Below are 552,308 nucleotides of genomic sequence, written 5' to 3'. Positions count from 1 at the left end.
TTATGCAATGTGTGGGCATAAGAAATGTGAGCAGAAACAGTGATTGACAAAATGATTGTTACACCCTACTAACAATTCATACAGGAATAAAGGTTTTATAGAAGTTACAATATTACAGCCAGATTCCAGAAGGTAAGTGAAGTATTCTAAAAAGTTCCCAGGAGGCCAGGGCAGAATCAGCTCAGCCCACCAGGCTGTGGCTGCCCTGCCCAAGCTGTGGGAGGGTCTGGTGGCTGCCCCGCCCTGCCTGGAAGGCTCAGCCCCAGCCTCTTCTTGGGGTGAAGGAGGGGGGAGAATCAGCCCCAGTCTCACCCTAGCTGGCCAGAGCTGGGGCAACGGTTTATTTACCGCCCCCATCTTCTCCTATGAACAGGATTCCAGCAGCTGGAGCTTTCAGAGAAACTCCTCTTGGAGTTCTCAAACAGAAATGAGAGAAGACAACCCCAGAAGCTTACAAGAAAGGGCCCTTCCATTATAATGCCAGCTGCAAATCCCATCTCCCTCCAGTGAGGTAATCACCCACATTACCCATAGTTGATAGGCAAGGAGGGGGGAAGAATCACCATGCCTTCAGCTTCCACCCCAGATACATTTCTCAATCTATTGTCAGGAGTGGCCCGACCCTGGCTGTGGCAGCTGGCGCCCCAGGGGGAACGTGCAGGGCCATCAATGGACTGACATCATTGGAGGGCACCCCATGACATCATCATCCAACACCCCACGTGGCGCCGCCCTAGGCAGTGGCTGAGTCTGCTTACAGCCATGGGCCGCCCCTGTCTGTTATATACAGCCAAGCCCTAAGATATAACCAGATTTGCTCTGATCCCACAAACAGGAACAAACACCTAAGCAGTGGTCCCCAGCATGGTGCCTGCGGGGGCATTTATGCACGCCTGCCTAGTGACCAGGGCCAGCCCGAGTCATTCTTGCGCCCCGGGCGTGCGGTGCATGTGCAGCCCTCGGCACATGCGCGGGCCCCACCCCAGGTGCATGGCGCATGCACAGACCCTTCCCCCGTGCTCCCGGCAGCCCCAAAAGGTTGGGGACCACTGACCTACAGGATCTTTATAGAGCATTCCTAAAACTAATACTCACCTGGAGAAGTGAAAAAAGATTGACAGAGCCAAAAAAGTGCCCAGACATTAACTACTTCAAGACAGACCCAAAAAGGAGAACTGTAGAATTCCACTTATTACCTATAGTCCACAACTCAAATCCTTCCAATGCATTATAGACAATCTGCAACCCATCTTGGAAAATGATCCCTCACTCTCAGAGGCCTTTGGGGAAAAGCCCATTCTCACAGATAATCCCCCAACCTGAAATGAATTCTTTCCAGTAACCATGCTACACAATCACATCATAAACATCAAGGAACCCAACCCTGCAATCAGCTGTGGTGCCAACTCTGCCCACACATCTAGACAAGCAAATTCATTATTGGAGCCAACAATATAAAGCTACCAAATCAGAGGATCATTCAATTGCACATCCAGTAATTTGATCTATGCCATATGTATTGCACAGACCAGACAGTCCCTACGGGAAAGAATCAATGGACACAAAACAGATATACGTAAAAGGAACATACAAAAACCTGTTGGAGAGCACTTCAATCTACCTAATCACACTTTAAAAGATCTCCAGGTAGCGGTCTAATCACAAACCAATTCTACAAGTCAAATACACAGAGGTGTGTTGGAATTACAATTCATCCTCAAGTTCAGTTCTCATGCTGATGGCCTCAATTGTGATGAGTGATTGTTGGGATACTATCAACCTAACATTCAATGAAGGTGCAAAGAGCTCTTTGTCTAGATGCTAGTGTTAGCACCCTTCCTATCTATTATTATCCTTTGATCTGTTTCTTTTCAACTATCCAATCTTCAGGTGTGTATAGATTGCCAGTTCTGCCTACTTGTTTTTCCCTTTGATATTTCCAGACCCTCTGCTCCTTCTTTCCATCCCTCCCCCCTTCCCTCCCTCACCCTTCTCCCCTATTTATTTTGGGTCTGCACATCCTAATCTCAAAACTCCGGTCATCTGAAGAAGTGGGTTGTGCCCATGAAAGCTCATACCCCCATCTATATGTTTTGTTAGTCTTTAAAATGCTACCAGACCATTTATTGTTTTTTAAGTTTATTCTGTACAGACTAACTCAGCTACCCCCTGCATAGGGCCAGCCCACAACATTTTGGCACCTGAGGCTGGGAGCTCAAATGACAGCAGACGACAATTTTCTACACTCTAGGTCCTAGTGGTGCCCCCCTCCTCCCCCCAGTCTGGCACCTGAGGCAGCCATCTTAGTTTGCCTTATGGTAAGACCAGCCCTGCCCCTGCAGTAATTAATGAACTGCTTAGTTGCTATTCTTGTGGGAAGGCTATTTAGATGACAGTGCATCTATGTTAAAGTTTCTATAACTGATTTAATAATATTGCTATTCCAAAAGGAAGACTGGACCCAGGATTACAACCCAAAGCATAAGGTGGTATATCCCCAAAACATGCTCTTACAGCTTAGGCTCAGACATTTATGGAAGAAGAGTTGTAGCTCACAAAAGCTTATGCCCTAATACGCTAATAAAATGTTAGTCTTTAAAGTGCCACTGGACTCATTTTTGCTGCGACCTACTAACATGGTGACCCCTCCTTTACCATTATGTAAGTCCAGCTAAATTCATTTGGTCTAACTAGAGAAATCGGTTACTGTGGCATGCCTCAAAAAGGTTCCATATAGATCCGAGTGATGACAAATTTAAAAATACCCTCCTGTGACATAACTGCAGTAGAATTTCTGGTAGCAAGCTCCTTAGCTTGCTGAATGGTTGACCTTCATTAATACATGGCAAAACCTCTTGCTCCGGTCAGAAGCCAAGTTTATCCATCAGCATGCAATGTAGTTAGTCTCTGCTTAATAGAGGAGTTTCTCTGATGGATTTATTAGAGATGCTGGAGACTAAAATATTACTGCCTATACTACTAAAGCTAGAGCATGTCAGTGCTACTGCCAACAAGAGAGACCCCTTTGTTGCCACATTTTTAATCTAAATACATATATTCCACCATCTGTCTAGTAGACTCTACAGCCCTCATGTGGTTAAAGGAAATAAAGATGAACAGCATTTAGAAGGATCACTCACCTGCTTTTGAAAATAAATATCCATAATGCACTTTGCATAATGGTATTCTTTAGTACTTATGCAGCAGCAGAGTGAGCTCACTGTAGTGATATCCTGGGCAGAGCTGATGGGCAACCTCAATAATGGGTGGTATTAGCATATTCCACTGTAAAAAAAGCCCAAAACTTAGAATGTTGCCAAACTTTAACCATTTAGACTGATGTTGCTCATGCCAGAGGTCTTCCTCATTTTTTTAATTTCAAACAAAATGTTTCAGCAGGTTCCAGAAATGAGAGTTGAGAATGATGCATTGCCCATTTAAAAATAAATCTGACCTTTTCCTTGAAAAAAATTGAGTGTTCCCAAGATTTGGAGCAGGAACTTGAAATTTGGCAGGGGACAAGCCTTAGAGTCAGGGATGTGTCTTGTCAATCCAGTGAAAACACACCCAAATTTAACTATAAGATTTAGGGGGTTAGAGGAAAGGAAAGGTGTACTTAACTGTGCAGTAACTGAGGTTCTTCCAGCTGGCTGTCCCTGCAGGTTCTCCACTTTAGGCAGAGCCAGCCTGTCCATAGGATGGTTTGAGGCAGCTACCCTGGACCTCATGGGCAGCAGTGGGAGACTACCTGCAGCAGCAGTGGGGAGCTCACCCCTGCCCTCAGCATCAGGAGCTGCATGAAGCAGAGCTACACAGCCCTCGCTGCATTGTTCTGCTTCTCTAGTGGGAAATAGAATTCTCCAGCTCCAGCTCTCCTCCCCTGATCAACAAACATAGCTGGGCTCAGGGAAACCCAGCAGGCTGGGGCCAGGCTGATCTGCTTTCTGACACTGTGGTGGAGCACTGGGCTCCCCTGCAGTATTCCTTCCCCACAGCACAGCTTCATAGGTGATTAATCAGCCACACCCAGTCAGTCAGAGCTGCATGTGTTAGAGCCCTGAGCTTCTGACTGGGTAGGGCTGATTAATTACCTGTGAAGCTGTGCTGCTGCATAGCTTAGACTGGGACCACTGCTCCCCAGTAATCCTCTGGGTCACATCGCTCCCGGAGGAAGCGGAAGAGGTGGGATGAGAGAAAGAGGGTGTCCCAGGCCCCTCACCGCTTTGGGGACAACACTGACTTTAGGTGACTTGAGCAGTGCCCCTCAATGGAAAAAGGGGCTTCAGAGATGCAGTCATGGCAGATGATAAAACCACAATTACCAGTAAAGCATTTGATAGCATTATGCCATATGGCAGTACTTGCTATGTGAATGTATAGGCTGATGCTCTGGCTTTGAAGATATGCGTAAATGGTACATTAATTTACCGAGGAAGGCTATCACAGCAGAGAAACCTCTGGTAAAGTAAATAGGGGTCCCTGGTGGATGTTGTAGCTGTGGATGGCAGTAGTTAAGGTCAAAGCAGCCAGAGATCGATTTAGACAGCCTGTTTGTATATGGCATCCTCCTCAGATCATACTGACATAGAACGAAGCATCTAAAGAATAAGTTTTACATCCCAAAAAGTCCAGCCTTTTCTAGAGCCTGTCATAGGCTAGATCTGGAATTATGTCATCTGCCCAAGTTGTTCACAGCCTCTACTATGAGAGAGTTTGATGTGGGGTGCAAAAAATAGAAATTCCATGCCCTTGGAAGTGACATACTATTGTTATCTGCTCTTTTGCAGATAGGTGGAATTGTTCTTGGGTCAGCTAGATAGTTTTGGTGGAGTCCACAGGAACCTCATTTATTGTGATGACAATTTTGGAGAAGTTTAAGTCTGGAGAATGTCCAGGACAGGACTCCACAATTTCTTCCAATGGTATTTCCAGGGAATCTGCAATCCTCTTAATTTTTTCCTGGGACTGTTAAGAGGCAGCCCCTGTTGTGGGTGATGGGAACATGATAGTTTCATCTGGAAAGGAGGATGACAAATTGGCAGCTTGCGTGAATTCCTGTTCGAATCTCCTCCAGTTCCATCACTGCCTGTTATGGAGGTTAAGAGGCTCCAGTTGCAGAGAGTGATGGAAAATGCCTTGACCACTCCATAAGTAGACTAGCAGGCTTAGGATAGCATTGGCAGTATGCTGCTCATGAGTCCCAGTAAGGCTGCTGTGGTGGAAATGGCATAAGTGGCAGCATCAGTGGGTGTCTGTACCATCCTTGAGTTTCAGGCCTGGTATTCTTGGTGCCCTGGTGGACCTGGTCTGGTAGCAGTGTGGTTAGGCAAGGAATGATGGGATGAGTAGATGTCTTCATCATCATCGCTACATAAAGGAGAAGCTGACATAGGCAGCACGGTAAATTGCACAGTATTGACTGTGTTGGAATCAGTTCCGAACTGAGGAGGAAAGATTCAAGTGCCAAGGAAACTGGAAGAATCACATGGAGAAGAAATCACTGCAGTACTGAGAGCATCAGTGCGGAGGAGGGTGTTGTTGGCCATACCAATGCCTTTACCATGGTTGTTGGTGATAAGGGCCGCGTGGGCTATGCACTATAGATGTTGGCACCATAGACTGTAGTACTGCCGAACTGCTCATTGCGGCATGTTTGAGCAGCTCTGGCAGTACCAAGTCAGGGATGATAATTTCCCTTTAGTGCCTTTTTCCAAGCCAGCTTGCTTAGGGTCTTTGCCTCACACGTTACTCATGGTACTAGATTGGTCCGGCTACCTCAAAGGTAGATGGTGTTGGTGCAGTCAGTACCGATGGGGTGTGACGGGTCAGAGAACATCTCTTTTGGTCTGATTCCTGAGAAGGGGAGGTTGAAGCCTGCTTATTAGTCATTCTTTTGGCACAGTATTCCTCTGAGATGATGGTTAGATGTCATCTTTGGAATCCAGTGCCCAGGAGAGGTTGGATCTCAGACACCAGGTGCAGAGACTTTTCCATTGCAAGTTTTAGGTGTAGAGCTCTTTCTTTCCTGGCACAAGCCTGGAGATTGTGACGGTGTGAGCACTTATGGCATGTCTCTCTCACCAATGCAGCAGACACACTGAGTGCCAGCAATGAGGCAATATTTTAAAATCCGGGAGCCAGGCACGAGGGAGGGAAATTAGACTACACAAAAGTGTATCTTAGCTGAAACTTAAATTCCTAAGAACAAAAAATAAAAATAAAAAAAATCAAGAAAAAATAAATAGGGTAGTAAACTAAACTATTAACTAACTAGTATTCTGAAAGTAAAGACAGACTAAGATTAGCTCAGAGGTATTGCCAATTGTTCTATTTTATAGTAAAGGTGATAGAGAAGAAAGTGAGGGTGGTTTGGTGGCACAGTACTATGGAACCACCTAAGATGGCACAAGATGGGGACCCAATCAGGCACTGAAGGATTTTAGTAGCAGTTACAAGTTCACAGACACAGATTCATCTAAAGTAAAGCACCCACAGGGACTCTCCTCAAAGATCAATAGTTTGCATGTGCCCAGTGGAGACCTGATAGAGCTTAACAGACAAACTCTAACGATCCCATCCTCACTGAACATGCTCCATCTCCTCACAGCTCTTACATGGGCACCATCTCCACAGAGCAGTTGGGCTTGCTCCAGCCCCAGGCTACAAGAGCAAAGCCACACTTGCGCTATCATAGCTGCTTAGAGATGGGATAGGGCTCCGAACTGAGAGCAGGAAGCCTGTCTCTCCCGTGCTCACGATGACCCTAGGGACTGGCAGCAAGCATGATGGAGGATGAAGCTGCTGGATTCAAAAACAAACTTCAGACCTAGGAGGGAGGAGAATGTTAGGGATGTTGGGTGGGGTGGGGGGAGAAAAGTGTAGAGGTAGCAGGGGATTATGGGGAGAAGCAGCCTTGGGTAGTAGAAACTGGGACTTGAAGCTTAGAGGATGACAGTGAACAAATGGAGCAAGAGAGAGGTGACAAGGTGGGATGTGGAGGGAGAACTGGGACTGGCAGGATTCAGAGAAAGTGAGGAGACAGATTAGATGAGAAGCTGGAGGAAACCAGACAGAAAAGGGAACATGAGTGGAGAAGAAAGAGATTGGGGGATTGAAGAATAAAGTGGGACAGCCTAGGCAAAGAGACTGGGACTGAATGAGGCAACTGCAGGAGTAAAACTAGGATTTACTTAGGAGATTGGACCAGGATCAGAAGCCTAAGGAGTTAAGAGTGGACTTGAGCAAGTGGCCAGTGATGGGGCATACAGAGGAGAAAAAAAGATTGGAGAGGATGTCCCAGAAGTCAATCCTGGGGTGAAGGACAATAGTCTGTGCCCACTAGAACACATTCCCTTCCAGAATAGAATGGAACCCCGAATCTCAATTCCTCTACTGTCAGCAAGTATCTGTGAAACCCATTGGCACAGCATGTCTCACATCCCTCTCTAGCTCTGGTGCAGAAAGAGGTTAGCAACTTACCATTGCTACCAGTTAGTTCAACTGGAAGAGGTCTTTCTGGTGGATCTAAATATTCCAACCCTGCTGATGAATAAGGTCAGTGTCAATAGCACATGATGGCATTTGTTTTTTAACCTAGAAATTCACATGCAAAAAACTATACTGTAAAGAGCCGAGCACTTTAGAAAATAGGAGTCTTGTCTCGCTCTCATTGTTAAAGGGTGCAAAGCGAAACACTCAGAAGTTAGGAAATATCAGTATTAAGGTTGCCTGTACAACCTTACAGGCAACCTTAATTCAGCTCCCATGTTTCCATTACCCATCCATCCAATTCTTATGTCAGTAGGCATCTTTGTCTGAAACAAAGTACTGTGCTCCAAGGCAGTTACTCAAATGGACAGCCAAACTTTCCAAATAAATAATGATGTGGAAACAGACCCACTGATAGAAGCTGGAGAAGGGAAGGGAAAAGGACAACTGCGCCAAGACCCAGCAATTCAAAATGGTCCGGGGCTTTGGAACCCCAGGCCCTTTAAATTGCCACCAGAGCACCACAAAGCACATTCCAGGCAGCTCTGAGGGCTAGGGGGAGGGTGGTGCTGAGGACTATCTGCCTGACCCCACCCCTTCTGCCAGAGGCCCTATGCCTTTTGGGGGGCACAGAGCCAGCCCTCTCCACCTTGCTCAGAGCCCAATGAAGCTATGGGTTCTCCTGTCTGAGAATAAGTCAGTGTGGCAAGTGGGTGTATCTTTCTCAAGTGCTTGGCCCATCCACAGCACTCCCATCCTTGATCATTAATGAAACACTGATCACATTCCTTTCTACAGAAGCTGGTCCCTTAGGGCAAGCAGTTACTGGATATGAGAATTATCACACCACAAACAGTAATAGACTCTGGTATCTGCTGTAACACTTTCAGCTCAGAGTTCTAGTCTACTGCAGACACCTTTAGCGCATCCCCATTTTGTTTCTACTTTCAACCTAGACGTGAAGACAGGGGTTGAATACCTCTCTAGTTAAACAACAGCATTTCTAAGTTTTTTGGAAGGGGTCATTGTCTTAATCCCAGTGAACTAGGTTAAAAGTTTCAAACGTAGAGAGTTAAACCACCTTTTACACAAGAGATAAAAAAGGGTGAAAGAAACCAATATACACAGAAGGGGGGAAAAAAGGATTGTAGCTGAAATTTGAGGCGGAGACCAAAATGAATGATGTTCCAAGATAGCAGGAACTTCAGAAGAGGTGGCTCTCTCACCAGAAAGGACAGATGCAAGTAGGAAGACAAGGAAGCAGACACTAAAGAGAGTGGAGACACACCATCTATAAAGCAGGCAAGAGTAATTCCATGAAGAGTTTTTAAAAATCTGGAATTGATTCTTAAGATGAATGAGTGATCAATAGAACTATCTGCGAATCTTTATTAAGACTGAAACTTTTCCATACCTTCCAATTTCCCAAGGTAGTGCCCAACTCAAGAAGTGAAATACAAAGCTCTCTTCAAATTTCTTGGTCAACTTACAGCTCTCTTGAATCTTTTGTCCAACCTCACTGCACACACTTTGAAAAAAGATGGCTTTGTAATTCTTCTGCTTCTCCTCCACCATTTGACCCCTCATCCAACATTATATGTAAAATGAAAGATTTCAATAACAACAACAGGATGTTTTGAGGATGGTCCTTAACATGAAAGGCAGAACAAGAATGCAGGTCTTTGCTATGCATATGTAGTTTTGTGTCACTTTGATAATAACAAACTTAATTTATAAACACATTTTTAAATGATAAAGTAGAGTTGATATACTATGTAAGTACAACTTCCTTGAAGTTTAAAAATAATCAGGATTATTAGCAGAGTGAAAAAATCATCATTTGGGAGCAAAATTATTTTTTCCATGAAGTTGAGAGCAGAGAAAGGATGGTGCCAAAACACATACAGACATGAAAGAGATAAGGAAAGTGATCTGAGATGGTCAAAAAAAGCCCTGATTGTATTTTTATTATTAAATGTGTCACATCTAAGACAATAGGTATATCAAATTAGAGTCAAATATTTTACAATGCCTCATTTCCTAAAGTGATATAATGGAGAGAGGGGGAAAATGTAATGGAAATAATATAATCTTAGTTTAAGGTTTTTTATCTAGTTTATTAAATATTGCTTTTTGGGGTCATGTTTACAACAAGCCCAAATAATTTTGTTTAAAGATTCAAAGCAGTAATATTAAAATACAGTTTCAATATAAAGTTTGTCACAGTTTTACAGTATTCAAAATGACAAATCTGCCTTTAAAAAAAACAAATCTATGACACCAAAAACATAAGAAAAAAACAAATAAGTTTGGCATTTTCATAATCTTAGTATAAAACAGAATATTAAATCTATTAGCCGCAAGCTGACACTTTAATCTATTACCTAGTCAGAAATGTCTCCCATTAAAACACACTATACAAGAGCACTATATAAAAGTTATGTTGATCATTCGATGAAAGTGCATCCCTGAAAGTTTCCCAGTTTAATATATTTTAGCTCTTTAAAAAAACATAACATGTCAAAATGTCCTTTTCTCCATTTTTATTGAAGTCTTTACTTCAGAGATTGATTTTTTTGCTCCTTAGTTTCTTGTTTTTCAGTCTTGTTTTAAAAGTGTCTATGGGCGCCCACCAGGGGGCAGGGCAAGATTAACCATTAAATCACGTACAGCTCCAAATATTGTGCATTCACCTGGAACAGGAAAAAAATACAGGTTAGCATAACAGAGAAAAAACAAACAAACAATCAGGGGTTAATTTAATGTGTAACCAGCAAGCAAAGCATGCCATACAAGCTCACTCCACACTGGAACTCACACAGTGCTTTGAGATTTTTAAATACTGTTTAAAACTACTGTAACATCATTTAAGCAACTAAATTTGCCCACACTGGCTGGTTCACCAGTGTTGAAATGTTGTTTAGCCTACAGTTTTAGCCTTAGAAGGGAACTGGCCTTCAAGACAGTGCGCTGTTAAGACTTGCAAATTACACTGACCTCAGGGACTTGGCTTGTATGAATGTGTCATTTCAGGAATGTTGTTTTTGTACCTCTGGAACAAGTTCCCAAACTCATTTATTCCAACAGGGTTAAGTTTGTGAATTTGTTAAGTAAGGTAATTTCAACTTGAATCGGTCAGCAGACTCTGTCAGATGCTAGTGGGAGCTAGTATTAAGACTCCAATACCTTTTGAGCCTCATGGATCCATGGGATGATTTATCTTACAGGGAATGTCTAGTTCTTCTGTCACCTGTTCATAACAAGCTTACAAATGCTGCACCGTATACAATTATTTGGTTTCATAACTTCAAAGAAGTGACAAAAATGTTCATATTATTTGAGTATCAGCAGCAGATAAATTACTTTTAAAAAAACCCAAGAAGTCTGAAACTAGTGCTCGGTGAGAAATGGTTTCCCATCCCACAAGAATTTAAGGTGTCAAAAAAATTCCCCATCCTAAAAAATAAATTAGGAAAAAAGCCCACAAAAGATTTTTTATGGGCTCAGCTGAAACATTGTGTTTTGTTTTTAACTTTTCATTTGAGTTTACAAATTTTGAAGTGAAAAGTTATTTCACTGTTTGACATTTTTTTAAAGTGAGACATGGGCAATCCAAAATTTCTACTTTTCTGAAATGGAAAATTCTTCAAAGCCAGACGTTTCTCATAAGCAAGCAGCAAGCACTTCCAGCAAAAAGTTCCCAAAATGTCCCTATTTGTTATGCAGTTTGGTTTCAATGATCTAAACAATTCCTTAGAAGAATTTGACAAAAACATAAAAATATATAATCACCACAAGCCAACATCAAGAAATTCTCATTTTTATTCCAGCAAGACTCCAGATTTTAGGCTACACAGTTTCCTAATTCCTTTCTCTCAGGAAGTGTATTACTGGTACAATTTAGAAAATAAAGTGTAAGTTTTCACCTAGTCAGTTCTTTGGGCTGCATGCTTCCTCTCTCCACTTAACTTTGGACCACTTAAGCAGTCTCGTAGAGGTAGCCTCGTTAGTCTGTATTTGCAAAAACAATTAGGAGTCCTGTGGCACCTTAAGCAATACCTACACAGCAGTATTACTCCAAAACAACAGGCGCTATTCCAAAATAACATAGTGCATGTGTATACTACAAGCCTTTATTTTTAAATAATGTTGAGCTGGAGGACTTCTTATTCTGACTCATGGTAACCGTCATTTCACAAGGAATAAGGGAAGTCGAAGGACGAGTGTTCTTCCTTCGACTTCCCGCTGTGTAAACAGCTCCAAATGCCGAGTTAAGCTATTTCGACTTCAGCTATGCAATTGACATAGTTGAAGTTGCATAGCTTAATTCGACTTTTGCCCTGCTGTGTAGACGTACCCTCAGAAACTAACAGGTATATATTAGGGCATAAGTTTTTGTGGGTGAAAACCCCAGTGGCTTTTACCCGTGAAAGCTTATCCCCTAATATATATTAGTCTCTAAATTGCCACAGGACTCCTCATTGGTTTTACTTAAACAGTGTCAATTAATATCTGTTATGTTTTGCTTTTGAGGGACCAGGGTACGATCCAACTGATTAGAACAGAGTGCACTGGGAGCCATTAATCCTGACTGCTGAACCGAATAGTCACAGCATGTCTTTGAACCGTTCATCTTTTTGCATCATACAACCAGCTACAAAAGTTGGCTACATAAAATGCAGTACCACATTGAAAACCAGATATTCAGGAAAGGTTAGCTCAGGTGAAGTGCAACCCTAGCAGCCCTGCAGGGTCCACCTGTAGAGCCCTCTTCAGATACAGAATTGGTATCTGCATCTGCAAAAATGATCCACAGATATCTGCAGATTCACAGAGTTCTATCCACCTGTTTAGGGCATCTTATAGGATTGAAGTACAAGCTTAATCATATTGGTCCACAAAATGCTATTTTCTCTTGGATCCTCTGCCTTTTATCAATTTAAGGTTAATCTTTTGCTGACCAATTAGCATTTGATTTCCTTTTGGGCAGATAGGAACAGGTATCTTTCTTAGAAGAGATTAACTGAATATTCATTAGGAGTTAACATTTTAGAGGAACAAAGATTTAGGCAGTGTTTAACAACAGGTACCTGAAAATAAAACTCTGCCAAAAAAGCCACTTTTCAGTTACCAGGATTTTATTAAAAAGAAATGAAGTTGAGTACAAAATACTCTCTCACAAAAAGTGAGAGCAAGGTAAAATATACAGCCAAAATTAGGCAACACTGATTATAGTATACAATAAGTGTAAAGAGTACCATAAGTGTTACTTCATGGATTTGTAATCATTTCATCTCATTTGTCTCCCTCTTCCTCAAATATTTCAGTTGTGAGCATAACACAGGTAAGTCAGTCTTGCCATTTGCTGTCATTTTTATTGCTACAAATCACATTCCTACAGTGGGTGTTTTTATAACCACAAAGATGGAACATTTATCAGCTACAGTCACAATGATTCAGACAATAGGCATTTGTCTTTGTTGAAATTAAACAATTTGAGGCATTTTCCTAAACCATATTTATGGATACACTCATGCAACAACTATAGTTTCTGACAATGGATTGGAAGCATTCGAAGTATTAGAGTTCTCCTTCCTCAGCTAACACCAGGCAGGAAACTCTACCTCTTTTCCCTGGTTCCACTCTGGCTGGTGTGCTGAAAATTCACCAAGCAGGGGAATCTTTAGCGAAATCAGCAGGAACTAGTGCCTTTCTGGGATGCTTCTGGGTCTCCCAATCCTTTCAACTAGTGGGTGGAGCTGCAATAGCATTTGTTAGAAGGGAGGTCCCATCTAGGAAACCTCTATTCACTCCTTCTGTATATAGAGATCTGTCCCCCAGCCTCTTATACTTCTCCTTCACCAGGACAGGGACAAAGATACAGAAGGAGAACCCCTTCTAACCAATTATGTATCTTTTCACCTGGTTTAAATATTTAAAATGGCAGTAAATTGCATCCAGCATTTCAAAAATTTCCAGAAAATGGACCCTCCCCTGCATTTTTTAAAAACACATCAATATAGATACTATATCCTTGTAGAAATGGGGCTGGAGTACACCAGGGATGACTTACTCTTCTCCACCCATTTCCTTGATTGGCTAGCATCCCACTTGAGGACATGAGCTCTTTTCCAATACACGTTTTTCTTGTCCCCATTCTGTTCCTTGGGCTGTATCCCATCTCATTACAAGATGATTTAGGATTCCAAGTAGTTTTGAAGATTGAATTTCATTTAATCATAACTTCAGGATCTATGAGACTACATTGAGGTCAGAGATATACCTATATTTTCCCTCTACTAGCACTCAATGAGAGAGAACTTGTACTTCTGATACTTTCATTGAACTTTGTTTTTTGAAGGAGCGCTATTTATCCAACTGAGCATTCCAATCTATCGTGTACAGAAATATTATGGGTAAAACTACTTGTTAAAAAATCATTGTACAGGATGCGATTCTAAAACATCAAAATAATCAGTTATTAATTGTAAACAATTATGCTTGATTAGATAAGTGGAACAAACATGTCCTCTTATACGCAACATGCTCAGTAATAAAGTGCCCAAAACTATTTATCTTTACATTTAAAAATGGGGAAGTAGTGTTGGACTGAGCTTTCACACACTATATTTTGGCCCTTGGAAAAATGAAACTGCAAGTTCAAAGTTCCTTCTGCAAGTTCAGCTGCCCTCTTTCCCATCCTGTTTGGGTTCTAGTGCTCAGAAAGGACCTAACATGGGATAAGAGACAAGCCACAGAAGGAATTACAGTAGAGGACCCCAGGAAGTCTGGGAAGCCTTGCCCAAGACTTATTTCCCCCTCTACTCATCTACATAGCTATTAAATGTAATATAACAGAAGATGCAATATTATTGTGAACTTCTTGCCATGATTTTCATAAAAATATGCACATCCCTAACCATGACATGGATGTCAACATTCTAAAATTCTGTAACTCCAAATAAAGCACCACGCATAACAAAAGTATTGTGATTTAGATATATAAATACTTAAAACAGAAGCAGAATTCAGCCTTTGAGTTCGCCATTTAAACTCTGCTGCTGGTGTGTTTTGAAAAAGTTTTTTCAGTGGTTAAATAAAAATGTTGCAGCAAAATGAAACAGTTTTCATTTCTATGAACAACTTACATGCAAGAGCTTCACAGCACATTTGGTAGAAAGTGAAAGTTTTCATTGCACCCATGACGACACTGGTAGAGCGTACATTCAATTAATCACTCAGATCATTTTTCATTCTTCACAATACATGGACAGCATTTGATCAGTGCTTTAGTATATCTTTAAACTATTCTATTGAAAATGGTTTATCAACCTATGGTAAACCATGAAATCAGATGTGTTACCACAGCACTGCAATTGTTATTTACACAAAGTCCACCCATGAACACTATGTTGCTGTAACTGAAGTAGAATAAGCCACATCAAAATACATGCATTCTACCTCCTAGACAAACAGTAAACTAGCTTGTGCCATTAATACAACCATCTGGCACAAATGACCGTCTCAACAGTAATCACTTACACATAAATTAATCCTCATGTCAGGACTTGTAGATCACCTGATTGATCCTCTCTCCACACAGACATGCAATACAAATCACTAAAACTAAATTCCACTTATTCTTAAGTCTGAATACTTCTTGAGTTCTGTCTATTGGATATGTACAGTACCTGGTCGTGGAGAATTCAGTTCTGCAAACCTCTTTAGAATACTGCTAACCAACATGGGAGCAGCAACGGAAGAGTTCTGCTGCCTGGGAATGTCTGCCTGTTGCGTTGTACCCGAAGCCATATCGTAAATGATTGGGACAATAATGCTAACGGCTTCCTGTGGGACTGTAGCTTTCTGTGTTAACTGAAGCTGTGGGTAAAATAAAAAGTGCATTAACATGGAATAGTATTTTTCAGACACACACAAGCTGCCTTGCTACTGAAAGCCATCCGTGGTGTCCAACACGCTAATCACTAGCCATGTGTGGCTAGTTCACTATAGCAGTAGCCACTCTAGTGGCTACTGCTTCAGAACTGGTTGAACACCACGGCCCTAATTTGTACTTGGGTCCTTTTTTTATTTCATTTCCCTTTAAAATTATCCCAATGTGGGGAACCCCTTCAATACAGTAACATCCAAAAATGAAGTTTCATATAAAGATTCTATACATAAGAAAAGCTATTGAAGACAAATGAATTGTGGCCATAGCATTCCATATTCTGTCTTCATCCTATTGCGTAACACCATCCATGCTTCAGTTTTTATGAGAGTCCACTGTCCAAAACACAACTGCTCATTGCAGCAACACTTCTAAAATGGTTAAACATTTCTAGGCATACATTTTATACAGAACTCATATTTTATAGATAACTCAATAATTAGGAATAATCTACATCTAGTCTCAAGACACTACAACTGAGAACCTCTCATGGACCCATGTGCACTGCCTGTACTGCTGATTTTGTAACTGGTTAAAGGCACCATCATCTAAACCTGACAATTAACACTAGAGATGTAAAATCCTGTTTAATCAGTTAACTGTTATGTTTAACTGGTAAACCTCTTAAATGGGGGCGGGCTGCTCCAGCCAGGCTGGGGCTCGGCCGCAGATGGGAACTGCTCTGGCCAGGCTGGAACGCCTCCTGCCCATTGGGCAGGGCAGCAGGCCTGACCAGGTTAGAGCAGCCGCCTGTCCGCCTTGGATGGGGAGCTGCTCCAGCCCAGCTAAGCCATTGGTTAACCATTAAGTATCACCATGTAAGGGTGATGCTTACTGTTTAACCGTTGACATCCCTAATTAACACAGGTCAGTTCGTGTCCACATCGTGGCTTCCTCACACCAGACCACACTGGTATCACAGCACTCTGAGAAAATGCAAGCAGTTATCCCACAGTATTTCAGCAAAGAACAGAAAGGCCAGGACACACAGACTGGCACCAAGCAATTCATTTCATCATACTTTATCACAGCATCTCCAGAGAGCAAAAAGGAAGACTAGCTAAAAAAGGCACACAGGAACAGATACAGGGTTAAATCCACAGAAGAGAAATAAGTGGGGTGAACGAGTTATAGAAAAACCGTATACAACCCTAGACCTCTTGCAACAGCACCATTTTTAGCCTGTCATTAGCCAAGAGTAACCACACCACATGCAGACAAAAGCCAGATTTACAGAACTGACCCTGCCACTAGCTGGCTAGTAACACTGCTCTTCTTTCACACCCTGTTCATGCTTCAGCTTTTAATAGAAACAGCTGTTATACTTACAAAAAACAACATTTTGGATTTCAGCACAACAGCAGGTGTTCCTGGAGGTGCAATTGGTGGGGCACTGGGAGGAATTGTTAAACAAAACTGCACATTCCATTTCAATTGGCTTGCTTGATCAGGGAACTGTTTTAAAAACATGCCACAGAGAACATGATAAAGCAAGGCACATTAAGGTAACATAGGTATTTGATTACTGTAACATGTTGGTACAGTTACACGCAGTTAGACTAGACCTGTCAAGTTTTCAGGTGATTTTACACTTAATACACATTTAATTAAGAGTAAACCAATCTCCTCTTGCTATGAAAATGGTTCTGTGAATCTACACTGAGATAGCAATGAAAAGATACATACGCACAGAGTTGTGTGATTTTTGCCAAATACTTCAAGTAGGAAGAGAACAAGTTTTCTTGATCTCTTAGTAACAAGCGCAATGAACACATCTTTACTGAGTTTATGAATTTAACATTAGATTCTGGGTTTTCATCTACACTACAGGATCAAATTCATTCTGCAGTCACCCCAAACAGGTTTTTATTATTTTAAATGCAGACTTTAGAGTTCAAAAGACTAAATGTTGTGAACAAAGTTTAAAAAAAAATGTAACTTACCAACTCCAGTTTCATGATGTGCACACAGTCCCTGAGGATATGTGTAGGAGCTCCTAGTAGTTTTGTAAAGGCTATTAGCGTGTTTGCTTTAAATGGTGGTCCTGCAACCTACAGTAATACAATACCAATTAGTACTTGAACATCTCGATCAAAATTGGTCCATTTGCTATATATATAGCATCACAACTGTGCTATTAACCATGTTAATAACTGTGCTATATAACTATTAATAACAGTTCACAATCATTCTAGAAGGGTATAACAACTGGGGTTCTGCAGGGGTCTGTTTTGGGACCAGTTCTATTCAGTATCTTCATCAACAATTTAGATGATGGCATAGAGAGTACGATTATTAGGTTTGCAGATGATACCAAGCTGGGAGGGATTGCGAGTGCTAGGGTCATAATTCAAAATGATTGGGACAAACTAGAGAAATGGTCGGAGATAAATAGGATGAGGTTTAATAAGGACAAATGCAAAGTACTCCAGTTAGGAAGGAACAATCATTTTCTCACACGCAGAATGGGAGGTGATTGTGTAGGAAGGAGTACTGCTGAAAGGTATCTAGGGATCATAGTGGACCACAAGCTAAATATGAGTCAACAGTGTGACACTTTTTGCTAAACAAGCAAACATGATTCTGGGATGCTTTAACAGGAGGGTTGTAAGCAAGAGACATGAGAAGTCATTCTTCCACTCTACTCTGTGCTGATTAGGCCTCAGCTGGACTATTTTGTCCTGTTCTGGGCGCCACATTTCAAGAAAGGTGTGGAAAACTGGAGACCGTCCAGAAAAGAGTAACAAAAATAATTAAAGGTTTAGAAAACAGGACCTACAAGGGAAGACTGACAGAATTGGGCATGCTTAGTTGAGAAAAGAGAAGACAGAGGGGACATGATAGCAATTTTCAAGTATCTAGCAGGAGGAGGGAGAAAAATTGTTCTCCTTAGCCTCTGAGAATAAGTAGTAATGGCCTTAAATTGCAGCAAGGGAGGTTTAGGCTGAACATTAGGAAAAACTTCCTGTCAGAGTGGTTAAACACTGGAATAAATTGCCTAGAGAGGTTGTGGAATCTTCATCACTGGAGATAATTTAAGAGCAGTTTGGATAGACATCTAACAGGGATGATCTAGACCAGGGGTTCCCAACCTTTTTCAGTCCCCGTACCTCCTTGGCTTTTAGTAAATCTTCCCATATCCCCTATTCAATATGAAAGGAAATACATTCTAGACTCTAGAATCCACAATTTTTTTCACTAACACTACTACTTTTGGAATATTTCAGTTACGATAATGTAGTTATTTACCAAATATTCCCTGTACCCTCTTGACAAGCTTCTCATACCCCCTGGGGGTACACGTTCCCCAGGCTGGGAATCCCTGATCTAGTCGGAGCTTGGTCCTATCGGGAGGGGCAGGGACTGGACTTGATGATCTCTCAAGGTCCCTTCCAGTTCTATGTTCTGTGATTCTATACCTGTTCACCTCTACTTTTATCCTACAGCACTTCTCTAATCACTAGTTCCACTAACATAAAGAGAATTACTCATGAATAAGGGCTGCAGAATAGACGAGTGTAAAGTAACATAGACAAACAAGACACTGAATATTAGTAGTTTAAGTACATACTCTTGTTTCAAAGAACTTCTCCAAAACTTGTAGTTCCTCTGGTTTCCACTGTCCTGCATTTTCAGGTGTTACTTTTAGCTGCAAAGTCTGGTTAGTTTTTGGATTCAGGGCAACCCTGCACTTCAGTGCATCTGTCTTGAACATTATTACACCTGGTTCATTGGAGTTTATTAGCTGTAGCTGTAGGAACAGAAACAATGCATCTAATTAGTACTTCACTGAGCAGCCTCACTCCTCAAACTCTTTCTCCACCCCAAAATTGTAAAGGTTATTTCTTTTAACAAGAGCATCAATTAAGTTTTGGCCACATGGAAACTTCAGGATCAATACAGAGCTAGATCCCACCCCCCAATTGTGGTCTTTTTGCATTGGTTTAGAAGCACAAAGAAGTAGCCTCTCCACAGCAGTGGAGGGAATCTTAGCACTTCTTCCCCATCCCTAGGGTGTGGCTGGAACATGATGAGTTCCGGTCATTCCCAACTGGTGGATGACTCCTTGGAATGTACAGCCAGTTGGTCAAACTCAAAGCAGCCCCATGTCTGATCCATACATCACTTAGAGTAAAATCATCTCATCTCCAAGATCAGGGATCCATAATCTGACACCATAATGGTTCTCCACCCAGAGAGACTAAGTATCAGAAGATCTGGGCACCAGTCATTTATTTATTTATTATTAAGAACAGCTAGGATATATGACTACAAGGTTTTTCCTCTTGAGGGGAGGTGGGGGCCAAGAAAGAGGCAAGTGAGGGGAGGAGAAATCACGATATTTTTCATATATTTTTCATATAGCTAAGAAAGGTAATTTATCAAGAGCTCAAAGACTACTATGATGGAGACATGTAAGTGCTGACACAGAGGGACCAAATATTTAGCTGACTACAGTAAGAAAGACTCCACATCTAGAAGTGTGGATTTCCCAGAAGACAGGGACTTCAGAATATGGTCAACCTAAATCAGGAGGGGATTTAATCCTGTGTTACATTGCATTAATAGACTGACATGCTAGTGTTGTATTTTGTCAACAGCATAAACAGCATAAGAAAGTTAAATGTAAGTTTGAGATCCACAATATTCATATAAAGATTTACTAGCATTAATTAAGCCTCACATCCCAGATGTGAGGGGTAGGCAAATAGTATGTCCATTGTACTGATGAAAAGAACTGAGATGGGGAAATTCAGTCCTTTTTCATAACTTAATACTTGAGTCAGTGAGAGAGCCAGGAAAAGAACACACGGGATTTCTGATTCCTCAGCCCCCACTCTAATCACGAGACTTAATTTGTTCTAGATATATTATACACAAGTCTTCAAAACAGAGGCTGAATATATATGATATTCCAACTAGAAAGCAAACATTTATTAGTGGCAGCATTCTGAGTATCTGCTCTTACTTTTCTCTTTTTCTGAGAGGCTAAAAGCACTTACAATTGAGACACAATCATTTGCTATTTATTATGAAGCAGGCCTACAATACAATGTGACAAAGAACTAGTTGGAAAGTTACACTTGAAAGTCAATACTTAGGGAGTTAAAAATTAGTCATTTAAGTACCGTTTCTTGCTGGATGATCCTCTGAAGGTGTCGCCTCATAATAACTGATCCAAGGAATCGCTCTAGAGGGGAGCAAAGATAGCTGCCTGCTAGTCCTGGTACAAGCCCAGGAGTAGGAGACGGCAGCAATAGAATATTCAAGGCACTGTGAGTGAGGATTGTGGGGATGGATGCAGCCCAGGAGCGTTGAGGTAGTTTACGAGGTGGAGGCATATTAGTCGGCATTGTTTGGGAACCTGATGGAAATAGAAAAGTCCTCACTTATTGAAAGTGTACAGAGTTTGACTGCAAGTTACATTTTCAATTTTTTGGTATATACAACACACAAAAAAGTAACAAAGATGACAGTCCTTGCCCTCAGAGAGCTTGCAAGGGGTCAGACTGGATGGAACTGATTGACAAAACTGAAAAGTAAATGGAGATGGGTTTGGAGGAAGACTAATAGTGGTGGTATAAAAAAAAATGTTTCATCTTGCCGGTTTCATATATTTAATGACTAATCTTTGCTTTAACTTCCCAGTTAGCTCCTCCTCAAGGGCATTTGTTGTAGGGCAACTACTACTGTAGAGGCCCAGCTATTGCTACAAAGTCAAGTAGTTACAGCCATTCCACTCAACCCATGCAGAGAATCTCAGTAATGGTAGCAACTAGTATATTAGTCCTCTTTTAATCCCCCAAGCCACAAAGTTTAAGTGCAAGCCAGCATTTTGCAACTTCATACTCAATCGATTGGCAGAAGTGATCAAAAAGTATAGTTAAAACAATCTTGCCAAGATCATTTTACCGTGTTGAAATGTGATATTTTACTATTCTTGTATACCAACATACTTTTGGATCTTCTTTGCACTAGTGCTACTATTCAGTTAACTTCTCCTCACCTTCAGCTATCAAAGGCTAAACGTTTCAACTGCTCAGTAAATAAACAAAAAATTTTCAGAACCAGATAAAAATAGATTCACTGCTAACCATAATTTGATTTGCCCTCCATTTTATATTACTTAAGACTCACACTATGCCAGAATAAATGCATATACATAGCAGACTATTACTTTACTATGAAAGGGTAGCAGATAAATAAGGAATGCCACAAAAGAGATGGAACTAGAAATAGTAACTAAATGTTTCACAATTCTAATATTGTTAAACATAACTTACTTCCAGCTCGTGGGGAATGAGAGGCATCTGGGACCGGAGAATGGAGAGAAGGATTGGCTGGTGACATTCCAGGCATGCGTGCTGCTGGTGAGGGACCAGACACTTGAGGAGATCCCGGCCAATTTCCTGCACGCTGACTAGGCGACATCATTGTGTACGGTGAACTAGGGTCTATGGTACCTGTGAAAATCCCTTGGTTATTTTTTTTTTCAAGTTTTTCTTAAATGGCAGAAACTATGGATCACTCACAATGAGTTCAGAATATTCTGAATTTCAGTGTAAAATACCAGTATGGCATATAGCATCCAATTCCTTTTACCTAATTCTCTATTTGTAGCTGTATGTAAAATGTAAGAATTTTAAAGAATTAATTTAAAATGGAAGTTTACATACATATTGCTTTGTTTTTAAATTCTATTGGTCATGGGCTAAATTCTGCAAAAAGATCTTTCCACACTGACTACTGCAGGTCTTTACCTCCCACTACTGTATGAAAGCTAGACACAGTGAAAGACAAAGGGTACAGTTTACTTGAGAAAAATGTAATTTCACTGCAGTAAAAGTTCCATAATAAAATCAATTGGTGTATGTTTCTCAGAATAAATCAGACTGTAGCATCTACAACAGACTGTTCCTCAGTTACTGACTGATATGCTGAAAAATAAAATCCACTTTCAATTGCTGGTGATTTAAGAAATAGTGGTGCTATCAAGAGCAAAATCTAACAATGTAATTATAGCAAAAGTAATTTGAATTTTCCAAATAATTCAATAACTGAAGCAAGGGGGAAGGATCAGGTGTATGTTTTTGTATACTATAAAACATCAAGACTTGGTCAACAAATGTCAAGTTAAATTGCTGGATCTCTTTAGCCTGTTATCAATAGCTTCACTTCCATGATTCAAGAGGAGTTGTTTTGCATTTAAAGATACAGGTTAAAGTAATTAAAATCTGCTGAAACCATGGCTTCTTAGTGATAGTCTAGGACTAGCTCAATTTTCTTGAGAGTAGTAAAGGATGGTTAGTGGTTGGTACTCAATTTTCAATAGCCTAGCAACACCTCAAGGTAGATGAATCCATTTGTGTAACGATAATTACCAAGAAATCCACATCAGCACAAACTGCTATTTGAAGCCAATTGCTGAACATTCATTTTTTTCACACAGTGTAAATCTCCAGACCTGAAGTTCTCTACGTAGCTCAAAAGGTGGTCTCGTCCATCAACAGAATTTGGTCCGATAAAAAAATATTACCTCATCTCAGGGGGTGAAAGAAACTTAATTGCATCTCCCCCTTAGGGGGAACAGAGGGCTGGGAGGTTGTGATGGGACAGAGTACCAGGGGGTATCATCAAAGAAGAGCAGAGGGTGGGGGAAGCCCGAGCACTGGAGACCACGTTGTCCAACCACCTGAGCACTGGGGCAGTTGGTACCACACTGACCAGGATGCCCTTGCATCCTGTGCCCCACCACAGGCCGGCTAGTGTCTTACTAGTGCACCGCATCGGGGGAGGGGAGGGAACACAGGAGAGGAGTGGCGCACACTCTCAATTTCACCTTTGCCTCACTCACACTGTATAAGTCTGTGTAGAGAAACAATATTAAGAAACAGTTTACTGTTCATATCAATATAAGGATGTACTCCTACAAGAACATACCGTGTGGGCTGGCAAAATTAGCTGTTTGTCCCATTGTTATTCCAAGGGAGGAAGGTGAAGGAGTTGGCCCAAATGATGCTGGTGATGGAGCTCTCAAAGCACCACTAGGGGAGCTTGCAGCATGAAGATTTCCTAATAAAGACACCCAGATGCAAAGAGCAATTCATTATGTATCCTACTTTTCTTTCAAAAGCTTGAGTAAATCAATAACAAAGAAAATCAGAAAAAAAACATGGTCTCAGTTTTTGGGACATGTCATACTAGCCTTGTAAAAATGTACTTTACCCCCAGAAGCTGTATCTTAGACTGCAATCAGCAATAGTACACTCTTATTGAGGAGACAGGATTCTAATTTATACAGTAACCAATCTTACTTCAAATGTTAATGTGAACTAGAAATTCTATAGTACATTCTACATGTACAGTACATGACATCTTTAGGTAATATATATAATAGTTTTCAGCAGGCACATCAACTACAATTAAGATTGTATAACAATTTCCAATTTAAGCTGTATCTTCAGAGCCTTTTGAATTTTTCACTTAATTTTTAGTCTTGACCCATGTGGAAACATTTGGAAGTAGAAAGCTAAAACAGACTTTTCAGTTTAAATGAAGATTTTGATTTGACCACATTAGGAACATTTAAAAAAATTCTATGTTATGCAAGTACAGTAAATGTCAATTATGGTTCAAGTTCATACAGAGCTCACATTTCGTGTAACTAAGACCAACCACTCTGCACATGCCTCACAAGTAACAGAAGAGATAAGTAGGAGAGAAGTATGCAATAAATCATACTATTATTGAGAATATAAAAAGCTTACATTCCATAATACTTATTGCCAAATACAGGATTGAGAACCAACTTACCTGGTGACTGTGTATGCATCATGGAAGGAGATGGGGTCACTGTGTTGTGATAGGATGTGGGTGGTGAAGTAAGAGGGTAAGCTCCCGATGCTCCTGCCTGTTTTGCAAATGGCTGAAAGTGTCAACACAGTAAAACTGAAATCTTCAGTGATTTCACCCTGAATCTGAGTACTAATATTAATAAATTCAGCAAAAAAAGTAGTTTGATAATAGATGTGTCTAATCAACCTATCACCATAGCATCCAAGTCACCACACCTTATTCAGTGCTTGCTACTTTGTTTCATGATTTTGAAGACTTCACTCTCTTCCCTCAACCCATATAAACATCTCACCCTCTTCTTCACTCCTAACAATCCAAAGACCAACAATTGAATACAGACCCTCAGTTTACTAAAAATCTTGTACTTTAGGACCACATTGTCTCCCCTCGATTACATACTCCTTTTCTGTTTTAAAAAAAAAAAAGACATGTTGAATGGTTCTCCAGAATGACAGTCAACATGTTACGTGCGCTCTATGATGCTATCTCAAAGTAAACATACATTAAAATACAAATAAATCTCCAAAGAGCCATTCCAAAGCAATATAGTATATATTAGTCTCTCTATTATTCCACCTCTCTGGGGAAGACACAGCATACATGTTCTTAAAAAGTAGAGCTAATTATGGAGAACTAAGGCAATCCAGAGTAACTTATGGTTTTATTATTTTGCCTACAATATTACCTGTTGCTGTGATTGTTGGGGTTGAAGTTGTGATATCAATGAATCCATCATGTCTCCCCCAATAGGAGAAGGAGGATTATCATCCTCATTTACAGATCGTCTTCGTGCATCCTGATTGCTATCAACAAACATGTTCAGGAATGTCTGTGGATATATTTGATTATTATAATTTATTGCAGGCCTCTAACAGCAGTTTTATACTTAGGCTACTGCTATTCATACTTAGATCAATTGTATGCGTGCTATTTATAATTCATTCTGTTATCCCTAGATTAAAATATAAATTTCTTTACTTGAAATACAATTCACAAGATCAGGAAGTCAAAGACCAAATTTGGTTACAAAGAAATGGTTCCTGTTTGCCACTCTAGCAAATTCATCCTCAAAATTCAGTAATCTTTCATACAATTTCCTATTAAAAAGATAGTAACTATTTTAAGTAACTCCAGTTTTCTATATCAGTACAGGTTTACTCTCACAAGTTCTGAGAAAATAACCCCCTTCCTGTTACGTTCTACTGGCTTATGCCACATTATTATTAAAAGATGGAAATTTTAGTCTCCAGCCCTAAAGTATAAAAATTAACTCAATGCTGGTTAAATCAAACTCAGGAAGATCTAGAACATTTGTGAAGCCATACAGCTCTCTCAAGAGGCTGACAATTTTAAAATTTTAAGGAAACTATTAACCAAGAAATAAAATAAAAAGGTATATAATAATTTCAAGTAAACATAGGAATCAACACATTCTAGTCACTGAAAAATATTTTTGATAATTCTAAATTCAGATAGGACCTTCAATTGAGATAGAGGGTTGGTTTTGGTTTTTTTGGGCAAGTGTAAAAATTATCTTTACAACAATTCCATTTTCAACTCTTACAAAGGGGTGAAGCTTTTACTTAGAAGTAGGGCTGTCAATAAATAATGCACATAACTAAGTAAAAAATAACATTAAAAAATAAATCATAGAATACTAGAACTGGAAGGGACCTCAAGAGATCATCAAGTCCCATCCCCTGCCCTCACGGCAGGAAAGAAGTACCATCTAGATCACCCCGATTAGGGATGTTAAATATGGTGTATTTGTGTAAACACGTAATCACTGATTTTTAGCAGTTACATATTTACATGCAAGGGAGCAGGGCTTAAAAGTTGGCTCCCCGCAAGCACCAACTCCTGCCTGCGCCCTTCTCCCCCACTATCTCTGATAGGGGGGCAGCAGTGCAAGAGGCAGGCGGCTCTGCAGGAGCTGGTATGCACAGGGGGCTGACTTAAAAGCTGGCTTCCTGCGTGTATGGCTCTAACCTGCCCTCCTAACCCCTGTGCTACTGTCTCTATCAGGCAGACAGCATGGGGGTGGGGGGGTGGGGGGAGACAGGCAACTCCATGGGAGCTGGTGCTTGTGAAAGCAGGCTTTTAAGCCTGCTCCCCCCAGTACAGGTCCCATCTCCCCGCCTCCATCCTGTGCTTCTGCCTCTGTGGGAGGCAGCAGGGGAGGGGGCACAGGCAGCTCCGGGAGCCAGCTTAAAAGCCAGTTCCAGCTTCCACCTTCCTTACAGCCTCTGATAGAGAGGCAGCAAGGGTGCGTGTGAGTGCGTCCCCATTAAGATTAACCAATAAACCCTGGCCATGTAAATAGCTACATACTAACATCCCTATCCCTGATAGAAGTCTGTGTAACCTGCTAAAATATCTCCAAGGAAGAAGATTCCACACCCTCCCTAGGCAATTTATTCCAGTGCTTAACCACTCTGACAGGAAGATTCTCCTCATGTTCAACTTAAACTTCCCTTGCTGCAATTTAAGCCCATTGCTTCTTGTCCTATTATCAGAGGTTAAGGAGATTAATTATGCACTTGTCTTCTCCAGCTTCTTTGTACGACTCTGAAGCAGTGCAGAACAGAGCAGTCAAACTGGACAGTCCAGTTAAACAACATTTGAGCACTTTGCTAGAGCAATGCAAAGTACCAGTAATTTATACACCAGATCAGGGGTTGGCAACCTTTCAGAAGTGGCATACCAAGATTTAACTTATTCATGGATCTGTGTGTCAGGGGGAGGAGAGGGCAAGGAAAGAGCAGAGGCAGGTTGGGTAGGGTGACCATATTTTCTGAACCAGTTGCAGCTAAGGAGAACGGTTTAATTTAAATGATGGAACAGTTCAAGCGTTTTAACTTTCTCATGTTAGTTTATCAAACTTCATTTTAAATCAAGCAAAATATTATGCACAACACAAAGGGTTTCAATGTTTTCTTTATTTACGGCAGGGGTGGGAAACCGTTTTTGGGCTGGGGATCACTGATCCACTGAACAATCAGTTGGAGACCACACAAGTGAGAAGCAAAAACTCTCCTCCACAAACTGCCAACCCTCACTGATGTGGCCCCCAACTGAGACACCTCACTCCTCTAGTGTTCCAGCCTCACAGGGTGAGGGGAAGGGACAGGAAGGACTGAGATTGAGGGTTTCCCATGGGCCAGATTTACTCTTCTGGCATGCTGGAGTTACTAGATTTTATGCAGTCCCTTAGGGCTGAGGGATACAGTGTGCAACACCGGGCTGCCAATGAGTGGGATAGCGATGAGGGTGCAGGATCTGGGCAGGAGGGGCGAGTGCAAGAGGAGTGAGGGTGCAAGGTCTGAGTGGGAGGTAGGTGCAAAAGCAGGCTGGGTGTAGAGTGTCTGGCCCAGGGTAAGGGAGCAAGAGAAAGGGAGGATGCAGTGTGTGGCTAGGAGGAAGGATGCAGGAACAAAGCTGGATGCGGGAGCAGAGTGTGGACTAGGTGTCTGACCAGGCCAGAGGGAGAGTGCAGGAGCAGGATGGGGGTAAGGTGTCTGGCCAGGAGGGAGAGCATCTAGCCAGGAAGGAGGGAGCAGGAACAAGGGAAGGTGTCAGAGCAAGCTGGGGGTGTAGGGTTTTGGCAGAGGGAGGGGACTAAGTGAGGGGACTGAGGTGTGTGTGGGGGGGGGGGGTCTGGGCATGAGGCAGGATGCTTACCTGGCTTCGTGCCCCCTTGTAGCAACTGTAACCGCCACGTGGCCCAGGGCCAGCCCTGAGGCGCCGGTGATGCTGCTATGCAGTTGTGCACCTGCCCTGGAGGTGCCACTGAGAAGCATCAGCCCCAGCGCTGCCTCCCTCCCACCACAGCCTAACCTGCTTCAGGGAAGAAGGAGGACTCTCTATTGGCTGCAAGGGGAAGGAGAAGCGGGGCTGAGCTCCCACCCTGCATGCTGCTGAAAATCAGCTCACATGCCGCTTATGGGACTCGTGCTGTAGGTTGCTAACCCCAGCTCCAGATTCTCCCTTTCATCTCCCAATATACCCTGCCCACAGCTCCAATTGCACATACCCTCTTGCACACCCCAGTTTTTCCTCTCTCCTACACCTCCCATAGATCCCTATTCAAAAGCACACCTGTCTTCCCACTCCTTCCTGTCCCCTTCCCCACTGCAGACCCCTATTTCCTCTTCAGTCATTTTGTGTACATCTTGAGGAAGAAAAATATTTATCACTTTAAGGCAAAACTTCTGTGGTCTGGGACAATAGTCTGGCAACATCAGTGGTCTGGACTAGAGAGCCCAGTGGCAGAGGTTACTGGTGGCTTGGAGTGGAGCCGGTTGGCAGGTCCATCAGGGAAGAGGAGCCCATGGGGCACTGGAGACGGCAGCTGGCAGAGCAGGAAAGCTGGCGGAGGAGGGGGAAAGGTGCAGAGCTCATGGGGACATGGAGCCGACAAGATTGCCAGGGCCACTGGAACTCTGGAAGGGCCGCTGCAGCTCACGGGGCCTGGAGGCTCGGGAGAGGAGTCCAGTGCCTCCCCCCAGTCCTCCCCTAGTTCAACAAACTCTCTTGTCTAGGACTGGTCAGCTCCTGGGGGTGCCAGACCAGGGAGGTCCAACCTGTAGTGTTCATTCTTTGCCACTAATTTTCATAACTGAAAGTTTCTGTCAACAGAAGCTGGTGCACAAAATCTTCCAAGGATTTCAGAAATTGCCCCATTAAAAATGTCTGCTATTCCCATTTCTCAATAGGAGTGAAACGCGGGTGGCCTCTTTCAAAATGGCTACTATCTCCCATGTGAGCTAAGTGAGCCATCAGATTTATGAGCAGCCTATGGCTTCATTCCCACTGAGAACAATGGGAGACTACAGGCTTTTCAAAGAGAGCAGCTCTGCATAGGCTTTTCTGAAATAGAAAATTAACCATCAGCCCCTGCTAAAGAAGTGTTCAGCTATGAATAATGGAAAAAATTACCATTAATCCTAAAAATATCTTTAAATGTAGCTTTGGTACAAGATTTCAGTGAAGTTTAACTAAGAATGAAGCCTGAAGTGTCTGCATTATTAAGATCATTCAAGAGGAAAAAAAAAGTATACACTGAAATCTGAATTTGTTGTTGGCTACGCTGAGTTAAAATCAATTTAAATGAATTGATTAGTTTTCTTGTAAACTAGGGATGTAAAATTGTGTTTAATCAGCTAATCGAATAGTTGATTACTCGATTAGTCGATAAGGGGGAGAACTGTAGAGCCACAGCACGATTAGCTCTTGGCCCCGGGAGATAACCCCACTGAGGCTCTGCCTTTTAAATATATTCAGAGCTGCCAGGTTCCCGTCGCTGCATCTCTGCTTTTGACTCTTAATGCATTTAAAAATAGAAGCACAGCATCTGGGATCAAATGTAAGACGGGACAGATGATTCCTGTCTTGCGCTTGGTCCCCCACACTGAGCCTCTGCCTCCCTTACCCCCCCCAAGGAAACAGTGCTGGGGGAACTGGCTTTTAAGACAACTTCTCCCAGCACCAGCTCTTGATCTCCACCCCTTTCTCTCGGTATGTCTACATTGCATTCCTCTTTCAAGAGAGGAATGCAAATGCAGACTAATGAAATTGCAAATAAAGCGTGGATTTGACTTTCCTGCGCTTCATTTGCATAATTGTGTCCGGGTGCTATTTTGAAATAACTGCGTCTAGACAGCGTTTCTTTTTTCGAAATAGGATATTTCAAAATAGCGCCCGGATGCGATTATGCAAATGAAGGGCAGGAAATTCAAATCCGTGCTTCATTTGAAATTTCTTTCACCTTCATTTGCATTCCTCTCTCGAAAGAGGAATGCAGTGTGTAGACATACCTTCTGTGATAGAAGCAGCAGGAGAGGGGAGGGGAAAGCAACTAATCAAGACACAGCTCGACTATGTAACATGCGTATGCTTATCGACTAGTCGCTTACATCCCTATTTTAAACCAGAAAATTCTGCACTCAAAAAGAGCAAGTGCTCTGATTTTTTACATATATTAGCTTCAGTGAAAAGCTCATCACAACAGACACAATGGAACGACGAATGATGCTTCCATTACATTCCAGAAAACATAATTACCTTTAGACCTGGTGCAGGATAAAAACCTTCAACAATTTTACTATTGTCAAAAAGGCTATATGCTCCGTCACGGATTGCCACCACCCCACGGCTCCGGCAGTAGATGTCAATGCAGTACATATTCCGAAAAGCCAGCCTGATGTGTGTGGGTGACTGCGGCAGGATTGAGAAACATTGATAAGCAATGTTGATGCGGTGAGTCAGCCCTAGCATTGGCACAGTCGGAAGTTTGTTGATGGCAACTAATGGAGCCTGAGTATCAAACAATACCTGCAAAAGAACAGATATTGAGATATCAATTAGCTTCCACAATCAATCACAAAGTCTGTTTTTAAGGGAACCAGACCTAGTCTACACTACAAACGTCAATGCAAAGTGGCTTACCTTGACCTAGCTGTGTATGTTATGTTTGTCTCCCAACAACATAACTGCCCTGTTACAGCGACACATGAATACTCCCTCCCTGAATCAGCGTCAACGTACTCCGAAAAATACAGTGGGAATGTAGACACAATGTTATTTATGTTGACCCTAACAGTCCTCCAGCAGCAATCCCACAATTCCTGACACTGACTGCTCTGGTCACAATTGTGAACTTCATTGCCCAGAGATCACAGAGACTGGAAAGTCTCGCTCACCTTGAAGCATGAACATTTTGAAAATGTTTTTTTCCTGACTGTCCATTTTGCAAGCTGTGTGCCACTTTCCAAACACAATGCCAGCTACGCATTCCAAACATGCTTCAGCTTAGAATCAACAGGCGATATTGGATCTCCTGGGACTGTGCGAAGAAGAGACTGTGCGGACACAGCTACAAACCAACAGCAGAAACATGGACATCTACAAGCAGATTGCACAGGAGTTGCAGGAATAGGGGTAAACAAGAACCAGCAGTAGGACCGTATGAAAATGAAGCAACTATATCAGGTGTATCAGAAGGCCAACAGTCGATCCAATGCCAAGCCACAGACCCTACTGGATCCAGCAGCCCTTGCCCACGGCCAGCCCCAGCCACTGGGAACAGAGGCTGCTCCGACAGCCCATTTGTTCCGGCCCGGGATGGCCACGGGCAGAGGCTGCTTTACAGCAGCCTCCCCTACTTCACGCCCCCTCTGATAGAGGCAGTAGTGCACGGGAGGGCAAGCAGCATTGTGGAGATGGTGCTGGGGAATATCAGCTTTTAAGCAATTTCTCCCCATCACCGGCTCCTGTTTCCCCCATCCCTACTGCCTGGGGGGGGGGGGGGGGGAGCGGGAGCAAGCTAGTTGTCGAGTAGTAAATTCAACTACTCGCTTACATCCCTAGTGTCTGCTTGCAGCTTTTTAAACATCTTTTTGCTCTTAAAAATGCAAGCACCTTCTCTGACCAGCCAACACTTATGATGATGAAGTATTTCCAGTGACTCATCAGTGCTTGCAAAAGCATTAAAAAAACAGTCCCTTTTGTTGATGTACTCTTGGGCAAGGTGGTCTGGTGCCCAACTAGGGATGTGTGCACTGTGTATTGTAGGGATGTAAGCGAGTGGTCAAGTCAATTACTCACTACTTGCATCCCACCATGAATACAGACTGCTCTGGCAACAGCCCCTGTCCACAGGGTCAGGGGCTCCCAGCATAGACAAAGCCTCAGAAGAAAAATCAAATAATGGAGTATAATGAGCCCTGACATATTATCTACTCTTCCCCAATAAACAAGAGCCATCTCTAATTTATTAAGGCCCAGATTCTGATACCCTTGGAGGAAAAAACCCTCAAAGATCAGAATCTGGGCCTTAGTTATCATAAAATTTAGAAAAGTGTAACTTTTCATAAAGAAAAATAAAATACAGTTACCTGTAATAACTGGACCACATTTGGTGTTTTATTGAACATCTCCTGGAGTTGGTGTAGGATAGTATTATGACAGTTACTGCAACCTGAATTTGGGCCAACTGTTCCCAAGGATATGTGGAATTTTTGATGTATGGAATTCCACTGAATACTGATCTATAATACCAAAGAAGAACGCACAATCTTTAACTGAAATAAAACAATCATATCAGACTGCAAGTTGTGAACCAGAAACAGGAGATTACACATACATACATATAAAAGTAATTGAAGTCAAAACGCCATGCAGAAAGATAGCACAGTTTTCTAAGAAAGTGTATTTTGTATATCTAGGAAATCCCCATGAGGAAAATTAGTGAGAGATGGGGAGAAAAAAGGCAACTAAAGAAACAAATTAGGCTATTGCCGTTAGCGTGTTACTCAGAGTATATCTGCTCTAAGCAGCTTTTAACAACAAGGCTGTGTCGACAAAGCCACGTTGCTAAAAGTCATCATGAGTGAGCGCAGTGTGTCAGCACTTTGGCCAACAAAATACATCTACCCCAACAAGCAACTTTCACTTTGTCGGCAGAAACTGGCATTCACATTTCAACTTGCTACAGAAAAACTGTGTCATTCATGGGGGAAGGAAGATGTTAAGCAAGTGTAAACATAGCCTAAAAAAATCGGAAGTTTCATATGTAGGGCCAAATTTTGTATCTGCAATTTAAAAACAATCCACCAATGTGGATCCCTGCAGATATAAACCAGAATCTGCAATTTGCAAGGTTCTAGATAAAAAATTTGTGTCTGCATCTGTATCTACAAAAATGAGCTGCGGATATAAAGTGAATATCCATGGATTTGCAGGACACTACTCATCAGTTAAAAAGAGGTGAGATAAAGAATCCAGGTCTTGAGAAACAGATCACTTCATTATCAACAAAACACATGTATTGGTAAAGTTATAGGTGTCTCACCACCACTACACCAAGATGCTATGATGGGTCAGGCCAATGTGTAGTTGCAATACCATGCACAATCTAACATGCTATTTGTGACATTTAAGGGAAGTAACTATCACAATTAGTTGTTCCCTATAATTTTTTCCCACACATTTGGAATGAATTTTGTTATGTGCACCAATAAGAAAGTGATGTGTGACATCACCCGCATATTGGTGGGGCTGAGTGGGTTAGAGTATGACTTCAGACAGGAGACCCCTCCCATGACTGGTGGTGAGGATAAGGGCAGTGCAGCCACGCTGCCAAGAGGAGTTGCTGTGCGAGGCACTAGCTCCCTGATGCAACAGGACCACACCCCTCTCCAAAGGCTGCAGTGGCTCTTGGGACTAGATCCCACTGAGATTTGCAGTCTATCCAAAGCAGATGTTTGTATTCGAGCAGGGCTCTAGCCACGTGGCACTGAAATAGTCCGCAGCAAAATGAGAAAACATTTACATGATTCCTTTTTAAATTAAAAGTGGAAAAAAATATTGAATTTCAGAAGTTTTGTCAGAGCCTTAATTTTATTTTTGTTAAGAGAGCACTCCAACATAACTGTCCTCCTAGCATTTAACATTCTAATTATGTAAATATTTAGGCATCCCGCAAATTAATGATGGCCTAGCATGCATTACTTACAGCTTCCCTGCTTTACTTAATAAGAATTCTTTCCTGTTCTTTAAATGAGGTGGAGGAGCTTTTTGCTTAAAATTCCAAAAACTCTGAACCTATATAATTTAATTTCAAATGTAGCCTTAGAATTGACTAAGAGTTACTTACTGAGCTTCCCTTGGTAGTTCCATAACAAAGGATTAGCTTGCGATAGTTGTAGACTCGGACCTCTGAGAACACATTTAGGTGGTTGGGTATTTCTTTTCAGGAAGAGAAAAAAAGTGCTAGGATGAGAAAGCTTACATATTTACATAAGATGCACTAAAAGTGTAACAGTAAAAGAAAATATTTTTGTACCTGGCAAAGACCGTGCAAACTCCAGTACACATTCATATAGCCGAGCAATACTGTTCCAATCATTGAGGAACATCTCAACAACTTTTCGACCTCCGACTGGTTCAGACAATTGGTTTTCGTAAGTCAGGTAGACATGACGGGTTGGCCCTGCAGTGTCAGTAATGATTGGCATTTAATAGGGAACGTAAAGAAAAAGGAGTCAAATCCGCAAAAAAGATTTCTGCAAAACTAACCTTGCTCTCTGGAAGATGTGCTGTTAAGCGGACAATTTGCAAATATCAGTTCAGCAACCCACGTGCGGTTATTTCTACCTTGCAATCGGAAAGTGCAATCAAGAAGAGACCGGTCTAGAGCTTTCTGGGTTTCTTCACTTGTACCTTTACATGGAGGAATTCTGCCCATGAAGAAAAGAGTGCGCAGTTGTATACATTACAGTTCCATGAGTGCAGAATATATATGTTGAAATATTTTCCAGAATGACACTGCAGAGCATTGAATGGAAGAGAGCTGGGACTGGAGAAATTAAGCCAGGTACTTTCTTTCAAGAACTGTAGAAAAGTATAGTATCTTGCAATACAAGTAAATTATATGCAAATGCTACAAAACATTGTTAGATAAGGGGGTAGATCAACCTCCAACAGATCTACCATCAAATTGCTGTCAAAATAAGTACTTTGAAGGGAGCTCAACTCAGCCCTCCTGGCTCAAAGAACTTTACTCATGAGCGGCTTCTATAGAAAAAGTTGCTAAATAAAGTCTTTGTAGGAGTGTAGTGTCAGCTTTGAGCCTTTATTACCCAGCCTTCAAATTGGGATTCAGTTTCCCTTTTAAAATACATTTTCATTCTAAAGCCAATCTAACAAACTCGGATAATATTTTAATTCCCAAAATTATATTCATACACCAAATATTGATGACCAAATTCAGAGAGACCACTAGAAAAGCCATTCCCAAATTATGGGTCACGACCTCCAAAAGGGGGTCATGACACATTTGAAGATGCAGTGATCCCTACTGTGAGGAAGAGGACACTTTGTTCCACACAGCATGACTTGACATGTATGGTTCACATGAAATCGCAACACATGGAGGATATCATTTTTGCTCTACAAAATGGCACCCTCCACACAGCATGACTTCACATGCACAGCACTACTAGGTACCTGCCAGCCCTGCTCTGGGATAGCCACAGCACGTAACCTCTGGAGAGGACCAGGCCCACCACAGAGAGGGGCTGCGAAGGATGAAGCTTACTGGTTAACCTTTTACATCCCTAAGTAAAAGCTGCACAATTCTAGGTAGACATACTTATACCAGTATAAAGGTGCTTTATCAATACAGTTTATTTCCATTACAGCTATATGAAAAGGTTACGTTAGACAAGCGTATTTTTAGGATGGATATTAACCCTCCCATTTCAGGGCATAAGCTAGACCAGGACTACTCAACACGCGGCACATGACCTGTTTGTTTGCAGCTCGCGGTGAGGTTTGGGTTCACGTGGGGCTCAACACGCAGCCCATGGGTGGAAGCCAAAACAAAAAAGTAGTCAATATAATGGTCTTCTGTTGATATGCGTTTTAGTAATTAAATTCCTGTTCTGTCATAGGTGGAAATTGGGTAAATATAACATTTTATTAATATCAGCAGAACTGACTTAAATGGGGCCTGAGTGTTGTGTTGTCTTGCATTCATCTTTGTATTCATGCCCGTCAGTGAGAAAGAAGCTATTTGAATATATAGTTGCATCTATATGCAACCACACTTAAGTTGCGGCCCTCGGCATGTGCTGTGAGTGAGTATCATTGTGGCTCTCTGGGCTTCCGAAGTTGAGTAGCCCATAGCTAGGCAGTAACTGAGGGAGCTTAAGAAGCAACTTGCCCTACAAGCAGTTTCTCTCTTCAGGATTCCTAGCACCTTCCTCAAACAACTGGTATTGGCCACTGTGAGAGATGGAACACTGAACCAATGTACCACTGGCATGACCCAATACAGCAATTCCTATGTCCATGGCTCAAGCCATGACTACATCTGAGAACTCTCTTCAGGAGCTATCACTACAGAGGTCACCTGGAGATACCTGAACTAGCTGTCTTTAGATATTAGGATCTGGGGCTACTAGTGAATATTCTCAGTGAAAAGCCCTCTGCTTATAAATTAAGTTTCCCTCCAGTGGTTAACTATATCCCAAGTCTGTTGACCTTCAGGACACAATATCAGGAACTCTGTTTAATAATCAAGGTTTTGCTTGAAGACATGTGATTTGAGATGTGAACAAATAATAACTGTTGCTTTCTACAGAACATCCCTTTTCTTCCACTTATCAACAAAGATAAATTATGTTAATTTCTGTGTGCCTCAAAATATGAGGAAGGGCATACTGTTCAACTCTACAAAACGAAATGAAAAAAGAAGTACAGTTCCAGAGAACTATAGGCTGCTATATTAAATTAAATTAAATTAAATTTATTTATTTATTTTATATTAAAGCCTTCATCTGGCAGAGGATGAGACGAAGGCTGGTAAGAACTATGGGCTAGCTGCATCAGTATAATTCACGTTTCTGGAAAGAGAGGTACTATGAAACCTCCCAAGCCAACGTTCTAACCTCCTGATTGCTGACAGACTCCTGCATAGATACTAGTGTCTACCCATAGATGCGGATATCCGTGAATAGACATTGATCTTCAGGGCCCTACTCCCAAGAAACACTGTGGCCAATGGAGAGGAACATGGTACCCCCGTTCCCAGGAGCCAACATATCCTAACAAGCATAGCTGTACCGCTCCTAGCCACATCTCGTCAGTGGGTTGTCTCCTGGCAGGGCTGGGGGCAGTATAGTCACACTACTGGGCGGAGCTGTGGCACGACGGCTGGCTCCCTGGAGCAGTGGGACCACATTCCTCTCCCCACTTGTCAGCGTCTCTTGGGAGTCAAGTCCTGTGGGTCAGCAGATACCAACGTCTATCTGTGGATATTTGCATCCACAGGTAGATATTTGTGTCCACGCAGGGCTCTACTAACAGATACTCAGGGAATGCGGGACACAGGCTATTTCAGGTTGAACTTAGGGTTGAACTCCTAAAATCCAGGACTCTCTGATCCAGAAACATCTGTGGTCCAGCAGGACCATGAATATTGTTGGACCAGAGAGCTCCGGCTGTCCAGGTTCAAAAGCACAGCTCGGGCTAGCTGGTGGTGGGGAGCCCAGCCCCGAATGGAGAACACAGACCTGGCCTGAGTTGGCAGCCAGTTGCACGGCTGGCAGTGGGGACCTCAGCCTGGCCCAGGCTGGAGTCAGCTGAGAGCGCAGCCTGGGCCAGCGCCATAGCAGGAGAGGGATGATGCAGTGGCCCTGCTGGGACTGGAGGCAGCAGAGCTGGCCCCTGTCTGGAGCTGGCATGGTGGGGGGATGCAGCCCCAGCCAAGCCTGGCATGGTGTGGGGCTGAAGATAGCGGCAGGAGGCAGGGAGCGCAGTCCCAGCTGGGAGCAGCTCCTACATCCAGGTAGGGAACCTTGACTTCCCCTCATCCAGAAAACACTGTTGTTTGGGACCACTCAGGTTCCAAGGGTGCTGGACAAAGGAGGTACAGCATGTAGTATAATGGCAAATCCTGCCAACGGTAATAACAGAAAATGCTAAGTTAGCAAGCTACCATTCAGACAGATCTGTCTGGAACAAGGAAGGATAGATCATTTCTTATAGCTTCTGTGCATTTGTTCAGGTCTGGAAGAGACAGAAATTTTAATGTATTGGGCCCCTTAGCTGGTCAATACCCACCTATAAACCAGACACAAGGATTGGCTGTTCCAACCATCAAGGGCAATAAATCCTCTTTCTACTCTTTCCCTCCCCACTCCAGGCCACATACCTCCCCAGTCAGGATAAGATAAACCATTAAAATGACAATGCGTTTCAAAGTTTAGCGTTGCAAGGTATCAAACTCTTCAAATGCTCTTTTTTCCTAATACTGTTCATGTACTTGATAAAATGAAAGGTGTAACAATATCTTACTTTAATAAACGTATAGCATGGCTGAAGCCATCTCCTTCTACCTGTACTCCTTGATGTGGAATCTCCATATTAGATAACTAAATAAAAAAGAAGATGTTATTAAGTTATCATAGAATCCTAGGGCTGCAAGAGACCTCAGGAGGTCATTAAGTCCAACCCCTGCCCAAAGCAGGACCAACCCCAACTAAATCATCCCAGCCAGGGCCTTGTCAAGCCAGGACTTAAAAACCTCTAAGGACGGAGATTCCATCACCTCCCTAGGTAACCCATTCCAGTACTTCACCACTGCTCATAACAAACTCACTCAAAGGGGGAAAACATGCACCTTCTGCAAGTGTGCATTTTGCTCTGAATGAGTTTCACATTCTAAGCATAGAAAATTGAGATAACTGGCCAGCACACCATGCTCTTTTGTCTTCTTGACATCCTATTCTCTCCCCTTTTCTCTCTTCACTTTCTCCTGACCAGCTGGAATAGGAGGACTGAGTTCTAAAGCACTCAGTGTCCCGCCTCAGTTGGCCCATACAAACAGATTCTGAGCATCGGCCAGATGTGCATTTCGAATGGAAGGTATAGAGAATGAGAGGGGGAACAGCATGCAGAAATGTCTGCAGACAGGTCAGCTCATGGTCCCACATATAGACAGATCCGTTTATACTAAGAAATCCTAGGAAAATTTTAATCTTGTAACACTTACCTCCATACGAAGTCCTATAAATGGCATATTTGTATCACACATTGCTACTAGATGAGCTAGGACTTTATTGAAGGCACACATTTCTCCAGACCGTTTTGGTTTCTTAGATTCTACAGAACATGGATCACCAGACAACTAAAATTGAAACAGAGAAAGATGGTATGTATTAGCACATTTGGAAAACTGATCAAGATCAGTGTTCCCTGTAGGGTGTGTGCTTGTACGGTCACTCAGGAGAGATTCAAATGCTGCCCAGATAATTAGCAGAGTAGCCATAGCTAGGGTTTTTGTTTCTGCTGTTGGTGCACATTTACATGAACTTTGGTGCATATACAAAAATGTATTCTGCACAAAGATAGAAAAATCCTCACATGGATGGAAAAGGTTAGAGAGAACAATGACCAAGAGCCCCTTAATTTTATCATCTTTCATACAAATTAACACATTTTTAATTAGAAATTTTGCGCTAAATTACTCCATAACCTCAACTCATAGTTCTATCTAGTCACCCTTTCTTATAAAATACCTCCCTAAAAAACCCTTTACATACATGCCATCAATCCTAACATCAGGCACCATAGGCAAAGACTACTTTAAAAAGTAAACAGTTAAAGTTTTATACATTTAAAAGCCTAACTTCAGGGTTACAAGACTAGAGCAAAGGGGGGGGGGGAATTACGGCCCATGGGTCACACCCAGCCCACAGGGCCCCCTTCTGCCTGGTTCCTATGCTTTCAGGGAGGCTGGCCCCTTACCTCTCTCATTCTGCCCCCCCTTCTCCACAGCCTCAACTCACTGTGCCTCCAGAGCTGATGCTTTGGGTAGCCTGGCTGTGAGCTCTGCTGGGCGGTGTGGCCATAGCACCACTAGCCCTGTTGCTCTGGATGGGGAGCAGAGGAGGTTGGATAAAGGGGAAAGCGTTCCTCGAGGAGCATTTGGGGGTTGGACCACACCTGGCTGTTTGGGGAGGCACAGCCCTCCCTTAACCTTTCCTACCCAGCCCTCCATACAATTTCAGAACCTCAATGTGACCCTCAGGCCAAAATTGCCCACACCTGCTCTATTACTTAAAAAAAGATCAACTATAGGCGTATCACAGTTAAGTTAAATTAAGTTACTATTACTAATTCCAATATTAACAAATTATGTTGCCCTTACCTAAAATATCCTTTATTAAAAATAACTATATAAGCCCAGGTTGTCAAAACTAGTAGTAATAAAGGCAGAACTCAAGGCCACTAATTAATTTATTTCTATGGCTGCTAAAACAATAGAAGATCACACACAGTGAAAGTGTATTTGACTAAGGTCTCATCTACAAAGAGAACGTATTCTGGAATAAGGGAGTGTGAGTGAAGTGCAATCACTTTTCCAGAATAGCTACTGTCGAGTAACTTATTACACAATAACCAATCCAGTACTTTGCCCCATATAGACAAGCCTTTAATTGTTGCCAGATGTAAGTTACATAACATTTCAAATATGCCATTATTAAAATAGGAAGCGATCCTCAAGCTGCATCTAGTTTTGAGCTGGGACAAATTAATCTTGTAAGTACTTCTAATTTAGCCACAACCAGACACTATTTACAATCCTAGGGCAAGCAATAGTGTCAGTTTCCATACGGATTTACAAACCTTGCGCTTGGCACCACCTTTTGCTTGTTTCCCACTTTTTATATCTAGTACCAACTCCTCAATGTTTGGTTTGAATTGCTGTAGTAACAGTGCAGTAGCAGGGCAGTCATCTCCTTCAGGATAGCTCACAGAGAGAAAATAATTCTTGTATTCCAGTTCTGTAGGGTTGCCAGGAACTTCAAACATTTCTACCACCTATATTTAAAAAAAAACATTTTGAAAGGGTCTTAACAAAAAAATTTAAAAAGTTCAACTACATGAGTTTTTTTCCATTCTTCCAAAAGCTATTTTGTCTTTCTAAGAACATTGTATTGTAACAGGAAAAAAATTGTGAAGAGAAGAGAGACCAACCTGCTTGCACTTAAAAAACAAGTCAGAAGGTTTATGGGGAAACAAAAATGGATTATGCTCATGCTAACCATATTGCTTAATAGACAGACCCTGGAATCTAGAAAAATGGGGACTAGACATTTAAAGTCATCAGCATTGGTAGCCAGTCTATGATAATGTATTTACCAGTTTAAAAAAAATTGTGTTTGTTACACTTGTGTCTCCAACCACAAATTTCAGAAAAGTGTTTTCTAATTACTTACAATGTAGTACTGTGGAAGGCGAGTGAGTTTGATAAACAGTTTGTGTTTGGAAAGGTTTCCAACCGGATGGCTTGCATAATTAGCTAGCTGCAATGTTTCACTGGTTACTGTAGGCAGATGTTTTATAGACTGTTTGCATCGCTGCTGTCCAAGCCAAAACCTTGCATTAAAAGAAACAACTGTTAGTGCTTTGATGTTTTTATGTATAAAAATGCTCCAAAACAGTAATATACAAATTGAAGTTAATGTAAAGTTAATTACCCTAGACCAATAGAATTTTTAAAATTAGATTTACTTGCCTCAACCTATGTTTATATTTTCATCTGTCTTGGCTCTGATAATAATTCAATTTCATTTGTTTATAGTCCATTTCACTTTTAAATTCTTACGGCTGCAACATTCGAATTTCAAAGACTACAGGGAAGTATTCTTTCATTTAAGAACTTACAGTCAGGGAGATTGTAAAAGATAATGCTGGACACTTTTCAGCAGGATCACAAGTTTTAGCGAGTTCACAACATGGCCCCTTCCAACTTTACTGTGGCCCATTAAAAAACGTACTTAGGAAGAAATCTTACGTAAGTGTTCTGGCAAGCAACATCACTATTTTCTAAACAGACTGACGCCTCACTCCAACTACTTTCTGAGTTTCTGCCATTTGCTAGCATGATTACATGAGCTCGAAATTTCAGGATGAAGAGGGCCTGGCCTAATAGAAGATATTACAACACATTTATCCTAATATGCTGACTCAGAATCAGTATAATATGTGAGATGTTTACAATTGGATTCTGGTCACACGGGCAAGATTACAAGCCACCGATAGGTCTCAGAATGAGCCAGAGATAAACAGCTTGATTACTGAGCATCCAGTTCTGTGGCTTCCAGCTGAAGTTTTGGGTGCTTGCAATCTCTGCAAATCAGAACAATAATTCACAAAAGGAAGCCTACCAGGTCCTAATGGCTGTTTTAGGACAGAGCTTCGCTGCCTCAGGGATTGCAATGCTCTCTCAGCCTTCAGTTACAGATCACAATTTGTAACACAAGAATGCTGATAATTTCCCAGGGTGCCAACAGAATATGATTTTTACAGTAACGTGCTGGGAGTTTGGGGAGCTTCAGGGTGAAGCGGATTAGATATGGATTTTGTTTTCACATGGCTTTTAATTGTATTTATATTACTTATGACAGTCAGGCTTGGGAGGCTCTAAGGCAGAGGTGGGCAACAGTGGGCACCTAAGATAAGCACCCGCACGAGCACGCACCAAACATTTTCCTTCCACCCACCTCCTCAGCAGAGCCATGCAGTGGCTGCTCACCTACTCCATGGGTGAGGCTGGTGGTGGACAACTTCCCCACCCCAGGAGCAGCAGGGCATCCACCACACAGCCCTGGCCCTAGCTTCAGCCCTTCCCCAGGGCTGATGCTGCAGGCTGCATGGCAGCTGCTCCAGTGGTGCCGGCCAGAGTCAGAGCTGGAGCCACATATCCGGCATCAGTGGCAGCCCCAGCTAGGGCCAGAATCATGTATTGGGTAGCGGGGGCAGCCCCAGCCGGGTCAGAGTGGGAGCCATGTGTCAGCAGTTCTGGTGGCCTTGACTGCCTCAGATGCCCAAAGCTAGAGCGGCATCTGAGGCAGCAGTGGCAGCCTTGGTTGGGTCTGGAGCCACGTGGTAGGCAGCGGTAGCGGCCACATGCCAGCTGCTCTGGCGACCCCAGCTGGGGCGAGAGCTGGAGTCGCGTGGGCACCCGCTGGTGAGCTCCAAGTCCGTGTGAGGCACTCCATCAGCTGCAGTGGAACAGGCAGTGCTCCTGGGGCTGGGAAGGCGCCACCATCGAGCAGCGACCATCTTAGGAGCAGGGTGGGATGCAGGGCAGGAGAGGTGGCCACTGACCCACTGTTCCAAGGGCTCGTGGGGAACTTCCTTCCCTGCCCCCAAGGGAGCAGTCCAGTGGCAGCACAAGGTAAATGGGGCCGGGAGGCTTCCATGAACCTGTGTGGCGGGCAGGTGTCTATGTCTGTGAGCACAGGGAGGTGGCCACATAATGGGCTTCCAGGCAGGCAGGGCAAGCGGCCAGGCAGACAGAGAGAGATGGAGGAGTTCAAACCAGCTTTAGAGAGCAGGAAAAGATAGGAAAGGGGTTCGGGCTGCAGACCTTAAATGGAAGAAGATGGGCTGAGCCCCTAAGAACACAACTGCATACAGAAAAGTGGGGGAAGCCGGTTTCAGAGCGGCAGCAGAGGTTGCTGCTAATGCTCCAGCATTTTGATCAGCACTGTTTGGGAGCTGCTTTGGAAAGAGAAGAAATGTGCTCAGGGACAATCCTAAGGGAAGAGGGTGGGAGTTTCGCTAATGTTGCTGCAGCAGCCGCCCCGGGGCTGATAGGTCATCATGCCAAGGGCTGTGGGCTGCAGCTTTTTCCCAAAGCGTTTCTAGTGGGAAGAGAGGGGTTTTGGCAAACTTTTGGAACTCAGTAAGAATGAAAAAATATCTTGCTGTGTTTTGTTTTCTTTCTAGATTGAATAAGGCTTTTTTTCCAGACTAAAGAAATTTGGATGCCAGATTAAATCACATCTGCAGCAGAAAGGCAAAATCACAGGGATGGTCAATTGAGGAACAAATACTGTACATTGGCACTTAGGCTCAGCCATAATAATAAAGATGTGTGGGTGAAAGTTCTGATTTAACAGCTCTTTATTCATTGTGATTGTGAAAGGGCTGTGTTAGTATTCTCTCTTTATTTTTATTTTTATATATATATATATATATATATATATATATATATATATATATATATATATATATATATATATAATGTTAGTAACTAGTGGATGCACGAACAAGGCACACATGGCCTCAATATTGGTGCACAAGTCAAAACTCATAAGCGGGAACACTGGTGGGCAATAATTTTGATGACAGGCCACTCCAAGAATGTGATTAGTAGTCAAAGGCCACCCTCTTCCATGATATGAATGGAGGAGGTGCAGAGTCTGGGATGGAGGTTGGGTCCAGAAGGGAGCTTGAGGTGAGGGAATGTGGGGTAAAAAAAAGAGTGTTTTATCCAGCCCTGCTCCAGGGACATAAGGGCATATATTTTTATTAAGTTAATATATTATTTGCTTTATTATTAGGTGCATCACTCTTAGGGCTTCAGAGCACATCAAAAATCTATAAGTTAAAATACACCTTAATGATATAAGCTCATCAAAACTGAAGAGTTAAAGTAACTGCGTAATAACTAGAATGCATTATAGGAATGTGAAGGACTAGTTGACTAGTTGCTTCCCCCCCACTTGCTGACTGTCAGAAAGAGGCAGCAAAGGAGGGGGAGGAAAGGGGTACTTCAAAACCACAGCGCTGCCGCTTTGAATCGCCACATGCAGCTTGGGCCTACTAAGGTGTCCCCAGGCTGTACGCAGCGTTTCAAAGCAGCAACACATGTGGAGCCCAGGATTTGCTGGGGACTCCCCCATTGATCTCAGGCTCCATGCAGCACTGCCATTTTGAAATGCCACAGGGAACCTGACGCCGGGCTCCCCATGGCATTTCAAAGCAGCAGCACCATGTGGCGCTCCCAACTGACCCCAGGCTCCATGTGGCGCTTTCGCCTTCGAAGTGAGAGGCGCCCTATTGGACTAATAGATGCAAAATGCATCAACTATTCAATTAGTCAATATTTAACATCATTAATGCATTATGTTGAACATGGGCAACACCTATTGGCCAGGATGGGTAAGGAATGGTGTCCCTAGACTCTGTTGTCTGAAGGTGGAGATGGATGGCAGGAGAGAGATGGCTTGATCATTACCTGTTCGGTTCACTCCCTCTGGGGCACCTGGTATTGGCCACCGTTGGCAGACAAGATACTGGGCTGGATGGACCTTTGGTCTGACCCAGTATGGCCGTTCTTATGTTCCTTCTTTACTGCTACAAGGAGGAGGGTTTTTTTGTTGTTGTTTTGGGTTTTTATTGGGGGGGGGGTTGCACAACAGAACCTGAGACATTCAACTGTGTAATAACAGAGGAGGGGGGAAACAGGACTGAGGAAGCTGTGCACATGTGCATGCACACATGGTGAAATTTTGACTAATGAAGTCAATAGGAATTGGCACAAACTTCAGTTGGAGACAAGATTTCACCTACACCACATTGTGAATGCCAGCTACCAACATACACGAGGAGGGATTTTCAGACAGTGGAGGGTAAAAAGCAGGCTTAGAAAAAAGACTATGGAGTCTACTCCCAGCAGAGGGAAGAGGAGCTAGCCAGAATCCTAACTTACTTTTAAAGGATATTTCTTCCACAATGCTGAAGAACTTATAATCAATTATAATATAAAAATAAGTAAGTCAAATGAACCATTCCAAGATCACTTACTTGAGCTGCTGAAGCCAAGGGATAATGCGTTTCATGTCATCATTGACAGACTTCTCTATGTCATCCAATGTCAGCTGATCTATAAAAATGTAATTCTTTAAATGAGAAAAAAGTCTAACATCTGCTTTGTAAATAGTGAAATGTGAACCTCTGACTGAGAAATAACTTATTTCTGTCTAATTTGATACACATACCACATTTTAATACATATACTTAAAAGTGAACAATAACTTATGAAATACTATGCCAGCACAAGGCATTAGGCATACTATACTGAAAAACTAATCGATTTTCACTTTTCTCATACAATTTGAAAGTCAAGTTACCATAACCTGTTAGCACACTGTGCTGAATACACACACAAGCAGAAGCAGAATCTCAAAACTTGTCAGGTAACCCCAGGTCGTTACACAGAACTCTAAATTAAATGTGCATTAAATCACTCCATACAATAAAAAAAAGTGCTGTTCAATTATGATGAATTAAACAAAACATGCAATTTAAATGAACCCTAGCTATTTAGTATGTATTGTAAGAGGAGCAGTATTCAGAATATCTTACATTAATTGCTATCCAGTCACATTAAGGATCTGTAGAACAAGAGTGCAACATTTACTCACATCAGCCTTATTTAGCTACACAGTTCCATGGAGTCAATGGAATCGCATTAAGTTTACTCATAAAGGAAGGAAGATTTGAGTCTCTATAAGGTATTAAGTATAACTGATTTTACCTACTTACCGAGTCCATAAAGCATTAGTTGGAACATTCCAGAATGAAGATCTACAAAAACGTGGAGACACTCTGATCGACCACATGGCTCCAAAATTGGAACAACAAGAGTTGGAAGAGCAGTCTCAATGAATGCTAAATAAAAATTAAAAATACTGCATTGCATGACGTTCTACCCCACGTCAGTAAAGAGCACCACATCACAGAGTCATCCAAGCAATAGGTTCCTAATCCTGGCAATCCATATTCACATCAGTAATCCTCACTTGTAAGTAGTCCCATGAAATTCAGCAAGATTATTTGCATATTACCACATTTCTCATGCAAGTGAAGAGTTGCAAAATAAAGAGCCCTATGTTGAAACAGCAGCTAGAAAAGCAATTTATTGTTAAGGGAGAGTGGTCAAAACCCTAACACCTAGTAATACCAGGAATATCACAAGCTTCAGACCAAAAGACTTCAGTCCCTCCATCCAAAATGTTATGCGCTACAAACTTCAAATATTATCTGCTGGGAACACATTAAGTACACAAACTTTCTGAAGCAGCTATCAATTAGGGATGTTAAGAAGCTGGTATTTCACTAATCATGTGGTTCAATAAATTGTTATCTACTAAAGGAAAGCACTCAGTCCTGGCTTGTGCTGGATCTGAGACCTACCCCTTCTGTGGCTCTGCAGTTTAACTGTATTAAGAGCCAGGCTGCCTGCCCACCCAGCTATTACAATACTTAAACTGAAAAGCTGTAGCAGGGGAAGATCCCAGACCTAGCATGTGCCAGGACTGAGCTGGCCTTGCTCAGTCCCAGCTCATACCAGACAGGGACTGCTGCTGGAGCAGCCTCTTTTTGTCGCAATCCCAGATCACCATTTACAGGGACTGTTTTGTGCCCCCTCCCTCACACTACTGCCTCTGAGAAAGGCAGCAGCGTGTTGGGGGGAGGGGGGGGGAGGTGGCACTGCAGGGATGGTGCTGGGGGGGACACAAAACCACACACAACAAAAAAGTAAGATTAAATGTACAAGTCATGAACATACAGTTATCATTAACATTGTAGCTCTTAAGGATGGCTTTCAGCTCCTGAAGTTTCTGATGAGATCTTGCATGCACGCTGTCTATTAAAAGTTTTTCTATTGATAAGTGGTCAATCTGTAGAAATAAAATTACAAGAGCAAATTTAAAATAAAATCACGATACTATGAGAGAAACTTGCAATACATTTGAACAGACCTTCCTAACTTTACAAGTGAACACTTTAGATTGTCTCAGAGAGGTAGCAGTGTTAGTCTGTAACTTTAAAAACAATGAGCACTACTGTGGCACCTGAGAGACTAAAATTTATTCTTCTTCTTATTTTTTATTATAAGCACTGGTATCAGCATGTCAGAATCTGATTTAATAGGGAACTTACAAAGACTTAATTACTTAAAAATGCAGGACACTAGAGATCTGTTTTGCCCACCTTAACTAATATTTAACTAGTACATAACTTCAATGGACATTACCAAAATAAAAATCACATCCAAATAGAAATAGGGGTTATACAGGTAGTCCCCGGGTTACGTACAAGATAGGGACTATAGGTTTGTTCTTAAGTTGAATTTGTACACAAGTCGGAACTGGCTCCAGATTCAACCGCTGCTGCTGAAACTGACCAGGGGCTGACTACAGGAAGCCCGAGGCAGAGTTGCTCTGCCCCCAGCTTCCTGGAATCAGCCACTGATCAGTTTCAACAGTGGCTGAATCTGGAGCCTGGGACAGAACAGCTGGGGCGCTGCCAGGTAGGTCCCCCCAGGACCAACCCGGCAGCACCCCAGCTGCTCTACCCCAGGCGTCCACAACAGAAGCTGCGCCCCCCTCCGCCCCAGCAGACCAGGGAGACCCGGAGCAAAGCTGCGGGGGCGGCAGGGTCCCGCACCTCTGCAGCTTTGCTCCAAGTGTCCCTGGTCTGCTGGGGGGGGTCCCCAGCAGACCAGGGACACCCGGAGCAAAGCCTTGGAGACGCGGGACCCCGCCGCTTCCAAGGATTTGCTCGGGGTGTCCCTGATCTGCTGAGGACCCCTCCCAGCAGACCAGGGACACCCGGAGCAGCTTTTCTCGCCCTGGAGAACACGGTGGCGGGACCACTGTGCGTCTGCGTGGTCCCGCCGCCCGTGAGTTCCGGGGCGAGAAAAGCCCCGGTCGTAAGTGCGGATCCGACATAAGTCGGATCCGCCTAACTCGGGGACTGCCTGTAGTTCGTTATTTCAGAATACTCTGACTAGCCACACATATTTTGTGAGTTTAAGATCAAGGGCATTACTAGATTAAAGATGAGCTAAAACAGACCAGTGATATTATCTACAGTTACTGAGCAGAATTAAGTTTTACATTTCTACAAATTGAACACATATTAATATTTTAGCATAATACTTATAAATATAGGCCAAGGTTTTCAAATGTAACTACAAGTTCAACTTCTCTAGTCCGGCACACTCTGGTCCAGCAACATCCATGGTCTGGCATGATTTTAATAAGCTGGGTGTCGACATTTCATGGATATGACCAAGTTTTCTGTAGTCCCGCGGCCACCAGTCCTAGCTCTCAGTGTTCTGTGCTGTTATTTAGCTCTAATTTACCCCTCAATGTCTTCTATGAGCTCAGTAAACAGTGGAAGTATTGGTAGTGTTGCTAGACAATATTGACCTCCCATAGTCTGGCAAATGCTCTGGTTTGGCACTAGTCAGGACTACAGAGGTTCAAACCTGTAGTAGTTTTTGGTGACCAACCTGAGACACCCTGTAGGGACCTGCTTTCCGAAGGCAAGTATGCTGGGATTCCTGAAAATTAGACCTTTCAAGGTGTATCAAGCTGCATAATCACTAGTTCATTTTTAAACTCTTTGCCATAGTTTTCCCCACCACCACTCCTTTGTAATACAGTGAGGCACTCAGAAATTTTAATCATCTATGAAATCTATCATATGTTTGTGCAAGTCTGTCTGTCTGTTCAAGAACTCCTCCTAAACAGTATGAGTTAAAACCAGCTTCCTCTTATCATAACAAAGCAATGTAAGGGTTTGGTTGTGCCAGGAAAAAGGAATGTGCCTGGACTGGGATTGCTTCTTAAACAACAGAGAAAAGAGACAATTACCAGATAGGTGAAATGGGCTAGCTGGGCACCCTTTCCCCTCCCATGTGGGACTGCCCCAGCCCTGAGCCTCCCACTGCCAGGCACTCTTTAGGCAGGGCAGAAGGTGGGGCACTAAAGCTCCCTTCCTACCACCTTGTACCCATTCACACAGGGACATGGCTGGCTGTTCCCTTTCATCAGGGAGTGAGGGGAAAGTGCACAGTTTGCAGCATTCCTCGCTCTAGCTAGGGAGCACAAGGGGCAGATGGATCTTGACCTGCCCCAGCTGGGAGATGTGCACCCACATATGTGGGTGCACATCTCCCAGTTGTGCCCACTAGAGCTGCAGCAGCCATGGAGAGGCACTTCTCATTAGGAATGTGGAAGTGTGTATTTGTTTAAACAATTAATCAGTGAGCTAGGGCTTATCAGTTAACTGTCACAATTACATGCAAGGACACACCCCCTTATCTGTGCCCTCCCACCCACCTCACTGCTGCCTCTGGCAGGCAAGTGCTGGTACGTGTGAGAAGCCAGCTTTTAAGGCAGTTCCCTGCACATACCAGCTCCTATGAAGCAGCACAGGGGAGAGAGAAAGCAGGTATCTCCATATCCTGCGGAGCACCTCCCTCCCATGTGTAAACGTGTAGCCGCTGCAGTGAGAGGGCTGTGATAGTCCTCTCTTCCCAGGGCACCCTGCTCACCGAACCCCTCATCTCCAGCCCCCCCTCATAGCAATGATTTAAATGAAGTGCATACATTTTCATTTTATTTTCCAAAAAAAACAAAAAATTCGTTAAGGACCTGAGCAACACCAGGTCAATTTTCTAGCATACTTTAAGTCAGAAATTTGTGGAGGTCACAAAAGAAATGGCATCTAACCTAGCGCAATAGAATTCAATACTGAATTAGAGGCTTAACTCCTTAAATAGGTTCTGGTAGTGAGATCACATATCAACTCAATATAGTTATATATGCTTGATTTAGACAACTAAATGCCTGCTGCACTGGAGAGCTTTACCTTCATGGCCCTTTCCATTAATTTGGAATCAGAAGCTGGCAGGGGAGGTTCATGGGAAATTTGCAAGGGTTTTGAGACATCGTTCTCATCAATTTTAATCGTGACCTTGTGAAGAGATGCAGTCCCTGTTTTTCTCCCAACTACCTGTTGGCTTAAAATAAAAACGTGCAATATTAAATAATTTGACATTTTAAACTGAAAGTATAAAAGTTATTCTTGCTGAAGCACTCCAAGCCTAGTTGTGATATTACCGCCAGTGTAATCATAGCAGGTAGCAAGACACTTTTCAGTAGTCAATATTTGATTGAGAAAGCACAGCACAGAAAACATTAAGTCAGTTATGTTACATTAAGAGTAATTAGAAAAATACAGTGATAAAATGAAGTATTTAAACTAGCACATTATTAGCTTACAAGACTCACCGCTTGCAGGATATCAAATAAGATTGCAGATAAAAGCAGATGAGATAAATGAATCAGAATAGCATCAACAGTTAATTAGTTAATATATGGCTCCTAATAATTGTGGTTCAATTTTCTGATTGTCGAAGCAAAAACACGCTCCTCTGAGTTTAGGCAGCTAACAAACAGCTTTATTAATTAATAATGCACAGCATGAGCCAAACGTGGTCACAGCAGAGCCAGACCCAGTAAGGCTGCTAATACAATCAATCCTAGTATCTTTATACCCTTAGCCAAACAGTCTGACGTCAGGGCATCCAATTACAGAAATCCTCAATTAAATTTGGAAAAACCAAACCTTATCAACAAGATGGCGGACAGGTGCGAGGGAGTACATCTCCTGTCCCAACTGATGCACCCACCATCTCCACCTAGGTTAACGTGATTTGCAGATGCTCAGATTCCTCAAATTCAGCACACATATTTAGGTGATTATATACAACAGTTGACACGACGTAGATTTCAAAATTCAGGTTTGAAAAATTCAGGCCTTAGTTTATTGATTACAAATGCACCAACATTTAAGAGTCTTCTTGCATGTCTGTCAGCATAAATAAGTCCTATGAAATAATTTAACTTACTTCCAAACAGAAAGCGAGAGACACTTCCCTGCATGATATCGCTCCACTTGCACAAGGTCACCCCACCGTTCCCGTATCAGCATTAGTGTTTGTGAATGCAAAACCTCTAACTGAAGTGATAAGCAGAAGGAGTCTAAGGAATGGAGTTAAGAAAATACAAACACACAGTAACAGAACATCACAAATCTTTTCTGTGGTCCTTTACACACACCACAGCTTCCCCAAATCTTGACCAGTATACAAAATAAACCACCAACTATTTGTCAAAGCTTTCTTTAAGTTCTTGCACAGCATCCTGTTTTAAACTTTTAGAGCACTCTCTGCTAGCTGCTTAGGTATTTGAAATCAGACTGCTTTTTGGTGAAGGGCAAATATTACAAGAAATGCAGTTCATAATTAAGTTGGTAGAAAAAACTTACATTCTGTTGTTACACTACATGCTTATCTTAAGAAATTTTTATTTTTGCATAGAATCACTTGTTTCATTGGTATGTATTTCACATTACCCAAATATTAATCTACCCCTTGTATGAATGAAGTCAATTCAGTGACTAATGCATAAATTATTTTCCACTTTACTGCCCACAGGTGCAACAAAAGTTTAACTGACTAACAGAATGGCAATGTTTTTAATGTGCAGTAGCCAACAATCCTTAAGTCAGCATTTTGTTCTATTAGAGGGCTGCACCCGCTGCTCGCCAACCCCCCAGTATCTGGCGACTTTTGCAGGAGCAAGGGAGGGTGTAGAAGCAAGTTTAAAGTAGGATGTGTGGCTAAGGGGAAGGGTGCAAGAGCAGGCTGGGGCAGGGTGGCTGGCTAGGAGGGAGGGGGCGCAGGGTTTTGGCAAGGGGTGAATGAGGGAGCTCGGAGTGTGGGGTCTCGGCAGGGGGGTGAGTGAGCAGGGTGGGAGTGCAGGGATCTCAGCAGAGCAGTGTGCGGGAGGCTGGCGGTGCAGGATCTCAGCTTTGGGAAATATGAGTAAGCGGGCTGGAGGGGCGGGGTCTTGGCAGGGTGGTGAGTGAGGGCATGAGGGTGCAGGATCTTGGCAGAGAGGGCATGTGAGGGGTCTTAACTTGGGCTGACCAATGGCAATGGAAGCATGGCGCTGTGTGAGGAGGGGCCATAACTGGTAGGGCTGTGGGGGAAGCAGCTGGGGCTAGCAGGTGGGGCCAGGAGCTGGTAGTGCCATAAGATGTCCCGTCCCCCCCTTTGGGAAAGAGATGTAAGGGCCAGAGGAGCTGCCTGGAGTGGCTAGTGAGGTGCCCTGTCTGGAGGTAAACATGGGAGGGGGGCTACACCGATGACACGACGACATCATTCTGTCATCCATCAAGAGCTTTTTTTTATATATACGAGAGAGAGAGAGAAAGAGAGAGAGAGAGATCATGAAACTACTCAAATGTTGTAAGGGTAAACAGTTTAGCACACAAAGCTACCAGACTCTTACATTCAGGTGACCTGATCCAGTCAATGATGCAATCCTAGTAAACACTGCTTCTAGCACTGAATCTTTCCTGCTGAACCCGAGACCATTTTAATAACACTAATGTGCATTTTCCTTGAGCTTAAAAGCACTTATATTCTCTTTTGAATGCTAGCCACTAGATAGTGAAGCTATTCCATCATTCCATTTAAAAACAAATCTTTGGAAGGATACGTAGGCAGTTATACATGTCCTGAAGTGGTTTCTCATCAGCAAAGAGTCGAGACTGGACCAACTGATGAATGAAGCTTATCTGCATACTATGAACCAAAGCTCGGCCATCTTGCAGAAATTAAAAATAGTCCATATTAGAGATCTAGACATCAAATCATTTTAAGAAAACACTACCACACTGAATAGATTCCAGAAGGTTAAAAGGGTATTTAGAAACCTGGATTCTGCTGAAAATTAACAGTTCTTTCAATGTATCTGAGGGAAAATGCTATTTAGACTGCATTGCTAAAGGTACAAAATACACAGAGCAAGGTGGTAAAAAGATTGTTGATGTTACCTCCGGTCTCTTTGTCCTCAACCAAAATTTCTAGTTTGAGGAGGCGCCATGGAACATCAGGGTCATCTCCCATCACTGTCAAGGTAGCTTCAAACTCTCCCTCAACTCGAAATTTCACACGGCCATTAGCTAGGAAAAAACAAACTTAGGGGGGTTTCATGCTCATCATGTTAAACAGGCACCTCAGAGTGCAAGAAGGCTTCCAATACAAAACAAAATGAATCTTCTATGATCCCTAATCCGTTACATTCATTTCTACAAAAATTTAGCCAACTATTAAGGTTTATGAAAAACAAAATAGCAGCATTGTGAACAGATCTAATATAAATTTCCTTAAACAGTATTACTTTAGTCAGGACTAGTAACATACCTGACAGTTCAGTATCGATTATTTCCTAAGCAGTCTGCAGACAATGAATCACATGAAAAAATATTTAACTGGTAGTTTAGCATTTCTAGAAATGACAAGCTAATGAACTACCTTCACCGATCACTAAGAGTCCATCTGCACTTACACAGATTGTACAACACAGTCTTCTATTGTAGATGCTACCGCCACACTGACAGAAGTTGTTTTTCCTATCTGTGAAGAAATACCACTTCCTGGAATAACATAGCTGTTGTCTGCACTGGGAGTTTGATCAGCACAACTACATCGGCCAACGGTGTGTTTTTTTTCCCACACCTTGACTGACCTAACTAAGCATGTCTAAACTACGGAAAGAGGGATGTAAATTAGACAGATTGAAATTGCAAATGAAGCCAGGATTTGACGTTCCCACGCTTCATTTGCATAATGGCAGCCGTGCGTTTTCAAAAAAGGGAATTTTGAAAGTGAAACCGTTGTCTAGACAAAGTTCTTTCAGGAAAAAAACCCTTTTTCTAAAGATCCTGTACTCCTCAAAAAATGAGTACAGGATCTTTCTAAAAAAGGGGGGGGTTCTCAAAAGAACTGCGTCTAGACAGCGGTTTCACTTTCAAAATGCCCTTTTTTGAAAGAACGCGCGGCTGCCATTATGCAAATGAAGCGCGGGAAATTCAAATCACGGCTTCATTTGCAATTTCAATCTGTCTAATTTACATCCCTCTTTCTAAAGAGGGATGTGGTTTAGACATAGCCTAAGTATGTGCCTCTAATGGACTATGTGCCTCTAATGGGGTGGCCAACCCATTTAACAAAGAGAGCCAAAACAGCAGTGGAAAAGATACCCCCCAGAACAGAATTGCTGAGCAAAAACAAAAAACATTTTTTTTTTTAAAGGAGGCTGGCCCTTTAAAACAGCCACCATCTTGGACGCCATTTTTAAAACCCCGCAGCTCTGACTCGGTAAGCACAGGGAAGCCAGGGGGGAGCTGGCGGGAGGATGGGGGCACTTGGGGGAGCACAGGAGTGGCTTTGAGAGCCGCACTTTTGGGGGGCAAGAGCTGCATGCAGCTTGCAAGCCATGGGTTGGCCACGGCTGCAATGGACAGTTTAAGCATTTACAAACCTTAGAACAAAATATCCACATTTAACCTCAGTACAAGTAATGCACCTTGATGAAGCCTACCTGTACCAAGTTTGATTGTTCATAGTTTCATGCTCAGGTGAGAAAGAGTCCAATATACACAAGCAAGGCTAGTTAGGCTACCTACTTACATATTTATCCCAAGAACAACAGTTTTAGAGGGGTAGCCGAGTTAGTCTACAACTGGAAAAACTTAAAAAACGAATGGTCTAACAGCACATTAAAGACTAACAGTATTATCTCCACTTTAGATAGAGGATCATAGTGCAGAAGGACTGACTTGCCCAAGGTCCAAAGGAAGTCCATGGTGGAACAGGAAATTGAACCCAAGTCTTAGGTTAGCACCATGGCTAATGCCACTGGATTAGCATTCATTCTACTGCAATCACATGACTAAGTGATTATGTAATTTACAATTATATTACAAACACCCCAATGGGTAAAATTTTAAAAAGTACATACTTAAGCACTTTTGAAATTTTTACCCAATACCACACATTTAGATATTAGGGCAACTAGCAAATCCATAAAATTCAAGATTAAAAACCAAAGTCAATAGTCTTGACTAGGGGAAAAAAGGATCCAATATTGAAGTATCAAGGACTTTTTATTTACCACTACATGCACTAATGGACAATTGTATATGCATATATCCAGTTGCTAAAATCGGGTCAATAGTTAACACCAATGGGAAGAGCCACAGGAAATGGCAATGAAGAGAAAGGAGACACCATCTTGTCTACTGAACATCAGTAGGGGAAGACATGGAATAGGAGCAATCCCCTAATCAGGAGAAACTGTGTGCAGAAATATAAGAAACAATGGCTAATGAAAACAAATGCTACAGTCATGGAACAGAAGATCAACCTTTCTTTCTTTTGTCAGAGTAGGATTTATTGGAGCTTTTTATGGTGGGTTTAAGTAAGATTATAAAACTCCCAGTTCTTTCAGGCTGTGCTAATTATATACACTAATATCACACAGTGGCAGAGTTTCAATCTTTTTAGATGCTTAAAATTTTTTTCCCAGCCATTTTTTGTTAAAAGTCTAAAATCACTAATTTAAATCGTCAGAAACAAACTAGTCTTTAAAAGTAACTTCAGGTGCTTACCAACTGTAAGATTTGCCAATTGTGGAGGAAGATCTGTAGTCACTAGTCGATGTCGAAGAATCTGGTTTAACTGATGAAGTGTGGCTTGCTTTTCGGTTTTTGTTATTGGGTCAGGAGGAATTATTTTATCCTGTTAAGGTAAGTATTAACACATTTTATTTATATATATATTTTTTATTTATATATATATTTATTTACATTTATGCATGAAAGTAGAATAGGATGCTGTGTTTGTATTTAAGCAGGCATTTTTAAAATATACATTCTACATCCTCTTGAATTTTCCTTCCAGTGAACTGACTTTGCTCTGTCTTATATTTAGGAAGGAATCACTAACCTCAGCCCACTTTAGATTATTCCGGACTTTATGAATCAAGTTGCCTTATTTTTTAAAAATTACGATTGATATCAAGATTTTTATATTTAAAGGAAAAAATTCTAGAATTCTGCAACCTTACGTAATTTCAGAAAAGCTTGTTTAACCAGAGTGGAAGCTAAACAAGGAAATTACTAAGCGATAGCTGAAGGTATTTTCATGGCTCTCTAGATACAAAAAGGCAGTTTAATCCTGGAGAGATAGTATAATAGCATGTATAATAGTATAGATAGCATGTATTAAGCAGAACATAGCTACAACCAAGAGACGGTGTAAGTAGCAGATTTCAATCTCATTTTATTTTAGTTATATTTTTTCTGGGTTTTTTATTTAGTTTGTGCAAATAATCAGATGACTGATAAGCAAGGAAAAAGGTTTATTACTAAGCTGGTGCTATGGCAAAAATAGTTTAGCAAGATAGAACACTTAGTATCAAAAAGTTACCTTGTTTATATTTAGAGTATTTCTTATCAAGTTAGAATTTTGCAAATTATGACTGGTTTTGTATTAGCATGCAATTTAAAGAGAAATATGTACTTTATCTGCAGTAATCACAAGAGGAAAGATGTTTCATACTGTTAGTTTCACTAATTTGTGTTTGTTACCTGAAGGTATTTTAGGAGGGATCTTTTTCAGCTATACTGTAAAGACATTTACCCTTATACATGTTGGCAGACGTGGATATGACCCAGTTGTCAACACATCAATAGCATATGGGATAGCAAAACTGGGCAGGCGAGCATGAACCAAAGCATCTCTAGCTAGTGATGCTAAACGATCGGCAGTGTCCACAAATAGGATAGCTTGTTGATCTAGAAAACTTGATATCATCTGTAAGAGACCAAAAAGAAATACTGACTCCTGAAGCCAATCCCATGCCCAAAGTATCTCTAAACAGTATTTTCCCCTTTTCTCTCCCTCAATCGCCCACCTTTCAAGAAAGTCTATACTAGGGTGAGGTGGAAGGAATAGTTTGGTAGTTTCTTCTGTGCTCAAGGATATTTATACATTTTATTTCTCCCATCACCAAATCCTTTACAGATAAGCATACAAGGTTCCCACTCTTTATTCCAGGTTAAGTGTCTCATTTTACTTTGTCTACTAGGAGGTTCAAGTGTGAATTTAAGAAATTCCTGAGGAAAGAAAACAAGTTCTGAGAGTTTAGTAGGAACAACCCCAAATCCCTGCTTTTGTACACTCTAAAGCTTCCGAGAACAGAGCTTCCATAGCTGGGTTGCAGCTCTCTATACTTCTCTTCACAGATCATGTGAAAAATATGAATAGAACTTTGGGGGGTTTTATTCATTTCTTTTTAAGACATATTTATGAAATTACATCTGTGGGATATTCATGAGGATAAGAGTATTTTGGATGGAGAGTTGCTGTACTTGTGCTGGTCCTAATCCCAAAATATTTTAGCAACAAGGTGGGTGATGTAATCTGTAATATTTTTTATTGGACTAACTTCCATTTGTGAGCAATACAAGCTTTTGAGCTTACACAGAGCTTTTCTTCAGGTCTGGAAAAATGTATTCGTTGAGTCAACAAACAGTATCTCCTCCACATTATGTGTCTAGTATTTTGGATGGAATGCTAAAAGAATCATTTCATTTCAGCTTATACTTCACGTCACAGATTTCTACTCCTATATACTATGCCTATGGCATGTTTGTGGAAGGTCATTTGTGGACTGTTACTAAATTACTACCATACTTTATATATATTCTATCAATAAATAAACTGACTTTTATTTATTTAACCAGGAGAAGGAATTGACTCTCTCACATTGCCTATCTAATTCAAGAAATATAACAGTAAAAACTAATGCGGAGATGAATGCTCTTCCTCTCCACCCTATCTCCTAACCTCCAAATGTTTTCACAACTGTTTTAATAATGTCTAGTTTCATCTATATTATTGTATGGAATCTGGATTTTTTAATGTAAGCTTTTAAGATTTTATTCAGAGGGTACTAAAAAGCCCACCCACCAGTTTTAGGTCATTTTTTATAAAGTTGCTAACTTACCGCACATTTTTCCACTTTCCCAGCATTGTTAGCCCATTTTACTAAGGCTAATAATCGAACGAACAGTTGACGTGTGCGGCTTGCAAACTGCACTATTTCTATTTTTCTGTAAAAAAAAAAAGAAAAGAAAAAAGAGTCAAGTCAACACTGACACAGTTTAGATGCAGTTTAGACACAGTTTAGACTCTCAGTCACAGTTTAGATGCAGTACAGTTTGCCACTCAAGACCATGACATAGAAAATGTCTTGCAACTAATCAAGCTTATACTTTGCATAATATAACATCAATTTCAATTGTACAATTTCCCCACCCCCCAAAAAATGGTTTAATCTTTTCAAAAAACAGGCATGAGACTACTAAGGAGTCAAAATTCAGGATGTCTTCCAGACATGTTTTTTTTTTCCTCTTTGCTTACAGAAATATTGAATGCCCAGTCTTCCTCCTACCCTCATTTTTAAGCGTTGCTTTAAAAATTTACTGTACTGGTTGAATGCCACAGCCTATAGCCACAGCCCTATGTGTGCTCTTCACCGCAGCAAATGCCTGTCTATGAAAGATAAGAAAGCAAGAGAGTCATGCTTTGATCTCAATTCGCACTTCCATTCCAGTCTTTAAAACGCCATCTAAGCCATGAGAAGTTTCTGATCTCAGAGAATATGGTCAGAATTTATTGACCTCCACGGAGTTACCTTGAATTTACAGTTTTTTGTTGTAAATGTTGCTGAAAATACAAGATTTTAGATAAGGGCATTGCTGCTATAAGTCACCCCGGTATATACAGGCAGTCCCCGAGTTACGCGGATCCGACTTATGTCGGATCCGCAGATACGAACAGGGATTTTCTCACCCCGGACAACGGGAGCGGCGGACGCCCGGTCCCGCCGCCCCCGTCGTCCGGGGCGAGAAAAGCTGCTCTGCCTCTCCCTGGTCTGCTCGGGGTAGGGGGAGGGGGAGAGGAGCCAGATCAGCGCCGCGTCCCACCTGGGTCCTCCTCACTTTGCTCAGCATCTCCCTGGTCTGCAGACCAGGGAGACGCTGAGCAAAGCGGAGGAGGATCCGGGCGGGATCGAGTCGCTTCCAGATCAGCGCCGCGATCCCGCCCAGGTCCTCCGCGGCTTTGCTCAGCTTCTCCCTGGTCTACTTGGGGGGGGGGATGCAGCTAGTGCACCCCCCCCCGCAGCAGACTAGGGAGACGTGGAGCAAAGCCCCGGGCCTGTGGTAGAGCAGGTGGGGCGCTGCCGGTTGGTCCCGCAGCACCGCTCCTTGGCGCTACTGGACCAACCCGGCAGCACCCCAGCTGCTCTGCCCCAGACATCCCCAAGTCAGCCGCTGCTGAAACTGACCAGCGTCTGACTACAGGAAGCCCCTGCCCCGGGCTTCCTGGAATCAGCTGCTGATCAGTTTCAGCAGCAGCTGACTTGGGGATGCCTGGGGTTCTTAAGTTGAATCTGTATGTAAGTTGGAACTGGCGTCCAGATTCAGCCGCTGTTGAAACTGGAGTGCTATGGCCCCACTCCAGAGGAGCCCACTGCCACTGCCTGGCACCGCGAGGTGCCAGGAGTGAGCTGGTCCACGAGGGGAGCCAGTTTAAGAAACAGCTCTCCTCACGGACCAGTGGCCTGTTGCCCCATGCTGCTGCATCCCATTTGGCGGGGAGGGAGGGTTAGCTCCTGGACCCGACGTGAGCCAGAACTAAGCCAGGCTGCTTGCCTGCCTCCTAATACCTTTAAATGCAGAGCTGCAGTTGGGGTAGGTCCCGGACCCAGTGAGAGACAGAAGTGAGCCAGCCTACTATAAAATTTACTGGCAAGGGGTGTGTGTGTGTGGGGGGGGGGGGTGTATAAAACGCTTGTAGCCTATAGCATTAGTCTATAAGCTTTTGCTTATCAATTAATTGGTTAATTTACTACACTATTACATCCCTAGTTCTAACCTGCAATAGTGGTCTTATTAATGTCCTATACAGAGATACTACCACCCTCCTGCTACTATTATTGGTAATAGTAGTAAATAGCCTGCAGCTTATCAAAGATTCCATTAGCTAGAGTAGTACTTCTCAAACTAAGGCTCAAGAACCCCAAAGTGTGTCTCAACCCTTTTTTGGTGGGATTGCCAGGACTGGAATTAGACTTGCTGGGATTCAGACCCAAAGCTCAAGCACCACCACCCAAAGCCAGTGGGTGGGACTCAGGTTATATGGCCCCACTGGGTTTCAGCTCTGCCCAGCACAGCAGAGCTCAAGGAGGCTCAGGCTTCAGTTCCTCATGTAGTAATTTTTGTTGTAAGAAGAGGGTCACAGTGCAATGAATTTTGAGAAGCTCTGCGCTAGAGAACTGAACAATGAGCTCAAATTCAACAGGTTTTTTATCACTATCCTTAAAAGCCACTAAATTGCAGGGTGTGATCCCCTATCATGTAAATGTGACCTAAGCTCTCTTTTCCCAGATTTATGAGCTTGGATTTGGCTTTATTAAGAGAGCTGTTTAATGATGATGGAGCTTTAAAAAGCCAGTGTAATACCTGTATAAAACAAGTAAGTATAAAAGAAGAACATATAAATACAACAAAGTTTTTGTTTGGCACATAAGAGAGATCACTGCTCCTCTGTATGAAGGGATATTTAGCAAGTATTAAAAAATTGTCTAGAATGTAGATTAAGAGTAAAGGAGGAACGAAAGAACTGTCTTGCCATTAGGAAGCAGAGTCAATCAGCGTTTCAGAGCTATTACTGCAATTTAATATTTATTTTTAATTACCAAAGCTTTAATTTAAGAACAACTTCAAAAGTTTGCTTTTTAATTTGATGGGTAGATCCTTTCAATCTTCCTTTGTAGACAGGGCCCTTATTGCAAATTGACATGACAACTGCTGTTGCTGAGATACAACGCCTTATTCACGGACTAAAAATACTGAAATTATTTTGGAAAATAAAGTTTATATAGCTATTCAAAATATCTGAACAGGAGTTTTCTTTTAATACTTCCCAGCACAAGCACTGTGCTGATATAAAGCAGGAATGAGAATTCAACTCCTATTGGTATACATTGGAAGCCAGGGCGCTTCAGAGTTGATGTAATGCAAGTTGCATTTAAAAATATCTATAATATAACCATCATTAATCCACTTAAATAAAAAATGTACACTATATGTCACTAGACAGGAAGGAAGGAAGCAGGAATTACCAATAGTGAGAATGAACAAATTACTTGCTATCAAAAGCCAAACCCAGGGTTTTCCCCATGTTACAAACGAATTGTCAGTAATATTGCAGCATATTAACAAGGTAGTTTCCTATCCAACTGCTATCTTGGATTATAACATATAATACTGAAAGTCATTTACTCTTAATCTATATGGAATAGTTAGAATTTAATTTTAGTGGTGTCTCTCTTATATAATAAAATTGCATATCTTTCAGAAAATCCTAAAATATCAGCATCCATAATTTCCTATAAGTTTTGCTTATCAAGGGATCCTCAAGAAGAATACTCGAGCAAGGAACTTGAGTTGCTTCCCCACCCTTTGCTGCCTCTATCAGAGAGTCAGCAAGGGGGGAGCAGGATTAAAAGCTGATTCCCCAAACACTGTCTCCATGGGAGGACAGGGGCGCACAGCAGGGCTCTTGCTATATTTTAAAGGCAAAAACACCTCGAGAAGCACGGGGTCAGCAGGGGATTCAAGCAGTCCCCCGCTATCCCCGTGCTCCCTGCTTCTGAAATATACAAGAGCCCCATGGCCCCATGTTCCCCACAGCGCTTCTGCCTTTGAAATATAGCCAGAGCTGGTGGAGCTCTTGCTACATTTCAAAGGCAGAGGCACCCCTATCGACTAATCAAATAGTTGATGCAAATTCCATCGACTATTTGATTAGTTGATTAATCTAAATTTAATGTTCCTACCAGGTATCAATCACTCATCACTGATGGGTATATACTGCCTGTAATCAAGGCAGCATCTTGCAAGTAACCACTATTCCTTTAAGAGGTGCTTCCAGAGTCTGATGCTATTAAATTTCTCTGCATCATTACTGCTGCTATGGTAGCTTTCATATGCAGGAGCAACAGAGTAAGTTGATTAATTAAGCAATATCCCTTACAGCAACATTAAAGAGCTAGAGAAGCACTTCACTAAATGGCGTTAGACAACGACAAAATAATCCTAATATCACATGGCAGCTTACCACATATTGATCCCAATAGCACAATTCTATTTCAGACACCTCAGATTGCTTGTGCCTCTCTAACCAATCAGCATTCTCTTTCCTTTGTCCAACCTTCCTGCCCCATTGTGAAAGAGATCCAAGCTGATTCAGGCTATTGACCAATTTAACCTTGTGATCTTCACAAAGCAAATTCCAATTAAACCGACAAATGCCACAACAGCCCACAAATGCCACTCCACTTCCCCTGCCAGGAACAGCCATTGAGGCGCAAAGCCACTGCCTGTAGCAAATAGAGTAATAATTGTAAGAAACATGGAACATTAAAAATTAAAAAGGGGGCGGGAAATACCGAGCATAAAGCATGTCAGCAAGAAAAGAGGAGAAAAGAAGTCTTAAGACAACCCAAATTTTAATTCTCCAAAACTAGGATCTGGTAGCAAAAAAGATGAAATCCCATTTAAAATAATTTCATACAATTGAAATCTGTGCCACATAAGGCGAAGTACACACTTGTCTTGATACATAGCATTTCTAATTGTCATTAGAATTTTTGGGTTTGTGTGACCTGTGTATTAGGGGAGTGAACAGTTAACAAGTTACCCAGTAAGCATCAGCCTTAATGTGTTATGCTTACCGCGTACTAGTTAATCAATGTCCAGGGACTGCCAGCTACCGCCCCAGGAATCTCCTGCTGCTGCCAGCAACCAACCCAGCACAGGGATCCCACTTACTTGGTTAACCTGATAAGTATGGGGTTAACCTAATGTTTAACCAGTTAACTGATTAATTGGGACTTTATGTCCCTACTGTGTTTAATTTGAAAATATACTAGACCAATAAGAGTTAACATAGGCAGCAAAGAAGCCAACATTACATTTTTCTGCCAAGTTCCATAGAAGCTACTCAAACCTCTAAAATAAGCACATTAAGTACTTTGATTTCAGCAAAAAGAGGGATAATTCATGTTCTCTTAAACCTGAAGAGAAACCAGGTTCTCTTTTTTTCTATCCATCTATTTTTGCCTATTTCTGAAGTATACAAAACAAGTTCTCCAGTCATAAAACAAAGTTTCCTTAATTGGTGTTTGAGGAGGAAAAGATGTCTCTCTAATAAGGGGAAGTAAACAAGAGGTCTTATTCTATTTACATTTTACAGCTACTAGTCCTATATTGGTAGGACTTCCTTCTCAATACATCTGTATTGGTTCCAGTTCTTCCACACACAATTAAAAAAATCAGGTAACCACATTATACCTAAAAATCCCATCCTCCAAGTTTTCATGTCCTATTACTCCTATCCAAAAGGAAAATGCTCTCAGCTGAACGGCACTTCTTGCTGGGTAAAGAACTGTTCAGAAGCTTATTAGAAATAGAATCCAACAATCCTAGGTAGTTTCAAATTAATGTAGCATTTTTGTGACAGCAATAGTAACTTCTGTCATACAGTAACATAAGGACAACCCAATGAAATCATTTTAAAAGGTAAATCTTGAATTAAGAGAATTCTTATTTCAATGATCCCACACTGACCTTAATGTTAAATTCTAGCATGCATTAATACCCCATTCTTGTTATGACTCACCTTTCCATGTCAGTCTTTCTTGGTAGTCTATTAAAAACATAAAAACATTATTTAATGTTATATTACATTTTAAATATTTAGGTATACGTTCATTTGCATCTAGTGAGTTCTTATAATTAAATAACAATTAAATTTAAGAGTCACTACTCTGCCATTAATACACCACATACTTTGGTAAGTGTGTTTCAAGAAGTTGTGTAGTAATTCTCCATCTTCATAAAACTAAATTTATCAAGTTTCACTGATCAAAAAGTTAATTTGATAGCTCTAGAAATAAGAGTTGCCTACTATACATATAACAGGTGAAAAATAAATAGCATCAATATAATATCCACCACTATGTGCTACCAACCTGCCTAAAATTGGAATTAAAAGAATCAACTTGAAAGATGAAATACTGTTGCTTCTCTCCTGAGCTAGCCAATATGGTTATCAATACAGGAAGCTCTTGCCATTCATGGTCGATACATTCTTGAGATCATCATGAATGGCAAAATCCACAATACTGGGGAGTGGGCGATGTTTCTGACACAAAACCACATTATCCGTATAAAATGATGTAATAGATTAATATTTACACACAATAATGCAATAAAAACATGTAATATCCAAAATTTTCTGATATGGAATCACTGCAAGCTTCCATTTCCCTTTCAGCTTTCAGGCTTCATTACTAGAGTGAAATGAAAAAGCATCACCACACTGAATCATGTGTTTGGGCTGGTACAGCCCAGCACCTCACGAATATGTGAGATCATGGATAGTGAAACTACAAATGGCAAGGGCTTCCTGTAAGTACTTTTAAAGACCCCCAAAAACTGTAGCTCACTAACAATCCTCCAGAAGATAGGACAAAGACCAAGTAATTCTGCACACCTGGTTACAGAGCTCTTGCGACTTTGTCCTCACCCACAACTACTTCCAATTCGGAGACAATTTCTATCTTCAAGTCAGCGGCACAGCCATGGGCACCTGCATGGCACCACAATATGCCAAGGTCTTTATGGCCAGGGCTCAACAAATAATGTAATCTACTCACCCGTTGCAAGTAGATTATAACCCGGAAGAGCCAGCGCAGAGTAATCTGCGCATGCGCAGAGCCGCACGAAACCCCACGGCTGGTGAGCAGAGCTCGCCGCCGCTTGGCGAACAGAGCTCGCCGCCGCTTGGCGAACCCTGTTTATGGCTGACCTTGAACATTTCCTCAGCTCTCGCCCCCTAGCATCCTTACTCTACTTACACTACATTGATGACATCATCATACAAACCCGGGGGAAAGAGATCCTTGAAGAATTTCACAGGAAGTTGAACAATTTCCACCCCACCATCAACCTAAGCCTGGATCAGTCCACATCAGAGATCCGCTTCCTTGACACTGCAGTACAAGTAAATGATGGACAAATTTCTACCACCCTATACCGGAAACCTACCGACCACTACACTTACCTTCATGCCTTTAGCTTCCATCCCAGACACATTTCTCAGTCTACTGTATACAGCCAAGCCCTAAGATAGAACCGGATTTGCTCCAATCCCACAGACAGAGACAAACACCTCCAGGACCTATTCTACATAGAGCATTCATAAAACTGAAATACCCACCCAGAGAAGTGAAAAAAACAGATCGATAGAGTCAAAAAAGTACCCAGACAAGAACTACTTCAAGACAGGCCAAAAAGAGAAAACAACAGAATTCCACCTGTCATCACCTACAGCCCACAACTTAAACCCCTTCAATACATTATCAACAATTTACAACCTATCCTGGAAAATGACCTGTCACTCTCAGAGGCCTTGAGGGAAAGGACAATCCTCGCTTACAGACAATCCCATAACCTCAAACAAATTATTTCCAGTAACCACGCTACACAGCTCACCATAATCATCCAGGAACCCACCCCTGCAATCTGCCCCAGTACCTACTCTGCCCACACATCTACACAAGCGATTTCATCAATGGACCCAACCACATCAGCCACCAAATCAGAGGCTCATTTAACTGCACATCCACTAATGTGATATATGCCATCAAATGCCCCACTGCCATGTATACAGCCTCTCTCCAAGTTACGAACCAAACACTTGGCTGTAACTCGATCTCTTCATAACTCGGACCCCACTGAGTTACATAGCAACCGCACTGTTCGTAAGCACGGGTCGCGTTTGTAACTCAGGGACCGCTTTTACTACTGCTCCCTGGGAGGTTTGGTCGTAAATGTGAATGGTCATAACTCGACCATTTTCAACTCAGGCACTGGCTGTACTGGCCAAACTGGACAATCTCTATGGGAAAGAATTAATGGACACAAACCAGATATTTGAAAGCAATACACAAAAACCTTTTGGAGAACACTTTAATCTGCCTGAACACTTATTAATGGATCTCCAAGTCACCATTTTGTTTCAGACCAATTCCACAAGCCAAATACACAGAAGGTTTAGAACTTAACTTCATTTACAGCAAATGGTATGAACAAGGACATTGGTTGGCTTGCACACCACCTTCCACATCCCATGACTTAATCTACCAACCAAACAATGGAGGTGCTAATTGTTCTTATTAGCCTGTTGTAACTATTTGAACCATCTACTCACAATTTTTTTCTCTTTTCCCCCCTCCTTTTTTTCCCCCCCACTCCCTCCCCGCCCCTTCGCCTTCCCTTATTTATTCTTGGACCTGGACTTCTAATTCTCCTGTAAATCTGATGATGTGGGTTGTGCCCACAAAAGCTCATATCACCATCTACATGTTTTGTAAGTCTTTAAGGTGCTATTAGACTATTTGTTGTTTAAGTTTTTCCTGTTACAGATTAACTTGGCTACCCCATGAAGTTTTTTAGTTAATCTTATGTAGGCCACTTAATAGACAAGTATAACTTTTGGCCCAAATGATATGAAGTGAATTAGCTGTGTGAAGATAGCTCCGCCTCCCATCTCATTATTCACCTCCAAAATCTTCCTCAAAACTCTTTTGTCATGCTGCCTATAAAAACCTTTGCCTCAGGTGGCCATTAGTATGAAGAGACCACAGCCTATCATGCTGAGCAATGCTGGCTCACAGTTCAACTCCCCCCATCTATTTATAATAATGTATTGTCTCTTGTTATGCTTAGACCGTAACTCTCTCAAAGCAGGAAGCGTGCTTTGTTCTATACTTGGAAGGTAAATTTTGTCAGAGAACTAGACATTTATACTTCATGATGGACACTTAATCCCAAGGGAGATCTTCCACCTACACTAGCCAAATGTACAGAACTTGTGACATACATTGAAAATCTAGGACATTCACATTTAGTGCGATCCTGGATCAATGAACCAATGTATTCAAGCAATCCTAAATCTGACAATTTTTGTATTAATTGCATGAAGTAGCAATGTTGGGCTTCCCATGGTATACACAGTGTGCATCGCGCAAATATTGTGATAATGCTGTACATAGAAGTGACTGAAGGTGCGAGGGCAATGCAAGAGGTTAGAAGAAGTTACACTGAGTACATTTTACTGTTAAAGCCCTAAAACTCAACTAAACACACACTAGACACTGAACTAAGATACTTTTGTCCTTTATAGATTATAAATCTGTAAATAGGATTCAGAGAGTGTCAAAACATCCACAAATGTGCATCTTCAAAACTAGCTGAAATTCTCAAGTGGATGGATATGGCATGTGTAAGTTAATTATGGAAATACAGTGTATACTATTACATTCAGTAATTATTGTTCAGGACAGAATTAGGGGGTACAGAATTCCCATTTGGCCCCATAAATTACTTTTTTCTCCCATGCCCACCTACACCATCCTGTGAAGTTAATCAGATTAACTCAGGAGAGGTACTGTAGAAGCTAAATTAAACACATTGCCCAGATTTAAATTCACTCCTTGTTTGTGTTTTCATAGCATGCACTACAGCAACCAATAATAAGAGGAAACAAGATAACCATAGACTAGTTTATTCTCATTTATTAAAGAGCTTAACTGAAACGTTCGAACTTTTAACTTTAATGTAGAAGAAAATGTAAATGCTTCCCAAACAAAACAAACTGTTCTCAAGCTTTTTTCTCTGGTTTCCACCCTTTACGCCACTTGACAGATCCCCACGAACATTTAGCAGGGGATGTACAGGCACAAAGCCTTGTAAGGTCTAACTTGCACCCTGGGGTGCAAGCTTCGGGGAAGGACAGCTCTGGGCACCCAGCCACCTCCCCCTCCCCCCTAGAGGCAGGGAGCGGGGCGCCGAGCGCGGCACTCACAGGTCTGCCAACACCGTCAGCTCCGCGTAGGTCCGGTGCAGCAGGAAGTCGATGAGGGCGCTGAGCCGGTAGCCGGGGCTGGCCGCCGCCGCCGCAGCGCTACCCGGGGCCGGGGGGGCCGGGGCCGAGGTAGGGCCGCCGCCAGCTGGGACCAGCTGGTTGCTCTCCAGCTGCACCGGCGCCATGGGGGCGGCAGCGCTTCACCCCAGGCAGGAAGCGCGCGGGGCCCCGACTCCCCCCTCCCGGATCCCGACCCCGCGGCGGCTGCTCCCTCTGGCCCGGCGCAAGCGGCCGCGCTCCGGCAGGAGGGCGCGGGGCGGGAAGGCAGCGCTGGGAGCCTCCGCGGGGCTTAGCGACCGCTTGGCGCAGGGGCCGTCGCCATGATGGTGGGGGGGGCACGGCGAACCGGAAGAGAACTGCTGCTGCGGACCGGAAAGAGAACCCTTCCGGCAAGCCCCGTTCCAAACCCCACGGGGCGCAGCCGGGCCTGTTCCCTCGAGACAGCGCGGGCTGGGGGCGGGGCTAACGCGCAGCGGCCACTGAGGAGCGGAGCGGGGGGCGAAGGGAGCACGAGCTGGCCGGGTGGGCGGAGCAAGCAGCTGGGGTGGGCGGAGCCTCGGAACGCAGCCCGGGAAAGTCCGTAGCTCAGCTGAGCCGCTCCCCCTCGTCTGCATTAGCCACCCGGGGGGCAGGCGGCAAGGCCTGGGCGGTAGCAGAGAATTGCATGTGTGCGTGGCAGAAAGCGCAGCGGGCCAGAAACCGAGGCCTTCCCCGGCACAAGCCGGGTGTGAAAAACACTAAGGAGACGCCAGCGGTGAAAAGTGCAGCCCGCGACCTTGTGCTTAGCGCTTTCCTCAGTGGCGTCAGACCTAGTCATTTCTCACGGGGGGGGGTTGCAAAAGCGGGTAAGCTTGCAGAAGTAATAACAGGCACAAGAAAAATATCTGCCAGCTGTTGGAACAAACTGCAGGTTGAACCTCTCTAATCAGCAGGACGGGTCTGGTGCCGAACCAGTGATTTTGGGGGAGGTCAATATTGTCTAGCAGCATTACCAACACTTCCATTGCTTGTTGGGCTCTTAGAGGACATTTAGGTGTAAAGTAGAGCTGAATAACAGCACAGAACTCTGAGAGGACGGACTGGTGGCTGTAAACACACTTTATGTCCATGAAAAGTGGACATCCTCCTAACTAACATCAAGATGGGACCACGGAGCATGCTGGATTCTAGAGAGGTTCAATCTGTAGTGAAAATAAGGAATAGTAAGTAACTGGTTTCATTTTCCAAATGTATTATTCAAGTATTTGTGTTGCTTTACTGTCATAATTAAATTAAATTATTTTACAAGATAATGTGCAAAACCAGAGCACTGATGGGTAGTTATTTTTCATTTTAGTATTGTGCATTTCTAATGTGATAGAATTCTTTGAGTACAAAAACAGAATAATAGAAGGAGAACTAGCTGACAGTTATATTTGGGCTTTCCCAATGTGCCTTTGACACAATTCCTCACGTGCTATACAAGAATCTGGGTCATTAAAGGCTCCATTCTAGGACTAGGATTATTTCATTAATATATATTAAATTAGCTGTAAAATGTGAAACATTTGCAGATGACACAAAATTATTTAGGATAGTGAACACTGGAATGCAGGGGCAGGCCCGAAGTATCCTGTACATTTGTAACATACTATGTATTGTTATATCACTAAAATAAAAGTAAGAAACATCACAGCTCTATGTCTTATTTCAAAGCGTACGGAATTTTATTCCAAGTACAATGCATATAGTATTAAAGCAGGATATTATACGAATTGAAGATGTGAGACTGAAACATTATCTAAATTATATTCTTTTGTACAATAGACTTTACTAAATTATACTTGATAGTGTATAACTGAATGTTTTCTTTTAGAAAGTAGGCAAGCAAGAATAATAATTTTACTATATATTTTAGAAATGTGTGTTCATCTGTCTGCGAGTCCCTTTATTCAAGAACTCCTCCTAAATGGTAAGAACTGGGCGCACCAAATTTGGTATTCAGCTTCCTCCTATGGAATCTCCAGCCTTAGAGGTTTTTAAGGCCAGGCTTGACAAAGCTCTGGCTGATATGATTTAGTTGGTCCTGCTTTAAGTAGGAGGTTGGACTCAATGACCTCATGAAGTCTCTTTCAGCTCTATGATTCTATATGAAGAAGAGAGGTGAGTAAAATGCCAGCAGGTTCACTAGGGGAATCTGGGCACAGAGAAGGAGCAAGTCCCCCCAGTGCCAGTCTTGAAACAGCAGCTGATGCAAAATGAACTTCTCTTTAGGCTGTCTAGTTGAATGGCTCTCAGCCTTCCCAAACTACAGTACCCTTTTTAGAAGTCTGATTTATCTTTCATGCCCCCAGATTCCACTTAACTTAAAAACTACTTGGTTACACAATCAGACATAAATATACCAAAGTGTGTCAGCTCACTATTATTGAAAAATTGCTTCCTTTCTCGTTTTTAAAATATAATTATAAAATCAATTGGAATATAATTATTGTACTTACATTTCAAAGCATAGTCTATAGAGCAGTATAAACGAGTCATTATATGACATTTTAGTGTGTACTGACTTCACTAGTGCTACATAGTCTTTTGTAAAACTAGGCAAATATCTAGAATAGTTGATGTATTCTCTGGAAAACTTCTGCATACTCCCAAGAGTACAGGTATCCCTAGTTAAGAACCACTGATCTAATTCTACTGGAAACACCTTTCTCCATGCACCAAGATTCTGGCTGCCTCTTGTGTGGGAGGCAGAAGGAGAACTTCCTAGTACTTCTTCAGCCATTATACACTCATGAAAGAGCAGATAGAATCTGGTCCTTTGGTGGTTTCAAGTTTCTTTTCTGTGGAGCACAAACGGTAGGCTGAATGTGGCCAGTTGTTGGCCCACCAGATTCTGCAGATTTTAAAGTTTTATTTAAAAGAAATGTGTTCCTACCTGTTTGGCTGTAAAGAAACTCTAATTGATTGGGATTTGATGAAGCTGTTTTGCAATTGGATAGTGCAAAAAAAAAAAAAAGCATTTTCTAAATTTTAACATTTTCCTTTAGATTGAGAACAAGGATAATTTTTAGTCCAAAGAGTAGTGTTGGGGGGAAGGGCAGTTGTGTTACAGAAAATCATGCACATCTGAAAATAGTTTTATAGTGTAAATGTTTCCTCAAGCCAAAAAAAAAAGGTTACTACACTGTTGTAACATACACTGTATGTGTCATATGAGGAAATGATTGAGCTTCCAATCCTCTTCTTTCTTAGGAGTTTTCTTTTTTTGATTGAAAAGCAAAGCAATAGCAAAGCTATTTCCTTCACTTTACCTTTTAAAAGGAGATACTTTCTGCAGTTGCAGAGGTTCAAAGCAAGACTGAAACACAGGCAAAAAACTGGTATCTTTTTCAGCATATTTAGGACAAGTGAAAGAGCACTCACAGCTCATTTTAAGTAGCCTTCGGAATGCAGTATAACACCAATGAGTTCACTCATACTTAATTCACTTCAGTCTGTTATTTTTAGAAGTCATCATGCAGTTCAGCAGTACTCAAGCTCATATCTTTTTTGTAATGGATGACGCTGCTCTACTTCCCATTTTTATTTATAATTAGCTTATCGACTTTGTCTACACACAAATGTTATATTAATTTAACAAAACTGGTTTAGAATCAGAATTATATAAGTATAAGCCCCTTGTTAAACTCTCTTAAGAGCCTAGTACATCAGTTGTCTGACAATGGGTCACAGTTGAGTGGGCAGTTTGCAGTGAAGTATGGGTTTAGACATAGCCACTAGCCCATGTTGTCCCTAGTTTGATGAGTAGGTGGAAAATGGTGTGAAAATAATGAAGTGCTTAGCACTCTTAAGTTACAGAATACCAGCAATGAAGCTAGCGCTGTCACTTGCTAATATTTTGTTCAATAAAAAATTGAAAATGAGAATGCTTGCACCACTAGAAATTCATGTCAGTCATGGGGAATTTGCAGATATATACAGAAATGTATAAGGCAAAAAAATTAGGTATATATCACCTAAAAATTTGGAGCATCATTGGGTCTGAATATCCACCCACATGCATCTTCTGATCCCTGTTCTGTGTGTCTGCTTCCATCAGAGAGGATCTAGTTAACTTAAAAGTGAAAAAACCTGCCAGATCTATTAGCAGAACACTGACCCGTGAAAGAGCAGTTCCAAGTGATAACGAAGTCATTAAACAGGCATTTGCCAACCCCAGGTATATACTGTTAGTTTTTCAATTTATGGTGTTAATCTACAGGACTTTAGTTTAAAACTTGCTTTAAAAATATTTCATTAGTGTGTTGCTAAATATTATAAAATCACACCTCTAAAAAATTATATTCATCCTACCCGGTCTGCTGTCAGGCCTTGGGGCACCAGTTTCATAGTACTGCTGAGGGCCCTATAAATCTAAGAATGGCCCTAGCAATGATTGCCCTATGTTTATATGAGAACATCACTTCAAAAACTGGAAAAACAGATGACACCTTTTCCAAGCTCCTGTCCCAGAAAAGCAGGAGATAAGGGGCAATGATTCTGATTTTTTCACCAAGAGGGTTTCCAGACAGACACAACCCAGCAAGTCAAGGCAGCAGAGCTCCAGAACATGGAACAACTAGAACAAGGGGGCTTGCTGCCTCCTGACACTTAGTGATCCATCACAAATGTGAGGACCAAATAGGTCTTCTCTTCCTGTATCTCTCACAGTCTGGCAGGGAAACAGGCAATGGACAGCGGTTCTCAATCTGTTTACCATGGTGAGCCACACATGCTGCTCTCTGTGTGTTATGTAGGCCTCATCCACACCATAGAAGTGCTACCTATATGGGCTTGAGAATGTCACATGGGCTACAGTTGTGTGCTGATTGAGCTGTAGGTTGCAAACAATTGATCCAGAGCTGTTGTTTCCCCCTTCTCTTATGATGATTTTTCCTAGAGTCAGCACCTATATCTGTCTCTGATTCTTTGCTCCAGCTTTGTCATAAGATGGAGCATTTGCTCTAACTTGTGCTGCTGGCAGGGACCATACACGAGTGGCAATAGCCCCTCCCATTCCCTGTCTCTGACATGCTGCTCCCCATCTCAACACTCCTCTGGCATCAGCCAGAGACTGCAGGCCAGGAGGCACAGGCATATAAAACAATCCGTCTGCACTCTGGACCCTCCTACTCTAGGGAATCCCCAACAGGGGATTATAGGTTATTTTTGCTAAAGAAGCAGAACAGGGAAGACAATCTGCCACAAAGTATTGATTTCAGTTCCTTGAGACTTTCGAAATAATGTGTTTGGTCCTCAGGCTGAAGAGATTGATACCAGGACAATAGATATTAAAAACAAAACAGAATATTAAACACAAAGTGCCTTGATTTTACTCTGTTACACAAGTATAAATCCAGATAATACAGTTGCTATGGATCTACACCTCTGCAACAGCACAGAATCAGGCCCAAAGTACTGTAATAAAACAATTAGGATTGAAACAAAACCCAGCACAGATAAGATTCTACCTAAGAGCTGAGATGTCAGCCTGAACTGTGCCATCATTTCTGTCCTTTCCCCCCCCCCACGTAACTTGTCTGAAAGAGAAGCTCTCAACTAATTACTATTATCTGTATTATGGAAATGTCTATAGGTCTCAATCAAGGCTGGGACCCAGTTGTGCTAGATACTGTATATGCACATGGCATTGATGCACAATCCCTGTGGGGATATCTCCAGGGTGGGATAAATGTATGACTAGCTAGTTATTTTGCATGTCTGTTTGAACTACAGTATTTTTGTATAAGGGGGATGGATGCAGGAGTTAAGAGCCTGGGTCATGAGGCAACAGTAATAGGGCCAGAAGGTGCACAGGACTGGCACCAATATATTTCTCATAGCCTCAGCTAAAGCAGCATTTTTCTGCCAGAAGGCGTATGGAGGGAATCTGGAAAAAGACAGCTTCATTTAAAGTAAGAAAGAAAGAAATTAATTAGGAACAAACCAAAGGAATGAAAGCAGGCAGGTGGATAACAGTGACATCTGAAAAAGTGATGTCATATGCATCTGACGAAGTGGGTCTTTGCCTACGAAAGCTTATACGCCAATAAATCTCTTAGCCTATAAGGTGCCTCAGGACTCCTCGTCACTTTTGCAAATTCAGACTCACACAGCTACCCCTCTGATATCTGAAAAAGTATAGCACATTATGAACTAGTAGAAGCAGCAAAAAAAGTGAGTGAATGGAGCTAATTTACTTTAGAAGCAGTAAGACAACCCTGTGATCTGCTTATGATGGCCCAGATGTTGAAAGGAGGATCTGCTACAGCTGGTGGCAAAGAAATCTTGATATAGGACAACAGGCTTGTTATATGGAAATTTAAAAGGAAGGAAGTTGGAGAAATGAACAAGCTGTAGGCAGCAAGATGGAATATATTAGCTACAGTTAAAATGAGAAAAGAGAAACAATCCATGGCTGGTCATAATCAAGAGTTAAAAAGACAAATGAGAGTGAAAACTACTTAAACTAGAAATTACACTTCTGGAAGACTACAGTTTAAACGAAATTTCTAAAAGGTGCAATTTATAAAATCTATCACCAAAGCCAGGGACCTAGAAACATTTGTATTTGTACTACAGAAATCACATTTTCAGTCCAATGTGTTTTAAAAAATCTGAATTTAAAGGGTTACAGCTAAGGAAAAAATGGTTTAGAATTTCTGGTCCCTGCTAATCCAGGGATGTAGGTCTCTGTAATTGCTGTTTTGGCCTAAGAATAAAGTGGTCAAGAGTCTGATTGAGAAATGTTTGTTAATCAGGATGACTAAAATTCAAGAAACACAAAGATCTTCTAGGGCCTGATTCTGCATTCCACGCACACCCACAACTATTTGCCTCAGTAGGTGCACAAGGAAGAAACAGGCTAGGTCCTATGTTACTACCAAGATTGCCCTGCTGCTGTGCAGGAGCAGATGTGACGAAGCATTTCTAGGATTGGGTTAGGAACTAAGCTGATGTTTAAATGTGCGATAATTATTCTTTTAAATCAACAGTTCTCAAACTATGAGGCAGGCCTTCCCAGGGAAGTGTGGAGATGTGCCAAGGGAGGGACAAGCTGTGTGCTTTTAAAAAAAATTTTAAGGGCTCTGGCTGTCAGCCCTGGATGGCTGGAGCATGTGCAGATGGGCCAGGCACACCTGAGAAGTGGGGATACAAGGGACAGCCAGAGCCCTGAAACCCAGGCTCAGGTTCTGCCTCCCACCCTGAATCCTTCACTGAGAAGCAGCCTAGACTCAGAGTCTCCTTCCTCCTGGCCCCCAATCCCTCACCTGGGGCTCCGGCAGTTCAGCCCTGTAATGGCAGCAACAGCAGAGAAGTAAGGGAGGCAATGGGGCACTAAGTCTGCTGTGAAAAGTGATATTAACAAATATCAGTGTTCCTATTGCCACCCTTACTTCTGTGTTACTGTTGGTGCAGCGTTGTCTTCAGAGCTGACAGCTGGGCTAGTAGCTTCTGTTCTCCAGTCTACCTTAAGATTTGGGGGGTGGTATATGTACTGGGGGAAGAGGCATAAATAGCTAAAACACAAAGAAGGTGGGCCCCATGAAGTAAATTTAAGAGTCGCTGTTCTAACAAATGGGGATCATGCAGGTTCCAGAACTGCTTATGCTTTTATTCACTTGGAGTATGTCTACACTGCAGAGAAGATCGAAGTTGCTGCTGTCAATCTTCCAGGGTGTGAATTAGTGGGTCTAGTGAAGACAGCACTTCTCTCTTTCTTTGAAACTTCAGGGGGACTTATTAGGGAGAGCTGGGATAGATAGAGAAGAGGAAGTACAGATTCAGTGGTGACTGCGTAGAGACAAATAAATCCATGTAATATAAAGAGTTTAAAATACAATTACGGTAAAATATCAAGAACACTAAAATAACAATATCTAGATGCAGGGGCAGTGCCAAGTATTGTGAGATATAATGGTAACCTGCTTTTACTTTAAGATTCCAGCTTTTAGGTTAGATCTTCTACTATTGCAGGTCAAAGAGTGGTGTGCAGGAGTTCTCTCGTGTTTCCCTAGGTCAGTGGAGATCAGCCCACCATACCAACTTGTAGGGAAAATGTCGGTTACTCAAGTCATGGAGCAGATATGGCTTTCATCTGGTCATTTGCAAAAAGGACATTGTACTCACAGCTGTTAGACAAGTCATAGGAATGATGCGTAGGGTCGTCCTTACCCATATGCAGAGTACACAATTGTGTAGGGCACCTGAAAGTTTGGGGCACCAATGGGTCTTAATGTCCACCCACCCACTTCTTCCTGTGCCACCATCAGATCAGTGTTGTAGATATAGCCAGTTGTGACCGAAGCACTTAGTATGGGGGGAAGCATGCCACATGTGACAGACATGTGCAGGATCTCTAGAACTTGAAAGGTGAAACCAGACAATAACTACAGTGTTTAAAAAATCCAACACCATGAAGACAAATACATTTATTTGGGCACTAGCTTTTGTAGGTTAGAGCCCACTTTGTCAGATGCAACAAAGTGGGATCCAGCCCACGAAAGCTTATGCCCAGATAAAGTTGTTAGTGTTTAAGGAGCCACAGGACTCCTTGTTTTTGCTGAAACAGATTAACACAGCTACTTCTCCGAAACTTGATACAGTGTCAAAGGAAGTCAGACAGGACAATGATAAAAGACAAAAACATGTTGTCACCTATAGGCAAACACTTTTTACAAAGTGATCACTCTACATCTGACCTGTCAGTCCCATCCTCAAAGGAAACCTGAACAGCACTTTCTAAAGACAAACAAGGAACTTAAATTCATAAAGTGCTACCAGACCATTTGTTGTTTAAATCCATAACTCTGTTAAACACTCAAAATCATGGACTGAATAGAGACATTGGATTTATGACTTATTACACTAATCTATAACCCCCACTAATCAACCTTTTTGTCCGGTTTTTGATTGCAGAGGTGTTAATGGGCCACTCTACCTTGAATGCACCTTTAGAAGCTTAAGGGAAATGATCTGTTTCACCTTGTATGTAGCTATGGGATGTTGGGAATGCCTTTCCAAGACCTGAAGAAGAGCTGTATGTGACTCAAAAAAAAAAAAAAGCTTGGTTCTGTCTCACCAACAGAAGTTGGTCCAAATTATAAAAGATATTTCTTCATCTACCTTATCTGTGTAATACCGGAACTACAGGCTGCCATTACCCTGAGAAAAAGAGATACATTTTAATATCTGTAACAGTCTACTGATTTGCTTATATATGGACTGAGTTTCTCCCTGCCATTATCCAAGTCCCACTAAGCCTCTCCTTAATTTTGTAACTCATTTTCTCTTTTAACTACCTTGACCATTTATAAAGCTACTACTAAAAATGACCTACATAAATAAATCAAATTGAATGACTAAATTATGAGTGAGAGAATGAATGTGTGAGTGTGTGTAGGTGGATGATATAAAGGTCCAGACTGGTGATACCAGCAGGAGCTATAATTTCATACGCTGTCACCATCAGAGCACCAAGAAAAAGCAAGGACAATTAGGGTACATCTACATAGGGGAAAAAAAGCCCATGACACTTAATTCCTTCTAATCAGCCCAGCCACGCAGTTGCTTATTAAGCCCTGAACAGTGAGCTTCAGAGCTTGATTCAGTGGACTTAGGGACACTCTGCAGAGCTAAAATTAGCAGTGTAGAAATTTAGGTTCGCACTGGAGCCTGGGCTTTGAAACCTGATCCAAGTCTGATCCTAAACTTTTAGCCTCCCACCTCCAAGCTTGAGCCTCATGAGAATAGACACCAACTTCCTCTCTAGCCAAATGGTGCTCAACCTCCAGGCCCCACCTCCAATCCATTCTTTCTCGCAAGTCCCCACCTCTTTCCCTCTGCTCCACTCTGCCCTGCCCCCACCCCACCTCACCTCTTCCCATTTCAGCTCTGCCCTCTTCCCACCCCTATTCCACCCATTCCCCAAGCCCCTGCACTCAACCCATGTGTAGATTATTTTATTGCTTTTAATATGTTTTCTCTGCAATGCCTTCACCCTAAGAATAACTCTATGGGCTTAGAAAGAACTGTGTGGTAATTTTTACTTGTGGACTGTTACACAAGCTATAGCCTCAGAAGAGAAAGCAAACTGTAGATGAATGCCTGCTAAGGCAGTCTAACCCACTGGGGAACTGGACAACCCCATCCGCCCTCTCCCCACACAAGCATAATCTCTATCCAGGGGCTACCAAAGTACTGGTAACACTACATTTTTTGGCAAACTTAGCAGTTAGCTGACAGGAGCATTGTATCTAATTCCTATATGAAAGAAAGAAAATTAAATAAATATTAGACCCACTCAGCTCTAACACTAACATATTCTGACATCTTATGGCAAGTCACTTAAGGGACACTGGTTAGCTTTAAATTTTTAATGTATAATCTTATTTTATTACTAATTCTGTGGAGAGAGAGAGTTCCCGTCAGGACTTCTGGGCTGTATCTCAGCTCTGGAAGGGGAGTGGGGTCTAGTGGGTTATACCAAGGGGTAGATACATTTCAGCTTTATATAAGAACATCAGAATGGCTAGACTGGGTCAGACAAAGATCCTTCTAGCCCAGTATCCTGTCTTCCAAAAGTAGCCAATACTAGGTGTTTCAGAAGGAATAAACAGAAGAGGCAATCATCATGATCCATCTCTTATTGCCCATTCCCAGCTTCTTGCAAACAGAAGCTAGGGACACCATCCTTGCACATTCTGGCTAGTAGCCACTGATGGACCTGTCCTCCTTGAACTTATTTTGTTCTTATTGGAACCCTTGTAGAGTTTGGGTTTTCCACCCTCTCCTGGCCAAGAGTTTCACAAGTTGACTGTGGAAAAAAATTGTTTGTTTTAAATCTGCGGTCTATAAATTGAATTGGGTCAACTTCTTGTGTTGTGTTATTGAAGGAATAAATAACATTTCTTCAGTCTATTTTTCCACACCATTCATGATTTTCTAGACATTTAACATATCCCCCCATCCTTTAATAATTTATTTTCCAAGCTGAAAAGTCCCAGTTTTGTTACTCTCTCCTCATTTGGAAGCTGGTCCTTGCCCCTAATCATTTCTGTTGCCCTTTCTGTTCCTTTTCCAAAATAATATATCTTTTTTTTAGATGGGGTGATCAGATCTGCATGCAGTATTCAAAATGTGGGCATACAAAGACTTTACATAGAGGCAATATGGTATTTTGTCTTATCTAGTCCTTTCCTAATTATTCTCAGTGCTCGACAAATAATACAATCGCCTGTGGCGAGTAGATTGCAACCCGGAAGAGCCGGGTTCAGGCGATCTGCGCATGCACAGAACGAGCTGCGCATGCGCAGATCGCTGAACAGCGTGGCTGGCGAGCGGGGCTCGCCGTGGTTTGGCGAGCCCTCACTATTCCCAATATTCTGTTAGATTTTTAGTTTTTAGACTGCCACTGCACATTGAGCAGATGTGTTCAGGGAACTGTCTACAATAATTCCAAGATCTCTTTCTTGCATGGTAACAGTTATCTTGTATCTATAGTTGGGATTATATTTTCTATGTGCGTTACTTTCCACTTAACACTTAATTCCATCTGCCTTTCTGTTGCTCAGTCACCCAATTTTGTGAAATCTCTTTGTAACTCTTTGCAGTCAGTTTTGGATTAGTCCCCGTTCACCCCTTTTTCAAGAACATTTGTAAGTATAACACAGTAATCCAAATGCAAATCCCAGCAGCACAATACTCATTCTACTTTCCCCCCCTTTTCTTTTAAGTGCAGCACCTGGCAATGTTTTCATGCTGATCTAAGGATCCTTCAATTACTGGAATGCCCAGACTTTTGTTATTTTTAATCTCCCTGCCTTCCTCTTTTTATAACAAACTCCCTGCCTCAAAAGCAGAGCTGAAACAACTCAAACTCTGTTGCATTTATGAACTGACTCTGGAGTCGGCATGAAGCTTTAAGCAGACCTCAAGTGTTAAATCCAGGGGGTTCAAACTCAGGAGGAGGGCTACTGTCTCCCAAACCTCCCATAAATAGTGCCCTAGCCTATATGTCAGTGGTTCTAAAACTTTTTGGCCCGTGGCTCACCCAGCTCAATGAAGATGTTTCAACGGACCACCAGCTGCTAACAGAAACTCACCATTAATTGTATAATTACTGCTGAGCCATTTTGCTATTGCTACAGCTAGGGAGAATGGTTTAATTTAACCAGTGAGAAAGGAAATATTAATGGAAAGAATTAAACAGATTAAGCACTTTAACTTTCTCATGTTAGTTTACTAAACTTCATTTTAAATAAAGTAAAATATTAATTTATGTCCAATACAAAAGCTTTCACCATTGTTGGTAGTTATGGCAGGGGTGGGAACCTTTATTGGCCACAGTCCCACAGAAAAATCAGTTGGGTGCCACACAAGTAAGAAGCAAAAAAAACCACCCTCCAAAACCCGCAACGCTCACTAATGTGACTGTCATCTGAGACACCTCATTCCCCTGGCACTCCAGCACCATGGTGGGGAGCAGGGAGGACTGAGGTTCAGGGCTTCTCATAGGCCACATTAATTCTTGTGGGGTTCTGGGGCTACTGGATTTTGTAGATCCCCCTCCACCCCAGACTCTGGGGTGAGATAAAAAATGAGAGGTTCAGTGTGCAGGACATGGCTGCCAGTGAGTGAGATAGAGATGGGGATGCAGGATCTGGATAGGAGGTGGGGTGTAGAAGGGGGTGAAGGTGGGAGGTATGGGTGGGAGGTAGGGTGCCGGAGCAGACTCGGAATAGGGTGTCTGGCTGGGGAGAGGGAGCAGGAGCAAGGGAAGGTGCAGAATCTGGCCAGGAGCCAGAGTTCAGGAGCAGGCTGGGGGTAGGGTGTCTGGCCAGGAGGGAGGGTGCAGGAGCAGGGTGGAGATGCAGGGTCTCCGCAGGGGTGTGTGTGAGGGACTGAGAGTGCAGTCTTACTTCTTTTTGGCCTTTTGGCCTGGGCACTTACTTCCTTTTGGCCTTGCACCGCTCCCAGGCATCGATTCCAACCAATGAGAAGTGCAGGAAATGCCTCCAGGAAAAGCGAGTCCCTGTGCTGCTCTTTCCTCAGCTGGGGGAGTGGCAGGGTGCAGAGCCGCTTCTAGCTCCACCTCTTCCCCACCCCCAGCTCTACCACCCCCAGTCCAGCAGGAAGCCATGCTGGTGCTCCAACCTCGTTGTGGGCGGGGGAGGGGGGGGGTGGGGCTACGCTCGAGCCACAGATCATCTGCAAGGCATCCATGGCCCCCAGTTTGAGAATCCCTGCTGTATGTCAGCCTCACAGCAAAATGGTCAAGCATTATCCTTTTATCAACTACAATTGATTAATAACATAGTAAAAGCATCCTGATTGGTTAATAACTTAGACTGGTTAATAATGAAATCACAATGTTTCAATATCATGTGCTGCAGAGCCACAGGAGACACAGTAAAGAGCCATTTGCAGCTTAGAGGCCTCAGTATTATTATCACTGATCTAAACCAACCCACTGCTGTGTTTGAATTGAAGTGATTATTAAACTCCACTTAAAATGGTACATTATGTATTTTGTTTCTTTAGATCAGGGCTATTCAACTTTGGAAGCCCCAGGGACCACAATGATACAGCACATGCCGAGGGCCGCAGCTTAAGTGTGGTTGCACATACATGCAAATATATGCAAATAGTTCCTTTCACACTGATGGGCATGAATACAAAGATTAAGGCAAGACACATAGGCCCCATTTAAGTCAGTTCTGCTGATATTTCTAAAATGCAATATTTATCCGATTTCCACCCATATGACAGCACTTTTAATGAGCAATGACAGTCCAGGAGCCTAACTACTAAAACACATATCAACAGAAGACCATTATATTGACTACTTTTTTGTTTTGACTCCCACTTGCAGGCCATGTGTTGAGCCCTGCGTAAACTCAAACTGCACCATGGGCTGCAAACAAATGGGCCGTGGGCCACATGTTGAGTAGCCCTGCTTTAGAGGAAGAAACAAGGCTTGCTATTCCTGGGAATGATCCAGGAAAAAGAGCTGCACATCCACGTTTTTTTGGGAGAGGGGGAAGGGAGGGTGTTGGGGCCATTTTTCCAGGATAACCAAGACTGGTAGAGGACAGAATGTGGCAGTGGTGTAATAGGCATGCTGTTGGAGTCAGCGGTGCTGGTCCAGGGCAGTTTATCACACAGAGGCCAGGTCTACACTAGACCCGGCAGGTCAGCTTAAAGTACACAATTCCAGCTATGCAAAATCCATAGCTGGAGTTGGCTTACCTTAAGCTGAGCCTTGGCAGCGTCCACACTGCAAGAGACTGATGGGAGCAAATTCTTCTGTTAGCTTCCCTTATTCCTGCAAAAGGAGGAGTATTGGACACCAGAGGGAACTGCCTTCAGTGTTCAATTTACAGGTCTATACTAGACCCACTAAATCGAATGCCAGAAGATCAACCTCCAGAGCATCGATCTTCTGGTAATATGGATGTGCCCATACGCTCAGAAAAATACTTGCATGCTGGCTGGCAGTGTTCAGAAAGGAGCTATTGCAGCAGAGCATTTTAAGGCACTCAGGGTTATTGGCCAAATAATGACACATCCCCTCATGGTTCTGCGTTTCATCTCAGAACATGGCAGGAACCTAGTTTGTAACTTGACCAGCTTAGTTATGTAAAAACTAAAACTAGTTGTCATTATGCTCGTATCTTGCATTAATTCAAGTTAGCTAACTTGAGTGAAGACTACACCGTTTTTCACAGCAGAGTCATGTCCTTCCACCAATTTGACAGTTTTGCTTTCTACTGTAGCAGGCAGTTCAGGAACCCTACGGTAGAGGAGTGTATAGATTTTATTTACTTAGTGGAACTAAAGGAAGAGGTTACAAGTTGGAGGGAGAAAAATTATTCTCCTTAACCTCGTTAGAGGTTAAGGAGGTAAAAAGCAAGCAAAGGGCTAAAAATTGCAGCAATGGAGGTTTAGGTTGGACATTAGGAAAAACTTCTTAACTGCCAGCCTGGTTAAGCACTGGAATAGGTTGCCTAGGGAGGTTGTGGAATCTCCATCACTGGAAATATTTAAGAGCAGGTTAGACAGACATCTGTCAGGGATTATCTTGGTGCTTGGTCAACTGGACTGGACTGGATTGGACTTCATGACTTTTTGAGGTCACTTCCAGTTCTAGTATTCTATTATTCTAAAATCACTATGCAAAGGTTGGCATAGGAGCAGCATAATACTGTGCCACAAGGGAGATTTATCTAGGTATTTATACCACAAGCATTGCTATGGTAACTGACTGCCTCATAAAATGTAGATGTTATATGCAGAAGGAGTTCTGTTGTTCTCTCTACCCTTCCACCTGATGGTCAGATTTTATAAATGCTTCTAATGTGAGAAAGCCAAATGACTAGTCATGGTGAGTTTTGCAGATCACTATGAAAAGAGGGAGATTTGCTTTTATTCTGTTCTGACTTTCCATGGACTTCACCAGGGAACAAATCAATTCCTTGCAGCACCAAATTCTACAATCATGAGACAGCTAACAAGAAAGCCCTGTTTCTAACACTGGCCAGTGTAGCTGGCGATTTTCATAGGCACCACCTTAGCAATACCCAAAAAGAGGAATATACCTGTTGTGGGAGGTCATCCACTTCTAGCTGATATGATTGTCTCGCATCCTAATCTGGCAATATAACAGACAGGCTCATTCCCTAGGAAGGAGATATGTAAATGACCAATCTCATTGATCTGTTCTGCCAGACACATTGAGCAGTAATAATGTGAAGAGGAAGGAATCACATCCAGCTCTCCCACATTCAAGGAAGCATTGGTATGACACAAAGCTTGTGAGGGAGAGAAAGGAGGCAATTGGGAGGTACTCAGGGCTTTGAGAGGTGTTTGGAGCATCCCCTCATATACAAAGAGGAAATTGATATTCAGCTATGGACTATTCTTCATGGTACAGAAAATTCCTGCTTTACAGAAAGCATTGTTAAAAGCACAAGAGTTTGAGGCAGATGCTTTTATCTGACACTGAGAGCGAGAAAACTTGCTTCACTAAGGTGTTTTATTAGTGAATGCAGATACCCACCTATCACTGGGTTTGACTTCATTAGAAAAAGAATACCTGGTAGGCTTGGATCCAATATGGTTTACCCTAGGATAGGTAGTGCTAGGAGAATTGTGGAAACTAGGCACTTATCCTTAAGAAACAGGAATATTATACTTTTCTCCTTTGAGATCTTCTCTTGCAAAAATAAGAAATTGCATTGACAGACTCCAAAGAGCTGCACCTATTTCTGACAGATGCAGGGTTTATGCAAAGCCAGAGAGGTAAATTTGGGATAGGAAGTCCGGGAGAATTTAACCAAGAATAAATTATGTTACATTCACAGTATATTGTTATTTATCTGAATTAGACAGTATAATGAGTAGAATCAGATGCTATTATGACCACAGTATTGTTTGTGCTCTAGCTCCACACTTAAGTAGCCATAATGAAAGATCAAACATTGCTACCTAGAGATCTGATATTTTATGCACAGTATGATTTCTAATGGCTTGAATAATACCACTCAGTAAGAGCTATTTTTCACGGCTTGAAATATAATAACCTCTTGGAATATCATGTAGCTGATGATCTATTGGAAGCATTTTTGTTCAGGCTGTATTTCCTAAAAGCTAAGCATTCCACAAAAATGAATCAGTAGAAAGTGGTAAAATAAGTTCCAGTAGCTGAATGAGAGGACTCTTCAGAATTTATATATAGATCCTTTCTCTTTAACACCCACAGTGCCCATATTAACAGTGATTCAGAAAAATATCCAGCAGAGCCCGGAGGCAAACTATTGTGCATAATCTTTGCTCAATTCATTTAAAAAGAAGCATTGTTTAAAAGAATGGAATGAACATTACGAGACATTTTCTTGATACAGTTGTTTTGCAATATATTTTCTTTATTTGGACAGGAAGCCTCCTACTGTTGCTATTTTTAACATACCAGCTTAATTTGTTTCAGATCACAGCATCAGTTAAAAACTGATTTCCCTTTAGAAAAAAAAAAAAAAAGAACAATTCACCCAGAAACCACAAAGTTTAATGTTCAGAAGTACTGAATGAGCCTGAAAAGTATAATAGGGTCAAAGTCAAATACCCATTGTTTGTGACAAAGTAGTCAGCAGTATAACAGGTACTTCAACTAAATCTTTCCAGTTTACCAACAAGTCAGATGTTTACCATCCAAATCTACAACCATATTTTGCTTTCAGGTACATGTGGGCCACTCCCACTAACTTCAGCCAATAGCGAGAGTTGAGGAGAGTAGAATTTGGCGCAGAGTATTCATGAGGGTTGCCAACCCTCATGGTTTCACTGGAAACCTTCCAGAATCAGGCCAAACCTGGAGATCTTGGGCCGCTAAAAGTGTGGCGGGGGCTGTGGAGCTAAGGCAGGTTCCCTGTCTGCCCTGGCTCTGTGCAGCTCCCAGAGGTGGCAGACATGTCCCTGCAGCTCCTGGGGGAAAGGATGGAGTTGAGGGGGTCTCCACACACTGCCCCCAGCCAGAGTGTCGATTCCACAACTGCCATTGGCTGGGAACTGCAGCCCCTGCTTCTGAAGTGAGAGAGAGTGAGGGGGGTAGAGTGTGAGTGACAGAGGGAAGGGGACCAAGCGAGCAGGGCAGGGCCTCAGAGAAGGGGTGTGACAGGCAAGGGCATTGGGATTTGTCTGATTAGACAGTTGGCAACCCAGCATGCATACATTGTCATTCATCTTGCCTTTCTTACAGATGGACTGCCTCCTTTCAACATTTCCCTTTGGCAGCCCATCTGTAGCCCACACACCTTCTGGGTGTGGTGTAGTGTCTCATTTAGTGATGCTGAGACCACTTACTGAGAGAATAATCAGTCTGCTCTACAGCCGGAGCTGAGAGCCAGCTGGATTTTAGCTCATGCAATAGAAGTAGAGTTACAATATTTAAACTTTCAAAAAAGAGGACACCTGGTGCCTGCCGGTGCCGCTGCAGCAGCGGCTGTTCCACTCACAAGGGAGGTCGGACTCGGGAGCCAGCAAACTTGCCCCCGCACATGCCCGGCTCTAGGCTCTGGCCGCCGCCTTGCTGCTGCCGGGCTGCCTCCGCTGGCTCCTGTGGTGCGAGGGGATGCTATATGTCGGGCTCCCGCTTCCTCGCTGCCCCGCCCTGAGATGCATGGCACCGTGGGCTCCAGTGGTACTGCCAACCAGCTGGCAGCCTGGGATGCTGCAGGACCAGGAGGAGGGAGTGGGAGGCCAGGGAGGCTGCTGGCTCTGGGAGCAGTGGGGAGGGAGGACACCATGTGCACGTCCTCTCCCCTCCCCACCACAGGGAGGAGAAGAGCGCATGTGCGCCCCAGCATCCCCGGAGCAACAGGGAGGGAAAGGGAAGAGGACGCACGGCCCCAACTCCCACCCTGCCCCCCAGGAGCAGTGGGGAGGGAGGCAGAAACAAGTATGCCTACTGTCACAATGGGACAGGTAATGCTAGTATTAATAAAATCGGAGAGTGGATGAGGCAGGTTGTAGCTTTCACACTTTTAGCCTTTTTGAGACTGAAATGGCTTCTAAGAAAGTGGATGTAGCTAGTCAAAGAACAAGTCAGGTACAGTACTTTTTTTGGATGACAAATTGCAGGCTATGAGATTAGTCAGGACCCTTGCTGAACATTAATATATACGGAAAAGTCATGATAAAGGCAATGGAAAAACATCCATTGACTTTAATGAAGCCCAGATGTCGCTTAAAGATTTTGAAGACATTGTAACAGTTGCTTGTACTTGGACTAAGGCCTTTTTGGTACTTTGGATCTTGCTCTTTTCAAAATGAGTCCCATGCTCAATACATCTGCAAGCCCTCTCTGCCAGAATACCTAACACAAAATCTGCTACTACATGGACATTAAGAGGACAGCTTTTATACCCTCTGGGTCTTGTCTCAATCATGGTCTTTTATGCAGAAACTGCTAACAAATACAAGGATGTTTTTAATGATGTGGCCAAGTAGCCACTAGAAACTAAATTACGATATCAAATAGTTCTGTGAAATAAGTTCAGGGCAGTTTTCAGAAAGATACAAGTCTGGGATAAATTCAAACCAGGGACATACGGTAGAGGTGAAAAGTTTTATTTCATTACCAGCCCCACACGAATCAAAAACATCTGGGGTGAATCCATGTGGGGGGGAGGCGGGTGTAAAAGGCAAAGGGATGCAATGTTCCCCGCCCAGGGTCTTAGTGCTCAACCACTCCCCTCTCGAGTCTGACCATTCCTGCGAGTTCCCACAACAAGATGTTGCAGACTGATTACTCTTATCCCAAGAGGATCTGTTAACTTGAAAGTGAAAAGTCATCCAAGCTTCCTACAGCCATTAGCATAATACTGAATCTGTGAAAGAGACATTAAGTGGTAATGAAACCATTTAACAGACATGTGCCAACCCTGAATTTACTGACAAACACAGTTGTGCATTACTATGTCTACAGGACCTTATTTTAAAATTTGCTTTAAATATTTCATTAGTTTCTTGCTGAAGATTAGAAAAATCACATCTCTAAAAATTCCTTGTATAAATATTTAGATGCACTATCTGAGTATTTAGCTTTAGCCTTTAATGGTTGGATCTTCAGACATACAGGTTTTTAATAACACACACACACACACACACACACACACACACACACACACACACACACCCTTTTCTTCCAGATAGCTGGACAAAGGAGTTTCCCTTTTACTTACTATTTTGTGTACTAGTTTTAAGAAACCCTCCACCAAAATCAGTACCTGACAAAGATATAAAATCCTTTCTTCTTCCTAAAATCTTTGAAAACATATTTTTAACAAATATATCGTGAAATTTCATAAACATGTCTTGTTAAAAAAAATCACACGATAAATTAGTGTTCCCTTTTTCTAAAAACAATGAATTTTGTTATGAACACACTAAACCACTCTGACTGATTTAAAATAATGTCTGTTTCAGTGAGTTTAAATATGTAGTAATTTGGAATGGTTACTTTATGAGGGCTTAGGAGTATATTTAAAATCAACTTAGAAATAAAGAAAATGTAAAACAGAGAAGGGATGCATCACTTATTCCATAACATTTAATGCTGTATTCATCAGGACCACTGTCTTACCCTTACTATTAACTTTTTGCAAATAAATTTCAGACAAACCTTAGGATATATCAAAAAACCAATGACTGACATTTTATTCCCACATTTAGTACTTTTAATTAATCTGGCATGCAGTGGAACATGTGCTCCATTTTCTTTAGAAAGAAATTTTAGAAGAGAGTGGTTTCTTTTTCCCAAATGTTACTTGCTACATTTGGGTTCAGGGATTTGGCTGAAATGGATGAGTGGAGTGAAGAGGGAGACAGTCATGGGTGGCTGGTGAAGGTGGGGTTGGGGGAGGCAAGACCATGGGGAGGGAGGAGGGCAGTGCACAGCCCCAGCCTCCCCAGCCCCAAAGCACAGGGAGGGAAGAGGGCAGCCCCAGCCATCACTGCCCCAGGCCCAGGGAGGATGGGCGCTCTAGGGCAACAACACTCTGCCCCCAGAATGTCTACAGTAGGTGTTCTGAGGGTAGAGTGTGGGCGAGGCCAGGCTGGAGGTTTGGGAAGGCAAAGCCTCCCACACCCAGCATACTGGCCACCCATGGAGACAGTGGGGAAGGGGCAGAGACTGTTCAGAGCCGGGGTGGTATATGTGCATGGCCATAGACTAGGGAGCTTGCCTCCTCAAGCATCAACTTCACCTACTACCACCCATGGGTGAATCCAGGCAGAATGAGAGCATCAGTCTCAAGGGAAATCCATTGCTCAGTGAGAAAGAACTTCCAATAACTCTCTCATATATCGGCTCCGATCTAGAAAGCCTCTGGTCAGTGTAACATAAGGCTACATATGATCTCATGAGAGGCTTTAACTCTGACTAAAATAGGAAAATATTTTTTTCTCCAAAACCAGGCATGCCACAATTTGACACAAACAAGCTCAGACTTGCAAGGTGCATGGGCCCCTTGCACCAGTGTTCCCTCTATTTTTTTCCATTCATGTGCAGAATACATTTTGTTATGTGTATTGAGGCATGTGCACCACCAGTCAGGGGCGGCCCGTGAACCTAGGCAAACTAGACAGTTGCCTAGGACACCGCCAGCCCGGGCGCCCGATGATGACGTCACGGGGCGCCCCATGATGACACCACGGCCATTGATGGCTATGCAGGTGGGGGCGCTGATTCTGCCTTCCGCCTAGGGCGCTAGCTGCTGCAGCCGGCCTCGGGCCGCTCCTGACACCAGTAGAAACACATGCTGCTGGTTCTGGGCACTATGCATATGAGCTCGGCACTCCAGTCTCCCCTCCCTCCACCGCCTCCCTGCAGCTCCCGACCTCCAACTGATTTTTCTGTGGGTCAGCAGCCCCCAGCCCAAAAACATGTCCAGACTACTTTCACTTTCAAAAGCTCTGCTTTGGAAAGTGAGATTGGAAGATATGCAAATTCTCACAGAATTTGCATATCCTCTTTCAACACTTTAGGGTAGTCTAGATGAGCCCATTGTTCCATTATTTCAGACACACAGAGAATTTATTTTTCTTAGATATTCACAGATTCCCAGCCAGAAGGGACCATTATGATCATCTAACCTCCTGTACCACATAGGCCACAGAACTTCCCCCTTGTAAGTCCTACAACAGATCTTGCAGAAAAAAATCCAATCTTGATTTAAAATGGTCAGTGATGGATAATCTGCCAAGATCCTGGATTTTTTTTCTAGTGGTTAATTTCCCTCATTGTTAAAAGTGTATCTCTTATTTCCAGTCTGAATTTTTCTAATTACAACTTCCAGCCACTGATCTCATTTTTAGGGGACAGTTATTTATTTTGTCTGCGTTTTGCTAATTTTTCATAGAGTATTTATTGATATTTCCTTTAATAGCCTCTATTTCCACAGCTTTCTGCCCTCTTCAGGATATTTTTTTTCATTGTTTGACTTGCTTTTCCTTCATTGGGTATCTGTATCTCTTTTATGATTTTCCATAGGGCTATGTCTACATTGGCCCCTTCTCCGGAAGAGGCATGTTAATTTCAAACTTCAGAATAGGGAAATCCGCGGGGGATTTAAATATCCCCCGCGGGATTTAAATAAACATGGCCGCCGCTTTTTTTCCGGCTTTTCCCCAAGCCGGAAAAAAGCGTCTAGACTGGCCCGATCCTCCGGAATAAAGCCCTATTCCGGAGGATCTCTTATTCCTACCTGAATAGGGGAGCTGGTTTTTAATGTTCTATGTGCAAGCAAAACAATGCTAGAAATGTATTTCTACTGTCTTCTTTCTACTTCCTCTTCACCAATCTCTTTCCCCTTCATGTTCATATTTTTCTGATTTCCTCCCTCCTTCCCTTGTTTGGCTTTCTTCCAAAAAGAAAAAAAATCTCTAGTTTTGCATGCTCAACTTCCCCACCCTTTTGCTCCCTATTTCCTGCATTCCTGTCTCCAATGCATATTTTGAATGCCTCTTTTTGCCAAGAGCACTGTTATTCACTGTCCGGAATTAGCTTTTACCATGGCTGATTTCTCATTACCCTCATGTTTTTCCCCCTTTTAGAAGCTTCCATTAAATTAGATTAAGAGATTTGTATATGTTGTGTTTTCCTGAAACACCCCAAGTATATACGTGATAGCAATTTTACTTCTGGCAGTAGATTATCTATCATATGACAGTTTTATAAAGTTATAATCTTCATAAAGGTTTTTTTGTACAGACATAGTCACCCTCAACCTATTCCAAGTGATTACTCAGACATGTCTAGATTTCTAAGTAGTCCATGTAAAGAAGGCCAAGTGTTATCCAAATGAATGGTTAACTGTAAACTTAATCATCTGTCTTACCTCTGCAAAAAGTAACTCCATAAGGATCCGTCGAAAAATCTGCTTCCAGAGGAATTGTTTAGCATTCTTGATCCTGTATAAAGTGTTGCTGTAAGATAAAGACTTATTTCTAGACTTGATCACAACTTTTTTTTAGAACATTCCTGTTTATTTCTGCAGCAATTAAAGAAGAGGCAAAAAGATCAGCTCAGAAATGATTGTCAGTTGATCTGTGCTGGAGCAATATGAGTAATATGACAGTTCATTTTTATGAGCTATATGAAAAATTTTTGTTTGAAGGAGGAGAGAATTACAAGAAAGTTGATTTGCATAACAGACAGGAAGTGGAACTATTAAATGGCCCATTTAAACCATTCAACACCAAATACTATCAGGATGGCCTAAATGGAAATGCTTGTTTTTCACATTTTCACTTCATAACGAGGGAGATCTAAGCACCTGTCAGAAAGAACAAGTTTCTTAAACTTTATGCCTAGCCCATTTCAAAAATACACAGAAAATGTATTATTTTAGTAAACAAATAAAAGGTGACTCTCATCATGCCATGGCCAGATGCCCCGATCTCACGTAACTAAGCCCAGGTTAGGTCTACTTTCTGCACAAGAGAACTTGGAAGGGCAGGAGAACATGTATTTAAACATTTATATACAAATACCTAGAAAGATCAGCATCTGGGACATATTGGGAGCGCATTTCATACAAAATGTGTTGGATGTCATTTACATAAGCTTGCTGTATTAACAGCATACAACAGAGATGTAAAATACTATTTGACTGATTTACGTTCTTTTAAGATTTTCAAAGTGTATTTACTTCCATGAGTATAGCAATCACTCTTCAGCCTGAAGGAATGGGTGAATCAAAAGCAAAATTAAATAACTCCTTTCTAAAAGGATTAAAGTGTACATTAGCCAAGCAACAAACTTAAGACAGATACAACTTAGATAGAACACTGTATAAGACTACTTTTGTACTGCCTTTTCTGATATTTACACAGCCTACTCTAAAGTTCAAAACCTTGAAGAACATCTACCAAACAGGAGTCAAATATCTTGATTTCAGTCTTCCAAATCCTGGAGTACTAAGGGAAATAAACTCCCTTTGATTTCATTGTCAGTAGGATTATCAGGATTTAGCTTTAGGGTATGTCTAGACTGTGTCGCTATTTTGGTATACCAGAAGTATCCCGAAATAGCAACACCATGTCTTTAAACACGCCCACTATTTCCTGAAATAGTGAGCACACTATTCCGGCGTCCCTGTAACCCTTGTCCATGAGGGTTAAGAGATTTGTTGGAATAGTGCCTTATTTTGAAATTTGGCACTGTGTACACAGCACCAAATTTAAAAATAAGTTCTTTCGACTTAGACTTGGAATAAGCTACCCAATTTGCGTATCACAAATTGGGTAGCTTACTTCAACAGAAGGGTGCTGTCTAGATGCACCCTTACATCTGCCTTGTCATCAATGATCTATAGAGAAGTAGGTTTCAGATGTAGTTACATTAGTCTGTTCAGCAAAACCAAAAAGGAGGCCCATGACACCTTTAAAAGTAACAATTTTAATATGATATAAGCTTTCATGACCTGCAACTCACTTCTTCAGATGCATGAAGTGAAAGACAAAGGAAACAGACTGTAGGGGCACAGAGATGAGAGTGTTATATCAGAATTAATTCAATCAGGGTGAATGTGGATAAGAAGGTGAGAATGCCTAAAGCAGAAAATTACTTATAGTGAAAAGACTCATTACTGTAAGTAATTTTCCACTTGAATTAGCTCTGATATAAAACATTTGCTGATACAACAGGTTGCTATGTAGTGCAATTCTTACTGCTACCACTTTCCTATTTCCCACAGTCAGGTACAATTTTTATTATCACTTTTTGATAACAAGTCTTTTATGATTCTTGATAAGGAAATCTCTCTCTCACACTTCTTAACTTTCTGATATTAGAGTAGAAAGAGACTCTCTCTCAAGCTGTCTATCTAAGGTAATTGTATGGCTCTAATTACCATAGTACCTCACAATCTTTTAATGGATTTATCATCATAAAACCTCAGTTAGATATAGAAGTGCTGTTTTCCATTTTCCAGATGGGACCAATCAACAGGGGGACTAAGCGATTTACAGGAAATCTATGGCAAAGCAGGGATGCATGTGGATCTCCCAAGTCCTCAGATAAGGTTCTAGCCACCTCACCATCCTTCTCATTACTTGGTCACTCTCATTATAATCACTTGATAAAGCTGGGCCTCAGACTTCTCTCCCCCATAGTATAATGGATTGGATTACACTGTCAACTAGCTTTAGAAGTAGAGTTCTTGGAGTGTTGTATCTAGTATGTGGTTTCTTTTAAGCACAGAACAGCCATAACACTTTTATTTATAGCACACTATTTTCCCAGCAACTGAGAATTTAACAACACCTCCTGCTAGAGCAGAGGTTTTCAAATTGCAGTTCAGGGACTAGTGGTCCATGAGCTCCATTCAGGTGGTCTGCAAATAGTCCCTTCTAAGCTACACACCTGGGCAACTGTACATGAGAAAATGAAGGGCTGACCACCTAATTAGGGGGGCCGTGCAAACATGGGCTCCTCTAATTAGGTGCCTGCACCCTGGAGAAGATGCATTGTAAGGTGAGGTGGTGGTTATGGGGGAAAAAGAGAGTAAGTGGGAGGGGACAGTAGGGTGAGGTGGAGGAAATATGAGGTTGGTGAGGAGGCCTGCAGTGAAAAAAGGAGGTGTGGAAAATATGGGACATGTAGGGCTATGGCGGCCAGAGAAAAAGGAAACTCCCCAGCTCCAGAGCTGTGGCTGCTGGGGGGAGACGGACCTCCTTCCCAGCTTCAGCTATATAGTTGATGTGGCCAAGAAGAGACACCCCTCCTTCCCAGCCCAGAGAGGGGGAGAAACATTTGGAAAAATCATTAAGTGGTCCATTGAGACCCTCAGGAATTTTCAAGTGGTCCACACAAAAAAAAGTTTGAGACTTACATATTAGAGGAACCAGTGTTGTTCCTTAGTCAGCTAAAAAGGATGCCATTGAGCAAGGAGAATAGTGATAGAAATGTAGCCGTGTTAGTCTGGGGTAGTTGAAGCAAAATGCAGGACAATGTAGCACTTTAAAGACTAACAAGATGGTTTATTAGATGATGAGCTTTCGTGGGCCAGACCCACTTCCTTGAGCAAGGAGTGTGCCTTCTGTCTCTGCCACCCTCCAAATCCTCTCTGCCTTGGAAACAAGAATCTGGGGTTAGCAACTGACCCAAGGACTTGTTTTTTGATAGTTTCTAACCGGATTCGCTCCAATCCCACAGACAGAGACAAACACCTACAGGATCTATAGCTTTCTTAAAACTGAAATACCCACCCGGAGAAGTGAAAAAAACAGATCAACAGAGCCAAAAGAGTACCCAGACATGAGCTACTTCAAGACAGGTCCTAAAGAGAAAACAACAGAATTCCACTTGGACCAACAGTCCACAACTTAAATCCCTCCAATGCATTATCAACAATCTACAACCTATCCTGGAAAATGTTTAGCAAGTTTCCTGCTTCTGATGTACTTAAAAACATTTTGCTAGTATTTTTTGGTTTTGGCTAGCTCTTCTTCAAACTCCCTTTTGGCTTTTCTCAGAGGCCTTGAGGGAAAGGCCAGTCCTCACCTACAGACAACCCCCTAACCTCAAACAAATTATTTCCAGTAACCACACCTCTATCATTATCATGCAGGAACCCACCCCTGCAATCAGCCCCAGTGCCAACTCTGCCCACGCAGTTACACTAGCGATTTCATCACTGGACCCAACCATATCAGCCACCAAATCAGAGGCTCATTTAACTGCACATCCACTAATGTGATCTATGCCATCAAATGCCAACAATGCACCACTGCCATGTATATTGGCCAAACTGGACAGTCTCTACGGGAAAGAAGAAAACCAAGGACTTGTGTCACACTAAAAGACTACTGGACTCTTCTTTGAATGGCATCACTACTCTTCAATTTAATAGTCTACTCAATAGTTAGTGTCTCCTTGCTTTTTTGGTATTACAGCTGATTACATTGTATAACTATTTACTTAAATGCTTTCATATTTAGTTTCCATTCAAGATGGAATGACTCTCCTTTTATTTATAGACATATATATATATATAGAGAGAGAGAGAGAGAGAATATCTGAGTTCTCAGTGAAGCCACATTTATTATATAATTTTATCAAAGGACTAATAATGGGATTTCGTTTTAATTAAGTCTTCAGTGTGCCAATGATTTATTAAGGAAGTCTGTAAACACCAATGAGAATGCAATGTTTTTAAGCAGTAGAGGAGGGTGTTACTGGAATAATGGGATGAAATTAAGAGGCAAATTTAGGTTGAACAACAGAGGAAGAAGTGAATGAGTTTATTAAGAACATCTCCTATACACAGAGACTACTCCTAGATTTTGGCAAACATTAGTCATTTGCTTCACTCTCTGGGGGAGAGTAATGTAATTTAATAATGTTAGTAGGTATGCCCTGATTACCAGATTTTAATGTTGGACAGTGTGGTGCCACACTGAAGAAAGGCAGGGTAGCTTCTGTATAAATAACAAACAGAATGTATTTGAGTTTACTTTAATTTCTACTTTCTGATGTTTTCAATCCAGTCACTCTAGTTATAGCCTTTGAACTTTTCCCAAGGCTTGCTGATGCTTGATCTAAAACCTGAGTAAGAAAAATGAACTGCAACTGCCACATTTAAATAACTGAGAGAGACATTTAAATACAGCCTCTGGCCGAGCTACACAAGAAAATCATACAGACTTGATTAGATCACGTTTTTTAACTAATTTTTGGTTGCTAATGGTGTTGGGTTTCTGTTATTGGTCTCCCATTGAAAACCAAGCATTCTTTGAACCTGACCACCACCAGCAAGTCTAGGGGATCCTTGTAGCTCTATACCTGGAGCCCTGCATCAAGTTACTAGATGTAAATAATTTATTCAAAGAAAAGAACTGTCCACATTTTGGATCAAATTACCTCCACATAAATCATACTTGTGCTCAATTTAACTTTGGTTGATGTTTTCTCAGACCTGTAACTTTAAAAATAGCTAGGGTTTTTTCATCCTCAACTAGGATGGTGTACTTCCTTCATGAGTACAAACCTGACAAGTTTGATGTTTTATACCTCAGAGGTAAAGTCCCAGCTCTAATAAAGTCAACTGAAAAACCTTTATTGATTTCAATCGGGCCAGGATTTCAGCCTAGGGGTTCAAGTGGAATGCATAAAGATGTTTTAAAATGAAGCTTTATAGTCAAGGCCAGCCTTAGATGTGGGCCACACCAGAGGCCTCATGGTCACGGAGGCTCCATTTAGCAGTGCAAAGGTACACACTGCCAGTGTAGAATCAGAAAGGCTACGTCTACATTGAGAAGATTTTGTGCAAAAGTGGCTGCTTTTGCACAAAATCTTGCCACCTGGCCGCGAGTACTTGCGCAAGAACACTGACGTTCTAATGTATAAAATCTGTGCTTCTTGCACAAATATTCTGATGCTCCTGCTCAGAGATAAGCCCTCTTGTGCAACTGTTCTTGCACAAGAGGCTAGTATAGACAGGCAAAGTTAATTTCTTGCGCAAGAAAGCCCGATGGCTAAAATGGCTATCAGAGCTTTCTTGTGCAAGAGGGTGTCTACACTGGCATGGATACTTTTGCGCAAAAGCACATCTTTTGTGCAAAGGCACATGCCAGTGTAGACGCTCTCTTACTCAAAATACTCTAACACAAAAACTCTTGCGTTAAAGAGTATTTGTGCAAAATCTTGCCAATATAGACGTAGCCAAACTGTGCTGCGTGGGGAACGCACCCAGATTTCTCCTTGCTTCTTCCCTGTGGAGGAACATGGTGGGAGAGGCTGAGCAGTGACACAAGTACTGCTCACCAGCCCAGAGTTCCTCGGCACCTTCCTCTTCCTTTACGGGGCAGGGGGAGGTGAGGAGCAACACCAGGCATTTCCTGCATCCAGATCACTTTCCCCATGCGGGCTGGGCTATGAAGCATCAGGGGTGCAGCACTCCGTCCTCCCCTGCGGCAGCCCAGGAGCGGAAAATGATCTGGATGCAGAGAGCTGTGACATGGCTCCTTGCTCCCCTCTTACAACCTCTGGGGGAGGGCACAGAGAAGCACTGGAGGCAGGGGCAAGCAGCAGTGCCAGTTACTTCATGCATCCAGGTCTGCTTTCCTATGAGTGCAGGGGAAACCCTGGAACAACTGGCACTCCCTGCATCCCAACTTGCTCTGCCCACCCAATCCTCCTGCCAGGGAATGGGGTAAGCCCTTGAGCTATACACCATGGCCCGGGTTAAGAGCTGGACAGGTGGAGCAGGGTAATCCTCCACCTCCCAATCCCTCTGCCCATCTGGAACACCGGGCAGAGTGGGGCAAATGCTAAGGTCCTGCTAAATGGGTGGACCTCCCCTAGCTATGCTTGTGCCCCAAAGAGTAACAGATACTCACTGAGATATCTTGAGGACATGCACAATAAATAATAAACATAAACAGTATCATCTCTCAACACCAATGAAGCTTAAAAAAAGGAGGGGGGGAGAGCGGAGCCTACAAATATGACAATTAAAATAATAGCTTTCAACCTGAGGTCCACAGTCCACGCGGGGACCAGGGGCAGGGCTGGCATTACACTTGATGGGGCTCAGAGCAGAAAGCTGAAGTCCCACCAGCTGGGGCTGAAGTCAAAGCCTGAGCAACTTATGAACCCCTGTAGCAGCATGGCAATTGCCCAGCTTGCTACCTTCTAATGCCAGCCCTGACTTTTATGTGCAGAAAAATAATTGTGGCACAGATGGGCCATGGAGTTCTGTTGGGAGAGGCTTCAGAAAGAATAAGGTTGAGAATCCCTGCATTAAAGATAGAATCTAACAGTAAACAAGGAAGTTGAGCACATATCTATGCAAAACATTGTTTATTTGTATCTGCAATGGTATGTAAGCTTCCTATCTCTGTAACTGTTATGTAAACTGTTAAAATATATGAACTGTAGTTTAGTATTTCAGGGACCACTGTTGTCATGTTATAGGTTTAAGAAAGTCTTCTGTTAATGCACTATTTTATCCAATGATAAATCTGACTGGCTAATTTGACATTTTCAAGTTTCTCTAGAGCACCCACTTTGATTAAATGATTTTTCTGTGTCATGTATGGGGAGCAGTAGCAATATATACGTTCAAATTGCCTAATACTACCCATTTTAACTCCTATTTTCAACTGTGTATGACTCTAGCAAATGAATAATTTGCATTAAAGTTTTACAGTCTTTGTCTCTGCATCGGATTTGAATAAAAATTAAATTGGACATTTTCCAAAAACAAGGCTAAAGGAAAATAGATAGCATTGCTAATATTAAATGAGTTTCCTCTAGGTCATTGTTTTGAACAGCTCTCCAGTTTCAGCAGCATGGAGTAAGAACATGACATTTATTCAGGCATCCCACAGATGCCTTTTGCTGTCCCCAGGAAAATCCACCAAATTTGACATTAGAAACCTTATAGAAATAATCATTTACACAAACCGTAGAAATTAGATGCATAGGAAAAAGACATCACACTGAAGCACCACACAGAACTGAACCCCTGAAAGGCTACTTCCAAAACAGATGATTATTTTCCACTGTCCTGGGGCCACATACCACTTTTTGTCTTAATGACTACAGGGATACCTCACCTTGAATGGTTCCTAAGGACTTGTCTAAACTAGGAAGTTTTGTTGTTAAAAATCCTCTTTTTGGTGACAAAACACAGAGAGTGTTCACACTGCAACGAGACAAGTTTGAGAAAAAGCCCAGTTTCAACAACAAAAATCTTCCACCTTCACCAGGGACCTTTGTCCTTCCCTCTCTCTGCCTTTACTGTTGACAGTCATGCAGTGTATACTCCAGGAGGCTTTTTTTCAAGTTTATTGAACTCCAGGATGTTTCCCACAATGCCCCATTAGCCGCTCTGGCCCACGCTTTGAAGTCTGCCTGACTGCAGAGCAGCAAACAGGTAAACAGAAATGTACCCCTCTCCTCTGCAAGCCCTGGGAGCTTTAAAATCCATTTCCTGCCGACTGGCTCAGTGTACAGTGCTTCTGATGGAAACAGGGGTGGCTATTGTTCAAGACGCTCTCCCGCTTGGAGCACCCCAGAGCTTTTGGATCTGAGTGTGTGGGGTGAAGAATAGGGGGAATCACAGCTGCGAGTGACCCACAGGAACTGGGACACGTACGGCTACATTTCTGGACCATTTGTGAGAAGGAGTATGGATACAACACCCGGAAATTCAGAGCCAAGATAAAAGAACTCCAGAAGGTATACCAGAAGGTCAAGCAGGCAAATGGCCATTTTGGTGCGCCACCCAAGACATACTATTTTTTAATAAAGAACTGGACGCAATCCTGGGTGGGGACCCCACGTCTGCAGGCAAGGACTCTGTGGATACTTCCTGTTACCCTTCTGCCGGGCTGCAGCCAGGGCTGGGTTCAATATCTAGGGGCTCCTTTTCATCCATCTCACACAGAACTGGCTCGAGCCCCCACCCAGTAGCCTGGGAAATCCACACAGGCCTTGGGTGCCTCCGAGAGGCAATGCTTCCCTGCTCACAAGCACAGAGTCTTAGCGTAGAAAAGTAACTTTTAATGAAAGAGGGAGAGAAGTAACATAGCATTAACTTGGGAAAATACCACAAACAAGGTACATAACCAAACCATGAGTAAACGTCCCAGCTCAAATGGTTTGAGCAATGTCCTTTGCCTTTCAGGCCCAGAAGTCCAGCAATATAAGTGTCTCATTCACATGCCCAAACTTTCTCTGTACCCCACTCACAGTTGCTGCCCTAGTCAGGGCAAATAAGAGCTCAGAAGTGATTTTCAGAGCTCACCTCCCACCCTTAGCGGTGGGGGGGAGGATAAGAGGCATCTCACCCACTCTATTGGCCACTTGCTGCTGTTCCTACTGGCCGGCCGCTCCCGCCAGATGCCCTGCTGGCCGCCTGCCACTGTTCCTATCTCCCCACTGGCTGCAGGCTCTGCCTGCTCCTGCCAGCCTTCCCACTGGCCCCTCCCACCAGCCATCTGCTGTCTGCCTGCTGCTATTCCTACCAGCCACCTGCTGGCCACTTGGGCTATGTCTACACTGGAGGGTTCTTGTACAAGAATGGCTGTTCTTCCAGAGAGCGTCCACTCTGCCTGCCCGCTCTTGCACAAGAAGGTTTACAGTATTGCGTTGGAAGAGAGGGCTTCTAGCACAAGAGCTACTCTCTTTGCTAACAAGTGTAAGCTCTCTTATGCAAGAACTCTTGTGCAAGAAGGCAATGTGGATGCAGGGCAGGAGTTTCTTGCACAAGAAAGCCGTATGGCTAAAATGGCCATCAGAGCTTTCTTGCGCAAGAGAGCATCCACACTGCCATGGATGTTCTTTTGCAAAAGCACATGGCAGTGTGGACGTGTTCTTGCACAAGAACCTGCCTGTGTAGACAAAGCCCTGCTCTTGCCAGTCGCCCTGCTGACCGCTTGCTCCTGCCAGCTGCTGCTTCCATGATGGGTCTGGCTCTAGATCAAACCTAGTGATTTCAGCTCCTTGTCAGTTTTCTCAATGATTTCAGCTCTTGGCCCACCACTTAGGCTGGCCAAAAGATTCCAGCCCCCACTAGAATAATATTTCAAAATAACAGAGACTCCTTATGGAGTCTGTTTTAGGTCTATCCTTAGAACAAGGGGGAAACGGGGAGGGGAAGAGAGACAGGTTGAACCAGTCTTACAGCTCACACCTGGAGGGCATATAGCCTGCTGATTCACGCTTTTTCCACTCCCCCACTCCAATCCACTTGAGTCTGGAAGGGGAAGGCTTGTCCATCTGAGACTCTTTACAATGACAGTGTCTCTCCTGCAAGCACTGGTGGTCATATTTTACAATTCCTACTCGTAGGGTTAACATGGTTTGTGACCCCACTACAGCCAAATTAGTTACAATACACAACATTCCATTCCAACAACTGACCATCTATCAAGCGTATAGCACTGGATGAACTGGATTTACATAACCACACCCCAGATTCCTCTCCCATTGAAGCATGAGCAGTATTTACATATCAACAGTTGATTATCTTGCAGGGCGAAATGACTGTGAGGGAGCATAACCACATCCAGGGCTCTCTTCCTCTTTCAGCTGGCTGCATTGGAAACAGTGGTTCAGACTCTGCTTACACTTCCCATAGCAGAATCAGCAGAAACAGAACTCAACCTGGATGAAGAAGTTCTTGATGAAGAGGTACAAGTAGACAAGGAGGTGGGACTCACTGCAGGGTCCCCCAGTCCAGCTGGCAGCCAGGAACTGTTCTCAAGTCGAGTCTGAGCAGCTGGATATAGAGCATGAACAAAGGGAAGAGACAGAGGGTGAGTTGCTATACTGTATTGCTGCAAGGGCCGGGGGGAGGCTTTGTTTCCATGATCTGCGTAAGCCTTTCTGGGGTCTGAATGATGTCCAAACAGGGCATTGATGCACACAGAGATACCAAGAAAATCTTGCTGGGAGATTATATCAATTTTTTTTCCTGATGTCCTTTTAATTCTCATGGAGATTCCATGGCAGGGCTGTCGTTTCCCCACTTGTGGAACGACACACTCTCAAAACATTCCTCAATCTATGGTGTCAATACCAAGAAGTACCAAGCAACCAGAAGCAGAGTCCAGGTTTGCCTATTAACCACTGGAGATATCAGCCAGTGTAATGATGACCTATGGACAGGTGGAGGATTATTACAATTGTTTCCATTTACACCTGCTGTACAAGCCAGAACTGTACTTTCTTGTACCCCCATGACTAACTCTCCTTCACTCAGTACCCCCATCTTTAATACTCACCATGATCAGAGTGTGTGGAGAGATCTGTATTTGCCCCCAGAGTAACAGGAAAAGTGGTCAGTTTTGTTCAGAGACGTGCATGTTACTGAAACGTTACAATCTTTACTTAACTTAAATAAACAGGGATTAACAGAATTAGAAATGAATAGCATTAACAAAACACATAACAATAATTGAAGCGTATATAGCTCCCATTTGTACTAATAGTGACCCCACCCCAGAGTGTGCACACCCCTAGACTCAGTCCCAGACACTTGCTTGCGTTGGCACGCTGATGTTGCAGCTGTAGTGAGGATTTAGTCCAGGCTAACAGCAGCTCTGTCCCAGGCAGCACTTTTCCAAAAAGGCCCAAACTTACTGCCTCATGCTGTGCCTATAGGAAGCAGCCTGCTAACTCCCAGTTCCAACAGGCATGTAGTAGCTGCATCCAACAGCCCCTCCACTGGGTCAATGTCCTTGGCAGCAGCCTGGCTCTCCCTTTGGTTCCAAACTGCAAGGCAGAGTCCCAGACTGTTAGGTCTCTTTCTTCAAGCACCTGGAGAGAGCAGTCCTCCCTTCCTGTTTTTCCCAAGGGTTCATGGGAATTGTAGTTTGGATTGTAGCACACAGGGTCTTTTCAGAATAAAACAGAGGCCCCTTTAGAGTAAGGGGACTACATCTGTATTTTTGAGGTCTGTCTCAGGCAGCATTTTCCCAAAGATGCCCAGTTACTCTTAGTCTCCTTCTGTGTGCTGGAAGCAGAGTAGCTTCTAGCCACAAGTACAGCCAAAGGGCCTCCCCTCTCAGGCAATCAGAAGCAGCCTGCTAGATCCCAGTTCCAAAGGCTCACTGTCCCAGACTGTAAACAGATGGAAGAGTCCACAGACTGCTGTGTCTTCCTCCACACACATGGAGAGACTCCAGATGTCCAAAACAAAAGTCCCTTCCTGTTTTCCCTCAGGGCTCATAGGAATTGTAGTCTGTGGGACTAGATTACAGCCCACAGAGTACTCCCAGAAAATAAGCAGAGGCACCTTTAGTAAGGGAACTACATGAGTATTTGCTATAAGCAATATTATTACTTTTCCACTAGCTTGGCCATATAATAGTTTTAGAACCATTCACCACCCATGGCCAGTGTTTTCCTTTATACTGGAACGTTTCCCAGCATGCTCCAAATTTTTGCAACTGGACCTTTAAATTACAGGTGAAGAAACACCAACAGCCCTATAGTAGCCATTTTAGAAAAAATGAATGGATCATTGCAGGGTAGAAATTTTCCTTCCTTATAGTAAGTATTTATTTTTTATTTTTAGGTTGTGTTTATTGTAAAGTTTTTTTAAAAGGTCATGTAGGTTTTTCTAACAATAACATATTCTTTAAGGGGATGTAAAGGCCTGCATTTCTTTACTTTTCCCTAGTATAAATTCACCCCAATTTTCCTTCCAAACTAGTTCCTTTAAGGCAAGAGAGTATCCTAGATCTTTTTCACCTCTAAATAATGGTAAAAAAGAATTATAAGCCCAAAAGAATCTGTCATCACTGTCCATGTAATCATTTAAGTAGGAGTTCTCAGGACTTGTGCCCAAATTATATTCTGTCATTTTAATTAATTCAGTAGAGGTGGCAATAAGATTTTCATCTATAAAAATGGAAAAGGAAGCTTCCACTTGCCCTTTTATTAGAAACTCTTTAAGAAGAAATAAAGTTTCTGCTCCAGAATTTCTTAACATAATTATTTTCTTGAAGAGAGTTTGATAACTTTTCTTTTTTTATGAGTAAGTTTCAAGGGGCCTGTGAAATGCTTTTGGGACTTAGTTCTCTCACATTTCCTCTCTAACTATCTAACAGATTGCATATTTTCTTTGGCATCACTCAGTTCCTTCCTCATGTCCCAAAACAAATTTTTGTAGCCCCTAAAGATGATTTGTAATTTTTCTAGCTATAGGATAGCTATATCTGTGCATTCATTACTAAAAAAATCATGTAACTTTACACATTTCCTTTTATGTTCTTTGGATTAATTATCTAAGATAAGAAAAGTATAGTTTATTGCTCTCTTTTTTTCCCGATTGCTTTCAAAATCTCTATCCGTGTTATTTGTCTGTTGTAATTGTTTTTGCTGCATTTTCTCACAGCCCATGAGACTTTCACAACTGTGCTCTATATCAAATACTCGTCTTTATAATTGAGTAGTAACTTTTGCAGACATACCTTTACATGTGTGCACCTGACAAATTCTACAATTCTGACATTTTAGTCCAAATTTTGTTCTTTACTAACAAATCTTTGTTTTCAAATCTTTGTTTTCTCTGGGTATATTCTTCATGTGCTACTAATACCTTAGATGGAATGTATATTATTTCATGGTATACAGTATGTCATCACATAACTCCAGTATAGTAAACATGCACAGGGAGCAAAGTTAACATTGTGAATTATCTTCATTGTCACATTTCTTGATTGATGAATGACTGTGCAGGTAATGATGTGCATGAAGTCAGTGAGAGTCTCTTGTATAGGGAGAGCTGCAAACCAGGGTTGAGTAATGGCATGAAGATCAGAAGAACTATGTTCAGAGACTTTCAGATGTTGTTCTTCTTGGTTTGTCAGACGAAGTGATGTCTGTTGCTCTGCCACAAGCTGCAAAGATGGTCAAGTGACTCATTTATAACTTGGTAAAACAAAGTTTTCATATGAATAGCGGTAGTTTTGTAGGTAAATTGTATGGATAATCATTATTTTTGAGAAATTTGTTTTGTTACTGTCAAAACTATTCCCCACTCTGGCACTCTGAGTGCAGAAGGTGAGGGCCTGCAAGAGACATATATATAGGGCTTGCCGAACATGCGCAGATCGCCCGAACCCAGCTCTTCCAGGTTACACTCTACTCACCATGGGTGAGTAGATTGTATTATTTGTCGAGCCCTGTATATGTGTGTGTGTGTGTGTGTGTGTATATATATATATATATATATATATACACACACACACATATACACACACAGGACTCGACAAATAATATATATATGTTACCTCTACAGGCTCTGCTTACTAAGAAACCAAAAACACCGCTCCCCAGAGTCACAAATGCACAGACTTGGGAGTGGATAGCTGCCACCATCAAGTGATTTTTTTATCCCTAAAAACAGGGACGAACACTTGAATTCTCCCCCAGGGGTGAGTGCGGTAGCTTTGTCAGCAGGAGAGCTTTGCTAACATATGCTATCTACACTAGTGCTTAGGTTGGTATAACTAATGTCCCTGGGCATAGATTAGTCACATTCGTAAGAGACATATATTCTACTAATGTAATTTATGGTGTAGTCCTAGCTTGACTAAGTTTCCTGTACCTGATGAAAATGTCTGTATAAGATGGAAAAGTTGTCTCTCTCATCAACAGCAATTGGCATAGGCCACTGGTACCTGAAGGGGGAGGGGAAGCCAAGGGTATGTCTAAACAGCAACACTATTTTGAAATTATTAGCATTATTTTTTAAATAACTTAGCCGCATCTACACAGCAAGCAGTTATTTTGAAATAATGTCGAAATACTGTCAAGCTAGAGGACTTTGTACTCTGACTCCTGTAACCCTCATTGCACGAGGAATAAGGGAAGTCGGAGGAAGAGAGCTCTATTTTGAAATGAATGCTGTGTAGATGCTCCCAATTTTGAAATAAGCTACGCAATTGATGTAGCTCAATTTGCGTAGCTTATTTCAAATTAAGCCCTGCTGTGTAAACGCATCTCTAGAGGAATAGAGAGGGGTCAAGAGAAGGCACCCCAGTTGGCAATGAAAATGTGGACAGAGATACAGAGGGGCAGTGCACCTCCCGAGTGCTATTGAGAGTCACCTCTGGCAGTTGGTCTAATAAAAGACATCCATCTTGTCTCTACATGACAATAAGTTATTTTTATTGAAGATTTTCAGGTAAAACATAGAAGTACCCAAAATCTCATATTAGCACTGTATGCAAATATACACACAAAGGAAACCAAAACAGTTAATGAGACACTGTCATCTTAACTTTGACCCAAATTTTAAATCTGGTAAACAAGCTTTAATTAGGACAATTAATAAGAGCAATAAAAACATTTCCACATTAAGAAAAACACAATAAATGCCATTGTTTTTCAACAAAGAGTCCCCTATATTATTTAAAATTCAAATACTGCAACACTTTACGCCTCAAACTGAAAATGACTGCTGGTTTAAATTGTCCAAATGACAGCAACAAAATAAAGATTAACTGCTCTCATAGATAGTGACAGTTAAATAGATTTTACAATTTCTTCACTCAATCAAAGGTGTGAGCTATATAGGTAAACATTTTTTGTTTATAACGTCATTTCAAAAAGTTTTACCTTGTATTGTACCACGGGATTCTCATGGTCTCATTTAAAGGGGAAAAAAACAGCTTTCCTGTTGATGAAGCAATGAATACAAAAAATTTCTGATAATTTGGACCATAGCACAGTCAAACTAATATTCTTAACTTGTATTCTACCTCAAGCAGGCTGAAGCTTTATACAAACTCAGGTTGGTGTTAATTTGGTTATTTGCATCTGAAAAGTGCTGCCCCAGTGAGACAATAGAATATTGTGGTACTGTGGGCTTCTGCAATTACCCAGTCTTTTAGCTGTGACTATAGCTCAGACTATGAATGGAAAAAACATTAATAAAAGAAAAGTCAGTTGTGGAAGATTAAGGAAAATTCTAAAAATTATTTTGTCACAAATTAAATAATGTTATAGCTGTGCAAAATTACAAACTTTGTTTCCTTTCTCATTTGTGATCATTTCAATGTATAAGCTAGGAGTTTCCTCTCACATGCATGAACACAGAATACCATAAAAATTACTAAATGCTATGTGTGTAAAGGTATATGTAGAAAACATATTGAATAAGGGCTCCTGCCTGAAAGTCAGTGTGGCTTCGAGAAAGAATGCAGGACCATAGATATGATGTTTGCAGCTTGTCAACTTCAGGACAAATCCTAGGAACAGAACTCCAACCTGCATGTGACTTTAATTGACCTGACAAAAGCATTTGATAGTCAGTTTGGGAGATCTGATAGAGCTTTTGGAAGATCGGGGAAAAATCTGGCTGCCTGAGAAATTCATTGCAATGGTTCAGCAATTCCATGATGAAATGTTCAATTGTTTTGTGGAGGACAGCAAGTCATCTGAACCATTCCCAGTTACCAGTGGAATCAAGCAGGATTGTGTGTTAGCCCCAGCCTTCTTCAGTGTGATGTTCTCTGCCTGCTTACAGATGCCTTTTGTGACTGTAACACTGGGATGGGCACTAGATCCCAGACTGCTGACAAGCTCTTGATTGTTAAGGAGACTACAAACGAAGATGAAGGTACAGGTAGTGACTGTGATCTTGTTTGCTCATGACTGTTTCCTGAATACCAAATCTGAGTCTGACATGCAGCAGACTATGAACTATTTCTCTTTAGTTGGGACAACTTTGGCCTCACAATTAATATTGAGAAGACAGAAGTGATCTATTAACTTGCACCAGGAAAGCCTTGAGTAGAGCCTACTATCATAGTGAATGGCCAAACACTCCGGACAGTGGACAGAGTCACTCACCTTTGCACTGCACTGTCATCTGCAGTTCACACTGATGATGAAACCAATGCCAAAATTGCTAACACAAGTGTGGCTTTTGACAGACTATGTGCAAATGTGTAGGAGTGCATAGGCCATAGTCAACAAACAAAAATGAAGGTTTACAAAGTTATTGTGTTTCCAACACTGACCTATGCATGCAAAATCTGGACACTGTATGGATGCCATGCGATGAAGCTTTCACTACGACACAGGCTGTCTGAGGAAATTCATGAGGATAAGATGGCAAGACAAGGGTTCCAAATACTTAGGATCCCATACAAGCAGGTATTCTAAGCATCCATGCTCTGTTGATGAAATCACAAATGAGATGGGAAGACCATATCACTAGAATGTCAGATGAGAAACTATCAAAGAAGATCTTTTATGGAGAGTTACAGGAAGGAAAGCATTCTCAGGCAGACCAGAAGAATTTTAAGGACTCCCTCAAGGACTTTATTCTTGGGACATTTCAACATTGACCCAGAGCTTTTGGAAGATCTTGTTTATGATTGTTCTAGTTGCCAAAGCCTTATCCGCTACAATCTATGAGCAGAGACCTGCTAAGGCAGAGCAGAAGTGCCAGCAGTGTAAATCTCACAACAGCAGTGTGTCTGCTGTTGATCAAGTAATCCATAGTGGCATTTCTTGTTCAGAATGCCTCAGACATTTTAAAGTAATGGTCAGCCATCCATGTGTTCCTAGAAACCAAACCCCTACCCATGATGTTGTGTAACTCGCCTGCCCCTCAGAAGCTTTTGAACATAATGTTATTGTCACCTTTGAACTCAAAGGATGAACTACCAAACCAAATGTAGAAAAAGAATGGAGAAAAATCAGTGAACTTAGCCCATGGATATACAAAATCTTCCAAGGCCTGTTGATCAATTGTTCTTATCTGGCAGACTGAGGAAAGTTGCTTGCTAGTTTCAAGATGAGTTCTATCTGGTCCTTGTGTGTAAAGATTTATAAGAAAAGAAGTCAGTACTCTTCAAAGTTCACAGAAATGGCAAGGGCCTTCTGATTGTCAGAGTGGAATTGTTATGGTAAATTCTGTTAATATTTGATTAGATTGGAGTCTATTTACAAAGACACCATTTGGCTCATTTGTTGAAACTGAGGTTAAGGACTGAATAGATGGCACACTGGTAAGAAAGTGGATGGTTGGAGGTGGGGGCTCTGATCCGCCCCCTTTATGCCCATCTTCCCCACACAGAAGAGTCGGAGAGGATGGTGTGACAGGATGGAGCAGACAGCCAGGCCACTCCAGCTCCCCCATCCCACTGCCTGTGTGGTGAGTGTGTGTGTGGGAGAGGCAATCCCCTATTGCCTTGGGGTCCCCAAAAGTGCATGGACTTGGGCAGCTGCCCCAGTTTGTCCTATAGAAGGGACTTCTCTACTTCTGAGCACACTGCTTCCACAAATGCTTTCAACAGTGACATTATACTGTCTCCAGCATCATTGCTAGTGTGGAATGCAACTAATCAAAAGTGGCAAAACTGGAGAGGCCATGAACTAGAGGAAGAAAGAAATCTTCCACGAAAGTGAAGAGTAGTAATCACTCACAACAGCTATGTCAGCAAAAGCACCAGGAAGTGCCTGTGCCTGACCTTTATTCATACAAGAAAGGAGATACAGCGTCACTTACAGCACAGCTTTTACAGCATATCAGTGTATAAACTTCTGCAGGGATAATAAATCACCATTCAGAATTAGAAACAAATATATAAATACACTATGCCCTTAGGGGGTAAATGGTACATCTAAAAATCAAAGAATGTTAAAAATGTTGCTTTTTCTTTTTGAAAATTCCAATACTTCGTGTGTGTGTGTGTGTGTGTGTGTGTGTAAATGCAACTTTTAAAAAGTTGTTACTTTTTAAAAGTTGAATGCTAAATACTGAGAATTTTGAGTATACATTGTGCATTTTAAAACATGGTAGTCTGATTATTGGGGCTCAGAATAACTGAATTTAGTTTCATGCTTAGTAATCAGAATATTAATGGCAGATATTCGTAACTGTGCTTAGAAAACTGAGTTCTTATTATTTTTCTGTTGCCCATGCTCATAAACGTTGGACTATATATATCTGCAAATAGCAAATCTTTTCACACGAAACAAAATAGGAGAAAGATGGATTTGTTCAGTAAGATAACCAACTTACTGTAAAATAGAAACTTCAGAGGGGTAGCCAAGTTAGTCTGTAACTGGAAAAAAAATTAAAAAAACAACCAATAGTCTAGCGGCACCTTAAAGACTAGCATGTTGATGGTATTATGAGCTTTTGTGGGTACAACCCACTTCGTCAGAACCCTTCTCTATTCAATCAGATGAAGAAGTGAGTTGTACCCATGAAAGCTCATGATACCGTCAACAAGTTTTGTTTTCTTCAAGGTGCTGCTAGACTATTTGTTGTTTTTGTAAAACAGAAATTGCCTCACAATGTCTTGACATATTGTGTCATAGAAATAATATATTTAAGAAGTTGTTGAATTATTGAGAGAGTACATCTCAGTCTTTTGTCTGAAGTATTTTCCTCTGCTTGAGTACAGGTTGAACCTCATTTATCTGGTACCCTTAGGACCTGACCTGTGCCGAACCAGAGAATTTGCTGGACCACAGGAGGTCAATATTGTCTAGCAGCATTATCAACACTTGAGTTTCTTATTGGTCTCGTCAAAGACATTTAGGGGTAAATAAGAATACAGAACACTGAAAGACAGGACTGGTGTCTGTAAAAAAAAACTTGGCTGTACCCATGATAAGTGGACATTGGGATAACTAAAATCATGCCCGAATATGAATGTTGCTGGACCAGAGATTGCTGGACTAGAGAGGTTCTATCTATACACTAACCATATCACTTTGTATATGCTCCTAAAGCGCAAGAGAATTGTAAATATTTGTTTTCTATGGCTAGCCTCATGTTAAGGGTCAGCAAGTATATAGCCTAGAAAATTTTGCAAATCCCTGGAACCCTTCTCTAGTCAATCATCATCTATTATACATACAATTAATAAGATGTTTACACATGTATAAAGAGTATATACAGCCTAAGTTTGAAAGTATCACATATTAACTATTACTGGAAGAATAAAAAAAAGTTTGAGACTGATTGTAATACCAAAGATAACATTATTTCATAACCAAGAGATGGTCTATTACAAGCAGGGCTTCAAAGGGAAAAAAAGACAATTACAAAAAATAAAAGGCCCTTATTATTTAAGGGACAGTACACTTTAATTGCATAATTGCTGTTCAAAATCACACATATCTTTGTGTGATTATTTATGAAATCTAGATAAAGTACGTGTTATATTCCTTGATAAGGCACAGGACATCAAGCAGCAAAGGCTCAATCAGGCAATGTGCTGAGCAGTTATTTTTTTCATATCCAGCACTCAAGTACAGGCTTGCCTGGGTAAATGTGCAATCATCTGAATGGGATAATACACATGATTAAATAACTTGTTGGACTGGGGCCAGAAGGCTCAGAAATACTAGGACTGAGCCCGAAGAAGGGAAGCCCTTGAAAATAAACCCTACTGCCAATGGCAGTAATTCACATTTGCTTGAAAACCAGATATTTTTCATTAATCTTTTCTTTTTAAAATAAATTAGTAAATTTTATTTGTGTGCAGGAATTGAACACATTTTCTGAAAGGTATTTTGGGTTAGAAGACACAATGTTTGATAAACTGAACTAAAAAAAATCCAAATATAATTATTTGCAGTTATTTACAAAAAATAGCATCCATATTTTCTGAAACTATGTAGTCCTGAATAGAATTAATTCATATATACCAGAGCAGTAAATTACAAAAGGTAAAACCAAAGTTAGGTAGATGAGTGATGAAAATGTGTTAGTATCTTATTAATATGTTTAAGACATTTATCTAAAAACTGATATCTGGTTGAAAACAATTTGTGTTAGAAATATTATTTGGTAATTCTTTTTGTGCGTGAGAAACTATAAAACTGCAAAAAAGCAGAATATAGTAAATACTACAGTAAAGGGTGCAACTCCATTTTTATTATAGCTACCTATTTTCATTCACCCATAATTTTTTACAACATTTCTTCTGTTAAGATGAAACTTCATTTGCTTGGTTTTGCTTTCAGTTACTGAATGGAGTAGCTGAAATACTGTGGAGTTTTGAAAACACGCATTTGCATTAGTCTGTGCTTTAGGAAGTAGGATTTTGTGTATCCTATTTCTCATCTATACTACAGAATCAAATAAGATGATTAAGTATCACAATCACCTTAATCACCTTAAGAAATGCAACCTTAATTCAGCCCTCTTCCGTTTATATGTTATGATAGTCTAATAGTTCTAGCTTGTGCATTTATATTGAATACTTGCATTATATTGCAGAAAGATAAATGTTCATATGGAGATTTAGTCTTTCTTTAGATCCCTCCATTTACAGTGTTAGTTTTGAGAAGTTGTATAGTAATAAAAATGTATAATTATGAAAAGGGATACATCAACATAAAAATTTACTGTATGGAATATGTAGAGTTGTTCTAAATGTCCTTGTTCATAATATATTAATTAAAAATGGAACATTTTTGTAAATTTTGAACTTTTACTCTTCACTGCTTTCTATGTTTTGCATTTCTTTCAGATTAGATAATGAAATTAGCTAGTTTCATTTTGAGTTCCATATGCTGACTAGAACCATGCTGCAACTTAATGAGTTGGAAACCTTACATGGGAATGCCTAAATTGTACATTTTATAAAATTGAAATAAAAATGTCATATAAGAATTTCTAATCAGATTAAGACTTGTCTACAGGGGAAACTGTCCAGAATAGCTATTATGAAATAAGCTATATGGTAATAGCTATTCTGGAATAAGATGCCTGTGTGGACACTTTATTATAGAATAATACAGTGGTTTTCAAACTTTTTTTCTAATGACCAGTTGAAGAAAATTATTGATGCTTGTGACTCAACATAATCTAACTAGAGTGCAAGCTCCAGGGTGGGTCTGAGGATGAGAGCTTTGGGGTACAGGAGGGGGCTCCAGGTTTGGGAGGGCTAGGACTGGGACAGGATGGACTTACCTTGAGCGGCTCCTGGCCAGAGGTGCAGTGGGGGTGCTAAGGAAGTCTTCCTGCCTCTCTCGGCCCCGCAGACCATGCTGCACCCCTGGAGCAGCCAGCAGCAGGTTCCCAGCCAATAGGAGTGTGGAGCAACTGCTTGAGGCAGGGGCAGTGGTCTCTGTTCTCCCTGCTCCCACCTAGGAGCCGGGCATGCTGCTGGCCACTTCTGGGGTGGAGCACAGTCTACAGTGCCAGGACAGGCAGGTACTCTTGCCTCAGCATCGCCACTCATTTTGTGTACAGCAGTGGTTTCCAACTGCTGGTCTGTGGACTGGTGCGGGCCCGCAAACCACTGGCTGCTGGACCTCAGCACACTGCCAGGCCATGCAGCTTAATGACTGGCTCAGGAGGACTCTCGAGCAAGGCCCCGTCAGCCCAGAAACCCCACTTCTTCTCTCCCCGGGATTGTCTCTTCTCCGTGAGCCCAGCACTGCATTGGCTTCTGTGCATTATGCTGCCTTGATGCGGGGGACACTGTCTGAGCCCTGGGGTGGGAGGGCCCGCAGGTGCGGCAAGTTGCTCACTAGGACCCTGGAGCAGCAGGCAGGGGTTCTGGGAGCCAGGGCTGGGCTCACCCCCGCAGCAGGAAGCGACTTGCAGCCACTGCTGGGACCAGGCACTGGGCTGGATGCCCAAGCCCCGGTAGGAGCTGCTGCTGGGCCCCTGGAGCCTGGGCTGCATCTGGGAGGGAGAATCTCCAGCAGGGCCAGTCACATTGCTCCCCAGGAGCGTCTCCCAGGGCAGTGCCCCAACCTGGCCAGCCCCTGCCTGGTCCAGCCATTGTCCCTGCCCGGTCCAGCCGCTGCCCTAGGGTGAGCAGCACTTGGGAGGGGTAGGGGGGCAGGTAAGAGAGACTCATCCCAGAAGTGGTGCCCCAGGGCTGCAAGGGGAGGATTTGGCCCTGAGCTGCTTCCAGCAGAGCTGGCTGCAATTCCTGGGCCCTGGGCAGGGAAGCTGCTGCCAGCGTGTGCAGGGCGGGGGGAGACAACCCTAGTGGGGTTGGGAGGGGGCTGAAGAAGTGTGGGGGTAGATAAGGCAGAGAGAGGGAGAATAAGGATGTGTGAGGTGGGGGATAGGAGGGGGATGCAGTAGTTGCTGAAGGAGGTTGGGAGATTCAGGGGAGATTTATGGGATGGATGTGAGCAGGGGTGCAATGTGGAGGGAAACTCTGGGGGGGGGTCACATGGAGGGAAAGGGGGGAGACTGGGTGCAAGAGCATCCTGGCTGGGAAAGGGAGAGACACAGGGCAGGGGTTGTAAAGGAGATGGGGGAGATACATTGGCAGCATGGGGCAGGAGAGGGGAGGGCAGAGATGACTGGTGATAGCACAGGTGCTAAATAGGGTGCCCCATATGTTCCCTGCCCTTCTGGGTGCATTTCCCTGCGCCCCTCCCTCTGCAGGCACCAGTTGCCCCTGGGTGAATTCTTGGTGAATTTTTTGTGCATTGTAGATATCTGCAAACTCTGATCCGTTACAACATGTGTTGTACATTGTGTACAAATGCAATGTAAAATTACAAGTGACCTCTTAAAATTAATTACAATAATGAATACGCAAATACAATGTTAATAATCTGTCAAAAGTTGGTGAATGGGTTTGCTGGTCCATGGTATAAAAAACATTGGGAACCACTGATGTACAGTGCCCAAAAGTGTACACAGACCTTTGTTGCATTAGCTATAACAAAGCTTCATAAAATGAGCTGAAGAAACCAACTTGGAGAATTCTGGGGCACATCTGAGAAGCCCTAATGAACAGGAGGCTGTTGAGAAGTGCACACAAGTTGAAAATTCTGATCTATTCTGAAAACACATTTACACCTCTGCAAGTAATCTGAAACAGAACCTAGAGGATTTCTGCCAAACAGAGTATTGGGGCAGAAGAAAAAAGTGAAACAAGGTAGAACTGCAGACATTCTGTTTACTTCTACGTCACTTTATGCCCAGGGTTTAAAGGAGAGGGAATGTGGATAACTCTTCCCCCCACCATAAAAGTGGAATAGAGGAAAGGAACCAGTGATAATGTAGAGAGAGAAAAAAGATAAGAAGGTAACAAGAGACATCAAAATCACATGTAGAGGTGTACGAAGTCATCAAAACTGAAATAAGTGTGGTGTTTTTTATTTAGTTCTTAAAAGCAGATTGACAGGCCTAAACTTGTATTGCCTTTTATAGTGACCACAGTTTGAAATTATTACCTTGTTTAATTCCCTACATTTTTTGCTGGTAAAATATATTTAAAACTAGTCCAGCAGTAACCAAACTACTGCATTTGTACTTAACAGAATAGCAGTATGTACTGGTTTGTTTACTGAATGGTTAACACTAAAGGGCTGGTCTACCCTACAAGGTTAGGTTGATGTAAGAAGCCCTGCATAAACCTAGCTGTAGAAGGGCCTTCACTTAAATTGTATCCTGCCAATGTTAGTCTTCTCTATGTTGATATAGTAACACCACCACCTTGAGCTAAACAGAATCAAGGTTAAAGTAATTAAGTTGATGCAGTATCAGTCAAGACACTGTGTTACTTATGTCTATTGTCACCGGCTTTCAGAAGGCATCACACAATGCTCTATAGCAGGTGTGGGCAACCTTTTTAGGTCGATGGCTGCTGACCACAGAAAAAACAGTTGGGCGGGAGCCAGCGGGGGTTGGAGTGCCAGTATGGGCTTTCCAATGTTGGGGAGGGGAGGAGCCCTGAGCCCCAGGGCGTGGATCCAGGCAAGCCAGGGACGACATCTGGCCCCTTGGCATTAGGCTCCCCCACCTCTGGGTCTACACTGATACTACAATTGATACAAGTGCTTCTGGTGAGGACATGCATCACTGACACAAAGAGCCAAGTGTTTTCATAACTATGGGGGTTGTATGCTGACGTAAAATAGATGGACATAATTGTATAGTGTAGTAGATCAGGGCTACTTAACACGTGGCCCATTTGTTTGCAGACCATGGTGTGGTTTGGGTTTATGTGGGGCTCAACATGTGGCCCATGGGTGGGATCCTTTGAACATGACCTCCACTGGAAACATGCTCCACAATGGTGAGTCAATATAATGGTCTCTTGCTGATATTTGTTTCAGGAATTAAATTCCTGGACTGTCATTGCTCATTAAAAGTGCTGACATATGAGTGGAAATTGGGTAAATATTGCGTTTTATTAATATCAGCAGAACTGACTTAAAATGGGGTCTGTGTGTTGTATAGTCTTGCCTTAATCTTTGTATTCATGCCTGTAAGTGTGAAAGAAGCTATTTACATATATATTTGCATTTAAGTTGTGGCCCTGAGCATGTGCTGTATCATTGTGGCCCCCAGGGCTTCCAAAGTTGAGTAGCCTGGGTGTAAATGGTTCTAAGATGAGCTTTTGCTGTCTTTTCCAAATGCTAAGGGATGGTGGAAAAATGTAATTTGAGTAAATCAGGAAAGTGTACCATAATTCACCCTTTCCAGTCAAAGTTTTAAAAGTGTTTAAAGAATCCCTCTGAGCCCTATCACTATGAGTAGCAGTTGTTTTGGTCTTTGCAGACTGGAGATAAACATTTTTTACAAGTTAGGGTTGTTAGCCTTGACCTCCTGGGCAAATTCCAATTCATTACATACTACATAAAGTTACCCTCCACTTTAAATTGAATACTATTGTCTTCACTTCCTGGACAGAAACTGTTATAAAGCATTGGTCACATGATGTTAAAGAAAGACTTAAGTGGGTTGTGCCCAGAAAAGCTAGTATAATATTTTTGTTAGTCTCTAAGGTGCTACAGGACCACTCGTTTATTTTTTTAAGTTACATGGCTACCCCTCTGAAATTTGTCATTTTAAATGATGCAATTTTTAAAAGGTAAAAGTAATTTCAGGTACTAGATTTGGTTGTTTTCCAGCTCGGGGCTAACTTTTGCAGTTTTACACTATTACCTAATTGTAAAATGTTTTATGTCTCCTCTTGCTGTCCAGAAGTCCACACCAATGGAGACACCTGCCAATTTGGAATGTACTCTATTCTAAGTACTGGTGGAAAAATAGACAAGTAACGTTATGGTAAACTTAAATGTTACAAGAAAAAAAGGGGGTGTTGGAGGGGAGAAAGGAAAATAGATAAACTTGAGTTTACATTGTTGATGCTGTTTAAACAACGATGGTGTCTTATTCTAATGACAGCTGCATGTATTGAAAGGTGAAATAATTGTTGTGTGTATAGTAGCTTGTACGTCAGTTTATGGAGTTTTACTTCAGACAGATCCCTTGTCTGATTCAACTGCAGCATTGTGTCCTAAATAAGAGGGTTTGGGGCGAAGGATGCTGTATGCATGCAAAAGACTCAAAGGGTGGCGCAGCTTGTCTGCACGCAGTGTGCCAGCAGCCCCAGGAAACTGTTTCGCACTGAATTATTTCCACCCTGTTTCTAGCACCTGTGCCGGGGGGAGGGGGAGGCAGGGACTGGGCTGTTCTGCATTGGGGGGGGGCGGCCTGGTGCGGGGCGAAGTGGCGCGGAGGTGCCCAGCTTGTCTCCCGCTTTCACGCAGCACCACGCGCCAGAGATGCGGCGGGCAGGAGCCCTTCGCTGGGCCAGTGGCGCTCCCCGCCCCGCGGGGGCAGGGGGGGGAACGTCAGCGGCTGCGCCCGGCACCCACGCCTGCTCCTCGTCTCCCTCTTTCTCCAACCCGGAGGAGGAAACACTGACGTCATAATCCGGGCTCTCCGCGGCTGCGCTGTTCGCACAGCGGGTCACAATGGAACCCAAACGCGCCCAACTGACATGAAACGGTCGCGCAGCCGCCGCCGCCAGTGAGCGCGCCGCGCCGCGCCCCCACCTCCTCCGCTCCCTCCCCCCTTCCCTCCCCCGCCCGCGCCGCGAACCCCGCGCGCGCCCGCGCCCCTAGCCCCGCGCGCCCCGAGGGGGGCGGTGACAGCCGCCAGGCCTGCCCCGTTGCCGGGCTGAGTGACACACAGCAAAGGGGGAGGGGGGGTCACGCTGTTTGGGTGGCGGGGCCGCCGTCGCGTTGGGTCGGAGTCTGCGCCGCTGGCCCAGCGCTGCCGGAGCCGCCATATTGCCCAGGACGTAGCGAGACGCCAGCGCCGGGAGCGAGGAACCGGCCCCGCCGCCGTCTCTGGTCCCCTCCGCCCCGCGCACGTAGCGAGTGGCCAGTGCCCGACCCCTCCCCAGCCGAGCCCAGGCCCCGGTGAGAGGCGCGGGGAGCGTGTGCGCCCCTCCCAGTGTGTCTCGCTGAGCCCCGGACGGGGCGGAGCGCGCAGGCCCCGGCCAAGCCCCAGCTAGAGCCCCGGGCTGCCGGGCAGGAGCTGGTGACGCAGGAGAGACGCCCCGGTCCCGCTGCCGGAGTGAGCCAAGCGGCCAGGCCGCGATCCTAGCGCGGGCAGCTCCGCACAGCGCCGCGGGGCCCGGGGACTGGCCGCCCCCTCTGCCCGTCGGCTCCAGACCGAGTATGAGTCGCTGCCCTACTGGTTGCCTGGGATGAGACAGCCCCCGGCGGCGCATCGTCTGCAGCAGCACCCAGCGGGGGAGCGGGCCGCGGCGGCAGCGGGAGAAGAGAACACCGTGCGGGGGTGAGCATGGGCCGGGTAGGGGGAGCGGTTCCTGCTGCAGGCAGCGGGCGCGGGGAGGCGTGCAGGCTGAGTGGCCCGTGGCCCTGGGGGATGGGGCTCCCCGGGCAGAGCGGGGAGCCCGAGACCGCTGTGTGGTGGTGGCGAGGGGGAGGGGAAGTGGCGGCGCCGCCGCCGCCTCCTCCCCCGCAGCCCGCGGCGTGTGTCGGTGCATCGCTGTGTTTTGGAGCGTGAAGGAAAATGGCTGACGGCGTCTCATCCTCTCCCCGGCCTGTGCGAGGCTGTGAGGCGAGCTGGAGGAAGCGCTCCCAGCCTGGTGTCTCGGGGAGCATGCCCGCCGGGCGTCACCTCCCTGGGCTGCTGGGAGAGAGGCTCCCCGCAGAGCTGCACCCGCTTTTATCTCTCTTGAGTCTCGTTTCACTTCACACCAAGCGCCATTACTGAGGTGGAGTGATTGGGAGCTGTGTAGGCCTGGGCTGCGCCTGGAAATAAGGCCCTGTTCAGACTCTTCTTCTAATCGGAGTGAAATCCGGCAGTACCGGTTCACTCCCACCCGTTCTAAGCGATATTAATATACGTGCAGTAGAAGTGTGTCATTCCTATAACTCCAGCTGCTAATAAAACTATTTCTATGTGGAAAACACCCTTTCACTGTTAGGCCTTTTTCTCTTTAATATGCTCTGTTAGTTCTCCAAAATGACAACTTCCAGATCTTCCAGTTGTGTTTTTCCCCTTGTGTTAAAACTTTACTTTGAAACTGTAGTATTTGAGACAGGGCAGTTGGGAGAGAATTTGTAACATCTAGGCCATAACTTTTAAACAACACCAAATAATCTAGTAGCACCTTAAAGGAAGAGCAAAACACGTAGATGGCATCATGGTCTTTCGTGGGCACAACCCACTTCTTCAGATGACAGCCTGTCTGTCATCTGAAGAAGTGGGTTGAGCCCAGGAAAGCTCATGAAGCCATCTACGTGTTTTGCTCTTCCTTTAAGGTGCTACTAGACGATTTGGTATTAAGTTTTTCCTGGTACAGACTAACTTGGCTACCCCTCTTATTACTTTTAATTACAGTATAAAAGATTACTGAGGATAGGAACTGCCAGTCCACCCATGCCCACCTACCTACCTATTTACTGCGATTTTCTAACTACTCTTTCACTTCACTTTGGGCATCATTGTCTGAGTACAGAGAGGATGTATATGGAAAATCCACATATTGCCAAATAAACTTGTTTCCAAGATGCCATATTTAATTTGACTATTGTTCAGGAATTAAGTTGCCTATTGAATGATCCTGTAGCAAAATTAGTTATCAGTATAAAAATGTGAGTAATTCTACTTAGAATTTTGAAAGGACTCAAATTCTTTATACAAGTCAGGTGTGTATTATGGCTCTCTAAGGCTTGTTGATTTTGTTTGTACAAATTGTTTTAAATACCTGATCCTGCAGTTGGGTTCATTGTGGGCAGATCTTTGTACCTGAGCAAAGACCCATTGAAATGATTTTGGGAAGGTATAAGGTTTCCCATATGCACCTAATTGCACAATTAAGGCCTACTTTTTTTAAAATTAGCTAATTTATTTTTGACATACATTGCTAAATATGCAGGGAACAAGGTACAGTTTGAAGTATGCTGAGAACTGATATGTTTGTGATAATTTTTACTTACTATGGCAAACTGACTTACAGGTTTCTTTGTCATTGGTCCTTTTACTATGCTTTTGCTGGCTAAATTGTGCTGGGCTGTGGGACTGGTGGGAAGTATAAAGTGTTGGGTCTTTTCCTCATTGGGTCGTGGCATGTCTATCTTGAAAGTTTATGGGTAACAGATTAGTAGTTGTCTACACATTTCAAACTACTGGCTACATCCTGGAGCTCTTGGGGGTTGCTTATGATAAAATGCTGGGGATTCCTCCTCTAGTATTGAGGAACATGTAGAATGAAGCCATCTAGTTCAGCAAAATCTTAAACTTACTGTACATTGATCTTGAGTTTTTTGTTATACATGTAGTGGTGTTTATTTTCAAAGCAGTGGCATAATTGATTTTCTCAAACCAGAAGAACACAACAGTTTTCTTGGTCATACTTTTTAATGTTTCTGATAGTTCCTCAATTGCAGTATTTGGAACAGTAAAAGGCCAGATGCACTCAATGTCATGGATACTTAAAGATAGCTCTAAATGAAGACATACTCAGTATAATCTGGAATAGTGTTTCTCAACCTTTTTTTTTTAATAAAGAACCCCTTAAAAAAAAAAGTACCCCCAGTACCTACAGTTTTCAGACACGCAATATTTTTTTCTATCATTGTAACACATTTGTTTAAACAACTTAATCGTAGCAGGATGGGTCATGAAGTTTTTGGGTGTCAAAAGTACAAAAATAATGAAGCGCTGTAAAACCTAAAACAAATTCAGTTTTCTCGAAATTTCAGTTGTGTTGATGTACCCCCCCAGACTTTTCTCTAGTACCCTTTAAGGTACTTGTACCACTGGTTGAGAAACACTGATCTAGAATGAACTGTAGTGGAATAATCTCAAACCTTTATTTGTGGGGAAAAAAAGAGCTAGTTAAAAACAAACCTGTGAGATGAACAACAAACTTCAACTTTTTCTTGTCCTTTGTTTTATCTTGCCTCTTAATGTAGTCTTTCAACAATATTTCCTTTGAGAAATCTCTGTCATCTTACTGTTTCCAGCCTGCTGCTTCATTTCTTGGTGAATTTACTATTCTGGTGATTTACTTCCTGTTGAACTGGCAGGAGGAGCTGTTCATTAGCTACCAATAAATAAGAGGAGTGGGAACAAACCATGGCTTTTCTCTACCGTGGCAGTTGAGTGACTTGTTGTGCACAGGTGTTTTAGTCTCCCTACTCCAAAAGATGAAAAGTTTTGATGGAGCAAGTGAGAATGTAAACAGTGTGGTGTCCTCTCCAGGAGTGCTCTCATATGAAACCCACTTGTAGTGCAAAAGTGCTGGCAGTGTTTAAACTGCTCGACTTGTAGTGACACAGCAGTGTCACTAACAGATGAGTAATATAGATAGAGGCCATGTGTGGCTTTTGCATCTTTAGAAAGCTACCACTTCTAGAAGTGTTTTGTTTCCTATATAGTGCATTTATATTTGAGGGTAACCCACGGTGTCAAGCAAACCCTGTTTTTATTCTGTACCATCTTGTCAGTTATGTATTGTATTGAAAATGCTGGAAAAAAATAAAATGGGGGGGGGGGGGAGTAAGTAAATAGCTACTTAAGGAACTAGAAATGCTTACAGTAAAGAAACCACAATAGTGTTTTCGAGCAAGATAATCTAAATATGCATTTTATTTAGAGCTTTCCAAAATGTCAGGTAACTTGAGTGAAATTGAACAAGAATTTTGTTGATTGATAAAAATAACTTATTGGGAATATTTCTTTGAGTCACAGAAACCTTTTTCATTTTTTCCATATATTCAACTGTATTTAAAGTATTACAAACAGTGATGTAAAATCCTGTTTAATCAGTTAACCAGTTACATGTTATGTTTAACCAGTTAACCACTTAAACACAGACTGTAGGCAGGGGCTGTTCCTGCTAGGGTGAAACATCCTTGCATGTGGTGTGCCATGCTGGGCTCACCATAGGCAGGGGCTGCCCAGGCCATGCTGGAGTGTCCTTGCCTGTGGCACACCGGGCCAAGCCGGCATGCCTCTGCCTGCAGGATGCCACACCAGGTCTGCTGCAGGTGGGATCAGCTCCAGTCAGGCTGGAGTACTGCCTGTGAGGGCTGCTTTGGTCTCTGCTAGTTGATGGTAACCAGTAAGTATTGCTGGGTAAAGGTAATGCTTAATACATACTGGTTAACTGTTTACATCCACATCCTCAGGGCTCAACAGTTTAGGTAATCTACTCGCCATGGGCGAGTAGATTATAGCCCGGCACGGCGCCATAGTGCGATCAGTGCATGCACAGTGTGCTGAACCGCATGGCTGGTGAGTGGGGCTCGCCGTGGCTTGGCAAGCCTTGCACATTTCTTATTACAGATATTAGGATTTAACAGTTTGGATTTCAGGCAATATAGCTGCATTTTCAGAAAAAGCATTTGTTAGCTGCTAAATAGAATTAAAAATTGTAATAACACTTTGAAAACTTTTTTACCGATAAACAGATAAATCTAATATGAAATTAAATTACTTTCTTTAGTCTGTTAAGGCAATATGTTAAGGGAAAAAACAATGTTTTTATCCCTACTTGTATTTAAGAAGCATTTAAATTATGCTGAATCAGACCATTGGTCTGATCCAGTATCAGTTACCTGGTTTTGACTACTGTTAGTATCTCAGATGAAGGTGTTGAAATCAATGGGGGATAATGTGTACATGAGGAAAATTTCCTTCTAATCTCTAGAAGTTAGAGGTTATAAACATGAGGCTTCCAAAACTCTTGAGCGTCTACTCTTACTATCTAGGGTACTGTTAATATTCAAATACTTAGGTGAAAATTCTATCCACTATTCAAGAATCACTATTTTTCTGGGAACATCATGCTTTGGAAATACCTGTTGTTAACTAGGGATGTTAACTGGGTAACCGGTTAACTGGTAAGCATATGCCTTACTGGCATACTTTCCAGCTAACTGGTTAACTGGAGCCTCCCCTCCCCACAGTGGTCAAGCTAGTAGGGCCATAGCAGGACCAGAGCAGTAGCGGTGGGCGGGGAAGGAGCAGCTCCTGCAACTGGTGGTCAAGCAGTTAAACAACAGTTAAAACATTCCGAGCGGTTTTTACATCCCTATTCTTAACCATTAATTTGATTATTTGGCAAATCGTATTCCTTTTGTCATGTTTGTTTTTAAATTCAGGGGGCAAAGTTGTAGTTAAGGTGTATTATGTGAACTCAATTTAAATGGCTGACCTTTTGTAAAAATAATTGTATCATGTACCTATGATACTGGGTTGTAGATGTCCTTTGTATTTTCTAATATGTCATCTAACATAATGTAATATTGCGGACCTACTTAGTAAGCAGTTAGTGTTGCTACATACAATGTGCCTGACACACATCCATGCATAAGGAAAAGTTAAGCAATCTAAAGTATGTTTACAACTGCATTTGTGAGCAAGCATCCAAGCCTGGGTACAGAGACTGGTATTGATGGGGCTTGCACTAGTGCTCTAAAATTAGCTGTGTAGATGGGTCTTTGATATTGCAGCTTGGCCTGGAATTTGGGCTCTGAAACCCCCTTCACAAGGGAGCTTCAGAGACGAAACCCCCTTCACAAGGGAGCTTCAGAGACTCAGTTTCAGTGAGAGCTGCAACATCTACACAACTGTTTTTAGTGCCCTAGTACAAGCCTCACTAATGCAGGTCTGTGAACCCAAGCGAGGAGGCTTTCTCCCATATACAGTGTAAATTCTATCCACTATTCAAGAATCACTATTTTTATAGGAACATCATGCTTTGGAAATACGGGTGGGCAATAATGTTTGCTGGGAGGGCCACTCCAAGAATTTGAAAAGTGGTCAAGGGCCTCACTCTGTATCAATGGAGGTGGTGTGGGGTCTGGGATGGAGGTTGGGTGCAGACGGAACCTGCAGTAAGGGACTGGGGTGCAGGAGAGGGTGTAGGGTCTGGGAAGGGGTTTGGGTGAAGCAGGCAGTTGTGCCCTGGGCAAGGGGACTAGGGTACAGGAAGGGAGTGGAGGGGTTTGGGTTGTGACCTAGGATAGGAGGGGGCTGTGACTTGGGGTAGGGGATTGGAGTGCAGGATCTTGGAGGGGATATGGGGGCAGAGGGGGGCAGAGGGTTTGAGTTATGGGGGGTAGAGAGGGAAAGGGTTGGGGTGCCAGAGATAGGCTCTGCCTGGGAGACTTTCCTACTTTACTCCTAGCCAGCAGCCTTCCCAAGCAGTCTCCCTGCCTGTCCTGCCCCCACACTGGCTTCAGGGGCCATGTGGTTTCTGCGCCTGAGGGGACAGTGCTTCCCATGATTCCTGTTGGGAACAGGTAGATCCCATTGGCCAGAAACTGGCCAATGGCATTGTGCTGGGTGCAGGAGCAGTGCGCAAACCTTTTTCCTCCTTCCCATAGGCTCAAAGGTGTTCAAATAGCCCCACAATGGCCCTATTTCTCAGCAGCGTTCAGGGGGAGGCTGGAAGTCTGCGGGCCAGATTTCTCCCATGATGGGTATTTTGCCCAGGCCTGGTGTAGACATATCCTGGCGGTACACACCTACTAGTCCTTCACCTGCAAACACAGTACCTTACTATTACCTCAGCTACTGTATACCACAGACCATACATCACAGCTGTAACTTTGTCCTCTTTTTGCAAAAAAACATTTATCAGATAATACCCAATATGTACTAGTTGCAAATGTCTAGTGTAGTAGTTTGGGTTGGGGGAGAGTATTTTTATAAAAAACTTGTATGCAAAAGGATAGCTAAAAGGGTGTTGGAAAGCTGCAATTCTTTGGTGGCAGTGCTAAGACTGTGATATGTAGTGGTATAAAGTGTGTGCTTGTGGATGCTGATAACATTATGTGATTTGAATTGTTAGATGACCAGTTTAAGGCAGGGATGGGGAATCTGCAGCATGCTGCTGAATCTGGCCCACAGTCAGGCTGGGACTTCCCCTCGCGAGAGAGAGAGCTGGGTCTTGCACTTCTCCTGAAGGAAGTCTCCAAGTCTTGGCGCCCTCCTGTGGGGCTGGAGCATGAGCACCCGGCTTGCCCCGCTGCCGAGGAAATCCACGAGCCTAGCTGGCTCTCCTTAGGATAGAGCTAGCTTTATTACTAGCCTCACTGCTTGGCATTTCACTGAATTTTGGGTTTGTTTGGTTTTTGTTTGCTTGTTGAAACCAATGTCAGTGAGTGCCCTGACAGATTTTTTTCCCCTGTGGTTCAGTGGCTCTTGACTGAAAAAATGTTCCCCATCCTGGGTTTAAAGATGAAAGTCTTGTGGGTTTTTCAGTTACTAAAAAATACCACCAGACTTCTCATAGTTTAATTAAAAAAAATTCTTCAATGGATATGGTGATATTTGAACAAACCTGAACTTTGATGTAATATTGTCATAATGGGTGTAACTGTCTTTTTAAAACTGATCTCTTTTACCATCTTGTGAATGCAATTAAAAAAAGGATTCCAACTATGCTTTAATATAGAAGGTTTTAATTTGGGTGGCATAATTTTATTTTAACTAGGTCCTTTTGATGCAGTTGTTTTTTAGTGTAGACAGGGTTTCCGCGTTAGTTTGTCTAAATTTTGCCCTCTTACAACTTTGCTTGTGAAAACCCTGGGAGACTTCAGATATTCCCCCCTTCACTGCATGTTTACATCATGCTTTTCCTGCAAATAGGATAAATTTGGCTTAGTGGCATGCTGCGTAATTTGTCAGGTTGTACATCAGTGAAGGTACAGGACAGCTCTGGTATGAGCATCTGATAAAGAGGGGAGAAGGGAAAATAAAAAAATATTTTTTTAAAGGTAGTTGAATAACGCACCCAGTTCCTGATAGATTTTTCATTGAGAACTTCACTAGTATTTCTTCTTTGTACAAAATAATGTTGCTGCCATTGCATTTCAGAAAGTTCAATTTTGAGCTGTTGGGTAGGACTTGCTATCTTGTCTTATGTTATGGTTATAGACACAAATGTTTCTATTCCTACTATGATCCCAGAATATTGATGGAATAAAACACAGATTTTACCTTTACATTTTACTTATTTTAGTTTTTTTAAAGAGAAAAATAGGTTTGGGATTCCCCCATAGGTGTAGTTTGGCTTCTATTTTTTGGGGAGGGGGGCAGGGCTAGTGGGGCTCAAGCCATCTCTGCATGGTGGGGTCCAGTGGCGGAGTGCCAGCTCTTCAGCCCTTGAAGCCTGTTGGGAGAATTCAACTAAAAATGGTAGCTGAAACATGCGGAGTTTAACTGAAAGCTTGAAAAAAGCTAAGGGGGCAAGCAGAGGAATAACTCAGCTGGTATGGAGTAGCTAGTGGCTGAGTGCAGGCAGGGGGTATTAAGGGTTGAGTACTGGGAGGTTTCCCCTGCAGTCCTTGTGCATGGTGGAGAGGAGAGGGGCAAGGGGGATCTGCTAGCCATGGAGTTGAATCTCCCTACCTGGGTAGCTCTTACTGGCTACCTCTACAGGTGCAAAGGCAGCTGGGAAATGAGGAGCATCTTCAGTCTGTAGCATGGGAAGGAGACAAGAGAATGCTGCCACTACACGAGCCAGAGTAACAGCTGCCCTGCACTGCCTGGCTTCAGCTTCCAGCCTCTGACCTGGGCAGGGAGAGGATATGTGTGTGTGGAGCTGCATCTGGGATTGCTGTCGTGCTACAGTTTGAGGTGGGAGAGGTTTGAAATGCCTTCCATATTTCCAACTGACCTGGGATAGGACTTCTGCTTCACAAGGAGCAATGGAGCTCTGGGATTCAGCCCTGAACCTTCCAACTTCATCCAGGCTTCAGCCCCAGGGGAAGTTGTGGGGGTTGGAATTAGAGACTCTTATTTCTGCACTACTGCCTACAGAGTTAGGATCTAAGCCAGCAGCTGCCACTTTCTGGGTGCTCCATGCTAAAAGCAGCACTATAGAAGTAAGAGCTACATGGGTATGGTATTGCCATCCTTACTTCTACACTGCTGCTGGTGGGGTGTGCCTTCTGAGATGGGCAACAAGCCAGCATTACAACTGCTGCTCTCTAGTTGCATGTAGAAGTGTGGATGGCAATACTGGGAACCTCCTAAAATAACATTATGATTCCCCACAACTCCTTTTTGGGTCAGGACCCCCAATATGAGAAACACTGGTTTTTCCCAGTGAAATCTGTATAGTGTAAGGTAGAAGCATACGAAAGGTCAGATTTCACGGTCTGTGACGCATTTTGCATGGTTGTGAAGTTAGTAGGGCCCTACTTAGGGCCTGGTGTAATCCAGTAACTAGTTTGAGGGTGGAGACCCTTTGGTGATTTGTCATATCCTATCCACACGGGTGAGGGGTGGGTCCTGCCCAGCAAACAACACCCTGCAGTGGTGGCTCCTGTGCTATGTGGCTGGTTGAATTGGGTGTGACACTCTGTTCTGGGTGTTGCAATGTTGCTCAGATTTGGCTCTGCCCACCTGACTGGATCAGTTTTGTATACGTGGAGTTAGGACGTGGCTCATGAGTTTGCAGTGCCACTTGCTCAAATGTGGACTACTTACTAGACTTCCATCATCATGGTGGGTAGGACAGAGCTCTGTGGGATCACAGTGTTTCAGTGCCTGGGCAAAGAAGCAAGCCTGGATAGCCTCGTGGGACCGGAGCCACAGATGCTGCTGCAAAATGTTCTGGGTACCCAATTTGGGTCTTGACACTTGTGTTGAAAATCCCTGTTCTAGGTAACTATCAAACAGCAGAAGCAGCCATTGTTGGGGTGAGGGGAGGGAGAAGGAAACAATTATGCTAATTTAACTTGCAGGTTCTTTAGGACTATGTAGATTATCTAGAAATAAGATCCCTCTCTTATCCAAAACAGAATTTTTGTGATGGGTTTCCCTCAACAATGTGGCAGAGTATAGAAGTGCTAGAGCTGCTGTTTGGAGTCTAGGTTATTGATCAATTTGAACTAGAAATTAAACCTCTTACAAATATGTGGAGGGCAAGCCTCTCAAAAAAAATTTATTGGTTTTCCATAATAGCAGTGTAAATTACACAGTGACAAATGTTACTGTTAAAAGATACTGATCTCTCAGTTAGGGATGTAAAATCCTGGTTAATCAGTTAACCAGTTTAAACCTTAGGTTTAACCAGCTAAGTAATTGTGTGGGGTCCTGCTCCCAACCCCTGTTCAGGGCTGCTGCTACCCCCCTGGGTATGAGGGGGCTGGCAGCAGGAGCCAACAGCCCCACCCACATGGAGGGCAGCTTTTCCCATCAGCCTCCGCCCTGCGTGCAAGGCTTCTGCTCATGGCCCCCCCCGCATATAAGGCTCCTGGCTGCTGTTGCCTGCCCAGCTGTGTGGGGGGCTGGTAGTAGGAGATAGCAGCCCCGTGTGTGGTGGGGGGGGTTGTCTCCTTTGCTCAGCCACTCCCTCACATAGGGGGGCGCTCCCGGCCCTTCCTATGTGAAGGGCGATGGGCTTCTGCTCCTGGACCCCTCCTTCTCTTCTCCAGGCTCCCAACTCCTGCAGACTGGAGTAGCCTTCTGCCTGCGGTGAACTGCTCCTGAGTACCAGTTAATTGGTACCTGGTAAGCATCCCTTGGTAAGGATGATGCTTACTGGTAGGGATGTAAAAAATTTATTATTTGGCTAATTGAATAGTCGATGCAATTTGCATCAACTGTTCTATTAGTTGATAAGGGCACTTCCCCCTTTGAATTGAACACTTCAAAGGTAAAAGCACTGTGAGGAGCACAGGGCCAGTGGGGGACTCAAGCAGTCCCCTGCTGGACCTGTGCTCCCTGTGGCGTTTCAAAGTAGTAGAGCCTCATGGAAACACTGAGGGGAGCCTGGTGTCAGGCTCTTCTTGGCATTTCAAAGTGGCAGTGCTGCATGGATCTTGGGGTCAGCGGGGGAGTCCCTGGGATCCTTGTGACGCTGCTGCTTTGAAATGCCACGTACAGTCTGGGCCAGATGGGGACTCCCAGCTGGCCTTAGGCTGCACGCGGCATTTCAAAGCAGCAGCGCCACATGGAGCTCAGGGTCTAGGGTCTGGTCCCAGGCTCCACGTGGCGCTGCTGCTTTAAAGCAGCCCCTCTTCTCCTCTTCCCCCCTCCCCCTCCCGCCCCATATCATACCCTCCCTCTAGTGGTTGCAAACTGCCTGGCTGGTAGATACACTCTCACAGCATGAGCACTTCTACCAACCAGGCAGTTTGCAGCTATGGACTGATACACCTAATAATAATAATAATAATAAAACTTACCAAATTAGAAAATACCAGACATATTTTATGTCCAGTATTTTCTCAATTTGTTTCCCAGACAGAACCCTCAAATACCGGACTGTCCGGTACAAAACTGGATATGTGGCAACCCTACCTCTCCTTGCATCCTCCCTCCTAGCCAGATACCCTACTCCCAATCTGCTCCTGGTCTCACCTCCTGCAGTGCCCATGTAGTGCCAGATCTTCCAAGCCCTGGCCCAGGCTGGGCGGAGGACTCAGCCTGGTGAAACACTGAAAATTTATTCGAAAATTTAATTCTTTTTTTATATGCGATTATGTTTTTGGGCTGCGAAAAACAGTACTAAAAAAAAGCGTTTCAACTAAAGTAAAAAGTTTGTGAAACTGGTCTAGCCAGCTTTCTATTAATCTTACAGTCCATTTATCCAATCCATATTCCCTTAACTTGCTGGCAAGAATATTGTGGGTGACGGTATCAAAAGCTTTGTTAAAGCTGGCACTGGGGGCTTTGGGAGGACCAGAAACAACTTATTTGAATATTCATCATTTGCTTAATGAATATGCAAATGAATGTTACTGGTCCTCCAAAAGCTTGTGAATGGATTTACTGGTCACCGTGTCAAAGTTTGGGAACCCCTGTTCTTGGGTAATCCCAGTGTTTGCTTTTGCTGTTGCTTACAACTTCCCCCATAAGGGCAAGTTTCCTTGCTACCTAGAGATAGCTGAAAGGTAGTACTGAAAATGACCAAAAACTTGTTAATTTCACTCCATTGCTCCTAAGTAGTGAATATTTAAAGACACTGCATTGGTTCATCTTCATATGTAAAAATCCTCCAAATGTTAACTGGAGTGGGGACTTAATTTTTAAAACTTGGAAAGTTAGATTTCATAGGTTCACTAGGTAAAACTTCTCCTTGAGTTCAGTGAAATTTGCCAAGAACCTCTAAAAATCAGGCTAATATGAGCTGAATACTGCTTTGTCAAGTGAATAGTCAGAAATGGGTCCCAACTTCTTCCTACTATGCCCTTTTACTTTAGGATAACTGCAACTATTGAGTATCAGAGGGGTAGCCGTGTTAGTCTGAATCTGCAAAAGCGACGAGGAGTTAGTCTATAAGGTGCCACAGGACTCCTCGTCACTTTTGCAACTATTGAAATATTCGAGAATGCAACAGTTCTCAATTGTTTAAATTTTAAATGAAAATTGCTGATTGGAAATCTTCCTCGGTCTACCTCTTCTGTTTAGTTTAATCCGGCAGAATGGGGCAGCAGCCACCTCCCTGGATGCAGGGCTGTAGATGGGAGCCGGTATATATGGGGATCTGTCTGCCACCCTATGTTGCTGACTTTGAGAGAGAGTCTGGAGTACAGGGTGGTAGCCAGCTCCTGGGAGTGGGACTGGCAGCCGAGAGTGCACTGGCTGGTGCCCTGCTCCCAGGGAGCCCGCATGTAACAGCTCACATTTTTAGCGAATACATGGTTATAATAACTGTTTGGTTTTTTAAAAAATATCCCTAGTCTGGTAACAGAACAGTTTGAACTAATATCTAATTCAAAGCAATATTCATTCAGGAAATTTTGTGTTCCCTGTTAATATTGGTGTTTTGGCTTTTATTTTTAAATTGTCACATTTTATTTGAGAACTTTAAGTCCTTCAGTTTTTTGGGTGTAAATTTTGTGGTGAAATTCATATATATAAATTTGTTGTTTGTTTTTAATTTTGACTCAAGTCAAAAATTGTTACTTGGAAATTGAGACTGTCAGTATTTTCTAAGAGGAAATAACACTACCTAATACATATACTACGGATGTTAGAAATTGTTTACTTAAATAATGGTGTAACCACACTAATTCTTAGCAGTTACACGATTGTTTGATGACCGCGGGGGGTGGGGCTGGCAGCCAGTGGGGTCCCAGCTCCACTGCTGGGGAGCCCTCTGCCAGACAGAGGCTGTTGTAGGTGGGGGCACTCTGTGTGGGGAGCTTTTAAACTAGTGTGGTACAGGAGGAGTTGAGGGTGCAAGGTCTGAATGGAAGGTAGGGTGCAAAAGCAGGCTGGGGGCAGTCTGTCTGGGGGGAGGGTGCAGGAGCAGGGTGCTTGTAAGTGTCTGTTCAGGGGTGAAGGAGTGGGCTGGGGTTTGGGGTCTTGGAGGGAGAGGGTTTGCGAGGTGCTGGGGGTGCAGGGGCTGGGCATGAGGGTCTGGGGGGGCACTTATTTGTTTTTGTGCTGCACACAAGCACTGGAGGCTTTCCCCACTGGTATTGGAGCAGTAGGGAAAGTCTCCAGGAAGTATGTCAGTGCATTGCTGTTCCCCTGGGTGGGTGGGGGTGGGGGGGAGGAGGAGGAGGAGAATGGCAGCATGCAGCCATTTTTGCACTCTGTTTCTGGCTACCTTGTGGCTTTCTGCCCCTCCCCCGCCGCCCCCCTCTCTGGAAGCTGATCCTGGTTCTCTAATCTTTCAGGGGGCCGTGAGAGTGTAGTGCCTGCATGGGCTCCATGCTGCAGGGAGAGGAAGGGGGGCTGGGCTCGAGCTTCAAAAGAGTAATACCTGGCTCACTAGTGAGCCATATTTAGCTCGTGATCCATAGGTTGCCGACCCCTGCAGGTCTAGTAAAAACCCACGAAATCAAATGCTGAGGGTACCCTCATTGCCTGCGGTACTCCTCGTGAGTAAAGGAAGTCAACAAAAGCATTTTCTTCCTTCAACCTTCTGCTGCCCCCAAAAAAATCGATGCAAAGTTCATTGAGTCCAGCTACGGAATTCACGTAGATGCAGTTATATATCTTGCATTGATTTTTCTCTTCCAGTGTAGACTTGGCTTCAGTCTTTCTCTAATAAGAGTTAGTGTAAACCTTTTGGGGCTGCCAGGCGCCCAGGGGCGGGGCCGCACACACACCGGGCGCCCGGCGCCTGGGGCACAAGAATGGCTTGGGCTGGCCCTGGTCACTCGGCGGGAGCACATAAATGCCCTGCGGGCACCGCGTTGGGGACCACTGGTGTAAACTGTTTCTAAACTTCAGGTTTGCTCATCAAGACTGCGTAACTTGGTGCTGAACTTTAGGGATATTTTCTCTATGAAGATACTTGCTCTTTATACACATAGTCTCATATAGTGATTCTAAACCTTATTGCTGCTTGCTGCCCTACCAGAACACAGCTGTGGCCCATGTAACACCTTTAGGGCCATATGGGTAGCATATATATTGTATAGATTCAGCCCACATAACATACACAGTGTTGCATATGGGACCCATTGTGGTAAATAGGTTGAGAACCAGTCTGATTTTACAGTTTCTGCTTATTTATGAGTCTTCCAAAAAAGATAATGGGAGTCCTGTTACTTCATAGGTACTCAAACTTTTATATTGGTGAACTTTCACACAGCAAACCTTTGTGTCCTCCTTTATACATTAAAAACATTTTTTTTATATTAAAAATTTACAAATGCTGGTGGTGAAGTGGGATTTGAGAGTGGATGCTGAAAGCTTGTGACTCCCACATCATAACCTTGCAACCCCCAGTTTGATTTTGAAAACTGGCATAACAGATATAGAAAAATTTTATAGCTGGTTTTGTTTTCTTTTGCAAATCCTGGAAGTAACTTTATTTCTAGATGCCTATAAAACCAGATTACTTTCTAATATAATCAGATCTAAAATGTGTAATTATTCTAAGTTTAAGTTCAGTGACTAGAAAACAATTTAATTCTATAAGGGTTTGCTAGAATCGCAGTCACGTCTTTCATTTGAGAGACAAAGTGAATCAGGTAGTGTCTTTTATTAGACCAACATCTTGTGGTAAGAGAGAGGGAGATTTTGAGCTATACAGGGCTATAGGTCTGAGAAACTTTTTGAAAACATGATCTTATAATGGAAACTGAATAAATCACAGCTAAATAGATTTTTTTTATATTTTCCCTTGCTAAGTTTGAGTTTCTCTTCTTCCCTTTGGTCCATTATATTTTTTCTCCTTTTTCTGTCCCAGAATTTTTTAAATTTAATCTGTACTCATCAGAGTCTTCGTTTTGTGCATCTTTTTACCACATTTTAGCTGGAATCTTCCTTTGCTCTGATTTTCTTGCTTTACTTAGCCTTGTATTTTCCTGTTAGTTCTGTTCTGGCTTTTCTCCTTATGCCTTGGCTGAATTAGGTGCAGTACTTGGTTTACAATGGTGGTAGTCCCACACTGGAAAGAGGCCCCTTATGGACTCAAACTCGTCCATGCTGCCAGATCTGGGGGTAATCCGTCACTCAGGCCTTGCAGTGCGAGTGACTTGTGTTTAGGGGGCTTTCCACCCAGCAGCTGGGCTCCATGATGAGGGCTGGGCAGGGATGCTTTCTGTGAGGCCACTGAGCATGACTGGACTGTGTTGGCTCTCAGGGATCACATCCAAGGAGTCTGCATTGTTCCCCGGTGCAGCTCTAGGTCTGAGATGTCTCTGCTAGCTCCCATCAGTGGGGCCCCACCTGCTTCCATTGAACAACTTTAGATAGTATAGAGACCACTTGTGGGGAAGAGAAGGGAGCATAGGGAACTCTGGGTCCTGAGGGAGCCCAGCCTGGGCAGGTCCCACTTCTGATGTGGCCTGGCAGATAGCATCGTTCCTGAGGGGCTTGAGTAGGGATGTTAAGCATGTAATTCGGTAATAGCGTAGCCCACAGAAAATTGTGTCAGTTACATGATTAACTGATAAGCGGTTCTGCATTTAAAGGAGCTTGAGAGCGGGCAGTCATGTTGGCTCTGTCCTGGCTTGTGCTTGGTCCTGGAAGCTACCTGCGTTGTAGCTCTGCATTTAAAAGCGCTTGGGAGCTTGCCAGCAGGACATAAATGCAGAAGCAATAGCAGTGATAGCTGGTAGGACCCAGTGAAAGCAGGAACTGAGCCAGAGTGCCTACCTACCAGCTCTCAAGCTCTTTTAATGCAGAGCAAGGGGGAGGAGAGTGTGTTGTGTGTAGCTGGTAGAGTTAACAGATAAGTATCCTCTTGTCGGTTAATCATTTAACTGGTTACACTGTTACAACCCTAGGCTTGAGTGATCCCCACCGCTGGCTGCACTGCTGGCTCAGTCAGTCAGGTTCAACTCCCATCAGGGCCTGCAGGAGTGGGCCCCTGGAGAGTGTGTTGGGGTGGAAGCTGGGCAGTGAGAGGCAGTAGTGCATGGGAGGTAGGGGGATGGAGGGCTATTGGCAGTAGGGTACTTTGTATATTCTAATATAGGATAGTTGACATAGGAGGTCTGTGTGGTGGGATGCTGGGTAGTGGGAATTCTTTGTGTGTTTTGGGGTGATGGTCATGGGGGGGTCTGGGCAGAGTGCTAGGCAGCAGTGGCATTGTGCAGGGTGTGGTGTGGTTCTTGTGGTGTATTTGCGAGGGGCTCTGGGCAGGTGACACAGGTCTGTTGGGGTCTCAGTGGAGGAGCATTGGGCATATGGGTTGGAGGAGGCTGTGTGGCATGGCATGGGCCCATCCCCAAGGGGCATGCTGGCAGCATAATTCTGGGAGGGCAAGTGTGTGTCTGATCATGGCCAGTTTGTAAACTATGTCCTTGAGCTGGATTGGATGGAGTAGGGCCTCCCCTGGTGTTCTGTGCCCGATTGTCTGCAGTCAGTCTCCTCTGTGCCCTGGTCTATTGCCTCCAGAGGGGCCCACGTATATTTTTGTCACCAGAACTGCAGAAGGTAATATGACCCTGGCTAGGTGTTTGATTAGGCAGATGCTCTTGGAAAATAAATGCCATATTTAAAAAATTCCTGCCCTGGCGAGGCTAACTAGATGGAATTTTGAATCTTTCTGTGCATTATTGGATTTCAAGTCTAATAATTTTTATTTCAGGACTACTGCTTTCCTCTCAGGTACCAGTCTGCTCCTATGTTTGGTAATTCTGCCTGAATAGTTGCGACTGAGTTTATTTTTAATGTAAAAGTGGAATTTGGGCTATACTGATTTTTGTCATCTGTAGTGTATTTAATAAATAAGACCTGGTTTTTAATGCCAATATTTTAAAAGTTAGATTTCTTAGCCAAGGGAACTGAAAACCTCAGTTTTCTTGTCACTTACCCATTCATTTTCCACCCAATGTTCCCTTCCCAGCTTATCAGCTGTTCACTGTTGATCACTGAAGTTTCATGGGAATAAAGTACTGTGGAGAATTGGTGATGCAATGAAACCTGGGAACTAGATGCATTTTTTAAAATAGACTAGTTTGGTTCCTACTGTAAATATTAGTTTAAGTTGGAGGACTACATACAAAAATTACATTAAAAGAACATTAAGATTGCAGCATCACACACTCTTATTAGGAAATAACAGAATTAGGATAGCTCATGCACCTTTAATTAATTATAATTGTCTATTTTAACCAATCACATCTTTTTCCCCAGGATCTCTTTCTCATTCACTGCATGGGATAGATTCGGCTTGCTGAAAAGGATAGCTTTTCGATGTTTTATTACCCTCGTAATTGTGTGGTCCTATCTCATTATTTATTTTACACCATCTAAATCAGGGGTGGGGATCCTCAGGCCCGGGGGCTGGACATGGCCCTTGGCTTGCCTGGATCCGGCCCTTGAGACTCAGGGCCCCCCCGCATTGGTGAGCCTGTGCTGGCACTTCAGCCCCTCCTGTTGCCCCATCATGGGTCTGGAACACACAAAATATACTAGGTTGAGCCCCTGTAGGCTCTGGTGTGCATCAGGAATGTAGGAATTGTCTTTCTCTTCTTCAGTTGGGCACCACGTTGGTGAGGGGTGTTTGTGTATGGCCCTTGATTGATTTTTTTCTGTGGGTCAGTGGCCCCCAGTCTGAAAAAGGTTCCCCACCCTGATCTAAATTCTGCTTTGAATATAGTAGTATTAATTTCCTTGTGGTTTTTCTATAATGTTCATTACCGTTGTATCTGAGTACATGAGAAACATTGATATAATAATCTTTTGCAACACTTTTGTGAGTAAGGTAATTGATTATTCCTGTTTTACAGATGAGGAACTGAGGCAGTGAGATTAAGATCAAAAGGATCTGCCATCTTTGGGTTTCCAATTTGAGATTCCTCCAGCCTGATTGTTGGTTACTTAGCATAGGTATAGCTCTTCATAAGTTTAAAGGGCAGCTTCAGAGGCAATTGTGCTTGCTCATCATTTCTGCAAATTAGGCCCCAGGTGCCTCGTTCAGAACAGTCAAGATCAACACCATACAGCAGATAGAAGCAGCAGCAAATGACAGAGGAATTGAAGAGACAAGTTTTTACCCTGTGCATCATAGATGTGAGAAGGATATAAGTTCAGCAGCTAGAAAACGAGAAGACTAGTGGCTGTCTTGGAAAGGTTGGATTTAAGTGACTTACCCAGTGTCACATAGCAACAGAGGCAGGGTTAGAATCTAGTTCTCCAAGATGGCATTCCACTGTCTTGTAGTTAAGCTCATTCATTGTGTTGTTTAATTTTCCTGCCTTATTTGCAAAACACCTTCAGGCTTCTGACACATTTTCTGCAGGTCTCCTGCATTACTCAACCTTATTCTTTGTAAAACCATAATTGATTATGTTAGTGCTATCTGTCTTGCATGCTAAATAAGTCAGGAGAATTGAGGAAATAAGCACACGAATAAAGATGTATATCCATAAGGTATACTTTCTGGGTGCTGAGTTAAGGTGGCCCATGCAACCATAATTCTGTAATTTCCTAAGTTGAGTGTTTCACTTTGCAATATTAACGTTTTTAATGTAGTTCTTCTATGTAATTTCTTAAATTAAAAAAAACAAAAATCAGAAACTCCATGATGTGGAACCACATTGACTTCATAGATTATCAATAGGATTGCGGCATTTAGAGCCATGGCACAGACCTTATGCAAACAGTTACTGATAGCAATAGTAGGCCATTATCCTTGAGGTGAACCATCCAGTAGAGGAGGAGGAGACACTAACTTGAACAGCTCTTGCTAAAAAGTAGAAGAATGATGAGTCATTAAGGGGAATGGGAGTAGTTGACTAGTCGACTACTGTTTTACGTCCCTACTCCAAGCTTCTTCTGAGCATGTGAAAACAATTTTCAGACGTTTATTATGTAGTCAAATTTGGGTGGATTCTTACTGGAACAGCAAAAGGTGTTCAAATCCCGTGGTCCAGAAGTCCTTGCTCCAGGGCAAGGATGGGCAACAATTTTCACTGTGGGGAGGGGAACATCATGAGTTCTGGTCATGGATCAACTCCATTCTCCCATGGAAGGAGTGGAGCCTTGGACAGAAGGGGTGAGGCTGGGAGTTAAGTAGAGAGGCAGAACGTGTGCGTGACAGAGAAAACTTTGTGATACAGACAGACTTAGTGTGACACAGATTGTGCGGCAGTGTGTATGTGACAGACACAGCGTGATAGAGACTGGGGCTGTGTAACAGACTCTCTGTGTGCGTGTGCTGGCTGCTGCTCTGTAAGTTTCTGAGAGAAGCCATCCTCTGTCTCTTTAAAGGAAATCTTCTTGGTCTCTCCCCAGTCGCACAGAAGCAGGGAAACATGCTGACTTCAGCACTGCCCTCTCCCCTCCATTCCTTCACTCCTTCATGCCTTCCCCCACTGCACAGCTAGCAAGAAAATCCTGGGAGCAGGTCAGCTGCAGGACAGAATAGACAGGATAAGATTTGGAGGGGGGGGGGAGAAGAGCAGCTGAACATATATCGGCTGTAAGTATGCATTCTCTGCAAATCAGCTGGGTGTGCTGGAGAGAAGTGCTTGGTAGGCCATATCTGACCCCTGAGCCTGATTTTTGCCCGCCTCTGTTCCTGGACATAGAGGTTCTAGGACTTCTTGATGAAATGGTTGTAAGAAGTAGAGAGGGGAAGGTTTCCTGATTGTACTGGATTTGGAGTTGGCTTTCTCGATTTCCTGCATCTAAGGCAGGGGTCTGCAACCTATGGCTCTTGAGCCAAATATGGTTCCATATGGAACCAAATATGGCTTTTTTGTAATTCCCAAAATAAGGATGTTAACTAACAAGTAATTTACTAGTTGAGTAGTTGATGGAATTTCTATCAACTACTGGACTAGTCTATAGGTACTTCTGCATTCTTGCACTGGGGCTCTTGCGCATTTCAAAGCGGAAGCATCTGTGTGGATCCTGGAGTCATTCTTGTTGGCCCCAGGCTGCATGCGGCATGCCAGCTTTGAAATGTACAAGAGTCCCCAGCTGGGGTGCCTGTGCATTTCAAAGTGGAAGTGCCCTCTTGGAGCCTAGGGTCAGTGGGGGAGTGAGAATCTCTCCTTGACTCCAAGATCCATGCTACGCTGCCACTTAGAAATGCCACTCGGCGCCCAGGGTCAGCTGGGGACTCCCCAGCTGACCCTGGGCTCCGCACGGTATTTCCCCAGATCTCGGGTCAACTGGGGACTTGCCTGCTGACCCTGGGCTCTGCGCGCTTTGAAATGCTGCACTGGAGCCTGGGATCAGCTAGGGACTCCCCAGCTTACTACAGGCTCTGCGGAAATGCCGCAAGGAGCCCAGGATCAACTAGTGAGTCCCCAGCTGACCCTGGGCTCTGTGTAGCGCTGCTGCTTTGAAGCATCATAGTGGTGTTTCAAAGGGGCAGGCTGTACAGCTGGTCCTGGGTCTTGTGCAGTGCTGCCCCTTTGAAATGCTGCCACAGCGTTTCAAAACAGCAGTGCTACATGGAGCCTGTGTATGCTTTGAAGTACCTTTCTCCCCCCCCCCCCCCCCCCCCCCCCCGCTGCCTCTATCTGATAGAGGCAGCAAAGGAGGGGGGAGAATCGACTACAGTCAACTCAACCAAATACTTATTGGATAGTCGTCTAGTCCTTAACATTCTTATCCTAAAATGCATGCAACGTTTAAAATTGAAATGAAAAAAAATTTCAATATTTAAAAAATGCAGAATTACTCATATATATTGAATGCATGCATAAACTTGAATTTGACCAGTTATGATGTAAACTTCAAAGAAATGTGCTAAAATATGCAGCCGAAGAAGTCTCATTAAATGAAGTCTGCGAATAAAATGTTTAATTTATGCTATTATTAATCATGTCCATTATCAGTAATATTAAGTTGTATATTTTCAGTCATGCAAATTGACATTCTTACGCAGCTTTCTGTAGATCACTTGTTATGAATTTTGATGTAGTTTGACTACTTTGTTTGAAAAGATTGCCAACCCTCGTTTGGCAGGGGTGGGCAATAATATTTGGCTGAGAGCCACTTCAGAAATTTTTCAAGTGGCCTGGGCCACTCTGGAAGGGGTGGGGCCTCAAGCAGATTGGGGCAGGGCCAGGATGCTTCCCCACCCACAGACCATGAGTCATCTGGGGTGGGGGAGGATCTCTTCTCCCTTCTCACCCCTCCGAGATTCCTCCTAGGCGCCCATGACCATGGGAGGCAACTTCACATGTGTTTCCCCCTTCTGTCCCCAGGCTCAGTCTCTTGTCGCCCTGCCAGGAGCTCATGGTATTTCTAAGTGTCTCACGCTCCTTGCAGGGCAGAGGAAACTTTGTGCCTTCTCCCCACCCCCAGGCCAATCAGGGCTTGGGGGCGGGGGAGCATGCTGAGTAGTCTTCCGTGCATGCCTGACAAGTCAGCATTTCTAAATGCCACGTGCTCCAGGCAGGGCGGAGGAAACTGTGCGCTTTCCCCGCCCCCAGGCCCTCATTGACCTGGCAGCGGGGGAGTGCAGGGCCTCTGCGGGCTGGATAACCTGCTTTGCGGGCCACGCCTGGCCTGTGGAGGCCCTTTTGCCCACTCCTGTTCTAAGGGCTTGTCTATACAGGGAAATGTACTTGCATTACTATACTAGTATGATTATAATACTGTTATAACTCCCTCTGCGGAAACTTTTATGCTAGAATGAGTATCTACGGGGGAAGTTATATTAGAATACTGATAGCAGTGTACTAGTGCCAATAAATTTCCCTGTGTAGGCAATCCTCAAATTAGAAGTCATTAGATTGTCTTAAAATGTGTGATAAAATATGGAGGGATGTGAACAACTAAGCAAATCCGTATTGGCTATTCGACACACTAGTCAACTGGTCGATTCTCCTGCCCCCTTGCTGCCTCTATCAGAAAGAGGCAGCAAGGAGAGGGTGCTTCAAAGCAGCAGTACCATGTGAAGCCTGGGTTTGGCCACTTGGAAACATACCACATGCAGCTTAGGGTCAGCTGGGGACTCCCCAGCTAATCAGCGCAGAGTAGTGTGGAGGAATGACTTCTCGTGTCTTGCTCTCAACACTCCTGTTAATGCATCTTAGAATCATGTTTGCTTTTTTTGCAACAGCATCACACTGTTGACTCATATTTAGCTTGTGGTCCCCCATGGCCTCTAGATTCCTGTCTGCAGTACTCCTTCCTAGACAGTCACTGTATGTGTGAAACACACTGTATGTGTGAAACAGATTGTTCCTTCCTTAGTGGAGTACTTTGCATTTGTCCTTATTAAACTTCATCCTGTTTACCTGTTTTGCCTTTTTACCTGAGACTGTTTCTCTAGTTTGTCTAGATGATTGGAATTTTGATTATATCCTCCAAAGCAGTTGCAACTTCTCCCAGCTTCGTATCATTTACAGACTTAATAAGCATACTCTCTATGCCATCATCTATATTGGGGCTACTCAGTTTGGAAGCCCCAAGGGCCACTGACACTCTCAGCACATGCCGAGGGTTGCAACTTAAGTGTGGTTGCATATACATGCAAATATATATGCAAATAGCTTCTTTCACAATGACAGGCATGAATACAAAGGTTAAAGCAAGACTACACAACATACATGCCCCTTTTAAGTCAATTCTGCTGATATTAATAAAATGCAATATTTACCTGATTTCCACTCATATGACATTTTTAATGAGCAATCATAGTCCAGGAATTTAACTACTAAAATGCATAGCAACAGAAGACCACTACATTGACTACTTTTTTGTTTTGGCTCTCATCCTGGGGCCATGTGTTAAGTCCAATGTAAACCCAAACCACACAGCAGGCTGCAAACAAACAGGCCATGGTGCACATGTGGCCTGTGAACCATGTGTTGAGTGGCCCTGATCTAAATTGATGAGGATATTGAACAGAACCAGACCCAAAACAGACCTCTGCAAAACCCTGCTTGTTATGTTCTTCCAGCATGACTGTGAACCATTAATAACTTCTCTCTGAGAACGGTTATCCAGCCAGTTATGCACCCACTTTATAGTAGCGCCATCTAAGTTGTATTTGCCTAGTTTATTGATAAGAAGGTCAGGCGAGACTGTATCAAATGCCTTACTAAAGTCTAGGTATACCACATGCACCTCTTCTCATTTATCCACAAGACTTATTATCCTATCAAAGAAAGCTATCAGATTGGTTTGACATGATTTTGTTCTTTATAAATCCATGGTGGCTGTTACCTATCACCTTATTTTCTTCCAGATGTTTGCAAATGAATTCCTTAATTGTTTGCTCCGTTATTTTCCCTGGCACAGAAGTTAAACTGACTGGTCTGTACTTCTCTGGGTTGTTCTTATTTTTCTTTCTATAGATGGGCACTCATATTTGCCCTTTTCCAGTCTTCTGGAGTCTCTCCCAACTTCCATGATTTTTCAAAGATGATAGTGAAAGGCTCAGATACCTCCTCTATCAGCTCCTTGAGTATTCTAGGATGCATTTCATCAGGCCCTGGTGACTTGCAGACCTCTAAGTTTTCTAAGTAATTTTTAACTCGTGTTTTGTTTTATTTTAACTTCTAAACCTACTCTGTTGTCGTTTCTTAATTTTTTGAGTGCTTTTTTTTTGTAACACTAATGTTCTTTTAATGTAGTTTTTGCAATCTGTGTAATTCCTAGTTGTTTTTTTAAAGCCACTAAAGAAATCAGAAGTTTATATGAAACTATATTGATCTCCTCATTGGTCATCAGAAGGGATAGACCTTTTAAATGCACATAGCCCATAACCACATGAAGAAACAGAATAATTGGTACCGATTGAAAGCTGCTATCTTCTCTGTGGATCTGTCATTAGAGGGGAATGACAACACACTTTGCCAGCGAGATTCACATTCATTTAATAGACGACAAAGGAATGTTGAGACTCAGGAATAATGAGTTATGTTCCAGGTTCTGGAAGGGAATGTGCTCTACTAGTTGTCAGTCCTTCTGTCCCTGCCCCCTCTTCTTTAATTCCTTCTCCCCTCTCCCCACTACTCTCTGTCCTGCACTACCTTTCACCCTCCTCTGCAGCTCTCTGCTTCAAATCCTTCTGCATTCAAGTCCGGCTACATCCTTCTCTATCATGCTAAGTGGCAGCAGGAAAAAATATTGAAAACATAGGTGAGAGAGTACCTGACAGTTCTTGTACCTGGAAGAGCATTTGATGGAAACGTCCTCTTCAGCCATGGGTTGAAGCCAGTGTTCCCACTGCCAAGCACAAAAAATTCTAAGCCCGCCCTCCTCCTTCACACAGCTGTGCAGCAGCATTCACCTTCCTACTGGAACTGGAAGGTGAGTGGTGTGGCTGCTCCCACAGCTGGGACTGTGTTGAGGTATGGCTGTTCTGGCTGCCAGCGGGGCTTGGGACTGCAGGAGGGCAGGTGGCTGCAGCTGGGGCTGTGTTGGAGAATGGCTGTTTTGGATGCTGCTGGGGTTTGCAGCCACATAGCAGTCCAGCAAGTGTCTGCCACCAAGGCTTGGGGCTGTGAGTAGGCAGGTTGGTGTTGCTGAGGTTTAAAGTGGGGTGCTGCCGCCAGGGATTGAGGCAGCGGAGGGTTGCTGCCTGGGCGCCGTGTGGTGGGTGGATGGCTGCTCTTGGGCTCGAACACTGGGGTGGGAGTGGAGGGTAGAAAAGACAGAATCAGTTAAAGTGAGAGCAAAATCAGCATTTCTTCAGTTTTGAGTGGGGCTGATTGTGCTCTCACAGCTGTAAATCAGCAATAGTGATAAAACAGGAATGCAAATAAATATTTACACTTTTAAAAAAAAGAACTGATGAACACAAAATAACATTTTGGGAGCTGTTTTACTTCAGGACTAGTTTTGGAACTTACTCTGGTAAATTTATACGTTAGAAATGGAATCACTGTTTTGAACTGTCTTTGAAGACTAAAATGTAGGGTTTTTACAGCTGTTGGTGGTATGCTTAATATACTTGATATTAGACTTCATTCTCCCATACTTGTACTGAAATAAAAGAATCTTTAAAAATGGAAGGAAAAAGACAGTTGCTGTAGTAATCATAAGCAGAGGAATATGGAAAACCTAAACATTCTTGAATATTGCACAAAGCCAAAGCCATGATCCATCTAATATATGTGTTACTCTTAGCTTTAAAAAGAATGTTGGGGTGACCGTAAAGGTTGTCTGATTTTGAACCAGAAATGAGAAGCTGCTGGTTGTGCTTCTAATAGTAAAAATAATAGCACAGGTAGGGGGAATGCTGTGCAAATCATTCTTTGTATTCTTCTTTGAAACATTATTAATCTGAAATTATGATTTGCTTGGTGCTCTCTCTGAAACTGTCAGTGAAATTTTTACTACTAAATGCGACTTAAACTGTTGTCAAATGCATTCTTCATCTCCCAGTACTGGTACAAACATTATTTACCAGCTTACCATAAGCTTCTTGTACTTTTGCTTTAAGTAATATGTATCATTAATAGTACCCATTTCTGGTTACTCTTCCCAGTTCAGTCCTGAAGACATTTTCCACTTTCCTCTATAGATAAGAGTAAGTAAAAGTCCTATATTACATTAGTGTAATTTTGAGTGTGTATGTTCCTTTGGAAGAGCCAATGAATTAACTGTAGATGCACACTGATAATAAATAGTTCTCCCCAGCTGGTGATTTATCTGGCAAGGATACTATAGTAGTGTCTTTAACTATATACCGAAGACACTTGTCTAAATATTGAGCAGGGATATTTAGTGATAGCTCAGGTTCATGTGATTCTGTTGTTGTCAGCCTGTGTGCACAGGGTTATGAAAAGCTGCAATTTTCAGGCTGTTGCAGCTGAGTTGTCTGTCAGCAGGCTTGGCTATGTCTACAGTGGTCACTGAAAGACAAAAGTTTTGGGTTGGCAAGTACCAGTGTGATCAGTATGTGGTGTGCAGGAGCTCTCCTGATGACAATGTGAAGTGTTTTTTCAGGAAAAGAGCTGAAACAGCAGCTTCACTGCACATCTTTTAGTGGCATGCATGTGTTGCCACCAATCCCAGGAACTAGTGCTCTGCCAGGCCTGTCAAGGGGGGCAGGCAAAGAGGGCAGTTTCCCTGGGACATGGGGTGCGTCTACACAGCACCCGTAAGTTCAGTTGTGTAGCTTATTTCAATTGTATTTTGAAATAGCTTTCAAAATTTAATTTTGAAATAGAGCGCTATTCCAAAATGTCCCTTAATCCTTGTGGAATGAGATTTACAGGGATGTTGAAATAGCACACGCATTATTTTGAAAGATATTTTGGGATACTGGAAGTATCCCGAAATAGTGCTGCAGTGTAGATGTACCAATAGTGATTCTAAAGGGCCTGGGGCTTTTGCTGCTGCTTCCACAATATGAGCAATGCTGCAGTGTGCTTATTGTTGGCCTCCTATGACTTTTATGGAACCATGGACAGTGCAGATTTAGAGCAGCCTTGAGGCTAATCTAACATACTGAACTGTGCAGTATTTTCTTTTTATTTGATGTCATATTAAATAAACATTTAAAGTCATGCACCTTGTTAGTTATCCCTTATTTTAGTATTCTTTCTTCCATAATGTTCTAATTATATAAATTTAATAACTTGGGTGCCATGGTGGCACACATCCGAACAAGTTCACATGACCTCAATATTGATGCACAAGATAAAACTCTCTCTGCTCATGTATGGAAAATCTTAGAGGGAACACTGGTTGAAGCATGCTCAGTGATTTTTTTTTGGTGAGGGAGTATGCCCAGGCAGATCACATCTTGTGTGGGCATGGATAATTTTAGTGTATACAGGATCTTCAAAGATTTTAGCTATGGGCCTCTAACAAACCCCTGAGCTTGTGTGAACTGTGACTTTTATTTTGTTTGAGAAGCTAGAGCTTCTCAATATAAGAGTTGATCGAAAGTGGACAAAACATTTGAGTAGCCTTTTTTTCTTAAAAACCATTTTAGTGGAAACTAAGGATGTTCAGGACTAGTTGACTAGCCGATTCCTCCCTCCTTGCTGCCTCTATCAGAGGCAGCAGAGGTAGGGGGAAGTGGGGGTACTTCAAAGTGGCAGTGCCGCACAGCTGATCCTGGGAGTTAGCTTGGGAAATACTACCATGTTTTCCCTTCCCTAAATCAAGAAGAAGCTTATTGAGCTTAGAAATGTCTACTGGGATATCTGAGCTCTCTTCCCAAAAAGCCAAGTTTCAAAAATCCATCAGGCCATGTGAGTCTCTTTGAGAGGTGGCTATACTCATAATGGATGTATTAATATCCCCGTGAAAAGGAAAACCAAGACACCCCTCCCCCCCGTCAGAGAGTGTACAGTCTGAACATCTGCAAAATCTGATGTCTCATATCTAATAGGTGGAGCTCAGAATAGTGCCCTAGTACCATTTTTTAATGTGATCCCCAGGCAAAATATAATGCTTAGTGGGTTCTTTAGTCATACACAGCTTTACAATTGCTATCCTTCTATTATTAAGTAATGTGAAGGCTGTCATACTTCATAGTTAAGGGTCCAATCCTGTTAAATGCTGAGGACAATCACCTTAGTAGGAAGTAATCAGTACCTTATAGGGCTGAGCCCCATGATTCAATGAACTGTCCAGTTCACCGTGTCAGGCAGAGAGATAGCAGTGTGAAAGTAGAAAGAATTATACTGTAAGAGAAAGATGAATTGTACTGTAATAATTGAATAAGTTGAAGGAATTCTGTTTGTCTTTTAAGAGGAAGAAGAAAAGTATGTTAATGTTGATTGTAGGTATGCAGATCAAGGTGCTAGCCAATTTGGGCCTGAGTTTAACAGGAAAAGGAAAATTAGGTGTTAGACAGAAAGCAATTCCAGATAATCAGGGAGATATAGCCAGGAGATTGCTGTGTGCTTGATATTGAAATGAAGATACTTAACCACACTAATAATGTGAAGTTTTGCCACACCCTTTGATCTTGTTAACTTGGCCTTTTGACTGTATAAAATCAAGGGGTTTGAACCTTGTATGGTACTCACATTTTCTCCATGCATTTTAGCAAAGCTTTGCTGAATAAACAGAGCAGTCTGCCAAATCTGTGAGTCCTGTCTGACTTTGACAGTAGTGTGTTTCCACATATGGTATCCCTAGATCATGAAGTGAGCCCTTTACTAAAGAGAGCAAAGGTTAGCGTGGCAATAAAGCAGTACACATAGTATCAGCTGTGGGTATGAAATACATGATAAAATCAGTGTTCTGTGATGCACAGTTTTGATATTGTACACATAAAGAAGGGAAGATGGTAGATCTCTTGGGATAGAATTACCGTTGTTTGCCTCGTTTTGAAAAGTGCAGGTGCCTACAGCTCTAAAAAGAGACTTCATGCTATTTTAATGAACAGTGATATTATACACTTAATAAACAAAATCTGATCTGGTAACACTTTATAGACTAACAAACATATAGATGGTATCATGAGTGTTCGTGGGCACAGCCCACTTCTTCAGATGACCGTAGTTTTTTGTTCATCTATAAAGTGCTTGTACTTAAGTTTATCCTGTACAGACTAACTCAGCTACTCCCTGAAGTGATGATATAGATATTCTTTTAGTCCATACTTTTGTTCAACTTTTGTATTTTACTTTGAAATAGTCATCTAGCCTTGTTATGGATTTATCAATGTATTGTTTGTATAACTGTAGTGCCTAGAACTCCGGTCATCTGAAGAAGTGGGCTGTGTCCACAAAAGCTCATGATATCTTCTACATGTTTTGTTAGTCTATAAAGTGCTACCAGACCATTTGTTGTTTTTTAAGTTTATCCTGTACAGACTAACTTAGCTACCCTCTGAAGCTGCCTAGAATTGTGAGTCCTGGACTAAAGCCAATTGTGGTAGATGCTGTACAAACAAAACAAAAAGATATTCTCAGCCTCTCTGTTCACCATTTAAAACAAAATGATACATCTGGCTTGACAAGAGGGAATACAAAGAAACGAGGCAATATCGGTCTCAATGACAGGTTCCTGCTGTGTTGAAACTGTTGCCTAACTCTTGTCAAGGGGTGTGTGTGTGTGGATTTTTTTTGTTTTTTTTGTATCAAAGTATAGTTTTGAGGAGAGTTTTCAAGGTAGCTTTCTGGATGTTTGCAAAGACTTCATCCTAAACATAAAGGGAAGCATGGGAGAAAACCATGAAGTTGCTTGTTGGGAAATTTTGAGGTATAGGTGGTGGATGCTGGCATCATGGCCAAGTGGATATAACATTCAACGTCTCAATAGTGAATGAGATGTTAGGGAGGGAATAGATTTGAAGGACCTTGGAAATGAAGAGAAACAGCTTGTGTTTGAAGTTACAGAGATTGAGGAACCAATGGAAGGTTTTGAAGAGGAATGGCATTGCTGAAGTGATGGGCTGGGAGATGGTCTTTGCATCAGCATTCTGAAAGGATATGACTAGCACTAGGGATGTTAGCTATCGGTTAATTGAATAGTCAAATAAGTGCATGAAATCTTAGAGGTTACATGTCTATTCGATAGTTCTCAGAGATGGGGCCAGCAGCTAGTATGCTCCTAGCCCCACTCCCAGGGAGATCCCTGTTACCCCACACTGCTGCTTCTGTATCAGAGGCAGCAGCATGGGGTGGCAGGCAGGAGCTGGTCCGCAAGGGGAGCTAGTTTAAAAACCAGACAGAGGCTAGTCCTGCAGCAGCCCCTGTGTGCGGTGCAGGTCCCAGCTCCCCGAGGACAGAGACTGCTCCAGTCTCTGTCTGTGGGGAGCTGAGACCACCCACGGACAGGGGCTGCTGCCGTGAAGCAGCAAGGTGAGAGGGGAAATGCAAGCAGTCAAGAAGATTAACCAATAAGCCTGGGCTGCCTATGGAGCAGGGTCCTCAGTAACTGCCACTCTCCAGCCGCCCAGCTCTGAAGGCATTAATTCAGAAGTAAGCTTGGTGGATGTCTTAGTAAGGTATTTACATCCTTTTGTGCTGCTGCTGGTGGGACACTGTTTTCAGAGCTGGTCATCAGACGAACAACTGCTACTTTCCAGCTTCCCAGCTCTGAAAACAGCATAGAAGTAACAGTAGCAATATTATTACCCTCCCTGAAATTGTGTGATGACCCTACCCCCCAGCCATTCTTTTTTGGGTCCAGAAGAAACATTGGTGTCCCCTGTGAAATTTGCCTGATACAGGGTAGAAGCACATACAAGATGAGATTTCCCAGGGGAGACCAGATTTCGTGGTCTTTGTGTTTTTCATGGCTGTGAATTTGGAAGAACTCCAGATATGCATGATGCAAGCTTGCATTTGTCCAGGCCAGAGAGAAGGATGTGGAAGTAATTGAGTTGAGAGCTCTGGGAGTTTTAGCTATGTGGATGGATAAGAAAAATCATCTCTTACAAAAACTTTTCAGAAAGAAAGAAGGGGATCAAACATAAAATTTTTTGGGCCCACTGAGCTAAGAAAAGACCATTAAAGATTTTGTTGAACAATTTGAGTGAAGTGCCAGAGGTAGAATACAGACTGGAGAGCATCTAGGATAGAACTCAAGGAGAGGAACTCCAGATAGCTATTGTAAAGATGATCAGTGTGCATAGCTATGAAAGGAATAAATGGTTGTACCTGGAGAGGCAAGTAAGTTAAGGGTGGGTTTTTAAAGATGGAAGCATGATTGTGTTGTGACCAGTAAAGAGCCAAAAGGGGGTGTGATGTTAGGAAGAAGAGTAAGGGAGGGGATGAGAGTAGGTAAGAAGGAGATCAGTAGATGGAAAGGAGTTATTCAGACAACTGGAGCTGTTAGAAGGGGATAGCAGGCAGAAACTTTGTGATGGGAAGAGGAAGAGGGAAGGGAAAGCAAGCTGAGAACTGTGGAAATTACCTTGTATTCTTCCAAGAGGGAACTGTCAAGATGCTTTGCAGAGAGAAGTGGAGTTAGGAGGAGAGTAGAGGAACATTTGGGGAAGGAGTTACAAGTGATGGAAAGGCACTTAATTTTAGTCAACTTAAAAATGAACAGTCCAAGGTTCTTATGACCAGTTTTAAACAAGATGCGAAATTTTTGCAATAAAATAAGAGTGGCCAAACATCAGTGGGAACTTGGATGTAATTAAATTATTGACAAGTCTTATATTTATCTTCCAGAGATGCAACAGAGACAATTAAAACTTTACAAGTCTAAACATTTTTGTCCTTGTCCATCATGGGACAATGCAGATATTGTCCAGCAGTAGAAAACAGATAAGAAGAATACGCCTACCTTTTTGTGTCTTCTTGGATACTTGTAAGGTCACACTTTAATTTATCTGATTTTAAGTGTTACATATTAGAAGCCATGATAGTAGGTAAAATGTTAATTGACTTTTTAGGCAACTTAGTCTATATGGAGAAAATTTGACACTGAAAGGATACAACATCCTAGTCTATCCTGGATTGTCATATACAGTTGATTGGAAAATATGGAGAAAATATTGAAAATTTTGCCCTCCCAGATTTTTTTAGACTTGTGAACCTTGGTATTTCCCAACCGGTTATATTGCCAAGAATACTTCCTGGCAAGGGAGGCTGTCCCTTTCATAGATCTGAAAAAAACAAAATGAAATCATGGTATTGTATGGTTTATTAAGCATGTGATTAAGTCCTACTGAATCTGAGATGTGGATGTGCAGTACTCTTAACTTTATTTATTCGTCGGTCGGTTGGTTAGTTGTCACTTGCTATAAATTTTGCTCCGGGTGAAGAGAAATCTCTTCGATTTCTTTCCGTTGTCACAAACATTTAGACTATGTCTAGACTGTAAGCCTCTTTTGAAAAAGAGCATCTAGACTACAACCAGTACTTTCGAAAAAGCAAGCCGCTTTTTCGAAAGAGAGCACCCCGGCAGTCTGGATGCTCTCTTTCGAAAAAGCACAGTTTGCATTACATAGTGCCTTTTTTCGAAAGAGCACTTGCAAAAAAAGGCGTTATTCCTCGTAAAACAAGGTTTTTCATGGTCGAATAAACTGCCGCGTTCTTTCGATTTGCTTTCAAAAGAATGCGGCAGCAGTCTAGAGGCAGGCAAAGTTTTTTCGAAAAAAGCCTGCAGTCTAGACACACCCCTAATAACAAACGTCTTGGAGTAGGCAAGAAAGGGGCTTCATAAAATGTAGAAAACACAATTATAAAATTAGAAACAAATCTTAACTTGAAAGCTCTTACAGTAGAAGTAATTCTAAAACTTTTAGGGAGCTCGCTATTTTTTAAGTTGTACACGTTTTCCCTGTGTCCTGTTTCTTTTCCAGACTTGCCTAACATCAGTTGCTTTTTTCCAATTTGCATACTTTAGTTGGTTTTAATCTTAGATATGTGATCAAGGTCTAATTTTCTCTCTTCTGTTATACCTAAACAAAGCAACTCCAACTTAATTTTTTCAGTCTTAAAAGCCAGAGAGTCAGTTGTTCTGAAATTACATACTTGAGGCAATCAGTGCAAACTCAGAATAGAAATTGTCAGAGTGCATAATTCACTACTTTTTCCATACATTTCTACACAGGGTCGTGTAGTTTTGGATTGTTTCCTCTGCTTTGTGAGTTGAAAAAGCAATTTATTAACATTAAATGTATGTACAAAAGCGTGTTGATGTCACCATGATGTCACAGTAGAATTGCAATTTCTGGACAAACTTAAACAGCAAACGTGTGGTAGCATTTTATAGGCTATTTGTTGTTTTCTAAGTTTATCCTGTAGAGACTTACTTGGCTACCCTCTGAAATTTTTTGGCCAGTCAAGGATACAGTTTTTTTTCCTCTTTTTGTTGCTAAAATCATGAGGGCTATCTGTTGATTTAACAGCCTCATAGCTTCTACACTATAACCACCATTTTCTCAGCTGAGGAATATGTAGGCTATGAAGCAAGTTTCTTCTATCTTCTTCAAGACTTGGTGCTTAAAGAGGTAAGGTACTCATCCTTTTGATTCTTTGAATGTGCTTTCTTTTCAGCAGTTCTGTCCCATATCTGCCCTGTGAGCCAGACCTAGGAATGGGAATTGAAATCTGATTTTTCCACTTGCCAATTTGGAGCGCTACCTGGTCCGCTTTTTTACGTTGTGCTTTCATGGAATGGACAAGAAGCATCTTTTTCTAGGATACTGAAAGCTCTAAAGGTAATGGCAACATTGTCTAATAGTTATTAAATCCTAGCTCACTTACCTCGCATTGCTTAGGTCATCAAGGACAAGCTCATAGCAGAGGGCTAGGGGTGTGTGTGTGCAGAAGTCCGTACAAGGGCTTGGGGGGGATATAGTGAGCTCAGGACAAGGAGCTTTGGGGTGTGGGGATGCAGGAGTCGGGGCAGCGGCTTGAGGTAGAGATTGGAAAGCGACTCAACGAAGGGGTGGTGTGGTGGCTCAATGCAAGGGGTGGGATCCAGGAGTCTGGCCAATCCCTGAGGCGGTGGCTGCCCAGGGCGGTGGTGGGAGCAGCCACCTGGGGCAGCGGCGGGGGCTGAACTGCCCATTTGGCATTTTTACCCATGTTCGGTGGCTGGCAACATCCTGAGCTCTGCTTCCTGGCTGGCCATTCTCTTATCAGTGTGCCTGACACTGGGGTCATGGGGCAGTATAACTGTGCCTGCTAGCAGCTCCCTACCTTGGCTTTTTGAGATGCAGTCGTATTCCAGGCAAATCCCAAAGTCCTGTAACATCCAAAACCTTACTTTGCTTGAAATTATGATAAGAGGAAGCTGCTTACCAAATTTGGTGGTCCTAGCTCTTACTGTTTAGGAGGAGTTCTTGAACAGAAAACAAACTCTGTGAAATATATAGTGGATATCAAGAATGTACAAGTTTTAGATTGTTTAAATCCACAATTCCGACTTGGGAATGTTAGATAAAACACGGGTTTGAGACCTAGACTGTAGTGTGATTCATGGGTCTCTCCATATCAGAGTTTGGTTTCAAGAATTCAAAACAGTTGCCTGTGGAAAGCTAAACGTAGTTCTTTTGTTGATGTAAGCAGTAGTAGGGTTCTCTGGATCTGTCTGAATCAACTCATATACAGTGCAGGGATCCAACATTATAAAGTGTGAAGCTGTTTTCAAAGTGTTTCTGTAATGGCCAACATAAGTAGCATTCTATGTCTTGTGCTCTTCTGGATCAATTGAGCCCAGTACCAAGAAGTAAGCATGTTTGCCCGCAAAGGATAACTTGTCAAAGAGGGCAGGTGTGCCCAGATCTATCTGTTTAGGGACTCCAGAGCTCCGTTTCTGTGCTCTGAGTGGCATTGGAATCCGTATTGGTTGACAGCCTGGTGCTTAGGCTCAATCACTGTAAAGAATGGCTCTTAATGTAACTCTGGATGGACATAGAGATCTGTGTGGAAGTTGCTTGGTTTTCATGGGTTAAACTGCAATTTGGGATGTTATGGTAGACCATTCATGTCCTGTACAATATATGCTCCATCTGTTTCCTTTGGTTCCTGGTGACCATTGGTTCCTGGTGACCCTCTGAACTACTGACTTGCTATTGCAGCTAGCTTCCCGTACTAAACCAGGAAAAGCACTTTTTGAAGTCTTTTCTGGCATGACTCTGGTATGAAATGGGCACCTATTATACTTAGTAGCCTCCAAGAGTATGGAATTGATCACTATACTTACTGCTTCTGTGATGCTGAGCCATACCTTCATGTTGGAAAGTTTTGCCAAGAATTTCCTGGGATCCAGTGGAATAGTCAATGCTATTTATATATGTATTTGAAGGAGTCTCAGCTGCTCTAGTTTGATTACTTAAAACTTATAGGTGGCAGACTATTTCAGTTATTTAAAAATCAGTCAAACGTAGACTTATGGGAAGAAACATTTGTCTGGGAACTAGGGATGGTAAATATCGGTTAATTGAATAGTCGATTAACCTCATGAATTCTTATCGGTTAGTCAGCTATTCTATACTCCCCAGGCAGCCCCTGTCTGGTGGGGGCATGGTCTGAGTTCCCACAGCTGGCATGAATCGGAACTGAGCTGGACTGCCTGCCTGGCTCCTAATACACTTTAAATACAGAGCCATAGCGGCGGTAGATCCAGGACCCAGTGCAAGCCAGGACTGAGCTAGGTTGCTGACCAGCCTGCTAAAAAATTTCCAGGCAAGAGGTGGGAGGGAATGCGTATAGTCTGACAGTGGTCTCCAAACTTTTTTGATTGTGCACCCGTATCAGCTGCTTCTGGAGCTACAGACTATGTGCTGGGCTGCGTGGTGCAACAGTGGACTGGGTGGTTTTAAAGTCCCGGGCCATGATGTCGTGCCACGCCGGGCGTCTCCCCTCAGCTGTTGCGCGGTGTTTGAGCACGCCGCACATGCACTCCCTCAGCCCCACCGTGCCCCGTACATGGCTGGTGCCAGGGAATTTTCTGCCCGCATCCCAATGGATCGTCTTGCACACCCTTTGGGGTGCACGCACCCCACTTTGGAGACCACTGGTCTATGGCATTAACCTCTAAGCTTTTGCTTATCGGTTAATCAACTATACTATTACATCCGTACTGGAAACCCATGGATTCACATGTAAGGATAAAAGCTTTAATTACAGGGGCTTATTGGTATGTATGTAAGGTTTATTCCTTAGCCAATGATCAAGCAGTGCTAACCATGATTTCTTTGCATATGGCTTGCTACTGCTCGGATATGTTGTGTCTCAGGGAATTTGTTCTGACCCAATATGACTGTTCTTATGTTCATGGTTCATTTTAATCACTGTGGGAAAGGGGTGGGATCTTTGAAGCCCTGATGGGGCCTAAACTATGAGACTTTTCTGCTGGAGAACTGTTTCTACTGCAGTTAGGTGTGACTTTTCATCATATTGTATTTCAAGTTATGTGTAGGGCCTTGCGTAGATACCAGATTTGTATGCACATTGACAAAAATGATTTATAAAAGATATCCGCATCCATAGCTGCAGATAAAAAGCACATATATACATATTTGGAGGGAGTGTATCCACATCCATATCTGCAAAAATCAGCCACAGATATCTGCATTCATACCCTTGGATGGCGGATACCCAGGGATATAATGCAGATATCCTTGAATTTGCAGCGTTCTAAGTGGTTGCAGTGGGCTATCCAATACCTGTCTTTGACTTTAAACACCTATGATATTTAAGGCCCTATGAAATTTTTTTATGGTGGATTTTTGGCTTCAATTTTTTAATTTGTTTTCTCCTTTTAAAAAAAAAGTTTGTGTGTGAATCACAATTGTTTGATACATAGGCAAGTATCAGAGGGGTAGCCATGTTAGTCTGAATCTGCAACAGCGGTGAGGAGTCCTGTGGCACCTTATAGAGTAACCGAATAGACAAGTAGTAAGTGAATAAAGTGTTCAGATTTATATTGTAGTTGGAAGAAACTGATATTTCCAAAAAATCCTACAGTCACATCCTGCACATACACAGTATATGGTAAACATATTTAAAATCCCTTTTAAAGTAGTTCTTGGTAGCATAACCAAACTGACATTGTTGAACAGTAATTCAAGAAGTCCATAAAAGAGCCCCTTACAATGTAAATGTACCTGAATTCATATTTGAATAATTAAAAAAGCAAAAAACACTAAACATAAAAATTCATCCTTGCAGCGGCCGTTGTTGCCATTTTAAATTAAACTCGGTGACTTGCAAGCTCCCTGAGTTCTGAAGGAATGCTTAATTTCAAATTGGATTAAATTCAGTCAGTCAAACAGTTTGTTGCCAAGTAGCATTACATTGACAATGTTATATGTATGACATTTGTTTTCGCCATCTTTGGTAGACATTTGCATTGTGGTACATCAGTGGTCTCCAACCTTTTTAACAACAAGATCACTTTTTCAATTTAAGTGCAATGTAAGATCTATCTCAAACACACATACTCTTGTCCTGCTTCTTTTCTCACTCACTCTTACCAGGTTGGGGTAGGAAATTGGTGAGCATGCTCTGGTCTTGAGCCATAAGGTTTGGAGTGTGGGAGAGGCTCCAGGCTTAGCTCAGGGAAAGGGATTGGGGTTGAGGAGGGGCTTCAGAGTGCAAGTTCTGGGAAGGAATTTGGGTGCAGGAGAACTCAAATCTGGGACAGGAGGTTGGATGTAGGAGGAGGTTCAGGGATGGGACAGGAGTTCAGGAAACAGGCTCTGGCTGTGCACCATTTAACTGACAGGACTTCTGGGTGGTGGAGCAGTGGGAGTTAAGGCAAGCTTACGCCTGCCCTGACCCTGCACCACTCCTGAAAGCATCTGGCATGTCATAATTTTTCTGCTTGTTTGTTACTGGAGGATTTAATTAAATGAACTTCAAATTCAGTAATGGATACATTTCAGCTTCAAAAATTACTGTAGTATAATATTGATTTTTAATATACTGGCATACTGTAACACGGGTGGGCAATAATTTTTAGCTGGGGGCCACTTCCAGAAGGGGCAGGGCCAGGATGGTTCTGGGCTATCCACCCACAGACCATGATGCTTCTGGGCTATCCCACCCACAGACCATGATTAGTCTGGGGACGGGGAGCCCTTCCCCCCCCCCCCACTAGGCACCCACACAGCTTTCTCGAGCTGTGCCCTGCTGCGTACAAGTGGGTTGATCCGTACAAGTGGGTTGATCCGGCCCACAGAGGCCCTTCCGTTCCCCAGAGCCTCGGGGCGGGGAAGTGCATGACATCTCCTCCAGCTCTGTGAGGAGCATGTGACACTTTGAAGTGCTGCGTGCTCCTCACAGGGCAGGAGGAACTTTGACGGCTCCCCAGGCCCCAGTTGGCCTGGGGGCGGGGGTGTGGCAGGGCCTCTGGGCTGCATCAACCCACTTGGCGGGCCTCATCCGGCCCAAACAGACTCTTTTGCTCACCCATGCTGTAACAGGTGCATTGCAATATCATAGTTAAATATCCCAATGCATATTAAGGGTGAAATGCTTGAGAAAATAATTAACAAGCATTTTGTAGAATAGCTCCAAAATCCCATTGTGGTTGTATTTTTTGGTTAAGCCTGTTTTAAGGGGTTACAGCATCTTAACTGTTTCTTGTATGATTTAGTGTGCAGATAATTGAAGTGGCTAATCTTTCCTAACTATTAACCAATGTACCCATTATAAAAAAGTGTACTTAAGGATCTGTCATTGTAGTAAAAGGGGAAAAAAACCTTACCTATGACAATATTTCACACACTGCAGTCTTGCATAGCTGTCTAGTTAATCCCACTGAAATACTTTTTCCTATGGATTTTCGTCAGCAGTGTCACCACATGCTCCTTATAAACACGTTGCAGGTGAATCTGCTGATTGCTGCTTTCATTTTCAGACAATCCCTAGCATCCTGTCCCTCAGACCTCTGCCTGCAGTACTTGAAGAGGAAAAGTCAAAGCTGCTTCACTTTTTCCAATGGGATATCAGCCTCCGCTTAGACCAACAAATGCCCATCTGCAGGTTTCATGCTGTCTGCAGTTGTGCTCTGTAGAGAGTGAGAACCTTGATGAGTCTTTGTATTTGGAACAGTTCTTCAGTTGAGTTTCTGAATTTAGATGATAGTTGCACATATTATTTTCCGTCCACTTTATTGTATGTTGATATCACTTGCAGAATATCATACTGCCCAATTTCTAGTTGTCATTAGGGAACTGATTAGCACTTAACTTGGGTGTCAGTGTGCCATAGTTTTGTGGATTAGCATTTTCAAATTGCAGTATGCCTTTTAGATTTACTTAAATTGTATACTGAACCATCTGTGTGTGTGTGTGGGGGGGGGGAATTGCACTAGTTGTAGCAGGTCATGGGGTCTGTCAGAGCTGATTCCCCACTCTGGCATGATGAATGCAGAAGTGGGGGCCTGCAAAAGTACCCCAAAACCTTATCTTTCCAGGCTTTGGTATAAAACTTCTCTCCAAAATCATAAAAACCTAGATTTTGGGGATAAAAATCTGCTGCCACCATCAAGTGCTTTTGAACCCCCCAAACGGGTGGACACTTGAAACCAACTCCAGGGGCACCCGAAGCTCTCTTCCCCAAAGAGCTTGAAAAAGAAAAGAGAAAATACAAATTGCAGCCTGTGGCTACTGTCTCCTAGTCAGAGGCATGCAGATCCCACAGACAGATTTTCCAGGACACAGAACTGAACCAATACCAGGGTAATAAAAAAGAAAACTTTATTATTGAAACAATACCCCAGTTCCAAGCATAGTTTGATTGGTTAGATGGTAAGAGCCACCAATTAATAAACTCATGGGGAATTTTCCCATGGCTCAAAACTTAGTTACAAACGAGGGAAGAAAACATTTCTCACAGCACAGACATCAGATTCACATTCCCAAACCATAAAACAATAAAACCTAACGGATTTAACTAAACTTCACCCTACTTACAGAGGGTGAAGAGTTTTTTGTTGCAGAGAGACATGTTGTCTCTCCCCCTCAGTATCTGGAGAGTAAACTCGTCAGGGAGAAAGGATGAACAAGACTTGATTTTACTGAATCATTTTTCCTTGGCAGAGGAAATCAATTGATTTCTGAGGTCTTTCTGAATGTCAGTCAGGATGGAGCCAAGATGCTATTAGCCGTGGTGGGGCTGGGCAATTTTGTATTTGTGACTTCCTGGGTTTGTTATTAATAGCTGCAAATCCTACTTTCCAAGGTATTGGGTCTTCTGTCTCAGGCTGAGAATTGCTCTTGTTGCTAGCCTGACTTCTGAATAACGGGAGCACTTGATCATGCATGCCTTGTTGAGATCCAAATATTATCCTGTTGAGAGACAGGAGACTTTGATCAGGCAAACTTACTGCAATGAACTGGAAGTGATTCCACATTAAGGCAGCTGAAAAGGAAGTGTATCCACCTTTGCTTGAAACGTGTGACTACCTCTTATACTTGGAATTGTTATTAGTGTTTTTCAACAGTAGATTCTAAGCACTTCCAAAAGAAGTAAGTACAGGTTGGACCTCTCTGGATTGGAGCACTCAGAGAAAAGCTGAGCTCTATGCTCAGCAAGTCCTTCCCCTCTTTCTCAGAGGTCTGGAGCACTGCAAATATCTCATTTGCAATGCTTATGCTCAGGATGGGCGGGGGAGGAATGAGGACAGGGGCATGCTCGGGAAGATATAGGGTGCCTATGGAGTAGGGATATTAAATATTGGTTAATTGAATAGTTGAGGAACCTCATGAATTCTTATTGGGGGCAACAGCCAGTGCAGACTGATCCCACTCCCAAGGAGCCCCCTGCCACTCCATGCTGCTGCCTCTGTATCATAAGAAGCAGCATGGGGTGCCAAGCAGGAGCTGGTCTGCAAGGGGAGGCAGTTTAAAAACCAGCTTCTCCAGCAGACTGGCTGCCTGTCGCTCTGCACTACGGTCTCTGATAAAGGGGGGGGGGGGCGGCAGCAGCCCCTGTGCAGAGGGAGGGGGCCGGGATCTGAGCTCCTGGACCTGGCATGAGCTGGAACTGAGCTGGGCTGCCTGCCCGCCTACCTCCCAATACATTTATTGCTTATTGGATAGTGGACTAGTCGTTCACATCCCTAGTGTTTATGCAATCAAACATAATTATAAGTTACTCAATCCTTTTGAGGCATCTGATGAGACCAAAGGTGAGTCCATTACACATCTTAGACTGTCTGCATTTAGACTGCATTCACATGTTATGACTTGGCAGGTGTTCAGCCACTTGGACATGTCATTTTTCTCAGCAAAGTCTAAGATGGCTTCTGGCTCATACTTCACACTTCCTTTATTATAGAATGTTGCAAGGCTGATACTTGCATTTTCATACATGCTTTCACCAAACTCTTCTCTTTCTGAGGCTTGATTTGGGAGAATGAGAGGTATGATCACTTGATACTCTTGATTGACCTCCAGAGCTGTTGCTTGTTTTGTCACTTCTGATAAAATGTCTGTCCTTGTTTACTTGGAATTCTTCAGTGCCGTTTCCTAAGGATTGTTTTGCTCACTAAACTCCGAGTGATAATACACAGAGGCTTCTCAAGAAAATAAGTGGAGGTTACTTTCCAATAGCTGTTCTTGTTTGAGTTGAGCACCCACATAGCATCTGTCTCCATGACACTTCTAACTTCTTTGGAGACTTTGTTAAAAGTTCCCAAATTAATGGAAGAAGCCTAAAGGCAGCAGAAGTCATTTTTCTTTTCCATACCTTCAGAGCCCTCTGGGACAGGGAGGAAGAAATGTGTGGACTCAATAGATGCTGGTTTCCAGAAGCTGGCAGTTGAGAGACCTTAATGTCACCAGTGTGAAATAGACAGACCACTGAGAAGTTAATCTTATTTTTTTGTGAATTATTTGATTTATAGTTTATTTCTTGTCATTCCCAATCTCTATCTTCACAGACCTTGAAAAGTACACTGGAGAATCTTGAGTGCATTCCATCAGGATGTATGTGGGGCATTACTAAATGTAAAATAAATGTAAACAAAAGTGTAAAGTTAGTGGGCTGTAGAAATCACATGAAGAGTATGTTACCTCGCCATGTAGACAAGCTCACAGCTTCTCTGTGGTTTAGAATGGCAACCTATACAATGGTAGTAATAGTTACCTATCACATATGGTATTTTAAAGCTCAATTTGTTTGTTTGTAAAAACACTGAGACTGTTTTAGAAGATGGAAAGCAGAGCCATAACTGTGCTGCCATAACCTTGTAGTGGGAAGATGGAGCCTACACTGATGGAAGGGTATCTGTTGATATAGAAAAACCATCTCCCAAAGCAATGGTAGCTAGCTTAACAGAATCAGTTGTTCCATTGACAGACTGTATTTATGCTGGGAGTTATTGTTAGTCTATAAAGTGCTACCAGACCATTTGTTTTATTCGATGTAGCTATGTTGGCTAGAATTTAGAGATGAAACCATGCCTGAGAACCTGGAATGGAAGGTGCTCAAAAAATCTGTATTAAAAAAGGTGACCACTTTCTTTAACCTTAAATACATTGAAATGTTATGCTTTGTTTGTATCACTTGTTCAACTTTATACAAAACTGTCTATTAAATTGAAAATTACCTTAATTTTATTCAGAAAAGCATCATCCTATCATGCTGTCATTCAGAGTCATCAAGATTATTTTGAATTTTAATATAATCCAGTTGTTTTGATGAGGCTGGAAGGCTAAGGAGAGAACAGATCAGTGAAGTTCCATTTCTTTCTAGAAACAGTGTAAGAGGACAGTGGAGTTCTTTCTGGTCTTCCATCTGGAAAGAAAAAGTTCTGTGGAAATTGAATTTTTAGCATACTTTTCCATTCTAATGTGGAACAAAACTGAGACCTATTTAATTTTTGTCAAAAAGAGAGTGAGACTCTCCCACCTCAGTATAGCTGATAGCTTGATGGGATTTTGGAGACACTTGTTCAAGTCCTGGCACTGCCTATTTTAGACCAAGGATTTGAACTGTTTGTCTCTAGCTCTCATTTTTTGTCTCCTCTTGAAGTTTTCGCTTTAGTACAGTGGGTACTTATTTATATAAAAATCACTGATAGAAACTCTAGCCCAGTGATGAGGGCATTTGTGGGATGTGGGAGGCTGGTCTGAATCAGGCAGCTCGATCCTAAGTCTTCCACATCCTGGGGGAGTCCCTTGCTACTGGGGCATTAGGTATTCTTTCTGAAACTGACACTTCTGTGCCAGAAGTTTTGGTTGAAATCAATCATGGCATTTTCTGACCGACAGATGTTTAGTTGACAAGTACGTGACCAACTCTGTACTTTTAGTTTGTGCCTGTTTTCATAATATGTTCATCCTTCTTTGCTATGAGCTTTGATCAACAGTGAAGTATTCATATTTAAATGATCAGTTAACATGTTGTAGAGGTGAATATTTCTAGTACTGTACAGTATGAACACTTATTCAGTGTTTAGTCTTTTAGTATAAATATACTAGTAAACAAAGTCTAAGAGCAAAATAAGTCCGTTGCAAAATAGACCTAATATAATAAACCCCTTCCTTGGAATCCACAAAGCATGTTCACGGTTCAGACCTTTCAGCTACTTCAGGGTATTTGCACATTCGGGCAGCCATTGCTGCCTCAGTTTACACCTGGTTTTGAAGACTCTCGTGCTGGCCCGAATCAACACCTTAAGTAATTGTAGAAATTCAGAATGAGTGTATATGAAATGAATTAAATAAGATTGCTGGAATTCTGTAGTACAACTAGGTAATCGAGTATAGAAAGCTGCAAAGAATTTTAAAATACAGTTGTCAAAGCTACACTTAACTTTTTTCTGTTGTGTAATAGATGAATGACTGGTATGACTAATCAGGTAAAGAGCAGTATAAAAAAGTAAAAATGCAGAAATTGAAGGATTATTTGCAGTTAAAAAGCAAAAGTAAAGAGTACAAATAAACAGCAAATTGCAGAAAATAACTTCAAATAACAAACATCCCCTTAACGTATCAGCATATTTGGAATAGGTAAATAATAAAACTACTGGATTACTTTGTTTGGAAAGTTTTGATTAAAGTTAGTTTTATGTACATTTTCCACAAGAGAGGGTGATATTTCCTTTTCTTAAATGGAAGATCATTTATGGAAAACCACAAGCAGTGACCCTGGGCAGTATAAAGTTTTCAGAAGTGTTGAGACATATATTTAAAGGAACTCAGGCACTAGGTCTGGACAATAATATGTTCCTGAAAAGGGAGCAGGCAGGGAAATTGGTCTATCTGTAGTGGATCCTTATTTTAAGGGAGATGGTGAATGAACAAAGTAATGAATAAGAATCACATAATCTCACGTGGGCAGTTGTGCTGAGCTACATTGGAGCTCCTTCAAAATACTGCTGCTTTCTGGGAAATTTAATAAAGTTTAGTATAGGGTGCTTTCCAAATACTATTTGATATAGGGTTCCACAAAAATATTAATGGCTAAGGTGGGGGGAAATCATGGAGTAGAAGATAGCACAGGTGCTTAAAGAGTAGTACAAGCTCGTTGAAATTTACATGTCCATCTGAAAGTTTTGTATGTACTAGTGTAGGTAAATAACATCTAAGGTTGATGTAGCTGGGAGATTGAGGGGATTTTTTTAACTTCACTCTGTGCACCTGCCGGACATTGTATGTGATTTTTACCTGTTTTTATAGTTAGTTGCATTTATTGTATCTTGGCTTGCTCAGCTCTGGCTTGTGCTGGGTCCAGCGGTCCCTGTATGCAAGGGGTCACAACAGGGCGCTGGGATGCCCTGTGGACAGGGGCTGCTGCTGTGAAGCAGTCCTTGTCTGTGGCAGCCCAGTCTGGACCCGAACATAGGCTGAACCAGTAGCAGCTCCTGTCTATAGGTGGTCCCAGCTCCCCACTGGCACCCCCCTGCAGACAGGGATTGCTCCGTGGGATGCAGAGCAGCCTCTGCTAGCAGTAAGCCTGGGCCTGTTGGGGCCAAAAGCTGCTTTGCGGCAGCCTCTCCGCACCACCACACTGCTGCCTCTAATAGAGGGGAGAGGCAGCACTGCAGAGACGGTGCTGGGTAAGCTAGCTTTTAAGCTGGCTCCCCCAACATAGGCTCCTGCACCACTTCCCCTTTTGCTGCCTCTGATATAGAGGCAGCAAGGGTGGGGGGAGTGAAAGTAGTTGAGTAGTAAGACTATTAACTTACGTCCCTAGTTTATATCTCCAGAATAAGTTGAGCTTTGTTCAAAATGCAAACTTTTATTGGAGTGAGAATATTGAGAAGAAACCTCATTAAATTTGTAGGTGCTATTAAAATTAGTCAGGAGAAATGAGAAATAACATATTCAGAATTAGTAGTATTTAGCTTGTGTAGATAATTGGGCTAGCAAATTTGCATATGAAGTGAATTGTAATAAAACTTTGTAGAGTCGGTGAGCAGGGAAATGATTGTATTGCTGTGATTTTTTTGAAGGCCTAATCGGAGTGGCATACTTGAGCTAATATAGTAGTTGGGACATTACTAGATGTTCTTAAATTTTTCAATTAATGTGTGGTTTTTTTCTGCTTGAACCGGGATATGTTATGATCAGTGGAGTCATACCCAAGTTTCATCACTGTTTGCTCATGGTGATCCTGTGCATTTTTTGTTTGTTTACATAGCAGCCAGAGGTGTGGTAAGTGTCTCAGAAAAATGCATCAGTCTGCTTTTTGCCTTGTATAGGTAGATAATGCTCCAAATTGCTGGAGTAGTTTAATGAGATTTTTATTTACAGTTTCGTCATTTAGTTCATGCTCTAGACATTTTTCATGAATTTAAAAAGACAATACTCAACAGAATTAATATTTCACAGTAATGTTTAACTGCTTGTACAAAATGACTGCATGTCCAGCAAGTAAATACATGCTCAGTCTTTTTCCTCTATATAACCTACCTCTGCACCAAATACACGGTGGGGGAAATTGGTGGGTTTTGTAGTATGTCTGAAAGGCTATTAAGTCTGGTCTTTGGAAGATCAAAGGTGGTGGAAGGGATTAACAACCAATGGGCATTCATAAAGAGCACCTTGCCAGCAGCCCACATGTCTGTAATGAGAAAATATCCCCTTTAGGGCCTCTGCATATCTTAATTGGCAGTATCTTACTGTGGAGGGGTTTATCCTCTGGCTGCAGCAGCTCCATGCATGGCACGCAGAGCCCCTGTGCAGGGCTTATTGTGCAGCTGCACGGCTATGCAGTTTATGGGGAACCTTGTTCAAGATGCTGTTTTCACAATATGCTGCTGTTTAAAAGACAGCTGTATTCTGGATTGATTTCTGTTTCTGTATAATCTTGATATTAATCCTCATGTAGCTTTACATGTATCATTACAATAGTTGTGCACTATTGTAAATGTTGCCTATTGTCAAGAATTGCTTAATGTTTAATTGTGTTCACTGGCAGTGGGAATTACACTATATGAAATGAGTAAGTTTTCTTAATTAAAGTTGTATTTGATTTGATACAGGTTGAACCTCTTTAGTTTGGAACCCTTGGGACCTGACTGGTTCCCAATGAGAGAATTTTCTGGATCATGGTAGGTCAATATTATCTAGCAGCATTACCAACAGTTCCTCTGCTTGCTGTGCTGGTAGAGGACATTTAAGGGTAAACTAGAGCTAAATAACAGCACAGAACTTTGAGAGCTAGGACTGGTGGCTGATAAACTTTATGGGACTGGGTGAAACTTGGCTACACACACAAAAGTGGACACCTGGCAAAGTAAAATAGTTCTGGATTAGAGAGGTTCAACCTGTACTTTGGTTTCTTCCTTGATGTGGATTTAAAATAAATTTATCAATTCTAATATTTTTATTTATTTCAGGTTATGCAATGGTCTCTGCAAGATGGCTTGTTCTTGAGTTGGAGCTTTTTAAGGCAGACATACGCTGGTACTTCAACTTTATTAAGCGGACTATAATTTCTTCTCTCACAACAACTACATAAGCAGACAAAATTGCAAAGATCTGCCCTTTGTCGAGTATGACAGCCACGACCCGTGGCTCTCCAGTAGGAGGGAATGATAGCCAGGGCCAGGCTCCTGATGGGCAATCCCAGCCTCCCCTACAACAGAATCAGGTATGATGGTAACTTTGTTAATAAAATTGTCTATAAAGACAATAAGTAGTTTTGCAACATAAGAGGTTATTCTTTAAAAATCTCTTTAGGCTTAGGGTATGATTTTATATCTTGTTAAAGCAAGATCAGGCCTAGTTATACTTTGTTGAAAGACTGTTGGTGAGTCAGTACTGAACAAATGACTCAATAGGAAAGTAAGAAACCCTGTACTGCAGAAGGTGCTACCTTTAGATAAAGTACCATGGTGTTGAAGTAAACTGCAATTTCAAATGTCTTTACTTTGGGCAAGAAGTTTACCAGGGTGTGAGATGCTTTTTCAGAGCTTGTGTGATTCACCTATTTCAAAGTTTTGTGATATCAGCTTGGTACCAGAGATTGTCAGTGTGTAGTTGACTACACGGTTAACTGAGTTTATCCATTAATCCTATAGATTACACACACTCCTCTGCTGCCTATGTATTTGATACAAGAGGCAGCAGTGGGGTAGCAAGTGGCAGCAGGCAGGAGGTGAGAGGCAGTGCGTGTGGGGAGCTAGCTTTTTAACTGTTGCCTCTTTTAAGACTGCTCCCTGTGCTTGCTCCATCTGTTCCTGAGACCATGGGGGGGGAGGGAGGCAAGAGCTGGAGTTTGCAGGAAACTGGCTTCCCCACAAGCATTGGTTCCCATGGAGCCGCCTTCCCCCTCACCTCCCATGTTGCTGCCTCTTACAGAGGCAGTAGGGCAGGGGATGACAGGTGGCGTCCTATGCTCAGGGGGAGATGGCTTGGCTTACAAGCAGTCTTGTCTGTGGGGCAGCCTCCGTCTGCAGGTAGCTTAGCCCCTCCCCGCCCCCCGACGAGGTATGCTGCCACCCTGTGCTGCTGCCTCTGTATCAGTTCCCTGTAGTAGGAGAGTGCTTCCTGCTATAGTGATAGAAATGTAGCCGTGTTAGTCTGTTGTAGCTGAAACAAAAAACAGGACTATGTAGCACTTTAAAGACTAACAAGATGGTTTATTATTAGGTGATGAGCTAATCCTAAAGCTCATCACCTAAAAAACCATCTTATTAGTCTTTAAAGTGCTACATAGTCCTGTTTTTTGTTTCTTCTTGCTGTTGTCCTCCATGTTATGGAAGTGGGTTAAATTAGTTGTTATCCATGAATTTACAATGCTATAAAGATCCCCACTCTGTCAACCTGTTGGCCTTAAGATGAAGAACAGAAAACAATTGATCCTTGTTAATGTGAAAATTGTCTCTTTTGGCGTAGGAAGGGTCAATGATCTAACTTTCCCTTCTCAGAGTTTCAAACAATTTTAACAAATTTCATAACTGTTTTCATTGCAATACTTACAAACAATGTATTTAGACAGTGGGCTGTTAATGCTGCATTAAACCTTTTCTGCATCCATTAAATGTTGCTCCAAATTTAAGTTGATCCTTTAATAATGCATAATTTAGGGAAAACAATTTTTCAGTGATTCAAGAATTAGTAATGTATGGCCTTTTCTTCTTTAGATTTTTTTTTCTTGATATTTCACCACTGTTTCTAGGGATGTTAAAATGCATTTAATTGAGTAAATGTGTAACTGCTGAAAAATTCAGGGATTGCATAAAGGGGTGATGGAGTAGGCTCCCGCCTGCCACCTCCTCACATTGCTGCCTCAGATACAGAGGCAGCAACGTGGATGGGTAGGTCTTAGGTGGCTCTTGGGGAACAGGTGCACACTGAGAACTGGCTTTTAAGTAGGCTCTGTGGTCATACCAGGAGCTTGTGTGTAACCATGAAGGCTAATCAATGAGCTTCAGGCTCATGGGTTAACTATACATGGTCACACTTTTATATTCCTAGTTGTTTCTACTAATAAAATTGCTTTAGTAGTAAATATGGTAGGATATTTAAAGAAAAGAGATTCTAAGGTGGACAAGGCAAGAGAGTTGCTCCTGATTGGGTTTGAATTTGACCCATGTAAGTAGTAAATAAAAATGATCTAACTATAAAACAGCTGTGAATAGGAAATTGTCTTGGGGAACGGAAATCCAGGTGAAAATTAGGGATGTCATTGTGTTGTCAACTACACAATTAACTACTAAGCCTGGGCTTATCGGTTAGTCCTATTGACTACACACGTGCACCCGCCCCTCCCCCCCCGCCACTCCCTCTGCTGCCTCTCTATCAGAAGCAGCAAGTGCAGGGTGAGGCGGTCCCCAGGGGGAGACAGCTTTCCAGCCAGGTCCCTACGTGTATCGGCTGCCATGGAGCTGCCTGCCCCCTTGCATCAGAGGCATCAGTGTGGGGGGAAGAGGCAGACAGGAGCCAGTATGCGTGTAAGCTGCCTCTGTGGAACTCCTCCCTCTCTGTCTCCTCCCTTCCCTGCTTCCCAAAGAGGCAGTGAGTGGCAGCAGGCAGAAAGCTAGTGCTCTGGGGCAGAAAGCCAACTCAAAAGCAATTCCCCATGTGCTTTGTCTCCATGGATGCTTCCCTCTTCCCCCAGCCCTGTGTTGCTGCCTGTCGCTTTCATTGAGACACTCTTTCAAACTCAGAATTCCCAGAAACCTCATTTTGACATTTTCAATGAGAAAGTTGGTCCACTATGAACAAAATTATGGATCAAATGTTTTGAATAACTAATTTTTCCATCTCCCAGAAAACTAGCTTCATTATTAGTCTAATTGAATAAGAGAAAATATTTAATTGAAGTAATAAATAATTATAATTAAGACATTCTAAAAGCTTTAAATCCTATTTTGTGATGAATTAATGAAAAAAATTTTTTTTACGTTTTATTAACTTTTTCTGTTTCCTTGCAAAATTCAGATGAAATTTAGAGGTGAATGAAGGAAGCCAAGAGAAAAGGATATACACTATTACTGTGTCTGAGAAATAGGGTGAATATTGTGCATACAGTATTTAATTTAAATCCTTGAAATGTTTTGAATTCAGACTTCTTCTCCTGATTCTTCCAATGAGAATTCCCCAGCAACCCCTCCTGATGAGCAGGGTCAAGGGGATGCCCCACCTCAACTTGAAGATGAGGAGCCTGCATTTCCACACACAGATCTGGCAAAGTTGGATGACATGATCAACAGGTAATTTAAGATTGATGCACTATTCCCATTCATATGAATTTTAGGTAAAATCTCTTAACATTACCACCAAAATTTCTGCGTCTTACTTGGCATGTTAAATTACATATTTTGGGTTAGGGGGAATAAGAAAAGAGATGTGGATTGGTGAATTTTTTTCTAATGTTGAGTCCTTTTTAGTGGGTTAAAATAGATTTTACATTTTTATCCCATCCTAAGGGCATAATGAAGGGGAAGATATGCTTTAATTTCTTTTTAGAAACCTAATTAAAATGAAGTACTTTTTTAAAAATTCAGACCTCGATGGGTTGTTCCTGTGTTGCCGAAAGGGGAGTTAGAAGTTCTTCTAGAAGCTGCTATTGATCTTAGTAAAAAAGGTAAGTTGAAAATAAAGTGAAATGTTTTATAGAAGAATCTGTAAATCTTAATCCTTAAAGGTCCTCTGTGTCCCTGTTGGAGCTTTAGTTCAATAAATTGGGACCCAAGTTTTCCAAATTGTGGACTAGCGTGAAAAGTTTCATAGATAGTTTGAAAACAGTGAAGCGATGAGTTTTCTTCCTTGATACAAGCTCTGGAGAAAACTGAGTCCACAGCTATAAAATAAGCCTTCTTACTTTCCTGCTAGCTTTCTGTATTTTTATTTGCATATCAGGCCTGATCAGATCTATTTTCCTGACATATTCTTGTGACCCAAAATAGCGACAGTAATCTAGTTAGATGACTGTCTTGTTTAACTTATTTGAGGTCTAGGACAGTTTTCCCTCAAGATTGTGTTTTTTAGTTCAAAATATTGTTAGGTCAGCATGACAAGGGCTTGTTCTGGGAAGATAGTTGGTCTCCCAGCCTCTTGAAAGTCATTTTTCCAGACCCTATATATGAGAAATCTATGAAGACCCAGAGGAAGTAGTTGGTGAGTTAAGGTGCCTTTGAAGAATAGTATTTAAAATATGATTTTATTGAAATATAAAATTGCCTGTTCTGTACTTGCCATAGTTAGAGTAGGAGGAACTGACCTCACTGAAATTCTAGGAGTAAATATTTATCACGGAGTGAAAGTTCTTGTCGGCGGGTAGTTTTGGCCTAAAGGAATTACTTTGAGTGTTAGTCACCTGTTCTGAAACAGATATTGGAGAAGAATGAATATTCATCCACATATATAAAGTATGTCTCTGCTGTGATAAAAATCTCTTGGCATGGAGTTTCAGAGCCTTGGTCAACTGATTGGAGCTTAGGTTGTGAAGCAAAAAATTGGAATATACGTGTTTGGGCTCAAGCCCAGGCTCTGAGGAATTCCCCAGTCAGAAGGTCTCAAACATGGGTTCCAGACTAAACCCAAACTTGCATCTTGCAGCCTGAGTTGCTGAATCAGCTGATCCTAGGTCCAGATGTGATAGTAATTTTATTGCAGTATAGTCAAAGGTAGGATGTGATTTGTTTTATTGCATAGCTGATTTGTTCTCTGGGACCACACTTGCCATTGATGCTTGGTAAACATGTTTGTGCCTGACTGGAATCTTCAGGTGAGCATAGAACTCTCCCAAGATAAATGCCATCTTTTAAAAAAAAAAAAAAATTGAAAGATGCAACTAGATGAGTCTATGAGTCTGCTGTTGCAGCACTTCTGATAGGAAGAAATTCTCTGATTTTTAGTTTGAGGAGAGATTTTTGGGTGCTGGCAGCAGCCTTGAAAAAAATCACACCATCAGTAATGCAGCAAATAGATATAGAGTTTTTCATCTGCTCTACTGGTGGCACCCACACGCTCTACTGGTGGCACCCACACACTCTACTACAAATCAACAACTTGGACAGTCAGTTTGGGAACTCTTTTTCATACATCTCCCTGCCCTGCCAAGCTTAATTTTGGTATTCCATTTTTATAATATATTGTATGCCCCACAGTTTGCTGAATTTAACATCTAATTCTAATATCCATTATAGACATAAATTTCAACAGTTTATGTTAATTATGAGTGGTCATTCCATTACTGGGGTTTATGGTGCATATTATTTTCCCATAGGTGGAAAGAAAGGATTACCAGAAACTGTTAAGTGTGTTGCCTGTATATGTGCACTTGCCATTTTTTCCCATTTGTTGAAGAAATATAGGATGGATGAGGTCTTTGTCCCTTTTATAATTCTGAAGAGTCAGACTTAAGATTGGGGTACTTACCTGTTCTGAAGTGGGGCATTCTTTGGCTAGATGGTTCTGAACTTCGTTAGTGTGGAAATGCAGAATCTAGAAACTTCAAATGGTTCTGAAAATGTGTTCTTAGTGAGGATATGAGAGTTTAGGTTCCTTACCCACCCATATGCAGACTTTAAATCCAAATGGTATCTTGTAGAATAGATAGAGAGGACGTGGACTGGAAGAAGGGATTGAAATTGAAATATAACTGTGACCCTAATGTTGGTATCAACATAATTTTTCACTGAGATCTGTGGATCATCAGAACGTTTAGGGTACAGGAATCAAAAATTGTTTTGTTAGCCCACTAGAATTATTACACCAAAAAGCTATTTTTTGTTGGTGCATGGTTTTTGTTTTTTTGAGAAACTGTGTGGTCTCATTGATAGAGCACCTGACTGGGATTCAAGATCTGGGTTCTGTTTCTGACTCAGCCACCATGGGATAGTCTTCACCTCTGTGTGTGTGACCCTGTCTATACTTTGGCTTTGACAGTTAGTGTTAAAGCATGTTGTATAAGACGAGGTGGTATTATCTTCTTCAAATTTGGGGGAAAGAGCAACATAGGAGGAAGATGTTTAGACCATTTAAATACGTGGTCATGCTAGCAGTCTGATGGTATTTATTTTTTAATTTTGTAGAAAAATTTTTCATGTAAACAATATTTTCTTAGTTTAAAGACCCACTCTGGTGATGGTCTGAGGGTCTTCTGATACTGGAGAAGCAGCCTATTGAAAGAATGGTGGTACTTAACTCACTGTTAATAAAAACTAAAGTTAGGGACAGCATTTTTGAACAGTGGCAGCTACTTAATTTTTTTTTAACTAATTGAGCTATATAGCATATACTAAAGCAACAACAAAAAGGCACTAAATTAAAAATTCTCTGATTCTTATGCTCCACTTCCCCCTTAAACTCTGTGGCCGGACTGCTGCTGGGTGTTCCCATTATGGCAGTAGTCCGCAATCTTTCCGAAGTGTACCATGGTTTTACCCTTCTGCCCTGGGCTGCGCTGCTTTCTCAAGGAGGGGAGGGGCTCTCTGTATTGCACGGCGCGTGGACCACCTGGTCAACGCAAATCTTTCCGTGGACTACCAGTTGCTAAAGGAAACTCACCATAAATTACATAAGTATGCCTGAACCATTTTGCTAGTGCTGCAGCTGGGGAGAATTATTAAACAGATTAAGTGTTTTAACTTTCTTATGTGTATTTAAAATGATGTTTGATAAACTAAATAAAATATTATGTCCAACACAAAAGGTTCAATGTTTTCTTTATTTATGGAAGGAGTGGGGAACCTTTTTTGGCTTAGTGGGGTTAGTGACCCACAGAAAAATCAGTTTGGGACCGCACAAGTTAAGAGCAAAAAAACTCCTCCCAAAACTCCCAGCCCTCACTGATGTGGCCCCCAAATGAGACACCTCACTCTTCTGGCACTCCAGCCCCCACAGGGTGAGGGGAAGGGACAGGGAGAACTGAGGTTCAGGGCTTCCCAGGGGCCAGATTTACTTGTCTGAGGATCCAGAGATAGTGGACCCTTTTAGGCTCTGGGGTGGGAACAAAAATAAGGGGTTCAGTGTGCAGGATAGGGGTGGGAGGTGTGGTGCAGGACAGGATGAGAAGGGCAGGGTCTGGCAGGGAGTTTGTTTGCAGGAGAGGGTGTTGGGTGGGGGTATATGAGGGAGTTTGAGGACAGGAGGAGGGTGGGGGAGTAACACAGAGAGGGTAAGAATGCAGCCAAATAGCTAGTTGGGGAGGGAGGCAAAGAAGTGGGGAGTAAAGGAAAGTGCAGCTTCTTCTTCGAGGGTCCCCGTGGGTGCTTTACTTAGGTGTGTCAATACTGCTGTGCACACGGCTTGAAGATCTTTGGTAACAGTCCCCCAGCCGCGTGCTGCAGTATTGCGCAATTACTCAGAATGACAGCTATACACACACCGGCGGCCATTCCCTCAGTTTCTTCTCAACCGCTGCTGGCATTGGTCGCACTTAGTCAGTCTCCCTAACAGCATCAAAAGTAAAAAAGGGGGTGAGGAGGAAAAGGATAACAATCGATAAAAAAGCAGGCGAAGTGGCGTGCGGATGCTTCACTGCGTCCTGCTCTCCCGAAAGACAGTATAAACAGACAAAAACCTGTCATGCACGCACCACTGGGCTTTGAAAGGTACAAACAGCAATCACAGCTGGGATGGGGAGCCCATATGAGGAGTGTGATATTATAGGGACAATGGACATGCGAAGAATCCCAGCTTCACATCAGTGTGCTGAAGCTCACAGTGAGGAGGGCATGCTTCCAACTGCTTCCGCACATACAAAACAAAACTGTCTGACAATATCCTCACAATGTCACAACAACACATTACATAAACAGGCAGGGGGGTGCGAGGTCTTGCAGCCTACTTGCAGAAGCAATGAAACTATGGCGATGGTATTTTATACACAACATCACACCTACCGCTATGCATTTGCTAGACTAGGACAATGTGCTGGCAGATGCCCTCAGTAGTCAATTCCCACAGAACCACAAATGGGAGATCAACAGATCGATCATAAACAACCTTTTCAGGAGATGGGGAATACCTAGTTGTAGACTTGTTCGCAATGCACATCAATTCCAAGTGTACCCGCTATTGTTCCAGGGCAGGCATTGGACCGCTATCTTTTGGAGATGCATTTGCAATACACTGGGACTTCCCGCTGGCATATGCATTTCTACCTTTATCTCTCATATATCAAACGGTAATGAAGGTAAAAAAGGAGGCAGCAAGAATCATATGCGGAGCCCCCAACTGGCTGAGACAAATTTGGTACTTACCGTATTCCAACCTAGCACACATCAGCCATACAAGTTTCCCCTGGTATGAGCTCTCTTGACTCAGGACAGGGGGCGTATGCCACACTCTGGGCTACATACACTAAACCTGAGAACCTGAAGGCTTGTTGGCTCTCACACAAAGAGTTAACCCTGTTTCAAAGGGTCACAGACATCCTAATTAATTCCAGGAGAGCTACTACGAGATGAACTTACTTGCAGAAGTGGGCCAGATTTGCAGCCTGGAATTCAGCTCGAGCGTGGGATCCACACGAATCGGGGATATCAGATGTACTAGAATATATCCTTCAGCTGCAAGACACAGGACTATCAATTACTTCCATCAGTATACACTTATCAGCTATATCAGTGATTCACCCACCCATATAAGGGTATTCCCACTCGTGCACTGAGATTTCGGAAAGGGATACGGAACCTGTATCTGCCGCAGAGAAGATCCAGTGTCATCATGGGACTTGAACCTTGTGCTGGATTCAATCATGTGACGGTCTTTCGAGCCACTTGCAAACTGCTCGCTAGTACACCTATCGATGAAGGTAGACTTTCTCATTGCGATAACATCATCCAGGAGAGTGAGAGAGATAGCAGCACTCATGGCAGACCCACCCCACTGTACAATGTTTTCCACAAGGACAAGATTGTCCTTAGAACTCACCCAAAATTTCTCCCCAAGATACCTGCCTTATTCCATTGTAATGAACCGATATACCTACTGGTGTTCTTCCAGAAACCACAGGAGGACAGCAACCAGACAGCATTGCACATGCTGAATGTACACAGGGCCTTTTACCTGGAATCCACAAAAGACTTCCGAAGAACACCCAGACTATTTGTTTTGTGCGGTCAGGTCCAGAGGTCAACCTGTCTCCAAACATCGAATATCCAAATAGATTTCTACATGTATACAGTTGGCTTACTCCCAGAAAAACAGACAACTACAGATAGTTATACGGGCGTACTCCATGAGAGCAGTATCTACCACGACTGCTTTCCTCAAAGGTCTTCCCATAGACATCATTTGTAGATTAACAACATGGGCTTCAGCCAATACTTTTGCACACCATTATGGAATCCAAAGCTTTCAGGACTCAGGCACTAGATTTGAATGTACAGTCCTGTCCAACATCCTGTCCTGCATCAGGGAGTGCCCACCGCCAAGCAGGAACACTGCTGCATAGTCACCTAAATGGAGCCCCCATGGGGACCCTCGAAGAAGAAGGGAAGGTTACTCAACTTGTACAGTAATTGGAGTTCTTTGAGGTGTGTCCCCGTGGGTGCTGCGCACACACTGTCCTTCCCTCTGCTCTGGTATAGCACAGTTCAGTGTAGAGAAGGAAAGGCGGGGAAGGCCACTGATGTATGTCACTGTCATTCTGAGCGATTGCACAATAGTGCAGCACATGCTGGTGGCTGGGGGACTGCTACCAAAGATCTCTGGGCTGTGTGTATAGCAGCACTGACACACCTAAGTGGAGCACCTGCGGGGACACATCTCAAAGAACTCCAGTTACTGCACAAGGTGGGTAACTGTTCCTTCTGCTAAGTAAAATTGTATCCCCTCCCCTTGCATCTTCCCTCTGCTGCAGCCTTGCTACCCTCAGCCCCATGGTCCACCCGCCTCCCCCAGCTTGATTGTCTGCATGGTCTTCTGTCCCTTAGTTCACCCCCGTCCCCTCCCATCCTGCTCTGCAACCTGATCCCCTGCATTGCTCCATGGCCCTCAGTGCAACCCCTGTTCCCTCCCATCCTGCCTTCGCAGCCTCCTTGGTCCACGTTCCTGTGCCCCCAGTGCACTCGCTGTCAGAGCAGTGGTTCTGGGACTCTCAGCCCCCTGAGAGCAGTGCTGGGGCAAGGAGAGGTTGGGGGCCAAAGGCTCTTTCCTGCCTGTCCCAGCCCTTTGCCTGCAGGCTGTGGCTCTAGGGATGGGACAGGCAGAGCCTGGGACTGCTCAGGGCTGGCTCCAGCCCAGCTGGATGTAGAAGGGTGCTGGGGAAGGGGTTCCCCAACCCTGCACAAAGCCCACAGGGAGCAGCCCAGGCCCCAGCATGCCACACCATGTGTGCTGGCTGCCTAGTTCCAGCTCTGTGGCGCAGGCCTAGTCTCGCTTCCTCCCAAAGCAGGAGGCAGCCCCAGTGATGCGTGCACACTTCTCTCTCCCTTCTCCCACAGAAGGAAGCTGGAGCTGGTGCTCAAGCCTGCAGCTATGTGGCTGAGGCGGGAGCCGCAGTATGGGCTTCCTGCTGTGCGGGTGGCAGACATGGGGCTGAGCTCTTGCCCTGCGTGCCAGTAAAAATCAGCTTACATGTTGTTTGTGGGGGACATGCTGGGAATTGCTGACCCCTGCATTGTAGAGAGTGCTGCCATAGCTCATTATTTTGTAGCATGTGCCTGGTTCTTCATAATTTTATTTTGGGGGATGTTAAATTTTGACTAGTCAGCTAATGGAATAGTTGATGGATTTTCTTGCTCTATATTTAAGGCAGAGGTGCAGCATTTGGGACCTGACACCAGCGGGGACTGCTTGAGTCCCTGCTCATCCTGGGCTCCCCGCTATGCTTCTGTCTTTTAAATGTAGCTAGAACCCTGTGGAGGTCTTGCTACATTTAAAAGGCTGAGGTGCAGCAGTTGGATCAGGAGCTAACAGGGACTGCTCGAGTCCCCACTCACAGTTTCCCCTGCTGTGCCTCTGCCTCCCCTGACCTTCTGTATAGACCAAGCCATTGTTTTCCCTGAAAGAATTTGCTTGAACTTACTTTCTGCAAACTGTTGTTTTCAATGTTTGACTCAGTATATGGAAAATATATTTTCTGTCCCCAGCACTGAGTTATTTTCCAACGGAAAAATAAACTTTAAAAGGGAGGATGTCAGCTTAAAAATCATATTTCTGTATGAAAATTTGGGGCCTAGTGTTTCAGGTAACCCTGAAGATTAATGTAACTGAAAGAGATGGCAGTATTTTTCTTCAGTGTTTATTTTTGTTTATGGTGAATGTCACTGTTTTTCATCGATTTTCACTTTGTCTCCTTTATTAGCATAGTTCTCAGGTGCTACTTTGGAGTGAGTTCAGTGCAGGCACAGCAGCAGGCTTCACCTCCCCTTCCCCGGAGAGTCAAGGCAGTAACAAGGGGCATTCTCTAGTATTTACACCTGCTGGTGAACATCTGAAGAAGTGGGTTGTGCCCACAAAAGCTCATTATACCATCTACGTTTTTTGTTAGTCTCTAAGATGTTGCAAGGCTATTGGTTGTGTTAAGTTTTTCAGTTACAGACTAATATGGCTGCCTCTCTGAAACTGCTGGTGAACTGTATCTGTTAGGGTGAATGATCAGGCCCCGTTCTAGTTTTCCCTGGCATACAGTCTTCTTCCTGGATAGTATTGGTGAGGCCTACCGGAGTGGTGGTGATTAGAATTAACACTGTTTTAAGACAAGTCTACCTCTCTAAGCCATTGGTTCAAGCTTTGTGAAGTCCTGACTACCCCTTTCAGCATTTGTTGAACTTTCTGTATAACTATGAGGGTAGGTCATTTTTTTCTTCATAAAATCCAAGATTTTCATGCAATTGAGTAACTTGAGGAGGTGGAACTCTCAGAATGGGCTTTTAGTGTCTGTGTTTGTAAATATGGATCTGCTTATGTATTTTGCAAGCAGGTTTTTAACACTAATAGCAAACTGAGAAGACAAAAGGCAAGTGTGTACAAAATGAGAGGAGTGGGAGGGGTATTGCGTTGTAGCTGTGATGATTTAGAATGCCCAAATGACTGTTTTAACTGTCACGGGAGCAGAAAACATATAGTTTTTAAAGCAGTTTAAATAAAGGACCATTGAAAGGAAGTTCTATCAGAAAGTACTTGTAAGAATTAGTTCCACCAAATTAAAATTTATCATATAGTTGAAAAAAATCGTGAAGCTGAAATGCTAAGTGGAATTTGATGGGAGAAGGGAAAAGGAGGGGATATTAATTGGCAATTTTGATATCTAGTTACTTAATTTTGACGCTTTCTGACATTAGAATGCTATTGTTTTTTAGTTGGGGTTTAATTCCTTTCTTAGAGAAGCTCTACAGCTGAGAGAAACTCTTCAATGTAGTTGGAAATTGTTTAAATATTAAGAGCTCAGATCAAGAAATGAAGAGCGGGCAGGCTAGTGGTTAGAGTAGGTGACTGGGAGCCACAACTGCTGTTGAGTTTTTTTGGTTGTGTCTATCCAGTATGGAAGTGGCAGATGCCTCCTCCCCCCCACCAGTTTATAAAATGATCTTGATAATAGCTACTCTACTCAATGTTTTAAGTCTTCATTTTTGAAGCACTTTGAAATCATTGGATGTGAGATATTTTTAAGTCCTAAATGCAACTGCTGTTAGTGTTAAGTGAGCATTGTAGACACCAATAAAATGAAGTGTTTTAACTGTTCCTTTCCTTTTCTCTTTTAAACAGGCCTTGATGTTAAAAGTGAAGCATGTCAGCGATTTTTTCGAGATGGACTAACAATATCTTTCACAAAAATCCTTACAGATGAGGCAGTGAGTGGCTGGAAATTTGAGATTCATGTAAGTTTGTGTTGTATTTATGAAAAACAAATAATTTGAACAATGGTAGAGCTGCAGAGGCCATCTGATTATTTGGTGGTATGAATAATTTTTTTAAATAAGCTTCCTTTGGCCAGTTTCCAATTTTCTCTTTCCCTCCATTCACTCCTCACACCTTCATGTTGAATGAAGAGAGAGACTGGGTTAGTGGATCACACTTGAACAAATAGGAAGTTTGGATTGAGAAGAAATCAAACCTATATCCTTGTGTGATATGGCATCAAGGTTTCTTTCGTGCTTTTATCAGTGCTATCCCGAGTTGGGCTCCTAATTATGCTGGACCCGTGTCTAGTGTCCTTTATATTCCCCAGAACAATTATAACATTCAGGGGCATGGAGGCCTGTTGTTAGATCTTGGTAAACCTTCTAGAAACTTTGCTGATGTATGTATACTCATTAATAATGTCTTAAATGAGCATATTAGAGGTTGTAGAGTTACTGGTGAGTAAGTCTGGAAAAAAATGAAGTAGAAAAGTATTTCTGCTATTGACTCACGGATAACTCAAACACTGAAAAGTTTAGCTTAGAATGTATTTTAACCCCAACTGCCCTCAATTATGAAAACATGCACGATAGCTTCAGCTCAGATAAGTTTTTGAAAAAGCAAAGGACAGCATTTTATAAAGAAAGCAGTTTTTTATCTTGGCTTTTGTGAATGCTGAATTACTTTATAATTTGTTAAATTTCAGTCACCTGCCAAAACTTAAATGTCTTTTTCTTAATAGAGGTGTATTATTAACAACACTCATCGTCTAGTAGAGCTGTGTGTGTCTAAGCTGTCCCAAGATTGGTTTCCTCTTCTTGAACTTCTTGCAATGGCCTTAAATCCTCATTGCAAATTCCATCTCTACAATGGTACACGTCCCTCTGAAACAGTTCCCGCGGGAGTTCAGCTGGCTGAAGATGAACTTTATGCCCGTCCTCCTGACCCACGATCACCAAAGGTATATTGATTTTTTTTTTCCCCCAACGAAAATCATAAAGCCTTAAAAATAAAGTCTGTTGTAATATTTGTAATTAAACAATCACTCAATATCCAATTAGAAAAATAATTTAGGAGAAAAGAACTGTCATAAGACTTGCTCCTTTAAAGACTTGTTGTTTTTTGTTTTGGTTGTCTTGTGACTAAGACTTTTTTCTTACACAGCATTTTTCACTTCTTCCTCTCATTTTCAATCTTGGCTGCACAATCAGGTTCCCCATGGTGATATTACCACAAGGGATCAGTGCTGACATAACTTTTGGAATGTCAGTCCCACTGCTATAGTTGTCCAAAGGACATTGTTGGTAACTAAATTTGCTTTTTCATTCCATTTTGAATTTTAAGTGTAACATGGTTGTAAAGACTCATATCTACTTAACTCAGCTTTTAACAATATGATTTTATTCTTTGAATCATGTCTACACATTCATCCTCATTGGATGTGGCATTGGTGCAGCTTGGCTCTGTGGATGCAGCTATTAACAGTGCCCAATGGAATTCTCTCATGCCTTCACCTTTTTCCTCCTGGTTTTGATTGTTCAGAGTTGCAGCCCTAAAAGATGGGGCATAGAGCAGTGACTACCCCAGTTTGTTCTGACAATAGAAAATTGCTCTGTAGTCTTGCTGAGACCTTGAGCCCAGCTTCATTGGATTGGATCGTTTCTAGGGTGGTCTATCTTAATTTTGTTAGCTATTATTTTTTTCCCCTTTTTTCCTTTTTCGTGTTTTTACTTCCTGGCCTTGGTCATGGATACCACATGTGAGAACTAAAGACAAAGAAACCAGAATTGAAGAGCGATGCTTCTTGTTGTGCTGTTTTTCTTGCTTTGGACTCATCTATTTGGCCTGCTTGTGAGGAAGGTCATTTTGCCTGATAGTTGCATCACATTTATATTTAAGTTATGCTATTACATGAAGCATAACAGTTCATAGAGTACGCTTTGATACGAAAAACTTTCATGAAAAAATTTAGACTAGCTCTAATCACTAGAGCACCTCCATAAGGCTAATAGTCTTTTACACCACTGTGAAAATGTAAAAGAGCCTTAAAACTTCTATCCCCGTGTTACATTTCTGGGTGAATTCACAAAGATAATGGAAATGAATCACTAAGAATGTGGGCTGCCATCTTCTGCTGTGCCTGAGGGGACAGAGCCTGCCTTCTACATACCTCCTCAGTAATACTCTGAAGGTCTACCCCTCCATGCTAAGTGTGTTGTCATAGTGAGAGGGACAGTGTGTCTCTCATGCATCACCTCCCCTCCCTCTGCCCCGCCGACAGTGACATGTCTCTATTGGCTACGTTGGGCGATCAAATCAACCTGCCTGCACTGTCAGGGAGGAGTGTCCATTTTTATAGCTTCTCTTTGCTCACTCTTACCCCCCTCCTCCCCCGTCCCCCTCCCCAAGTAATTTTTCTGCAGGGAAGTAAGAAATCTGTGGGGACATGGATTCTGAAACACACAGTGATGCAGAAGTCCCCCCAGGAGTAGGGAGTGGACGGTACTGGGAGCCACAATAAGCCTTTTACATCCTGGAAGGCCTCCAATGTCAAGGTGGCTCACCAGCACAAGGGACAATAACTGCTGTTGAGAGTTAGATGTTGGTTCCCAATAGGGTATGACACGCTTGGTAGGGTTGCTGATGCGGATCGCGGGTCTGGGGAGTGTCCTGTCTGGATCTAAGCATATCACTTGATTTCGCGTATCCCTTATCTGCACCAGTGAGCACACTCTTTCTGCATACTATTTCTTGTGTCTCTTCCTGATAGTTATGTAGTGGAACTCAACAGGAGCGTTTGCAATATCTTTTTCTAGCCATGCAGCATTTTGCAACAGATAACTGATTTATAAGAGGAAGGCAACATATAAATGATTTGTTACAGAAGTAAAACAAGAAGTATAACAAGAGAATATTATTTTTAATTAAATCAAACACTTCCTTAACATTACAAGAAATCAATCTTTTGGGAAGCTGGCTTAAACTAGGCAACTGTCTATACATTTTCCAGATTCAAAGAAGTCATTCCCATAGAGAAGTATTGAAAATAAATGAACAACAATTTGTATAGGCTAATTTTGGAATTCAAATTTCAACCTGAAACATCTGTGTGATTTAAATGTCAAACTGTTATTGCATCAAATAAAAAAATTATTTGAAGTACTGAGAGAATTGGGCAAAATAAGCATGGTCAGGGAAAATAATCATGGTCTAATGAACATTTTGCCCCAGGTATATTTTTCTGCACAGCATTTTCCTATAGTCATCCCAGATGGAAATAATAGGTATAGAGAGGAAAATAGTATAATGTATACCTGCAGCCCATGGGCCACATGCAGCCCATTAGGTTTCTGTGTGTGTCCTGGAGATGCTTGGTTTACCCTTGCCCACATGCATGGTTGCCAGATTGTGCTGGTTTATGTCCATGTAGTTTTTTTTTTCCTACCAGTATTACTAAAGTGACACACACACACACACACACACACACACACACACACACACACACACACACACACACACACACACACACACACACACACACTAAAGTGACACACACACACACACACACACACACACACACACACACACAACAAGGACATGTGAAGTGAGGGGTGTGCTGATTGCACACAACATTGACTGTCAGTCGTTCACTCCTTTGTATTCAAAGTGCTGCTACAGTGCAATCAGCACACCCCACAAATTCTAGATAAGCAAGTGCAGCTAGCAAAACTACCTTACCTTGGGGGGGACTGTCTTTTTTACCACAATCTTGAGGGCCACTCATGTGGCCCACTCACTAGCTTCAGTTGCTCATTGCTAATGTATACTAATTAACCAGGGTGTGCTCTAGCTTTCCCAAGCAATACATGGTTTCTTTTTTCCAAGCTTGGTGGAACTCTGATCTAGCCAAATTCTGAATTGCCAATGAACCAGAGAATACCAGTAAAGTGAAGACTTTTAGATGACCTGACGTTGTTAATCCTGTTCTCCATAGATATTTGCCTATCTGTTAGAGAACTACTCTTGAGGTTTGGGGTTGAATTAGAGATAGAATAAGTACTTTCATTGGCAGATGGCATATAATACAGGCTTCTCAAACAATGAATTTGTGAGTTTCAAAGACTGAAATAGTCTTGAAATATGTTCATGTGGCCACTTTACTAATACAATGTCATTTTTAGAAATCAAAATCAACTTGACTTAGTCTGCTCATCCAGAAATTTCCAAGTTAAGCGTAATGTTTCTCATTTTCAGAGAGACTCTTAATTATATAGAAAGCTAATTTGAATAGTCAGTGGCCCCAGGATGAACAGGAAATGAACATTTCTCTGTCCCCTACTTTGTCAGTTTTTGATGATCATATAAAATCAAAAGAAGATTTGGAATATGATTTCGTGTGATTTGATAAGAAAAAAATTTGGGCAGAAAAATGACATTAGAAAATGGTCTTTCATGTGGAAGAGAGGCCAATTTGATTTGAAGCACAATAAGAGAAAACGTATTTGGTGCTGTTCAAAATGAATTGGGTAGAAGTAGATGTTGGGGGAGAAAAAGCAATTTCATGCATTTACGTGTCCAAGTATGCAAGGATATTGGTAATGTATATTATCATAAATTGAATTTTTGTATTATTAAATTATTAATTGATTATCAGTCTGGCACTCCCTACTGCAAATAGTCTTATTCCTGGAAATAAATTAATTGGCAAAATTCTTGCCATATTGAAGTCAGTGGGAGTCTGTAAGTGGGGTCAAATTGCACCTTATGAATTAACTTAAAAAACAACAGATACAGGCAATCCCTGGGTTATGTACAAGATAGGGACTATAGGTTTGTTCTTAAGTTGAATTTGTATGTAAGTCGGAACTGGCTCCAGATTCAGCTGCTGCCACTGAAACTGACCAGGGGCTGACTACAGGAAGCTGGAGGCAGAGTTGCTCTACCCCCAGCTTCCTGGAATCAGCCTGATCAGTTTCAACAGCTGCTGAATCGGGAGCCTGGGACACAACAGCTGGGGTGCTGCCCGGTAGGTTCCCACAGGACCAACCGGGCAGCACCCCAGCTGCTCTACCCGAGGCGCCCTGCAACAAAAGCCTGGTCTGCTGGGGGTGAGGGGGGTGGCGGCGGCGGCGCACTAGCTGCGCCTCCTCCCCCCCAGCAGACCAGGGAGACCCGAGCAAAGTCGGCGCCTGAGCGGCTTTGCTCGTTTGCCCGGGAGCAAAGCTGCCCAGGCAGTGGGACCCCCGCCGCCTGGGCGGCTTTGTTCCTGTCCCCCTGGTGTGCTGGTGGGGTCCAGTGGCTTTGCTGGACACCCCCCCCCCCCCCCCCCCCCCCGCAGACCAGGGGGACAGGAGCAAAGCCGCCCAGGCTGCGGCTTTGCTCGGATGTCCCTGGTCTGCTGGGGGGGTCCAGCGGCTTTGCTGGACCCCCCCAGCTGACCAGGGAGACGGGGAGAAGCTTTTCTCGCCCCGGAGGACACGGGCGGCGACCCGATGCCTGTGAGCTCCGGGGCGAGAAAAGCCCCGTTCGTAAGTGCGGATCTGACGTAAGTCGAATCCGCGTAAGTCGGGGACTGCCTGTAGTCTTGCAGCCCCTTAAGAGACTAACAAAAAATGTAGATGCTATCATGAGTTTTCGTGGTCACACCTTACTTCAGATGAATGGAGTTGAGACATCCAGGGAACAAATAAATAGAGAAAGAGAGGGGATGGGGAGAGAAAGAGATGGAAAAAATATATTGTCAATTAGAGTGTCTATGGTAAATAAAGCTGATAGCGGGTTCTGAGTACCGAATGCATGGCTTTTTGTGTCAGTATGGTATGGAACGTAGCAGGCCATCCAGTTAAGGTCTTTGCTTAAACCTCTATTGCAGGTGTCAAATTTGTAAATGAAATCAAGTTCTGCAGCTTCTCTCTCCAGTTGGTTTTTGAAATTGCTTTCTAATATTATTGTCACTTTTAGATCCTTTAGTGAGTGCCTGGGCAAGTTAAAATGTTCCCCAACAGGTTTCTGTGTGTTACCATTTTGAATATCTGATTTGTGTCCATTAATCCTTTGTCATAGAGACTGTCCATTTTTGACAATATACATGGCAGAGGGGCATTGCTGGCACTTGTTGGCATATATCACATTGGAGGATGTGAAGTTATATGAGCCCCTGATGTGGTGGCTTATGTGGTGATGCCTCTTTCCTTCCCTGTTCCCCCTCTTTCTCTGCTACTTATTTGTCCCCTGGACTTCTTAACTCCATTCATCTGAAGTGCTGTGTGCCCACAAAAGGTCATAGTACCATCTGTATTTTTGTTAATCTCTAAAGTGCTGCAAGACTGTCTGTTGTTTTATAAGTTTATTCAGTTACAGACTAACGCAGCTACCCCTCTGAAAACTTATGAATTGTTCATCTTGCTTTTCATTTTTAGTGTCCGATAAATTCATTTCACCAAAATTAGAAGAATAGTTTAAAAATATATTAAGAGAAAAATATCAAATGTGTAAACAGGAAAATGGGCAAAGGACAGAAATTCATAGATATTTGCTTGTTATTAACATACTACTCTGTATGTTAACTATGTACACTCATACACAAACAAATTACATTTGACAAAAGTGTTTTAATAATTAATAAGAACTATGCCCTTGCTTTGGTTTGTTTGAGTAAAGACAAAATTGTTTTTGTGCTCAAAACTACAAAAACCACGGCAACCCAGACACATCTTGTATGTCCTTGATTGTGTAGCATAGAAATAAAAAACAAGACTGTATTTGTTCATTTGAGGCTCTGAAGAAAAAGTGATGTGTATTTTGTAATGGCTAATACTATATTTCTGGCCGTTATAATCTTAACAGTTTTAAAAATGAGGAAGTAACTAATTTATTGTGTTACAGGGATGGTTAGTAGATCTCATCAACAAGTTTGGCACGTTAAATGGGTTTCAGATCCTGCATGATCGTTTTATGAGTGGCTCAGCATTGAATGTTCAGATAATTGCAGCTCTCATCAAGTAAGTTCCTTAGAAAGTAGTGATTTCTTTGGGTTATACTCAATGAAAACAAATGTAAATGTTGAGCTAAGGATTTCAAGTATCCAGTTGTTTTTTCTTCTGAAAAGAGGTATTATGACCTTCTCTCCAGCATTATTCACTTAAACATCCAGAATCTGAATTATCCTTTCAGTGTTTTGTTTGCTTGAAAATAAACCAGTTTCCTGAACAAAATAATCTACAAATGGACTAGTATTCATATTGTATCTGATATCTTTTATTTTTTAGACCATTTGGACAATGCTATGAGTTTCTAACGCTACATACAGTGAAGAAATACTTCCTTCCAATTATAGAAATGGTTCCACAGTTTTTAGAAAACTTAACTGATGACGAACTGAAAAAAGAAGCAAAGAATGAAGCCAAAAATGATGCTCTGTCAATGATAATCAAATCTCTAAAGAACTTAGCTTCAAGAGTCCCAGGACAAGAGGAAACTGTAAAAAACTTAGAAATTTTTAGATTAAAAATGATACTTAGGTAAGGCAATTTTTCTGTTGGAATGGTTATTTTGTGTGTGTTTTTTTATTTCTCACACTTAGTTTTTCTTACAGATTATTGCAAATTTCATCTTTCAATGGTAAAATGAATGCACTGAATGAAGTTAACAAGGTGATATCTAGTGTGTCATATTATACCCATCGTCATGGTAATCCTGAAGAGGAAGAGTGGCTTACAGCAGAAAGAATGGCAGTAAGTTTTTGTTCTGGTTACCTGAATTAGGTTAAAAGACTTTTATTTTATTTTATTTTATTTTATTTTATTTTATTTTATTTTATTTTATTTTATTTTATTTTATTTTATTTTATTTTATTTTATTATTATTAAAATAATAATAATAATAATAATAATCTTCCAGTGGTGTAGAGTAGTATGTACATACTATAAATTCTCACAGGTTGTATCCAAAATAATGACAATTAACATTATTAGTCAAAGTAATTGTTAGTAGTATTATGGCTTTATTCTTGAGATTACAGGCAGTCCCCGGGTTACGTACAAAATAGGGACTGTAGGTTTTGTTCTTAAGTTGAATTTGTATGTAAGTCGGAACTGGTACATATTGTAGGGGAAACTCTAGCCAAACATTTCTCCAGAGCTCAGTTTTATTCTCCCACACCTCACTTCCCTCAGTCCTTTATTCTCAAGCTGAGGTGTCTGTTGAGAAAAGCCGCTCCGCGTCTCCCTGGCCTGCTGGGGGGAAGCAGCTAGTGCGGGGTTGCCTCACCCCGTTTGTAAGTAGGGATCTGCTGTAAGTAGGATCCATGTAACCCGGGGACTGCCTGTACTTTTATTTGTATCAGGATTGCGGTTAATGTACATTCAGAGTTTTGTGGGATCTGTGGAATTTTTATCCCAATGTGGATCTTGTTTGCCAATATGTAGAACTATTAAAAAAAAATTTTTTTTTACATCGAATGTAAAAATAGTTCTTTACTGAAGTTGACACCTTTATACTGCTATAATCAATAATTTAAACAAAATGTCACCAGTAATTTTTCAATCGAAATGTTGATAGTTTTAAAAGAATAATTTAAATAGTACAAATTAAAGTTTGAATGTGCTGTTCTGCATGTTCGAGTATGTGTCCTAATTGACTGAAAAACTTTTTCCAGAATAGTTTTATAACAACAGACTTTTATAAAATTACCTATAAAGATATATTTTTACAGGTAGCATGGCTCATTCTGATTTTTTTGTAAATAGATTCATCGTAATTTTAACAATTAATATATAGTCCTTACATTCACATGCTTTCAGTGCTGGTTTGTGTGTGAGAACAGATTTGAGGAATTGATGGAATAGAACATCTTCTTCAAACGATTGCTCATGTCCATTGCACAGTAGGTGTATGTTTGCCACATGCACCGATACCAGAAGTTTTTCCCTCAGCAATACTCATAAGGGAGCAGCCCTACCGGTCCCTGAAGTGGATCCTCCATGGTGCAATATAAGAGGCACTGCGCGCTCCCCCCCCCACTCTATTTCTTCTTGCTACCAGTGATGGTGCATCAAGCTGTGAGTTTGCAAGAACTTCCCTGCCAGCCATTGTCAGAGCTCCCTTCCTTTTTGGTGCATGTTTCTGTCCATGAGATATGTAGTGTGTCTGTGTGGTCTTTAGTCCATGTATTCATGTTAGGGATTTCAGTGTGTAGACGACTGCATGATTAAATGATAATCCTGGGCTTATTGGTTAATCCTGACAACTATGGGCATTTCTGCCCCTCCTCTGCCTCCCCCGCCGCCTCTGTATCAGAGGCAGCAAGGTGGGGGCAGCCCATACATGGGAGGCTTTAGCTTAGTGGTGCTGCCATCCGATGTTGCTGCCTCTGATACAGAGGTAACAGTGCAGGATGGCAGGGGGCTCTCCCTGGCAGTGGGCCGGGAACGCACTGGCAGCCAGTCCTGCTCCCAGGAATTATTGAATAGTTGTGCAACTGCTAAAATTTGATGTGGTTACACGGCTATTCAGTTACATGCTATCTAACATCCCTAGTTCATGTCTCACTATGCCATTATTCAATGGGCCAGAAATGATGCTGGGTTTGGCAGAGCTGTGCTACAATCAACGTGGCCATGAATTCCTACCTTCCACACTGGGTACTCCTTGGAGTCACCTGTTACGGAATGGGCATGATTAAGCGCTTGAAGAAGAAAAGACATTTACCTTTTTGTAACTGGTGTCCTTCGAGATGTGTTGCTCATGTCCATTCCACATCCTGCTTTCCTTCCCCACTGTTGGAGGTTCTGGCAAGAAGGACCTAAAGGTAGGGGGAGGATGTAGTGCCCCTTATACTATGCCATGGAGGCATCACTCCTAGGATCAACACATCTCGAAGAATGCCAGTTACAAAAAGGTAACTGTCTTTTTATCAAGTTCCAGCATGCTGCATATCAATAATTATTTGCTATGAATGTTTGCTTGAGCAAGTGTGAGAGAAATTTAAAAACTCACATGCTTGCTGGGCTTAATGACTTTATCTCCTTGCTGTGAAGTTTGGAGGAGTGCTGAGGGGCAGGATTATGTAGTTTGTGCTGTATGTATTATGCAAGTGAATAGGGGCTCTTCTGTTACAATGGTGAGATTTGGCATTTCAAGTAGGATTGACTCTGGAAGTATTTATTTTTTTGCCAAAAATAATCTGCTTCTAATTGAAAATATATAGATAATTGAAAAACATTGTTTATCCAAGTTGCCCGTGAGGTGCCAGATTGAATCTTCTACATAATGAAGTATAGTAACTCTGAAGGAATGTTGCCTTCTCTCATTCCTTTTTGGTTGTAGTACTCAGCAGACATTCTGCTGATGTCTCAGTCTGAATGAAAGACCTGGACTACATTGTGGTAAGGAATTAAATTAAAGCCCTGTCTTTGTCCTGTCCTTGCACTGTATCAGTGCAACCTCTGAAATAATCTTCATTTTTTATCTCCACTTAAATATTGCTTGAAATCTTTTCCCCGATTCAAATAGAAGTTGAGGCATTTAAAGAGCTAAATCTGGTTAAGGAGTAGGTTTTTCAGAATATAGCTCATTCTGATGCTTTCCAGTATTTAACAGTTCTTTTGTTACTTAAGAAGCCTTGCTACCTGTGTACCAAACGGGTTATACAAATATTAGATCGGGGTCACTGAAATGTCTTCAGTGTCCCCAAGCTGCTGAAAGAAATTGTGTCCCTGGAAAATGTAGAATCTCAATCTTCCCCCGACTCTTTACATTGGAAACTGGGTGAGAATTTTTATAGTTAGAGTTCACAGTTCCACTTTGCCTGAAAAATATTATAGTAGTATTGGTATTAGGGATGTTAAGTAATGAGTAATCAGCTAATTGTGTAGTTGATAGATTTCTGTTGCCTACATGATTAGTCAATAGGGTTGGAAGCCTCTGGGAGCTACCCCCTGCTGTGGCACTGCAGTTTAAATGTAGTAAGAGCAGTCCAGCTCCTACTATATTTAAACTGCACACCCATAGCAGGGGTAGCTCCTGGACCCAGCGTGAGCCAGTCCTGAAGCGGTCTGGCTTAGTTCCGGCTTGCGCTGGGTCCAGCAGTCCCTGTCCACGGCCAACCCTTAAGACAGAAAAACATGCTGGACAAGCCCGTCCCATCAAGGGGCAGCATGTGGGTGAGTTTCGTTTGGGACACAGTTTCCCAGCACATCTCATTTAATCACCTCCCCTCCCGCCTTCCCATCTGGTCTCTGGCAGCTTGGGGGAACCTCAGCAAGTGCCTGCCTGCCACACACATCCTGGAACCAGGAGTGCGAGCCAAAGGGCTGCGGTGGCTGCAGGCAGGCAGCAGTGAGTTCGCAGAGTGTTGCTTGACCTGTATATTTGCGCCTCCAGCCCTGTGGAGTGAAGCTGAAGCCACTTGGTGAAAGGGCTTCTCCCTGGCAGGGGCTGCACACTACTTTCCCAATGGATTGGGTGTTGGCACCTAGGTACTGCACAGTTTGGGCAGGAGAGGGGCAGAGCCCAGCCAAGAATTGCAGAGCCAGGGTGGGCAGACACTAGAGGCTGAGCTGCATTAGCCCTCCTCTGCCTCTCGGTTTGCAGCACTCCCGGGCTGAGCTACACAGCACATGCCCGGGACAAAGCCCCAGCAGCTGGCGAGCTCCGGTCCCTGCCCGCGAGCCCAGTGGGCTGCTGCTGCCAGTGTACAGCGTTCAGCGCGCAGCCTGGCCTCACTCCAGCCGAGCAGCGAGTTCTCACACCAGCTCAGCTGCTGGAGCTTTCTCCCAGGTGCTTGCAGGACGTGGCTGGGCTCCTCAAGCACCCAGCCTGGCCAAATGCACTGCCTGCGTCTGCATGTGGAGCCCCGAGCACCCCCAGCCCAGCCCAGCCCAGCCCAGGGCTCCGCACAGCACCGCTAGTGGCATTGGCTTAGGTTACCATGGGAGATCCACCTACAGAGGGTCTCCAGTCTGGCCAGTGCTGCGTGCCTGCATCTCCCTGAGCTGAACCTGGGAGTGCTGAGCTTGCTTGGTCGCTTCACTCTGCCCACTTGGCCCTTGGTCCTCAGCTCCTGGCCCTTGGTCCTCAGCTCCTGGCCCAGCACCGGGCAACCCTGGCTTCCTTGCAGCCTGTGGTGCATGAGCAGGGCTCCTGAGAGAGCAATGCCAGCTTGGCACGAGGGACGGGTAGAGAGCAGTGCCATAGGTGAGCAGCCCGCAGAACAGCTGGCTCATCCCAGTGCCTGGGGAAGGGGTGGGGGGGGGGGGGGCGGCGGCGTGCAGAAAGCATGCTCAACTACTCTTTTACATTCCTAATTGGTATGCTTATAAGAAGCACACCTCTTCCACAGAAGCTACAAAGCATGGGAACTATTGCTGATATTGCCTTCACAATACAGCTGCAGGACAGCTACCTTTGTGGTATGGTATCATAATGTGTAAAATACAGAATTGCTTTCTAATAATTGAAAGTGAAGTAAACATACTTCGCTTTTGTTGTGTTTGTCTGTCTTGTATGAGAGACAGAATGATTTCAAGCTTACATTTTCTGTTTAATTTTTTTTAAGATGTTAGTATTTTGAAATATCTGTTTTATTTTAAAATTAGGAATGGATCCAACAGAATAATATTTTATCAATTGTATTACGAGATAGTCTTCATCAGCCTCAATATGTAGAAAAGTTAGAGAAGATTCTTCGTTTCGTCATCAAAGAAAAAGCCCTTACTTTGCAAGATCTTGACAACATTTGGGCAGCCCAGGTAAGGAATCAAATTACAACCCAGTTCTTACTCAAACTCATCAAGAGGTGCTATAAAATGAGTCCTAAGTCGATTATGAATTGCATGCCATTTGTTATGTGGAAAAAAAAAGTATCAAATAAGGAAGGAAAATATTGGATGTATGTAGGAGGGAGATGCTTTGAAAGAGTTTTGTGGGTGGTGTGCGTTTACATATGCATAAAGAAATGAGAGGTTGAGATCTTGACTTCATCAGCAGTCTAAATTTAGCTTTCAAGTTCAGGATCTCAGATTGACTTCTCAAGTGTGCTACAAGTTCAATGGACAGGACTGACTAGGCAGGGGAAATAAACACTGAAGGCATAGGTGAAAAGATGGCACAGAGGAGGAGTTAATATTTATTAAGCAGCATGTGATTTGTAAATATTCTAACCTATCAGTGAACACGATGAGGGGTTTAAAGATAAAGGTTAGGTAGCGTAAAGTATTTACAATTTATTTTGAATTATTATTATTTAATATTTTGTGTATATTGTAGAGGAGAAATGAAATTCCTTTTTTAGAAAGTGCTTTAATTTCTGTAGAGAATATAATACTATTTCCCATGAAGTCTTTATGGACTGGCCTACACTAAAAAGTTAAGTTGACCTGACTGTGTTTCTCAGATGTGAAAATCCACATTCCTGAATGTAGTTCGTTTGGCCTAGCCAACAGTGTAGATGGTTCTAGGTCAAAGGGAAGAATTTTTCCATTGAGGTAACTGCTACTTATTGGGGAGGTGAATTACCTGCACTGCCTGGAGAATCTCTCACTGGCATTGGTAGTGTGTACAGCAGTGATCGGCAGCCTATGATCCCTTGGGGTTCTGTGTGGTCTGCAAGACATTTTGTTCACCGTTGCTCATGCTGCATGGTTGCCAGATTGTGCTGGTTTCCATCTGCATAGTATTTTCTCCTAACAGTATTACTAAAGTGATCATGCATGGAAATCAAGGGCACATGAAGTGAGGTGTATGCTGATTGCACACAACATTGACTGTGAGAGCCATAAACTCCCTCCACATTGAATCCAAATTCTAGGTATGCAAGTGCAGTTAGCAAAACTACCCTATCTGGGAGGTCGTCTTGGTTACAGCAATATTGTGGAACCATTGAGCTGAAGGAGGGTGTCTCATGGCCCACTTATTAGCCTAGGTTGCCCATCACTGGTCTACAGAGAAGCGCTCCAATAGTGTAGTGGCAGCACTGCAGTTGTACCACTGTAGCATTTTGAAGTGTAGATAAGCCCCAAGAAAAACATCACTGGAGCAAATGAAGTGCAGTAAATTTGAGAGCTAAATGAGTATTCTGAAACTTTATTTCCTTCAGAAGCATCTAACTGAACTCTGATTACATGGTACAGCCATAGAGCTAGTCACTGTTCCTGAAAAACAGTAGTGTCATTAGTGTGCTCAGAAGAATGAGTCCAACAATTACATTGAGTCCTCACTTCGGTCCCAAGGAAACTGAGAGTCTCATTACAATGCTAAAATAAAAATACAGTGATAAGATGAAACGTGTTTGGGAATGGGAAATGATGAAGCTGTTAGATCTAAAATATTTAGCTTTTAGTGAAAGATTTCCAAGTGTCTGTCTCATGAACTCTTGCAGACAAAACTTGTTCATGTAGTATTGGGGAGTGCTATGTTGACATTGAAGCCTGATGGGCGAAAAGAGAATTGGTGTTGGAACCCCATCTGATTTTCCTTCTTCATTAATGATCTAGAAGAGGGAGTAAACAACATATTACTTAGAGGGTAACCAGGTTAACTCCCTTGTTGCATCTTATGAAGTGGGTCTTTGCCCACAAAAGCTTATGCTCCCAACACTTTGGTTTGTCTATAAGGCGCCATAGGACTCCTTGCTGCTAGTCCATTATCGTTTTTTGAACTGTAGAAAAGTTTCACTGAGTTCTGTAGGGATTAAAATGTTAAATAAAGTATAAAACAACCAATTTTACGTGTTATCATAAAAAACTTTATTGTAAACTATATTTGTTTCATTATTCTTAACAAATATGTACAAATTTTTTCCACTTCCAACTCTTGAACACGCAACATAGTTGTCCACGTGAAAAGCAAGATGTCTTCCAAATCAATTCCAGCTACTTTAAGTGACTGGCCTTGCGCTTTGTCAGTATACATTGCTGAAGTATAAGTTGACAGTTGATATAACTGATGTGAAGAGCCTGAGGAGAGGGAGGAGGAAGGGAGCCATGTGCCTGTCACCAGCGCCCTAGCCCGCCCTCCACTTCCTTGTCCCTCCGCCGGTCTTACTAAGTGACTGGCTCCGCAGCTTCCCCGGGAAGCCACTTCTCCCCGCACTGCTGAGCTCCGTGCAAGTCCCAGGGAGAGGCGTCGGTCTCTCATCTCTTCCTCCCACAGTCCCTTAAAACTTTCTCCTGAATGACAGGCTATCCCTCCGCTGGCCTTAGTGCACGACTGTCCCCGCCGCTTCCCCCGGGAAGCTGCTTCTCCCCTCACTGCCAAGCTCCGTGCAGCCCCGGGGAGAGGCATCGGTCTCTCATTTTTTCCCTCCCAGTACCGTAAAACTTTCTCCTGGATAAAAGGTTATCCCATGCAAAGTTTGGTTGCGGTAGCTCTTATGGCGTCCAAGTTATTAACGCACAAACATTCTCCTTTATATATTAGATTAGCAAGGGGACGCTAATTTCTAAAAAGATTAGAAGTGTTCAAATAGTAAGGATAAATTGGAATTATTTTAGTGTAAAATTTTGAATTCCTAAAGTGAAAAGTGTGTAGTAGAGTTGCTGAATAAGGAAAGCATTAAAAATTTTCCAGTGGTGCTCCAGTGTTGGTGATGGGTTGTCCCGGAGCTGCAGTTGAAAGCTTTTCAAGCAATTGTCAGTTGGGACACTCGTGCCAAAGGACACCTCTGGCATTGGCGCCTTCACATTTTGCGTGCATGGCCTGACCTTCCTTCAGTTCCTCGCTAACTGCCCTTGGAGGTGGACTGAGCTCGTCTCTTGCCTCAGGGCATTTTTTCCTCAGAGAATTAGAGTAGTTGTTTTTTAGCAGCTGTTGTTCTTAGAATTAGTCATCGTTGTTGTTGTTCTGGTTATCTGTTACATTTTTTTTCTTAGTGAGAGAAGGGAGCAGCAGGGCAGCTGTGGCAACTCTGACCAAAAGAAAGGCTGCTTGAGTACTTTTTTCCTTCTCACCTCCCCCCCCCCCATGCCCTTTTTTTACTGTCTTTAAAAAAAAAAAAAAAAAAAAAAAAGAGAGAGGAGGAGGAGAAAGGAAAATAAGGAATTGGACAAGGGGCCATCATAAGAAACAACCATGCCGAGCACCTAACCTTGCACGATGTACCAGGGTTTAAGAAATGCAACACGTTGTGACCACATGCCACTTTTGGAGATCCACATGTCCTGCATTTGCTGCCCGGGGGAGGCTCATGTACCCCAGAAATGTGAGCATTGTTGCAGCCCTCATGGACAGACCCAGGAAGGACGGGGAGCTTGGGCTCCATATGATCCTTTTTGAAAAAGTCATGCAGTGCACTGAGACCCAACAGCCCTCTCAGAGTCAGCCAGAGATTGCAGAAAAACTGGCTGTTTCACCCTTGCCATGGAAAACGTTAAAAAATAGAGCTTCTCTGGCACGATCTCTTCCCTTTCCTCCCCACACTCCATCTCCTAGAGTGAGTAAAGGAAACGCACCGGGCTCTTACAGTACTGTGGCACCAAGACCCTCTATTAGCACTACTTCATCAGGCTCACAGACGTCATTGGTGCTGACCCAAGAATCTTCAGCACTGGCCAGACCCCACAAGCAAACTGACGCTGTCAAAATCTCAAGACCTGGCACTGGTAAAAAGTGTTGGCGTCAGCTGCTAAGCCAACATCTCGCAGGCCATCCCTTCCAGTTCTGTTGAGCATGGCACCGGATTCAGTGCCACCACCACTAGCTGCACCAGTACCAGTGAATGAAGGTCCACATCAGGATTGCACAGCGCTGACCGGAGCCGACTGTGAAGCATCGGCACTGGGGAGCTATGACAGACAGCATTGTTCCCATCCTGCAGCTAGGGAACCTTCCCTAGCACCATTTTCACCCCATACCTCTTCAGGCTCTAAAGATCCCCTGTGCTGACAGACCGCATCGCCTTTGTGGATGATGATCCCAGGAGTGTCTTCTCACAGCACTCCTCACCAGCTGTGTACCACCCTTACTACCCTTATTGGGACGGACCTTGCCACCCACTGTGTTATGCACACTGGCCATACCTTCCACCCCACTGGCCACCATGAGAGCATTGGGGCTCATATAAACAGTGGTCCATAGCTTGATCTATCCTGGCTTCAAGGCCTCCACCAGTGACACCTCCTAGGAGAAAGAGGAGGGCCAAATTCAGAAGAAAGATAGAGGCCCAAGCTCTGGATGCTTCCCTAATGGATAATTCCTCTTCTTCACCGGGCGAGGCAGTGATCCCTGTGGACACGTGCCTGGTGGATGACTTAGAAGCAATTTCAAGAGCTTTTAAAAAGAGTAGTCACCAATCAGAAGATTCCCCTCCAAGAGGTGCAGCACAAGTGGCACCACCTGTTTAAAAATATTCAACCCACATTGCATGGGAAAATCGCCTTACCCATCGATGAGGTGATAAGGTAGGCATTGGATGAGATCTGGTCAACTCCTGCTTCTGACCAGCCAACTTGCAGGAGTGTGGACAGGAGGTATTTTGTTACTGCCAAGAGCTTAAACTTCATCTTTTTTCTTTTCTACTGTCACATTCGCTCATCATGGAAGCAACTCACCACTGGGTTAAGCTCCCACATTTCAGAGCCATGCCCAATGAGGAGCATAAAAAATTAGACCTATTTGGAAGGAGGTGGTATTCCTTTGCTACACTTGAACTTTCAGTAGTGAATTACTCTCCCCTTTGAAAACCACGATTTTGTCAGCCCTTATAAGCTGGCTGAATTAATGGAACATCTGCCAGACTCCGAGACCCATATGGAGATCTGTTATCCACAAAGGGCATATTATCGCCCATACAGCTTTACAGTCATCACGTGATCTGGCTGATACCACTGCCAGAGCTCTACAGCAGCAGCAATCATAATGAGCAGGGATTCATGGCTACAGGCATCGGGAGTACCAAGAGAGCTGCAGTCCAAGGTGGAGGACCTCCCTTTCGGCAAACAAAAGCTATTCGCAGCTAAAACTGATGAGATTCTGCATAGCAGCAAGGACTCCTCTACCACACTCAGCATGTACACTCTGCCCTATCGCCAAAAACACTGTCTCCTATAATAGGATAGAGACCGCATTACAACCACCCACAACACTTACGACTATAACCCACCCAGGCAATGAGCGCAAAGGAAGCCCCCACTCCATCACATTCTTCTGGTTCTCAGACCCCAAAACAACAAATTTGAGGTTTTGGTCAATGGTCTGCCCAACCTTCTCATAAATCCAGTGTCTGCGGATCAATACCATCTCTTTGCCCACTGATTACGTCCCTTTTTCCACCATTTGGACTCCATAACATTGGACCACTGGGTGTTGGAGAGAATCCATATAGGATATGTTATCCCACCTGACCTCCCATCCCTCATCCTTCCCCTCTTAAGGGAACTGTCCCACGCGAACCTTCAAGACAGGAAATCAGTTGACTCTTGCATTTGGGAGCAGTAGAATGGGTTCCTGATTTTTACTGGGGAAGGGGATGTTATTCCCAATACTTTCTCACCCCAAAACACACAGGGGATTGGCGACCAATCCTAGATCTCTGCAAATTGAACAAATTCCTCTGCAAACAGCAATTCTAGATGGTTACACTAGCAACAGTCATGCTGGCACTGGACAGAGGGGACTGGTTTGCAGCCCTCAACCTACAGGATGCATATTTTCACATGTGATACATCCGTCTCACAGATAATACCGTGGCTTCATCGTAGCTGAGGATCACCTTCAGTACAGAGTTCCTCCCCTTTGATCTATCCTCCACCCCCAAGGGTGTTCTCAAAAGGCCATAGCTACTGCTAGGATCATCTTTGATGTCAGGGGGTTGTGATATTCCCATACCTGGACGATTTCCTTATAAGGGGCTAATAATGCGCAGAGGCGACCAGACAGCTGTTTCACCATATGGGCCTCTCTTTCGAATCCATGGCGTCTTGTCCACTTCCCTTCCTCCTGATGAAGATATTGGTTTTGGTCATTACCACCTTGTCCAGGAGTGTCAGACAGATTATGGATCCACATTATACCATATTTGCAAAAGATAAAGTTACTCTGTGACCACATCCTATCTTTTTGCCAAAATTATTCACCTTATTCCACATCCAGGATCCTATCATACTGCCTACAGTCTTCCGGAGGCCTCGTGTTTCCCCGTGATGCCATGCTACGTACTTTGGGCAGTACTTCGGCTGGCTTTTTTACATAGGATACGGGTCTTCCATAGATTGCAACACCTCTTCATGGCCATTGCAGCGTGTTCCAAAGGTACTCCAATTTTAGCCCAGTGCATTTCTAAATAGATATCTTGCATACTTGAGTGCTATTCTATCTGGAATAAATCTCTGACTGTTCCGCCAAGAGCACATTCCTCCCATGCTCTTGCAACTTCCACAGCTTTTTTGAACAATGTTGCCCTCAAAGATGTCTACTGGGCATCCCCATGTCATTTGACAGCGCTTTTGCCAGGCACTATGCCATCATGCCTCAGCTATCAGCAGATACAGTGGTGGCTCCAGCAGTCCTATCCTTGATCACCAAGCAGTGACTTGGAATCTTGCCATCCATGCTGAGCACTGCTTTGAGGTCACCAACAGTGGAGCATCCACAGGGACTTCACTTGAAGAAGGAAAGGAAATTACTCACCCTGTGCAGCAATTAATGTTCTTTGAGATGTGCCCCCGTGGGTGCTCCACAATCCTCCCTCCTCCCTTCTGCTGGCAGTCCTAGTTACTCGGACATAGATGAGGAACTGAGGGAAGGTTGGGGCTATGGGCGCCAAAGCGCAAACACGAGACACCCTTTCACATGTGCACGGCCCAACTGACAATTGCTTGAAATCTCTGATCTGCAGCTCCAGGATAATCTGTCACCAACAGTGGAGCACCCATGGGGACATATATCTCGAAGAACAGTTGTTACTACTCCGGGTCAATAACTTCCTTTGACTGGACCTCTGAAGTATTTAGCATTGTGAACGCCACAGCTTTACAATTTACAGTAATGGCTAGTTTTGCAAAATTACATATTCATTATTTGAAATGTGTCTACTTAGAAAAATGTTGGAGCAGATCACACTATTGGTTCATCTAGTCTGGAATCTTCAATTCTTGGTAGGCATGGAACCTAAATAAGGATTTTAGCATTAAACCAGAAAAGTAGTTTTCTACATTTCCTCTTGAATCAACTTGTCAACATTACAGGTTAAAGTTTAAACCTATTTCTTTGTCCCCTTCCATGGCAATCTTTAAAACGTGTCTCTGTGACTGACATCTGCCCATGGTTATTTTCTGATGTTGTACTGCTGATTGAGTAGGGTCAAGTTTATAGTGTGTAGTTTGTTTGTTTTTTCCTCCAACAAGTGGTCTTGTGGTGCCTTAGAGACTAACCACTGTATATAAGATCATGAGCTTGGGAATAACAGAAACGAAGATTTCTCTCTCTCTCTCACACCAGAAGTAGTTGAAACAAAAAACAGAACTATGTAGCACTTGAAAGACTAACAAGATGGTTTATTAGATGGTGATCTTTTGTGGGCCAGACCCACTTCCTCAGATCAAATAGTGGAAGAAAATTGGCACAACCATATACACCAAAGGATACAATCAAAAAAATGAACACACATGAAAAGGACAAATCAAATTTCAGAACCGAAAGGGGATGAGGTGGGGAGGTAAATGTCTGTGAGCTAATGATATTAGAGGTGATAATTGGGGAAGCTATCTTTGTAATGGGTAAGATAATTAATGTCTTTGTTTAGACCTAGAGGTACTTCTATCAGCAGAAGTAGTATCTGTCAATTGAAAGACCAATGTTAATGAGGTTAATTAAGCAGACTGGATGTGTCCCATTCATAGCTTTTGATGTGGAAATGCAGATGTTAAGTTAATGTCTTTGTTTAGGGCCAGGGTAACAGTGTCAGCACTGTCAGCCAATTTTTAAGCAAGATCTTCAAGTAACCATTAACTATCTTTCCCCCCCCCCCCCCCCATTGCCTCAGGAAGAGTTCAAGATACCATATAGGAGTATTGTATTCAAAATCCATTTAGACACCGAACAAACGTACACAATGAAACATACACTAAAGTATTGTACACTTGTTTGAGTTAGAAATATTTTAAATTTAGTTGTTTGCAGAAAGCATTCTCTTCTATATTACATTGTGAAAAACCTGAAAATGTTCACCTATAGATGACTTTTAAACTCTGTTCTTTCACTACTTTAAGAATTTCACCTGAAGTTTTTTTAACTTAAAATAAAATCAGATAATCGGAAATCCTCAGTATAATGCAGAAGTTCTCAAACTGCATTGCATTGTGACCCTCTTCTGACAAGAAGAATTATTATGCATCCCCAGGAGGGGGGTCTGAAGCCTGAGCCTCTGCATGCCAGAAGGGTGTGGGAGGTGGCAGTTGCGGGACAAAGTTGAAGCCTGAGGGCTTCAGCCTGGGATTTGGTGGGGAGAGGGGAAAGCCGAAGCTCAATGGCTTTGGCCCCAAGTAGGGGATCTGTAACCTGAGCCCTACTGTGGAGGTCTAAAGCTAAAGCCTGAGCTCTGCTGTTCAAGACTGAATTCTCTCAGCTTCAGCTGTGGTGGTGAGGCTTAGGCTTGGGCTTTGACCCTGGGACTCACCAAGTCTAACACCAGCCCTGGTTGACCCACTTTTGAGAGTCCCAGTTCATAGTTTGAGAAGCAGTGATGGAAGATATGTAGGTAAATTGGGATGCTCTGATGGTGGGGTAGTAATCCTTCCTGCACTTCAGGTAATCATCTGACAAATATGAAACATGATAACTAACTATGTTTATCTTAGTATAGATAGTTAAAAATGTTAATTTTGTTTCTTTGACAGGCAGGAAAACATGAAGCCATTGTTAAGAATGTTCATGATCTCCTTGCAAAATTGGCTTGGGATTTCTCTCCTGAACAGCTTGATCATCTGTTTGATTGCTTTAAGGTAACACTGCATTTTTTATCTGTGTATTTGTGTAAATCCTGAATATTGTTAATTCGCCTTTCATGTACTGAATGCAGTAGTCTAAGAGCATTTGTATGTATTCAAGTTACAATAGTAGGACTCTTTTTAAATGGTCTATCATACTCTTTAGATAAATGCTGTGTAGTCTGTGCAGACAGTACTTCCTGTTGCATCTAGGTATTAGGAATTCTAACTTTTTATACTGCTTTATTCTTTAGTGCACACAGTATGGGATATTTTCAAAATATTTTTTCCTGACATGAAACAAATGGCAGGGGGGCGGTGGATAGCTCAGTAGTTTGAGCATTGGCCTGCTAAACCCAGGGTTGTGAGTTCAATCCTTGAGGGGGGCCATTTAGGGATCTGGGGCAAATCTATCAGGGATAGTACTTGGTCCTGCTGTGAGGGCAAGGGACTAGACTTGATGATCTCTCAAGATCTCTCTCAGTTCTATGAGATAGGTATATCCATTTATTTATTTATTTATTTATTATTATTATTATTATTATTATTTAGACTGTGGCATAGGATATATTACATTCAGGCTAGTTTAACTGTGTGTTAGGTATGTGACAAATGCACGTCCCCGGTAGTATTGTTAAACTAAGCCAAGGCTTTGTCTGCACTACAAGAAAAGGTTGAATTTACTAAGGTTTTCTTTAGAACCCAGTTTTGTAAAGTCAAAGTTGCAGGCTACCACTGTGCATAAGAATTTGATATAGTTCAAAGTAGCACATCCTTAGTAGCTTGGCTACTGTCGATTTTTGAGAGCAATGCACTGTGGATAGCTATCCCACAGTTCCTGCCATTCCTTTGCATTCTGTGTTGTGTTCCCAGTGCATGCTGGGACCAGAGCTGTACTGCAGGAGGTTCTGCATCCCATAAAGCATTCATCTGCTCCCTCCCACCCTGATTAAAAGCAACAGAAAAAAATCTTTTCACAATCCCTCTTCTCCTGGTTATCCATGCAGGTGCCTTAACATGGTAAGCATGGAACCCAGCGTGGAACCTGTTCAGCAGTATAGTATTATGGTAGTCATATCAGCCCTGGTGCACCTTATGTTGGAGTATATCCAGTGTGTAGCCAGGGTCTGCTGGAATGAGGAGGAATCTCGGGTGGCCGTATTTTTCTGTGAAGCATTTGAGTTGTGACTGGCAAATGCCACTGGCATTCAGTCCTCTTGAGACAGTGGAATGCTGGTTCTCATGCTGTGAGATAAGCATAGAGTGCATAGTGATACAGCTATGGGATGCTCAGCAGTGACTGAAAAACTTCTGTATGCATATAAGGCCACTTTCATGGAAGTTTGTGAATTGCGTCACGCACCCTGAAGCAGAAGTAAGTTCCAGCTTGCAGCTTTCTGAAGAGAAAGGAGTTCCTACAGATGCTCGTGTGATTAACTTTTCCTGACCATCCCATGTTAATGTTGGTGAAACAGCCTTTGTGATCCACCAGAGCCTGCAGCACCATCAAGAAGTACCCCAGTGACCATAATGTAATTAAATGTAACATCTCTGTGGCAGGAGAAGCGCCACATCAGCCCAGCGCTATGGGGCATCATTGCGGGTCATCACATCCTCAATGATAGTCAAGACTGTTCTGGTTCTTCACTTCAAGTTCCCTGCATGCTTTCCAATCCTCATGCTCCACTCCTATAGCAGCGTATTCCTCCAGTCACTCAATTGCTTCCTGTCCAAGTGGAATGATTGCATTTGCTCCTTGAACATATCATCCCTACTGAGTTTTGCCTTTGGATTTGTTCTAGCCAGACAGCTGGAAGAGCCAGGAGAGTGTGTAGCATGTTCACTGCTGCACTTGCTGTATCGAAAGGTAAAGGGCAGATTTTACAGGAGATATTTTGTTGAGTGTAAAACTTTCTTTCTTAATATAAAAGGCAAGTCTGTCTAGAGATGACAGGGCTGTGTTACATGCAAGGCCACAGTTCTGCTTTTAAGTGCTCACTATGTCGCAGGCACATGACAGAGATCATAGGGGAGCAGCTAGACTTGGTTTGGTGGCAGGCATGGTAAGGAACAGGGTAGGGCTTGAGCCTTCAAGAGGGAGGGGGTCCAAGCATAGTGGCAAGACAGAGCAGGGGCTCACTTGATGGCATGGCAGGAGCTCATTGGGGATAAGCAAATGGAGGTTTACTGCAAAGGCATTAGTTAATAGCTTCCCCTGCTTCATCCAGGTTGCCATGCATGAAATATGTCTTCTCTGAATCACACAGTGATAAGGAGCAGATGCTGACTGAATGTAGCCAGAAACTTGGACTTTATGCTGTAATGCTTTGTACTGCAATGATGCTTGGTATGGAAAAGTATCCTACCATGGAGGATGGAATAAGGCTGGCCTCCTCAGAAATCTTGAGAAGGATGAAAGTGTTCCTGTATGAGAGCTTTATGGAGATGTGCAGGGAGGATTTTCTTTCCATCTCCAGACATGTTAACAAGCTGTTCAATCTTGTCTTGAATTAGAGTAGTAGGATACTGTAAAGGGCATAGAGGAACTGAAAGAATTAAGCTTGATTTCTGAAGCAATATGTGGAAAGAATTACTTCCCTAATTAAAAAAGCTTGATTCCAGTACCCAGCAAAAACTGTGTGCGCTATTCCCTTACCCTGCTGGTTCATAGTTCTGCGAAAACATACTCCTCTCTCCACACAGTAATGAGGTCCAGAATCTCCTGTATGCTCCATGCTGGTGCTCATTTGTGACCCTGGTCATTCATAGTCTGGTGTGCTGGTGCTGTGTGATGCCTGCTCTGAGGTCTGCTTGCCACACTGGCCACATAGGAAATATAATTCAAATTTTCCTGGGGGTTTTCCTGTTTACTTGGAGAGCAAGAGTTAAAAGTCCTGGGTAGAAGTGGTCAAAGCGAGACACTATGGGACACCTTGAATGTCAACTTTCAGAATGCTCTGTCTGCATTACGATAAAGTTTACCATAGAAGCTCAAATTTACAATAACTCCTCATGTGAAAGAGGAATACCATGATTGACTTTAATAGCCCTTAAAGTTGACAGAACAGGCCTGATGGTGTAGACTCATTGTTTAGAAAATCAACCTAATGTGGGTAAATTTGACCTAAACTCCCAGTGTAGACCAGGCCTAAATCCCCATGTAGGGTTAAGGTCAACAGAAGAATTGTTTTGTTAACCTACCTCCCTGACAGGTGGTAAATAGATTATCTATGCCAACTAGGGATGTAAAAAGTAGTTTAAAAATGTAACCACGTAACTTCTGAAAATCGTAGCAGTTACACACCCTGGGGCTGTGCATTATAAAGCTAATATGTAAGCTTTATACTGCAGAGCCTGCAATAAAGCCTTCTGGGGAGCAGGACCGTAGGTCTCTGCCAGGCCCATTCTTGGGGAGCCACTGTGGAAGGGGTGGCGGGCTGGGCTCGCCATGGACAGGGGCTGCTCCAACCAGCCAGCTGGAGCAGCCTGTGCCTGCAGTGGGTCCTGCGAGGATGGAGCAGTCCCTTGCCCCAGGCTGGCAGCTGCTCCAGTCCCAAATGGTTAACCATTTATATCCCTCATGCTCAGGGCTTGACAAATAATGCAGTCTACTCGCCCATGGCGATTAGATTGCAACCTGGAAGAGCCGGGTTCGGGCCATCTGCGTATGTGCAGAACAATCTGCGCATGCGCGGATTACCAGACAGCGCGGCTGGCGAGCGGGGCTCGCCACGGTTCGGTGAGCCCTGCTCATGCTGACTAGAGAACCTTTCTCATTGAGTGTAGGAACTATCTACACAAGCTCTATATTGGTACAGCCCTGCTGCTGTAGCATTTTAAGTATAGACATATCCTGCTGGCTTTATGAACAACCATGTTACCTGGTTTTCCTTGGTTTTTCATCTAATGCATCTTCTCTGGGGATTCACGCTCAGTAAATTGTTTTATTCCTTATGCATTATTGTTTCACTGAAAAAGTAAAATGCATCTACAAGTATAGCTATTGGTAATTCTCTCTTTATAGTCTAGGGTCTTATCTTCATGGGCGGGGTGTTCTTTACTCATGTTAGCTTACTCTAGGGCAGTGGTCTCCAACCTTTTAAAGCATGAGATCACTTTTTGAATTGAAGTGCATTCTGAGATCTGCCTCAAACCCAAATACCCTTGCCCCGCCTCCTTTGTGGCCCTTCTCTGAGACTCCGCCCCCTGCTTTTTCCATCCTCTCTCCCTCCCCCATACTCCTTCACTTTCACCGGGCAGTGGGTTGGGGTGCATGCTGTGGTCTTGGATTAAGGGATTTGGAGTATGAGAAGGGCTCTGAGCTGAGCTTGGGGCAGGCAGTTGGGGTTCTGGGGAGGTTTTTAGGTGCAGGCTCTGGGAGGGTGTTTGGATGGTGGGGTGCTTAAGGCTAGGTTAGGGGCTTGGAGTGCAGGAGGTGGTTCATGACTGGAGTAGGGTTTCAGGTTATGGACTCCGACTGGACACTGCTTACATCAGGTGACTCTTGGGTGGTGGTGCAGTGGGGCTGCCCTGGCTCTGCACCACTTCGAAAGGCAGCGAACAAACTCCCTCCCAAGTCGTGTTGTGCCCCTCGCTCTATTTCTGTGGAGATAGAATACAGGGTGGGAGAGGGGGCAACTTGACCTCAGTGCCCTTCTTCTTCTTCCCCTGCCCTGCACAGCAAGCAGGAGGCTCCCAGGGGTGGGGAGAGGCAGCTCCAAGGTAAAAGGCAGGAGGTGCACAGCAGTGGGGGGAGAGGCAGCTCAAGTGTCTGCACTTGACAGCCTCTTGACCAAGCCAGTCAGGATCACCTGTCAGAGGCTCTAATATCTACCAGTAGATCCCGATGTACTGGTTGGTGACCACTGCTCTAGGGAATCTCCTGGTGAAGCTAAGGCAAGTTGTAGTTCTTCTTCGAGTGGTCCCCGTGGGTGCTCTACTCTAGGTGTCGGACTCGTCCCAGTGCCGCTGATCAGAGGCTTTTCGTAGCTGTAGTCGGCCGGTCTGCGCGTGCATAGCAGGCGCCGCACGCTGTTTCTCCTGTCGCGCGGTCCAGCCCCTCCGCCAGTTCCTTTCAACCGTCCTAGGTTGCTGACGGAGCTCCGTGTCTCTCCTCAGAGGCAGCTCCTTTCAATTGAAAAGTTAAAAATTGTCATTAGTTTTCCTTAGGTTATTGTTAGTTATTTGTTAGTTAAAACAAAAACAAACAAACAAAAAAGTTAAAGTTAGACGTATTTAGTCAGTGTTACTTTTGTTGTTACTGGTTTCTTACTACTATTTTAATCTGGTAGACTCAAAATGCCTGGTTCACCGGGTTTAAGAAATGTTCCCTGTGTAAAGACCCCATGCCAGCGTCCGATGGCCATGACGAATGTATACGCTGCTTGGGGGAGTCCCTTATACCGAGCAAGTGTGCCCACTGTTCCAAACTAACGGCCAGGTCACGTAGGGACAGAGACATGAGGCTCAAGCTCATCCTCTTTGATAAGGCTCTGCAGCTTTCTGAAGCGGCTCAAGGGGACCCCTCTATGGAGCGCAAGTGGAGGTCGTCACCACCGAGGGGATCGACTGAGAAGAAAGGGAAGAAAGCCTCCCCGGCGCGATCCCTGACCGCAGTCCCTCTGTCTAAACTCAGTGAGGGTGACCAACCGGGTACCTCCGGAACGGGTTGTCAGCCCGCGAAAGAAAAATCGGAGAGGCATAAGTCTTTGGTGCGCTCCTCTTCAGTGCTGGCGCCTTTGAGCGCTATTAATGCTGCAGAGAAGAAAACGGCTCCTCCGACTCATAGGTGGCCGCCTACGCAGGTGCCGGATCTGAGGACCTCGGCACCGACGGTGCAGGGGCACGGAAGCATGATACGGCACCGTGGCCGGCACCGCTTCAATCGGCGGCACTGACAGCGCAGGCGGCACCGGGGCACCGAACGCCTACGGTGCCGAGTGGCAGTCACACTGCGGTACCGGAGGCGGCACTGCAAATTCTTAAGAAACCAAGCACGGCACCGACGGATCACCACAGTTCGGTTCCGCATAAGGCACTGGTAGGAGACTTAGCCTCCCAGCTTCATTGGTACAGCACTCCCCAATACTGGTCTTGGACGATGAGGATCAAGCCTCGAAACATTCCTCTGTCAATGAGCCCCGCACCACGCCTTCAGCTGTTCCTACAAATGCTCAAAGTTAATCGGTTCCAAGAAGTGTGTCCCCTTCTCCCTCACCAATGTTTTCCCTGGCACCGTCTCCATCCCCTCCACTGTACCATTCTCCGCGGGAGCCTCGTTATCACCATAGCCCGTGTTCTCTGCACCGGCACTCGAGGCCTCACTATACTTACATATACAGGGACCCCCTACCACATTATGGAATACATACTAGTAGATCTCATTCACCTTCGAGGTCTTACTGCAGGAGATAGAGCACTGCCCATTCATCCAGGAGGCCGTCTCCTGACTGCTCCTATCGCCATGGAGGGAGAGATTCTTCTTCTCATCATTACACAAGATCTCGTTCTCCTTTTGTCCCTTTCAAGGGTTTGGAGTTGCTCTTTACCCACCCCCAGCCAGACTCCCTGGTAGTGGATGCAGCCCTTAATCGTGCCAAGAATCCGCAGGTTAAAAATGCAGCAACGGAGAAAGAGGCCAAAAAACTAGACATCTTTGGTCGAAAAGTTTATTCTTCGTCCACCCTCCTTCTTCGCATTGCCAATTATGTGGCACTTCTGTCCAACCATGGGTTCGATAACATCGCCAAGTTGGCAGGACTTGCCCAGAATGCCTTCAAAGAGTACAAGGCCATACTCCGCGCCGTGGTACAGGAGGGGTACGCTTGCTCTAGAGCTAGTCTACAGATAGCCATGGATGTTTCGGATACTGCCGCAAGATCAATAGCCACCACGATACCCATGCGCAGAGCATCATGGTTGGCTGCTGCTCGGGCCCCTAGGGATTTGCAGGCGAAATTCGAAGACCTCCCTTTCAACAAATGGAAGTTATTTGCGGAAAAAACTGATGAAGTGTTACACACTGGGAAAGACTCGCGTACGACCCTGTGTACGCTTGGCATGTACGTACCACCGTTCTTTTGTCGAAGTTACTTCCCTTATCAGAGGTGATATGATTTTCAGTTCCAAAGACGACAACCTTGTCCTTTTGGTCAGACTCGATCCAAACAAAGACAGCAGCGTAGACGTCCGCAACCATCTAGGGCGACCAACGTACCACACACAAAACAACAGGTTTGACTCGCCTATTGAGGGCGCAAACTCACCAGTCGTCGTTGCCATTACTGCCGATACCATACCCATCTTCCATCATCGCCTTCGGCCTTATTACAATCTTTGGGCCGAAGTAACCACCGACAAATGGGTATTGGAAATAATATCAGGTTTCACAATCCCCTTTGCTTCTATACCCCCCTACCCATCCACCAACCCCGTCCCTTTTCAGGGACCCCTCTCACGACACTCTTTTGCGACAGGAGGCTCTATGCCTACTGGCCATTGGAGCCATAGAGAGAGTTCCGAAAGAGTTCAAAGGGAAAGGTTTTTATTCTCGCTACTTCCTGATGCAAAAGAGGACAGGAGGATGGAGATGGATTCTCGATTTGCGTCAGCTCAACAGTTATCTGCAGAGAAGACATTTCAAGATGGTGACTTTGGCCACAATAATCCCATCTCTGAATCACAACAACTGGTTTGCGGTCCCCGACTTGCAGGACGCATATTTTCACATTACGATTCATCCAGTGCACAGACGCTTCTCATGCTTCGTGATAAACAATGACCATTTCCAACTCAGGGTCATCAGCTCCCAGAGTTTTCTCAAAGACTCTAGCAGTCAGCGCGGCATATCTCCGTCGCCAGCACATTCTCATTTTCCCCTATTTGGACGATTGTCTCATAAAGGCGCCAACGCATCAGGAGACCATGCGGAGAATCTCGTTGACCAGAAACACATTCAGTTCTCTCGGCCTTATAATAAACGAACAGAAGTTGACCATTGCTCCTACACAAAATATAAAGTTCATGGGGCAGTCCTAGATTCTATCACAGCAAGGGCATACTTACCTCTAGACAGGTTTCAATCGATACAAGAACTAGTAAAGGTCCTCGACATCACTCCAACTGTATCCGTCCATACGTGCCTTTGTCTTCTGGGCCACATGGCATCCACCACCTTCGTGGTCCCTCACGCGAGACTTCATTTCAGGGATCTTCAACACTGGTTAGGGGGAGGGTATACTTACCGCAAAAGCACAGCATTCACAAGATGGTCACTGCCGCCACATGTCCACGATTCCCTGCGTTGGTGGAAGCACACTGGAAACCTCCTTTCGGGAGTCCCATTCCGTTGTCCTCAGCCCTCCGTGCTTATAGCAACAGATGTCTCTCTCATAGGCTGGGGTGCACATATGGACAGCGATTGTGTTCAGGGCAAATGGTCTTCCACAGAGAAGACTTACCACATCAGTCTCTTGGAGTTACGTGCCATTTTCCTGGCATGCAAGCACTTTCTCCCATGCATACGGCACACCATGGTCAGGATATTCACAGACAACATGGCAGCGATGTACTATGTGAACAGACGGGGAGGTGCCAGATCTCGTTCCCTCTGCGCCGAAGCAATACGGTTTTGGAACTGGTGCATAAAGAACGACACAACCATCACAGTGTCTTACTTACCAGGCATCAGTAATGTCATTGCAGACTCGTTGAGCAGATGATTCCCTGTGGATCACGAGTGGGAGATAAGATCAGACGTACTACATTACATCTTTTGCAAGTGGGGTACGTCGACAGTAGACCTCTTTGCCACAGCGCACAATGCCAAGTGTCCCCAGTTGTGTTCCAGAGCAGGGATGGGAAGGGGATCTCTAGGCGACGCTCTTCTGACCACTTGGCACAGATCGCTCCTTTACGCATTTCTCCTGACAGTCCTAGTCACGAGGACTCTCGAGGAAAATAATGTTCGAGGAGGCGACAGTCATACTGATAGCCGCGGCATGGCCAAGGCAGCCGTGGTACCCACTCTTGCACAGGATGTCAATATGCCCACCATGGACACTCCCTCTTCACCCAGACCTGTTATCACAGGAGCAAGGAGCTCTCCTGCATCCAGACTCAATTCACTCCACCTCACAGCATGGCTGATAACTGGCTCAAACACGACGAGCATTTTTGTTCACAACGAGTCAAGACAATTTTGATGAGCAGTAGGAAAGCTTCTACTCGGAAAAATTACCTGGCAAAGTGGCGTAGGTTTGCTCAATGGTGTCAAACTCAAAATGTGCAACCCCTTGTTTCTCCTTTGTAGCAGGTCCTGGATTACATCCTCCAGCTTCATGATTCTGGCCTCTCCATGTCAACCCTGAAAGTTCACTTAGCAGCGATCAGTGCCTTCCATGAACCACTGCAAGGTTCCTCGAATTTTTTTTCCTATCAAACCACGAAAAGATTTTTGAAAGGTCTGATGAACTTACATCCACCCCACAGACCGCCTCCACCAGTCTGGAGCCTGGATTTGGTCCTGCACACAATAGTTTGTCCTCCGTTTGAGCCCTTGGTGTCCATATCGCTGTGAATGTTAACAGTGAAAGTCGTGTTCCTATTAGCGATTACCTCGGCATGCAGAATCAGCGAGCTAGGGGCGTTAATGGCAAGTCCTTCCTACACATACTTTTCAAAGGACACAAAGACATTGCGCCTACATCCGGCGTTTATCCCCGAAGTCAATACATCTTTTCATATTAACGAGCCTATAGTTTAACCACCTTTTATCCCAAGCCACATGCTTCTCCCTCAGAGACCTTGTTACACATGCTCGACGTGCGACGAGCTCTCGCCTTCTACGTAGAAAGAACCCGCTCATGGAGATGTACGGACAGGCTGCTCGTGTCGATAGCACAGCGTTCCAAAGGCAATCCTCTTTCGAGTCAATGTTTAGCTAGACTTATTACTACTTGCATCACGACATGTCATTCACTCAAAGGAAGGCCAGTCGCTTCTCAGCCTATTGCTCATTCCACTAGAGCGGTTGCCCGAGGCGTCCCTCTCAGCAACATTTGCCGGGCAGCCACCTGATTCTCTAGCACTTTTCGTACATCATTATGCTATAGTGCGACGCTGGGCCCCAGACGCGGCAGTAGTGTCTGTGGTTCTAGCCTCTGCAGACAATCATTGACCCAGTGCTCATCTTGACTACTGCTTTGTAGTCACCTAGAGTGGAGCACCCACGGGGACCACTCGAAGAAGAAGGGGAGGTTACTCAACTTGTGTAGTAACGATCATTCTTCGAGATGTGTCCCCGTGGGTGCGCCACATCCTGCCCTCCTCCCCGCTCCGGGTTTGTCTTCCTGTCTTGTTACAGATTCCGGACGGTGAGAGGAACTGGTGGAGGTGCTGGACCGCGCGACAGGAGAAACGGCGCACGGTGCCTGCTGCGCATGCGCGGTCCGGCTGACTACAGCTACGAAAAGCCTCCGATCAACGGCGCTGGGACGAGCCCGACACCTAGAGTGGAGCACTCACGGGGACACATCTCGAAGAACGATCGTTACTACACAAGGTGAGTAACTTCCCCTTTTCACCTGAGTTAGCAGCCTGGGTAAAAACTGTGGGGAGCCCTAGTCTTCAAATCAACATGCTTACTGAGATTTCATAGTGTTAGGCCATGTCTACACTTAAAACAATGTGTTGATGCAGCTCTTAAATAAAAATATTCCTGTGCTTACAAAGGTAGAATACTGCTCCTGTTGCTCTAGTTAGTCCACCATCCCGAGAAGCGGTTAGCTTTGCTGAGATGAGAAGTTTTCCTGTCATTATAGTGCTGTGTAAGTTGGTGGCATTTGGTTGGCCTGGCCTTAAACTCAACTTGCCAACTTGTGTGGAAACTGCAAGCTACTTTGTGTGTTAAGAATTTTTCTTTAACACCAGTTAAGAACACATCTTTGCTGGGGGAAAAAAATGTAAGGCCCAAAAGGCTTAAGTAGTTATATGAATTCAAATAGTCCATTTATTGTGTGTTGTAAGACTGCCTCCTAACCTAAGTTGATTTGCATTGTGGTACTTGTTTGTGTCATTGTTGGTGCTCTACTCCAGGTGTGCTTGTGTGTCCCTGTACTGCTGAAAGGAGAATTCAGGCAGTTGTGTTGCTTAGGCCCGCGCATACAGCTAACTTCTCTGTTTCTTTTCAACCACCTCTGCCTAAAGATGGAGTTGTTCAGTCTGTTTGAAACCATTGCTTTCATTTTTCTATTTCTATAGTTAGTTCCCAGAGCAAAAATTACAACTCTCATAATTTCTCCCTATTACATGAACATCCTCTCCCCCCCCCCCCCCCCCACTTCTTTTTTTCCTCTTTGGGGACCCATCTCTCAACGAAGTATTCGTGGCTCACGGGGCTTCACAAACCACCTTCCCTGCAAAGAGGCTGCCTTGTTGCAGACAAGCACTCCTGGTGCATACGCTACTTCGGGGAAAGCCTTAAAAGTGTGGTCTCTGCCAGCAACTTAGGTACAGGTCTTGCAAGGTCAAAGAGCTGAGACAGAAGATAATCTTCATGGGAGGTGGTCCTTTGACTCACTCTGGACCCAAGTCAAGAGTCACCTGGCAGATGTGAGTTTTCCCCCAGCCCATGTTACAAATTGGCTCCTCTGGGTGTGGGTGATCAAACCACTCAAGGGATCTTAGGGTATGTCTAGACTACAGAGTTTTGTCGACTAAAGTGGACTTTTGTCGACAAAACTATACCTGCGTCCACACTACCACTGAGTTTTGTCGACATAACGTCGACAGAACTTAGCAGTTTTGTCGACGCTGGTAAACCTCATTTTACGAGGCATAACGCTGTCTGTCAACAGAGTTTCTGTAGACAGCAGGTGTTGTTGCATGTAAACTGTCCTTTGCGTCTACACTACCATGTCGACAAAGCAGCTTGCTTTGTCGACAGAACTCAATGTAGTCTAGACGCTCTTTGTCGACAATATCTGTCGACAAAACTTCTGTCGACAGAAGCCTGTAGTCTAGACGTATCCTTATAGAGGAGAGCCAAAGGATTGACGGCACAGCAAGAATAGCATCCCGCCCTCCCTCTGGCCCAGCTTTCATCTCCCCCTCAGCAGGCCGCATCTCGCCCCCTCCCCCCCAGGATACCTGGAATTTTTAGGAAACCAGCACGACCTAATCCCTGGGTGTGCCAGATAACACGGGGCTTTTTTGTGTGTGTGCATGTGTGTATACAGTCAAAGATGTTAAGATTGCTTATATGTAATTGCAATATAGTCTATTCCGTTTTCAAGCATACTCATGCAAGTGTACTTATCAGGTGGCCAACCTTGATAGTAGCTGGAAGAGGCTGGAGATCTGGTAGTGCATATGCTGCCTCAGCTTCTTTATTGATTTGTCTCCACTGATGCGAAGGACCCTTGTATACTTTTAATCAGTAGCTCTGTTGATGATTCAGAGAAACTGCTGTGGAAAACTTTCCTCAAACTTTTTTATAAGACTGGGTATTTCACACAGAGTCATTCTCCTTAGTCTTAGTTTTTCGTGTTTTGTCCCATAGCCACTTTGCACAGTTGGGTCTCCTGATGTTTTGCTGCTTTGCCTTCGGCCTCTTCTGTCCACTCCACAGTCATACCACATCCATACTTATTCTCATTCGTTGTTACCCCGTTAATTCATTATCATCAATACATAAATCTATAAAATCTGTATGAATCATGTCACTCTCAATATCTAAAGGTTGTGGGTCAAATAAACAGGAGAGTGGGGAGTCCTGATAGTGAGCCCAGAGCTAGTTTCTAATGATCTGCAGAACACTTGCTATCTTTGATAATGTTGGCACTGAGGCAAACCCTGTTACCTATGGCTTACAAAAACTACTGTTACAAGCACTTTTGACATGCTTGTGGATCTGATGGGCACAGGCACCAATTCAGTAGCACCAGACAAGGACAGGATTAAGCACTCTGCAAAAATGATGACGTCAGTACATGATACTTCTTTTGAGATTCCATTCTGGGTGTGTGCGTACCCACATGTGACAGTTCAGAGATTTTTACCGTAGTGGTATCTAGGTTTGGCTGTAGTACCTTCAGTACATTAGGCCCCTCTGGCCCTACACCTTCTGAGTTCCTTTTTAATGACCATAGTGGTTGGAGTTCATTTCCCTTGCCTCACAAGGGCTAGTAGTTGTGGATCACTGGTGTTTAAGCAGAGGTTGAAGAAGAGTGACTCTCCAGCATTGAGCAAGGAGGGCAAAAGATGTAGTGTGGGCCAATAGACACATGAACGCTTCCCCAATAGGCTTCCTATCCCTTTAGAAATCCAACAACAAAAACTCCAGAGAGTGGTAGTGAACTTAGACTGAGAACAGAGGCCTCTACTAGTGCCACTGGAACCTTGTTTGTCAGAGGTCATGGAAAAAGCAAATGACACCTGTCTCCAACAAGACAGTGCTTTCCATCTCCATGCCCCAACTGTCTATCTTTTGTGGGGCATCCTACGTTGTTAGCATTACGCTCATGGTCTTCGATGTGGGTTGCCTAGAGGAAGGTACTGGTCACTGCATCTCTGGCACACTGATCCTTCTCCTGTCAGCTTGGCACAAATCCTAGTCTCCAAAATGGTGGGAGCAGACTTTGTTGCAGTACCATTCCCCCAATCCTCCTCCTCATGGCTCCAGTCTCCCGTGGTGACAGTTAGCTGTTGGACACAAGCTCAGATAGCCCATTCTATGGTCACCTGATGCCAATTCCTCTGTTTTGGAAAGGGAGTTCAGCCCTTCACCATGATAGAAAGAAGCACATTGGGTATGCCTGTGATGCTGATGCCTCCATGAGTCCATTTCTTGGTCGCTGCCTCACTGAGCTCCATGCACAAGGTGGTCAGGGTATAGGAGCTATCCCATGGGGGGATGATCCCTCGGAGCCTCTTCGTCATCCAGTCCTCATCCTCAAATGAGACAGTGGGAAGCTCCTCTTGAACTAGCCTGCTGGACAACTTAAAAGAATGTCCGATGCTGCATGCATAGGGTGGATATGAATTTGGTCTTGGAAGTGGAGGAGATGGCCAAATAAGTGGACACCCTGTTTTATGTGCTCTTGACCTCTGCTTCCACCCTTATTGTGCTACCGGTGCAAGATACGGTCCTAAAAATAGCAAAAGCACTTTGGCAAACTTCCTTACTCTAGCTCTCTCCCCCCCTCTCTTCCCCCCACCTCCAAGAGGGCCAATAAATAGTATTTCATTCTGGCCAAGGAATTTGAATATTTGTATACTCTTCTGTATCCAGGCTTGCTGGCCGTTTTGTGGTCCACGAGAAGGACAGACAAGGAAAAATCAGTTCAAGTTCCAATAATAAAAAGGCCAAAGTGCTGAACCTTTTTAGAAGAAAGATTTATTAATTTGAGTCTTCAGTTCTGGCTGGCCAACCACCAACCTCTTTTGAGGGAGGTACAGCTTCAACTTATGAGACTTGTTCTGTAAGTTCAAGGACTCACTGCCCCAGGGATTTGGGGTCATGATGGAGGAGGGTACAGTAACTGCAAGGTGCTCCCCCCAAATTGCATGGGATGGAGCTGATTTGGTAGCTAGGTTGGTGGCATTGGCAGTGGTCATGAGGTGCAGTTTATGACTTCACATCACAATATTAATCAAATTGGCAATATGTCCTGTCCAAATACTAACCATACACACTCAAGTCAACCTCTCATCTGTCATCTTCAAGAATGTCCTTATCAGATACATTTATAGAATAGGGACAAGAGCCTCACTTCACATCTTCACAGAACTTTGTGATCATTGGGGTCTCTGCCTCCAATGTCATCTCTCGCTCTACAGCATAGTCATCTATACCCAACTCTGATGCGCCAAATCTCCTAGAAGGGCATATTCTGATGTCTTCTGCAGTGCAGCACTAATAGACTATTCAAAGAAATTACCTTGTGCAGTAATGATGGTTCTTCACGATGAACTTTACGTACTTCGTAACCTACCATTGTTCCTCTATTTTAGAGTTCTTGTCAGTGACTATGAGGTAGAGAAGGAATTAATCATAGAATCATAGGACTGGAAGGGACCTCAAGAGGTCATCGAGTCCAGCCCCCCCGCCCTCAAGGCAGGACCAAGCTCTGTCTACACCATCCCTGACAGATGTCTATCTAACCTGTTCTTAAATATCTCCAGAGAGGGAGATTCCACCACCTCCCTTGGCAATTTATTCCAATATTTGACCACCCTGACAGTTAGGAATTTTTTCCTAATGTCCAATCTAAACCTCCCCTGCTGCACTTTAAGCCCATTACTCCTTGTCCTGTCCTCAGAAACCAAGAGGAACAAATTTTCTCCTTCCTCCTTGTGACACCCTTTTAGATATTTGAAAACCGCTATCATGTCCCCCCCTTAATCTTCTTTTTTCCAAACTAAACAAGCCCAGTTCATGAAGCCTGGCTTCATAGGTCATGTTCTCTAGACCTTTAATCATTCTTGTCGCTCTTCTCTGTACCCTTTACAATTTCTCCACATCTTTCTTGAAATGTGGCGCCCAGAACTGGACACGGTACTCCAGCAGAGGCCTAACTAGTGCAGAGTAGAGCGGCAGAATGACTTCACGAGTTTTGCTTACAACACACCTGTTGATACAACCTAGAATCATGTTTGCTTTTTTTGCAACAGCATCACACTGTTGACTCATATTCAACTTGTGGTCCACTATGACCCCTAGATCCCTTTCCGCCATGCTCCTTCCTAGACAGTCGCTTCCCATCTTGTATGTATGGAACTGATTGTTCCTTCCTAAGTGGAGCACTTTGCATTTCTCTTTATTAAACCTCATCCTGTTTACCTCTGACCATTTCTCTAACTTGCTAAGGTCATTTTGAATTATGTCCCTATCCTTCAAGGAAGTTGCAAACCCATCCAGTTTGGTATCATCTGCAAACTTAATAAGCGTACTCTCTATCCCAATATCTACATCATTGATGAAGATATTGAACAGTACGGGTCTCAAAACAGACCCTTGCGGAACTCCACTTGTTATCCCTTTCCAGTAGGATTTAGCACCTTTAACAACTCCTCTCTGACTACGGTTATCCAGCCAATTATGCACCCACCTTATCGTGGCCCTATCTAAGTTATATTTGCCTAGTTTATCAAGAATATCATGCGAGACCATATCAAATGCCTTACTAAAGTCTAGGTATATGACATCCCCCGCTTCTCCCTTATCCACAAGGCTCGTTATCCTATCAAAGAAAGCTATCAGTTTAGTTTGGCATGACTTGTTCTTCACAAACCCATGTTGGCTATTCCCTATCACTTTATTACCTTCCAAGTGTTTGCATATGATTTCCTTAATTACCTGCTCCCTTATCTTCCCTGGGACAGACGTTAAACTGACCGGTCTGTAGTTTCCTGGGTTGTTCTTATTCCCCTTTTTATAGATGAGCACAATATTTTCCCTTTTCCAGTCTTCTGGAATCTCCCCTGTCTTCCATGATTTTTCAAAGATCTTAGCTAAAGGCTCAGATACGTCCTCTATCAGCTCCTTGAGTATCCTGGGATGCATTTCATCAGGACCTGGTGACTTGCTGACATCTAACTTTCCTAAGTGACTTTTAACTTGTTCTTTGTGTATGCTATCTTCTAAACTTACCCTCTCTCTGCTTGTATTCACTACGTTAGGCACACCTCCAGACTTCTCGGTGAAGACCGAAACAAAGAAGTCATTGAGCATCTCCGCCATTTCCAAGTTTCCTGTTACTGCTTCTCCCTCCTCACTGAGCAGTGGGCCTACCCTGTCCTTGGTCTTCCTCTTGCTTCTAATGTATTTATAAAAGGTCTTCTTGTTTCCCTTTATGCCTGTAGCTAGTTTGATCTCATTTTGTGCCTTTGCCTTTCTAATCTTGCCCCTGCATTCCCGTGTTGCTTGCCTATATTCATCCTGTTATTTGTCCTAGTTTCCATTTTTTATAGAACTCCTTTTTTATTTTGAGATCATGCAAGATCTCCTTGTTAAGCCAAGCTGGTCTTTTGCCATATTTTCTATCTTTCCTACACTGCAGAATTGTTTGCTTTTGGGCCCTTAACAACATCCCTTTGAAATACTTCCAACTCTCCTCGGTTGTTTTTCCCTTCAGTCTTGCTTCCCATGGGACCTTACCTACAAGTTCTCTGAGCTTATCAAAATCTGCCTTCCTGAAATCCATTACCTCAATTGTGCTGGTCTCCCTTCTACCTTTCCTTAAGATCATGAACTCTGTTATTTCATGATCACTGTCCCCCATACTGTCTTCCACTTTGAAGTTCTCAACTAGTTCCTCCCTATTTGTTAAAATCAAATCCAGAACAGCTTCTCCTCTGGTAGCTTTTTCAACCTTCTGAAACAGAAAGTTGTCTCCAATGCAGTCCAGAAACTTATTGATGGAGGGTAACCTGTACGCTCTAGGTAGCCTCGTGGTGTATATGTGGGCTGAATGGACACTGCTACCAATGTTCGCTCTAATCTTTTCTGTCCACGTGCTGAATAAATTGTGTGCACCACCAATAAAATCCCAACCAATAGAAACACAAAACCTAGCTGTTTGGAACTTTTTATTACTATTCCAATAGGCATATCCATAATAGCGTGATTTAAAAAAAAATAATTTCACAGTACAGTTTCAGTATATTTAAATTCACAAAATATACAGAAGCTCTTGCAGTAACTTCTCATAGTAGTATAATTTTGTGATGGAATGACAATTCTAAAGTTTTCAGCTTAATATAAACTGATTTTTTGCGTGTAGTAGGCTAGATAAGATTTTTAGCTGTGTTCGTATAAATAAAGGTTTCAAATATTAATTTCAAACGTATTGAAAGCTGTAACTCTATTTACTAAATAAAACATTTAAATGAGAATTCAGAAATTACATTAAAAGGAAAGTTAATGTTGTTTGTGGCCCCTTTAATTAAAAAAGAAAAGTTATTTGGAAGAAGTTCATGTCCAAAACTTACTTTGGTACAGGTATAGTAGTGAAAATTATTTTTGTACAGGTTGAATCTCCCAAATCTGGCAGGAGCAATGCAGGGGCTGGGGAGCCCCCCGCCCTGGTTGGGAACCCCCGGTGTTAGTGAGGCCAGGTGACTGGGGAATCTCGACTCCAGGCAGGGAAAACCCATGTTGCAATGGAGCTGCTGGCCCTCAGCCAGGAATTCAAGCAAACGCCTGGTGGCAACGGTGCATGGGTGACCGGACAGCCTTTGCTGGGGAAACCCTGGCTGAAACGGGGCTGCTGAGGCGAGAGGCTGGAATCCCCAGTGACAGTGGGTGGCTGTAGCAGCAGGGCAGGGCATCTAGACGCTCTGGCTGGGGAACTGCTGGCAGCAGCAGGTCAGCCTCAACCATGGGGCTTTTGCTGCAGGGTGTTCCCCATGGGGGTGTCAGCAACCAAATGGTCCCTGCCAGAAACCCTGGGTCAGTCGGCAGGCAGCTGGGTCGGGGGAGCCGTGCTGGTCCAGTGTTAGGGGGAGCCAGTGACGGAGCAGAGAGCCCTGCAGCAGGGCTGCCTGCAGGGAAGCACTGACCTCCCCTGATTTGGCAAACTCTCTGGTCTGGGACAGCTCAGGACCCGAGGGTGCTGGATCAGGGAGGTCCAGCCTATATTGTCAGGCAGTCTGTTGCATCAGTGTTATAGTTATAAAATAAAATTAAAAAACATTTTAATGTTTTTTAGATGCCTTTTAATAATAGGTAGGGGGAATCTTTAGAAAGCACTATCTGAAAGCCTCTTAAGTTCACTCCATTTTGGAGGTGGTAGTTTAAAATGTCAACATTAAATCATTTATCAGCTATTTCAAAACAATAGAATATATTTATCGTAATTTTAAGGAATGCTTAAATTTCCAAACCTACTTTACTTCTCAAAAAAACTTGGTACCACAGACAGCAGTAACCACTGAAATGTGTGATCTGATGTGTTTTCTTATGATTTGACAGATGCAGTTTGTAAATTAGTGCATTTTCACAGTATGCTTTCATAACAGGACATGTCATAACGTATAGAACCAAACTTAAAAATCTGTTGGTTTAACTTCTGAATCAAATGCTTTATTTATCAGGCAAGCTGGACAAACGCAAGCAAAAAACAACGGGAAAAATTACTTGAATTAATCCGTCGTCTTGCTGAAGATGATAAAGATGGAGTGATGGCACACAAAGTATTGAATCTTCTGTGGAATTTGGCACATAGTGATGATGTACCTGTTGATATCATGGACCAGGCTCTTAGTGCCCACATTAAAATTTTAGATTACAGCTGTTCACAGGTAAGAGATTGATTGTGGTTCTATTAGGACGTAAAAACTACCATTATGAGTGAGTGCATGAACTATTTTACCTAATATCCTATCTGTGGCAGTGGCTTGTACTAGAAGTTGAGGCGAAAGTGTATGGACCAGGCCAATTGTAAAGTGATCCATCTAGTGTTTCACTCCACCTCCTGGTAGTTGAAGGTTTAGGGTCACTTGGAGCGTGAAGTTATGTCCCTGACCATCTTGGCTAATAGCCACATGATCGATCTTTCTCCATGAACTCATCCAGTTCTTTTTTCAACTCCCATGTAATTTTGTCCATTTCAATCTCCTATGGCAATAAGTTGAGGGCAAAATAGTTCCTTTTGTTTACTATTAATTAGCCTGTTGCTTATTAATTTCATGCAGTGCCTGCTGGTTTTTCTGTTGTGGGGCAAGGTAAAAGATCCTTTTTTTGTTCCGTTCCTCTGTGCCATTCACAATTTTATAAACTTCCTATCATGCTCCCTGTCTTAGACATCACTTTTCTAAGTGATCAGCCCTACTCTTTTTAGTCTCTGTGTATTGATCCCATTTCATATTCTTTGTTGCCCTTCTCTGAATTTTTTTGAGTCCTGCTATGTCCTTTGAGATGTGGCAAGTGGAGGGAGAGCGTGGGGTCCACCATGGCTCAGGGTGGAGTTAGGGTTAGGTCATGGCGGCAGGTGGGTGTGCTCGTGTGAGCGAGCGAGCCCGGGCTGGCACGGGTGGGGTGGGGGTGAGAGGAGTGCGAGGGGGAGGAAAAGCGGAGGCCGGGGAGGGGAGAAAGGAGGCACCCAGGTTGGTGGAGGGAGGAAGGGTGAAGTGGCCTGGGTTGTTAGGGGTGGTGTGGGGAGAGAAGTGGCCTGGGCTGGCACATGCTGCGGGGAGGAGGAGAGAATTGGCCTAGGCTGGCACAGTTGGGGCTGGGAAATAGAAGGGACCCACGCTGGCACGGCTGGGGGCAGGAGGGAGAAGGGACCCTGTCTGGCTTTCCCCAGTGGCTGGGGGGAGAGCTAGGGTTGTCTCCCTCTCCCCCATGAGAGGGGGGTTGACAGGCATAGCGAGCAGGGGGCACAGCTCTCTAGTATGTATAGTTGGGATTACCTTTTCCAATATCAGAGCTGTTCTGTCCATATGATGGTTCAGGGCAACCAGCTTGGGCCTTTCATTTTATGGAGCCCTGTGGGACCCATGCTGACCTGGGGAACTAGCAGGGGACCTAGTGTCCGTATCAGGGATTGGGCTCACCCCCACATTCATTCGTGGGAAGTGGAGCAACCCTGCCCACTTTGCTCTATGGGCCTCTAACTGGATCACTTGGGGTTTGGGATTTATGGAAAAGCGTGAGACTGCACCCATGCTCACTTGCAGCAGCTGGAAATGGAGGAATGTGGCTTGAGAACTAGTGGAGCAGGTTGGGTTTAGGTCACTCCACTTCGTGCTTCCACCAGTGAGGATATAGGTTGGCGTGACCCTTGCTGACGGTGCCAAGCCTCTCATTAATCCCCCAGGCCACCTCACTTGGAGGAAGAATGGAATGAGAGCAGGGCAGTGGTGAGAAGTGGGACTGAGGCTTGGGGTGGAGAAGGGGCTGTCCTGGGCCCGCACACAGCTTTACAGATGACCTAGTTCAATATACACTGCTTTGAGCTTTGTTCTATTTTGTTGCTCAGTTTTGTAACTCTTTGTATTTCTGCTGTATGGTTTGGAATTAACGATCTTGAACAATTTTATATTGTGTGTAAACTTTGCCACTGCATGATTCATCCTCCTTTCAAGAACATTAATGGAAGTAGTAATTACATCATAACCCAGAGTTATATAGTTTCCTTAAGAACTTTTGGTGAGGGACATTGTCAAAGGCTTTCTGAAAATCCTAGTGCTGTGTATCCACTTTATCATTGTTATTCATATGCTTGTTCACTCCACTATGAATTCTTGTAGATTGTTCAAGGCATGACTTCCCCAACGCAATTGTTTATCAATGTGTCTAATTATTCTGTTTCTTACTGTAGTTCCTACCAATTTGCCTAGTACTGAAATTAGGGATATTGGCCTTGTAATTGCCAGGATCACCACTGGAGCCTGTTTAAAAAATTACATGCTCTACTTTGCAGTCATCTGGTATAGAGACTGGTTTCAACAGTTACATCCTTTATAATGCCCAGTTGTTTCTTAACTAATTAACGGTTTTCCCACCATCTGGGTTGATTGATTCTTCTTAGCAGAGCCTGTCACAGGTAAGCTGGGTGCCTGACCTCCATAGAGCCCAGTTACTCCCAAAGTGATAGCCTTCATGTCATTTGTCATAGTGTAAGTGGTGGCCCCTAACTGAATTGAGGTGAAAAAGGCAGTTCCTCTTATTAGTTTTAAATTTGGTGCTTTAGTTTCATGGGTAATGCTTGGTACTTTATTGGAAGATACTGGGAATAATGTGAAGCACCTAATCGACCATTTATTCTTAATGATGTTTTTTAAGCCAAATAGTCCATTTTAAAATCTGTTTTACATGCTTTAAATAATTTTACTGCACTTTTCTTGATCTGTTCTGTTTGTATTTCACCTGAAATGGGTCAGTCACAATCTAATGTAATCCATTGAAAGGGCTAATATTGATTTATGACATATTTTCGGTATTAACGAGAAGTCCTGTGGCACTTTATAGACTAACAGATTTATTGGAGCATAAGCTTTTGTGGGCAAAGACCCACTTTGTCAGATGTATAATTTTCAGAATTATTCTCTCTCCCTGTTTTTTAGAACTTGTACCGAAGTTTGTCCTAACACATATTCAGTATTTGGAAGCTGCCGAACTTTCCATGTTCAGTGTCATTTTAATATTACTAGCGTAATGATTGATTTCTGTTTTTCTCAGGAAAAGTTTTGAGACACTTGTTCCTTGGCCTGGTGAGGTCAAGATTCTAAACATGCTTACCAAAATCAGCACCACTTCAGCTGCACCTGTTCCTAATATCCATTATTAGCTTCTGGTAATACAGGTTTGTTGAGAGAGACAGGTATCGGTAATGGGAGATTCAATCATTAGAAACTTAGAAAACTTCGTTTTTGAGGACTGGGAGAACCATATGCTTACTTGCCTGCTTAGGGCGAATGGTGGAGATCTCTCGACTATGGATGTAAGCGACTCGCTGACTATCCAATAAGCAAAAGCTTATCAGATAGTTGACTAGTCCCTCAGTTGATAAGCAGGGGAGCCAACCCCACCGAGTTGCTACCTTTTAAATGTGTTCAGAGCCTGCTGGCTCTGAACACATTTAAAAGGCTGGCACGAGCCAGGCCAGCTGAGTCCCGGCTCTCTCTGGGTCCCCCGTGCTGTACTTCTGATTTTTAAATGTATTAATTGCCAGCAGGCTCTTAATACATTTAAAAATCAGAGTTGCAGCATCTGGGACTGGGCATGAGCTGGGAATCAGCTGATTGCTGGCTCGCGCCTGATTCCCTCTACTTCCCTGCCCCCATGGAGACGGTGCTGGGAGGAACTTGCTTTTAAGCCAGTTCCCCCAGCATCAGCTCCTGCTCCCCCCTCACTTGCTGCCTCTGACAAATCTGAGGAACTGTCCCAGATTGAGGAGTCATTAGAGGAGGTTCTGGGAACAAATTGATAAACTAAACAGTAATAGGTCACCAGGACTGGATGGCATTCACCCAAGATCTCTTAAAAAAAAATAAAAAAAATAAAAAAAAGTAAACTGTCACATGGCAGAACTACTAATTGTGGTTTGTAATCTATCCTTTAAATTATCTTTACCCAATGACTGGAGGATAGCTAATGTGAGGCCAGTTTTTAAAAAGGGGTCTAGGTGTGATTTTGACAGTTACAGGCTGGTAAGTCTAATTTTGGTATCAGGCAAACTGGTTGAAACTATGGAACAGAATTGTCAGAGACACAGATGAATGTAATTTGTTGGGGAAAAGTCAGCATGGTTTCTGTAAAGGAAAATCATGACTCACTAAACTAGTGGAATTCTTTGAGTGGGACAGCAAATATCTGAACAAGAGGGATCCAGTGGATATAGTGTACTTAGATATCCAGAAAGCCTTTGACAAGTTCCCTCACCAAATGTTCTTAATCAAAGTAAACTGTCATTGTATAAGAAGGATGGTCCTCTTGTGGATTGATAAAAGATGAGAAACAAACAGGAGGACTAAATGGTCAGTTTTCAGAATGGAGAGAGGTAACTAGTGGCGTTCCCCAGGAGTCTGTACTGGGACCAGTCCTTTTCGACACATTCATCAATGATTTGGAGGAAGGGGTAAACCATGAGATGGTCTTGCACATTATACAAAACTGCTGAAGATAGTTGTATCAAAAGCTGATTGTGAATATGTTCAAAGGGATCTCACAAAACCAGGTGACAGAGCAACAAAGCGGAAAGTGAAATTTTAATATTAATATATGCTAAGTAATACATATTGGAAAACCATTATCCCAGCCATACATATAAAATGATGGGGACTATATTGGCTGTTAACACTCAAGACATAGATCTTAGAGTTCTTGTGGCTAGTACTCTGAAAACATCCACTCACTGTGCAGCAGCAGTCAAGAAAGGAAAAAGAATGTTGGGAATCATTTAAAAAGGGATAGAGAATGAGACAGAGAATATCTTATTGTCTCTGTATAAATCCATGATATGCCCACATTTGAATAATGCATTCAGAAAAAGAGATACCTTGGCATTTGAAAAGGCACAGAAAAAGGCAACAAACATTATTGAGGGTATGGAATGGCTGCCAGGAGAGATTAATAAGAATTGGACTTTTCGGCTTTGAAAAGAGAGGATTAAAGAGGGATATGAAAGAGGTCTTTAAAATCATGACTGGTGTGGAGAAAGTGAATGAAGGAGTTCTTTTTGAGTGCTTGGTCATGTCCATTCCGCTTAGGTGTGTGCACGCCCTGTGAACAGATTGCCGGAGAGTTTTCCCTTCAAGGTACTAGTCAGGCCAGTAGGGGAGCCCACTGGAATGGTTCCACTAGCTGCTTTCTGGCCCTCCACCTCCTCAGTTCCTTCTTACCGCCAGTTGTTGGAGCTCTTACTTCGCTTGTTTGCATAGTAGGTCCCAGCAGTATTCGCAGGTAGTTAGCCCCTAGTTGAGTCCCATTGTTTCTCCAAGTTGCTTTCCCTATTATTTGTTATTAAGTTGTTTATCTTGTTAGTTAGTATTACTGTTGGATCTGGGTTTGACTGTTGCTCACGCGTCCCACCCCCGAGGCATGCCAGGGGTCACAGCTTTAAGCCCGCGAACTGTACTAAGCCTATGCCCTGTGGGGATCCACACAATTCGTGCCTAAAGTGTCTCGGTGAGGCTTATGTCCTGGCAAACGGCGAGTTTTGCCATAGCTTCAAGCTCCCAGGCCCAGTGAGAGAGAGACTCATGCCTGATGAGTGCCTCGGTGCAGGAGGCACCAAGTTCCTCTGGGGCCTCAACAGCGTTGAGACGCCCTTCCGCCCACGCTCTCGATACCCGGCGTCCCATAAGAAGAGGAGGGTGGAGTAGTTCACTAACTCGGCCCGTGCCTGTGGTGTGCCCCCGCTTAGGGCACCCTGATGCACCAGCACTGGCCTCAAGGACTGCTGCTCATGGGCCCATGTGTGGCCAGTCGATCGCAGCCAGAGGAGGAGCTGGTGCTTGTTGATTGACTCTCCACATTGAACACCTTTGAGGCATCACACGAGTTCATAGAACTGACCTTGACTCCACCCTCATCCCCCTCAGTGAACTGAGAGAGCCATGTCCACACACTGAGGCGTTGGCACTAGACACAGGCAGATGATCATTAAGTTTGGCACTGGCTGAGCCCTCTCCGATGACCTCAGGCCCGGTGGCACGTGCAGTGCTGCTCTCCCTGGCACACACTTTGATGTTGGTTCTGGTATTGGTTGTGGCTATGGCACGAATGGCAACACTCTAGTGAGTTGAGGGAGAGCTTATCCTCCTCTGCCACCCATCTAGCACTGGGGCAAGTCAGTGGCAATGATCCATCAGTCCCCCGGCACCTCTCCCAGGGTCCATCTTCAGCACTGCCCTAGTTGGAGTCTAAATACTTCTCAGTCTCCAACATGGAGTCGGTGTCGTCCGGGGCTTCACCTTTGCATTCCTGGTCTCAGCGCCACTCCTAATGCTGCTCCAGGTCTCAGCACAGTTCCACTTCTCGGTGCTTCAGGCCACTTGGTGGAGCAGACCTGGCCACCTCAGTGACAACAACTAGAAAAGTAGCTGTTCTGGACCCCATGGGCCTACCACCAGAGTGCCCCATCCATTGAGGGCTCTTTGTTGTCGGGCCTTGGATGTTGCCCGTGGCCATTCCACTGTTCCGATCATCAGCACCAAGCCAGGTGACATCAACCTGGGGGGATTCCCCCAGGACCTTGTTGGAAGGAGCAGGAGAGCAGGCTCCATCTAGCTCCATCCCAGGCCTCAGAGTGACTTCAGGACCATGAGAACTCAACAGTACATGAGAACGTGTCTTCCTCCCTGGACAAGGCTCTGAGGCTGGCTTCCCCATTAATACTAGCATTGGAGTCTCGGGCCCACCAGTACCCTCTCAAGAGGGTGGCACAGAGTTTGGTGCCACTCAAGAAGGCATCAGAGGACTCTGACCCAATGGCTGACATCCTGAACTCAGAGTCCCCATCTCATGTGGTGCTACCCCTGAATAAGGTGGTAGGCAAAAATCACAAGGGTGCTCTAGCTAACCTCTGCCTCAAAACTGGCCAAAGATAAGTGGTCTGAGCAGTGGTACTTCATCCTGCAGGCAGGGCACTAGCACCTTTTTACTCACCGATTGCCAGGTTTGATTGTGGTTGGACCTCTTAGGCTGGAAGACCTGTACCTCCACCACTGGGCTCCTGCTCAGGATTACCAACCAGCAGGTGCTCCTGAGCAGGTACACGTTCAACTCTTGGGCAGCGATGGACAAGTTTAGGGAGCTGCTGCCCCATGATTCCAGTCAGGAGTACAATGCTCTGTCGGAAGAAGGCAAGGTTATGTGTCTCATGGCACTCCAGGCTGTCTTTGACGCAGATGAAGCAGCCCATACCATGGTAACTGGCCTGGTCCTTCAGAGGGGTGCCTGGCTTCAGGTGTCTGGCATCTCACCAGACATCCAGAACACCATTCAGGACTTGCCATTTGAGCGGGTGGGCCTATTCTCTGAATCACTGACAGCAGCCTCCATGGGCTGAAGAATACTAGAGCGACCCTCAAGTCTCTTGGCATTCACACCCCCAGCCCTGCGGAGATGTTCCCTACCTAGAGCCCCAACCTGTCCATTCCAGCATGGGAACAGGCTGGACTTCTCGAGGTCCAGGGGCGGCAACAGTAACAGGAATGGCAGGTGACTTGTCTGATTGGCGGGGGGGGGGGGGGGGGGCACGGGGTAGGCCCCAAACTCCAGGGCCCTAGGCCAAACCTTTGAAGGTTCAAGCAGGGACAGCACACCAGCCACAGGTTAGTAGCCCTTTACCAACTGCTTATCTCCTTTCCACTGTGCCTGGTCGCGTATCATGATGGTTAACAACCTAGCTTTCCAGCCAATCTTTATGGTAGTGACGGTGCCTATAGACGTACTTGGGTCCCTTGATTGGTGGCTCTGCTAGGAGGAGATCTGCAAGGGGGCGCCATTCCACAGCCCTTCCCCAGCTGTTCAGCTGGTGATGGATTCCTCCGATACAGGTTGGGGGGCCCATCTCTAGAACTACAGACTCAAGGTATGTGGTCTCCCATGAACTTCTCACTTCACATCAAAGTCAGGGAGCTAAGGGCTATTTGCCTCGTATGTGGTGTGTTCCTCCCACAGCTCTGAAATAGGTGCATTTCGATATTGACGGATAATACCACAGTGATGTTTTATATATACCGCCGAGTTGGTGCTCACGCTTATCCCCTGTGCCGGGAAGTACTCCTCCTGTGGGTGTTCTGGGTCTCTCACAGCATTCACCTCATGGCCTCTTACCTCCCCGTGGACCAAAATGCATCGGTGGATTGCCTCAGCAAGATCTTTGAGGGGCACAAGTGGTTCCTCAAGGTGGATGTGGCTCTGCACATCTTCCGCAAGTGGGGGTTTCCCCCACTTAGACCTATTCGCAACTCAAGGCCATAGGAAATGCCACTGCTTTTGCTTCCTCTTCAACTACTGCCTGGGGCCACTGGGAGATGCACTCATAGCCCCCTGGCCACAGGGTCTTCTGTATACTTTCCCCGTTTCCCCAATCCACAAGGTGATCCTCAGGGTCAGGGAGTTCAAGGCTTCTGTGATCCTAATAGTCCCGGTGTGGTCTCACCAGCTTTGGTTCCCAGCCCTCCTAGAGCTCTCAGTGGAGCGGCCCCTGGCCCTTCTCCTAAACCCAGCCCTGATCTCTCAGGAGTTTGGCAGGCTTCGGCATCCAAATCTCTGATCCCTGCACCTCATGGCATGGAAGCTCTGTGGCTAACCATTTTGGAGAGGCAGTGCTCCGACCGAGTTCAGCCAGTTCTCTTGGAAAGCTATAAACTCTCTACAAGGGCCTGTTAGCTGGCAAAGTGGAAGCACTTTGTACTGTGGTCACCTGTGGAGGCTCTGGTTCTCGCCATACCTCCTAGACCTCAGAACCCAGGGCCTTGGGCCCCTTTTCTGTAAGGGTGCACTTGGCAGCCATCTCAGCCTTCCACTCAGATCACAAGGCAGAGCTGTTTTCATGGACCCTGTGATGGACAGGTTCTTTAGGGGGCTGGCTAGGTTTTACCCCCAGGTGTATAATCCCTGGGATCTAAATCTGGTGCTCTCTATGCCTAGGGCTCCCCCCCCCCCCCCCCTTAGAGCTGTTGGCTGCATGCTATGTTCTGCACCTGTCCTGGAAGGTGTCCTTACTTGTAGCCATTACTTCCAGGAAGTGCATTTTGGAGCTGTGGGCCTTAATGGCAAAACCACCGTACATGGGGTCCCCCCCCAAACGACGAGGTCAGGCTTCTCCCTCACCCTGCGTTCCTGCTTAAGGCGGTATCTCACTTCCACCTCTTTCAGGACATTCTTCTAGCACTATCTTACCCAAAACCCCACAGTTCCGGGACAGAGTATGTTTTGCATACCTTAGATGTTAGACGAGTCTTAGCCTTTTATTTAGAAAGGACCAAACCCTTTCATAATTCCCCCTAGCTATTTCTGTCCATAGTTAACAGGATAAAGGGTCTGCTGGTGTCAGCCCAACATATTTGGTCCTAGATCACTTCCTGTATCAAGGCATGCTATGACCTGGTGCAGGTTCCAGCCTCACCCATCATGGCCCATTTGACCAAGGCCTATGCATCTTCTGCCACTTTTGTAGCTCAGGTGCCCTTCGTAGATATCTGCAGAGCAGCCACATGGTTGTCAGAGCATACTTTTGCGAACCATTATGCCATAGCGTAATATGCCAGGGAGGATGTGGCGGTGGGCAGGGCTGTTGTACAGTCTGTCTCTTTGTAGGCTCCAACCCCACCTCCTTGGGTTTGGCTTTGGAGTCACCTATGTGGAATGGACATGAATAAGCACTAGAAGAAAAAACATTTACTTACTTTCATAACTAAACTTCTACTTGTGTTGCTCATGTCCATTCCACGTCTCCCCTGCCTTTTCTGCGTCAGAGGATTCCAGCGAGAAGGAAATGAGGGAGTGGAGGGCCAGCAGGGCTATATGTGTTGCTATAGCAGCGCCACTCCAGGGGGCTCCCCTGCTGGCCTGATGGTACAGCTAAGGGAAAACTCTCCAGCAATCTGTGCACGCAGCATACGCACAACTAAGTGGAATGGACACAAACAACGCATCTTGAAGAATAACAGTTACGAAGGTAAGTAACCATTTTTTATTTACTCTTTCCCATGATAAAACTAGAGGTCAGCAAATAAAACTAATAAACAGCAGATATAAAATGAAAGGAAATGCTTCTTCACCCACCCACTGTCTGTCTATGGAACTTCTTGCCAGAGGATGTTGCGAAAGCCAAGACTATAACAGGGTTCAAAAAAGAACTAGATAAATTCACGGAGGGTAAGTCCAAATCAATGGCTATCAACGAGGATGGATAGTGATGGTATCCCTAGCCTCTATTTTGCAGAAGTTGGGAATATGCGATACAGGATGGATCACTTGATGTCTGCCTGTTCTGTTCATTCCTTCTGGGGAACCTGGAATTGGCCACTGTCAGAAGATAGAACGCTTGGCTACATGGACCTTTGGTCTGATCGAATATGGATGTTCTTATGTAAAGGGGAAAGGGCACGTTATAAAATTCATGTAACTAATACATAGCCGGAACAAATCGTAAATTTTGGGATTTTACACCATTGAAGAATTCTGCCAACGCTATGAGCCATTTGGGCTTCCTTCTCGTGATTTGAAATTTCAGTGTTCAGTAAAGTGTGTCTCATAGTTCAGTTATTTGTTGATTCTGTATCTATGCATGTCAATGCATGCCAAAAAAATAAAGAATAAAGCAGCTTTAATTTGTATTTTTGGTGTATGCTAAACTAAACATTTGCTTTTTAAGGATCGGGATACTCAAAAGATCCAGTGGATAGATCGTTTTATAGAAGAGCTTCGCACAAACGACAAATGGGTCATTCCTGCACTGAAACAAATTAGAGAAATTTGTAGTTTGTTTGGTGAAGCGCCACAGAACTTGAGGTAAGGAAGTCATGTGAGTGGGATAGAATTGTGGATAAATCTGAAGTTTTTTTATAAAATAGGACAGGTAATGCATTTTTTAATTGAAGCTTGTTTTTGCTGTTAAACTACAAATGAATGTGTGTATATATATATCTCTCTAAATGCCTTCAAAATTTTTTGGATATAAGCATTTAGGCACAAAAATAAATCATCATTTTTATTACTTCATGTATATTTAGACTGTTAAACTGAAATGTTACAATATCCTAATGGCACTTAGTATAACACCATCCTTCTTCCAAAGTCTGTCACAGGAAATTTGAGTTAATTTTCTACCTCTAACATTGGCCTCCTGTGTGACTTTGATAGAGCCAGTCAATGTCTGAGTTTTCATTCTTTAGCTGTTGAATGGAGATGATACTTCCCTTTTTCATAGTCGTATTGAAGGAATAAATTTGTATTTTTGACATTCCTGAAGATATAGGTGATAAACTTTTACCTAGTTAGAAGCACACAGCTCAGTAATGTTAGGGGTTTTTGCTGATAGAAAATGCACTGTTTTGCTTGCACTAAAATTTCTGCAAACTCAAGTTTGTGTTTATGTATGCATGTTCTGTTGGGTCTTTGGTTTGTTTTACCTGAATAATTTTGTGAGCAGGTAGAATATTCAGATGAGTTTCAGTACCCTGTCTATTTACAAGAATGGATAAGACTGAAAAAATTGATGGATGATATGCATTTTTGCAACAGATTACAAGATTACTTATTTTTTGTGTGAGTTGCCATTTTATGGGATTGTGACAATACTACATTTCTTGTTTTGGAAAGTTACTCTTATCTGTTTGCATTGGCAGATGTTTTAAACATTTATTTGTATGACAACTTAAAACTGTCAATTTATGTAGTATCTTTTGCACATGATTCAGAGTTTTTCAAAGGCTGAAAAGATCTTGGGTCCACTCCAATTTTCTCCGTACCTCGAAGGGTTCAGTTTAGCTTGTTGGCATACAGTTTTAGTTGGATGCTTTTGGTCAGATATTCAGTTCTTATAGTGAAGATCACTCTTCCATTTCCTTAATTTTGAAGAGAATTGCAGTATTGCAACATAAGATGATTCTTCAAATTCTCAGTATGAATTTAAGGATGCATATGGCACTCAAAGCAAGATTCCTTTTCATGGTACGAGCATCTAAAACCCAAGAGTTAAAGATTTGTTCTGTGCAGAGGAAATTTTATCACTTGGAATGAATTTATGAAACTTCTACACATTGAGAAGTGCTTACCAATGAATCTTCACAAACTGTAGAAACTTTTTTTTTAGCTTAGTACTAGAGTAAATTGGACTTGCATAATAAAAGATAATTTAGAGAAAATGAGGGATTTTTAGATTTTCAGGTGTTCTAGGGTCTGAAAACTCTTGACGTTGACACTATTGGAGTTTTTAATTCAGTTTGCATTGACTAAAATGTTTGGCTACACTTTCAGTTCGTTTTTAAAAATATTCAGGATCCTAAATAACTCAAATTAGCCACATTTATTGTCTAAAGACAAAGCAGTATCCACCTCCTAGGAAGCAATTCATGTCTCACAGGATGTTCACCTTACACAGAACTTGTTTTTAAGTGTATTTAAGTGTATGTGTAATAGATATTAATATGATGTGCAATAGGCATAACACGTGTTTGTTTACAATGGATAGCTGCAGTTCTCAGTGCACATTGTCACAGATGTTTCTCTTGAGTCTGTGGAATTTTGCCTAGGAGAATTTGGATTGAAGAACAATCAGCAGAGACATTTGTGACAATTTCTTTGAAGAACACTACATAGAGGGTATCACGTGATACTGACATATGCAATCCCTATGGTAAAGTATCCTGTTTCCCACTTGGGTATCTGAACCATTGGTGGCAATTAAATGGCAATTTAGAGAAGATAAAGGCTTTGATTTCATAGCAGGATGTTGAGGTTAAATTTCATTATCTCCCTAGTACAGGACGGATTCTCTTCCAGGGAATGGTCTAGGGTCACATCCTCCCTGAACTAAGTCTTGAGTGCAGTATCTATACTTGGATAATTGTTTTCACTGCATCCTACTTGACTAAAAGGAGAAGGTACACCTTTTGGGAAGCTTATGATATGTCTACACTAGGGATGCACTTACATAACTGGGGGGGAGGCATGCTAAGATTGTTCAGTTAGGACAAACTAAAGAATGGAAGTTTTCCCAAAGCTAGTGGTTATTCTACTATTTAAATCTCCCAAGCTAGCAATGAAATAACTTCTGTAATACCTTATTGGTTACCCAGAAGCCAAAACACTGTTCTCTTAATGCAGCATTTGGGTTCCCATCTAGAGAGCTAAGTCAAATGTAATGAGAATTATTGAAAATCTGTGTCATATAGAAAAAGTTCTACCAGTCTCAGAGGATCAGATACATTATCCACCAAGCTAATTAATATTTCAAATCTTACCCAAAAATATGCTTACAGCCCATTTTTATTAACTAAGAATAGAGTATTGATTTAAAAGATACATACAAACTTGAAAAGAAAAGATACATACAAAAAGTCTTACATCAGTTTTATAGTGGAGATGGTGAGTTTCAGAATTGCAGAGCCCATTCAAGAATCATTATACCAGGTTATAAGCCAATGAATATATCCAGTATCAGGGAGATCCAGAATGTTTTAGAAACCACAGTTTTGCAACTCAGACTTCCTCAGAGAAGCTTAAAGCAGACCTTAGGTGAAATGATCATGTCTCAAAAGTCTTTTGTAGAGTGGTTTTTTGCAGCCTTTTTTTATAGCAAATAGTCTTTGGGTGAACAATAGGTTTTTTGAAGTAACTTTGTTTCCTAAGCATTATTGGTAATTAATTACATTTACTAACACAAGCAATAAGCAGTTCATAAACAGTGAAATATAGACAGTGGCATTATTACACCCAAGTTTCAACTACATGGTAATATTCCCTTTTGATTTTTATATTATCAGATAAAATAACAGGTAGGCACCAATGTGTTTACATGGTTAACATTTAATAAGTGTGACAGCAGGCTGCCACACACTAATGAAAGTGGCACTGGATAAATATACCTGGCACTGGTTAAATAGCTTTCTCTTCCCTGAATGAACTCCTAGAGACTGCTGCCACGAAATGAAGGCAAGTAGACCCCTCCGACTAGTTAATGACTTGCCTGAAGGAGTGAGCTAATTAAATACCTACAGCCAATTAAAGCCGGTGGGGATACTTTAAAAGGTTTCCCCCAGGTTAGGAGAGGGTGAAGACAAAGAGTGATGGACTGGAATGAAGAAATGCAGTATAGAAGAAGCTGTGTGCGGGTGAGCTGAAAACAGACTAACGGGTACCAAGGGAAGGCACTTGGATGGATTGTTTGGGGGAAGTAGCCCAGGGAAAATGCTGCCAGATTGGAAGCAAAACAGCCCTGTCTGTTGCTGAGCCAGACCCTGGAGTAGTGGACGAGCTTTGGTTCCCCCCAAACCTTCCCTACACCAACACAGAGACTGCTCCTAGAAGGGAGACCAGGATGGTAGAGGGATTTTCATCCCTGGAACCATGAACTAGCCTGTAAGCTGTGGATCCTGCTCTTTGTAAAGAGAAAGGGGCTGTGAGGAGAGTCTCTGAGGCTAATACTATCTGCCAGTAAGCATGAGATCCATAGGGCATGACTGTAGCTTTGCCACAGTAGATACAAGTAGACACATAAAATTAATATTACATTTAATTCTTTAATAATGGAAGTTTACATTTCAAAGCAGTAGTATGGCTATATTAGCTACTTAGGACGAATAGCCCTAATTACCATTTACATACTGCTCTATTTTGTCTTTAAAGCAGGGATGGGGAATCTCAAGCTTGGGGGCCAGATGTGGCCCCCGGCTTGCCTGGATTTGGCCCCTGAGGCTCAGTTCCCCCCAGCACTGGGGAGCTTGCACTGGCACTCCAGTCCTCCCCCCATTGATACCCCACAGGACTAGCACACAGAAAATCTAGGCTGGCCCCCCCCATGGGTCTTGGGTGCAAGGGGAATGTGGGGAGTGTCTTTTGCCTCAATTGGGGGCCACGTCATTGAGGGGTTTGTTTGTACTTTTTTGCTTTTCACTTGTGTGTGGTCTCCAACTAATTTTTCTGTGCATCAGCAGCCCGCAACCCAAAATGTTCCCCATCCCTGCTTTAAAGGTTGAATTTGTGTCACTCAGCCTGCAAGTTGTGTAACCATTTCTGGCCCTGTGTCACGACTTCTTTTGGTGTGACTTCTGTTGGTCAGAGGAGTGCGTTTATTCACACTCCTGAGCAAAATAAATTATGCTGACATAAGCTGTAATAGAGTCAGAGCCATGAGTTAACCAGAGTAGCAACATCAAGAAGCTGATGTTTTAAATGGTGTAAAGCCTCCCGTCGTCATAGTGTTGAATTGACTGGGATTGTGCATGCATGCTCCTGACAGCATGGAATGTGACTCTCAGGCTTCAGGTTCAGGAACTACAGTTCCTGTTTTTAAAAGATTTAGCATTTATTTATTGAAGGAGCCCTCTCAGCTCTTCTATGAGTGTTTATGTCTATTCTAGTCAAGCATGTGGGAGTGAACACGCATGGAAGATTTTCCTCTAGAATTCATTGCGTCAGTGAGAGCACCCTCTGGAGTCATGCCTTTATGGCACCCAATATGGAGCTCTGCTAACTAGCCACCTCTTTAGTTCCTTCTTACCAGTAATAGTAGGCTGGAACTTCCCATAGCTCTTGCAAACACTTCCTGTGTTTTCACCTGTATATAGTTAATCCTATTATAGTTCTTCTGAGGCTATGTGTACACTGCATATCAATTTCAAAATAAGCTGTTCCGGAATAGTTATTCCGAAATAGCTTATTTTGAAATAGGATGTCTATACTACGGGGAAGCCTTAAAATTAGTCCGAGGCAGGCTCCCCTAACGTAGTTGTGCTATCTCGATTTAGAGCCCCAGGAGGCACTGGGGAGGAATAACTTAGACTGGCCCTGGTGGAGGGCCATTTTGAAATAGCAGCAGTGGAGCATGTATGCATGCCTTATTTCGAAATAGCTATTTCAGAATATATGTTATTCCTCATAGAATGCTGTATGCAGAATTTGGAATAAGCCACCTGTTAGTTTGAAGTTATTGCGAAATAACGGAATGGCCATGTAGACGCTTGCATAGTTATTTTGGAATAATGGCCATAGTTCCAAAGTAACTTTGCTGTGTAGACATACCCTTAGTGTTAGTTTTGTCTGGGGAATGCCTCCTCCTGCTGTTTTTTCCTGACTCCCCAAAACTGTGGCATGCCACAGCCCACAGGATTCAGAAACAGCATGGTCTGTGCAAAGTGTATGCTGAACAGTGATTCACACTTCTCCTGTTTAAGGTTCCGCAGGGAGAGTCACCAAAGAGATCACTGTTGGATTTGCCAAGAGTTCTGTCCTACAGAGAATAAATGGCAGCTCAAAGTAATTATGGGGGCAGCTTTATAGTCACATTCAGACTCGGGTTCAGGGGGACTGGCCCTGAACACATCTTTGTTGGCATCGAGCATCCTGGTACCATCTTCCAGTTCAGTGCTGAAAAAAGATTTTTCTGAGCACTGACAGATTGTGTGAGACCCAGCTGAGAGTAGGCATCAATCTTTCTTGATGCTGCCTCAGAAGAAAAAGAAGGCAGAGAGGCAGGCCTCAGCTATGCCTAAGAAAGTGAGATCCCAATTGGACTGTCCCTCTAGATCCCTGGAATGGCCTGTGTCAAGTTCTCCCCAGGTGAGGCAGTTGTCCAGGGTCCCTGTGCTTGCTGGTCCCATCAGACCAACAGCTACCACTAATGTCAACACTGGAAGCATTTGAACCCAGTAGGGGGTCACCACTCTTCCCCCTACAAGGGAGGAATCTCCAGTTTCAGCAGCCCCACCATGCTCCCAGTGCTGTTAAGAGGAATGCCAGTGATGTCCAGGCATTCCCCTCTCTTCAACCTGTGGCATCTGCATGTTCTGACAGAGAGCTCTACCTTTCTCCAAAATTCCATCACTCAATGCCTCCATGGTCTTTTGTCTGTCAGATTCCTGCTGTTCCAGGAGGAGTTTGAGTCACTAGTCAAGATTGAACAAAAGATAACTCAAGACACCATGGGCTCCAGAGGCAGAATCTACCCCAGTGACCATTTTGGATGCTGCAGACATTTCACTAATGCCAGGGAGGTTTCCAGGGGCACTACTTGGCACCAACTTCAGTGGCCTCAGGCACACTTTTCCCACTGTTGATCGTGCACAATACTTGGGTATTTGCCCATACACCAGTGCCATCAGTGATTGCACTGGCATAAGCCCCACTTACTATGCCAGCCCTGATAGCAATCTCAGCATTGATAGCATCTTCGGCACTGATAGCAATCTTGTCAGTAGTGCCTTCAAAGCCTTCCGTGGTGCAGGCATCAGCTGAGTCTCCATATCTTCTGGCAGATAATGGTCCTTCCCACAGCCCTAATGGGATACTCGATGCATACACTGGCACCAATCTCCTCACTTGCACCCCATCACCAATTGACATGTCACTGGCATTAGGGTTGATCCAAGACCTCCAAGAGTTGAGAGCCATCAGGAGCTGACGGCAGGAAGTAGAGTCTGGTCTTAGTGGCTTCCTTCTCCTCATCCCCAGATAAGACATTGGCAGGTACATTTGTAGATGTTGCACTTGAGGTCAATAAGGTATTTACTCCTGCTAGAATTCTGTAAGAAAACAATTCAAAATTCTGAACACAATATTGCACTATTCTGTATACAGGCAGTCCCCGACTTATGTCGGATCTGACTTCGGATCCGTACTTACAAACGGGGCTTTTCTTGCCCTGGAGGACACGGGCGGCGGGACCGCCCAGATGCGCCGCGGTCCCGCTGCCCGCGTCCTCTGGGGTGAGAGAAGCTGCTCCGTGTCTCCCTGGTCTGCTAGGGCGGGGAGGGGGGGGAGCAGACCAGGGAGATGCGAAGCAGCTTTTCTCACCCTGGAGGACGCGGGCGGTGGGACCGCGGCGCGTCTGGTCAGTTTCTACCCCAGGTGTCCCCAAGTCAGCTGCTGCTGAAACTGATCAGTGGCTGATTCCAGGAAGCCCAGGGCAGAGCAGCTCTGCCTCGGGCTTCCTGTAGTCAGCTGCTGGTCAGTTTCAGCAGCGGCTGAATCTGGACGCCAGTTTCGACTTAAGTACAAATTCAACTTAAGTACAAACCTACAGTCCATATCTTGTACGTAACCCGGGGACTGCCTGTATTTAGTCAAAATAACATACTGCAATCAAACCAGTTTCAATTATTTTGGTCATTTATTTTAAAATACCTCTCAGCAAGCGTGTAACAACAAGAGAAAGATTCACAATGTGTTTTTACAAATAGATTCCTTACTAGGCATATTAATAGAGAACTTTGAGTAATAATTAATTTAAAATACAATACAGAACTGTATTTTTCACACTCCTTAGAAGGAATGCAAAGGCTTGGGGGAATCCGGAGTAATGGAGGAGCTGAGGGAGAGGAAAATAAGTTACTGAGAATTAGCCTGGGTGTTAACTTGCAGGGCTGTTGCATATGAGTTGGAAAAGTATGAAACAGGGTTCTTTTTTTGGGGTGTTCAGAGTGGAGCTGGGGAAGATCCCGCATGCAGACCTTGGCTGAACCCAGCCTCTCCCATCCAGTCAGGCACGTCTGTCCCTGGCCCCTTTTGTCTGTTTCCTTACCCAGCTACTCCTGTCTCTGTGGCTCTGCACCTCCCTCCCTCCCTCCATGGTTCTATGCCTCCCCTCTCATTCATACTCTACTCCTCCCCTCCCCACTTGTCCTCCCCCACTAGCCCTTATGAGCCACTGTCTGACACCCTCCTCCCATCACAGCACAACTCATCTTTGGACCTGGCCGCAGGTGTGGTGACAGACAGACTTTCTCTTCCTTATCTGGCTGTGAGCTGCACCTATGTTCAATTTTCACAGAACCATCCTGTGGGCAAAAGGCAAAACTGCAGCAACCTTTTGACTGGAGTATTTTTCTGTGAAAAATTTGAAATCTGTGGAGCTCATTAAATATGCATGTACATGTCTCTCAAGAATAGGTGCTGCAGCAATTGTTGAAGATATTGGCTCGGGGTCTGGGCCTCAAAGCTGAGGAGGTGATTGAAGAGACTTGATCCCCTGGGGAATATTATTTCCCCCTCAAGTGGTTCTTGTATCACCAGCCACTTGTCCACAATGGTTTTAATAACACAAAGATCATGTGGCAAATGCCAGCTTCCCTGCTGCCCATTGCCTTCTGGAATGAGCCATGTTATTTTGGTCCCTCTAAGGGGTACAAACTTCTATAGTGCCACTTGTAGATGCATCTTCTAGTCAGTGCAAAGAACAAATTTTTCAGGGGTCCTTCCATAAGACAGGGAAGAGGGTAAACAATGCATCCTTTCTGTGAGACAGGTCTATTGCACAAGGAGCCTGCAGCTTTGTATTTCCAAGGAACAGGCCATTGTCAGCAGGTACTTGTATAACATCTCTGCAGCATTGGCCACGTTTACGGAGCTGTTCCTTCCCAAACTGAATTTTCAGCCTTGGACAAAGAAGGGAAGCTAATCTCCCTTTAGGGACCCTTCGAAACTGTAGATGAAGGATTGGCACAGAATGAGCTCAGACTAGCTACAGGAATAAAAGGAAACAAGACAACGTTTTATAAATACATTAGAAGCATGTGGAAGACCAAGGAGAGGGTAGGCCCACTGGTCAGTGAACAGGGAGAAACAGTAACAGGAAACTTGGAAATGGCAGAGATGCTCAATGACTTCTTTGTTTCGGTCTTTACCAAAAAGTCTGTAGGAATGCCTAACATAGTGAATGCTAGTGGAAAGGAGGTAATTTTAGAAGGTAAAATAAAAAAAGAACAAGTTAAAAATCACCTAGAAAAGTTAGATGCCTGCAAGTCACCAGGGCCTGATGAATACAGGCAGTCCCCGGGTTACGTGCAAGATAGGGACTGTAGGTTTGTTCTTAAGTTGAATTTGTATGTAAGTCGGAACTGGCGTCCAGATTCAGCCGCTGTTGAAACTGACCAGCGGCTGACTAGAGGACGCCCGAGGCAGAGCTGCTCTGCCCTGGGCCTCCTGGAATCAGCCGCTGATCAATTTCAACAGCGGCTAAATCTGGACGCCTGGGTCAGAGCAGCTGGGGTGCTGCTGGGTAGGTCCCCGCAGCGTCGCACCTCGGCATTGCGGGGACCAACCCGGCAGCACCTCAGCTGCTCTACCCCAGGCATCCCCAAGTCAGCCGCTGCTGAAACTGACCGGCGGCTGACTACAGAGCTGCTCTGCCTCGGGCTTCTTGTAGTCAGCCGCTGGTCAGTTTCAGCAGCGGCTGACTTGGGGATGCCTGGGGCAGAGCAGCTGGGGTGCTGCCGGGTTGGTCCAGTAGCGCTGAGGAGCGGCGCTGCGGGACCAACCCGGCAGCGCCCCAGCTGCTCTGCCCCAGGCGTCGGTGAGAAAAGCCTGGTCTGCTGGGGGGGGGGGGGGGGCGCACTAGCTGCACACCCCTTCCCCCCCCCCCCCCAGCAGACCAGGGAGACGCAGAGCGGCTTTTCTCGCCGCGGAGGACGCGGGCGGTGGGATCGTGGCGCGTCTGGGCGGTCCTGCCGCCCGCGTCCTCCGGGGTGAGAAAAGCCCCGTTCGTGCGTAGGGATCCGACGTAAGTCGGATCCACATAACTCGGGGACTGCCTGTACTCAAGGAGCTGATAGAGGAGGTATCTGAGCCTCTAGCTATCATCTTTGGAAAATCATGGGAGACAGGAGAGAATCCAGAGGACTGGAAAAGTGCAAAGATAGTGCCTGTCTATAAAAAGGGAAACAAGAACAACCCAGGAAATTACAGACCAGTTAGTTTTATCTTCTGTGGCAGGGAAGATAATGGAGCAAATAATTAAGGAAATCATCTGTAAACACTTGGAAAGTGGCAAGGTGATAGGCAACAGCCAGCATGGATTTGTAAAGAACAAATCGTGTCAAACCAATCTGATAGCTTTCTTTAATAGGATAATGAGCCTTGTGGATAAGGGAGAAGCGGTGGATGTGGTATACCTAGACTTTAGTAAGGCGTTTGATACTGTCTTGCATGATATTCTTATCAATAAACTAGGTAAATACAATTTAGATGGGGCTGCTATAAGGTGGGTGCATAACTGGCTGGATAACTGTACTCAGAGAGTAGTTATTAATGGTTCACAATCCTGCTGGAAAGGCATAACAAGTGGGGTTTTGCAGGGGTCTGTTTTGGGACCGGCTCTTTTCAGTATCTTCAACTATTTAGATATTGGTATATAGAAAGTACACTTATTAAGTTTGCAGATGATACCAAGCTGGGAGGGATTACGACTAATCTGGAGGATAGGGTCATAATTCAAAATAACCTGGACAAATGGGAGAAATGGTCTGAGATAAATAGGATGACGTTTAATAAAGACAAATGCAAAGTGTTCCACTTAGGACGGAACAATCAGTTTCACACATACAGAATGGGAAGCGATGGTCTGGGAAGGAGTACAGCAGAAAGGGATCTAGGGGTTATAGTGGACCACAAGTTAAATATGAGTCAGCAGTGTGATGCTGTTGCAAAGAAAGCAAACATGATTCTGGGATGAATTAACAGGTGTGTTGTGAGTAAGACACGAGAAGTCATTCTTTAGCTCTACTCTGCGCTGGTTAGGCCTCAATTGGAGTATTGTGTCCAGTTCTGGGCACCGCATTTCAAGAAAGATGTGGAAAAATTGGAGAGGGCCCAGAGAAGAGCAACGAGAAAGATTAAAGGTCTAGAGAACATGACCTGTGAGGGAAGGCTGAAAGAATTGGGTTTGTTTAGTTTAGAAAAGAGAAGATTGAGGGGGGACATGATAGCCGTTTTCAGGTATCTAAAAGGGTGTCATAAGGAGGAGGGAGAAAACTTGTTCATCTTGGCCTCTGAGGGTAGAACAAGAAGCAATGGGCTTAAACTGCAGCAAGGGAGGTTTAGGTTGGACATTAGGAAAAAGTTCCTAACTGTCAGGCTGGTTAAACACTGGAATAAGTTGCCCAGGGAGGTTGTGGAATCTCCATTTCTGGAGATACTTAAAAGTAGGTTAGATAAATGTCTATCAGGGATGGGGTCTAGACAGTAGTTGGTCCTGCCATGAGGGCAGGGAACTGAACTCAATGACCTTTGGAGGTCCCTTCCAGTCCTAGTATTCTATGATTATCCTTATAAGGATAAGGGGAAGAAGATTGACTAGCCAGTGGACAGGTGAGAGAAGCCCCAAAAGGCACCAAGCCCTACTTCCGGGTCACCTCCATTGGTATTGGAGGTTCATCTCCCCTCCACGCCGGAGGTCTTCCCGGCCACGCAGGACATAAATGCCATATTAGTACCATCCCCGACACCAACAGGATCTCAGCATAGGGGTAACCGCCATTTGAACCCCCATTTCCTGGCATTGGCTGAGAGTGCTCTCCACAGTGTGCTCCTCTCAGATGCCAGAGAAGTCCCCATAGGTCTGCATGTAAGAGACTGGGGCATGACATGGCGCCAGAGTTGATGCACAGACCTGTGCAGACAAGTGTGCCCCGGTACCAAAGACGTCTAAGGGATAGTGATTTTATCTCCTCACTGCACTGACATTGGCACCAGTACTATTCAGCATGCTTTAGATGCTGACGCTAAGCCATTCCTGCTTCAGAAGCACGTTCTGCTTCTTCCGGTTTCTGTCCTGACACCGTGGATCTTCTCTCCAGTACCATTCCCCACACTTGAAGAATGGTTCTTTTGGGGTACCGTAGCTCCCACAGAAACATTCCTGGTCTCCGAGGTCTCCATGTGTGATGTAGTCCCAGCACCAGAAGAGTCGCTGCTCCCACTCTTCATCTTGGGTGTCGGCGAGCATCCGTTCCTGGTGTGTGGCTTCGGAGATGGCTTCCATCCTTCCAGTGCAGCAGTTGACAGAACCCTCAGTGCCATCCCAGGGCATGCTGTGGCTGTCATCTCAGTGGCAGGTGCAGTACTGCCCCATGGACTGAGTGGGGCTTCCCAGTAAAGCCTCAACTTACCTGCTCAGTTGCTGGAGCATTCCAGGCCCCCTTGGTGCTGCCAATGTGGGTGTCAAGGGGACATAGGAACATCAACTTCCCTCAACAGATGGCAGGGGCGAGTGACTATCACTCACCTTGTGAGGAAGGTCAACAGGCTCTTGAGTCCTTCTCTTTATCACTGGATGAGGGGATTGTGACTTCTCCCCCAGCAGTTCCCTGGGAGGACTCAAGAGCCCACCAGGACCTCCTGTGGAGGGTGGCTAATGGCTTGGGCTTCCAGGCTGAGGACTTGCAAGAGACCTCAGACTCATTTGGGGTTGTTGGGCAAGCAGGACCTGACAGAGTAGCCTTGCCCCTGCATGAGGTGGTTGCCAAGACTCTGGAAAACTTCTCCCTCCATCCTGCCTATAGCCAAGAGGGCTAAACAGAAGTACTTTGTCCCTGTGGGGGACCATGACCACCTATACACCCATCTGCTACCCAATTCCCTTGTAGTGGAATCAGTCAACTACAGGTAACACTAGGGTCAGTTGGCCCCTGCCCACAAGAATAAACACACTCTAAACGCTTGGACTTGTTTGGTAGAAAGATTTAATTTTCAGCCAGTTTTCAGTTAAGCATGGCAAACTATCAGGCTTTGCTCCCCAGGTATTCGGTGAATATCTGGCAGGCGCTGGCCAGATTTGAGACCTCCTTGCCCAAAGTCTCCTGCAAGGAGTATAAGACCCTGATTGAGGAGGGGTACTTTGTGGTGCTGGCACTGTTGCAGGCGGAATCTGATACCATGAATTCAGCAACTCTCTTGGCTTCTGTCCTCTCCATGAGGTGTCCGGCATGATTTCTTCTGTCGAGCCTGTCTCCGGAAGCACAGAATTCCATATAGGGCCTCCCCTTTGACATGGGGGCCCTGTTGGCAGAACAGATGGCCACTAAGTTTCATGGGCTAAAGTACTCCCGTATGAACGTGAAAACCCAAGGCCTGTGCATCCTGGGGTCTGAGAGAAAAAGGTTTAAGACCCAATATTCTCAAACAAAGGGCCAATATTCCCCCCAGGAGAAAGCCCATTGACGCCTGAGCCTCCCCTCCCCCCCAAATGGAGACAGGGCTGCCATCCTCTTTTTGACCAGCAGTCAACCAGCCAGGTGAAACCCCAGGGTAAATGTTCCTTTTGAGGGTGTGCCCAGGGTGAGCCCATATTGGGCTCCCAAGATCATGCCTACCTGTTTTCCTCTAGGCTCGGTCCCTTCCTCCTGGTATGGAGGGGCATTACATCAGACTGTTGAGTCCTAGCCACTGTCCAGCATGGTTATATACCCTCCAGCTCTCTTCTATACCACCCTGTCCCTCTTGAAGGACCTTTCTCACAAACATCTTCTTGAGTAGGAGCTGTCCCAGTTGCTCCAGGTGGGAGCAGTAGAGAGCTACCATCTGAGTTGGAGAAAAAGGTTTGATGACTCAAACAGCAGTGATTGAGTTTTTACTTTTTGATCCCCAAGGTGAAAGAAGGCCTGTGGTCTGTATTGGACTTGTGAGGCCTCAACAAATACTTGGTCCGTTTCAAGTTCTGTATGGGAATGATGGTGACCAGGGAGACCAATCTGGGGACTGGTATGCCGCGCTCAGTCTCAAGGATGAATACTTCCATATCATCATCTTCAAAGGTCACGTGCACTTCCTGGGATTCTTAGTGGGAAACAACCACTACCAATGTGCTGTCTTGCTCTTTGGCCTGTTTACAGCCCCCTGGGGTTTTCACCAAATGTGGTTGGTGGTTGCGGCATATCTGAGGCATCAGGGTGTACAGGTGTACCCTTACATGAACAATTAGTTTGTCAAGGGCCCATGGAGATGGAAGGTCCAGCACAACGTGTCTCTCCTCCTGGACACACATTGCCAGCTCAGCCTGCTGATAAGCGAGAAAGTCCCTCTTGGTACCCACTCAAAGGATAGAGTTCATAGGAGCAGTTCTGGACTTTATCACAGCTAACGCATCACTCCCTGTAGAGATGTGAGGTCCTGTCGGCCCTCATTCAGGAGCTTGCAGATGCCCCCATCATCACAGCATAAGTGTGCCTGCAGATCCTGAGGTATGAGGCCACTTGCACATGCATTGTGTCCCTGGCCAGGTTCAGAATGAGGCTCCTCCAACTGTGGCTGGCCTTGGTGTACGTACCAGTAAGACATTCCGGAAAGAGTGGAAATGGTCCTGCCCCGAGTTCTGTCAGCCTTGGCCTGGTGTGGACGATCTGGATCGGGTCATGTTGGGCATCCCATTCCATCCTAAACTGTGCTCGAGAGACCTGGTAGCCGATGCTTCGGACTGAGGTTCGGGTGCCCACATGGGGACCCTTCGTACTTGGGGCATGTGGTCCTCTCGAGAGATCGCTCCACATAAACATAAAAGCTCAGAGGAATCAGGAATGCATGCAAGATATTTCTCCCTCACCTCATGGGCAGGGTGATGCGAGTCCTCACAGACAGTACTGCTGTCATGTACTACATAAACAGACAAGGAGGGGCCTGCTCCCAAGAGCTCTGCAAGAAAGCTATGAGACTTTGGGAGTTTTGTGTCCTACTTGGCATTATGCCAGAAGCTCATCATCTCCCAGGGTTCGGAATGCAATTGCGGATCATCTCAACAGAGTTCTCCTCTTGCCATGAGTGGGCTTTCTATCCTGGGGCGACTGCCTCCCTCTTCCACGACTGGGGCTGTCCTCTAGTGGACCTCTTCACATGGAGAGACAATGCAAAATGCAGCCAGTTCAGGCTGGAGCAGGACTCCCTTCTGGATGTGTTCCTGTAGTGCTGGTCAGAGGGTGTCCTCTACGCCTTTCCGCCATTTCCCGAAATCAACAAAATCCCTTGGTAAACTATTGTAAAATTTTTTGAAAACATCAATGAAAAACGTTAGCTTTGCAGAATATAGAATTACTTTTTCAGATTTGGAGATGGAAAGACACATGTTTAGACTGAGTTTCAAGTTATTAAAATTATATATTGGTAGATTGGATTCTCAGGCCGTATATTATCATGCAAAGCTGTTGCTTAAGGAGACACAGAAGTGGTTTTATAGATTTTTCACGAGGCCTTAAATACCTTCTTTCCCAAAACTATTTTCAAAATTACTTGTTTCTTGGGCTCTGTTAAACTGTCATGAAGGTAAATATTGTCAGTCCCCGTAATACACGAGGTTCGAAGGGATGCCGGAAAGGATGAGACCACAACTGGGGGTTTTAAAAAGCACAAACTGATTTTATTTTGATGGTGCCAGACAATCATCAGAACAAAAATTAAACAGATTGCCAGACAACACAAAACAATTCCCTGAGGCTTTTCTAAATCACAATAATTCCCAATAACTGCCCAGGGGTTAGGAACAGTTGAATTGCCACTGGTATTGTTCATAGGGCTGATAATTTACACAACTTTATACAAAGAAACAGTAAAAACCCTAAACCACAACTATTTATAAACTAACTTAGTAACTTTTTAACCACTGTCACTTGACAAGCAATAAGGACAACTAAAAATCAATTAGGATAGGGATGATGGCGGGTGGGAGGGGGGGTTATACCAGTTCTGGAGACAGCAGGAACACAAGTACCGGTCACATGCTCATAAAGTGTCTCCACTCCGGTCGACCAACTCGGAGTACGCTCAGTAAGACTCGAGAGCGGGGGGTGCAAGGCGTCTGGATGATCAGGCCAGGCGTTCACTCGATACGAATCCCCAGTGAGAGAGAGGCTGCCTGCCTGTTTTATTGCCTGAGAACTTATCACCCCATAGGTTGGTTTTTGTGCAGTGGGTGGAGTAGCAGGCCTGAGCACAAGTCAGCCCATTAGCTGATCTTCCACTGCAATGGGTGGAGCGAGCAGGGGAAGATTATTAATTTACATGCCCTTATATGGAAAACACTCCACCTTAGAGGTATTATAGGCTATGGCTCCCTGCGACGGGCTGATGTTCTGTCTCGGACAAATATGAATCCTCACTTCTTGGTGCTCAGAATTTGGCTATTGGCTTTTCTAAAGCTCAATTATTTCTAGTCCCTCTCTGTGGGAATACATCTTCTCCAGATTTTAGTTTCCTGTGCCCCACAGAGACCGTTAAAACCTTCAATATTCTGTTTAGCATTGTGACAGGCATCTGCTATCATGATTCAGCAGAAATGTGCCTTTATGTGTAGGTATGGTCTTCGTAGATTATATGGAGATATATTTTTTTCAAGTCTCTAAAGATGCAATTAAATATTATCCTGGGCTGATGAAGGTTTTGATCAGAATGTGACACATTTGCTAGCCCTTGAAATTAAAAAGAAGAGTGTTTCAAGGGAATTGTGCTTTCCTTTTCCCTTCTGTTTTCTTGTCCCTTACAATTTTCATTGATGACCACTTCTCATCAAGGTGGAATGCTGGAGGTGGACTAAAACAAGAATAGGAAAATTATTTTTAAAAAGTTGTAACCAAGGAAATAGCCCTTACGTTATGTGTAAAGCTGTACATGATTCTATTCCTCCGTAGTTATCTCACATTGTCTTGATTTATGTGATCCCTCCCTTCAGTCCTTACCCTGTTTCATGCCAGGCTCAACATGTCAATTGCCTGCTTCTTTAAATATTTGTTTCTTCAGTACTATAATTTATGCATTAGGGTGATTCTGATTTAAATCTCTAGTCAGGAACATTCGATTTAATCATGGTTTTCTACTGGGGGGAAAAGTGCATTTTAGTTGGTTGTCATAAGCTTAACACATGTACTTCACAACTCAGGCAATGTCTACACTATGGGGTTTTTCTGAGATAAACTCCGCCACATCCAGGGAACACATCTCCTCTTTGGCTATATTTTTGTGGAAGAGGAAACGTGCGCTTTCAGAAGCCCCGTGTTCCTTCTCCCATGAGGAAGAAGGGCTCTTGCGAAAAAGGAGGCTTTTCCAAAATTTGGCCCGGTGTAGATGGGCCAAATTTCAGAAAAGGCTCTCCTGAAAAAAAATTGGGAAAAAGGTACACAAATTGCAGAGCTCAATTTGCGTAACTTTTTCCAATAGATCATTGTAGTGTAGACATAGCCTCAGAGGTGGATATAGGTTTCATTTTTAGAAGGTACGTATTATACATTTGTAAACTGATTTATTTTGAAAACTTCTCAGATTAGTTTTACTGCTATTTCAGAAAATGAATGATTGTTTGGTTATTTCTCAAATGTGTGGCAAAGTTCTGATTAACTTGCTTGATATTTTGTTTGTTTGTTTATTGACTCAGTCCTGGTGTAGCTGTTCAATCTTGCTTAATTCAGTGCTGTTAATAACTAGTATGCACTCCCTTTCGTTGTTTTTGAAGATAAAGAGAAAATTAAATCAGGAGCTTTAGTTTGTATGTTACAAAATGTATAGAGATTTAATTTATTTCAGATGGATGACATAAGGTTTTAAATCAATTACTGAAAGTTACTTAGATGGAAGAAATACTGTATTTTTCTCCTAACATTTGTGTGTTAATTACAGCCAGACACAACGCAGTCCCCATGTGTTTTACCGCCATGACTTAATCAATCAACTTCAGCACAATCATGCCCTAGTTACTTTGGTTGCAGAAAATCTTTCTGCATATATGGAAAGCATGAGACAATATGCTAAAGGTAAGTTATAGTTAATTCATTGTTTTCTAAATCAAGTATTTCATAATGCTATTTGGAAATTGGTGTTTAAAGCAAACGATTGCTAATATGGTGGGGAGGGGGATGTTATTTCAGTTTCATAGGTTGTCAGATGTTAAAGGCCTTGTGTAGACAAGCCAAAAAAATAATCAAATTTAAAATGTAACATTGCTTTTTGGAAATTTAAATATATTTTTAAAAAAGCATTTTGTAGTGGAACTTGGAAAGTGTAGTGTCATTTTTACCTTAGATTGAAGATACGAATAAGTAGGATTTAAAAGTGCAATAGTTATTTCAGTGAAAAATATTAAATTCTGTCCCATGGGTAGCTTTGTGTAAATCTCATAATTTATTATTACAGAGGAGGTTGTTAAAAACACTCATATTTAGGATGCATAACACTTTCCATATAACAGATTGTTAATTTTTTGAGACTCTCTAACATCTGTTATTCACAGCAAACATTTGAAATTTGGCAGGGAGAAAGCTCTGAGGCCAGAGAAGTGCCATTTATTAGTTACGTGAAATTATGTTAATATTGAGCAGCGTTACAAACTTGAAAAATCCTTTTCTGATGCTTTTGTCAATATTCAATAATAATAAATATAACATATATTCCATTCTCAGACCCACCCCCTGCAGATTATTCTGGACTATGAATCCCCAAATCAGGCAGACTAGTTGCTGCTATATAAGTGTAGTGGGGAGATGAAGAACAAAAGATGGGCCAGGTCATCTCAACACTGCCCTGTGTTCAACAAATGAAATTGGGGCACATTGTCCACCTTGCTAGCACCTCGTGGGGCAGGAATTCTCCCCACGAACAGAGGGTGAAATGGGTAAAGGTCTGAGCCAGGCTCCTGGCCTACTTAACACCTGGCCACAGTCATTCACTTGCAACCCAGGGTTTAATGGCCCGCGAGTTTAACATAGCTATGTCACTGTGATGGTAGACATCTGTACTATAGTGTTGAGCAGATTCAAACTTTCATGGTACATAATTGGGGCAGGACATGGTTATTATAACTGCACATCAGAAAATTGTTTTTTTCAAATATAGTATTTTTCATTTTTACACACTCTCTCTCTCTCAAGAAATTATATAAAAAAATATTAAAAGGTTATTCATGTTGCATAGACAGCCTTAATTTTTGAATTTTATAACTCTTCAGTGTCTGAAGCTCCCAAGGTCTTGAGAGAACCTTTATTTAAGAGATATGGAGACTACTGTTAATTTGTTGTTTCTTCATCTGGAGGTGCCTATTTTACGTGATAAACTTTATCATAAAGTTATAATTAAGGATATAAAGATATAATTAATAATATAAATAATTATATTATTAGAGAATTTAATGTAGAGATGGCACTTCCATTCTAACAGTTGATTTTCAGTTGTTTATAACTTTAGATAAAGTTACTGTATATGCTGACCTAACTCAGGCTTTGTTTTATGTAGAAAAGGGGGGAGGGCTATGTGTTAGTCTTTGCACAGAAACCTTTAATGTTATCTGAATATTTAGGTTGGGGGGAAAAGAGACTCCTTTTAAAAAAAACTGGATAATTGAAATTTAGGATAATATGCAATCCTGAATTAGGACAAGCTGTTGAAAATACATAGCATTCTCAGGATGGTCAGTGTCTGAGAGTTTCTTAGCTTCAAACTTCCAGTGAAGGAGTGTAGTGAAGATTCGCAGATGCAGATACCTGACAGACTATACTTGTTTAGAACAAAAATAGGGGATGGAAAAGAATACGATTAAATTAATTTCAGAGACAGTCATCTTTTCTATAAATACCTTAGCTTTCTTAAAATGAACATAGCTCAAAGATCTTTTCCTGGAATAATAACACTTTCTTTTACAGTTTGTTGGAACAAAGTTTCATAAAATTATATAATCTATTGGGCAACAAATATTGATGCAGACATGTAAATCTTGTATATATTTATCTCAGGATACACACGTTTTTATTACGGTAAAAGTTACAAATTAATGAAGCAGCTTGAAATTAGTGAGTCAGACCATTCTGAATAGTGATCCTGTCAGATTTTTTTAAAAGCCAAATTTACCTCTTTCTATAATTGGATGGGGAGACTTCTGAAGCCTTTCTCTTTGCTTGGAAAAGTTCCATGCAGCAAACTTCAATTACCGTTTTGTATTGAACTTCTGTTTGAATTCACCTTTCAACATTTATTTGTTTTGCATCCTTGATAATGTTAACAGTGATGCCTATAATTCAGGTTAACTAATACGTGCCCATGTAAGGGCCCTGCTCTTAGTTGCTTGCACCAAACTATAGCTATTTCCACTGATTGTTTTTCTTTTTAAGCCTAGTGTTCTCTTTGGGCTGAAAAGTTTTGGGAAGTTTCAGCAAAAACAGTCGAGCCATTTCTGAGAATGAAGTTGGGGAGAAATTATGTTTTTCTTCCTTAATTGATAATTTTTAGGGTCTTGGTTATTTGGTGCAGGAAATTGGAATTTGGTAAGGAGCTTGTCCCCGGGAATCAGAAAGTTGTGGGTTTTTTTTAATTTTCCCTGTGAAAATTCACCCACACTTGGTTAGGATGTAAACCTGTGAAAACCAGTGCCTGAGCAGGCTCAGTGGAGGTATATTAGATAAAGGGAGATGCTTTTCCAGGGCTGGCCCACAGCATTTCATTTCAAATGAAGCCCTCGTGTCCCCTTGCTTGGGGAATAAGAACAACCCAGGAAACTACAGACCGGTCAGTTTAACGTCTGTCCCAGGAAAGATAATGGAGCAGGTAATTAAGGAAATCATATGCAAACACTTGGAAGGTAATAAAGTGATAGGGAATAGCCAGCATGGGTTTGTGAAGAACAAGTCATGCCAAACTAATCTGATAGCTTTCTTTGATAGGATAATGAGCCTTGTGGATAAGGGAGAAGCGGTGGATGTCATATACCTAGACTTTAGTAAGGCATTTGATACGGTCTCGCATGATATTCTTATTGATAAACTAGGCAAATATAACTTAGATAGGGCCACGATAAGGTGGGTGCATAATTGGCTGGATAACCGTAGTCAGAGAGGAGTTGTTAAAGGTGCTAAATCCTGCTGGAAAGGGATAACAAGTGGAGTTCCGCAAGGGTCTGTTTTGGGACCCGTACTGTTCAATATCTTCATCAATGATGTAGATATTGGGATAGAGAGTACGCTTATTAAGTTTGCAGATGATACCAAACTGGGTGGAGTTGCAACTTCTTTGGAGCATAGGGACATAATTCAAAATGACCGTAGGAAGTTAGAGAAATGGTCAGAGGTAAACAGGATGAGGTTTAATAAAGAGAAATGCAAAGTGCTCCACTTAGGAAGGAACAATCAGTTCCATACATAAAAGATGGGAAGCGACTGTCTAGGAAGGAGCATGGCGGAAAGGGATCTAGGGGTCATAGTGGACCACAAGTTGAATATGAGTCAACAGTGTGATGCTGTTGCAAAAAAAGCAAACATGATTCTAGATTGTATCAACGGGTGTGTTGTAAGCAAAACTCGTGAAGTCATTCTGCCGCTCTACTCTGCACTAGTTAGGCCTCTGCTGGAGTACCGTGTCCAGTTCTGGGCACCACATTTCAAGAAAGATGTGGAGAAAAAGGGTACAGAGAAGAGCGACAAGAATGATTAAAGGTCTAGAGAACATGACCTGTGAAGCCAGGCTTCATGAACTGGGCTTGTTTAGTTTGGAAAAAAGAAGATTAAGGGGGGACATGATAGCAGTTTTCAAATATCTAAAAGGGTGTCACAAGGCGGAAGGAGAAAATTTGTTCCTCTTGGTTTCTGAGGACAGGACAAGGAGTAATGGGCTTAAAGTGCAGCAGGGGAGGTTTAGATTGGACATTAGGAAAAAATTCCTAACTGTCAGGGTGGTCAAATATTGGAATAAATTGCCAAGGGAGGTGGTGGAATCTCCCTCTCTGGAGATATTTAAGAACAGGTTAGATAGACATCTGTCAGGGATGGTGTAGACGGAGCTTGGTCCTGCCTTGAAGGCGGGGGGCTGGACTCGATGACCTCCCGAGGTCCCTTCCAGTCCTATTATTCTATGATTCTATGATTTATTCTAATTCTGCCTTCTTCCTGTTCTCCTCCTCTCATGGTACTGCTCTGCTACCAACCCCAATAAAGGAGAACTAACAACTTAAAATGCCTTGTTAAAAAATGTTAAGTAACACTTAACTTTCAAATATCTGAACAGCAAATGTAACACTTCTTGTCTTCGTAGTAAAAACTGGCATTTTTATCTGTTTGAATAATCAAAGTGGTGCTTTCCGTGCCTCCTTGGTTGCAAAGATTTGAACTGCTTCCTGAAGGTCCACAGTCTGGGCCAGCTCATGCTCTATTGAGATGGTTGCAAGGCTAACCAGCCTCTCCTGTGTCACTGTGGAGAGTAGATGTGTTTTTATTAATTTCAGCTTGGAGAAAGCTGTGTTCTCCACTAGCAGCTGTTACAGGAAGTGTTAGAAGTATACGCAGAGCAACAAAATCATTTGGAAAGAGGGTGGTCATCTTATTTGTGCACATATATTCCAGAATAGCCTTTGAAGTTGATCCTGCTGAAATGTATCTTGAAAGGGCTTTTCAGTTCATCACCTAAATTACTTGCATCAATATTGCACGTCATCATGTGTCGACATAGTCTCTAGTGCCCTGCATTGCTGGTGTAGATGGTCTTCAGGTATAGTGAGGAGTTTTGGAATATCATACAACATCTCAAATATACTGCTGTGTTCCTTGAGCTGCATGAAACGTTCTTCAAGTGACTGTATTTCACAATCTAGCACCTGGTTAAAGAATTCAACTTTGAATTGTTGTTTGGGGGTTCTTATGGGATTATCCCATGCTTCGTAATCAAAATGTCGTCATCTTCGGTGACTCTTGTATTCTTGAATGGCTGGGAATTTAGCTTCAGTGTGATGTTCCTCTGCCAACTTCTGTGTACTCTACAGAACGTTTTGAAATCCCTCATCTGACCGGTAAGACTGTAGTATGACTTTGCTTTGTCCAGTTCCATTGCTCCAGATATATCAAGGTCAACACCTTGGAGTCTCTTGCTTACAACATTTATTTCAAACAGTCTGTCACGCCACAACACTAAGCCACACAGAAATTTGAATGTGTCTGGTAATTCCATTTCCCTTTGCCACCGTTCTCCCACGATCAGTTCCTGTCATAGCATTTTCCTCCATAATGGCAACTGTGGCATTATCTATCTTACCAATTTGGTGTTTGATAGGCTTTTTCGCCTCCACTCGACTTTCCCATCGTGTGGCACTCAGTGGTTTCAGTGTCAGAGAGGATGTTCCCAGATTTTGCTTCAAAATTTGCCGTCGATGAGTTGATGCAGAGAAAAATACAAGATGCTTTGAATTACATAAAAAAATTTCAGCAGCCTCACTAGAAGGTGATATTGCACCACTGACCATCAAGTTAAATGAATGAGAACTGCATGGGACAAAAAAGCTCGAGGGTTTAACTCTCGGATCTGTCTGCACTCCTGTTCTTTCCTCTCATGTTGGCACCATCATCATAGCCCTGACCTCTCATGTCAGCTATCGCAATTCCTGTATCTTCCAGCTTTTTAAGAAGCATATTTGTCATACCAGCTCCTGTAGTATCATCAATGTCAATAAATTCTAGAAAATGCTCTCTGACAATCACCATTGCAGGGGCATTTTCACTAGGTTCTCTTGTTACAAAACATACCATTAAAGTCAATTGTGCCATATGGCTGATGTCAGGTGTGCAGGCCAGAATAACAGAGTAATATCTTGCTGACTCCAGATCTGCCACAATCTTCTGTTTGACTTTTGTTGCCACTACCTCTATGATCTCACTTTGAATTGTTTTTCCAAGTTAGTGTTGTGTGTACATTTCTTGGGTGGTGACTCTTCTTAGATGCTCCTGGACTACAGCATCGAACTCAGCCATCAGCTCCACAATTTTAAGCAAGTTTCCATTGTTTGGCACATACAGCTGATCTGAAATGCCACACGGTGCTAGGTTTTGGGTTGCAAGCATTCTCACAATGGCAATGAGCCTTTTCAGAACATTTTGCCAGTAAAGAGACTCTGATGCAATCTTCTCTTGATGCTGATCATCTATGATGGCTTTTAAATTTAGTCTCATCTCAAGCTCTTTCTACCTGTGGAATGCTCTCTGGTGATTTGCTGCCTTCTCATGGCATGCCAGATTTCTAACCAGATTTTTCCAGTCCTTTGTTCCTGTAGAACCCAATGTGGCTGGAACATTAGACTGGAAAGAGTTTGCAACAAAAAAAATATTCAGCATTCTGGGTTTTTGAGTACATAAGCCATGGCCTCTGCACTTTGTCACCATTGGGGATTTCATGCCAGTAATGTGTTGGATGGAAACTTCTATTTTCATTGTCTTTGGGGAACATGAAGTTTTTCACTTGCTGTGGCCTATGCAGTACAAGGAAGTCCCTCAGGCTACTGCTCAAGTGGGTCCACAGTCTTGGATCATCTAGACTTAAGGAACTAAACTCAGCAGCAGCTGTTTCTTGCGCCTCCACCACACTCTTCTTTGATCTTCACTTTTCTTCAGGAATGTGCATGGTTACATCCATTTTGAGATGGAGATATGGATGCTGCAGTAGCTGCCAGGTCACCTGCACTCTGACTAACTGGAGGATTAGGCGGCATCTCACACTCACATCCTCACTGGGGCCAGAAGGCTCACCATGAACATTTGTGTGTATCTCAGGAGAGCTCCTTCCTGCTTAGATAGAAAAACTTCCTTTGCTTGCTTTCTTTTTCTGAATGGTGTGCATTTTCTTCTTTCATTCATGACTGCTGTTCTGTGCCAGCTATAGTAACTCTCAACACTCAATTGAACGGGACAAATAAGCAGGCTGGTAGCTGGGCCTGAGTGTCAGCATCTTAAGGGCCTAACTGGCTCCTACTACCTCAGTTGACTGCCTGTTCTCCTCAAGTGGGTTCAGGGAAGCAGCAGGAATCAGAAAGCTCCCTAAGAAGCAGGTGTTCATCAGTCCAGGTTTCTGGGGGTGCTGGAGAGGTATATAAGAGGCGGCTCCTCCTCTTCTCCCTGCAGCTCCTGCTGTTTTCTGTTATTCCCTCTCACCTTTTCTCCTGCCTCCCTGTTATGTCTCTTGTGCCCTCCTTCCTCCAGCACAGCACTCCACCATCTCTGTGCATCTAGAGCAGAGAGAATACATATGCATCAGCAGCAGACATAATTTTCTACACTCTGGGTCCTAGTTGCGCCCCCTCACAGTTTGGCACCTGAGGTGGCCTTGCACCTTATGGTAAGGCCAGCCCTGCTCTCTCCTGTTTTTTCAATGTTCCCCTCCTAGCATCCAGGCAGCATAGAAGAGACAACAACCTGGTCAGGTTAGGGACAGGGACAGACTGGGTTAAACAGGAGGATGGGTGGGTGGAAGGAGAACAGGGATATACTTTCGGCTAGGCTAAGAAGAAGAATGGGGCTGTGGCCGAAAGATCTCTAAGCACTGAAAGAATACTTCATTCCAGTAGCTGGGATTGAATCTGGGATTTCAGTCTCTGCATTCCTCTGTTGCTTGTCAAATAGGAGTGAATTTTACTTGGGAAGTGGTCAGATAGGGTACATGTTTTCTTTGGTAAAAATAATGAGAGAAGCAGATAAAAAATTAAGGGTGTTATTTTTTTTGTTGAAATGGATATTAATGTTAGGGAAATGGGTCAAATTGGAGGAAAAAAGTGGCGGTGTGTTCATTCACAGCATCAAAAATAGTTGCTATTTATAGTGAACTGTGCAGGTCTTCATAATGCGATTAGCCCGCTTTCTTTAGTGCTTTGATCGGCAAATAAAACTGCTTCTCATCATTGTGTTTGTGGAGAAAACATTAATCAAGTATCTTTCAATATTAAGGTGTTTTCCTGTGTCTGCAGACAGCCCAAAAAATAGTGAGATATGAATAGAACCACTCAGAGATGGTAGTCTGTGTCAGTGTTGTTTATCTCACCCAGAACTCACCCAATGAGCCCCCTACCCCTCATACCAGATGATCCTCACAACCTCCCTAAGCCCTCTGAAACCAAGTCCTCCCTTTCTCGCCTTAGCATCACTCCCTGCATCAAGAGCATCCCAAACCTGGACACCCTATAAGGCCAAGCCCTATTTCCCCAGCACGTATACCATCTCTGCTGAACCTTAATCTTGATCTGGATTACACTTCATAATGCCATTCTTCCTGCACCCAGAACTCCCCAATTTAGTCCTCAAGGATCGAGATTCCCCCTCCTCCCTCCCGAGCTGCCTGCACCCAAATTATGCCACACAAAACACTGGTACTCTTGAGAGAGTTCTGTGCTTAACAAAATACAATTTTAAAATTGTGCCGCGTTCTTGCATTATTTTATTTGTCAGAATAACATTAACAATATAAAATACAGGACTATGTAGCACTTTAAAGACTAACAAGATGGTTTATTAGATGATGCGCTTTCGTGGGCCAGACCCACTTCCTCAGATGTGAGGAAGTGGGTCTGGCCCACGAAAGCGCATCATCTAATAAACCATCTTGTTAGTCTTTAAAGTGCTACATAGTCCTGTATTTTGTTTTAGCTACACCAGACTAACACGGCTACATTTCTGTCACTATTCTATTAACAATATAGTCATACCATTTTTGATTATTTTTGGTTAATTTTTTTTGAAAATAATTGAAACTGATTATATTGTATTATCTTGACAAATAAAATATACAAAATTTTAAAATATTGTGAAGAGAACTTCAACTTTTTTTTGCTGCAAAATTTTAAATTCTTGGTGCAGAATTTTCTCAAGATCAGTAAATAATTATTTTAACACATTTACTATGCAAATACGTATGACTTAAGTCCTGTGGTCAGACTTTGAAATTTTAAAAAATATATGTACTCACGGATGCATACTATCTATGACTCACTGTCTTTTGAATCATCAGTACAGGCAGTCCCCGACTTATGCGGATCCGACTTATGTCGGATCCGCACTTACAAACGGGGCTTTTCTCACCCCGGAGCTCACGGGCGGCAGGTCGCCGCCCGTGTCCTCTGGGGCGAGAGAACTTCTCCCAGTCTCCCTGGTCTGCTGGGGGGTCCAGCAAAGCTGCAGAACCCCCCCAGCAGACAAGGGACACCCGAGCAAAGCCGCCGCCTGGGCGGCTTTGCTCATTTGCCCGGGAGCAAAGCCGCCCAGGCAGCGGGACCCCCGCAGCCTAGGCAGCTTTGCTCCTGTCCCCTTGGTCTGCTGTGGGGGTCCCGCTGCCTGGGCGGCTTTGCTCGTTCGCCCCGGAGCAAAGCCGCCCAGGCAGCGTGACTCCCGCCACCTGGGTGGCTTTGCTCCTGTCCCCCTGGTCTGCTGGGGGGGTCCAGCGGCTTTGCTGGACCCCCCCCCCCCCCCCAGCAGAGCAGGGAGACGGAGAGCAAAGCCTTGGAGCACGCCCGCAGCGGGACAGCCCGTGCGCGCTTGGGCTGTCCCGCTGCAGGCGTGCTCTGCGGCTTTGCTCCTGTCCCCCTGGTCTGCTGATGGGGGGGGGTGGTGGTGCAGCTAGTGCGCCCCCCCCTCCAGCAGACCAGGCTTTTCTTGCCTACCCCTGGGGTAGAGCAGTTGGGGGCTGCCGGGTTGGTCCTGCAGCGCCGCTCCGGACCAACCTGGCAGCATCCCAGCTGCTCTGCCCCAGGCGTCCTGATTCAGCCGCTGCTGGTCAGTTTCAGCAGCGGCTGAATCAGGATGCCTGGGGCAGAGCAGCTGGGGTGCTGCTCGGTTGCTCCAGTAGCGCCGAGGAGCCGCGCTACTGGAGCAACCCAGCAGCACCCAAGCTGCTCTGCCCCAGGTGTCCCCAAGTCAGCCGCTGCTGAAACTAACCAGCGGCTGACTACAGGAAGCCCGAGGCAGAGTTGCTCTGCCCCAGGCTTCCTGGAATCAGCCGCTGATCAGTTTCAGCAGCAGCTGACTTGGGGACGCCTGGGTTTCTTAAGTTGAATCTGTATGTAAGTCAGATCTGGAATCCAGATTCAGCCGCGGTTGAAACTGATCAGTTTCAGCAGCGGCTGACACCAGTTCCAACTTACATACAGGGTCAACTTAAGAACAAACCTACAGTCCCTATCTTGTACGTAACCCGGGGACTGCCTGTATTTTCCAGCACTACTTCTGATACCTCAACCGCTGACTAGGGATGTGAACCACTAGTCGACTATCCAATAAGCATTTGCTTATTGAATAGTCTACAGGCTAGTTGACTGCTTGCTCTCTGCGCATACAAATTCAACTTAAGAACAAACCTACAGTCCCTATCTTGTACGTAACCCGGGGACTGCCTGTACATAGCAAATTGCCCTCTATCTGAGTATATATGGCCTGGAGGCCTTGGTCAATGCACAGTTCCCTCTATCAGGGTATATATGGCCTGGAGACCAAGTCCAAAGCCTCCCAAACTACTAGGGAGCAGGCCTGTTGTGGGGTGGGGAGGTAGGGGATCCGGGACCCCCTTCTTGCTCCACTGCGTCCCAGTGCAGGACCCTGTTGGCAGGGGAGGATTCTGCTGTCTGCTTGGTGGGGATTCCTACTGAAACATGCCGAGCCCCTCCACCCTGGGCTGTTCCCAGTGCGCTGCTCAACTCTCGGGGCGTTGCTCGGCGGGTTCGACCCTCCTGAATGGCCTCCCTGGCCGGGGCTGCTACTGCTAAGGTGGCTGCTCTGGAGCTCGGTCCTGAGCTTCTTCCCCATTGGTGGTCAGCCCCGAGTGGCTCCCGAGACATTTATCCCCTGCCTTTCTTGTGAGCATGCCCAGCAGGGCTGTGGTCCTTTCAGCCAGCTGGGCCAGGGCTACTCCCTGCCCCTCAGTGCAGCGTAGACACACCCCGTCACATAGCCATATTGAATTTACTGCCTACTTTCCTGGTTTTCTTTTTATTTGATACACATGCCTGTGATATTTTTATTTATTTTATTTTTGTTTTAGGGCCCATTGCTACTGGTGGTTATGGTGCTGGTTGTTTTTTTAAGAGCTTATTTGCCAGATATCTCATTTTTATTCTCTTGATTTGAGTATGTGAGTAAGCTGGTTTTGCTTTGAAATCAGTTGTTTATATATAAAATTTTCATGTTCCTTTGTATTTTCTTGTGTTTTTGTGCCTGATGTTTACCTGGTTTAGGACCTTAAGTATTAATCTGCAATAGTTCAGGTATGTGAGTTTTTTACTCCACAATAGTGTGGTTTATATTCCAGACATTTTCCAGGTTTTCCAGGTTATTTTAAAATCATCCAAGTGTAAAGTTTAGCCTCAGAACCTATTCTTGGTTGGCTGGAAAAATTAACTTTCTGTCTGAGTTGGACTGTTTTACAGTATCTAAAATGTTCTGGCACAGAAGGCAGGCTGGAGTAGAGAAATCAAGAAAAGGGAAGAGGAGAGAAATCAAGGGAGAATGAAACAAATGAAAACAAGTGAAACTCAAAAGAAAATGTATACAAGAGATTATTCCTTTTGTCTGTGAGAAGAGCTTTCTTAGGAATAGCCAGTAAGGCAAGGGGAAGTGTGGGAGCAATAGTGAACATCCTCAGTAATATTACTGAGCCCAAGGTAGGAAAACTGATAGTTGCATTTTAGGCACAGAAGAGTGTAGAATTTTATTCAGCATTTGCTTCCTAAATGAAATATTTCACATACCTATTTCTAGTGACAAGTTTACTAATCTCTAAAAATCATGCTTTTGTATAAATTGTTTTAAAATCTGATGCTGTGACACACATCACCTGGGATTCCTATAAAAACAATGAACAGTCCTCTGACACTTTAGAGTCTAACAAATATATTACGAGCTTTCATGGGTAAAACCCATTTCATCAGAGTACAAAAGAGTCTCATGAAGTGAGTTTTACCCACGAGTACTCATCTGATGGTGGGTTTTACCCTCACAAGCTCATGATATAATATATTTGTTAGTCTCTCAGGTGCAACAGGACTATTCATTGTTTTTAAAGTTACAGACTAACATAGCTACTTCTCAGGCACTACTATAATTGACTGAAATTTAAAAAATAGCTTTTTCTTATTTAGTTTATTTTGTGTATATGATTGTGTATATTCAGTTGCACCTGTTTGCTGGTTTGTGAAAGACCTATGTAAGGTAGTGAGAGAGATCTTTTTTAAAACAATGGAATAGGGTATAGTACCTGAAATTCTTAACTAAACTGAGTAGTGTTTAAGTTGATGCACCCTTTTCAAACATTCATTGATGACTGTATTTATTAGACCGTTCCTTTCTCCCTGTTCCTAAACTATTGCAGTATGCATTGATTATTGGATCTATAAAGTTGTTTTTTTCCCCCCTAGAAGCAATAGGAAATGGTTTAGTTTATACGTCCCTTCATTATCTCATTCTCTACATATTAACCAATCAGCCAGTCTGCACAGATCCAGATGCTGGCAGTCTCTCCTATACCTGCTAGATGGTGCTGCAGTCATGCACTTACCCATTCTCTGGATTTTCAGTTTTTGATTATCTGATCTGGCTTCTGTCCTAGTTAGGTTGAATAAATGAGGTTCTGCTGTATGTGAATTGCATTGAGAGACTGGATATTATGACATCTTCCACAGTCTTGTCAAAAGTAATCCATGTTTTTCAGCTTCGGTCCAGTTCTTTCCCTGGATTATGCTAAAACTGTCATGCATTTGTGGCTTACACATGTTTAAAAGTAACTTTTAGCTGCTCTCTTGAATGACCAGAGTCCCATTATAGTAAGCACTGTACAGAGGCATAAAAGAAAAGATGGTCTTTTTCTCAAAGAGCACTATTCTGTCATTTAATTTTATGATGGCTATATGTGCCCACAAACACGCACTTATCACTTGGAGAGCTAGGGGGTGCTTACCAAATCATCTTTAAATAAAAATACTTCAGTTTTATTTTTTGTCAAATCTTCTACACTACCATGAGCCAAAACATTATGGTGGAGAATAAATTGCAAGTAAAAAGGACTAGAAACAAGTGATACAAAAAAGTTAATATCTATTGATCTTTGGGTCTTAGACTATCTATCTGAAGTTTATACAGTACCTAAAAAGATAGTCTATTAATTCCTGACTGGAGCATCTAGATTCTAGCACAATAGTTAATAGCAACAATGCTATTGCAATAGTCAGCAGGGTCCAACAGCAAATGTGGGCCTGTTTGTATTTAGTGACTACAGAAGAGACGGTTATTGCCATAAAGTTCTTAGTCTATATATGGACAAAATATATAAAGGTTCGAAGAAAGAAAGTGTTGTTCTCCTTATTTTACACATGACAAGCTGAATCATAGATTAAGTGATTTGTCTGAGATCACAGGAAATCTGTTGCAGAGCTGGCAACTGTATCCAAGTTTTCTAAAACTCAGGCTCATGCCTTAACCACAGGTCCACCCTCCATTATTTTCACCATTTATCCTCCCTCCCCCAATTCTGGGTAGCTTTATGAAAAGCAGGAAATAGTGTCATCAATGGTGAAACACATTTGTTCAAATTTTATTGGTAGTCATCTTAAATATTAATAACTGAAATATTTATTTATTTTCTTTAAATTTATATATGGACAACTTTTTTTAAATGTTATGTTTGTGGATTTGCTACTCATAGGGATTATTACATCTATATACAGTAGCAAGTAAATGAGGAGTCCAGGCCAGCAGTACGCTAATCATTGATATGCACAGCTGGTGCTTCACATGCTGAGATAGGACTTTTTCAAAGAAGGAAGGATTTAATGGAAGAAGAGCAACCAGAATCACATAGTCAGGTTTCTAGGAGATGTAACCATTTATGGTCTGTTACAGAAGCTGGATTTCTTCATGGAAGCTTGCATTTTTAGAGGTTGTCTGCATGGGGAAATACCTATTCTGGGCTATTACAGCGGGGCTGGAAGGTGGGCAATAAACTGGAGGCAGTTCTCTAGGGTTAGACCATAGTGGGCCACCACTGCTTTATTTACTTGTGCTTCGGCAGGTACAGCCACTTGCCATTCCTGTTGGCCACTAATTGCTGTTTCCAGTCAACAGGAGCTACAGGAAACAGCACAGACTACTGGGACTACGCTTCCTGCAGCTTCAGTTAGCTGAGAAAACTGATCCATAGCCAACAGGAGTTATGGATAGCCATACCTGCAGAGGAGCAGATAAATAAAGCATCAGCGGCCTGCCGCAGGCTAACCCTAATGAATTACATCTGTCCCGCAGGCTGCTTATTGCCCATCTTGTATTATTTCGGCATTTGTGCATGCTGCAAGGGCAGCTATAATACAACATGGTTTTATTTTGACACAAACAGGAAGAAATATCTTAAAGTCCAGTGTATATTTAAAAACTGCAGGAATATTTACATTAACAACTCAAACTAATCATCAATAGTTTACAGTCTAATTGAATGAACATAACATAATTGTTTAGGTGGAAATAATACTTGCATTGCAAATCCCTAATTTCAATCCAACTTAATAAATTTTTTTGGCTGAAATTTGTTCCTCCTTTATTTCATACTAGAAATGAATGAACATAAGAACGGCCGTACTGGGTCAGACCAAAGGTCCATCTAGCCCAGTATCCTGTCTGCTGACAGTGGCCAGCACCAGGTGCCCCAGAGAGGGTGGACCGAAGACAATGATCAAGCGATTTGTCTCCTGCCATCCCTCTCCAGCCTCTGATAAACAGAGGCCAAGGACACCATTTTATCCCCTGGCTAATAACCTTTTATGGACCTAACCGTCATGAAATTATCTAGCTTCATGAATGCATGTGCTTGGACATGCACACAAAATGCATTAAAAAATGTATTTGAATTACCTTACTGGAAAAATGAAAGCATTTTTAGGTATCTTGTAGCAAATTATCCTCCAAATCATTTAGATTTTTACTCAGGAGAAACACTACTCAGTCATTTTTCCAAAGGAAAGAAAATGTTATAGGATTTTTAAAAGCAGTAAATTAGCCAGTTATATTTTTGAAGAGGTGACTACCGGATAATATCTGGTGTTTTAGATTCCTTGCTTCTTTGACAAATAGGGATACATTTTGTTGAATCACAGTTGATCCAAAAATAAATACCACTGAATGTCTAACTTACTGCCCCGTTCCAAGTGATCTGTAGTGTTATCTGTGACCACAGGCTGATTTCTTCTCTGTATAACATGCTGTAGTAGTAGTAATGAAGAATATACAGGCAGTCCCCGGGTTACATACAAGATAGGGACTGTAGGTTTGTTCTTAAGTTGAATTTGTATGCAAGTCGGAACTGGTACATATTGTAGGGGAAACTCTAGCCAAACATTTCTCCAGAGCTCAGTTTTATTCTCCCACACCTCACTTCCCTCAGTCCTTTATTCTCAAGCTGAGGTATCTGCTGAGAAAAGCCGCTCCGCATCTCCCTAGTCTGCTGGGGGTAGGGGGGAGGGCGCTAGCTTCGCGTCTCCCTGGTCTGCTGGGGGGAAAGCAGCTAGTGCGGGGTTGCCTCACCCCGTTTGTAAGTAGGGATCCGATGTAAGTCGGATCCATGTAACCCAGGGACTACCTGTAATGCTATACTCAGATTGCTGTCAGCCCTTACCTTGTCTATCTCTTAAATGAGCAAGAAAAGAACTTGAACCTTCTCTAAGGGCTTGTCTACACAGGAAAGCTACTGCAAAATATGCTTAGGACATGAATTTTAAAAAGCACAATCGAAAACTGCCTGTTTGAGGTTTAACAGTCCATGTGTTAAGTATTATCCATAAACCCAGTTCTCTGTTATAAGATATGAGAAAAATCAGTTTGCTAAATGCTGAATAAGAAACCCAAAATACGTATCTTAGCCTGACAAAAGCTATCTTTATGCACGTGTCCCTGCTTGCACTCTCATGCTTACTTCCTATGCTTTTCCATGTAGCTCTGACTCTCTACTCATTACTAACAATGTTGAGAAAACTTCCATCATAATAAAAGAATTAGAAATACTAGTTCTATAGGTTACAATATCTTAGCTGCTAATAAGTTACTGTTCTATTCTGATTTGAAATTACCACTTTATGACTAAGTACATGTACTTTTGAGTAAAAGCTGGTTTCTTAACAAAAAAATTGCATTGGATAGCTGTCATGTGCCTCTTCCTGTCTCCTTACTTCCAAATCCTCTACTGTGACACCACATCTTACTGGTATTTTATGGTAGGTTTAAAGAAACATTGTCATAGTGGGGTTATGTCCCATATATAAATACTTCTAGAGCAAACCACATTTAAACTGATATAATTGTGTGTGTGTTGGGGGTTGGGGGAGAATCTTGCCACAATGAAGGATGGTTATAGTATTGTTAAAATCCAGCATTGCTGGGTAAGCTATCAACAATATATCCAATACACTGGATTTCATCTCTGCTTTCTTTGTTTTTCAAAGAAATAAGAGTTTGAAAGAGAAATTCAGCTGCTTGTGTAAACAGAATTATGTAATTTTCAATATTTTAATATTCTGTTCATAGTGAAAGAAACATATACCGCTACAAGAAAAATGTAGTAGGTCACATCTTTGACCGCGTATCTTGATTTAATACTTAATCAATATGAGCAGGTCTCTGAAAGATTGCTTTATTACAGATTTATTAATTACTTTCATTACAATTGGTTTGGTTGTCCTCTGAACAGCAAGACTGGAGTATTACCTGCCCTTAGAATCAACATCTGTTTTCTCTGTGTGTTGCTTAATATAACTTCTTAAATTTTCAGAGCATGGAGAGTATGATCCACAAACTGTAAGACCAGGAAGTAGATACAGTCATGTGCAAGAAGTACAAGAGCGACTTAACTTCTTACGGTTAGTTTTGAGTAACTTAAGTCATTTTTTAGAAGGCAAACAAATTTATAACTTAAACTTCTGAAACAAACTATTTTGTCAATCTTTTTTGAGGTTTTTAATATAGTAATATTTTATTGTATGGCATTAAAATGTAATTCCAACAGATCAAGATACCAGACTAAAATAAAATGCTGTAATTGTTGGTCTTGGAAGAGGACATAGTATCAGAATACCTAGCGTTACTAGGAATTTGATGGAATCTGATTACTGGGTCTTCCACCTCCCCTCCCAGGCACACATGTGGGTACTGGATTATGCCAAAGATGATAGTATTCAAGATCTGATTAGGTAATTTCTTAGAACCAGTGGTGCATCTCTTGCTTGGGAGAAACTCATATTTCATCCAGTGTTCCCAGAGAGGAGCAGAATATCATTGAAGACACCATTTTTGATGCGTCACACCTGTTTTAAGAGGGTGTTACGGGCTGTATACATGAAGACAATCACTTGTCTGTAGAACTTATAATGTAGGGCCCTGATTGTGCACTAAAATGTGTGATGGCACACATCAGTGCATATGAAGAGGCTCAGTGAGAATGGTAGTCTGCACATCTGTGCATATTAGTTTGGGATCCTGGCTTAATAGGAGACATGGAACAAGAAGTGATGGTAACAGAGTACAACAATAACTCATTTAGCCATTGACCCATGCATATGCCTAAAACAAACCTTTTAAAATGATAGACTTATGGGGAGTGACATGGAGAAAGTGAGTCTTCAGTGGGAAGCTGGGGGAGGGGGCAGTTAAAGAAAGGAAATGAAGTTTGGATTTTATAGCAGCCATCTTACTTTTGAGCAAAGTGAGAAAACAAAGGATTCAGGAAGAGAGTATTAATTATTTGCCAAAGAATGATGATACTGCTTGAAAATTGTCAAATTCTTAGTTTGGACATGGTAGTATTCTTTTACAATATCATCTTTCACAGTGTCCCTCAGTATAGTTCTTTATCTCTTTGGATGTATCAGTCTTCCATTTGTCTAGTCCTAAATTTTGTTAACCCATTCTTTAATGCAGATTCATGTTAATCAATTTTGAATGAAATTCAAATATTATAAATTTAAACAATACTTCTCTGAGTAATGGTTCCTATCGTATTCCACTGCGGGTAGGTTTACACATGGGTGGCATGCATGTGGAGCCAGAGAATTTGAAAGCAGTAGGGTCCGTTGGTCCCCGTATGAACCTTTGCTTTGCCTCATGTTGTCCTAGGCTACGAAAGGCCAACCACATCCCGAGTCCTTTTTCATCACTGAGTAGTCTGACTCAAGTTTGAGCTGCTAGTGTGCTCTCGTCTGACACACTTTGGAGGGGGGAGGATTTCAGAATTGTATGTGATACCTTTTTTCTACCGTTTTACTGGGTACTTTTACTTAGTTGAATTTTTAGCGTTACTAGGAATTTGATGGAATCTGATTACTGGGTCTTCCACCTCCCCTCCCAGGCACACATGTGGGTACTGGATTATGCCAAAGATGATAGTATTCCAGTTCTGATTAGGTAATTTCTTAAAACCAGTGGTGCGTCTGTTGCTTGGGAGAAACTCACATTTCATCCAGTGTTCCCAAAGAGGAGCAGAATATCATTGAAGACACCATTTTTGATGCATCACACCTGTTTTAATTAGAAGACCAACAATTCCTTCCACTCCCTAAAGCCAGAGGTCTCCAATGTTTGTGCCCAGGATCACTTTTTTGAATTTAAGAGCAACCCAGGATCTTCCCCGCCTCTTCCCTGGGGCCCCATCCCTTTTTCAAAGCGACTCCCAACTTCACTCCATCCCCACGCTCTTCATTGCTCGCTCACTCTCTTCCCATGCTCTCTGACTTGCAGTGGACTGGATGCAGGAGTTGGGGTTCAGGAAGGTATATGGGATCTGGCCTGGGGTTGCAGGGTTTGGGTCCAACTGTGTGTAAAGTGTGCAAGCTCTGGGAGGAAGTTTGGGTGCAGGAGTGGCTCTGGGCTGGGCAGAGTGTTGGGGTACAGGCTGCTGGCTCAGAGGTGGGCAGGGTTGTGGAACACGTGGGGTACTTCATCAGAGAGGAGGGTCTGGTTTGGGGCAGGAAGTACAGGTGCAGGAGGGAATATGGGGAACTGGCTCTGGGAGGGGGCAGTTCCCCATTCCTGACCATTGGGCACCACCAGTAAAAACAAAAAAAAGGATATGACCTATTTTTCTTTAAAAGTTGCCACATGGATAATTACATTAGTCAGGACAGGATTTTAGAATTCAGTACTCAAAAGAATTAAATGTATGCATTTTAATTTTTATTTCTCTTACACTTACATCAGTCAGCACCCTTTAAGTAACATACCTTGAAAGAATAAAATTATAGAGAATAAATGTGCGGTGCAGGAAGTACAGAGTAGTAACAATACAAATACAGGCAGTCCCCGAGTTACGCGGATCCGACTTATGTCGGATCCGCAGTTACGAACGGGGTTCCTCTCCCTGGTCTCCAGGAGACCAGGGAGAGGAAGCAAAGCGGCGGAACACGTGGGCAGCGGACAGGGCTGTCCGCTGCCCACGCGCTCCGAGGCTTGGCTCTGCTTTGCCCCCCTCCCTCCCCCTGGTCTGCAGACCGGGGGGGGAGGGGGGGAAGCAGAGCCAAGCCGCGGAGCGCGCGATCAGCTGACAGCCCAGACGCTCTGGGCTGTCAGCTGGCCGGGCGCTCCGGGGCTTGGCTCTGCTTTGCGCCCCTCCCCCCCATCCCCCTGGTCTGCAGACCAGGAGGAGGGGGGGGAGCAAAGCAGAGCAATGCCGCGGAGCACGCGGGCAGCGGACAGCCACGGCGTGTCTGGGCTGTCCTGCTGCCCCCGTGCTCCGTGGCTTTGCTCCAGACACCTGTGGTACAGCAGCTGGGGCGCTGCCAGTTGGTCCCGTAGCGCCGCTCTGGGCGCTACTGGACCAACCGGGCAGCACCCCAGCTGTTCTGCCCCAGGCTCCTGATTCAGCCACTGCTGGTCAGATTCAGCAGCGGCTGAATCAGGACGCCTGGGGCAGAGCAGCTGGGGTGCTGCTGGGTTGGTCCAGTAGTGCCGCTCCTCAGCGCTACTGGACCAACCCAGCAGCACCCCAGCTGCTCTGCCCCAGGCATCCCCAAGTCAGCCGCTGCTGAAACTGACCAGTGGCTGACTACAGGAAGCCCCTGCCCCGGGCTTCCTGGAATCAGCCGCTGATCAGTTTCAGCAGCGGCTGAATCTGGACGCCAGTTCCGACTTACATACAGATTCAACTTAAGAACAAACCTACAGTCCCTATCTTGTACGTAACCCGGGGACTGCCTGTATGTGTTGGGAAGTGAGTGGGAAAGAGACGCTATATAATCCAGACATTTCGTGTGACACACACAGACTGTGAACTAGCTGCTAGGGAAATCTCAGACAGTGCACTGCCTCTGGCACTCCTCATTCAGAGTAGACCTGAGACCACAGCAGCTTCCTGGTCTGACTCAGGCTGTCTCCCCTGTTCCCTGCTTTGCTGAGCTGGGGTGCAGGAGGAAGGCTGGAGAGAGGGAGAATGTATGTATGCGTGAGACAGACATCTGTCTGCTGAGGAGATCTCAGGGAGAGGGGAGGGCACTGTCTATTTAAGACCGTGGTCACCAACCCATTGATTGGCGGGGTTCGACCAGTTGTTTGCGAGTTGTTCAGGGACCCCCAGATTCCCTGAGCCCCAAGAAGCCCCCACTGACGCTACCTCCAGCGACAGTGGAAGTAGTGCTGGCTTCCTGTAGGGTTGGGGGAACCCCTGCAGCTGCGCACCACTTCCGGACTTTCAGGAAGTGTGCCAGCTGCTCCCCTCCTCCCCCAAACAGCCGGTGCAGTTCCTGAAGCCAGGTCTATGGGGCGCTGGTGACTTCCTCCTCCCTGTTTCCTGCATGGGGAGGGAGGGGGAAAGTCCTGGGACTGCACCAGCTCCAACTACTCAGGCAGTGGTGCTGCCTGAGCATTTGGGACTGGTGCAGTCCTGGGACTCCCCCTATCCCTTCCCGTGCAGGAGGAAGTCACCAGTGTGTCAGAACTAGTGTTTTAGGAAATCTCTGCTGAGGAAATGCACCAGCCGTTTGGGGGTGGGGGGGAGCAGCTCATATGCTTCCTGAGACCGGTTGCAAGATCCCCAGGTGCTGGCCCGAGCTGACTCTGTCCCTCCCCCCTACAAGTACTGTGCCCCAGCACCCTGCCACCTGCCCTGACCAGCACCCTGTGCCCTGCCCCAGCCCCCACCGGCACCCTTCCCCAGAACCCTGTTCCTGCCCCTGCACCCACTAGAACACTGTACCCTACTCCAGTACCTTACCACCTGCTCCAGCTAGCACCTTGCTGTGTGTTCCCATGGGTACCCTGTCCCCTACCCCTGCCCCCACCAGCACCCTGCCTCAGCACCCTGTACCCTTCCCTGGAACCCACCAGCACCTGTTCTCTGCCCCGGTACCCACCAGCACCCTCTCCCCAGCCCCCACCAGCACACTTGGGGCCACATTATTGAGGCTTAGGGTGTTTGGAGGGGTTGTGTTTTTGCATCTCACTTGTGTGGCCCCGACTGACTTTTCTGTGGGTCAGTGACCCCTGACTCAAAATAGGTTCCTCGCCCCTATCATAAATAAAGACAATGCTGAAACCTTTTGTGTTTCACATAATATTTTATTTATAAATGAAACCTGTGCAGGCCCCCATCTGGGCTCAGCATCATAACACTCCTGTTCCTCCATGCTGACTCTAAATTTGAGCCTATCATACACTGGAACCCCCTGTCCTCAGCCTCTCTCATCCCCAAACTCCTGTCCCCCCACATCCTCAGTCTTCTTCCACAACACTCCTGTACCATCCACACACTGCAAATTTGTATCCTGAGCCCATCATACTCCGAAGCTCCCTGCCCTGAACCCTTCACACATCCTAACCCTAACCTGTGCACCCTCACATCCACAAGCCTTTGGCTTGCTCAGCACCCCAAACCTCCACCTGACCCCAACACTCCCTAGCCTGGAGCTCCCTCTCTGAGCCAGCATCCTCTTCTCCATATCCTCCTGCATCCATTCCCTCCCAGAGCTTGCACCTCTCGCCCCTTCTCACACCCAAATCCCTTTTTTCCACCCCAGGGCCCGCACCTCCTGTCTCAACCCAGTGAGGGGTACGGCTAGACTACAAGAGTTTTTCCAGAAAACACACTTTTAGCAGCCTCTGTATTCCTCATTTCATGAGGAATGAGGGGACTTCCAAAAGAAGGGGGTTTTCTGACATTTGGCCCAGTGCAGATGTGCCAAATGTCGGAAAAACCTCTTCCAACAGAAGGATTTTAAAAAGTGACACTGTAAACATACCCTGAGAGTGTATAAGGGCCGGGGATAGCAAGTGATGAGAGGAGGGGCACAGAGAGGGTGGGGCCTCCAGGAAGAAGTGGGGTCTTGGAGAAGGGATGGGGTAGATCTTGGCTTGTCCTGACATTTAAAAAGTGATCTTGGGTGTAAAAAGGTTGGAGACCCCTGCTTTAAGAAATGCAGGCAATCTCACACTCAGGGAGTGCTCTAATTCCAAGCCAGTCAGGCTGGCTTTCCTCTTCCATTCTCTATGGAGATGGGGTACAGAAATAGGGGGACACCCTGACATCAGTGCCCTCTCTCACTCCATGTTATGCACAACCAGCTGCCCAGGAGCATCTGCAAGAGGGTGCAACATGGGAGAAGGGCACCTCAACAGATGCTGCTGATTGTAGAGCTCTGCTTATCAGCAAGCCTGCCTTCCTGACAGAAATTGCCATCGACTAGGAGAGTCTGCAGGATCAACCACTGCCCTAGAGAAAGCTAGAGTCATACATTGATTCTGGGTGTCTATACATCTACTCCAACTGAAAATTCTTTCTTCAGCCTACATGGTGAGTCAGGATTTCCCTTTTCTTACACCAGAGTCCATATGAAGCTCCTTGTGTCAGAAGACCCTATGATCCTATTCTCCAGGCAGACCTTTGAAGTATTCATCATCTCATGTTCAAAGTCTTCAGAAACCATATTTTTGAGTGCTACAGGAAAACTGTCAGCCTACTTTCATGCCATCAAACCACCACTTGTTGTGGGTTCTCATACTCCTTTTACTAGCTTGGGGTGCAGTACTAGCAGTCAAGTAGATCTTGGATGTCATCCACTATGGCTATCAAGTCTAGTTCATCGTGCTACTTCATCTACACCCTGAACATATACTTTCAGCATTTTCAGTATAGCATTTTTCTTTTGGACTCTCCACTGCTCCCTGAGTCTTCACCAAAGATGTCTTGGTCATAGCACTTTGTGATGCCCAAGGATCCTTATTTTCCCACATATCGACAATTGGCTGGTAGCAGAATGTTACAGAGATAAAACTTGAATTTCAGCTTCAATGTTGCTCATACTACTTTCGTGCCTGGGAGTCATTGTGAACGTGGAAAAAACAATTTGCATTTCCACATAATCCTTAGACTTCATAGTGGCCTCCATTAGCTCAATCACAGCCTGATCTTACCTATCCAAGCAGAAATTACGGACTCTGCAAGAACCCTTTGTATAGATAGTCAGCAGTCTGTGCAAGTCAGGACTTGGCTATTCCTTCTTGGCCACATGGCAGCCTGCAAATATATCACCTGCTTCACTTGCCACCACCTTCGCAATCTACAGATGTGGCCTCATAGTCTATTCACGTATGCAATATGTTGTAGCCTAGGGATGTAATAGTTCAGTTGATTAACTGATAAACAAAAGCTTATAGGTTAATACTATAAACTACACACATTCCCCCCAGCAGTAAATTTTTATCAGGCTGGACAGCAGCATGGCTTATTCCTGGCTTGTGCCATTTCTGGGACCTAAACCCACTGTGGCTCTGTATTTAAAGTGTATTAGCAGCCAGGCAGGCAAGCAGCCTGGCTCAGTTCCGGCTCATGCCAGGTCGAGGAGCTCAGACCCCAACCCCAGGCAGGGGCTGCTACAGTGCGGGGTGGCAGGTAGCCAGTCTGAGAGGGGAGCTAGTTTTAAAACTCTCTCCTTATGGACTAGTTCCCGCTTGGCACCCTGCGCTGCTGCCTCTGGTAGAGAGGCAGCAGCGTGGGGTGGCAGAATGCTCCTCAGGAGTGGGGCTGGAGCTCACTGACAGCTGGCTCCACCCTTGGGGACTGTAGAATAGTCAAGTAACCAATAGGAATTAATTAGGTTAATCGACTATTCAATGAACCAATATTTAACATCCCTACTATAGCCCTTATATGCTTCCACAGAATACTCTTCCTTCTAGTGGTAGATGGACCCACAGCTGGTCTTTTCTAGGGATGTGAATGGGTAACTACTTTATTGGTTACCTGGTGAGTGCCACTCTTAACAGGTTAACTGTTAATTAGGAGCAGCATGGAGGACTGCTCCAGCCCCACGAGGCTGCTGGAAGGTACAGTGAGGAGGGGGTTGCCAATACTTAACCTGTGCGGAGCAAAAGTGACAGTGTGGGGAACCCAGAGCCCTCCCCCCCATGACGGTGTTGAAAGGCCCCCCCTACCAACTCCTGTTGAATCAGTTAACCGATTAATTTTAACATCTAACCAATTAACTAATTAAATGGGATTTCACATCCCTACTCGGTACCAGAGATTCTCCTTCTCCCATCTTCCTTGGACAGAACGATTATCAGACCCATCCCAGAGGATGGGGAGCACACATTGGAGATCATATGATGCAAGGGACATGGATCTCTCAGGAATCCAAGATGCACATCAGCATTTGGGAACTCCTAGTGATACAATGTCAAGTATTAATACCTTCCATTCACTCCTATCATGTTATATTGGACAGCACCATTACAGTTTATTACATCAATAAACAAGGATGCACAGATTTTGCTGCACTAGGCGCAAAAGTGGTCAATCTGTGGGATTGGTACATTGCCCACAAGATCCTGCTGTTGGCAGTCTATCGTCCAGGGACACAGAAAGTGATTGCAGATTCAGCTAAAGATTCACTGCTGTTCATAAATCGTAGCTCCATGATTCCATAACAAACACCCACAGTTCAGCTGGAAACTCTAATCAGTGACTTTTTTGCATACCACATCAAAAATAAATGCTGCATATATAGCTTGGAGTAGGGTGTCGTTATCCACTCTAAAGGCAATGATCTCTTCCTTCACTTATGGGATAAGGCCAACTTTGGTGTGGCTATCCTATGTTCAATGATTCCGTCATCTTCCTTGTTCTCTTCTCTTAATTAGCTACTGCTTGTTAATCACCCTCAGTGGAATATAATTGGGACCATCACTCGAAGAGGAGGAGATTTATATGTAAATTGGAGGTTCTTTGAGATTAATGGTCCCTAGCTGCATTTCACTTTATGCCCTCCTTCCCTTCTATTGTGGATCTATTTGATTAGAGTGGAGACAGTCAGTCTGTCCCACCTTTTATCAACAGACAAAACCATGAGGCAAAGCAAGGGCACATGTGTAAACCACCAGGTATTACTGCTTTCAGATTCTCCCACTCTGGGTGCATGGTATGTTCATACAGACCCACCCTTAGTGGATTGTAGATAGACCACCATCTCAGAAAATCTCCAGTTACAGGCAAGTAATCTCCTTTTATTAAATGGTTACTTTATCCATAGTGGGAAGCTAACTCCTGGCCAACAGTCTTTTAAACAATTATTGTTGTCCTATTCCAATAGTTACACCATATTTTTCTTGAAATTTGGCAATGATTTTTATTATGTTTGTAATGAAATAATATTGCAAAGTCTGTAATTGTATATGATAAACGTAAGGTTTATGATTTGCTTAGTTATCTTCCATAAAGATGTACTAGAACATTATGAACGTCTCCAAGAGCTTTGTTGAAATTAAAGGATGCATGCAGAGTAATTCTGTCTTATTTTCTGAACTATGAATGAAGTACCCTAGAATTTCACTAAAAATTTCAGAGAGTTTTATCAATTTATTGTAAAATAAATAATATATTAACGTAAAATTTAATACTTCAAAAAGCCATTTCCCACTCTTCTGATTCCTACCTCCAATCTTATATCAGTAATTCAATCCATTGTTGGATATAATTTTTATTTCACTCTGTTGCTCAGAATTAAGAGGGCTGAGAATGTTGAGATAATCCAGTGGTATGTTATAGTTTTTTTGAATTTTTTTTTAGGGATTGTTTGTATAGTTATGACTCTAGATAAATGTAGTTAGACATATAAAGGCATACTCAGTATTTTGTAGGTAACTTGCTCATTTACTTGGCATTGCCTAGGTGCTTAAGGAGGGGCTCAGGACAGGGGACTGGGAGTGTGAGGGATGCAGGAGTCAGATTTAATGGTGAGGTGGCTCTGAGCAGGGCACTGTGTGTGTGTGTGTAGGGGTATGGGTGGGGACTGAACACCACACCTCCAAGATGGATACCAGGGCTGCTTGCTCTTCCCCTTCCTGTCTCTGTCAGGGAGTGACAGCAAAGTACACAGGTTATCTGTGAATAATGCAGCACTGTCCACTTCCCCTTGCTCTCTGACAAGGGGCACAACCAAAAATGTCATTGTAGAAATCTGGAAGGGGAGAAAGCTTTAGTCCTTCCTTCCTAAAAAGTGGGGGAGCGGGTTGAGATGTGCCCCTGGCTAGTCCTTTTCACCTGCCTGGTCATTGTCTCTTTTCTGTGTGGTTTTATGAGAAGTAATCCTATTCCAATCTTGTCCCATTTTGCTGGCACAACCAAACTTGTACGAAGTTATGGTAAAAGGAAGCTGTATACCAAGTTTGGTGATCTGAGCTCTTACTGTTTAGTTCTTGAACAGAGACAAACTCTCTTAAGTATACAGTAGATGCATATTTCTGTCTAATCTTGTTATCTTGCGTGGAAATCTGGGGCCTGATCCTGCAAGCTTTTATTCTAATAAAGAGAATGAGACAACTCATATAAGTAAAAGTTTTCAGAATCAGTCCTATAACATGTTATGTATATTGTACAATATATAGTCTGTTTACTGTAATTTTAAGATGTCATCATTACTAATTTTTTTTGTTTTTCTTAAGTTTTTTATTGAAGGATGGCCAGCTGTGGCTCTGCGCCCCTCAGGCGAAGCAAATATGGAAATGTTTAGCTGAAAATGCAGTCTTTCTTTGTGATCGTGAAGCCTGTTTTAAATGGTATTCCAAACTAATGGGTGATGAACCAGATTTAGACCCTGACATTAATAAGGACTTCTTTGAAAATAATGTGCTTCAGTTAGACCCTTCCCTGTTAACAGAAAATGGAATGAAATGTTTTGAACGTTTCTTCAAAGCTGTGAACTGTCGAGAAGGGAAGCTAGTAGCTAAGAGACGAGCCTATATGATGGATGACTTGGAATTAATAGGATTAGACTACCTTTGGAGGGTAAGTATAGACAGGGAATCATTCAAATGTCTAAATGTGAAGTTTTTGTTAAAAACAAAACGATGCAAAACGGTGTAACTGAAAATGTGTGGATTTAAATGATAAAAACATAAATTTACTCTTCTGTTTTCCCTTCGTAGCCGTGTTTCCCAGAGCGGAACCCTGAACTCAGAATATGAATTAGGGATGTAGTAGTATAGCTGATTAACTGATAAGCAAAAGCTTATCGGTTAATGCTATAGAGTACATGTATTCTTCTCCCCTTCCCCAAGCCAATAAATTCTTTAGCAGCCTAGCTAACACTGGGTCTAGAACCTAACCCTGCTGCGGCTCTGCATTTAAAGTGTAGTAGAAGTCGAATGGGCAGGCAGCCCACCTCAGTTCCAGCTTGCTCCAGGTCCAGGAGCTCAGACCCCTCTCAGATAGAGCTGCTGCCACCCTGTGTAGCTGCCTCTATATCAGAGGCATCAGTGCAGGGTGACAGACAGTTGGTCTGCAAGGGCAGCAGGTTTTTAAACTGGCTCCCCTTGTGGACCAGCTCCTCCTTGGCACCCTGTCCTGCTGCTGCCTCTGGCAGAAAGGCAGCAGTGTGTGGTGACCGGGTGCTCCTTGGGAGTGGGGCCAGAGCGCACTGGCTGCTGGTCCCATCCCCAGGGACTATTGAATCGACAACTAACCGGTAAGAATTCATGAGGTTAATCGACTATTCAGTTAACCAATATTTAACATTCCTAATATGAAAGAGAAAGAAAAAGCAATTACTTCAAAGTTGAGCATATTTGTAATGCCTCTGTATGTGAGATTAAGACTTTGCTTCTACCATATAATCAATTCCATTTGTTTAATTTTTAAAACATCTTTTTTGTGCATTGTTTATTTAACTCATGTTTTCAACCACCATTGATTTTACTTACACAATCACCATTTCTAATGGCCAGTAACATCTGGGTGTTGGGAGAGAAGATTTATATTTTATATCTTTATATCAGGAAGTGGAACCAAACTTTATTTTGGGCATCTGAGAAATTGGCTCATATAATTATTTGCAATATTGTGCAAGTAACAAATGAATATTGTGCTCTAATTGCTGAACAAGGTGATCATTGGTTTTAGTCCTTTAAATACAAGGCCTATACTCTCTACTGCGGAGTTATGTTTGCAATCTTTTGGATGAAAATTAGACATCCTTTTTGTACAAGGTCGTTGGTTTCTAGGTTCCAATTGATGGTCCCATGATAACCACAAAGTGTCCTCTAATAATTATCTCCTCCAACTCCCAGCATTCCATTTCTCAAATACTTTAAATGTCTAGTACGTAGTGGCTGCAGTACATCATTAGCATTATTGTTTCGTTTTGTAGAGTACTAGCTAGAGAGTAATCCAATATCTTGGATATGCCCAGTGAAAAGCCATAGGGGTGCTTTTCAGAACTCTGTTTTGTGCAATTGTTTCTTTGTACCTGCCTGTCTGCATGGAGCTCCTATCATGCTACTTAAAGGAACCAGTTCATGACAGCTTTTCAGAGTCCATTCAGGCTAGTGGCTAGCAGTTATTTTCAGGTATTGAAATTAAATTCAACACTTTCTAGGTTCTGCAGTAAATTTTAAATCTCATTAGCTTAAATGGCGCACATTATCTTGAGTTGAGAGAGGTTTTCGATGGTATTAAATTGTTTAAAAAATTCTGTAACTTCGTGTCGTCTTTGCCCAGAAGTCCTAACAAGTATAAACACAGAACTTGTAAGTACTGGTACTTTTAGTTCATTGGAAAGTTAAGATTCCCTTGCAGCTAAATAAATGTTTTTGTGGGCCTCAATCTTAAATTGCTAATGATACAGCAATCATGCATATTCTTTAGAACTAGTAACACTAGAAACATAGCATGGAGATACTTAAAGCAAATTTTATGTGCCATTCTCTCACTTTTCAAAGTATATTCTTTTTTTCCCCTAGACCTTGAACTCTTTTAAAATAGTTAATTTGATTGAATATTAATCTTAATTGGATAACATTGATCAGATTATTTACAATTATTATATTTTTATTCATATATTCTAGTTTATTTCTGATTAATAAAACATATTTTATCCAGTGTTATGAGCATATATTCATAAGCAATCCTTTCATTTTTTTTTAAACTGGATACCATAAAGAGTTATATGCATTAATATTTTCTTTTATTGCTTTAGGTTGTAATTCAGGGAAATGATGACATTGCCAACAGAGCAATAGATCTGCTTAAAGAAATCTATACTAATCTTGGTCCAAGGCTACAAGTTAATCAGGTAAAAAAAACCCATTGGACTGTATTACTTTTAGCTGTTTACAGAAATGTAGTGATCTAGTAACAGTGTTTTAAGAGTAAAATTACTGGATTTTGAGAAAATACCAAAGTTTTTATGTGCCTGTAAGTTTGCTGTATTTCCATTAGCAAAACAGTGGCTCATTCCAAATACCTCAAATCCCAGCACAATGCATAACTAAGTGTGTGAGATTTTGCATAACTAAGTGTGTGAGATTTTGTCCAGTGTTTTCACTGGCTGGAGCTAGGTCATGCTAATAATAGGGCATACAATCCCTGAGTTCATTTCACTTGTCAGATAAGAAAGAATTGCAAATCTCTCAGAAGTGAACAATCTGAACCAAGCCCTGGAGAATCAAATTTTGTGTCAAGATTTCTACTTGCCTGTTAGTATGATTGATTAGAAAGTGAGGGAGACTTGCAAGTTTCTGATAGTCAGGGAAATGGTAAGCTGTTAGGATTTCAGAAATCTCTTCTGTTGTTATCAAGATCATATTAGTGGGCAGTGTAATTACCAGCTTGCTCTTGTATATTGCAACCATGGAATCAGGGAGCTGGAGAGCTTGTGTGCCTTTCTTGAATCAGTAGCTTTGAATATTAACACTTGAAAACATTATAATCCCAAAACTTTGAAGATTTATGTGCCCTCCAAATCCCTGCCTCCAGCCATTTCCTTCTAATGTTAGTTGTACTTCTTAATAGGGATGTAAAACCCCATGTAATTTAATGGGGTTAAATGTATTGTTTAATCAGTTAACCAAAGGGGAAAATGAGCCCTGGCTGGGCTGGAATGACTCTCCTGTCGCAATCAAGGGCTGCTCTAGGCAGGCCAGAGCACCCCTGCCTGCAAGCCTCCTGGGCCTGCCATAGACAGACTACTCCGGCTGGCTGGAGCAGCCCCATGCCCGCAGCAGGTGGGGAGCTGCTCCAGTTCTCACTGGTTAACCAAAACTGGTAAGCATCAGCCAATTTAGGATGATGCTTACTGGTTAACCTTTCACAGCCCTATTTCTTAACCCACAACCACTTGCTACACTACACTTTCCTTAATTATTCCCTTAAGGAGACTTTTTTTAAATCTTCAAAACCAGTAGTCTGCAAAGTATAGTCTAACAGTATTGATACTGCTTGCTAGTTGGCTATGTAAATATTTCATACAAAGATCTGTGGGGAGCAGCAGCTAGATGAGAGAGCAGTCCAACTTAATATCCTGTACAGAGTTGCACTTTGCTTATATTGCAGGTGTTTGGTACAAATTGGTAGAGTGAAGGGCTTAAAAGGTAAGGTTTGTACTATGCATACAGATTGCAGAGTTAGCACGGATAGGTATATTTCAAAAAGTACACTGTATTAGATGCAGTTATCAACTGTAATGTTAGTGTTGAAAAAACAGAAGTTGTGACTAGTCCTGAGGACTGGTCTTGAATGAGGATTTGGTTTTCAATCAAGATTTCATAGTATATTATGTTTGAATGTGCAGCTGAAAGATTATTATTCTGTGATTGTCCGTATTCTCTTATACCTTACATTAGGTAGTGATCCATGAAGACTTCATCCAATCATGCTTTGATCGTTTAAAGGCCTCTTATGATACACTTTGTGTTCTGGATGGAGATAAAGACAGTATTAATTGTGCAAGGCAAGAAGCAATACGAATGGTGCGAGTATTGACTGTTTTAAGGGAGTATATAAATGAGTGTGACAGTGATTACCATGAGGAGAGAACAATTCTACCTATGTCCAGGTTTGTGAAGAATTCAGAATTTCTTTGGTTTATGTTAGTGACCTTGTCTGTGAAAAATGTTTTAATTTCAAAATTCATTTAATGTACTCTGTGGCTAAAACAAAAATCTAACAGTTATCCTAAGTGTGAATATTACAAACTGATATTGAACACATAACATTTCATTTCCTTCTGACATGCCTTTTATATAATATTTCAAAACTAACTTTTGACTATTCCCTTGTGAGGCATGTAGGCATCTGAATATAAATGGAAGCTAATGGGGTAAACTGAACCAGGATTAAATCTGCATTTCTGGCACGTGGTCCTATAGTTGACGCATAGTGTCATTAGAGTATATTTTTTTGCTGTATTTTCTTTTATTTCAAAAATACTCATTTTTTTGTATTGAAGGATGACATTCTTTCAAGTGGTGGTCTCTATGTGTATTCCACATGTGATACACATGCATAGTGTGTACTCGAGTCCAGAGATTTTAAAAAGGGGTGTCCAATGGCCTGCATGTGTACAGTAGGTCTTCTCATGCTCCTGAACAAGGGTATAAGAAGCATTGTGAGATGATTCCCTCTCAATTGCTACTTACTACCCCTTGATCTGAGTCAGAATCCAGTGTCCTCTCGTTTCAGCTTTTCAGAAAACCTGTAAATAAGATTGTAAATGGTTCTTTAGCTTAGTTCAATTAGTCTAAATGAAGTTATTGAAGTTTATTTCACCAGACTGGCAACTTTGCCTGAGTCCCTGACTTCAAAAACTGCATCTTCTGCCCTGACCTTTCTCAATCAGCAACACACATTAGTGCTACCTTAGCTTTCTTATTCCAGCAAAGTTCAGTATTTGTTGCTCATTTACATCAAGAACTTTTAAAGGTCATGAGCTTCACCTTAAAAAATGCTTAATGAAGATGGGTATGAAACCTCTCTATCTGGTCCAGGAAGGCACACATCCCGTATTCTGGCCTCACTAAACAAGCAGCTCCCCTCTGAGCAGGAGCAGAGCCTTGGGTGTCTCAGCCCAAAAACTCTTCCATGAGGGCTTCCCATGAGAATAAGGGACATTCCTATGGGATCTAAGACTATCCATAAGAAACAAACTCCTTTCCCAAGACCATTGAAGTGAGGCAAGCCTTTTTGTATAAACCCTAAGGAACCGGCTCCATAACTCCCCTTCCCTTACACACACCCAAAGTGGAGGATAAAGTGTGCAGGACTTAGGGATGCAAATGCCAATTTAAAAAGTCTGGTTAAATATACAGTAAAACTCCATTAGTCCGGCATCCAATGCTCCGGGACTCCTGATGGTCCGGCACCATCAGGAACCCGGAAGTGTTAGGGCAGCTGGATAGGCTTCCCCCATTCAGCTGCTGCTGAAACTGACCAGCAGCTGAATCGGGGAAGCCGGGAGCAGAGCAGCTGGGGTGCTGCCGGGTTGGTCTCGTAGCGCTGCCCCTCGGGGCTGCGGGACCAACCTGGCAGCACCCCAGCTGCTCTTGGGGACCCCTGGGGCAGAGCAGCTGGAGTGCTGCCGGCTTGGTCCTGCAGCTCCAAAGGACGGCGCTGCGGGACCAACCCGGCAGCACCCCAGGTGCTCTGCCCCAGGGGTCCCCGATTCAGCCGCTGCTGAAACAGATCAGCGGCCGATTCCAGGAAGCCTGGGGCAGAGCTGCTCTGCCCGGGGCTTCCTGGAGTCAGCCGCTGATCTGTTTCAGCAGCGGCTGACTTGGGGACTCCTGGGGCAGAGCAGCTGGGGTGCTGCCGGGTTGGTCCCGCAGCGCCGAGGGGCGGCGCTACGAGACCAACCCTGCAGCACCCCAGCTGCTTTGCCCCAGGCCACAGGATTCAGCCGCTGCTGAAACTGACCAGCAGCGTCAGTTTCACCAGCAGGCTGAATCCGGACGCCTGGGGCAGAGCAGCTGGGGTGCTGCGGGGTTGGTCTCGTAGCGCCGCCACTCGGCGCTGCGGGACCAACCTGGCAGGACCCCAGCTGCTCTGCCCCAGGCGTCCCCAAGAGCAGCTGGGGTGCTGCCGGGTTGGTCCCGCAGCCCTGAGGGGCAGCGCTACGGAACCAACCCGGCAGCACCCCAGCTGCTCTATTGCAGGCATCCCAGATTCAGCTGCTGCTGAAACTGACCAGCAGCAGCTGAATCAGGGACGCCTGGGGCAGAGCGAGACTATCGTAAGGGGGGGCTATGAGAGGTCTGGGGTGTCATCCCCTCCTACCTCACTCCAGACCCCTCATAGCCCCCCCTTCTGATAGTCCGTCATATCTGATAATCCAGCACCCCCTGGGTCCTAAAGGTGCCGGATTATCGGAAGTTTACTGTAATTTTAATCATTTAACCAGTTAACTGTGGAGGACTGGTGCAGAGTGGCTGAGTTCTCTGAGGGGGCTGATTCAGGCATGGGTCCCTGTGGTTGAGGTCCTGCCGACTGGCCCACCACAATACAGACTGCTTTGGCTGGCCCATTGTGGCTAGGGTCCTGCCAGCCAGCCTGCCGCACCACAGACTGCTCTGGCCATGAACAAGTGGGGCAGTGCTCCCGCCGGACCCAGTCTTAAGTGGTTACTGGGTAAACATGCCAATAAGACTAATGCTTACCAGGTAACTCGTTCACTTTTTGTGTCCCTAATTGAAATAAAGATCCACCAGTTCTGTCTGATTCTGATACTGAAGCACAATTATGATTATCCACTGATCCTATCCACAAGCATGCCTCCAGACTCTGTGGTAGTGCATGTCCACCCAAAAAATATGCCACAATCAAGAATCGACCAGTGTTGTCAGAGGATATCTTCTTTAGCTACCTGCAGCCTCTTCTCTAGATTAGTGCTCTTGAGGACCATTACCACACCAGAAGACAATATTATTTCATCAATCCAGGAACTATTTCTCCTCTATCAGACAAGATTGCCCTGCTGCTGACAGCTCCGTTGCTAAAACAGGAGTGCTTTTTAGATTTGGAGAAATCGAATGAACCAGTCCCTCCTTCCTTCAGTTCCTCAATGAGAACCAAGAAGGGACAGGGAATGCAGGACTTAAGTTCGCTACCCTTATGAACATGTCTTCCCTAAGGGACCGATGGGTCCTCCTTAAACTGTTATCCCCTCTTTCTGGCTCTTTTGAGGACCATGGGATGTGTGTAATGAGTGTCTGGTACTCATACAAGTCTTTCCATTGCTCTCCCTTGTGTCAACAACCAATTCCATTAGTCTGTGGAGCAGGAAAATGTTGAACTAAAACCACAGCTTCTGACAGTAATTTCTTCTAACCCAAATGCTACAAAAACCTATCCATGGTAGTAGTTGTACTGGATGATTAAAACCTTTTGCTTGCTACTGAGGCCTTGTCTGCATGGAGAGATGTCAAATTTATTAAGTTAATTTTCTAGCATCCGATTTTGTAAATGGAAGGTGCATGTCCCCACGGAGTGTAGTAAGTTAACATAGGTTGATGTAGTGTGTCCCCATTGACTTTGGGAGTGATATTGTGTGGGTAGCTATCCCACAGTTCTTGCTACCACTTGGCATTTTGGGTTATGCATCCGATGCACGCTAGGATCAAAACTGTAGTGGGTAGTTCTGCATACATGTCATCAGCAGCCCATATTGAATTCATCTTCTCTCTCCTCCCTGCCCTTCCCTCTTGAAAGCAATGCAAGCAGTCTTTTTGGCCCTTTTTCCCCTGGTTATCCATGCAGATGAGCTAGCAGGGTAAGCATGGAACCTGTTCAGCAGCAAAGTACTACAGGCAGTCCCCGGGTTACGTACAAGATAGGGACTGTAGGTTTGTTCTTAAGTTGAATTTGTATGTAAGTCGGAACTGGTACATATTGTAGGGGAAACTCTAGCCAAACATTTCTCCAGAGCTCAGTTTTATTCTCCCACACCTCACTTCCCTCAGTCCTTTATTCTCAAGCTGAGGTGTCTGCTGAGAAAAGCCGCTCCGCATCTCCCTGGTCTGCTGGGTGGGGCGCTAGCTTCGCGTCTCCTTGGTCTGCTAGGGGGAAAAGCAGGTTGTGCGGGGTTGCCTCACCCCGTTTGTAAGTAGGGATCTGATGTAAGTTGGATCCATGTAACCCGGGGACTGCCTGTATAATAGTTACATTAACCATTGTGTACCTTATGTAGGAGCCTATCTAGAGCATATTCAGGGCCTGCTGGAATGAGGAAGAATTTTGGGAGGCCATTAATATACTCTTGTGTGAAACATTTCAGTTAAGTGACTGGTAAATGCCACCAGCATTCGATCCTCTTGACACAATGGAATGCTGGTGGTTCTTCGAGTGGTATCCCCGTGAATGCTTTACTGTTGGTGATGGGTTGTCCCAGCACCGCAGCTCGGAGTTTTGATGAGTAGTTGTCAGCTGGACCGCACGTGCGCGGCACATGCTGCGGGCCGTTCACGTGCTTTTGATCTGTTGAGCAGTCCAGCTCCCACCAGTTCCTTGTTTGCCGCCTGCGGTCGCAGCTGAAGCGAGCTCTTTCTCCTCACATAATCCTGTCAGGAGCTAGGAAATGCTGAATTAGTTAGTTTTAGTAGTTAGTGTTAGTTGATTACTTATAGTTCGTTCGTGTTCATTTTAAAAGAAATTTCGTTCGTTAGCTATAGCATATATAGGACTCAGTTATGCTGGGATTCCTCCACTTTTAAAAAGTGTCACATGCATAGATGCAATGCCGGCTTCAGACAGCCATGCCAAATGCATTAAGTGTTTTGGCAAGGCACATGTCTCCCAAAAGTGTGTTTGCTGTCCTAAGCTTACTGTAAGGGCATGAAGAGACAGAGAAATGAGACTGAAGATGATACTCTTGGACAAAGCTCTGCAACCACCAGAGCTATCGAAGCCAGCCTCAACCCTATGGTCTCTTAGACCTGAGAAAAGGTCTGTGCCGGCCCTAGACTGAAAGAGGTCATCACCAGCCCGGTCCCTACCTTCAGCCAGAGTGAGTGTAAGAGACAACCCGGGTACCTCTGGTTCAGTTGGCCACAGACAAAAATCGGCTTCAGAGTGTTGCCAATGGCCATAACGGTCCGTCACTCGGCACCGCCGACAAATGCACTGACCACCATGCTGGAGTCAGCGCTGGCAATGGCCGCATTTGCACAGAAGCGAGTGCCAGCCACATTGGCATGGGTGGAATCAGCACCGTCGATATTGGTGCCGACCACAGTGGCATGGGGATGCATGGCACTGACCACGTCAGCACCAGTTATCTCATGCCCCGAGTCACCATCTGCACGGGGAGACTCGGTGCTGCAATCACCCACCCCACCCCGTTACATTGTGGAAACACCCGTGGGCTCCGTATAGCCCTTTGACCCCGCCCACATCAAGAAAAGTGGCCTGTAAATCAGTCCCTCCTGAGCAATTAAGCCCTGAGCCGTTGACCTTCTTGCCAGCACCATCCTCACCACATTCGCCCTACTTAACAAGAGCAGATCAGGATAAAGCTTATCAAGACACCAGGCATTGCAGGTCCAGATATATGATGTCTCACCATCACTGTCTAGGACATATGACTACTCTCCACCCCTCTCATCAAGAAGGTCACCTCATTCTTCATACTCCTATGGTCACCAAGTATATTACAGGCATCCTTCTCCTTATAGAGAGCATAGCCTCACTTACCAGCGGTGGTGTTCTCACCATGGTTCTAATGAATTTCATCATCACCAGGAACACTGCTACCCCGCTGTAGTAGTTATTCGAGGTCTCGCACACCTTTAACTTCGCCGCAAGGAGGACAGAAGCAACAGCTGGCAGTGGCAGCTTCTGGCATTCCCTCGACATCTCACTACTCAGAACCAGAAGAGGGACAACTTTCATAGGTGGAGGAACAACTATGGGATACTTCTCAGACAGACAAGTCCTCATCATCTCCTGATGAGGCTGTCATACCTAGAGATCAGTTGCCACCTGATGATCTCAGGCAATTTCAGGACCTTTTCAAGAGAGTAGCTGCGTCCCAGAGCATCCAACTATCAGAGGTACCAGACAAACAGCACAAGCTTCTTAAAAACTAGCAACCCTTACAATGAGGTAGAGTTGCGATACCGATAGATGAAGCTATTATGGAATCTGCGGATGACATATGACAGACCCCGGCCCCAGTACCCACAAACACATAAGAGCGGATAAAAGATACTTTGTTCCTCAGAAAGGGACTGACTTTCTAATTATGCATCCGCAGCCCAACTCACTGGTTGTGGATGCTGCTCAGCATAGGTCAAAAGTCCCGCAACACAGACTTAACAGTGACAAGGACAACAAGCGTATGGACCTATTTGGTAGGAAACTATACTCCTCCGCTACACTTCTCCTGAGAGTAGCCAATTATGCAGCATTGTTGCCCAACCATAATTTCAACAATTATTCCAAATTATCTGCTTTAATGAAACACCTTCCCAATGCCAAACGTCCCATACTAAAAAATGGTTCAGGAGGGCTACGCTTCCTCCAGAACAGCATTGCAAATAACCTTAGACGTAGCTGATGCAGCGGCCACATCAGTGGTCATGAGAAGGGAATCTTGGCTACAGTCGGCAGGCATTCCTCACGCGTTCCGGTCTAAGGTGGAAGACCTCCCTTTTGACAAATGGAAGCTCTTTATGGAGAAGACAGATGATGTCCGCCTTTCAAGTAAAGGCTCGAGGACAACTTTACGGATGTTGGAGATGTACATGCCATCATACCGTTGTAAATGGTACACTCCATACCAAAAACAATGGGAGTTCACCTACCAAAGATATAACCAATGTGGGTTTGATCAGTCCAAATCCAGACAGCGACCACAGGATAACCATAACACCAATAACCAAGCCAATAAGCAGCAGGTTTGACCTGTTGGTCAAGGGATTGCAAAATCTTCCTATCTCCCACCAACCATCAAACCCCGGTCTGATCTTCCATCACCATTTAAAACCTTTTCGACATTGGTGGAATGCCATCACTACGGACCATTGGGTTCTAGAAGTAGTAACGCCAGGGTACACCATACCATTCACTACATTACTTCCAAACTACGCACACTCCCTGTCCCTCCCCCCCCCCCCCCCCCCCGACAATCTGCTCAGGCAAGAAGTACAGTGCCTACTCAACCTTGGAGCAAGAGGGACTGTTCCTGACGAATTTCAGGGCAGAGGGTTTTATTCACACTATTTCCTTATCCCAAAAAGGACCTGAGGATAGAGACCCATTTTAGACCTCTGCAGATTAAACTACTATCTTTGAAAGCAAAGATACAAAATGGATACCGTGGCAGCCATAATCCCAGCACTAGACGAGGGAGACTGGTTTGTCTCCTTGGACTTGTAAGATGTGTACTTCCACATGACTCTTCATCCGGCACACAGGTGCTTTCTGCATTTCACATTAGGACAGAACCACTACCAATACTGGGTGCTTCTGTTCGGCCTTTCCACCCAGAGTATTTTCAAAGGCTGTGGTGGCAGTGTACCTCTGCAAACAGCGAGTAGTTATATTCCCATACCTAGACGATTGCTTAGTCAAGGGCACATCATTGATGGACACACAACGCATGATTTCAACAACAAGACAAGTATTCAAAGTCCTGGGCCTCTTACTCAATGTACAAAAGTCCACTCTACTACCGACGCAAAAATCTAGAATTTATAGGTGTTTGACTAGACACTGTGACAGTGAGAGCTTACCTACTGTTGCAACGGTTCCGTGCCATTCAAGACCTAGTTACCACTATCATCATCAGCCCTACAGTTATGATACTCACATGCCTTCAACTCATGGGTCATATGGCTGCTACAACTTGTGATCAGACATGCACGACTGCATTTTCGTTGTCTCCAGCGTTGGATAGCTACGGTTTACTCCCATTGAAAATGACAAGTACACAAGCGAGTATCCACCCCCCCCCCCCCAATCATGGGTACTATGATCCCTCATATGGTGGACAAAACCTTGCAATCTCTTAGCGGGCATGTCTTTCCGTCGGGATCAGTCCTTGCTACACAACCATAGGCGCTTCCCTTGGGGGGGGAGGGCGGGAGCCCTCATGAAAACAGTGTCAATACAGCGAACATGGTCCAGTCAAGAGACCACTTATCATATCAATTTGTTAAAGCTCAGGGCGATTTTCAATGCTTGCAAACAATTTTCGACATATATCCGAGACACAGTAGTCGGGATATTGACTGACAACATAACAACAATGTATTACATCAGCCATCAGGGGGATGCCCGATCCCAACTACTGTGTGCCGAAGCAGTCTGATTATGGAACTGGTGCAGTCGAAACGACGTGTCAGTAGTAGCCTCAGTATTTACCGGCAATAAACAATATAGTGGCAGACGTTCTCAGCAGGCATTTTGCGCCAGATCTCGAATGTGAAATATATCCCCAGTATTTTCAATCCATTTTTCAGTGATGGGGGTTCCCAGAGATAGACCTATTTGCATCCTACAGCAACAAGAAGTGCCATCAGTATTGTTCCAGAGTAGGCATTTGCCATGGATCTCTAGGAGATGCATTTCTCTGCAGCTGGAGGGGTCTGCTTCTGTATGTGTTCACCCCAATCCCCAGAGTGCTGGAGAAGATCCGTGTAGACAAAGCCATGGTAATACTGATAGCACTATTCTGGCTATGACAGGTATGGCTCCCCTACCTGTATCAGATGTCTCTTCAACCTCCCTATCACCTGCCGATCCACCACAGTCTTTTGACTTAGAGGTCAGGCACTCTACTTCACCCGCAATCACATGTCCTGAGACTCATGGTGTGGTTCCTTGCTGGTTCTATCAGAGGGAAGTACAATGTTCAGACCAAGTATAAGAGGTCCTCCTGTATAGCAGAAAACAGTCTACCTGGTCTACTTATCTGCAGAAATAGCGTAGGTTCCTGTCCTGGTGTTCTAACCAGAATCTGGAACCAATAACAGCACCCTTGGAAAACATTCTAGACTACCTATTATTGCTTGTGGATTCAGGCCTTGCCCTGGCATGAATAAGAGTGCATTTGGTGGCCATTACTGCCTTTCACCAGCCTATAGAAGGTTTCTCAATCTTCGCACATCCCACTACAAGAAGATTCCTAAAAGGTCTCGTGAACTTACACCCACCACGCAGACCACCGCCACCTTTGTGGAATTTAGAAATGGTGCTGGACACTCTCACACAAGCCCCTGGGAACCTTTAGCTACCTGTTCTCTTTATATGATGTCACTCAATGTAATTTTTCTACTAGCCATTACTTCTGCCTGTAGAGTAAGCAAGTTGGTGGCCTTGATGGCAATCCTGCCGTATACCATTTTCAACAATGATACGGTTGCACTTAGTCCTCATCCGTCCTTCCTTCCTAAAGTATGATCCGAAGTTCACTTAAATGAACCAATCATACTACCGACCTTCTACCCTAAACCTAACAGATCTACAGCATATGTGAGATTCCATCTGCTTGATATATGCAGAGCATTGACCTTTTATGTGGACAGAATGCAAGCTTTGCGTAAATCAGATCAACTACTTATATCCACGATGGAGTGAACAAAAGGGAAACCTCTATCATCTCAAAGGATTTCCAATCTAGTGGTATCTTGCATTACTCAATGTTACACTATAAGGAATACGCCACTACCTCAGACTCCAAGAGCACATTTAACGAGAGCTGTGGCAACATCAACAGCTTTCCTTCATGGGGTTCCCTTCAGAGATATCTGCAGGGTAGCAATATGGTCCACCAATGATACCTTTATGAAACACTACACAATTCCACAGTCTCAAGCAAAAGATGGTGGCTTCCACTGTCCTATCTACGATAATTGGACCTTGAATAAGAGGCCTGCCTTCCTCTGATCTTGAGTACTGGTACATACTCACTAGCAGTGGAGCACCCACCGGGATACCACTCGAAGAAGAGGAGGAAGTTACTCACCTAGGTGCAGTAATGATGGTTCTTTGAGATGTGTCCCCCCATGGGTGCTCTGCTACCCATTCTACTCCCTGCTTTGTATTCTCCAATTATATCTCTGATACCAGGGTGGACTCGAGGAACGGGTGGGAGCTGGACTGCATGAGAGATCAAAAGGGTGCGAACAGCCCGCAATGTGTGCCACACATGCGTGGTCTGGCTGACAGTCTCGCATCAAAACTCAGAGCTGCAGCGCTGGGATAACTCGTCACCAACAGTGGAGCACCCACGGGGACACACATCTCAAAGAACCATTGTTACTGCACTGACGTGAGTAACTTTCTCTTCTATTACTGGGAGACAAATACAGCCTGATGGATTTTCATTGCTCTGCAGCTATGGGAAAATCAGCAGTGGCTGTGAAACTTTTGCATGTGAAAGTTTATGAATTGCTTTCCCTTGCTCTGAAGAACAGGAATACCAGAATGAGACCCTGTGCTGACTGTTGAGAAACAAGTGGCAATGGCCCTCTGGAAGCTCACAGTGCCTGACAGCTAGCAGTCTGTTGGGAATCAGAACAGTGGGGAAATGTACAGTGGGGGCTGTTGTGATCCCTGTAGCCAAGGCAATCAATATCTTTGTGCAATGAAGAATAGTGACTCTAGGAAATATGCAAGACATAGTGGATAGCTTTGCCGTGATGGGGTTCCCTAACAGTGGTGAGGTGATACGTGGAACGCACATCCCTATCTTGGCAGCTGATCACCTTGCCAATGAGTACATTAAGTCAATAGAATGGGCTTGTTGACATGGACTACTTGTTTAGAAAATCATCCTAATGTGGTTAAATTCAACCTAACCTTCCAGTGTAGACCAGGCCTCACAGTATGTCCTGAAAAATGTTTAGTTGCACATTGCTGCTAAAAGCACTAACAGATGACTCTGAAGTTGTTACAGATACAGTCTAAGTCTTTACACTGAGAAGGGATCCTGAAACAAAATGGAAAAAAATGACTTTAAATAGTCATTCTTCTCCGATCTTATCAAACTGTTGTTCAGTTAATCATTTACATTTTTTCCAGCAAGGATGCAGATCGGATTCCAAGTTGCCAAAAAAAACTAAGATTGACTGTACTTACAGTTCATTTAATTTTGGAGCAAGCCCCATTGAACCCACTGGCACTTCTGTTTTTTGTGAAAACAAGTATAGAATGGGGTTCCCTTGGAAAAACTGGATTAAGAAATAAAACAGGGAATAGATTTATGGCATCATCATCATAAAATAAGAAAATGACACTCCATGGCAACTGGAAACTGTAGATTTTTCTTATGGCAGGTTTCTATGTTGTATATTTGGGTGATAGATTCTAAACCTAGTTAACTAATTAAACAAGTCACATGGATTAGCTAAACTACACTCTTTTTTTTCCTAGCAACAGCCAACATAGCAAACAACTTGGGAATTTACTTGTCAAATCATATATTCAGTGAAAGTCATAGTGAGTGTCTTGAGATGCATTGCAAAATGAATTATTTAAGTTGATAACCAAGTGATCCACTCATACATATCCATATGTTCATATCATTTTCTCCCAATACGCAATTTTCCTTACGTTGTTTGTGTTGCAACAAGGTCCTGCATTATCATCTTGTACTACTTATACTTTACATTTTCCTTTTTTGCTCTGAGAATGCATTTCTTCAAAATATTCCCAGATAAGGTGTGTCTCATGCCTAGCAGCTATGACACTTTTTCTATGGCAAAGGTGTGGGGGAATGTAGGAGGAGGCTCTGTGTTTGCCAAATAATGTCTTCCCTTTTTCTTTCCAGTTTACTCTACTGTACTATACTGCCTCCATCCTTTTCTATATGTTGTATGTCTATCTTAAAGACATTGTCTTAACTAACTCTGCTATTGTCAGCCGACGGTCAGGGCAGTGAGTCCCTTATGACCGGCTGAAGTTCTTTTAAATTGTGCTTGGTTCTGTTACAGCAACTGAAGGAGTCAGGTTAAAGCTTAAACAGTTACTATTTTATTGTTACAGGGTAAACTTAGCTGTTAAATGCTACTACTGTGTTACAGATAACACAGACACTACAAAGGACAGGACAGAAATTACACTAATAAGTCACTTACAGGTACCATGAAACCCTTTGGTTCTCTGAGCTCTTATTAAATGCATGCAAAATAGACACATAGCAGGTATATATTCTCACCCCTGCGTTCCAGACTTGGCATGGCCAGCGTCTTTCTCTCAATCCCTCGGGAAGAAGTAGGGCGAGGTTGGGCGTCCCACAGACCTCGGGAGACAATCAATACCTGCCAGCAGGTATAGATGATTGGAGCTCAAATGGGGTGGGCTGCTGAACCTCTTTTATACCCCTTGGGTCATGTATGCTTCTTCCTGGTTTCAAGTGGCCAATTAGGAAAAATGGCTTTGAACACCAAGTTTCCCACGAAGGGTGCAAAGCATAATTTACACCTGGGAAAAATGCAGACAATGGGCACCTCTGGTATGTGATGGGCGAAGATTCCTCTCCTGGGACAGTGCAGGCGTGTCAATTACTGGTACTAGCCATCAGGGCGACGGGATGTCCCGGGTCCTCAGCTAGCCCATTTACTGTCTGGTTTCTGTTTATGGTAGAGTCAGGGACAGGCAGCACACCTGCGTTCCCAGGGCATCAAAGGCTGACTGCCTTTCTCTTGCTCTCTGGGGGGCTGGAAAAACAAGATGGGGTTTGTGTCTGGCTACAGCTATGCTTGGCCAAGGTCTGCCTCCAGATAAGCAGAGAATAAAACAATCCTATCCATCTTGTTTCTTTCTTTGCACATTTCTTTTTGGTCAGCTGAGAAACAGAAATTGAAAACTCTGAGATTTCATAAAGTAAGAGCTCGTAATTAGGCAAGATAGACTAGAGCCATTAATTCATTTCTATGAGACTGAAAGTGTAGGTGTAATTTGTTTGTGGTGCAATTTAATTGTAAATGATATTTTTAAATGAAAAATTTAGTAGTTTATTTTTTGAGGAGTGCCTTTCGGTGTGCCAGCACCATTGTGCCTCTGATCAGAGCTTTGCGTAGCCGACCATCCTCTGTTCCTTCTCAACCACTGCCGTCTTCGATCGCAGCTCAGCAGTCACCCTTTCACCTCACTGGAAATTTACATAGTGTAGATAGCTAGATAACTATTACCACACATTTTGTTATATGAGTTAATAGTCATTAGTTCTGCTTACTGCTGTAGGTATAGTTTTGAATCCGCTGCCCACACAGCCATCCTCTGGGGCGGCATCAGAGAGAGGCGCTCCCACCAGATTGAGCCCAAAGGACCGCAATAAGGCTCAAGAGCAAAAAGAGTTGGACAGGCAGTCTGGCAGCGGGATGACAGGGATAAAAGCATATGGCTCCTGCCTCAGGAAAGGCACCAGCAGAGGCGAAACACAAACTTTTTATGCCAGCGCTGAGCAAAAAATTGCTGGTACTAACAGTGACACATATAGAGCCACGTCCGGAAGTGGCACTGAGCTGCACAAAATACTCGGCGCTGACAACACAAAGAAAGCAGCTGGCACTGAATCTAATCCACTGCAGACACCGCGAGCCTGTCTGGTTCCCATACTGCCCCCTCCTCTACTAGTACAGCAATTTACAACTATGGGGGAACTCACAGTTCCTTTGGTACTGGAAACACCGTTATTTTGCACTGAAAGCACCCTGAATATATCAAGGCATAGTTTCACATCCACACTGGCCACATCAGCGGCCCCAGTATTTAGTGATGAGGATGATGATGTTCCTGCCCCCCCCCACATTTACCAAGGCACTCCTTGCCAAAGCCTAACGAACAATGGCAATCACTGCAATGGCTCCCACCACCTATCCCACTGAATCGGCCATGCTGAGACTCTTGGGTAGCAAACAGAACACAACAGATACAGTAGCCATCTCTAGCACTTAAATCGCATGCACCGACAGTACACTCTCCAGATTGATACAGTTCAGAAGCAGAAGGGGAGGACGTAAATATTATGTGCGACAATCACGCACCTCGTTCATCTCCATCTAAGCACATATCATCAGTGCCCCCTGATGATACAATCTTATGCCCTCACCACCAATCTTTGGGGATGATTTTAGATCATTCCAAGAACTTTTGAAAAGAGTTGTGGATACATTAGAAATTTCCCTTCCTGCTATGCCAGAGACGCAACATACTACATGCATCTCCACATATGAAATTAGTGATCCCCATGAACGAGGCTCTCATGGACCCAGCCAAAAATATGAGACAGATGCCTGACACAATATCACCGACCTGCAAGAGGTCAGATCGGAAATACTATGTTGCCCCTAAAGGAGCAGACTTGCTGTTGTCCCACCCAGCCTCAAATTTCTTAGTGTTAGAGGCAGTAAATCAAAGGGGGGAAACAGGCTACCCAAATCATCTCCAATGACAGGGACTGGAAGAGGATGGACACAATGTGGAGAAAAGCATACTCATCTCTAAGTCTCTAGCTAAAAATAGCCTTGTTTCAGCTGTCAGGATTCCCAAGAGAAGTCCAATTAACAGTCAAGGATTTATCATTCGAGGGTACCAAGCTCTTCATCTTGTATTCTCTGTAATCCCTTACCTAGAAGATTGTATTGCATCACTGTATTCCCTTACCTAGAAGATTGTCTAGTAATAGGCACCACTGAGCAAGAGACTGTACAAGCTGTCACAATCATCTATTGGACAGCCTTGGATTCCAGATAAACATAGTAAAGTGCACACTGGCCCCAACTCCGACATTAGAATTTATAGAAACGCACTTAGATTGCACAGTGGCCCCAGCCTCTTTACCAGAGCACAGATTTAGAGCCATCAAGGACCTCATATTAATGGTGCAGGCCAGTCCAGTCGTAAGGGCCCAACTCTGCCTACAAATATTAGGGTACATGGCGGTAGCCACATTCATGGTGCCACATGCCCACCTACTCATGAGGTCTCTCCAGGCATGGCTATGCAGAGTGTACCAGCCACACATCCATCATATAAACAACTCACCATGCCAACCAAGATATGGTGGACTTTGCACGGCAAAGTATGTGTAGGGATCCCCTTCCGAAGAACTCCATTATCAGTAACTCTTACTACCAGGGCTCGACAAAGTATGTAATCTACTCGCCCATGGTGAGTAGATTACAACCCAGAAGAGCCGGGTTTGGGCAGTCTGCGCATGCGCAAAACGCCGGATAGCACGGCTGGCGAGCGGGGCTCACTGTGGCTCGGCGAGCCCTGATTACTACAGATGCTTCACTACTGAGCTAGGGTGTACAGCTGGACCATCAAGTGGTACAGGCTCAATGGACCCAGGATGACATCAGGTAACACATCAACCTACTAGAATTCAGGGCAGTATGGAACGCATGTGTACACTTTCTCCCCCAATTCAGAACAAAACAGTTCAAATTCTTACAGACAGTATCACTACAACGTATTATGTCAACCAGCAGGGAGGAGCCAGGTCATACCAACTCTGCCAAGAGGTGGTCCTCTTATGGGAATGGTGCATCCCCCAGAACATACACCTGGTCGCAACTTAGCTCCCTAGCAAGGACAGCACACTAGCAGACAGCCTAAGCAGACAGTTCCCACAAAATCACAAATGGGAAATAAACCTGTCATAGTTGACTTTCCTCTTCAAGAATTGGGGGTTCCCAACAGTGGACCTGTTCGCCATATACAACCTTTATTTCCCCCTACCCCGTCTTCCATGGATGATCCTCAAGATCAAACAGGACAGGGCCAGAGTAATCCTCATAGCCCCCAGACAAACATGTTCACACAACGCAACGGTCAGGTATACCATCTCTATGTACACATGTTGCATCTCCAAGCGTGGATGTTATCTGGCTGAACACCATGGAGAAGACTCTCCCGGAACCAGTGGAACACATCCTCACAAATTCCAGGAGACCTACAACAAAGAAAACATACACATAGAAATGGAAGCATTTCACGACCTGATGCTTGACCTACAACTGTGAGGAAACCCGCATACTGTAGTATCTGTGATATTTGTATCTACTAAATCTGCACAACGTAGGCCTCTCCCTGAGCTCTATCAGAGTACATCTTGCCTCCATCTCAGTGCTCCATCCTCCACTTTGAACACACTCGATCTTTACTCACCCAGCTGTCATAAGATTCCTGCAAGGTCTACAAAACATGTTTCTGCCACTTAAAGATTCAACACCAGCATGGGATCTGAACCTCATGCTAAAAGTGCTCCTGGGCAAGCCATTTAGAACTGCTACTTCTACGGGTGAAGTAACTGGAGTTCTTCAAGGTGGTTGTCCCAGTGGCTGCTCCACCACCCTCTCTTCTTCCCCTCGGCTTCAGACTTGGATACATTTGGGTCAGAGAGGAACTGAGAATGGTCAGTTGTGCATGTGGAGTAGCTGCTTCAAATCTCCCATGCTGGCACCCCGTGTGCGCAGCCGACCACAGACACTGCTATCGCAAATCTCCGATCAGAGGCGTGGTGCTGGTGCACCTAAACGTGGAGCACCCATGGGGACAACTGTCTCGAAGAACTCCAGTTTCTTCACCTGGTGAGTAACCTCCCCTTTTTACAAAAAATTAAATCTGACCTGCATAAAATATTATTTAAAAAATAGATTATCCACTCTGACTGGTCTATTGAAGACTTCTCAGGATCCTTTCCAATTCTACAATTTTATATTACCAACAATTTTCTGTTTTCACTTTCATATTTCAGCATTTTGTACTTGAGTAAAAGATTTTCTCAAATCCTAGTTTTTTCTGTTTCTATCATAGTAGTCTTGTGTTAGTTATTTCAGTCTGTTGCTGTGGAAATGATTATCAGACACTGAGCAAAGTCAGAGCGAAGACTAAATACTGACCATTTCAGATTTACTAAACAATTGATAAATGAGACAAATTCTGAGAAACAAGAATAAATTGATATTGCTAAAGATTACTCACTATGAAAACCTCTCTTAATTATCTGGTGAGAATGTTCTGAATGTGCTAATTTTTTAAATTCACCATTGCTGTCAAGAAATGCGAAAATGTAATTTATTCGTGACCTTCCTATATGTTTGATTGGCAACTACAGCAGTGAAAGCAAATATTAGTTGTTATTTTTATAATATTCAGTAATTACAAGAAGGAATTATACATGGAAATGCATGTTGACTTCTATTCCACAAAAAGAATAAAACATAGTTGTTATACTGGAGAGAATAAACCAGTAGGACTAAAATATTATTTCCAGTATTTGAACAGAGAATTGGAAGTAGTGAAGCAATCCAAAATTTGAACTTCATAATTAATTTTAGGTTCATTGAAATTCTGTGTTCAGAATGCAAGTATGGAAAAATTTATTTTTTTCAGTAAGTTTGTGGCTGTGCACTTTCCAGTCTGACTTATGTATACATAAATATCCAGTTTACTTGGAACAATGCATGCACATAATAGTTGTTGGCACATTCCAATACGCTTACAGAAAATTTTTCTGTAATAGTTGCGATGCAGATAACTTGGGGAGATCACATAATAGTTGTTGGCACATTCCAATAGGCTTACAGAAAATCTTTCTGTAATAGTTGCGATGCAGATAATTTGTTTTAATCCGTTGTATTTGTTTTATGCCAACAACAACGATTTTATATAGTATATGCTCTCCCTTTGTTTTGCAGAGCTTTTCGTGGTAAACATATCTCACTGGTGGTTCGTTTTCCAAACCAAGGTCGGCAGGTAGAAGACTTAGATATTTGGTCTCACACAAATGACACAATTGGTTCAGTACGGCGCTGTATTCTGAATCGTATTAAAGCCAACAGTGCACATACAAAAGTAGAACTGTTTATTGGTGGTGAACTGGTAGATCCTGCAGATGATAGGAAGTTAATTGGACAATTAAATCTTAAAGATAAAACGGTGAGTGTTATTACTTTAGTCAATTAGTAAACTATTACTCGATAATTATTGGGGAGCAATGAGAGTAGGAATATCATTATTAGACATGGGAAAGGCAAGTTGGATGAGCTAATATATTTAATTGGATCAACTTCTGTTCTTGAAAGAATCATCGAACACTAGAACTGGAAGGGACCTCGAGAGGACATGGAGTCCAGTCCCCTGTCCTCGTGGCTGGACACAGGACCATCTAGACAATCCCTGATACATGTCGATCTAACCTGCTCTTAAATAACTCCAGAGGCTAAGGAGAACAATTTTCTCCTTCCTTCTTGTGATGCCCTCTTAGATACCTGCAAACCGCTATCATGTCCCCCTCCGTCTTCTCCTTTTCAAACTAAACAAGCCCAATTCTGTCAGTCTTCCTTCATAGGTCATGTTCTCTAGACCTTTAATCAGAGAGAGACAAGTTCTCAAGCTTCCAGAGAGCTCTTCTTCAGAAATGGGTAATTAACAGTTAATTACCCATTATTAACTCAGAATTAAGATTTAATTACAATGAGAGTTATAAATGTAAGCCACAACATAATTATGGTTTATTACAATAATCTGTAACCCACTATTCCCCACACTCCCAGCTTTCCCGCCTACCAATGACTGAAGAGGTGTTAATGAGCCGGTTCGGTGTTAATGAGCCGGTTCACCATGAGTGACCCCTTGAAATGTTTTTCTGCATCTCCTAAACTCTGTTCTGCCTTGTATTTTTAGTTGTGATTCTTGAGGAAGTTTCCTAGACCTGAAAAATAGTTCTGTGTAAGCTTGTAAGGATGTTAAATTTAGATTAATCAAATAGCCGATGTAATTTGCATCAATAAGGATGTCTCTTGATGGCTTATGCTACATTTCAAAGGTGGAAGTACCATGAGAAGTCCGGCCAGCGTGGGACTCAACCAGTCCCCTGCATTTCCTGCTTTTGAAATGTACAGGAGCCCTCCTGTGGCTTTTGTACATTTCAGAAGCAGGGAGTGCAGGGCCAGCGGGGGACTGCTTGAGTCACCTGCTGGCTGTGCTTCCCGTGGTGCTTCCGGGGCTCTTGCACATTTCAAATGCAGGAAGTGTGGGGCCAGCAGAGGACTTTTTGAGTCCCAAGCTTGCCGCAGGCTCCCCCCAGTGCTTCTCATTTTCAAATGTAGTAAGAGCCCTGCTCTTGCTACGTTTCAAATGTGGAAGCTCCACCAGTTCCCTGTTGTGCTCCTGTCCCTTCTCCCCGTTGAGCCAGTGCTGGGAGGAACTGGCTTTTAAGCCAGCTCTGCCCAGCACCAGATCCTGCTCCCCCCTTGTTGCCACTCTCTAATTGAGGTAGCAAACAGGCGAGGGAGGTGGGGGGGGGGGGGCGACTAGCTGAGTCACTGGTTGCTCTTGAAAGCATGTCTCTTTCATCAGGGGAAAGCAACAGATATTTAGTCATATGCTAAGATGGTAATATCCTTGGGCAAACACTACTATTGCAGTACTTCATACTTTATATCAAATGATCGATTCCAGCTTAGTGAAATATATTGGTAGCTCACTTATTACAAGAACTTCTAAAGTTTATAGTTTTCATACTTGATACTTTTTAAAAAGTTTAAATTGTCTGCAAATTTATTCTTCAGCTAATCACAGCCAAGCTTACACAAATAAGTTCCAATATGCCTTCAAGTCCTGATAGTTCTTCTGACTCTTCAACTGGCTCTCCTGGTAACCACGGTAATCACTACAGTGATGGTCCAAATCCAGAAGTTGAAAGCTGTTTGCCTGGAGTGGTAAGATTTTTTTAATCAATACAAATACTTAAACAGTTAAAAATGGCATACGGTGAATATCAGCATAAATTATTTCAGTTACTGAAATAAAATGACAAGTTCTTGTTTTTGTTTTAGATCATGTCACTGCATCCTAGATATATCTCATTTCTTTGGCAAGTTGCAGACTTAGGCAGTAGCCTAAATATGCCACCTCTTAGAGATGGAGCACGTGTCCTTATGAAACTTATGCCACCAGGTAAGAACATAATTTTTATCTGTTTTTGAAGTTGTATCTCATGTTTTCTTGAAATGAAATATTTATAATTAAATCCTTTATCCTACTAATTTAGTGTATAGTAGTCATTATACATTGATTTCCTATATTAAAATATGTTAGTAATATAAAGTTAAGTATCTTAAAGTGGGTTTGCCTGTGTCTCTTTGAAAATTGGAAAAGTTAAAAACAAAACTATTTTGCAACGCTTACTATTGTATAGGAGGAGTTTCTAAGTTCTGTCAGCAATATAACACAATGAACTTTGAAGAATCTGATTTTGTATATTAATTATAATTCCAGAATCTTTTCTTACTGGATATTCTTTGAACTTTCTCAAACTGATGGGAATTAATTATTAATTCTAGATTTCAATTACTTGGTTTTGAGTAACTATGGCAGTAATGCTTAGAACTTGTGTTTCTATTGCAGATAACACTACGGTAGAGAAACTAAGAGCTATATGCTTAGACCATGCAAAACTTGGGGAAAGCAGCCTTAGCCCATCCCTTGATTCTCTTTTCTTTGGCCCTTCTGCCTCACAAGTGCTATATCTAACAGAGGTTTGTAATGTTTTTCTTTAAAAAAAAAAAAAAATTAACCTCACTCAGAGCTTTTTGCTGTATTTTAAAACTGTTTTTGGCATTAAAATTACTTTTTCTGATGTGTTTAAGAACAGGATGAAATTATGGTTTAAATTAAAAAGATCAAAAATGTTTATCAGAGCAGCATAACATGGGAAGCATTCATAGAGGGACACATCAGTGCACCACATAAAATGTACTCCCATGTATTTACATTTTTCAGTGTATGTTTTTTACAAAAATTGTATCATGTATGCTAATATTTATTTAATATGTATTTATTGCAGGTAGTCTATGCCTTGTTAATGCCTGCCAGTGCACCTCTGGGAGAAGATGCCAGTGATTTCCAATACAACTTCTTAAAAAGTGGTGGTTTGCCTCTTGTATTGAGCATGTTGACTAGAAATAATTTCCTGCCAAATGCAGATATGGAAACTCGAAGGGGTGCTTATCTTAATGCTCTAAAAATAGCCAAATTGTTGCTAACAGCAATTGGCTTTGGCCATGTTCGAGCTGTGGCAGAAGCCTGTCAGCCAGTTGTAGAGGGCACAAGTCCCATCTCTCCGGTAATGTAACTTTTTTTTAACCTCTCCCTCTCCCTTTTAATAAATCTTTTATGAAATAGTAATATACACTAATTTACACGCAGGTCTACAAAGCGGCTTTCCTATCATAATACTATTTTTACTTATTTTTCTGTCGCGGATTTATATTTCCACTGTATGATTAATTAAGAACTCATAATACGCACTTCTAAATGTCAGATATATAGTAAAAGGTTTTGCCTCACCAGTTACTAACACCTTCATTGTTGCAAGTTTAGTTCTTTTCTGACTCTGTAAAGTAACAGAATTCCTACGAGAATAGTACTTCCACTACTGTTCCAGCTTGTGTCAATAGGTTTTTGGTGCTGTGACTCTTCATTTATGTGGATCTGTGAGTTCAAATGACTGTCCACATGAATTCCACTCTTGGTATATATGCACCCTGTACTTGCAAGATCAGATTTTTCTAGCAAAATGTGCCCAGTGGGGCTCTGGTTGCATCCTGATGTCCTTCATGTACCCAATCCAAAGGCATAAATGGCACAGTGGGTTCAATCATCCCTCAGTTCCTTCTTACCACCTGGGGCAGCAGGACTGAATCCCAATCTGCACATTGTGATCTCTTGTTACACTTGTTAATAGTAGTTAATATAGTTAATGTATTTAATATGGTTGGTTTTGTTTGTATTTATACCCCCTGGCAAAAAAATTGTGTGAAGGGAAAACACCTGGTACAAGGATCCTTGCCTGTATGGATAGAATGATATGACTGGGTTGCCTGCAGTAGCAGGAGATAAGGCTCATTGGCCCTGGAGGTCCCTTTCAGTCCACCCATTAGATTGGTGGAGGATAGATTGGTGGAGGAACCTGTGAAATATCTTTCTTTGCATAGTTACCTATTAAGATATTGGTGGTGGGTTGCATACGGTGTTCCTTCTAAGCTGCTGGACAGCAAAGCTTCACAAGTGATTAATCATCCCCTGCCCCCTCCGGTCAGTCAGCTCCATGAATGAAGCCCTGAGCATCTGATTGGTTGAGGAACCTGGACAATAACTTTCTCTGTCCCACCCAATCTAAGGGATGAATTGAAAGGGACCTCTGGGGTCACTGAGCCTTATCTCCTGCTACTGCAGGCAATCCAATCATATAATTCTCACCATAGAGGGAACATTGGTCGCATATGGATAGGGAACTCATCTTTACCACTTTCAGACAAAAGGACATTGAGTCTCATCAGGAAGCCCAGCTTCACATAAATACCTTGACACTCAGAGCCATGCCTCTTCATGCATGGAATTTCTATTCTTGTTACCCAAGTGATAATGGACAACACCAGAACCATGCATTCTTCTTCTAGAGATGTCCCCATGGGTGCTCCATGTTAGGTCAGTGCGCTGCTGCCAAGCCATTGATCGGAGATTTTAGAGCAATGTCCCTGGGGCCCTGCATGCGCACACCTGTAGCCACACGCTTCTAGGTGGCAGGCATCACACATGCACAAGTTCCCTCTCCTCCATTTCTTTCACTTCCGCCTTTAGCTGGAAGCGGAGCTCAGCATTGCTCCTCCATATCTCGTTTGCGTTTTTAGATACTAATTCCTTTTTAAGACCAAGGTTTTTTTCTCAGTCAGTTGTTGGTTGTTTAGTCTAGTTTTAAAAAAAAAAAAAAAAATAGACTAGAATAGGGTTTTTTCTCCCAGTTTACCCCCTTCCTGTAGTTAAGCACCGTGCCTGGCTCACCGGGTTTTAAGTGCTGTTCTACCTCAAAGACCTTATCCCCCTCTCAGACGGCCATGCACAATGTGTTCACTGCCTCAGAGAGGAACATTTCTCAAAAATGCCCGCATTGTGCAACTGAAATCACGGGCGATGGGAGAGAGACCTGCATCTCAAGTTAATTCTACTTGAAAATTCTCTCAGGCCTGCCTTAGACCTGGGTCAACAGCACAAGAAGCAGAAACAATGCGGAGCCTGAAAGCCTGCCAAAAAGCGAGTTTCATCCTTACCTCAGGAGAGACTGTCACCGAAGTGGCCATCTCCCTCACAGCCGGTGCCAAGAGTGCTGGTGGCACCACGCTTAAGCACCTACAATGCTCCTGGTGTCTCAGGAGCCGCTAGCACAGCTAGAAAAGCAGGATGCTCAAACCCCCACTCTGAGGTATCCAGCTTTAAGTTGCCACCCTCATCACCTGTGATAGCATCCGGCACTGAAATAACCTTGTCGACACAGCATGACAGTGTGTGGCATCTGCTATACCACCCAGCACCAACACCTCTGCCATAGAGGTGCCTAGCATGTTTCTAGTCCGCTTGACACCGATGCCTCAAATAATACAATGCCTCAGATAGCACCAGTGTTTCCTACTACAGCACTGTCAACGCCAGCTCAGCAATATATGTAACATAGAGACTTACTAGTTTCTTCCACGTTCAATTCACAATTTCTCAGTTCGGATCATTTCGTGCTATGTTAATATCACAAATGACATTATCTCAAGAAAGCTTTTCATCCGAATCTGATGACCTTTATGTGGGATTTTTCCAGAAAACTCCACGCACACAGATCAATCTATTTATGCTTCCAGATCGTACTCTAAATATGGGAACATGCCTCCATGGTATGGCAGTCCCTGGGCACCTGCACCTATGCCATACCTGCATTGGCAATATTTGAACAACTGGCAACTTCACCAAAAACACCACCCTGGCTGAAAACAACATCCAGTGCAATATTTCCCTTCACCACACTTCCCACCTATGTATCAAGCAGAGCAAGGGGACCCGCCTAGCCGAGTTGCGGACGTACTTCTGGAGTCAAATGAGCCCACCTCAGCAAAGGAAGCATCTGAACCTCCACCTTCAACTACCTCAGATGACGTTGCACATTTTCAAGACCTTTTCAAATATGTGGCTGCTGAATTAAACGTTCCCCTCCAGGAGGTAGTGAAAAACCAACATGAATTAACAGATGTATTGCACTCAGTAACACCTTCTAAAATAGCACTGCCAATTAATCCAGCAATAATGGAACCTGCAAAGATGATGTGACAAACTTCTGCTTCAAACAGTTCTACCGCTAAGAGAACAGACAAGAAGTATTACGTTCCACCCAAAGGCTTTGAGTTTCTTTCCACTCACCCAGTACCTAACACTCTCATGGTGTAAGCTGCACAGCAGAAAACCAAGCAGCAACAATTCCAGTCCACCCCGTTGGACCATGATAGCAAAAGACTTGATTTATTTGCACATAAAGTTTACACATCTTCCACCTTACAATTTTGTTTTTCCATTTGTGCTGCTTTATTATGTAAATATGACTACAGAAATGACACCAAACTCAATGACTTTATTATGGACATTCCTGAGGAAAAGACAGCAGTTGAAAGCGCTGATATCAGAGGGTCACATGATTGCCAGAGCAGTCTTGCAGGCTGCATTAGATGATGCTGATATGACTGCATGATTTGCAGCAACAGCAGTAGACATGAGAGAGGCTTCATAGTTTAACTCCACTCCCTTTCCTAGAGAAATCCAGCCTAATGTGGAAGATCTTCCATTTGATGGCCAGAAGCTGTTTGCAGCCAGTACAAATGAAATTGTTCATTCAATGAAGGATTCCAGAGCAATGCTTTACTCTCTAGGGATCCACAAGGAGACAATACAAGTATCAGACCTACCCTAGACCCCGATCTCCTCCGTATAGTCAACATTACAACAGATAAGACCAAGATCAACAGAATAGAGAAAAAGGCAGAAACCAACGACAATGCCCTCCCTCTACCAACTCGCAACAGTTGCAGCAATTCAATAAGCAAATTTGAAGAACAGGTCGAGGGTTGTGAGAGCTTCTGACCTATTCCAAGGCTAACTTCTCAAGTTAAACTTTTTTACCACCGCCTGCTACCATTTTTTAACAACTGGCAGTGTATATAACCTCTGACAGATGGGTCCTCCAGATAATTGAGAGAGACTATCTTATTCCCTTCGTGTCTTCATCCCCTTTCTATTCGTATCCCAGTTCCTCCTCAGGGACCACTCTCACAAGAATGTTTCAGTAACAGATAGAACACCTTTTGCACATAGTGATGATTGAACCAGCCACTGCTCAATTCAGGGGGAAAGGTTTTTACTCGCATTACTTCCTTCGCAGAAAAACCGTTGGAAGGTTGGAGACCCATCTTTAGACCTGCAAGCACTCAACAAATTTGTTCAGAAACAGAAATTCAAGATGCTTCTGCATGTGCTTCACATTACCTGACATAGTTTTGCAAGTATGGTTCATATCTTCTACTCAGAACCAACATTATTGCATCTGAATTTGACATTGGTGTCACCCCTGCTGGTATGCTGTCTGGTTCTGGAGTTTATGGTTTTTAAGAAGGATGTTAATCATTTGGAGAGGGTTCAGGAAAAAGCCATGAGAATGGAAAGCAAGTATTTGATAACAGATTTTGATAAATGTATAACAGAATCCACTGGCTGGAAGCTGAAACTAGACAAATTTAGACTGGCAATAAGGGTGCCAATTTTTAAAAGTAATTGTTAACCATTGGAACAACTTACAAAGGTTCTTCAGCTATATAAGAGCATGTTATGATCAGCTTTAGTCTACCTGGCAGGTTAGATCTACTTAGTAGAGCTTAGTCAGTCTCTGATGCCTGTTTGAAGATGTTTCATATTTCTAAATCCATAGGACAGCTATATGAAGTTTGGTTCACAACTTTACAAAACACGTTCTTTCACACGGACTTCAAAATAGGATACTTACTTTGGTGTGGCTGTCTTGCAGTCATTGTTTAATTAAACTTTTATTTCCAATTTCCATGCAAATATATAACTGCTTTTTGTGGACTAGGTCCAGAGGTCCCATGCTGGAGACCATGTGTCTGTCTCACCTTGCCCCAGAAAAGAGGAGAAGTCCTCCGGTCAGGGTAAACTGACTGCAAAGAAGCAACCAATGAGAGAGGCTGTTGGAGTGTCCAGTGAGGGGCCAGAAGAGCTCTTTAAAAAGGAAAAGTAGAGTAATCAGTTACTACCTGGGTCTTTAAGAGGGAGACCGGGTGTTTGCGGGCTGGAAGAGCAGGAGGATGTTGGAGAGGTCAGTGCAGGCAGGCTGAGCCCAGGAAATTGAGCCCAGAACTTACCCAGACCAGGCAAGGTTAGTATGGTAGCCCTCCTAATTTCTTGAAGACAGTTCAGGTGAAGGCTGCCAAAAGTACATGAACCAAGGTTACCAAAAGGCGCCCCTGTTGCAATTTTCAAGAAGGCACTATCTTTGGGGAGTAATCCTTGGTGCTAAGGCCCCACACTTAGGGCCATGAGAAAGAACTAGTCTGTATTTCGCCAAAAGGGAGACAGTTTGTGTCATTCAGCCGGACATTTGAGTTGCTCAAGACCTGTCAAATAGCGGTCAGTTGGGGTGGGAGAGTGGAAAGGGAAGCTTGTAAGAGGTGGATGCCACCCCATTGTATGAAATGAAAGAAAAGCAGGCTCACACTCAACCAGAATGGGAGTGCTTGTGAGAGGTCGGTGCTGACCTGTGATGGTGGGAGAGATTGCAGGCAAATATCAGATGGAAAGGCAGGTAGGTAGGTGCACTGATGTGTTACTTTACCAGTGTTGTTACATTCATCAGAATGTTATCCATATGGACAATTACTTTACAAAAAAATGTGGACAACACATTTTGAAGAGAAGTTACTGTAAACAAGGATTCTGTTATCCATCCTCCTGCTTCTATGTAGTCCTGCTTCTTTTGGATTCAGTGTTGGTAAAGAAAAATGGGTGGTTGGCTACTCTTCATTTTATGTAAGGATACTGCTCATAAGAAAAACCTCATCTCCAAATTCTTGCATGTACACAAAATCTGAAATTCATGTGGACAGCACATTTAAAAAAACACAGTTACTGTAAAGTAAGTAATCATTCTTTTGCTTTAGTCTTCAAAGTTGTTTTTAAAATGATTCATGGGTTTTTCATGTATTTTCCCAGCTTACTTTAGCGTATTGAAAACATGAAGGTTTGGGGGCGGGTGCCTCGGGCAATATTTTAGCAAACGCTCTCTCTCTCTCTCTCTCTCTCTCTCTCTCTCTCTCTCTCTCAGTTTGCAGCACTGTTTTTTCAGAGAGAGTGTTCAATCCTTTGGCACAGTGCCATTTGCCTTCAGGTGTCTGTGCTGCTTTAGTGCAGAGCACCCTACACATTTTGATAATTCAGCCTGCCAAAACACAGTATCAATAGTGTTTCGAGGCTCTGTCTCTTGATATGAAGTTGTTCTTCAGAGGAATTTGAAATGTTTCTTGTTGCTTGATTTTACAAGCCATTCTTTGTAGGGGTTTCAAAGGACCCTTCCCTCTCCTTGTGTGGGACAAACAATCAGTTTTAAATGTATGCACTATGATCATAAGATGTCTGACAGATAACAATTATCTGTGTCTGAGAAAAGAGAGGCTGCTGGTGCTAAGATGGCATTCAGATTAAGAAAAAAGTTCCTGAACTCATTCCTGACCTTCATTAGAGGTTGTAATTGCTTCAAACCTTACGCCCTCCAAGTATAAAACACCCGAGTCCCCATATTTGGTGTTGAGATTGTGGTGTTCTGTCTGCAAAGGTACTAATCTGGCAGATGGATAACTGCAACACACCACTTCCTTACTCCAAAGCTAGTTTCTCTTGAACCTTCTTGGTTAGATGATGATTAAATTAACGAGTTAATCGCTCTCTTCAGAATACTCAGCTATTCAAAGGGTGTCTCAGAGGATTGTTCATTTTAGATGTTATGGCATCCTATGCTTATAATAGAGATTTGTGTTAACAGTGCCCAAGTTGGTCACGCACACTCTATTGCGGTCTTAGACTGTTCCAGGCACTTACACGGTGCTGCATGACCAACTGTCCCTTAGTTCCTCTCTGCTGTTCCTTCTCATCTGTTTTCTTGGCAAAGCCCACATTGCTCAAAAATGTCCACATTGCTGGCAACTCACAGCTAGAGCAAGAAAAGCTAGGGTGGTTCTTTGAGTACTTTCTCATGTCCATCCAATATAGATCTGTGTACTTGTCACAAGCATTGGCACCAGAGCATTTTCCCTCAGCAGTATCCATGGAGGACTGGGTCTAATGCCCTCTGGAGTGGCGCATCCATGCTGTGCTATATAGGGCATCTGGGTCCCCTCCCTCCTAAGATTTTTCTTCCTGCCAGTGATGGTGTTTGGAACAGCGGCGAGGAGTCCTGTGGCATCTTATAGGCTAACTTCAGTTAGTCTATAAGGTGCTACAGGACTCCTCGCCGCTTTTGCAGATTCAGACTAACATGGCTCTGGTGTTTGGAACAGTATGCTCCAGTCTTAGCTGTAGCTTTTGTTAATTTCTTAATTCAGTTTGTAAATAGCTTCCTTTAGTTTAGATAAGTTTAAATAGTTAAATTAGCCATTTGTCAGTCCCCTATAGGATCAGACTGTACAAGGCCCTGACTGTCAGAAGTTTGAGCTCCATTTGCTCCCACCAAAATGACCCTATTCTTGACAAATCTTAGCTCAAGGGCATCCAAAGTCTTCCTGTAGAAGGCAGGGCTGTCAATCCCAGTACACCTCCCAAGTTCCTCTAGCTAGGCCAAACTTTCTGGCAAGTGCACTTTTTGAGGGTGCGTCCAAGGGCGACAGTGACCACACCGGATCCTCCCTGTTTATGCGCTTCCCATATCCATCCCTTCCTCCCAGCCTGAAGAGAGATCACCATGAACTGTTGGGTCCTAACCACCATACAACATGGCTACATGTTCCAGCTGTCCGCTACCCCCTTTCCACCCACCCTCCTTGTCTCTTTTCAGGGACCATTTTCATGAGTACTTTGTTGAGCAAGAGGTTATGGGGTTGCTCTGAATGGGAGCAGTGAAAAGGGTACCTGCCTGGTTCCAGTGCTGGGGTTTTTACTCCTGATATTATTTAATCCCCAAAGCAAGAGGGGGTCTCAGGCCCATTCTGGATATGCAAGGCTTGAATTGTTACCTGATTAATCTTAAGTTTCATATGGTCTCCCTGGTGTTAATTATTCCCGATCTGGATCCAGAAGACTGGTATGTCACCCTTGATCTCAAAGATGCATATTTTCACATCATGATCTTTGAGGGACAAAGGTGATTTCTGTGATTCAAGGTAGGTCAGAACCATTACCAGTTTGCAATGCTTCCCTTTGGCCTATCCATGGCTCCCATGCTGTTCACGAAGTGTATGTCTGGTGGTGGCTTACCTGAGGGGTCGAAGGGTCCAGGTCTGTCCCTACCTAAATGGCTGGCTGGTTAAAGATCATACCAAAATAAATGCAGTAGATGCAGTACTCGACTCCACTACAACCAGAGCATCCCTTCCCTGAGACAAGTTTGATGCATTACTGGCCCTGATTCAGCAGCTATCCTTTGTGGTTCTGTACTGGCAGCTTGTAGAACTCTCTCTCATGTGCTTTCAGTCATACTGACCTTGGCACCAAAGCTCACTGTTTCGCAACAATTCCTGAGACATGTTAGTCCTGCTAGTCTCCTTAACACCAGAATCTCCACTAGTGTGTACCAAGAGCACTACTGACCTACTTGACTAGTCCATCTAGTTTTGCTCTCTGTCTTTGTAGTGATGATACATATCATTCTGTCAACTTTGTTTTTATCTCCTCACCCAAACGTGGACCCTCTCATGTACTAGAGCACCACTCATCTGCAGAGGCACATGCCTGGTATGGGCTAGGGATGTAATAGTGTAATTGATTAACTGATAAGCAAAAGCTTATAGTTTAATGCTATAGACTACACGCTTAACACCCTCCCCCTCATGGGCAGTAATTTTTTTAGCAGGCTGGCCAGCAGCCCGACTCAGTCCTGGTTCATGCCAGTTCTAGGACTTACCCCCACTGCATCTCTGCATTTAAAATGTATTAGGCAGCCTGGCTCAGTTCCAGCTCATTCTAGGTCCAGGAGCTCAGCCTCTCCCTCCCACCCGGACAGGAGCTACTGCCCCCTGTAGCAGAGGCAGCAGCATGGGGCAACAGGTAGCAGGCCCAGGAGGGGAGTTAGTTTTTTTTAAATTGGCTCCTACCAGCAGCAGCGCAGAGTGGCAAGGGGCTCGTGGGGAGTGGGGCCAGAGCTCACTGGCTGCCAGCCCCACCCTCAGACTATAGAATAATTGAGTAATCAATAAGAATTCATGAGGTTAATCAACTATTCAATTAACTGATATTTAACATTCAGAGTATGAGCAACAATATGAACTTTTCTCCTCCCTCCTCCTCCTCATCCTTCTCATTGAATAGTCCTACGAGGATCCATGGGTGATGTATAAGGCCCAACATTGTGGGCCCACTAGCCCACCAAGATTGAGAGCTACACAATCTCCATCACCACCCATCTCTGCACCCTCAGAAACACAAGAGGAAGTGACTGGACATCAGCCCAGGAATCAACTGCAGACCTCTCATCTTTATCACTAGACTGTTATATGCCTTCCCTCCTATTCCTCTCATTCCCAGAATCCTCCAGAAAATACAGGCAGATGGGACCTGAGTAATTCTAATAGCCCCAGCGTGGCCTCAACAGACATGGTCCCCATGTCTTTATCAGCTGTGTCTATGACTTCCCTGCCCACTTACGAACTGCCTGGACCTTCTGTCCCAGAACAAGGGCTCAGTACTTCATCCCCAACCACAGACACTACACCTGATGGCATGGTACCTATCTGGTTCTTAGAAGCAGTGCAACAATGCTCCCAAGAAGTGAAAAATATCCTAATGCATAGCAGGAGACAAACGATATGCAAGATTTATCTGTACAAATGGCAACTGTTTACATAGTGGAGCACACACAGGGGAGTCCAGCCCTTTAGGGTGTCACTCCACCTGATACTGGAATACATTGTGCACCGGAAACAACAAAATTTATTGCTCTCATCACTCCAAGTGCACATGACCACCATTACAGCCTTCCACCCTCCCATTGATGGGTTCTCCATGTTTTCCCACCCCATCTCTAAAAGATTCTGGAATGGCCAACAAAACCTTCACCCACTGCGTACACCCATACCCCCCACTTGGGACTTAGAATTGGTCTTCCACTCACTCACAAAACCACTCTTCAAACCAGTGGCAACTTCATCACTTACCTTCCTCACCATGAAAACTCTGTTCCTGCTGGCAATCACGTCTGCAAGAAGGATTAGCAAACTTGCAGTGCTCACGGCTTCGCCTCCATACATGACCTTTCACAGGCATAAAGTTATTCTACAGCCTCATCTGTCTTTAACTAAAGTTGGTTCTGAATTCCATATCAACGTTAGTCCTACCCACCTTCTACCCAAAACCACACCACTCCAGGGAAGAAGCCATATTATACACTTTATACATTAGAAGGGCAATTGCCTTCTATCTTGATAGGACTCAACCCTTTGACTATCCTAGCGATTGCTGGTATCCTTGGCTGAAAGGTCCAAGGGAAAACAACTGTTGTCTCAGCGCATATCAAAGCTGATAACATCATGCACTACTACTACACCTGCTACGTGCTCCAGAATAGGGCATTACCAATTACTTCAAAGGCCCATTCCACCAGAGCAATGGCAAAATCAGCTGCTTTCCTCAAGGGGGGGGGTCTCACTCTAGGAAATACTCAGGTCCAGTCACACCTTCATAAAGCACTATGCCATTCTACTATACTCCACAACAGATACCGCAGTAGCCACTGCGATTCTCTCTACAATCTTTAGCGATTAATCAAAGCCCATTGTCCATCTGAATGGGTACTGCTACACAGGCACCAGTAGGGACATCGCTCGAAGAAGAAAGAGAAGTTACTCACTCTCTGTGCAGTAATGATTGTTCTTCGAGATGTGTGTCCCCGTGAGTTTCCACTACTTCGGGCAATAATAGCAGCCCACTTTTTTCATTGTATTCCTTTGGTATATATGGTCATGCCAACTCTGTTACAGAATATGATCTGAGGAAGTAGGTCTGGCCCATGAAAGCTCATCACCTATTAAACCATCTTGTTAGTCTCTTTAAAGTGCTACATAGTTTTTCCTTTTGTTTTAGCAAGATCAGACTAACACGGCTACCTCTCTATTACTAGCCCATAGGGGCGTCAAAGAAGAAACCGAGAGGAAGTGGGCTTCGTACGCTACTTCAAAGGCAGGAATGCTGCTCTCCGCGTGCACATGCGCAGTCTGCCTGATCATTGCTTCAAAAAGTCTCTAATCCATGGTTCCAGGATAAGCATGACATCAACAGTGAAATACCCAGGGGGGCACGCATCTCGAAGAACAATCATTACTACATAGAGTAACTTCTCTATCTTATTCACCTAGGCTATGTCTAGACTGCAAGCCTCTTTCGAAAGATACTTTCGAAAGAGCCTCTTTCGAAAGAGAGCGTCTAGACTGCACGCGGAACTTTCGAAAGAGCAAGCCGCTTTTTCGAAAGAAAGCACCCAGTGAGTCTGGATGCTCTCTATCGAAGAAGCCCTATTTACATTCAAGAACGCCTTCTTTCGAAAGAAGCACTTTCGAAAGAAGGCGTTCTTCCTCGTGAAATGAGGTTTACCACCGTCGAAAGAAAAGCCGCGTTCTTTTGATTTAATTTCGAAAGAACGCGGCTGCAGTCTAGACGCAGGTGAAGTTTTTTTGGAAAAAGGCTACTTTTCCCGAAAAAACCCCTGAGTCTGGACACAGCCCTAAGTGCAGTGGAACCTGTACCAGTCCAACACAGATGGAGATATAAGGAAGCTCAACAAATTTGCAAAACCCCCAACATTTCAAGATGGTGGAATTAACAAACTTAATTCCATTGTTAGAAAAGGGGGGGACTGGCTCTCTACGCTCAACCTAATGGCCATGTATTTCCACATTATCATTTGTACAGAAGAATCCTGATGTTTACACTAGGGAAAAAAAACTTCCAATACAAAGTACTACCCTTTGGCTCTTCTGCTACCCCAAGGGTTTTCTCCAAAGTTTTAGCAGTGGTTGCAGCACACGTGTGCAGATAGTCATGGACAGATGATTTTGTCGTAAAGGCATTTAACCAACAATAAGCAATAAATGCCATGCAAAGTACGATAATCCTTTTTCATGAGCATAAATAAATGCTTAAAATGCCCACATTGATTCATGTTCAGAAACTGGAGTACATAGGAGTCTGTCTGAACTGTGCAACAGCAATGCTATCTCAAAAATGCTTCATCGCACTCATCAATCTAATTTTGATGGTGATGGACAGCCCATAAACATCTGCCAGAATGTGTTTACAACTACTGGGACATATATCAGCAACATGCACTTGACTTCACATGCACTGCTTGGCTTCAAACAGTGTACATGCCACATAGTTATAGTCTAAGGAGAACTTACAATGCCATTCAGAATACAAGATTCCTTAAAATAGTGGACACAACTCAAATTCTCTCCAGGAATTTCATTTCCACAGAGGACTCCATCAGTGCCAGTCACCATGCATGTTGCCCTAATAGTTGGGGGGGCGCCTCTACTAAATAACACAATTCAAGGCTAATAGTTCCAATTGGAATCAAATATGCACATAAATTTGCTAGAGCTATGGGCAGTTGACCATGCATACAGCCACTTTCTACCTCCAATAGAAAAATGAAGTCATCAGGATCTTCATACCCTGCCAATGGGGAAGATAGTCTTACGCCCTATGTAGAGCTCTGGAGTTGGTGCATTAGCAACATCGACATATTAGCATACTATCTTCTAGGATGTCAAAACACAACAGCAGATGCCTTGAGCAGAGAGTTCTCACAAATGGGATCCCTGAATTCTACACACAATATTCAAGCTATGGGGATTTCCTGTTATAGATTGCTTTGCTGCAGTGCAAATGCCAAGGTCTCACAATATTGCTCCAGAGCAGGATTAGAAAACCACTCCCTAGGTCATGCACCCACATGGCCCAGACAAAGAAGGCTCCTGTACCTGTTTAAAATGATATGCCAACCTCGAACTCTTCCCCTAATACTTCATCTCCTCTTACACAATGTGATACAGATCCACCATGTGAACCTCTCAATACTACACTTCAAGGCCTGTCTTTTCCATGGCTGAGAGAAGTTGAGACAGGGTGTTTGGAGGAAGTAAAAGCCGTGTTAATGAACAGTTGTAGAACAAGCAGAAGAAATATGTATCATTAATTGGAAATTGTTGCCAACATAAACAGATCTTATCAACATCCTCCCCTTTACAAGTTAGAATTTAAAAAACTGAGGCTCTCCACAAGCTCTGTTAAAATATACCTGGCAGTCAAGTATACCTAGGTTGGTGGGGTCACCATATTCACTCACTGAAGAGCTAAACATTTCTTCAAGAGAACACTCACCCAGAAATAAGTCACCCACCTTCTGTATGGAACCTCAACCATATCTTATGTGGACTTATCAGAAAACTATTTGAGCCTTTTGCCACCAGTTCACTACTCTACCTATCTATAAAGGTGTTTTTCCTCATCACTATAACATCTGCAAGACAGGTGAGAATTAGGTGCCTAATGGCATGTTCCCTCGTGCAATTTTCTTTAAAGACAAAATTACCTTAAGAGTATTCCCCAGGTTGCCTCCCATTTTCATCTGAATCAACCCATTTGTGGTTTTTTTAAAGCCATATGCAGACAGAAGGAAGACATCACTTCACACACTGGACATTCACAGGTTGTTAACTTTATACATTGATATAACAAAACCACTTACAAAATCACAAGACTACTAGTATCTAACAGAACAATCAATGGGCAAAGCCATCTCAAAGCATGCTATCCAAGTGGATATCAGCAATCATCTACTTTATCAACATGTCCCAACAGTCATCTGCACACGCTCTACCAAAGCACTGTCAGCATCCATAGCTTTTGTCAATAATGTTCTCATTATCAACGTTTGCAAAGCAGCAAGTTTGGCATTCGCCAACACATTCAGGACACCCTATGCACTGCACAACAGTACCCTAAAGTGGAGCACTCACAGGGACACACTTTGAGGAAGAAAAGGTTACTCACCTGGTAGTGTAACTGAGATTGTTCAAGATGGTTGTCTCTGAGTACTGCTCTACCTCCCCTCGACTTAGGGAGTTTCATATGGTTCCTTCTTTACCTCAGAGAATCTAAGGGACTGTTGATCACATGGTGTTGTGTAACTGCCTGGAGGGGCACGAGACAGCGATGGAACATGTGCATCCAAACCTGGCACTGCTACCGCAACTGTCTGATTATGCACACAAGGTGTCAACACAGGGACAACCATCTTCAAGAACCTTAGTTATTGCATCAGATGAGTAACCTCAAAAGAGTAATCTCTTCCTCAAAGAAATGGGACTGGTCATTATTCATTCTGATATTGAGAGAGCTTTTCATGCCTCTGCTAGCTTTTGATCAATTCCTCATCTTTAAATGCCATCAAGTCTATACTAGCCAGAGGAAGAGAGGGTTTTATTCCAGGCATTTGCTAATGCCTGAAAAGTTTTCAAGAACTGTGGACTACTCTGGCTTTGAAATTGATACCAGAAAAGTTCAGCATGGTCTGTTTGGAAACTGTTCTTCCTAAGGAATATAATTAGCGTTCTTGACCTTGTAGCGCTTACATGCTGTAGCAGAGGTCTCCTGACACATGTATCTCCTACTTAGAGAAAAAATGCTAGTGATTTATATTTTGTCTTTGGTGTTTGATTTGGCCTTGATTAATTAATCAGAGATAATTGGCTTAATCATGCAGTTTCCCAGGTAGGAGAACACAGGCATTCCTAGATCATCGGCTGATCAGTTTTCGTGATCAGGTTCTGTATTGGAAGGGATCCAAGTATCAGTCCATGCCATTATTAGTGAAAAGTAGTTGTTACTGGGTTTATAAACTATCCAAATTCCCAGTTTACTCCCCCTCAGACAATTGGAATACATAGAAATAGCTGAAATTAATGTATTTATGTTCTAGGACACTGCAAATGTAATAGAAAGTATTTGACAGATCTAGCAGGGACTAAACAATAAATCAGGGGTAGGGAACCTATTTTCTATCAGGGGCCAGTGACTTATATAAAAATTAGTTGGGGGCCACACACAGTCCTAAAGAGAGGCAAGAGGCTTATAGCTTCCCCTAGGCTGCAAGGTGGGGCCAGAAGTGAAGGGTTCAGGGTGTAGAGTAGGGAACTCTTGGCTGGGGCAGTTATGTGGGAGAAGGTGAAGTTTCTAGGTAGGGTGTGGTCTCTGAAGTAGGATTTGGGGGGGAGGGGTTTCGGGTGGCAAAAGGGGGCTCAGGGTTTGTAGTGTGGGAGGGGACTTAGGGATGGGGCAGGTAGTTGGGTTAGTGGAGAGGTCCTTGGGGTGTGGGTTCTGGGGTGGAGCCAGTGTGCGGTAGGGTTGGTGTATGGGATGAGGCTTATGGTGCAGGCTCTGGGAGGAAGTTTGCATGCAGGAGGCAGCTCAGTGTTGTTGTGTGGGTGGGGATGCAGGGTCTGCGAGGGACTTAAGGTGTTGAAGAAGGTTTCAACTTGTGGGCTCCAGCAAAGTGGCACTTAGCCCCACCAGGATACACCTGAGATGAGGCAGACTCCCAGAAGTGACTGCCATGTCCAGCCTCTCTGTGGAAGGGCCAGGCAGTTCTGCATAATGTGAGCTGTCTGTGCCTGTAGGCACCATCTCTGCAGCTCCTGTTAGCCAATATATTTGTAGTCTTACAATTAAGTTTTCCCATTTTGGCTAGGTTTTATTAAGTTATTTAGACTTGTGTGGAATACACATTTTAACTGAATATCAAATATATTTTTATATTATTTAAATGTTTAGTATTTGAATTCTTAGAAAGTTGAAATAATAAAAATGAGTGTCTTTCTGTAGATATATTAAATTAAAATAGAAATAGATCCTCTGTTTCCACTTGTCTCTTCCCTCACACCTGAGATAATTTCTAGTTTAATATTTACAGTGTTCTATACTTGATTTTCATATAAATAATAAAAATAACTTATTCCAGATAAACCAGGCTACCCATGACCAGGCAGTGGTGCTGCAAAGTGCCCTACAGAACATTCCCAATCCAACTTCAGAATGCATGCTAAGAAATGTAGCGCTACGTCTTGCCCAGCAAATATCTGATGAGGTTAGTATTCTCTTTCCTGTAAAACCTAAGTTTTCTTATCTGGATTTTCATTTCATTTCATTACATTTTTTTAGATTTCCTTTCATTGCAGGAAAATTATAGATTTCCTTTACATTCAGAATACATTTAGGGTTTTTTGCGTACTTTTTATTTTCTTTTTTAACTATTAAATGAATTTTCTTTATAAAATTATTTACATGTTTTTCATGTAGTTACTTGGGAAAACCAATATGTATAAAGGAATTAAGAAGGCATTAACTAAGTAAACTATGTAAAGGTCTGCACAATTATAGTACTGGATTCTGATACTGTGACACATGATACCACGAAACCAGAAGTCAGTTGTTATGGCAAAATTGCAGATATTAAAAGTCAACTTTGTAGCATTTTTCTTGAGGTAATCAAGATATTTGAAGAAGGACAAGATTTTTAGCAAGGAAATATTTTTACTAATATTGTAATCATGTTACTGTTATGTTTGTCTTTTGTAATCTTTTTTAGGGAGTAAAAGGAGAAATGGACAGAAGGTTAAATATTTTAGTAAAGGTGACTTGAAATGCTTTTTAATACAAAAAATAAAGTGTTGTGGTCTCTATTAACAGAATATATTTATGTAAGTATTTGCACGCACATAATTGAAAATCAGATCACCTGGCAGAGGAAAGTGAATTAGCTTTCATGGCAAATGAATCAGCCATTTGGTGTTACTTAACCTTATTAGATTTATGCAGTGTTGGGTGAGATAATATCTTAAGAACTCTGTGTAAGCTGGAAACCTTGTTTCTCTCATCAAACAGAAGATGTAAGGTGACCAAGTGTATGGTTTTTAACTAGAACATCCCTAGTGATCCTAGTGGGTGCCGGTCAGCCCTGCTGACTAGGCCATTGACTGTTTGCATTAGGGATGTAAGTGACTAATTGACTATCTGATAAGCAAGAGCTTATTGGATAGTTGACACATTAGTCGACTAGTCACTTCCCCACCCCTCCTTGCTGCCTCTATCACAAAGAGGCAATAAGGGGAGGGGGGGGGGGAAGAGACAGTGCTGGTGGGAGCTAGCTTAAAAGCCGATTTACTCCAGGAGGCTCCTTGGGGGAGGAGAGGGTAGAGGTGCAGCAGGTGCCAACTTGGAAATGTCCCCTCTGAGGCTCTTGTACATTTCAAAGGCAGAATGTAGAAATCCCATTGACTGTTTGATTAGTTAGTTAATCGAAATTTAACATCCCTAGTTGGCACTGACCTACAGCAGGTCCAGCAGGAGCTCCCAACTACTCCTGGGAAGCAGCTGTCATGTCCCCACTTCCAGTGCCTATGTATAGAGACAGCCAGGACTTTGCGTATTATCCACTCCTTAGTATCATTCTTCCATTCCTATTGGCCAGGAACTGTGGCCAGTGGTAGTGGCAGAGCGGTGCTGCAGATAGCACACAGCGTAACCTGGCTGCTTCTCAACGTAGGAGTCGGAAAGAGGATGCGCCACTGCTTCTGGGAGCTATTGCAGATAAACACTGCATGGAGCCTGCACCTCTGACCCCCTCTGGGCCTTAACCCACTGCTCCAGTCTTGATTCCCCTGTCTCTCCCACCTTCCAAAACCTTCACTTCCAGCCTGGAGCACTTTCCTACACCCCAAATCCTTCATCCTTGCCCCATCCGAGTCCGCACCCCCACCCCCCTGCCTTAGACCGGAGCTCCATGACACACTCTGAATTTCTAGCCTGGAGCCCTCGCCTACATTCCACACCCCTCATCACTGGCCCCACCCCAGAGATTTCCCAGCTAGATCTCTCACCCATTTTCACATCCCAACTCACTACCTGAGCCTGGAGCCTCCTCCCACATTCTGAACCCCTCCTCCTCAGCCCCCCCTAGAGCTTTCCCCACTCGAGCTGGAGCCCTCACACTTTCTTGCACCCTGACCCCCCTGAGCCAGCCTGGTGAAAATGAGTGAATGATTGAGTATGAGGAGTGTGACTGACAAAGAGAGGGTGGATGGAGTGATTCATAGTGCAGCCTCAGAGAAGAGCCAGGGGTCCAAAGCAGGAGTGTTCAGTTTTGTGCGAGTAGAAAATTGGTAACCCTATGAAGATAGTCTATTATATAAATGGGATAGTATCTCAGCCACCTTGTGTCAAGCCGTTATTAAATTTGGAATTTTCTGAAATGCATTATTTAATACAGTGTTTCTCAAACTGTGCTCCGCAGAGCCCCAGGGACACCACGAGGTTGACAAACTGAAAAGCCTTCAAAAGCATAATTGAGAATCACCTTGAATTGATGCAATTAACACACACTGCTAGGGCTCCGCATAAATTTTTACGCATGTAAAGGGCTCCAGAGCCCAAAAAGTTTGAGAACCACTGATTTAATACATTGTGGCCCGTCAAGTAAAATTGTGACCAAATTAAAAACTATTAATTTCATTTCAAGGTGATTAGAGCTGCATCAGATTCCAGAATGGAAGCAATGTTAACTTGGATTTCAAAGCCTATAGAGGAAATAATTTTCTCATACCACCTCAGACTATTGCTGAGACCCAAAAGTGTAGAAAATTTCCATGATCATTTTAACCCAGGGTTGGGCAAAAGGGCCTCAGTGGGCCGGATCCAGCCAACCAAGTTTATTCAGCCCACAGATGACCTCCCATTCCCTGCCCCCAGGCCAGTGAGAGCTTGTGGAAGGGGGGGGGGGGGGGAGAGTGTACAAATTTTCCTTCCACCCTGGAGGAATGGCCAGGTGGACCCCACAGGGCCCAGGTCACCACCTGTAGCCAGAGCCAGTGAGGGGCTGGCAATCCTTATCCAGGGAGGGACTCCCTGCAGAGGGCTCAGGGCCCCATCCCAGGAGATACGGGGCCCAGCAGGGCTAGAGCCCCGGAACCAGACAAGGTGGGGGAACAGTTCTCTGTCCCAGCCCCAGCTGCCGAATTCTAGGCTGAGGTGCAGGCAGATCCCTCTTTACAGATGCTGAGGGACCGGACTGGCCTCAGCGCAGCTCAGCCTCTGGGGAGAGGTGGCCAGGAGAGATTCCTGTGGGAGTGGGGATTCCTGTACTGGGAATGGCTTCCCCCCGGGAAGTTGGAGGTATGGGGGGCCAGATACAGCAGCTTGTGGTGATACTTTTGGGGAACTACCAGCTACTGCTGAACCTCCTCCCCCCCCTTACGCACACCTTCCCGGGGGAAGCCATTCCTGGTACAAGAATCCACGCTCAGCTGGCAGTTGACTGTAAGCACGGTGCCCTCTTGCAGGGCAGGGGCAGGGAGAAAGAGATTTCCATGCTTCCCTCCACCCCAGGCTCTGATTGAGCTAGAGGCAGGGGGAGCATGTGAAGTCTCCTTCCATCTCCACAGACATGGACACCTCTCTCTGGGAGCTGTGGGGGCAAAGACTTTACGTGCTCCCTCAACCCCCACGCCAATCATGGTCAGTGGGTGGAGAAGCATGGAAGTGTCCTGGCCCTGCCCCTTTCACCCAAGGCCCTACCCCTTCCAGGGTGGCCCGGGGCCACTTACAAATTTCAGAAGTATCCCCCCCCCAAAAAAAAAAACCTATTGCCTGCCCCTGATTTCAGCAATATGAAAAGATACAGCACCTGATACAAGCAAAAAGAGAGAAAGGCATGAAGAAAAGAAGTTGATTAACAGGATCCCTAATTTTCATCATTGCTACCTCTGTGGAACTGCATGAATGGTGAATTTTTTTATGTGAAGTTACCTGTGTAGACACTGCTTTAGTCATAACTTTTTCCACACAAGAAATAGGTTTTGGAGGTAGAAGATGTGAATTCTTGTATTTTATGTACTCTGTGTGAATGAAGTTAAAAACAACAATTAGAAGTAGAACACTAGCAAAACAGATCAAAAGAATGAGACTCCAATTACCCAGAATCAGTACTAAAATATAGTCTATATTTGCAAAGATAAAGAAAATGGCTGAAGAGCATTCTGGTTTACCTGGCAAGATTTTTCTTATATGTTGTGTTGGCAGATTATTTTTTTCAGGAGATTTTAATTTTTGAGAAATGTAATGGATCCTGTGAGGGCAGTATAGAGTAAGAGTTGAGGGGCATTAAAAAGCTAGATATTTGTTAATGGTCATACTTGAAGTTTTCTCCAGACTAAATTAACAAACCTATTTTTTTTTCTTAATGTATGAAAGTTCTCACTGAGATGCTTCTGATGCAAGATGAATGTGTTGCTGGAGAGACCAGTGAAGGGCCTACTTTATCTGTTGTAGTTATTCCCATTTCTATAGCTTTAGTGTAATGTAGGTTTATCTAGGATTAAAAGCCTCATGATGGAACCAATTTATTAAAATTTTATGTTCTCAGTGTTTAATAAATCTGAATATTGGAAAATTTATATTGGCAGAAAAAAGGGTGACTAAATAGTTGCTGCCTTAAAGGATTTTGAAAGTTTTCCCATAACAGAGGGGTGTATGCTTCCTAAACAATGTTACCATGAATATCAAATCCGGAAATTTTGATGAAAGCTTGTTGCATACTGGGACAAGTTGTTGTGATTGCCATTTTTTATAATAGCGTGGTGGTTTGTACTACCAAATTTTTATTTATATATATATATATATATATATATATATATATATATATATATATAAACATAAACAATTACGAAAAGTAATGCCACAGAAAACTTGTAGCTTACTTTTACCAGATGTGTATTTGTAGTAATTAAATTGAAATAGATATTCTGTTAACTCTTTGGGATCTTGCAGGTAGTTTTATGTACTGTATTAACAATTTTCCCCTCTAAATTCTAGCTTTGGATTTTACTTTTTGTAACAGCCCTATTGGAATTATTTTATATTTTTATAGTTCTCATCTACAAAATACAATATATGGGCACCCAAAGGTACTGTGTAACACAACTAATCATAGAGTTGGCTTTAGTATGAGAACTACTGTTTTGTTTAAAGTGCTATAAAAATTCAGAATTTGATTTGACTGTGATATTTCATGCTGTTACATCACAATAGAGAAAAATATCATATTACACCATAGCTGAAATGCATGACTTTTCCATAGGATGGTAGTTGGTTTTTAAACTTACCACCTACTTATTGTAAAATAGATAAATTTGGTGGGGAGAGTCATCTTTTGGACCTATAAACCTTGACATTGTCACTTTAAGACTGACTTTTTTAGTTACTTATAATATACAAATTGCAAGAATTCTCACTTTGATGTTTGTGAGTATTATATAGAGTACAGTTAATGTGAAACAATACTTTTTTTAGTATTTAAAAAGAGGAGTCACAGCAAAGGTTTTAAAAAATGTCTCAAGTTGGGTAGCATTGGAGGTTCTGCATCCCCAGCACCTCGGAAAACCTGGCCACTTATTTAGATGTCAGTGAATGAATCTCTAAGCCAAGCTTAAAAAATGTTTTTTTTAACTTAGCCTATATAATTTGCTATGAATAATCTCTAATATCATATCCATCAGACTTCAAAAACTATATTAGGTGTTCTTATAAAAACACTGTTGTTTATCAACTTGGTTTTTATAATCTATGACATAAATGTGGTCAGGAAGAGGAGGAGGAGGAGGGAGATGTAATACTCTGGAAAACTAAAACTTGGTCCTTAGCTTGTACCACATGCTAATTCTCCTTCATGAAGGAGAATATTAAGGGCTTGTGTTTGTGTATGGGTTGGGGTTGGAGGGGAGGCAGGAAAGATATATTATTTCATTCTGAATGCATATTTTAAATTCATCATACCTTTATAAAGCATGTTAATTTTACTACAACTCTTTTGTAGCAGTTGCTAATAAAAACACGAGACTGCACTTTCAAAAGTATAATATATAAATTAGGAAATATGCTCCAAACTGTTGCTTTCTAGTAATTCATTCATAAAACAAGATTAAGATTAGTTTTATAGTTGTTTAGATAGTCGTAAGCTTTGTATGGTCTGTATGTAGCAAAATTCATTTTAAAAATGAATTAGAGGTTTGGATGAACACGTCTAAGCTTTGATAGCTGCTAACGTTCAATATCTTGGTTATTGTTCTTAATATCAAAATTAGTTTCCAAACTATATTGCTAAATTACAGCAGTTTTGGAATTGAGAGCTAAGCAAACAGATCCAGTAAATGTTTTATGCACACTTTCGTATTAAAAATTGACTGAGAAAATTATTTTCAGTATTGTTTATAAAAACTAATTTTAATCTTTTTGCCAAATTTTCGCTAGGATCAAATGCTTTCATTACTTACCTAATAACAATTTATAATATTTATATCTTACTAACTAAATGGCGTGAAGGAAGATCCTGAGATTCTACCCAATACGTACATTTGGCTTTCATGAACGTGGCTGAGATGAAAGTGAAATATCAAATGCAAAATGAAGATACAAGCATTTCTAATTTATAGCATCATTTTTGTTTGAATATAAAATGTCTTGAAGTAGTGTAAAGATTCTATTTTTACAAAGTTAGTTGCCATAAAGGTGTAGAGTCCATTTTAATATTACTAGCAACTGTATTTTAATGTTGCTGTGGTTTGTTTATTTCTTTGTCTCCAGGCCTCAAAATACATCCCTGATATCTGTGTTATTAGAGCAGTACAAAAAATTGTCTGGGCATCAGGGTGTGGGTCAGTACAGCTGGTGTTCAGCTCAAATGAGGATATTAGTAAAATTTATGAAAAGGTAAGAATTCTTAAGCAACTTCTTTTTCTGTTTAATTATTTGGTCAGCTATTAAAAGGACAGTGTCAAGTAAATTAGGCTCAAAAATATGACCTACCTTCAAATTGTTATATTCTTGTTGATAAAATGCTTTAGATTCTAATATAGGGTCATGGTTGTGCTATTGGAATTAAGATTGAGCTGGTATTTCCATGCAATGCGGCTATTTTTAGTTACTTTTTGGCTAACATTTCTTAAACTTGACCTCAACTCAAAAACTACACACATTTTGTTGTTGTATCCAAATGCGAAGTAAGCATTTGTTACATGCTAAATTTTTCAGGTGTATTTTTATAACTTAGACAATGTAAATGCTTGAGTCTTTACAGCTCATGCTAGGCATGTATGTAATGAAAAATGTTGTTGGCCTGCCTTTTTTGGAAGAAATTTGATTTTGAAATTGACAATGAAGCATTTGTATAACTGAGTGATAGCATGTATAAAGTTTATTTCCTAATTGATTATGCGCATACTTGCAGTGTAAAATCACATATTTGCATACACAAGGTTTAAGGGGTAGGTTAAACCTGTCTGAATTGCAGAGATTTGAGTGTTACACAACATGTTTATTGTGTGTCAGTCTTTTGGGTCTTTTTTTTGTGGGGGTGGGGGCTGGTGTACATTAATCACAACCTTAATCCTGTAATAGTAGCTTTCAGCTTACCAACAGTGGTTTCTAAAATGTTAAAAGTAATGATATAAGCAGTTGTTAGAATTGCATTAGAAATATATGTGTATTGGGGATGACAGAGTTGCCAACTGCTGAAGATTATTTTTATAGACAGTATAGGAAAAAAAATGTGGACAACCAAACTTTTCACGGACACATTCTTTTGGCTTTTGGAGCCGTCTTTATATTACATAAGTGAACAATTACTCCACATGCACGCAAACAAAATCCTATTCCTATTACAGCCCTCTCCCCAAACCATCTTCCCTCCAGGCCCTCTACCCATCCTGAAAGTGGACACTAAGTGCTCATCTGGCTGGGACTGGAGGCCACCACCAGTGACAGTCCAACTGTGACTTACTGCTGGGGAGCCCTTGGGAGGCTTTTACATCCAGCCTGCTATTTCACATCCTGCTCCCGCAGGTCTTGCTCAGCTGTGGTGAGCCCAACAGGGATGTGTGCTGCATGCACACTGACCAAAAGTTGCTGCTATGCTGACACTAGTGATGCCGAAGAGTTTGAAGCCGGAGGAGAAAAGCAGCCCCCACCATCCAGCTGCAGTTTGGAGGGAGCTTCTACCAGGATAATTCCCCTCTCTTTTCCTACCCTAGGAATTGTAGGCTTCTGGAATTGCCCTGTGATGCAGAGTTTGCCCCTGGGCCATGGGGAAGGACGACTTAATTCCACTTGAAGCTCGGTGGTATTTTTACTGAGATCGAAATATTTTTACAGACTGGTCCAATTTTAACTTTGTAAAATGAATTTGACAGTTGGGAACCTTGCTCTTGATTATCTTCTCTGACTTTCCAAAGTTAAGCAAGTCTGTCTGCCATTGTTCAGTGCTAAGCTAAGTAAAAGAAGAAGGAGTTTGGTGGGCTGCTTTTATTCTTCTTGTTCTAGACTTTTTGCTAAAAATTGTTATTTACAGAAAAGTAAATTGACTTCCAGAAAAGCAGCTTCTCATTTAGCTGCCTTAGTAGCCCTGACATGCCTGAATGCTTATGTATCTCGTTTAGTATCTCTCAAAATGGGTTCCTCACTAATAAGAATAATCCTCCCTTCATTTGAAGTTTACTATCGGAGCTAAATTCTAGGAAGAGCTGGTGTGGAAATGCCCAAACCCTCTGTGTCTAACAGTAATGTGTAGCTAGTATTGACCCTTTACTTATAGTTGTTCACAAATATATGCAGCTATATGTTCAGTTGCTCATCATAGGAACTGAAGAGCAACTGAGGGCTGGTGACTCAAATTCACAATTTATATTGACTACTCACAATCTCCAGAAAGGTCTGTAGCAAACAGTTCATGGAATACATTTGGGGTATGTATACACTACCCCGCTAGTTCGAACTAGCGGGGTAATGTAGGCATACCGCAATTGCAAATGAAGCCCGGGATTTGAATTTCCCGAACTTCATTTGCATAAGCGGGGCGCCGCCATTTTTAAATCCCCGCTCGTTCGAACCCCGTGCCGCGCGGCTACACGGGGCACGAACTAGGTAGTTCGAACTAGGCTTCCTAGTTCAAACTACCATTACTCCTCGTGGAATTTTCTACCCAAATAGTGATTTTTACATCTCTAACAGTTCCTTTGGGCCACCAAAACCAATCTTCCTGCATTATTGGGAAGGGACTCATGACCACTTTTGTAGCTTCCCTTTACTTCCCCATGAGAAGTCATTTTTCTTCATAAAAGCAAAGAAACCTGTGGAAGCTATGAATTCTGCATATGCACAGTGATACCATTTCCCCAGGAGTATATATTATCTGTTTCAGGCTTTACAGTATGAATTTTTAGACTATCTATTGAAAGACTGAATTGAAAATATGATACCGTATTTTTCTTAAATAGGAATGTATATACCTATAGAAATAATTGGAGAGGGTCTATTATTGAGTGAATGATGTTGAGAATTATATATAAGATGAGTAGAATCTTTCCTACACTTGATTTTTAAATCCCATTTCACTTTGCTTATGGAATTTCACTTCGCTTGTGTAACTTACCTCCAGAGAAACAGAGGGTAGCTTACAAAGAGTGGAAACTTGGACAAATGACCAGGGAGGAGTTCAGAGGTATAGCTCGAGAATGCCAGGGGGTTATCAGGAAGGCGAAAGCGCAAATGGAATTGCGACTGGCTAAGTATGCGAAGGATAACAAGAAAGGTTTCTACAGGCATGTTAACAAGAAGAAGGTGATCAGAGAGGGTGTGCGGCCCCTAATGGATGAAGGAGGTAACCTAGTGACAGATGATGTGGGGAAAGCTGAAGTACTCAATGCTTTCTTTGCCTCTGTATTCACGGACAAGGTCGGCTCCTGGACTTCTGTGCTAAGTGACGCAAGATGGGAAGAAGATGGTGGGTAAAGAACAGGTTAGGAACTATTTAGAAAAGCTAAACATACACAAATCCATGGGTCCGGACTTAGTGCATCCGAGGGTACTGAGGGAGTTGGCAAATGTCATTGTGGAGCCTTTGGCTATTATCTTTGAAAAGTGGAGATCGGGAGAAATCCCGGATGACTGGAAAAAGGCAAATGTAGTGCCCATCTTCAGAAAAGGGAAGAAGGATGATCCAGGGAACTATAGGCCGGTCAGTCTTACCTCGGTTCCTGGAAAAATCATGGAAGGGATCCTTAAGGAATCCATATTGAGGCACTTGGATTAGAGGAAAGTGATTCGGAATAGTCAGCATGGATTCACAAAGGGCAAGTCGTGCCTGACCAATCTGATTAGCTTCTATGATGAAGTAACTGGCTCGGTGGACATGGGGAAGTCAGTGGATGTGATATACCTTGACTTTAGCAAGGCTTTTGATACGGTCTCCCACAATAGTCTTGCCAGCAAATTAAGGGATTGTGGATTGGATAAATGGACGGTAAGATGCATAGAAAGATGGCTAGAAGGCCGGGCCCAGCGGGTAGTGATCAATGGCTCGATGTCAGGATGGCGGTCGGTTTCTAGCGGAGTGCCCCAAGGTTCGGTTCTAGGACCGGTTTTGTTCAATATCTTTATTAATGATCTGGATGAGGGGATGGATTGCACCCTCAGCAAGTTTGCGGATGACACTAAGCTGCGGGGAGAGGTTGATACCCTTAAGGGCAGAGATAGGGTACAGAATGACTTAGACAAATTGGAGGATTGGGCCACAAGAAATCTGATGAGGTTCGACAAGTGTAGAGTCCTGCACTTGGGACGGAAGAATCCCAAGCATAGTTACAAGCTGGGGATCAACCAGTTAAGTAGTAGTTCTGCAGAAAAGGACCTGGGGGTTACAGTGGATGAGAAGCTAGATATGAGTCAACAGTGTGCCCTTGTAGCCAAGAAGGCTAATGGCATATTAGGTTGCATTAAGAGGAGCATTGCCAGCAGATCCAGAGATGTCATCATTCCCCTTTATTCGGCTTTGGTGAGGCCGCATCTGGAGTATTGTGTCCAGTTCTGGGCCCCCCACTACAGAAAGGATGTGGACGCATTGGAGAGGGTCCAGCGGAGGGCAACCAAAATGATTAGGGGGCTGGAGTATATGACTTATGAGGAGAGGCTGAGGGGCTTGGGTCTGTTTAGTCTGCAGAAGCGAAGAGTGAGGGGGGGATTTGATAGCAGCCTTCAACTTCCTGAAGGGAGGTTCCAAAGAGGATGGAGAGAGGCTGTTGTCAGTAGTGACAGATGGCAGAACAAGGAGCAATGGTCTCAAGTTGTGGTGGGAGAGGTCCAGGTTGGATATTAGGAAAAACTATTTCACTAGGAGGGTGGTGAAGCACTGGAATGGGTTACCTAGGGAAGTAGTGCAGTCTCCGTCCCTAGAGGTGTTTAAGTCTCAGCTTGACAAAGCCCTGGCCGGGTTGATTTAGTTGGAACTGGTCCTGCCTAGAGCAGGGGGCTGGACTTGATGACCTTCTGAGGTCTCTTCCAGTTCTATGATTCTATGACACCATTCCTACCCATCCTGGCTAATAGCCAGGGCTCGACAAACAGCAGCGAAATCCACTCGCCAGCCCCGCACTGCGCATGCGCGCACTGCTGGTGAACGGGGTGACCGGCTGAAATCTACTCGCCACGGGCAAGTAGATAAACGGATTTGTTGAGCTCTGCTCATAGCCATTGATAGACCTAACCTCCATGAATTTATCTAGCTCATTTTTGAAACCTGTTAAAATTCTAGCCTTCACCGCATCCTCTGGCAATGAGTTCCACAGTTTCACTGTGCGCTGAGTGAAGAAAAACTTCCTTTTGTTTGTTTTAGGCCTGCTACTTATTAATTTCATTTAGCGACCCCAGTTGTTATCTTATGAAAACAATAACTTTTCCTTATTCATTTTTTCCACACCAGTCATGATTTTATAGATCTCTATCATATCCCCCCTTAGTCTCCTCTTTTCTAAGCTGAAAAGTCCAAGTCTTTTTAATCTCTCTTCATATGGGACCCGTTCCAAACCCCTAATCATTTTTGTTGCCCTTTTCTGAACCTTTTCCAATGCCAATTTATCTTTTTCAAGATGAGGGGACCGCATCTGTATGCAGTATTCAATATGTGGGTGTACCATGGTTTTATATAGAGGCAATAAGATATTTTCTGTCTTATTCTCTATCCCTTTTTAAATGATTCTGAGCATTCTGTTTGCTTTTTTGATGCCACTGCACATTGAGTGGATGTTTTCAGAGAACTATCCACAATGACTCCCAAGATCTCTCTTGAGTAGTTGTAGCCAAATTTGTGTGTGTGTGTGTGTGTGTGTGTGTGTGTGTGTGTTAGTTAGTTAGTTAGTTAGTTAGTTAGTTAGTTAGTTAGTTGGGATTATTTTTTCCAATGTGCGTTACTTTACATTTATCAACATTAAACTTCATTTGCCGTTGGTATTTTCTGACCTGGGTCTAGCTGTTCATCTCCAACCTTGTTAGAGTTCGCTTGTTTCCATGTCTTTTTATGTATACAGGCAGTCCCCGGGTTACGTACAAGATAGGGACTATAGGTTTGTTCTTAAGTTGAATCTGTATGTAAGTCGGAACTGGTGTCCAGATTCAGCCGCTGCTGAAACTGACGGCCAGTTCTGACTTACATACAGATTCAACTTAAGAACCCCAAGTCAGCTGCTGCTGAAACTGATCAGCGGCTGATTCCAGGAAGCCCCGGGGCAGAGCAACTGTGCCTCGGGCTTCCTGTAGTCAACGCTGGTCAGTTTTAGCAGTGGCTGACTTGGGGACGCCTGGGGCAGAGCAGCTGGGGTGCTGCTGGGTTGCTCCAGTAGTGCCGCTCCTCAGCGCTACTGGACCAACCCAGCAGCACCCCAGCTGCTCTGCCCCAGGCATCCTGATTCAGCCGCTGCTGAAAGTGACCAGCAGCGGCAGAATCAGGACGCCTGGGGCAGAGCAGCTGGGGTGCTGCCGGGTTGGTCCAGTAGCGCCCAGAGCGGCGCTGCGGGACCAACCGTCAGCGCCCCAGCTGCTCTACCCCAGGGTCCACAACAAAAGCCTGGTCTGCTGGGGGGGGGGGGGGCACACTAGCTGCGCCCCCCCCCCCCCCCAGCAGACCAGGGACACAGGGAGTAAAGCCGCAGCGGCAGGGTGCCGCGCCTCTGAGGCTTTGCTCTGGCGCGGGATCCGCCGCCACTGCGGCTTTGCTCCCGCTGTCCCTGGTCTGCTGGAGACTGTCTCCAGCAGACCAGGGGCACCGGGAGCAGCTTTTCTCGCCCCGGAGGTCGAGGTGGCGGACCGCTGCCTGCGAGCTCCGGGGCAAGAGAGCCCCGTTCGTAAGTGCGGATCTGACATAAGTCGGGGACTGCCTGTATTAGTAGGGTGGGGAGCAGACTGTGAAGCCAGCTGGAGACAATCATTGTTGGCATCCCCTTCCTTTTGTAAAATTTCCCTTGGGCAGGAAGTCTTGGTTTAATTCTCCCCACCTCTGTGAGAGAGAACAAATTTCAAGATGGATTCCAGGTGGCATGGTAACATTGTACAGACTTACAGGAAAAACAAGACTATTCAGAGATCATTGTCTTGAGCACTGGATGTAATAGTGTAGTCGATTAACTGATAAGCAAAAGCTTATCAGTTAATGCTATAGACTACACACATTTTTTTCTCCTCCCCTTCCCCCTTTGCCAGTAAATTTTTTAGCGGGCTGGTCAGCAGCCTGGCCCAGTCCTGCCTCATGTTGGATCCAGGACCTACCATATTTTAACGAATATACCCCGCACCAAAATATAACCTGCACTCGAATATACCCCGCGGTATTTGCTATTTCATTAAAAAAGTCTGTGTACCCCGCGCACAAGTATAACCTGTGGGGTATACAAGATTGTGCCGGGGGTAAATTTACGGTGCGGGGGGTTAGGCTCTCAGCCCGCAACTGAACAATGCGAGGAAACTTACAAGGGACGCAGCTGGGAATGCTCCAGAGCCAGGGCAGAGGCATCCTCAGCAGAGGCGCAAGGCAGGAGGCTCCCAGCCCGGGCTGACAAAGGGAAGGAGCCCGGAGCAAGTGTTGGGGGCTCAGTGACCAGCAGCAGCAGGTGGCCATGGCTCACAGGAGCGGGGCCGGGGCATGCTGCTTGTTGCTCATTGCTCCTGCGCGATCTAGCCGGGTGCCCTTCCCTGCCTGCAGCCGCCGCCACACCCTCTGTGCGGTCGCTTGTTTCTCCTGGGCCCGGGGCATGGTTCGGGGCGGTGGGGCAAGCACCGGCCCGGGAGCAACAAACGAGCGCGCAGTGGGTCCGGCGTGTGGCGGCTGTAGGCAGGGAAGGGCGCCCGGCTGGATCGCGCAGGAGCAACGAGCAACAAGCACCATACCCCAGCCCGCTCCTGTGAGCTGTGGCTGCCTGCAGACTCCTGCTGCTGCTGGCTGCTGAGCAACTTGCTCCGGGCTCCTTCCCTTTGTCAGCCCAGGCTGGGAGCCTCCTGTCTTGCGCCTCTGCTGGGGATGCTTCTGCCCTGGCTCCGGAGTGTTCCCGGCTGCTGCACCCCTTGTAAGTTTCCCCACATTGTTCAGTCGCAGGCTGGGAACCTAACCCCAGCCTGGCAAAGGTAGTGAAAGGGTGGGGGAGAGGGGATCCTCTTCCATTGAGTAAAAAAACCCCCTATATACCCCATGCATGAGTATAGCCCACGGAGGGGGCGGGGTTTGTAAAAACGAATATAACCCGTGGGTCATATTTGCTAAAAGACGGTACCCCCATTGTGGCCTCCATTTAAAGTGTATTAGGATCCAGGCAGGCATGCAGCCTGGCACAGTTCTGGATCACGCCAGATCTGAGAGTCCTCCGTCCCCAGACAGGGGCTACTGCCACCCCGTGCTGCTGTATCAAAGGCAGCAGGCAGACAGTCCATGACAGGGAGCTGGTTTTTAAACTGGTTTCAGTTGCGGACCAGCTCCCATCTGACACCCCATTATGTTGCCTTTGATATAGAGCGCACTAGCTGCCAGCCCTGCCCCTGGGTACTATGGAATAGTCAAGTAATGGATAAGAATCTATGAGGTTAATCGACTAGTCACTTAACCGATATTGAACATCCCTTGCACTGGGCTATTAAATTCCTTAAGTACCATTAATAATGGCTTTCACTTAGCAATATTTCCATAAAAAAATTGGGGGGGGGGGTGCAACATCAGACAGTGATGATAAATCTTTTCTTTGTTGATTGCCACCCAAAGAAGACAAATTGGCATAGCCTGACTTACCAGTTCATGAATGCATTGCACACTATTTTGTGTAGATCAGTGGTCTCCAGCCAATAGATCAGTATCTACTGGTAGATCTTGGAACCTCTGACAGGTTTGGCCAGGAGGCTATCAACTTCTGGTACTTCATCTGCCCTTATCAGCACTGCTGTGCTGCTCCTGTCCTCTGCTTTGGAGCTGCCCCCACCCCCCAGAGCCTCCTGCTTACTGTGTAGGGCATGAGAAGAAGAAGAGGGGGGTGCTGATATCATGGTGTCCATCCCCTTACCCTGTACCCCATCTCCACAGAGTAGAGGTGGGGCAGGGATGGGGGGAGTTCAGTGGCTTCTTTTGGAGGTGGTGCAGGGCCAGGGTAAGGATGAGTCTGCCTTAGCTCGCTTCACCACCACCCAGAAGCCAACCACCCAGAAGCCAACTGTGGTAAGCGGTGCCCAACTGAAGCCTGCATTCCAAATGCTGGCCCCAGTCCTGAACCCTTCCTGCAACTTAAATCCCTGCTCTAGCCCTGAGCTTCCCTTTACCCAAACTCCCTCCCAGAGCCTGCACCATGAACCTTCTCCAGCACGTCTACTCCCTGCCTCAGGCTCAGCTCAGAACCCCTCCATGCTCCAAATCATTTAGCCCAAGATCAGAGACCGCATCCCCCCCTCACACCACAACCCTCTTCCCCCAGCCTGAAAAATGTGAGCGAGGATAGGAGAGGGAGGGAGGGAGGATTGAGTGAGATGGGGCAGGGCAGCAGAGAAGGTGCTGAAAGGAAGCGGAGCAAGGATGTTTGGGTTTGAGGTAGATTGTGGATTGCACTTAAACTAAAAAAGTGATCTCATGCTTAAAAAGTTTGGAGACCCCTGGTGTAGATCCTGTTAGTGTGCACTGAAGGTTTATTAGAGAACATCAATGCAGGGTCTACATGGACCAGTGGTTCTCAGACTTCATTGCACCGTAACCCACTTCTGACAAAAATTATTAGACAACTCCAGGAAAAGGACTGGAGCCTGCGCCCGCCCATGGTCTCATTGCCCTGGGCTGAGTGCCAAAGCTGAAGCCCAAGGGCTTCTGATCGGGGCGGGGGGGGTATAAAACCTTAGTCTAGCTGTCTGGGGCTGAAGCCCAAACACCAGCCTTGGCAACCCCATAAAATGGGGTCCCGGTTTGCATTTTGAGAACCCCAGCATGGATGAATTAATGTGCCACACACTAGTATGCTTTAGAAATCACATCCCTGCTACCTGTGGATGAGCTCTAAGGCACACTTTCTTTTGCTTTGTCCTCTCCTTCTGCCATTTTCACTGTGCTTGCATACTTGCAGAAGCTTTAGCAAAACCAGATTAGCCATTTATTAGTTACGTGAGAGAGGATGGGGAGGCTCCTGTAGTGCAGTCAGAAAATTACACATCTCAAAAATGGTCAAAAGATCATACAGATTTGGCTTACTTGACCTGAAGAAAACTCTATTGTGGTTTTAAGAAAGCACTATTAGGAATTTCTCAGTCAAAGCATTTTAGAATCACAGATCAACTCGTCAGAACTTTCTAAAGCAATGCAGGATGACAACTCTGCTATGTTTGAAGTACATTACTGTTTACAAAAGACAGAACTATGTAGCACTTTAAAGACTAACAAGATGGTTTATTAGGTGATGAGCTTTCGTGGGCCAGACCCAATTCCTCAGATCAATATGTGGAAGAAAATCGGCACAACCATGTATATACCAAAGTGATACAATCAAAAAAATGAACACATGTGAAATTGACAAATCAAATTTTAGAACAGAGTGGGAGTGAAGGGGGAAGGTTCGTTTCTGTGAGATAATGACATGAGGGTGATAATTGGGGAAGCTATCTTTACTGTTTACAAATCTTTAAATTTCACATTTGCACTTCATTGGAAACTTTCCTATTAAAGAAAAAACAATGTGAGCAACTAGTAGTAACATAGGGTATGTCTAGACAATAAAGTTATTTTAAATAACAGCCATTATTTCAAAATAATTATCCTAGCGTCTACACAGCCAAACCGCTATTTCAGAATTAAATCGAAATAGCTGAGGGCTTATTTTGAAATTGGTAAACCTCATTCTACGAGGAATAATGCCAATTTCAAAATTGCTGTTTCGAAATAAGTGCTGTATAGACACTTATTTTGAAATAGGGGCCTCCAGCCTTCCCACGGTGCCCTGGTGGCCACTCCAGCTTCAACCAAGAACACTTCTTTCCCTCCCCTGAGCCCTTAAAGGGGTTGACTCTGGCCACAGTGCCTGTGTCAGCTCCAAGCCTGCCAGCCCGGAGTCAGCAGTCACTGCCCCTGACCCAGTGGCCCCAAAACATGAGCCAGCAAGCCACTGGCAGCCAGCCCTCCATTGCTCTCCAGGAGCAGTCTGCCAGCTCCCAGGAGCCTGCCAGAGCCCGGAGAAGGCGGGCACCTTCCTGGTCCAGAGTGGAGATCATGGACATTATTCAGGTTTGGGGGGGATGTCCCCAACATCCATGATCTCCGCACTAGACAGAGGAATGCGGCCATCTATGGCAGGATAGCTTCCAGCCTGGCCACGAAAGGCCACATGCGAACCCAAGAGCAGGTTTGCAAGAAAATCAAGTTGGTCCGGTGAGACGCCCAACCCTGAGCTTCCCCCCTCCTTCTTCCCCTTGCTTCCCCCTCCCACCGTCTCTTCTCTCCTCTCCCGCCTCCTTTCCCCAGTCTCACCAGAGTTTAATTCCCCACCCCTACCCTCACCCCCCAGTTTTGTTAAATAAAGAGAGTTTGTGTTCATGAAAATACATGTATTTTATTTGACATCAGGAAGGGGGGGATAGGGAAGGGTAAGTGGAAGGATGTGCGGGAGGAATGAGGCACAAGCCCCCGGTGGGGCAGACCAGGGAGGCTCTTAGTGCTCCTCAGGGTGGAAGCTCTCTCCTGGATACTGACAGCCTCCTGATGGCCCTCCAAGATGGCAGCATGCAGAAAGTGCAGCCAGGCTCGCAGCAACGCGTCCACGATATTTCGAAATAGCAAAATGCTATTTCGAAATGCATTGGGTGTAGACACGTTAGTTTGAAATAAGCTATTTTGAAATAAGATATTTCAAAATATCGCTGTAGTGTAGACGTACCCATACAGTTATAGTAACTTCTAGCAACTAGCTTCTTCTTTTTTCCACCTCAGTTCTTCCGCAAAACTGATGTCTGTGCTTTAACTCAAGCTTGCACCCAATATTCATCTTTCCTCCTTCTGCACAGTTTGTAAGGTTCTTCTGGGTCATGTAAAAACATGGTGAGGATGTCTTCAAGCGTGCATAGGGACTTCCAGGGACTTTGGCCATCCATGAATACTCTGAAATATGCTGCTGAGCATCCTATCCCACAGGTTGGAGTTCATGTGGTCACTAAAGGCTTTGTGCCTGGGAGGACCCTACAGTATCTGGCTTTGGGATGCAAAGGAGCAGCTGTGCAGCCTGTTTTGCTACAGCTGATATCATCTCTATTGCCTGTGTCTATTAATCTAGTCCCTTACCTGGGGGGAATTAGTGAAGCTCATGTCTAAGGTGTCTAGTGGTGCAGCTGCTTGGGGAGCGGGGGAGGAGGGGAACGGTCGTACCCTCTAGTATCTTCCCTGGGTCCTTGAGTGCTTAATTTTGCAGTCTTGACATTGAATTATTAATATTTTAATACATGTGCCAAAATATTGTGTGCATATGCTCACTCTAAATGGGGGACTGTGTAGTCACAGGATTTTTGAAGAAGACTGAGAATATGCTTTTTCATTTTTAAGTGGCTAACTGAGCTTCTCTGAATTGATCATTTTAATGCTTCTGAGATTTGAATTGTATCTGTGTGCTAGGGTGCCTAGAGTCGTCAGCAGTTATTAGGGTTCCCCCCAAAAGAAACAAAATTTGTCAAAGCTGTTTGCTTTCTTATCTCTTTAGCAGGAATGACTATTGTGTGTTGACAAGGTGAACTGTCTTTTATGCTGGAGAGGATTTGAGTTGTATACCTGGGGTTTTTTTAGCTTTGCTTTTACTAATCTAGCATAACTACACATCTTATAATGTGTTACACGGTTTATAGCCTCATCTCTTAGTTTGAAAAGTAGTATTGAGAAGAATAGGAGGGTGAAGTAGTGTTAAGGCATACCAATGTGGGAAAAGGGGGGTGAAAGAGATGGATGTATATTGTATTTAAGAAGTTACAAATGTTAATGTGGTAGAAAAGCTAACTAAACAGTTATAACTAAGATCTAAATATATATACTAGAGTAAGAAACTATTATGTATTAGTTGTTTGGGTGGTGCTAGTGTTAATACAAGTCAGCACTCCACTTTCCTAAATGGTATGAAGATATATAGTAAGACATTTCCTGCCACACAGAACATGCATCTTGTCTCAAATTACAGCAGGTGAGTGAAATAATATGGGGAAAAGAAGATTTAATCAGTGTATATGATAGCTTGCATTGTAGATTTAGATGGGCATTGGTACACAAACTCTTGATACCCCTTATATTTTAAGTGTACAGCTACATGCCATGCAGATTTGTTCCGCTTTACCATATTCATTCATGCTACTCATTTGATTCACTTTACAGACAAATGCAGGCAATGAGCCAGACATGGAAGATGAACAAGTTTGCTGTGAAGCTTTGGAGGTGATGACCTTGTGTTTTGCTTTGATTCCAACAGCATTGGATGCACTTAGTAAAGAAAAGGCATGGCAGACATTTATCATTGACTTGCTCTTGCACTGTCACAGCAAGTAAGTGATTTAAAATAATTAGCTCTTATATAGCACTTTACCTCTTCAAAACACTGTACAAATTAGTCTAAATCACAAGGTAGACATTGAAGGAATTTATCTTTAATCAACATTTTTTATTTTATACAGAAATACTAAAAGTTATCACAGTTAATTTGCTTTGTGTTAATTTTTGACAGGCTGTGATAAATTTAACACAACTCAAAATTGTGCTGCTGATTTCAAGTCCGTTAAACCAGAAAATGGTCATAAGTGTTTGAGGATTCCTACAGAGAGTATCTGGCCACATTTTGTTGATAATGTGATCCTGTGCTAAGTAACACTAGTGTAGTCACATTTTCACTTATACTCCTTTGTTCACAACTACTAATATTTTCCTTTTACTGGTAAGAGTGACAACAGTTAATGCATAAATAAACGTCCAACTGAAAGTCTCTTTTGTTACCTTGTTTAAGTAATTTCAGTAGGATACAACTTTATAATAGGTTCATTTTCTCCTGTTACATGAATGTAGAGGCGCAAAGCGTTATCATTTACAAAACATTTTAAGCCAGAATTGAATTGTAATGTGGTCTTAAATTAAATCTTCATTCCCATGAAAAATAATATTTTATTCAATGTTCATACCATCCTTTAAAATATTAATCAGATTATGAAATGTCTCTTCGGTACATGGATTAATACACAAAAATGTTACACCAGTTTACCTGCAAAATCATTGCTGTATCTGAAAATGTGTACAAGTTTTTCTAGCTAGTGAATCTGGGGGAGTCTTTACTAAGTTTAAAACTTGGAATGTAGTTAAAATTTTTAACATTGTGCTTCTCAGGTATATTTTAATTGTTCAAAAAGAATTTTCATTAGCCATGAATCAGAATTATAATGTAAAATATAAATGCAAGTGTGTTGTTGGTTTGGAAAGACTTCTGGGTGTCAGCATTTTGATTGTCATTAAAAGCAGAGGGTTACTAAAATAACATTTTCCAGAGAACTATTTTATTGAAGACTTATTAGTTCAGGGTTGTCAGTGCTTTCCATGAGTATAACATCTGGCGTTTTGATTCATTTTTTAAAAGGTCAGCAATAGGTGTAAATGTGAGTTAAGTCATGATTGCCCATCCTGTTGTATTTTAGTTATCTGAATTAAAGCCTAGACTTATTGAAGTCAATGCAAATTTGAAATTGACTTGCATTAGGATTAATTAGGATTTCACACCTAGTGTTTGATTTTTCTTTTCCTTTTAGACGTGACAAGCTGTAAAGCTTTCTACACTACTCTGTATACAGTTCTGTGATTAACTTCCCAAACTTTTTCTTCAAAATAGAACATATTTTTATGCCAACATACAGAAAAACATGTTTTCCCAACACTTCTATCAAATACTTTATCTGTCGAGAAACACTTGTGAAGTGGTTACCTCTTAATATAGCAATCCACATCAGCCAGAATGAATGTTACCTAAAATAAGTGATTTAAAGACTGAGCATGGGTACCAGGACTACTGAATTTAGGTATATACAGTGCTTTTTTTGTGATGGTACTGCCTGGAATGGAGTACTGTCACCTATTTTCTCAGCCAGCAGAAAGGAAATGGGAATTCTCCTGCGCATACCGGCACCCTTTTTCCTGGGGTGGCTTGGCTCCTAATGGATGCCTGCTTGGGCCACGCAACCTTTTTTTTCTCTGCTCCCAATGTGGTGCTGTGACTCTTAAAGGGGCCGTGACCACATTTGGCCCCAGCGCAGTTTTTCTTTTTTTTCTTTTTTCCTCACAAGTTTGCCCCAGAATACCGGCACCTTTTTTGTTACAAAAAAAAATCACTGGGTATATATGAGCTGAGAATAGCCACAAGGCGCGTGAGCTTCAGGTGTCAAGTTTTGAGGTTAGTTGAGAGGCTTAATACCAGAGAATAATACTTGACATTGACTTGAAGTAAGGACATCATCTCTGTTTGCTTGAAAGCCTTCAAAAATGCCAGTGTGTGGGGTGTGAAAGCAACTGACACACAGTGTGTTTTAAGATGCTGTTTTTCAACTTCTAAAATCATTTATTGCAAATGAATTCTGTGAATCCTGAACAGAACAGAAAAACGTGACATGAAGAACATTAATAGACCCCTTCCCCAGGGTATTTTGTCCAGGAATATTTTGAGTATGAGTCACAGCAAAATGGTAAATATCATTCCACAGTATTGTGTTACAGTCTGCGGGTTGTAGTAGTCTTGTTTAACCATATAATTAAATCTTTGTGCATTATCATACGCTGCAATTAACAAGGTTGCTAATATTTTGTCAAACTGACTATTGCATTAGCAGCTTCATAGAAGTTTGAGATCCACACCCAATTTACATGTTAGATTTCATAGCTTGTAGTAAAAAATCCAAACAAATATGCTTAACTTTTATTTTTAATAACCATTTTAATAACCCTACATATTTTTTACTAATCACCTGTATTTTAAATTAGTCTTTCTTTAATATAAAATAAGGGAGGCTTTTTTCTTCGAAGTGTGTGTACATTAAATATCAAAATTAGGGGGTGGTTGCAGCAGAGATCTATGTAAAGTTGTTGATTGTTCACCTGTACTTGAACTTCTGATGCCATGTTGGAAGACTTTTTTTCATAAAAAGGTGGGCAGTCCTGACTCTGCAAGCTTAAATAATGCGGGATCTCTGGAGCAGTTTAATGTAAGGTCATTCAAAATTCTGACATTAGCATTTGGTTTAATAGTAACATTTTCCTTTACAGAGATAAATAGTTACGTGATCTGAATTCCAGGAAGTGGGTTTCACACTTCATATGTAAATGATCTAGAATTATGTTGCACTTACTGGGAAATGGAACAGTGCATAGATAGATCCATCAATATTTTAATCTCATTAGGCTGTGTGTGTATGTAGGGGGTGTGTGGGTGTGCAGAAATTTCAGTTTTCCTGCAGGGGTGGAAAGACAGTCAAGTGTAGATGAAGCAAAATGTCCATTCCTCTGCCATTAAATTGATGTAGGTGAGGTCCCGTCATTCATGTTTAGGTCATCCTTGTCCTTATCTACTGTGTCATGCAGTATTTATGCTGCAAGTCAGGACTGTTGAGAGAAGGTTCCCTTTAAGGATAATCATCTGCAGTGTGTGTTAAATACTGTTTCATAAGTTGCCTATTACTAAACGGTTTGCTAGGTTAACTCTCATAGCTATTAAATTTAACGTAGTTTATTTAAAAAAAATATTGTACTATAAAATCTTCTTCATGGAATGTCAGTGTTGGTTTTCTATTTTTTTCCAACAATATTACTATTGTGTTTAATTTATTATGACTTTCCAGCAGTATTCTATTTGTCATAGTATCTATAAGTAGTTTTTCACAAATAGATTTCTGCATCCTCTTTCAGCTGTTTTTTTCAAGATGCCGTCTGCTAAATGAGAAGAAACCTTATTTCTATTTATTTCCATTTTACAATTTAACATGATGAGGCAAGAAATATGTGATCTGCAGTTATATACTTTTAGGGGGTTTTTAAATATGAGAACTGGCAGTCTGTCGTGGATTACATTTAGCACCCTTTCACTATGTTGCCTTTTACATGAGCATTCAATAGACCTTTTTGCATTAGATTTCCTTCCACTGTATGATTCAATCCAGGGGTGGCCAAACTTACTGACTCAGTTTCATATGACAGTCTTCAGAATGTCAAGAACTGGGGCACATTTACCAAAGGTCAGGGCTTCAGCCTCTTGGTAGGCCCCTGTCAGGACTAGGCATTTCAGTCCCACACTTGCTGAAGCCTCAAGCTGCATCAGGCATACTCTACAGGGCTGAAGCTCCAAGACCCTCCTCCCTGCTGGTCAAATGCCTACCTCTCCACCCCCCTGCATGGTAGAGGTTCTGTGCTCTCCTTATTCCCTCTCCTCAGTCTGGTAAGAGGAACATGAAAGAGGTTGTGGTTCAGAGAGGGGGGAAAGAATGTCTCCATGACTCATACTTCAGGTGTTAGAGTTTCAAGGTTTGGCCATTCTGATTTAATCTGTGGCTAGCATTTGATATTGAATGGAGCCATGAAAAGAACTAACATTTAGGGTAGTGTCTGTTATGAATGACACTTCTTAGTTTTTAATGACAAATCATGTCTTAATAGTAATTAGTAAGTTCTTGTATTGTGCATGAACATTTAATCACATTTGTCATTTGCATAATCATCTATTGTGAATATACTGTGCAGTATATTTCTCAATGTTAAGTCCTGGAGTTGACTTGCAGTTGATCTAGAATCTAATTCTACAGTTGATCTAGAATTGTGGACTAGAATACTAGAACTAAGCCCATTGCTTCTTGTCCTATCCTCAGAGGCCAAAGAGAACAATTTTTCTCCCTCATCCTTGTAACACCCTTTTAGATACTTGAAAAGAACTATTATGTCCCCTCTGAAATTGCAGCAAGGTTTAGGTTTAGGTTGGACATTAGGAAAAACTTCCTAACTGTCACGATGGTTAAACACTGGAATAAATTGCCTAGGGGGATTATGGAATCTCCATTACTGGAGATATTTAAGAGCAGTTTGGATGGTGCTGGGGGGAACCACTCATCCCATGCTCCCCTGCGCTTTGCTTTTTAAATGTACAAAAATCCCATGGAGCTCTTGTACATTTCAAAAGCAGGGAATAGGGGGGCATGGAGGGACTGCTGTGAGTCCCCTGGGCTCTTGTACATTTCAAAAGCAGGGAACATGGGGCCAGCAGGGGACTACTTAAGTCCTCCGCTGGCCTCGTGCTCCGTGTGGTACCTCCACATTTGAAATGTAGCAAGAGCTAGTTGGGCTTTAGCTACATTTCAAAGACAGAGGTGCCCTTATCAACTAATTGATTAGTTGATGGAAATTCCATCAACTGTTCGATTAGTTGAATAATCTAAAATTAACATTCCCTACTGTGAACAGCCCAGGCTTATTGCTAAACTATTTAAATGGTTATATAAGGCCTGCACAACTCGGAAAGTGGCAAGGGCCATATTACTCCAAAGAAAACAGCTGCGGGCCGCAAGTAGGGATGTTCTCCCAAAAAATACCAAACACACGAGCTAAAAATTTTTGTCAAGCAAAAAAAAAAACAAAACCCACGCGTGTCTCAATTTGCATTTGTCTCCCTGCCCCTTGGTGCCTTCCCCTTTCTCCTGACCTGGCCCTCTCCCCTCAGCACAAGCCCCTTTCCCCTCCTACCTGGCTTTTGCCTTCCAGTTTGCGGGGCTGCCGGAGCCTTTTTTTAATCCAGCAGTCGTCGGCCGTGACATCACAATACCATGTCGTGCTGATGTCCTGGCATTTGCCAGCATCCCACCCTCTGGCTCGTGCCCCACCTCCTTGTGCCGGAGCTGCATGCAGGCAGCCTGGTGGCGAGAATCGCTGCACTTCCCCCTCCCCGGCGGCGCGCCACTCCTCCTCCCAGCCTGCGGATGGGATGGGGCTGCGCTGCCCGTAGTCAGCACGGGCCACACAGAGAGCGCCTGCGGGCCGTATGTTGTGCAGGCCTGGGTTATATTTTTACATCGCTAGTCTTGGCATACCACTTAAAGATCTTTCCAAATGTTTCTACCACTAGCTAACTAAAACATTTTGGATAAAACATTTAATGAACATTTTTTGTTCTCCTTATAAAAGCACACAATTTTTAATATCTGTAGTAGGTCACCACCACCACAGCAGCCACAGAGCTGACACTAGGCAAAAAAGATTCTTTCCTTGGCAGCTGCAGCCCTGGAGTAGTGGAAAGTTGCCTCTTTCTCTGGCTGTTGCAGCTCTGCATATCCCAAATTCCTTCCATCTACCCTCTGTTCCCTCCAAGACCATCATCTAACGTTTAAGATGCATCTTCTCCAGGGCCCAGTCCTTTAATTAGTGGAGCCAAATCTGCAATCTACTATTTAGGTGGGTGGCCCTTTTTTGCATGCGTGTGTGCGTGCAGCTGCCCAGGTATGAACCTTAAAGAGAATTCTCTGCAGACCACCTGAATGGACTGCCGTGAGAACTCTGACCTAGATGTAATACAAAGGCAAATGTCACCTTCACTAGGAAACAGGCTCCCAAATTTGCAGATTGGCTTTTCTATGCTTTCCTCCTCTCCCCCACTACTAGCCAGTTGACATCAAAAGATGAGTAAAAGAGAGTAAGACATCTATTGCTCTCATTTCCCAAAATAGGTATTGAAAGTTTGGTGCTCAGACCAAGTAGAGCTATCCTAAGTCTCCATTCTGTCAATCAGACAGGCGGGGCCACTTACCCCAGGACTGTTGAACAGCAACTCTTAAACATGATAGTATTCCTTCTAAGTAACTGATGCTGCAAGCCTTCCATTTATTCCACTGATGTCAAAATAGAACTGTCCTAGGAAATAGGAAGTGTTTCAGTTCTTACACATTTCTTATAGGATGAAGCCCTATCCATATACTTAAAATGATTGCATCCCCATGTCTTAATATAAAACAGTCTCCAACTCAGGCTTATTCATGTCTGATGTTGATCAGCCTCTAAGATTTTTAGAGTAACTTTTGTAGCCAAACCAGCAGTTATCATTATATTTTCATTTTGGGGATCTGTGTTAACCCATCTATTCAAATCTGCAGTATACAGTTACTTGGTATTTCTGTTTAATAAAGACATGGTGATCACCAAATCTCTGCTGTTAAAAGATAAAAGATTTACTGCATTTTTCATGTCTATTTAGATTCTTGAATCTTTTGTAACCTATATTCACTTTTCGTACTTTGCAGGAAATATGTTTCCCTCATTTTGCTCCACATAGGAAGGGAAAAGCATGGCACATGCCACTGTGAGGAGAAACATAAAAGGGTACTTCAATATAATTGATCAGTTCAGGAAAACATCCCTGTTCTCTTCCTTTCACCTTTAAATGTGTGGATCTACAGTGCGTCCACAGTCTATGTATCTAGTGAACTAAGCGTATCACTGAAGCATATTCAGTTACAGAGAGACCCTATTCCAGAAGTGATCTGAGCCTGCTGATTGTATTGCACAGTGGCTTCCTGGGCAGAAGATGTCTGCCACAACAGGGGAAAGCTTGTTAAAATTACCACTTTTTCATTAAATTCTGTAAGCTTGTCATGCCCAAGCAGAAGTGACTTTTTAGCAGGAAGTTGCTCCAAGAGCTGATCCCAAAATCCATCTTACAGTAGGGAAGGGGAAATCCTTTTCTTCTGTTGTTTTTCTCCATTCATAATAACTTTTCCTTATCACTCTTCGTCCGTCCCCCGTCCGTTGCGGCGCCCCTCCCTCCCTGCCATACAGGGGAATAAAGAGAGTTCAAGAATAGGAAAAAAATTACCCAGTTTCCTTCCTGTGACTGACTTCTCTCCGGTTCTAACCCCGTCCCTTGTATGATGGCCTGTACAAGGTTGTTGTGTATATATTAGCACATTTAAATAAGGTATTAAATTATAACATATTATAATAAAAAATTAATGAGTCCATACAGCTGTGAAAATAGTCATTGAGAATGAGAGTGCGTGGAAAATAGACTAACCTTCTGGAACTTCTTGGATAAGACTGCTACCAGTATTTTCAAGAAAAGGCGCTACTCATGTTCAAAAAGGAAATCTGTTGTAAAAATGTCTTTAATTATTTTATCTGAAAGACCTTAGTGTAATAACAGTTGTTCACAGGAATATAGATTTGTGTGTGTGTGATGGCTTGGAGAAATCAGCCTGTTTGTCCTACCGTGTGTTTGCCAAGTAAAAATTAATCGTATGCTTTAAAATATATTTTCAATAGCAGGTTTTTTTTCTCTTTTTAACAAATTTTTCATTATTTCAATAGGTATTTTTGCCCACATTATAATTGTATTTGTTCTTTATGAGAAAATTAAATATGTTTTTATACTATTTTCAGAACTGTTCGTCAGATGGCACAAGAGCAATTCTTTTTAATGGCTACCAGGTGTTGTATGGGACAGAGACCTCTGCTTTTCTTTATTACACTGCTGTTTACAGTGTTAGGGGTAAGGCATTTGAAATTAACATTTTAATTTATTCTAATATGGTTTGATTCATAACAAATGACAGGGATAAAAATAATTTCAATAGAGTAGATTATTACCATGAAAAATACACTTGAATTTACATGTTTTAAACATACTTTATGGCTTTTTAAATCTGATTATGCCACTATAGATTTTATATTGCAGTATGTTATTGGATAATTACAGTTTGATTAGGATAAAAATAGTCTATGTAAATATTAAAAATGCATTTTTAAAAATGCAACTATTTTAAAAGCTAATGGCAATTTTTTTTTAAATGGTTTATTCCTGAGAAAATTAGATAAATACTCATAAATTATTAATAAATTTGTTTTTAGCTCATATTTGTGAAGTGGTTCCTCCATTTTTTACATATGACTATTAATCTCTTTAAATATGAAACCTTTTCATTTTATTTTTCTGTTAAGATGGTGCACAGCTTAGGAAAATTGTCTGGGTTTAGTCACTCTAAACAAAAAAGCATTTATAAATTTTTTATATATTCATATATTTGTGTTACAGAGTACTGCAAGAGAAAGAGCGAAGCATTCAGGAGACTACTTCACCTTATTAAGACACCTCCTTAACTATGCTTACAACAGTAATATTAACGTGCCCAATGCTGAAGTTCTTCTTAATAATGAAATAGACTGGCTTAAAAGGATTAGGGTAAGTTGTACTATCAGATGAATTATAGAAATTGGTCTTCAAGCATGTCATACTAACAATCTAGTTATAAATTTAAAAAAATATGTAATTTCAAGGCTTTTTACGTTTCTTACAATGTTAGGATGAAGTGAAAAGAACGGGAGAAACAGGTGTTGAAGAGACAATCTTAGAAGGCCATATTGGAGTAACAAAAGAGTTATTGGCATTCCAAACACCTGAAAAGAAATATCATATTGGTTGTGAAAAGGGAGGTGCTAATCTCATTAAAGTAAGTTACAGTGTGTATTACATGTTAATTTTGAAAATCGTTACTTTGAAACCAGTAAAAAAGATTTGGAGAAACTTCCTCATTTACAGACTGGAATCAGACAAGTGCCTTATTTCATGAAATATTTTTTATTTGTAAAACAAATGGTTCTACTTGTATTAAACTTTTCACAGAACAATGAACATGTCAAACTGTTAAAAATACTTAGCATTTACATTGCCTTTTATATCTTCAGACCACTGTTGGTTGCAACTCAGTGAGATAATGTTATACCTAAAGCCCCACTTAACTTGTGATACCACAAAAAATGCAGATTCTGCAATATTAGACTGCAGGAATCATGCCACGCACAGGGCAAACAGAGGAAGCCAAGAATGGGAACTTGCAGAAAAATAGTAATGGACTTTATTACTGCAAATAATCAGTTCAGTTATTATTTTTCTGCAAATTTCTATGGCTAGTCTGCAATTCAGTCACAATTTTTTGACAGTCTTCCCTCAGTTCAAGTAGGGCCTTATTACCTTGCTTTGAAGCTGGGGAAACTGAGACAACAAGTTAGTTTGACATATAATACATAGTGAGATGTAGAGTGCAAAGATTCTTTCCTTTCTTGTCGCAAATTCCGTCTATTATCTCTTGATAATATATTCTTTTGTGTTCAATTTTTTATACCACATCATCATATTGTCTGAATACTTGATTAATCAAGTGTTTTTAATGCATTATAGAAGAACGTAAGAATGGCCATATTGGGTCAGACAGTCCATATAGCCCAGTATCCTGTCTTCCAACATTGGCCAATGACAGGTACCCCAAAGGGGCATGAATGGAACAGGCAAGCAAGGGTTCCCTTTCCTGATACCCATTTCCAGCTTCTGACAGAGACTAGGGTCGCCACTCCTACCCTTCCTGGCTAATAGCCATTGATGAACCTATTCTCCATGGGTACATCTACATTGCGCTCTCTTGCGCAAGAACATATGCAAATGAGGCATGGCGATGAATATTGCCATGCCTCATTTGCATACTTAATGAGCTGCCATTTTTTGCGCAGGGGGCTTTTGCGCAAGAAGGAGCAGTCTGCACTGGACTTTCTTGCCCCAAAACCCCTTCTTGTGCAAGAGCCGTTCTGCTGCTTATACTCATTAAGTATGCAAATGAGATGTGGCAATATTCATCGCTGTGCCTCATTTGCATATGTTCATGCGCAAGAGAGCACAATGTAGACATAGCCCTCGAGTTTATCTAGACCTTTTTTGAACCCTATTAAAGTCATAGCCTTGACAACGTCCTCTGGCAAGGATTGTGTGTTGTGTGACGAAATAGTTCCCTTTTTTGTTTTAAACCTTCTACCTATTAATTTGATTTGTGACCCTGAGTTCTTGTATTATAGGAGCAAGTAAATAACTTTTCCTTATTTATTTTCTCCACATCAGCCATGATTTTATAGATTTCTATTCTATTCCCCCTTTAGTCTTCTCTTTTGTAAGATAAAAAGTCCAGTCTTATTAATCTCACTTCATATGGCATCTGTTCCAAACCCCTAATCATTTTTGTTGCTCTTTTCTAATTTTTTTCCAATGCCAAGGGATTATGGTGATAACTCTTGAGCTTTGAAGTTCTTGTTGAGAACACAAAGCAACAGCTAGAATAGTGCTTTCCAAAGGCAATATGTTAATTTAGGAAGATTTGTCACTGATCCAGATTGAGTAGAGATTTACAATTAGATATTAACCAAAGAATTAACTTGAAGGTAGAATATTTTGTAAAAATTAAAACTAGCATTTCAATTTTTTTAGGCTCCTTCTGTTTATTATAGAATTCAATACATATTAGTTTACCTATATTCTTTTCAATGGTATCTCTATAATCAATGTTGTAAAGCTTTCCTGTCTGTTGAAAAGTTAGTGACAGGTAACAACTTTTGTGTTTTTCAGGAATTGATAGATGACTTCATCTTTCCAGCTTCCAATGTTTATTTACAATACATGAGAAATGGAGAACTGCCAGCTGAGCAAGCCATACCAGTCTGTAGTTCACCAGCTACTATTAATGCTGGCTTTGAGTTGCTAGTTGCACTAGCAGTGGGGTGTGTCCGAAATCTCAAACAAATAGTAGACACCTTGACTGAAATGTATTACATAGGTACCGCAATAACTAGTATGTAATATTTTTAACCATCTATTTTCTAATTATTCTGTATTGTTAATGTATATGTTTTCTCCCCATTACATTAATAACTTGTGCTCACAGGTGATCTTGATGCTAGGTTACTCTCTCCCTCCCATCCATCCATATATATATATATATATATAAGTTAGTCACTCCATAGTTTAAGGAATGCCAGAGTTAAGGTTGCTTGTGTCAACTTAGTTATGCTTATAAGCAGCACACGGGATCTTTATAAGGGAAAAGGCAATATGCCATGTTTATTAAGAATACTATAGTAAAGCAATTGGCATATGCTTATACAGTATAGACAAACACATACACTGTTTCACCAACCTATGTTATATTTACCATCCATGGTCCTTGTCTCCCTGGTATCCAACCAGATTGATCACAGTCTGAAACGATGCTCTAGTCTTGGCAGAACGTACCCAAAGTTTCATGGCAAACAGTCCCTTTTTATAGTAGAAACAAAAAACAGGACTATGTAGCACTTTAAAGACTAACAAGATGGTTTATTAGGTGATGAGCTTTTGTGGGCCAGACCCACTTCCTCAGATCAAATAGGGGAAGAAAACCATATATGCCAAAGGATACAATTTTAAAAAATGAACACACATGAAAAGGACAAATCAAATTTCAGAACAGAAGGGGGATGGGGGGGAGATAAATGTCTAATAAACCATCTTGTTAGTCTTTAAAGTGCTACATAGTCCTGTTTTTTGTTTCAGCTACACCAGACTAACACGGCTACATTTCTATCACCTTTTTATAGTAGTTTTTCTTCATTGGAATCAGTGAGTTTCACGTGGTCATGCTGTAATCATTGCAGTTTGACAAAGTGCTTGTTTATGTTAAGTTTGTCTATTATTTTATCATGTTGGTCTTGATCACAGCTATCTTGTCCCAGTTGATAGGTGCTTGCCTCCTTTCAGTGTCATCAATCTGCCTGCTTCTTACATCTTAGTGGAGATATACAGCAATCTCAGATGCCTTTTACATCTTCCCCTGGCTCCTCCTTAGAACATCTAGTCTGGTGATGGCCTTCACACTTATATCTCTTAACAGACACATTCTTTATCATAACTCATACATAACCTAAAATAGGATTTTTATACTACATTATCTACTATACCTTTTCCCCTTTCTGATACCTCTTCTGGACCTCCGTCACAGGAAATCCTCTTTCAAGGGGGACTCTTGCCTACAAAAAAGGGGTGACTCTTGCCTACAAAAAAGGGGTGTAGAGCAATAGATCTGCAAAGAAAGAAACCAGTTAGGAAAACACCGAGACTGTCATTATAGCAGAGCGATCATGGTAACAAACATCACATCAGAGACTCTTAAATGGTTGATTGGCTGTATCAGTCTTTATCACCTGTGTAGTTCTGCCAGAAAGGATGAAGGCCTGTTCCACTAGTGGACAGGCAACTTCCATAGCATCTCTTCAAATGTTTGTAAGGCTGTAATTTGGAGTTCCATCCATAGATTAGTTTCATATTATCCCTTAGTCTAGGCCTCTTCCACAGATGTAGGTGTTGTGACAGAAGTTTTACAGACATCTATAGCAAGTGCATCCTTGCTCCCTATTCCTGTTTGAGTACGGCTGACTAGTCACCCACTTATAAAATGTATATATAAACCAGCACTCAAAGAACAAATAGAGGTTACGTACCTGTAACTGCACTTGCTTTGAGATGTGTGATCCTTATCTATATTCCACTGCCCACTCTTCTTCCCCATGACTTTGAATCCTATGTGATTCACAGTAAGAGAAGGAACTGGAGAGGTGTTAATCTGCACTGCACTGACCTTTGGTGCAGATCATAGTGGGGGCAGACCAATGTTCTCTACTTGCTAGAAATCTCCATCCTCAGGCACATGGAGAGAACCCACATATAGTGATAGGGACCACACTTATTGAAAAAACCTCCACTTACAGGTAAGTAATATCCATTTTAAGAGAGGAATCCAACTGTAAGCCATATTAATATCATTATGTGAAATTGCTTTCAGCTGTGAAGTAAAATGTTATAAATTAAAATTATGTAGAATAACAGATTTAATAGTATAGTGTAACTAGAGAAATATTCTTCTACACATTTCTTTACTTTCATAAGGAAACAAGTTACAGAGCCAAACTGGTGCTGTATTCTTAACTCTTGATTCCCCGTCACTACTAATGTATTTTGATTCTTCATCTTCAGTGTCTTTAAAAAGCTGAATCACTGGTCTCAAAGGAAGAAGTACTTGTGCTGCTAATTTGGCACTAGCTACATTTATTTTTAAGTGGGTTATTTGTGATACTGTATTTAAAGGTTGCACTTGAACTGTCATTGACAACAAATGTGAGGGCATTAGTTTTAAAAGTTTTTATCTATTTTCTGTTTGAATATTTGTTAAGTTAAACTTTGTTTAATGTGACATTGTCAATAAATAGTCATTTCAGTTTTATGGAATTGCCTTGATTATCATAATAGGTATAGTTTTGTAAGAAAATAATTTTCTAATCAGCTTTGGTTATTTTCTCATAGCTTGTGAAGCTCTGACAGAATGGGAATATTTGCCACCTGTTGGGCCTCGGCCACCGAAGGGATTTGTAGGGCTAAAAAATGCTGGTGCCACTTGTTACATGAATTCTGTCATTCAGCAACTATACATGATACCAGCTATCAGAAATGGGATTCTTGCAATTGAAGGCACAGGCAGTGATGTGGATGATGATATGTCTGGGGATGAGAAGCAGGACAACGAGGTAATTATACAGAACTTGCTGAGTCATCTGTTTTAATTGTCAGTTCATTATAACTTTTTTCATCATAGAATTTTATTTTAATGTTTTCCTTTACGTTTCTCACTATGAAACTATAACCTGTTTCTTACTTGAAAATCTGGTCCAAAAGTCTGTGTAAGTTACTAGTTCACACCAATAATCATTCTATAAACTTAGAGTATGTAATATTCTACAGTTTCCTTGTTGCTAGCTGTGGTTTTCCTATATTCTGTTTATACTCATTATGTTAATTAAAATTACATGATTGTTTTTGCTAGAGCAATGTAGACCCACGAGATGATGTGTTTGGTTATTCACATCAATATGAAGATAAACCAGCATTAAGTAAAACAGAAGATAGAAAAGAGTACAATATTGGAGTTCTGAGACATCTCCAAGTCATCTTTGGTCATTTAGCAGCTTCCAGACTACAATACTATGTGCCAAGAGGATTTTGGAAACAATTTAGGTAAATAGAAAATTGGTTTTCACTGAGACCATTATATTTTAATGGATGCTAGTTATATGGAATAAGTAATAGATATAAGCAGTTTTTATAAATGTTAACCTTTACATGGCTTTCTATGTGCTATTTATAGTGGTGAAAAAATGAGTTGAGCAGAAGTAACATCCTTGAGCCCAAGCAATTTTTGAGACTTATCAGCCAGATATAAGTTACATGTGGAGAGGAATGTTTGGTTTTAGTACCAGTTGACGCATAGCACTATAAGAAATCAGTTAACTATACTTAGTAAAAGTGAATAGAGACATTATGATAACATTCGTATATTTTTTCTCTAAAAATTCCCTCAAAAACATTTACTTTTTTCTTTGTAGACTTTGGGGTGAACCTGTTAATCTACGTGAACAACATGACGCTTTAGAATTCTTTAATTCCTTGGTGGACAGTTTAGATGAAGCTTTAAAAGCTTTGGGTCATCCAGCCATGTTAAGTAAGGTTTTGGGAGGGTCCTTTGCTGATCAGAAGATTTGTCAAGGATGCCCTCATAGGTAAGTGGGGGGGGGGGAGTTTCCACTTTTTTCCACAGTTAAAATTATCTACATTTGTGAGAAGATGTCTACTGAAGTGTTAAAAGGCAATTTGTTTTACAAAAGTCTTTGTTAGAGGACGGGTACATTGGTTCATTCATTAATATTGAGGACCTATTTTGCCCTTAACTGAATTTGCTGTATTGTCTGGCAAAAGCCTTAACATGATTTGCATTGCATTGATGTGCATTTGCATTTCTGTTGATCTTACTGCTTCCCACTATCAACTGTGTTCAGAAGTACTTAAATCTGCATGTGTGCATGTAATGCACTTAACTAAGTCTTAGAACATGCCCCACCTGTTTTCATCCTGAAACAACATGGTGAAGATATAGTTGGCAAAGTTGCAAGTTTTTTTTCCTTCAGTTCAAGCACCAAATTATTTCTGTTAAATAGGGAAGGTACAAATTAAATCAAATATTGTAGTAACATACAATTATTTCTTATTTAAAATGTATGTTGAAATGTATTTATGAAAGTTACGGTCTTCTCCTAAATTAGCCAATGTATCTTTGTGTCCTAAAATTGCATGTACTCTTTTATTGGGAAATATAACTTTATTGGAAGCTGGCAGAAATGAGTTCGGTGGCACCTTAGACTAAAATTTTTTTTATGACATCAGCTTTCCTGAGTTGCAACTTACTTCATCAGATCCATAAAGGAAAAGGAAAAGACAGATAGAAGGGGCATAGAGATGGGAGTGCTACATCAGAGTTTATTCAATCGGGGGGTGTGGATAAGAAGGTGAAAATACCTAAAGTGGAAAATAACTTATGGTAACGAGTGAGCCATTTTCATTCTCTATTCAGACCCATTCTGATGGTGTCAATTTACATATGAATTCCAACTCAGAAATTTCAAATTGAAGCCTGGTTTTGCAGAATTCTGCAAGAGGCAGAGTTGGTCAATAATGATCCAGTTGGATTTTATTCTGATTACTCCACTGACTCCAGTTGAATTATTGGGCATACACTGTAGCCACTTCAAGTATAAGAAATAATGTTAAAAGAGAAGTAAAAAAGAGTTGTTTAACTTGAAAACTTGTTCCTGCCCATTAAAAAAAAAAAAGGCTAAATGTGTGTAAAATGGAGATGTGTAATAACCTCAGTGTTTCTCAAGGGTCAGGAACTATTGTGGCTGTATGCTCACTTCTTGGAATTTGAAAATATTTGGTGTAACTCATGTATGGGTTTCTTGCTATGAGACTTATGTAACAGACTTCCTATTTAAATCACCAAATAAGTTTCCCACTGATACTTCTTTACATTGCTTCAAACAATGATAAAAAACGTACCAATAAAACACGTTAATTTACAGCTCAGGCCTCCTGCTGCCAAATCCCCGCCCCATTCCTCCATGGGCTTCCTGGCTCCCCCTGCAGCTTATCTAAGCCAGCTTCCAGCCCCTCCCCAGCTCAGCTGAGCTGTGCACCGGCACCTAGCACACCCCACTCCCACAGCCCAGGTGAGCCACACACCAGCTCCTGCTACTCCTTCCGCTTTCAGACCAGCTGAGCCATATACCGGTCCCCATGCATCCCTCGCAGCCAAGATGAGCCGCCGCACACCAGCTCCCACCCCTGCATCTTGCCCCAACCCAACTGAGCCACATGCTGGCTCCCAAGCCCCTACACACTTGCAGCATGCCATGACTCTTTGATCCTGGAATGTCCAATGTTGCCAGACCAGTGAATCCTGGATTTTAAAGGTGCAATCTATAATTTGATTTTAATTTATTTAGGAAATAGTGAATAATATTCATTAGCTGGATCAAGCTGCAGATACAGCAGCAGTACATTTGGAATGATAATCTAAATCATGCACACAAACACAATAGCACTTAAATTTTATTCAACTAAATCATAAATGTTACATAAATTTTGCAGATTTGCAGTTGCAGCAGTCTCCTGATTTTCTGACTGATGGTTGTCCTGAAACTTTAAAAAAAAAATCCAAATACTAATTTTATCAGAGAATTCCTCAGAACATTAAATCATAGAGTTCATGATTCTAAGGAATGGTAGAGGGGAGAACAGCAAAATAGAGACAATGGATTTCAGGAAGGCAGATTTTGATAAGCTCAAAGAGCTGGTACATAAAGTCCCATGGGAAGCAAGACTAAGGGGAAAAAACAACTGAAGAGAGTTGGCAATTTTTCAAAGGGATGTTATTAAGGTCACAAAAGCAAGCTATTCCACTGTGTAGGAAAGATAGAAAGTATGGCAAAAGATCGCCTTGGCTTAACCAGACCTTGCATGATCTAAAAATAAAAAAGGAGTCATATAAAAAGTGGAAACTAGGACAGATTACAAAAGGATGAATATAAGCAAACAATACAGGTATTAGATTAGAAAGGCAAAGGCACAAAACAAGCTCAGACTAGCTACAGACATAAAGGGAAACAAGAAGACTTTGTATAAATGTATTAGAAGCAAGAGGAAGACCAAGGACAGAGTAGGCCCATTACTCAGTCAAGAGGGAGAAACAATAACAAGAAATTTGGAAATGGCAGAGATGCTTAATGACAACTTTGTTTCAGTCTTCACCAAGAAGTCTGATGATGAAGGAATGCCTAACATAGTGAATGCTAGTGGGAATGGGGTAGGTTTAAAAGATAAAATAAAAAAATAATAAATTAAAAATTACTTAGAAATGTTAGATATCTGCAAGTCAATTGAGTTTGGAAAGGAGAAGACTGAGAGGGGACATGATAGTGGTTTTCAGGTATCTAAAAGGGTGTCAGAAGGAGGAGGGAGAAAAATTGTTCTCCTTGGCCTCTGAGGATAGGACAAGAAGCAATGGGCTTAAACTGCAGCAAAGGAGGTTTAGATTGGACATTAGGAAAAACTTTATAACTGTCAGGGTGGTTAAACACTGGAATAAGTTACCTAGGAAGGTTGTGGAATCTGCATCTCTGGAGATAATTTAAGAGCAGGTTAGATAGACATTTATCAGGGATGGTCAGACTGTACTGCGTCCTGCCTTGGGCAGGGGACTGGACTCAATGACCTCTCCAGGTCCTTTCCAGTTCTAGTGTTCTAAGATATGTGAAATGTATACTTCCCTTGAAAGTTCTATAATTAGCTCTCATCTTCCCCGCTTACATTGTAATTTTGTTGCAGATCTGATTCTAAGTTACCAAAAAAGCTAAGACCGATTGTGCTTAGAGTGCACTTAATTTTGGAGTAAGCCCCATTGAAAACAAGTATAGGATTGGGGTTCCTTTGGGAAAGCTGAAGTATGCTGAAGTAAAATATACTTAGTCCATCCCCATTAATCACACTTGCAGTAAAAGACAGAGTGTGTGTTGAAGAATGATGCATTGTAAAGTTGATCCACATTGTTCTTCAAAAATATCTACATCTTCATCCACATCATTTTCTTCCAAAAAGCAATTTTCCTTATGATGTTTCATTCTTGCAGCTAGGCCCTTGCACTGTTTATACTTCCCATGTTTTTCTTTTTTACACAGGGAATGAATTTCTTCAAAATATTCCCAGATAAGGTCTCTCTTATACCCAGAAGCCATGGCACTTTTTCTGTGGCAGAAGTAGGAGAGGGAATATAGGAAGCTGTGTCTGTGCGCTGAATTATGTCTTCCTTTTTCCTTTCCAGTCCACTCCAGTGTTCCTTTCTATTTTGCCTCCATTTCTTCCTATATATTGTCTCCCTGTCTTTAAATAATGTCTTAACTAACTCTGCTATGCTTGGCCAAGGTCCACCACCATACAAGCATAGAACAAAAACAATTCTATCCAGCTTGTGTCTGTCTTTGCCAGGAGTGGCCTGAGGCCGGCTGCGGCAGCTGGTGCCCCAGGCACACAGCGCAGTCGGCGCCCCCACCTGCATGGCTGTCCATGGTCGTGACATCATCACGGGGCACCCCATGACGACATCATCGGGCGCCCGGGCTAGCGGTGCTCTAGGCAACTGCCTAGTTCGCCTAGGTTCATGGGCTGCCCCTGGTCTTTGCACATGTTAGTCTGTTGAGAAACTGAAAGCCCATAATTTCAAGAAGCAAGATATGGTTGTTAGGCTAGATGGAATAGAGCTATTAATTCATTTTTATGAGATTGTAAGTGTAGGTGTAGTATGTTTGTGATGAGATTTAATCATACTTGTTATTTTTAAATGAGAAATTTAGTGTTGATTTCAAAAAAATAAAAGCTTACATAAAATGATTTATTTTTACCCACCCTGGGATGGTAAAATATCAGCTGTGGAAAAATATATGGCTTGAAATAGGATTATGAAAGTGTCATCTTCTGTCAGTGCACTCTTGTCCACTCATTTCTTGAGTTAAGCAAGTCTATCAAAATACCTTAGATGGTTACAAGTTGTGAGGTGCTGAAAAACATTGAAGACATTTTTTTTAGTAATTTCTATGAGCTTCTTAAAATAAGTGCCTTGAGGGCAAAGATTTAAAAGTATATAATTAACAAAAGATATTATAATATTAGAAAAAGATGACTGAAGTTAAAGTGAATGTGTAAATTCATACATAATAGAATAATACATTGCCACTAGATGGTTTTTGAGGCTCTTAGGTTACCAGCACATCAGACCATTTGTAGGTTAGAGGGGCTCTTCATGTCATAACTGCTTGTGTTTGAAGGTATATGTATTAGTTGGACCTCCCTGGTCTGGTACCCTCAGGACCTGACGAATCTTGGACAAGAAGTTTGCCAGACCAGGGAGGTGAGGGCTCTTCCCCTGGTGGCTCCCCTCCTGTCTGTCACTTGCTCCTGGCCCCAGGTCGCTGCTAGCTGGGCTGTGCTCCCAGTCCAGGGACTGCAGGGCTGGCCTCTGGGCTCGGCTGCCAGCCTCTTGGTGCCTGGTGTTGGACCACAGATTTTGCCGGACCAGAGAGGTTTAATCTATACACAGTAAAATTTGTGAACATGTTAGCCTACTAAGCTAGCTTGAATCCAATTAGTACAGGTAACAGTAATGAAGGCAGTACAGCGCAAGCTAAATAGCATGTAGTACATACTTGACATAGGCCCAGAGTGCATATTAATCTTAATTATCTTGAAAGAAGCAGGATTACTGGTAATTGAAGGAATATAATAATTTCTAAAATAGTTTTAAAAAGTGATTAAATAACAGAATAATTCAAGTGTTGTCTAATTTTTTTCCATTTATTTAAAAATATAAAACATACTAATCTTGCAGTTAAAGAATACTTACTTACTGAACTGCAGAAGATTTTTCTTACATTAAAAGTAGTTTGAGAGTTCAAAAAAAATACTTAGTTGCTGTTAAAACACAGTACTGATACTTATGTTTTGATTAAAAACTAGAAAGAGCTGTTCAGGATGCTGAAAAGTCAGAGATCTAGACTCTGACTTTCCCAGAATCAAATGCTGAAAAAAGGAGAGAGAAATATTTTTCAGCTGTAATCTAATGTTACATATAGCAATAATAGGTACATTTTAAAAAACTGAGTTGCTATTGAGACCTGCTGCTTAACAGATAATTTTCCTAAGTGCTCTAAATTCTATGTGCCTACTTGGATTTTTTTGAAATTTTCAGTGCCACATGATTGTCTGGGGTAGGACTTGTGGTTGAAAGATGGATTCATTTGAGCAAAAGGGGTTTGTAGTATCACCTCTGCTAATCTTATCCAACTAATCCTGCCACAATTCACTAGGACTATACCTAACACATTGAACACAGTTGGAATGCACACCAGTAAGTGCTGTAAAACACATCTGCAGTGCAATACAAGCAATAGCATACTTCATGTCTGCTTATTGTGGTACCATTCTTTGTTTATTGTTGTCAGCTGTAGGGGATGAATCTGATTTCTATGGTAAATATTTTTGTAAACCCTTACTCTTTTCTTGGACTGTTGGTGGAGGGATGGGGGTCGAGAAAGAGTTCATGCTGAAGCTTAATATAAACTATTGTACTTTGAACATGTCAGACTTTTAAAAAAAGATCTACCATTTTGAAATAAAACTTAAGAGGAATTAATTTCTTCTGTGAGCTTTTATGAGCGAAACAATGACTTCAATATATAATTTTAAAATTGCCTGATGAACACATCTTTTTAAATCATATCTGTAGGTACGAGTGCGAAGAATCCTTTACAACCTTAAATGTAGACATTAGAAATCACCAAAACCTGCTTGATTCTTTGGAACAGTATGTCAAAGGAGACTTACTGGAAGGTGCAAATGCATATCATTGTGAAAAATGCAACAAAAAGGTAATGATCCTTTTTGTCATTTATTTTTGTGCAAGTATGCTACTGGTTTAACAGGTCTTTAGCTTGTTTTTAGCTTAATATATTTTAATGTAATAATATTTTAGAGCATAGATAATAATGTTGTCAGTCTGTGGTTGGGTGAGGATTGTTTCTTAGAAATATTCACAATGAAACTATCATCTATTTAAATAAAATACTTTATTAGACTTTTTGTCAGGAATTTAGATTTCAAAAGATGAATCTTCTTGTCTCCTAAACCTAAAGTTACTTCAGCCGTGGTTTTAGTGTTCAAATTTTTTTTGAAAGTGTATATCTGGTTGTGGAAAAACCGATTGGTAAGCAAACCTTTCGGAAGTAACTTGGGAAATTTGTTTGAAATGTATAGCAACAGATTACTTAATTGTGACATACACAGATTAGATGATATAGTGAAGTAGTGATGCAGGCTGTAGAAAACTGCTCATGTTTTAATCATTAGCCATAATTCAGTGAGATGTTAAGGATATTATTTTACTTCCAAGTTCATTGCATGCTTATTACTAGAACATTTTAAAGTGGTTTACCCTATGTAGTTTGCTTTGTTGCCAAGATTTTATTGATTCTGAAGTTTCTCGGTATGGTTGATAAAAAGTGTTTATTACATGGGTTTTTCATCATTAGACCTTAGATTTTGTGTTGAATTATAATAATCTTACAAATTAATATATGTTAATATACTATTTGGCTATTTTTGTAGGTTGATACCGTGAAACGCTTGTTGATTAAGAAATTGCCTCCAGTTCTTGCTATCCAGTTAAAAAGATTTGACTATGACTGGGAAAGGGAGTGTGCAATCAAGTTCAATGATTATTTTGAATTTCCACGGGAGCTGGACATGGAACCTTATACAGTGGCAGGTGTGGCAAAATTGGAAGGAGATGACGTAAATCCTGAAAATCAGTTGATACAAAATGAACAGCCAGAAAATGAACACTCTGGAAGCACTAAATATAGGCTAGTTGGTGTTCTAGTACACAGTGGTCAGGCCAGTGGTGGACATTATTACTCTTACATTATCCAGAGAAATGGTGGCGATGGTGAGAAAAATCGATGGTATAAATTTGATGATGGAGATGTAACAGAGTGTAAAATGGATGATGATGAAGAAATGAAAAATCAATGTTTTGGTGGAGAGTACATGGGGGAGGTGTTTGATCATATGATGAAGCGCATGTCTTACAGACGCCAGAAGAGGTGGTGGAATGCTTACATTCTTTTTTATGAACGTATGGACACAATAGATAAAGACAACGAACTAATGAAATATATTTCAGAACTTACTATCACCACCAAACCCCACCAGATTAAAATGCCATCAGCCATTGAGCGAAGTGTACGGAAACAGAATGTGCAATTCATGCATAATCGTATGCAGTACAGTCTAGAATATTTCCAATTTATAAAGAAATTGCTTACTTGTAACAGTGTCTACTTAAATCCTCCTCCAGGTTAGTATTTGAAACTTTATAATATATGGATCTTGTAGAAAATAAGTCTGTTGCAGGAAAGGTTTTATGATCATTGTCTAGAATTCTTGAATCCTAGTAAACGTTTTTATTGCATTTTGTTTTGAACATTTTTTCTAAAACGTGTTCCTTTTTTTAAAAAACAGCTTTTTAAGGTTTCATATACCATCCTTTTCATTCTAAAAAGGAGTTAATTTTTAATTATCTGTTATGATAATGGTTTTTTTTAATCCATAAGCTTAAAGAATTCTTATGGATATCAGATATATTAAATTTCTATAATATTGTTTCCATTTTTTTCCTACCATAAGCCTTATGTCTCTTGAAATTACTTAAGAAAAACTAATTGTTTTTTAGTAAAGGCAAAAGTAATTAGCAACAATTGCTTCGATTTATTAACTCGATCACTCGGCCATTACCAACCAGATTGTCACGGTGAGGTCTAATTTTTCAGAAATGACTAATATCCCAATTTGGGAATCTAAGAATACCTGAAAATGACTTTTTTTCAGAGAGCACTTTCTGAAAATTGGGCCTTTTTAAAGGATCTCAAATTAACCCATAATCATTGAAAGATTAGGCCTCAGTCAGTAATGAGAGGCTCTGGGCGTTTTGTTAGATTCTGTTTTAACTAGGTTTATGTTATCAAACAAGAACATTTATCAGTCATTTTGCCAATTTTAGTAGAATTATTTGTTTTTATTTTGTCTACACTTGAGTTTTTTCATTTTTCTTTAGGACAAGATCACTTGTTGCCTGAAGCAGAAGAAATAACTATGATTAGTATTCAGCTAGCTGCTAGATTTCTCTTCACCACAGGATTTCACACAAAGAAAATAGTCCGTGGCCCTGCTAGTGATTGGTATATTTGTCTTTAACAAATGACTCAATTGTTTTGTCACTTTAATTTCCTTTAAGAAATTTGGGTTGTATAAAAATAGCATTAACATAGCTGTTTCAAATATTTTTTCCATGTCTATTTCAAATGGGTATGTGGTGATGAGAGGTAAATCTGGATGGAGAAGATATTGAGACCTAAAATGAAGAGATTTTGATTTATGATTGTGTAGCAACTGCTCTACCACAGTATAGTTTGTGTTACGGAATTCAGGTTTAACATTATCTCCATTGCAATGACAAAAAACAAAACAGATAATTTAATCTCTGAGCCATGTTTGTATTTCTCATGGTGGTTTGCTGAAAAAGAACTGATGCAGAGAATTTACAAAACCCTAATTACTGATTTTGGCAGTTTTTCACTGGATTGTCTATTTTCTTGGTTATCACTTTTGCAAGAAATCTAACTAGGGATGAATATATCTCACCCCCACCTCATTTTAAAAATACATTGACAGTTTATGCAACTTTACTGCCAAAACCAAACACCTAGGTTAGTAACATGAGAAAGCCCAGTCTTATGCTTTGTACCAAGGGTGGGCAGTAATTTTTCATGGGGGAAGGGACATGTTAGGAATTTTGCTACGTGGTCACAAGCTGGCTCCATCACCTTCCCACCGCCTGGAAGGGGCATGGCCACAAGCAAAAGGGGTAGAACTAGGGTGCTATAGAAAAAGAGAGAGTGAGTGTGAAAGAGAAGACAGAAGTATGTAGCACTTTAAAGACTAACAAGATGGTTTATTAGGTGATGAGCTTTCGTGGGCCAGACCCGCTTCCTCAGATCAATATGTGGAAGAAAATGAGCACAACCATATATACCAAAGTGAGACAATCAAAAAAATGAACGCATGTAAAACTGACAAATCAAATTTTAGAACAGAGTGTAGGGGTGAGGGGGGAAGGTTAGTGTGAAAGAGACACTTTCTAATTGTGTGTGAGTGGCACAGAGATAGGAGTGTGTGTATGGCAGTGAGTATGTGCCAGACTAGGGGTGTGTTACAGTGATACAATGTGTGTGTGCTGGCTGCTGGGTAGAGTTCTGAGAGAAACCATGCTGTCCTGCTCTGTTCTTTCCCCTACCCCGCTCTGCAGAGATGGGATACAGGGTGGGGGGGAGTGTTTGCGAGAGAGCACTAGCGCTGAAATCTTAGAAACTGTGCACTGCCTCTTAACAGGCACTCCTTTGGCTTTCCTTACCATCCATGCTTCGGAATGCAGCAACTCTGCTGTGTATCTCCCTTTCCCAAACCTGTACTGCAGAGATGGGGCACAGGGGCAGGGGGACAACCTGACTTCAGCACTTCCTTCTCCCCTCCACCTCTGCCCCCCTGCTCTGCACAGCTAGCAGGAGAATCCTGGAAGCACCACTGCTGCAGGATGAACGAAGCAGGGTTGGGGAGGGGCAGCTGAGCGCAGGCTGCTGGCTGTAAGTGTGCATGCTCTGCTAATCAGCTGGGCAGGCCTAGTCCGGGCCTGATTTTGACCACCCCAGCTCTGTACCATACTGTCTTTCAGAAAGGATAACCCATACTGATGTAATCAATCTCTAACCACAATAAACCACACTCTTTTTCCAGTGCTGGGAATAGAATCACTAGTACTCGATTACTGACTATTAAACAGTTGTGTAACACACTAGGAAGATGTTAAACCCTCCTCCAGTGTTTGGTCTACCAACAAGCTAACATTTTCTCCTATAGCTTAAGTAGTAAGGGTTTAAACTAGGAATTTGTGGGTCAAAAAGTTCATACCCTCCTGCTGATGTATGAGAGGATGATAGTTGCATGTGATTCCTCTTTAAAGCAGGTTTTGTACTTACAGACTGCAATAATTTGTAAATTATGGTTTGAATCACCAATACACACTATTTCATATGTTTTGTCCCACTTGGTGATTGTGTAATCGATTGATTTATGTTGGTATTGCCCTCTGTGTGTGATTCACCAATAAATTAAGTCTGTGATGACTCTCAGCTTGGGAGTCTACATTAGAGTGCAAATTTGATGATGCTGATGTATGTATTGCTCTTTGGGATCTGTTGGAGATAGAAATGAAAGCCTTGTCCTCTAATTGCAGTACTTACCTTCATTTGAAATGTGTATGAAAGAAAACCACAGAATTACTTTTTATTGTTTAGAGCTCCAACTGTTTTGTTCACTAGTCAGGATAAGTAATCACATTTTCTATGGAGATGTGAACAACTGATCAAAAACACACACTTTTTACAGAAATGTGCTTTTTTCCTCAATTTCTAATGGAATGGATGGTTCGTGACAGTGTATGAAGGATATGCTTTAGAAAGTCGAGTTTGCATCTTGTAAATATCTTTTGTTGGTGTTTTAATACTGATGTTAACATCACAGTTGTAATGTATTTTCTCTGTTTCAGGTATGATGCATTATGCATCCTCCTTCGCCACAGCAAGAATGTACGCTTTTGGTTTGCACACAATGTCCTTTTTAATGTTTCAAACCGCTTCTCTGAGTATCTTTTGGAATGCCCGAGTGCTGAAGTGAGGGGTGCATTTGCAAAGCTTATAGTATTTATTGCACATTTTTCATTGCAAGATGGGCCATGTCCTTCACCTTTTGCCTCTCCTGGACCATCTAGTCAGGTATTTATATAAGTTTCAGTATTAACACCTATTTATTTGTTTTGCAACTTGTTTAAATGCTTAGGGAACAATTAGAAGGTAGTTTCAAAAAAGAGTACCCCTGCCGGCGCTGCCCCACCTCAGTTCCTTCTTACCGTCGTGACGGTCGTTGGAGCGTCTCTCTTAGTCTAGTCAGTTAATGGTTCCCGTTTATCACTTATATGTAAATAGTTCTATTAGTTAGATAGTAAGGTTCTTTGTTTTCTCCTTTCCCCCCTCCGGGGGTGAGGAATGCCAGGGCCGCAAGGCTTCAAGGTGTGCACTGACTGCGGGAAGTTTATGCCCAGAGGCGACCCACACGACAGTTGCCTTAAGTGCCTGGGTGAAGCTCATCTTGCAATTGCTTGCAAGATCTGTAAAACTTTTAAGCCCCGCACGAGGAAAGAAAGAGTTTCCCACCTAAAATTTCTCCTGATGGAGACAGCGCTACAACCGGTGCCGCCGGAACATCCTACGGTGCGCAGTGCACCGGCTTCCACGTGTGAGGCCCCTCACCGGCACCGTGCGTCGGCGTCGAAGTCTCAGCACCGATGTCATTCTCTCCCATCCAAGAGGCTGAAAAAGTCCCGCGGACGGTCCCCGGCAAAGAAGTCGGCCTCGGCCAGGCACGGCGGTGCCGGCCCGGCGGTGCCGGCCCACCGGTGCACACATCGCCTGTGGTGCACCGCAGTTGGCGGGGGGGCCCCAGTAACCTCCCTTCGCACCGACCGTCCACGCCAGACACTTTTAAAGTGGCACAGGTCCTCATTAGCCTCACAACCTCCCCTCCGTCATCGGTTGAGACGGAAGGGTCGAGATCCCCCTCGCCAGAGGCTCAACTGCTTACGACTTCGCCCAAGCATGGCCCAGGTCGGCATACTAAGGCAACCCATGCGTCGGGACCACCCCATGTCGGGTCAGTACCGATCGCTACCACGGCACGGTTCTCGATGCCGGTTCGTCAGTCCCAGTCAGTTTTGGGCTGCGCTTGATCTTCGGTGCAGCTCAGCTCCTCGCCAGCCTCCCGCTTGGCGGTACCGGTGCCGTACCCCCGCAACCATGTGGCATTTACTCAGGCGTCTCTCCCCTCCACGGCACCGGGCCTCATGGAGTTGACGTCCATCTCCGTGCCCTCACAAGCACCGGATTCAGCCCGATGGCAGTCGGCTGCACCTACCTACGGCACCGCCCTCCGTACCGGGCCTGGGTCCCCCGGTACCGTACGTGACGGCAGCGTCTTTCCCAGCACCGGGCCTCGGCACCCCGGTGCCGCAATTAACACTGTCCACACTAATGGTACCGTGCCTGGGCACCCCGGTGCCGCAACTGCTGGCGACTAACCTACCTGCGCTGGGCCTGGGCACCCCGGTGCCGCAACAAGCAGATGCTGGAGATGATCTCAGATGTATGCTCCATCCATTTCTCCTCCCTATTTCTTCCCAAATAATCTTTCCCGTCCTCCTTCAGGGACCCTTCTCATGAGAGCTGGCTACATCAGAAGGAAACCATCTATTCAGCATAGGAGATGTAGAGCCAGTGTACCCACATCCAAGGGGAGAGGTTTCTATTCCCCATTACTTCCTAATACTGAAGAAAAAATGGGATTGGAGACCCGAACTGGACTTCAGCGTGCTGAACAAATTTAGCAAGGCTCAGAAGTTTCAGGATGGTCGTGTTATCAACAGTCATTCCAATATTAGAAAAACTAGTTCACTTAGTTTTCACTTTTTATTACTTCTTTTTTATTTTTAGATCATATGCTGTGATATTACTCTGTGCTGATTAGGCCACAATTGGAGTATTGTGTCCAGTTCTAGGCACCAAATTTCAAGAAAGATGTGGAGAGATTGGAGAAGGTCCAGAGAAGAGCAACAAAAATTATTAAAGGTCTAGAAAACATGAGCTATGAGGGAAGACTGAAAGATTTGGACTTGTTTAGTGTAGAAAAGAGATGACAGAGCAGTTTTCAAAGAGGGAGAAAAATTGTTTTCCTTGGCCTCGGATCATAGGACAAGAAGCAATGGGCTTAAATTGTAGCAAGCAGGTTTGGGTTGGACATTGAGAAAAAATTCCTAACTCTCAGGGTGGTTAAACACTGGAATAACTCTTGGGAGGTTATGGAATCTCCATCACTAGAAATATTTAAGAGCAGGTCGGATAGACATCTATCAGGGATGATCTAGACGGTGCTTGATCCTGCCGTGAGGGTGGGAGCTGGATTCAGTGACCTCTTGAGGTCCCTTCCAGTTCTAGGATTCTATGAAAAAGGAGATTGGCTCTTGGCCCTGGACCTCTAAGATACTTCCTGCAACATTTCAATCATACCAGATTACAGATTTTACCTACATTAGGCCAAGCTACTGCTAGTAGAAGGGTATTCCCTTTTGACCTCTTCAACCCCCAAAGTATTCCCCAAGGTTCTCTTGATAGTGGTGGCCCAGTTATGCTCTCAAGTCGTCATGATTTATCTTTATCTGGACTATTACCTTCTTAGGACACATTGCTTCACAGAAGTTTATAGAGTAACCCAGACCACATTGGATCCATTCCACAATCTGGGCCTGTAAATTGATGTATACAAATCAGTAACACTGGTACAAAGGCTAGAATTCATAGGGATGGTCGAGAAAAGTTAATCACGTGAGCATCTGTAGGAACTTCTTTCTCTTTAGAAAGCCACAAGCTGGAACTTTCTTCCCAGACTAGAAAACTAACATCGGAGGCATTGAAATGCCAGTAGTGATCCTTGAAGACTTAGCTACCCCTTGCTCCCGTGGCTCATGAAGTCTTACACAAGCAACTTGGACTGCATTAAGAAGCTGTTCAACTATAGATTGAGCAAGTGCAGAATGGTGTTAGAATGTGCTTTGGGGCATTTAAAAGGAAGGTTTAGCAGTTTGACTAGGTGAGCAACATTCCCGTTCTTGTAGCAGCCTGCTGTGTGCTTATATCTGAGAGAGTAAGGGGGAAGGTTACGTCAGGGTGGGGGACTGAGACCCTGTACCTAACCAGTTGTTATGAACAGCCAGACACCAGGGCAATAAGGAGAGCACAGTAAAGGGCACTGCAAATCACGGGCTTTTAAAAACAGCTTTATGAATGGCCAGACAGTGATATGAGAGTCTTTCATATTGCCCCTAATCAAGTTTCTTTGTATTAAGTGTGCTTGCCTGTAAAACTCCCAATCTACTTCAACACAAGCAATAAAGAGACTGTTAAGAAATCATGTTTTATATCGTGAAAGTCTTTTCTGTGTGAACTTTTATTTAATATTAAATATTAACTCTTTAATTTTTTCCCCAGGAGATTAATAGTGATGTCCTCTAATTCTTTTCTTTATTGGAAGCTGTTTACACTTATTAAGGAATATTGATTACTTTTATTTCATTAGCTATAATGATTGGTCATATTCTAATTAACATACAGGTCATTTTTTTTAAACAAGTAACTGGATTTATTCTCCAATAGTTCAGATCTGTCTTAAGTTTATCACCTCAGGAGATCAAAATACTTGCATACTGATTACTTGCCTAGACTCCTTCCTCACTAGAATTATGAATGATTTTTTTCCTAGTAATTATACATACTTTTTATTTAAAAAACTTGTAATTTGGGCACTTGGGTGTCTGTTTCCCAGTGTCGCATGGGAAAGGGGTGAATATTTGTTTTTTGTCAAGTACTGTACAGCATTTTTATTTCTCTCACTTTGGACAGTCAAATTTCATAAACCAGGTTTTTTAACTATTCCACTTTAAAAAGGCTTTACCTTGTGCTAGTTTGCTACATGAAATTGACCTCTAATTAGGCTGACACTGATCAGGTATTGCACTCCCGTATATGGATTTACTGAATGGAAACTGTTTAGGATCTTCCATTAATGTTAAACCTTTTTGTTTTGCAGGCCTACGATAACTTAAGTTTGAGTGATCACTTGCTAAGAGCAGTACTAAATCTTCTTAGAAGAGAAGTGTCTGAGCATGGGCGCCATTTGCAACAGTATTTCAATCTGTTTGTGATGTATGCCAACCTAGGTAAGCAGGTTATGAAATATGCTTCATGGTGTTGCTGTAACACACTCTGTTTTTATGTATAGTAAACAAACTCAATTAATGAGATAACCAGGGTCAATAATTAATTGCAGGCCATACTATACAACGTGTGGTTTTAATACTTTTGAGAATATTATATACTCAATTGCAAGTACCATATAAGTATTTCAAAACATTTCAGACAATGGGCATATGAAACTTCACAATACATTTGTGAAATAATATCCCATTTTACAGTTGAGTAAAGTTAGGTATGGAGAGGCTAAATGGTTTGCCCAAAGTGTCTCAACAAGTTGGGGCCAGAGCAGGAAAGGAACCCATATTTGAATGTATTGGTCTTACTAGACTGGATTATCTGTGAGGCAATGTGGTCTAAGACAGTGTTTCTGAAATGGGTCCGCGAACCCACTTTGAGAGAGCTGCTACTGGGCTGATCCAGTCGGTGTACTTACTGGCTCCATATCCACAGAGCCTCGCGGCTCCCCTGGGCTGCAAACAATAAATGGCAGCCAATGGGAGCTGCAAGGCTCCATGACTGAAGAGCCAGTAAGTAAACAAATTGGAGTGGCCCAATAGCAGCTTTCTTGGAGTGGCCCAATAGCAGCTTTCTCAGAGTGGGACAACGGACCACTTTGAGAAACACTGGTCTAGGAGACAGTTTAGGACTATAAATTTCTAATATCAAGTCAGCAGAAGACTTCTTAACTGTAAGTCAGTTAACTGTTATTATTTTTCTCACCTAAAATGATGATAGTAATTATTTTTTGCAAATAGCCCCTTGCCAAATCACTCCAGGTTCTGAACATATCACAATTTTTTAATGATATTAAAAACTTAAATACAAACATGGGGGTGGGAAGTAGATTAAAGTTTGTACAGTATTTTAAATAATGTAAACTGATTATATAAAGAGTAAGCATTGTGTAATGAGTCCTACAACTTGTAAATCTAATAATGCTGCACTGATCTTGTTATAATGAGATAGGAAGCTATGCTCAGGGAAGGATCAGCTGAGCAAAGAAGTTACTTGGAGGGGTTCTTTAACTTCATCATGTAACCAATTCAGCAAGCCAAGTTTAAGAATTGGAATGAATCTTCTGTTTCCCAAGACTGCAAGGCTTATTTATTTTCAAATCTAGATATTATTTTGGGGCAACATTTGCTTACAATATTTTTTTTTTATTTTTACTGTATTGAATATATGGTGGCTGATTACTCATTTGATAATGCAAGCATAATCATTGTCTAATATCTGATGATGATACAGTATAGTGATATTCACTGGCATTCTTGATATTCTGCTCTCTGATCAGCTAGTAGTGCTTATCTGTTTTATGTGTTGGTCAATCAGTAGTTTATCCATTGGCGAGATTTTTAGATGTTTACTGTGATTTGATTAATTCATTTTGTCCATGACTGGGAATCTTTTTCATTTAAAATGCCTGTGTTTTGTGGTCAGCAGTCTGAATGACAGTTAGTTACATAACTTATCATTGAGCATAAAAGTACTATCATACAGTTTATGCTACACTAGTAATCTACAGTTTAAATCACTTTGGATTATAATTCTCTCCCAATGTGATACAAGTGGGCTTTTACCATTCTTTCTCCAAAGTACTGGAGATACTTCAGACTTGGCTCCAGGGCTTGGCCATTCCATTTACATGAGATTCTGTCTCCAGAAGTATAAAAAAGAATAGCACTCCTGATTTTGTTCATTATGTCCTAGCTTGAAAACCTGATTTGGGGAAATTAACACGTAAAATATCTCCCATCCTTTTCCCCTTTCTTTTAAGGGATAAAAATTTATGGAACTTTCCCAGAATGGGACAACCTGCAAAGCTCCTTCTGTGTTTGTGCTACCATGGCTAAGTTTTGCTTTGTCTGCAATGAGAACCTACCAGGAGTCACAACAGTGGAGCTTATAATAGACTCTCATTCTGAAGGGACTTGGTCTAAATGACCTATTGAGGTCTCTGCTTTCCCACATACACATCAGCCGTGTACTATTCCAAGGGCAGGTCAGTCCTTTTCACTTTCTGGCACTCAGAAAACTCACAATCAGTGGCCTACCATTGATTGTAGATTCTCCAAATCTCTCTTTGAACTTGTTGCATTTAGTCTATCCTAAAAAGAAACTTCGTAGTTCTGTCCCAGATTCAGTTGAGTCACGTGGTTAAAAAAAAACACAAGCAATTATCCTTTTAGACTCTTTCTCTAGGGGTTATAATAGATAAGTTCCCCATGAACTTTCTTTCCACTTATTTATCAAATGAATGATGAGCCTCATTGAGTATCAAGAAGCATACATGTATTCATGGCAAGCTAAGACCTAAATGGGAACACCCAACAAGAAGAGAGATGGCCTTCCAACAGGGATTGAATATGTCCCTTCTTCCTGCTCAAATCCTACCTACTGCTCTCAGCAAAGACAAAAGATCAAAAATGCCAACACCAATGCAGATCTTCAATTACTTCTATAGGGAGTGTTTAGCTCTTCCTTGGAAGAAGGAGACTTCTTATTTCACAGAACAATAACACGAATTCACAGGAGGACAGAGAGGTTCTGTTTTAGCTATGGTGAAAAAAATATTATCAGAGCCCTGCAAATCTGTGGATATCCACCTTATATTTATGGGTATCTGCATGTGGATAACCCTATTAACAAATTTGAACTGTCTCTGGTATTTGTAGAAATGGACCTACAGCTCATTTGTGTCAAAAGGGAGATCTGTTTTTTTTTTTTTAAGAAATTACATAAAATTTCCAGTGCTATATCAAAGCAAACCTACTTTCCATGAATAAGCTAAACAAAAACAAACTTAAAATAAGAGGCTTTCTGGTTTCTTTCTCTCAAGAGGAAAGTAAGATTGTAAAAAAGAGGGTGCAACCACAACTCAAAACAGAACAAAAATGCTGCTGAGGGATTAATGCCTATGACTTTCTGCCATATTGAGAAAGTTAATATAAAATGGTAGGGGACATGTCTCTGTCTTTGGGTTTGCTGTATAAGTACTACCACTATGTGTATTGGGTTGTTTTAATCAGTCAAAAAGTATATGACCGGGGAAGTACAGTTAGAAAATAACAATAATTGATTCACACAATTTACTTTCTGATATTGTCTAAAGTCTCAGAGGGGTAGCTGTGTTAGTCTGTATCTGCCAAAGCAACAAGGAGTCCTGTGGCACCTTAGAGAATAATAGATTTATTAGGGCATAAACTTTTGTTGGTAAAAGTGAAGTGGATATTACAGAAACAGGAGACTATTTAAGGAAAAAGGTGCTTGTATTAATAAAGCTAATCAAGTCAGGGTGTGAGTGAGTCATTCATAGCATTTGGTCTGGAGATGTGAATTCCCAGTGAGGGGAAATTGACTTGTAATGCATTAACCAGCTGAGTGTTGCAGATTGAGCAGACAGTGCGTTGACAGTTTTGTGGTGATCAGATTGATGGGTGCCAGGCTATTCCTGTTAACAAATGTATTAACATTTTTAAAAAATTAGTAGTACCAGGACACAAAATATATTGGAATGACAGAGTAGTTTGTGCTAATGGGACAGTGGCATTATATATATGAAAGAAAGCATGAAGTCAAATATACTAGCGACCACCTGACTACGGTGAAGATTATAAAATTCTCAGGGAGATGAAAGATGCTATAATAATAATCAGGGTTCGACAAACTATAGAATCTACTCGCCCGTGGCGGGTAGATTTCAGCCGCGCACCCCGTTTACCGGTGGCACGTGCATGCGCAGTGCAGGGCTGGCAAGCGGCTTTCGCTGCTGTTTGTCAAGCTCTGATGATGATGGTAGATTTCTGCTATCTGTGTATTCAGTGGACACCTGTCACCTCAGGGCAGAATGCAAAAATGAAGTTTCTAGGCACTATTAACTTGGACCAGAAACCCACCAACATTTCACTCCAAAAAGGGTAACAACACATAAATGAGGAAACTAATTGAATGGAAATTAAAAGAATAGTCACAAGAGTGTAATGCCTGCAAGTTGCATGAAAACTTTTAAAAAAATATAATAGAGAGGCACAAAGCATACAACTATTTCTAAATTACTCAAGATAGAAAAGTACAAAGCTGACTGCAAGGAGTTATAAAGGGGTCTTCCTAAACTGGGTGACTGGGCAACAGAATAGCAGATTGAGTTCAGGGTTGATAAATGCAAAGTAGTGCATACAGGTTGGTCTCCCTGGTCCAGCATTCTTAGGACCTGACTGGTCCCAGATGAGGAATTTTGCTGGACCAGGGGAGGTCATTTCTGGCTCCCTTGTCACCTCTCCCCAGTTCATCCTGGCCCAGTCCCTGGATGGAGCCTGTCGCCAGCCGCACCAGGCTTTCCTGCTGTATCAGGCAGCCCTGCTGGAATGCACCAAACGGGCGAGGCTCCCAGCCCCAACAGGCAGCTCCACTGCTGGCAGTCCTTCTCTGGAACTCTCTGGTCCTGGAACATCCATGATCCAATGTTGCCAGGCCAGAGATTCCTGGTGTAGAGGTTCAAACTGTATTGGAAAACATTTAAACTTAATCATGGGGTCTAAATTAGCTGTTGTGTACTCAAGAAAGTGGAGTCATTATGGCTAGTTCTTCGAAAACATCCGATTACTGTGCAGCAGTAGTTAAAGTGAACAATGTTATGAGCTGTTAGGAAGGGGATAGATAAGACATATACAATCATAATATAATTACATAAATCCAGGGTGTGTCTATGCCTTGAATTCTGGATGCAGTTCTGGTGGTCTGATCTCAAGAAAGATATATTAGAAATTGAAAAGGTACAGAAAATGGCAAAATAAAAAAAAGTAATGGTTTGGCACAACTTCCATAAGAGAAGAAATTAACAAGATTGGGACTGTTAAAATTGGGAGACACACAATTAAGGGGGAGTATGATGCAGGTTTATAAAATCATATATGCTGTAGAGAAAGTGAATGAGGAAGTATGATTTATCCCTTAATGTTACACAAGTACTAAGGTCACCCAGCAAAACTAATGCACAGCAAACATGTGGAACTCATTGTTGTGAGATGTTAATGCCAAAAGTGTGTGTGTGTGTGTGGTGTGTGTGTGTGTGTGTGTGTGGTGTGTGTGTGTGTGTGTGTGTGTGTGTGTGTGTGTGTGTGTGTGAGAGAGAGAGAGAGAGAGAGAGAAAAGATAGGTTCATGTAGGGTATATGCATCAATGACTTTTGTGCAACTCTCAGCTATGGGTATTCCTGAGCCTCTGACTGGCCAGATGTTAGAACTGGTTAGTGGAAACAAATCACTTGATGATTTCCCTATTCTGTTTGCTTCCTTTGAAACATGTGGCATTGACCGCTGTTGGAAGACAGGATACTAGGCTAGATAGGCTATTGGTCTGACCCAGGATGGCTGTTTTTATGTACTTAGCAGCTGACCTCTGGTTGTGAACATTAATGAGCACAATTATGGAAGTGGTTTTGTTTTACAATTCTGATAGGCTTTATGTAAGCGGGGGAATGATCCTGCTATTGTGGAGAACTTTCCTGGCTTCTATACCACCCCGGTGAAATGGACCAGCGAAAGGATCTGAGTCCCCGCTCCCACTTCCTTTACCCCACGGCTTCCCTGATCCTGAGGGCTCCCCCTCCACTCTCCTGAGTAGCAGAGTCCTCGAAACCCCAACAAGGCTGGGCCCAGGTTTCCTGGGGCTTAATCCCCGACCTTGTAGTCACTAGGGGCATAAGTTAGGGTGTCCCCACTCCGAGGTGCTCTCTTTATGAGGTACTTTCTTGGCGCAGTGATCATTTCATAAGGTTCAAAGCAAATACAATTTATTAAACATCAACTGATTAAAGAGAAAAGAATAAGAAAAAATGAGAATGGTTAAATGAGAACACACAGCCCTGCTCCGTAGCACAGGGACATCAAAACAGCAGTCTGCAGAGTGTAAGGACAGTCCACAGTCTCTTCCTTATAGGCCCCTTAGAGGCTCTGGATGTGCTGCAGGGGGGCTGCAGGCTGGACACGCTTGCTCTGGCAGTGACCACACAGCCTCAAGCTCTAAGTGGCCAGACCCCTCTCCCAGTCTGGCCTACTAGGCCTCTTGGCTGGTGATATCTCCCTGCCCAGAGCCTCTCCCCACACTTTGCTGGTCAGCTGCTTACCACACCCAGCTACAGGCTGTGTTGCTTTGCCAGTCTCCAGCTCCTTGCATTGCTTCTCTGTCCCTTTTGGCTCTCTGAGCGCTGCCAGTCTGCTGCTCAACACAGGGTCTGCGCTCCTTGAGCAGTGTGTGCCTGGCTCTGTTGCTGCAAAACTACCCCTCAGCACAGCTTGCACTCTTTGGGCTGTCTCTGCCTGGCTCTGTTGCTGCAGGACGACTTCTCCACACAGCTTGCTCCTCTTAGCAGTCTCTCAGTTCTCTCCTTGCTCAGAGAGATCCAGAACAATCCCAGCTCACAGGGAGGATGGGGCCTGGCCTCTCACTTTCCTCACTGGCCTGTCCAACCTGTCAATCAGGCCAAGCTGGAGTGTTGGCTGCTTTCCATTGTCTCTGGGGTCTGTCAGTCACATGGACCCTTCTCCTTTTGACACTGGGAGCTGGCAAACCAAAAACTCCCACAGAGTTTTAGTAAGGGGCTAACAGTCCCCTTACATTTAGCTGAAAATTGCACATACTAATAAGAACTTAGTCCAATAACTTCCCCCCTTCATCCTCCCACTACACCTTTCTCCTCCTAACTCCCTACCCTTTGGGAGGAATGTATAAATGAGTGTGTGAATAAGAACCAACAATAGGAAAAATTGACTTTTCCAAATGTTTCAGGTTTTTTTTTACCAAAAACTGTATAAGAGCAGCAACAAGCTTATAAAAACTTTTACCAACTATTTAAGAACAGTAACAATTAAGCTTATAAACATATTTGTTGTCAGTACTATCCATGAGATGTAATATTTTTGTTCCTTCTGAAGGTGTAGCAGAAAAGACACAACTTCTGAAATTAAGTGTACCTGCAACGTTCATGCTTGTGGCTCTGGATGAAGGCCCAGGTCCTCCAATCAAGTATCAGTATGCCGAGCTAGGAAAATTGTACACTGTAGTGTCACAACTAATTCGTTGTTGCAATGTATCATCACGTATGCAATCTTCTATCAATGGTATAGTGAATTTTACAAATTTTCTTTAAGTGAAAACATCTGTTATAAGTTGTTAAATTATTAGTATATTGTTTCACTGTTTATAAAGTGTACTAATTGGAGCTATAATCTTTGGGGTTTAGGTTTTATAGTTCACTTCCTACATTTTGCAGTAAAGATTTTCTTGATATTTGCAATGGTTGAATCTTGATATACAAAACTCACTAGAACCACAATCTTTCTCCATTAAGCCTATTTAGTTCCTTTGAAAGATCAAAAACTAGGATGGTACTGAGGTCCTATCAATATCAAACCTACTGCAAATTGATATTTTAGTGCATAAAGTTAATAGGCTAAATTATTCTCATAAAAATTAATGGAGTAGTACCGTCATACCTAATGAGAATTTAGCTAAAAGTTAACTCTTCTGAAGGCTTTGTGTGATTTTTGCTAAATTGTGTTCATTTTTAAAATATTTTTATATCTAATAAATATTTGCAGTGTTGGAGTAGTTTTAATATACATTGTTCACTGTTCATAAAGTACTTAAAAACCATGATTTTGTATGCTGTTCATGTCAATGGTAGTACACAGTTGAAGGCCATAAGATAGTGACTTTATTGACTTTTATTTCAAGATATAAACATAAAAAGAAAATCTGAGGCTCTAGGCAGAAGGAGAGCTACAAGTATAATCCATCAAAAACCAAAACACCAGGATCAAAGCGACAATTTTTCTTTGTTCAAAAAAAAAAAGTACACAGAACTAAATTCCCCAACCTCAGTTCCTACACAGCCGCTTATCTTGCTCACTAGCAACCATATATCTAAAAAAGAATGCATTCAAACCACTCTTTACCAGTTTCCAGTTAGACTTTTCATCGTGCTCTAAAGTTACACAGATTTGGACTTGTTTTTGAAGAGTGGGACAGTGAGCATATTCCAGCGTTGAATGGCCATCATTGAGGACGGCTCGTTAACAAGTCCTTCTCTAATATACCAGAGAAGCACCAGTGCTTTCATGCATCTTATCTGTGGTAATGTCCCATGAGAGAAGAGGTAGTCCACTCAGGCACAAGCCCCCTGCCTTAGTGTCAAAGAATTTAGCTCTTTATACCAGAGAACTTTTCACAGAGAATATAATTTATTCTGAGTTCATTATCTGATTCTTTCCATTGAATATGCCATATGCATGTCTAATTTGTTTAAGTCTGAGACGTTTGTTTGTATTTGTTTAACATTACTTACATGCTTTTTAATGTAATCAGTCTTAACTGTTTGTTGTAGGTAATCCCCCACTTTCAAACCCATATGGTGATCCTAATTTATCACAACCTATAATGGCACTTCAGCAGAATGTGGCAGACATTTTGTTTGTACGAACTAGTTATGTGAAGAAAATTATTGAAGACTGCAGCAACTCAGAAGAGACCATCAAATTGCTTCGTTTCTGCTGTTGGGAAAATCCTCAGTTCTCTTCCACTGTCCTAAGTGAACTTCTCTGGCAGGTAAAATAAAACAAAAATCAGAGGAACAGATGAGATAAGTTTGTGCATATGTAAGTGTAAAAATATGCCAGATAGGGAGAGGTGATATTCATGGGTGAAATTTTATTGATATGTGATAAACTGGCTTCTCTTTGGATGTCTTCTGATAGGATTCTGTCTTGGGGCTTCATATTGCAGTACTGATAGAATTCTCCCAGATCTTATCCAATAGCACAACCAAATCAAATTGGCCTTTGTGTGTCACCACCTACAAACTATAAGCACATATCCTTCAGCATTCCAGCTAGTGGCTACAGTTCATAAAGGTGCTGCAGTTCCATTGAATCATCTCTTAAGTATCTTTCTCAGTTTCTGGTTGCCACGAAACTTGTAAACACTTGCTAAGTCATATGCTCAGTATTGTTTTTAGCTAGCATGCCTATTCCAATGAGAACATTCTTTGTATTCTTAGGGTACGTCTAGACTACATGCCTCCGTCGACGGAGGCATGTAGATTAGCCAGATCGGCAGAGGGAAATGAAGCCGCGATTAAAATAATCGCGGCTTCATTTAAATTTAAATGGCTGCCCCGCTCTGCCGATCAGCTGTTTGTCGGCAGATCGGGGCAGTCTGGACGCGACGCGCCGACAAAGAAGCCTTTCTTGATCGGCACAGGTATGCCTCGTGAAACCAGGTTTACCTGTGCCGATCAAGAAAGGCTTCTTTGTCGTCGCGTCCAGACTGCCCCGATCTGCCGACAAACAGCTGATCGGCAGAGCGGGGCAGCCATTTAAATTTAAATGAAGCCGCGATTATTTTAATCGCGGCTTCATTTCCCTCTGCCGATCTGGCTAATCTACATGCCTCCGTCGACGGAGGCATGTAGTTTAGACATACCCCTAATGCCAGAAGGTCTTTGCAATGCCTAGTGAATTTGTTAAAGGAAACTATTACTAAAAGGACTGTCTAAATAGGTATTATGCATGTTTTTATTAGAACACAAACTCCATTATGAAGCAGTTAGGGTTCCTGTACACTCAATATACCTGATTCAAAAACACCTGAGTAAAGAAACAAAAGTTAAGCTACCTAATGGTATGTAGACTCTACTCCATTCACAAGCACAACTATTACAACGTGACACAGATCATGTACCATTCCCCTCTTTATGCATTCACCCCTTTTTTCTGCATTCACTAGTTTTTTCCCCAAATACTATTGACTACAGGTATTTAATATAGTAATAGTTTAATAAAGGATGATTAAAAGTTAAGCGTATGCCTTCAACCACTCAGTTTCACGTGCCAGGCCCCTTCCAGGAATCATCTGGGTTTGTGTAAGCCAGTACTTTTCCATCAACTGGAGTTACATGCATAGTATGTAAACCTCCTGTTTTAATGTGAATAATGGCTAAAAATGACCTTAAATCCAACATTTAACCCTTCTCATTTACACTGGCTTTCTCAAACCTAACTTTCTAACAGGTTCTGTGTCAGTAGATCTTAAAAAGCAGTCTGTCACCAACAATGAACTTTCAGTACTGCCAAGTTTTTCTGCCACAAGCCAACTTCGGACTTCCTTTTAAAAATGTGTGAAGAGAAAACAAAACCAAATTTACATACAAATTGAAGGATATAAAACTTACACTTTGTAAAATTTCACACCAGTTGGGCCACTATTCTTAAAGAGAAACAAGGAATTATTCCCTACTATAAGTCTCTTTTAGAATGCATAATGAACCATGAAGTTGTTGCCAGGTATTGTCATAATGATTTGGCTGACATGAAGATAAAAAATTGTCAAGGCTCCCTTGGTTAAAGCCAAAGTTATGATCATTGCCTATCTTATATGTCTCTCTTGAAAGGTGTACAAACAGCTATGTCATTCTCGCACATTTACATAGCGTATTTACTTGGATTCAGTGTTCAGGAGGGAATCTGGTTTTGGATTCCAACTTGTAATCTAGAAACACTTTCCAAGGGTAAGAAAGGTCACATTTCCTCCCATCTCCCAGCTAGTAGAAGTTCTGGTTTACTTTTGGATGTCCCTTATTTTGAATTGCACTCGTTTATTCCCCATTACATTTATATTCCTTCTACAGACTGGCATGTCAATTGGTATCTTTACAAAAATTGACATCAATATTAAGGATGTTAAATTTAGATTAATCAGCTAATTGAATAGGCAATGTAATTAGCATCGACTGTTTGATTGGTCAATAAGGGTGCCTCTGCCTTTGAAATAAAAAGTGGGAGGGAACTGTTTGAGTCCCCAGCTCGCCCCAGGCTCATTGCAATGTTTCAAAGGCGGAAGTACCACCAGTTCCCCAGTGTGCCTCTGCCTTTTCTCCCCATGGAAGCAGTGCTGGGGAGCAACCTGCTTTTAAGCTGGCTTCCCCCAACACTGCATCCTACTCCCTCCACTTGCTGTGTCTCTCTTGGGGGGGGGGGGGCAAAGCAACTAGTTGACTATCCAATAAACATTTATTGGATAGTCAACTAGCCGCTTACAACCCTAATATTAATGCTTATTGCAGTTAATTTCAATTTACATTTTATTTTGGGGATAACCTTGCTACTCTCCAGAAGCAAGAATTACAATAGAAAGTATTCATTTCTTGTTCTGCTTCTCTGAAGATATTATTCACACATGATTCTCATTCACCCATCTTCCTCCCCTCAGTTTGGGTTTTACATTTTTTAGGTGTTCTTTTTTCATAGTTTCATTTTTGTGTCCGTTCCTTTTCTTTTTAAAACACTTTGCTGGTCTTATCACATCAGGAGAGTCATCTGCTGTACAACAGAGGTAACTGGCTGGAATGCTGAAATGTCAATATTTATATCTTGCAATAGAGAGAGGCAATTGTGTGCAGCAGTCAGGAAGGGGCCTGGTTCATGTTTTATGCAGCATTTGCAACCACCACCCCTATGGATCAAAGTTTTCAAGAGTTGAAGGAGTTTTGCCAAACTCATCTTTGGGAAAGTGAAGGCCAAAGAGTGAAAACAACTGTCTGAGAGATCACCAGAGGAGCAGATTTGAGTGTTCAGAACATGAGTATTGCAACCATCTCCCTCATGCCAGTTATCTTTATTACAACGTCATATTTTACGAAATGTTTTTTCTCAGGCGTAATTTTCACTTCATTTTCACTTCTTTTAAGGTTGCATATTCATACACCTATGAACTTCGACCTTACTTAGATCTGCTTTTGCAGATCCTGTTAATTGAGGACTCTTGGCAGACCCACAGGTTAGTATTTTTTTCCATTTTTATAGTAGAATTCCATCTTTTTATGATTTGGGTCTCCCTTTGGACACTTTATTTCCCCCAATTAAAAGGTTCTGTGGATTTAAGAGAAATTGTCTTTTTAAAAACCTCAAAAGACTTAAACTCTACTGATCAAAACACAAGGACAAAAGTAACTTACTTCAATTTTATCCCTGCTTTTGAATTAGGCAATTTCTGTATTTAAAACTGGAGCTTAGAATTTCTTCCTCTCTCTCTTCCCCCGCTTACAACTGGCAGAATGCTACTTCACACTAATTGAATACATCTTGATAAAAGTGGAACCTTTATGAATATTCAAGTTAAGCAGCAGTTATTGGCACTCAGTGTAATTAGGACCGATTACTTCCTTCGAAACATTCCAATGAAGTGGTTGTTCATTTAAGAGGTGTATACTGTTAATAGTGGTGTTATTGGTCATGATGCATTCCTATGTGAACTATTAGCCTTTGACACAGAAGCATGAAGTTGGGAGTGTTGTGGTTTTCAAAGACAAATATTCTACATTAGGTCACATTTTAATAGAATATTCCCTCTCTTAAGCGTGTCAAGTATTCAAACCAGTTTGTACCATGATTCTCACTAAGTAAGAGAATGAGTTTTTTTGCTATACGCCAAAGCTTGGTGGCTGTTCTCTTTTTTTAACAATGTATTTATTTATTTTTAAGTCTTGATTTACGTGTTGAGAGAAAGTACAGAGGGAGCCTGGCTCCCAGCCCTGGTAGACAGATTTATGCTAGCTCAGCTTGAACTAATGCATGAAAATTAACAGTATGAATGTTGTGGCACCGGTGCAAGCTTGGGCTAGCCAACCGAACTGGGATCCAAAATAGGGTATATGCTTGAGCTGTCACCCAAGCCACATCATCCATGTTGCTGTTTTTAGCTAGCTTGAGCCAGACTGTAACGAAACTGTCTATCCAGACTGGGAGAATTATTCACAGCTTCATTGTTAGCAGTCCCTAGATTCTATATGGTATTTAAACATGTGTGTATCCAACTCAGATGTTTAAATTTCACATCGTCTTTAGCTTAAGGTACACTCTTGGAGATGGAAACAATAAGAGACATTAGACCTTTGCAAAAGTTCCATGTAAGTTTGGGTTTTTTTCAAGTATGCAGACTGAGGATCTCACTGTACATGCACATGCACCTCAGACATATTCTGTCAGTGTCTTGAGTAGCAGTGTCCATTGGTTCTGTGTTACCTCGTGCTTTCTTATGAGAGTATATAGGGTGAAGTGATCACAGCCATCTCCCAGTTCTTTCTTATCGCCTGTATATAGATGGCAATTAATCAAATAGTCATGCAATCACACAAAAATTATCAGTTACACAACTATTTGATAGTGCCTGGGGATGGGGATGGTAGGCAGTTCACTCCCGGCCCCATTCCCGGGGAGCCCACTGCTGCCTCTGTATCAGAGGCGGCAGTGTTATGGGATGGCAGCAGCCCCTGTCCGCAGCAGGCCCAGGCTAACCGTGGACAGAAGCTGTGTTGGCATGTTAGAGGCAGCAGCTCATGGGGGAGGGCAGGCAGTTTGTGTGACTCAGTACATGTGGGGAACTGGCTTGAAAGCCAGCTTCCCCCTTGTACCAGCTCCCGCCTGCCCCCCTCACCATCCATGCTGCTGCCTCTCTAGCTGATAGAGGCAACAATGCAGGGCTGCGTGTAGTCAAAAAGCCTAGGCTTATAAATTAATCTTATCGGTTAATTGTGTACTCAACTACACATTGACATCCCTTGTATACATCCCATTACTTTAGTGTTTCACTGACCTACCTGAAGAATTTGTTTTTCTTTCTCTCCACTAACAAGAGGACTGCTTTTGGTTGAACCACTTCAAAAAGCAAGGAGACAACAGCATAGAGATTTAGGCTGTTTGTACCAACTTCCATGCTTCATGGCTAACTAAAAATTCCGCAGCTTTGAGTTGACCATCACAAGCAGTTTTTCAAGATTTGAAGGAGTTTTGCCAAACCATCTTAGGGAATTGAAGGCCAAAAAGTGAAAAAAACTAAGAGAGATCACCAGAAGAGCAGATTTGAATATTGAGAACATGAGTATTGCAACCATCTCATTCATGCCAGTTACCATACCAGTACTGTACTATTCTGGGAGGGCTAGGGATAAAAGCTGAACCACTAATGTGGTTCAGGAAAGGCATGGCAACTACAGTGTTGTCAGTTTTGCAGGCATTGTCATGTACAGTGTTGGTAGAACTCTGAGGTATACACTGACAGCTACGTCTCCACTTGAGATGTCGTCCATGTAGAGATTTAAACTAACGTTCTTTTATCAAGATCACCCCATATTCTAGCACTTTACTTGAAGAGATGTGGTTCTTGTCATCGTCACTCAGCTATTTTTTTCCCTCTGCATTCAGCAGAGATCTATCTCCCCTATCATCTGCAAAAGACACTGGAGGCTCTCTTCTTGGAGCCCATCATAAACTGCCTGTTTGGCAGTGGGCAAACCAACCTTAGTTGGGCAAATCCAATACAGAGTACCATCTTGATTGTATTGGAACCACCTTCATGTGTGTCAAAGCAGATTTCTTTCTCACCTATTAAAGAAGGGAAGGAGATCTCACTCCGCTGTAATTGCTAGCTAAACCTTCTGTGTTGGAGCCAGGTCCAGGTGATGTTCATCACAAACACATCTAGATAGCACTGGAAGAACACCAACAGTCTTGTTCACCTGCTGAGGTATCACTGCCATCTCTGGATGTGGCAGCAGCAGTGTTGAATGATTCTAGAGCATCCCAGGAGCTACCTGCTCAAACTGCAGAGACCCTGAAGATTTGAAATCTTGATAATCCAGAAGATTACTCAAACTTTTCTTTGACATTCTAAATTTTTTAATCCCATTCAAGATTTTCTTCCCCATTAACCAGGGAATAGTTTAGCTTTCAAATGGGCTCGGGCAGTCTCAAGCAACTCTTCCTCCAACAGCCAAGAGACAACTTAAAAAAAAAAAAACAGTCCTGTGGCATGTTAAGGCATGTCTGCACTAGAAAGCTATTTCAAAATAACTTAATTTGACTTAATTCCCAATTTTACAAAATGAACATAGCATGTCCCAATATGGGGAAGCCTCAAAATTAGTCCGATGCAGGCTCCGTTAATGTGGATGCACTACCTCAATTTAGAGGCCCAGGAAGCACTGGGAAGTAAGTAGTTTGAATTTACTGTGGGGAATAGTTATTTCAAAATAGTGGCACTGGAGTGTCCACACTAATGCTTGTAGTAGGGTGACCAGTGTAGTTAGGATTTATTGTTGTGGTGGTCTGTCAAATCTCTTGTTCCGCCACTGATGATAATCAGAAGGCTGCATGTATGTGTGTTCAGTCATGTGTGCCATATTGACTTCCACAATTAATCAAACCAACAGATTCTGAGAGAGCCCCCAAAGACCACAAATCAGAAAAGGACTGAAGGTGCCTAGCCAGGTTTCTTGTTAAGAAAAGTACAGTAATAGTCAGGGCTCGCCAAACCGTGGCGAGCCCTGCTTGCCAGTTGTGTTGTCCAGCAATCTGCGCATGTGCAGATGGTTCTGCGGATGCGCAGATCGCCCGAACCCGACTCTTCCGGGTTGCAGTCTACTCGCCACGGGTGAGTAGATTGCATTATTTGTCGAGCCCTGGTAATAGTTGTCAGTAGACTCTATTGAACCATTGCATATGTGTTCCCCGTAACAATAAGCTCAATCAGTGGGAGGTTCCACTGCCCCCTCAGCTGGACAAAGTCTGTCCCCCCAGGACATCACTTTGTATACTGGTACAAACAAGTTACACATCACTTCTGGCATGTCGGGTTGCCACGCTGTGACTACTTAGATGCCACCCTGCACCTCATGGTTTGATTAGAACATCTCTTTCCAACATGTCAGTTTAGACCCTTTCCTGAAACTGGATTGGTATCTACCAAGCCCTATAGAGTGGAGTGGGTACCAAAGTCTTTAATGAGCAAGTGGTACCATCCTTTTGGAATGTGCTTTCAACTTATGACCATTACCATTTACTGTTCTACACCTGGGCCTACTACTAATTTATATTTTACACACTCAGCCCTGCTCATGCCAAGCTCTGTGAACAGGGGCCTGCCTCTTGCTCTAGGTTAGTGTTGCATTGTTTTAGCTAAGTTTTGTCCATTGTTAGTTAGGCTTTTGTTTCAGAGCCTTATCTTACTACAATGCTATTTCAAAATAAGTAGCCTGTTATTTCGAAATAATAGGCTTGGTAGTGTGGGGGCACTCAGCTTATACATTCAACCTAAGTGGGGTTATTTTGAAATAATGCCCTAGTGTAGACCGCTTTGAGACTAACAAAAATATATGTATAGTATTGTGAGCTTTTGTGGGCACAACCCACTTCTTCAGATACCCCTTTGGGACTTTGCAAAGGCCAAGAGGATTGAAAAGGCATACTAAGTGCCATATAAGGACTATTAATAATTCTGTGTTAATCCAAACCAGGATCTTGGTGATTGGAGTTCTACAACAAAAATCCAGATCAATAAGCAGGGCTCGACAAATAATACAATCTACTCGCCCGGGGCGAGTAGATTGCAACCCGCAAGAGCCGGGTTTGGGCAATCTGCGCATATGCAGAACGATCTGCACATGTGCAGATCGCCGGACAGCGCGGCTGGCGAGCGGGGCTTGCCGCGGTTCAGTGAGCCCTGTCAATAAGTGTACCTCAAAAGAGAGATCCTAAACGTCTGGTTCTCTTTGGGCATAGACACTATCCTTCTGCTTTCTAACAGCTTCACTTGGTGAACTGTCAAGCTCTGTTTGTAAAATACGGTTCCTTTACTTGTGACAGTGACCAGTTTCCCAATCACTCTCTCACAACGCAACATGGAGAACCTGAAGGACTTTCTAAAAGATGGCCAAATGGTTGCTAAAACCATCTTTGATGCCTTGGAAAGGACTGATAGGTTAATGGGCCATGGCCTTTACCATTCAAAGTGCAATACTGATTGAAAGCATTAGGCGTTCCTAAGGAGGTGCAATGCACAAAAGAAAAGCTGCCTATTGAGGGAATGGACTCTTTTGTAATCAAACAGAAACTATCATGGCATCTCCCTCCTGGCAACGGCATGGAAAATCTTAGCTCGAATCCTTGCAAATAGACTCCTGCCGCTCTCAGAAGAAATTACTCCAGAATCCCAGTGTGACTTCCAGCCATTCTGAGTAACAGTGGACATGATCTTCCCCGCTCAGCAATTGCAAGAAAATGTCACAAACAAAATCAAGCCTTATACATGAGTTTCATCCTGACCAAGGTGCTTGACTCAGTCAATTGTAGCGCCCTGTGGACTATCCTCTCAAAGATCAGTTGCCCCCAAAAATTCGTCAGCATCGTGAGATTGCTGCTTGACAACATGACTGCCACAGTGCTGAGCAACAACGGATCCCAAAGCAACTCCTTTGAGGTCAAAACAGGAGTCAAACAAGACTGCATAATTGCCCCAGTGCTCTTCACATCTTCGTAACCATGACCCTCCCCTGGCTGACCATCTTCATCACCATGACAACTCCACGGTCTGCAGCTCCTGTCCACTTCGCAACAACACAGGAATGCGGGGCAAGATGAGAAGTGATCTGCGGTAAACAGGATGAAGTTTAATAAAGACAAATGCAAAGTGCTCCACTTAGGAAGGAACAATCACACATACAAAATGGGAAGCGACTGTCTAGGAAGGAGTACAGCAGAAAGGGATCTAGGGGTTATAGTGGACCACAAGCTAAATATGAATCAACCGTGTGATGCTGTTGCAAAAAAATCAAACATGATTCCGGGACGCATTAACTTGTATTGTGAGCAAGACACAAGAGTCATTCTTCCGTTCTACTCTGCGCTGGTTAGGCCTCAGTTGGAGTATTGTGTTCAGTTCTGGGCACCGTCCAGAGAAGAGCAACAAGAATGATTAAAGGTCTAGAGAACATGACCTATGAAGGAAGGCTGAAAGAATTGGGTTTTAGTTTAGAAAAGAGAAGACTGAGAGGGGACATAATAGCAGTTTTCAGGTATCTAAAAGGGTCTCATAAGGAAGAGGGAGAAAACTTGTTCATGTTGGCCTCTTAAGGATAGAACAAGAAGCAATGGGCTTATACTGCAGCAAAGGAGGTTTAGGTTGGACGTTAGGAAAAAGTTCCTAACTGTCAGGGTGGTCAGACACTGGAATAAATTGCCCAGGGAGGTTGTGGAATCTCCATCTCTGGAGATATTTAAGAGTAGGTTAGATAAATGTCTATCAGGGATGGTCTAGTCAGTACTTGGTCCTGCCATGAGGGCAGGGGACTGGACTCGATGACCTCTCAAGATCCTTTCCAGTCCTAGTGTTCTATTATTCTATCCATCTCATTGACAGCAAGCTTCTAGATGGCTTGAAGATTGTCTACAGAACAAATGGGAAGCTTTTCAATCTCAAGAGACTGAAGACCAAAAGCAAGACCTCCACAACTTCAATCGTGGAGCTCCAGTACGCAGATGACAATATAGTTGCTGCTCTTTTCCTCACAGCTCTTCAGACCATCTTAAGCTTCTACGCTGAAGTGTATGAGAATCTCTCTCTCACACTAAACATCAACCCTTGTCGACGGAACAATCTCATGTACCATCTATTGAAGTCAACGGAGAACTGCTGGAAAACGTGGAGCATTTCCCATACCTTGGAAGTCACTCTCCGCCTTTTACGTGGTTTTCTCCTTTTTCAGTGGCCATATCCGTTAATTCAGAATGTCTGGCCATTTTGTCCCAGAGGATATTGAGAGCGCTTGCTCCTTGCATCTCATTCTGGTATCAGGTGACTGGTGTGCTTCTCCCTCCAAACTTTAGAGCCCATTCAGCAGGGCACAAGCACATGAGATGTGCTTGTATCAGTTTTGTAGGGCAGTAACCTTGAGGTAACCCACTGACTTGGTAGCCAAGTTAGATGCCAAATTGGGGACAACAATATTGTATTTGCCATTCAGCTCAAGCTCCTCATGCATCCCTCCATCCCAGAAGAGACACTACTTGCTAGTCTTCTGTAATGGGATCCACACTGACACTAATTCAAAAAATGGTTACTTATCCTAATGTAACTGATTCTTAGAGATGTTGTCAGTGTTGCTCCCACAGCCCCTCCTCTACACCCATTTTTGGAGCCCTCAGCATATGTAATTCTGAATTGATAAGGAAACGGAGGTACAATTGCGGATGGTCCACCCTTTATGCTCTCAAACAGGAATGTGAAGAAACACAGAGTGTATGCACAGCCCCAGACAAGACTCCTGTCTAACATGAGTCACATGTGCATCTATAGTAGGATCCACATTGATTGCAGCATCTCAGACATTTACTATAAGATAAACAACCTTTCTTTCTAAGATTTAATTATGTTCTAACATTATAAAAATTGATTTATAGTTATGGAAAGGATTTGTTGTAATTCTTTTGATTTTGGGAGAACTAATGGGTGCTGGGCTGCCAATATGAATGACTTCTATTATGTGGAATTGGTCCTTGTATGTTGCTTACAGCTCTGTATAAGCTTTATTGCTATAGCTATAATTGTAGTCATGCTTTTTTGGTATCTGTAATTATTTTTATTTCATATATCTAGGAGGTCAAGCATAAAACTGAATTGTTATTTAATGCTTTTAGATTAAGAATTAATATTGTATTGTAATGACTGTTCTCTTACATTTTTTGATGAACACACCTACTACAAAACCAGAATATGAACTTCTGTAATTGCGGTGTAATTGAAGTGTAATTCCAATTACTGTTTTTATAATGCACAACAATGAACACATTTAAGGACTATAATTCTGACATTTTCTGACTTAAATTTTTTTTTCCAGGATTCACAATGCACTTAAAGGAATCCCAGATGATAGGGATGGGCTATTTGACACCATTCAGCGCTCCAAAAACCATTATCAGAAAAGAGCTTACCAGTGTATAAAATGCATGGTAGCTCTTTTCAGCAACTGTCCTGTAGCCTACCAAATCTTACAGGTAATACCTTCCGTTCTGACTTCATTGTTTTAAAATTCTAGACTGTAAGTCAAGCAAATTGCAACAGAATAAATTGCATTCTTCCTCTAAGAAATTTATTTGGCTAGTTTTTGTCAAAAGATCAGCAGAAGGAAGTGGAAGGGTGAGATTCAGCTAAATTTGACAGTAATATACGAGTTGAATTAATACTTGTGTGGCAGCTGCTCCAAACACACAAATGCTTCCTGTCAAATTAACCCTTTTTTTTGGGGGGGGGGGGGGGGGGAAATGTGTTAAGTAAAAATAACTTGTATTTAAAAACAATAGGCTAGCATGGACATGATAACCTGTTTTCCAATAGGTAGATGCTCTGGCAATAGAGAGCTATTGATGTTAGAAGAATAAAATAAGATTCTGAATTGTCCATTTTCTATCTCTGCAGAGCAATGGAGATTTGAAGAGAAAATGGACCTGGGCAGTAGAATGGCTTGGAGATGAGCTTGAACGTAGACCATATACTGGAAATCCACAATACACATACAATAATTGGTCTCCCCCAGTGCAGAGTAATGAAACATCAAATGGTTACTTCTTGGAGAGATCTCACAGTGCTAGAATGACCCTTGCAAAAGCTTGTGAACTCTGCCCAGAGGAGGTAAAGAATTAAGACTTCACAGCAAATGGAAAGCTAAAAAAAATTACAGCTTTAAATGCTCAAAATTCTTTGTATCTTATCCAGTAGTAGCAACAGTTAATTGTGCAGCAGATTGTTCCCAGTATCTGCTGGTATGAAACTGCCTAAAATTAATAATCATTTCTACTGACTGCCAGCTGCATAATTTGTGAATTAGCCTCTCTCGTTACTTACTGTTTATATTGGCATTAACTTATTCCAAAGTTGGAATACTCCTAACTGAAGTGGGGGGAGGGATCATGTGATGATTATCTGTTCTGTTCACTCCTCTGAAGCATCTGGCAATGGCCACACTTGGCAGACAGGATACTGGGCTAGATGGCCTTTTGGTCTCACCCAGTATGGCCTTTCTTATGAACTACAATGGTGAAATTCAATTCCAGGAAGAGAGAAGGTGATATCTGATAACTAGGGCCGTACCAAATTCACGGCCAGGAAAAACTTAATGCAGACCATGAAATCTGGTCTCTTCATGTGAACTTTTACCCTATATTGAACAGATTTCATGAGGGAGATGAGTGTTTTTCAAATTGGGGATCATCACCCCAATGGAGTTAAGGATATTTTAGGGAGGTTGCAGTATTGCCACCCTCATTTCTGCTCTGTCTTCAGAGCCTGGTAGCTGAAAAGCTGTGGCTGTTGGCTGGGCACCCAGCTTCGAAGACAGTGCCTGCAGCAGCACAGAAGTAAGGGTAGCAGTATTGCAATCCCTCTACAATCGCTATGTGACACATGCACATATCTCCCATTTGAGTGAGGATCCAACCATTATGATACCATGAAATTTCAAATTTGAATAGCTGAAATAACATTTATGATTTTTTTAAATGCAATGACCGTAAAATTGACCAAAATGGGCCATGAATTTGGTATGGCCCTAGTGATAACTTATAGCAAAACTAAGACTTTTCTCCATGATAGTAAGTAAGCAAGTTGCCACTTAATTTTTTTTTTTAAATATTGGGGTGGGCATCTTGGTCTCCTAGAAACCTGAAATTACAGCATAAGGATGGGATTTGATCTGACTAAAAAAAATGTTTTACTTTAATTTTAGGAACCAGATGACCCAGATGCCCCAGATGAACATGAATCCTCTCCACCAGAAGATGCCCCCTTGTATCCTCATTCACCTGGTTCCCAATATCAACAGGTAAACAGTGCAGAGTTTCACTTTCTGTTCAGAGATCTAAATTCTGTAACTTTTTGTTTCAGCATTCATGCTAACTCATACTGTAATAAAAATGTAACTGGAAACACATCATAGTTCAGATCTTACACCTCTAGAGTGATCATAAGGATGAACAGTCAGTATCATTTACTAGAAGCAATTTCTCCATCAGAATTTCAAATAAAACTCCAAAATTTACCATAACACATTTTATCGTTTATACTAAAAGCACATATGGGCTGCGTCTAGATTGGCATGATTTTCCGGAAATGCTTTTAACGGAAAAGTTTTCCGTTAAAAGCATTTTCGGAACAGAGCGTTTAGATTGGCAAGGACGCTCTTCCACAAAAGCACTTTTTGCGGAAAAGCGTCCGTGCCAATCTAGACGCACTTTTCCACAAAAAAGCCCCAATCGCCATTTTCGCGATCGGGACTTTTTTGCAGAAAACAAATCTGAGCTGTCTACACTGGCCCTTTTGCGCAAAAGCTTTGCGCAAAAGGGGCTTTTGCCTGAACGGGAGCAGAATAGTATTTCCGCAAGAAGCACTGATTTCTTATAGTAGGAAGTCAGTGCTTTTGCAGAAATTCAAGTGGCTAGCATTGACAGCTGGCAAGTTTTTACGGAAAAGCCGCTGATTTTCCGGAAAAACTGGCCAGTCTAGACACAGCCATGCTGACTGCCTTCTCCTAGCAAATGCATATCAAAATATAGTGAGGTTAGATAAATCAGTGCTGCTTCCTTGTTTAGTATTTTACTTTATAAATAGCACCATTGATTTAATTGATAGAATCCAGTAACTTAGTGTAAATTGCTTTAGTTTTTAGTAATTAATTAAAAATTACTTTGTCCCATATATAATTTGTTCTGTGAACACTGATATCCAAGTTTAAAGTGCATATTAAATTTAAATCTGTTTTAGGGCTAAGTGACTATTTTGTTAGCATTTATTTAAATGGAAAGTTAGGTCTTAAAGAAATCCATAGCTAGATAATCAAGTCCCACAGACTGCAGTTTTTATTTTCCTACTGTTCTCCAAATAATTTATATATTCTGAATCTGCTAATATAATTTCCTTCCCTGTCCAAACCTATTTCCTCTTCATCTTGCTTTCCTTATATGTTCTCAGCAGAGCAGTTGGTAAGTGATGTAGATTTCTCCACCCCCTTAGAGTTACACCACAGCTTATCACAAACTTTCTGATTAATCATTTACTTGTGTGATATGTTCACTTTCTCACAACAGATGGCTTTTCTCACCCTGTAACACACACAACCTTTTTTCCTTAATAATGCAATAATAAATCTATACTTGTTCAAACCATGCAGTTTCCTGAAGTATCATAGACATACTGTTTTACATTTCTCAGTTGAATAGCTGTATTTGTAATGAAAAGTTGTACTTGTTAGTTTTGATGTAAGGCATATGAGGAAAATAACTCTGGTTCAGAATATAGTCACTTGTGTTACATTAATTTTTGTCCCCTAAAAAGAATTGCAGTATGTTTGCACAATTATAGCTAATTTCTTTTATTGTGTTTATATGTTTTAAATTTTTCTTCCATGCCATTTTATCTTTGGTAGAACTAATTTTTATTTAATCTAAACTGCATATAGACACCGTTCCATTCACTTCCCCCCACTTTTTTTTATTGCTTTGTTTTGCATGTAATGGTCTGCAATCTAATATCTGGAATTTACTATTCTTTCACTATTGATTTATTTTTGCAATTTCAGTTCCATTTTTTTATCTTCTGCATAAATTGATTCCCAGTAATGAATAAAATCCTGCAATGTATATTGTTAGAAGATTTACCTGACATTGCTCAGGTCCTTAACTAAAATAAGTTTTGTGTTTCTTCATATAAATTATTGTTCTGTAGTGGAGCTGGGGATGAGGGATTCAGTATGCAGGCTGCTGTGGGAGAGAGGACAACCTCAGCCCTCTCTCTCTGCTGCAGGTTGGGGCCAGGTGAGAAGCACCTCTCCATGGCAGCTGCAGTGGGGACAGCCAGAGGGAAGGGGTGCATGTATCCCGGAAAGAGAGAGACAGACGAATTGCTTGAAATATAAATAACTGTCCCTTTCTCCACTCCTGCCCACTTCTGGCCCAGTGGGGTTATAGCTGTCCCAAGCTCCATCTCTGGCCACCTGCTGCCCCCCTATGGTCATTCTACATCAGTGGTCCCCAACCTTTAGAGGCTTCTGGATGCCTGGGGGCGGGGCCACTCACATGCTGGGTGCCCGGGGGCGGGGCCACTCATGTGCCGGACGCTGGCATGTGCGCCGGGGCCGCCCGAGCACCTTGGGCCCAGCGCTGGCGCCACCGCCTGAGCTGTGCACCTGGGGTCGGCACCAGCGCCGCACGCCCGCCCGCATATGCCCCGGGGCTGGGGCCACCCGTGCGCTGCGCACCAGGCTCTGGTGCGTGTCACGCGCCTGGGGCTGGCGCCTCCAGTGCGCCGGGGGCGGGGCCGGCCCAGGTTGTTGGTGGGCGCACACAAATGCCCCGGCGGGCGCCATGGCACCCGCGGGCACCGCATTGGGGACCACTGTTCTACATCATAACTGTCCCTTCACTATACCCCTATGTAAGTCGGCTGGCTTAGTCCTGGGCCCCTGACCTGTGTTCAGGCCTATAAGGTAAGGTCCAGCAGCCCCTATCAAACCACAGGGCCTGAGGGCAGGCAGCAATGCAAATGCAGTCTCCTAGTCAATAAGGCCCCAGGCCCTGGTTCAGGGTGGGGCAGCAAAGCAAAGAGTTCCACTGTCAGTAAGGCCCAGCCCTGGTTCAGGGCAGGTCAACAAACAAACACCGTTCGGTGATTAAGGCCTAAGCCCTGGTTCAGGGCAGGGCAGCCAAATAAACATAGTTCCCCAGGCACGGGAGAGGAAGATTGCCACCCGGTATGTGTGGTGGCACGGGGAACGCAGGCCCTCCCTACTCCACCGTGTCCTGGCCCAGGGCCCTACCAGTGGCTGCCACTGAGGTCAGCGGAGATTCAGCCCGCAACACGCCGACGCACTCTAGAAGGTTATAAGATCAGTCTGACGATCGTCGGCTTCTCCTGGACCACTTCGTAATTCCCCTTTCACATTTACCTGGCTCCACATCAGCTGTTGATCCTCGGGGTCGTGGTAATTTGAAACCTTGGGCAGGGTATAGAAGGTCTTCTCTTCGGTGCAAGGGTCTGGTGGTCTGGGCCAGTCTTCAGCCTCTCCAATGTCCTCAGGGCCCTCCTGCCTTGATAGCTCAGGGCAGGCTTCTGCTCCCTCCAGCAGCTGAGACCCTACTGGGCTCCTTGGCTGGGCTTTTATCCTCTCTGCCCTGTCCCTTAGCTTCCAGAAAATTAAAGGGGCAGGACACTGCTCGACCCACACAGGCTGAGAAAGGGGTTCCTCCCCTTCTGGGTCAATGAGCGGCCACCTCTGCTCACTACACCCTCGCTTTCCATTTTATGAGAAACCATCAAAATTCCAAGCACATCCCATTGTCCTGATACAATCAAAACCTGACCTTGATAGGAGGAAGTTTCATACCATATTTAGTGGTCCTAACTCTTACTATTTAGGAGGCGTTCTTGAACAAATGGAGTCACGTAGATACACACAGACAGATGCACAAACTCTCTCAAATAGTAGATTATTTACCCCCAAGTTTAGTGAGCTGGTTATTTTTTCAGTGGTATATCTTCTAAGGAGGGGGAGAAGAAGAAATATAATTGCTTAAAAACATTTCACAAACTAAATGTCTCTTTAAAATGTTTTCTTTTTTTTGCAGAATAACCATGTGCATGGACAGCCATATACAGGCCCAGCAGCACATCATATGAATAACCCCCAACGAACTGGCCAACGAGCACAAGAAAATTTTGAAGGCAGTGAAGAAGTTTCCCAGCCTCAGACAAAAGATTAGTTAAATGCACATAATCAATTAACTTGCTCCATCAAGACTGTGCACCCAGGCCTTACAGTCCAACCTTTCTCTGTGTCTGGCTAATATTTAAAACTAGAAAAACTATTCCTAATCAACATGGAGTGGAGAGTCTATTCACTGTCTTATCTGCAGAAAATTGCTGTCAATATATAACCTGCCTGCAGTGGAAAGTGTATAGTGTTTTGTAATAAATGGCCGATGCTAATGTGTAAATGGCAAAGGTGTATATAGTATATTAATGTTTGACTGTTAATTCTTAAGCAAGAAACTTTTTTTTTGTCTTGATGAGACTCACAGATCTACGAAAACAAAAAGTAATTTCTTGATATATCCGCTGCGCTCTGCAACCAGTGTTGCCTGCCTAATGGCAGTTGGATCAACTCCTTTATGAAAAAGCCTATCCATGTCAACCACAAAAATAGTTTCATGTTAATTCTTTGCCACTGGAGTCGATTTTACTATGAGCAACGTAATGGCTGGTAACCTTTTAATTATTTGGTTGATGTGGAAAATTGGTGATGTAACATTGTTTCTAGATCTTTTTTCATTGCCTTTTTCATTCTGGTATTAGGTTAATCACTTTGAAGCTATAGTTATGCTGTAACATTTAGCATGGCTTCACACCAGGTTAGTGTAGCCAAGGGGGAGGGGTGGGGAACCAACCATGACAGCAGTTGTCCAAACTGACAGCTGTATTGCTCAGAGCTTTTTCTTCTTGCACCTAGACTACAAAATGGGGGAGGGAAGGAAATGTGACAAACAAGTGGTTTTCAGTTGCACATATGTTCCTCACATCTAATGTTGGACAGTTCTGTCTCCGGGTGGTATAAAACACTTAGTTTTCAGTAATAGGAATTTAAAAGATTTAAACAAATATGCAAAAATTTTGCTATGCCAGGATGCCTGGAGCATAATAGACTGTATTTGGTGTGCTTGTTTTGTTTCTTTGGTAGAGCTTATTAGATAAACTTCTAACACTTTCCTTCTACTGCATCCCAGTGAAGTGGAAGTCAACAAAATCACACAGTACTTGTGAGTGCCACTGCACCAAGTTAACTTGCTGGTTTTCCGCTCATTCACAGTTCTACTTGAAAGCAAGAATTGTCTTAGCTCTTTAACCATTATACAAGAAATCTTAACTTTAGATGCAGGGTTTAATTATAAAAGGAACTACTGGTTAGTCAAATAAAATTCTACGGTATCTCTAGCCTGGAATAAACATTTGTTTAAAGACTTCAAGAAACGCATCAGTAAATACTGTATTTAAATGAAAATTGGTAACTTGAATGTGTGTAATTTTTGCAACCTGTCTAAAAACCAAATACCCCTGCAAAACAGAAACAGCCCACCCTATACTATTTAAATATTTTGCTGTTTTATTTTATAGAAATTATTTTGCTGAATTCACAAATAGAATTTGATTTAAGAAGAATATTTGTCCTGTGGTGTGTGGTTTTTTTATTATTTTTAATTGACTGCACAGAAAGTTTAATTCTATGCAGTGGCACCCCATGCTGAATACTAGAGCTACAGTCACAGTATTTTTGTGCACAGAAATATTTGGCCCTTGACTAAGAATAAAAAAAATTAGGACAATTTCCCTGTAAAAGTTTCTTAATGTGATTTATCTTGTACTTTTTGTATGTTTTTATATATACATATATATATATATATATATATTTAATGAGCACAAGCTTGATGATGTTTTTTACAATTAAGTTAATAGAAACAAAGCTGCTTAATCGAACTGAAGGTTTGTAGTGTTGAAATGAACAAAAAAGTAATCAAGTGCATTCTTATGCATTTACTGTAATATAAAGGAGGGATATAGAGATGAATTCATTTGATTTTTTTTTTAAATTATTTTATAGGGGCAGTGATCACTTCTGTGCTTCCATGTATCAAGTGCTCAACAACTTAATTTAGTTTTCCATGTTTTTCTAATAATACCATTTTATCTGAACGTCTTCATTTTGCAAGAAAATTTCCCACATTTTGGGGATACTGGCAGTTATAACTCAAAATATTAGCCTTCATATTAGAGCTGAAATAATTCATACTTATTTGGACCCGTAATTGTTGTTGAACACACTATCTCAAAGATTGTGTATTTTTTCTATTTAAGTAAAATCATGTAATGTGCTAGTTCAGCTTTGCCAAATGTGATTAATTTTAACAGTGCAATGATTGTAGAGACGTAAGAACTTGTGAGATTTTTGAAGATTGTAATTTCCCCACCTCCCCCCGACTTAGGGAATTGTGACTGGCAGTAGTTAATTATCACATGGCAATTTGAGATCCTGCATTTGCCACTTTGAAGGAAGCTAGTCTGTGTTGTTGTTTACTGTCAGAATAGAGAGCTACAGCAAAAAGTGTGATGCAGAGAAAATATTTTCTTCGCTCTGGGCAAAATAAGTTTTAAAACTGTATTCGTTCAAGTAACATGTTGTACTAGCAAAAAGTGTAATATGTATGTTACTGTTGCAGCAATATGGCAGTGGTCATTTTCAGGCTATATCTAGTACCTCAATATTGATATGGCACACATTTCCTCAAAGTGCCTAAAGATTTAATTTCCCTTTCACTAATTTTCGGATGATATTGTCTGTTTAGAACAGTTAGTGGGGAATCTTTGGTCTTCCATAAAATAAGAGCCAATAAAAAAAATAAAACAATTTCTCATTTTCCTGACAATTCGATGTTTAAATGCATACAAATTGAACATTTATAGGCAATGCTGTGTGGCGGTGTGAGGGTTTTACTCTGAAAAGTGTGTATAAAAAGCTGCTTTTTACTTAACACAAGTTTTCCTTCTTTGTATTTAGATCAGGTGGAGGGGGGGGACCTTTTTTGGGTTAGAGACCACTGACCCACAGAAAAATCAGGGTCTGCACAAAAGTGAGAGAAGCGAAAGAAAAAACTTCATTGACCCCCAACTGAGGAGAGAGACACATGCCTATTGGGTGCCCAGGTTAATAGATTTTTGGACCACCCTAAGCTCTGGGGTGAGGTAAAAAATGAGGGGTTCAGTGTGTGGGAGGGGGCTGCCAGGAAATAGGCTTAGGTGCTGAGGTCTGTGCAGGAGCAGACTGGGAGGGGAGTCCTGAGCCTTGGAGGGCAAATCTGGCCTTCGGTTCCCCACCCTGATTTAGATTAATTCCTGCTGCTATTAGCAACTAAAATAAATTTTGCTGTTGTCACTACAGAGTCAACACAGATTTGTATGAATGGGACTTCATTCCTCCTTATGCATTAATCAAAGTACAGGCAGTCCCCGGGTTACGTACAAGATAGGGACTGTAGGTTTGTTCTTAAGTTGAATTTGTATGTAAGTCGGAACTGGTACATATTGTAGGGGAAACTCTAGCCAAACATTTCTCCAGAGCTCAGTTTTATTCTCCCACACCTCACTTCCCTCAGTCCTTTATTCTCAAGCTGAAGTGTCTGCTGAGAAAAGCCGCTCCGCGTCTCCCTGGTCTGCTGGGGTGGGGGGGGGGAGACTCTAGCTTCGTGTCTCCCTGGTCTGCTAGGGGGAAAAGCAGCTAGTGCGGGGTTGCCTCACCCCGTTTGCAAGTAGGGATCCGATGTAAGTCGGATCCATGTAACCCGGGGACTGCCTGTATTAAGGTCTAATTACAGAGCTTATCAAGTACACCTGTGTAAATCCATTGGTGAAAACAGGATTTCACAGGGGTTAGTGAAGTCTTAATGTGACCTGGAGGATTTGTATTAGTGGTGATGATAATGCACCAGAAGGAAAGCCACCCAGCTTGTCTTTGAGATTTCTGCATGAGTTTGCCGGACTGGCCGTTAGGAGGGGATATAAATACTGTTGTTTATAAACTAGTATATTTTTATGTGGAAATTGAGACGCATGCATGCAGTCCCACAATGCCATTTTTGTAATGTCATTCATCAGAGTGAAACTGAAACTTTAAGAGACAAACCAATTAAGGAAAATGAGTTGAGGTTTCTACTACCTGCTTTCTCAATCATACTGTTGTGCTTGATGTGCATTTTTCAGCATATATGCTGTAGAATAGCAGTTACCCTTCCAAAACCCTCCTAATAATACTTGGCACTCATAGCAAATCAGATTTGCTACTCTTCCAAAACTAAATTGGCCAAAATTTGGCCACTGTAGCAACTTGCTTTATTTAGTCTTTGTTTTGATTTTTATATTTGTTAATTGGTTTTTTTAGCTTTCAAAATCCTTTGCCAGCAGTAAGCAGGCTGGTAAAATTATTCACAATATATGGGTGGCTTTTCTTTTTTTAATAACTCCTACTAAAATTTTAGCACCTACGTGTTGCTGTAAAGTTTGCAATGCTGGCATTGTATTGTTGTAAACAAATTTTAAAAATATTATAATTTAAAGTGTTTTAATTGTATAAAAGGAGAAGTGTGATGTTAGAAAACAATCAGGGTTGTAGGTAGGTAGCTATGTATTTTTAATTTTAGTAAAACCTTCTAGACTGTTTGGGGAAACTGCAATTCACACTGAAAGTATATTTTCTTTATTGCTCTTTGCTGACTGTCTTAGATTTCTATTTGGCCAGTGTAGGAGTTTCACTCTGTAGTGCCCTGAAACAGAGCACATACAATTAACTGTTCATCTTTCCTGCTCCCCTTATCTCTGGTGCTCTCAGCCTCTTGTTGTTCCCACAATCACAGAAATGTCCAGCCTTTTATCTGGAACAAGATACCTTGTAAATACTCATGTCATGTTTCCGTAAGACCTGTATAGGAAGAAAGGGAAAGTAAATATGACTCTGGCGAGTTCTCTGTCCCTCCCCTTCACCCTGCATCTTACCTTTGTTCTCACAAGTAATCTGAACACTGCAAGAAAGTGAAGAGGCAGCTGCAGAGAGCTGGCTTCCTGAAGGTCTCCATTCCTTGTTGCAGATGGGCATCTCTGCTCCACTTCTCTTTGGGCAGATGAAGTAGGACCCTTCTCCAGCTGCTGCAGCAGCATTTAGTGGCAAGGAGAAGCACAATATATGGCCTAGCCCTGCTTCAGGGCACTTATGGTGCTCTCCCCACAGCTGGTTGGGGATTGCTGTATCTGTAAATTTCACTAATCTGCACTGAGCTTCCCCTGTAATAAGGAGTAGCAACATTTCCTACTGTGCAATAAGGGCTTTAATCCGCTGTAATTGGCACTGTCCATTTTTACACAATCTATTATTAAAGTTAGTACCCAAAATACCTGGTGTCTTTGTTTCTAACTATTAATCTGTCCTTCTGACTCTTATATTTAAACCATCAAGTAGCCATTGTTTTTCATTCCCATAAGAGACATTGTTCAGTATTGGTTCTGTAGCAGCCATTTGTAGGCTATACTTATATTTATAGGCTATAATTGTGCTGACATAAATGCTGTTGCGCTTAAAATGTGTGGGGTGCAGTGAAGGACCTAGAGGTGACCTAATTCCTGTCCCAATCCTGCAATCTGATCTGCTTGTGTGGAACCTGTGTCCATTGCAGCCCCAGGGACTTGCATAAATCCCTCTTTGAGGAGTTCTGTTTAAAACAGTTGGGCTCCTCGTGGTTCTGCCCTCCTGGATAAGATTGTTGGATCTGGGACCTAAACCAAAAGCCACATTAATAACACCTGTATTTAAATGCAGGTAAGGAAATGGTATCAAAAGAATTAACAGACTTACCCTTGGGAAGAAATAATATCCTGAATAAGGGCTAACTTTGTCAAATTTTAATTAAGTCTGCAAGTTAAAAATGTAAGTTTAGAATGCAAATTGCTTAGTAACTACAAATCACTTTTTGATAGGAACTGAATTAACCTGTAGACTAACTTGTATTAAACAGAAGTTTAGCAAAAAAATCACAGCAGTATTATTTGTTGCTTTGGAACAAAAACTCACAAAATACTGTACTTAGTCAAGCTTTTAGTCTCTGTATGGAATGGGAATCATGAAATTGGAAATAGAGCTAAATAAGTTTTAAATCTTATCCCAAATCTTTGTCATAAAACAATAAAATTTGGTGAAGGAAAATCAGGTCATCTGGTCTTTCTCCATGTCAGTGTAGGATTGTTCTGAGTAGGTTGGTTAATGTTTTGTCCAGTCTAGTATTTAGAAGTCCTAACCAATGGGACTTTCACCAATTCCCTTGAAAGACAGAAATCTTTCTGATAATTGTCTTATTTTTCCCCTTTCTGAATGTTACCTTATTACTTCTAGTAACATCCTTTGTATTGCCATAAGTTTTCATATTTGCACCTTTTGAAAATGTATGTATTTATATCCCCTTTAGTCACCAATTAAGATATGTCTTATTGTGTTTAATCGTTCCATGGAAATCCGTTATTTCCTGACCATTTTTGTTGGTCTTTTCTAATGGTCTTCTGCTAATGAAGAGATTAGAACTGAATTTGTACTTCTCAGGTATGGTTACATTTGAATCATGTAAAAAGTTGTCATCTTTTTTTTTTTTTTTCTGTGATACCTCTGTGTATACAGCCCAAAATTGTCTTGACCTTGTTTCCTGCTCAATTGCACTGAAATCATGTTCAGTTTTTGTCCATCTCATTTTAATCTCTTCAGCATAACTGCCTTATAGGTTTCTCTTCTTGAATTGCTAGCATCAGTCTCATTTTGAAGATTGTTGCAACATTTGCTCTTTGCAATTCATCTGGCAACTCCTAATTTTTCATGATGTTCCAATAGTAATTTTCAGGCATATAAGTCTGTTCATTTAGGTCTTTTCGTATCGTAGAACACATGTCTGGAGTGACTTATTTGTATAGTTATAATTTTGTAATTGATCTTCTGTTTATCAATAACTGTTTTAGAAGAATTGTAGTTTGCCACATCACCTCTGAGTTAAGATTTGTCTCGATAAGCTAGATAACTTCTTACGCAGGTGGCCATAATTTCTTTTTGTTGGCACTTACTGTATCTCCTAATGTCTTAAAAATTGCTTTCCTGGAATCTAATAGTACTAGTACACACTTAGTTAAATTTAAGTAGTTTGTGGTTCCAAACCTCCTCCTTTTTTCATTCTCAAGCAATTTGTCTCATGGCAAATAGATCCAAAAGGGGTTCTCTTCTTTTGGATCATAAAGCTTCCTATAGAAACCTCTTGCTGTGTTTGACTACATTTAAAAAAAAAAGAAACTTTAGAGTGCCTTACCTTTTTGAAAGCAAATCCCAGAGACGGGGATTATTCAGGCTAACTGCAAAGTATTTCAAATGCAGAAGCAGAACCTATTTAATTAACTGATCATAAAAATCTAACTTTGGTGTTAACTGAGAGGGAGGGTCAGAAGTTGGGCATGAGTAAGAAGAGGGCAGGGGAAAGTGGTAGCACTTTTCCATATGTCATCAAAAGACCATTCTCTCCACCGCACTGAACCTCTGTGTCCTCAAAGCTCTCTTAGCCACCATCTTTCCATCAAAGCAGGAATTTCTATGTATCCCATCAGTCCCTCTTAAACTGTCTGGTAACATCTCCAGTGCATGGCATGTAAGGCATTCACTTCTCCCAAGGTCTTCATAAAGGTATCCCCAAGGCACCCCACAGCTGAGCCTATTGTCGAAACAGGGTTCTAGGATTTGGCTGCGGGTGGGTCAGAGGCTTTAACCATGTTCATTTAATATTTTCTACCTCCTGCATCCTGAAACTCCTCCTGAGACTCACTACTGCTTGAAACGTGGCAGTGGCCTGACAGACAATTGAGCTTGTTCACTGTGTCAACACCCATGAAGTTGCAGATTATTTTACCCTCCGCCTATGGGCCACTAGTAGTAGTATCTGCCATGGTCCATGGAGCTAAGGTATTAGATCATTCAAACTTTGTTTTCAGACATATTATGGGTGACTTAGGGAGTGTCTAGACTACAGGGTTTGGGGGGTTTTTTGTTTGTTTGTTTTTTTTTCCTAGAAGTCGCCTTTTTTCGAAAGAACTTCCCATGCGTCTAGACTGCTGCCGTGTTCTTTCAAAATTAAATCGAAAGAATGAGGCAGTTTTTTCGACCACAGAAAACCTCATTTTTACAAGAAATAACGCCTTTTTTCTAAAGTGCTTTTGAAAAAAGGCGTTATTGAATTCAAACTGCTTTTTCGAAAGAGCATCCAGACTGCCTGGGTGCTCTTTCAAAAAAGCAACTCTTTTCAAAAATACTGGTGGTTGTCCAGATGATCTCTTTTGAAAGCTTTTTCGAAAGATTCTTAAACATTCATGTCTAAGGCCTTCACTTAATACTGTCTCATGGATTATTTCCCTCCATTCACAATCTTGCACACACCTGCACGCAAGATTGTGAAGATCACATAATGTTCCTGTGGTAACCATAGTCATAGTTCACATGAATACATGAAGTATTGATTTGTAGCTGTCGTCATGTGATGTAATAGCTGGAAATAAGGAAAGAGGTTAGTACGATGTTCCCCGGATCACAGTTTGAGCGTTGATAAATTGCTACATTGTTTATGCATGTAATGGAACTATAATCTTGCTATTTCAAGATGAGTTTAGCAGTGGTTTCCTGAACATTTCTGCAGTTTAAACCAAAGGATTACTGTCAGAGTGTAGATTAAGTCTATAGATCAACCTAGGACAGATTTATATCATGGTGCCTATTTCCTGTCTTCAGAATAGCTTGGTGTAGTGTTCTTTTAAATAGTTTCAAATGATGTTCAGGCGATTTGACCCTATACTCCAAAGTAGTCAGCAAACTATAAACAAAAATGTGGACTCAGGTGAAGAACAGGCTAATTTAGAGAGACTGTTGTGGATGTATTGAACCACAAAGGAAATATAGTTGCATCAGCTTTAAGCATCTTGGGGACAAAGGCAAAGCTGAGGTGCTTTGTGTGAGGAGCGAAATAGCCTAACTGTCCTTTGCTTGGTATCCACAGTAGCTTCAAGTTTCTGTGGTCACTGAAACCCAAGGCCAGCTGGGGGCCAGACTGGCCTCCAGTCTCAATTAGAATAGCCCAAAGGTTGGTCTACTTTATAATAGCCCACAGCAGCAAGAGACACTTTAAGCTGCTGAGATCAAACAGAATTCAGATACTCCAGCCATGCATCTTTTCTTCAGGACTGTGCTTTATGCCAAGACCCAAGGGGCAGTGTTCAAGAGTCACTGACGACTATATGCCTCCTCTGGATTCTTCTTACAAAATAGCTATCTGACTGCTTTGCACTGTCAGAGCTAGGGCCAGAATCTGGAATGGACTGTACACAAAGTGAGTGAAAAGTGTCATCTCCTGTGACTGAAAAATTCTGGTCTAGTAGCATTTTACATTCACTCTGCACAGGTGTGATTGTGCAGGATATTGAACAAGTGGGGCACAGTTAATAATTGTGTTGGTTTATGGTGGGATGTACAAAAAAACCCAACACTGTATGAAACAAATTAGCACTTAGAAGTGCATGAACTTAGAATGTGGTCTTATCTAGATTTTTTTTTTTTTTTTTTTAAAAGTCACCCATCATCTTGGTGTCTGAAAGCATATTGCAGCCCCAGCCAATAGTATTTCAATGAAAAAAAGGCACAGTGTTGAGAATCAAACTCATTCAGATGCCAAAATGTAGGTAATTTCCAGTTAATAGTTTTGTGTGCTTAGCAGGGAAACGTTTTTGATCAAGGCAACTCAAAACTTTCAAAAGCCAACAAACGTTTCCCATTTGCCAGCAGTCAGTTTACCCAGAAGTAATCTCTAGTGCTATGGGGGATTAGATTTTTAACTGTGAACTTCCTTTTACTTGTGAAAAAAATAAGTGTAGTGATTTAGCAGTGAGCTCCTTGAAACCTTTCAAGTATTCATTTTACTCCATTTGAATATACAGCCCAAATCACTTTTCATGTTCAGTTTTTTTCATATTCACTTGTGCAATAAGTATAGATGTGGTGATAATCTCTACAGTGTAAACTGTACTTTTGAAGATAAGGCCTTTTATTTTTTCGGGGTTCTCCAGTCAGTGGCTGTCAACTTTCCAGACTACTGTACCCCTTTCAGGTGGTCTCATTTGTCACATACTTTAAAATTCACCACACTTGAAAATGACCTGCTTACAAAATCAGACAAATACAAAAGTGTCGCAGCATGCTATTACTGAAAAATTGCTTCCTTTCTCGTTACCATAAATCATAAATAAAATAAACTGAAATGTATTGTTCTTACATATCATTGTATAGTATAAACAAGTCATTATATGAAATTTTAGTTTGTCCTGACTTTGCTATTGCTTTTTGTATAGCCTGTTAAGACTAGGCAAATATCTAGTTAGTTGCTGTACCCCTGGAAGACTATCCCCACAGGTGTACATACCTCTGGTGGACAACCCCTGCTCTGGATCACTTAGCTCTGATTACTTTTCCTCAGACACATACTTCATACATTTCACTCAAGATCCCTTGTTTCACTGCTCCTGGGTAAGTAAATGGGGAATGCTCAGAAGTGCATGGACTGAATCACCACAGAGTCTGTTGAATTATATTATATCCTACTTGGCCTGAGGAGACCATACTAATGAAGTAGTGTACTTCACACTTCTGTTAAGACCACGGGGGTTAGGGTGGTGTACAAATTAATATCTCACGGTGTTTGTGACCATCCTAAGACAGGGGCAGTTTCTTTTCATATTAGTAAGCATACTTTCAAAGAATGCCACCCTTAATGGCACCATTTCCCTGCTTAGAATTTGGCAGTTAATCTCTTTACAGCTCTACTGTTAAAGCTTCCAGTCATAAATGGAAGTTTCTTGGTATCCAGCTGCACCTATCCCTCATAGCAGGCAAAACCTTGTACTAGAGCTGACCAGTTGAAACTCGTGGGAAGTTCAGATTCTAGTACCTATCTTCTGATGTGAAGCAAATCACATTGCAGAGTCTCCAGTATGGCTGTATCTTTGGAGGTCTTAACCAAAGATATTTCACAATTCTCTTGCCATTTTTAATGACCAATGCTATAGTTCTTTTCTACTGTGCTGCATTAACACTCGACATGCTTTTAACTCATTTTGACTCTATATTAACCAGGTAATGTAAATCTTCATCTTTCCTTTGTAAATTATGTGAGCAAATTGTATAATCTGTCTCTCCTCAATAACCTTTAACAACTGGTTTGAATAGGTCAGTGTGTATAATACACATTTGTCGCACATACTTGTGCAGAGTAACGCAAGTCTGTGTTCTTGAGTGGTAGGGTTGGGAGAATCACAGACTATTACCTAGGTCACAAAGAAGATGCCTTTGAGTAAATGGTTTTTATTCTAACTTTATTCATATTTATTTTACTCCCATTACTTACATTTTTTTATAAAGCTGCTGCAGTAAAGTTACAGAAGGAAAAAACAAACTGTCTTACCATTGGGTTGGCATTTCCCCCATCGGTGCTCTGGCAGCTGTTTGATTCCATCCTCAGCAAAATTCAAGTATTTCGAAATGGAAATGGGAGGAGCTCTGGGTGACTGCTGAGTGACTAAGGTCATTTAATACTGATTACCAGTATCTCACGGTGTTTGTGACCATCCTAAGACAGGGGCAGTTTCTTTTCATATTAGTAAGCATACTTTCAAAGAATGCCACCCTTAATGGCACCATTTCCCTGCTTAGAATTTGGGGGGACTTGAATAGTTTAACTTTAATTATATAAATTGTATTCCAGCTATGAAAATACAGCAACATGTGCATGCCAAAATCATACAGATATTCATGAACTCACAATGAGCGTGCCGAATGAAAAGGCAACAGCATAAATGTGGGTGTATTATATGGAAATGTCAATTTAAGAACGAGGGATTGCTATACTGCCACAGACCAGCGGCCTGTCTAATTTGGTATCTTGCCTATAACAGTGAGCACTGGCAGATGCTTCACAGCAAGTTGCAATAAACCACGAAGTGGGCAAATACAAAATAAAAAACAGTCTGTCTTACTCCTCTCCCACCTTAGTGGTTGGTTCCCATGCTGAAAAAAGCAGGAGGCTTTTTTGCATCTACAAATGAATGATCAGCTAGTGCTTTTTATCTATTGTTTTGTTGCCATGCTCAAAATATTCTAATAGATTGGAGAGGCACCATTTGACTTTGCAGAAATTGCATGGTCATCCCTGTTGTATCATGTCCAGTTCTACATACCATACATTTCTACAGAGAATATTATTCTATTTTTAATTATTTTATTCAAATAGGTACCAAATTTGTTACTTTTCTATTCTTGGCATAGCAAGTGATTAATGAACGTTTTGCATATTTTGTCGGGACCCTCAGCCAAGTAACTTTTAATTTCTTTCAGAACTGCATACCATCAGATTTTAGTGACCAGTTGCTCTCTAGAGTATCTATTTGCTCTAGCGCAATCTGTTTTGATACTGCAGTATTTGACCATGCTTTATCTTTTTTTACCTGAAAGGGACAGGTTTGAATTGAATATCATCAGCCCATCATCCAGTGTGGAAATAATTGTGCATTGCTTTTCTGTGAAGTCTTTGTTCTATTAATTTCTGCCTTCACTCCCTTGTAGACTAGTGAACTCGCTGATTGTCTTGTAGGCTTGCTTTGGCTATTTGCTTTTCAGATTCCTTCTTTGACCTCCTAATTTCCACTTACAATTAAATCCTTCATTCTAAGTTTATTGTTATCATGGTAGTCGTCGATATAATTCCTCCAAGAGAACATTGAACTTTATTATGTGTTGGTCACTTAGTAGCTGAGTTATTCTTGATCTAAACAGTGTGTTATTTTAAGATGACATTGAAAACAACCTTTCCCTTTGTGTGCTTTAGAATTAGTTTTTTTAAGAAGGGATTGTGTATGTTGTCCTGTTGTCGTTTGTGCAGTAGTTGTGAAATCAACCATTGTTGACTATTTTACTAGACCTATTTGCCCTTTTGGTCTCCCTCTATATAATATGTTGTGTCTTCATCCAAAGCTGAATGAAGTACCATGGACTTTATTTGGCTTTGGATCAGAAGCTTAAATGTCCTTTTCATGGCCTGAAGGCTGGTGGAATGACCCTACTAACAATATTCCTGTCACTTGGAATTTGCATCCATACTGATTCTACAGTATGGTTTTCCCCCTCCTTACCTTGTTGATGTCTCTGGAATTTTCTAGGCATAACACTACTACTCCACTTCTATGATTTAGTATGTATTTCCTGTGCAATTGTCTCCCAAATATTAGTGCATCACTGATTTTTGTCATTCCATCATGTTGCAAGAAAGCCTGTTATGTCAGGAACTATGATTTATTTTTGTCCCTAGAGTTATTTTTATTAAACTTTATCACATCACATTCTCTTTCTGGAATGAACCTCTGAAATGTCAGCCTGGCCCTCCTCTAGTTCATCTGTAGTAACTGGGTGGTCCTTTACTACCAGATATGGAATTACAATACTTTTGAAATCTGTATCTGACCTGACTTTTCCTAAGTAAGGATTTTTTACATTTGTATAAGGTCTTTCTAAATGAATACTTAAAACTTGCTGTTTATGTTCAGGAATGTTATACATAAACTAAAGGTATGTTTATTTGCAGAATGGAAGCTGCATCAATTACTTCCATACAGTCTAATTTTGCATTAAAGGGGTGTCTGTTCTCAGTAAGTTTGGTGCAGAGTGAACAGACTCAAGTCTTCAAAAATCCTTTTCTGGATGTGTGAATTTAGAATAAAATATGGCACTGTATCCTGCATAGATACATGAAATAGGTTTGCAGCTGCCTTCAGCAATACAGGATGGTACTGGTGTCCTAAGCCTATTGGTTAGTGCAGTGTTTCTCAACTTTTTTTTTTTATAAAGTACTCCTTTAAAAAAAATTATAAATATCCCCTTTTTTAAAAAAAAAAAAAGTACCCCCAGTACCTTCAGTTTTCAGACACACAATTTTTTTCTACCATTGCAACACGTTTGTTTAAACAATTCAATCATAGCTGGGCGGGAGATGAAATTTTTGGGTGTCAAAGTACAAAAATAAAGTGCTGTAAAACTTAAAACAAAAATTCAGTTTTCTCCAAATTTCAGTTGTCGATGTACCCCCCCAGACTTCTCTCTAATACCCCACAGGCTGAGAAACACTGGGTTAGTGGATCCTTAAAATAGTTGCTGTGGATTGCTTTTGATATCCTTTTGTGTCAAGAACAACTTCAATGCCAGGTAAATGTTTAAAATGGATTAGACTCAATGTGTATTGCATTGATCTTTTAACCTGGTTCTTGCTTTTCCTCTTCCTGTCCCAGGTTTGACGCCATAGTGCTGAATTGATATTCAGAGCAAGAGAACATACTGGGTTATGATTTCATGGCAGGAATGGCTGGCAAGTGAGAGTACTCTCTTACCACCCAGCTGCAGTAATAATGGATAATGCACAAAATGACTGACCAATAGAATTGCTCTAATTTTCTCACAAAATTTGCTCTCCAACATAACTTAAGCAGAAAGGTTTGACTGGTCTTAAACCAGAGGCTGTCATCAAATGAACTTATATTATAAATACCTCTTTCAAGCACTTCTAATCAGAGCTGGCCTCAGGTTGATCTAGAAAGCTAGGGAACAGTATTTCCTTCCTCATCTCTGCAAATGTAACAAGACTTCGGTCTAGTTTGATTGAACCATTGTGTGCTGATTTTAGCATTTACAGGAGGATCAGCAAGATGATTTGTAGTGAGAATTTAATCAAGACATGCAGAGTAGTCCAAGATAGACAGGTGGGAGAGAGCCTTGCTTGTGTTCTAAATGACTCTCAGCGTGCGAAGAAATCACTCTGAGATTGTGTGTCTGTTGTGTGGGCACTTAGACATTAGTTTCTAGGTCAGATCACTTTAAACTCCTCGGTAGGCAGAAGGTTTGGGTACCTGCCTCACAAGCAAGGAAGTGCTGGTTTAAGTCCCTTTCTGCTTGCTGAGAAATGAGTGGCAGTGTGAGGTTTCTAGTGTGATCTGTTTCCAGAGGATGTGAAAACCAGACCTTTTAACACAGGTCAAGAAAAAAATAAATTCATGGATAGGTCCATCAATACTTATTAGCCAGGATGGGCAGGAATTGTGTACCTAGCCTGTTTGTCAGAGACTGGAAATGGATGACAGAAGAGGGATCACTTGATTACCTATTTCTTTTCACTCCCTCTGGGGCATCTGGCATTGGTCACTGACAGAAGACAAGATATTGTACTGAAGGACCTTTGTTCTGACCCACTATGGCTGTTGTTTTCTTTATATTGGTCTGTTTACATTTCTAAGGGAGTGGGCTAGACATTTACCTCCTCTGCCTTAATGGACGCTAACACTTTTCTTCAGGTTTAATTTACACATGAACTAAATGTACCCACAATGCAGGGCCTGAGGCTAGTTCTTGTAACTGAGAATATTGTGACCATTTGTCTGAAACTTGTACCTGTGTGCTCAAGTGGTAGCTGGGGGGGACTGTGTGGTGGTTTTGTTTTGCCCTTTTTGAATCAGAAGTAAAATATAAATGGACTATTTAGATACTTTAAACTTTGGCATTAGTGTTCAAAGGAAAGTGCCTTTCATGCATTTGAAGGAGTATGGTATAAGGCATTTTTAAAATGAGGTAGTGTAGAAAATTACCTTGAAACCTAGTATAAAGTACATGCAATAAACCATAATAAATTTAGATGACAGTACTATACACTTACTTCTTGAGGCATAGCAGGATTAAGGAGAACAGCTAAGTAATGGAATGTCCATTTGAATTCATGTGAGGTTTGACACACATTTCTTGTTATATCCCCAAAAATGCTACAGGTAGCATCAAGTGATTCTTTGATTTAAGAGTTTAGTTCTTTATGAACAACACTGCTTATTTTCTTGGGGCCTCTAGCCCCAACCTGGCTGTATTGTTAGTGGTTTTAAAAAATATAAACTAGCATACACAATGTGTATATTGTATAACTCAGCGGGCGAGAGATCAGACCTTACTTTTTGAATACTGAGCCAGCACCAAACTGGCAAGTTTATGCCCCAGCAACTAGAGAAAAACAGAGCTAGAATTCTCCATGGTGTTCAAGTGCTGAATGAATTTCCTTGATTTGTACCAGCTTGTGTGATTGTAAGGCCACACTTCTGCTGGCTAGGGGTTAGCTTTAGTATCAACACTGATTGTTTTTCCTTACTGGAGGCATTTAATCTTGCAGATGCCTACGGATTAAAAGGCTTTATGCCCTGCTATAGGTTGAACCTCTCTAATCTGGCTGCCTTAGGACTGGACCTGTGCCAAATCAGAGAATGTGCCAGACCAGAGAAAGTCAAGAGTGACTAGTGAAATTACCAACACTTCCACTGCTTGCTGTGCTCCTAGAAGACCTTTAGGGGCAAATTGGAGAGATAGGTATATATGTATTGTCTAGTGGAGGTCCTGCATTCTTTTACAGCAGCTCCTTGGCTGACTGAAGGTTTAAGTGATTTCCAACCAGGACTTGTTCACAAATATTTGGTTTTTTCCCCCCCAGCTGGAGAGTATGTGCCTGATTCATGTAATAGATTGTACATTCACTAAGAGCAACTATCTCATTGCCTTAGTTCTGTCTTACTCTCTCCCCTATCAATCATGGTGCCTAGCACCACAAACTGCCTTATTCCTTACAGTGAAGCATGAGAGAAGGAAAATACTTGCAGCCCCAACACCAGCATGCTTGCTTTCTGAAAAACTGAAATGTTCAGTTTTATTAAGGATAGGTAGATAAGTGTTTCTATAAGCCAGTGCTGAAATTCAAAATGGACTTTCTTGGCCTTCCCCTCTTACAAAGGTTATATCAAATGGGTCTAGTCTATAAGTCATCTTCAGCCTATGAGAGTTCATTTAACAGAACATCATGCCTGCAGAAGACTCTCCCTACACAGAAAATTTGAGTGCTTGTGTGAAAGAACCATCACCAACTAATCCCTTAAGTGTGAGGCAAAACAATAGCAGTTTCAATCATCTTTATTCCACAATGAATGTGATCTGAAGTTTTTTAAAACCTGTTCCTAGTCAAAGGATATCTGACTGCACCTGAAGACCCAATTATACCTCCAACAAATGCAAGAGTCTAGAACCCACCCCCTCAAGATATAAAAGTTTAACAAGAGTCCTCAGACTGGTGTCACTCCTTCATAAGGTTTACACAGGAGACTGAGGGTTTTTTTAAGCCTTTTATTGTGTAAACTGTATTTGAAACATTAGTTCTCCTTTTCCTGCACAGTCTTGGTTCCACGCAGTCTACCAGTACGCCGGGCAGCAATGAGACCAACCTTGCGACCAGCTGGAGCATCTCTCCTGATGGTTGAAGGCTTACCAATATGCTGATGGTTACCACCACCAAAGGGATGTTCTACAGGCTATGAAGAAAGTCATCAAGGTCAAAAATGTAGACAGGAATGTTCTAAATTACATAAACTTAACACAATACAAGGCAAGAGTACAACAATACTTATTTTACATTTTGCTACTTTATATAAAGCAACAATTTCCTACCCCATATGCACAATAGCAGATGTTTACATCTGCAGAGAAATATGATGTGCATGTACATTTTCTAGGCAGTTTGCCTAATTCCAACAGCTCTTGCCAAAGTACCACTGACTCTCGACTGATGTGCAAGAGACAGTTGAAAGCTGAGACACTTACGTTCATGGCCACACCACGGACACGTGGCCAGCAGTTTCGCTTTGCCTTGTATTTGTGATAGGCACGACCTGCCTTTAGGATAGGCTTGTCAATGCGACCTCCACCAGCAACAATACCTGAAATTCATTTTAAAAATACAAAATACTTTGTTGGGAATTAAGCATTTGTAGTCAATTTTGAAAGCTATGTCTCCAGTAGAGCTGGGAGTGACACACAAGTCAATTTAGTGGGTTTTGTGAAGTCCTGCCAAATGGACATCAGATTGTGCTCCAGTTGGTCCAGCGCAGTGAAGACATCACAGTCAGTAGACTTCAGGTACGTTGACTGGAGCTGTGTGTGTTAAGTTGACTTACTGGGGTGTACAACCTAAGATGCTGATTAGGGATGCTTGGCTAATTACTTGCTTTCTATCATGTAGTCGATAGAATTTTGGGCAGGCAGTCTGGCTCCTACTACATTTAAACTGCACAGCTGCAATAGGGTTAGGTTCTAGACCTGGCACAAGCTGGACTTGCTCAGTTCCAGCTTGCACCAGGCCCAGCAGCCCCTGGCTGAGGGTCCCACCCACCCTCCACCTCTATCAGATGTCGTGCTAGGGGGAACTGACTTAAGACAGCTGTCCCCAGCACCTCAAACCTTGCTGCTTCTGAAACAGAGGCAGAAGGAGGTGGAAGGATACAAGTCCTTGACTATATCCCTAATGCTGATTAGCAAATGGCTGATAGAATATTTAAGGGAAGGTGCCAATTCACACTATCATGAAGGAAAAATTGACTATTTTCAGATTCTCAACTGTTTTAGAATCTTGTCCAGCTAATCTATGAAAGTGAATCACAAATATGCAAGTGTGTCCACACAAGTATTTCGCAGCGAGGACAAGAGTGAGTGTGAATTGCTTCATGACATTCTAGTATCTGTATGCATTAAAATTAGGCTGCAAAGGAAGAGGTCTTAATTCCAATCTCTTAATTTACAGGCAGTCCCCGACTTACACGGATCCGACTTATGTCAGATCCGCACTTATGAACGGTGCTCTCTTGCCCCGGAGCTCGCAGGCAGCGATCCACCACCTCCACCTCCCTGGGGCGAGAAAAGCTGCTCCTGGTGCCCCTGGGTCTGCTGGAGACTGTCTCCAGCAGACATGGGGCACCAGGAGCGAAGCCGCAGCGGCGGCGGCTTCCTGCACTTCTGAGGCTTTGCCAGAGCAAAGCCTCAGAGGCGCGGCACCCTGCTGCTGCTGCAGCTTTGCTCCCTGTGTCCCTAGTCTGCTGGGGGGGGGGGGGCAGCTAGTGTGCCCCCCCCCCCCCAGCAGACCAGGCTTGTGGACCCTGGGGCAGAGCAGCTGGGGCACTGCTCTGGGCACTACTGGAGCAACCCAGCAGCACACCAGCTGCTCTGCCCCAGGCATCCCCAAGTCAGCCGCTGCTGAAACTGACCAGCGCTGACTACAGGAAGCCCGAGGCAGAGTTGCTCTGCCTCAGGCTTCCTGGAATCAGCTGCTGATCAGTTTCAGCAGCAGCTGACTTGGGGATGCTTGGGGTTCTTAAGTTGAATCTGTATGTAAGTCAGAACTGGTGGTCAGTTTCAGCAGCGGCTGACACCAGTTCTGACTTACATACAGATTCAACTTAAGAACAAACCTACAGTCCCTATCTTGTATGTAACCCGGGGACTGCCTGTAATTGCAAATTTTTCTTTTAGGGTTGTATCACATGAGATGGTCCTAGATCATGGGTTATACTTCTCAAAACTGCTAACACAGCTGAGTGGAGAAGTTAAGATGTGACCACTAGGGATGTTCACTATCATGTAATTGTATACAATTTTAGCTGTTACATGACTATTCAATAGTCTCCAGGGGGCAAAGTGGTAGGAGGGAAGGCAGGTGCACAAAGGCATATATGGGGAGCTGGCTTGAAAGCCAGCTCTCACCCTCTGTGCTAAGGGTGAAGGGGATGGTGTCATCTACAAGCTTAACCAATAAGACCAAGCTTATTGGTTAACTCTGTAGTTGACTACATGGTGACATCCCTACTGACCACCTTTCAGTTAGAACACAGATCATCAGATTGAAAGATTAAGAGAAATATGTAAGGCCTACTTGGTATCTTTAACTCTGATTATGACTTGGCTCAGGTTAACATATGTAACTATCCATAATAATCAATTACAATGACCTGTGTAGCTTCCATATTCAGTCTTAATAGTATATGCCCCCCCTACTTTGTACAAAAGTTTGTGTTAATAGATGGCACAGTTGGCAACTCTACATCTGGGGTAGAGGGAACAGACAATACCCCATACTTGTCCTGGAGTTTCTAGGACTTGGGGGAGGGGGGTATATATGTAGTTATTTGGCCAGTTGAATGTGGCTAGTTCACTATGGCAATAGCCACTCTACTAGCTACTGCTTTGGAACTGGTTGGACAACACAACTCTAGGAATTCAGTTAAAAACTTATTTGGTAAAAAGAAGACTGTTTAATCAAAATTAGCAACCCTACCCTGATGTGGCTGAGAGGAAGTGTATAGGAAAGTAACCGGTTTGCTAATGAAGTCTTTCACTCTAAACAATGAATCAATTTTAAAAACTAGCTTCATGCAGCACCTACCACTGAAGTACACCAGCTGAAGAAGACCAGGTCATAATACTGTGTACACAGACAATTTCAAGGTAGCAGTTTGTATTCTTAACTAGGGATGTAACAGTGTAGATGATTAACCAATAAGCAAAAACCTTATAGGTTAACACTATAGACTACACACATTCCCCTCTCCCTGCCAGTAAATCTTCTAGCAGGCTGGCAAGCAGCCTGGCTCAGTCCTGGCTTGAAATGGGTTCAGGCCCTACCTCTGCTGCAGCTCTGCATTTAAAGTTTATTAGGAGGTAGGAGGGTAGGCAGCCTTGCCTCAGTCCTGAGCTCACACTAGGTCTAGGAACTCAACCTCCCCTCCAGCCAGGGACTGCTGCCACCTTCTCAGAGGTAGCAGCACAGGGTGACAGGCAGCCAGACTCCAAGGGGAGCTGGTTTTTCAACCAGCTTCCATCACAGATGAGCTCCTGCCTGGGACCCCAGGCTGCTGCCTCTGATACACTGGCTGCTGGCCCCACCCTCAGGGACTATAGAATAATCAACTAACCAATACAATTTTGAGGTTACTCACTTATCTGATATTTAACATCCCTACTCAACTCAACCTCTGTTTAACTTTACTAAGCTGAAGTCTGACCCCATCACTCAGGGCTGAATCATGTAACTTAGCAGAACCCCAGACAACTGTTGTGCTTGCTCCCATCCCAAAAAACTATTCTAACTCAATTTACACTTTAGACTGGACACCCAAGCAGCCATCCTTATTTTTGCAAGTGTTACCATGGGATTTAGTGATAAAAAGGTCAGGATCTACTGTAAGTTGCCTCCAAGAGACAGCACCCACAAGAACAGCGGGCCTGTATCCCCATGCTGGTGCTCAGGCTTTATACGGATTCAAAAGAAAGCATATTATTTAGGGGAACATCAAAATGGTTTCCTGCTGAACTTAAGTTTTCCCAAGCTAGGGTAGCACTACAGAAACTGATCAGCTCTACACAAGCTATGAGTGTCTATTTTTGAACTCTATGGCTAAGCCTACATCCAGCATTAAAACTTCTTAAATTCAATACAATTCTCACTAACTCTTAACATGTTATCCCATGTACTTTGTCATTAAGTTCTTTGGGGCCTGAGGCTGCCTTTTTGTTCTTTGTATAATGCTCAGCATGGTAAGGTTCTAGTTCATGACTAAGGGGGTCCAAGACTTTGATAATACAAAACTTGTCCATTAAGACCCACATTAAAGTTGCACATTAAGCTCTCCTATACCCATGGAATTTTTTCACAAGTACACTTATATAACACCATAGGGTGTCCAAGCATGTACAGTTAGATCTTTCGAGCTCTGCATCTTTGAAAACGAAGCCCATACAACACACCCCAACTTAGTTCAGCAGTTTCAGTTATCAAGCACGCAGCCTACTTACAATCACACCTTTCACTACAGTATAGACATCAAGATACAATACACAAAATGACAGCTGTGACTTACCAACAACAGCTCTGTTTGCAGAAGAGATTACTTTCTTGGAACCAGAAGGCAGCTTCACTCTGGTTTTCTTGGTTTCAGGATTATGGGAGATAACTGTGGCATAGTTTCCAGAAGCACGGGCCAATTTACCACGATCACCAGGCTTTTCTTCAAGGCAACAGACAATGGTGCCTTCTGGCATAGTGCCAACAGGCAGGACATTACCAATGTTAAGCTGAGCTGGAAAAAAAACAAATCCATTTAGTTCTTTGGAGGTCCATGTCCTAAGATTGCAGTAATGGTTCAAATATTCTATCTTCAAAAGTTCAGAAATATCCTAGCCATCTTCAGGCACAATAAATATACAGACTCAAGAAATACAGAATATTTTAAATTAGAACCTCCATATTACTAACATTACTAGAAGCATTTGTATGGGAACCTACATGGTGCTATCTGGGTACAATCCCCCTCCCTCTCAAACACACTTTCAACAACATAGTGACTTTAAGGCTACTTGGTCAAATGTGAGGGATTCTACAGACAAGTTTATCAAAGGCTAGGATAAAAAAAGACATTAGCTTACTATAAGTTACATTATAAATGTAATTAGTTTCAAGATGCAGAATTTGTTGACTAATACATGTAAAAACAGTTTGTAAATAGCTAATGAAGATCAGGGTTTTAAACATTCTCTGAAAGTAATAAGTACATGCAGTAATGTTCTCAGGAAAGCAAACAAACATACAGGTCACATTGCACCATGAGTCTAAACCAGTGATTCTCAACCTTTCCAAATGATCAAACCCCTTTTCAGGAGTCTGAACCCCCAAGTTATAACTCACTTTGCTCAGACAGAACTTCAAGTATATAACAGCACTAGTCCTGAAAAACCACTTATTCTCATTTTTAACATATTACTAAAAAAAACAACCCAGAATGTAAGTATTGTACTTATAATCACCACCTTAATTTCTTCCACACCATGGGCTGAAAACTGAGCCTCACCACACTCCTACAAGGCTGGAACCTCTGATTTTTTTTTCCTGTGGGCCAGTGGCCCCCAAGCAATGAAAGCTTCCCAACCCTGATCTAAATGAGTACATGTACCCCTTGCAGAACCTCACTGTATCCCTGGCTGAACCACTGGTCTAAACTACTAGTCTCTAGAAGCCACTTAAACATAACTAGTTGCAGTCTTAACTTACCTTTCTTACCGCAGTAAACAAACTGGCCAGTGTGAATACCTTCAGCTGCTATGAACAACTCTGTTCTTTTCTTAAACCTGTATGGATCACGAAATGCAACTTTGGCAAGGGGAGCACCTCGGCCAGGATCATGAATAATATCCTGATGTGATAAAAGAGCATGTTTAGACAGTCATCTAGATTAGTGATAAATACATACATTTCTAGCAAGTTTTTCAGTCTTCCACTCAACCCTCACTCTCTAAGGCAGTGGTCTCCACCCTTTTTACATCCAAGATCACCTTTTAAATCTTAGAACAAGCAAAGATCTACTGCTCCATCCTTCCCCCAAGACTCCACCCCTTCTTTGAAGCCCTGCCCTCTCTGTTCTCCTCCTCTCCATCACTTGCTATCCCCAGCCCTTATACACTCTACACTGCCACTCCCCCCCCCCCCCCCCCAATTCTTATGTAGGAAAAGGTTTTTCCAACATTTGGCCTGTCTAGACTGGAACAAATGTTAGAAAAACCCCTTCTTTTGGAAGCCCCCTTATTCCTTGTGGAACAAAGAGCATAGGGGTTACCGAAAGAGGATATTTGCTCTTCCACTAAAAAAAAGCAGAATACATCCATCCCTGGAAACGGAAGAGTTTTTCCAGGATCTCTCGAATCCTGGAAAAACTCCTGCAATCTAGCCATACCCTCACTGGGTTGAGACAGGATGTGTGGGTTCTTGGGTGGGAATGAGGGATTTGGGTGTGGGAAGGGGTTAGAGGTGCAAGCTCTGGGAGGAAATCTGGATGCAGGAGGAGGTGGAGAAGGGGATGCTGGCTCGAGGAGGGGGCTCCAGGCTGGGAAGTTTTGGGGTCAGATGGAGAGTTGCAGTACTAAGCAAGCCACAGGCTTGTGGCTGTGAGGGTGCAGGAATTTGGGTTGGGGTATGTGAGGGGCTCAGGGCAGGGGGTTCCAGTGTATGATAGGCTCAGGTCTGGGGGGGACGGGGACCTGCAGGCATGTGATAATGCTGCGGCCAGATGGGGGCCTGGCTCCAATTAGGGGTTTGCTGGCCAGGCTTCATTTTTAAATACAGCCTCTCTCCAGCTTACAAACCGGTTACAGACCAAGCAATTGGTTGTAACTTGGTTTGTTGTAAATCGGACCCCATAGAGTTACACATGACCGCGCTGTTTGTAAGTGCGGATTGCATTTGTAACTCGGGGGCTGCCATTTACTGTTGTAACTGTGAACGGTCATAAGTCAACCGTTCCCAACTCGGGGACCAGTTGTAAAATACTATGTCAAACACAAAGTTTCTGCTTTGTCTATTTATGAAAGGGGCAGGGAATCTGTTTTGAGTCAGGGGGTCACTGACCCACAGAAAAGTCAGTTGGGGCCACACAAGAGATGCAAAAAAAAAATAAAAAAAACCCACACAACACACAAAACCACTCACACTCACAGGGGACAGGGTGCCAGTGGGGGCAGCCTCCTCCCAGGACACTTCCCCCTCTCCCTCTTCTCCTTACCCTCCCCCATCCCGGGGAGGGAAGCCCCCATGTGTGCCTCCTCCACGGTCAACTCTCCTTCCAGCAGGAGGGAAACCAACCCCAGCACATGCTGCCTCTGGGGACCTCCCTCCCCGCAAGTTCCAGCACACCACAGATCTGAGGGAGGGGAGCAGCCAGCACACTTCCAGAACCGGCACGCAGCTGGAGGACTTCCATCTGTCCATCCCGCAGGAAGCCTGCACTACCTCCATTTTCGCTGGAGGTAGGTAGTGGGGCTTCTCGGGTGGGAGGAAGTGGGGGGGGGTGGGTCCCTGAACACCTCACAATCGACTGGTCGAGCCCTCACTATCAACTAGTCGATCATGATCAACCAGTTGGTAACCACAGCTCTATAGGGATATCTACACTAAACATTTTTAGCAACACTTTGTGGTTAGGGGGAGGGGGTACTTGAGCCCCTGTGAATAACAAAAGCTGTGCCACTCAATCTCCAGTCTAGATAATGCCTCACTAGAGATCAAGTTCACTTCTGCAAGGTGACCAGCTCAAACCTAGTTGTAACTGATCAGATATTTTACTTCATGATAATCACACCTGGTGCCCTTAAATCACCACAGATCCTCCAAAATTAACCATGCAGCTCTAACTATTTAATAAAATACTTGTGTACATTTTCAACTAGTCTACTAGAAAGCTATTTTGAGTACCCTTAAGAAAAGCTAGGAACTTGACAACAAGCAATTCCCCACAACTCTTTTCTTTCATGTTTTCAGGCCTTCCAACTTATTCATGTAAAGGTCTTAAATGATTTGGAATTGCTCATTTATAATTTATTTATCCTTTTGTACAGATATACTTTTCCTTTCCTCTAATATGTCTTACAGATTTATTGCACCCATTCTTTAACTCCTTGCTGTCCTAACAACCATCTGAAGTGTCAACCTAAGAGTAGTAATTTCAGCCCTGGGTAGGGCCCTGATAGGTCAACTGAATTAATCTTTTAGAAACCTCCCATCACTGTATTATCTATGCTGAAATAGCTTTATCATAGACACTGCCTAAGCCACCTAGGAGTCGGATATAAATTCCTCCACCAGCCTACAGTAAGACACGACTAGACCAGTGTGGGACAACAAAACAATCACATTCAGAACAATTTAAAGCACATGAGCTAGATTTTTTTCAAATGCCCTGAAAGATGCATCAGATTGAGATTACAAGGGTGCCTAGACAGGTTTGGCTTTAACTGCCTTGGAAATCAGACTTATGGGAAGGGCTACGGCTAGGTGCAAATCATGTTTTAATGGACACATTAAAGGGGGAGAAGGGAGGTCTTCACACAGAAACGTGCCAATACAAAAATCAAGATTAAAGCCAAGGGGAATCACTTTGCTGCCTGCTGCTCTGCATGGCGATTAAATCTTTTAAAGCAACCCAGCTCGCCTCGGGCCCTACGCTGCCTTTCTCTGAAGCCGGGTCCCCGCTTGCCCCCGCGGCAGGGAGGCTGCCCATGGAGAAGTGGCACCGGCCCGACGCACCTTTACGATGCCCTTGATGTAGCCGTGCCGCTCCGCGAAGTCGATGGCCCGCAGCTTGGCGGGGCCCTTCCTGTGCTTCACGTGGGCCCGGAACACAGACCCGGCGCCCTTGCGCTGGCCCCTGATCACGCGGCCCATGACGCTCTGCGGGGAGAACGCAACCGGCTCGAGACTCGGCGCGCGCGCGCCCTCCACCCCCTCCCGAACCCAACCGTCCCTTCCCCCGCCCGGCGCCGCCCGCCCGCCCTGCGAGGCGAGGCAGCCCCGGGAACCGGCTGCGATTCGGCCCCTGCCCCGCGCCCGAGACCTCGCGGACCGGTCTCCGGCAAGGGCGCAGGGAAGGGCCGGGCACAAGCTCAGGCCGCCCGGGGCCGGGGCTCCCGCGATGGGGGCGGATGGAACCAGCTCCCGCGGCGCCACCTCGCTCCTACCTCAGCCGGGGCCTGCTCCAGAAAGGAGGAAGGAAGAGCGAGGAAGGGTCACGGCGGCGCTAAACCCTTCCGGGGCAAAGGAGGCGTGCTGTGCGTGGTGACGTCGTGCCACTCCGCTGCCTCCAAACACGTCATTCCGTTGCCTTTGCTCTTAGGCGAGCTTCGAGCAGGGGGTGTGCGCCGGGGGGGGGGGGGCGGAGGAGGGAAAGCAGGCCCGGCTCGTGCGGGGAAGGGGCGTGTCTGTGAGTGCAGGGCTCCCCTCCCTCCTGTGTGACGTCATTAGTGCCCGGGCGCCGGTCCCTGCTGTTGCCGTGCGCCTCGTGGGTGAATGGCGCTGCGGGGTGCAGGGGGCAAATAAGTAGCAGGGAGGGATGGGGGGGGGAAGAGGGAAAATCTTGTCAATGAGGCGGGTCTAGCCGGCAGCACTTTTCCCGGGCACGGAGGTGTCCCGAAATAGCAAGGAACCTGTCCGCTTTTTAGGAAAATGTTTTCAGAAGCAGGGACATGCTCTTTGCCATCCCTGTACGCCTCGTTCTAGGAGGAATAAGGGATGGCTCGAAAGAGAACTTCCTTTCGCAGTTTGGTGCCGGGTGGATGCGCCAAATTTCGAAAGAGCCTCTTTCAAAAGTAAATTGAGATGAGAGGCAATTCGCGTACTGCAAATTGCGTCTCTTTTTCAGATGTAACAGCGCAGTCTAGATGTAGCTGTAGAGTGCGCAGGGCTGACCTGTGAGCCTAGGCAGTTGCCTAGGGTGCCACTGGCCTGGGCGCCCTATGATGACCTCACGGGTCACCGGGGTGCCCCGTGATTGTGTCAGCCATTGACGGTCGTGCAGGCGGGGGCGCTGATCGTGCCTTCCGCCTGGGGAGCCAGCTGCCGCAGCCGGCCTTGAGCCACTCCTGAGAGTGTGGGTGCTAAATGCGGCTGATAGAGCAGGCTGTAAGTGCCCGGTACTAGCGTTTGATGTCATTAGGGTGTGGAATGTAGCAACCAGTTCAGGTCATGTAGAGAGAGTCAACCTGCTCCATCCACATTGCTAGGCTCTCACGCCCCTCCAGGGCCCCAGTTCTTGGCTAGTGAGACTTGAGGATGGCAGTGCCGGTTTAACGTCATTTTGTAACCACTGAGTTGACTGGTTCCCCTGAAACATTTTACGTGGGGCATGCACCGCCGCTTGTAGTGGGGATGGAGATGGGGCTGCGTGAGCCCTGTGGGCTGCTGGAAGTGAGGTTGTGGGCAAAGAGTTAGTGGCCTTGAGACTGGTACATGGCAGAGGTGTCACAGCGCAGCTCAGGCTTCGACACACCCATGACCCTGTCATTGTGGCAGGGGCAGCTGGGCCATAATAGAGCGAGCTCCCAATGCTGCTCACATATGGAAGAGCTGGAGGGAGGGAGGCAACCTGGGAGGGCAGTGGAATTATTAATGTTATGCATTGTTAGGCCTGCGGGTGCCACTGCAAATGTCTATGCGGATGATTATACTTGGGTAAGCCAGTGTTATTTCAGCTTAGCATAGGTCAGTTAGAAACAGGTTTTAAGTTAAACTAAAATAAACCACTCATCAACAGAAATGAGTGTATCGGTTTGCACCAGTTTGGTGTAAATTTGTAGAAAATTCTCCAAAGCCCACTTTCATTGCTGTGCTGCTGTAGTTTATTTAAGGATCAGGGGTGAGAGTAACTTAAATTTCATACAGGTACCGTCCTATCACAACCTGCCCTCCTTGAGGGGGAGTGGTGATACAACAGTATCTTTAAAAAATGTAAGTATGGGGTGGAGTGTGGGGGGCTCAGGGCAGCATACGTGTGAGGGTTTAGGACAGGGGTGGGAACCTTTTTTGGGTTGGGGCCACTGACCCACACAAAAAATCAGTTGGGGGCCGCACAAAAGTAAGAAGAAAAAACACCAATTAACAAAAAAAAAAAACCTCATTGATGTGGCCCCCAGCTGAGAAGCAGAAAGACACTCCCCACATTCCACCCACACACCAGAGTCTAGGGGGGCCTGAGCTAGTAGATATTGTGGGCACCCCTAGACTCTGGGATCAGACCAAAAATGGAGGGTTCGGTGTGTGGATGGGGGCTGCCAGTAAGCAAGCTTGGGGTGTGGAGAGTTGGTGGATCTGGGAGGCTGGAGGGTGAAGGAGTGGGATGGGGGTTGGTGAGTATGGGAGTCTGGGAGGGGTGCGGGAGTTAGGGCTGGAGTATGTGAGGGTGCAGGAGTTAGGGCTGGAGTGTGTGGGAGTTCAGAGCATAAGGGATGCAGGATTCAGGGCAGGGGACTCAGTGTGTGTAGGGATAAGTACATGGCGGCCAAGCACACCATTTCAGGCGGTATGGGGCCTGCAGCTTCACATACCAGGTTTTTGTTGCTTTTCCTGCTTCCTCTGACTAGGAGCAAGGGGAAAGTGCAGAGCCAGCTATGTTCCTCTCACTCCCAACTGCTCAGGGGTGGGGCAGAGGAGGAATAAAGCAGGCTCTGTACTTTCCTCTTGCTCCCTGGTCACTGGAAGCAACAGGGACCCAGTATGTGCCACTGCAACCTTCCTGCCCTCCCAAAATCTGGGAATCCCAGGGCTGGGGCAGTCCCAGGGGGTGGTGCCCCCAGCCAGACACTTTAACCTGCCTGGCTGCCTGTTGTTGATTGCAGCAGCTTCCAGGAAGCCAGGGGCTGGGCTGCCCTGCCCCTCGCACTGCACCTGAGTGCTCCAGCATGCTGGTGGGCTTGTTGCTGGAGCACCACACCTGGGTGAACCAGCTTACCTTCACCTGGAGCAGTGGGTGCTGTCTGAGGTTCTCCATTCGGTGTCACCATCTGGTTCCCTCATTTTAAACCTTTGACTCACATCCCTTGATCTTTTTTTCATCGTTTGTCCCCCAGAATTAGTTGGGCCCTGGGTCCAATCGTCCCTCCTGCAAGGCTTGGGGAGGGGCTTTTAGAAGTGGGCAGACTGGTGCCTACCCACTCCCCCTGAGTTTCCAAATAGTACTTTCATCTTTGTTAAGGATGGGTGTTGCTAGCAAGGCTCTGATACGGTTTGCCTGTCCACTGTTTTCTAAATGTGTTGATAAAGCTTTGCTAAGATTCCCCCTTCTCTGCATATAGCACTATTTCAGAACATTATGGTAAAGGTTTAGGTTTGATAGTCTTTTAATAACCTTGTACTCTTTGCTCACTGAAATTATCTAATGTACCTATATATCTCAGTTTTTTATTCAAATAGCTTTTACATATCTGGTGGTTATTGTTATTTGTAACCTTGATGATATGGATGAAGCTACTTTCCCTGAGCTAGCAAAACCATCCCAAAAGTAGGCTGCCACTTGGCAACCCCAGCTATTCGTTTGATAGATATTACTGTTTGGCTGTGTCTAGACTGTATCCCTTTTCCGTAAAAGGGATGCAAATTAGACACATTGTAATTGCAAATGAAGCGGGGATTTAAATATCCCCCCCCCCCCCCCGCTTCATTTGCATAAACACAGCTGCCGCTTTTTTCCGGCTCGGAGCTTTGCCGGAAAAAAGCGCCAGTCTAGACGGGGATCTTTCGGAAAATAAAGCCTTTTCCGAAAGATCCCTTATTCCTTGGAAAAGGCTTTATTTTCCGAAAGATCCCCATCTAGACTGGCGCTTTTTTCCGGCAAAGCTCCGAGCCGAAAAAAAGCGGCAGTTGTGTTTATGCAAATGAAGCGGGGGGGATTTAAATCCCCGCTTCATTTGCAATTGCGATGTGTCTAATTTATATCCCTTTTACGGAAAAGGGATGCAGTCTAGACACAGCCACAGTGTAAAGTGGCTGCCTAGGCTGACTTAGAGAGAGAGAGAGAGACTTCTACGTCATTTAGTTTAGGTTCAATAGTCTTTGTTTGGACTGAAAAGTGAATCTTGAGGAAAACTCTTCCTCAGCTATTTTTAGGTGCCTTTGTCAGATTTTAATCTATATTAATTAAGAGCTACAGTTATTGCAAAATGCAGATAATCTCCTTGGTGGCCATAATCAGCTGCTGCCCTTCTATGAAAAGGGGAAGTGAAGAGTGTAACTGCAGTTACAGTCTATGCTTTCAGCATGGAAGAGGTCCTGCTCCCTCCTTATATGATCACCAGCACTATCACATTTACCTTCTTTCAGCACAGCAGGTCTATTGTTGTTTTCACTTTGGGTCACTGGGAAATTAGAATGAACACAGCAGGTATAGGCTCACATGTACAATTGACTGTAGACAAGAATTTTCCTCTCATTGGACTGAGTTAAATGGAAATGTCCAGAATTTCTTTTGTGTAAAATCTGCTTTGTGGTTTCCCCAAGACAAAACGTTTCCTCATTACAGGCAAAGCATCCTGATACTAATACACTGTATGAATTTCCAGATGTTAGCCACATAAGTAGCATGTTATACTGGCCACTCCTATTCCTGTGCTCAGGGACAAATGAAGAGAGGTAACTACTAGCCAATTAGATAAGAATAAAAATCTGTTACATTATTATTATTATTATTATTTTATTATGTAAATTTTCACACTACCTAAGATCCCTATTCATGGACCAGGTACCCATTTCACTAAGCATTTTACAAACACACAACAGAAAGGGATCCCTGACCCCAAAGAGCTTACCATCAAAGTTATCTCTCAGCTTCTAAGAATGCAATTTCTGTTAGGGCTTGTCTATGTGGCAGCCATGCACACTAAAGGGGTGTGATTTCTAACGTGCAACAACATGGTGCACACCAAGTGGCCCATGTAGACCCTGCTGGTGTGCACTAGAAGTGCCCTAGCGTACATTAACATAATGCTGTTTCAAAACACTCTAGGGCTGTTATCCCTAACAAGTTGGATCATTGCTGGAGAGCATATTTGATGACACACGCTGTAAAATATATTAGGGGTCTGGCTTATGCCCATCTCATTTCCAGTGGGAAGTAATAGGGAATGATTACTGAACAAATTCAAGCTTCCATTTACTAAGCTAAGACCATCAAATTTCTCATGAAATGGAAAGGGGGGGGGTCTGTCAGGAGGGACAGTTAAACTGAAAAATGACCATGCGGTAGCATGGGATGCCAGAGATGGGGAATAGCACAGCTATAACCTCATTGCGCTGGCAGGGGTGGAGAAAGCCACTGTTGTACATGCCAACTGCTTTCAGGAGTGGTGCAGGGCCAGGGCAGAAGTAAGCCTGCCTTAATCCCACTGTTCCACCAGCTGGAAGCCATCTCAGTTAAATGGAGCCCAGCTAGAGCCTGCATTCTGAATCCCTGTCCCAGTCCTGAACCCCCTCTTGCATCCAACTTCCTGCCCCAGACATGAGTACCCCTGCACCCAAACTCCTTTACTAGAGCTTGCACCCTGAACTCCCTCCTGGACTCCAATGCCCTGCCTTGGCCTAAACCCGGAGCCCATTCCATACTCCTAACGCCTTGGCCGAAGACCAGAGCCTGCACCCCAATCTCCTGCTCTAGCCTGGTGAAAAAGGAAGGGGGATAGAATGAGCAGGGTGAGGCCTTGGAGAAGGGGTAGGTAGGAAGTAGAACAAGGGTATTTGGGTTTGAGGTAGATCTTACATTGCACTTGAATTGAAAAAGTGAGCTTGTGGTTAAAAAGGTTGGAGACCATTGCTCTAGACAGTACCAAAGCTGGGAAAATATGTGGGGGAGAGATTGTCCTCCCCCATACAAGAGTACTACAGGGAAGGAAATTGCTCAGGATCCCCTCACAGAATTTCTTCCATTCTTCTATGGGGGGCAGGATTTGAGCCTCTTGCAATAGACTGTGATTCTGCATTCATATTCCATGGAAATCCAAGAATTTGGAAGCCCATTGCTTCCATTCCTACTATGGACTCAGCCCCAGCACACATATCTTTGCTTATAGGCAGACACTACCTGGAATTTCCACTAAAGGAGTTTCCTCACCATGGGTATGTCAAGACCAGCGATTCCCAACTTATGGGTTGCCATTACATTTCAAAAGGGTGGCTAGGTGGCTCTTACAGAGACATTCACACATTTTTGGAATTGCCCTGGGTCACCAAGTCTTCCTGAATTGTCAAAATGGGTCCCTATCTGAAAAAGGTTGGGAACTGCTGGTCTAGACTGACTTTCACTTTCGAAAGAAGATATGCAAATTTGGGGGTAATTTGCATATCTTCCTATCACTTTTTTGAAAGATTTTTTTTTTGAAAAAGCAAGCAGTTTAGACACGATTCTTTTGAAAAAAAAACCAAAACCCTTTTTTCCAAAAACTCCTCTTCCTCAAAACAGGTTCTTTCTAATTTCCGTTTAATTGATTAACTGGTTAAATCTTATGTTTAATAAGTTAACTGATTAAGAGGGAGATGGGTGGGAGGCCTCGCAAGCTCCATTGGGCTGGAATGGCCTCCCTCATCATGGACAAGGGCTGCTCCATTTGGTCTGTCAGAGCAGCCTGCGGCAGTGGACCAGGCCTACGCAGACAGGAGCTGCTCCAGCCACCAAATCAGAGCAGCCCCTGCTTGTGGTGGGCCCCATGGGGCTGGAGCGGCCCCATGGGGCTGGAGCAGCTCCATGCCCACAGCAGGCAGGAAGCTGCTCCAGCTCCTAATGGTTAACCATTCACATTCCTACTTTGAAAGTCAGTTTTATGAATGGCCAGTTTTGAGTCATACATGTTGCTCTCAATGAGGTGCCCCTGCATTCAGTGTGCTTGCTTGTAACCCCCCTCCTTCAACACAAGCAATAAAGAGACTGTTGTTCACAAATCATGTGTTTTTATTTAGGGAATACAGGGACAGAAAAGGAATCCAGGGTGGGAGCTTTGGGGGTGATCATAATCCGAGAGGGACAGCTTTTTGCTTTGCAACGCATCCCTGTGTTGCAAAGCAAAGCAAAGCAAAATCCCTGGGTTGTTGTGAGGCTGCCCTTCACTCCATTCCCCTGCCCCCCACCCCCACCCCACGCTATGTTCTAGGGCCCCTGGGAGAGAAAGCTATGGAACTCAGTGAGGAGGGAATGTTGGTCTGCAAGGCCTGGAGGGGGTGCCTGTGCGTGTAGGCATCTTGGAAAGCCACCATGCAGTCTAAGTCTATCACATCCACTATCCATGACAAGACTCTCTTCTGGTTCCTTACTTCCAGATCCCTGCATGTTGTCCTGTCCTCACACTCTGCACGCATCTCCTCCAGCAGCGTATTCCTTCACTCAGTAAAGCAATCCCTGTCTAAGTGGGCAGATTGCATTTGCTCCTTGAACATGTCATCCCTAGTCCATTTTCATCTGTGGATTTGTGCCAGTCACACAGCTGGCAGGATTGGGGGAGTGCACAGCAGGCTCACTGCTGTTTCCCCTGTAATGAAAAGTGAAGGGGACACTACAGGAGATACATTGTAGAGCGTAAAATCTAAAAGACTGTTAGAATAAAAGGAAGGTCTGTCTAAAGACAATAGGGATGTGTTATGTACAAGGCCAGTTATGCTTTTAAGTGGCCACTTTGCAGCAAGTACACCTTAAGAGTTCTCAGGGGACTCAGTTTTCCAAAAGGCAGGCAGGCAGTCATGGTAAACGACAGGCTGGGACATGAGACTGCGGCAGAGAGAGGGTACAGGCATAGCCACAGAGCAGGACGGAACAGTGGTGTTTACTCGTTTAGAAAATCAACTTAATATGGCTATGTCAGACCTAAACTCCCAGTGTAGACCAGGCCTAACAAGGCGCTTAGTTACTTTTCAGAGCAATACTTTAAACAAAAGGGACCCTGATTGCTATATCTTAAAGCCTTCCCAGGAATTATAGTTTCATAAACATTTTGGTTACGTCTAGACTGGCATGATTTTGCGGAAATACTTTTAACGGAAAAGTTTTTCCATTAAAAGTATTTCCGCAAAAGAGCGTCTAGATTGGCAAGGATGCTTTTGTGCAAAAAGTGCTTTTGCGCAAAAGCATCCGTGCCAATCTAGACGCGCTTTTGCGCAAGAACGCTCCAATGGCCATTTTAGCCATCGGGCTTTCTTGCGCAAAAAATTAAGGTGCCTGTCTACACTGGCCCTCTTGCGCAAGTATTCTTGCGCAAGAGGGCTTATCCCTGAGCGGGAGCGTGAAAGTATTTGCGCAAGAAGCACTGATTTTGTACATTACAAAGTCAGTGCTCTTGCGTAAATTCAAGCGGCCAGTGTAGACAGCTGGCAAGTTTTTGCGCAAAAGCGCCTGCTTTTGTGCAAAATCTTGCCAGTCTAGACGCACCCTTTATGTATATCACAACTAAATAAAACCTGGATAAATTGGAAGATGAAATCTTTAGAGTACCAACAGAGAAATGGTAATACAAACAAAACCAGGATGTATGCTGTTCATTCCTAGCTACCTAATACTTTCCTTCATTCATAAGGCTATGGCGACCTCTAGAGGCCTTATCACAAAACTTATTTATAACAAACTATATCTAAACAACGGGAATCATATGATTCAGCTGTGTCTAAAACTATTCTGCTCCCGCTCGGGCATAAGTCCTTATTCCGGAACACTGTTCCAGAAAAGGGCCAGTGTAGACAGCCCAGTAGTCTTTTCCGGAAAAAAGCCCTGATCACGAAAATGTCGCTTGGGGCTCTTTTCCGGAAAAGCGCGTCTACATTGGCCACAGATGCTTTTCCGGAAAAAGGGCTTTTCCGGAAAAGCAGCCTGCCAATGTAGACGCTCTTTTTCCGGAAATACTTATAACGAAAACTATTCTGTTTTAAGCATTTCCGGAAATTCATGCCAGTGTAGACACAGCCTGTGTCTGTTACTGAGGTCACAAAAATCACAGATTATGCAGGGCCATTGAGGCTGGAGAACAGATCAGGAAGTCCCTGGGGCAGCCGCACAGGTTGCTGCTGGGGCAGTTGGATGTAGGTGGGGGCTCGTGCAGGGCCGGACGGAGGCATGGGCGAGCCGGACAGCTGCCCAGGGCGCCGACCCACGGGGGGCGCCTAATGGCAGCTGTAAGGGACGTGCAGCGTCCCTTACAGCTGCCATCAGGAGCCCCATGCCCGGCTCCCACAGCGCCGGACAGCAGCGCCCTTGCCCCCATGGCTGCGGGGCCCGAAGAGCAGAGCTGGTCGGGCTGGGCTGGGCAGTGCATGCACCGAGCGTCCCAGGGACATGCCCAGGGCTTTGCGCCAGCGGCCGTGGCCGGCGCACGCATGCGCCCTGCACCTGGGGGTGGGCCCGCGCTCCCTGGGGGGGCGGGCCCACACATGCGTCCTGCACCTGGGGGCAGCGCCGCACGCCTGGGCCCAGGGCTCCAAAAGGGCTTGGGCCGGCCCTGGGCTCGTGGATGGGGCTGAGAGTTAGGGTGCAGAGCAAGTGCTTACCTGGGGGGGGAGGGGTGTCCTTTGAAGTGGCCTGCATGTCCATGCAGCTCCTAGGAGGAAGGCAGGCCAGGCGGACACCTTCCTGCATGCCCTGCCAACTGCTCAGCCCCTGTGGCTCCTATTGGCTGTGGTTCCTAGCCAATTGGAGCTGCAGAGCCAGAGATCTTGGCAGGGGCAGCATGCAGAGGAGTCCTTCTCCCCATAGGAGCTGCAGGGACGTGATGAATAGGGAGCCTGCAAGTTCCTCCCCACATGCACGTGGAGCCACACCCTGCCCACCTGACCTAGCCCCTTGCAGCACCAGCAGAGGTCCCAGGCCATATGCTCCCATCTGCCACTCCACCAGCACCAGTCCCAGACCATGACCAACCCCCACAGCACCCGTGGCCCACTGGCCCAAGTTTTAGATAGCATTATGTAGTAAAAGTCATGGAAAGGTCATGGGCCATGAATTGTTGTTTACTGTCTGTGACCTGCCATGACTAAAATGTAGCCTTCATCATAGGGCATGTCTATATGATAGCCACGGATGTGGCACAGTTGGAGCACTTCACCACTATAGTGTAGATCAGTGGTCCCCAACGCGGTGCCTGCGGGCACCATGGCGCACGCCAAGACATTTATGTGCACCTGCCGAATGATCTGGGCCAACCCTGCCCCAGGCGCGCGGTGCATGCATGGTGCCAGCCCCAGGCGTGCGGCGCATGGGTGGCCCCTGCCCTAGGTGCCTGGCAGCCCCAAAAGGTTGGGGACCACTGGTGTAGACACTTCCTGCATCAATGGAAGGGGTTTTTCTGTCTATGTAGTTAATCTACCTTACCTAGAGGTGATAGCTAGATCTGTTCAAGAATTCTTTCATCAGCCTAGCTGCATCTACTCTGGAGGTTTAATTTACCTTATTACAGTACTCAAGGCACAAAATGTTTCACAGCCAGGATTTGCGACATAGCTAGAGCCATCTAATTTTTAAATGTAGCTCAAACTCTAGTGTGTATGTAGGGCCCTTCATTTTTTGTTTTTATTTTATTTTATTTTTCCCAGGAATTGATCAGTGTTTATTATTACAACACAGAACAGATGAAAATTGGTGCAAAAAATCTTAATATTTTTCTAGGTAAACTTCAGAGTTTATTTTGGTGGGTGGAAAGATGGCAAAAAAAGTTTTAGTAGATTAATGCTTTGATGAACGGCGTCCAGTGTAGTTCACTGTAGAACTAAAACCGCACTCAAAACACAATGCCACTGCTGAGTTTAAGAAAACAATATTTCTCAAATCCCCAAATAAATCTTTTCATTTAAATAAACAATTTGCTGTTGTAGATTTAGAACCTAAATGCCTTCTAAGCTGCATGGCTGTGCAGTTGCGCAGCTGCCTGTTCAGCCCTGTGCAGGGGTTCAGGGATGCAGTGCGGGAGATGCCTCTCCCCAAACCCTGAAGCTGCCTCAGCCAGGGAAGAGTTGCCTCTCCCCATCAACCCCAAACCAGAGCTACTGTAGGTGGGACAGAATTGCCTCTGCCTGCTGGTGCCAACCTGGAGCTGCTGTGGCAGGGGGGAAGACACCTCACTGCACTAGCTCCTAACCAGAGCTGCTGTGGTTGAAGGAGAGGTGCCTCTGCCTGTTGCTCCCAACCAAGAGCTGCCATGGCTGGGACAGTTACACCTCTACCTGCTGCTCCCAACCTAGTGCTGCCACGACTTTCCCTGCTGGCCCCTGCGTGGAGCTGTCCCCAGAACTGGTGTAGCTAGGGGACAGGCACCCCTTCTCTGGTCCCCTTTCAGCCCATCTCAGACCTGCCCCTACTTGAGGCATCCCTGCTCAGTCGGACCCGTTGGAGCTCCTGGGGTAATAGAGGGGCATCTCTCACCTGGCCATAAACTGCTGCAGTGAGAGAGGGCTGGAGGTGTCCTCGTTCCTAGAGGAGTGTACACCCCAACTCTTCATCCTCAGGCCCACTCCAGAGCCCGCACCCTCAGCCGAGCCCTCATGCCAAACCCCAACCCCCTGCTCCTGTTCTGAGCTTTCTTAGGCACCCAGAACCCTTAATCCCTAGCTTCATCCCAAGCCTGTACCTGCAGATGGAGCCCCCACCCCAGCCCTGAGCCTCATCAGATACCCCACCCCTGCCACACACTGGTTGTGTGCAGGATGACTGTTGTTTTGAGATGCATTGTCTCCATACAGATGCACATAATGAAAGTCATTCTGCACATGGGCATAAAAATGTAGAGGGAATTTAGAGTTAGTGTACTCTAGGCAAACCACCTCTGCGAGAAACATAGAGCTTGCTGCGCTCTGGATAGTGCACTGGGGTGCCAGTGTGGACACTGTGGTGTAGTACTGCATCCTGACTGGCCTCCAGCACCCTTCCCACAATGCCTGTTCTGGCCTCTCTGGTCATCTCTTTGAACTCTACTGCCATGCTCAGGTGACTAACCAGGTGACCAAGACCCATCCTTGTGTTCTCTTTGAATGTGAAAGTCCCTTTCCTGGCTGCTCAGTGACATGTGGCGTTCAGAGCGCATCTTTCCAGTTGGCCATGCCTGCTCCACACACAAGGAGATCCCCGTCTTGGAGTTATGATGAGGTGCTGGACTTCATCAGCATTTTGGGAGAGAAGGCAGTCCAGTCCCAGCTGCACTCCAGCCTTTTCGATATCTACAGGCAGATCTCTAGGTGCATGATCAGAAGGGGCCATGACCGGGGATGCACTACAGTGTAGGGTAAAAATGAAGGAGCGGCAAATTGCCTACCACAAGTAGGAAGCAAACTACCGCTCTGCTGCTGTGCCCATGACCTACCTGCAGGAACTACAAAGAGCTGGATAATATACTTGGAGGCAACCCCACCTTCACTCCAAAGATTCCCTTAGGGTTTTGGGGGCATCCAGCAGTGGACTGATCCAGGAGGAGGAAGTTGTGGTTGAGTGTGCTCACAGATCTCATTGAAAGCTTTGTGCAGCTGCTGTGCCACCCTTCTCCTCAGATTGGCTGGCAGAGGAAATGTGGTTCTTGACCCCTGAAGGCTGACATTCACTCTCCACTGTGCCGTCACTATGGGAGAGGGGGAAACCATCCCTGTGCAAAGACAAGCTACGTATGGTCCCAGATGGAACCCACAGTTGAATAAAAGACCTTCCTTCACTTCCCTGCTCACCCTAAGCAGCAAACTGCCTTCTAGTATGAACACATCCTGTGGAAATGAGAGGCCATCACTAAAACACTCTCTCTCTCTCTCTCTCTCTCTCTCTCACACACACACACACACACACACACAGTGCTCTCTCCAATTCACTCCTGACCAGAACACAGTACAGCCATGTGCAAATGATAACCTCTGCTCCCCATCACCTTGACTGGCTGCACCAAGGGATTCCGTGGCAAGGGGCTCTCCTGCCCTTTCCCCTGACCAGCTGCACTAGGGGATGTATGCCCACACTGCCCATACCGCCTCAGCAAGGGTTTTCCTGGCTCTTTCTCCTGCCCCGCTGCATTTAGGTAGGGTCTTCTTTGGATGCTCTTAGTGGTGACTCACCATTGTGGGGTTCCTGTAAGTTATGTTCACTCGCTCTGGCACAGTGCTAGGTATGTGGACAGTGCAAGTATTTCAAAGGGGTTGAGGCAGTGTTGTGTTTAGCCTTAACAATGGGCCTTTTGCGACAAGCTGCAATTTTGTCCTTGACAGAGCTGGCCTCAGAATGCCAGTCTCAGGAAGCTCTAACTTAGGGGTCAGCAACCTTTCAGAAGTGGCGTGCCGAGAGTTAAATTATTCACTTCTATTCACGGGTCTGCGTGCTGTCGGTATTTTTAAATTCAATAATAGTCCTACTTACAGCAGCTTCATTAATAAATAAATTAAGGTGTAAATCTTACCATTTTAGTAACACAGGATTTTAAAAAATCATTAAGATCAGAGTTTTAGATATCTACAACACTCCAAAAATTCTGTTTAAATAATCCTTTTCTTTCTTATTTTGTGATGCACAGGCTTAATTCTTGGCTCCATCACAGACTTCTTGAGTGAGCTCAGGTAAGCCCCCAAGGGTACATCTACACTATAGCTGGAAGTGCAAGTTACAGCTAAAGGAGACATACATACACTACCTTTAGATGAGCTAGTGCGCTGAGGGTAGGTCTGCACTGCAGTTAAAAATTCACTGCTGTAAGGTGAGGAGCACACACCCCTCCTGGTAGCACTAAGGGGAGCTGAAGATGCACCCAAGTGTCTGAGTGCAACAATGAGCTGGTTGAAATTTTTAAAGCTTTTTTTTTCTTTAAGGGAGCAGGAAAGGCCTTTTTTTTTAAACAAAACTGTTTCACCCCAAACTGTCAAAATGGTTCATCTTGTGTAAAATATGTCATGCCTTTTCACTATCTCAAACTTTAGAGTTTTTCATAAGTAGTTAGCACCAGTTTTTGGAGGCTATTTTACTAAAGGAAAAATTTCACTACTTCTTGGAGGGACACGGGGAGATAGAAAAGATGAAGGACATTTTGAAAAATGGAAAAAAAAATTTAAATGGGTCCATTCAGCATACTTTGAAATGAAAACAAATTCATAAGTTAATACTTTGTTTTTCCCCTCTGTAAAAATAGATCTGCATATTTCAGCCACTTCTGGTAACATAGGGAAAAATCATGAGTTATGCTTTTATTGACAATTCCCATCAGAGCCTTTAGCTTTGTTTTTTAGATCTAGACCCAGATATACAGAGGTATTTGGGTGCCTGAAGAGGCAGATACATGCCTAACCTGCTTTGCACTACAGAAAACCCCAGATGTCTAACTCACAGGCTGGCTATGATGCTCAAGCAGCAGTGTAGGCTCCCTACTACGCAAGGCAGGAAGGAGGGGCAGGACTAAGCTCCCACCCACATGCAATGAAAATCGGCTCACATGCCACTGATGGCACACCTGCTGCAGGTTGCCGACCCCTGCTAACTCCTGCAGAGCATCTGAGACAAGTACAGGAGCACCCAAGAAGGCCTAGAGAGGAGTTTTTGCAAGACATTCTGAGCCATGTTGATGCCTAACACAAAGAATTGAAGGAGTGGAGAGACAGTAGCAGGAGGGAGTGGAAGGTGAGCATGCAGCAGTTCCTAAGCTTTATGGAGTGACAAGCGAACATGCTGAGGGCGCTGCTAGTAATGCAGATGGAGCAGCTATGCGACCAGTCCCCTCTGCAATCAGTGATCTAAAATTTGTCCAATGCCCCCCCCCCAACACTCCTGCCAATGCACTTTGTGCACCAGTCTGCCCCCAGGGGCCACCCACCGCATTCCACACCTGCCTACCCAGCCTCCACTCATGCAGACTCCCACAGGCTGCCGATTCACTCAACACCAATCTCTATGCCGCTTAGCCCTGATGAGCTTTACTACAGCCTCCCTTCCACAGCTCATCAGACAGTGGGACTGCATATGAGCCATGGACTTATACACGACCTCTTTATTCCATTACATGAAAGCAAGCAAGAAAGAGTACCCCAGCAAAGCTAAGGTCAGTGTGGCGTTAAGTCCAGCACATGGACCACTAAAAGTAACCCCCTCGCAAAGCAGCCATTGCACTCCCATGCATAGCAACCACTTTTACTGATTTTCAGTGTCAAATTACTGTCTCAAGGCATCCCTGATCCTTACAGTCCCAAACTGTGCTCCTCTATTTGCTCTCATCTTTGGTTGTTCAAACTTGGCCTCCAGGCACTGTATGTCAGTGGTCCAGCCCTTAATAAAGCTTTTACCCTTTCCTTCACAAATATTATGGAGGGTACAGCATGCAGCAATAACCATAGGGATTATCATCAGCCAGGTTCATCTTACCATACAAACATCACCATGAGCCTTCAAACAGCCAAAAGCACACTCCACAGTCATTCTGCACTTGCCTCTGTATTGGAGATTAGATTAACCTGACTGTAATGCAGTACCCCTCTGGCATGTGAATAAGCCAAACCAGATAGTCTCTGCACCAAAGGATAAATGGTCACAAATCAGACATCAAGAAAGGTAACATATGTAAACTAGTAGGAGAACACTTTAATCGCCATGGACACCCAAAAATGGATTTATAAGTATCCATCTTTCTACAAAAAACTTCAAAACTAGACTATAAAGAGAAACAGGAGAGCTGCAATTCATTTGCAAATTTAATACAATCAAATTAGGATTGAATAAGGATTTAGATTGGTTATCTCACTATAAAGGCAATTTTCTCTCTCTTGGTATTCATACCTCCCCATCAGCTGCTGTGAGTGAACCATATCCACCTGGACTGAATTGGCCTAGTTAACACTGGTCCTGCACTTGATAAATTCATAAGTAACTCCCTTTATATATAGTGGGGTTTACCCATGAAAGCTTATGCCCTAATAAATCTATTAGTTTCTAGGTGCCACAGGACTTCTCATTAATGTGAACAATATTTTTAAAAATAAAATAAGCTTTAAAAAGTAGTTGCTTGAAGAAATAACTAATAAATGCTTGGATGATAGGTTTTGGAAGGATTTTTCAGTTGTATATATTCCTTGATTTTTATAAATAAATAAGCGCCAGGGTAATTCAAGGAGTGGAGAAAAAGTGTGTAGCGCCCCCTCTCTACCTGGTTACCTTCTTTTAAAGCCAATCTCCTTTCAGGTTAGGATGGATAGGTCTGAGTTCTTCTGGATCCCGCCACCTACTCAATTTTATTCTTTCTGATTGATGTACTTGGCGGTGCCTCCACCCCCCTCACTCCTTCCTAGCAGGGTCACCAGGGCAGCTTGGGAGGAAAATTCTAGCCCAGGATAATCCCCACGTATTTGCCAGATAGTTGGAGACTCCCAGAAAATAACACAAACACATACACTATAATAAACACAATTATATTAAACAGGAGACAATTAGAACAGGGTAAAACATTATTTTTAGGGTCACCGGTGCCCAGCAACTGTGAAGTTAGTGTCCCGTTGGTACGCGTACTTTGTTGGGGCCCTTGATGACTGTTGACCACACAATCCTTCTCTGCAGTGGTTTAGCAGTGGAGCTGACTAGGTCCAGTACAGCCCAAAGGACTCACAAATGGGAGAAGGCAGCAAATCCCTCCACAGTTTAATAGGCTGCAGGTAATAAAATCCCCAAACAAATTCCCTGCCTGACTAACTAAAAATCGGTGCACTCACACACTCCATGAATGAGCCTCAGGTTGAGAGATGACTCAGTCTCTGCAAAGGGCTGCTCTCTTCTCACAGGGGTCCTCTTCAAGCAGGAACCAGGCTGCTTCGGTCCCAGAATTTCCCCTCACCGCGAAGGGGTACAGGGCTCAAGATGCAGACCACACAACTGCACCAAAATTCAAAACTATAGCCTCCCAGGCCAGCCTCCAGACCCACCCAGCAGGCAGCAGCCCTGAACTTGCTGCTAGAGCCCAGCTGACCATGCAGTGACTCTCTCACCCAGGGAGCTGGAGAGCCAACTCCGCCTGGCTGGGGAAGCCTCCCAGCAAACTCCACAACTGGGAATCAACAGTGGAGACATAAACCCAGCTGAGGGATCCTGCCTTCAGGTCCCTAGAGGCTAGTTCTCAGGGGGAACCCTGCATGCAGGCCTGGGGCTTACTAGCTCCCACACACTCAGTCCTCCCCTTTCCCTGGCTGGCTCCAGACTCCCCTCAACAATGGTCTCTCCTTCCCCCTGGGAGGGGCATCTCACTCCCCATGGGTTGCCGGGCAGACTCTGGCCCTGGTAGGGAGGGGGAGCCAAGGCAAACTCAGAGTGCTTCTCCCTGAGCTGCCAGCAGACAAAGCCCCTGGAATCCAAGCAATCTCCTTGGGGGTTACAAGTGTTTGGGGGTGATTGTGGCTGAGAAAGAAATCTTTGAGTGGATAGCTAAGTGAGTATCATTTACCAAGCTAATTTTCTTTTCTTCGGAGCAGCTGAGCCATTGGATTGAAATGATATTAGAGGGGCTAAGAGAATTGGAGCTACAAGAGAAGACAGAGTTGAGGGAGAGTTCTGGAGTGGCACAGGGGAGTTAGTTGACCGTTTACAACTATGGAGAAGCTTAGCAAGACAAACAGAAAAAAAGCTAGACAAGCTGAAACAGATTCCCATAGTAAAGCATAAGCTTAAAAAGCAGAACATTATCTTTTGTGAATACATTATACTACAGTGACTGCCATAGAGACCTTTGCATATGTGCCTGATTTAATGTTGCTTTTTGGTTCTGTCACTGAATTTGTTTTTTACTTGCCTTGTTTTTCCTTTCTGCATTTCCTGCTGGGCCTCCTAACAACAATGCAATGACAGTATTTGTTTGGTAACAGTATCTCTGGAGGATTGTCTGTATATCCTGTCTCAGAAACTAGGTGAATTCTGAAAGGATTCTCTCATCTCATAAAGGTGACCTGACAAAGGAAAACAAACTAGTTTTGGCTCTTCTTGGTTTTGTTATGACAAGTCTGGGTGATGGGTTTTTTTTAAAGGGGCTTTTTCTTCTAGTTTTTAACTTTGAAATTTTAAGTCTCATCTGCTTTGTTTTTGCGTGTTTTTTTTTTTTCTCCATAGATAATAGGGAACTAATGGGATTATGGACTCACTGGAGACCGAAACCTGAGCAGGCGAGCGGGGAATGGATTTTTAGTCAAACCCTATAAAAGTCCTTGAGTGTTGTTTGATTTTGTTAGCACTTAAGCACCTGACAAACACATAGGGGGAAAAGGTTGTGTTTATTAAACATTCAGACTCCCTTCCCCTTTAAGTTTAGGGTCCTCCTCAGTTCCTTGGTCCTCTAAAGCATCCTCCAGCAAAGACAATGCAGACAACACTTTATATTCCTGATATTTATAAGGTAGAAACAACAGCAAATACTTCTTGGATTGTCTTTGAGACAATCCAAACTACAGCTGTGGCACAGAGCAAGCAATGATACACATTGTCAAGAAGTGCATGCTAACTAAATTCATTTGTGGGCTCCAGGAGCTTCACTTGGCCACCAAGAACACTGTTGCTTGGCTCAACAAATACACAAATGTTAAACAAATAAAAACATAAATAAATGCCCACTAAAATACAAAATATTTTAAAAACTGTCTTCATTTTTCAGAAGCAAAATGGAAAAAGGAAAGAGGGGGAGGAAGAGGAAAGGGAAAGAAGAGAAGAGAAATGGGGGGACATGACCCCCAAACAGTTTTTGTTTTTTAATTACAAATCCATAAATTGTAGAAAAATTAAAGTTATATTCTACAAAATTAACAAAAAAGTGACATCTTTAAGTATAAGAACTGTAAAAAACCCTGTTTCAGAGTGGTAGGTCTAAAAGGTGCAATAAACGATAGCAGAAAAATTAGTACTTGGGGAAACAGTGATTAGAACATAAATTATCTTATTTTCTTGTTCTCTATACTGCATAAAATAAACACAGCTGCACACAAAAAAACACCCTCAGGGCTGCTCTTTGATTACACAAGAGGGAAAGATTCTGATGTGAAGTTAGGTTTAATTCCACCAATCCTGCTTCAGAATGTGTATTCTGTAACTAGGTGCAGGATCAAAACATCCATAAAACGAAGAGCATCAAAGCAGATGATGCAATTAAAGTTCAGGGCTCTATCCAGGATGAAGCAGCCTTTGTAACTGCTGGCCAATAAGAAGTTCTGCATACCAGTATACACAGAGTGTGCCTTCCCTTTGGCAGTCTTACACAGCAGCCCAAAATTGATGCTGTCTTTGTGGCAGCATAAGCTCTGACAGATGCCCTAAAGTTGTGTTCTTACAGGAGTACATAGTTGCCAGGGAGCAAGTCTGCCTCCAGTCCTGTTCTGGAAAACACCCCACACCTAGGACTCCTGTGGAGGTAATGCAGATGCCATTGCTTGGGAGAGTCAGTTCTAGTGGTGGGGGGTATTGGCAAACAAGGTTGCATTTTTCCCGCTGTGACAGATGAACTTATCTCCTGCATGAATGAGATTGCAGTGGAAGTAGCAACTCCAGGTTTCACACCGCTTGAAAATATGTGGGAAAATGGTGTGTGTGTGGTGGGGGGGAGCAGGGGTGACTGGATCAGCTTCATGCCTAGCACCTAAAAAAATAGGGAGGGTTGTCCCCTTGACAGCTCCACATGGATCTCTCCTTTCTTGCTAGAAGGAAGGTCAGTCATCTGTGTTCTACGATCCATCTCCAGGAATCTAAACAGATCCATTTTCAGAGCTGGGATCCACTTGGGCCTGGGAATGGGCTATGTTGAATGGGGACAGAGATGACGGACACACTTCACATTCCTGCTAATCCTGAGGCCTTTCAAAGTTAAAAATAATTCAACCTGAAGTGGCTTCTCTGGGATCTATATGATTTCTGGATGGGTTTCTTGATTTGTTTTGCAATGGGGCAAGTTAACACCTCCCCTCTTCCCCCCGCCACACACACACTCCCTGACGCGGCAACACAAGGAGAGACCCATGGCAAAAATGTTTGTGGAAATTTTCTCCCCAAGACCTCTCCTATGAGTTGTGCCATGATAGGGATGATCTGGTCATCTGGGCCAACAGTTTCCTATTTAAACCAGTTCTACTGTCACCCTCTTGATAGGGAGGTCATAGCGTTTAAGGCCAGAAGGAACCACCAAATCATCTGATCTGACCTCCTGCACATCTCAGATGACTAAACACTACCCAGACATCTGTATACCACCCCCAACAACTGAAATTAGACCACAGTATTACAACCCGTCTGAAGCTAGGAAGTTGTGTGCTATAGACAGAGAACAGGAGGGACTGAGGTGCACCAATGCCAGAGGCCTCTGCAGTTAAGTGGGATATACCCCGATTATCTTAGCAAGTGTCCCGTACTTCATGGTACAGAAGGTGGCAAAAAAAAAATTCCCAAGATCTCTGCCAGTGTGACCTGGGGGAAATTTCTTGCCAACCCCATATATGGTGATTAGTTAGACCCTGAGCAAGTCAGCAAGAGCCAGCCAAGCCAAGCTCCCCGAGAGATAATTCTCAATATCATCTCAGAGGTCTGGCCCACCCAGTCCAGTGCTCTGTCTCCAGCCATGGCCCATTTCTGATGCTTCAGAGAAAGGAGACCTAAAAAAACCCAAAACAAACAGTGCCAGAATAGATTCGGGGGGGAGAAGGAAATCCTTCCTGTCCCCTGCTGGTGACTGGCTGAAGCTCTGAAGCATGTGATCTTAGGAACATAAGCCATAAACCAGAAGGGACTCCCAGGGCTGCTGAGGAGGCAGTGAGGAACACGTTTCATAAAAAAATGTAAGGATAGTGATGAATAACTCTTAATGTATATTGCATTTTTTAATTCATCACCAGTGTGTACTGAGGCCTAAATTCACTATATCTCAGATCCAGTAGAGTACAAAATTGACTGTGTAACATGATTTAATCTTCTATATGAAAGCTATCTTATCTTGTTTGGATCATTGGTTAAATATATGGCAGAGAAATGGCATTCAGTTTTGTGCAAGTGGAAATTTGGCAACCCTATATGCTACAGATGGATATGAAGAGCCCCTTCCCCATACACTTTAGGCCCAGATCTGGTACATTGCCGTTCTCCTTTCCCTTCCTGCCTATTGCTTGATCATGCACGCCTCATAGTCCCACCATCTTCTCTGCCCCTGCCCTTGCCCCCTCTCCCCCAACTCCTCCAGCTAATAGAGGCATGAACTGGCAAGGAGGAGTATGGTGCTCATGTGCCTGTGTGGTACTTGGAGCAGAAGAGGTGTGGAAGATGGTCAAAGCATCAGGCATGATGGAGAGACTGATGGATTGCTTGGAACAGTAGTGGGGGAGTCTGAGCAGTGAGGTGGAAATGTGTGTATGGGGGGGGGGAGTATCTGATCAGTACAGGAAAGCATGGCATAGAAAGGAGGAGGTCAGAGCTGTATAGTAGGGAGCATTGGTATGACTTCATCTGTTCCCTCACAACTCCGACATCCGTGCCCTCATGTCTGTTCCTCCATCTTCAAAACTGTCCCCATTGAATCCTAAAGTCCCTAAAGTATTCCTGCATCCTTGCCCCAGCTCTTCAACCTTTGGGTTGACACCCTTCTCTCTGTCCGTCTGTCCCGTCCCCCCCTCCCCGCCCCCGTGAGAGGGAGGACTGAGAAGGAAGATCCAGGCTGCTCTGAACAGGCAAAAAGATGGGAGACAAGATGATGGCAGGGTAACAGTTGCTAAGGAATCAGAGGTAGCAAAGCGGAGAGCTAGACTGTGGTACATGGAGTGCTGAGGGGGAAAAATTTAACCAAGGAAATTGAGTTATCTAAAAAATTCATTAACACAAAGATAAGGTTGCTCAGTGGTGCCTTGTGCCATTCCAGTATGTGTGTGTGTCATCAGATACATGAATTTCAGCTCCCTGATACCGAGGCATGATCTTGGTTCACTTTAGCAGCCTGGGAGTTGCACTGTACTATAGTTAAAATGCAGAATGCCCCTTCCTATTCCCAATGTGCCCCTTAGGCCAGACATTGTGGAAGTGGCGGAGTAGCAAGGGAATTGTCTGTGTAGTCTCTGTGGCCTTATCTAGACTTGGCTAAAAAGTGTGATGTTAATATATGTTTGATAACATACTTTAAAAGTCTAGTGTAGACAAAGCACTGTTTTGGGTTGCCAGGTGTCTGGTATTTACCCGGACAGTCTGGTATTTTTGCCTCCTGTCCAGTAAAAAAATCAGGAGAATACCGGACACTTAAAATGTCCGGTATTTTCTGAATGTTTTTACCAGACAGGAGGCGAAAATACTGGACACCTGGCAACCTTATACACACACAGCAACCAGGGCCAGCCCCCGGGTTCCCTCCCTCTCCCCCCCCGCTTACCTGGTTCTGCAGAGGAGCTGTCTTCTGGCTTGGAGCAGGAAAACAAGATGGCCGCTGGCAAAAAGGCTCCAAGGTATTTCTCAAAGGGGCCATGCTGTTTTTATTTATTTATTTATTTATTTTTATTTGTTTTTGCTTAATAACTCTTGAGGTCTTTTTTTTTTTCCTCAACAACTTTGGTCTCCCTCTCTTTTTTTCTCAATAGAATTTTTTCCCTGATGGTTTTTTTTTTAGGGGGTGGGGTGTTTGATATTTTTGGTTAAACCATCTGGTAACCCTGACTGCCTTTAATGCAGGCTCAACTGGTATATGTAAAGTTTATGGGATAACCTAAGGATTTAACTCAACCAGCTTGACATGGTAAAGTCTGTGCTGCCTTGTCTACTCTAGCCTTTTCAAATGTGTCCATTAGAACATGCCAGCTAACATCACACTTTTTAGCCTAGTGTTGATAAGGCCTGTGTCAGGTGAGTGTACTGTCCTCTGCCAGGGGAACCACCAGCTGATCTGCAATAGATCTCCTGTCCCTTTGAAGTGCAAGAGTTGAGCTAAGACAGCGGTCCCCAACCTTTTGGGGCTGCCGGGAGCCCGGGGCCTGGAGTGCAAGAATGGCTCGGGCTGGCCCTGGTCACTCGGCGGGTGCACATAAATGCCCCGGCAGGCGTCGTGGCGCCTGCGGGCATTGCGTTGGGGACCACTGAGCTAAGAGATTACATCAAAAGAGAGAATGTGGGATTGAATTGGGGTTTGGGGCTTTTTGGGGCATGTTATAAATCAGGGATGGGCAATAATTTTTGATGAGGGGGGGCCACTCCAAGATTACGGAAAGTGGTCAAAGGCAGTGTTCCCGTTAAGATTTTCCAACCATAAGTGGAGTGAGTTTTGGCTTGTGCATCCATATTGAGGTCATGTGTACTGGTTTGGATGTGTGCTACCATGGCACCCAATTTATTAACACAAACACAGGTTTCCGACCACTAGCTGACCCCTCCCCGCCATGCAGCATGTCCTGTTCCTAGACACCAGAGCAGACCCTGCCTCCCGGCCATGCGACATGTCCTGGCCAACTGAGCAGGCCTCCCCACCACCATGCAGCCAGAACAGGCCCTAGGGGCCATGTGGATCTGTGAATAAGAGCCTGTGAATCAGGCAGCTCTCATTGGCCAAAAATTGGCCAATGGGATTGTGTTGGTGGTGGTAGCAGCGTGTGAAGCACCACTCCCCCCTTCCCTGGGCTCACAGCTGAAAAAGAGAAATGGCTGTGGCAGCCTTTTCTGAGTTGTATTGGAGGGCATGTGTGCGGGGCAAGCAGTGAGTCTGCCTGAGGCTCCCTGCTGTGTCAGCAGGCTGGATCCAATGGCTTGGCAGGCTGGATCCGGCCCCCGGGCCATATTTTGCCCAAGCCTGTTGTAAATGCTGATCTGAATGCAATTGCTCTTTTCTTTCTTGTGTGTGTGTGTGTGTGTGCGCTTGCACATGCATGGTTTTTTTTATATATACATCCAGAAATTTAGGCCATAGCCTCGTGCTGTGGAGTTAGGTTCTGAATTTGGAGATCTTCTTAGCTAATGTGTTGTCTTTATCCATGCCAAATAACTAAACTGCCAAATTAAAGTCCATGTTATATCTAGTTTCACTCACATGAAGCTGTTAAGTAGAGTCCAGTTTTGTATCCAAGGAATGCACAGATATTATTTTTACTAGTTGTTAACATTAGCTGAGTCTGATTTATGATTATTTAGTGAGTGCTGTCAGTGAGTGAGCTTAGTATTCTACAAACATTCCCTGCTCTGAGTTATTAATATCACGAGACAGGAACAGGCACATGATGCAAATATATTAAATGAAATATTTCCAGACAAAAACTTAAGGCAGAGCTAAAGTTGAGATTATTACACTGCATTAATATATCTATACAGAAAACTGTGTTACTGAAATATTATAGTTAAAAAATAACTAAATGATTAAAAGTGATGAAATTCTCATTTGAGAGTCTTCTACTTCTCTACTTAGCTCCATCCAACCTCCAGTTATTGGCCAGAGAATATTATCTTTTGCTTTATTAAATTTGTCTACTTTTTTGAGTATATGAATTTACATAACTACAGACTTTTGTATGATGTTAACTCCCATCCTCCCTGCCAGTTTACCGTATACAATACAGCCAGGTCCAACCAGGTCTTTGCATCACATAGGTTGTTGCATGGGATACTGGTTACCACAGCAAATGTATTTAGGATGAAACAAGACACATGAAGTTCTGTGGTCTTTGTCTGGAAGCTGAGCCTCTAACCCATATTTGAAATAGAAAGAAGCGACAAGTGGGTTCCCAGGCCACAAGGTGAGTGTAAAGAGAGTACAGTTGGGTCTCCAATCCATAGGGGGCATCTACACTGCACCATTATTCTGGAAAAACAATACGGCTGTGTCTAGATTGGCGTGATTTTCCAGAAATACTTTTAACAGAAAATTTTTCCGTTAAAAGCATTTTTGGAACAGAGCGTCTAGATTGGCACGGACGCTTTTCCGCAAAAGCACTTTTTGCGGCAAAGCGTCCGTGCCAATCTAGATGCGCTTTTGCACAAAAAAGCCCCAATCACCATTTTCACGATCGGGGCTTTTTTGCGGAAAACAAATCTGGGCTGTCTACACTGGTCCTTTTGTGCAAAACTTTTGCGCAAAAGGGACTTTTGCCCAAACGGGAGCAGCATAGTATTTCCGCAAAAAGCACTGATTTCAGACAGTAGGAAGTCACTGCTTTTGCGGAAATTCAAGCGGACAGTGTAGACAGCTGGCAAGTTTTTCCGGAAAAGTGGCTGATTTTCCAGAAAAACTGGCCAGTCTAGACACAGCCTACTAGTGTCCACACCGCAATTGCGTTATTTTGAAAGAAAATCGAAATAATGGAAGGCTTTTTCCAATGTTGGTAAACCTCATTCCATAAGGAATAACGGCTCTTCCGAAAATGCTCTTTCAGAAGAGGGTGAGTGTGGACGCTCCACTGCTGCTATGTCGAAATAGCTCCTCCCCAGGGCCATTCTAAAGTTATTCCTCCCCAGTGCCTCCTAGGGCTCTAAATCGAGACAGAGTATCCACATTAGGGGAGTCTGCCTTGGACTAATTTTGAGGCTTCCCTGTAGCGTGGATGCTATATTTTGAGATAAACTATTCCAGAGATATCTTCTGGAATATTTTTTTCTGAAATAAGCCTACAGTGTAGATGTACCCAGTGGGTTTGCAGGTGGTGTTACGGAAGTGTTAACAACATTGTCTTTGGCTTCTACATGTAGAATAAGAGCCCAGCTCTTTTTGACCATGTCCAAACTAGGAAAATTAAGTGTTTTTTTAAAACAACAAAATGACAAAATCTTTATACAGACAGAGTAAATTGGAGTTTGTCTTCAATGTAGCTAATAGAAGTGATTCCTAAGGGAACTGGATTCTTTAAAGAAGATCATAATGAATATAAAATATATATGCCATCACAGTTAGGACAGTTAAGATTATAACTTATGTGAGGCATTTTAAAACTTAGAAGTCTCACAAAAATTACAAGCTCTCCTGCCCTATTTGTGTGTATATATATATATATATATATATATATTTATTTATTTATTTATTTATTTATTTATTTCATAGCTGTGTTGGTGGATTTTGCAATGTTTATAAGAGCCATACTATGAAGAAGTCCACAGAAGTTATAAACTCTGCTGGGCACAGTATAAATCTAAATGAAATGTCTCACAAAAACTATAACCCCTGCCAGCATTATACGTTTGACTAGGACTTGTTGGAGATTCCAACATTAGCTATTTTGCCTTTAAAATGTTTTTCATTTCAAAACAGAAATTTTTCAAACCAGTTCATGCTGTAGTTTGTACCAAGGACTAGCCCATAGGACTAGTTGGAATTCTTTATTGTAAATTATTTTTAAAGGGGCACTATCTACTTGAACAAGCCAACATTTTAAAATAAGTTAGAGGTAATAAACCTTCACCTTAGTTTCTTGGCCAATGGATGTAGTTTTATAATCACATTTTCTAGTGTTTTTCTTTCTCTTGTTGCAGTGTGAAAGGATACACACAAACCACAGGGAAACCAGCAATACTTGGGAAATTCTGAAACTGATTGTTTGAAAAATGCTTCCAAATGCTGAGAATAAACCAATTAAAAAAAAACAGAAAATATTTTTTCTCTAAATATATTCAGTTCTAGAAATCGTAGGTAGAATTAACAAGTGAAGGTTAAAATATTCAGAACTAGCTTGAGTTACCCGGTGTTGCTTGGGAAAGTGGAGGAACAAAATTTAGAAAAACAGTAGTCCATTATCGTTTTTTGAATGGTAGAAAAGTTACACCGAGTTCTATAAGGATTAAAATATATATAAAAAAGTATAAAACAACCAATTGTACATGTTATCATAAAAAACTTTATTTTAAACTATATTTTTTGTTTTATTATTCTTAACAAATATGTACAAATTTTTGCCACTTCCAACTCTTGAACAAAGAGTTGTCCATGTGAAAAGCAAGATGTCTCCAAATCAATTCCAACTATTTTAAGTGACTGTTCTTGCGCTTTGTCAGTATACATTGTTGAAATATAAGTTGACAGTTGATATAACTGAGGTGAGGAGCCTGAGGGGAGGGAGGGGGAAGGGAGCTGCATGCCTGCTGCTGGTGCTCAAACCCACCCTCCACTTCCTTGTCCCTTCACTGGGCTTAGTGAGTGACTGGCCCCACCGCTTCCCCCGGGAAGCCGCTTCTCCCCGCATTGCCAAGCTCCGTGCAGCCCCAGGGAGAGGCATCGGTCTTTCATCTCTTCCCTCCCACAGTCCCTTAAAACCTTCTCCTGGATGACAGGTTATCTCTTTGCTGGTGTTAGTGAGCGATTGTCCCCGCCGCTTCCCCCCGGGAAGCTGCTTCACCCCTCACTGTCAAGCTCCATGCAGCCCCGGGGAGAGGCATCGGTCTCTCATCTCTTCCCTCCCACAGTTCCTTAAAACCTTCGCCTGGATAAAAGGTTATCCCATGCAAAGTTTGGTTGTAGTAGTTCTTATAGTGTCCAAGTTATTAGTGCACAAACATACAAACTTTCTCCTTTATATATTAGATGAGGAATGATTTTGTGGGTGATGCTCCTTAATATTTAATTTTACCAAATTCTGTAACTCACAAAAATAAAGGTCTTCTGAGCTGAAATAAAAATGAGAAATTAAAATTAAAAAGAAAATTTTAGAAGGTTAAAAACAAGGTCAAAAGCAGGATTTAGCATGTTGTAGGAAGTTTGCATGATATAATCTGTCCTCTTTGTATGTTCGGGTATGTCTACACTAGCTCGTTAGTTCTAGCTAGGTAGACAAATGAGGGCAATCAGAGTTGCAAATGAAGCCCGGGATTTAAATATCCCAGGCTTCATTTGCATCTTCCCAGGCGCTGCCATTTTTAAATCCCCCTTAGTCCGAACTCTGTGCCTTCGGCTACACACGGCACGGAGTAGGTAGTTCGAATTAGGATCTCTAATTCAAACTACCAGTACTCCTCATTCCATTAGAGATCCCAATTCGAACTACCTACTTCGTGCCGCAAGCACAGAGTTCGGACTAAGGGGGATTTAAAAATGGCGGCGCCCGGGAAGATGCAAATGAAGCCCGGGATATTTAAATCCCGGGCTTCATTTGCAACTCTGGTTGCCCTCATTTGCCTACCTAGCTCGAACTAACGAGCTGGTGTAGACATATCCTTCCTGATTAAAGGCCTGACCCAATACCCCGAAATCTCTGGAGATAGTCCCATTGACTCTAGTGGGTATTGGATAAGGGCTAAATGAGAAAAGGAGTATTCCCACCTTTTCAATTTGAGGTATAGTACATATTACACATGTATGTACTGTTTCAACACACTTATTAGAGCTGCAATATAAGAATTTAATCATATAATCAAATCTTTGCAGGTGAATGGGACCCTTATGTCTGCACGAAATCCACTTGATCCCCTACAGATCAGATTGTAAGTTCAAGGCCCACGATTGCAATGGTACTGGACAGCTATTGGAGGTGTGGGGAATATGGCTTTGGGTATTCTGGTTATGCCAAAGTAGTCTCATCTGACTAGCACAGAAAATCACTGGCTTTTTGGTTTCACATTCCTGGAATTTTGTCTTATGGCTGCAACAGACATAACTGGATGTTAAATCACCTTTTGCTGCTGCGTTCTTGGCCAATTATTTCTAGGAAGTTGAAAAATTCTGACTTTCCCCTCTTTGTTGGAATTAGTTCCATTAGCTTGGAACCTTGTGACAATATGCAAGTCTGCAGAGCTATGTGTAGTTGTGTAAATAATAATAATTTATTGAGATAGTTGAATATGGTGAAATGCACTCAGATAATGTGCAAGGAATCAGTTTCTATGCAGGTAGTAGGTACTGGAGATAAGGTTGATTCCAGAGCCAGGACATAGATGTGTGGATTAGTACCCACCCGTCTTCCCGACAAGCTACCTGCTGGAATTGCAGCACCCATCAGAGTAGGGGTAGACAATAAGCCAGATGTTGCTCAGCAGGGTTAGCCCCCCCAGGCTGCCAGCACTATATTTACCTGCAGGTATGGCTGCTTGAAGCTCCTGTTGGCCGCAGATCACCATTCCCGGCCAATGGAAACTAGGGATGTTAAAAAACTTTTTTTTTTTTTTTTTTTTTTTTTTGGTAAATGTGTAACCACTGAAATTTTTGGCAGTTACACATTTACACCAGAGGGCGAAAGTGGGGGGGGGGGGGGGGGGGGGGAGGCAGCTCTGGAAGAGCTGGTGCATGTGGGGACACAGCTTAAAAGCCTGCATCAGAGGCAGAAATGTGGGAGAGAAGGAGCAGGCAATTTCTTGGGGGGTATTGAATAAAGTATAGACCTGATTGTTTTTTAAAATAGAAGTAAAAAACTTTTCCTATAGTTTGTAGTGGAGTGAAGCTTTCCAACCTGTATTTTGCCATGAATCTCTGAGCCTGCATACTGTATTTTTCTACAGCAATAAGAATCAGATTAACAAAGGGAGTTTTGAATGAAAACTGTATTTCAACTTTAGACTTGGTTTTTTTGCTTTTTACATGTTATTATTGTTGTATTATGTATAAATACCATGTAATTTTTAAAAAAGACCAAGGGAGTCTACTGACTTTGTAACCTGAAAAATAGCAGCAATATCAATGACTTCACTGGCTTTTTATAAGAACATAAGAACGGTCATACTGGTTCAGGTCTATCTAGCTCAGTAACCTGTCTTCCATCAATGGCCAATGCCAGGTGTCTCAGAGGGAACAAAAAGAACAGGCAATCAAGTAATTCATCCTATCGCCCATTCCCATCTTCTGATGGAGGACACTCTGGAGGACTTGAGAAACGGAGCAGGAAATGACATCACAATAACTTGAAAACTGATCTACAGTTTTTCTGGCCCTCTGCTGTGGGACGCCCTGTATTTGACCCTAGCGAAAGGACAATTCTCTCATGGAATAAAGATAAGGGGTATAATGCAGCAAAAGTGCTCTAAATTGCATTTGCCTATAATGACAAAGGGGTCACACACCTGCTGAGGATTACACTCCCTATTGTAGGCAACGTGTGCTGCCTTTAATATGTACTAAATGGTTGTATTAAAGAGCTAGACTTCTCTCTGTGTTTTAATTTGATCAGGTTAGCATATGTTAAAGATAATCTAACACCACACTTTCAACCCTACTCTATTTCAAGGCCTCTATAAATTTCTCTCTGCCTCCCTCAGACCACGTACTCTGCCTATTCCCTTCCTTGCCCTTCCACAAGCCACAGACTTTGTGCAGCCCCCAATTTCTGCCTCTGCCACATGGTAAAACTCTGTATGTTCCCCTTATTTCCCTCCCCACATACTATTACCTTTCTTTTCCCCATACCAGTTCCTTTGTGTGCATCCCAATTCCCCACTTTGTCCCACCATTCATATTTTTCTTTTTTCAGTCCAGGAGACAAATCATTCTGGATGTTAACATTTTTCAACTATTGGCAGGATGGGCAGAGTTGAGAGCTAGGTGGGTATCGTCAGTGCTGTAATAACCTATTTTTGCACCTGTGGCAAAATCTTAATTATGTATCCCCAACTCCTTAGGTTAGCACGTATTGTGTTCTTCTATTTATTGCGTCTTTGTTCCCCTAATTATGATGCGCCCCCCTGCCTTTGTTAAGGTCCTGGGTATTGTCATGCTGAAAGTTGTTAATGGCTACCATTGAATGCCTTTTTGATTTGTATGCCCCCCTAAATGACCCGTACTATTGTCCCCCACTCGCACCACCATGCCAGGGGTTCTATATACAAACTTTCTCTCTGCAACAATATGCGAGTGCCAGCAAACTCTTTCAGGAAGCATACTGTTTCCTGGGGAAAACTGTTTAGAAGCAATACCTCCTGGGAAACCCTCTGAGAAGCCATGGGGCAGAAGAAGCCATGATCTCACCAGCCACAATAAAGCTGGAGTCTGTAAATTAACCTTATGTTAGAATGAGATCTTATATGGAGGATGATGCAGTCATAAAGCACAAAACACGGGGGCAGTGATAATTAAATCACAGACAGCAGGGAGAGACCATTCAGAGTTGCACTGCAGAGGACAGAATACTTCTGTGAGTACATGGTTTGTTTTACAAGAAAAGGCTGATAACAGAAAATGGAAGGTCTGAACGCTGCAGGGACATTAAATCTGTAAATCTGTAAGAATTTAGCTCAGGCATGGAAGAGTAGGAGAGAGGAATTTAACCTCTATGTAGTTATTGCTCTGGCAGATAAAGGATGCTGTGAAAATATAACTGTTTTATTACCTTATTGGAGAAAGGGGGAAAGGGAGAGAGCGAAAGAACGAGAGAGAGGGAGAAGTGAGACTTTGTGCATGGAAATTCTCCAAGCTCAACGCACCTTAGAAGGAATAACAGGCTGTTTTGATATTCGCTGAATGAAACCATAGAAAGATCATTTCTTTATTCTGGCTCAAGCAGAGGGTGCAGATGAGAACAACATTGATTTCAAACTGCTAGCAGACAGTTCTAATTTTAGAAATATTAAAGATTCATTGATAAGAGACTGGATAGCATATATGGGATGAAAATCGCACGTATGAGAGCAGATGCTGAGGGAAGCTGACTTGATTTTGTGGAGAAGCTTGGAAATATGTAGGGCTGCAGAGAGCTATACAAAAGAGAGAGGATTAGAAACCTGAAAAGGACAGAGAGAAGAAACTGTCCACATAATCCAAAAGAGAAATAAAAAAAGATACATTAGTAGATGATAATGATACAGACACATACAAATGCGCTTGGAGAAAACATGTAAGTTAGAATGGTAAGTGTCTGATTTACGAGAAAAAATGCTGCATCTGTGACAAATTTAATCATTTTGCAGTCATGCGTGTGTCCAGAGATGAAAAAACCCAAGGTGTACACAGTAACTGAAGAGATCAACATTGAGTATGAGGATGTTATGTGGCTGACTGAATAGCTGGTATACACAGTGAAAGGAGACACTAGTAAGAACCAAAAACATTTGCATGCAGCCATGTTACTTGGAAAGAAAGTTATATAATTTCAAGTAGTTGGTGGTGTAAATTGTAACATTATCCAAATCAGTCTGGTGAACCTAGATATTTGAATCAAAGACTAAACAGCTGTTAACATTGTACATTTATACCACGTTACTGCCCATGGAGAAATGTAAAATTTAATTAATAAATCCAAGGGACAAAAAGAAATGCAGACTAGATTTTGTGATCTTTCACCTAGATAGTGAAAGAGCAGTGCCACTTCTGGACAGCAAGGATATCTAAGACATGAACCTGATAAAAATACAGTTCCAGAAATGAAAGTGGATAGCAGGGTGACTGAAGATATTTTGAATGTTATTGCCTGGGCTCAGAAGGTGATACAGAGGGAGCATAGAAACATGTTTCAGGAAGACACAGTTAGATTATTTTTATAAATAGAGACTGACACCAGCGTGAAGCCAGTTAAATTGTCAAAAAGAAAAAAGTAGCCATCGCATTATTACAGCCACTGAATGAAGAACTGCTGAACCTACAGAATCATGCAGCCTATAGAGAAGAGCAGAGAGGGAGAAGCAGTCTTGTGTTAGAGGTTGAACCTTCTGATCCAGAACTCTCTCATTCAGAACCATCCATCGTCCAGAATGATTTTAAAGTTAGCCGGATGTCCACTTTTCATGGGTGTGGCCAAGTTTCCCCACAATCCCATAAAGTTTGTTTACAGCCACCAGTTCTAGCTCTCAGTGTTCTGTGCTGTTATTTAGATCTAATTTACCCCTAAATGTCCTCTAATAGCCCAGTAAGCAGTGGAAGTGTTGGTAATGCTTCTAGACAATATTGACCTCCCATAGTCCAGAAAATATTCTTGGTTGGAACAGGTCAGGTCCCCAGGGTGCCAGACTAGAGAGTTGTAAGAAAACCATTTGGAAAACTAAAAATAAGCATAAACCCAAAGCCTTTAAATGAACTGAGAAAAAGGACCATTTCTTTCTGCCAACAATTGAGGACATATTACCAGATGTGTCTAAAGCAAGATGTTTCACAGTATGAATATAAAAAAGGGATTCTGGCATGTTGAACTGGATGAAGAATCACATTACTTGACAACCAACTCCATTTGGGAGGTATCAATTGATGATTAAAGTTTCTAGTGGGACTCAGTCCAACAGAGGTATTCCAGAGCAGAGTGACCCCAGCATTGGTGGGAATCCAGACAATAGCAGATGATGTGCTGATAGTATGAGAGAATGATAATCTGAACAAATGCAATGAGATCATGACTACAAATTAAAATTTTACAGTTATACATAAGAATATTGAATTGAACGTAGGCAATCTCAGGTTGAATATAACTAGTGTGCCATAGATTGGACATTTATTGACCTGTGTAACAGGGCGCCTGCCCTGCACTGGCCCTTTAAGGCCAAGACTCAGGCCCTGAGCCAGGGCTGAGAACAGAGAGGGCAGCCGAGGCCATTAGGGCTAGTGAGAGCCCAGGTGGCAGCTATCTAGTGAAGCACAGTTTGATTAGGGGGGAGAGCCAGTGAAGGGCTGACTGCAGAGGAAGCAGGGGCTCCCAGGAGGGTGAACAGCTGGGGATAGCCAGCTAGGGCTGGGAGAGAGCCAGCCAAGACTCTCCCTGGCTAGGGGCCGGAGGCAAGGCCCAGGGTTCGGAGGCGGATTACAAGGCAGCCTAGGTAAGCGGGGCAGTAGAGATAACCCCATGCCAATGATGAGCAACCCGTACAGACTGTAATTTGCCCTGAGAGGGGCTAGATGAGGACAGTCGGGGCACTGAGGCCCGGTGGGGAGCGCGCACCCTGACAACCTGCAAAGGCCTAGAAACAGACCCAGAGAAAGTGAAGGCAATTAGAGAAATGCTAAGAGCCAACAATGTTAGGAGTCCCACAATTCCTGGGAATGCCAATTATTTAGTACAGTTTTGCAACCATCTGTCTGAAGAGCTGTGAAATCCTGAGATAGCTGACGCATCAAGACACTTGTGGAAATGGACAGACCAACACATGCAAGCATACCAGAATGTAAAAGACACGATTGGGAAGGCTCTCAGTTTGAAATGTTACAATGCAGAGAAAGCCCTCAGGTTGCAACATGATGCATCAGAGTTGGGTCTAGGGCTACTATGTTGCAAGGAGGACAAACTTGTGATTGCAAACACAAACACATTGTCTGTGACAGAAGGATTGTGCTCAAATTGAAAAAAACCCCAGTTGTTAGCAATACTCTTTGGAATGGTAAAAAGGTCACCCATATACTTACAATTACACCATGGATGTATGATCTGACCATACACCTCTCAAAAGCATTTGGAAAAAGTCATTACTCACTGAATCAAAGTACAGATCCTGATGGGACTGTGAATGTATGACATAAAGATCAAGTGTTGCTCAAGTGGAGACTTTGTTTTGGTGCACATTTTAGATCAGTGCATACTTGCCAGAACCAAGTAAGGAAGGATCTGTAGGACTAAGACTATGTGTACACTGCAGGCTTTTTGTGCAAGAATTCTTGCGCAAAAGGTCTTGCACAAGAGCACGTCCACACTGCCATGTGCTTTTGCGCAAGAGCGTCCATGGCAGTGTGTACACTCTCTTACGCAAGAAAGCTCTGATGGCCATTTTAGCCATAGGGGTTTCTTGCGCAAGAAACCCCTGTTCCCGTCTACACTGGCCTTTTTGCACAAGCGCTCTTGCGCAAGAGGGCTTATTCCTTGTGGGGAGAGGAATAACTCTTGTGCAAGAAGCCCTCTGTTCTGATGCCTTACTGTAAATGTACTTGCACAAGGACACATGTGCAGTGTAGACACTCCGCAAGTTTTTGCACAAGAACAAGTGTTCTTGTGCAAAAAGCTTGCTGTGCAGACGTAGCCCAAGGGTACGGCTAGACTGCGAGAATCTATTGGAAAAAGATACGCAAAATGCTTTTGTTGGAAGAGCCTTTTCTGAAATTTGGCCCGTCTAGACTGCATAGTACACAGAGTACAAATGGAGAGGGCAACTTCTGGCACAAAGCTACAGTGGTGCAACCAGGAAACTAGAGAATTCATCAAGTCCACCTGGACTGGATACAATGCTTCCTTTCTGTTTGCTTTTCTGGGTGGGGTAAGGAGGATCTCTATATTAGATATCAGCGAATAGTGCTCTTGGTGCCCTGGAGTGGTCTTGAAGACAAAGAAGGAGATGGTTGTAGAAATGTGGGGGAAATCCTAGCAGGAGGAGGGATGCCCCATGGTGTCCTGAAATTCCTGAATAGACACTTATATGGGCCTGGGGGTATGTCTACATTACAAAGTTAATTCGAACTAACGGACGTTAGTTCGAATTAACTTTGATAGGCACTACACTAGCGCTCCGCTAGTTCGAACTTAATTCGAACTAGCGGAGCGCTTAGTTCGAACTAGGTAAACCTCATTGTACGAGGACTAAGCCTAGTTCGAACTTACTAGTTCGAATTAAGGGGTGTGTAGCCCCTTAATTCCAACTAGTGGGAGGCTAGCCCTCCCCAGCTTTCCCTGGTGGCCACTCTGGCCAACACCAGGGAAACTCGTATGTCCCTCTCCCGGCCCCGGACCCCTTAAAGGGGCACGGGCTGGCTACGATGCCTGTGCCAGGTGCAAGCCTGCCAGCACCCAGCTAGCAGACCCTGCACCTGGCACGGCTCAAGCCAGCCACCCGATGCCCCCCAGCCCTCCCCTTCTTCCCGGGACCAGCTTTCCCTGGTGGCCACTCTGGCCAACACCAGGGAAACTCGTATGCCCGCCTCCCGGCCACAGCCCCCTTAAAGGGGCACGGGCTGGCTATGATGCCCGTGCCAGGTGCAAGCCTGCCAGCACCCAGATAGCAGACCCTGCACCTGGCACGGCTCGAGCCAGCCACCCGATGTCCCCCAGCCCTCCCCCTCTTCCCGGGACCAGGCTGGCGGCTCCCGGAGTTTGCCCGGGACCACAAGAGGCGGGCACCCACCTGGTCTAGTGCAGACATCGTGGACCTCGTCCACGACCTCCACACTAGGCACAGGAAAGTGGCCGTCTAGGGCAGGAGAGCTGCCAGCCTGGCCACCCAGGAGCAGGTGTGCATGAAAATCAAGGTGGTCCACTGAGACCCCCACCCTGAGCTTACAATGGCCGTACTGGGTCAGACCAAAGGTCCATTTAGCCCAGTAGCCTGTCTGCTGACAGCGGCCAACCCTAGGGACCCTGTAGGGGATGGACCGAAGACAGTGACCAAGCCATTTGTCTCATGCCATCCCTCTCCAGCCTTCCACAAACTTTGGGCAGGGACAGCCCTCCTACCCCCTGGCTAATACCACTCCATGGATCCAATCTCCATGACTTTATCTCACTTCTCTTTAAACTCTGTTCTAGTTCTAGCCTTCACAGCCTCCTGCAGCAAGGAGTTCCACAGGTTGACTCTTTGCTTTGTGAAGAACTACTTTCTGTTACTAGTTTGAAGCCTGCTACCCATTCCTTTCCTTTGGTGTCCTCTAGTCCTTCTTTTATGGGAACTAATGAAGAACTTTTCTTGATGCACCCTCTCCACCCCACTCATGCTTTTATAGACCTCTATCCTATCCCCTCTCAGTCTCCTCTTTTCTAAACTGAAAAGTCCCAGTCTCTTTAGCCTCTCTTCATATGGGACCTCTTCCAAACCTCTGATCATTGTAGTTGCCCTCCCTTCTCCCACCCTCTCTCTTCCCCTCTCCCACCTCCTTTTCCCAGTCTCCCCGAGTTTTGTTCAATAAAGAGAGATTCTATTTTTGACCACGTTTTCTTTATTTTGTACATGAGGAAGGGGGGGCTAGGGAGGGGTAAGTGGAAGGAGGTGAGGGAGGAATGGGTACGAGCCCCCAATGGGGAGGACTGGGCTGGCTCTGCGGGCTTCTGGGGGTGGAAGCTCTCCTGCAGCCCCCAATTGCCCCCTCTCCCCAGATGGCAGCCTGCAGCAAGTGCAGCCGGGCTGATGGCCAAGTGCTGTGATGTGCCCAGTGTGGGCACTCAGGGCACTCCAAGTCAGGACTGCTTTGCAAGCGGGGCACCTCTGAGAACTGTCTGTCCGGGGTGGGGGTCCGGTCCCTTTAAGCACAGCCCTCGGCTAGCCTGAGACAGCAGCTCCACGCTCTAAGTCCTCCTCTGATGCCCTGCCGGCACTGCTTCTGGCCACCCTTATCCCCGGTTCAGGGTCCACTTAATGTGGACATGCTAGTTCGAATTAGCAAAACGCTAATTCGAACTAGTTTTTAGTTCTAGATGCGTTAGTTCAAATTAGCGCTGTAGTGTAGACATACCCTGGGACCCATCTTTGACCAAGCCATTACACATTAGGATAAGGTTGTTGCTGTGAGTGTTGCACAAGTCTCTCATGGACGGTATGCTCTCTGTCCTGGATGAAATACAGATGAATGCACCTCTGAATCCTCAGAGGAGAAATCCCAAATATCTGATAATTTTGGGCAGAACCTATTGGAGCTGGGGATAACTAGCTCAAGCACTGGGATGGCGGTATTTGGGATACCATCAGAGATGTGCATTCCAACTACACTGGCCAGAGGCGTAGTGAGGGTGTTATGCACCCAGGGACAAAGGCCAAATTTGCACACACACACCCGCCACACAGCAGGGCCCTGAACCTGGCACACAGCTGAGCCTGACCCTGGGAAGAGGGGGGAGAGCTTGTACTGCATCTTCCTCTGTCCCCTCCAGTTTGGGACCAGGCCCCCATATGCACTAACCCGCTGACGGAGATGGAGGAGGGTCGGGCTGGGGGAGGAGAAGTGGGGAGGAGGCTCCAGGCGGCAGCTGCGGGCAGAGGAGCAGGCGAGCCGAGTGATGACATGGGGGAATCGAGGGGGGCTAAATTGGCACCCCCCCCCAGCGTGGCACCTAGGGCAACTGCACCCCCCACTACACTACTGGCCCAGGCTTTGCAGAAGCTTTGGAGGTAACAGTACCATATGTTAAAATACAGGTAGGCACCACAAGCATTGGTACAGACTCAGTGTTCCCTCTAAGCTATGCAGCAGCACAACTTCACAGGTGATTAATCAGCCCTGCCCAGTCAGAGGCTCAGGGCTCTGTACATGGAGCTGACTGACTGGGCGGGGCTGATTAATCACCTGTGAAGCTGCACTGCTTCACTGCTAAGAGGGAACAGTGTACAGACTGTAAACCTTCTTGCATCAGTTGGGATACTGGTAACAAGAGGCTAAGCTGGTCTCTTGTGGATGCATAAACCTTCAGGGTGGCTGAGAACATCAATAACTGCTCCCTTTGCTGAAAAGATGTCAGCAGATGCCCTCAATGGGCCTGTCTCAGACTCCAGAGCCAGCAATTCCTTCTTAGCTGAAGGGTGCTCCAGCAAGTAACTATCACCCAAATACCGATTTTGTGTCTCTTCACTCTGTCACATACCCTCCCAAATGAGGCTTGAGAATCGAAGTATTTTCTTTGGTATAAGGAAATGGGATCAAGAAGTTGGAGACATCTCTGAGGAACTCTATAAAAAAGCCAAATGGGTTGGGGCACTCTCCACGTTGAGTCCAATGGGCATCAAAGTGCTGTCTCCATGAGTAAACATTTGAACCTCACCCACTCAATCTTTGAGCAGGGCTTAAATCCCTTAAAATGCGACATTTGTCTCATGTGGGATTTTCCCAAACATTTCAAATAGATCAGGTGTGGATCACTGACCGGCCAATGCTTAGTGCAAGTTTAACTGGACATACAACCTGGTGAACATGGCATCGTTCTAGAACCGATCCCAGTACTGAAAAAGAAAAACTAGTCCAAAAAGACCTAAAGCTAAAACCTATCACTAAAACTAACAAACTTAGAATCAGAGAACTGGAAGAGACCTCAAGAGGTCATCAAGTCCAGCCCCCTGCCCAAGGCAGGGCCAATCCCAATTAAAGCAACCCAGCCAGGGTTTTGTCAAGCCAAAACTTAAACACCTCTAGGGATGGAGGCTTCACTACTTCCCTAGGTAACCCATTCCAGTGCTTCACCACCCTCCTCGTGAAATAGTTTTTCCTAATATCCAACCTGGATCTCTCCCTCCGCAACTTGAGATCATTGCTCCTTGTTCTGCCATCCATCACTACTGTGAACAACCTTTCTCCAGCCTGTTTGGAATGTCCCTTCAGGAAGTTGAAGGCTGCTAGTAAGTCTCCCCTCACTCTTCTCTTCTGCAGACTAAATAGACCCAACTCCCTTAGACTCTTCTTGTAGGTCATATGCTCCAGCCCCCTAATCATTTTGGTAGCCCTCCGCTGGACTCTCTCCAATGCATCCACATCCTTCCTGTAATTGGGGGCCCAGAACTGGACACAATACTCCAGATGTGGCCTCACCAGAGACGAATAAAGAGGAATAATGACATCTTTGGATCTACTGGCCATGCTCCTTTTAATACAACCTAATATGCCATTAGCCATTTTTGGCTACAAGGGCACACTGACTCATATCCAGCTTCTCATCCACTGTAATCCCCAGGTCCTTTTCTGCAGAACTGCTACTTAGCCAGTTGGTTCCCAGCCTGTAACAATACTTGGGATTCTTCCATCCCAAGTGTAGGACTCTACACTTGTTCTTGTTGAACCTCATCAGATTTCTTGTGACTCAATCCTCCAATTTGTCTAAGTCACTCTGGACTTTATCCCTTCCTTCCAACCTATCTACCTCTCCTCCTAGCTTAGTGTCATCCACAAACTTGCTGAGGGTGCAATCCATCCCCTCATCCAGGTCATTAATAAAGATGTTGAACAAAACTGGTCCCAGAACCAAACTTTGGGGCACTCCACTAGAAACCAACCACCATCCTGACATCGAGCCGTTGATCACTACCGAGTGTGCCCAACCTTCCACCAGCTTTCCATCCCATATTATCCATTTATCTAATCCACATTCCCTTAACTTGCTGGAAAGAATATTCTGGGAGACTGTATCAAAAGCCTTGCTAAAGTCAAGGTATATCACATCCACTGACTTTTCCATATCCACAGAGCCAGTTACCTCATCATAGAAGCTAATCAGATTGGTCAGGCACGACTTGCCCTTTATGAATCCATGCTGAGTATTCCTGATCACCTTCCCCTCTTCCAAGTGCTTCAAAATGGATTCCTTGAGGATCCCCTCCATGATTTTTCTAGAGACTGAGGTAAGACTGACCAGCCTATAGTTCCCTGGATCATCCTTCTTCCCTTTCTTAAAGATGGACACTACACTTGCCTTTTTCCAATCATCTGGGATCTCTCCCGATCGCCACGACTTTTTGAAGATAATGGCCAAAAGCTCAATGACACTAGGTTACCACCCTCATCCAGTAGGGGGCGCACACCCTCATCACCTCCTTCTTGCTACATGCTTGTAGAAGCCTTCTTGCTACATACCTGTTGTGACGGGCTGACCTCGTCACCCGTGCCGGGTCCAGGCATGCTAACAGCTCGCGCTGCGAGCAGGGGGCCGGGTGAGCGCCGGCTGTGCCGGCGCGGTAAGCTAGCGGCCGCTTTTAAGCGTGGCACCGGCACACCTGGGGGGGGGATGCACCCGGAGGGCGGAGAGGGAGGCAGAGGACGCCGAGATAAGGAAGGGGAGGTGAGAGGATCACCGGGGGGGCTCGCGGCGGTTGAGCGGGGAGGCGTCACCCTCCGTCCCCAAGGCAGCGGGGGAAGTGGTGACGGGGAACCCGAGCCTGGACCAGCGGGACCCCAGGCCATGGAGGTATGGCAAGAAGATACCAGCCCAGAGGCAAGCAGAAGCCGTCCGCAGGCCGGAGAGACCCCGCAACCAGAGAAGGTACCTAGCCCCCTTCCCCTAGCAGTGTGCCGGGCCGTGACGGCGACTGGCCCCACGGAGGAAAAGGGGATCCCACGGCACCAGAGCAACCTGTAAGGGAGGGGCCCGGTGTAACACTCGGACCTTGGGGAAGTGAAGGCACCCGGGAGTACGGGAGGTCCAGGACATCCCTCCATCACGCCCGAGGGGCAGGAGGCGATCCGACCACGGCGGGACTCACGGACTGGTGAGAGCTAGACTTTGGGGGAACAAGGACTGGGAACTTGGCGGGCCCCAGAGCCCCAGGGCATAAGAAGGGGGGCTCTAGTCATATCGGGGCCACCCCAATATAGGAGAACCCTACTACGCCCTATAGGCCTAGAGCAAATGACCAGAGGGCCGTGGAACGAGGTGGAAAGGTAGTTCGAATTAGAAAGCCTAATCCAAACTACCTACTCCGTGCCGCGTGTAGCTGCGGGCACAGAGTCCGCACTAACGGGGATTTAAAAATGGCGGCACCCAGCAAGATGCAAATGAAGCCCGGGATATTTAAATCCCGGGCTTCATTTGCAACTTCGAATGACTACATTAACCACCCTAGTTCGAACTAGGGTGGTAGTGTAGACATACCCTGAGGGAGTCAAAGTCTGCTTTTCTGAAGTCCAAAGTGTGTATTTTACTACTCTCTTTTCTTCCTTTGGTCAGGATCCTGAAATCTACCATCTCACGATCATTGCTTCCCAGGCTGTCACTCACCTCTACTTCCCCTATTAGTTCCTCCCTGTTTGTGAGCTGCGCACGGTCCCAGTCGGATCCTTCAGCACTTGTACCAAGAAGTTATCCCCAGCATTCTCCAAAAACTTCCTGGATTGTCTGTGTACTGCCTTATTGGTCTCCCATCAGATGTCAGGGTGATTAAAGTCCCCCATGAGAACCAGGGCCTGTGATCTGGAAACTTCTCTTAGTTGTCCAAAGAAAGCCTCGTCTACCTCATCCACCTAATTCGGTGGCCTGTAGCAGACACCAACCACAACATCACTGCTGTTGCTTACACCTCTAAACTTGACCCATAGACTCTCAAGAGGCTTTTCTCCCTCTATATGCTGGAGTTCTGAGCAATCATAGTGCTCTCTTCCATACAGTGCAACTCCTCTTTTTCTCCCCTGCCTGTTCTTCCTGAACAGTCTATACCCTTCCATGACAGTGCTCCAGTCATGTGAGTCATCCCACCAAGTCTCAGTTATCCCAATCAAATCATACTTCTTGGACTGGGCCAGGGCCTCCAATTCTTCCTGTTTGTAACCCAGGCTTCTCGCATTGGTGTACAAACACCTTAGATAACCAGTTGATCGCCCTACCCTCTCCATTCGAATCAGGGGTCCTCCTTTGTTCCTCGTTCCTCTTTGCATTTCTTCCCGGTATCCGACTTCCTCACAGCCCTCAGGGTTTTGGTCACCGTCCCCCAATGAACCTAGTTTAAAGCCCTCCTCACTAGGTTTGCAAGCCTGCCCGTGAAGATGCTCCTTCCTCTCTTTATTAGGGGGATCCTATCTCTTCCTCACAATCCTTGTGCCTGGAACATAGTCCCATGATTGAAGAAACGAAAGCCCTCTCTCCGACACCGCCTGTGCAACCACACATTTACTTCCTCAATTTGGCAATCCCTGCCAAGTCCTTTCCCTTCAACAGGAAGGATGGACGAGAACACCACCTGCGCTCCGAATTCTTTGATCCTTCTTCCCAACTCTACGTAATCCGCAGTAACCCACTCAAGGTCATTCTTGGCCATATCATTAGTTCCCACATGGAGAAGCAGGAAAGGGTAGCAATCTGAAGATTTGATCAGTTTTGTAAGACTCTCAGTCAAATCCAGAATTCGAGCTCCTGGTAAGCAACACACCTCTCGAGATTCCAGGTCCAGATGGATGGCTCAGTCCCTCTTAGGAGGGTGTCCCCGACCATCACCACCTGCCTTCTTCTTTTGTGGGTGGTGGTTGTGGAACCCCCATCTCTAGGACTATGCATCCCATGCCTTCCAGAGAAGTGGTTCCCTTCTGATTTCTTCCTTGAGAGGTCCCTTCCAAAGCATTCACCATCGCAGAGCCTGTGGAGAGATCCTGAAAGAATTACTTACATCTGTAGCAATGGGGCATTCCTGTACTGGCCTTTTTTTCCTTCTAGAAGTTACATGCTGCCAGTTCTCTTCCTCATCCTGTACTGCCCTCTCTGGCTCTTCCACCTGCCTTGCAGGATTAAACGCTGCCTTCTATCGAGGAAGTCTTCATCCTCTCTGATCGAGCGGAGGGTCAACACTTGGGCCTCCAGTCCTCTAATTTTTTCTTCCAAAATGGCGACCAGCTTGCACTTAATGCAGATGAGATCCCTTCTTTCTTCCAGGAGGAAGACAAACATGGCACATGCTGTGCAGGTAACAACAACAGACCTATCACTATTCATACCTGCTGTCCTAAAAAAGGGTTTAAAGGAAAGGCAAGAATATCTTGCCCCCTTCCCAACACCCTCTCTAAACTCCGTTCGCAATCACCTGTTCATAAGTTCCCTGGTCGCTGACTCACTCCTTTATAAAGCCCTGGACCGCCTGATAGTCCCTCCCCCACCAAGGCTCAGCCAAATCAGCAGAGGCTTCTAGATTTCACACTTTAATTAGAAGGCAACAGTTTCCAGCTGCCAGTCACAGCACACACTCTGTGAGAGTTGGGGGGGGAGAAGGAGCAGGGAAAGGGAAAAGAAAAAGAAAAAAAAACCACACACACACTACACTCACAAACACAAACTCAACACACAGCAAGAAAGCCCCAAACACAACACACACTACAGATAGTCACTTCCCTCAAGAGTCCTGTAGTCACTTCTCCCTTACCTGGAGAACTCTCTCTCTAAACTCCCTGTTTGCAATCACCTGTTCGCACTTAAATAATGCCTAACAAAAAACAATTCATATATAAAGGAGAGAAGCGTTTATGATAAGTCTGAGATCTCTTCAGTAGCTATTGCTGAGAGTAATGGTTGATGAGGAGGTTTAGGGGTACCTCCATGCTCTTATACCGGCACACAGCGGCATGTGACAACTCTGCATGAGGCACACACATACTTACTATGGAATGAACACAAGCAACCACTTGAAAAAATAAATATTTATTAGGTAACAGAAACTGACTCTATAGTTTGGTGAATAGGCTACTCATCTGAATATGGAAGAGTATTCATAAAATATCCAGTTATATCCATAAAATATCCAGTTATTCATACAAAGTGGAACAACTTCAATGAAAGAGACTGGAGGCTACTGGATATTTTCTCACTCTCTGTCACAGATATGCACAGACCACCTTTGTTTGTGAGTACACTCAGAGCATGCCTACAGAATCAGTCTGTTGGTGAGATAGGCAAGAGAACATGAAGTATGATAATTCTGCTTTGGGACTGTCAAAGCTTTGGCTTGGGCTACACTTCTGAGCTATATGTGGCAGCATCAAAACTTAAGCAGATTTGTGCATGTTGGACAGTGAGAACGTAGATATCTATAGACAGGCAACTACTAAGCAGTGCTTTTAAGTATGTCAGTGCTGCCTAGTTCAGATTTAGGTGCTCAGAAAGACAGGAACTTAATTATGTTAGTGAATCTGGCTCAAAGTATTGTCAAATGCAGAAAATGAATGAAGTGACAAACAAGGAAAAAAATACATCTCTAATCAATGGCAGGAGTCAGGTGCATATAGTTATCTTCACACTAAAAACTCCAATCCTGCCATTTGTTCTGTGAGGGGAGACTTCAATGAAACACTGATTTTGCCCTGTAATACACAGGCAACCTGCTGCAGTGACACAGAGCTCTATCACCTTCAGTGAGGCTCAGCAGACACCAGGATTTGCATGCACACACTGATTGCAGGATGGGATCTACATAAATATGGTCCCTTTACAGTTTGTTGAATGAAAAGGGACTAATCACTCTCTGATTCTTATGTAATATGACAAATAATGCTCCTGTGTCAGGGTGGCAAACATTGCAGGGAAATGTTTAAATCCAAACAAAATGTAGAAGAAAATGAATTAAAACATGTCTGTTAACATTAGGTTTTCTAGAACCCTTTCCCCTCTAAACACTAAGTATGGGTTCTAAACAACCCAACAGTTTTCCTTTAAAATACAGAGCCAGTAATTTTTATACCAATCTCAGGTATCATTGGTGATGGAGACACACCTACAAATATTTAAATTACATAAATAGACACATCTGGGGAACACACATGCTTTTAACTCTGTTGAGACATTTGGCTTGGAGAGCTTTATGGAGGAACAAACCAGAAGAATGGTAAGTATTTTGCTTAAAAACAGAAACTATGCTCTTTTAGCTGGTTGTCTGTGAAAGGGACTCTGGTACAATTCATTTGGAAGGTTGCTTGCTTATACTTAAGTCTGCTAAGAGTTTAATCCTAGGAGAGGACTTCAAGCTTTAGGGTTTCAACTTCAGGGAAAGTTGTGGGGAATCTGCTTATGAATTTGGGGGTAGGAGATGGTTGCATATCGCATCTGAATAGAAAAGGATTTTGATGCACAAGTGTTATAGAAGAGTACAAAAACAATGGTCTTTATGATTAGATGGTACTGCTCTCCTTGCCTGTCTTTGTAAAGGAAGAGCCCTTGCCAAGTGGATGATGTGGCTGTGTGTGCTCCCCTACTTTTCCCACAGGTAGCTAAGGGTGTTTCTATGTTGTATAGGTTAAGTTAGAGTATTCTGTTGGAATGTGGAAGGTTCATTTTCCACCTCTGCTTAGTGGAATAAAAGGGATTTCCAATCTTATGTCTTGGGAGTGTCCTAACCACAGAACTATGAGCTATTCTGAAAGGGTGTGCACATATGTATCATTTTCACTCTCTCCTGCCAGTGCTATTCCACGGTGATGCTTATGAAACTTAAGAGGCTGGAGACCCCGGCTCAAGTCCTTATGGCCCATGAGGCAGAGAGAGGCTTTGACTTTAGGTCTCTGATCTCAGGTGAGAGTTATAACCACTAATTACACAAAAGGGAGACACCAAATCCTCAGGTGTTATAGGATCTGATTCAGTACATGTGCTCAGAACTCCCTTACCAGATTAGGCTCGCCAGGCTAGGTAGACAGAGTAATACCTATCTTTATCTGGCTTGAGGCACTTGCTGGGACTTATACCGAAGACAGGTGTTGCACACATGCCCAATAGCAAAAATTAAAATACCTATGTCATCTCTGACTGTAGTTCTCAAACTTATTTGATAACCCCCCTTCTTTGTGTTTCCATTTATAAAATGATGCCCCCTTTCCCAGTTGCTGCTCTTTTGCAACCTAGCTCTAAGGACTGACCAGAGTGGTGGCTGCCAGCATGGGGTCTCCACCTCTGAAGGCAGCATCGCTACCAGCAGCAGTGCAGAAATTAGGATGACAAGCTCATCTAACACTTACTTCTGTGCTGCTGTTGCCTTCAAAATTGGGCACCCAGCCAGCGACCACTACTCTCTGGCCACCAAGCTCTGAATCTTCTCTCTAAAGCTTCTCAACCCTCCTCCCCCCCCCCCCAAGCTTTTCTCTAGAGCAAAAATCTATGTGCCAAGGAAAAAGCAGCTTTTGAGCACTGTTGTGGAGGAGCTTGGTGATACCAAACTAAACTTTGTGGATCTAAGGACTAGAGGCTGTGATCAAGGCCCAGCGAAGTCCCATACAAATATGTAGTTAAAAGGCAATTCCTTCCCTGATTACACACTTATAGATCAGAACCCTAGATTTGATGGGACTACTCATTGGTATTACTAATACAGAACCCAAGCCTAAATTCACGATACAGCAGGTGGAGGAAACAAGGTTGTTCAGAAATAAACAATCATGCTCTTGCATAGTAAAGAAGAGCTTGTTGCCAGCCACCTCTGGCTACGGGCCTGTCGCCGACATTAGCAGCCTGCTGACTCGTGAGGAGCAGGTGGTGACTTTGTGGCGTTCGATGGGCAAGTGGGGAATGGCCCCGAGGCAGGCGCAGCGGGTGAGCCGGAGCTGCCGTCACCGCAACCGAACTCCACGGCTGACACCTCTGCCCATGGAGCTGATGGGCACAGCAGGGTCTTCAAGGCCAGAGCGGCGCAGCAGGCACAGGCTGCCTGGGGCAGGGAGCGCGGAGGCGCAGCCACTGTGGGGTGCTAAGGGGGTGGGGCGGGTTGTGGTGACGGGGGCCACTAGGCCAGGCTGCCCGCATCCCCCGGGGAGACACTGGGGCCGGCGGGCGCTACCACAAAGCACCAGCCCGCGGGGACGCCCCTCCCCCGCCCCGTTGCCTGGGCTCCCTCCCTAGGTCACACTCGGGCCGGACGGTGACGCCGCGCCCCAGCTGCTCGCGCAGTTTCTCTGCCGCGCCCGCCGCGGCTCGCAGGGCTCAAGCCGGGGCCTCCATTAGAGCTTGCGCAGCGCCGCCGGCGAAGCTCGCAAGATGGCGGCGGGCCCGTGCAGGGCCGCCCACGTGACCTAGATTCCGGCTCTTTCTGGAGAGAACGATCTGTCCCCGCACGAGAGCAGGGCTGTATGAGCGCTCTCGCGAGCTCCGAGTCGAAGGGAGGGGGAGCGCGAAAAACTCTCGCGAGATTTCTGGAGTTTTTTTTTTCTCCCCTAGAATCCGGAATTGGAAAGGGGGAGGGGAGAGAACACCCAGGAGGGGATCTCGCGGTATCTTCCAGGGAAGCCGAACAGCTCCCCTTGGGGTCATAGAGGCCCATGGTAGAAGACCTCACACGACTTCACCTCCGTCGAAAGCCGAGGGGACGAGCCAGCGGAGATCTCGCGATAATTCTGCATTCCCCTCCCCCCCCCGTTAGTACAAAGCTGCCGGTTCTCTCGCGAGATCCTTGCAGCAAGTGGTGGGGGAAGGGAACGAGCCGAAAGTGGGCGTAGTTTGCGTGCTGAAGTCAGCGCGCTGGCAGGGAGGGGGCTAGGGTATATAAAGGCCCGGCCGAGGCGGGGGGGTTTCAGTTAGAGAAGTGAAGCGATTCGAGGCGGACAAGCAGCAGCTGCGGCGAGTTCGAAACCCGGCGAATCTGATTCTCTAGACGCGGAGCGCGACCTCCCGAGACGATCTCTCGTTATGAGTCATGTGGCGGTGGAAAATGCCCTCAGTCTAGACCAGCAGGTGAGGGAGCGCCGGGGCCGCGCGATCAGCGCCGGGGTCAGGGAGCTGCGTCGAGTCGCGATTGTTCTGAGAGCGGCCAACTCCGCCTCCATCCTCGGCGATGGCGTCGCGATAATTTTTTTCTTGTTTACGTGTCTCCCCCCCCCCCCCCCCCCCCCCCCCAGCTCCCGCCGGCTTCTGCGCATTTAATTGTTGCGCAGTTTCGGTCGTGGGGCGATTCGTCGCCGCCTTGTGTCGGGGGGGGGGGTGCTGGCCGCAGGGATGCGCGTGTCGCGGCGGTCTGACGGGCGGGCCGCAGCCCGGCTTTTGTTGCGGCCGGACCCCTGGCGGCGGCGGCGGGGAACGGCTGGGGGGGGGGGGGGGGGACAATGGCGGCCATTGTGCGTGTGACGGAGGCAAGCGGCGGGGCCGGGCCTTTGTCTCGCGCGCTCCGGGGACTGGCGCGCGGGCGGGGAGGGGGGGGCGGGGAGACCTCTTTGTTCTCGCGGCCGCTGCTGCTGCTGGCCTGGGCACCGGTGACGTAGCTGGGCCGGGGCTCGATTTACACGCAACCGGCGAGTCTCCCGGGCGGACTCGGTTTCGTGCCTCCCCTCTGCTCCCTCCCTTCCCGCGGGGCGGGGACTCGGGCAGCCGCTTCTAACGGGACAGAGGTCGCAAGCGGCCCCGTCGGCCTCCTGTATCTGCGCTGAGCTTGGACGCAGCGCCTGTTCCGTGGGAGCGCGGAGAGGCTGGGGCTGGCCGCGCCGCGAGCCCTCCCGTTAGGGGAGTCTGGGCCTCGGTGGGCGGCGCTGTGACTGGGAGCCCGCTCCCCATCCCTCCCCCGCCTCTTGAACAGTGCGGCAGCCATCTCAGCGCGGCGGTGCAGCAGGGATTTCAGATGCTGTAGGGAGCAGCCGCCCGGCTAATCTGGCAGTAGGTCACGTGTTTCCTCGGAGCAGGGACCGGCTGTCTGACCTACTTCGAGAGGAAATGCCAGGGCAGAGGCCGCAGCGACTCTCTCTTCATAAAGCCGTTCTCACCGCTTCACGAATTACTAGGCTAAAATGGCAGGCTGTGATAAGGGTGCAATTTTTTCGGAATCGGTGGAATCTCTGATTCCCGTCTCCCCATGGTCCCCTCTCCCCCCCCGAATTGTTGTCATGCTTGTCACATTCTAAACACATGCTGTGTATTTTGCAGAGTAATGGAAGAAATGAGTAAATTTTAAAGAGGGAGTTAAAACATGTTATGTAAAAGGAAGTAATCCTTCTTTCTCTCACCCGTCCCTCATACAAGTCAGTGTTGTGATGAAAAAGAGCCACATTGAAGGTTTCTTTCACTTTTCACATAAGCGGAAAGAGCACACTGTCAAAAGCCATCCTGTCTTATGCAATCATAGTTTCAGAGAACTGTAGAAACTTCTTGGTTTTAGCCTTTCTCTGAATCTTGCTCATCTTAATTCTCTGGGACTTTTTAAATAAATGATAGTTGACTTGTGCAGCTAGTAGACCACCTAACCTCACTTGAGTTTAATCTTTCGTTGTGGCAACAAAAGGCACACTGGATTTGCCTGTAGACTTATGATAATTTTTAGTAGTCCCTGTTAATAGGTGACATTGAAGCTATGAATGCAAGCAGGTTAACAGTTGAAGTAACATATTTAGTTATTGGCTGATTTGGTAGCAAAAGTTGTGTACACAGTCTTTTAATTCAACTTGCTGGTTTTGTATCTAAAAAAAATCTAAGAATCCAAAGCAACCCATATCTATGCTTAAGGTCTAGATTGAGTGCCATATAGTCATTTTGAAAGTGTTTACTATAGCAGTGCCTCCCAAACAGCATGATGCTTGGTTCAGTAAAAGGAAGCCATCTTGTGTGCTTACAATAAATAAAGTTTGATTTTTGTGTGTGTGCCTTAAAACTGTTCTGTTGCCACTTCTTGCACAACTCTGGTTTCTTAAAACTGTTTGAAATCCTAATAACTTCACGGAAAGCCCCCTTTTGGAATTTTTCCTGTGATCCTAAAGAAAATATGGGGGCCTGGTAGTAAGTTCAGTAGCATATGAGGGAAATGACTGCAAGTTTTGATTTGTTGAATTGCAATTGCTGGATGCTAGGTTCTGATTACCAAGAAGCCATTGTATGTGATCACATTCATTTGCGGGCACTGAAGCATTAAAAATGTCACACTATAAAAGTAGCATAGCATCAGATATCATGGGATCTGTTTTAACACTCTTGCAATTGCTTTTCCTGTACTCTGGAAGATGGTCTACTTGTTCTTATGAACATTTCCATTTCTCCAAACAGCCCAAATTTAATTAGTGATCGAATTCTTAATGTCACTAATATGTTGCCATCAATTTGTCAACTATAGAAATGCTATTTTTTTTTTGGTAGTTTGCTGGTCTAGACCTGAATAACTCAGACTCTCAGAGTGGCGGAAGCACAGCAAGCAGTAAGTATATATCTTAAAATGTATACGTTCTTTCTCTTTTGGCTAAAGTCTAAAAACATAGAAAAATAGCTGTTGCTTGTTTAGTATGTTTAAGTTTTCTCCTTTACATTAAATCAGTTTGAAATAAAAGGACTGTCTTTGGGGGGGGGGGGGGGAGGGGAGGGTGCACGGATTCCTTGAGTGGAATAGATTAATACTGCTTTCCTGTTTCAATACGAGCAGGTCTTCAAGGTTGAGACTGACTAGTTCTGGTCTCTCCACCAGAAGCAGGCATTTAGTTAGAAGCTAAGATGCATGAGGATTTAGTTAGTTACTAGGGCTGACTCTTGTCTTAACTCATTGTCATCTCAGAATCACAATCTACTTTCGCTTGGTAAGGCAGTACCACTTTGAAGATGCAAATTACATCTTGTGGCATACAGCATTAAATACATTTCTGGGAGGCTCTTTACTCTAGCACAGGACTGAAGCCCTGATATGGGTGGTGTCAATAGAGGCTGGAATTCCCTTTAAATTGTATGAATTTCCCATTATGATTCCTGTATAATATTTACACTCTAATCAAGAATATCTTGATTAGTCCAACTATTGATGTGCATCACTATTGGGGAAGCCAACAAGAAGCATTTCAATTGCTAGGGCAAGTCCTCTTAAAATGGTATTTGTGGTCACTGTTTCCTGAAGAGTCAACATATTAAAACTGAGCCCTACCTTTTGTCTCAGAAGCTGATGCTCAGGTTGGGTCAAATCTAGCTAGTCCCAACTCAAATGACCAAGGAAAACTAGAGAACCAGCCATCTCTTTGCTATGAAGCTCTAAAGCATAGAGCTGTTAGGTCAAACAGCACTATCACACTTGGGTTTAGTAGAATAGCTGCACAAGTAAGTTCTTTCAGAAAAATGTCCTATGCACTCTTGCAGTACAAATGCCTAGGTCATTGTACCTGCATTGACTTAGGCTGCTTTTAAGGTAGATTCTATGCCTCAATTATGGGCTAGTGGATTTGCATGAGGAGACTAACAGGCAGGTAATTGAACAAGCTCTGTGGTTGTGGTGAAAATAAATGTGGTGCTGCTACTAATACATTTTTGTACGTGTTTCTTTAACAAAACCTTTTTTCTTTTTAGAAGGTCGATACATTCCTCCTCATTTAAGGAATAGAGAACCTTCAAAACAGGGTATGTGTGTGTCAATGTGGTGGTATTTGTTAATGCTAACATACAGCAAAGGACACTTGCAAGTATCTAGTAATGCTTAAATTCTCATTTTGTCAGACATGCGTTTCAGATTGTTGATGCTTTACATCACTTTTCACAGTATAGATAACAATGTGCTACTTACTATGGCTTTCATTGGCTGCATCATTAGCTTAACTTCATTGAACTGTCACTTGAATATATTGTTCAGGATGTCTCCCAAGCTACTTGTGCAATGGGAGCCTGAGACTACATCAGCTTTGAAGTTGCATATCTCATAAACAAATGACAGTGTTCAAGCAAAGTAGACTATTTTAGTCCTATAAATGACTGTCCCTGTGGCAATCTCGGTTCAGCAGTATCTGTTCTAGTCACTCACTGGTGCTAGTGTGGGAATAATCTCTTTGAGAGCTGTGTGAAATCTGGGTAAATTAGTTAATTTCACTCCTGTCATTTCTGAGGAAGTAAACCAGCTGAATCCATTTTACTGTGAATAGAAGGCACTTGATTGAATTTAATCAATTTCAGGTGTAAGCATACTGTTTCTGGCTATTAAGAAGAGTAAAATTCTGATGTGCTTCAGTTAAGATTCAGTGTTATACCTGTTAAAATCTTGGGCATAGCAACAGGGTAGTCTGTGCCCTAGTCCTTTTTCCTGGGGTCCAAAAAAAATCAAGCTTTGGGTTCTCTGCTGCAATAAGGAAACAGAATATATAATAAACTGGTTTATATACTTGCATCAGATAAAATGGAACTGCCTGATCTATGGACAGTTTTTGGAATGCAAAGTTAGAAACTACATCCATATCAATGGAATATATAGCTGGGGAACTTAACCTCTTTTTCAGTCACAGAAGGAAATTCTTCCAATCAGCTCTGTAAATACTATTCACTCTACTGCAGTTGCATTTGGGCAGCATCCACTGAATAGGTGGAGCAAAAATGGCACAATTTCTCATCAGAACTGACAGCCCAATATATAGAGTTGGGCAAACAAAACTACAGCGTCTGACAATTGGTGTTACTGAAGTGTTAATCAGCTATGTCGTTACTTAATGCCAAGTAGCTAGTGGAAAGAATACTGATTAGCTTAAATCAGGAATTACACTAAATTCAGAGAAACCACAACTAATCCCAAAAATCACTGTGTATTGTTACTCTTTAAAAATGTTTTAAAACTACATTCTTATAATTAGTCAAATCTTGACTGTAGTTAAATATCAAGCCTCTTAAATAGAACATATGCAACTGGTTGTTAAACTTTTCGCAATCTAGTGTACTCTCTAATGGAGATCCCTGTGTGTGTTCACTTCTTGGATCTAGTCTAAATACTAATATTCCTGGGCTATTGTCACCAATTGGTTGTTTGGAGATATTGAAGTGGAATCTAATTGACTGTACAACTTTGTACTCCTGAAGCAGTTTCATACACAAGTGCTTTCTCAAACTTTTTAATAAAGTACCCCTTTTTAAAATAAGTACCCCCCCAGTACCTACATTTTTTTTCTACCATTGCATCTGAAAACTGTAACACAGTTGTTTAAACAACTTAATTGTAGCTGGGTGGGCAATATTATTTTTGTACTTTTCACACCCTAAAATTTCCAAATGCTGTAAAACTTAAAACAAATTCAGTTCTCCAAATTTCAGTTGTCCGCCTAATTTGTCTCAGTTGCCTCAACAGTACTTGTACCACTGGTTGAGAAACATGGTCATAAACCGTGAACAGACTTGCTCTGCTTTGAAAGCATTTATAAAAATTAAAGGTTAAAACTGTTGAGCAGAGCACTTATACTTTGACAGCTGGAAATACCTCTTCATTCTCCTAGGGTGGGGATTGCCTATAAACAGGTTGACTTGGTGCTGCTTTATGTTCTGACTAGGTCTACCTTGTGACTTTTTTTTGTGGCAGAAAATATGCTAGTGAGGGACTCAAATAAGTTGCTGCAACACTAGCATATTTTCTGCCATTTCTTTTTGCATAAGGGGTTTTTGTGCAAAAAGAAGCTGTGTAGCCGCTTCCCAAGATGCCTCTGCAGATCTTGCGCAAAAACCCCTTACACAGAAAGATACTGCAGAAAATATGGTAATGATGTCGGGACTTGTGCTAATGAGTCCCTCAGCATATTTTCTGCCACAAACTTGCAGTATAGACAAAGCCTATAGCATATTCAGCTAAGAGGCTTTGGAACTTAAGAGTGCTTCAGAGAAAGAGAATGGTTAATGGATGTTTAAATTGAAAATATTACATAAAAATAATGGATTGATAAGAGATGGGTTGCATTTAGAGTGAAGTTCCAAACTTCACTGACCTCAGCAACAGGAAGGTGGAGCCCAAAGGTTGGTACTCTTCTCGTGCCGCCCCCCGCGCCGCCCTCCCCCCCCCCCCCCCCGTTGCTAGTAACTCATTCTAAATTCACTGGCAGAGAGTGGATGTTAGATATGACCTGTATCTCTTTACTGCAGCCCACAACTTTCTAAACTTATGCATTGCATTGGCCCTGAAGTTATGGGGATGGCAATACCTCATCTTATTGCAACTGGTAAAAAAATGCTGTAGTCTACCTCCACAATTGTTAAATACAGTAAAACTCCATTGGCCCCTCAACAGCACCACAGCTGTCCCCGATTCAGCCACCGCTGAAACTGACCAGCGGCTGACTCGGAAGCCCAAGGCAGAGCAGCTGTGCCTTGGGCTTCCTGGAGTCAGCTGCTGGTCAGTTTCAGTGGCGGCTGACTGGGGCAAAGCAGCTGGGGTGCTGCTGAGTTGGTCCGGTAGCGCCGCCCCTTGGTGCTGTGGGACCAACCCGGGAGCACCCTAGCTGCTCTGCCGCAGGCATCCAGGTTCAGCTGCTGCTGAAACTGACCAGCAGTGGCTGAATCAGGGATGCCTGGGGCAGAGCTGGACTATCGGAAGGGGGGGCTATGAGGGGTCTGGGGTGGCATCCCCCCCACACCACCCTAGACCCCTCATAGCCCCACCTTCTGATGGTCTGGCATATCTGATAATCCGGCACCCCTTGGGTCCTAAAGATGAGGGATTATCGGAAGTTTGCTGTATGGAGTTTCTATACCATATTTCTTCAGAAGGAGACTCCTCAGAATGCAAGTACTGCAGGGAGAAGCTTAATGCTGTGGATCCAAAGGCATGTTGGGGTGGGCTATAGAAGAGCTGCTTTTCTATCTTCTAATCTGGGTACATTCTTAAAATTCTCTTCTGAACTATCACTAGGAGAGACTCTTTGCTTCACTTGCAGTAGAACCCTTTTGATTTAAGAAATCCTTGACTGATTGAACAATTCTGGAGTGGAAATGATTCAATCAATGCTTGCTGGCCCAAGATAATATTTCTAAAGAGCAGTAGGAGACTCTTCCCTCTAATTGGGTTTACATTTCACTAACTGGCTAAATCACTGTTTAATGTTACCTGATGAAATGAGATGCTGTGCTTTTTATTTGATGCATGAATGGGACAACCACTTTCTATGAGGCATGCCTGAGACACTAAAAGCCTTTGGCCTGTGGAATGTCCTCTGGAAATCTATGGATTTCCCCAGACTCTTATAGCTGTTTCAGGCACTTAATTTCATCTTTGTACACTTAGCTTCTCTGTTGTGCCTTTGGTTATCAGGTTGATGGAATTATGATTGCTTGGAGACAGTGTATAATACATTTTGTGTCAAGCTTTCTTAAAACTTTTTGGTTTTGTCTCTGTTATATCACTGGAGTTTTCATGGCTCTCTTTACAACAGGAAATATCTGTAGCTACATGAAAAACTACCATTCCAATTCAGGGCCACCACCAAGAAGCTGTAAGTCCGTATCATCAGTGCAATGATGTATAACTATGCTATTTTTATAGCATGAGCTGAAACTGGCTATACCACAATGTCTTAATGAATTAACAAGATGTTGTAATTTGCATTTTTGTCTTTGTCAGATTGGCAACCATATCCTTGCTGAGCACATTACAGCTGTTCTGGTGTTAGTATATTGCTTGGCTTAATTTGTTTTTATGCAACACTTTAAGGCAGTCACATGTTATCTCTTGACTTCATTTATAGTTGAGCTTGTTAAGAATGTATACTGTATCTGGTATCCAAGCAAGCTTTCAGAACAAAAGCATTTTGATGCTGACCATTGTTCATTTAGCTGTAGCTGATAACCTTGTTATCAATTCTAAAACAGTAGAAATATCTGGACTTTTTTTTGGAGTACAGTAGAGATACCAGGCTAAAAAATTGTAGCCTTTTACAGCGTTCCCTCTAACTTTTTGTCCATCCATGTACTATGTGCACCAAAGCATGTATAGATGTACACCACTAGTAAAAACACATGCTGCCTGCTGTGTGCCCTCAGCTGGGTGACATTTGAATCTGTTGGGTGGCTACCTAAGCGCACAGCTTACAGGGAACATTGTCCTCGACTTAGCCTTAAGATGGTGGCAGTCTTGGCCAAATCAGCTAAGCCATTGCCATTCTGCACTTAATCACCATAGGTGTATGAAGATATGAATAGTCTTTTAAAAACTTAATCATTTTTGAGCCTCTATCAGCTCTAACAGACTGTCACATTTTTATGGCTTTCTCTAGAACTGGTGTCCAGTAGGCAAGGCTGGGAGTCAGCAGCCTTGTACGGGTGGGGGAGTGGGCAGTGATGGCAGGAGGTGAGGTAGGGCAGGGCTGCCAACACCAAAGCCCCTTGGTTCACCCCCATTTAATCAGTTAACTGGTTAATTAAATGGGATTTTACATTTCTAGTGGTTACTGAAGCAATGCAATATAATAGTGGGGAGCGGGGGAATGAAAGTTTGCCATAAACTGTTGAGACTGTGGCTTTATAACGGACACTTGCAAATTAAATCAACTTACACCAGCCTTTTATTTCTAAACAAAATGTTTCAGTGCTATTTTCACCAAGGTTTGAAAGTTCTCTGTAGTTGAAAACTGATAGTGCAACTCAAAGCCTGTATGTATGTAATCTAGCTTGGACAGCACATAGGTATAAATGATACTTTGTAAAATCCTGTATCTTGCTTGCCATGTTTGTGTGCTTCACTTAAAATACTGCTTCCTAGCAGTTGCTGGTTCATAGCTGCACAGTTCCATTCCCTAAACTTGTAATCTATTCAGCTTGCCTTCATAAATTGAAGATTTACAATTCATTCAAACTGAAGACTTGCATTCTGAATGCTTCTTTCTGTACAATGACAGATTGCAGTGGTATAGATGTTTTGTCTTTGAGTGGCTGCATGTCTCTAAACAAAGCTGTGTTCTTTTAACAAAGATTTGAACTGACTATAATTGGCGTATCTTTGTGTGGTGACACAAGGTCTAAACCTTTCTGAAACAAATTCAGTATGCCTATGTCTTGCTGGGTCTCAGTCCCTATATGAAGGATATCAAAAATCTTCACCTCCTGGGATTTTACATTCTACACCAGTGAATTCTTAACATATGACTCCAGTAAAGCAGCTGTCAATATTTTGGACCCAGTTAGTGATTGCTAACCACATCTATTCCTCTTCCTTAAAACCAGTTCCATGACCTGTCTTGCAAAGCAGTATTTGCTACTAAGGCTTGTTTGACTAACAGGCTTTGCTTATGTAACACTGCATACTCAATGGTCTCAAATTCTTAGGAGTTCATCCTGTGTAATTGTCTTCAAGTGGGAAAAAATATTTTCTCAGTCTTAAAGGAAGCCTGATGGCTTGGCTTATTCTAATCAATTAACTCAGGTGCAGATAAAGTTGGAGGGGAGAATCTTAATCTTCCTCAGCTACTATTCTTCATATAACTGAAGTACTTGAGCTATTCTCAACTACTTTGACGTTCTTGCAGCAGGCCACACCTGCTTACAGTGTGGCAATAAACACAGTGCCCAGGAGACTCTTGATAATTCTTTAGTTCATTAATATTTTCTAGTCTCTCCAACTAAAGTAGCTTTCAAAGGAGCCTTTTGAGCAAACTCCGATTTGGTTTTGGCCGATTCAAGGGGAGAGATTCTAGAGTTTGAACAATGTTTTATATACTTAAACTACATTCTTACCATGGATCCTGCCCAGTAAGTGGTCTCCAGCCCTAGTTAAAGATGGGGACCTACAAGGACCCCCTGATTTTTGGAAGGATTTTATATTGCTGCAGCTTTTTGCGTTCTGGCAGTACAGGTTACACCGCCTCTGGATTGGTGCTTTGGAGCTTGCAAAACTGCTCACTGGCATGAGTGACATTTTCCTTTAATTGTTTCACTTTTTATTCTCTGCCAAAGATTCCCCCAACTGGGACTCTGGTCGCGGAGGTAATGGCTATATGAATGGCTATGACCGAGACAGCCGGATGAATGGCTATGATCGTGATCGCAGTGGGTTTGGATCTAGAGGAGGATCCGGACGTGATGACAGAGGTGGGCGTGGGGACTGTTAAATTGTCACCTTTAAGCCAACAGCTCTCCTACAGTTGATGTGAAGACAAGATGAGAAATGGTCTGCTGTAACAACTAGAGAATAGGTTTCTTCCCAAAAGCGTCTGTTAGATTGAAACTTGTAGCATGCAGGATGGAGCTCATGAATTTTTGTGGCTTAATGAAGTTGGTTGGACTTAAGCAGTAGCCTATGCACTAATAAGTGCTCAACAGCTTGTCTTCCACTACCAGGATACAAAAAGTAAGGCTTACAGCCCTAAACTAACAACTTAAGTGGCATTGTTTGCTGCTATATTGTATAGATAAAGGTCTGCTTTGGAGAACTTATTGGCAAATGGAGAATAGAAAAGGGGTGAATCTGCTGCAACTTGCAGTCTAAAAGACTGTAATCCTATCTAAGTGACTTCTCCAAGCTCATGCAGGAAATTTGTGCTTAAGCAAAGACTTAAACTGACTTCCTATTTCCCAGTCCAGTGCTATAGCTACTCAATTCTAGCTAGAATACTGGTTTGTAATCAAAACATCATGCCGTTAGAAAGCACCCACAACAAAATTTTGTACTCTGTTGCTTTTTTTTAGTTGCTTGTATGTAAATAGGCACACTATTCATTAAACTGGCCTGCTAAAACTTTGAGATGGTAGGAGACTGCAGATTGGTTGGCCAAAATGCAAATACCCTAGAAATTACATATAACCATAACAAACATTAATGCACTCAAACTGTAACTTTACCATTAGTGACTTCACACATTTGCAAATTTATCATGTCCCATATTAGATATTTCGTTTTGCACCCTTCGTGGTCTGCTTACAGGAAAGAGAATTCTCTGGCTCAATATTTCATTTCCTGTCTTTAAACAGGTAAGCAAAGAGACAGGATCTCAGTCTGTATTCAGCTTATCCTAAGTAAAAGTCTTGTATGAGCGAGCCTTCAAGAGTAGGAAAATCCATCCCAAAACTTCTGGGAGCAAAGATAACACTTTTACAGATTTAGTTGACTGCTACCCTTTTGGGTGGGAGCCAGGGAGTTTTGCTTTTTATCCACTCACTCACTCATTCTCTTCTAGGGTTAGAGAACACTTCTGTTCAGCAGCCCAAAGGCAGTTAGGGGCTTGAATTTATACACAAGAAAAACTGCTCGATTCTCTAATTCCAAAGTTAGACTTTCAAGAGTCATTATTTGGAGTAGAATGGAACTATGAGGAATGAGACACTATGGCTGCAGGGTGGTGAAGAGTGACTTCATGGAATGGCCATAGGCACTGCTTCCCAGAACATGATTGAGCTCTAATTGACTAGTTAATCTCAATGGCTTTAAAAAAAATTAATAAATGCAGCAATTCAGGTTACAAGTACAGCATACTGAGACTCTTTGATACAAAGTTGGGGGGTAGCCAAACTTACCTTCTAAGCAGCATGTGTCAATTTGAAGTTTGAGAGCTAGGAGCCAGGATGCATCTGATGGGGTTCAGGGCTTCAGCGCTGCTGGAGACTCCTCTTCCTGCTGGGCAGAAGTCCTTCCAGAGGTCCAGGCTTTCTCTCCTTCCTCTCTACCAGTTTGGAGAGCCACGCTTTAACAGTAAAAGAACTGCATGTGGCTCCTTCTGTCCTAAGCCTTGGTTTTTGTATAGTTGATAAGCAGTATAGATTATTCAATTTGAGCTCTAAAATTGAAATCTCTTAACTTGTCATTAATAAAGAATAATTTGAGTATAGCATCTCATGTGCTAAATCATTTGTATTTTGGGTGGGGGGTGTGGGCACTGCACAGAGTTTTCCTTTTGTCCAACTCATAACCATGCGTGCCTTCATGGTGTCTTTAGATTAAAGTGAGTTTCTTGCTCTTTACTATTCATAAGAATTAATAGGTCTTTATTCAGGATAAAGTAACCCTTTTCTTTCCATATCTAGGATTTGACGGTGGGTGGGATTCTGGTAGAGACAAGGATGCATACAGCAGCTTTGGTGCTCGGACTGACCGTGGTGGAAAATCAAGCTTCTTTAGTGAACGTGGGAATGGGTCAAGAGGAGGAAGGTTAGTATCTTTTTGCTCCATGAAACACAAAACTAACTTCACATAAGGACTAAGTGTGGTTTTTTTATGGTATATCTCTGATTTGCCTCCCTTGGCTTCAGTTATGGATATGGCATGCAACAGGGATGCCAAAGTAATTTGCTGCCACAATTTGGGGAGGCAGAATGAGCATCTTGCTTGAAAAGCTATAGCTTTTCAGGATAGCAAGTATTCATCTATAAATAACTTAAATCAGTGTTTCTCAACCTAGGGGTTGTAAGCAAAACTGATATTAAGGGGGTAAGAAACAAGGCCTTGTCTAGGGCCCCATAAAGGAAGCTGAAGTGTGTTACAGCTGCAGGGTGGCTCAGACCTCAGCTTAAGGTAGGGGGTTGCCAGTGCAAAGGTTGAGAAACTGACTTACACTTAAGCCCTGGTCTACACTAGGAAATTATTTCAAAATAACATCCTCATGTTGAAATAAGCGGGGCATCCACATTCTCAAGCTCATTGTTTTGAAATCTGTGTTCATGCTTTCCTTGGAGAATAACACTTACGTTGAAATAGCACTAATGTGGCTGTTCTGCTGCTGCTATTTTGAAATATTTACTCCCCAGACTAAATCAAAGTAATTAGAGCCCCAGAAAGTACTGGGGACTAAGTCGAAGTAGCTTGTTCACATTAATGGAGCCTGCCATGGAGTAATTATCAGGCTCCCCTGTAGTGGGGACATGCTATTTTGATTTGTTATTTCCAGTTATTTCAAATTTCAGTTAAAAATAATTTTCTAGTGTAGACATTCCCCGAGTGAATTGATTTGAGTCTGAACTAGCTAATGACACTGGAGTTGTTTGCTACCTGTGGAATGGCAATAGGATGCTTGCATCATTGGTGAACGCTTTTTGCCCACTAACTAGCCAAATGCTTAATGTAAAATGATAAAATTTAAAGTTAGAATATTCTCAACATTTTTTTCTCACTAAAAGTTTAGCTGAGAACAAAAATCTGAGTAAAGTTAATGAAAACAATTGGGTGTAAGACTCTTGCAGGTTCTCTCCCTTATTTGGTCAGTTCTAAACACCATGTTGTATGCACAAGTGTGGTGAGAATGACCTTTTGAGACTCGTTAGTCCTGTATCCTGATTTTTCTCAAACATGGTTTACCAGACCTAAAAACTAAACGCAACCCAGGTAAGGACTCTTTTCTACTTTTATCCAAAGCCAATTTTACAAAGTGGGAGCTCACCTGATTAGCACTGACCTAACCAGGCTAAGTGCACTTTGGAAAACTTTCCATTTGTAGGCGTATGTTTAAACTTGCCAGTTGTGCATTTTTACCTGTAAAGCAAATGCAATGAATTGGCACTGCATAATGAGCATGTGGGTAAATTATTTTAATGTCTCTCCTTAGTATAAAACTGTCACCTTTCTAGAAGGGGGGGAGGGAAGTGTCTTAGTAAAACTTGTAATACTACTTATGTGAAGGGGAGATTCTGAATTGCCATTCTACAAGTAAAATGGAAGATTCCAATTTATGACTTAATTTTTAAAATGTGGTCACTTAATCAAAATAGGAAGCCAGTTATAGGAGTGATTAGTCTTATTGATGCTCTAGAAAACAGTTGAGTGGTGTGAATCAGTACTGTAAATTTTTTCCCACAGCATCAATCATTAACTTGTACCAAAGGAAAATATGCAGAATACAGTAGCACAGTAGGCAGGGAGCCCTACTTTGGTGAATGTTTATATTCTAAATCTAAATCGCATGACCTTATTCTACCTAATGTGTGGCCTTTAATATGAAGCTAAACATAAAGGCCGTAGTTCTGCACGTTAGACAGTAGCCCTTGTTTAGAAATATAGCTTAACTTTTTTTACCATGTTTAGATATGACGATCGTGGAAGAGGCGGTGACTATGATGGTATTGGCAGCCGTGGTGATAGGAGTGGCTTTGGCAGACTTGACCGTGGTGGAAATAGTCGCTGGTCTGAAAAGTCAGATGAAGATGATTGGTCAAAACCACTTCCTCCAAGTGATCGTCTGGAACAGTGAGTAATTTAAATGAAGTTAAGTATCAGCATGCCACTCAAATCTAGATTAATGAACAGAATACTGATATCTTTTGGTCTTCTGCTTTCAGAGAGCTCTTCTCCGGTGGCAATACAGGCATTAACTTTGAGAAATATGATGACATTCCTGTTGAGGCAACAGGCAACAACTGTCCTCCACATATTGAAAGTGTAAGCTTTTTAATTATTGCATCTACATCTTCACTTGCCATTTACTAAGGAACAAACTTCCAGGTAAAACTGGATTACTGAGTGGGTGCTTTATAATGCTTCTATTTAAACCATGTCGTCAGCATTTTCCTTCTATGGATCTAAACATGACTAAGCAGTTGGTTAGCAAACTCTGAATGGTTTGTTTTTGACAGCTTCACTTGTGTAGCTTTAAACAAACAAGTGTGGATCGGGAAAGATTTCACCTAGAAAGAAGCATGTGTTGAAGCATCTTCTAAGCTTTTTTTTTTAAGGGAGGAATTTTGTTGTTGTTAAACTTGTTGCATTGTACTCACAGTAGGTTAGTTACATAAATGTACCATGAATTTGGACTAGAAGATGGGAACGATTGTGTTGGCCTTTATTTCCTGGGAGACTTCATTCTACAGGCAGTCCCCGACTTACGTCGGATCTGCACTTAAAAACAGGGCTTTTCTCGCCCCGGAGCTCACAGGCGGCGGGTCGCCACCCATGTCCTCCGGGGTGAGAAAAGCTTCTCCCAGTCTCCCTGGTCTGCTGGGGGGGTCCAGCAAAGCCACTGGACACCCCCCCCCCCACTCCCCCCCCAGCAGACCAGGGACACCCGAGCAAAGCCGCTGCCTGGGCTCATTTGCCTGGGAGCAAAACCGCCCAGGCGGCGTGACCCCCGCGGGCAGCCGCTTTGCTCGAGTGTCCCTGGTCTGCTGGGGGGGTCCAGCGGCTTTGCTGGACCCCCCCCAGCAGACCAGGGGGACAAGAGCAAAGCTGCCCAGGTGGTGGGGGTCCTGCCACCTGGCCGGCTTTGCTCGGGTCTCCCTGGTCTGCTGGGGGGAGAGGGGGCGCAGCCAGTGCGTGCCCCCCCAGCAGACCAGGCTTTTGTTGTGGGATGCCTCGGGTAGAGCAGCTGGGGTGCTGCTGGGTTGGTCCTGTGGGAACCTACCGGGCAGCGCCCAAGTGAGGTAATTGTCCAAGGTTATGGCTGGATTTATAATCTTAAATTCTTAAGATCAGGTCCTGGGTAGGGATGAACTGTTTTAAAGATGAGGCTTACTGGTTATTGTTTTAACAGGTGGGTGGGTGTGTGCGCGTGCACCCACTGTTGCCTCTGTATCGGGGGGAGGGGGGAGGAGCCAGCTTCTGTCATCTTCCTTGCATGTGCTGGGTCCTGTGACGTGGGGCCCCCCCCCTCTCCCCACATCCCTTGTTGCCTGCCCCAGGAGGAGGAAAAAGGTGGGAGTGTTGGAGCAGCTTCTGTCTTCAGGGAGGGTTCTGAACTCCCTGCAGACGGGCTGCTGCCATTCTATGCTGCTGCTGCCTCTGTATCAGAGGCAGCATTGCAGGGTGGCAGGCAGGAGCCGGGAATGCACTGGTTGCTTCACCCCCTCCCTCCCCCAGAGTATTTTAGTAATTGTATAAGTGATGTTTTTGCAGATAACTAAAATAAATGTTTAACATCCCTAGTCCATGGCATGATTAGCTGTGTGAGTTGGACCAGAGGTGAAAGATTTACTAAAGGCAAGCAAGGAGATGAGTGGGAAGCTTTTTGTAACCGGTAACTGCATTGTAACACAACTTGGAGTAAGCTTATTAGATGGTATGAGCTAACTGGCTAAAAATCTTGGTACAATTTCAGCCATATAGATTTTAGAATTCTCTCTAGGAGCTCCAGCATAGAATGTATATGCATGCACTACAGTGGAATTTAAGTGGGCTCCATAGCATCTGAGCAGTCACTTCCCAGGCCATGAAGAGGAATTCTGGAAGTGGGCTTTTGTAGCTCCATCAATGCGAAATGTCTCCACTTCTGCTTGTGAAGGAATACTTTGTCCACTCTGTATACCTGTTTGAACATCATTGATCTTTAAGGCCTTGAAGAAACTGAAATAAGCAAGCAGTAGCTATCATAATAGCACTTTCTTAGCCTAGACAGTGATCCCATGGCCTGCTTTTTAGGAGTCTTTACCTTTCCCTTGTAGAAAATCTCCTGACAGTTGGACTTTGGTACCATAACACATCTCCTTTCTGTGTCTTAAGACTGCCAGACAAACCGTTAAGAAGCTGAGTTGGACTGCTTTCCTGAATTTAGTCCCTACTCCTGAGCTGTTTGAGACCAGCCAGGAGAGAACCTACCTACACAAGTAGAGGCTTCCAAATCTTGTGCATACATTAGGGATATTAGCGTTTTAACTAATTGGCTGTTAATGTTATGGCTTCAACTCTGCCCTGTTCCCAAGGAGGCAGCTTTGCTGTGGAGCAGAGCTGGCAGGGACTGGCAGCCTCGCTGACAGGGAGACTTCACTGTGGGCTCTGTAGTAGGAAACTTATTTAAGATTTATAGTGGCAGCGTTGTGTGGAGCCTGGCATCTGGTCCCAGGCTTCAAGCAGCACTGCTGCTTTGAAGTACTCCTTCCCCTGCCTCTTTCTGATAGAGGCAACAAGAGGGGTGGGGAAGCGACTAGTTTCGTCAAAAATCTGATAAGCAAATGCTTATTGGATAGTTGACTAGTCCTTCACATTCCTAGTCTGTATACCCTTCTGAATTTCTCCACACACATGTACTTTTGATAACCCCTGTGTGTGTGGTTGTTAAAACCAGCAGGTAATCACCTAAGCTCCTAGTTGGGCATACTTGATTACTGTTATATAGCCTTTCATTTGTTAGTCAAAGAACTTTGTTTTAACTCCTCCTAGTACAGTCCGTTCCTTAACAGACTGTATAAGCCATTTCCTCACTTTGGACTCGGTTGGAACCTCTGGGGTTCACACTTCTATTTGTCCCTCCAGGCTCGATTCTTGGTCACCATAACTTTGGCCAGATAGAGAAACCAGAGGTGCTAATGGCTGACTTTCTATTCTACCTTTTATCATGTTATGGGGTCTCATCTGAATCTTACTACCTACAACATTCTTTGCGGAGGAGGCTAGCCTCCATGTTCTGGTGTAAAGAAGGGCTTTTACCTTCTGCCTTGAAAATGTTCTGTCCAAGGCTTATTCCTGAATGTCTCTTTATATAAAACAATGACGTGACAGCCAGTTTACTCATACCATTAGTCGTTTTTTTTTATATTCACTATAGACTGTAACAAAGCTGCTGGAGTTCTGTCTCCTATAAATAACTGCTCAGTCCAACTCCATGGTCTTTCATAAAAATATTTACCTATCATGGGCTTCTGGAGGAAAGCAACCTGGTCCACCATTTTTCAGTGATTAGTCTGCCCTGGCGACCAATAGATGCTGCTTTGACTCTATCCTCAGAAGAATGCTAGATCAGCCTCTTTATTGTTGCTTGTGAATCTCCTACAATGAAGCACCCATAGGGGGACACCTGGTTACAATGAAGCACCCATGGGGGACACCTGGTTACTTATCTCTAACTCCTGCTACTGTATAGATGTCTTGTCTCTTCCCTTTTGTAGAAGAGTCAAGTGGCTTTGTGGGGCTGGAGCATACAAAATTACTAGCCTGGGGCCCCCCTGGGCTCTAATTTGAGGGGAATGTGGGGTGTGTTTGTCAGTCTGGCCACATCAGTGAGGGGTTTTTCTTCTCACTTGTGTGTGGCCCCTGATTTTTTCCCCCCTTTGGGTTCATGTTCCCCAATTCAAAAGTCCCCGCCTTTCATCAGAACAGAAGGATCTACAGAGCACATACAGAGCCTGTGCCCATTGCTCACTGAACAAAACACCACAAGCTAGAGTAGAATTTGCAGTCAAGTGGGACAGTAAATGGCAAAACATTGCTTGACAAACCCCCCCAGAAAGTTTGTGTTCAGGCAAAATCCAGAAAATAACCAGCCATGTGAAGTAGTTCTGTCTTAACAGATGACTTCAGCTGTTAACAGCACATGTAAAAGCTGGACAATGTCTGTCAAGGATCAGGAGACCTGCTCTGTGTTCTGTCCAAGTCCTTTGGAAACAACCAATAAATACTATATCTGACTAGTAACTGCCTTTCTGGCATCTCTTTGCACTAATGGTGTCTTGTAGGTTTCTCAGTTTACTACATGGGTCTACTGTGCAAGATTAAATTTAGAATTGAGGATAATTGTGGAAATTTTAACAGCTGTCAAAAGGGGGCAGTGAAGAAATCAGAAATGCTCTTCAGATGTGTGTGGGTTCGGATGTAGGTGTGGGCTTTGTTTTTTGGTGGGTTTTTTAACTTTTTATAAAGATTTTTACTGGAGGGATGCCCTCATTGGTAGAAATGGTGTAAGCTTGTTTCTACTTAATTTTGTTGATGAGGCTGGTGTGTGGCTTTTTAAGCATGTTTAATAGGAGGGGATTAATTAGGTGGGATGTTGTATGTGATGAGATTATTAGTTCTGTGGTCATGCATAGTTACCAGCTGACCAATTTTGCTTGGGAGACTGATTTTGATGAAGACAAACCAATTGCTTTTTAACTTTTTATAAAGCTGCTTGTACTGGGCTCCTCTGAGTACATGTGAATTTCAGCTTTCTGATGTATGTATATCAAGCAGATTAATCCTGGATGATACATGAGTCACTTGGGCTGTACTGTATTTTCTAGTGAGAAGGTTCTGAAGGTCCGTTCCCCACTAACTCTTTTCAAAATGTTACAGTTCAGTGACGTTGACATGGGAGAAATTATCATGGGAAACATTGAGCTCACTCGCTATACCCGCCCTACTCCAGTACAGAAACATGCTATACCTATCATCAAAGACAAGAGAGATCTGATGGCTTGTGCCCAGACAGGTAGGTTTACAGTTCAGTTTGAAATGAGTGGGAATTGGGTCAAATCATCAAGCTGCAGATAATTGCTAAAGAATCAACTGCTTGCTCACGACCAACTTAGTGCTTCTGAAAGTCGTCTCTCCCGCCCCTGCCCCAAATACTGGGAACTGTAGCTTGCTTATCCTTGTAGTGAGAACACATTAGCACAAAATCCAAACTTATCAATTCTAGAGTTCAGGGTAACTTTATTATGCCCTCTTTTGAGGGTGCTGGGTGCCAGGTTAACTCAGTGGCAGAAGATGGTGGTTTCTGCACATTGAGACTTTAGAAATGTGAAAGTGTAACTGTACGTGGTTAACTGATGAGCCTGGGCTTACTGGTTAACCTTCATTATTACACACAGGCTCCTGGTATGCACTCTGTGCACTGGCTCCTGGGGAGCTGCCTGGCCCCAAGAGCATTCTGGTTCATCATAGGTGCTTGGAACACTGTAAGATGTTGCAGCTGATAACTTGATGGACGTGGTAGCGATGCTTTTACTGTCACAATTAACCTTTATTTCTTAATAGGTTCTGGGAAAACTGCTGCTTTTCTTTTACCAATATTGAGTCAGATCTATACAGATGGACCAGGTGATGCCTTGAGAGCTATGAAGGCAAGTTCTTGGATGAAGTCTCAAATGTTAAAACAAGCTTAGTCCACCAAAGGATGCTTTTTCTCTCTTCTTGGCCTAAAATTCTTCCATAGATGTGGCCGATTATAGCTTACAGGTGGTAATCATGTCTTGTGGCCTCACTGAAATGTGGCTGTTCCTAAGTAAAGTTACGCCATGGTGCAAGAAGACCTTTTTTTCCCAATTAGCATCAAAGTATTGAATCCCTTTTTGTCAGACTGTATCTGGGACACAAGTTGTCAGAACCAATGCCTAAAGCAGGGGTGGCCAGCCAGTTAGAAATTGAGCCAAAGTAGCTGTGGATAGAGTGCGAAGAGCCATGTATTATATTTATTTTATTGATCTATCTAGTGATATACTACACACAATAGTAGTACATTTTATCCGTACGGCTCACATTCAGCACTAGGGTACAGATTGTATACAACAGGCAAATGAAAATCAGTAACAGATGACCAATATTAACAGATCACTTACTCAAAAACCAATAGTCTCTAGTCACTTAAAAAAATCATGGCCATAGATCTTCAGAAAACATGACAAAGAAACATCAAACTTAAAAAAAAAAAAAAAAACCCTTTGAAAATACAGTAGTGTTGTTCTCTCTCAAAATAAGCATCCCCACCAGATATTTTAAATTTAACACTATTGCCCTATTATGTCCTGTGACTTTTAATTAGCACAATTTGAAGTGCCTGTTTCACTCCAACTTGTTACCTAGTGTGGCTTTCTTTTTTTGTTTAACTTATGAAGATTATGGCTCTAAAAATTCAGGTCTGCCCCAGACTGCAAATATGACAGGTTCAAAAACAATAAGGGAGACCCACATATTTCAGAATAATTGCTTCAGCCTAGCAAACAGTAGCCTTTGGATTTTTTTAAAGAAAGAGTGTAAACCAGGTACAGTAAACTTCTGATAATCCAGCACCTTGAGGACCCAGGGGGTGCCGAACTATCAGAAGGGGGTGCTATGAGGGGTCTGGGGTGGAGTGGGCGGGATGCTGATCAGTTTCAGCAGTGGCTGAATCGGAAGACGGGGGCAGAGCAGCTCTAATTGTCCGGCTGCCTGGGGCACTTCCGGGTTCCATATGGTGCCTGACCATCAGGAGTGCTGGACCATTGGAGTTTTACTGTACATGTTGGTTGTGAGGGTTCCCCCCCCCCTTCCCCTGGAATTTAAATAGGACCTCTGTGTTGGCTGCCTTATTCTGAATCCAAGAAGACTTTGAGTTTAAGATACTTCAGCCCCCCTGCTGTATCCCAATGCCCTCCCCCAGAGCCAGGCATCCCCAACTCCCTTCCCCCTTCCTTGCCCAATGTCTGGGTCTCACCAGAGCTGCTGCCACGCTCTTCTGACTTGCGGAACTGGGGTGTATGCACAGAGTGGCCATGAGCAGTCCAGGTGCGCAGCCGAGCCATAACCCTAAGAGCCACGTTTCTTTGGAAAAGAGTTGCATGCAGCTTAAGAGCAGTAGGCTGGCCACCCTTGGCCGAAAGCATGAATGAGGCCTTCTGAAGGGGGAATACTTCCTGTGCTCCTTTTTAGCAATTGACAAACAGATCCTTTGGAGTAGAGAGTTGAGAACCTTGATTTCAAATAGTGGTCCAATTTAGAGCAGAGAGCTGTTGATGGTTCACTTTCTGTAATATTACTTGAGTCAAGAGTGTAGGCTGGTATCAAGAAACTTTCAGAATTGTGGGGAAAGCAGGTGCTCAGTTTGAAATGGCTGTAGTTACAGCTTTTAAAAAATATTTAGAAGCATTTATTCTAGATATTCTGTCCTTCAGGAAAATGGAAGATATGGACGCCGTAAGCAATACCCAATCTCACTAGTCTTGGCTCCAACTAGAGAACTGGCAGTGCAGATCTATGAAGAAGCCCGAAAGGTATCATTGGCAAATTTTCAGCATAATATTCTGAACTTTTAAAAAACAGAAAATAATTAGTGTTCTTCTTACAGTTTGCATATCGTTCCAAAGTTCGTCCTTGTGTTGTCTATGGTGGTGCTGATATCGGCCAACAGATACGTGACTTGGAACGTGGGTGTCATTTGCTTGTAGCAACTCCAGGACGTCTGGTTGACATGATGGAGAGGGGAAAGATTGGATTGGACTTTTGCAAGTAGGCAAAATGATCTTGGAACTTGATACTGTTATAAATGTCTAGAATTTCTGACCAGATCGTAGGATTTAATAGTTGGTTTTTAAACTGAAAAAAGATAATGGTTTCAAAGAATCTGTGGGGTAGCCATGTTAGGCTGGATCCACAAAGGCGACAAGGAGTCCTGTGGCACCTTATAGACTAACAGATTTATTGGAGCATCTGACAAAGCGGATCTTTGCCCACGGAAGCTTATGCTCCAATATATCTTAGTCTATAAGGTGCCACAAAATAAATGGTAGTGATCCATAGTATTTTTCTGATAGTTTTCCTAAAGGACTGTTTTAGTAAAGGCAAAACCCTGTGTAGATAAATGTAGGCTTATCAGAAATTGCAGGCTTTGGCTTCAAACAGCTTACTTTGTCAAATAGATTTCACAATACTAGTCTCATATGGCTGGGTTCTGAAACATGAAGATATTTGTATACCTTCCCCTGCATACTTGCTTCTTCTCTGCCTCCCCACTCCCTCCATTCCTCTGATGTAAAGCTCGCATATTGGCTCTCCAACAGCCTGGACCTATTTGGAAGTCTGTTGCTACCTGAACCATCTCAAATGCAGCCATTGGAGCCTTTTCTTAGTCCCCTGGATAGTGATTGGGAGGTAAGGAGTTAGTGGCCTTTTCCCCTGGGCCTGCTCAAAGGAGTTGACTCCTGCCCTCTCTAGAACCAGAAACACTGGAGAAGCAGGCAGTGTGAGGTCTCCATATTCCTGAGGGTGGTGGAGCTCAGACCATGGGACTTTGGGCAATAGCAATAAGGAAGCTGACTCTGCCACTGGGCTCTCACTGCTTCCTCTAGCCATGGGCTTCAGCTACAGGCAAGCAAGGTGTCATTCAAGTTCTAGCAGCCACCATGTGATTGGGGCAAATGCTGGGTCCAGGCTGCCAACTCTACTCCTGGGCCCTGGGTCTTTAAGCTCTGACCCAAGGCTCACCGTTGGCCCCTGCTGTGTCCTTGAACCATATGATAGTGAGCTGCAGATGGTTTCCCTGCATGCATCCCACTACCAGTGCAGCTGGATCCTCTTGCTGCCCCCTGGCCCCTATCTGTTCTGGTTTTTACTGCTTCACCACCTATCTCCTGATCCAGGGCTTAATTTTTTTCCCCCAGCTTTCTAGGGCATCACTTTTCACAGTAGCAGGTTTAAAAAAAAAAAACAGCCTAAAAGGTAAAAGATTAATAGAAAAGAACATGCAAAGCATCTTTTAAAAAAAGGTCCAGGAAAGAATAAACAACTGAATGTTATTTTTATTACAGAGCATACAATAAGGGGAAATGCCCTTCATAACTTACAATGATTTGGATACATTTATGTGCGGATTTGCTTTTTTTTTCTAAAGATAATTAAGCAAGCAAGAGATGGTGGCTGCATTGAGGCCATCAAAAACTAGTTGACTCTTGCTGCAAGCTGAGGCTCTTCATGTTATGTGTTGCGTGAAAATTTTACTGCCAGACTAGTGGTCAAATACTTGCAAAAGCCATGCTTTAATGCTGCTAAATTGACTAGTTCTCAGTTAAACTACATATAGCTTATAAATACTTCCCAGCTTTAGGTCACTTGTACAAGCTATCACTGAATAATTGTAGCATACTGCATTAAATATTCTTCATTTGCAGAAAATAGCCTGGTTCAGTATCCAGTTCACACTGCGTGGGGTTTTTAAACTCGTTGTCCTCACTTCAAGCAACTTTTTTTTTTAACCTCTTTCTTTACTCCCAGGTATCTGGTACTGGATGAAGCTGATCGCATGCTTGATATGGGGTTTGAACCTCAGATTCGCCGTATTGTTGAACAAGATACTATGCCACCAAAAGGAGTTCGTCATACCATGATGTTCAGTGCTACTTTTCCCAAGGAAATCCAGGTATCCTCTGACTTTAAGCTTATAGGTCAAAAAGCCTCATGTAGTACTTTATGAATTCAGCCATTTTTTGTGGAGGAAAAAACTGAATTATTTTTTCCTCTGCCTCCTAGATGCTTGCCCGTGACTTCCTGGATGAATATATCTTTCTGGCTGTTGGCAGAGTTGGCTCTACATCTGAGAACATCACACAGAAAGTAGTCTGGGTGGAAGAGTCAGACAAACGGTCATTTCTGCTTGACCTGCTAAATGCCACAGGTAAAGACTGTTTGGGAGAATTTCAACACAGCTCTGATTGCTCAGGTAATGAGAATCTATGTTAGGTGGAGAAAAAGCTGTTAGTCTTTTCCTCCTTGTTTTCTCATATGTTGTGAATGTATTTGCATGCATGGTGTGTTTAAATCAAAGCAAAAAAGGCTTCTTGGCTAATATAAATATTGTGGTGGTGGGGAGAGGAAATGGCCTTGTATTGATATCACTGACTTAACCGAATACACAAATGAGCAGAAGATAAACTGCCTTGTACCACTGGGGGGTGCTAAATATTTGCAGATGCAGCATTGTGCCAGTGGCAAATCTGTGGCTTAACTTTTTGCATTAGGCAAGGATTCCCTGACTCTGGTGTTCGTGGAGACTAAAAAGGGAGCTGACTCTTTGGAGGACTTTCTCTACCACGAAGGATACGCTTGTACAAGCATCCATGGAGATCGCTCTCAGCGCGATAGAGAAGAAGCTCTACACCAGTTCCGCTCAGGCAGAAGCCCAATTCTGGTTGCCACAGCAGTAAGTGCAGTTTTTGTTCTGGAAGTGAAAAACATTTTACTTCATGTGAAGCTTTGCTAAGACCTGACAGTGGAAATTCTTCATTAGGTTGCAGCAAGAGGATTGGACATTTCAAATGTGAAACATGTCATAAACTTTGACTTGCCAAGTGATATTGAAGAATATGTACATCGCATTGGTCGTACAGGCCGTGTGGGAAACCTTGGTAAGTGCATTGTCTACTAGAAGATGCTCAGTGCAACAGTCCAGTGAGTTATAAGCAGGGCTCAACAAATCATTGAGTCTACTTGCCCATGGTGAGTAGATTTTAGCTGGTTGCTCGTTTCACCTGCAGCACATACATGTGCTATGCGGGTCTTGCACATGTGCAGTGTGGGGCTGGCGACGAGATTTCGCTGCCATTTGTCAAACCCTGGTTATAAGTAACACTAGATTGGCATTCTCAAACTTCATTGCACCACAGCCTCAGGAGGGGGGCCTGAGCCGCCTCAAGTACCACTACCCTGGGGTGGGGATTGTGCAAAACCCAACTGAGACCCAGAGACCCAAATAGAGACTTTCAGCCTGAGGCAGGAGGCCTGTAGCCTGAGCCCTGATGTGCTGAGCTTTGGTTTCGGCCCTTGGTCCCAGCAAGTCTAATTACCTGTGAAGTTGTGCTGCTTCACAGCATAGAGGGAACGCTGGTCAGGACCCCTTCTATTTGGGTGGCCAGGACTGGCTTAATCATCCCCACCCAGTCAGGTCCCTGCATGGAGCCCTGCACCTCTTGACTGGATGGGGCTGATTAATCATCTGTGAAGATGTGTTGCATCTTAGAGGGAACTGTGGTCCTGGCCTCCTGTTTTGAGAACTGCTGGATTTGGTGATAGTGTAAACTTGACCTAAAAATGAAGCTTTTGAGCTACTGCTTTGGACAAGCCCACTTCTGCTCTTCGCAGCAGTAGTCTTAATGCCAAGCTTATTAAACAGAGCAAAATTTTCAGGTAAGTCTCCTCATTCCAGTCTTTTTCCGCATGCCCCTGGGTGCCCAAGATACTATATTCAGAGGAGTAGCTGTTAGTCGCTTTTGCAGATTCAGACTAGGAATCCTGTGGCATCTTATAGACTGACAGATTTATTGGAGCATAAGCTTTTGTGGGCAAAGACTGAAGTGGGTCTTTGCCCACAAAAGCTTATGCTCCAATAAATCTGTTAGTCCAGTGGTCCCCCATGGCGCCTGGTGGGTCATTTCTGTGCGCCCGCATAGTTATCGGGGGCCGCGCCCGCCCCCAGGCGCACTGCACATGGACGGTGCTGGCCCCAGGCATGCACCACATGAGCATTTACATGGCCCCACCCCTGGGTGCAAGGGCTGTGCTGGCCTCTGGGCACACTGCATATGGGTGGCGCCAGCCCGGGCGTGGGCACAGGCAGCACCAGTCCCGGGTGTGCAGCACATGGGCGGTGGCAGCCCTGCCTCTGTGCATGCAGTGTATGGGTGGCCCTGCTCCTGGGCGCACAGCTCAGGAGCAGTGCCAGCCCCAGGAGTGTGATGCATGGGTGGCACCGGCACTGGGCACGCGGCGTATGGGTGGTTCCGCCCCATGGCACATGCACAGCCCCGCCTCCAGGTGCCCGGCAGCCCCAAAAGGTTGGGGACCACTGTGTTAGTCTATAAGATGCCACAGTACTCCTTGTTTTTGCAAGATCCTGTAATGCACCTTAATAGAATACGTAGGAAGGCAGTATTAAAAACCAGTGTAATAGTTCCAGTTAGCAGCTTTCTTAAATTCAAATTTTTGCATACGTGCGCACATAGTTCAGTTGCTGCCATTTTACATGTATTCTGTTAACCATTTCAAATACAAGTCAGTGAGGGGGGGTAGAGGGAATGCAGTCAGATTATATCAGCCCTTGCTGAGAACTCAATCATCTGGATGACATTGTACCAGATTCCATAGTCTGGCTAATTAATATCAGATTAATAAAGTGATTTGCCACACGAGAAGGCTGAGAGCTATGAAGCAGAAGAAAAATCAAAATGAATTCCTAGGGAGGGAAATGGGAAGAAGACACTTAGATGTGGTCTGAAGTTTTGCATTACCTGAGAGGTCAGCTACAAGCAGTCCCATCAAACATAGGGATGTCTGTGTAAAGACATGTCTTAAAAAAAAATAAAAAACAACTTTGTTCTAAGATTAATGTCAAGTATCTTTAGAGTTCAGTGCAAGCCTATTTGAAGTTAAAAACCCACCAAATAGCTATTTTATTTTGTCCTTCTGCTTAAGACGCTACTGCTCTATATAGCCCGGATTAACATGTGCTTGAAGCTTGACACCAAGTTTCCTCTCTAACATTGAGAATCAATGTGTTTTTGTCTTTTTTTGGTTTAAGGCCTTGCCACCTCCTTCTTCAATGAGAGGAACATAAACATCACCAAGGACTTGCTAGATCTTCTTGTTGAAGCTAAACAGGAAGTACCGTCATGGTTGGAAAACATGGCTTATGAGCAGCTTCATAAGGGTGGTAGCAGTCGTGGGCGTTCCAAGAGGTAACTTGAATTGAACTGACTGAAGTGCATCCATTGCATGCTAGTTCCATAGTTGCAGCTTTAGGTTCCTATTGCCCAATCCTTTGCTTTTTAATTAAGCTTCAGCTTGGAGAGTTAGATAAAACTATCTTCTATATTGATGACTTCTTAGTACTTCTCTCAGATTGCACTGTGGCTCCTCTTACAAAACGAAGGCAAGCGTTAAATTTATTTCCAGAGCTACCATAAGGAATCTCCTGAGAATTTGCTTTTCCATTAAACAGTTTTTCTTATGGTTGTTTCAAACTGAGCCCCTTATTGGAAGCCACATCTTGTCACGTTATGCTAAAATGCTCTATTCTGAAAGTTTAATTAAGCTGGCACAGAATAAACTGTAAACGGCTGGCTAACCCATTTGAGATGAGGAACAAAGTAAGATACAGATCCTTAATATTAGAAACAAAGCCAGACTTTCAAGATTTACTGTAATAAGATTTGGTTTTGAACTAAGCTAAGCTTCTGAATTTGCTTAGCAAGAGAACCAGTTTTGATTTACTGAATGGGACTATTTCTAAAGCTGTTTTAATATTGTACTAAATCTGATGTTCACCCATACATTGCTTTTGTTTTATTTACCTGTTAAAAGCAGGGGTGGGAAATCTGTTGGATGTGGGGGTGGTTCACTAACTCAGGAAAATCAGTCTGGGCCTCAAGTGAGAAGTAGGAAAAAACACCTGACTTGGCCCCTGAGAAGCAGAAAGACACTCCTACATTTTCCTTGTACACTAGAGCCCTGGGGGGGCTTGGGTTAGTAGGTTTTGTGGGCCCCTCCTAGGCTCACAGGGTAAAAATGAGGTAGCTGGGTGGAAGGAGTGTCTGGATGGGAAAGTGAGTGCATGAGTGAAAAGGGGGGGGGGGGTCTGGGCAATGGAGGGGCACTTCGCTCTCATTGGCTGCAATCCAATGGAGGTGAGTTCCCTGTAAGATTTCCCAGCTGTGAGCAGACTGAGTGTCTCAATACCAAAGCAAGGGATAATTAACAAAGGTGCATGATCCTGTGGTACAGGAATTGGGGTGCGGGGTGGGAAGTATGAGGTGGCGCAGGGGAACTTGGGATGCGGGGCTTGGAGGTCCGTGAAGTGACAGTTCCTTCCTAGTGGTAGGCTGAAGCTGGGCTGGCCATTCTTTTGGCAGGTGGGCCTGGGTTGGGTCTAGGCTGCTTGCTAAGGGGAAATGGGGTTGGGCTTCCCAGATCCCTCAACTGATGGGCGAGGCATGAACTGGGGCTCTACTGCCTGAGGCTACTGGCTGGCAGTTGCCTGCCTTCCTGGTGCTGCAGCAGAGAGCCAAGGGGATAAATTTGGGATTATTTTAGAATGGTAACTGGAGCATGGTTTACCACTTGAAATACAATAGATGTGCTTCTTTAGTAGCAGAGGCTTTTTTGCTTTACACTGTAAAGCAAAAAAAGTCCTAATCACACTGCATCTGAGACACTTGTATGTAGTATTCTGTCCTATTAACCACTGAATAAATCCCTACCAGTGGACAGTACTATTTCATGTTGCCAGTGTGGTACTGTGGGGTCCAAGCCAGCAAACATGGGCCTGCACGTATTGTAGCTATGCTTTAGATCCCTCTAGATTAAGAGGGAAGGCACTTCTTCATATAGGAAAGAGTAACTGAGCATAAGTCTACTTTCTTGCAGCCTGTTATTGTTTGGTTTTTCATTTGAATATGTATACTGAAGCAGTCCTGTTTTCCACTGCTCTTTTTTCAAATGGAACCATCACAGTCCAAGTAGCAATGAGAGGAGAGGCTTACAAATAACAAATGTGGATGCTGAGATTATATGTAATAGGGGCACTGCTGCTCTGCACATTTTATTTCAACTACCTTAGATTTCTAAGATTTTTATAATAATTGTGTTCTACTGGAATGCGAATAAGAACAAGCTGTGAGTGTCTTCTCTTTCTCTATAGTAGGTTCAGTGGAGGATTTGGTGCCAGAGACTATCGAACAAGTAGCGGTGGTAGCAGTAGTAGCTTTAGCAGTAGCCGACCAAGCAGCAGTCGCAGTGGTGGTGGTGGTGGCAGCAGCAGTGGCCATGGAGGCAGCAGAGGATTTGGAGGTAACTGTCTTGTAATCAAATACTAAGAAGATTAGTAGGGCATGTTACATGTTTTACAGTTCTAGATATAGTCAGTGTGTTCTCATCCACCTCCCTTCCGCACTCCTGTAGTTGTCTTCCCCTCCCCCTTATGTTTTCATCCACAGAAAACTATATCCATGAAAGAACACAAATAGACTTAATGTTTTATTTAGTAATCTAAAGCTGATATTTGTTCTTCCCTATTAGGTGGCTACGGAGGCAGCTTCTACAACAGCGATGGATATGGAGGAAACTATAACTCCCAGGGGGTTGACTGGTGGGGCAACTGAATCTGCTTGCAGCAGAACCTACCACACAAGCTAATATGGAAACCACATGTAACTTAGCCAGACTATACCTTGTGTAGCTTCAAGAACTCGCAGTACATTACCAGCTGTGATTCTCCACTGAAATTTTTTTTAAGGGAGCTCAAGGTCACAAGAAGAAACAAAAGGAACAAGCAGCCCTATTTTGAAGGTGAAGATTCCATTGCTGTAGTCAGGATTAACTCCCCTCCCAGCCACCCCCAATCCTAAACTGCATTTCTGATTTTGTGACTGAGGATCATTTGTTTGTTAATGTACTGTGCCTTTAACTTTAGACAACTTTTATTTTGATGTCCTGTTGGCTCAGTAATGCTCAAGATATCAATTGTTGACAAAATCAAAATTACTGAACTTGAGCTAAAATCAAACCTTGGCACACAGGTGTGATACAACTTAAACAGGAATCATCGATTCATCCATAATATTACAAAAACTTATGCGGTAGCCTGCATTAGGGCTTTTGATACTTGCAGATTTTGGGAAAAAAAAATCAAACATCTTGAAGCATATCAATGGAATTAGTTTCTAATGTGGCAAAACTGTACTAAGTTAAAGTTCTGATTTGCTCACTCTATCCTGGATAGGTACTTAGAACCTGATAGTCTTTAATAAGCCATTCCAGTCATGATGAGATGATGTATGGATACATGCATACATTAAAAGCACTGTTTTTGAAGTTAATGCAAGTAAATACAGCAATTCCTTTTTCAATGTTTAGGCAGATCATTGTGAGCTAGCCAAATGTGGGCAGAATATTACAGGGAATGTTTAAAGGTCTGATAACTTGAAATAGTTTTTAGGAGAATTCATCTATTTAGACTTTTTAAAATGCCTGCCATATGAAATTGAAATGGTAGAATGGCTGACCACGACAGTGACTGGTCCTCCTTAAGGGGCCTGACTGATTTTTGGTCTAATAACGCATGCTAGTGTTGATGTTTTTTGGTCAAGAGGGTATGAACAGGAAGAATTATGCAGCAGGCTTTATTTTAATGCAGATTCACATTACTCTGTTCAAGCTGCGTTGAGATGTTAAACTGGCTTACTGTAGACTTGTAAAATGGCTCCAGAAGAGTAACAAACAAATCTTGAGATCACAGAGGTTGGAAATGTACATAACTGCACAAGGTTTCAATTCTGCTATTAAAGTGCAGTTTTAGTCAGTTTTAGTTGCATAGGTTTCCATTGTATTTATAGTCTGTTTATGCTAAATCTGGCCAAAGATAAGTATTGTCCACCAGTAAAATGCCTCTGCCACTTGGAATTTCTGTGCTAACTTTTGTGGCCAGAGCCGTTAACTCTTAATCTACAGTGGCATAGGAAAATGGCAAAAATCTCCTAAAGTGCAATAGATTTTTTTCAAGTGTATTGTGCCTTGTTCTAAAACTTTTATTAAGTAGGTGCACTTGACAGTATTGAGGTCATTTGTTATGGTGCTATTTCAATTAGTCTAGGTTTAGGCCCTTGTACATTTTGCCCATAACTTTTTACAAAATACTTCTTTTATTGCACATTCAGAGAATTTTATATATGTCTTGTGTGCGTGTCCTTAACTTCCAATCTTACTTTGTCTCTTGGAGATTGAACGCAGCTTGTCTAAGGAGAAGGAACTAGATTCTAAAATTTATTTGGGACCATGAGAATGATAGCTGGGAAGAAAACTATTTGCACACAAGATTTCTAGATACTTTTTTGCTGCTAGTTTTGTGTAATATTTATTGAACATTTTTGACAAATATTTATTTTTGTAAGCCTAAAAGTGATTCTTTGAAAGTTTAAAGAAACTTGACCAAAAGACAGTACAAAAACACTGGCACTTGAATGTTGAATGTCACCGTATGCGTGAAATTATATATTTCGGGGTAGTGTGAGCTTTTAATGTTAAGTCATATTAAACTCTTAAGTCAAATTAAGCAGACCCGGCATTGGCAGTATAGCCATAACCTTCTGATATAGTAAAACAAAAAATTGGCAACTTAAAATGAAACATGCCAAGGTTTTGATACACTTGTCTTAAGATATTAATGAAACACTTCTAAACACTGATGTGAAGTGTCCAGATTCTCAGATGTTTGTTTTTTTTGCGTGAGTTTTGTTTAGTTGTGTGTGGTTTTTGTTTGTTTGGTTTTTTTTCAGTGAATGTCTGGCACATTGCAATCCTCAAACATGTGGTTATCTTTGTTGTATTGGCATAATCAGTGACTTGTGCGTTTTTAGCAAGTTTTGTCATCCAGCAATATTTTTGGTTCTGAAATAAGGAAAAAAATCATATGCAAAGAATGGGTTTAAACTTGCTGAATGTAAAAATTCAACTTCAAGTCACTGTAGGTTTAGTAATTGCTTATTGTATTAGTTTAGATGCTAGCACTGCATGTGCTGTGCATTACTCTTGATTTTATTAAAATAAAAAGTTGAACTGCAGAGTCCACTCCATTTAAGTATCATTGTTTCACATCACACCTGTAAACTGAATGTGGTGCAATCGCTGATCTTGTGGCCAGCAGTGCAGAGTTGGCCTTGTACACCCATCAGTTGAGAGAGGTATACAAGCCAAGCATTGCCTCAATTATATAAGATTTGTATTGTGGTAGGTATACATGTACAGTGAGGGGTTTTTTCCTTCCCATGTATGGTAAGTAACGGTGTTCTTGGATCCACCCAGGAAGCCACAACTTACTGAAAAAGATGAGTGCAAGCTATCTTCTGAAGACCCATCACAAACTAGGGTTTAGGATATGCAGTGAAGTGAGTAGGAGAAGGTGGAACATCAGCATAAAAATTCTGGGCAGAGCTGTGGCCCATTAGCAGCCAAAATGTCTGTCACATTAGACTTCACTTCCTCTGGGGCTGCAAATTCCAGGCTGTACTCTCCCCATTTTTCTCTTCCCCCTTCTCCTACTCTTCTCTTCCTTCCTCCTCTCCCTTCCCCTGGCGCAAGAGAGACTAGAGCACAGCAAAGTTAATTAATGGGATAATAAACTGCTGTTAATCACAATCTCCAGGATCTGAGTGTTCTCCAGAAATACTACCTGGTCATAGTAGTGTTACAGCTGCAGACTGGTTTGCCTTTACTGTAGTAAAGGGTGCAGCGCACATGAAACAGCTCAAAGGCAGGTTAGTCTGAATTTTCATTTTCAGTTACCTTACACATCTTTCTTTAGCTATTCCACATCAAGAGATCCTGATTTATGAAAATGTAAAGAGCCTGCAATGTGGAACGGTTGCAAGAACTACATACTGGACTGTTCTACCACTTGTTAGTGTTGTGTGTAATAGCTTGGTTTTATAACACTGTTTAAGAAGCTAGAAACAGCAAATGATGGAATAGGTTATGTGTAACTGACCCATGGTTAGCCCTATTTCCATTCTACTGGTTTTAGGGCATATTTGGCCAACTTATGGGCTTCCATCAAGCTGAATGACAGACAGCTTTCTTCAGACTTGGCGCAAATGATTAAAAAAAAACCCCACTACAGGCAGTCCCTGAGTTACGCGGATCCGCACTTACGAACAGGGCTTTCTCGCCCCGGAGCTCGCAGGCAGCGGGACCGCCCAGAGCGCAGCGGTCCTGCCACCTCTACCTCCGGGGTGAGAAAAGCTGCTCCGGGTGCCCCTGGTCTGCTGGGAACTGTCTCCAGTAGACCAGGGACACCTGGAGCAAAGCCGGGAGGCAGAGGGGTCCTGTGCCTCTGAGGCTTTGCCAGAGCAAAGCCTCAGGCGTGGCACCCCGCTGCCGCTGCGGCTTTGCTCCCCGTGTCCCTGGTCTGCTGGGAGGAGGGGGGGGTGCAGCTAGTGGGGCCCCCCCCAGCAGACCAGCGAGACATGGAGCAAAGCCCCAGGCCTGTGGTAGAGCAGGTGGGGCGCTGCTGGTTGGTCCCAGCTGCTGCTGAAACTGACCAGTGGCTGACTACAGGAAGCCCCTGCCCTGGGCTTCCTGGAATCAGCTGCTGATTAGTTTCAGCAGCAGCTGACTTGGGGGTGCCTGGGGTTCTTAAGTTGAATCTGTATGTAAGTCCAGTGGCTGAATCTGGATGTCAGTTCCGACTTGCATACAGTTTCAACTTAAGAACAAACCTACAGTCCCTATCTTGTACTTAACCCGGGGACTGCCTGTATAGCAGGGACTGACAAACTACGCTCAATTTGCAAATTCTGCATGCAGGGTTTGGGAATGTTGCTACAGTTTAACATGATTTGGAGGTTGTGGGCTCTGCTAGAAAAGGAGACTTAACAACCAGCATGAATCCTATAATAAAATGCTTCTCTGTCCATTGTCTCTGGAAAAATGCGGGGACTGCAGCTCTGGTACAATGTTCTCTGGTCTGAAAAGTGAAGATTAAGCACCTACCTTTATTCTACCTAAGGGCTCGACACATCTGCTTATCTACTTGCCCAGGGCAAGTAGATTTCAGCTGCTCATCCTGCTCATTGGCAGTTTGTGCATGCACAGTGTGGGGCTAGCAAGTGGTTTTTGCTGTGATAGTCAAGCCCTGTACATAAGGAAAATTTCTAATATCTCTGAGAAGGAAGAGGGGAGCTTATTTTTTGGAGAGGAGGGGATGATACAAGTGCTCAAATAGTTCCATATTGATGCCCCCCTACTACTGCTCTTGTGGCCTGTATTGCTGAGAGGCGATCTACTTGCCTGTGGCCACAGGTGAGTAGATTGTAACCCAGAAGAGCCAGGTTCGGGCCATCTGCGCATGCTGACAGTGGGGCTTGCCAGGGTTCAGCGAGCCCTGTTGATTAAGCCTAAGCAAATCTCAAAATAAAATGCAATGCTTATGTCCCTTCTGCTGCTGGGAACCCCCTGAAGGAGGACAGCAGATGGACCCTGTTGGCCAGTGCATAGCAGCTTCAGTCTATGCTCAGGTTCCAATATTAGGAATATCCCTGGCATTTATATACTGTTGGATTTACAGTAATCACCTGTTGAGAACTGAACAAAATTGTTGATACATTGTATGTTTTCCCATATCCAATAATTTGCTTGTTGATACTTTGCATATGTTCTTAGGCCAAATAATTAGCATTATCAGGTGGGAAACGTTCAGCATAAATAGATGTGATCTTCCCAAGCACTCCTCTGCTAGGTAGCTGGCCTTGGGACCTGTCCCAAATTTGGAAGTCAACAGTGCATTCCTATACTCTAACATCTTGAGCGAACAGCCACCTTTTTGAGAATAAGAAGCAGCAACTCATAAATGGCTGCCTAGAGCATCTAGGCCTGATAGGAGATGCAGGCATAAAAGGAATGATTGTGGTATACCACCTCATTTCCTTGACCTCCAAAGTGTCTTCTGCATTTCCACTACGTGGCCTCAGTGTACTAGGTTGTGTAATGTTATACTTAATTTCTCAGTGTGCTAACAACCCACAGTGTAACTAACCAGACAACATTGATCAGTAAGAAAAGTAAAACAGTTGCTGCCTAGCCACTGTAGAGCCTTGTTCCACAGGCACTAGGAAAGGTTGAAGGACACAGCTGCTTTGTGGCTATTAGCATGAAAGCAGAACATCCCTCTACATTCTGATTAACTCTAGTGGGCACAGTTGGTAAAATGAGTTTAGAAGTTACTTTAAAATGACATGTTTGAGGAATTAAGAACTAATCTCTACTACTTGGTCATTACAAGTGATAGTGTCTGAGTTGGAATCACAGAAAGCATTTACATTGCTACCATTTATCCACCCCAGAGTGCACAGAGTAAAGGGGCCTACAATAGTAATGATTAGGCAAGGTGCATGGCTTTTTTTTTTAAAGGGCAGAATAGTCATGAACCATTTCAGTTCTCATATTGCTTGAGGCAGAAATGGAAAGTGGTGGCGCTGAGTTATCTCCAGCAATTTTCTAGTCTTGTTCTCGGGGCAAAGATGAACTGGCTGCACTTTGATAGTTTGCTGTTAGCTCCCAGCCTCCACACACAACTGCTTGTCAGTGGGGGTGAGGTGCCTTATAGTTAAAAACTCCTGAGATTTAAACCCTGGCTGATCTCAACTGAATTCAGTTCCCTTGTGGTTAGGCATAATTGATGCCTCTTCTGTTGGGCATGAGGGTAGAAATTGTATCCTAATAAGCATGTAGTGTGTAAAATTCTCCACTTCCATGACTTGTAAATTGAAGGGTATAAAGGGTGACATACACAACCTCAGCCCAAATGATCAGCCTCAGTGGGTGAGTAGATGCCACTTCTTTTGGTCTGGCAGCAAGTGAAAGTCCAGGAGAAGGTGAATGACCCAACAATCTGGATGACAATTGGCAAAGCACATTGGGATCAGTCTGGTTCTGTCCTCAAAGCCTCTTGTCACATGTAGGTGAGAGCCTGAGGAGTTTTGTGTGCCTACAGATGCACTCTCACTTGTAGTTTAAAAGCAGGTTACTTTGAGTGTCTTGCGTTACAGTGCTTCAGAGAAGTGGTGGTAAGAGTTACTGCCTGGGGAGCTATTGTGCATTTTAGACATTTGACTTAACTAAGATCTTTAGTGTGAATGAAAAGTTGGCAGAGATAGGACACAAACAAACCAGTAAACTGGAGAAGGCAGCAGAGTCTATCTTGTGAGCAGGGCTGCCAAAAAGACTTCACTGGGTCCTTGCTCCCCCCCCCCCCCCCCAAAAAAAAAGGACAGGGGCAGCTAGTCCTCAGTGCTGCCTGGATGGTGCCATGTGGGACTCCAGGGTAGCTGCCCTTCTTGCTCGCCCCCCCCCCAATCGGTGGCCCTGCAAGGTGCACCTCAAGGGACTGTGTTGGTACATTAATAGTAGAGAAGGATCCTGGGGGTATGTCTATACAGCAAAGTTATTTTGGAATAACAGCTGTTATTCCAAAATAATTGCAAGCATCTACACAGCAATAGTGTTATTTAGAAATTATTTCATAACAATGGGTGGCTTATTGTGGCATTGGTAAACCTCATTCTATGAGGAATGTGTCTTTTCCAAAACAGCTATTTTGAAATAGGAGCTGTATAGAAGGGGCCCTGCAGTTACTTTGAACTAAGGGGCCTCTAGCTTCCCAAGGTGCCCTACTGGCTGTTCTGTCAACGCTCAGCCAAACACTAGTCTACCCTTCCCTTGGAGCCCTTAAAGCTGCAGCCTCAGGGGAGAAGGCGGGTGCATGCAGGAAGCCCTGAGCCACCCTGCAGCTGCCACAGCTTCCCTTTGGGCAAAATAAGCCAGGCTGTGGCTCCCAGGAGCCTGCCCGGGTCAGAAAGAGGTGCATACTTTCCTGGTCTGGGGCAGAGCTCCTGGACCTCGTTGAGGTCTAGGGCGAAGAGACAAACCTCCAAATCGTCACACCAGACAGAGGAACGTGGATGTCTATGGCCAGGAGCCTGGCCACCAAAAGAGACATCACCCAGAAGCAGGTGCGGATGAAAGTCAAGGACCTCCACCAAGGCTCACAAGCACCACTCGTGCCCCAGGGCAGAATCCCACAGGATGACCTGGCCCATATCCTGGGGGATGGGGGCAGTCCTCCCTGCCCTGGTAGTGGACTTGGCTTGAGATACCCATCCTGGAGGACAGAGGCAAATAAGGCGAGCACCATCACCAGTCTGACCCTCAAGCTGGTACCCCATGCTGTAGATGTGTCCCAGGAATTGTCTGAGGCCAGGGAATCCACATCAGGTGAGTGCCATCACATTCCCTAAGCACACAGAGTGGGAGGGGCATGCCCCTCTCTCAGCCTTTACGGCTTGGGGGGTCATGCAGCAGCCTGTGCATGTGAATGCACGTGCAGCCTCACACCGGGGCTCTCAGCCCCAGCCACCTGCGTCAGAGGACCCACCCTTGTACTATTGGCCAAAGGGTGTCTGGAGAGGCCTGCCATACGCGTTTCACTGGGGTGTGACTCCCTCCCTCCACAAGCCACTGCTAGAAGAATGCTGGGGACATGAATGCACCTCCCCCTCCCTTCAGCAGTGCCACACATGGGCATGCCCACAATCTCGAGGACGCATCCACTCCAGGGGACAGCACAGTGAGGCGCAGGAGCATCTGCGGCTCACCCTCCCCCCCACAACGTCCTGCTGAGCCTGGCGTTGAACGGTTCCCTGAACTGGTCAAGGTGGCTGGCATAGGGCTTCATGAGCCAGGGCAGGAGAGGGTAGGCCGCATCCTCCACCATGCACATGGGCATGTCCGCCTCCCCGACCCTCATGGAGCAGTCGGGGGGGGGGGGGGGGGGGGAATGGTTCCAGCGAACAACTTCTGGAATGCTCTTGAGTTGTGGGCAATGGAGGCATAATGCCCCTTCCCCGACCACCTGATGTATATCTGTGAACTGTCTACAATGGCCTGTAGGACTATTGAGAAGTACCCTTTCCAGTTGATGTAGACAGAAGCTTGGTGACAGGAGGCCCTGATAGGGATGTGGGTGCTGTCAATAGGCCCCCTCCCTTCCAACCCCTGCAGTTGGGGAAGCCCATGCCGGCAAAGCCAGCAATGAGGGCATCCACATCGCTAAGGTGGATGACCCTGCTCAGAAGAATGGTGTTGATGGCCCTCGCCACCTGTAGAAAGACACACAGACAAACAAATGGAGAATCAGATAGTGGCCAGAGCCCTCCGTAGGTCCCTGAGCACAAACACTCCTCTTGCCCCCCCCACACACATCAGGCGCCATCCCCCAGCAGGATTTTGTGAGGGCAGGACTGAAAAAACCTCCAGGGGAGGGGGCTTGCACCACCACCCTAGCCCCACCCCCACTCTCCCTTTCCCTAGGGACCCCCATTCCACAGGCCACTCCCTCCCCTCCTGGGACACTAGCCCAAGAGCGCCATACCTGATTGATTGAGCACAGCCCCGATGGCCGATCTACCCATGCTGAACTGGTTCCCTCCAGAGTGATAGCTATCCGGTGTGGTGAGCTTCCAGAGGGTTTGGGTGACCTGAGTTCGGAAGGGAATGGTGGGTCTCATGTGAGTGTCCCATTGCCTGAGGAAAGCGGTGAGTCAGGCACACAGCTCCAGAAAGGTCTCTTTCCTCATCCAGAAATTCTAGAGAAACAGAGGCTAGGGACACCATTCCTACCCATCCTGGCTAATAGCCATTGACGGCCCTAACCACCGTGAATCTATCTAGCTCTTTTCTGAATCTAGCTCTTATCTTCTATTCAGTCAACTTCTGTTGGTGAGAGAAGCAAGTTTTTCAGGCTTACCCAGAGCTCTTCTTCAGTTCTGGGAAGGGTACTCCCAACCTCACAGCTTTGCTTTGCTGTTCTAATAAAAAAATATTACCTCACCCATCTTGTGTAATATAACTACCCTGTTCAGAGAAACAAAGAGGAGTGGAAACCTGGAAGCCAGTGCTCATGTTGCTAAAGGATGGTGGTTTTAGGGCACTGATCCACAACTGGCACAGACTGGACTCCCTCCCATCCCATCCACAAACACGCAGGGGGTGGTGAGGTGCTGCAGAACACCAGGTTGCCTGGGAAGTGTCACACGATGAATCTACACAGCAACTAGACACCCATGAGTGGCCCCTGCCAGCCAACTCCAGCTTTTGGGGCACTGCCTATCAGGCTGTAGCATTGCTGCATAGACTTCCAGGCTTGTGCTGGAGCCCGAGTTCTGGCACACTCCCGCCTCACAGGATCCTCAAGACTGGGTCACAGCCTGAGCTTGGAAAGCTACTCAGCAATAAAATAGTCCTGCAGCCTGAGCCCTGCGAATCCATGTCAGCCAGCATGAGCCAGCTGTGGCAAGTGTCTGTGTAGACATACCTACAGAGACTAAGGACAGAACCCTGAGCAACACTAATAGGACAGGAGGAGGCAAAGCATTCACTAGTGGAGCTACAGGAGACGTAACAAGCAAAGTAGGGAACCCAGGAAAGCAGGTGTCTAAAAGTTCAGGCGGCATAAAGACCAATACTGGGGATGAGTAAAAAGGCCAGGCCTGGATGGCTGGTGATCCCCACCCTTGTCTTTGGGGAAGCTACCCACCTGGCCCCGCCCCTGCCATCCAAGGCCTATTCCCCCCACACTGGGGATGTTTAAAATGTATTTAATTTTGTAAATGTGTAACTGCTGAAATTTACAACAGTTCCACATCCAGAGGGGGAGCCAGGTGGGAGCCGGTGCTCCCCCCCCCTTGCAATGCTGCCTCTGTTTCAGGGGCAGGAAGCTCCATGAGCACCAGCTCTTCACAGCCGCTGTAGGGGGCAGCAGTGCGGGGGAGGGGAGATGGCACCACAGGAAGCCAGTTTATAAGTCGGCTTCCCACATGCACCACCTCCCACCTCCCTTGCCCCCCCCCCCAGATATAGAGGCAGTGGGGGCTGGAGGGGAGCATTATGTAACTGTTAGGATTAATCATTTACATGGGTACATGCTCACATCCCTACCTCCCCCTCACACACACAGAACCCCAAGGGTGCGTCTAGACTGGCAAGATTTTGCGCAAAACCACCTGCTTTTGCACAAAAACTTGCCAGCTGTCTACGCTGGCCGCTTGAATTTGCGCAAGAACACTGACTTTGTAATGTACAAAATCAGTGCTTCTTGTGCAAATACTTTCATGCTCCCTCTCGGGGAAAAAGCCCTCTTGCGCAAGAATACTTGCGCTAGAGGGCCAGTGTGAACAGGGAAGAACTGTTTTCCGTAAAAAAGCCCCGATGGCTAAAATGGCGATAGGGGCTTTCTTGCGCAAAATCGAGTCTAGACTGGCCATGGATGCTTTTGCGCAAAAGCACTTTTTGCGCAAAAGCATCCGTATCAATCTAGACGCACTTTTGCGCAAATACTTTTAACGGAAAAACTTTTCCGTTAAAAGTATTTCCACAAAATCATGCCAGTCTAGATGCTGCCCAAGTGTTTCATCCTTTCTCCCATGGCTAGAGTCTCAAACTCTCCTCAGCTCCCCTTGACTGCTGGCAAGAACTCCAGGCAGACATGATACTCATCTCATGGATACAGCTAATGGCCATTGTTTGTTTTAAAATAAAGGGATGAGAAGTAAGTGATCTTCTTACATGCACCAAGTTTAATACAAACAAAAAATACCAAAGTAAACAGTATTTAACTCAATCTTGAGGTAATGATTTTACTTCAGGGACTGTTTTAGCAAGAGCACCATGCAATATTTCATTTTCATTCTCCACTTTGGGACTCCTGAGGACAGAAAAAGCAAGTTGTGATCGATAGGAGGAGTGCTGGCCAACACCCTGTTACACTTAGATAGCTAGCAAAGGTGTTGGCAGGGGGCCAAAAGAACCAATGGGATACAGTGCTGAAATTTGATTTGCATACAGATACTTTGCCTGCTCGCTTTGTAAAAATTCTAAGTTAAGGGCTGGAGGGAGCAGATGCAATAAACAGAATTGCCATGCATATAAAAAATATTGAACATGGGAGTGAATTGGGCCTTGACGTAGGGATCAGTATGGATTGTAAGTAGAGGGGAAACTTATCTGGTAGCAATCAAGTTATTTTTCTTTATTTTGCTGTTTGGTAAAACGTCTTTGTGTAAAATCCATGTGCTCCCCCACATTCACTACTTAAACTGAGCCCACAGATATCATTTTTTCTCAGTTTTAATCTGCTATTTTCTTAGTTGCTCTGTAACACCTAGCAACCAAGTAAGCTTTATCAAGTATATCTTTTTGGTTTTATTAATAAAATCATCTTTTTAAGATGATAATTTGATTCTTGTGTCCTGAAAAGAAACAGGAGGTCTGTGTTTGTGTATAACACTGAGAGGTCAGCTACCAGAGACTGCAATTTGTTTTCTCTTTTTTCCAAGCTCTCTTGTGGGAAAAGAGCTTGAGGATACCCCTCTGGAAGAAGTCCAAGTGCTTCCTTCCTGGGTTCAAGAAGAAAGGGGTTTATTTTGTTTCATTTGGTGATGGCAGCTACCTCCTAAGTTCAGGGAATCTGTGGCCTTAGGGGAGCTTTTAAGCAGAAGCCTATAGAGGCAAGATATTTTTAAGGTCTCTTACAGGCCCCCATCTTCTGCCCTTGGAGTGCCAGAGCAGGGAACAGCCCTGACACAAGTAATAATGCGTGAGCTGTGGATAATGTCTGAGTACTTGTCACCTGGTGAGATGTGCTCAAAGTGGCACAATACATTTAGATTGTACTTAGCTTTCTGGGGGATACATGCATAACATGCCCAAAGAGGCTTCCATATTGGAACAATCAGGTGCACAGCAAACCACTTTTGCTCCAGGCAGCTATCCCCATTTCTTTATCCTGGCTGGTCATGTATGCTTAAACAAGAGCACAAATGGGCTTTAATCTCCTCAGCTGTGCTTCCCATTTTCCTGTTTGAAAACCCAGACAAAAGCATTTTTGCCACATACTAACAAACCACATACAAACACCTGCTGGATGTAGCAGAGAATTCATGCTGCTTCTGGACTGTGGTGGTGTTTTCTATTAAATTGTACAGGTGTGTAAAAGGTCAATGCATTTTTTTTCCAATTGCATATCCAGGTATTTTTCACATTTTCTGTAAACACTTTAATAATGGCTAAAGGTCCCACAGTACCATTCAAGTTGGTTTGTCTCTAATCCTTTATGTTTAGGCTTTTCTTGAAAGATGAATGAAAAGATTTTAGTTAATTCATTCTAGCCTTCCTACTTTGCCTGTCCCTCTGTAGACGGCTGTAGCCTTCAGATTGCAGTAGCAGGGCTTATGCTAAATGACTAGGCTCAGTTCATTTGCTGGTGGACCAGTATTCACGCCACAAAAACACCTGAGCTAGCATGAGGTAGCAGTCTCAGCAGCGAGGCCGAAGCCTGAAAGGGCACAAAGAAACAAACACACACTTCTCTCAACTCTCATCCCCGGAGGTGATTTGCCCCAAGAAGAATTCCCCGTACTTTTCGCAGTCATGCCACCTCTTACCCTGTCCATGCTCCCCCTGACCCCAGAAGTAGGGCTGCAGCTGGAGGGGAGATACAGCCAGGGGAAAGGGGACTGAGGCTGGGACCACAGGTGTAGGGTTGCCAGATGGTTTCAACAAAAATACTGGACACACTTGATATTACATCACAATCTACATTACATCTTGTTTAGAAAATACCAGACACTTATATTTTCTCATTTATATTTTCTCAATTTGTTTCCCAAACAGAAAGCTCAAATACTGGACTGTCCAGTTCAAAACTGGACACCTGACAACCCTACACAGGTGAGGCTGTAAAGGCAGCCATGGCCAGGGGCCAAAGCTGGTGGGCAAGGTCTGGGAGCAAAGTAGTGCTGGGCCTCAGTTAAGGGCGGTGGCTTTAGATGTGGGTGGGCCTGGAGCACACTCCCTCCCCCGGCGGGGGCTGGCCAAGACCCTGCCAAGCCCCCTGAACGTTCCTCTGTGCTCCCACCAGGGAAGCAAGTCCCACAGTTTGGTGACCTCTGCCCTAGAGTGTTGTGGGGAAATTGGCACTGTTACTGCCTGTTCTGTGGGTAAACAGAAAATGTCAGGTCTCTTAACCTGTTGCCTTCATAAGCACTGAATTCACATGAACAACTCAGGGTAAGAGGGAATAAAAAGCAGCAGCAAGCAAAAATTACCCCATAATGGAGGGTGGAAAGGCTAGCAGAATTAAATTGTGTGGGTTTCGGTTACAGGGAGTATATAGCTCACTCCCCATATTACAACCCAGGATATTAAGGCAGGCTAAAACCTGTAGCAGTAGGAAACAGAATGAAATGAGCCAGAATTCTGAGAATCTGAGCTAAGAGGAAAGATTAACCAAGTCTGCTGATGATCTACATATTTTAGTGAAACAAAAGGCCGGAGCAGAGAGAGAAGCTCATGGCAGTAGATAAGCCTCTGAAAGGAGAGGAACAGATTGAAGCATATGAGCTGTTTAAGATAGCAACTAATTCAAACCTGCTGGTGCTTGGAGATTATTACCCTGATACCATCAGGTTTCTCCAAGGCCCCAATTCAGCAAAGTACCCCTAAGTAGGGCAGCATTGCATATTATGCTATAAGATTTATGCACATAATTAATTCTAAGCATGCACTTAAGTGCTGTCCTAAAATGGGGCCTTTATCAGTTACATAGCTGGATGACATTGTATCAGCTCTGTCCATGCTGGGATCAGGGCAGATTTGGGCTGTTTTTATCTTATTTTTTTTTAAATGGCACAGTTAAAACAAATTGTCCATATGATCATCAGTGATATAAATCACTTTAAATGACACCGACCACAATTTTGGGAGCAGGAAGAATAAATTTTGTCTATTGTGGCTGTCTTTGAGTTATGTCCCTGTGGGTGCTCCATTCTGGGTGCTGGTGCGTCCTTGCGCTAGAGACTGGAGATTTTTCTAGCAGTGCCCTGCCGTGTCGTGCATGCACCACGGTGCCACCTTGTGTCCGTTGCGCACCACGCGGCCCCCTCAGTTCTTTCTCTACTGTCCTCAGTGGCAGATGGAGTTCAGTGGATTCACCTTTTTAGCCAAGAATAACCAACAAAATAGCTTAATTTTCCTTAGTTTTCTTCTCCTTTTCAGGTTTTGAACTCTTATCTACCCGCTACCCTAAAAAAAACTTTTTTTTCTTTGTAGTTTGACACCCTACTCGGTTTTTCCCATGCCTGGCTCTCCAGGCTTCAAACATTGCAAATCTTGTTGAGATGCTATGCCCGTCTCTGACGGACATGCCTTGTGCATGCAATGCCTTGGAGAGGCTCACCTAACTCAGAAGTGTGCGCACTGCTAAATTTCACTGCCCAATCACGACGCGAAGGCACCAATAGGCTGAAGACCTATTTATACAAAAATTCCCTCCAGGCACTGCGTGATGACTCGCCTCTCAGGTCTAAAGTGACAGACAAGATCCTTTACCCCATCTGACCCTGGGCTCCCTGCGGTGCCCCAGCTTTGAAATGTACAAGGGTCCCCAGTGTGGGCTCTTGTGCATTTCAAAGAGGAAATGCAGCATGGAGCCTGGGGTCAGTGGAGGACTCAGAGTCCCCCCTGCTGGCCCCAGGCTCCATGCGGGAATTTCTGCTTTGAAATGCACAAGAGCCCCCGCTTGAAGTCTTGTGCATTTCAAAGCAGAAGCACTGGCGTGGAGCCTGGAGTCAGCGGGACTTCCCACTGGCCCTGGGCTCCACATGGCGTTCTAACTTTGAAATGCACATGTCAATGCTGATTCCCCACTCTGGCACGATGAATGCAGAAGTGGGGCCCCGCAAAAGGACCCCAAAAACCTTATCTTTCCAGGCTTTGGTATAAAACTTCCCCCCAAAATCCCAATACCCAGATTTTGGGGATAAAAATCCGCCACCACCATCAAGTGCTTTGAACCCCCAAACAGGGGTGGACACTTGAAACCAACCCCAGGGGCACCCGAAGCTCTCCTCCCCAAAGAACTTGAAAAAGAAAAGAGAAAATACAAATTGCAGCCTGTGGCTACTATCCCCTAGTCAGAGGCATGCAGATCCCACAGACAGATTTTCCAGGACACAGAACTGAACCAATACCAGGGTAATAAAAAAGAAAAAACTTTTATTATCACAACAATACTCCTGTGACAGGCATAGTTGGATTGGCTAGATGGTAAGAGCCACCAATCAATAAACTCATGGGGAATTTTCCCACGACAACAAAACAGTTACAAAAGAGAGGAAAACCCATTTCTAAATGCACAGACATCAGATTCCCATTCCCAAACTATAAAACAATAAAACCTAACAGATTTATCTAGCTTTGCCCTACTTTCAGATGGTGAAGAGTCTGTCCCCCTCAGTAGCTGGAGAGTAAACTGGCCAGGGACAAAGGAAGGAAAAACACAAAAATTCCTTTGTCTCAGTTTGAAATCCCTATCTGCATTTCTATTGGCTGACTGCTGCCCCTTTTGGGTCCCTCTATTGGCCACTAAGGGGACAGTTAAATCCTCAGTACCCAGGCTGCTGGCCATCCCTCATGACCATGACAGCACAAGAGCCCCCGATGGGGCTCTTGTACATTTCAAAGGAAGAATGTGGAAGTGCCTATTGGCTAGTCAATGGAAATTCCATCGACTACTTGACTAGTAAATTAATCGCTAGTTAACATCCCTAGTCTGTATAAAGCCCTGAAGGCATCAAGTGCCAAGTATTATTACTATTAGTGGTGACTGTTGATTGGGTTATTATACAGATCCTTCTGCATGGTAAGTTCTATTAATGCAACGAGGGACAATTCAGTCTTGTCACTACAGACGAGGAAGGCCTCAAACTCAGCCAACTGAAGTAAATAGCTAAACTTCAGTGGACTTCATGGAGCACGATGAACCCTGTGAATGGATATCATTGCCTAACTCTACCTGTCCTCATATGACCGAGAAAAAGCAAAAATGCCACTAGTTCTCTGACATTTATGTGAAATGGTGTGTGTGTGTGGTGTGAGAGACATAGAGGGACAGAGACAAAGACAGAATGGTAGAGGCAATACGGAGTCAGTAACAACACATGGGGATGAGGCCAAGCTAGCAGCTGCCTTTGCACCTCAGTTAGCTGGCTGAGGACACGCATGCTGGCAGGAACTTGTCCTTGAATCTGGAGAAGTTAGTTAGCACGGGCAGGGACTGGGGGGAAGACAAAGCAGATTAGAACAGAACAATGACAGTGCAAGTCTCCTCTGGATCTGACGCTCCCCTTTCACACAGCTTCATAGCATTTCCTTTCGCTTAAAGGATGTGCCGAGTGCAAAACCTCAGATGGGGAAACTGAAGCCTGGAGACGGGTTTTTTTTTCCCACCTTCCTGACCTAGCTCCATCTATGCTCAGTTCATCCACACTGTCTACACCCTGAGCATTCACCAAGTGCCCCATTCTTGGCACTGTTGCCTACCACATGCACCAAGCTTGTCTTATCCTCAGTTCCCTCTGGTTTCAGTGTTGTTCATTCAAGTCAGAAGGTTGCTAATGAGACAGGACTGTGTGGAGCTCTCCTTCCCCTTGGCACCCAGGCGGCTCACAGGCACAATCTAAAAATACATTATCCTAAGAATAACACTGGCAGCAAGGCCTGCAGCTGCCCTGTACGCCAGCTTGTGACTTCTCCCGTTGTCTTCCCACGACAGGGTGTGACTGGTAGGGTCTCCCATCCTCCCAGCATTAGAGGGATCCTCAGCACCAAACAAGCCAAAATTGCCTCCTGAATTCTAGGCAAGCTGCAGCAGGTTGGCAAGGACCTTGAAGAGGCCAAATAAGCTACATGTGGGAACCTGAGGCACAGCAAGATTCAGTGAATGGGAAAGGTCACTCTTAAAATCAGGAATAGATTCTAGGTCATTCTGAATCCCAGTCCAATGTACTAGCCACAGAACTAGTCTTCAGTTTCAATTTTCACAGTGGTCAGAACTGATGTGTGGGTGGAGCAGGGTCAGACAGTCAGGGAGGTTGGATGACAGTGAATGTTGAGATTCAAAACGCTAAAGCTGAATAATCACTAATACACAAAATGTCAACATCAGATGTCAAAATATCCTTAAATCAAACTCTAACACATTCTCAAGCAGCATTTTTTCCATTGCCTATGTGTACATTTTGATTATTATCAATGGAAATATTTTTCATCAGTTTTGTGTATGTACAGTTACAAAAATGTCAACTAATGGTTAAGAGTAAAAATGTGGGTCTCCCAACCCTAAATATAATTAATGCCAATCAACATGGGTTTATAGAAAATACAGTCTGTCAAACTAGCTGTGTATTTGTTTGAGATTATTAGTTTGGTTGCTATGGGTAATAATGTTTGTTGATGTGTTTGAAGTTCTGTAAGGCATTTGTCTTGGTGTTGCATGACATTCTGATTAAAAAATGAGACTAATACAAAATTAACACAGAACACATTAAAACAGGAGCGGGAACCTTTTTTGGGTCAGGAGCCTCTGACTCACAGAAAAATCAGTCAGGGACACACATACAAGTGAGAAGCAACAACAACAACAAAAACCATCCTCACTGACCTGGCCCCCTCAAGTGAGAAGGGGAAAAAAACCCTCATTGACTTGGCCCCCAACCGAGAAGCAAAACACAAAAAAACCCCACAAGACACACACACCTCACTCATGCAACATGGGGTGCCAGGGTTCCCCTTGTGCTCCAGCTCTGAGGAGACTCCAAAGTTCAGGGTTTCCCCTCAGGGCTGGATTAACTCTTCTGGGGACCTGGGCTACTAGATCTTGGCCCCCCCCCCATGCCAGGGGTGGGGAACCCTAGGCTCGAGGGCTGGATGTGGCCCCCAGCTTGCCTGTGTGCCAGCCCCCCACCACCTTACTGCAGGGCTGGAGCACACAAAATCTACCCTGGTCCCACTAGGCTCTGGTGTGCAGGGGGAATGTGGGGAGTGACCTCCTCCTCCTCAGTTGGAGGCCACGTCCGTGAGTGATTTTTTTTTTTTTTTTTTTGGCTTTTCACTTGTGTGCCGCCCCCAACTGATTTTTCTGTGGGTCAGTGGCTCCTGACCCAAAAAACCCCCCCCCACACCTGCCCTAAGCTCTGGGGTGGGGCAAAAAAATGATGGTTTCTGTGTGCAGGAGGGAGCTGTTAGGAAGTGGGCTGGGCTGGAGGATCTGAGTGAAAAGTAGGGTGCAAGAGTGGGCTGGGGTGCAGGGTTTGGGCGGGAGGTAGGGTGCAGGAGCAGGGTAGGGGTCCAGGGTGCAGGAGGACGGGAATGTACAGGAGTGAGATGGGTGTGGAGGTGCGGGAGGGGGCAGGGGATTGGGGTGCTTACCTGGTGCAACCCTTGGAGGGGCACAGGTGGCTCCAGGTTGCCCTATACTTGCAGGCACCACCACCGGTCACTCCTATTGGCTGGAAATTATGGCCAATGGGAGTGATGGGGGTGGAGCCTGAAAGCAAGCACTTCTCTGTGCTGTCATTCCCCCAGGTGTGTGTGTGGGGGGGGCGGGGGTGGCAGAGCTACTTCCCCCCCCCCCTTTCCCTGCTGCCAGACAGAGTCAATCACACAAGGGCTGTAGTGCTGGCTCTCCACTGCTCCCCTCACCCCCAATGGGGAGCTGGCATTCACACTCCAGCCATGTGGGGGCAATGAGGCTAGGAAACTCGCCATGGGGCTGGAGATCCAGTGCCAGCTCAACTTTCATGAGTCTTGTGCTCTTCTTATCTCAAAAGTATTCTTGATTTGTATTATCATAGTCCCTTGGGTCCCAGTCATAGACCTTTGTGCTAGGCGCTGTACACACACACACACACACACACACACACACACACACACACACACAAAGACAGCCCCTGCCCTAAATAAGTCGCACCTGCATTGCCATTGCAGGTCTCTATCTGTCTCACAACTGCTCTGGTTCCCTTGCTGTCCATAGTCCATCATTCTAAACCTTGCCCAAGTCACTGTGCCGTGTCCCCAGGCGACTGCCGCTTCCTTCTCTTATGCAGTTCTGTCAGCCAAACTGCAATTTCTATTGCCTCACTTTCATGATTCAGCATTTCAGATGTAAATATTTCACAACACTGCAATGGAAACAATGCCAGATTTGTGTGTGGTGCAGGTAAATTTAGATCCAGCAAGAGGAATGTCCCTTGTAATTCTGCTAATTCTTTTTATACAATGCCAGCTTCCTCTAAATATCCCCTAAATAATCCGTTTGGAAAGTTGTAGTCTGACACTCTAGCATTCAATTGCTGAATTTCATGGGTGGAGAAAAATAAATTAATGTTGCTGCATGATTTGCCATGGCACTGCAATACTGGGATCCCTAAAAGAGGCTGCACACTGGAAAGTTAGTGATTAATTACATCTTAATTTTAATCCTTCCTATCAATTGAATTATTTCTGTGAGCTTCAGCTGGAACTGGATTTAGCTTTCTATCCTTTTACCTAAAGCTACAATGTGCGCCCAGAGGTAGGGCTGAAAGATTGTTCACTGAGGAGCTTTGTCTTGGAGTGATCTCCTAGTATCTGAATGTGTTTGGAATTGGAGAAAGCGACCCCTTCACATAGTTCAAGTGACCTTTGTGAAATCACAGTCAGATCTGGGGAGCAAGTGACGGGCTGCCTCGGCTACAGTTCAGTCAGCACAGCCTGCAAATTCTAGGTACACCAGAGCAATTAGGGTAGTTTTTCTCTCTCAGGAGACCGTCTTGCTTATGACAGTCATGCAGTCCACAGAGATGAAGGAGGGCCATTCATGCAGCCCATTCAGTAGCCTTGGTTGCCCATCACTGGCTTATGTCAATCTAACTTACATTGCTTAGAGGTGTGAAAGAGACCCCCCGCCACAAGCAACGCAAGCTGCTGCAATCTGTGCATTGTGTGCACTAGTGTTATGTCAGCTGGAGAGGCTCTCCCGCCAACACAGTTTCTACCTCTTGGGGAGGTTATGCCAATGGCAAGCACCCTTCCATCGTCAGAGAGGGTCTTCACTAGGCATGCTGTAGAGCAGCGCAGCTGCACCAGTGTACTGCTTCTAATGCAGACCTGGCCAAAGACTCAATATAATGAGGGGAAGGAGCAACAGTAAACGTGTCTGACAGGCATGTCATGAAGATGTCCATGACTTAGCTAAAGCTGAAATACAAGGAGGTGTGAGTTAAAAGAATGGGCCAGGGCCCACCCCTCTCATCCTCACACTCACCCACAAACCCAGCATAGTATATGTTTTATTTACATGTTAATGTCTCCAGCATCTTTACACTCATCGTTAGGCCAGTTCAACACTTCCCTTTTTGTTTGGTTTGTTCAGTAAACATATTAATCATACATGTAACCAGGTGCAGTACATACTGCTGATTCATCAATGCCAGATCTATTTCACAGGGACCTAGTTTCTAAGCAAAGCCCCAGGGGTCTGTGGCTGTTACAAATCAGCAAAAACACAAATAGCTCTTACATGCTTTGTAGCAACATCAAGCATATGGAACATTAACAGCACTACAACCTTCATTTACAGCATATTCATTCAGCTTTGGTGCATTCTGCTCTAGCTTTTGTCAATCAGGGAGAAGAAAACAAATGAACAAACAAGGAAACAAAGTAGGTGCAACAGAAAGCTCATGTTTTTGTTGCATACAAAATTCAGATGCAGCTCATTTAGCACGACAAAAAAAACAATTCAAAGAACATTATTAAGGTTGCAAAGTCAAGCACTCAGAAATTACGTGCATGCATTATGATGATGGACTAGCTTTTCAGCTAGTGTAAACTGCTATAGCACTGTTGATGTAAATGGCACTATTCCAGTTTACATCCATCCAAGAGCTGGTGCAGATGTTTTAATTACATGATTAGATACTGTTGTTTCCACAGGACTGCTGCTTAGTTAAATGCCCAAACTGCAGGATGCTCAGGGAATGAATCAGGGCTGTGCAATGAAACCAGAATCAAAGGGGTGCTTTTAACATACAGATCACTCTGATGTATTGCAATCACAAGATGCTCATTTCTGCTGAACCTGAGTGTCAGTGACCCCCCTCAAGAGAGGGACTGACAAAATTGCTGGGCCCTTGGACCAGTCCAGATTTGTGTGTGTGGTGTGGGGGGATGGTAGTGGGTGCTCATCCTCCTGGAAGGCACAGGGCCTCATGGGTACAGGTCTGACCAAACCATTTAACCCCTACCCAGGGCTGAGACAGGTTAGCTCACTTTCAGAGCTATACCCAGTACAGGCAGCAATTTAAAGGGCTTGGAGTTCCTGTCACTACTGCTGCAGTAGCAACTGGTAGCTTTGAGGCCATTTGAATTACCTGGCCTTGGGGCAGTTGCTGCCTTTACCCTCACCTGTCAGGGCCTGCCCCTCAGTGAAAACCAATGGAAAAGCAAGCTGTGTGTACAGCCAGGGGAGAGCAGGTTCCTGGTAACCAGAGAAAAGAAAAAAAACCAATCTCCGTTTTTACTTTGATCCCAGTGCATTCTGGGACCAGACTCAGGGGCTGTCTCTACATTTGCGCAAAAACTTTGTCTGTCTACACTGACCGCGAGTTCTTGCGCAAGTACACTGACGTTCTACTGTATGAAATCAGTGCTTCTTGCGCAAGAACTATGATGCTCCCGCTCAGGAATAAGCTCTCTTGTGCAACTGTTCTTGCACAAGAGGCCAGTGTAGGCAGGCAACATGAATTTCTTGCGCAAGAAAGCCTTATGGTTAAAATGGCCATCAGAGCTTTCTTGTGCAAGAGAGCGTCTACACTGGCATGGATGCTCTTGTGCAAAAGCACATCTCTTGTGCAAAAGCACATGCCAGTTTAGATGCTCTCTTCTGGAAGAGTTTTTGCAGAAGAAGTCTTCCTCAAAAGAGTTTTTGTGTGAGAACGTGCCAGTGTAGACATAGCCAGGCTGTTTACAGAAATGACCCCTTCTAGATTATGGGGTTGAATGTTGATGGGGAATACGGTGGTTGAAAATTACAGCAAGGTTGGAGGTATAGTTTGGAAAGGAAGAGAAACTGAATTGTTATTAAGACGCTGGGACAAGGGAACATTGTGGGCTGAACTGTGGCCTTATTTGGCTTTAGAGAATTAAAAGTTGATCTTTCTCTGTCATTCAGCCTTTTTGTTACTGTATTTGAGTTAACCAGCAGAATTGTATCTGCACAGGACACAGTGCATCCCAAGGGAGAAGTGCTTGATCTATAACTGGAACTCTGCAACTCAAACTAACTTTCAGCTGTTTTCTTGTTATTACCTCTCCAGCATAAGGTGCAGAGTTCCTTGTGGACAGCGGTTTTGCTACCAAAGCTTATTTGAGTCCTGTTAGGAAAAACAGGAAGTTCTGAAAAAGATTTACCAATGATCAGCAATATTTTAATTAGTGCTGAAAGAATCAAAGCTCTGTTCTTTTAGTTTGGCTACCTTGTCTCTTCCTATCAGCTTAAATGGAAGCAGTTTGCTCATTCCCTGGGTACAGGTGTGACCAAACCATTCAACCCCACCCATGACTGACGCAGGCTACTTCACTTTCAGAGTTACACCCAGTACAGGGTGCAAAAAAATTAGTCACTATTCTGAAGTGCAAAGGCCTTTTTGTTCCGGGGGTTTTCCATTCAAGGGTTGTTGCATTGGGTGTTGTTTGCACTTGTAATAGCAAAAGAAAACAAACCTGTCAGAATTGTAATAGGTCAGTGCAGGCTCCTGTTCAGCTCAAATGGAATTGACAGACAGGCTTAACTGGAACTGGAATCTATAGCCTAATGTGGAGGACAGATTATCCCACATCTAACTACTGTGGGGCCATCTGGTGCTAGTGTAGCCCATGCACCTAACAGGGAGCTATTTCCAGGCCCTAGACTAGCTGCCAGCAACCGGCGCCCTAGGCGAACTATGCAATCGGCACCTCCAAACCCCTCAATGATATTGCGCCACCATTTGGTGCCCCATTTTAACTTGGCACCCTAGGCGACCGCCTAGTTCGCCTATATGGACGGGCCGCCCCTGGATATTTCTTTAAGAGACCTATAGTGGGGAGGTAGGAGTTGTCTCTGGGTCACTGATGCTAGGCAGATTTAGCACTTCACACTCAGAAGCTTCTGAAATTGGGTGTGGTAGTTTAGGGTCTGCACCAGTAGGTTCTGTCTCTCTTGCTGGCCAGCAGCTTTACTGAGGGCCATGTATCTTGTGTGAGCTGGGAGAAACTGAGCCGAGGAGCAGAAAGCAGGCTGTTGGCCCTCACTCTGGAGCACTTTGCAACAGGGTTTTCTGTAAATCTGTGCATTTGTGACTTCACTGAGTGACTGGCTAATCAGTTAGCTGACTGGCTAACTCCACAGCAGAGGAAAACCCTGGATTCCAACTGAGGATTCCTATAAACAAGTGGTTCAGACTCAGCAAATTGTGCAGATTTGGTGATCAAAGACTGTAACTGAAACTAAACCTAAGCTTTTGGGATCTCTCAGTTTCTTCTTATGGGCTCTGTGTGGACTGAATTGTTCACATTTTAATTTTTTCTTTAAATTGTTTATTGTAACTATGGAGATAATGTCTGTGGGTTATAAAATAGCTATGTTATGTTGTAGAAATCAGATTGTTTCTTCATCATAAGGTTTTTATAAAGTTATCTAATAAAATTCATGTCTCTTGCTCCTTTTGGGACTTGAATGCGGGGAGGCTGACCCTGAACAACCCTTGCTGCGTCTTCAGCTACTTTTCTAAGGGAGTTATTGTTGGATTTTTTTAAGGCACTGGAGAAGGGCAGTCCAAGGTTACGCTAGCCACTGTCAGAGACAGCATAGTGGACTGAATAAACCCTGGGTGTGAGCTAGTATGGCAACTCTTGTGTAGCACTGAACTAGGACAGAAGGAGGGCCAGTTAATTAGTCTATGACACCATTCATGCTTAGGAAACTTCTTTCCACATTGTTTGACATTTGCTGTTCTACCAGGTCTTCATCCATTACATTTTATTGCAGCTCTAATTTTTTTTATTGGTCAGGGATAATGTCAAACCCATGTTGGTCAGGGTGTAGTAAGATGAGGGCCTGAAACAAAAATCTATGAAGCACAGGCCTGGTTTGAGGCTTGGCTAGCAACAGTCAAGACTTTGCTAATATAAAGCAAAGCTAAACTGTGAGCAAGAGGCAGGGCCCTGCTCACAACACTTGGCACGAATAGAGCTGCTAGTTTAAAACTGGTAATAAGCCCAGATGTATAACAGTAATTGGTACTAGTTATTGGCTGTAAGACAGTAATTGGTACTGGTCATAAGTGGAAAGCACATTCCAAAAGGATAGTGGTAACACCTCGTTAAAAAGGACCATGGTACCCACAATCTCCACAGATAACAGGGACATACTGACCCAGGCTCAGGAAAGGGTCTAAAATGACAACATGTTGGATGGAGATGTTCTAATTGAACCAGGAGGTGTAGCGTGCTGAGCGGTATCTAAGTTACATCAGAGGGTGGCAACCTGACACTTAAGGGGTGATGTGTAACTTGTTTGTACCTGTATATAAAGTGGCATTTGGAGGGGCAGTCTTTGTCTGGCCTTGGAAGCAGTGATGGATTCTCATATCACGGACTGAGCCATGTCCATTGTCCGGGGTATATCTGCATAGTTGTTCGGTAGAGTCAGCTGACAACTATTACTATATTTCATCTGACAATAAACCTGGCTGGGCACCTTCAATCCTTATCTGATTTTGTGGTCTTTGGAAGCTCTCTCAGTGTCTGTTGTGGTGGCTATTTGTGCAAGCCAACACAACACACACATCCAAAAGGTTATCGCCATTGACAGAGCAAGAGTCCTGTCAGGATTTACTGGTGCGATGACCTGACTGCTACAAGGAGTAACGTCAAACTTGTGGGAAGAATGACGAATGCAGATCTCAGATTGCAGCTTCTGGGGAGAGAAACCACCAAGATAAGCTACCATTAACTGGCTCTTCCCCTTTTGCTTCCAAAGGAGAAGAAAATAAATCAGCGTGTCAGTATGGGCAGAACAAAATATCTGGGATTTTCTTCCTGAGAAGTGACAGTTTCTATTGAAGCTATCATTATCAGATAGTTAAATTAAACCAAATCCCACTGGAGTTGGTCACTTTTCCAATTCTTGACAGTTTAATTTATTCTCTCTAATTACTGAAAGTGATTAGTGCACATTAGAGATTAATTGCTCACAGTTTTCAATTTTGTCATAACGAATCACCACATTTTAAGTCTCTACTGAAACTTTATTGGGTTATGTCACTTTTGTACATATATACAAACTTCAACAATACAGCCACGATGGAGGATTTATTCTTGTGGGGAGAGCAGGGAGTTGAATGCTGCACATCATACACTGAGGTAAGAATGGAGTGGTGAAGGCTTGGGAATGGCATTCATGAGCGCTAGGTTTAGTTCTTGGTTCTGTCACAGGCTTCCTACGTGACCTCAGTGTATTCAGGGTATTGTGTGGGAGGTTGGAGTCAAATTCCCCTAAAATCCCTCATTCCTTCCCAATTTTTCATGCCATTTTCAAGCTCACTGCCAAAAATGTGGAAGCAGCAGTGACACCACGGTGGCACCGGCACAGAGCAGCAAAACCCTCTCATCCATTTGAAGGACAGAGTAAATGAATCTTTTGTATTGATGAGTCTAGCGCACACAGGGTACCGAAGATAAGCAGACAGTGAATAAAGCTGACCAACCACTGTAGTTATTCACTGACTGGTTACACGGGCTGGTTTTGGGCTTGCCCAACAAGCATGGAGTGGTGGGAATGGATTATGATGCAAATGGGATGACTAACAGTGTTTCCAGCAGAACCCTCAGATGTGGGAAGGCATGTTCCTCAAGTCTTGTGCTGAGCTCTCCACCCAGCCCTGCAGCACACCGGGTGCACCAGCATGAGACTGGCCCTCATGGTGGAAAATCAGGTGGTAACTGCCATCTGAAAACTTGCAACCCCAGTTTACTATCAGATGGTGGAAAGTTAGTTTAGTATTGGGAAATGTCCAGTGAGGGTAGTCAGCTTGCACTACTTAAACAATGACTTAAACACGCTAAAATCAAACAAGCTCAAGCAGGCTTGTTGCTGACGCATAGCTGGGGCTAGTACGGGTTGAACCTCCAAAATCCAGGACTCTCTGGTCCAGCAACATCTGTGGTCCATCAGGACCACGGATGTTGCTGGAACAGAGCGCCCCGGAGCACATGAGTGCGAACTGGCTTGGAGCCCTGGATGGGTGAGGCAGCTGCAGGACAGCCAATGACAAAATCAGGGCAGCTGGCAAGCTCCGTCCCTGGGGATCCCTGGTCTGGTGGGGGAGAAGTGGAGCTGTGGAGCTCCATCCACAGGGAGCCCCAGCGGGCCGGAGCCCAAATTTCAAGCCCTGTAGTCTGGAGCCCAGTGGCAGTGGGGCTGGAGTGGAGCCAGCCCCAGGAAGGGGGAGTGTCCTGGAAGGCCGGTAGAAGGGGTCCTCCCCATATCGAGCAAATTCCCTCATTCGGGACGGGTCAGATCCCAAGGATACCAGATAAGGGAGGTCCAACATGTAGTTTTCCTGACTACCGTAGAGAGAAATATTTTTTCCCCTAGAAGATAGTGCTAACAATGCAATATAGATGACCCTGTAACAGATGAGGCAATCACATGCACTGTCTTTGGAGACCATTGTATTAAATTTATGAATGGTTTACGTCAGACTGTGTTCTACCCCATGGGGGAGGGTTACCATAGCTCCTCCAAGAACTAAACACAGTAGGGGAAAGGTGGTTAAGATGAGTAGCTAAGAAACTCCAGCAATATAACACCCCTGGTATTTGCAACTATTGTTTCAAACTGGGTTTTTCAGAGACTGAAACAAAACATGAAGAAAAACAAAAGAACATGGGGTTATAGAAAAACTGCTGAGAGTAAGGCTGACATTTTATCTGTACATCCCTTTCTGAGGTAACATATACAAAGTCAATATGAGTTTAGACCTGACTGGGACTTCTGAAATGGTCCCCAGAGGGAGAATACAGCTGCAGTTACCCTCAGACTGTGACAATTTGCACCACATAGATGAAAACACCGCTTAATAATAGAGTTATAACATGGTTTGAAAGGAACTGACCAGGATCCTGTTGCTTATAATGTCCTGGGTGGCCAGGGACTTATACTCCAATTAGCTGCTTCTGGGCTTGGGAATTAGTCTAGCTCTTATGCAAGAGTGTAAATATTAACTGGCATGAGTTGAAGGCCTTGTTTCTTCTGGAGGTTGTTAAATAAAATGGCACAAGCAACAGTTGCTCCTGGAACAATATAACCTCCTGTGTGTGTCAGGAAATGTAAGGACTTACGTACGTTCAAAAATTGTACCTATAAGCAAAGCAGTAAGTTATTAGGGGTACATAGCAGTATAACTGCACCCACACTCAGTGCAGTTATATTGCTATAAATTCTATCAATATTAGGGATGTTAAAATGCATGTAATTGATTAACTGTGTAACCACTGAAAATTTTAGCAGTTCCATGGTTACACGTGGGGCAGCAGACAGCTCCCTAAAGCCGGCTTCTGGCACACACTAGCTCCTGCCTGACACCCCGCTCCTGGGGAGCTGGCTGCTGCCCCACGCTGCTGCCTCTATTGAAGCCTCTGTGGATATGTTTGCACTGCAACTGGGAGTGAGTCTCCCAGCTCAAGTAGACAGATTTGCTAATGTGCAAAAAATAGTGCTATGGATGTTCCAGCTTGGGCTCTGAAACAGCGGAGAGAGGGCCAGGTGAGCTTGGGAGATGGAGCTTTTGTGTGAGCTTGACCATCCATGTTGCTCCTTTTAATGGTCTAGTCAAGCCCTGGTAGCGTAAGTCAGTTCCAGCTGCTGTGTAGACCAGCAGGTGGACAACTTTGGTTAGTGAGTGGGCCACAAGTGGCCCTCTTTCATCTCAGTGGGCCACGAGATTGTTGTGTAACCAAGACTGTCTACTGGGACCATCTAGCTGCACTCGGATACCAGGAATTTGCTGGGTGTGCCTATTGAAACGAAGCAGCGCTTTGATTGGATGCATGGCTCTCACAGTCCATGCTGTGTGCAATCAGCACACACCTCACTTTGGTGCCTTTGCTTTACCAACATGTCACTTTAATACCAGTAGGGAAAACGCTACACAAATGGAAACCAGTGGAATCGGGCAACCCTGCGTGTGGGCAACGTAAAAAAAAGGGTCTCATGGGCCACACGTACGGTTGCAGGTTGCCCACCACTGGTGTATAGAGTCACAGTGTCTGCTGCAGATACCCTCATATTGCCCACATAAGCTTGTCTATGCCTGGAAAAATCCCCATGGTGACAACAGTGGGTGTGAGGTGCTGAACACAGTGTAGCTTAGTGTGACCAAAGAAAAATTCTGTTCCAGTTTTAACGTTTTTTTTAATCATCATAGCAGGCCCTACCATTGCTTCTTCTTCCAGTTAATTTCCCCAGACAGAATTCCTTTCTTCCTACTGGTCCAACAATTATGTTTGTTGACCTTTAGGGTGCGCTGCTGACATCTATTTGTACAAAGCATTTACATAGGTAGTGATGCAGTTAAAAAGATGCATTTTTCAAATGTGTTAACATCCCTGTGTCAGCAAGGTAATTTGTTTAACACACATTACAGGTCAAAACTAGGTTCCTCAGACTCCTCTCCACTCAGGATCAGTTCTCTATTAGCTAACGGGTGTTCAAAAAATTACCTTGTCTACACAAGAGGGCTAACACATTTTGCAGAGCTTCGGGGGTAACCAAGTTACAGACTAGTTGATTTTTTTTTTAAAACAACCGATAGTCTAGCAGCACCCTAAAGACTAACAAAAGATGTAGATGGTATCATGAGCTTTCGTGGGTAAAACATCTTGAATCAGATCATCAAAGGTTATTAGCCAGGATGGGTAGGAATGGTGTCCCTAGCCTCTGTTTGTCTGGAGGTGGGTGACAGGGGAGGGATCACATGAGGATTACCTATTGTAATCCCTCCCTAATGTAGGGAGAAATTCTCTGGGATGTCGTTTTGGGCACAGATGCCGTTTTGAGAGTCTACACAACAGCTAGGACTCCATCTTGGCCTCCCTTCTTCTCCCTCCTTTTCTGGCCCTTTCTGAGTTTTGGTGGGAAACCCGGTGGTCGAGTGACCTAAATCTGCCTGGTGATAGCAGACACATGATCTAAGGTCTGCCCTGCGACAGCAGGTTATTTAAGAGCTGCCTCTGGCGCTGCCCAGGACTGCCCATCTGAGTGGCAGAGTAGTGAGTCATTCAGACACGTACGCCAGTACCACGCATTATAGGTTTGGGGTTGTGGGAGGTAGCACACTTGCAAGCAAGGGGTGTACAGCCAGCTGTCACTCCTCTCCGGCTAAGACTTACTTGCACCCACAACTGCACAGGGAAGGGGATTTTAGGCTAACCATCTCCAATCATTGGCTGTTCCAACCCACCCGACCCGAACACCTGAGACAGGATCCAGAACCGAGATGCTGCTGCAGGGGCCTAAAGCTGCAAGAGATGGTACAGTCCCTGTAACACTCCTCCAGGTTACCTGGGCCATACCTTTACCTATCTTGAGTCACAGTTCAGCCAGTCTTTGTTATCCTTCCTATCCTTTGTTATCCTTACTATCCATAGCTTCCAATGATAGATCCAGGTTTGGGGACAGGCCTGGAAGCTTAGTTCAGGCTCAGTTTGGTGACCACACAGGACCCCAATGTAGTTATTAGGGGAAAAACCTTTCCCCCGCCCATTTATTTTATTTTGCTGTCTGCGACTGCAACCCATTTGGTTGCGTGGTTGGGTTCCCGTGCTGTAGCGCACGCAGTAAGGCGATTGGTGGGCAGGCCACAAGGCCTGATAACAGGGGTGTCTGTTGCCATGTCCCACAGGGAAACCGAGAGCTGCTGGGGGCGATATTGTCATACGCAGCGATTGTGGTTGAGTGTACTGGGAGTTGCTGTTGGGTGGGTAGTGTTTACAAGGGGACTCTCAGCCAAGGTGGCTGAGTGGTCTTGCGGAAGCCTAGTAATGGGCAATACCCGGAACAACCATCTGTTGGGGTGTCTGGGCCTATGGGTTGCCCAGAGACCGATCCGACGAGGCGAGCAGCAGGTCGAGGCTACCCCGATAACCTCAACAGGTTGGGCCTGACATTGCAAACCAGTAGCTGAGAGGAGGCGGCAGAGCGAGCAGGGGTCAAGTTCTGCTCTGTAGGACCAGGGATCCCTCACCCTGCGAGTGCCATATCCCTCAGCTACTGAGGGAGTTGTAATAGCTTCCAATGCTCCGCAGCAAGGCACCCAGTGTGGGATTGGGCTGCCAAGACCAGGCAGTCAAGAAAAAGGCTCAGGGAACGGGAACTACTCCTGCTGCTACCATGAGTGCGTGAGCCTACGGCAGGAGCAGCTGGACCCAGACACACTATAATGATTCTCTTGTGGCCAGCGGGCATTTATTTGGGAAAGAGAAAAACCTTTGGGCTGACAGGTTATTCCAAGGTGTGGAGGCGTTAGGAGAGCTCTTCTGTAGTTGGGAGGTTCTGATGGGGAGAAACATAAGCCCTCCAAAAAACTCAAGAAATGCACCTTGATCTATGGGCTCTACCTGATGTGTGTTAAAAGTCTCGAGTCCCAATTAACAGCCAGGAACTCAGAAAATGAGAGGTTGGGCTTCAAGGTGGAGGGCCTGGTAACAGAAAATAACACAGTGGCATCCCAGGTTGGGAGACTGGAGATAAAGGTCCAGGATCTTAACAAGGTGCTGGGGACGAGGGAGAAAGAATTGCTCTCTGTCCAGACCCAGCAGGAAGAATTGCAGGCAGCTATGCGGGAGCTTCTGAGGGAGCTGCGCTCGGGTCAAGGACAAATGGCTGAGCATAGCAGCTGCCTCAGGGAAAAGCAGAAGCTCTAGGATAAGCTGAGGCGAATAAGGGGAATGTTAAGAGCCCTGGATAAGACTCCCGCTAATAGAGCGGACACAAGCACGAGTGCAAACAGCAGTCCGATCCTCTCAGAGGAGGAATTCTGCTGTGCTTCCCTGTGGGAGACTGTTTGCCCTCAAGCTCCATCTGCTCCCCCACTGGAAATCAGTGAGGAGAGGTCAAAGCTGCCCATGGCCCCTATTACAACCATGGTTGTAAATTACGGACCGGGGTCAGCTAGGCTCCCCAAGACTGGCAGGAGCTGAAGGCTTTCATCCCAGAACAGGCTATCAGGAAAACACTGAGCCCCCTCCATCGGGAGACTGCCCTGGATTGGCTGTCTCAACCGTGTGGCTCAACCGGGCATTTTAAAAGAGGATGCTGCTGCCCTAGTCAGGGAATGTATGACTGGACTTTGGTGTGCTCCCGTGTCAGGTGCAGGTGGGAGATGTTGATTGTTGCCTGCACCTATATGAGAGCATAATGAAGTTTTTCTTTCTCACCAAAATGTAATTGGGAAGTACTACTCAAAACGCCAGCATCCAGGAGAGTGTCCAGAATGTTATCTTAACAGGAAGAAACTTCTGTTTTGGTTGGTGGGAACTCTCTCCTGTGACATGCCTGAATTCATGGAGGCAGCTCTACAGGGTTTAAGTCCCACTCTTAGGATAGCCTTGGATCAATTGACCCAGGTGCTATGTCCCTGAAAGACCTAGAGGATTGGCTCAGAGTGACATATGAATTGCAGCAGGAGGCCTTTCCATCGGCCTCCAAGAAACAGGTCTCCATAATAACCGAGACGGGCCTGCGCGAGTACACCAGGATGCAGCCATCTAGTGGTCAAAGCAGCACACACAGCAGTCCATGACTGTAATTTTTTTAAATAATTGTTTACTGTCATTTATAGGAATTTATGTTCACAATGGGGATCATTTCTTTTGTACGATAGTGGGAAGGGAGGGTATAAAATCGTATGAACCCAAGTCTTGAGACTCCTTTTTGAAGCTCAGACCTGAGGATACCACAGGCTCTGTTTCTGTTTTTGCATATCAGTCTGCTGGATACTGTGTTCTGCAGTGGAAGGAGGAACTGGGTACAAGAACAAAATTGCTATCAGTGGGAAAACATGAGCTGTGGACCTGAGATATCTTGCCTTTGGGCAGTCTTGAAGGTACGCCAGGCCTGAGATTGGGAGCGTCAGGACCCAAGGGTTAATTCGCTGCATAGGTGGGCATGTGACGCAGAGCGCCCTACAATATGCCTATATCTCTTTCAACGTGGTGCATAGGATCAAGGAGGGGTCTTTTAACATCACTGTTTACTCTAGTGGCCAGTTCTATGCACCTGAACAAAAACTGCGTGTGTATACCCCTTCCCGTCAGTATTTTGTTGATTTGAATTGTACAGTTGGTGGTTCCTAATATTGTGATTTAACGGGAAGTGTAAATAGTTTATGTCCTATATATTTGGCACCTAACTCCTTCAACAGGGCAAGCTGTAAGGGGCAGTTAAATATGTCATTATCAGGCAATGACTCTGGAGTTTGGTCACTAAGGGTATGTCTACACTACAGCGCTAATTCGAACTAAGCTAATTCAAACTAACGCATCCAGACTAAAAAACTAGTTTGAATTAGCGTTTTGCTAATTCGAACTAGCATGTCCACATTAAGTGGACCCTGAAGCGGGGTTAAGGATAGCCGGAAGCAGTGCTGGCAGGGCATCAGATGAGGACTTAGAGCGTGGAGCTGCTGCCTCAGGCTAGCCGAGGGCTGTGCTTAAAGGGACCGGACCCCCACCCCGGATAGACAGTTCTCAGGGGTGCCCCGCTTGCAAAGCAGTCCTGGCTTGGAGTGCCCTGAGAGCCCACACTGGGCACATCACAGCACTCGGCCATCAGACCGGCTGCACTTGCCGCAGGCTGCCATCTGGGGAGAGGGGGCAATTGGGGGGCTGCAGGAGAGCTTCCACCCCCAGAAGCCCGCAGAGCCAGCCCAGTCCTCCCCATCGGGGGCTCGTACCCCATTCCTCCCTCACCTCCTTCCACTTACCCTTCACTAGCCCCCCTTCCTGATGTACAAAATAAAGAAAATGTGTGGTCAAAAATAGAATCTCTCTTTATTGAACAAAACTCGGGGAGACTGGAAAAAGGAGGTGGGAGAGGGGAGGGCAACTACAATGATCAGAGGTTTGGAAGAGGTCCCATATGAAGAGAGGCTAAAGAGACTGGGACTTTTCAGTTTAGAAAAGAGGAGACTGAGGGGGGATAGGATAGAGGTCTATAAAAGCATGAGTGGGGTGGAGAGGGTGCATCAAGAAAGGTTCTTCATTAGTTCCCATAATAGAAGGACTAAAGGACACCAAAGGAAAGGAATGGGTAGCAGGCTTCAAACTAGTAACAGAAAGTTGTTCTTCACAAAGCAAAGAGTCAACCTGTGGAACTCCTTGCTGCAGGAGGCTGTGAAGGCTAGAACTAGAACAGAGTTTAAAGAGAAGTGAGATAAAGTCATGGAGATGGGGTCCATGGAGTGGTATTAGCCAAGGGGTAGGAGTGGTGTCCCTGCCCAAAGTTTGTGGAAGGCTGGAGAGGGATGGCACGAGACAAATGGCTTGGTCACTGTCTTCGGTCCATCCCCTACAGGGTCCCTAGGGTTGGCCGCTGTCGGCAGACAGGCTACTGGGCTAGATGGACCGTTGGTCTGACCCAATACGGCCATTGTAAGCTCAGGGCTCAGGGTCGGGGGTCTCAGTGGACCACCTTGATTTTCATGCACACCTGCTCCTGGGTGGCCAGGCTGGCAGCTCTCCTGCCCTAGACGGCCACTTTCCTGTGCCTAGTGCGGAGGTCGTGGACGAGGTCCACGATGTCTGCACTAGACCAGGCGGGTGCCCACCTCTTGTGGTCCCGGGCAAGCTCCTGGGAGCCGCCAGCCTGGTCCCGGGGAAGAGGGGGAGGGCTGGGGGGCATCGGGTGGCTGGCTCGAGCCGTGCCAGGTGCAGGGTCTGCTAGCTGGGTGCTGGCAGGCTTGCACCTGGCACGGGCACCGTAGCCAGCTTGTGCCCCTTTAAGGGGTCCGGGGCCGGGAGGGGGGCAGACGAGTTTCCCTGGTGTTGGCCAAAGTGGCCACCAGGGAAAGCTGAGGAGGGCTAGCCTCCCACTAGTTTGAATTAAGGGGCTACACACCCCTTAATTCGAACTAGTAAGTTCGAACTAGGCTTAGTCCTTGTAGAATGAGGATTACCTAGTTTGAACAAAGCGCTCCGCTAGTTCGAATTAAGTTCGAACTAGCGGAGCGCTAGTGTAGCGCCTATCAAAGTTAATTCGAACTAACATCTGTTAGTTTGAATTAACTTTGTAGTTTAGACATACCCTAATAGAAGTATTTGGGCCCAAATTCCATGTTCAAGTTCAAGTCATCCTAGGTCAATCATGTTGGCTCTGTTGTTGTGAAAAAGGATCTGAAGTGGATGATGATAATGCACCCCTGATATGCGTTAAGGAAGGTAACTTTGGACCTACAGGTTTCCATAAAAGCCATTTGACCTAAATATGAGCTATTCCTTACACCCCTCCTTAATGGGTGGAATGTCTGGGTCAATAGTGTGATGCCTAGACACATAAGATCAAAACGGGATGTAGCAGCTAAGATCTTAGGAGTGGTGGTTACTGGCCTAGGATTTATGAATGCTCTGAGCTCCGGCACCCTGGCTCAGTGCATCAGCAATGTAGGTCACGAGCTAGCTACCCTGAACCAACCCTTGACTAACTCCCTCAACAACACTGTGGAGTTTAACTATGATGCTATATCCGCAATTCAGTCATGGTATCAAGCTCAGGAATCCGACCTGCAAAAGATCATAGATGCTATGGACATTTTGCAGCGTAACACATCATGGTCTCTTGGTTGTGTCCAGGCCCAGTTGTGGTTGCAGACTACAGTCCAGGCCATCTTAAGGATGGGATTCCAAGGGAATCTCCCCGTCGAAATCAGGAATTTACTAATAACTGGTGTGATCCTATTTGAAAAATATCATCCTCCTTATGAAAGATTTTGAGTTTTGATTACGACCCTGACTCTCCTACAGTCAGCACATATATCCTCACAGTTGTGGATGGGACAATCGAGTGGATATATCCTCTAATTCCATTAGGGATAAATATTAACCACACCATCCTAACCACCATATATCTACCAAGCTGGATGGCTGAGGATCAGGGGGAGTATTATGATATAGATACCTCTCCCTGGGTGTGTCTAAACTACATGGCTCCATCGACGGAGTCATGTAGATTAGTCAGGACAGCAAAGGGAAATGAAGCCGCAGGACGGCAGATCCCCGTCTAGACTACCGCACTGAGCCGACAATCAGCTGATCGGCACAGCTTTGCAGCCATTTTGATTTAAATGAAGCCGCGATTATTTAAATCGCGGCTTCATTTCCCTTTGCCATCCTGACTAATCTACATGGCTCCATCGACGGAGCCATGTAGTCTAGACATACCCCCAGTGTCTGGGAGGTGAACATAGGTTACATCTGTCCTGCAAAGGTCTATCATGGCCCTCACATATGTTTAAGTTTGAATGAGGGAAGGTGTCATCATCATATGAAGCTAAGGAATTCCTCCCATTCTGAGTTGATTGTAATAAATAATCATTGTGTTTGTATTTGGCATTTATGTGAACGATTTCTTGTTAATTTCTTCTACCCTAGCGTCAATGATCCTCACAATAATTTATGTTTATGTTTTGTGCTGTCTCTGGAGGGCTATGATATTAATTTTATATTTGAGAAGCTAAACACCAAGCATAGATAGCTTGCATATAATTTATATGATCATGTGGAGCTGGTGCATCCAGGGGGCAATTTGAGTGTGTGACGGCAATTAGTGAGTTGAAAGCACATATCCAGGAGCTTGCAGAAAAAGGGACAGAGTATAATGTTAACAGTCCACCATGCCTCTGAACAGATTGAAAAGATTTTAAAAAGGGTGCTCCAACCCTCCAGATTCACGCATTGGTGGGAGTTTTTGTTTGCCAGCTCTGCAAAAATCATCAATGCCTGGTATCTGTTAATACATCCATTTGTAATAATTTTGATTGTTCAATTTCTGTTAATTATAGTTATAATTGTAACAATCAGATGGGTAAAGGTAAAAGTTAGGAGACTGGGAAAGTATAGTTTTATATCATCTTGTGATAGGGTGCCGGCGTCAAACCTCATAAAATAGAGCTTCTTGCTGGCAAAGAAGGGAATGTAGGCAGAAACTCTCTTTGGGCACAGGCACCATTTTGAGAGTCTAGACAACAGCTAGGACTCCATCTTGGCTGCCCCTCTTCTGCCTCCTTTTCCCGTCCTTTCTGAGTTTTGGCAGGAAACCCAGTGGTTGGGTAACCTAAGTCTACCTGGTGATAGCAGATACATGATCTAAGTCTGCCCTGCGACAGCAGGTTATTTAAGGTCTGCCTCTGGTGCTGCCTGGGGCTTTCCATCTGAGTGGCAGAGTAGCGAGTCATTCGTATGGGTACATCAGTACCACACATTATAGGTTTGGGGTTGTGGGAGGTAGCACACTTGCAAGCAAGGGGTGTACAGCCAGCTGTCACTCCTTTCCGGCTAAGACTCACTTGCACCCACAACGGCTCAGGAAAGGGGATTTTAGGCTAACCATCTCCAATCATCGGCTGTTCCAACCCTTCTGATCCAAACACCCGAGACGAGATCCGCAACCGAGATACTGCTGCAGAGGCCTAAAGCTGCAAGAGATGGTACAGTCCCTGTAACACTCCTCCGGGTTACCTGGGCCATACCTTTACCTATCCTGAGTCACAGTTCAGTCAGTCTTTGTTATCCTTTCTGTAGTGAGGTCCTATTTTATTCTGTTTTATAGTTATACTTACCTTGTTTTGAACTGTTACAATAAACCCTTGTTAGTTTACCTTAACTGCCTATCGGAGTTCTTTGGGGGGGAGGAGGGGCTAATAGCTCCCGATGATAGATGCGGGTTTGGGGATGAGCCTGGAAGCCTAGTTTAGGCTAACACTCCCTCTGGGAATAAGGAGTCCTGTGGCACCTTATAGACAGATTTATTGGAGCATAAGCTTTCATGGGCAAAGACCCACTTCGTTAGATACACGGCTACCCCTCTGATACTTGACTCCCTCTGGGGCATCTGGTATTGACCACTGTTAGCAGACAGGGTACTGAGCTAGATGGACCTTTGGTCTGACCCAATAGGACCGTTATGTTCTAAAAGTCCATCTAGCCCAGGATCCTGTTTTCTGACCGTGGCCAATGCCAGATGCCCAGAGGGAGAAAACAGGACAGATAATCATCAAGTGATCCCTCTCCTGTCACCCATTTCCTGCCTCTGACAAACAGAAGCTAGGGACACCATTCCTACCCATCCTGGCCAATAATTAATCATGGACCTAACCTCTGTATCTAGTTCTTAACACATTACAAAGGCAATTTCCCCTCTTTGGATATTCACATCTCCAGATCAAAGGCTGCGAATGACCCACTTCCACCCTGACTTGATTAGCTTCATTAACACAAGCAACTTCTGCCTTATATACACTCCTGCTTCTGTAACTTCCACTCCAATTCATCTGATGAAGTGGGCTTTACCCATGAAAGCTTATGATACCATCTACTTTTTGAAGACACACCTTTGTACCTAGTATGGCTACAGCCTTAGGGCTGAGGATTGTATTAAGTTCTTTTGCTGGGTTTTTGGTCAAGTTCTTTAGCTAGCATTGGGTCAATTTATTAATGGCCATTTTTTAAGTCAGCTAAGACATTTCAAAGTTTTGTACATATGCTCTGGGAAGGATGATACGTTAATTCTGTAAATCCCAAAATAAGTTATAAATATGTAAGCCTGTAGCCTTAGACTATTAATGGAGTTTATTGTACATTTGATAGATGTGATTTGATGTGGTAATAAGTTTCTTCTATTGTTCCCAGCATCCTTGGTGGATGACAAAAGAGGCTCTTCATCAGCTAATGCTTAATGAACAGTGTTTTGTATCAGGCCATGTTTTCAATATAGTATTTCTTATTCTACACTCAGTAGCACACAGAAGTGCCAATCAGGATCAGAGCTCCCATGTATTTCATAGTATCGATCTATGTGAACACACAGCCCCAAATGAGGATTTAAAAGTGCTCTACAGTGGCCAATAGGATAAAGACAGTATGATCACCATTTTGTGGATGGACTAAGTGAGGCATCAAGAATTTAAGGGCTAGTTTACAAATTAGATCTATCTAGCTATGTTGCTCAGGGCTTGAGAAAGTTTGAGCCTGGAGCGCTGCAGTTGGGTTGAATTAACCCCTGTGTAGATGCTGCCAAGTTGACAGAAGAATTCTTCCTTCAGCCTAGCTGCCACCTTTCATAGAGGTGGATTAACTACATCGTGAGTGCCTGCCCCCCATCTATGTAGGAAGCATCTGCATACTGGTGCTACAGTAATGTAAACACAGCCTTAGTATTTTGCCCACGGAAAAGGAGCAAGAGAATGGCAGTGAAGGGACTAGCGTATGTGTCTCCTAATTCCACATACAGCGCAGGCCAATCAGGAGCATTGAAGGTTTCCCAAAACTTGGGTGGGAGGAGAGGGGAAGCACACCAGTGTCTGAACCATGGCTGTACCCTCATGCCAACCCTTCTCCCCAAGCCTCTGCTTTCATGACACCCCTTCCCCCAGCTCGCTCCTCTCTGTCTCCTTTCCCCTGTCACTTTTAGAAGTGTTGGGGTCATGACCCACCCCCCCGAGTCTGGACACCCCTAAGGCCAACTTCTAACAGAACCATGCCTCAGACCATACACATTTAACATAGCAGGGATGTTTCCACTAGAGTTTCTCAGCAATTTGTCTGATTTCATTGTAAATTGCCTGTGTACAATTATTACGATCATCCTCTGGCCAGCAGTCAGCTGTTAGGCAGCTTTGCATCACCGAAGCATTGCAGTAGCTTGAACTGGGATCAGGGTCTGGCCCTCTATTTCTAGCTCACCCAACACGGCCAGTGCAGGAAATAGGGTCAATCAAAATTGTCTCTGACTAGTTACTTTCCATTGTACGTTGATACAAAAACGATAGATCAAAACTTGCCCAGTATACAGCAGAGGCTGAGGCCTGACTGAGAACTAGCTGGTGGAGACTTGCTTCAAATAAAACTGTGGTGGGGCTTTGAAGCTGTGGGAGACGAGACGAAGAAATGCCAGAGATGAGATCAACTTCCTGGACTGGGGTTGGCTGAGCATCTTGTTACTCACATGAGGCTTGGTCATGTGTTTTCCAGCTGCTTCTGCATGTCTAGTTACAGCAGCTGCTGTTTGATCACTGTGATTTTCTTTTGGGGGCTACCCAAGCCTTTTCCTCTTAGAAGTTAAATTAGTCCTGTGCAGCACAGATGGCTTAAATCAATCTGGAAATTGCAACTGAATGCAGTTGCTTTTTGTACCAAGGGGCATTTCGAACTGGGAGCCTATTACCTCTATGCACCATGCCCTGCCCGGGCTATGAACTGATTGCCAGGTGAAGTTTAAGATGTTAGTTTGGCCTAAAGGATATGGGTCCTGTCAACCTTGTGATACCAGGCTAACAGCCAATGGCTTTTAAATGGGAGAAGCTTGGTGTGACATTTCCCTCCCACTTCTTCTGATAGAATTGGTGACCTTCAGTGAAAACTGTAGGACTCACCAATTTCTCAGCTTTTCTTGGGATGAAAACACGTTAAGTGGTAAATCGGGGTTTGGAATGCAAAGCAGTTTGTATGAGAGTGGGGGGAAGCTCTCTTAGGACAAATACGTTTGGAATGAATTTGGGGTGCATGTGCAGTTAATAATGCTCTGCATAGCTCATTTCCTAGATTTAAATAAATATTTTATAGCCCAATATGCCAAATAAAGTGGCCACAGCCCCTTTTGAAACATCCCCTTTAGGTCTGTAAATATACTGTGCAAGATTGCAGCCACCATCTGTTCTGCTTATTTGAAACTTTGCAGTCCTCTAGGGAGAATTCTCAGAAAGTGTCTTTTTCTCACCACAAATTGCACTGCAGCCCCTGCATATTTATCCTGATAAATTCAGGCCACAATGCACTGAACCATATCTAGGAGCCCAACTGAGGGTTAGCAAGATAGCTGTGTTAGATTCCCTTAGGACAAATCAGATGAAGTTTACAAAAATACTGGTTCCTCTAAAAAGAACTAACGCTCAAATATATCAGCTCTAGCTGCTGTCAGCAAGGGCCATGAAGCCAAACACTTTGCAAATGGGCAGCCAAAGGCTTAGGCCTCATTTACATATAAAATTAGATGAATCTAGCCACATTGCTCAGGATGATGAAAAAATTCCATGCCTTAAGTGCTGTGGTTTGGTTACCCTCTGGGTGTGGATGTGGCTAGAGTGATGGAAATTCTTCCATCCACTTAGCGACTGCTTCATAGAGAGGTGCATTAATCACATTTATGGAAAAAAAACCAACCCCTGTGTAGACATAGGAAATGTCAACATTACAGTAACTGTACGGCTGTACGTAGACAGCTGCATGGTCTCTATACTCATAAACCTTATGAATGCTATTACTTGTAAAGAGACAAGGTGGGTGAAGTAATAGCTGTATTGGACCAAAATCTACACTGCTACAACTACACTTGCATATAATGCTTGTAAATGCAGCAGGACCAAATTCTGCACAGGAGCTTGGATGTAAAATTTAAATTGACTGAATTCAGTGGAGTTACTTTGCATTTTTACAGCTTAACAGAGAACCTAATTTGGTCGGAGGTGGCTTAGGGTATTAAGTGCCATTAAACTAATTCCATTATTTTCAAAGGTAGTTTTAAAATAAATTGAAAGAGGTTGTTAGCAGCAACAATTAGTGCTCAAGTAACAATTTGAAATCCATTTGGCTCCTACTGACAGACATAATATGCAAAGAAACCCAAAGCTGTCATGGGACTCATTGCTAATCAAAAAACTCAGACAAGAAAGAGCCATATTTAGAAGCACTCTTGATGTGAATTCTGGTCAGGTGGAGGGTGGGGGGAGGGGAGGAGAGAGGTTGTGCTGGAAGTATCACTTCCTTCCCACCAGCTTTTGAGCAGTATCAGTGGACCCCTCACCAGTGCAGCACTGAAGGAGTTACACTGATTCCACACCAGATTGAGTAACCTATTGAATTCTCTAGATTCTTTCCAGGAGGATCATGAAGTAAACAGATTTTATTTTGCACTACAGAAAATACTGACCTCAGTTGCACCCAGGCATCAGACTTTAGTGGAGTTTCAGGTGGTAAAACAAAGCAGCAGGATGATTCCTGGCAAAGGGCTATAGCACAGAAACTATTAGTGTAACACTCCGCACACTTTCAACTCAACAGCAGTCACCATGGACATGCCCACTCCTAATATATTGCCAATTCCAAACATTACTGAATAATAAATCAGATCCTCTGGGCACCAGCCAGCCTGTCTGCGCGACACTACCCTCTCATCTTTCCCTCTAATCTTTTCCGTCCATATGCAGATTGTTTCCATCCATGTGCAGAATAAATTGTTTTATGTACACCCAGGCATGTGCCAATGTCCATCATCACTAGAAACAAAAAACTGTGCGGCTCTGCTAATCAGCTGGGCAGCATTTGAATCTCTCATGGTTGGCCACACCGTAAGAGAAAGGGGACTCCAGAGAGCTCCACCTAAGCTCTTATCTGGTTCTCACCCCTTTCACCCGTCTATCAGGGCATCAAATGACGAGTCCACACACAAAATTATAAAGGAAACTACTTTATTATCTATAGGATAAGGAAGGTAAAAAGGACTAGGGAAGGACAGAATAACTGGGTCTGGAAGCCAAACATGCACAACAGGGAAGGGAAATAGATGTTAGGCATTCTGTCTTGCCCCGTAGGAATGACTCCGTGACAACGGGAGCTAAGGCTAGATCCTAACTCAGAACCCTCCCTAGCCCCTTTGCGTCGTCTCCTGTGTTTATTAGCCCTGTCTAATCAAGACGATCCGTGCTTGCAAGTGTGTCCCCAATGATCAAATACACCGTTAGATGTTACTCCACCTTAACAACAACTGACACTCCAAGCCAGTAATCAGCTGTCTGAGCTGCACTCACTGCACCCGGGCAGTGCACAGGTTGGAGGAAGAGAGAGGCCCAAGCACTCTGAGCACCCTCTCGGGATGCACTCTTGTCGCCTAGCAACACTTTCCCACTCTTTCCTTGTATTCCCACCTTTTCCCTGAGCAAGGGAAAAGGCTGTCCAACATGGAGGATCGCCTGTTGTTCTGAACAAAACAAAATGGCAAACCCACAAATAAACAACTTAACCATCTCAGCAGAATGGATTCCTAAAAAGGGCTAATGTTAACAAACCAAGAAGCCCCCATTAACAGCACAAGTGCACAGCTTACAGAAAACACTGGCCCCCACTGTCGCTTTTCAACCAAATGTTCCAGTCAAAAACACCTGATCCCCCTAGGTATGGAGCTTATCTTAACCCTGCTGCATGCCCGAGCTAAGTGCTGCCTGGCCAGAGAATGGACCCTTCATCCCCTCCTGGACTCCAACCCTCTGCCTCACTCCTGAGTCCCCTCCCACCCCCAAACTCCCTCCCAGAGCCCACACCCCCTCCTGAGCCCCAGCCCATGCCCCAGGCTCAGTCTGGAGTCCCCTCCCACACTCTGAACCCCTTGGCCCCAGCCCAGAGCCCACACCCCAACACCCACCTGGGGGCTAGTGAACTACAGAGGGTGAGGGGAATGGAGTGAGTGGTGCAGGCCTTGGAGAGAGGTCAGGAAGTGGCAAGGCCTGGGGAAGGGGCAGGGCAGGGCTTAGGGTGTTTAGTTGTGTATTATTAGACCATTGGCAACCCCATCTACACTATCTACCATAGTTGTATTCCTGTCTGTTCAGACCAAGTCGCAGCTGGGCTGTTTCATTCTGTTCTAATCTCTGGGGTGTGGAAGACCATGGTTATCACTTTCTGTGGAATCATGGTCGGTTTCACCAGGACTTGATCCTCTGAACCACCTCACTCCTCTGTACACTCAGCTGGCCAACAGCTTCAATAGCTCACCCCCATACTGCAGAAAGTCACAAATCAAAGTGCCCCCCCATGCCCTCCAGGTATCTCATGGAATCAGGAGACCCAGCACCCCTCTGGACCTCATATGCGCTAGTTGGGAGACAAAACAGAACAGCAGTTTCAACTTTAAGTGCTAGGCCCTACCCAGCATCACCAGCGTTAGGGCTATGTCTACACTAAGCGTGGAATATTGCCGAGCCTCATTTGCATACCTAATGAGCCGCCATTTTTTGAGACTGCCATTATTCCTGAAAATAATCAGCATAGCAGCAATGCCCAAGAGGGTTTTTCTTGTGGAGGAAGGGGCAGTGTAGACAGCTCCTTCTGGCACAAGAGCATCTTCTGCAAAAAATGGCGGCTCATTAGGTATGCAAATGAGGCTCGGCGATATTCCATGCTTAGCCTCATTTGCATATTTCTGGCGCAAGAACCCACTAGTGCGGACATAGCCTAGGTGTACAGACATCATGAGCCAGGCCCCAGAATATCATGAGATTGGCTTAACACCACTGAAGTTTTAAAAAATAATAAAATGTGGATTCTTTTTACTTGCCCTCTTGTTTGGTGCTTTTAGTGGTCCTGTTTTCAAGTTTTCTCCATAGCCTTGGGCACAACGCAACCCTTCTCTTTAAAATGAAAGCTGAGAGTCTCCCATAGTCATGTGATTTCAGGAGCTCGGGCTTTAAGAAAAGTACCAATTATGGGGAGAGCTGGCAACAGCAGTAGGCCCTGCCCCAACCTGTATCGCAATTGTGGCTGCTGAACACTGGAAAATTTAGCTCTGTGCTCTTTTAAAAAATCCAGTCTCACTGGCCAGAAGCATATGTGGGTGTTTGTCTGCTGTCTGCCAATGGATGATGCTCGTATAGTTGTCTCAGCAGATGCATCACAAGATGGATGTCATGTTCTTCAGCATCACACACACGAGAGCTCCCTGCAGGGCCCTGAGTTCAGATGGACTTAGGCTAGAATCCATTTTGCCAGCTCTATAGAATGTGAATTTAAAACAGCTAGTCATTTTTAATTAACTCTTTGGCACAGGAATTTCACACCACAAAGAGCTAATTTAAAATGTTCCTGTGGGCTCTTCTAAGTGTGAGGGGCCAGTCAAAAATGAAAAAACCCCACAGGCACTGAACATGATTGATGCAACATGTGTTCAGGGGCAGGTTACCATTTCAATGCTGCCCTGAAATACAGAGGAACCAAACTCAGATTAACCAGCTCCAGCTGCAGTTCATTTATTGAAAAAGTAAAATTAATTCACTGGAAAAGAAGTGGTAACATGATAGCACGTGATCTCAGCCTCTCTCATTTTAGTCTCACCCACTCTACAGAAACTATCATTATTCTGTCAGAAGAGGCTTTAGCTATTGCCTCATGTACTGCATGGAGTAGTGTTGTCACATACAGCTCCTGTCCTTGTAATTCCTCACACAAACATCAGCCAAGCAAGTAGAATATACTCTTAGACAGAATGGGCTGTTTTCTCCCAGGAGTAATATATGCTGTACATGGCCCCATGTGCGCTCTCTCTCATAGCTTTCATTGGAGCCTTTGTTACCAGTGCAAAACATATATGAGGTTTGGATCCCATTCTCATTCATGCCCATGTGATTTAGAGGTAACTTCCTTTCAGGTCAGTGGCATAGTACCAGATTGACCCAGTGGTCTGTACTGGTGCCGATCACTGAGTTTGGGAAGCTTTTAAACTCTGGTAGTTGCTGTGGGCTGGTCTGTTCAGGCCAGCTATTTTGATGAGCTGAAATCATAAGTCTGGGGTTGCCCAAAAAGATAATTACATTTTACTCCCTCTCTCCCTCCCTCCCTCTCCTGTTATGTAACAGGCACCAAAGTAATAGCTTTGTTTTAGATTTCTAGTAATGCTATTTGGATGGCAGAGTGCCAGTTCTGGGCTGATTTTTTGTGGGATGGTGGTGCTGGGAAAAATGCAGCAGATTGGTCGGTCAGCAATCTGCGTTTTGCTTTGGAGTTTTAGAGGACAGACACATTCTTCCAGCTCTATTAATCCTCCTCTGATACAGAGGATTTTCCTGCCATTAAATGATCGCTTTAGAGAGGAAAAAATGCCAACTCTTGAGAGATGGACCAGTACAACAAATGGCAGGCTCCAGAGAAGGATGGAGGGGACAGCCTTTGCTCTGTTAGGTAAGTGTTATACCCATGAGTAAACAAATTATTTTTAATAAGGGCTTGTTGTGGCAGTTCATTGCTGGTTCCCCACAATGCTGCAGTGAAAAGCATCCATAGATTTGATTACATGATCAGTCTCTAGTAGCCTAATGATTTTTCCTTATTTCCACCCATCCAGGCACATTTCAGCAGTCCACCTCATGTTACAACTTGGGCAAGCCCTTGCTGAAAAGTTGTTAAGACCAGCACAAAACTGAAGCATGCATTGAAAAGGTCAGTGGAAAAAATAAATAAAAGGAAGAAATCAGTGTGTTGGTTTGAAGATTAGGGGAGAATGTCAATTTAGAAAAGCCTCTCTCTGTGAATTTTACTTTTCCTTTCTAGACACAGACATCATAATGGGACACTACATGACAATGGACTGAAACTGTCTTTGCTCCTTCCATCTTCTTTTAGATCCCAGAAGTTTGCTTGTCAGACCTGAAATGCCACAAGTGAATAACCAAGGTGATGTTTGCCATCATTTTAAATGGTGAGTAGTATTTTTATTTTGTGAAAGTCAATAGCAACATTAATAATTTTTGTAATGATTTGATAACGGCAGGATAAATCTGTCAGTGCTTTGAATTTGGATCTGCTATCATAAGAGACTAGGAAAGGGATGAAGGTGCAAATTCAGATCAGCAACCGGGTTTGGAGTTTGAACCCTCTCAGAATTAGTAATGTTCAGATGATGAATTTTAGCAGGACTTTATCTCTAAAAAAGAAAGGAAAAATACTGCAAATGTTCTGATACTGAGAGGGTTTGCTCCCTCTTTTGCTTTTTTTTCTTTTGGCTTGGAGGACATTGTCTTCTTGTCTTCAATGACTAGATTGTCCCTAATAATGGATTGAGTATCTTATGTGGACTCAACAGATTTATTTGTAAATAGACAACCTTGGTTGTGAAAATCAACTGGTAGTAGATCCACATTCAGGAGAGCAACAGGAAAACTGCTCATTACTAGAATCGCCGCAGACTAGGAAATGACTTGGCTTGACCTGAACTCAAGTGTTTTCTTAGCAAGTTGAGGGATTTAGAGGCAAATTGGGAGCAGGTACAGTACTGAACTTGGTCACTGAGTCACTGCATGATTTGGGGCATGTCACTTAGTCTCTCTCTGCTTCAGCATCTTACATCTTTGTAATGGAAATAATTCATTTAAAATGGCTGCTGTGTAACTGTGACTGAAATTTGTAAATCCTTCATCTCACTAGTCTTTACGATGACTTGCAAAGGAAAGTTTTGACTAGATTTGGGCCTTTTTTCTTCATAGTTTACAAAGAATCTGAAAAGTGTTTTTAACAATATTATTTAGGCTTGACTTTTCCAATGGAATTGTCAGGAAAGTCAAATCAGGTTTTGGGTGCTGAATTCGTAAAAGAATTTCTTTATCTAAAACATTAATTAATCATCCCAATTAAATGTGTGTTAAGGGACAAATAAAGAATTTTAAACAGTATGAATAAAATCCCTCCTCCTTTTCATTTGTTCCATATTTACAGATTTGATTCCTGTAGAGTCACCATTTTGCTAGTTCCCCAGTCACAACACAGCCTCCAAGCTAATTCTAAAGTAAAAGAATAATCAGAATTTCTTTTTTGGGGGGATAGGAATGGAGGAGGGGAGAGCGGGGATGTACCTTGCCTCTGTGTTCTAGCCTTCTTTATACAACATAAGGCCCTGATCTTCCAAAAAGACTGAGGTGGGCAGACTCCGGTACAAAGTTGAATTAAGATACATTCATTGTGTAACTGAAGTTGAAGTACCTTAACTCCACTTTTGGCGCTGTCCACACTGCAGGAAATCCAAGGGAGAACACTCCCTTCAACTTCCCTTATTTCTCATGGAAGCAGGACTACTGGCATTCACGGGAGTGTCCCTCTCAGACTAAGTCTACACCACATGTTTTTTCTTGGATATCTCTGGTATCACGGAAAAACTCTGCTCCGTCCAGGGAACGTGTCTGCTCTTCCGCTTTTTTTTTTGTGGAAGAGCAGATACGCTCTTTCGGAAGCCCTGTCTTCCTCCTCCCACGAGGAAGACAGGCTCTTCTGAAAGAGGAGGCTTTTCTGAAATTTGGCCCAGTGTAGACGGGCTAAATTTTGGAAAAGCCTCTTTCGAAAAAACTATTGGAAAAAGGTACACAAATTGCAGAGTGCAATTAGTGTACCTTTTTCCGATAGATCATTGTAGTGTAGACATAGCCTCACTTTGAACCCTGGAAGATTGACAGTGACAGCTTCAATCTTCGTCTGTAGTGCAGAAGTACCCATAGACTTCCATTGATTTACAGGGTCTGCCAGGCAATTTTCTTTGCAGGATCAGGGCCTGAAGAAGGGGGAAAGAAGTGAAAAACTCAATTAAAAAAAATTCTGTGCAGGTGGCCTTGAAAACGGATAGAAATGCTCAGAAGACCTGGGAAAGCTTCCAACATCAAACTGATTTGTGTATAAAAGCCAAAAGGACTAGTCAAACAGAAGATTGACAGCTGCTGTAGTTTAATCTTATATAGCAAAAGCATCACAAACTAGAGGTTTATCTTCAAACCACACTCAAGAGCAGGTCCAGGCGGTGATCACTGCACCCTGAGTTCCCCAGAGAGAGCAAATCTGGCCATGCCCCATGTTGTAGCTTGCCTTAGACAAAATGCAAGCAGTAACCCTGAGGAATGGGTGGGCTCCTCAGTGAGTGCCCCTTCTGCTGCTCAAGGGCCTAGCATGAAACACATGAGACTGGCCAGACTGTGATAGACTTTGTTAGCAAGGAGGCTGATACCTTTTTTTTTTTTTTTTTTTTAAAGTAGCAGCAGCATGAGAGCTGATAAACTGCAACAGAAAAATCACGCAGCAGGTGACGCTTTACCAATGGCAATGTCAAAAGCTTATGCGTGCTCTTTTTCATTCTGGGACACAGTGTAGGAGAGCAAGTACAAAATGAAATCTGTTTTCAGTTCTCTCCCTAAAGATTGTTTTTCTCAGACTTGCAGCTGTCTAGGCTTTTCCCTTATACACAGCCCCATCTGACTGCTTACACTATCACAGGTTCCTGTTCCTCTTCTCTGACTGGAAGCAGGGAGTTTTCACCTTCCGCATCGCTGTACATCTGTTTACTTGATTCTAACTATGCAGCAGAAAGCCATGCCAGCCTCAGACTTGCAAGGCAGGCAGGATGCTAGGAAATAGTATCCAATGGGTAGAATAAAACAGGTGCAGAATTTAACTTTTAAAATGAAAGATCCAAATTGAAGAAAAAAACGTTTCAACCATATTTTTGAACTTGCCTTTCCCTCATGCTTCTCCACCAAATCTATGGCAGGAGTGGCTTTTTAAATATTACAATTTAATTTTACCTGTGGATGGTTCTCCTTTTATTAAAGCACCTACCCAAGTCACTAGTGAAATAAATATCAAACTGAATGGACTTATCACAGGAAAATACCCATGGACATTGCAATGCCTCAGCCAACTAATCACTCCTCCTGATAACTGGCAGACCTGCTTGCAGTGCGCTCAAACAATCCCACCGATAGACCTGCCAAACCCCAAATCACTCCATGCTCATTCCCTGTGGGAGCACACACACATTAATTATGATACTCCTCAGAAAGAAGTGGTAGAAGGTGGAAACATTCCTAAAAGAATTTAATCACAGAATCATAGAATACTAGGACTGGAAGGGACCTCGAGAGGTCATCGAGTCCAGTCCTCTGCCCCCATGTCAGGACCAAATACTGTCTAGACCATCCCTGATAGACATTTATCTAACCTACTCTTAAATATCGCCAGAGATGGGGATTCCACAATAGTGATAAGTTCAACAGGATTCTATAGGGACCAACAGAATCTGAGAGAGATTAAACCCATGCTGGACTTCCACAGGAGGGCTTTAAAACCCTAGGGCAAAATTACCTTTGCTAATAAATTCTGTAGGATTCTTCCATGAGAGTTCTGTGTTCTTGAGTGAAAATGTATTTCAATCGGTCCCTGTTAGTGATCTGGCTAGAACTGTGGCATAAATGTTTTGTCATAACTAATGTTTACTAACGGCATCTATTTTTCTCTCTCTCTTTCCTCTCCTCCCACCCCTTACCTGTGTGGCTATGGCGCTGCTCTGGCTGCCAGCCATCCTATGTATCCCCCACATCCATGCTGTGTGGGCCTGTGTGCGCTCCTGCCCTGCCAGCTGCGTGTGCACCAGGGAGCGGAGCTGTTCCATCCTGTGTGACCGTGCCGGCCTTCAGCAGATCCCTAGTGAGTTCCCCTGTGAAGCCTCCTCTATCAACCTGGATAAAAACAACATTAAATTTGTCTCAGAGAGGGCATTTGGTACCCTGCCTTCCCTCAAATCTCTCTCACTTCAGCACAACAACATCTCCTTTATCACTCCTGGGGCTTTCAAAGGGCTACCCAGGTTGACTGAGCTTAAAATGGCCCACAACGAATACATCCGCTATCTGCACACTCGTACTTTTACTGCCCTCAAAAGGCTTGTCAAGCTAGACTTAGCTGACTGCAACCTTTTCAACATCCCGGACAGGATTTTCATTGAACTGCCTGCCCTTCAGGAGCTCTTCTGCTTCCAGAACAATTTCCGAAGGATCCCTGGAGCCATAAGAGGCATGGAGAATTTGACCCATGTTTACTTGGAGCGAAACAAAATAGAAGCTGTAGCCTATAATTCTCTGCAGGGCCTGATGAAGCTGAAGTATCTTAACCTCCAAGACAACAGAATAAATGTCATTCATGACCGAGCCTTTCAAGATTGTCAGAAAATGGAGTATCTCTATCTGAATGACAACCTGCTTAGTGACCTCCCAGAAAACTCTTTTGATGGGCTGAGGCACCTGAAAATGCTCAATCTTGGTGGGAACTTTCTCAGGAATGTGTCCAACACCTGGTTCCGGGACCTGGTTGAACTGGAAGTTCTATACTTGGACAGAAACAGGATCAATTACATTGAGGAAGGGGCTCTCGAAAATCTAACCAGCCTGGTCTCTTTGCATTTGAACAGTAACAGCCTAACCACCCTGCCTTTTTCTGTCTTCCAGCCAGTCTTTTTCCTGGGAAGGCTCTATCTTTTCCGGAACCCCTGGGAGTGTGACTGCAAGCTCGAATGGCTGAAAGATTGGATGGAGAATTACAGACTGGTCAGGGATATTCCCTGTGCCTCCCCCTCCTCAGTAGCTGGCATTGACTTGGCAGATGTGCTGTTTGATAGATCACCTGAAGGTTCTTGTCTTGACCCAGTGGAGTTAAACGTCACATCCTACAGTGCAACCCCAACTTCAGAGCTTCACTCTACCACAGAGAGCAAATTCAGCAGCCTTATTTCCAAACTCCTGCTCCAGGAGGGCCTTCCTGAGGAGATGGCAAATTCCACTGAAGCGTTAACCAACACCACCCAGTTGGACAGGCTAGCTGATGAAGTTTCTTCGGGGGTGGGGGAATATGCCATCTCCTGCTCTTTCCATCTCCTGGCACTCATTACAGCTCCAGCAGTGATTGTTCTGCAGAGTGAATAACGCCAGGGCTCCCTCAGGCACATTTAAGAACTGAGTTTCTGTGTTGTGTAGTCATTGGAAAGGTGCTGGCACTGCAGAGTTCAGAGGCTGGTCTGGCTCCAAACCTCCCTACAGTACAGCAGGTGTTTGGGTTTGGGGGAGGGGGTTTGGCTTGGACCCTTCTTTGGCAGAAACTAAGCTCCTTGAGGCAGAGAATTTATATTTGTTGGGTTTGAAAAACCCTGCGTTGGCAGAGCATTATGAGAGAGCAGCAATAATAAGGAGTTTGAGTGAACAGTCACCTCTGGGACAGCTGATTTTCTCTGCTAGATAGGAAGGGCAAGGGCTTCTTACTGAAGGCTACACTGCAGTATTTATTCAGTTAGGATCAATCCTGATTTCCCAGAAGTCCCCGCAAAAAAAAATCCCATTGGTTTTCCTGGGCATGGGATTGGGCTCTAACATATCAGCCTCACCCATAAATCCAGAAACACATAAGGAACCTTATCCTCTGCTCCTGGTGCTTTATGCTGATAGAACTCCACTGACTTTAGAGGTGTGACTTCTGATTTATACCAGGGTGAGAGGATATTCAGACCTATTATATTCAACACACATGCCTGCTGCATTATTCCCTGTGCACAATGCCAGGAGGAAGGGAGGGATAAGCGAGTAGGTTGGTAGTGCCGTATTAAGGTTGATAGTTTATCAGTCACACTGGAAACTGTGCTTGGGAAGAGCAAGCCATTGTGACTGTACCTACATTCAAGATTTTCTCATTCTCCCACCTCTGGTCTAACAGTGTTTTTCTCAGTGATCTGTCCCTGAGATCACCCTGACACAGTTGAGGAAGGCAGCAAGCTGTTCCCTGGTATTATACAGGTTGATTTAGCATCCATACAGCTTCAGTGGTGCTAGGAAGAAGGGGTGCACTCATGTAGACAGGGCATCTATGCGTTTACCAACGTTATCTAACCCTCAGAGCAGGTTTAGAGGACGCAGTGGCAAAAAAAACCAGTGGCCTGTCTATATTAGCTCTCCCAGCTGGTACCAGAGGAGCTATACTGGTGATAGACCCACCGTGGGGCTACCTGAAGATGGGTGTAGCGCAGGCTTCGCTGACCTGGTGATTTCAGAAGGGACTGGATGTGAGTAGAAAAACACAAACAACCCCTTCCCCCAAGGTTCCCTCTAAGATGCACGGCCCCACAGCTGCTTAATGAGCCCCACCCAGCCAGGGGCACAGGATTTCCGCACAGAGCCGCCTGGCTGGGGGAGGGGCACTTCTCCCTCAGCGACAGCAGCAGCTCCTTGCTGAGGACAGGGCAGTGAGTCTCCCCCATAGGGAGGGGACGTGTCCCTGCCCCAGCCAGGCAGCTCCGTGCACTGAGCCCTGAGCCCCTGGCCTGGAGGAGCCATGCTGCCTTGCAGCTTAGAGGGAACCTTGAAACCCTCCAGCAAGGAAAAAATGAAAAGGAAAGTAGACACGGGACATGGAAATAAATGGCTGAATGATGGTTGGTGATACAGGACTTTGCCACACAAGGCTTATTTTAGCATATTCCCTGTATTGATGGCAGTGACTGGCTATTAACTGGGGAAACAGATGAGTGGTTAGGCAGGTAAGCCACTCAGGCAAACCACAATGGCTTCCCCGAGGCCATTATTTAACATGCCAGGTGTTAGTGGCTGTGTCCTCAAGGAACGCTGACCATTTCCTAGTTAAACAGCTCCACTCTTCGTTTCTGCTGCCCCCCTCAGCAATAGACGGGATTTAATTAGGCCACAACTTCATTCATTTCAAATACCTGGCAGTAAATTGTACAGTGCGGGCCTTCATCGTTCCACCCTGTCGCAGCTACCTCAGTGCTGGGCTGTTGCCGCCATCTCCCTGTATAAGGCACAAGAGGACTCAAGGAAGCGTGGCTGGTTCCATGCTGTTCTGGACACAGCAGCCTCAGTACTGTCCTTCCTCAGCTCCTTCAAGAGAGAGCTAGAAAAAATGGGGAGTGTCAATGCTCTGCTGTACCAGACATCGCAGCCCCAATCCCCTCCTCTGCCAGAATGATGCTTTTTTTCCAAACCTTTCTCAATCTGTTGCTAGCTGAAACAGCATCATCACAGGCTGCCCCAAGGATGGAGCTGGCTCCCACATTAGGAAGGCAGGATAAGGGATGCCCTGAAGGTACAGAGGTGGAGTGGGATCTTCAGTGAACTCAGCTATAGGGCATCAACCTCTGTAGCACAGGGTGGTGGGCTCGATCCCACCTCCTTCTGCCCATTCAGGCAGCAGCTGGGCAGCCAACACCTTCCATAGTGAGTATGCACACTGCACACTTGCCACAAGTTTTACCTCTTAGAGGGCAACATTATAACCTAATCCCCTTACTGCACCCCACTGGGTCCCAGAACTGCCGTGGGTAAGGTGGAAAAATGCACCCCATCTTGGCAACTTGGGCACTGAGGGAAAGAACCCTTCCCAACCTCTAGTGAAAAAAGGGGACTAGTATATGCCCTCCAGAGGTCATGTAGAAAATCAGCCCTTTTGCATACTTCATGGGAGAAGAGGTAGATGAAATTGTGGCCATTTAGCTTGTGCAAAATGACTATTTAGCTCATGAATTTCCAGGCCAGTTGGTTTCTAAAAGTGAAAGGATCCTCCTTTTCAGTGAAGTGTACCAGCCAAAACAGGGGTCTCTTGTGGCTTAATGATGAACGCTATTGGGTTGGGATCTTATTCACCCTACCTTTTCAAAGAAAAACAACTGCATGACAATTAACAGCCAGCAATTTCTCGTAGAGGGGTAAATATTCCCAAATTAAATGTTAGTGGAGGTAAACTCCTGATCTGTCTGTAGTTATATTAAATTTTTCCCAGTGAGGATACCAGATGGTTTCATAAATGCTTGTTTGACCTGTTTGGTGCATTAAATTCAATGACTTTGGCTTTCCAGGCTATTTATGAATGCATTAATCTTCTTAAATGCTAAATTCATCTGTGGATTATAAATGGTTGTTTTTCAAAGACTGTACCAGCCAAATGCTGTAGATTAATTTGAAGATTTCTTTAGGGTAGCATTTTTTCATCTAGTTGCTGAAGGTTTATCAATAGAAATTTGACACAAGTTGCTACTGCATTGGGCATGGTGGTTATTTTTCGTTTCCTACAGATAGATATTTATCATATGAACTCAATATTTTTATTTTTTGCTCCAAGATACATACGAACTGGAGGGCATCTTATTGTACAATTTGTTACAGGGAAGCAGAATGTAAATATCAAGTTAACTCTTGCTTTAAAGATCTTTCTTTTTAATTCAGAAGAGGAAGGTTAAGCTCAGAATTGGAATCAACTCAAAGTTAGCTGAGACATCTGTGAGACAGTAGAGCGGGATGAAGAACAAGCCGCAGCATGACATTTTACTGCTTGATAACATCTAGAAATTCAGAATGCTGCGGCAGTGGTCTTAATTACTTACAAATTAAATGTCTTATATAGTTAAATAGTCATACTATTGCCAGAAGGCTTTATTTCTGCAATATTAGAATAAATCTATGACTGCCTAGTAACTTTAGAGCTGTCAGTTTGCTGTATAGTCACTCAATGTCACTACACCAGAGGGAATAGATCTCATCTTCTGATTGAAAGACCGACCCTACCTGAGCTAAAGAGGCAATTGGCATGTTATTATCAGTATAGAGCATATGACACGCAGTAGAACAGTTCTAATTGTGCTGAGAAGAGGCCATGGTATGTGTATGTCTACATACAGGCAAATTCATTAACACGAAACAGTTTGATTCACATTGGTTATGCACTTCCTTAAGGCTGGCTGAGTGACTGGTGACTCCTTCACAGTAAAGAAGTCTGGAAAACAAAGGGCTATGTTTCATTAACCAATGGCTACAACTGAATGCCAGAAGGAGATTTCAGTGCATCATGAGAATTTTAAATGTGTTGGGATATACATGACCTGTCTCTTTGTTTACATTTCACTAAACTTCTTTCTAAGGCCCTTCTTTCTAGCTCTTAACATTCACACCGAAGTACCTAGTAACCTGTACCTTGTTTTTCTGATTATAACTTCTGTTGAGTAGGATGCATATTAAAATGGAGTCTAGTCTTTTGTTCTAATAGTTAGATTTTATTCTAGGGATGGGCTTAAGCCTCAAAATTTGGATCTAGATGCGTAGGTCCTGGAACTATGGGGCCTGCCACACCCGTTGGCTTGAAGAGGTTTCCATTACATTCAGGGTTTGCAGATTGATTCAATGGTTCTCAGTATCCCACTATAAAAATTATTCCAGCACCCCCATCTACATATCAAATGACCCCAATGTTGGGTGTTGATGAGATCTGGCATGTTGTGCCACTATAATGATAGATGCCATTTTCAAAATCTGGCTCTGGATTTTGGATATGTCCAGTGTCAATATGGGACTTGGAGTCCTGTGGCACCTTATAGACTAACTGAAGTGTAGGAGCATAAGCTTTCGTGGGCAAAGACCCACTTCGTCAGATGCATGTAGTGGAAATTTCCAGAGGCAGGAATAAATATGCAGGCCAGGATCAGGCTGGAGATGACCAGGTGGATCCAATCAAGGAGGATGAGGCCCACTTCTAGCAGCTGATCTGGAGGTGTGAATTCCAAGAGAGCAGAAGCTGCTTTTGTAGTTAGCGAGCCATTCACAGTCTTTGTTTAATCCAGAGTTGATTGTGTCAAACTTAAAGATGAACTGTAGCTCAGCAGTTTCTCTTTGAAGTCTGGTCCTGAAGTTTTTTTGCTGCAGGATGGCTACTTTTAGATCTGCAATTGTGTGTCCAGGAAGATTGAAGTGTTCCCCTACAGGTTTTTGTATGTTGCCATTCCTAATATCAGATTTGTGTCCATTGATTCTTTTACGTAGGGACTGTCCTGTTTGGCCGATGTATATAGCAGTGGGGCATTGTTGGCACATGATGGCATATATTACGTTGGTGGATGTGCAGGAAAATGTACCAGTGACAGTATGGCTGATCTGGTTAGGTCCTGTGATGGTGTTGCTGGTTTATTATTTATTCCTGCCTCTGGAAATTTTCACTACATGCATCTGACGAAGTGGGTCTTTGCCCACGAAAGCTTATGCTCCTACACTTCAGTTAGTCTATAAGGTGCCACAGGACTCCTCGTCACTTTTGCAGATTCAGACTAACACGGCTACCCCTCTGATAATATGGGACTTGAGATTAAACCCAGCTCTACATTACTCTGTACATTTCTGGAGAAAACTTCTCCTAGGGAGCCCTTTCAAGGCCTTCACTGAGCTCAAGTGATGTTCCTCTTCCTCGTTGCACATACTCAAGGTATACTGCTCTCCTTAATGAAGGCGAGAAGAGGTGTTTACACTGATGTCAGCCGAAAACCATCAAACTCTCACGGTGAGGTATGCAGGATCCTACAAGATTTTTGGTAGCACAGTTGGCAATTCAGTTTAATAAGTGAATAATTATTAGTATATACTTCTTCACTGCTTTTCCTCTGTCTTTAACAGTGGCTACTATTACGCTATGCAACAGCAGGGGCTGAGTAGGGTAGAAAAGAGGGTTGGTTATGGACACTAACCCTTGACCCCTGGTTTCCATGGTATGGTATTTGCCCATATTTATATTCTTTGGTCCTCATTCAATGGGAAGGCCTTGAAAAGGTAGTGTTGCACAAAAGGTAAGCTTGATCATTATCAGATTACTTATAGAATGGATAACAATATAGTAGTAGTAACTATAGATGCAGACATTCTCCAGTTTGTTTAGACAGGGACTTTTCTATTGGGGGAAGAAATTTAGCTTTGAAGGGGAGGATCAAACTCAGTGAGGACACCTTGTCCTTGTTGTAAAGGCAGATAATGTTATCCAAATGGCACACTTGGCACAGAACTTTTGTTTTCAAGGGCAAAGACTAAAAAGGATTACAGTGGATGAGAAGCTGGATATGAGTCAACAGTGTGTTGAGAGTCTCTGGGTTAGGCTAAAAGGGATTAAAAACAAAGGTGATATCATGCTAGGAGTCTACTACAGGCCATCTACCCAGGTGGAAAAAGTGGATGAGGCTTTTTTCAAACAACTAACAAAATCATCCAAAGCCCAAGATTTGGTGGTGATGGGAGACTTCAAATATCCAGATATATGTTGGGAAAATAACACTGTGGGGCACAGACTATCCAATAAGTTCTTGGACTGCATTGGAGACAACTTTTTATTTCAGAAGGTTGAAAAAGCTACCAGGGAGAAAGCTGTTCTAGATTTGATCCTAACAAATAGGGAGGAACTGGTTGAGAATTTGAAAGTGGAAGGCAGGTTGGGTGAAAGTGATCATGAAATCATAGAGTTCCAAATTCTAAGGAAGGGTAGAAGGG

At 43.5% G+C, this 552,308-nt stretch overlaps 5 protein-coding genes and 2 long non-coding RNA genes across 16 annotated transcripts; 4 read left to right on the top strand and 3 right to left on the bottom strand.

Annotated features, from left to right (window-relative positions):
- Positions 1-9,584: 9,584 nt before the first annotated feature.
- MED14 (mediator complex subunit 14) lies at positions 9,585-68,948 on the bottom strand. Of its 2 annotated transcripts, none has more exons than XM_075913119.1 (31): positions 68,379-68,948; positions 64,128-64,154; positions 58,384-58,489; positions 57,015-57,188; positions 55,982-56,111; positions 53,363-53,491; positions 53,026-53,133; positions 51,369-51,501; positions 50,327-50,477; positions 47,232-47,343; positions 46,205-46,330; positions 45,464-45,542; positions 41,083-41,242; positions 40,490-40,684; positions 38,853-38,987; positions 38,156-38,232; positions 34,373-34,533; positions 34,140-34,286; positions 33,951-34,042; positions 32,191-32,343; positions 30,359-30,628; positions 24,981-25,124; positions 24,254-24,350; positions 23,381-23,512; positions 21,724-21,903; positions 20,569-20,804; positions 19,011-19,190; positions 17,383-17,490; positions 16,769-16,894; positions 15,180-15,369; positions 9,585-10,181 (listed from the first exon to the last, which is right to left on the bottom strand). In XM_075913119.1, the coding sequence occupies exons 1-31, from the start codon at positions 68,561-68,563 to the stop codon at positions 10,108-10,110; spliced, it is 4,317 nt and encodes a 1,438-aa protein (XP_075769234.1). In that variant the 5' UTR covers positions 68,564-68,948; the 3' UTR covers positions 9,585-10,107. The 2 variants fall into 2 exon arrangements, with proteins under 2 accessions (XP_075769234.1, XP_075769225.1); XM_075913110.1 differs by having other exon boundaries at positions 24,254-24,365; positions 68,379-68,944.
- Positions 68,949-117,757: 48,809 nt separating this feature from the next.
- USP9X (ubiquitin specific peptidase 9 X-linked) lies at positions 117,758-400,720 on the top strand. 4 transcript variants are annotated; one of them, XM_025190080.2, is made up of 46 exons: positions 117,758-118,528; positions 151,480-151,640; positions 164,729-164,982; positions 167,904-168,049; positions 168,344-168,423; positions 177,501-177,613; positions 178,378-178,596; positions 184,521-184,636; positions 184,904-185,155; positions 185,230-185,368; positions 190,232-190,384; positions 199,466-199,570; positions 218,651-218,857; positions 229,390-229,526; positions 247,104-247,237; positions 264,006-264,093; positions 274,157-274,499; positions 276,688-276,783; positions 278,333-278,544; positions 296,132-296,372; positions 298,007-298,156; positions 298,274-298,394; positions 298,845-298,975; positions 299,284-299,562; positions 315,541-315,666; positions 322,215-322,340; positions 335,308-335,474; positions 343,366-343,474; positions 344,018-344,164; positions 344,286-344,432; positions 346,370-346,592; positions 349,136-349,356; positions 349,653-349,843; positions 350,212-350,385; positions 356,496-356,637; positions 357,374-358,124; positions 358,881-359,004; positions 361,428-361,653; positions 365,573-365,702; positions 372,672-372,857; positions 374,123-374,343; positions 377,483-377,571; positions 385,463-385,619; positions 386,041-386,253; positions 387,347-387,442; positions 391,239-400,720. In XM_025190080.2, the coding sequence occupies exons 3-46, from the start codon at positions 164,887-164,889 to the stop codon at positions 391,371-391,373; spliced, it is 7,659 nt and encodes a 2,552-aa protein (XP_025045865.1). In that variant the 5' UTR covers positions 117,758-118,528; positions 151,480-151,640; positions 164,729-164,886; the 3' UTR covers positions 391,374-400,720. The 4 variants fall into 4 exon arrangements, with proteins under 4 accessions (XP_025045865.1, XP_075769172.1, XP_014434444.1 ...); XM_075913057.1 differs by having other exon boundaries at positions 151,477-151,640; XM_014578958.3 differs by lacking the exon at positions 151,480-151,640.
- On the bottom strand, positions 172,117-173,612 carry LOC142821604 (uncharacterized). The gene is made up of 3 exons (XR_012898308.1): positions 173,481-173,612; positions 173,261-173,356; positions 172,117-172,234 (listed from the first exon to the last, which is right to left on the bottom strand). It is a non-coding gene; the product is annotated as an uncharacterized LOC142821604 (long non-coding RNA).
- Positions 400,721-408,283: 7,563 nt separating the features above from the next.
- Positions 408,284-417,868, bottom strand: RPL8 (ribosomal protein L8). The gene is made up of 6 exons (XM_006133958.4): positions 417,713-417,868; positions 417,282-417,425; positions 414,258-414,399; positions 413,071-413,289; positions 408,986-409,101; positions 408,284-408,696 (listed from the first exon to the last, which is right to left on the bottom strand). Exons 2-6 carry the CDS (start codon positions 417,417-417,419, stop codon positions 408,538-408,540), a joined length of 774 nt encoding a protein of 257 aa, XP_006134020.1. The 5' UTR covers positions 417,420-417,425; positions 417,713-417,868; the 3' UTR covers positions 408,284-408,537.
- Positions 417,869-418,194: 326 nt separating this feature from the next.
- Positions 418,195-447,510, top strand: LOC142826991 (uncharacterized). Its single transcript, XR_012901307.1, has 4 exons — positions 418,195-418,652; positions 431,024-431,066; positions 445,802-445,857; positions 447,144-447,510. It is a non-coding gene; the product is annotated as an uncharacterized LOC142826991 (long non-coding RNA).
- A 17,115-nt stretch (positions 447,511-464,625) lies between these two features.
- On the top strand, positions 464,626-497,264 carry DDX3X (DEAD-box helicase 3 X-linked). Of its 6 annotated transcripts, none has more exons than XM_075912993.1 (19): positions 464,626-465,356; positions 467,736-467,793; positions 468,921-468,971; positions 472,742-472,801; positions 475,257-475,391; positions 477,321-477,444; positions 479,311-479,472; positions 479,565-479,664; positions 484,261-484,396; positions 484,945-485,030; positions 486,837-486,935; positions 487,010-487,170; positions 488,932-489,076; positions 489,187-489,331; positions 489,675-489,856; positions 489,944-490,061; positions 492,230-492,386; positions 494,348-494,496; positions 494,725-497,264. In XM_075912993.1, the coding sequence occupies exons 1-19, from the start codon at positions 465,312-465,314 to the stop codon at positions 494,805-494,807; spliced, it is 2,196 nt and encodes a 731-aa protein (XP_075769108.1). In that variant the 5' UTR covers positions 464,626-465,311; the 3' UTR covers positions 494,808-497,264. The 6 variants fall into 6 exon arrangements, with proteins under 6 accessions (XP_075769108.1, XP_075769101.1, XP_006134021.1 ...); XM_075912986.1 differs by having other exon boundaries at positions 489,187-489,376; XM_006133959.3 differs by lacking the exon at positions 472,742-472,801 and having other exon boundaries at positions 489,187-489,376.
- A 42,817-nt stretch (positions 497,265-540,081) lies between these two features.
- NYX (nyctalopin) lies at positions 540,082-547,257 on the top strand. The gene is made up of 4 exons (XM_025190085.2): positions 540,082-540,387; positions 540,551-540,645; positions 540,829-540,904; positions 544,537-547,257. The coding sequence occupies exons 3-4, from the start codon at positions 540,883-540,885 to the stop codon at positions 545,934-545,936; spliced, it is 1,422 nt and encodes a 473-aa protein (XP_025045870.2). The 5' UTR covers positions 540,082-540,387; positions 540,551-540,645; positions 540,829-540,882; the 3' UTR covers positions 545,937-547,257.
- Positions 547,258-552,308: the final 5,051 nt, after the last annotated feature.

Source organism: Pelodiscus sinensis, chromosome 1 (genome assembly GCF_049634645.1).
Source record: "Pelodiscus sinensis isolate JC-2024 chromosome 1, ASM4963464v1, whole genome shotgun sequence".
Classification (NCBI taxonomy): Eukaryota; Metazoa; Chordata; order Testudines; family Trionychidae; genus Pelodiscus; species Pelodiscus sinensis.
This window is presented reverse-complemented; position numbering and strand designations above follow the sequence as displayed.

Bases quoted from the DNA above. Each gene is read 5' to 3' on its own strand.
- MED14 (XM_075913110.1), bottom strand. From the start codon at position 68,563: ATGGCGCCGGTGCAGCTGGAGAGCAACCAGCTGGTCCCAGCTGGCGGC. The intron at 56,112-57,014 runs GTAAATGTCTTT...TTACCTTAACAG, and splicing joins GTCTGCCAACATGTATAAGG to GATAAAATAATTCCTCCTGA. The intron at 34,534-38,155 runs GTAAGATATTGT...CTTCATGGGCAG, and splicing joins CATGCTATACGTTTATTAAA to AATTCCTCCATGTAAAGGTA.
- USP9X (XM_014578958.3), top strand. From the start codon at position 164,887: ATGACAGCCACGACCCGTGGCTCTCCAGTAGGAGGGAATGATAGCCAG. The intron at 322,341-335,307 runs GTAAGAATTCTT...TTCACTTTACAG, and splicing joins TTAGTAAAATTTATGAAAAG to ACAAATGCAGGCAATGAGCC. The intron at 361,654-365,572 runs GTATTTATATAA...TTTGTTTTGCAG, and splicing joins CTCCTGGACCATCTAGTCAG to GCCTACGATAACTTAAGTTT.
- RPL8 (XM_006133958.4), bottom strand. From the start codon at position 417,419: ATGGGCCGCGTGATCAGGGGCCAGCGCAAGGGCGCCGGGTCTGTGTTC. The intron at 409,102-413,070 runs GTAAGTCACAGC...AATGAATTTCAG, and splicing joins TGCAAACAGAGCTGTTGTTG to GTATTGTTGCTGGTGGAGGT. The intron at 408,697-408,985 runs GTAAGTGTCTCA...CTTTCTTCATAG, and splicing joins TCCGTGGTGTGGCCATGAAC to CCTGTAGAACATCCCTTTGG.
- NYX (XM_025190085.2), top strand. From the start codon at position 540,883: ATGTTTGCCATCATTTTAAATG. The intron at 540,905-544,536 runs GTGAGTAGTATT...TCTGGCTGCCAG, and splicing joins GTTTGCCATCATTTTAAATG to CCATCCTATGTATCCCCCAC.
- DDX3X (XM_075912986.1), top strand. From the start codon at position 465,312: ATGAGTCATGTGGCGGTGGAAAATGCCCTCAGTCTAGACCAGCAG. The intron at 472,802-475,256 runs GTAAGTCCGTAT...TCTCTGCCAAAG, and splicing joins AGGGCCACCACCAAGAAGCT to ATTCCCCCAACTGGGACTCT. The intron at 487,171-488,931 runs GTAGGCAAAATG...CTTTACTCCCAG, and splicing joins ATTGGATTGGACTTTTGCAA to GTATCTGGTACTGGATGAAG.